The sequence below is a fragment of the Stegodyphus dumicola genome, chromosome 4, assembly GCF_044657685.1.
Source record: "Stegodyphus dumicola isolate Sdum_Otavi_A_Nest chromosome 4, ASM4465768v1".
NCBI classification, from domain to species: Eukaryota; Metazoa; Arthropoda; class Arachnida; order Araneae; family Eresidae; genus Stegodyphus; species Stegodyphus dumicola.
Window position 1 is genome coordinate 18,822,914 of NC_140771.1, and position 576,716 is coordinate 19,399,629.

At 33.4% G+C, this 576,716-nt stretch overlaps 7 protein-coding genes across 17 annotated transcripts; 3 read left to right on the plus strand and 4 right to left on the minus strand.

Moving 5' to 3' along the window:
- The first annotated feature begins 12,939 nt into the window (after positions 1-12,939).
- LOC118185462 (transient receptor potential cation channel subfamily A member 1-like) lies at positions 12,940-39,889 on the plus strand. 3 transcript variants are annotated; one of them, XM_035355313.2, is made up of 5 exons: positions 12,941-13,094; positions 18,314-18,480; positions 20,411-20,564; positions 33,461-33,708; positions 39,194-39,889. In XM_035355313.2, exons 3-5 carry the CDS (start codon positions 20,465-20,467, stop codon positions 39,728-39,730), a joined length of 885 nt encoding a protein of 294 aa, XP_035211204.2. In that variant the 5' UTR covers positions 12,941-13,094; positions 18,314-18,480; positions 20,411-20,464; the 3' UTR covers positions 39,731-39,889. The 3 variants fall into 3 exon arrangements, with proteins under 3 accessions (XP_035211206.2, XP_035211204.2, XP_035211205.2); XM_035355314.2 differs by lacking the exon at positions 12,941-13,094 and adding an exon at positions 14,226-14,633; XM_035355315.2 differs by lacking the exon at positions 18,314-18,480 and having other exon boundaries at positions 12,940-13,094.
- Positions 39,890-51,579: 11,690 nt separating this feature from the next.
- On the minus strand, positions 51,580-250,461 carry mmy (UDP-N-acetylglucosamine pyrophosphorylase mmy). Of its 6 annotated transcripts, none has more exons than XM_035354679.2 (11): positions 250,313-250,461; positions 152,585-152,886; positions 110,295-110,499; positions 87,418-87,593; positions 80,455-80,627; positions 76,730-76,923; positions 73,654-73,791; positions 70,831-71,010; positions 64,413-64,451; positions 61,883-61,949; positions 51,580-55,058 (listed from the first exon to the last, which is right to left on the minus strand). In XM_035354679.2, exons 2-11 carry the CDS (start codon positions 152,868-152,870, stop codon positions 54,954-54,956), a joined length of 1,563 nt encoding a protein of 520 aa, XP_035210570.2. In that variant the 5' UTR covers positions 152,871-152,886; positions 250,313-250,461; the 3' UTR covers positions 51,580-54,953. The 6 variants fall into 6 exon arrangements, with proteins under 6 accessions (XP_035210570.2, XP_035210573.2, XP_035210572.2 ...); XM_035354682.2 differs by lacking the exon at positions 250,313-250,461 and adding an exon at positions 223,836-223,951; XM_035354681.2 differs by lacking the exon at positions 250,313-250,461 and adding an exon at positions 223,571-223,719.
- On the plus strand, positions 204,760-211,020 carry LOC146997484 (uncharacterized). The gene is made up of 2 exons (XM_085814608.1): positions 204,760-205,068; positions 205,769-211,020. The coding sequence occupies exons 1-2, from the start codon at positions 204,913-204,915 to the stop codon at positions 206,426-206,428; spliced, it is 816 nt and encodes a 271-aa protein (XP_085670734.1). The 5' UTR covers positions 204,760-204,912; the 3' UTR covers positions 206,429-211,020.
- A 107,802-nt stretch (positions 250,462-358,263) lies between the features above and the next one.
- On the minus strand, positions 358,264-359,025 carry LOC118193970 (uncharacterized protein F54H12.2-like). The gene has a single exon (XM_085814307.1). It carries the CDS (start codon positions 359,023-359,025, stop codon positions 358,264-358,266), a length of 762 nt encoding a protein of 253 aa, XP_085670433.1.
- A 3,086-nt stretch (positions 359,026-362,111) lies between these two features.
- Positions 362,112-363,970, minus strand: LOC146997485 (uncharacterized). The gene is made up of 2 exons (XM_085814239.1): positions 363,180-363,970; positions 362,112-363,085 (listed from the first exon to the last, which is right to left on the minus strand). Exons 1-2 carry the CDS (start codon positions 363,804-363,806, stop codon positions 362,645-362,647), a joined length of 1,068 nt encoding a protein of 355 aa, XP_085670365.1. The 5' UTR covers positions 363,807-363,970; the 3' UTR covers positions 362,112-362,644.
- A 28,075-nt stretch (positions 363,971-392,045) lies between these two features.
- LOC146997486 (uncharacterized) lies at positions 392,046-421,785 on the minus strand. Its single transcript, XM_085814308.1, has 3 exons — positions 421,450-421,785; positions 420,493-420,749; positions 392,046-392,052 (listed from the first exon to the last, which is right to left on the minus strand). The coding sequence occupies exons 1-3, from the start codon at positions 421,603-421,605 to the stop codon at positions 392,046-392,048; spliced, it is 420 nt and encodes a 139-aa protein (XP_085670434.1). The 5' UTR covers positions 421,606-421,785.
- Positions 421,786-478,873: 57,088 nt separating this feature from the next.
- Positions 478,874-569,520, plus strand: LOC118204779 (uncharacterized). 4 transcript variants are annotated; one of them, XM_085814609.1, is made up of 17 exons: positions 478,874-479,138; positions 492,753-492,990; positions 503,430-503,532; positions 513,876-513,927; positions 514,082-514,136; positions 520,810-522,912; positions 530,205-531,032; positions 542,009-542,167; positions 542,317-542,538; positions 545,534-545,632; positions 546,978-547,061; positions 549,309-549,383; positions 549,479-549,558; positions 553,478-553,626; positions 553,729-553,823; positions 557,109-557,211; positions 563,625-569,520. In XM_085814609.1, exons 3-17 carry the CDS (start codon positions 503,469-503,471, stop codon positions 564,875-564,877), a joined length of 5,421 nt encoding a protein of 1,806 aa, XP_085670735.1. In that variant the 5' UTR covers positions 478,874-479,138; positions 492,753-492,990; positions 503,430-503,468; the 3' UTR covers positions 564,878-569,520. The 4 variants fall into 4 exon arrangements, with proteins under 4 accessions (XP_085670735.1, XP_035232965.2, XP_035232963.2 ...); XM_035377074.2 differs by lacking the exon at positions 503,430-503,532; XM_035377072.2 differs by lacking the exons at positions 478,874-479,138; positions 503,430-503,532 and adding an exon at positions 479,166-479,880.
- Positions 569,521-576,716: the final 7,196 nt, after the last annotated feature.

Consider the following 576,716-nt stretch of genomic DNA (forward strand, 5'->3'; position numbering starts at 1 on the left):
CAGCATTTCTTCTTTGGAGAAGTTGTTTGACTTCATTGTTTGTTTTGGTTTTTCCACTATCAATGCAGGTTTACTATTGGCTTTCAGAGCATTCTGAAGCTGCATGGTGAAGTCATTGACTATAGCATCTAACTCATCGCCTGTTTGTGCTGTTGGAATGTGTATTGTGGTGTTGTTTAAGGCTTTGGTATATCCAGACCAATTAGTAATAAAGGCCTTTTTGTGTGGTGTGTTACAGACGGTAAGGTCAAGATCGATCAGAACTGGATTATGGTCCGATGACAATTCATTCAAACTGTCAACGGATTTAAAGGTACAGCCCTTGAGGAAGAAAAAGTCAAGGACAACATTTCTGGTACGTACGATGTAAAAAGATTGTTCAAATGGATTCGAAAGTGGTCAAAATGGATATTTTCATTGAAATATGATACCCGATTTTTTTATGATTACAGTACTTCCTTTACTTCGTACAAGGAAGTAAAAATCATTAAAACGTTTTGCTAACCTTATTCTCAAAGTAATTGCAAAATTCAGTTTTCAAAAGCAAATAAAAACTGCAAAATGCAGCAAAAAAAACTCAAAATAGCGATCTAAACGTTTATATGTAGTAATACGATTCTAAAAATGTAGCCTAGGTCGTGAAGTAGAAAGCTTTGGCTACAAAACCGGCAAGAAATTAATAGAATGTGATTGACTATATAACAAAGAATGTATGCTGCCTGTGGCTAAGATTTAGAGTTACATTAAGAGACTGTAAAATTTCATGAGGAAGCTGTAAAATATATAAAATGTCTACTAATGTAGGACAAAGAGTAAAATTTAAATATCTTCTGACTAAACTTAAAGAAAATGAAAATAGCAGGATAAAGGATAGAAGTTGTTGTGCAGAATCGGCTACTGTTGCGTCTTTATGAAAATATAAATAAGTCATCATTATTAAGATGAGAAGCCAGAAATATGTATTGAAACTATAGACGTGAATGATAAAAAATAAATACATTACTTTACATATACCTACTTTTAGTTGCTTCATCCTGATTTATTCTCCTGAAATAACGCAAATATTACATAATCAAGCAGTTAGATACTGGAGCAATGTGTAATGTTATTTCTAAAAGCAAAACTGCTAAACGCTCCGATGCAGAAGTCTCAAATTAAAAGATTAGTTACATTCTCTGGGAATAAAACGGATACTTTAGGAAAAGTAATACTTAACTGCTAATATGGAAAAATTAATGTAGAATTATAAGTTATTTACAAAGAAGTACCTTCTATATTAGGATTAAAATCATGTCTGCAACTCATTCCAAAAGTAATGCCTGTTTATACTGAAGATTTACTGAAGGAATATAAAGATGTGTTTGAAAGCTTAGGTTGTTTCAGTGGAGAATATAAAATCTAGTTAAAACAAGAAGCAACACCAGTAATTCGTTCTCGAAGAAAAATACCCATAGCTATACGAAATAAAGGGAAGAAAGAACTACAGAGAATGGAAAAGTTGAATGTTATTGAGAAAGTAAGAACCAACTGAATGGCTAAATTCAGTGGTCACAATTGTCAAACCTAACAAAATAAGACTATGTTTAGAGCCTAGAAATTTAAATAAAGCTATGAAACGAGACCATTATCTTAAGATAACCATTGACGAAGTTGTCACTAGAATGCCAAACGCAAAAATACTTTCTGAAGATGCTAATAGTGCTTTTGACGAAGAAAGTAGTAATTTGTGTACATTCAATACACTTTTTGGGAGAAACAAATTTAAAAGCTTACCTTGTGCCATGTGTTCAGCTTCAGAAATTTGCCAAAGAAAATTATACTAAATAATAGAAGGTCTAGAGGCGTTGAATGTATTATAGATGATATCTTAATATGAGGATCTAATGAAAAGCAACATTGGATACGACTTTAGAAAGTACTCCAGAGAGCTCGAGAAAATAATATGAAGTTCAATAAGGCTAAATATAAAATAAAAGTTAATCATGTGAAATATATAGGCATGAGTTAAGTAAAAATGGATTAAAACCTGATTTTTCTAATGTGGAAGCAATTATTAAAATGCCAGAACTTACAGATGTGCCTTCGCTACAAAGATTTTTGGGACTGATTAATTATTTAGCCAAATTTATTCCTAACTTAACTACTATTACCTCATCATTAGGACAGTTACTTGAAAAAAATGTGCTCTGACACTCGACTGAAAAATTCAAAGAGCATTCGCAACACTTAAAGAATTGGTTGTAAATGCTTATGACGTTAGTAAGGATGTAACTCTTTCAGTAAATGCTAGTTCTGAAGGATTAGGTGTTGTTTTACTGCTGTTTTTTATTTTGTTGTCAAGGAAGTAATGCAAACCGTTCTCCAAACGTAAATAAATGATATTATTAGGGATCCCAAAACGCTTTTTGCAACTACTAGAACCCAAACCCTCAAAAATACCGCTAATATTACTAATAAATAAGAAAGTAAATCGGCCGAAAAAATGAAAAATAAACATTTATGTAACTTTTCTATAGAAGTGAAAACACGACCACTTACATAATAAAGAAGTTCAGATTAATGGATTAAAAAACGCAAAATGAAAGAAAAATCAGTAAAATAAGGATAAAAAATCTCGGTGTTTTGTTTTGAAACGTCAATTTTTTTTTTTTTTTTTACACTGTTTAAAGCATGCTTTGTGTTTGTTCATAGACCTACACTGCATATATATTACCTACACTGCATATTTGTGTTACCTATACTATTAGACCTACACTGCATATTTGTGTTTGTTCATAGACCTACACTGCATATATATTTCGCACATATATCTTGTTCTATGAAGTTTATCCCTTTTACTACAAAATTTACATCTCTGGAATTTTCATTTTACTGGTATATCCCAACGTTCTTTAGTCTCTTTTCGTCTGGCACATGAATTTTTTGTTTTCTTATGTTAATAGGCGGAGGCTTAGTCATTTTGGCCTTTGGTACGAATTTATTTTATTCGTATTTCGTTCCAAAATATTAAGAAAATATTTTAAGTTAAAAAAAAACATTTACGCGATTTCTATTTTTAGTTATAGCAAAGAATATTTACATTATATTTGAAGCACACAAAATAATTTATAAAATAACAATACTAGCATAGGAAGAAAGGGGACTCAGCTCAGAGATAAAACTCTGGAAATAAACACATTTTCACTCGGCAGGTGCATGCATAGCTTAGTAATAAAATAACTGTGTAGTTTCAAAGACCCTTATCTATATCCGGAAAAAAAAAAAAAAAAAAAAATCTTATTTGAAAGAAGCAAATGCCTTTGTGAAGAACAGTGGTTTCAGACTTCACCACCGGAAGAAGGCCGTGACTTTCGAGAGGGGGACTAAATAAACAAATATGATAGAACGATTCTTTTATCATTTTTTTCAAGAAAGTGGGAGAAAATATTCTTGATATACGTAAAAATTTCTCTTCAAGATGGATATATCAACAGAATTTGAAGAAAAATATTAATAAATTTGATTTTTCAAAGAAATTGATAAAACAATACATTTAAAAAGTTACTTTTCACAGATTAAATAAAAGAAATGATGGTTATTTTAATCTTACAATTTAAACGCAGACATGAAAAATAACTGAGATTTCATCGAGTTTTTTAAAGCTAACTAGTTAAATTTTAATAACATTGGATTTAGATATTTTTTTTTTTTTTTTTTTTTAAATCTGATAATTTAAGATTTAAATACGCAAATGACGTAATCCTGTAATTTTTCATCAGAAATATCTAATTTTAAAGACTACATTATTGTTGTAATATTCTAGGCACTACAGTAGATTAGTCCTTTCAACTATGCTACACAAATATAAAGTAATTCAAAAGTATGCAGATTTGATAACTGCCTTAATAACATTTTTAAACTTTTCAATTTTAATTAACAGAGTGTAAGAACCTAATCTAATAAAAACGCATGTAAATATCTTTCTTCGGTTAAAAGAAATCTTTCAAACACGGCTGTTTTCTCCACAGAACATAAATGAAGTTAAAACATTGCTGGAAATTTTGCTTCGAAAAAATCAAAAATTAATTTATAAAAAAAGTTTGAAATTTATGCCTTATGTTTCATAGTATTGCATGCAGTGTTGTTTGAAATTTTAATATTTTTAACAATTTGAATATTAACACTTTGGACATTTATAATTTTCATATTTACTTGCAGTTTTAACTGATCTAAAGAATCATTTTAAATTAAAATTCCAGCTTAAAATTGAATAACATCAAGATTTCCCTCCGCACAGATTTCTAAAAAGAGGCACGATTTTTCAATTTGTATTGTAAGTCTGGCTATTATTTCTTATGTTATACAATCGTTAATAATATACCGTTTGTTAATAGATACAGATTTCACCAGTTTTGAGTCTGAAATGCACAGAACTTTAAGTAAAATACGTCTTTTTTAATGTGTGCGTCTGTGATGATCGACAATGGACCCAAATTCATGAAAAGCAAGGCGAATCTTAATAATGCGAGCAAGACACTACTCTGATTGGTCACAGGAGCGGGAGATGTTATTGCACACGCGTGGTGCAAGCTGACATCCCGAAAGCTTGTGAGGGAAATTTGAAAGGAAATCATTGCTCAGTTCGCTGTCGGGCTTGCGCGAAGAGTTTCGCAGTGTTTCTTGATCAAGCAGTTTATCAAGTGCCTTCAGTTTGGAGCATTTCATTAGGTATCCTGAGTTGCCAAGCCTAAGAAAGGAATTTTGCAGAAAGGAAAGTTCAATATGGTATGTTTAACATATTTGTTATGTCTTTTCTCTTTTCTTATCGAGCATATTTTATAAAGGAAAATGTATGAATTTAAAATTTAGTTTTAAAAGGTATTAATTTCGTTCATTAGTTGATTAATTGAAAATTTATTCTCTCGATAAATTTTATTTACTGGATTCAAAGCTCTAATAGTTAAGATAAGTATGGACACTGTTCTTTGTTTCCTTACTTAAAAATTTGAACTTCAATCTAATACTTTGAAGAATTTAATATTACATATACAATTTAAAAATAAAATATAAAAACAATAAATTAAAAAATTCAGTTATGAAATATTTAACTTATAGTTTTTTTTATTTTGTAAATCAACTTCAAAATTTTGAAAGAAAATTAAAATTAATTGCCAAAAATAACTTTCAACTAAGTAGTGGCTAATCACTTAAGAAGTAATGGTAAAAGAAAAACATACGTTTAGTTACTTATTTAAAGGTGAAATATTCTCATAAATTTCCAAAATGAATAATTATATTTATTGGTTTATTTTGAGAGGAGACGAAATCCCATTGATGAAATATTAACAGAATATTCGAGATATTTAGAAAAGTTGGAGCGAGACAGTGCATTAAAATATGTGCATGAAATAACCACGTGTTCTCCAAACTGTCATAATGACCACGTGGTTTGAAATAAATGATTGTTTTCAGTGGCACTCTAATACATTTAATTAATTTTCATAACTAATTCATATGTTAATGACAGTATCGCTGGAATATGAATGGTGAAAATATATGATATAAAAGCAACTAATATCTTTCCCTTATAAAATTTCAATTTTCTTCTTGTTTTCCAAATTCCAAATATGACTAGACGGGATGTTTCGTAATCTGTCTGCTGTCTTAACTTGTAATTTTCTTTTCATAGTTTCAGCAGGTAATACGAAACGTCCAAAATCTTCATAAATTATTTTTGTGGTTCAAAGAAATATGTCTTTTTAAGATATTTTACTGTCATTTGTCACATGCTATCTCGTTGGTGTAACAACTGCCACTGTCTGAAATTAATCCTACAAAAACAGAAATGTACTTTTTTTTAAATCTGTAATATGAAAGATTTTGGTCCAAAATGTATGGAAAGTTTCTAAATTTCCTAGTAAATTCCGATATTATTTCAACGATATTGATAGCCACGTTGAAACATGTATAGAATCCTTTATTAAGGGAAATGTATTCATGATACTATTCTATTTATATTTTACTAGTTCGCATGCAACAACCTTCACCGTAGAGAAGCAACCTTTTTTATTTTGCGAGCCATATTTCCTTGCTAGACACGTGCTTAAAATAGGCCTAAGCATAAAATAATTTTGCTTGGAAGTATGCAAGATGAATCTACGTGTGGTCTGAAGTATATGGATTAAGTGCACGTGGGATAAATTTAATTATTGTCATGAGTGTTAGGTTTCGATGCACAACATAATTCTAGCTCTCTCATATTTCTGTAAGGTAACAGCTAGTTGTTGAATAATTATAAAAATATTCGCTTTTTATAAAAATTATATATGCAGCTTTTAGTACTTTTAAACTTCATAATGTTTCGCGTGAATTCTTGAGAAAGAACATAATATTGAAGAAAGAGTTCTTTTCAAGACATAGTAATAACCTTTCGTAGTAATTTTATATTATTCTTGTTAATTTCATTATCTCAAACAAAAGGAAGATATAAGACCAAATTCCATTTCTGGCTTTCTGAGATTCAGACTGAGGTTCAAAATGAAAAATATGCAATTTTTACTAAAAAGAAATTTCGTCGGATGTCTTTGTCCGCAGATGTAATTAGTTTATTAAAAATTTATTTGCGCAATTTTTTTTGCATTCGTTTGTCATCGAGCCAGAAGTTTAATTAGGGAAAATAAAATATATTTTACAGTAGCTATATACTTTGTATGGTGTTCTAATAATGTGTATGTTTCAACACTTTCAGGGGCGGTATATAAAACAATATAAATTACGGTTGAATTTTGCATGAATTGCAACGTATGGACCTTAAGAACATAAAATTGAGATTTCAAAAAAATATAGAACAACTTGTTAATCATAAACAACTGTATTATATTACGTCATAAATGACTGCAATATAAAAATATTATGTCACTCTAATAGAGTATAAAAGGTGAAGCCTGGTGCTGAACTATTGGCATGGTACCCTCACAGTATGGCGGTTTTAAAACCGTATTAAAAAAATTTTTTAATTATCAGTTTTGATCGAAATGCAGTAAATATAAGGTTCAGCTTGTGTACATCATATATTTGAGGATTTTGAATTTTTTCTTCTCCTCCAATAGAATTTATGAATCTTCAACCATGATACATTTGAACGAAGTATATTAATTTCATAACTGAAAAATATCGAGCATTCATAGGCAAGTGCTCCTTTAAAAACAAAAGGAAGTACTAGAAACTCAAGATTACAGCTTTTGGTGTAGAAAATTTAGCATTTTTTAGGACATTAAAAAATTGACAAATTACCGGTATATATTACATCGGTGCTTTTTAAAGGGTCCTAACGATTTAATGCCTGAGGTGATGAATAAGATGAAAGCAGAAATTAACTCTTTTGCAGGGGAAGAAAAGCTGTACCTTGATGAACATCATCAAGTCTAGTTGAAGTAACTTATCTCAGGTGGTTGTTTAATTATGTCAGATATTTCTGATTGAAAATGAGAATAAGAGGTGGTGGTGTATTTAATTATGGCAAAGCACACTAGGGCTACCTGCCTAAGGGGAGGGATGCCTTCGTGGAGGACTTTCTAAGGAAAACTGGCTCGTATACACGTTACACATGGGGAAAACCATGAAAACGCCCATGCAGCAAGCCCGTTTGCGGGATTAGAACCTCGGACCGAACTACCAGTTTTCAGCGACTTTACCGCTCGGCCGCTGGTGGGCCGAGAATAAGAGGAAATTTGGGTCTAAAAATTAGCTGCTTCGTTTATATAGCCATTTAATATTAGTATACTATTTTGCTGCTTTAAAGTAGTATCTTTTTTCTTCTTTGAGAAACTAAATATAAAAATCGCTATGTCTTACAGAAGAAAGATATTTATACAGTATATAATATTTGTGTAGTATATAAGATATTTAACTGTGCCCAGCTTTTAATAAGTAAATTCACAACCGGTCTATAAAAATATTAGTTTTTATTATTATTATTATTATATTATTTCTGGGGAACCTCCTAACATTGAAAGGTTTTCTTAAAAGTATCCTCTGCATTTTGAGGAAATTTGGAACTTATTATGTGCAAAGCATCAGGTTATACATCTCTTCAAAATAAAGTATTTTAACTTGGTGCGTGACAATTTATGTCAATAAAGAACGTAGCCTCTGTAATACTAGTTTGAAAGTTTAGAAATATTTCTATATTAAGAGCAATAAAATATTTTAAATTTAGACTAATGGCAATAAATTATATATTCAAATTATTAAGCCAGATCTTTCCTAATTATTTGTGTAATGTCATGAGGAATTTATGGTACGGAAATTCGATTTAATGACGCAGTTTTTCAGATTGTTATATATTCGTAGAGTAGTGCATAGTAATACAATACGGTAAAATATTACATCATTCAGTTCGAAAATTGAGAGCCCTATGAAATGTTCAAAGGAAATAAATCGATAGTAAAAGTAATAAGGCAGTAAGTTATTTGAAAATTAACGAAATTTAGAGAGCAATAAATATACACGTTAATAAATTACTAGATAAAAGATACGTAATATATTAAGTCATAGTAATGGTAAAATTGAGAGGACAAAAAAAAAAAAAGAAATGAATAAAAAATATCAGGCTATTGTAATGAAATCAAATAAAAGTTAATATTTTAATATTTAGTCTGCTTATTGCCAGACAAAAGTGTTCGATTATTAGTTTATTTAATTTCAAAAAACAGGAGAGCTTTTATTGCTTTACATTATTTTTTTTAGCCCAAAATGGCGTTATCCAAGAAGGACTATATAATCTCGAAACCGCATTTTGCATCGAACGTCTAAAATCATTGAATCTCTTTTCAGATTATGGCTACCAAATGTTACAGCCCTGTATTATACTGTTTAAAGAAATTAAATAATGAATAATCTGCATGAATCTGTGAATGTTTCTCGCATTATGAAAAAAAAAAAAAAAAAAAAAAAAAAAAAAAAAAAACAGTATCTAGAATCATCCAATTTTGAATAACGTAGTGCTGCATTCGAATATGGGCACCTGGAAGCCCGAATTTTGAATTTGTTTTATTATTTGTTTCATATTTTGTAAAGACTTTTTGATTAAAATGATCAATGATTTCAAAAATAAAAAGAAAAGTAAAAAAATTGGTGAAAGTAAAAAATAAAATAAACTGAAAAGAATGCGGATCATAAGTGGTACATTTTAGTTTTATTTCTTACTAAGTTTCTAATAATCTTTCTGCAGAGTATAAAATTGATATTTAAAAAGTTTTAGTACATTTTTTCTGTTATTATATGTCGCTTGCAATGCTTTATTGCGTAACATATTTTTTAAATGTAACAAGCGTTTGAGATACACATATGTTCTAGAAAAAAGTTTTTTTTCTTTATTTTAAATTAAAAATATAAAATATAATTAGAAAAATGTCTCTATATAATACGCTTTTATTTATTATGGTTATGAAAAATAATGATCGAAAAAGAGAAAAATGATTTATCTTAGAGTTTAATGAGAATAATAGATTAAATAATTTGAATTCGTCAACAATTTATATTGCGAATAATAAATGTATGGGGATGTCATGCTTAGACAAATGACAACATTTGACTTTTGGCATTAATATTCGACAATGCAATTTAATTAATAGATTTCTTTATTTAGATATATTTTGATATTCGAGGTATAAAATTGTAGAGAAATTCTCTAAAGAGAGTTATTTAAACTGTTATTCCCATTTTTCTCCTTAGTATATTAAATATCATACCCGTTTTAATTAAAAGCTTTTTTTATAAACATCTTTGTTTGATTTTATTTATATTTTTAGTGTGAATTATACCTTACCGGCGTTAAAATCTTTAGTCACGTTTAAAACACAAGCAACACAATATAGAAAAATTATGAAATAAATAAAATTAACTGCAGGAAACTCAGAGAAAGGAGAAATCTCACTGAATATTCAGTTTCGGAATTTGGATGGAATAACAATGCTAAAGGAGCATTTTACTTAAAGCTAAAATGAAAAATTTAGTACCGGGAGTTCATAAAATGCACCAAAATGATGAACTTCGTTATTAAATACACCATGATTAAAATCGCTCAATTAATAATTTTTTATCATTCTTGTTCATGGAAAGTTTCCTTTATCCACAAAATTAGTTAAGGATGGTCTAACTCGCTTAATGAATATAAAGCCAGTACCAAATATGTGTTTCTTTTTATTCAGTTTTCAGCTGCAGGTATAATAATGTAATGAAGTGTAAAAAAAGAAAGGCTCAAAGTTTGATTTTTCAGGACGCCTATGAAACGAACTTTTATGATGCTATTAAACGTAAGATAAAATATCAGATAAGAATACATTGGGAAATAAAAGTGAAATAGGGTAAAATTAATGGATTATTGTACTTCATAGCAACTTATAGCACGAATTTAAATCAATTCCAAAACATAAACGCGGTGAAAAGAGAATGAGACCTACTATTTCCACCTGTACTTAAGACTTATCTGAATGGTAAATCGGTAATTCCTTATTAAAACTGTATCAAATATTAACTTTGGGCCTAAAAATATCATTTAAAGGTTTATATTTTGCACACTGAAGTAAAATTTCCTTTAAATTTCTCGTCGTCAAGCAGAAATTTACGTATTAGGCAGCAATCGACTCGGATTACAGTGCTTCGTTATGAAAAAGTGTACTGCTTTTGAGAGAAGCAATAACCATTTAGCCAAAGGGAGACGCTACTGGTGTAGAAACTGTATTGCACCAGATGGCGCTGTGTGCGCTTGAATTCCTTGGACTAGAGTGAACCTTACCTTGATGATTGCGAAATATGCAGGGGGGGGGCCCAAGAGCGATGCGCAGTGCAGTGAGAAAGTTATGCCACATGCGCATGACGTCATGTGGGTGACAGCGTTAGTTCTTGGCGTTTGTTTACTTTCGTTGCATCAACAGTTTGATTTGATTTGTGTTGTTAATTTGCTATTATACCTAGGCGGAAGTGGCAAATTGTGCTATAGCGTTGTGTCAGAATTATACACGTTAATACGTTTTTTGGCGGAAAACACTCTTTACAACCAGATAAAATAACTATTTTTTTAATGAATTTATGTAATTTTCATACATAAATGTGATGTAATTTTACATTTATTTTTCATTTTACTGCTATTTTACATTTAAATTGAAAAATTTCTCATTTTAAATCATTTTTTATCATAATCTTCATTTTGTGTATGAGACTTACATCGTAGTGAGATATTTAAACTCAGTGTCATGTTTACCAATACTGAGTACCTGAATGATTAGTTAATAAATTCGCGTATGCAACTTCATTTACATGTTTTGGTTACTTTCTTTACATCCCAAACGTAATTCTATGCATTGAAGCAGCGTCTGGGTTAAGCTTTGCGAACTAAGTAAACTGATACATGCCTCACCGTGAGGAAAGAACAATTTCTCGACCACACTATGATGCAAACATCGAATGAGTGAGTGACATATTTCCTTCAGTGTTATTTAACTGATGCATACAGGTATGTGTGATGTAATTTAATTGATATAACTTACACATGCTTGAACCTGAAGGAAAACAAATCTGTGTATAATGCCAGAATACAAATAGCGAAAGAGTAAGTAAGATATTCGGTTCAGTTTTATTTAACTGCTGCATATGTTTTAATTTTGATTCCATATAACTTGTTTTTAATTATAAGAGAAAGAAAAATAATTCAATATTGAACACATATTTCGAGTATAACAAAAGTATTTTAAGAAATAACCTGATAAAAATACATTAGTAATTAAAAATATTTAATTTGTGTACAGGCTGAATTGAAATTAAGATGTGGTGGTGTATTTAATTATGGCAAAGCACACTAGGGCTATCTGCATAATAGGTGTGATGCCTTCGTGGAGGACCTTCTCAGGGAAACTGGCTCGTATACACGTTACGCATGAGGAAAACCACGAAAACACCCATGCAGCCAGCCCATTCGCGGGATTCGGACCGAACTACCAGTGTTCAGCGACTTTACCGCTCGGCCGCTGGTGGGCCGAAACTAAGATGTAGGGCAAGTTTATTATTATTATAATTGTGCGTATATGTGTAAGAAAATGTATTTTAATTGTTCCATTTTTAATGTATGGAAGGAAGAATAGGATGCCAATATCGAAGATTATTTACTATAGCAAATAATCACGTCAGGATAAATGTTATATAGAAATCTTGTTGAGTGTAAGGGATTATAAGAGTACTTTTAGATTATACTGAAAATATACGCACTTCTGCTAAAATCTGAAGTGAATCAGTATGAAGTGACTTTTCACTTTAAAAAGAATGAGATAAGTATACTATTTAAAAGTATAATGACGGATATTAAGAAATTTGTAGAATTTTGTAGTATTTAAATATGAATTTGTTAAGTCAAATCTTTTTATATATATTTTTGCTTGAGATATGTAATTTAAACTGAAATCACGATCATATATTTCTCATGGAATGTCAAAGTTCATTTGTATTAAAAAAAGTGCATGAGCAATGAAAATAAATAGAATAATACTTTTTGATTATGTTTTTACCATGGTCTTAGCAGTTATGCCATCATGTGTTCTGTTCAACAAGATTTATTTAGTGCAAACAATACTACGAAAAAATATTGAAAAATACCTTGTTTTACAATATTTATTTCCCTTAATTAACTTAAATATCGTTTTTCATTTTCTAATGCTTTCCTTTACGAAAAGAATTTAATGTTTACAATTATTTTCAGCATTGGTACGAATTCTGTGCATAAAATAAACATTTTCTCAGGTGTTCAGGTTCTTCAGGTGTATCTACCACATATAAAATGATCATTTTGCTTTAGTTTACATTTTTTCCATTACCAAAATCATGTAGCAGACGCGTCGGCCGATGCGTCTTGTCTCCCGGGTGACGTCACTACCAGCAACCAATGGCACGCTTTTTCCGTTCCTGGCCTAACCTTAGTATATTAAAGAACCTTGCGAAATATGTTACAGCAACGCGGAACATTAACCACAATTTATATGTGCCTCTCTTTGTTGTAAATGTATTTAATTGTGTCGTCAATAAAATATAGAGAAAATGATAAAAGGCGAGAATGCGTCTGACAGGTAAGTGAGATTTCTTTATATTTTGATTTGAATTCATTTTTAGCGACAAAGAATGTATATGCGTATTTACAATTGGTATCGAAAGCCTCGAAGAGGTGTTTGGTGTTCGACGTCGACAAACTTTACAGGCACAATGGCAGGCTTAAGTTTCATCTACGAATGCGATCCAAAACTGTCAGCAGCATCTGAAAACTTGTCAGAGCGTTAAGCTAATCTTTGGAATATGGTAACAGGTAGTTTAACAGTGTACATGGATAAAGTCAAGAGTGTGCGCAATGCCGTTTTTATGAAATTCTGGGATTTTTTTAAGTGAAAATAGGTCGACGTGTATATGGTTACCGTGTATGTGCAATTCTTAAAAACTCGGCTAGCAGTTTGCGATTCTGCACTTTCTCCCAATTTCGCACCTAATGATGATTAAGCACTTTTGTTCCATAAAAGTTCTAGCATAAGCGTAATTCGGCAAGCAGATTGTTGGAAAAAAATTTTGTTTAAAAAAAAACCCTTTACTTCGTGAAAACGAAATGGCGTCCAAACAAAAACTAGCAGGTTGCTGTAGCAGGGTTGGTCGCCAAAAAATCGCCAAGTTACCATAATCCAAAGATTAACCGAGCGTTATATTGAATGATTGAAAAACGTGAATTCTTTACATGTGTGTAATTCTTATTTCTGTACTGTTAGAGAAGTACCGAGCTTTAATTTCGTTGGAAACCTATTTCAAAGTTCTGAGATAAAATATATTTCCACGTTGTATCGACGTAAATCAAATCAGTGTTCCGTCAAGTAAATTAATATATGAATTATTTATTTTGCATAAAAAAATTTACGAAAATCCCAGTTGAAATTATAGCGAAACGCTTTGTCAAAAAACGAATCTCATATGTAATTTGATTTTGTACCGTGTTCCTTAATATCCTGTAACCCTCGCGATTCGCAACGAAATGTTTCAGATTTTAACGGTTGCCCCAAAGGCTTTGTTAAGGTATTTTATATTCTTACTGAGCTTGCATGTTACCAGTTTGACTGCCACGTTCTCTCTTGCTAAACTTTTTTTTTGGGGGGGGGGGTCGTTGTAGCTTTATGATTAATCATCTTTTTTTTTTTTTTTTTTTTTTTTTTTTTTTTTTGTACGCCACAAACAATTCAACAGCAAAATCATTAAATTTATAAAAAGCCTTTATATTAGCATATGTTCAGAATTCCCGATGCTATATTAAGTGTTGGCATGACCTATTATTATTATTTTTTTTCCCAGTCTCACTAATAGTAAAGTTCAGGGTAAAATCCTAGTATACGGCGCAGCCTTGGCGCGATTTTGAAAATTATCGCCAACACCAAAAATAACCCAAAGAACGTCTGTATATACTATGCACTATATACCATCACTATATATATAGTATATACTATGTACAACTATATATATTCTTTGAATGACCCATTTACTACTCATCGTATATGTCGAGTTTTTACTGCTCATCATAAAGTAGCCAAATCCCGTGTGCACCAGATACTAGGATTAAATCAAGTTCAGTTTGCTAGGTAAGATGATTTACAAAACATATCTTTGCCTTTTTATTATTTTAACTTTCTGTATCTTAACTGTATTTATTAAATATCATTTCCCTTATGCTGCCTAAAATTCAGTTCACAGGAAAATCACAAAATACTTAAATACAGCATATGTTTACAATTCCCGATAGAGTGTTAAAGATTGTCGTACATATTTCTATATTTGCTATATTTTTTCTGTAAAAACTAGTCATATTATGAAAAGGAGAAAGTGTATAATGATTTCAGTTACTGCAATTAGTGTCATATTTCATAATAATATTCCACATTTCTAATTAGACATCTCATGATTTTGATACATAAGTATTTTATTTCCGGCCGAAGCGGAAGATTGCTTTCATAGAGCCGAGTTTGTAAACTAGACCCGAAAGATAAATATTTTACATTAATGAAATACTAATTCAAACTTGTAACTATCATCAACGTCAATTTAATTTCTTTGGTTGGTTCAGTTTTTATGTAATAGGTGATAAAATGCTCTGTCTAAAACATAACAACTAATTTATTTACTAGTTATTGATATAAAAAAATCCATACAATATTCTTTTGTCGCTAATTCTTAGGGCTGGTGACTACCTTACAAAACATTTTAACTCCTAGTCTCGTTACAGTTCCAATTCTAGTAATCCTACCTTGAAGAAGCAGGCAAAGTACAGTGCCCTCTACAGGCGTTTTGCAACAGCATTTCTTCGGAATGGCAACAGTCTTCTCGCTGGAAATATAAAGGTTTTTTTTTAACAGTGTTGCGACTGCTCATCTTGAAATCGTTGAGTTTCTTAATCGAAAACTCGCTGATGATTTACAAAAAATCCAATAAATAATAAAACAAATTCGAAATTAAAAATTCGGGATTCCTTTGTGCCCATATTCGGGGGGGGAGGCCTACGTTATTGAAGGTTAAATGGCTTGTCGTTTTCTCACAATGCGAAAAACATACATACATATATGCGCATACAATTTTCATTATTAACTTCTTTAAACATAATAGAGGAAGATAATATTTGGTGGCAACATCTCAAAAATCGATATGCTGTTGATAATCAACCGACCCCAAATCCCATTTCGAAAAATAGCCCCGTTTGGGCTAGAAATGATTATTTTATTTAAAAATTACTTTGGATAGCATTTTGACAATTTCTAATTTCTGCTCGATTTGTACATTGCATATCATAATACTGTAGTATTAAGGAACAACAGAGTAAAGCATTTTTTGGAATGAAATTTCATTTCTGGAATAATTTCATTACAGCTTTCAAAGATGCTGAAAATGTGTTTTGAATTGTTTACTGTGTTGCATTGTGACATATAAGAATGCCTTCCTTTAGATTATTTAGCAATGTACAAGAAATTGAGATATCTTGATCTTTGATATTCATTCTTAACTTCCACCTAATCTTTGGGAAATCACAGGTTTTCTTATTAATCAACTTGTGTGGTTCCAGCCTCTTATCAAATAGCTAAATGTGGAGGAAGCTAGTTAGCAGCTAAGCAAATAATCGCTTCAGATCAGGAATGGATATGTAAACTCAAGAAGGGTTAATTACCCTTTATTTCTCAATATAAGAAGTAAACAGACAACCCTTTTCCCAGGGCACACAGCAAAGCCTCCACTTGGGCTTGAACTCAAAATAAGAACTAATGGTTAATTGCAAAGATTTAGCCGAAGCTATCAAAATTCTAAGCAATTGGCTCCTAAATATCGCATAAGCTAACGAAGCTAACAAGGGCTTGTAATATGGCCTAGCGTAGTAACAGCTCAGAGAGACTTGGCCAAAAGGCAAACAATGCGCGCTAGTCAGAAATTCTGAAACTTTCTCTCGAAGACAGTGGAGCTTCGACTTAAATACCTTGTCTTACTCATTTGCATTAAACGCAATTCTAAAAGCACATTCTAGTAGAAAATTCTAAGCCGAAATTAGAACGGACAGGAAAGTAGCTTTAACGAAAATTCACTGTTAGAAACTGAGGATAAACCTTATAAACTTTTGAGTTGGAGCAGAAGTTGCGTTTCTGAACTTTCATACATTTACGCGTATTTATATTTCTCGATGTTGCAGGTTGATATCTCTATCTGAATTTCTTGTATATTACTAAATATTTCAAACGAAAACTTTCTTGCTACCATGAATGGTAACTATCATATACACTTTTTCCCAGTTAAGACGTGCATAATGTATCATTACTTAAATGCATATAAATTTTAATTAATACAGTCAAAAGTCGTTAATCCGGACTCATCGGGACTTCGGCGATTCCGGATTATAGATCATCAGTTTAAATCTGGTAAGATTGCAAGCAGAAATTACAAAATTAAAAATATGAAACCGTAATTTATGAAATAAAGAACAATTATGATCTAAAGGGTATCAAAATTCGCAAAAAGAAAAAGCTTAATATTTATTTGTTTACTTTATTAAACATTTCTTTCAATGTAAGTTGTTTAAGTTTTGCTTCGTTTCATGTGATAATACTTTCTCTTTAATTCTATTAAACAGACATAATTCCTTGTTCAGTTACAAAGTTCCGCTGTTCAAGTCCTATAATTGCTGTGTCGAGAACACCGACTAATTTGTCAAGACTAATTTGTCAATCGAAATTTTTTCGTTTTCAATAACCTGTGTCACTTTCTTTGCTATCAGAAGCGAATTATAATGACGAGGAACTTGTTTTAAATCATATCAAAGACAGAGCATATCGAGATGAAATACTACATTTGGTAAGGAATTATAAGCCAAATAAAATGAAAACATCTGCGCTGAAGATAAGGATAGTGCTGACAGATCAACTTCCAATTCATTATGTGCCCACGGCGGCGGCGTTCCCCCCGCCGAGCAGCCATGAAATTGATAAACAAATTTCGGATTTCAAAACATACTTTCGCTTTAGATCCTTTACATATTAACAAATATATATCGGAAATTCTATTTGATATAATCGAAAGTTTAAGCTTACTTTTATAAAATTGCTCTTACAGTCTGCAAAAAATAATAAGCCGGATCCAATTCAAAAATTAAGGAACAACGCAATCATCAACATTAACTGAAATAGATAATTAGATAATTTTAGCTTATACGTCCATTATACATAAAACGCGCACGCGAAAACGTATTCTGCACTTGCGCACACTCATATGCGCAGTCGTAAAATGTCTTATGCGCATGTGTAGAAAGTTTTTAGTTTTCAGGTCCGGATTATAGATCATTCCGAATTATGGGTGTCCGAATTAACGACTTTTGACTGTATTCATTGTTATTATGCTTTTACTTATTTATACGTCTTCAATCCCACACTTTCAGTTAATCATAATGCAGTTTTTTGGTATTAATTTTTTGCTTCTTTTTAGTTCGGGAAGAATATTTAATATAAGCAAATTATTCTCAAATATAAGCAAATCGATTCTACAGGCTGACGCGGAAGAAAAACTTTCGTTCTATCCGCATGTATATTAATGTTGAAAGAAGTAATAGTGATTAGCCAGAAACAAAACCCCTCATTCTTCTGGAATTTCTAAAATTTCTTTAAAAGAATGCCGCATACTTTCAGAGTTTACTTCTCTTTATTGCACTACATGAAGAGTAAACTTGATGTAATACGAAAAACAAAATTATGTTCGTGTTAAAACATTTTTTTTTTTTTTTTTTCTTTTGCAGGATATAAGAAATCTCGTTGACGCAGTGAAGCTAGCTTTGAAGAATGGTGATACTAGCACTATTAAAAGATATTTAAGTCGAGGTTACCATTTGCATTATATCTTCCCTCTGGCAAAAAAAGGGTCTCATTGGATTATCTGTTCGTGCTCTATTCTTACGAGTGAATGGTATTTTACCACTTAATTTTATGTGATTTGTACATTTAGGTTTAGTGTTTAATGATCGTAAAAGCACCATTAAAATTAAATTATATTTTTTGCTTTCAATTAAGAACAGCGGTTTATTTATTAAAATTTTGCTAAGCTTTATTTATTTTGTCTCCTTGTTGATGTCCAGTAAAAATATTCCTTGAATACAAGGTAATTTTTACTATTTCAGTCCTATCCCTGCGTGAGAATATGTCCTTCAGGGCTATGTATTAGGGCAGATCAAAAAGTAAATGGCACTTCCAAGTTGTGGCCATTTATTTAATTGTCAATACAAAAGCAACACGGCTATGACAGCATACAATGTCAGTTCACTTTTCCACATAGTTTCCAAGACACTCTAAGCATTTCTCCGAACGGACAACTAACTTTTGGATTCCTGAGGCATAGAAATCTTCCCCAGTGCTATGTAACCACACGGACACAGCTGCTTTCATCACCTCATCGTTTCGGAATCATTGTCCACCGAGAAGCTTTTCAAGCTTACCGAAAACGTGAAAGTCGCATGGCGCCAAATTGGGACTGTATGGAGGATCTTGTCATACCTCCCACTTGAATTGCTGCAGCAGGTGGCACGTTTGGCGAGTCTTGTGAGGTGTTGCGTGATTTTCGGTAAGCATATTGGTGGACAACGTTTCCGAAATGATGAGGAGGTAAAAGCAGCTATGTCTGTGTGGTTACATAGTGCTAGAGGAGATTTTTTATGCATCCGGAATTGTAAAGTTGGTTGTCCGTTCAAAGAAATGTTTAGAGTGTCTTGGGAACTTATATGGAAAATTGAACTTACATTGTATGCTGCCATAGCCGTTTTTGCTTTTGTATTGACAATTTAATGAACAGTCATAACTTGGAAGTGCTTGATCTGCCCTCGTAGCTTTAAAGATTCTATAATCTTTAAAGCAAATTCTATAATCTTTAAATATACGTTCAGTGTTTTTTCTTGAAACAATCTTTTCCATTCAACGGCATTGTTAGAAAAAGAAAACATTCAAATATTTATTGTCAGATTTTACTTTAAAAAAATTGAAACTCGAGAGTGAACAAATTTAATTTCTGCTTCATTAATTAAATAACTTTTCTATCCTTTTCGTGCATTATTGATATGGAATAAGCTTCTTCTTAGCGGTAAAGAAATCTATCTACATTCTTTAGAGTCAAAATGAAACTAACCGTTTTTGTCTTTTGTGGGTATTTATTTTGCAAGACACTGTATTTATCCACATGACACTTTATTATATACAACACACATCATCAAACTGTACATAAAAGCGTACAAGTACACATGTACAACTCCAACTATCCACGATAACACTTGCTTCACGCACTCCGCGGTGCTTAGTGCGGCTTGGCGCCCGCCAGTTCTAAGTTCGATTAGGGTCAAATTCTCGTACACCACGGTGCATCATACAACAATATGTCATGGTTTCAGAACTTATAGATCTACAGACATTTAAAGTATTATGAAAATATTCCATAAATTGATTTTGTGTTAAAAGAAACACAATGCTGGGTAAAAAATTAAAATTTCTCTCTGTCAAGTTGGTTTCTGCTTTCTATTTGAGAGGAAAGAGAACTTTTTGCCATTTTATTGACTAACTTTAAGCTTAGGAATTAATTGTTTTAAGAGTTTTACACGTTTCTAATAAATGTTCCTTATTAATTTTTATATTCAACATTAAAAAAAATCATAAACATATTTTGTAGTGTATATTTTTTCTTCGTAGCTTGTTTTTGTGATTTGATAGGTATGTAGAAGAGACATACTGAGATTCTAGTAATTCTTAAACATTGCTCTTTGATAAGAACGTCTTTAAAATATTATTAAATTATATAGGAATTGATATTTACCTTATTTCTAGAACTTAACATTTTAAATAATTCTAAATTTCAGAAGACTATCTATCTTGTGGTAATCAATGGATAAATCCTAAGGAGTCCTTAGGGAATGTTGGCCGAATTGCTTCTAGAAAAGGGAGCTGACCTTGCCAGCAGAGATACATTCGAGCGAACAGCTCTGCATATTGCTTGTGAAGGAAAATCTTTAGGTAATGTTAAAAATATTATGAATACATTTTCATATTTTTCCTCATTTATGTAGCTAAATAACTTGTTCTTTGGAAGAGATATTAACGTACCGAACATTTAATGAAGATAATAGTAAATGAATTGTTAAAGAAATTTCTGAACTTTTACACTATTTTATTATACTTGCATCAAAAGAAAATTAAAATTTAATTAATATTATTATGATTACTATTATGACAATTCTAACATAATGCATTTAATTATGTCATTACGTGTGTACGGGCTCATAATTTATTGAATGGTCACTGGTCTGATGATACCTTGATAAAATTTATTTTCCCAAATGGAACTCTACCATTCTGAAACTTTACACTAATGATTGTATTCTACTCTTCAAATTATCAAAAGTTAATTACGGTATTCATGGTTAAAGGATTGTAGTCCTTTTTATGAATGAAGAAGTCGATTTTCAATTCCCCTCCCTAAGAAAAGAATCATATTACTATTAATAATATTTAGTGCATATACGCTAAATTAAATTAGTTTTCTTCCCTCTGTTATTTTCTTAAAATACTTGTATCACAACACAGATTGGTATAAATTATGACGAAATTTTAGTAAATGAAATTCCGCGATTTCATAATACTTATAGTTTTCATCAATAATATAAAGTATATAAATTTCATAACGTTCATAATATTCATTCATTACCGTAAATTTTGTGCTTTGGTCTATAAATCTCTTTTCTGTCATAATGAATTATTCATGATCGTGAATCAAATAGGCATTTTGATCTTGGTATTTTTATCATGTTTCGTTTATAATTTCCGTCTTTGGGATTTTAAAAGGACAACTTAGTCTCATAGTAGTGTTTTCATATCAGCCTCTGAAAAATGATGTTCACGATTGGAATCATTCCCTGAAAGTATTCTGTTTCCTCGAGGATTGCATGCCTCTATTCTTCTATTAGATTTGGTTTGGTTTAGTTCAGTGGTTCTCAACCAGCGGTAAGCAAGAGAAAAATAGGTGGTTTGCAAAGAAACAAAGTACACACTGCTGGCCGTGGAAATTGCAATACCATGAAGGAAAACAAATACAAGAAATCTGTTGTGTACACCACGACTTCCTTCTACGGAATATTAAATTGCACGCAACTGTCTTGCTTTTCATTTAAACATATTGAATTAACAGTTAACGAATTTTGAATTAAATCTACTTCGTGGATAGAGGATAAACATGAATAGACAGCGCACAATGATTTTAAAGTTCACTATATTTATTTACCATAGCGACACTTCGGCACTAGGTTAACTTAACAGTATTACATCTCATTCATTTTATAACTCAGAGAGCACACTACAGGGGAATTTCTAACTTTAGAGTGCGATATCAGATTATTTGATCAACGTTGGAAAAGGTTTTAATTAGCATTCACTTGATCAGCTTCATTTATTAAATCTGGAGCCATCAGAAAGAGCTTGAGAATAACCTATTTTATAACGAAACGGTCTGTATAACTTTTATGTTGAGAAACAATTTCTATTTCCGAAATGTTACATATCCTCTAAAATTGGTTGACTTGTAAAATTGGTGACTAAAATTGGTTGAACACTAAAATAACCTTGTCATCATCTCTATCGCCTGAACATTGACTTTATTTTGACACTGAATCTTTCCTCATAAATCTGTTTACGGATATTAATTTTTGGCAAAGTCACTAGGAAAAGTGGTAGATTGGTTTCTTCTCCATATCTTCTTCTTTAAAGATGTCAGAATGTCATAATTGTTTTTCCTACAATTGAAAAGCTATATCTTCAGTATATATGTATGAAGAAAGGTTTCTTAAGAAAAACCTTTGGGATTTTCCTTCTGGTAGATCAAAGCATTTGTACTTTTTACAACACTTTTAAAAAAGCGTAAAATCTACATAAACACCGATAAAGTCTCGTGATCTGCAATATCACGTACGCTGAGCAGAAGAAGAAGTTCTTTATTCAAATTTCACGTTTCATCCATTCGCACAGTGCCAGCTGCTTGGGTTTTAAAAGGCAATGCGTTTCGAATCAATCAGATTGAAAGTTTATGTGCAATGTCTCCTTCTTTAGTCGAGCGTGCGTTACTGGTCAAATTCTTTTACTTCAACCAGTGCAACGCATCAGCCGCTCTTCGTGCTTTTAGAATGCACAAAAAAATGCGTAAAGGTAACGGTCCTGTGTCAGTTAATGGGCTAAAAGCAATGGTTGCGAACGTTTGAGAAAACAGGCTCTCTGAAGGTTCAGTCAGGCAGAGAACGAAAACCTGTACCACAGGATACAATCGAAGCAGTTGCCACAGCGATTGTCGACAAAAGACCAGACAATATCGTTGCCACCTCTAGCGCTCGTGGAGTAGCTCGGAATATGGATATGCCTTACAGTATGGTATGGAAAATCTTACGAAAGATTATCAACTTCTATCCGTACAAGATCAGCCGTGTACAGGAGTTACTGTACCCCGACCATGATAAGCGATTAAATTTTGCTCTCACCTTTCTTGCCAGAATGGAGGTGGATGATGCTTGGCCGTCGAAAATCTTATGGGTAGACGAGGCCTACTTTTACCTGAATGGAACTGTGAATACCCAGAACTGCCGAATATGGGATGACAAACCACCACATGCAGTCACAGCAATTCCCTTACATTCACCAAAGGTAACTGTTTGGTGTGGGTTCACAGCGGAATTTCTCGTAGGTCCATTCTTCTATGAGAACATTACCCCGACAGGACCGGAAACCTGTTCTGTTACCGGAGAGAAATATCGCCACATGTTGAACAGCTTTGTCATTCCAGCACTTCGGCAAAGACAATGCCCGGGGAAAATCATTTTCATGCAAGATGGAGCCCCTCCACATGTTGCTGTACGGGTGCAACAGATGCTACGACAGAAATTCACAACAGAGAGAGTCATTAGTCGCTACTTTCCAACTGCATGGCCACCTCGGTCACCTGATCTTACCCCATGCAACTTCTGGCTATGGGGTTACCTTAAGTCCAAGGTGTATCAAAGAGTGGTCTAGGACCTGGCTACGTTGAAAGATAACATATCACGAACTGTACGGGAGATTCCTGCAGACCTGTTACTTTCTGCTGTTGTGCGTACTGTGCATAGAATGCAATATGTGGTCCACAACAACGGCAGCCACATTGAACCTCGTTTGAATTCAAAATAAAAGGTAATTTCCGTATTGATTTGCATTTGTTAACACACTATTTTCTATTACACCGCGCCAAATATTTCCCTAGCGGTGACTTTTGGAACTTTTTTTTTTTTTTTTCGCGGAATCCTTCGCCCGTCTTGTTTAATCTTCCTACAAAATGTGGCATCATTTTCGCAAATAGATCGCGCTACAGAACACTGTTAGTACTGTCAGTTTAATTATGGCCACCCGGTACTTGTATCGCAACACAGTTTAGTATAAATTACGACAAAATTTTAGTAAATGAAGCTCTGTGATTTCATAAAATTCATAGATTTAAAAATAATATAAAGTATATAAATTTCATAAAATTCATTCATTACACTAAATTTTGTGCTTCAGTCAATAAATCTCTTTTCTGTCATAATGAATTTTTCATCATAGTGAATCAAATAAGCATTTTTAATATTACTTTATTATTATTTTATTTTAAATTAGGTATTAAATTACTGAGCAATTAGAACAATATATTCTAGATATTACTAATGTAACTAACTACTTAATGTCATTTCTGTGTGATTGAAAATTCATGTTAATGCATGTATTTAGTAAATATGTGAAAATACTCCACATCAGTAATATTCTCAGAGTATTTAGTGTTATATGACATCAATACATGGCAAATCACATTCAAGAAAACAGTCAATATATCCAGTTGCGTTGTGTAAAAAGAAAACAATGTAAACCCAGTAAGATAGGATATTGGTCCAGTGTAAAATAATTACAAAGCTAGTTAAGTAAAATCAAACTAACGTTTATTTAGGGTGATAAAGAGAGAGAATACAAGTTGCAGTTTACATTGGTGGTGACCGATCATTTAAATATCTGAAGAAACAACAGAAAAGGATAACATACCCTTCTTTAACATATATAAATTTACACAGTTCATGTTTTGGGATCCATCATACAATTTTTGTTGGATTACTTGATACAGGCGAACGGCGACTGTGAACAATTTGGTCTCATGGAAAACTTGGAAAATTATATGTAAGAAGAAGAAAAAGTTAAGTTGATTAAATTTAACAAAGGCTATTGTTTCGGAGGCCAGGATTTCCTCCTATTGCTACTTCCATCCTGTAGGATACAGGTTTTCCCTCTACAGGCCATCATTGAAAGCGTAATTTGGCAAGAATTATAAATGTAGTAAGCCTGTCTTCGAAGCAGGTTATTTTACGTTGCTACGTCTACGATGCAGCTGCCCTCCAAGCTGCTCGGCAAAATTGACATCTTTTTATTTTTCTTGTGCTTCGAAGGTCTCATGAAATTTCTTTTCTCCGTCTTTCTCCTCCGAAAAACATTTCGCAGCCACTTTAACAGCTAGAGCATTTTGTGAAAATTTGGTGAAGGTGATAACGAGGAAGCCAAACCCAGCAACCAAAGCAGAAAAATCCTCACGGGAAGGGGTTTCCTGACTACCAAAAGAGCCAGTAAGTGCAGTTCATCCATTCGGCCTCCAAGGCCACTCTGATGGGTCAACAACTCTCTGCAGTCGAAAATAGGGGGGGGCATTAGCCTCGTATCGAGGCGCAACTCAACCATGTAGAGCTTCCTATACAACGATTATTTCCCCCTCCTCAAAAATTCGCTGTAGAACCTTTCCCTACTAGAGATGTCACAGCAACCGGGGTTCTGTTTAAGTAAAACTCCAGATGGTGTAAACATCCAACACATCATCCGACATGTGTTTTTTCGCTTGGGCGAAAGAATTTCGGGGAGCAGTAATCCTCCAATAAGGGATTCTGAGAAAGAATTCCAAGCCGATGGTTGGGATGAGAAAATTTTCAGAACCAGTGAATAGTTATTCAACACAAACAAATTTGGGCATTAAAAATTAAACTATTACATAACAATATAACTCATTAAAAATGTCAGCACTATATAAATTGTTTCTTCAGCAGCATTTTAAGTATATACACTCATTAACCAGATTGATCTTCAATTACTACTGATTTACCTTACCACCAGTCAGAAAATATATATTCGACAACTTTAATAGGAAGAGGGGTTAAAATTTAAGTTACCTTAATTTTAAAAAAAAAAAAATAATAAATTAACACACTAAAAGTGCAGCAAACAAAACTTTAAAAAAATTAATTAAAGTTAAAAGTTAAACAACCTTAAAAGTCGAAACAAAACTACAAAACCCAAGTAAACTTAAGTCCCTAAACTCAAATTAAAAACTAAACAACTTCAACTTGAGCATACTTTTAAAGCAACCAAACTTAAATTTAAAGTTTACAAAAGTTACAGTTTAAACTCACAACCAACTTTAAATAACTAAAGGAAAAAAAAAAAAAAAAAAAAAATTAAGAACTTCAATTACAGATCCAAACTGAAATAGTAAGCAAAACTTAAATTTGAAAATTATAAAAATTAATACATAACATGTGCTTATAGTTCAAGTCGCTGGCTACGATGGTGGAAATATTTCGTGGTAAGATCAAATCCAGAGTGTTGTCACTCAGTCCATTTTTGGGTGGAATTTAAATTACCTAAATTAAACACGTTGCTAGGAAGACAGGGAAACACAGACAGTTATAAGTTAACATCCACGGTCTCTGCTTTCTTTAATGAGCCAGGAGTGTTAAACTCTTTTCATAATCTTCGTTACGTCTTCTCTTATGAAATTTTCTTCGACCTCATGTATTAACACCTACAGTCCAGAATTCTAAGCAGGTTTCCCATATCATTTAGTATACTGTGAAGTGTATGTGAATTAACTTTTCGATATACGTATCCATGTTTTTGCTGTAATTGTTTATTCTGATGTCAGAATATAACTGAGTATGGAATTTTTAGTTTTGGAGTGCAATATTGGATTATTTTATCAACGTCAAAAAAGGTTTTAATTAGCAATCACTTGATTAGCTTCAATTTTTGATTCTGGGGCCATCAGAAAGAGCTTGGGCATAAACTATTTTATAACGAAACGGTCTGCTTAACCTTTATGTTGAGGAACTCTTTCTATTACCGAAGTTTTACATATCCTCTAAAATTGTTTCACTTCTTGGCAGTTGTACATTATGACGACTCATCTTATTTTACGCTATTTGGAGGTTTCGTGATTTTCACTACAACGTGTGCAGAGTGGTTCATGGTTGTAGCAACTCTCAGTTGTAAAAAAAAAAAAACCTTGTCAGCGTCTCTATCGGTTAAACATTGACCTTTATTTTCACACTGAGTCTTTCCTCGTGAATTTTTTACTGGAAATTAATTTTTGGCAAATCACTGGCAAAATTGGTAGATTATTTTCTTCTCCATATATTCTTCTTTACAGCCTGATGAGCAACAGGTTGTCATATTATTTTTCCTAAAATTGGAAAGATATGTCTTCAGTATGTATGTATGAAGGAAGGTTTCTTTAGACAACCACTAGGTCCTTCCTTTCTGGCAGAGGGAAGCAATTGTAGTTCAGTTATGAAGACAGAAGCCAATCGCTTGTATAAGATGGGTTGCTTGAGACTGAGCTTCATTTATTCTTATATCAATTCTCCAGTATGGTCTACAGTTAGATTGTAATACTGTATTTTTGTCGTCAATTTCTTGAACTTCTTCCAGTGGTATCCAAAGTCTTTAATAATAATTGGGGGAACGTTTTGTTTCTTTTGTTTCTTCTCCAGAATTTCAGTAGTTTTATAACTGTTCGGAATTTTTTTTTTTTTTTTTTTTTTTTTGTAACAGTAGCGTCTGCCATTGACTCATCAACAATCAGGTTTCAGTCGCACATCAGGAAGGATGTGGACAGACTTAATCAGGCTGTTGAAGATAGTGCTGGTATCGAGAATGAGAAACTGCATGGTTGAATGATAAAACCTGATTAGAAACGTAGAACTAGATTCAATGCATTATTTTTTTTACTTCTTGACATAAATAACTCTTGAGGCATGTATTCTGATTTAGTTTGATAGTTTATACTCATGTATTATATGCAGCTGCTGTTTTAAATACAGAAAGGTAAATACAGAAATTAAAATCGAGAATATAACGGGATATTGCCAATTAAAATTGAAAGTTTGAATATTTGTTATCTTAGTATATGTATTTAATCCTTGCTTTGTTGAGAAACGGCAGCTTCTACAACCACTAAATTTTTAATGCCCGTACTTCTCCATCTGAAAATGGACACCTCAAAGCCCGAATTTTTAATTTCGAATTTCCTTTTATTTATTTGATATTTTATGCGAATTTAATGAATCTTTGATTAACATTAATCTTTGATCTAAGATTTAAAAGCAGTGTATTACTATTCCTAGAAGCGAACGAATTTGTTTTTTGTAAAGATTTAAAAAAAAAAAAAGGTGAATCAGAGGCCGATGATAATTAAGTAGAGGCTATATTAAAAGATGGAATTTCACGCCCACATGGCAAAGCACGTTTCAACATATCACACGAGAACAACTACAACTGTTGCCAGATCAACCTAAGCAAAAGTATAAAACAGTTACGGTTAAAATACAGGACATTAAAACAAGAACGGGGAGTGCGTGTGATTATTCTCAACACCCTCCCTTAATCACGTATTATTTTACATTTATCTCTTAAATAGCATAATCTTGGTTTAGGCAGGCATTTTGTAAACAAATCAGCTAACTGATTTTCACTAGAAACATATACGAGATTTATATCGTACAATTTTACAATATCCCTAATATACTTTAATTTAATATCCAAATGTTTTAGCCTAGCACAATACTCCTAAAATTTCTTTAGATACATTATAAAATACAGTTAGGTCTTGAATAGCTTTTGCTAAAGCCAAAATTTCTGCCTCAGTAGAGGACAGAGCAATAGATGTTTGCTTTTTAACAGACCAAGTTACAGGACAATCATTAAAGAAAATAATAAACCCTGAAATAGATTTTCTATCATTTGTATCTGACCCCCAATCAGCATCAACATAAACATTTAACACAATATCAACACTATTAGATTTACAAAATAATAATTTCAATTCAGATGTCCCTTTTAAATATCGAAGAATTTGCTTCAGACCAGCCCAAGCACTGTTAGTGGGTTGTTCTTGTATCTGACTCAGACAGTTCACAGAAAACAGAATATCAGGACGAGTTGTCATAGACAGATACAGCAAAGCACCTACAAGTTCACGATAAGGGCCATGAAATCTTTCACCATTCACAAAATTTGATGAAGTTGACTTAGGCACTAGAGGAGTATCAGATGGCTTACAATCTAACATTCTAAATCTATTTAACAATTTTTCAACATAAGATTTTTGGCCTAAAGTAAGTTTGTTCTGTGAATATTCAAAACTTATTCCAAGAAATTCATTTGCAACTTCAGCCTTGGACATCTCAAATTCATTTCTAAGTAATTCAATCACAATTTTTACCTCTGAATCATTAGAACCAGCAATTAGCAAGTCATCCACATACAGCACAATAAATATTTCACTCTGTTTAGTTCTTCTTACAAAAGTACATGCTTCACAGTTAAGTTGTTGGAAGTTAAATTCTTTTGAACAGTGATAGCCAGCACAAGTCGAAGTGATGATGTACTAATTACAGGAGCATAGGTCTCAAAGTAATCATACCTGGCTTCTGTTCAAAGTCACGAGCAACCAATCTAGCTTTGTAAACAGTGTTTCATTTGATGCGCAACACCCATTTACAGGATATTGGCTTTTCATCCTTTGGCAAGTTGACTAACTCCCACACTTTATTTTTATTAAGAGAAGCTATTTCCTCATCCATGGCTTTCCTCCATAGGACTTGCTCTTCTGTTGGCAATGATGTTATATCCTCATATGTTACTGTATCAACAGTTGCCACATTAGCTTCATACACAAAGTAATCATTCAACTTTACAGGTAATTTTATATTTCTTCTTTGCTTAGTAATTTCTTCATGACTTTCTTCAAGATTTCTGGATTCTACATCACTTGAATCATATACTACTTCATCTTTAGCAGGATCTTTACTTTCTATGGAAAAATCATCTTGAACTGAGATACATTTCTTTTTCTCTTCATTAAACAACACATTTCGAGAAACCACAACATGATTTGTGACTGGGTCCAGTAAACGATAACCCATGGTAGAGTATCCAATAAAAATCATCTTTTTTGATTTTGGATCCAATTTCTTTCTTAAGTTATCAGGAACTCTCATGTATCAGATCCAAACACCTTAATAATATTCAAATCAGGCGGCTTCCCATATTTAAGCTTATAAGGTACATTTTCAACAGTCTGATTTGGAATTCTATTCTTAAGATATGCAGCTGTCTGTACAGCATAGCCCCAGAAGGATTTAGAAAGCTTTGCTTCACATATTAGAGCACGGGCCTTCTCTAAAAGATATCTGTTGGCTCTCTCAGCCACACCATTTAAAGGAGGTGAATATGGAGGAGCAGGATCTATCATAACACCATTTTTCTTGCAATAACGAGCTAGTTCACCAGACACGTATTCCTTGGCATTATCACACCGAATTTTGTAGACATCAGGATTCTGCTTTAGGAACAATTTAAACACTTCATTTATGTCACTCTTGTGCTTTAAGAGATGCACTTCAGTAAATCTAGAAAAATCGTCTATGATTGTAGCAAAATACTTTTCACCTTCCCTAGTGGGTGGATCAATGGGACCACATATGTCAGTGTGTACCATTCTCATCGGCACATGCTCTCTGCTTCTAGGACCTTTGTTCATAGGAGTGTTCGAATGTTTTGCTAATATGCACTCTTCACAAAAGCTTGAAGGTGACTCAGATACTGGCAAACCCATTTCTTTTAATATTTTATCAGATGAGTGCCCCATGCGCCTGTGCCATAATTCTGCACTATGATTTGCAATGTATGTTGAAGTTTTAACAGGTTCAAATTGACTCGCATACTGTCCTTTCTCATTGAGTTTAGCAAACTTAAATTTTTCTTTCCTCTTTTCAATAACAGCTACATCATTCTTAAAATTTACACTGTAACCTGCTTTTTGAATATTCTTCACAGATATTAATTGACCATTCAACTCAGGCACATATAACACATCTTTAAGTAATATTTCTCTTCCACTTAATGTTCCAGGTACTGTATCAATACCTTCTACCTTTAAAACTTCATTTTTTGAAGCACATGCAACAGTTCCAGAAAAAGGTTTAATTTCTTCAAACCACTCACCTTTATTACACATGTGTGTAGATGCTCCAGAATCCAGAATGAAATTTCCAACAGGCTCACCTACCATGAATGTTACTGCAGCCGATTCTCTATAATCTGATTTATACTTAAATCTACAATCCTTCCTGTAATGCCCTGGGCGTCCACATCCAAAACAAACTAATTTTTTCTTGCAAAGCCTGGCAATATGACCTTTACTTTTACATTTGTGGCAGATGATATCACGCTTATCAGCGCTAAAAGTTACGTTATTACTTGAGCCAGAAATACGAGAATCGCAAGAATTTCTCTCACCTTGCAATTCTTCAGCATTCAAGAGCCTTTGCATAACAAAGTCCAGCGTAAGCATTTCATTTGGCTGGTTCTCAATTGTCGATTTAATAATGTCGTACTCAGAAGGTAGCGACATCAACAAATAAATAATCACATCCATATCTTTGACTTCAGCATCCTAAAGCCACAGTTCATTTACGATAGCCAACAGTTCGTTTATATGTGACTGCATACTGCAATCTCGGCGTTTCTTCAGTGTTGATAATTTCTTTCGTACTAATATCTGACTAACTGCACTCACCTTATGGTATTTATTCTTTAAACTGCTCCAAATTTCACATGCAGAAGATTCACTTGACATGGTCTCCAATATGGCATCATCTAGAAGGGTTAGCAGCAATGCGTAAGCCTTTTTGCATCTTTGATTTCAGCAACTTTCGTTTCATCCGCTTCAACGTCTAAATATTTATCATGTTCTTTGGCTGCAAACACAGCTTCTACACGGCACTTAAACAGAGAAAAGGTTTTACCGTTAAACGGCTCAACACAATACAATGTTCTCATCACGTGCTGCCATTTCAAATTTCACTTAACGCGCGATTCCGTTCTAAACAAATAAGTTCCACAAAACAAATATAAATGCTTTGTCTCTAGCGTGTTCAATATCAGAACCACGCTCTGCTGTAAAGATTTAAAAAAAAAAGGTGAATCAGAGGCCGATGATAATTAAGTAGAGGCTTTAAGCAAAAGTATAAAACAGTTACGGTTAAAATACAGGACATTAAAACAAGAACGGGGAGTGCGTGTGATTATTCTCAACATTTTTAGAATTTGAAAAGAAGTAAAAAACTCGAATAAACTTTGTGATTTTAAAGGTAGGTGTTGCTATTGCCTAAAATAAAATGGTTTTTATTTTCCACGCTCAGGTCTCTTTCCATTCGTCAAAGCGTAAGGTATTTAATTTTTTTTTTTTTTTCAAATTTAATTTAACCGTTATTCGGTAACAACTAAGCAACTTAAAAGCAATAATTGAAGTTCTATACTTTTTTAATTAACTGTTTTATACGGATAGTTATTTTAAAATTTAGACATAAAAAATACGTCTGTTTTGACACATATAAAGGCACACCCTTTGATCTCTTTTGAAACAAGTATTAAAAAATATCAAGTCGGCTATTTTCTACTTTTCAAAAATAACATACTGCACTTCAGTTTGAGTAGAGGGGATGTTTTGCTTCTATATTTGCTTCACGTGATTCTGCCATGTTATGACATCATTTATACATAACGCTATTTCTCAAATAGTTATTTTAAGTATTTATTTAAGTTTGCTAGAGAAATACTCTAAATTTTATAAATATTAATTCTTTCCTGTTTTTTAAAGAGCAGTATTGCATTTTCTATTCATTCCATTTTATTAGTCTAAAAACAGCAGGTTTTAAAAACTGATTAGAGGTTAAGGCTATTTGCGATGAAATCTACTGTCTGAAATGGGAAAAGTTTAAAAAAAAAAAAAAAAAAATTACAGAGTGAGAAAATTGTTTTTTTTTTTTTTTTTTTTTTTTTTTTTTCCCCATTTTATAAACTTACATTCATTTTTCTCAGCATTTCTTTTTAAAAGCTGATTGTCTTATTTTTATAGTGAAATGTAATATTATATTCTTTGATAAGACATCGTAATTATAGTTAGGTAAGATAGGCAAAGCAGATTTCACCATGGGGCAAAATAGTATCATAATGCTTCTTTAGCGGAAATGGAGGGAATGTAACAAGGTAATTAATTGTCCATGTTAGGCTAAGAAAACATACATAAATTTATTTATCAGAAATTATGTACATAAATATGAACATAAAATTAGAAAAAATATATATTATTGTAAGGTTATAAATAGTCCCCACTAAATGAAATGAAAATCTAAATGATATTTTGTGAGAAGTGTGATTCTTATGCAATTAACTCAGCAACCCAGTTACGAGAAGTAGAAAACGTTTATAGCGGGTATGTTGTATATATCAGCTAAAATCTACATACCAATATATACTAAGGATAACCTATCTGGTTTTTCTTCTAACAAACATTAAGTGTATGATTTCTATATGAATGTATAAGTGATAGTTTCTGTTCCAGAATTCCATCAATTCAGATAACTGAGAAAATATTTCTGAGTACTTTTATATTGCTGCATGAATCAGATTACCATTTGTTAAAAATATCGATAATTATTTTTTTGCTTTCAAATTTAGTGTATTCTTAAAACTGTATTATTTTTCAGAAATGATAAAGCTCCTAGCTGAGAGATCGATGCCATACATTTTTGACATCCGTGATGCAAAAGGCCATATTCCTTTAGACATTGCTTGTCTATATCATTGCCCAGAAGCTGTTCGGATTCTCTTGGCACAAGGCAAGAGTGTATTTGGAAAAGGTGACCGACAGGTTTTAATAAGTACTCTAAATAACAGCAAAGCATACAAGTATGCTATTCCAATGATATCTCTGCTTTTAGACGCTGGTGCAAACGTAAGTAGCGAAATCAAATCAGTATTTTAAGTGATAAATGTTTAGTATTAATTTTCAAGCAATATATGTCTTTGCTCAGATATACCTAACCAATTCAAATTTCCGAATTGATGTATAAATTTAATGAATTCAAAGTACCTATACGTTATTTTTACGCTATGGAATTAATTATTTGTCAAGATTAACGCATAATTCTAGTTTTCTGGAACTCATTTCAGCAGCCAATGAATTCTGTTTTCAGGAGAAAGCGTTGAAACTAATGAAGCAAATTTCAAGTGCTAAATATTATTTATTTTGATGAAACTATGCTTACCAAACATTTAAAAAAAAAGCTTTTTAGGAAACTTTCTACAGATCAAAGAATGCACAGAAACATTACAATATTATAATGGAAACTCTGAGAATATTTCTGTTATTACATTCTGATATCTATTTGTCTATCTTCTGATGTGACAGCTCAATTACATGTAGGAAACACACAGGAAAAGGGTAAAATGAACCCTTTTATTAACTCTTTAAAATTTACAATGCGTAGACTTCACACTGACACATTACATCTCACTCAGGCGATATCTCAAATAATAAGAACTAAACTAAATATTTGAAGATATTAACAAGTAGTAGAACTACAGGGCTCAGATAATCATATTACCTGAAATTGGATCGAAATCTAGTGGCAGCATAGCTGTTATGCCACATTAACCAGCAATTAATGCAAAATAACGCTACATAGATACAGCGCTTGCCCACGGTCTGTAATTTTCCCTTCTAGAACTTAATACTTATAAATTTGAATTACATCACGCGCGTTACCGAATTTAAATATTCGGGCATTAACAGAGGATTGAAGGCTTATAAAGAAAGTAAACTTAAAATTTAATTGGTTATTTAAAATAAATATAAATCCCTACAGTAGCCTCTGCCAGAATTTAGCAGACTTTGATGAAGGTTCTCAAAGACCTGATGCAAAGTGTTGAATTTTACACCTAACAGGCCCTGATCCCGTTTACACGCAAGTATTAAACTTTAACTTAAATACAACACAAATTTTAATTTCTTTTCCTAATTTCTTCCGCCGTACTTGCCTCATTAGGGCCTTCAGTCTTACTATGAATACATGTTTCTATCCAACAACAAATAGCACTTTATTTTCACAATAAATTAACCCTTTTATTGAGTTTCTAACCATCTTTTGTATTTACGGTAGCGTTCTTTAGTTTTCCGAATATTACGGGTAATGTACTCATAATACATTCGTGCTTTTATTTAAATTTAAATCACCTTCACCCACAAAGTGTGGTGAAACATTATGGAAACGCAAGTACTATATGTCAAAGTGAACAACCGCTCCACCTAAATGCACATAAACTTGTTAGCACATAGCAACCATTAGATAGACACACTCTAAATCCAATTCTTAATTCTATATGAGCTAGCAAAAATGAACATTAACTAGAGTATAGATGGAGAGCCCTGCAGAACACTACATTTTTTCTTAAACACATGCAAGCTTTTGCTCAAGATAAATCCTTGAATACATTACAATATGAGGCTTTAGCACTAAATACTCATTATACATTCACGTTTGTGAAAATTGCAACACCATGAAGGACTTACGCGAGTGAGCTGAAATTTTCAGGAAATGCAAAGTAGCGCATGATATGCAAATGATTAGAATTGCAAATCCGTAGCGCATGCGTATGCTGAGCAGCGCCCTCTGAACAGCTGATGGATCCGAATAAATAGACGGCTGTAGCGAGGCGTGTATGGTTATCGGTGGTTATCTGCTAGTGGTAAACGTTAACTCAATCTGTACTTATGCCTCGTCGACGAAAGAGAGCGAGATTTGAACAATTTACAGAGTTTGAACGAGGGAGAATCATCGGCCTTCGTGAAGCTGGATTGTCGTATCGTGCAGTAGCCTCTCGTGTGCAGCGTAACAGCAGCACAGTGATGCGTGTTTGGAAGCAGTGGACGGACGAGTGTCGGACAACTCGGAAATCCGGGAGTGGACCCCGAAATGTGACGTCAGCTCGCGATGATAGACACCTGGTCCGCATGGCGCGGACGGACCGTACAGCTTCCTCTAGACAATTGGCAGCACTATGGTCAATAGCTACAGGTGTTTCATTGTGTGCTTCATCAATTCGTAGACGTCTGCTGCAGTGTGGACTGCGTGCACGGACTCCTTTATACAGGATCCCCCTAACGCATGACCATCGCCGCCTGCGGCTACAATGGGCCAATCAGCATAGAGACTGGCGTGCTGATTGGCAGCATGTCGTGTTTTCTGACGAATCCCGCTTTAATTTGTGGTACCATGATACCACCGGCATAGCAGACGCTATGCCGGTGAACGCCACCTTCCGGAGTGCATTATCGAACGCCACAGTGGACGAACACCCGGAGTTATGGTCTGGGGCGTCATAGCATATCATAGACGATCTCAATTGCTACGAATTGTGGGCAATCTGAACAGCAACCGGTATATCCGTGAAGTTCTACAGCCCGAAGCTGTTCCCTTCCTTCAAAGCTTGCCAGGCGCTGTATTTCAACAGGACAATGCCCGCCCTCGTACTGCTCGGATTGTTAAATCCTTCTTTGCAGCGCAGCAGGTACAGCTTCTTCCTTGGCCTGCGTGTTCCCCGGATATGTCGCCAATTGAACATGTGTGGGATGTCATTGGTCGGCGTCTTGCTCTTGATCCTCGTCCTGTTGCGTCTGCAGACGAACTTTGGGTACGCGTACAAACTATATGGAATGCTCTTCCTCAGTCAGACATTCAAACTTTGTTTGACTCCATGCCACGTCGTGTAGCAGCACTTATTGCGGCGCGTGGTGGCCACACAAAATACTGATTCTGATGTCTTGTTCTTGTTTGTTTGCTTTGAACATTTAATCATTTATTTGTACCACTACCACTCAACTGTGTATTAAATTGCATTCAATTATGACGATTCCTTCTTGGTGTTGCAATTTTCACAAACGTGAGTGTATATGCTCTTTGAGTTGTGAGCTTTTACCACAACAGAGAATAAAATGAAAATTTTGCTTGAATCCATTTCTCGCCAAACGTGCGAAACTAAAATCAAATTTTCATTAAGCTGCTTGTATCAACCCAGAACTTTTGGCGGTTTAACACAAATACTAACTACTTGGACTTTCCATTAACATTGCATTTTTAGAATACAATATTGCTTTGTGTTTTTGCCAAATAAAACTAAAATAACTTTAGCTGTCAACCGAGGCAAATTGACTTCGTAAATTCGTATTTGAAAATTTTCATATAACTTTACAAAACAGAAAATATTTATTGAAAAGTTCACTTATCTTTGTTTTCCTTTGCTTGATAAACTGCCATCCTTTTGCTACAAAAGTCTTTCCAGATCACATTGTTGTTCACACGATGCGATCTTCAATCTCTGCTTTCTGCTTCTGCTGGTTATGATAATATTGTCTAAGTACACTGCTCGACATTGAAAATGCAACACCAAGAAGGAGTGGTCAGAAATTTATGCAAATTTTAGAGTAGAGGCATGTCGCTGAGTTATGCGAACGATGTAAAATGCGCAGCTCTCCAACACACGTGAAGTAAGATATAAGGGAATGAGCGTGCAAAATGGTCAATATTCGTGTCATTACTTCTGCCAGACGAATTATCGAAGAAAGTTGGTTTTTGTCAAGGAGGATACGTGTAAGAGGAGAGAATGCCAGGCCGCTGTCAACGAAGGCACTTCCAGCAGATAGACGATTTTACGAGGGGTATGGTGATTGGACTGAGAAGGGCGGTTTGGTCCTTACGTCAAATCATAGCTGATATCCACATCAATGCGAGCACGGTGCATGGGCTATGGCGAACATGGATGGAACCAGGAAATGTGGGAAGAAAGAGGGGTGCAGGGGCAGCCAGAGTGACGTCAGCACGCGTGGATCGACGCATCCGCCGACAAGCTGAGGCGGTCCCGCAAGTCACTTGTACTGCGATTCTGCAGCATGTGCAAGATACCCTGCATGTTCCCGTGTCGAACAGAACCATTTTCCGTTGATTGGTTGCACGTGGCCTGCACTCACGCCGTCTGTTAAGAAGACTGCCATTGACCCCACAACATAGACTCCAACGTCTAAAATGGTGCCGGTCTGGAGCGATGTGGATGACAGAATGGCAAAACGTCGTGTTCTCAGATGAGTCACGCTTCTGTTTATCCAGTGATAGTCGCCGCATACGTGTGTGGAGTCGACGTGGAGACAGATCTAATCCGGCAGTAATTGTGGAACGTACCACCGCGTGACGATGTGGCATAGTGGTTTTGGGCGCTATTGCCTACAGTTCCAGATCACCTCTAGTTCATATTCAGGGTGCTATGACGGCCCAACGATACTTGGATAATGTACTGTGGCCAGTGGCAATCCCCTACCTTCAGATGCTGCCTAATGCAATTTTTCAGCAGGATAACTCCCGACACGCAGTGCTGGCATCTGCCAACATGCTCTGCAAGGTATACTGATGCTTCCCTGGCCACCGTATTCTCCTGACCTGTCACCAATCGAAAATGTGTGGGATGTGATTGGACGCTGTTTGCAGACTCTGCCCCTGCCTCGTTCAAAAGACGAACTGTGGCAAATGGTTGAAAGGGAATGGAGAGCCATCCCTCTGGACACCATCCGCACTCTTATTGACTCTATGCCTAGACATCTTTCTTTGTGCATTGCTGTCCGCGGTGGTCCTACATCGTACTGAGCTGATGCCATTCTCGCTCTGTATTCTATCATTTTGAAATAAAGATCGCTTATTGCTGCTTGCTGTCTCTGTCTTTTTTCCAAATTTTTTCACTTTCTGACCACTCTTTCTTGGTGTTACATTTTCAGTGTCGAGCAGCATACATACAGAATTTTTATTATTTAATATATTTAAAAATAGTGCATAGCGATAATGACGGCAGCAATTTGAAAAGTGATTCGGATAAAATGTGGTGTTAATGAAAATAAATAAATATGCAGAGTATCAGTTTCCTCCTTAATAGAATTTCACCTAATTTTAAATTTTAATCAGATTAGCTTTTTTATTCGTCTCTGCTAATAACATTCATTTCATCAAGTATTGTTTACTTAATCATCTTCTCTGCAGTTTATTTATTTTCTAAACTTTTGAAATTGGCGAGACTTGTCATTCGAAAATTAGTTATCGATTTTCCCAGCCTGTCTCTTTCTCTCTCTATGTATACATCAGAATGGATTTGTCCATGTTCTTTATGATGAATACCGGCAATGTTTCCTCAGTAATTTATTTTAATGAATAGATGGCATTCTTTCGGAACACTCTTCTTCACTGAATTTCGATAGATTGCTCATGAGTAAGACTTTATTGGGATCAGAATTATTTATTTATTATTTTATGCTTCATTAACTTTTTGTGATAATTTATTTAACTATTTTTATTCTAATATTTTAATTTACATTATATTTTAATGTCCAATTTCTTCCTCAGATTGACGCTGCCGACGAATCTGGGAGAACACCAATGGTAACTGCTTTAAGACGCGAACTGGTAGGTGCAGCAAATTCCACTGCAGATCAAAATCATTTGTATACAGATATTTCCATGCTTTTGATAGACCGAGGATGTGATGTTAATATTCCTTGGTTGATGGGTGAAACTGCTCTGCATATTGCTGCTCAAATAAACCACGAAACTTTAGTTAGAAAACTTCTTATTTCTGGAAGTCACATTGACAGACGTGATGGGTTTGGGCCCCCATTGTACTACACGTGTAAAAATGGAAAACAGACAATAGTTCATTTACTCAGAATTTGCGGTGCTAATTTATGGGCCGAAGATTGGGAACATCACTTCGAATTCTGGAGATGGAGGGAAGAATTAAATGAGAAAAACCATCAGCTATTAAATTATGTTTTTAGTGAATCGAAGAAGTGTCTTACCTTACAGAACCTTTGCAATGCAGCTATTAGAAATATAGGAAAATATTCCACTGAACTCGGATTACCATCATTGCTGGTTAAATGACTACTATTTCTAGACTGATGGAAATATGTAGTGTAATTTATGGATATGTACTTAAAATTGAAGTTTATAAGTTTGCAATTGATATGTGATTTCTAATTATGATTAAATGTCTGAGGTATAAAATGTAATAAAATAGAAAAAATATATATTTATACGTTATATATTTTACGAGTCTGTTATTTAATTTACTGTTTGGCATTGAAAATGTATTTGTTATTCCTTTCAGGAAATACTGTTGTATGTTTATAACAACACAAAGAAGCTATAATAATAAGATGTACATAATCTATGTTTAGAAGAAAAAAACTTTGCTCAAATGAAAATGTATATATAAATTTTCAAAACAATAACAAGACTATCAAACTCATTATTAGTTAAAATTACAAGCAGAAAAATAAATGTTAATAATACTGAAACAAACAGGTATCAGCGCAATTCGCACACATTAGCAGAACAAGTTTCGAAGCTTTAAATAGCCTCTCGTGCTTATTCTTCTCTGCATTACAATCTCTAAAATACCATGAGGCTCTTATGTTATAAAATAATTCCATCAAAAATTAAATCATCCTTTTTTCGTAGAATTATATTCGAATCTACTGCAATAACAAAACCAAGACCTAATTATTTTTCTCTGTTACACAGACAACTGTACCAAAGAGTAAGGAGTTCATTCTGGGTGATAAGATTCCTCGCATTTCATTATTCTCCAGCACTGATTTGTCTATCTACTCTGTCTTGTCTATCTACTGTTACTATCTGAGCTCCTCCACAGCAAATGCTCATCGGTTTTATGCCATAACAGTTTACTTTGGCAATGGTGGTTTTATTAAAATCCGCTCGGTTGTTAGTGAACCACACATACACAAACACATTATATTATTAAATTATATTTACATGTCGTTTATAAAGTGTAATTCACGGCAATTTAATCATGGAGCGTTATAAAATATTCTACGAAATTACTTTGCTTCGTAGACTTTTTGTAAGCTTCATCATAAAGAGAATCTCAATGCTAATTCCATATCCAAGCCGTTTATGTGTCGTATTTTTTCTGCTGTGAAAATATTTAGAGAATTATTTCACATAATTATAGGTGAAAATGCAGTTTTATTAATGAAGAATTTAAGGATAAGAAGAGAATTAAGTCCCTTTCTAATAATTCTTGAAGCATTTAAATTTTTAAAAAATGGCACATTAATACGGATTACTGAAATAAAGTGCTGAATAGAGAACAGATTAATTAGCAAACAAATTTAATTTTCATTGAGTAAAAGCAATTCATTTGCATTCTATAAGAAAGCACATTCCCAAAAAATATTTTTGTATTCTCGCAAACATTATATATATATATATTTTGAATATTCAGATATTCCAATCCATTGTAATCAGTAATAAATTAATATAGTAAATAATTAAAAAAATTAAAGGGAATTTTAATTCATTTTAACCCCTTCGCGCCGACTGTCACGTATACGTGCCAGCAACGAACGCACTTACCTACCGGCCGACACGCAGGCGTGCCAGAGGATTGTTCCATTCTCTACCGACTGTTACGTATTTGTGCCAGTACTTTGGAACGTTTTTCAAACTATAATTTCTGCCACAAGATGGCACCGTATGTCCATATGGTTTCAGATACATGTAAATTAGACCTTCTACTCGAAATGAGAGAAGCATGACTCGCATACATGTGTTTTTGATTATATAAACAAACGGGGAAATAAAGGTTTCCGAATGGCGTGATTTATGACGTCTCTTTAAATCGCACTTTATTTGCACGTGGTAGTTGTTTACTGTAAGTAGAGAAGTTTTATTTGCTCTAAAGCGTTGGGTATTTCGGTTTGCAGTTCAGTTTTTAGAAAATAATTAGATCTTGTTAGACGTGAATTCTTTGTTTTTACCGTTGCAATGTCGAAGCGTCGAAAATGTTTAACAGAGCATGAAATAGCAGAAATGATGCAAAATATTTCATATATTGATTCTGATATTCTGATATGGATTCTGAAAGATTAACTGAAAGACATTTTCCAAAACTTTGTTCAGAAGAGACTGATAAGAAAATGAGACGACGATGCTTCGTTTGTTCACATTCCCAGAAAAATCCTCCAAAACGGGAAATGAGTTATTACGAGTGCAAGGAATGTAACGTAGGACTGTGTGTAGATCCCTGTTTTCAAATTTTTCATACGAAAAGAGAATTTTAAGTAATATATTTAGTTTTCAGATGTATAATGTTAAAATTCATAAAATGGTGAGTAATTAAAATAAAATGTGTAAAATATGCATTTAAACAAGAAATGAGGTAATTAAAGTATATATATAAAAATATTTATAAAGCATAAGCCGTTTAAATACTCTATAGAGCATTATTAAACAATGCGTTGATACTTCGGAAATTTCATGGATTTAGGCTTAGTAGCAAAAAAGCCACCAGCCCTGGAGAGACGCTCGCGTAAGACACTGCCGACCTCAGCGATAAGCGCGCGTTTTCGCTACCCGGCTCGAAGGGGTTAGTTGCCATTTTCCCTCTAATAAACCCCTCTTCAGAGTTCAATAGCAGTTGATCTGCTTTTTTGAACCCAGGATGTTATCATTTGCTGATGAGAATAGATGCCTACAGTCAACGAGAAGCTGATAGTTAATAAACTCTAATATTTATTTGAAGAAAAAATTATGTATCCAAATTTGTCAAGCCCTATTGCATACATACAGAAATATTTATTCTCGTAATTACAAATACATATAAGTTATTCCCTTCGTAATTTTCGAGATATATATTTAAATTTCTAATTAAAAAATCTTTTGAAAGGAACGTCATATTTTAAAATTATTATTTAGTAATACGTTTATAATGGCTTTTATATTTACGACAGATATTTCCCTCATTACTCAGGCTCACTGTATTCAAGTCGATAAGACCAATGAGTGGAAAGATCGATTTGTTAATTCATTCCTAGTTTCAAATCGGTTGAATGGACTCGCGGTGTAAGCAACAGTGAGGTATAAAAATTTTAAGAAAGGGTTCATACTTTGTGTTATGAAAACAAAATATCAGAATCTAACTAAATGTTTCACTTCTTAGAAAAATAGCAGATACAAATATTTATGAATAAAAATAAAATATCTTTAAAAAAATGTAATTTAAATTTGCAAGAATATAAATATTTACAAAATATCGCATAAATGACATAAAACAGCGGAATAAACTTATTCGGCATAAACTTGGTAAATGTAAAATAGATTGTGCAGTCAGAAAGCTCTCTTTGTCACAGAAATGTACTATTCATCAGGTTTAAAGCTTGCTCAACTAACGTGCGAAGTTCAGTGAGTAATATGTATTTTCCTTTGAATGAATCAGCTAGCCAAAAAAGGGGGGGAATTAGATGCAAATTTAACAAATAGATTAAACGAGCTGTCTTACAGCCTACCACTGTGTGTAAGCATTTTCGTGGATTTCCTTAAGGCAATGTAAATATGAATCCATTTTCCCTAGAAAAATTCTCCATGAAACCATGCCTCGCCCAAACTCTCATACTTTGCCATATTCAATTAAATAAGCATACAAAATCATTCTTAAGATGATTAATTAATTAATTTTATGTTAGAAGATACCAATCGTTTCAAAAACTAGGATACTTTCCGTAAACAATTAGTGCTAGTTTATGCTGTTCAACTGGAATTCATACCTGTCAACTTTTACGAAAAGGCGTTTGTCTTTACGATCGTAATCCATTTTTTACGATTTTTTTCCTTTTTCAAGTGTTTTTAGTGATTTTTGTCAAAATTTTAGAATTTTTCGCCAATTGCATCGTGTTTTACCGCCAACTACCGACTACTTCGAATCCAGTAACCTGCGGTTTCTCCCAACTCGCCACTTAACCAGCCAATCCAATGCGCTGAACTTGTTTCTCCCACTCTTTTCTTTGTGGGCGCCAGATTATTTTTTTAGCGTGGATTGTCGCATTCTGTTTTTTTTTTTTTTTTTTTTTTTTGTTCGTTTGTTTGTTTGCACGTGCTACGAATTTTCTTAATACGTCGTTGTTATGAAATGAGTTAAAAAAAAAACGTATTCTCAATATTTTCGGCCTGCCTACAAAGCTGAATTTCCAACAATTAAAGAATCCTTCAAAGGAAATAACTATGCATTTTGCAACGTGTGCGTGTGTGACTTCATAATAAGTCACGGTCGAAGAAGCGACATTGTGAAGCATGTTAAGTCTAAAAAGCATGAAGTTAATGCTTTGGCTTCGACAACGTCAAAGTGGATTATTTTTTTTCGAATTCGGATGCCGATGTCATTTTGGCAGAGTGTTTGTTTACTGCATTCCTCATCGAACATAACGTGCCGCTAAGCGCTGCCGATCACGCCGGTCAACTTTTCAGACGGATGTTTCCCGACTCCAAGATTGCTCAGAAATATGCTTGTGCTCGCACGAAAACATCTTCTATTGTGAACGAAATTGCTTGCGATGCGCAAAGTAAAACGATAGCTGCACTCCAGAATTCAGCATTTTCGGTGTCAATCGATGGCAGCAACGACAGCGATTGGAAGCTTTACCCCATCGTTGTCACATATTTCTGTGATGTTTCTAATGAAATGAAAACTCATCTTTTGCGTTTTCCATTGTTAAATTGAGACGCTACGGGGGAAAATATTGCCTCCTTGGTAATTAATGAGTTGAAACAACTTAACATCTTTTAAATGCTGAAGTGACAAATTTAAAACAAATTGAAAATTAATCTTTTTAAAAGATTCGTTTATTTTTATTGATAAATTTCCATTTTTGTTAACAAAGAAAATGAATGCCATAATGATGCTTTAGATGAACTACAGAACCAATTTTCTGCTGCACAGTTTGAAGACTTTGCCAGTTCTGGAGAAGATAGACTTGATGTCCTCGTTGGTACCTTAAAAAGAATAAAAAAAGCTGATGGATCACCAAAGTATAGACTAGCAAGAGTTTTATGTGCTATTCTCGTAATTCCACATAGTAATGCTGAGTGCGAGAGAGTCTTCAGTGTTGTGAAGAAAAACAAAACTATGTTTCGTTCTTCAATTTCACCCAAAACTCTAGAAAGCATTTTAATTGCTAAATGTTATGAGGAAACTAATTGTTATGACAGGAAATTTTCCAAAGAATTTTTGGCTAAAGCCAAAAAATGCACTCTAAATTCATTGCAATAATTTTTTTGTGTAACATGAAGTTCTTGTTTTATGTTTCCTAATAAATTTTTTAGTTACTACTTAATTGAGATTTACTAATGTAAGTACAATTTTCTTTTTTCTATTTGTATAAATTGTTATTTTTTTAATATCAAAGCATGATAGTAATTCTTTGTGTTCTTCTGAATTTGGGGGAGAAATCTTCTGAATTTTTATCTTTAGAGGTTGGCAGGTATGGGAATTAGATTGGATTATTTATTTATAGCAATGCTTTTCAGCCTCGTATCTTACATGTATGTATTGCTCGGGGGGGGGAAGGAAATTCCTAGATGAAAATAATGAAATGTTAATAAGCAAATAAATATAATCATTAAATTCATTTGATAATTTAATTTGCAATTAAAGAATGTACATGTTATTAATAATAAAATGCATACTAATATTATTAAACTATTTAATAATACATAAAAGAGCACTTCAAAACTTTTCGCATCCTGTATAATTTGTTTGCATTCTGGTACTGATTACATTACTGATTTGCATTGAGGAACAGAGGAGAACTCTGTAGCTCCATTCAGGTTTTTATTCCAGATATACTGATACTGAATGAGACCTAAAAACACTTTTCTTTTACAATATATCTCCTATTATGATCCCTAACGCACCCGTTTATTTTCCCCTTACCAATTAATGTCAGTGTCCCCCTCTTAACGGCATTTGGGATGCCATCCTTTTGATGTTTTTGGTAAGTAAATGCAATTATTGTTAAGTCTGCTATTTCTTTAAGCATTAATCAGTGATTTACAAATGACTGATCCATATTATATTTTATTTTACTTATTAAGGGGTAATTTAAGGTATCTTTTTTTTTTTTTTTTTTTTTTTGGCTGACTTTTCTAGAATTTTTGAAACTCAAAGAACTAAATGAACAAGTTCATTTTCTGAATTTTGTTGTGAAGGAAGTAATGAAAAACTTTCCAGCAAATGTAACATAATTGATATTATCAGAGATTGCAAAACGCAGAATTTTGCAAATACTACAGTAGAATCTCCCCCCCCCAAAAAAAATCGCTATTATTGTAAGTATTAGTAGAAAAAAACATTTTTCTGAAAACTCAGCTGTAATACAAAGGTTTAAAATAAAAGGTTTTCTTTGTTAATATTGTAATCAAAAGAGAAATTCATACATGATTTATGAAAAAATATCCGTAATATTAATTGACATTTTAAATTCTCAGATACTTGATACAAGGTGGCCAAAAAGTTCTTGCCGTTTCTGATATGACATTGGAAGAGTGAACCCCAACATAAAAATAGTCATGAAACCTGGCGATGAAGTGGTTAGGATGGGAGTCCGGACATTGACAAAGAGTATAAAAGCACCTTGCATCTGTACTTCAAATATATTCACCGCAAAGTTCATCTTCACGAAAGAAACTTCCCTTCAGAAATATTCACTGTCAGGTCATATATGGGATTACATCAGGAACTGGCAAGAGCAGGATAAAATTTCCCTGCTGAAAGCCAGTATAGCCACAAAGTTCAAACTTCAAACATAATTCACACAGCGACTGATTTAAATGGACGCATCAAAAGCGCTCGTTCGGAGTTGTTTGCTGTACGATTTTAAAGTGAGCCTATCATCAGCAGAATCAAGTCATCGATTTTGCCAAGCCTTTGGGGATGACGCCGTTAACGAACGAATTGCTAGGCAATGGTTCCAGAAGTTCAGTTCAGGGAATATGTCTCTTAGTAATGCGCCACGCAACGATCATTCACAAGCACTGGATGATGAGGCCCTGTGAGCAGCCACAGAGAGTGACAAGTAGCCAAACATGTGATGAGCTTTCACATGTCACATCAGATACCTGCACAATTCCAGGTATCTGATGAAACGATCAAACTCCATCTACACCGCATAGGAAAGGCATACAAGCTGAGCAAGTGGGTATCCCACTCACTGTCCGGTGCAAACAAGCAACAGTGTATAGCTGAAAGTTTGTCATTGCTTACTCGGCACCCCAATGCATTCATATTTGATCTAGTACTCACCAGCAGTGAAACGTGGGTTCAGTATGAAACACCCAGGCATTCCAGACATTGGTTCTCACCACGGGACCCTGTGCTTCACACATCCACGCAAGATCATGCTCTGTATCTGTAGTCGCCAAGCGATGCACTATGAGCTCCTGCCAGTGAGCCAAACCATCACGGCAGGCTTGTACTCGCAGCACTTGGAATGTGTGCATCAGGCACTGATGCATAAAGAGCCAGCACTGGTCAATCGTAAGGGTGTGTGCCTCCTCCATGACAATGAAGCCATCCATCTCCCATCATCCAAAACATTCAGCATGATCTAAGAGAGCATTCCCCCCCCCCATCAGCTTAAATTTGAGTGGATCAAAGACCATGCTGGGCATTACGGAAATGAAACGGCAGACAGTCTAGTCAAAGAGGCAGCTTCAGGCAATGCAGATACTCAAGTCAATATCCCATGGCCTATTCCTTATCTAAAGAAATGCCCGAGATTAAATGCCATTGGACGGCGGCAAGAAGAATGGGACCAGGGCTCAACCGGTCGACGAACGTAGTATTACATAGCGTATGTGGACACTGACCGTATCATTTCCAACCCTCAGCTCGTTCGATTTATCACTGGCCATGGTCCATTTCCGCAATATTTTGCAAAACGCAGACTCAGCCATACTGGGTTCTGCTGCTGCGGAGATATTGGGTCCCCAGAGCATTACCTGACCACTTCTCCATTGACAACTGATCTTCATATTCAGCTGCCAAGTACCAACAGGCAGGCCTTCTGCAAATTTATCATAAAGCAGAGATATCCGATTACAAAGGTTGTCAATTTAATGGACGAACTGTCTGCGCTGGGCATGGACTTATGTCAGACAGCGTAAATTCTCCTGCTGCCATAAACGTATGCTCCGTATGGATTATATGCAAATTTGTATCAGTAATATTTTGAAAATATTGCTTACATCAGCAAAATATTGTACCAATATTAATCAGTATTGTGTCACTATTAATACTGGTAAAGTAATGTATCAATACTGTAACAGTTCAATATTGTATTGTACGAGTATCAGTAATGTAACAGTCGTATATGAGTATTGCATCGGTGTATCAGTATTATATCAGTAGTTTACCAGTCATATTTGCATCAGCTAATATACCAGTAATGTGTCGATAATGCATATGTTCATGTGTTAATTCACAATAGCTTGAGTCTTCGTAACGTGCAATTCAGTGGTTTTATTTACCGACTTGTACAAAATCATTCCCATTTACAATTAATCAGTATTGTATGAGAATTAATACCATTAAAGTAACATATGAGTATTAATATCAGTAAAGTATTGTATATGCATATTGCATGAGCAATATAACAGTCTTACATCAGTAAAATATTGTGTCAGTATTATATCAGCCTTGCATCAGTAGTGTATCAGTTATATTTCAAGTAGAACACTGATCTGTGATATTTTAATTCGCAATATTTTGAGTCTTTGTAGCGTATTATTTCATGGATTTATTTATCGACTTGTGCAAAATCATTCTCATTTAATTAGTATTGACAATCAATGTTATACCAGTGAATTAGTACTGTAGCAGTATTAATGAGTATTAATATCAGTACTATATCAGCCTTGTATCAGTTCTGCATCAGTCATATTTGCATCAGTAATGTATCTTGAATATTAATCTGTAACTCTAACGTTATTTTGTATGTCTTGTCGTGCACGTTGAACACTTTTCAGGTGGCATTATGCACTTTGAAGGGATACATTAGATAGTGGTGGACGTGGTGCTATATTGATTAACCATTTGGTAAAGGGATAGTGCCCACGTCCTCCATTCTCTCTCTCTCTCCATGACAATGAGAGGCCGCATGTGGTTTGGAAGGCCAGGGACACCATCCAGCGAATGGGCTGGGAGGCACTACCCCATTCACCATACTCTCCAGACCTTGCGCCAACAGACTACCACCCTTTCCCTTCTCTGGACAACAATCTTCGTGGGAAATCCTTCAACAACCGGCCAGACCTCGAAAATGCCCTCATGGACTTCTTTGCATCCAAGACTCCTGAGTTTTACCTCGATAGAATCGCACAGCTCGCCGCTCGTTGGCAAAAAGCACTTGATGCCGATGGTGATTACTTTGAGGACAGCGCTGATTATTATTTGTTTTATGACTTTTTCTTTCCGACTGTTCAAAATGCCTAGAACTTTTTTGGTTACCCTGTATTATTAGAGATCAGAAAACGCCAATTTCTGCAAATAGTACAACACAATCTCCCCAAAATATCGCTAATATCATAAGCATTAATAGTAACAAATATTGTTCTGAAAAGCTACCTGTAATACAAATTAAAATAAAATGTTTTTTTATTAAAGTTTTAATCAAAAGAGACATTTATACATAATTTATATAAGAAAAAAACATCAGTAGTAACATCTGACAACTAAAGCTCTCAGGAAATAATTATATTCAAAGACTTTGTTCCTCCCGTAGCGGAGTAGATAAGGCCGCTGAATACAGACAGCTTGAACCCAGTTCCATTTGGATGAAGGTGAGGGTGAATGAAAATTTTCGTGTTGGATATGAATACAAAGAGTTTCCTTAGAACTTACTCCGCGAAAGCATTACTTCTATTAAGCAACAACAAGTTGCTTTATCATATTAAATAAAACAAATGTGATAAAAAGATTTTCTTTTTTTCTGAAAAAAAAATCTGAAAGGTTTGATTTTAAATTACGTCCAAAGGGCGTTTTTTTAACATTTTATATGTTACATTTATTTATTAAAAGTATCATGTTCTTTGCACTTAAACCATAAAATTCAGTTCAACAGCAATATCCCAAAATAGTTTTAAAATGAGCTTATCAATAGAATTTCCGATACAAAGACTCGCGCACTGGAGATTATTATTATCATTTTTATTATTATTATTTTTTTTACAACATTGCCTTTGTTCGGTTTGAAATCCTTGAGTTCGTTAATCAAAAATTCGTTAAAGTTTTACAAAATAGGAAATTGATAATAAAACAAATTTCAAATTTGGTGTTCCACATGCTCATATACGTTGGAGGATTACGTCATTCAAAATTCGATAGTTCTATGTACCGTTGTTTTATCACAATGCGAGAAATGGATTTTTCATTATTTAATTTCTTCAAATATACCACAGAGCGATAATACTTTGTGGCAACGGTTTGAAAAGTGATTCCCCGTTTGTAGTGAATCTATGCAAAATCGCAAAAAAAATAGACCTTCAGGACTAAAAAAACCCTTTGGACTAAAAAAAAAAAGAGAAAATATTCTTGATATACCTGAAAATTTTTCTTCAAGATGAATATAAATATACCAACAGAATTTAAAGAAATTGAAGAAAAAGGTTAATAAATTAGACTTTTAATAATCAATTGATAAAAGAATACATTTAAAAATATTTTTCACAGAGGAAATAAAAGAAATGGTTATTTTAATCTCACAATTTAAATGCAAATATGAAAAATAAGAGAGATTGTATCCAGCTTTTTTAATATAACTAGTTAAAACTTTAATCAATAACATTGGATTTAGGTATTTTAAAAGAAGCATCTGATAATTTAAGATTTAAATATGTAAATGATGTAAATTCTCTAATTTCATCAGAAATATCTAGTTTTAGACACTCCATTATTGCATTTGTTGTAATATTCTGGTCACTAAAGTAGATTAGTCCTTTCAACTAATACAGAAACATAAAATAGTTCAAATGTATGCAGATTTGAAAACTGCCTTAATAACGCCTTAAAACTTGTCAGTTATTATTAGGGTGTAAAGAACATAAAATAATAAAAAAGCGTTTAAATATGTTTCTACAGTTAAAAAAAATCTTTCAAAAATGGCTGTTTTTTCTATAGAACATAAATTAAGCTACAACGTTGCTGCCAATTTCGCTTCGAAAAAGGCAAGAAAAACGCAATTATTGAGGATTTTGCTTCGAAAATACAAGAAATATAATAAAAAAATTATAAAAAAGTTTGCAATTCATGCATTATGCTTCTTAGAATTGCAATGTTATTTGAAATTTTAATAATTTTAACAATTTCAATTTTAACACATTATGCTTAATTTTAGCATTTGCAAATTAACACTGAATAGTATAATGCAGTAGTATCAAATATTATCAAAAATGTAATTTTTAGCATTTTCATTTAAAAATTATAAATTATTACACGCACCTTTCTATATATTAATAAAGAACAAATACTATAAGAATCATGTGTCAATTATGTTCTAAAATTATATTTTGATATTTGACAATATATTTTGATATATTTTGCAGTTACTTTTATAGTACAAAAATATAAAAAAATATAGCTAATTGGATTTCAATAGAGACGCACATTTACCTTTGCTGCAGATGAAAAAACGGACAGACAGGGCTCAAAAACCCACAGTGCTCCTTTAGTCTATTTTCATTAATCAGGAAGTACATGTGTAATAAGCTGTGGATCACGTATTACCGTTGCGAGACAAACGGTAATATTTCAAACAGTTATAACATACGACTTAATTTTCTAACAAGATAGAGCTGTGTTGCCAGGTACTTCTTTCGTGCTTTCGACCACTTGGACGTACTTGAAATGGAATGGGTTTAAAGAAAATAGTTAACAGACAATACTTTAAGAAGTTTTATTTCTCAATCTACTTTCTACACTCATTTTTTATATGTTTATTTATTGATATTACATTTGGCTGTAGTGATTCTTTGAATGAAAGCACAGCTGGCTTGCCATTATTTCCTTTTTGATATATTTTATATAAAGATGTGTTTTGTTACAGACACAGATTCTGTACGAAGGTAACTCTTTCATGTTTGTGTCCTGGTATCTTCTGCTACATTTGTTAGCTATATATTTCAAGTAATTTGTGTTAGATGAAGACTTTTACTTTAAATCATGGCACCAGGAAATTTCAGTACTTTGTTTTCTGCAATCTACATTACTTTTATTTTATTTATTTATTTATTTATTTATTTATTGCTTAATTGAAATTTGACAGAAATGCAAAATATTTATACCCCATACTACTGCTAAAAACTGCAATTATTTTCTAAGCAATAGGATAATGTTTAACAGGATAGTGAAGCTTTCTCAATTAAATTCTTGCAGAGAAGAAGAAATGAGTATATTTTTATGTGTTAGTAAATCTTGAAACTTATTGCATACATGAAAGGCTAAAAAATACAGGTTTAGGAGACAAATTTCAAATTGTGCCCAATTAGATTATCTGGATTATGGTAAAGCATACAAGGACTACCTCCTCAAGAGTAAGGATGCCTTCATGGAAAGTACTTTTAACCTTTGAAAATCCATAGTGGAAATCCATAGAAACACCTTAATGGAAAACTGGCTCATATTCAAGTACACTTTGAGAACTTTCCTTTCCTGGTTTATGTTAATTTTCTAGAAGATCTGGGATATACAGAAAATTAAGATTGTAAACTGCTCATTAATTTCACCAATGCTTCCATAGTCTATCATGCCATACGTTATCTAGCATTATCCAGAAGAAACATTTTCTCATTTGCGATTGTAAGCCATACTGCAGTTCAACTCTTATAAATAAATGGATATAAACAAATAAATGGGTTAACAAAAAAATATAATACAGTCAAAAGTCGTTAATCCAGACTTGTCGGGACTTCGGCGATTCCGGATTATCGATTTTTCCGGATTATAGATCATCAGTTTAAATCGCGTAAGATGGCATGCAGAAATTCTAAAATTAAAAATATGAAACCGTAATTTATGAAATAAAGAACAATTATGATCTAAAGGGTATCAAAATTTACAAAAAAAAGCTTAATATTTATTTGTTTACTTTATTAAACATTTCTTTCAATGTAAGTTGTTTAAGTTGCTTCGTTTTATATGATAATACTTTCTCTTTAATTCTATAAACAGACATAATTTTTTGTTCAGTTACAAAGTTCCGCTGTTCAAGTCCCGTTAATTGCTGTGCCGAGAATACCGACTAACTTGTCAATCGAAATTTTTTCGTTTTCACTAACCTCTCTGTCACATTCTTCATGTCTTTATCCATTTTTTGCAGCAATTCCACTTTTTGTTTGACAGGCATCGAAACATACTTCGTTGCCCATCAAACAAAACGATCCTTTGGGAGCTACAGAATCTAAAATTCTATTTGACATAATCGAAAGTTCAAGTTTACTTTTATAGTATTGCTCTTAAAGTCTGCAAAAAATAATAAGCTGGATCCAATTCGAAAATTAAGGAACAATGCAATCATCAACATTAACTGATTTAGATAATTAGATAATTTTAGCTTATACCGTCCGTTATACATAAAACGCGCACGCAAAAACGTATTCTGCGCTTGCGCACACGCAAATGCGCAGTCGTAAGAGGTCTTACGCGCACGCGTAAATGCCTATGCGCATGCGCAGAAAGTTTTTAGCTTTGAGGTCCGGATTATAGATCATTCCGAATTATGGGTGTCCGGATTAACGACTTTTGACTGTATAAGCTATTTTCATGACTAACAATCAGAAAACTGTTTCTGCACACCTAGCCTAATATACCTCAATCCGTGAATATTTTAACAGTCCTTGTAAATTTCTTACATAAAATATAAACATAACAAATTAGAAAATTTTTAAGTGTAGCACAAAAAATGATGCTAGAAATGGTTAAACCGATACAAATATGTATGTCATTTAGAAATTCAAGTTTTTTTTTAAAGAGAGAGAGAGAAAATATTCCTTAAAATATATTTATTTGGAACATTTATTACAGATTTTTTTTATTATTTTTTAGAAAAAACATCCATTCATTTCTAAAAGTCACATTTAACATACAAGTATAAAAATATCTTTAAAAAAATAATCTCTTTTTGCAAAGTTTAAAAAGTGCAGCAAACAAGAGTGATGTACAGTCATTTACATCGATTAATTTACTGTACAAAATTTTGAAATAATCAATAAATACAGGTAAAATTCTTAAAACTATAAAACAAAACTCAGTAACAAAGTTATATAATATTTTGATTTTACAAGAAGTACAACTTTAAAAGCATTTTAAGTACATCGAATTAAAATCACATTTAAAAAAATATATTAAACTAAAAGTGAAAACATTTTGAATGTGAAATACTTATAACTCAAACTCAAAAAGATAAGAATCAGAATGCAGACAAATGCATACAGTGAGCTCTTTGATTTCAAATATTAAAGCTCAAGATTTTAAGGAACTCTATAACCAGACTGTCTAAAAACTGCCACATATTAGCCTAGTTTTACAGTAACAAAATAAAAATTTGTTACAATATTAATTAAATTTATGAAATTAATTCAAATTACATTTTAAACACACGATTCTAATCACAGATGTGTTAATTCATAATGTCTGAATTCTGAAATAAAAAATGTAATTGTGGAAGTAATTTATACACAACTATTAATATACATAAAAATTTGAGTTCTTCATAATAAAAGGGCAACTGAAAGAGGAAAAAATGCAGAATAAACAGCAGTAAGTAAAATAATTTAAGTAATTTACAATACAAATACATGCAGTGATTTCTGCCATATCACTCAAGTTTAAGTTTGCACTCTTTGTTCCACATACTAACACACAATTTGAAGTTTGGATTTGATGTAGATAATTAATAAAATTTTCTAATTAACCACCTTTGTGATAATTTACCATAAATAAAAAAGTTCTTTTTTTGTGCTTTTTAAATGCAGTTTTATATATAACTCAGAATTACTGGATTCTATGCATTTTGTTTTACTGTGTTCTATTAGTGTCCACAAGAATAGTTTTATGTCAAAGTTCTGCTTTATTTCAAGCTGCCAGTACCAAATAAGTTGTCACTATAATTGGAATGTTTAAAAAGAAATCGAATTCCCAATTAAGGCTCTCCAGCACATCTCCAGTAATCAGTTTCCACTTTCAGCATTTACTAACAGTCTTGTTTACCCAGACCAATTGCAATTTATGTTCACATCATGGTTTCAAGGTATTCTTTCAATCTCTGTTCCCATTGTCATCTGAAACTGGTATCCTCTCCCTTGGAGAACTGATAATAACAGGACCAGAAAATGTACGACCAGCAACCAGCTCTTCCAAGCCCTAAAAAATTTTTTTATTGCAGTTTATTAATGAAGTGCATAAGAATATAAAATTTTATGTAATATTTTACAATTTTAATTAAATGATGAAAATATAAAACAGATGATCCTGGATTCTTGCGATCAATGAACACAACACAGCAATACAGTATAAAATACGTAATCCGGACGTCCATTATCCAAAATGATCTACAATCCGGACCTCAAAGCCACTAACTTTTCTTTTTTGTATGCTTTACGCATGCACGTAATGCGTTTACGCATGCATGTTTAGCACAAAAAAAATAAAGCAACTTAAACAACTTACATTGAAAGAAATGTTTAATAAAGTAAACAAATACTAAGCTTTTTTTTTGCAAATTTTGATACCCTTTAGATAATTTCTCTTCATGCATGTAATGAGTTTACGCATGCACGTTTAGCACCAAAAACAAAGCAAACAACTTATATTGGAAAGAAATTTTTAATAAAATAAACAAATATTAAGCTTTTTGGTGTAAATTTTGATACCCTTTAGATCATAATTTCTCTTCATGCACGTAAATGCGTTTACACATGCGCGTTTAATAATACTCATGCGTGTTTAGCACAAAAAACGAAGCAAACAACTTACATTGAAAGAAATTGTTTGTTTGTGTGTGTGTAGTTATGGCAAAGCCTCGAGGGCTATCTGCCTAAGGGGAGGGATGCCTTTGTGGAGGACTTTCTAAGGAAAATTGGCTCATATACACATCATTGAGAGAAATGTTTAAAAGTAAACAAATATTAAGCTCTTTTTTTTTTTTAAATTTTGGTACCCTTTAGATCATAATTGCTCTTTATTTCATAAATTACGGTTTAATATTTTTAATTGTATAATTTCTGCATGCCATCTTACCAGATTTAAATTGACGATCTATAATCCAGGAAAACCCTTAATCCGGAATCGCCGAAGTCCCAACGAGTCCGGTTTACGGACTTTGTACTGTATAAGCAGCAGAATAGATGCACTGCAGTTCAACAATTTGCATACAGGTTTTACATAACATACATTAATTTGCAATGCACAACACAAATTCACATGAACAACATTACAACTAGAAACAGCTAGTTATATAATGAAAATGCTATATATAATAAATTAGACTATATAATGAAACGCTGAGGCAAACATGGGAAGATAGTACAAATTATAAAAAACATTAGGTTAATAATAGTGAAATTATAGTTTGGTTTGAATTCCATAGGTTGGTTAAGATAGGGTTTTAAACATTAATATTATTGTCGTCAGATAAACCTTTTTTTCAGAAGTGGAAGTTATTTCACTAATAATATTAAATTTGCAGACTAAAACTTATGATAGAAAATAACAGTATGTATTTGATGCAGGCTTTATTTGATTTATTAGAACAGAATTAATTCAAAAGAGAATGACTGAAATTTAAAGCAGGAGGACGTATTCAGGTTATTTCACATTATTTATACAACATTATTTGAACTCATAACAGGATTTAAATCTGAATTTTAAAAAATTTCAATCTTGAGTAAAGTTTCATTTGGAGAAATATTTAACCTAATTTTACAATAGTGTTTTATAACTTTTTGTTATATTTTCAGAAACAAGGTTTAAAATTCTCTCAATTTAAATCTAATGCAAAATAGCTGTTAGAAACAAATGCAATCTCATTTAAAGACACTTTTGCTGATGAATTATAAAGCAGATTTCTTGGGTTAATATAAAATGATAGCATAATTAATGATCTAAGACAAGCAAGTGAATTTTTCCTTAAAAAATTAATGTATTATGTTTTACTTTTTTTTTTTTTTAATTTTGCATATTTAAAATGTCTCGTTTCTTTTTTTTCCTTCTTAACATATTCAATCTTTGTCTTGGTCTGTTGCATTATGTAGGTTTTAATAATATTGTTTAAAATTTAACAAGCGATTGAGGTATAGCTTTGCAAATAACTTTATTATTTATGCATTCATAAATAATTTTAATATAATTTCTTTTTAAAATGTTGCATTTTATTAAAATTAATATTTATTTTATATTAGAAATTCACAAGTATTATTTTAAACAACAAGTGCTTCAATTTAAATATAGCAATTAATACAATTAACATTTAATGTTTATTCAGGATTAATTTTTTCCTTCTCTTTTCTTATGCAACAGCTGGCATATTTTGTGACCATACATTCTTTTTTTCATATATTTTGTATTACTCAGATTGTTCAATTTTTTAATACTCATGTTTTAACTGTTTTTTATATTTGAATTATAAAATAAAATGTATATTCAATTAATTGCTTTTTGTAAATATACTTTTTCAACCATCACCAGCTTTATATTCTAAGCATCTTTGAACTATTTTCCTGCTCCCATCAGACCAACCGCATCAGCTCCAGATCATAATCTACATATTATTCTCAGATTTTCTTTCCTGTTAACATGTAGTGGAATATCATTCTAATCCCATGTCATTTTTCATACATGCACAAAATTTCAGTCAATATTTATAAATGGACCTTACTATTTTACACAACACAAACTGAAACCATCAAAGCAAAACATACAGGAAAATGAAATCTATATTTTGTTTAAACAACTTTTAAGAAATGAATAATAAATTTTTAGATCACTTCAGAAAATACTTATATATTGGGCTGGGAAAATTGAAATGTCAGATTACAGATATGATGCAAGCACAGTCTCTGGGCCACGAACAGTGTAACAGCATCACAATAAATTTGCAGAATACGTTGAGATACAAAGAAACAAATAAGTAAGATTATGTTAAACAAGAGTTCTCATAATGGCCCACACAAAAGACATAATTATGAATATATTTACACTATGAGTTTAAATTGAAATATTAGCATCATAGTTGCCCAAGGAATGGCTAACTGGATGCACCATATGCTGATAGTGTATGAAATTTCATATTGGCAATATGATACCTGAAACTGAGCCTTGTGGCCAACGATCATTCTCAGATTCAAATAAGTTCCTCAAAAATACTATAGAAGCTGATCCAGAGCAAAATGTTTCATGCTACTGCAGAGAAAGTTAAACGGCTCACCACAATTGTTCAGTACCTTCAGGTTATCAGTAAGATGAAGAGTTAACACCAAGCAAATAGGCATGACATTTGAAAGTAGCCAATCTCCCTTAGCTAAAGGGAAAATTGAAAGAAATTTCACATATGATGAAAATTGTGTTTACCATGATGATCACAAATGATTATTCACAAGGGTTAATCATGAACAACCACTACAGCATCTTCCAATATAACCCTTCCATCTAAATAAAAGATATTTCTGATTTTGTGATGGTTTACTATTAGAATAATTTACCATACTACTATACTTCACAAGGGCAAAATGATCATAGTGAATTATAGCACTAAACCCCGTGAAATGCCACATTAACACACAATCAACACACATGGCTCCCTCCTTATTACATGAAACTATCCACTCCAGTATCTATACAGACTCTTAATGAACTACAGTATGAATCTCAATTAACAGCTTCTTTCATCAACTTAAACCAATTTTTAGTCAAAAAATATTCACTGATGACGAAGAGGTCCAGAGCATGCAGCTAACAACTTTGCATTACACATTCCCGACTTCTTTCACTAAATTATCCAGTCATTGGCATAGTAATGGCAGAAGTGTATGGATACTAAGGAAGACCAGTTTGACTGTTTAAGCACAGTTGGCTTCATCTACATAGCTTTGAAGGTGATATATATACCTGCTGTGCATTTCAATTGCATTAAATCAATATTTTGCTTCAGTGTTATCTACTACACTGAAAAGAATTAGAGCAACAGAAACCTCCATAAGTTTTACCTCAAGCCTCCTTTTATAAATCAGAATCCGATCATGTAATCCATATCACGTAAATATGGAGCTTGCAGAGTCATATTTTTTCTGCATTTGGGGACAAAATTTCACAAACGGCAAAAGCACTGCAATCAGGTGCATTATTAATGCAGAGTCCATCACCACAAATTCAGATAATTTTCAATGAACTGCTTCCCACAATGCCACAAATCATACAATTTTTTTAACAATTTAGCCAGCTTATGAAAGTTCCTGAGGCACAATATCAAAACAGTCAAATAAAATGGTCAGCACTATCCTTGATTTTTTACCAATGTTGGCATGGTAAACTCACCTTTCTGGAGACATTCATTTGATTGTTGTTTCTACATCAAAAATTTAGATCTATATATTTTATCACTGATAATAATGCATTTTAAAAGTGACTGATCTAGAGAAAGAATCTCGTGGCCATTTGAATGTGGTTTTTGAAAAAATTCCGCAGTTTAGAAACAACTCGAGAAGTGATACGCCACAAGATTGCACGAAGTTTCTAAATTGTTTGCCAAATCATGATACACGAACTTATTTAATTAAATCTTAAATAGTGCAACAATGATTGCTAGGTTAACAAATCTTCTGAGTTATGTCAAAATTTTGCTCATATAAAAGGTAGAAGTTGAAGAGGATGGTCTAACAGAGTGTGGTCCATCTTGTACATCACATGTAATAATTACATTTATCAGGCATTTCTCCTGTCTTCCTAGCGTGCCTTCGTGGTGAGGTATGCGCGAATAACGCGTGCCTACAAAAGATAACCTCACCTAGAAAAATAGCAATCAAAATTGAGATAGGCATATAACATTAAGAATGAGATTTAATAAGGAGAAGTAATGTAGATACATAACAGAGTTGTAGCTAGGGTTTTCAGCGTCCAGGGACAACTGAAGATTTCGTGCCCCTACTGCTTGCCAAGGATGGAAAACATTTAATTCTAAAATGTCGTAACATCAGTTTGGCGCCCCTTGCATTCTGCGCCCGGGGACAGATGCCCCTTGCCCCCCTCTAGCTACACCCAATACATAATAATGGCTTAAGGAAGCATGCAGTCCAGATACGGAATTTACATATCACGTTGAAGGCACAAGACTGGAGTAGTTTCACATATGCACACAGACTGAAGTCGTTACTCAGAACTGCTGGGAAAAAATTCTTCTCTTCCCTTCAGCCCGTAGGGTTGCCAAACAGGTTTACTGTCTTTGTATGCTGTTTCGCCAATTGGTGCTTTTCTCCAGATTTTTTGAATCTGTATCGCCTGTTTGGCACTGCCGCTACAGTGGTGTAGTGGTTCAGCACGCTTGGTCGGTATTCCAGAGGTCAGTGGTTCAATTCCTGTTAAAGGCGATTGTTCATTTTTCATATTGCCTGCTTCCAAAAAATACCTAATGTCTCTACATATTATCTACCTCCCTCAAACATCTTGTACTACTCAAAACCTCAAAGTGATAATCTCAAAAGGATTTTTGCTACTATGCTGTGTAGCAGAAATTCAATTAGAGAAACAAAATTTAATGCAATACTTTGCTCAATTATTTTTGCCAAATTCAGAAGTCACCAAAGCAGTGCTTTAGTTAAAGTGGGTAAAGTAGTTAGCAAGTGGCTAAAGCAATGCTTTAGCCACTCTACCATCTGGTATAATTTGAAATAAAAGTTATAATGGATATCTTGCAAAGAAATATTTTTTCATACATCAGTCTGTAGCGATATCTGCCAGGAGACCTCTGGCAGTCCAATAAATTTAGCCTTGGTAAAGTTGTCAAAATTAAAAGTCATAAAAATCAAGTGAAGTGCAAGTTGTCAAATGAAGAAATTCCATGGTTTCACCAGACAGACATCATCAGTAACTACACCAATGCGACGCAAGTATTTATATTGCAAAGAAAATTAATGTGTAAATACCCGGATTTCTATTGCAAGGCTTTTTGTAATAAACACAAAATATTTAAAAGCATAAATACTGAAACCATTTAATGTTAAAATATTCTAAGGATTAATATTCAATATGCAAAAAATTAAAAATTTTACTATTTTAAAACACAAACACAGTTGTCCATTTTTCTGACCAGATGTTTTAGCAGTTTTGGGAGAAGCAACATATTAGAGATATGAATATCTCTTCAGTGTACATTAAAATACTTCTTTGCATCAGTGTATAATATTGTATCTAAAGATGAAACCTTACATCTGTTAACAGCCAACACCAAATTCATATGATCACTGCCTCAGCAAAGTCCAACCATCTCATTATGTAAGCAACAGAACTTTCTTTTCAAGAGTGTATTGTTCAAAATTCAGCAATATACAATTACATAAAACTATTCTAATGAATAATATTCTAAAGGATGGTGATCTGCATGACCATTGGTTTGTTAATACATCATAAGCAAAAAATTGATCATATGTAGATAAGTAGTTCCGAATAATACTTATGATGGACTGCATTATAGCCAATACTTATAATTTAAAAAAAAATGCAATTTACTTTAATGAATCAAAAGATCAAATTAACTTTTATTTAAAATTTTTTAATGAAATTCGTATAATATTTGTTTATGTATCTAAATCTTTCAGCTGATAAGTACAAGCAAACTAGACATATATATTAAAACATATTATGCATAACTTTCATCATTTGACATAAACAATCATTAACTGTTGAATAATACATGCTTTCTACTTTACTTGTTAGCATCTTGTACAGTTTTTCTCTTTTAATGAAAAAATAACATTCACCTTATTGCACATTTTTTTAATGTTTAGGAGTTCCAATTAATGTCATATCTCAAAACCTCCAAAATAGATTGAAATAGGGATTATTCTAACACAGACACTATGTTAAAAAATCTTGGAATCCAAAGCTTTTATTGTGAAATCCATGTAAATATTAGCTGCATTAATGAAATATTAACAAGTGATAAAATAGTTAAAATAATAAATCAGTACAATACATACTTCGCCAGCATATGAAACTAATGGCGAAATTTCACAAATGCCCACTGTACGCTTTTCTTCTGCAATACTGAAAAATCAATGAATAGTTCTAAGTTTCTTATACATAAATTGCAAATTTTTATTATACTAAAACTGTATAAATAAAAGTACAATAATTTTTAAATAGGATAATAATAATAACAATGTTTTATAATAATTAGAGAAAGAATAGGAAAATTAAGATTATTTTATACTGATCATTCAAAGGTAAGAAATTCATTGTTTTATGTTTTAACACCGTAAATGCGCTATAATACTTGAAAAAATATTTAAAAAAAAAGAGTGTACTGATTATACTTACAGAACTATAAACTCAATGTTTTGCAAATTTAGGCCATTAAAATTAGTTTTAATAAACTGTCAAATAGTAATGTATATTATAAATATATACATTTAGTATATCGTATATTTTTTTGCCCAAATGGGCTATTAGTCTCCAGACTATCTTACAAATTTAATCTCTCTGTTATTGGTCAACAAGCTATTTAAAAGCAACAAATGAACAGTTCTTAATATTTTTTTTTCTTTTTTAATTGGACTGATTTAAATAAAAATGTATTTCAGACATATATCTAATAAAAATATCTTTTTTAAATATACAGAATATATATAACATTTCCATGTTGGTCTATATGTATATTAATCTAACATCTTGTGATATGTTTTGCTATTATACCTAGTCCACCTCTCTTGATAATATCTACTGATAGACCATTATTAAACTTTAAAAGAGCCCTTTTGGGCGACCATTAAAATCTGAAACTTTTCAAATTTTTTTAAACATAAAACAGTGCAAGAATGAGATATAACATAGTAACTAAATTATATCCCAATACTTAACAGAAGATAACACAATCTGCAGGGAATAAAAAATCAAAGCAATGTGAGCAGGTCTTGCAAAAAAAAAAGTCACACACTAGTTCATTAGAACTGTGATACAACAAATACAATCACATGGTATGCTTTAAGGCCTTTAGAGGTTCCTGGGTCAAGATTATTCTTACTCTCCATTACATCATTTTGGTCTTCATTGTTTTCCAGCAGAGGAAGGCCAACTGAAATTTGTCTTCCTTTAATGTCTCAAATATTCTCAATTGGACTAAAATTTGGAAAGAGTGATATCTGCTGAATTAACAAGCCCACATTCTGTCTGACCTCAAAAACAAAAATATGTCAGTATGAAGGATATTCTCATTCTACAAAAAAAATTCCACTGCTCTGATTTGATCAGATGTGGCATTATTCATAAAAAGAAATAATTTACTAATAGAATCTATACACAAGGAAACATGATATTCAATAAGTCAATAACAAGGTGCCAACACCCAACTTCTCTAGTCCTTCATATTGATGGCAGTCTTCACTTAACAGTATAATGATTTAATGATAAAACGGTATCTGCCAATACTCTCCTGAAGACTTTACATGAACTGACTGGGTACCAAATGTTTGTGTTAAACTAACCACCCAATCCAGAAAGGCAAGATTAAAGTGATCTCATCAACATCAAATTGATTGTCTCGGACTGATGCAAAATCCTTTTCATAGATAAGTTCAGATTTTACCTTGAAGTCAGGTGATAAATATGCAAGACTCTGGAGAGAATGATATACACAAAATCGAACCCAGAACATCATCGAATATCACACACTCAGAGGTGACAGCATCACGGTGTGAGCTGGAATTTCAGCGAGGATATTGCTCCTAGCTGCACATCTTTAAAGACAGTTTTGTTATGGCTCTGCATTGTAAAGATCACATCCTACATCCCATTGGGAAATTTTACACTCAGTAGTTGGTCCTAATTTCCTCTATGGGAGGTAATAAGCATTCCAATCGAGCCAACTTCATAAACAAGTACCTAGATAATTAGAGCATTTCTAGTATGGAGTGGCAGCTGTATTCTCCCAACTTTAATGCCATTGAAAATATTTGGGATGCCCATGGGCATGTCGTCTCTACATGTTTACCTATTCCAGCCAGTCTCACACAGTTCAAGCCACCCCAATGAAAAAAAAAAATGACCATAGCTAACATGCGTAATGGATGATAACCTCAATGAAAGCCTGTGCAACAGACGTAAACTATGTATGGAAATCTAAGTTGGTTACATACTTTAAAATTTTTGTTTCTAGCTTTAAACATCGATTTGACAATGACCCAAATGTGATGTCATCATATAATTTACAAAAATTAAATATTGCTTCCATCTTTGTGCATAATGCTTGTTTTCTTTCAAGCATAAATATTTGCTACCTTTCAAGCAAAAGCATTTGCTGCCTTCATGTGCAATTTGATGTTGATCACAGCTTTACATTTCTGTTAATTTTGCTGTCACAAGCTTAACTTTTAGAAGCCAATGTATTCTGTAACTATGTAAATATAGAATGCATAAACTGAAGATGATATGAACTGAAAAATTAAATCCACAAAAATTTAAATACATTTAATGACAAATTCAGTGCTTTTGCAAATTAATAAAAAAACTTACTCTTTCTTTTCATCATCATTTCCAGTAACATTCAAGTCTCTGAAAAAAGAAATAAAATATTAAAAATTTTTCAAGCATATTAAAAGATCTCCAATACTTTTGAACACAAAAATATAATTTTAAATAATTTTCAACCTTTTACATAAATCTCTTCAGATTACTGAATACATGAGATTAATTACTGACAGAAGGGAACCTTAAATTGCATACACTTTCTAAAAACTTTGAAAACATGCTGTTTCCAATTAAGAGTTTAAAATGCTCCAGAAACTGAAACAATTTTTCTTGAAGGTTCCAATATGCATCAAAACCTTTAATTTTATTTCAGAGAACTGCAGAGAATCAATTTAATATCATTCACACTGAGAGAATGTGTTACCAGTCTAGCAAAAACTGGTCCACAGCAACAAGCAGAACTCTGACAATATGGACTCATACATATATCACATGCTTAATGTGACTTTCAATGTTCCATACTTTAAATTGCAAAATTATTCTTATACGGACTTTTGTGTCGTGATTAAAGATGAAACATTAACAGAAGTGGGAGCTGTCTTTTTATACATCTATGATGAAAATTGAGTAATAGTTATTCAAGTGTTAAATACAGTGCATAGTCTAAAATTTGAACATCTAAAATATACAGACCACCAGCCAAAAAAAAATTTTTTTTAAATCGCCTTTCTTTACAAAATCTAAATATATGATGTGGACACCATGTGACTTCCTTGTATGGATGGCCTATTAAATTATACTAATTTTTTGCTGCACTTCATTTAAACTTATTTCCTTGTATTTCATTACAGATACATTTCTTGTTCATTCAATTTAGTTCTAATTTCATGGCAAGGCAAAAAAAAATACATAAGAAAATTTAAACATCTTCATTAAAAACTTAAAGAAAACTTAAAATGCCAAATACAGTTAAAAACAATTATTACAATGAGTATGTATGCAAAAACGAGCAATTCGGCCAGCAGACACGAAGATAAAATTTTCGGTGCACAAAATTGAAAGTTAACTTTTGCCCCCACTGGGCAAAATGACACTGAAGTTCATGCACCAGCTGATTTAATGCACTATTCTACTACTTTTTATTTTTTTATAGTTTTGTGCCATTTGTGGGTGAAAATGTTAACTAAATCTGAAATTTGGTGGGATAGAATTCCTTGATTTCCTCAGCATAAGGCCGCAAATGATACATATCTATCGCATTCCATCTTTTTTTGATTGATTTACAAAATCCATCAGTCATTTTTGGGACACCTGGTAAGTGTTTCATATGTAAACAAATGGTGACCCTGTTAGGCCAAGTTCTAATTTTAAATTGTTGATAATTATAAGACTATTGCATGCAAATTAACTATAGGCATGAAAACCTTAACCAGAACATAAGAACAATATAATTCAATCACTTTTAAAGTAAAAAATGTACAATTTACCAACATACAGTGAAATATGTTCAATGTGAAAACGCTTAAAACGAAATATCAGTTAACACGAAATAATACAACAATCCCGACAAACTACTATGTATTTTCATGCAATTTGTTTCTCTTACCATGAAATAAAAATATCTTTTAAAAAAAATCGCTTAACACGAAAAGATATCCTTTCTGTGAATAAACAAAATATGGAAAACACTGCCCTCGCAGGCGAGATTTAAGCAGGATGTGAAATGAAAGAGAGGTGGTTTCACATGTTTCATAGAAAAGAGGCTAACTTGGCTTTGAAATACCCTCGGACTAGCCTGTTACATGAGCCAGTTTTGTTTTTCTACGCTACTTTCACCTTCCACCCCCACAAAAGCCACACAAACATTTCATCTCTCATCAGTTGGCTTTGGAATTCGGTGATGAGTACATCGCAGTGTGAGCAAAAATTAGTGAGTTTGGTTCATATGTTGCACTCTGCATGGAATTCATTGACTCTAAGGACGAATGAAAATTGTTTTCATCACACACAATTCTCAAAAGAATCAGATTCTTTGGCGCCGAAAGAAAAGGAAAGGGAGGATATTGAAACTGAGCCGACACTTAATGAAATGTTTGAGAAAGTTTCTGTATTAATGGACTGTTCTACTGTATTATAGGAATAATGCAGCTCCTGTTAACCCATCATCCGAAAAAAGGAACATCATAAAAAATATGTGCAGTTATTTAGATGCACATTCCAGTGGTGAAATGAATAACAAAATGGACGACATTGAACAATTTGTTAACAATTTGATGCTAAAAAAGACAATGCAAAGAAAAATATTGGATTATTTTCTGAAAACTCAATAATGTTTTGTTTTTCAAAATAACTTTAAAAAATTTGTATTAAATTTCATTAAGTTCTTATGGATGTTTTTGTTTCATTGATTTTTATTAAATACATGCATATATACATGTAAGTAAAATGTACCCTAATAAACTTAATTTTGCTGAATATGTGTTTTCTTTTTCAATATCCTTTAAGATGAAAAAATATTTCAGTCCCCTCGGTTTCATGTTAAATGATTTTCACTGTATAAGAATAAATAATGCTGCGCTCACTAAGCCAGTTAACATAAAAGGAATATACATGTATGTATATGTAAGATAAAAATATATATATCTAAAATAAAAATATGTAAATCTATAATAAACTAAAAATATCCACTTAATTCCCAGTCTCTTTTCTAAAAATAGTAATGCCTTTTTCTGCACTACATAATGATCACGCAGCTATTTCAGAACCTGAACTCAAAATTTCAAGAATTGAAACCTTTCTCTTAGTAAGCAACCTAAGCCAGAACCTTCTCCTCGTGAGCCTCCATAATGGATAATTCTGCACATTAACTTCTACCTTTTCTTTCTGTTAAGATGGTATTTTGCTCTGTTCTCTTCCTACTGCAGCAGTATCAAAAATGTAAATGTTCTTGAACAGGCACAACTAAAGTGAGAAGCAAATTGTGGCTGCAAATATCAATTGAAATAAAACTGAATATTTGATCTCACTTGGTTGCCAAGCTTCCTCTTCAATATGGATCTACATTCAATACCATCAACATAACTACATCTTTTTCATCACGTATATATATACGTTTGGTGTACCAATTGAAACAAAAAGAGGGAGGTGCATAACTAGATGTTATAGCAGTCCCATGTACAAAAATTTCAACGTTACATGGCTACTTGTTTCTGAGTTATGCGAGATACATACATACACTACTTGACATTGAAAATGCAACACCAAGAAGGAGTGGTCAGAAAATGATAAAATTTGGAAAAAAGACAGACAGCAAGCAGCAATAAGCGATCTTTATTTCAAAATGATAGAATACAGAGCGAGAATGGCATCAGCTCAGTAGGATGTAGGACCACCGTGGACAGCAATGCACAAAGAAAGACATCTAGGCATAGAGTCAATAAGAGTCCTGATGGTGTCCAGAGGGATGGTTCTCCATTCCCTTTCAACCATTTGCCACAGTTCTTCTTTTGAACAAGGCAGGGGCAGAGTCTGCAAACGGCGTCCAATCACATCCCACACATGTTCGATTGGTGACAGGTCAGGAGAGTACAGTGGCCAGGGAAGCATCTGTAAACCTTGTGTGTGGCGAGCAATGTGTGGTCGGGCGTTATTCTGCTGAAAATTGCATTAGGCAGCCTCTAAAGGTAGGGTATTGCCACCGGCCGCAGTACATTATCCGAGTATCGTAGGGCCATCATAGTGCCCTGAATACGAGCTAGAGGTGACCTGGAAACATAGGCAATAGCGCCCCAAACCATTATGCCCACATTCTTGCGCGGTGGGATGTTCCACAGTTACTGTCGGATTTGATCTGTCTCCAAGTCGATGCCACACCCATACGCGGCGACTGCCACTGGATAAACAGAAGCGTGACTCATCTAAGAACATGACGTTTCGCCATTTTGTCATCCACATCGCTCCTATCCGGCACCATTCTAAATGCTGGCGTCTATGCTATGGGGTCAATGGCAGTCTTCTTAACTGACACCATGAGTGCAGGCCACATTCAACCAATCGACGGGAAATGGTTCTTGTCGGCAGATGCATCGATTCCCGCGTGCTGACATCACTCTGGCTGCACTTGCACTCCTCCTTGTTCCAACCATGTTCGCCATAGCCGATGTACCGTGCTCGCATCCATGTGGGTATCAGCTGCAATTTGATGTAAGGACCAACCCGCCCTTCTCAGTCCAATTACCATACCCCTCGTAAAATCGTTTATCTGCTGGAAGTGCCTTCGTTGACAGCGGCCTGGCATTCTCTCCGCTTACACGTATCCTCCTTGACAAAAACCAACTTTCTTTGATAATTCGTCTGGCAGAAGTAATGACACGAATATTGCCCATTCTGCACGCTCATTCCCTTATATCTTACTTCACGTGCGTTGGAGAGCTGCGAATTTAAATCGTTCGCATAACTCAGCGACATGCATCTACTCTAAAATTTACGTAAATTTCTGACCACTCCTTGGTGTTGCATTTTCAGTGTCGATCAGTGTATGTGTGTGGACGTACATACATACACATCATAAAAAATAGCTCTTCTGAATCTATTTAAATCCATTTTACGACCTGCTTCGGGGAAAGAGTCCTTTATTCTGTTCATATGTACAGATGTCATGCAAAAACATCGTTCAAATACACTCGAGTAATAACTTCTTATTTTTATTGAAATAATAAATAATTTTTTATTTTTATTGAAATATGATACCTAAAAATTTTCACAATTACAATACTTCGTTAACTTAAAATGGAGAAATAACAATAGGGGTATATCCTCAGTGCACCATCCTTCTTCAAATTTTCTCATGGAACAATTTCAAAAGAGTTTCATACAAGCAATAAATTTCCATAATAATATTTACTGGATTGAGGCTCTGTCAATTGTGCTAATTAATCTGAATTCCTCCTCCAAATGAGATCTCCAGGATAGACAGATACATAGATGACAAAACAATCTATCGCATGACACTTGAACTTTCATCCAAGTTTTTTCAATCCCCTTTTACTAGAGATCCATCATCTTTTCTTCAGAATTTGCGAGAGGTGATAAAAACTGCCTTTAATTCCACCATTATTTACCACAGCAAATCATCTTGTATAGCCCACACTGAACACATATGCCCATGTCTTCATTAAAAATGATGCAGTGAAACCTCCTCTGACTACTCCATACAATGGGCTATACAGCGATCTATTAAAATAATTTGTATTTGACAAACTGAATTTGCTTGCCAGCTATGATTATTCTCATAGTGTCTTGTAACTATGAATATTCTTGGCATGTGCGAGAATACACACAATTTCAATTCTGGTAGCAAATGTGTTAAAGTTTATGCATATGGCATGCTCTATCACAGAAAAAACCTTTTACTGTGATAGAGCATGCCAAGAAATCCGTCTAAGAACTGACTGGTTGAAACTAACATTCTTTGAGATTTTGACTTCTCCAAACCCTGTAACCAGTAATATTGCCCTGACTTCATCCAAACACAAGCTTTAACTGCTTTAACTCATTCTTCATTTTCTCATTATGCATTTTGAATAATGTGCTCCAGAAGACAAAGTACATTTTAATTGTGAATAATCTATTACTATTCATGTCTTAAGCATTCTGGTAAAGGGGATCCTGTAATCAATTTAATATTCGTCATGCTGATAGACAGTGCTACCAGTAATTTTCTCGAGCGAATGAGTCGAGCAGAAACCAGTCCACGGCAATAAGTAGAACTCATTTTAGAGATCTGGACACAACAGTAGCATGCTTTGTGGGACATTCAATGCTCTGTAATTTACATTGTAAAAATATTTCTCTATATGAGTAACGATTTTTCTTCCAGTGAATAAAGAGAAATTTAAAATAAAACTACTACCATCTTCATATACATTCATGATAAGAATTGTGTAATATTTATGTAAATGCTAAAACCGAATATTCATTACAGCCATATAATATTTAGACTTTATTATTACAATTCAATAATCTCTTTTGCTCAAGGAAGAATAATCAAGTTGATATTAGATAATTTCGATATGATTTTTTCATTCACTGGCACTCCTCCCCCTATTTTGCCTGCTTATTAAAACTGTTAAACTGTAGACGTGGATGGATTTCAATATTTAGAAAAATTTACAAATTTTACATATGTTATCCCTTCGATTTGATTCCATTATATTATTATATACTACAAATAAAACAAAAGATATAATTAACAAGAACAAATCTGAAGTTACGGCTTTTCATCCCATCAAAAAATATGTTAGTGCCTAAGAAGATGTTACACTGCATTTAAAACTGACATATTATCTCAAAGCAAAAAAATTACAGAGATTTATACCAAATAATTCTGAAAATAATTCAGTGAGAGCCTGATTATTGCAATTTGATGCACACATTACAAAAATTTGATATACAATTAACTTACACAGATACAAAAGTTTCTGAATTTTCATCTGCAAAGTGACCACCAGCATCTTTGATGTACTGTCGATGCAAGGCATAAAGGGAAAGTCTTGCTGTTGTTGGTGTATCCTTTGGACTATCATCAGAATTTTTCAAAGGTGAGAATTCAGCTTCACGATGCACTTCCCATGCAGCAAATTTGCTAATATTGAGAAAAATTATACAATGGCAAATAAAAACAATAACAATAATAAGTAAAAGTCAGCAGGGGGTATAAATAATAACTTATCTGTAAAATATTTTCTTTTACAAAATTAAAGAATATATATATAATAAATATATATAATTTGAATCTAACACATTCTTATGAAACAATATATATAATAAGAAAACCATGGATGTTGGTTGAAGATCCAACAACATAACATAGTAACTGGCCAAAATTGGCAGTAAATTCAGACACACGTTAACATTATAAATGTGGCATCAGTTTTATAAGAGCAAAATCATTCTTATTTGTCCCTTATTACAATATGAACAACCATTTTCAATTATTATATCATTGAACTAAACTCAGTGGTGCAACACTCTAGTGGGCCACGATGGCCTGCAGAGCCTTTTTTTCTCCTTTCTTGAACTTTGGGCCTTGGAGTGCATCAGCATATGCCCTCGGAAAGTGGTCAGCTTGTCTCAGGATCCCCAGTGTTTAGACCCCGAGTGAATTTGGTACTCACTTTGTTGACCCACTTAAGGGATAAAAGGCTGAGTGAGCCTTGCCCAGCACAGGGATCGAACCCAGGACCAGTGGTGCAGCCATGTGACGCACTAGCCACTATTATATCATTACCTTACTCAATTTTTTTTACCTTCACTTACCATACATTCTGGTGTATAATGCGCACTTTTAATACAAAAACTGATAACGAAATTTAGGGGTGTAAGTTATAAGGCAGATATAAAAAAAATAGCTTTAAAAGTAAGGAAAAGATGAGCATACAAAAATTTGATTTCTACATCTATTGTAGCTGCCGATTCTGAATATTTTCTATGAACCAGTTCACAACACTTTCTTCTAGGATAGGCCATTCCACAACGAACATTCATTCCTTAGCATATTAATTACTGTGATATAATTTTTCTTCCATTCTCATATAGAGCTTTCACCAAACCAAATATCCTTGCTGCAACACTATTTTCTTTCACAAACTGAATGACTTTGCATTTGAAACCAGCACTATGTTTGTTTCATTTGGCAGGAACCATATTACTAAAAGAAACATCAGAACAACTGCCTTTCAGCTAAAGCAAATGCAATTTACTAAAGCCATCAATGTTCACTTCAAAATCACAGCTTCAAATGACTACAGAAAGAGAAAACATCCGACACCTAATTCTGACTGGAAATAATTTTCGCATATCAGATTACTTCCTCCTTTTCATGAAACTCTAGAATAATATTCTTGTTCTCAACTGCATTAAATATAACCCACGCTCTTTGCACAATTATTTACTCCCTGAAGCATTTTCCTGGCACTCGTATTTAGCTTGTCATTCAGAGATAAGGGGTCTGAAAGCCTGTAAAAAAGCCAGTGTTTGAAAGCCTGCGAAACATCTTCGAATTTTGTGACTTCAAAAATAATAGACCTTACATGTATATTTCAGGTTTCTTCATAATGAAAAAGGTGCATGTTATAATAGCAAATATATGCCTAAAAATTAAAAAATGCAGTTTGAAATTACAGATGCACTTTATACACCAGTGCACATTATACATGGAATATACGGTACATTAATTTTCCATGATAACAAAAAATGGTCATTTCTTTCATACAATTCGGATATCCTAATGCAAGACAAAAAGACAAAGTTCATGTCAGCAGATGCTCTTCATACTGCATTGCCAACTGATAATTATAATAAATCAATAAAAAGTTAAGTCTAACTTGCAACTAGATTGATTGTATAGTTACATCCAATACTTAATAGCAGATGTAAACTTGCAGTCCATCAGTATGATAAAAAGAATACAGAAAACATTTAAATTTTTTATGTTTAAATGTTTGCTTTTATAATTTCGTTTACTAATTGAAGAACAAATATAAAAAGAAAAATATTAAAATAAAATATTTTAAAAACTATATAACCATTCAAATAAAATTTTCAGAAAATTTTACATTAGTTTCATTAAACTTTCAATTTCATGCAGATGATAGTGTTTGCAGGGAGAAAATGCAAATTTAATCAAGGTACATATCATAAGGCATTAGATATATTTATTAATTAAATTAATGATACAAACATAGTATTTGTTAAAATGTTCTCAATATATAAAAACTGGTTTTCAAGTGTTCACTTTTTGTGCTCACAAGTACTTTTATAAAATAGAAGACAAAGATATGCTTTGCAGATATGCAATAACTTATTTTGCAATGGCACAATTTCTTACTCTCTGCATAATGGAATTAATAACACCTCATTTGAAGTGCAAATAAACACATTTAAAAAATCAATAAATGTTCCATTCATACTTAGAACTGTAGCTTAAAATGAACAAGCTTATAAAATTCATGAGCTGATACTGCTTAAAAGATCAGATCAATTCAGCTCATGATGTGTTTTAGTTTTCCTAATTTAAAAGTACAAAACTGATTTAAGAGCTGATACAGATAGTTACATAACAAATCAGGCTGAAAGGCTAAAAAAATTCAGATTTTTCATTTAATTAGAATTATTAATATTAAAATTAATTACTTATTATTACTACTTATTAATAATTTTAATATTAATAATTGTTAGTAATATTTTTACTATTAGTAATTCTTAATTTCAGATAAAATGCACTTACTCGGAGAATACAAATACATCGAAAACGAATTTCTCAAGTTTTATTCCATTCGGTTTGAGAGGCTTAACCATCTTGCCATCATCTCCAACATACGGAATTTTCTTCTGTGCTATGTGATACTTTAATCTTTTAGCTCCACTAAAAAATTATAATTCGAAATAAATACCTTGAAGCCTTTCACAATTTAAATTAATTACATATTGTAATTAATTTAAATTGTGGAAATATTCAAGCTAATAGTTAAGCCATGTTACTCATGCATTGGCAGAAAAGAGAGCATAAGCCAGTATACTTTGATGCTTTTATCAGGTAATATTTGTTTCATTTCTCTCTCTTTAAATTTGAATTCCTGCAACACATTCAGAAAAGGTTATTAGCTTTGAGTGTTTCCAGTGGAGAATGTTTTGAAATTTGTTCAGGAAAATATTTCTAAATTAATCATATGTTCTTATTTTATAAATATGCAATATTACAATATTCAGTGGTTCAGATAATAAAGCTATGAATCAGTTTATACTTGATTAAAATTTGGTATTTTAATTAGTGGCATAAGTTCCCTATATCTGGGTTGTTTGAAAAGTCATGAGACATTTTTTCTGTTCTTCAAAAGTCCTATATTTATATAAAGAACAACGATTAGTCAGTAGCATATTGCCTGTTTTGTTCAATAACTTTCTTTTAATGAGCTTCATAATACCTCATTCATAAAAGAACTGTCAGCAAAAAGCTGAATAAGGTGTTGATTTATGGCCTCATCTGAATTAAACGTTTTCAGTTTCACCCGCATGGCTCAGTAAAAGTAGGCAGCCAGTGCAATTGCTCTCTAAGTTAATTTAATTCTGATTTACCTTAGTGTTACCTTTGGGTACCACTGTGGAAAAATGTGCTTTTATAGGACTCCCAGCCTCGATGATTTTAGCTAAAATGCAGACTCCAAATTTTTCATAAAATAATAAACTCTCCCAGCGAGACTTAAGGAATTCCTAAAAAGCCTGAATAAAGCCAAGAATGCTAAAAGGAAAAAGCCTGCAAGAATGGAAACTGATCCAGTTACGAAACCTCCTACAGTTAATGATGAACCAGAAAATAATTCAGAGATGGAAAGGATTAATTTTTTGATGGAAATGGTAAAACAACACGGAGTAGATGAAACACTGAGACAAGTCAAGGAAAATAAAGAAGCCTCTCAGAATCTAGCAAGAAGCTTCGAACTACTGATTCAGTCCAACAGCTGAACCCAACTGATGCTACCAGGGGCATAGCTAAGACAGCTGAAGAATTTGTGCTCCTTTCTGTGTGCCAAAAAATGGAAAACATTGAATTAAAAATTTCGTAGCATCAATTTGGCACCCCTTGGATGTTGCGCTCGGGGACAGATGTCCACCCTTGCCCCACCCTAGCTATGCCACTGGATGCTACCCTCAATAAAAAACCACTTTGACGAATATGACGAATGAGAATATGACCACGAGTGGATCCATGACTAATAATGAATGGAAAACTCCAAGAAATCCCGCGAAAAGCCCAGTTTCCAGCGAGCCTATGGATATTACGCACACTAATAAATTCCAGAAATTAGATGCCATAAATCCTGACTCTGAAGAAGGCGGGAATGCTACTAATGAACTCTGAATCCAAACCGACTCATTATCTTGACAAATCCCAGAAATCAAAAATTCAGTACATTGAAAAATTAAAATCATCTCTGAAAGCCACTCCATAGAATATCAATGATGCGCTTTCATGGATACTTGATGACAAGATTCAAGATTTATTAAAAACCATTATCGAAATAATTGGAAAAATACATAATGCTAACTCTGCAGTAGACAAATTAAAAGCCGGTCGCCAGGCAGCACAGAACATTATTACCTTTGCTGAAAACAACTATTCAAGTAAAGAAATACACCACTATTATAACGAAATTGACGTAAACAACTGCAGATCAGTGGGAAAGGCAGTGCAGTTCTGCCATAACTTTCGTCTCTCCTACTTTTGCATCTAACTTTTAAGATAATCTTACTTCACAAAAGCTTTGAATGCATGAATTTAATGTCATTTTGCTTTTTCTTGTCCCAGGGTGTGGTGTAAAATTTTTTACACCTTTAAATCTACCCATTACCATGAAAAGCCTTACGTATCGATTGATCTACAGTATAAAGACTCTTTTGAAGTCAAGGGCTGCTTGTGAACGTTGAATGACAAGAGTGTAGCCTCATGTTATCGGGATGGAATGCAATTCCAATATAATTAATGCGCTCTGGAAGCTACTGAAATGTGGATTCAATGAAACTGTCCTGTTGGTGACAGCATACAGTCAAACTGATTTCTTGGCTCATTAGTAGGAGCTCGGAAACAAGACCACACACAAGTTTGATCCCTGACAGAGTTTGGATGAAAAGCGCTACCACGTACATTATACTCACCTGTCTTGTGCCTTCAGTCTTTCGCTTGTTTTACTCTCCTCAAAATTTCTATTGTGGTATAACATTCAATTCGGATGAGGCCATAAGTCAACAGCTTGTTCAGTTTCTTGCCAATACAGCTAGGCTTTTTTTTTTTTTTTTTTTTTTGTGAATGAGGAATTATGAAGCTCATTAAAAGAAAGTAAAAATTATCAAACAGATCGGAAAATAAACTGTTCACTGACCATTGTAAGTAAAGGACCTTTGAAGAGCATAGAAAAAAATGTGTCATGACTTTTCAGATAAAATATACATATGACAAAAACATATGCAAGTATAATAGGCTCGATTCCAAGATAATAATAAACACAAGGTACTAAGAAATTGCTTCATTTCATAATATTTAGTACTGAAAATTGACTGGGCACTCAGCATAAGCAAAAATATCACAATGTAAATACTATATGATTAAGTAGGCCATTGAAAGTAAGAGATGACTGTTAAAAACTTTCCTTCAGATTGCCTAAAATATTAAATTTCTAACAAGATTACACTTTATTTATTTGTATAATCTTATTTAATGTAAATATATAATAGGTATATAGATAAAAGACTTAAAATATAGAGGGTATGAAAATTTCCCATCTTAATATAAAGAAAAGAGAATCTACCTGCCAATCTGGCGAAGAAAGTCAACTGTGAAAAAGTGATTGCAGATATTGCCAGCATTGAAGGTGAGTCGCCCATCGGGGTTCCTTTTCTGAGCAGTTTCCAAAGATATTTCGCTATATTCAACCACTTGGAACTTGCCCCCTACTCGGCAAACAACACCAACTGCTTCTGTAGGTACAACCTTCTCCACCACCTGTAGGATAAGGTTAATCAGATTTATGACTTATAACTTTTATTATTAAATTTATTTGAACAAAAAAAATATGCAGCATTAATAGATTAGGAACAGGCAGGGGCGTAGCTAGAGGGGGGCAAGGGGGGCATCTGTCCCCGGGCGCAGAATCCAAGGGGCGCCAAACAGATGTTACCACAATTTAGAATTAAATGTTTTCCATCCTTGGCAAGCAGTACGGGGTGCGAAATCTTCAGTTGTCCCTGGGCGCTGAAAACCCTAGCTACGACTCTGGGAACAGGATAGTAACATCAAGATAAAAAACTATTTATTCCTAAAACATAAAACTGATTCAAATTTAAAAATAATATTTATATTCAGTTATTTGAAAATGCAGCACTAGACAGATAAATAATACTGCTCATATATCTGCAGCTGTTGAAGACTAAAAATACAAAGGGCAGTAATGTTTGAGTCAGGGAATAAAGATTTTAAAAAAAAAAGTGTAATTTACAAGGCTAAAAAAAGAAAAACTGGATGCCATTATGAAGTTAGGTAGCTCTAGCTACAATCATTCATTGCCAAAAAAGCAATCTTTATTGTGTATTGCTGCTTTTGTTTCATACTGCAAGCAATTTCTGTTTTGTACTGCTAAGATTACATTTTGCTGGATGCAGGGTGCTTGTTCAGGCAGAAATTTAAGCAGACAAAATAATTTTGATGTCATTTGGAATGGGTCCTTGACTGCTTAAAGAAACAATGACGAATTTATTAGATCCTTAGCCTTATTTCAATTGAAAGCCTTATTTTAATTCTGATCTCTTTATGAATAACAAAACCTGACATCATTGGGAGGTTGGTTGGTTTATTTTATTGGCACAAAACATTAAAGATTATGATGCGCCAAGCAAATGGTGAATAAATTTCAAATGCACAAAAACTGAGATACATCATTGAATGGGCCTTATAAATCTGCCTGAAGAGAAAACATTTGAGGGCATGCTCCTTGAATTTGAATCTGACAAATGTGTTTAGCATAGACAAAATAGAAGAGGTTATGCTCTTACAGCACAATCTCTATTGATGCACCTTCAGTTAAAAAATACCCTTTTCAGAAAATGGAGAAAAATCTTCCAAAACCTAATTGATCGCTTCAATTTAATTCCTCACAGGTGTTAAGTTCCACATTCAAGATGCCCATATAACTTATTAGACACTTGATGAAGCACATTAGTTTTTATTTTCACTCCGAAAAGTAAAGATTACAATGGTTTTTTTCAATGATATGACACCAGATATGTTTTCATTAAATTAAAACACTTTTTTTGGCTGATTTTGTTGTTTATTTTCTTGTCCATTTCTCGCACATATCTTTAAATTGTGTTGCACTTTTCATTCTGCAGCATATTCTTTATCTGCTTTTGTAAATTTATTTTTATATTGTGCTGTATATTGAATTAGGGCACAAAGTTCACACTAATTTCTCTGGCCCCTTGATTTTGTTTAACATTATATTTCAAATCCCAAGTTTCAGCCATCCCTTATGGTTATCAGAAATCCATGTAAAGTAGTTCAAGCAAAAGAAGCATAACTACATCACAAGCATAAACAATACTTGTGGCCAAAGCTGATTGCTGATTGAAAAACAAACCTAAACACCTTGAATGAACAAACCTGCCCATTCAAGAACAAACCTCAGAGCTTCATTTCTAAGATTAGAAGTGCCGGAGCCCTATGGAAGACCATCAGCAAAGAGGAAGAGTAAATAAATAAATTAACCTTTCGATGATGGGATGGCCATTATAGTGGCCAAAGAGTCCTCTCTTTGAAAAGACGGGGTTGTCCACTTTAGTGGCCATGTCTTTTTTCCCCCATTTTCCAGGCTGAAAAGTGGGGTGAAATGTCAAATTTGACATCCCTGGGGTTTTAACCACTTATCTCTTTCAAAGGTCTTCCTTTTGCGACATAGATGCACCCCTCTGAGAATCCATTAAACTACACACGAGAATCTTTGTTGCAAATAGATTTCTTAAAGGGGGGAAAGCATTCGGTTCAAGATTCCCTGTCCTTTGGTAGCTTTTACTGCTACCAAATCCCCGGCCTCAAAAGGTTAAATAATTAAACTCATTAATAATTTTAAAATTAAATAATTATTATCAAATTAATTAATAAATATTTAATTAATGTTTATAAATTGTTATGTAATCAATAATTATTAAATATTTAATGATCATTTAATTGATAATTATTAGATAATTATTATTTATTGAAATAATTAAAGATTGAAGCAATTAAACAATTAAAAATAAATAAAATGTGAAGAGATAAATTGAAATTTAATAAGCAATTTTTAATATAATTTTTTTGTTGAAATAAAATTTTCGAGATAAAATTTCTACTGAAGTTGCTATTCAATTACATAAAAGAAGTGACACAGCCTTCTTATTCAGGTCTCTGGTGTGTTCCGGCTATATTTTTGATTTATTATAAAAACTAAGAAGCACTGGCCCAATTTAAGCTCTGATCGTAAGGGGGGGGAAGTTCTTTTATCATCACAAAAATTAAATATACTTAAAGTATAGCTGATGAAAAATTCCAGGGCGCAACAGAATGAGGGTATTAGTGGGTGGAAACAAAAAAGGAGGGAAACCTTGGTGAGAGAGAACGTTCTTTTTGATCACGGCTCTCTGCCGATATAATTATAGCCATCAAGCAGATGTGTGGCAGGGGTAAATTGAGTCCTGAATCTGACTCCTAAGGATGAATGTAAAGTTCCTGGTTACGCTTCCATTAGTGGATACTGTGGAAAGACGATGTATAGAATGTGCTTGAGCAGTTTATCTCAGTATTTCACTCTCCTTGCACTCGCTGTCACTTGACGCACATTTAAGAACACAAAATTTCCATCCTGCGAGGATAACCAATTGTAAGCATAGATACACTAGATACGATGGCATGGCGAGAAATTTACGCATTCCTAAACAAACTCCCCCAAATTTATTGCCCTTCTTAAAGGGAAAGGTTTCCGCATGTGAGTGAGGGGACTTTAATTGAACGTCTCATGTTCTCACGAGTTCGTATTTCTAGGGAAATTATCATTATTGTTAAACTAAAACGTTAGGAATTCTAATTTTTTCCCCTTTAAATTGTGGTTCAGTTTTATAAAAAGAAGTACCGGAGCTCATCTTATTTAGGGCTCCGCTGCACTCCAGTTAAAATTGTAATTTATCTCAAAAATTGAGAAGTACCGGAGTAGAGCTCCGGTGGGCTCCGGCGCAATTTAAGCACTGACAAACCTGCCCATTCAAGAAAACCACTGCAAACTGAAAGTGCATATTGATAAAGCTTTTGGATGTGAAATATGTTGTCAATTTTAAATTTTTAAGGAAGAAATATATGTTTAAGAATTCATTCCACAAAAAGGCATTTTATTGTATTGCAGAAATGGAATAGCAAAAGAAATACAAGGTCAAAGGATTTTTTTAACTGTAATCATTTTTCTATAATTTCAGAGAAATATAAAAATTGCAAAATGTGCACTAGAAAACTTACCTTGGCAGCACAGTTTGCGTCCTTGCTAATGCAATAGCCAATAAAAACTGGATCTGCCATTTTGACCAGAATATTGTCTACACAGTACACATGGACGTATTGGATTCCTCTTTTTGTCATGTCATCCAAAACGCCACGCTCGCGTAATGCACGGAAAAGGCCACCGTTGCCATCTGTCAGAAATAAGTAAAATGCAAAATTAGTTAAACGGAAAAATCTATTATGAAAAAATGCATTTCATTTTCTAATACAGTCAAAAGTCGTTAATTCGGACACCCATATTCCGGACCTCAAAGCTACAAACTTTCTGCGCTTGCATAGCGTTGACTTTTACGGCTGCGAATATGCGTGTGCGCATGCGCATAATGCGTTTACATGTATAACGGAGGTTTAATGTATAACGGACGGTATAAGCTTGTAGCCTTGGCTACTAATGTTTAAAATTAATTTATGACTAGGGACAGCATGAATTATAAACAAATAGCTAAGTTATTGCATTTTATTTTCCAGCTATCGAAATGCGATGCTACGAGCAACGTTTTGAAACCAAAACCTAGCAATCATGAATCAGAACTAGAACTAGTTGCCATTCAGCATAAAGAAATTTAAATATAAATATGAACTACTTATTTCCATTCAGCATAAAAGAAATATAAATATGAATATTAACAAAATATTAAATTTTATAAAATAATTAAACACATGAACAAATATATGAAATAAAAAATTATTTCTCATGCAATAACTGGGCCACTACACTACTCCCCCACCAGTAACTAAGTTACGTTACGAAGATGGAGAAATAGGTAGTAACTAGTATTGCAGTGTTAACCACTATCAAAATAATTTAGTCAGTCCTTGAATCTAACAGGTAAACGTATAGTTCTGCCTGTGCGAGAATGTTTTTGATTCACATCCGAATTTGAGTCCGGTCTCTGCAAATTAGTGTAGTCAGGTTGTATCAAATGAGAATTTTCCTCAGCTAAAATATATGCTGGTTTCAAGCGATCCAGGGATACATTAATATGTTTTCCTTTTATGCTAATAGTAAAATATTTGTCCTTGCGATCAATAACAGGAAATGGTCCTTCATAAGGAGGTTCCAGAGTTTTTTTACCCGATCTATTTGCTGAAACACATGAGAACAAGTTTTTAAGTCTTTATGTACAAATATCTGTTCAGATGAATTTTTACGAATTAGTCTCGGTCCAACAACTTCATCTGTTTCTGGAGTTTATTAGCAAAAGTCTCCGATGCTGTCTGGATACTTGGTTCGCTGAAAAACTCTCCAGGAAGTCTGAAACTCTGGCCATAAACTACTTGCGCAATAGAATGATTGGTATCTTCTTGAATAGCAGTACGCAAACCCAAAAGTACTGTTGGTAACGTGTCCGTCCAAGATATGTTGTTGTGGGCTTTTAATGCTGTTTTTAATGTTCGATGAAGGCACTCAACTTTGCCATTACACGAGGGGTGGTAGGCCGTAGTGTGTTGTAAATTGATGTCACAGATTTTGGACAAAGCTCGTAATGTATCACTTTTAAATTGGGATCCACGATCACTAATGAGTTTACTTGGCATTCTGAAACGCGCAATCCAGTTGCTATAAAAGGCTCTTGCGACGTTCTCAGCGGAAATATTTTCTAAAGGAATTGCTTCCATCCAATTCGAAAATCTATCTATGCAAGTAAGACAAATATTCCCTTTAGGTGGTGGAAGTGGTCCTATGAGATCGATATGGATGACAGAAAATCTTCCTGGTGGTACTTCAAACTCACCTAATTTTGTTTTGGTATGCCGACTGATTTTAGCTTTTTGGCAAGGAATGCAAGTTCTTGTCCACAACTGTACATCTTTTTTTATGTTAGGCCAAATGAATTTTGATGTCATTAATTTCATAGTCGATTTTATTCCTGGATGTGATAAATCATGAATTCGTTGAAAGATGTGTTTTCTGAAAGCCTGAGGAATATACGGCCGAATATGTTTAGTTGATGTATCACACCACAAATATTTCCCTGAAGGTAGAGAACAATGCTTGAAATTCAAGGAAGTAGTGGTTTGCAAACTCTTCAGTTCTTCATCTTGAGTTTGTTCATCAGCTATTTTATCATAATCTATCAATGAAATTTCATTAATTCTAGATAATGTATCTGCCACAATATTATTCTCACCTTTTACATATTTGATATCAGTCGAAAACTGGGAGATGTATTGAAGTTGGCAAGCCTGTCTAGGTGCTGCTTTGTCAAGTTTTTGACGAAAGGCGAATATTAAGGGCTTGTGATCTGTATAAATTGTAAATACTCTTCCTTCTAGATAATGCTTAGAGTGTAACTGAAAGATATATGCTTAATAGTTGTCTATCATAGGTGCTATATTTTTGCTGAGTATCACTTAATTTTTTAGAAAAAAATGCCATTGGCTTCCACGAGGAGTTTTCATATTGTTGCAACACTGAGCCAATCGCCGTATCTGAAGCATCTGTAAATAACGCCAGAGGTAGTTCAGAATTGGGAAAAGACAACAGTGCCGTGTTCACCAGGTCATTCTTGCACGTTTCAAACTGTTTTTCAGTTTCTTCAGTCCATTCGATTTTACGTTTAACCCTCTTTTTAGCTCCCTTGAGATACGCATGTAACAATGCTTGATTCTTCGCTGCATCCTTTATATAACGACGATAAAAGTTAAGTATTCCAAGAAAAGTTCCAAGCTCATGAATTGTTTCTGGTCGTTTGTAGTTAGTAATAGCTTGAACTCTTTCTGGCAAAGGACGGGAACCCTTAGGTGTAATTAGGTAGCCTAGAAACTCGATTTGGGGAACAGCAAATACAGATTTTGAAACATTAATTCTTAACCCAAATGTATGTAATCTTTCGAAAACTAATTTAAGGTGATTTTCGTGTTCTTCATGGGTACTGGATGCAATGAGTATATCATCTAAATAGGGAAAAACGAATTCTAATCCTCTAAAGACTTCATGAATAAATCTTTGGAACGTTGCAGGAGCATTTTTTAAACCGAAACTCATTACATTAAATTCGTATAAACCGAAAGGAGTGATGATAGCCGTTTTACATTTGTCTTCTTCTGCAATAGGAATTTGAAAATAAGCTTTGAATAAATCAATTTTAGAAAAAATATTTGTACCTCTTAAAATATGATGAAAATCTTCAATGCGAGGAATTGGGTATCGATCAGGTATCGTCTGCGCATTCAATCGTCGGTAATCTCCGCAAGGACAATATGAACCATCCTTTTTCGTAACAAGGTGCAAGGGGCTTGACCACTGGGAGTTTGATGGACGAATTATTCCACTGTCAAGCATAAATTTAAATTCCTCTTTAGCTATAGCTAAGCGTTTTGGATCGAGCTGTCGTGCCTTTGAATAAACGGGTTGACCATCAGTCGTAATAAAATGTGTAACACCATGTTTAATTTGTGTAGGAAAAAGGATAGGTTTAGAAATTTCGGGATATTTCGACAGTAAATCGAAAATTTTTATGGATTTATTTAATGCGGTTACTGAGTAATCACTGGAAATAGCAGAGACATCACACTGAACACAAAGCTGTGTTACGCCATCAATAAATTTTTTCTTACTTATATCGATAAGCAATTTATATTGTGAAGAAAGTCAGCTCCTAAAATACCTTTTGTGACATCAGCAATTATGAATGGAAACTGAAAATCACGACGTAATCCCAAATCAAGAGTTAGCATTTTTATGCCATAAGTGGAAATATCTGTACCATTAGCTGCATACAGTTTGTATTCAGTTTTACATTTATTCTGTGAAGTAGCAGGAATTATGCTTACGTCAGCTCCACTATCAATAAGAAAGTGCAAATTTGATCTTCGGTCACGAACAAATAAACGAAATTTGCGACAATCCTTCATATTTTCTGCAGCAGCATTTGCTGCTGAACCTACTGCAGATTCAAGTTTTCCTGGTTTTTGGAATCATTTTTTACCCAAGCACACGGATGCTGGCATTTCTCTGGAATACATTTTACTCCAAATCGAAAGTGATAGAAACAAAATTTGCCAGTAGGGTCATATCATTTACGAGATCGGCTTCGAGATCGTGAACGTGAATTACGTAAATCCGAGTCCCTGCGTCTTGAGCGAATGGTTATTTGATCAATTTTTTGTTCAAGAAAGGTAATTCTTTGCAACAAATCATTTGCGGGAACGGAATGAGCATTAGCACTAAATACTTCTGGTTTCCGATTCATATCACTAATTTTGTCTGCCAGACGCTAACTTGGTTACATCTTCACACTAACTAATAATATATTTTTTATTGAGTCAGGTAGCTTCTCCAGCCATAAAGTTTTGATCAGATTTTCAGACATCTGTAGTAGCAACTGATCTCAACTTCTGCAAAAGTTGGCTTGGTTTCATGTCTCCAAGTTCGATACCAGTAATCAAACGTTTAATTCGTACATTTTCACTTTCTTTGAATAAATGTAATAACCTAATTTTAGCATCCGAATATTTTGTGGCACTATCGTTCGTTACAATGTCTCAAATATTTTCGACGAACTTAGGTTCAAGCTGTGAAACTAAACAGTTAAATTTCGTTTCTTCTGAAACGATATTACTAATTTTGAACTGAGCTTCAACTTGAAAAAACCATATTTCCGGTTTATCAGTCCGAAAAGGAGGTATTTTTACACTCACCTTATGAAGCTCCTGTGACTGCATGGTATCTTTCATAGCAGTTTCAGAAGAGTCATTTGTTGACATTTCGAAAATTAATCAGGGTCACCACGATGTAGCCTTGGCTACTAATGTTTAAAATTAATTTATGACTAGGAACAGCATGAATTATAAACAAACAGCTATTTTATTTTCCAGCTATTGAAATGCGACGCTACGAGCAACGTTTTGAAACCAAAACCTAGCAATCATGAATCAGAACTAGAACTAGTTGCCATTCAGCATAAAGAAATTTAAATATAAATAGAACTACTTATTTCCATTCAGCATAAAAGAAATATAAATATGAATATTAACAAAATATTAAAGTTAATTTTATAAAATAATTAAACACATGAACAAATGTATGAAATAAAAAATAATTATTTCTCATGCAATAACTGGGCCACTACAAGCTAAGCTAAAATTATCCAATTCAGGCGTTGTTCCTTAATCTTCGAATTGGATCCGGCTTATTATTTTTTGCAAACTGTTGGAGCAATTTTATAAAAGTAAGCTTGAACTTTCGATTATTTCAAATAGAATTTATGATATATATTTACTAATATGTAAAGGATCTACAAAGCGAAAGTATGTTTCGAAGTCCATTAAACAAAAAGTGGAATTGCTGTAAAAAATGGATAAAGGCATAATCCTTTGTTTATCTAACCATTCTGAAATCTGTTCATCAATTTCAAGCTGCTCTGCGGCAGGTGGGGGGAAAACGCCGCGGCGCGCAATGAATTGGAAGTTGATCTGTCAGCACTATCCTTATCTTCAGGGCAGATGTTTTTATTTTATTTGGCTTATAATTCCTTACTAAATGTAGTACTTCATCTTGATGTACTCCGTCTTTGATAAGATTTAAATTAAATTCCTCGTCATTATACTTCGCTTCTGATAGTGAAGAAAGTGACACAGAGGTTATTGAAAACGAAAAAATTTCGAATGACAAATTAGTCGGTATTCTCGACACAGTAATTATAGGACTTCAACAGCAGAACTTTGTAACTGAACAAAAAATTATGTCTGTTTATAGAATTAAAGAGAAAGTATTATCACATAAAATGAAGCAACTTAAACAACTTGCACTGAAAGAAATATTTAATAAAGTAAACAAATAAATATTAAGCTTTTTTTTTTTTTTTGTAAATTTTGATACCCTTTAGATCATAATTGTTCTTTATTTCATAAATTACAGTTTCATATTTTTTATTTTATAATTTCGGCATGCCATCTTACCAGATTTAAACTGATGATCTATAATCCGGAAAAATTGATAATCCGGAATCGCCGAAGTCCCGACGAGTCCGGATTAACGACTTTTGACTGTAGTTAACAAACTAAGTGAAATGTTTAGCTGTATATCTTCTGCACAATATAACAGTTATCAGAAAAACAACATCTCAAAATAAAATGTAAGCCATTTACGATAAAAATTAAATTTTTCTCTACATCTAATATTTTCTGCCCCTTGACTTGCCAGAAGAAAATAAATTAAAAAAATTTAAATTTTGAATGTAGATGTATCTAAAACAACAACCTATTTAACATTGCAAAAATCCAGTTTTGGAAATTTGAATTTAAAAGAACTTTGAATTTTTTGGCTACTAATTCAAACTGCTGAAAGTATTCAGAACATCAGTATATGTATTTTGTCTGGGCATTAAGGAGACAGATAGCTGCTGTATTAATTAAGCACATACTACCTTGGCAATTTCAAATTATATTTAGGTTGTTAATTCATCTATTAAGGAAAAGTACACAAATCATTTATAGATTCAATAAATTAATTAACCACAGGTGAATAGTAATTGTATGACAATAGATTTGAATATTAGTATGAAAAATTCTGTAAATAGCTTGATAACATCTTAAACCAAGCAATATTTAAGTTCTTGTGGACTTAAAAAAAAAAGTTTTGTTTTAACAATATTTCAGCATTTATTCAATTTCAGATGAAGATAGAGAAGCTATCATAGAGAACACTGCTTACTCATGTTACTGATTTTGTCTAATCTCTTAAAAAGCCTAATCTTTTAAAAAGATAAACTACAAGCAACCAAAATAAATTATTCTATCTATACACAAGTAGGAAACACAGTAAGAATGCATGGGAGCAACAGATGTTTGATAAGTTTTCACAGTTTACCTAGATAATACTTTTAAAAACTTAAGTTTTGAAGAGAAAAATACCTGTTAAAAGTTCTCTGGTTACCACATTTTAAAAAGAAATTTGAATGAAAAAAAGGGGCTTACCAGGGGCTTTTGCCATCTTCCAAGGCGTTTCGAGGATTATTTTGCCATCCAGGGTAAGACAAGGCAACATATACTGTTCGAAAACTTTCAGATTCTCTTTTTTTAAACCAAAGTAATTGTGATTGGCAAAAAATTCTAGAGTTGGCTCCATAGTATGTTCACTTGTCATAATATACCTGAAATTAAAGAAACACTAAGGAAATTGTAAAATCAATTTAATTTTTTCATTCCAGCACCTGATAACTATGACTAATCAAAAATTTGAACTTTTCCTTTATCTGCATGCAATATCATAAAATCGTAAGAATAAATAATAATATGATATACTAATTAATAATAAAACAATGAGAATTATTTTATGTACAAATATTTTCAATTTTTTAAATATTCTTATACAGTACAAAGTCCGTAATCCGGACGTCCATTATCCGGAATGATCTATAATCCGGACCTCAAAGAGATAAACACGCATGCGCGTTTAATGCGCGCGTCCGCTACGCATGAGCGTAAATCCAGTAAAGCGTTCACCCATGCGCGCTTCCGATAGTGAAGAAAGTGACAAAGAGGTTAAAAACGAAAACGAAAAAATGTTGGTCGACAAGTTAGTCGGTATTCTCGACATAGCAATTACAGGACTTGAACAGTGGAACTTTGTAACTGAACAATAAATTATGTCTGTTTATAGAATTAAAGAAAAAGTATTAGCACAAAAAAGGAAGCAACTTAAACAACTTACATTGAAAGAAATGTTTAATAAAGTAAACAAATATTAAGCTTTTTTTTTTGTAAATTTTGATACCCTTTAGATCATAATTTCTCTTTATTTCATAAATTACGGTTTCATATTTTTAATTGTATAATTTCTGCATGCCATCTTACCAGATTTAAATTGATGATCTATAATCTGGAAAATCCCTTATCCGGAATCGCCAAAGACCCGACGAGTCCGGATTACGGACTTTGTACTGTATGAAATAATAAGATTATATTATTCTTATATAAAATATTTATATATTACATAACAGGGCATAATTTATAAAAGTAGAAGTGCCGGAGCCCTATGGAAGATCATCAGGAAAGAGGAACAAGAGTAAATAAATAAAATGACGATTAAAATCCTTAATGATTTAAAAGTTAAATAATTAATGAGTATCAAATTAATAATTATTTCACTGATATTCAAAATTAAGATTTATGCATTATTAATTTATAATTATTATTTAATTAATGTATAATCAATTTATTATTTATTAAAATAATTAAAGATTAAAAATAATTAAATAATTAAAATTAAGTAAAATGTAAAGAGATAAACTAAAATTTAATAAGCGATTTTTTATACAATTTTATTGCTAAAAATAAAATTTTCTAAATCAAATTTCTATTGAAATTATTATTCAGTTACATAAAAAGAGTGCCGAAGCCTCTTTATTTAGGGTTCCAGTGCGCTCTGGATAGAATTAGAAATATGTCCTAAAAACTATGAAGTATCGGCGTAATTGAAGCTCTGGTACATAATTATATTCTAGATGCAACAGGCAAACAGTTTCCACCTGAAATAAACATTAATTTACATGAGCAACTCTCCTATCCTTTTTCTAATTTTTCTCATTATCTTACTACTAATTATAATGTGTTATACATCATATTATCTGCTCTTACTATATTGAGAACAGATAAAGGAAAAGCATCCAAAAATTTATTAATATATATAGAATTATCATAAAACAATGCCGTTATTAAACAAAAAGTGCTAAATTGTCACAAAAGATAACTAACATATCAAAATTCCTAAATTATCATACCGTCTTTTTCTGAAAATAAGACATCCTCCGAAAATAAGCCCTATCGTGATTTTTGGAACTTTTTGTAGAATAAGACATCCCTCGAAAATAAACCCTAGTTAAAATAATGTGACAAAAAGAATTCGTTGAAAAATGCTGTTGATTTATTAAGTAATAATATGTTTAGCTTTCTTAATACTCGTATTTCAGAGAAATGTCTGAAACAAAATATTCCGAGAAATTAATTGTTTACCTCTACAATTCGTTTCAAATTAATTCTTGGAATTTATCTTAACCAGTTCAACGTTTGCCCCGAGAGAGATACGTTCACAGGAAAGGCATCGTCATCCGTTAGCGTCGGCAGACTCTCGTCGGGGTGAAATTTGGGCTGAACCGTAACTCTCGAGACACATACGACGCAGCGACCTTTTTCCAGTCCCCACAGAATGAGTCGAAAATCAAAAGGGGTGATTGATGGGTTACTTTTCTCAGCGTTGTCGCATTAGGATCACAGCAGGACTGTTTCAGGCATGGAGGTAGGAAAGGGAGGAGGGGCCATTCCGCGCTAGAAGTGAAGCACTGCTTTGAAGCTTGGGTCACCAGACGGGGTGTTCTTTGTTTACATTCAGAAGCTCGCTTGACAAGATTCTGATAGTATTTCGACACACGACAGTTCCATAGAAATCGAAAAAGGGACACTCTCGCATGAAAGAAACATTCATAGTGTGATGGATAATAGCAATTTGTCTAGTTTACTGACATTTACGCAAAAATCACATCTTGGTTATTTTTCGATAACTAACAACAGCGATTTTGATTATGAATTTGTTTTATAAAATTCTAAGCTGTTGCACTACAAAAATATAGATTTTAAGAAAATTGCTAAAAGAGATCTGCCAAAATTTATTTTCTAGAAGATTTGAAAAGTTTGAAACTTGATGGCTAAATGTAAATATAAAATTATGTATGTTAAAATATTTGTAATTAGGCACATTAGTCAGATTAAGTTTTTATTAAATAGAGTAATGCATAAAAGGGCTATCTGCATAAAGAGAGAGATGCCGTCGTGGAGGAATTTTGAAGAAAAACTGACCTTTGAGTGGGTATTAAAAATAATACTTATAATTTTCATTCAAATTATATTCATATATATTTTTTATGTAAAACTTTCGAGTGTACGCTAAATTAGTGTAAATTACTTTAGTACTACTAAATTACTTTACACGAAATTAAATTACTTTACACGAAAAATTACTTTACACGAAAATTTACTTTACACGTGTAAATTACTTTACATGAAAAATATAGTGAATGCACAGAAATTAAAGATTTGCACATGCCAGAAATGATAAATAGGAAATATGTATGGGTATTTATGCATGTGCTTGCAAAAAGCATGTATCTGCCTTTGACAAAATACTTAAATATTCATTAAATTATTTATAAATGTATTTGAAATGAAGAATTTATTCACTTATAAACAACTGGGAAAGTACTGTGAAGAAATCTAATGATTAAATGTATCTAATTTATAAGGATTATAAATGTTATCTAAATATATAATAACTTTAATATTGAATTGTAAACATAAATTGAAATCCTGTTGACAAATACGTTATAAAACTATTTAAGCAAGAATTGTTCGTATTGGAAAGCAATCTGTTAAAAGGTATTGTAAAGCAAATGCTATGAGATGCGCACTTAAGAACGTAATAAAGAGTTTTGGAATATGTATTGTTGAAACGAAGGGTAAAAAAAAAAAAAAAATCTAAGTAAAATTAAAAGAATTATTCCCTTTACATTTTATAATAACTCAGTTACAAGTTTTAAATAATACTTAAAAAAAAAAAAAACTTATTTTATTCCCTTTCAGAAATGTTCAGAGAAAGTCAAATACTATTTAATACCTATTTAATTATTAGGAATTAGTGAAATACTTATTTAAAGTATTTCGCTAATTCCTAATAATTCTCTAATTTAAAATGAACTATATAGAGCATTAATTATAAATTGACTTACATTTTTCGATTTAAAAGAAGCCAAAAAATCATGTCATATTTAAGAAAGTATTTTCGGAAGAAGCTCTATAAATAGAAAAGAAATAATGCATAATTTTAATATTAATAATACAATAAACTTTTATCTTAATTTTTGTACCTTAACCGAATAAAATTGAATTACCTTAATTTTTTTTTCTAATGTAATTAACGCAAACTTGTGAAAATACTTCATTCAAATTAAACCATTCTGAGAAAACTGTCCTGTGAAAAGTATAGCATTTAATTCCGTTCAGAATGAAATGTTGTTTAAAAATATGTTGTTTTCACATACTTAGGACTCTGAAGTGTTGTAGAAAAAGAAAATATATACATTTATATGTATATTTGCAACGTAATTACAAAATATTTACACCCGAACGTGTCAAATCCCATAGAACTCAATGGTAAATGACCCATCCAATGTTTTGGTCACCACGTAGGGATCGCCGGTGCTTCAGAGCAGGGTACGGAGAAACTTGTTTAGGGCGACTCCATCTTACTTCCTACCTCCATGGTTTCGGCATGGAGGTAGGAAAGGGAGGAGGGGCCATTCCGCGCTAGAAGTGAAGCACTGCTTTGAAGCTTGGGTCACCAGACGGGGTGTTTTTTGTTTACATTCAGAAGCTCACTTGACAAAATTCTGATAGTATTTCGACACACGACAGTTCCATAGAAATCGAAAAAGGGACAATCTTGCATGAAAGAAACATTCATAGTGTGATGGATAATAGCAATTTGTATAGTTTACTGACATTTACGCAAAAATCACATCTTGGTTATTTTTCGATAACTAACAACAGCGATTTTGATTATGAATTTGTTTTATAAAATTCTAAGCTGTTGCACTACAAAAATATAGATTTTAATAAAATTGCTAAAAGAGATCTGCCAAAATTTATTTTCTAGAAGATTTGAAAAGTTTGAAACTTGATGGCTAAATGTAAACATAAAATTATGTATGTTAAAATATTTGTAATTAGGCACATAGGTCAGATTAAGTTTTTATTAAATAGAGTAACGCATGCAAGGGCTATCTGCCTAAAGAGAGAGATGCCATCGTGCGGGAATTTTGAAGAAAAACTGACCTTTGAGTGGATATTAAAAATAATACTTATAATTTTCATTCAAATTATATTCATATATATTTTTTATGTAAAACTTTCGGGTGTATGCTAAATTAGTGTAAATTACTTTACACGAAAAATATAGTGAATGCACAGAAATTAAAGATTTGCACATGCCGGAAATGATAAATAGGAAATATGTATGGGTATTTATGCATGTGCTTGCAAAAAGGATGTATCTGCCTTTGACAAAATACTTAAATATTCATTAAATTATTTATAAATGTATTTGAAATGAAGAATTTATTCACTTATAAACAACTGTGAAAGTACTGTGAAGAAATCTAATGATTAAATGTATCTAATTTATAACGATTATAAATGTTATCTAAATATATAATAACTTTAATATTGAATTGTAAACATAAATTGAAATCCTGTTGACAAATACGTTATAAAACTATTTAAGCAAGAATTGTTCGTATTGGAAAGCAATCTGTTAAAAGGTATTGTAAAGCAAATGCTATGAGATGCGCAGTTAAGAACGTAATAAAGAGTTTTGGAATATGTATTGTTGAAATAAAGAGTAAAAAAAAAAAATCTGATAAGTATAATTAAAACAATTATTCCCCTTACATTTTATAATAACTCAGTTACAAGTTTTAAATAATACTTAAAAAAAAAAAAAAAAAAACTTATTTTATTCCCTTTCAGAAATGTTCAGAGAAAGTCAAGTATTTCGCTTATTCCTAATAATTCTCTAATTTAAAATGAACCGAATAGAGCATTAATTATAAATTGACTTAGATTTTTCGATTTAAAAGAAGCCAAAAAATCTTGTCATATTTAAGAAAGTATTTTAGGAAGAAGCTCTATAAATAGAAAAGAAATAATGCATAATTTTAATATTAATAATACAATAAACTTTTATCTTAATTTTTGTACATTAACCGAATAAAATCGAATTAACTTAATTTTTTTTTCTAATGTAATTAACGAAAACTTGTGAAAATATTTCATTCAAATTAAACCATTCTGAGAAAACTGTCCTGTGAAAAGTACAGCATTTAATTCCGTTCAGAATGAAATGTTGTTTAAAAATATGTTGTTTTCACATACTTAGGACTCTGAAGTGTTGTAGAAAAAGAAAATATATACATTTATATGTATATTTGCGACGTAATTACAAAATATTTACACCCGAACGCGTCAAATCCCATAGAACTCAATGGTAAATGACCCAATGTTTTGGTCACCACGTAGGGATCGCCGGTGCTTCAGAGCAGGGTACGGAGAAACTTGTTTAGGGCGACTCCTTCTTACTTCCTACCTCCATGGGTTTCGGGAAAGTAAAGGATGGGGACACTTTCTTTGAACAGCTACCCCCCTCAACGTATGTTATGAGGTGCACAACAGCTTTCTCCCTTTCTATTAACGAACAAAGGGATTTGAGTGCTATCTTTTCAATTCTTAACGATTCAATTCTTCTCTTTTGTTACAAGCCATCAAGAAAATAACAAAACAAAATTCAAGGACATTTCAAATAATAGCTAATGCCCTTATTTTTACTTTATATAAAGCTTTTTCTTGACAATTATAAATTACATTTACATTGTAATAGATTGCCATAGATTTGGGGTTGGGTGCAGGAAGTGGAAGTGGAAGTGGGGTTGGGTGCAAAGGGAAAAATATCTGCTTTAAGGATTACACCAGTCTTTGCGTTTTATATTGGCCCTTAGAGGGTCGTTATTCACCATCCTTCAGTGTGACAGGTACGCTGTTCAATCTGATTTGAACAGAATTTCTAAATAGGCTTTCACAGGTGGTGAAAGGGAAAAAGAAATACTCTGAGCCCAGTTTTAGACACAAAAAGTTTACCTTTGGATGCGAAAAAGGGCACGAAATGTTTGCGATTTTCCTAACGGCGAACTGGTTAAAAATACAACATAAGGCAGCAGTCTACATTGAGCGACAGTGCAGGTATACAACGTTCATTCATTTCAGTATTGTAAGTCTGATTATTTCCTCATATGTAATTTTATTTTAAAATAAAGTGAATAATTTTTAACCCCAGTTAAAATGAGTACAAAACGAAAGAGCTATTCCGTCGAGTACAAAAAAAGGAATCGTGGAACACTCCAGGGGTGTAAATCTTGTAGCATTCTGTAAAGAGAAGATGCTGGATTCGTAAATGGCGTGCAGACTACGATTACCTGTGTCAACTGGTGGACCAAGGAAATAAGAAAAAACGCAGAGTTGGATCAGGTCGGCAGCTGTTATTTTCCGAGTTGGAAGATTGCATCTGGGAATGGATTGCAGGCAGGAGAGCAATGGCTTTGGTTGTGCGCAGGGCTGATATTAAAAAATTTGCTCTTGAAACAGCAATTGAATTTGATATATCCACAGAAAAACTTAAAGCATCGTCACACTGGTTGGACAACTTCCTTAAACGATATGAACTGTCTCTAAGGAGATCAACAACATTGCTTAAGCTGGAAGACAATGAAGTTGTTAAGCGTGCACTTGCGTTTAAGCTTTTTGTTGATGGCATCGATTTTTCGAAATACCAACTGTCCAACATGATTGCTATGGATGAGACCGCGGTATTCCTAGGCCAAGGAGCTCACACGACAGTTCACCACAAGGCTACTTCGTCAATTTACGTTCCTTCTACCGGTTACGATAGTGCACGTGTTACCTGTATTTTGGCGATTCGTCTACATGGCAAGAAAGTATCGCCATTTTTAATCACTAAAGGTAAAACCAGATTCAACGTGTTTCAGGAATTTATGTCATTGAAAGTGAAAAAGCCTGGTGCACCCAAGTAGTTATAAGAAAGTGGGTTGATTTTATGCTGTCACCACTATTGAGGGGTCATAATAGAGGTTTACTAGTTTGGGATTCAGCCAGTACTCATCGCGTTAAAGACATGAAAACTTTCTTCCTGAGAGGAAGATTGATCAAATAATGATTCCGGCAGGAAAGACTGGTTACCTCCAGACACTTGGCATTGCAATAAACAAGCCATTCAAGGATCATTTGCAGATGGAAATCAATGAATATATTGAAAACAGAATGGTGAGAAATCATCGAGGTAATTTTGTAAAACCAGACTTACAAGAAGTTGTGAATTGGGTAAAAAATTCACAAAATAACTGATAGTGATGTTTCCAATGCACTATGAACAGGCTACTTAGACAAGAAATATTCATTTAACGATAGCTATATCGCAAGACATGAGAGATTCGGACGAATGATTCAACAGGAAATGAATTTGGAAGAAAATCAGAATTTTATTTATGACGATGTTCCAGAAGAAGATGACATGACTGTAATTGAATAAATTTAAATTTCTGTATTCTGTGTAAAATAAATATTAAATAAAATATATAAATATACTTTTATTTTTCCCTCCCCCGAAAATAAGCCCTAGCGCGTATTTTGGACCAAAAAAGAAAGTAAGACAGTGTCTTATTTTCGGAAAAAGACGGTACTTTAGAAAAAATTACCGATAACATTTTCAAGTACTAGTTTATATTTTTAATAAAATTTTATTAAATATAAATTATATACCGCAAATTTTGGCTTTAAAAGGACTACATAAGATAGAAGTAGAGGAATATTTGAATATTTGATAACAAACAGAAATTTAGAAGTCTGTACATTAACTACATCGACGCAGGAATATGAAATATGCGCAGTGCTCTACCCGTGATCAGGGAGACTATTCTAACCAAGAGTCCGAACCAAAGCTGTATATATAATATATAATGCTTTTGAAATTGTACATATCATACTCTTGATACAGCTTTGGTCCGGACCACCCGATTACGCATCAGAAGTGCTAAAGCACGCGGATAGGAGTTAGAAAATACCTTATAAGTGATATCTTGAATTAATGAGAGAACTGCCCTAAATGGACTGTAATCAGGCTCGAAGTAGCAGAAAATTAAGAATTCGAAGAATACAGAAGAAACATTTACAGAATGCAGTTAAATAAAGAACTCCATAAAGACAAAATTTTATTAATTTCATGTTTTTAAATCCAAATTCTTTTGAACAGAAAGATACGTATAATGTTAATAGCTGGATCTTTGTTATAGTCACCTCGTCGAAATTTACAGAACCATCTGCTGCCACTTACGAATATTCGAAACATCTTTACCATAAATTCAAACCACCTTTACCATACACTTCCTTTGACCTGTTTACAATATTTGCTGCACTACTAACTTTTTAAAAACTCATAAAGCATGGCATGTCTCAGACAATCTTCTGCAACTGCAATTTCCATAAGGGGCTATTAAAGCAACGTGCACCTGCAGGCTTACAAATCATAATTTATCACCATAATTAAGCTGTTTTTGCCCAGTGGTATTCAAACATGCATGAAAAATCACTTGTTTAAGCACGTTAGAACATATTTTAACCGCTTCCCTTACAAATGTTTTTGAAAAAAATTGCAAAAAATCATCACATTTTATTTTATTATTAAATACAGCAAAACGAAACAAATCAAAATATGTAGGTTTTTAAGTTGAATTTTTAATTTTTTGAAGGTGTAAAAGCATTTATTTTTAATATTAGTTTACTATCCCGACTTATCTCGGGCAAAAGAAAAAAAGTTAAATATTAATCTTTGTATGATAGCTTTTGAAACAAGAGACAACACAGAGTGATACCTGACATTCTACACTGGTATCTGGTCTCTTTTTCTTACTGGCTTACCGCTGAAATCTTTTTCACGGGAGCACAGAGTACACTGTCTCGTTGGATTTGATTTTTTTGTTTTTTGATTTTTTTCCCCCACCTTTTCATGATCACTATCTGAAAAATCATCGCTTTCGCTATCTTCCGTCATCGCCATTATTTTATTTTTTTCCAACGCATGCATCCTTCTTTATACATTACTAATCCACAAGCCAACGTATACTATACAATTGGGAAACACGCGACCAGTCTCTCCAAAAGAACCGTGCAACCAACAAAATTTGGCAAAACTGTCAATCAAAGCTGAATATTTCCTTTCATTTCCTCCAGACCGAGTAAAACCGTGATAAAAGAAATCGTACTAGCAAATTCTGCTCCGCCCGAGTTTTCTCGGGATAATAATTAACTGCAATATATACGAACCCGAGATAACTCGGGATAATCAGGCAAGCGGTTAACAAGTTCTATCTGAAAAATGTTATTAATTATGAGACAACCTGACAACCAACACGCTAGATCTGTGACGGTATCAAGAAGGCATACAGAACGGTATGACTATTACTATGAAGAAAATTCTAATGAAAATCCCAAATAATATTTTACACTGAGGATGAGTTAATGGGGTCAGTTTACCAGAATTCTTTGTTATGACGAACGAGGTCATTGAATCAGATACATAATTTTCTTGTGCTAAAACTTTACAAGAAATGCTCAATTATTCTTAGTTGAGGTTTAGCACAGTTTCTTCAACTACAAGAATGTCTCGAGTTCAAAGCGTCAACAATTTACATTCCGAAATATAGAAATGCTTTACGTTGTTTGATATACGTATGTGAAAGACATGTTTCATTTCTAAAAATGGTCATTTGTGTTATTTATTAAAACGTAATTTTTGCTCATTCAAGAATGAATAAAGAATCATGTTAATATAATTCTTTTAGGACTGAATAAAGTCATTTTGCCTTTGTTTTGCATTCATTGTCAGAGCCTTTCCTTTCCGACAATAACTTTGCTTGTCAAAATCAGTATTTCTTAGTAAAGCATAGAATACCTATTCTTGGATTAGCAGTTTTTGAAATGAAACCACTAACATGGTTTCAGATGAAGGCTGCATTGACACAACGTTAAGTCAGTTACTGAAGGTAAGCAAATTCCTGACAAACTGCCAATCCAGTTAAAAAATACAAACAAAAAAAATCTGAAGTTTTCAGATTTTACATTACATCCGAAAGGGTTTTTTTTTAACGGCCTGTGGGTTACCTTTAGGAGATATAATTTTCTTCGCACTTCAACCATAAAATTCAATTCAACGGCAATGTCGGAAAATAATTTTTATACGAGCATATCTTTAGATTTCCCGATACACAATCTCGCGCGCTGGAGATTTTTTTTTTTTTTTTTTTTTTTTTTTTTTTTTTACGTAGAGTTTTGCCATCGCTCGTTTTGAAATTGCTGAGTTTATTAATCAAAAATTCTTCAAAGTTTTACAAAATATAAAATAAATAATAAAAAAATTCCAAATTCGGGCTTTCGGATGGCCATATTTGGTGGAGGATTACGTTATTCAAAATTGGATGGCTCTAGGTACAGTTGTTTTATCACAATGCGAGAAATATTCATACATCTATGCAGATGCTTCATTAATTAATTTCTTTAAATATAACACAATGTGATAATATTTGGCGGCAACAATTTGGAAAGTGAACCAACATTTAAAGTTTTCAACGCAAAATGCCAAAACGAAATTTACCCTTCTGGGCTAAGAAAAACAAAAAACCACTCTAAGCATGCCTGTTATAAAGACTATATTTCAATTACCCTTGCAAGTTTTTATACTCATTCGCCATCAATTGTAATTCATTCTTAAACTTATCTGTAATGATATGGACAAAATACCATGCCTTTTACTGAAATCTGGAAGAAAAGATTTAGAAAATTAATTATGAATGTTAGGGAATAAAACAGGAAACCTTTGACGATGAGTAGAATTTTAAGCATTTTGAAAGCAATTAATTTAGAAAGTTAGCATAGCAGTGGGTTACTGAAAGATGACATGGAATCGTCTTTCAAGGAATAAAACACATTGGGGTAAATGCATCAAAAGAAGTTCAGCTGTTTTCCGCTCATGCACAATGTAAAAAGGTAGGAATGATATGACTTTTTTTTTCCGCTCCAGCATAATGGAAGGGAAAGTAAAATTGGTTGCCACATATTAAGAAGTTTGCCAAATGAATTATTTTTGGTGAAAACTGAAATAATTGTAATAAGATAAATTTTTGAATTTCTCCGTAAATTTCATACCAAATTTTACATAATTTAATTAACTAGACAAAGTTTGAGTCGTAGAATCGAAATATGAAAAAAAAATTGGTATGTTATTTCAGAAAAAGTCCGATTTTGTGTCAAAATACCTACATTAGAACAGTGCTATATATAAATCTAATATATATCCTAAGTCGCGCTTTCGAGACATGAAAAACGCAATTTGAATTTTTTCAATCAGCCCAGTAGAACGGGAGAACAGTCCTTTTTTTTGGGTAGTGTACGTGTCGGCTAAGTGTTACGGACCTAAACCGCATAAACTTCAGCAAGTTATGCAAATGATTAAAATTCTTGGATAAAAAAGACAACTCCGTACGTGTTGTGAGCTGATAAACCCGACTGTCACGGCTGTGAGTTGCGAGCTTTTGCTATTGCTGTGTAGAGAGAAAGAATACGGTACATTAATGCTCTTAAGGCATTGTCGAAAGCAATTTCTTTAAATGATTGTGTTCACAAGAGTTTTCATTTTAGGTTCTTAAACTGACGGTTGTTAATTGCGTCATATTGCTATAGAAAAGAAATGCGAAGCTGTCATTGGTCGCATTTGGAGACAACGATCTTGGGAAAGAAATGCCCAACATCGTAATGAGACGGAACATCAAAGCACGCAGATCGTCCCATTAGATATAATATAACAGTACATCCAGTTCACGAATGCCAGTATTGTGAGCCATTATAAGGGGAGTTTTGGATATTCTATACCAACATGGACAATACCGTACTAATTGGTTGCAGGGTTTGTTTTACAGACATTCTGTTTTCAAAAACGTGCCAGTATTGCTTAGCTTAGTATCGCGTCAGAGTTGCGTGGGGTGTAGAAAAGAACAGGCGATAAATCCATTTTCAGTCTCACCAATGATAATCACTATGCGAGAGTGTGGAAGTGATATAGCCATCTGTCGGATGCTTTTGCCATTTTAGAGCGTGTCATGGCTCGTTAGCGTGAGGTTGCTGTTTATGGTGCCGTCAGCGATAGCAGCTGCTTACCTTTAGTATGCATTACGTAACACAACCATGTTAATGAGGTGTTGTGTGGTTGATGGCGCTTTTCAAGATGTGCGGATATTTTCTTGGCCAGCCCGATATGACGCCATCAGGTCAATTCCCTCCCACCCCCACAAACTGAAGATGAACTATAAACTAGGCTTAACAGAATTTGGTCTACGATATCCCAGGACATTTATTCGGATGTTCAATGAAATAATACTACATTAATTCGATAACGTATTTCCCAAAGTGAAGACCGCGCTACTTATTGATCACTTCATATTTTTGGCCACTGGAACCTTATCTGTACATGAAAATTAAATTATTTATTCTGGACCTATTCGGCCACCTATTAGCACGATTTATACCTTTCTGAGCATTTCTTCTTGTGCCATTTAGTCTTTCACGCTGTATTCGGAGAAAAGACGCACTTTCCGGAAAGAATAACTTTTACGGATATAACAATGGATTTTGAGACTGCGATTTAAAAAGAGATACAATCAGTACATTATGAATTACATCAAATATTATGAGTCAATAGTTTTAAAAAAATTTCGACGTTTGAAGATCAAATTATTAAGCGAAAGTTCTACAAAAGAAAAAAATCACTATGTCAAAAACTGAAGCTTTTAATTTGGATTAAGTTACTCGCATAATTTATACTACACAAATTTCCCTCGCTTTAAGAAAGCAGCAGCAAAACCTTGCGCAAGTAGAAAAGTTCTACAGCGATAAGGCTTTTCGACTTAACCAATATAGCATTAGTTTAAATAAGGAACCAGTTTCCAGAATTTCGAAGCCTACCGCCCCCTTCCCCCCAAAAAATGATTTAGTCGTAACAACTAACAAACACAAATTAAAAACCTAAAGGTAAGGATGATATGACACATACATATATATGATATCGAAAAATAACATTAACAGAATGATGCTTCACCTTTCAAAACTGGTACCACAATGAACAAATACTAGAATGCTTGAAAAAGTGGTGGCAGTGGAAATAATGCGTTACGATAAATGATAAGAAATTCGGTAACAAGGATGCAGATGAATGTGAGCGTAAAAAGAACTGTCCTCCGTATCCATCAGGGCATAATGATTAAGCCTTTCTCCGACTTCTTTCTCTCGAAATCGATAATCGAAATTTATCGTTTTATGAGTCTGATATAAAAGAGTTTAAATGCGACAACTCTTGACAACATACGACTAGCACATTCTTCGACCATCCAACTCTTCATACGCATTTTAAAATATTCTTAAAACTACTCTTAAACGTACAAACTCTTTCAACATTAAAGTCAAACATTTCTCCAATCGTTACATAAAGCAAAGGAAAACTCAGCACTTTTCCTCTTTCGGTATTTGTCGATAAAAGCGCTAAATCCTTTTCTTAATGCCTTTCGGTTAGGAAAAAACTTACCCCTATAAATCTTTCACAAAAGGGACTTAGGACGAAGAGAATTTTTGTAAAGATAAGAATAATTATTTTATAATTTTTTATATGCTATCTAAGTTTTATAAAAGAATATGAGCATATGAATAATGTTTTCAAATCATTGGAAATATACAGATTAGGATACAAATCAAAATGCTTTAATTCAAAAAATATAGTTCAAGACATTTTAGGCAGAAAATAATTCACTGCACACCAAATTAAAACGACTGCATTTCAGTTATTCAGTAACCTATGCTTCAGTATTGTTGAGCACCTGTGATTCGCCTCTTTAAAACCCAAATCACACGCTCGAACTCTGCAATGCTATATATTACAAAAAGTGGCAGCAACCGAATTCAGTTCCGTTGTAATTGAGAAGGACGACGACACTGCAGGCGAAAAGGAAGTACCTTTTGGCTCTTCGCGCTACACACGACTAAAATTATTTTATTCTTACACTTTTTTTGCTGAAGAGAAGAAAATAAACTGAAAATATGCTTCACATTCTTAAGATTTATGGAAGATCTTTACGATAAGAATGGGAATCTAGCATCCTTCCCTGCAATCAATTTAAAGTTAATTCTGCAAATCCATTTCTTCTTATTTTTTAAGGGGATTAAAAGTCAGTTTGTTTAATCTACAGGGAAGGTTCCCATGGCGACCACTTTACGAAAATGAACACCTGAAGCTACCAATGTTTCTGAAAATCTAATTAAAATTCAATACTGAATACGACATCCCTAACATGATCAATTCACAGAAGACTAAAAATTACCAGGAACCGTGCGCCGTTGTCTTATAGTTCACTATACTTCATTCCTTTACTTTAATGCTAGATGTTCGTAGAGGGCCGCGAAAGAACTCTCATCGCCAAAGGTTGATAGGGTGTCGAACTGTGTAATCTGCTGTTAGACTGCTCTTTATGCTCAAATATGTAATGGAGAAAAGCAGATCAGGGCATTTGCAGTAACCATTGCCGTAGTCCTATGTACCTTGGCGATCACTAATGTCCAAGAACACTCGAAGCTGGAGAGATGATTAATTTTTGGAACCTTCCATAGGCTACTAGATTGTCAATACTACATAGACTGTCAATACTGGCTGCGGCATTTGTGACTTTTTTTCTATCACTGAGGTGTAGAGAAATTTTTGGTTATATTTAATGAGACCCCAGCTGTCTCCGGAAGAAATTCAGTTTTGGGGCTATTGCAAGCGTGCGGTATTTGAGCTCAGTAATGTTTGGGATTCACATGATTTAGGGCCTAAATATTTAAATTTTACTATTTTAATGCTCTAGCAATTCAATTTAATGTTTGGTCTTCTACCGATATTTTCGTCATTTTGGATTTAATAGGTACTGATGATTTTTAGTCTGAAATGATGAGCTTGAGCTCGGTGATGAGGTCATTGAACAACTAGTCGAAGAAGAAGAAGTGAAGAAGGTCGTGGCATGCGAGACCACGGTTAACTTGAGCTGCATCATCGGCAAAAGCTGCAACCTTAGTGTTTACGTAATTCCGGAACAGAGCCTTTGTTAAGTACGAGGTTTTATAATGAGCACGACGGACCAGGCTTTGATTTGTTCTCTTGATATGCTACCTTTATTGCGTACAAATTTTCTATCAGTTAAGTAATATACAATGGTACAATATAAGTTCTAGGACAGCTAGCGTTTCTCAATGTTTGGATTACAACCAGACAATGTGCCGAAAGTATTTTTATAAAGTCAAGGCTAATTACTGCTGTGTAATACACATTGTATTTATTATATACACTGAAGTGACAAAAGTCATGGGATACCTCCTAATATTTTGTCAGTCCTCCTTTTGCTCGGCGAAGTGCAGCAACTCGACGTGGCATGGACTCAACAAGTCGTTGGAAGACCCCTGCAGAAATATTGAGCCATGCTGCCTCTATAGACGTCCATAATTGTGAAAGTGTTGACGGTGCAGGGTTTTGGGCACAAACTGACCTCTCGATGATGTCCCATAAAAATCTCGTTGTTTGAGTACGTGAAGTCCATGAATGGCTGTAAGTGATCTTCCAAGTAGCTGAAGGTATCCATTTCCAGTCAATGATCGGTTCAGTTGCACCAGAGGACCGAGTCCATGCCATGTAAAAACAGCCCAGACCATTATGGAACCACCACCAGCTTGAACAGTGCCTTTTTGACAACTTGGGTCCATGGCTTCATGGGGTCTACGCCACACTCGAACCCTACCATCAGCTCTTACCAACTGAAATCGTGACTCATCTGACCAAGCAACGGTTTTCCCATTCGTTTAGGGACTAACCAATATGCTCACGAGCACACGAGAGTCGCTGCAGGCGATGTCGTGCTGTCAGTAAAGGCACTCGAGTCGGTCTTCTGCTGACATAGCCCAAGGAAGAAAAATTTCGCCGCACTGTCCTATCGGACACGTCCCTCGTACGTCCCACATTGATTTTTGCGGTTATTTGATGCAGTGTTGCTTGTCTGTGAACACTGTCAACTCTACGCAGACGTCGCTGGTCTCGGTCGTTAAGTGCAGGTGGTCGGCCACTGCCCTGTCCATGGTGGGATGTTATGCCTGAAATTAGATACTCTCGGCACACTCTTGACACTGTGGATCTCGAAATGTTGAATTCCCTAACGATATCCGAAATGGAATGACCCATGCGTCTAGCTCCAACTACCATTCCGCGTTCAAAGTCTGTTAATTCTCGTCGTGCGGCCATAATCACGTCAAATGAAAGCCATTGAATGAATTGAAGTGACGATGAGTATATAGTCCTGGGGACTTTGACTCAGTAATTATTTACCCTACGGGGTACGTCATAGTGATGAAATGATTCCACTTTAGTATTTTAAAGTGGAAAATTTCTTGAGTAGAGGATACTTGGTTGGTCCAGTGGCTCCATTTGTTGGTAGAGATACAAGTATTCGCTGGGAGTAGCTTGGATGAGTGAAGCAATTTTTTGATAGAAAAGTGATCGAAAGCTGTGCCGCCATCTGTTGGGGAGAACTGTAAGTAGGCGGGAAATTTTAAGTAAGCTTAGTGGAGTAGCATGGGTGTCGCCATCTATTGTCGGAATCTGAAGTAGAGATCTGATAAGCATAAGAGTAAATTTTTAAAGTAGAGGCATAATCTGTGCAGTTAATGACATCGAATTTAATTCTCTTCTGAAAACCTGAACGTTAATTCCATAATGCGGAAGGCAAGGATCATTTTTTCTGTTGTGTTGCTTGTGTTTTTAATTTGATGCGCAATTGTTGTGATATTCTGTATAAATCTGAAAACTTTTGGATCTTGAAATATTTCTGTAACTTCTGAAACATTAGTTGGGAGATTTTTCTGAAGTTTAGTTTGGGGGAGTTTGACGGTTTAGTCTCTGAAGAACTGTGAAATTTTGGAAAGTCCTCTGGAGTAGGCAGTGGGGCTGTTATTTTCTTAACTGGTTGCTGATTTTCAAATCTTCTTTTGTAAATTTCGCATCCACGATACGAAGATATGTGTTCTTTTGAACAAAAAATGCATTTAGGTTTTTCGTTTTCTTTTAGTTGGCAGGTATTGCTCCTGTGATTGCCTCAGCATTTACAACATCGAACTTTTTTGAAGCAGTTTAGCTGTGAGTGGCCAAATTCTTGACATTTAAAGCATTGTACAGGACATTTGCGAGGGGTATATTTTTCTATTTTAATGTTGACGTCAAAAATATTGTTTAGGCGATGAATTTGTTCTCCAGCCGCATTTTTGTGTAGTTCAATCAGGTAAATGAGTAGTAAAATTTTCTGGTCTTCGATCTTTTTGGAGAATTGTCTGACTTTAATAACAGCGAAGCCTCTGCTGATAAGATCTTCTGCGATTTCTGCTTCTGTGGTGGTGCTTGGCATATCTTTGAGTATCACTTTAATGGAGGATTCATTTTGAAGTGAGAAGGTATAAAATTGAATAGTATGGCTTTTTAAAGACTGTTTTAAATTGTGGACATCTTCCTGCGTGGTGGTTCTTAAGTAAATTGCACGATTTTTCATTTCTGCTTCGAAATGGTTTTTGCATTTTTCATGGCACATTTGCCGAACGGATCTCCAATCTGGGTTAGATTCTTTGATTACAATGGGAGGAATTTTTTCTGGTGGAATAGTTTCATTTGAATCTTTTGTTGTATTTTCATCTGTGTCCATTGCTGTATTTAATGGGGTAAATTGATTTCTTTCTACTATTGGAGTTGCTTCTGTTAGATTGATGGTGGGTTTGCAGGTTTTGTTTGGTTTTATCCATTTATTACGAATTGCTTCCTCTTCTTTCTCCAATTAAATAAGTTTTTGTTCGTAATGAGATTGGAATATTAAACTTTTTTGGTACGTTTCACTATTCGGGTCATAAGTCTTAATAAATGCACGCATTGTACTTAGCAGATCTTTTATTTCTGTTATTTCTGCAGCATTTGACTTTTCGCTGTTTGGGGTTTTTGAAGGCGTTTCTGTTTCACTTGAAGTTTTAGTTTCATTATTCGAGGCTACTTGAGCTGTTAATAAATTTGGAAAGATGTCTTTAAATTTTTCTTGGGGATTTGCTGTACTTTCTACTTTTTTACTTCTTTTAGGTTTTCTTAAGGAGTTTTCTGAATCCTGATTTTTATTTTTAAGGTATTGCTTACGGAGTTGATTGCTCATACTAGATTTTGCAGAATAATCAGAGTCGATTGCGTTAGAATTTACGGAGTAATCTGAGTCTATTTCGTAGTCGCTTTCTTGTCTATCTGCCCAATTCTTATCTGGTGGTTTTTTGCTTGTACTGGCCATGGAGGTGAGCAAGTAAAGGTCAACTTACCAAGAGTCAGGGTGCGAAGAATCAGAACGAAAAATCAAGAGCACTGTACAACCGTCTACGGTACTGGGTTGCTGCTCTGCTCGAGTGTGCTTGAATGAAAGCCCTGCCAAAGCACTTCGCATTTATACATTTTCTATGCGATACTACTGCCATCTGTAGATTTGCATATTGCTATCCCATGACTTTTGTCACTTCAGTGTACGATGGAGTCCTCTACTGCCGCTATAAAAAGATAAATTGTCGATTTTCCCGTGCGAAAGCCACACTGGTATGGGCTGAAAAGAATTTTTTTGCTAAGACGATGCTTAAACAAGCAGCTAATTGTTAGCAATAAATACTTCATTTCCTTCCCTTTCTTACGCTGAAATATGCTTTTCGAGGAAAAATATTCGAAATTTAAATTGCTTTTTTTTAAAAAAAACTCAAGGCTAAACCATTTTGAACGCCAATCCACCTTACAATGTACAAGAAATGTAGTTAATCAACAAAATGTAAAAGACGACTTGCAAGAATTCTGCAATTAAAAGAAAGTTCTTGAAATAGAACTTAATTAAAAATCGAAAATAACATAAACAGTCAAATACTCAAAATACATATAAATAAACAAAACGCTGGCGTAAAAAATTCGTTGTTAAACAACAAGCAAACAACTGTTTTGTACCTGGTGGTAAGACCCGCCTAATGCTAGAGGGCGCTGACAGCGCCATTGAGTGTGTTCAGAGAGTTGATGGAAGATGTGACGCAGTGATGATGTGAGATTTCTGAGATTGTGAAATTATTATACTCCATTAAATCAATTTATATTTTATTGATATTTGATATGATATTGTGTTTTGCTGAACCACCATACTTTTGACAAACTTGGATTACCACTGATGCGCACCTGGGTATATAGTATTACCATAATAGTAAATTTTTTGTGAAAATCAGCTATACAGAAATCATAGCTCTTTATTACAAATATTCAAAAACAAAAGTCAATTATTAATAAGCACATATCTTGCTATTAAACTACTGAGTATAAATTAAAAAGTAAAGAATTACAACGCGTCTCCTAGAGTGGTATAACCTACCAGGTTGTTTGGATAATAAGATCTTACACCTCGTGAAAAAGCAATACTTACTATGAGTCTGTTATTTTAAAATAAGGCACGAAGCGAAACACACTAAACAGAAATGAAAGGGGGAATTAAACGACTCGACTCTTTTTCTGCAGTTGTTATTCCCATGGTTCTGAGTCAAATCGGGTAGCGGGAAAAAAAAAACCTTGAAATTCCTATTTTAAAGCAACAGATTGTAAGCTACTTGGATCATAAATATCCCGACAGCTTAGCGTTAGAAGGCGAAATGCAAAAAAATGGAAAGATGTTTCTAGCATTCTAACTAGAAATGTTTCTAATAACAGAACTGAAACACAGTTTTATCTCCTTTCGCCTAAAACTACAATAATAGGACCTTGGTAACAAAATACGAGACAGATGCTTTTGTTTCCCATCCTATTAATCATTTCTGGTCATCAAATATAATTATCCATATTATTAAAGTCTTCATAAAACACTTCAATTTACAGTATATTAGGTTTTCATTAATTTTCTTTAATTAATCATTTATGCATAAACGTGCTCTTTAATTGGACACTATTTTTAGATGCATTCTTCAATACCGGTATTTTACGTACTTATGCTAAAAAGAAATTTCCCATCAATATTACTTACGCGTTAAAAAAGAGAAAGGGAATGTGAAAGCATTTTTATTGTACCGGCATTCAAAATGAAAGTAATAAACATAATATCACAAAACTCTGTCAGCAAAACCAAACTCAGTATAGCAATATCAAATTAAAAAGAAAGTAAAACAAGTTTGCGAAAAGATTCCTTCAATAAAATGCAGAAAAACGCTCCATAAAAATGGAGTTATAGTCACCCAGAATAGACATATATCTCTCACACCGAACTTTTATGTTATTGAGGAGACTGAAAAAAAGTTTAAACTCTAGTAAATAAACAATCTAACACTAGAGATATTAAAAACATCTTTATCCATGATATAGGCCTTTCTTCTTCAATAGAGTGTCTTCAAAAGGTGATTAAAGATAAAATACGATTTCAGAAAAGAGATTGCCATTCAAAGAAAATGAGAGACTTAAGTCAGTAGCTCTTGCATTTTATTTAAAATTTACATCAAATTAATTACTTTTTCCTATAATTCTACATCAACACATTTATTTTTTTATACAGAAGACTTTTTCTTGTGGTAATAGATGACACTTTTCCATGACAGCGAATTTTAACGAGGATAATCTTGCCTAGTGGCTTGGGTCTACAGATGAAATTCAGAGACCTAGAAGAAAGCTGCATTCATTAAATATCTTTCTTTCCTAAGAAATGCTGGATAACCTGGGCTCTGTGCCGCAGCATTTATAAAAAGAGATTTATGACTCCACGATAGTATTTCACTTAAGGGGCAAAGACCTGATTCCTTTAGAGCTAAGAAGTCACACTTTCTCCACAGAAGAGCAGAAACGGTATACCAACGTCTAGCTCGATATCATTCCACTCTCAAATACCTGCTTAATAATAGCAGTTGCTTTCTCTTTATGCTGGAGGACTGTCAGCAACTAAAACATCTTGATTTCTCCACATAAAAATATATCAAAAAACAATCTCAATTTACCAGAGAAAGAAAAGAGAGCCATTTTTTATTTTCACTGGGGGGGGGAGGAATCAGAAATTATGTTTACGATACAACAAGTTTTCTTGCATACAGGATCAAAGGGAGGCAGACCATTATCATTGAGATTACTTATGGCACCATTACATATCTTGATGATGTCCACTCTCTGGTGACCAGTGGTGTAGCTAGGGTGGGGCAAGGGTGTGTGATTATGGCAAAGCCTAGAAGGCTATCTGCCTAAGAGGAGGGATGCCTTTGTGGAGGACTTTCTAAGGGAAACTGGCTCGTATACACGTTACACATGGTGAAAACCACGAAAACGCCCATGCAGCCAGCCCGTTCGCGGGATTCAAACCTCGGACCGAACTACCAGTGTTCAGCAACTTTTACCGCTCGGCTGCTGGTGGGCGGGGCAAGGGGGAACATCTGTCCCCAGCCGCTGCATCCAAGGTGCGCCAAATTGATGCTACGAAATTTTTTGATGAAATGTTTCCCATTCTTTGCACACAGAAAGGGACGCAAATCCTTCAGTTGTCCCCGGCCGCTGGAAACTCTAGCTACGCTCCTGCTGGTGACCTTCCCTGAGTTCTAGCAATGGCATCAGCTTATATGATGTTATTGCACATGGCAATTCATGCAAACATCATCTGCGTTGGAAAATCTGCCTTCGTTAGTTCGTATTTAGACAAAGGGCCATAAAAATCGCAATTAATACCTGTTCTTTATGAATCGAATACGAAACCGAAATATCAGTGTTAATTATTTAAGTATTTCGTCCATTTTAAAACAGGTTAACAATTAAAAGCAAAACAATTTGGCAAGGGAAGTGATAAAATAAAGTATTCAAAGAACAGAAAGTACAGTAAGAAAGTAATTGTCAGAAAAGTTAAAAGCCCAAAAAAAGTCAGCAAGAAAACGGAACTGGTGAAAATCTCGCACGCCATTAATATCATAAAAGCAATTTCAGTCACATCTATAAAAGTAGAACGGAAAGCGAAGATTGTGACAGCATGGAGATTTATGATCAATTAAACACAAGTTCTACTTACCAAGGTATGGTTCCTTTTTTCCCAGTCAGCTGCTCAGCAAGTTCTTCTAGCTTAAGCAAGCGTTCGCCCTGAAGCTGATACAAAGTCTTGCGGGAAGGAAGACCTACGTCGTACATCCCTTTAGGATAGTTGACACCAAGCCTCGTTCCTTGTCCTCCGGCTAAAAGAAGAGCGGCAACACGACCTTCTGAGATCTCGCGAAGCCCTTGGAAAGGAAAAAATTTGTTTCATCATTAAATACTGAAATAAATGTAAGGAAAACAAAATACTTTCTTATTACTAATATATCCACTCATTTCTTAAATATCCATCACATCAAGGAGTACTCTGTGCATTCAGCTAATTAAAAAACAGTTAATCGGCCATTGCAACAACAAGTTGCCAGAAAATTAACAATTCCCGAAAATTAGAAACGGTAAGGTAAAAATATTTAAGTAAGAAAAACTTAAGTACTTTCAAATCTCTCTCCAACAAAAACGTATTTAAAATAATTTTTCACATGCATAGCGTGATTAGCATTCCTAAAACTTTAACGGTAAAAATCTCTACAAAATTGAATTTTCCTATCACAGTACTCAAGAATATACATACGTACGCATATAATATATGTATACATGCATATATGAATGTACGTGTACAATAATTATTAAATACCAGATAAAGAATCCGGAAATCATTACCACCACACCCCGCAAATCAGCTACTTTGGGAAGGTCTCCTTTACAAGAGGTCAAGAATATTCCGAATAGTTTTACTGCGCATGCGCTTTTTAGAAAACAACATTATCAATGAAGTAATAGAACATTAAAAAATTTCCTTATAGCATCATATTTGAAATTCCCCCAAAACTTGAAACACAGTGATGCGAAAAAGGATTCAACAAAGCTTAATCTGTGATCATTTTTATAGAAAACAAAATAGCATAATAATGATTTCAAGAACTAAATATTTGTAACACAAAATTGTAAGCTTGAGGTATAGCTCATAAGTCCTACAGTTCGCATAAATCAAAATAAAATGCTGAAAAATTACTCCCCAACAAATACTCAAAGGGCCCACCAGCGGCCGAGCGGTACAAGCCACTAAACACTGGTAGTTCGGTCCGGGATTCGAGCCCCGGCAAAAGGGCTGGCTGCATGGGCGTTTTCGTGGTTTTCCCCATATGTAGCATGGATACGAGCCAGTTTCCCTTAAAAAGACCTCCACGGGGCACCCTCCCTTTCCGTGTAGTGCCTAATGGCGGAGCACGTAATAAGGCCCCCCCCAAAAATACTCAAAACAAGTTTAGAATTACAAAAAATAGTGCGAAATTTCAAGTAACAAAAAATTTTGAAAGTTTTAATTTTTCTTTGATATGGCAAAGCATGTGAGGTCTGTTTCCTTAAGAGAAGGGATGTCTTCATGAAGGACGTTCTGAGGGAGTTCGTATCCATGTTACACATGAAGAAAACCACGAAGGAATTTGAAAGAGGTTTAACAATTATATAATAAGGATTTATCTTAAATATTTATTACAGAAATCATTACAACTGCATACAACAATCATGAGCTGGAGTGATATCACAAGTTATTTCAAAAGCTAGTGAAACACAGCGTTAATTAATGATTGAGAATGTAATTTGTTTGACTTATAAGTTCACAAGATAATTTTTATTTTATACACCCGAAAGTTTAATTAGTGTAATCAGTTCAGTTTCTATAGCACCAAAATGCAACCATCAACTGAAGCGACACGATTTGTTAATGAACTCAAAACCAACACTTCAAATAAGTCGGGACCTAACAATCCATTTTTCAAATTACATAGTTTTTAGTTTATGCAAGGAAGTCAACGAATTAAAACGGCATATCTAACAAGAATTAAAATTTCAGTGTTTTCTCTCTACATGCAAAGCAACTTAAAAAAGGGGGTGGGCTGGGGAAGAAAGAACCAATATCAATCATTAAAATGTTAATATATATTTTAAAAGGAATGCAATCAAAATACTAATCAAGACACAATAACACGCCGAATAAATACTAAATCAGAAGTCAAACAACAAAAATCAGCGTTATATTTACAAAATTTTCACAGGACTAGTTTCGATGGTTTTACCGAACCACCATCTTCAGCTGCAAAACCGCAAATGAACCAGATAGGAAATAACGATTAGATAAGAAAAGAAAGCCTGGACAAGAATAAGCAAGTGGCGCCATCTGTTGGTGAAACCAGAACTAAAACAATTTCTTTAAAGGCCGAAGGCAAATTTGGATTGGAATTAGGATCGTTAACTAGAACAGAAAGATTTTTTATGAATGTGAAATGCCTCTAAAAAATTCAGTTCTCCAATGGAAGATGTTTTTTGAATAATTTTAGCAGCAGAAAAACTGAAAATGTGGTTTTCGGACCAACAATGTTGAGCAACAGAAGACTTCTGTATATATGAGTAAAATACTAATGTTTAACATTTTAATATGCAGCATACAAAATCCTTTGTTCTAACGCCTAACATTGTAAAATATTAGACATCAAGAAACAAATCTGTAACATAAATCATAAACATAAAACTGTATATATGAGTAAATATGGTCCTCCATACACGAAACCATTACGAAGAGACATTTATTACATCCCTTTCGAATTTCGATATAGTTTGTATGGGTGTACTCCAACTGCGCGAATGAAAATCCCCCCCCGTCTTTGTATAGTCCAACTACGCGAATCAAAATTCCCCCCCCCTGTTGCCTACAGAGTTACAATTTTACTTTTCGAAGCCAATTGTAGCCAAGAGGAAAATAAAAATAAGGAAATAGAATGACATATCACAACAACATGTACAGAATATCTAACAAGCAGGATAATTACTTGAATAACAGTAATACTAAATGTGAAAGCTAACAGAGAAAATAAAAGGTATTGCTAAACATAACATATTAGCATTAGAAACATCTTTCATTAATTACAATATTAGAGGAAAGATTATTACAATAATATCATGAATCAAATAATTGTAAAGCATACCAATTATTTTTTTTATAAATTAGATCAATAATCAAGATGTCTGAACTAGAATGGAAAATTTAATATAGTTCACTGGCGTGCAAAAGATTATTCCGTATGGAAGTGTGTTAAAGTGTGCTAGAAATATTTTTTGTTAATTAAAGTAATCATGTAAGTATTTGCAGAAATTAATAGTTAAATTTAAAAAAAGCTTAGGATTAAATATATTATAACAACATTACTATGCGTTTGGAACTCTGACATATAAATTGTAAATAAAATTTAAATTATTATGCTAAGAAGTTTTTCTAAAATTTATCTAGAAGAAAAGAATTAGATAAACAGTATTGCAAATTAATATAATCAATCAGGCCTCTCAATAAATAGAAATTTTTTTTAAACCAAAAATTAAAAATTGGGATGCAAAAGTTTGTATAATATACTTTACAACATCTGAACATACAATTAATCAAAAACGTATAATTAAATTAATAACAAGCTAATCAACAGCAACATTAAGCTTAGTTTCATTCAATCTACATAAAACAAGCAATCGATCAGGTGCTCCGCATAACTGAAGTTTAATTGCTATTTTATGTAGATTTCCGTATAAAATAAATATCTGCACTTGTGAAACAAGTGAATAATGTACTGATAGTCCACAGGAATTAAAATATAGTGGTTAAAATATAACTAATTCTCAGAAGGTATACAAAGTTACTATAGCTACATAAATTGAATCGTTATAGAAAACTCGTAAAGTTAAGCACTACAGTGTGAAAAAAAAATTCTGGAATAAATATGTTAAGAAAATTAGATAAATAATCCTTAATTTATTGATATCCATATAAACTCTATGCTTTTTGGAAAAGGTTACATATAATTTGGATCGAGAAATCAATCATCGATTCCAAGTTAATTTCTTTCCTTATTTTTTCATATTAGAAGGATTTGTAAAAAGATATGTTAAGGTGAAAATTTTTGCAATATTTTTAAAGAAAAAATTTTAAAAAATATTTTTTGGTTCACGCACTGAAATTTTTATGAAACATTTTTACACAGTAAATAAGTACAAAGAAAGAAAGTCCTGGGGGATCTCTGGGATTAGAAACTCGGGTCGAACTACCAATGTTTAGTGACCTTTTCCGCTTGATCATAAGACCTTTTGAAATTAGGCTGAACAATATATTAAAGAAAATAGAAGATACAGCACACGTAAGAACAAAAGCGGGCTGAATTAGAGATTTACATGTTTGGTGAATGAGATAAACTTATCTGTATGCCATTATGAAATATTAGGAATGTAAAAAGAATTAGTAAAGAAGGCAATGGCAATCTAAATCAATGTAATCTAAATTTATAAAATTATCAATATCTGCTATCAATTTCAATACTGCTGAAAAAATTAGAAATGAATTCTATTATAAATCACACGAACGTGTTGCATTATAAATTACAACAGTTAGAATATTATTAGCGTGATTTAGCGACCATGTTTGTTAACAAAAAATTTCAAATTAATTTTACAAATAATTCAGCCTGAAACTAGGTTAGAAAATAAGCTGCATGCTGAAGATTAAGCTTTACCAAGGTGTTGAAAATATCTTCTGTTAACTCTAGTTAACAGATTAGATTATTAATTGTTAACATATTAGATTATTATTGTTAACATAATTAGAGTTATGATGCAAGAATTTGTAAAAATATCATTTAAATATAAATTGGCATAAATATAATACAAATTATATACATTCTACATATATGAAAACTTGAATACTGTACAACAATATGTGAAAAAGGAATGGATAAAAAGGGAACTGATAATACCAAGATATAAATATAAGGGAGTTCGATTTTTTTTTAAATTATGAAAATTCTGCAGACGCTCATAATTATTAATTTATTAATTAAATGTGTGTTAGAAATTAAATGTATGCCAAAGTACATCAGGTGGAAAACAGAATAAATATTTAAACGTTTCTAGTATTAAAATATGGAATTTATAACAAAGTTAAATAACCTTAAAATAACTTCAATGATTAAAAATGGAAAGCTTAATACGGGATATATTGCAATAATATTAGTGTGAATTTCGAACCACTTAAGAAATCAAATTTTTAGATTTAATAAAGAGAATTGTTTAAATTAAATTAGACCCTTTACTTAAAATGGTGAATTTGAAAATTAAAACCTTCTGCTGTCTAAGAAGATTTGTTAATACTTATCTAGACAAGAAACTTGTTTAAGGTGCGCTACAAATCCGATACTTGATAGGTTGATTATGTATCAGTTTTGTGTATGTCATTAACCTATCGATTTAAATATTCAAAACTGATGTATATATATCAGTGACTAAAATCTACAACTTGGAAAGTTTTTAATTCTTAGAGAATAAAAAAGATCTGGCTTATCATTCTTTTAAGCATCATAGAACTTTAAAATGAGCGTAAAAGAAACTCATTTTTACTTTAGCACACGCCAGACTTTAAATTGATATTTGTTTTGTTACAATTTTTTACATTATTGATAAAAGAAAACAGAGGCTTGCAGTCTCAATAAAATGAACCATTAATGGCGATAAATGACTTTTTGTAACACCCAATCTTCTTGGGAATTCAGGTTCTTAGAAAGAGGGAACAGGGAAAAGTCGCGTAGTTCGTACACTACCGTTTGCATTTTCTATAAAGATTTTTAAGGATCTGAGTTAAAATAACATGCCTGAATAACGATTATTGGAGATGCTAAGGTAACAAGAATCGGCATTTTCAGAAATTTGCCGGACTAATTTCGAAGGTTTAATTTGCATTCTGCAGCTGAAGAAGGTTCCATATTTAGCCTTCTAAACTAGCTCTGCAAATTTATAAATTTCCGCTGATTTTTGTTGCGACTTATTAGGGGCATTAAAGTTAGCATTATCCATTTAAAAGTCTAATTGACGATGTCGAAGATTTTATCACAAAAAAATAAGATTATTTAATAAAGATTAATAAGGTGTGTCGGAATTAGAGCGAGGGGGAAAAAAAACGAAACCAAAAGTAATGAGAGGGCGTTGTTTGGGTTGGGCTCCTTACACGACGAGTTTGATGATATCAAGATTTGCATAAGCATTGTATTTCGACTATCTAAGAAAGTACACAAGCAAGCAGACTGAGAAACCAGACAGCATAAAGCGAATTTTATTGATAATAGTGCACGAAGTCATTTACCTCCAAAACTATTGTGAGGCAAAAATGCATTGAATTCTGTTTATCTGCCATAAACTTCGGCCATCCCCTTACATTTAAATCTAGTCTAGTCAGATTAATTTTTAACGTCCCTGGCAGCATTAAAAATATTTGCTAATTTAAGGACCTTTCAAACAGGATTAAAATTCGACAGATATTCAATAATCAGGTTTTTGTGATTCAGTTACTCACAAGAAACATGTAAAACAAGGATTGAAATTCGCTATTCTCTACCACTTTAGGGTTGTGAATCAGCCACCTAGATGGTACAGTGGCTAGAGGAGCCGACTACGATAACGAAAGGGCCCGGGTTGGAATCCCGGAGAAAGCATGGTTGTAACTGTCCGTCCCGTCATAAGAGGTAAACGGTGGCCGCTTATTGGTGCATCCATAATAAAATGGCCACCACTTCCGGACTCAGGAGTGGCGAATGTCGAAAAACAGTTCGGCGTTCGAAGAAAAAAGGTTTGTGAATTAAGGTAATGCACAATTGTACTACCTGCCGAAAGAAGGATGAGTTACGGAGAGTTTTCTGGGAAAAAAAAGGGGGAAAGAAAAGTTATATTCATACTACACACAAGGAAAATGTCAACTCTTATATTGCCAGCTCATTTGCCGAGAATAGAAACTAGAACAAATTAACAGTGTTCAGCGATTTTGTCCACTCACTCATTAATGCACCAGAAAGCTTATGAAAGAGCTCTGTTAACAGATGAAACAACTCGGAAGCATCTGAATCGTGGAGGTAGGAAGTTAGATACCTCCATGATCTGAATAGTAATAAAAAAGCAAAAACCAAGAGGATAAATTCTGATTTTCGCTCTTAAAATACTGCGAGTACATACATATAAGTCTTGTTTAATCTTCCTATAAAATGTGGCGTCATTCTCGCAAATAGATCGCGCTACAGAACACTGTGAGCACTGTCAGTTTAATTATGGCCACTCGTTATATACAGGCAATAAAGATGTAAAAATAAACGTGAGAAGTTCCAGACCAGACTTTTGCCTTCAAAATCGTAATTATGAATAAATGAATATTTTTGAAAGTAATTTAAAATCAATTTCATTCGGTTGAAAATTCTGAAACATTTCATAACAAATGCGTAATTAACATACACTGCAGTTACTATCGCATTCAGCCACATTCTAATGCATAAATCACGAAATCTAAACGTTCTTTAGAATTTTATTTCTTATATTTAGCCATGATCCAGTGGGTAGTTAAGGTGGGGCAAGGGGGGACATTTGTCCCCGGGCGCAGCATCCATGGGGTGCCAAATTAATGTCACAAAATTTTAGAATGAAATGCTTTTCATTCTTGGCATACAGAATAGGGCGCAAAACCTTCAGTTGTCCCCAGGCAGTGAATGTGTGTGTGATTATGGCAAAGCCTCGAGCGCTATCTACCTACGGGGAGGGATGCCTTCGTCGAGGACTTTCTAAGGGAAACTGGCTCGTATACACGTTACACATGGGGAAAACCCCGAAAACTCCCAAGCAGCCAGCCCGTTTGCGGGATTCGAACCTCGGACCGAACTACCAGTGTTCAGAGACTTTACCGCTCGGCCGCTGGTGGCCTCCCCAAGCAGTGAAAACCCAAGCTAAGGCTCTGCGATGATCTGAAGAAACTTGCAAAAATTTTCTGTAATTAATATCTTTACGTTTATAATACATCAACTGAAGTTTGAGTAATCAATTTAGCATCTGACATCGATCTTTTTCTCGCAGCAGATTTAATTTTCATAAACTTATCTATCGCCATGACTTGAGGAAACTAGAAGCTAGAACTACAGCTGAATAAGTTTTCCTTATTCATATATTCTAGTTTAATCCATTTCTCCTACGAGCTCAGCGTACACTAATTCATACTCATACACAAAAGAATAAACAAAGGACTCGAATTCTTCACGGATGCAAAAGCGAAAATTCCTTTGGGAAACCAAATAGTCGATTTCATTAAAATTATTGTGGAAAAGATAATTTAAATTTCATTAATTTTTGATAACATAAATCTAAATTTTCATTTACATAATTGGCATGATTTTGATTTTTACAAATGCATATAACATTTTACGATTAGAAAATTTCAAAATAAAATATCACGAGAAATTTATGAAAAATAATTTATGAAATCATTTAACACAGAATGCGTAACAAAGTTTTCTGAAACTTTGCTGTTTATAAACGTATCCATATTTCTCCTGATTACTAAATCTAGAATAAATACTAATGCTCAAAGTCGCTTTCATTTACTAGTCAACGATTTACAACTATCTCCAGTATCCTTATTATTAAATCGCAATAACATTTACTCAAACATAAAAACACATTTAATCAAATAAAAACAAACTTCCAATGAAGTTCTTTTACATTAATGCACTCACACAGTAACTCACAGGAAAAACATTTAAATACCCTCAAAAGCTAAAAGTAACGCTTATTTTGTACTCTTTGTTTCTTCCTTTCAACAGTAGTTAGCATACTTTGATTAGGAACAAACAATAAATAAGTTAACCTTAATATGCAGCATTTTTTGTCACAAGCTTGCAACTGTTTATTGCATGGAAAACTGGGTATCCAAATGCATGAATATAACGACAAAATGAAAGTACAATGTAAGTTACAATAATTGAACATTTTTACCTCAGCAAAATTAGCGTAAAAATACAAAAATTGACTTTTTCTCCCAAAAAACAATTGTCTAAATTCTATTTTAGCTGCTTAAAAATTCAATAAACCCTCAGGTGAAATCCTCCTTATAAACAGCAATTAATTTCTTTTTTACAAAAACATAATTTCAAAAAGACCTCGAAGAAGTTTAATAAATATTGTATGTAAACAAACAAACGGAAATGCACACAAACAATGTATCTGGAAAAAAATAAATAGAAACATGCCTGTTGAGTTAAAAACTGGATATTCATGCCAACCTAACCACAGTTCGAACCCGTTAGACTTGGTGGTTGACCTAAATTTGTAACCTAGATCCACAATCTTTCTCTCTGCCTCCCCCCCCCCTCTTCACCTCTTCTCTTTTTCGATTCTGGATACGCGACAGGCTAGAACGGGCACATTCTTTCCAGCAACCTTTCAAAAAAAGTTATCCCCCTTCTACAAAACAGGTTTTTTTTTTTTTTTTTTTTCTTCATAAAATATAACTGTCTGGTATTAGAATAACTGGTCTGATAGGGTAGAACAAGATGTTGAGGAAAAAAAATAAAAAATAGGAATGTGGGAGAAAGTAAGGAAAATTAAGGAATTCAACTTCCGCCAACAGCGAAAGATCAAAATTAAAAAGAAAATGAGGTCAAAGGATGAGCTCCATCGGATAACAGGTAAGAGCCAAACAGCTGGGTAAAACGAAAGTTCTTCAAAAACAGGTAAACAAAACAGAACAATATCTTACAAACAGTCTCTATATAAGAAAATAATATAGTAAGGTAAGTAAGAAAAATGGCCACATATCCGAAGCAAATGCAATGTATTGCAAAGGGAAATGATGAATGATATATTAGATTTGAAACATCACATATTTAGTTCAAATAGTTACGGGCCAAAGCTTTTTATCATTAGCCAAGAAGTGATGAACATGCAGCTGTAAGCTACAATTGCAACAAGGAACCGTACTGCAACTGATCATTGCTGAAACCACTCTAGATAACGACCTGACGACTAATTATTAAGCCTTTCCCAATGATCGTGAGAACTTGAGAGGATTGGATAATTTAAATTATAGCAAAGCCTTCCACCAGGTCTATCTACTGAGGGGGAGGGATGCCTTCGTAAAGAACCTTCAAATTGTAAACGGATAGCATTATCACGTCAAATACAAAACTGGAAAGTGATGATTTTAATGTAGCATTGTTGCCATCGGCTATGGGAAAGTAGAGAAAACGACTGCTTACAGTACAAAACATCCAGTTAAAGAATCTCTTGAAGGAACTCGTAATAACACAGATGCAACAAAAATGGAAGGATCGGAAGGTTTTTGAAAGGATGAGTAGTTTGAGATAATAAAGCAAGCCTTTTTGGCACTGTTGTGTATTGCTCATCAGTTTGAAGATGACTTCTAGTGACACTATCTTCTTTCTCCGAGCCATAGGACTGACATGAGATAATGCAAATCAAACGCATGATCATGCTTTTATCTCGCCCTATATATACAAAACCAAACTTATCCTTTACCCGTACAGGGTTTATCGGCATTCAGAGATCATCAGCTCTTTATGGCAAACTCGACGCAATCGATTACCGCATCAAAAATACGATAAATGATTAAATAATTTAATTTTAAATATAAATCTTTTTTTCTGTAAATGTACGACTTAAATTAATATCTGCCTCATACAGTTGGGTTGTTTGAATATAGCAAAGCATATCCGGGCTGTCTGTCTAAGGCAGGGATGGGCAAACTTTTTCGGTCGCGGGCCAAAAATCGGAAAAAAAAAAGTTTGGCGGGCCAAGATAAGTTTTTCTAAAATTTTAAAAACAATATGCATGCATTACAATATAAATATGTTAATAAGATGAATGAAATTGCGATTTCATTTTTAGAAGTTCCTTACATTGAGTTTCGAAGTGAGATGCACTGATTCTAAGGAACGAGGCTAAATGCTCATCCGGTCAGTCTAGTTCCGAAATAATTCTTTCTAAGGTTCATAGTTGAAGACTTGTTCACATATATAAGATGAAGCAAACATAGCACTGATTTTCTGGGCGTGAAATATTAAATTTGGGAAACTTACTTTCGATAAGATTTATAAAACTCTACTTTGGCATATTTAGAAACAACTGCTTGAGATGATTGTTGGATTGCAACTCAGTTAATTCAAGCTGCAAATCTGACTTCGCTGCTTCACAGTTTACGTTGAAAGGCATGGTAAAAATATCCAATTCCGTTTAAATGGCACAGAAATCTTGAAATCTACGTTTGAACTCAAAATGCAGTTCTTTCAAGCCATCTTCATAACTCTTAAGCTTCTCTTCATTTACTGAGGGTATTGAATTTAACCTCGGGAAATGAGACAAGTTGTTCTTAGCTAGCCGCCCAGAAAACAGATTACGTTTTCTTATTAAGTTTGAATTTAAGATTAAGTTTTTTCTAAGAGGTCTAATTCATTTATATGGGATTCCCATATGTCTGCTCCTCGAGAAAGAGATAACGCTTGTTGACGCCAATCTACAGCTATAATTAACAACGAACTTCCGCTTTTAATACTTAAAAACCGATTGAAAGCTGTTTGTGCTTGTTATTTCCGTCAATTTGTGTTTTGTAGAACACAAATAGAGAAAGTGAAAAGATCACTAGTCCTTTGAAAAAAAAGAAGGAAAAAAATAATATTTAACCAAAGTAGAAAAGGGATATATATTTCTTTTAATTTGCCTCGGAGCGGCAAATTAAAATTCTAATGCGGGCCGGATAGAACCTTTCGGCGGGCCGTGGTTTGCCCATCCCTAGTCTAAGGGAAGGGATGACTTCGTGGAAGACTTTAAGGGAAACTGGTTCTCATTCAAGTTCTACATGAGAAAATACCAAAAAATTAGAATATACCAAAAAACTTTAACGAGTGGTTTAAAAAACTCAACAATTTCAAAGCCAGCAATGGCAACACTATACGGGAAAAAAAATTATCTCCAGTATGCGGAACTCTGTACCGGAAATTCTGAAGATATGCCTTTTTAAAATATTTTGTGACGTTGCTGTTGAATTGAATTTTATGTGGTTTTAGTGCGATGAACATGATATTTCATCAGGGACGTAGCTAGAGGGGGGAGGGGGCAAGGGGAGCATCTGTCCCTGGCGCAGAATCCTAGGGGCGCCAAACTGATGTTACGACATTTTAGAATTAAATGTTTTCCATCCTTGGCAAGCAATAGGGGGCGCGAAATTTTCAGTTGTCCCTGGGCGCTGAAAACCCTAGCTACGACTCTGTATTTCATACATAAAGGTAACACACAAAAACTTTAAAAATAATCTGAAGGCTTTCAGATTATTTATTTATTTATTTTAGTAAAATACCTTGAACAAATCAAGCTCCTAAGAGAAGTTGTCTCGCGAACAATCCCTTTTTCACCTCGTACAACAACTCCAAAAATTCAAAGTCATCTTATACACGAGGCCAACTTACATTCGGGCTAATACGATAGTTAGCATTCGACGGTCGCTCATATTAATTACTACGATATAATTTGTAAATAAAGAACAAGATACACTATACTATTTTCTTCGCCTCAAGGCCAAAAAGCGGATGTGATTTGCTTTAATCTTCCTCATTTGCCTCATTTAAGAAATGATTTCCACACCACACCAGTTTGCTTCTGAGAGAGGACTCGAAATCACGGCCAAATGGCACTTTTATTATATGAAAATAAGTGTAAGAAATGGCGATTTTGAAAACTCAGTTTGGGTTATACAATCATAACACGAAGAAATACAACTGCACTAAGAAAAAGAACGATTTGCAATTTTCGTATTCGTAAGCATTTTTAATTGTTTTGTACACTCTCGTACATCCAAAAAGCAACTATTAATAATATCCACAAATATGGTCATGGAAGCTACTACGTCGTACAATAATAAATAAGCCAACACAGAATACATATACATATATATAATATTAAACTGCGGTTCGATGACACATGAAGGATTAGATTATGAATGCGCACAAACTTGCATTAAAATTTTTGGTGAAACGGGACTTTTTCCCATGATTCACTGTGCACATAGGATAACAAAACCGTGTAGATTTTTTTCGTAATTAGAACTGGCCGAACAATGTAATAAAAGCACAAATTTGGAAACACCGATTAAGACTACTGAGATGTAGAAGCGTAGCAATATTGTTTAGTGTAGATATTTGATGCTTAGAGAGTCTATCCATTTTGAAGAATAAGCAGTCGAGCCGGATTAAATTTTATATTTATTTAAATTCAGATTTGTGGCCACAATTCACTTGGCACTCCAATCGTGCCTATTTCCATAACAATTTTGATACTATTGTGATATAAGCGATCATTGCAGCACATAGAGTATTGCAGCAAAGCGTCTGGCCACGAGGAAAGCACAAGCGAAAAAGGGAAAAGTGTCGGATCTTCATCAGATTATGCCATCTTCACGTATGATCATACCGGCGCCAAATTAGGAATTGCATATGATCGAAAATCGCTCAGTCAGATATACTAGGGTAGCGCTCACGCGCGGGCACCTGAATGCAATGTACTGACGTACTGTCGCTTGATCCGAGTAATAATGCAGAGGAAGAGGGGTAGGAGTCAAACACGGTTTTGGCCAACTACGTACTTCAGCTTCGCTCTCCACTCTGCTAGGATGTAATTTCGCTATCTTGCTATCGCAGTAATATCAAAAATGTAAATGCTCTGTCAATAGGCACAATTACAGTGCCAAGTGATTGTGGCCACAAAAGTCGGCTGCAAATAAAAATGGAATTAAAACTGCCACGACTGCAAAGTTTCTTAGATATTACGAAGTCAACATATTAGCATACTACGCAATCAGAATTCTTAACTCTTCAATATGGATCTACGTGCGCATCAACACTACTCCGTCTTTTCCTTGCTATTTATTATATAAAAAAAACCTTCCTTTCAAAGTATTCTCATGAACTTTATTAAAATGAAGAGAAATCATTATCACAAAAATGGTTCCCTATAGTAAAACTTCTCACTTTTGATTTTCACAAATATCAAAACGCAAGTCAAATTATACTCAGCACACAATTCGTTTCTGAAATAGCTATGGAACGAATATTAGGTTTGCAAACAAACTGAACAGAACTTTCAGAATTACAGATAAAACTTATCATTAACACTTCTTATTCCTAATACTTATCTTTATCTCGCAGCTTTGTCCTCAATGCATTTGCTGAAACATCTTATCTACTTTTCATTTTAAATATTTAGAAGTGAAACGAAAGAATCCTGTGAAAGTGAAAGCTCAAAAAATCTCCTGTTTCAACAATACTTCAGAAGAGGGCAAAACACTCATCCTAAAGACACCAAATAAATAAATATACTTATGAATTAATTGAAAACACATTTATAAGGTCAACAGGGAGTTTTATATCATCAATGGTACCTTGCAATGCATTGCGTTGTTCTTTTAATTCCATTTCACTTGCTTATCCAGGGACTGACAGGTTTAAGCCGCGAAATTCTGGTAGTTTACTCTTTCCTGTTGGCCAATTTCAGCAAGCTGGTTGCATGACGTTTTCACAATTTCCCCAGCCATACGTTAGGTAATAAATATCTGCCAGTTTTTATCAGTAGGTACTCCACAAGACGTCGTTTTTCTCATATATAAACATAGCATTTTGTAATAATTAAATAACGCAATTTGTCTGTGGAAAAAAAATTACTTTTATAATAATCTAACATCTGCAATCCGATTTTTAAACAAAACTTTTATTTCCTACAATCGATATACTCACAAAACTGTAGGAATACATCTCAAAATTTTAATATTCATATAAATTTTAAAATAATGCGTTCAAACAACTCAGGTCAGCTTTTTTGAATCGATAACTGGTAACAGCACAATATTCCTTTGTGGTAGTATTAACCATTCTTCCTTCTATGAAGACACTAGCGGCAATACCCATGCCAGTTAAAGTTAGATTGAGAGTAATGCATCTAAAAAGAGAACGATACCGCTCTTTAATCCTTCTCTAATAACGATGCAAAAAATACGATTCATAGTCATGCATTTTTCAATCTGATGCGATGTGGAACCCACATAAAAAATTCCGATAGAAAAACTAATTCTCTCTCATTATATCAGCAACAATGGCACACAATTTTCAATGATTTTCGTCTTTCTAATCAAATGGTCGTAAAAGCTCAAGTTCCATCCAGGATTTCATCTATATTCAATTTTAGTCGATTAAATGTGGAAAAAAATTATGATAATTGATCAGAAATCAATAACGCGAACAAACACACCAACAGACATTCTTCTTCCTGTATACAGATTTTGTAACGTTTACAAATTTTAACAAACTCCAGAATTTGAAAGCAAGCAGTAGCTGCACTTTTCGAATTAAAGCATTTTATCTCCAACGCGTGAAATCGGAAAAATGAGTGCGAAAATTAGTGTTTTCGAAGTTTTTAATTAATATCTCGGCTAATTAAAGTCATACGAAGATGGGAACAGCCGAAATGGCTTCCCACGAATTTTTGGAATTGGGAATAATGTATTTTTATTTCATTGTAAAACTTAGAAATGTTTTATTAACAAACTCTACGATTTGAAAGCGAGTAAGGCCCCGTTCAAACGAGGGCGTAAAGGACATAAGTGGTTAAAGCCGAGCTCCGTGAGTAATGGCAACACTTCTCGAAATAAAGCAGATTTTTATCTCAAGCGTGCCAGACTGTTGCCACTCGATAAAATGAGGACGAAAATTAGCGTTTTCAGAGTTTTTAATTAATATCTCTTATTTCAGCTTTTTTTTGAGGGGGGAGAGTTGACATCGACCTTTTCCAGGAACCCCCCCCCCCAAAAAAAAGAACTGTAGAAAGTAACGATAGCTTTAGTAGTAACTGAATTAATCGCGAACAAACACGCACATTCTTCTTTATATATATATATAGAGAGAGAGATAACTTTACTGAGTAAAGAAATTTTGATTATATTAATTTTAGTAGAGTCATACCGGATGAAGCGTATTTAACATTACCCTTTCTATTCCAAGAATTTACTCAAAAAGAATTCCACTTACTTATATTTAATGCAAAAGGATAAACGAAAATTTGTTACAATATTGAGCGGACAGACTGTATTATGCTTGAAAACTTAAAAAAATCTGACGTGCACGTCAAATGACTTCCTTACACGTTCTACTTAAATTATACATATTTTTTGCTGCACTTCATTTAACCCTTTGCGGCACACCTAAACATTTCCTTCTGTACGCACATAAAAATTAAATGAAAAAGGATTTATAGGTTACTCTGAACCTTCTTTATTTATAGTAGATGGCAGCTCAACACAAACCAGTCCATATATTTTAGCCATATTTAGTTTTTTAAACCCTCATTTTTCAAAAAAATCTTCCAGATTTTTTTTAGGGTATAAAAGGAATTGTTTGAAAAGAAATTTCTGTGTTATTTTTTTGGCTGTATGCTAATATCCTTATTCTATATTAGTTTTAAATTTTTACCTTGAAATCTTGCCTAAAATCAAACGGCGAACACTAAGTGCGCCCTGACCGGGCTAACGGATAATCTAGGACAACTGAGAGTCTGTATTCTTTGTTTCTCCGCACCTCATCGGTCAGTTCATTGACAACAATGTTGTTTTCAACACTATTCAAAGCTCTATTCAATCAGTGTGCCACTTTGGGCACACCCACAGAATTAAAACGATAAGTGCTATCTTCACAAAATTTTACTTTTGTACTATTCTATGCCTAATTAGACTGCCTACTTTTTTTTTTTTTTTTTTCTTAATCAAAATTCCGACTTTAAAAGGCAGCGTGCCGGAAAGGGTTAAACTTATTTCCTAGAATTTTACTACAGATAAATTTCGCATTCAATCAATTCAGTTCTCTCTTCGAGGCAAGGCAAAAATGAATAAAAACTCACAATATCTTCTTAATAAATTGTAAGATATAAGAAACCTAAAACACCAAATACAGAGCAATTCGGCCAACAGACAGGAAGACAAAATTTTCAGTGCACGAAACTGGAAGTTAACTTTGGTCCCACTGGGGAAAAAAAATACTGATGTTTGTGTACCAACCGGCTTAATTCACAACTCTATTAAGAGTTTCAGATGTAAACAAATGGTGACCTTAGGCCTACCGCATCTTAAGCATTTAAATTGTTGATAATTATATAACGTTTGCACGTAGATTAACTAAAGGCATAAAAACTTTGACCGGAACATTAAAAACAACATAGTTCAATCACTTTTAAAACAAAAAATGAACAATTTACCAACATATAAGAATAAAAACAGAGCTCACTGAGCAGAGTAGGAAAGTGGGACGTAAAGTAGATATGCGTTTGGTGCGGCCGGTTGCAACAAAAAAGGGAGGTGCCCAACTAGATGTTATAGCAGTCCCATATACAAAATTTCAACATCTTATTTTTGAGTTATACGAAATACATACATACGTCTATACATACACGTATGTACACTGCGCAAAAAAAGGGACGGACAGTTCTATATCTCCTGTTCTACTGAGCCGTTTGACGAAATTCAAATTGAGTTTTTCGTGCCTCGAAAAGCGCGACTTAGGATATGTATTAGATTTATATATAATGTATCAATCTTTGAGAAATGTATCATCTGGATCGGAAAGTACTGCCTGAGTGAAACATAAAACGTTAACACAATAAACAATTGTTGCATAAATTTAATTATCATTTTCTACGACTTATGCTCATCTTCGAAAAGATTTTTCATTCGCCATTTTCAGAAAATTCTTTTGGGTGCCGCTGATTACATTTTCGACATCCCAGTTACCGTAAAAAATTTTTCAAACAAGAAAATGCTACAGTAAATCTCAACAAGTTTCTTCGAGATAACAAAGTTTGAAAGAGGGTGCATTTGTTAGAATGGAGGTGCTTTCATAATTTCCACGAATGAGATCTGAAGTGTGTATCTCATGAAATAGGTATGATGTTTAATAAAAATCGGAACTGTGTGAACGTCTGGATCATTATATTACAGCTAAGCCTAAAAATATGTCTCTCTTGATGCTATTGGTGATTTTTATGTTGTTCACTAAAAATAATATTGCTATAAAAAATTATCTTCTGGGTTAGTTTGGTTTGTTTAATTATACGAAAGCACATAACCGTTATTTGCTAAGGTAGGGAGGGGTCTTCAACCCATAGCCCGCTGAAGGCATTTTAGTGGCCCCACATTTAAATTTGAAGAAGAATTGAAGAATTTGAACAAATTTTGATTTCAAGAAAAATTGCCTTGTCAGCTTTTTGTCGTATAAAAACTTTTTTTCTCTTATTCTTGATATTTAAAACACTTTATTGTTATGACTGATATTATTTGAGACAAAATTTTCGGAAAATTACGAATTTTTTAAAAATTTCACATTATCTTATGTAATTTATCTTATGCAATATGTGTTCCAACTGAACTTCAATTAGAATTTATAGATTTACAGTGCGACTCTGCAGTAAAATGAAAGTTTCCTGAAAATCCTACATTAATTGCTTTTTATTCGAAGTACGTGACCGAAGACACGTATCCAGGGATTCGTAAACATGGACTTTTCATGTCTTCTATCTTATTTTATTTCTACTATGTTCTGTATATCTTATTTCTCAGTACCTACATATGTGAACAGCTTTTTAGTAAAACGAAAATCTTGAAATCAAAAACAAGAACACGGCTAACAGACAGACATTTGGAGGAAACTTTACGAATTGTAATTAAACCGGATATCGAAGCTTTAATCAAGCAGAAACAATGTCAAATTCACATTAAAACTAAAGTAATGCAAGGTTTTTTTTTTTTTTCTTTTTTCTATTGTAAATGCATTTTATAACAATCGTTCGGTACAATCATCTTTATACCTTTTTTCTTCGTAGTCAAAAAAAGTTTTAAAACATTTTAATTCGTTTTCCATTTGGACTTTTAAGAAACCTATATATATATATATATATATATATATATATATATATGCAAATCTGTAACATGTCTGAAATGAAACTGTGGAATTTAAATAAATAAAAAAAAATGAAGATTCGTTGTAGTAGTCCGTAAATATATAACAGCATTTACCATTACTAGATAGAATTTCTTAAACTTTTTTTCACAACAGAAAATTTTCTTCATTGAACATCTTAAAAAAAGTCTACGAATTATTAGTTTTAAGAACAATTTCAATAAGAAGTGTTAACTAAATTAATATCAAACTGCCTTAATACTAATATTTAAACCATAATATTTACAAGTAAAGCAAAGCTATATCTTATATATATATGCGGCTTAAGTGTTTGTCGCCGATAGTTTATTGGTTGTTTCCGTAACTGTAAATTGTTTTCTTCCCCGTGAAGGGCAGCGCGTGACGAATATTATGAGAAAGCTAAGCCGAAAAAATTAAAAATACAAGAGCACCTGCATTTAACATTTAAAAAAATTTTAACATCTATTTATAATAGAATTCGGAAATATGCAACCGGCAACGATGAAAAAAAAAAACAAATAAAATGAAATAAATATCTTTATTATATGCGGTTTAACTGTCTGTGCAGATAGTTTATCGTTTGCTTGCGTAACTGTACTAGCCAATGGGGTGAAGTTGCCACGGCACAGGGTTGCCGTTTCAATTGAGACGTAGACAATTTCCTGTAAAACTTGCCTTTGCTATGACCATCCATAAGTCTCAGGGCCAAACGCTTGAGCGTGTTGGCATTTTTTTACCTGAGCCTGCATTTGGACACGGTCAACTTTATGTTGCCTGTTCAAGAGTTCGTGAAAAAACGGACGTAAAATTAAAAATAATGGATGGACCTCTGCAAAGCGAGCTTAAAAATGATGAAAAGATCTACACAAGAAATGTTGTGTACAAAGAGATCTTTGAGATGTGAATTAATATTTTATTATTTAAATCACCTTTATTTATAGAACTAGTGGTGGCTCTTAAGAAATGTACCGCCAGTGGTTTCCTTCATTGCACTATACTTTAAGCAAGTAGAAGGGGGGAAACCCCGTGGGGCAGTAAGCAAAGTAGCGTCCTCGCCGCCTGCCTTGGGTAATTCAGTTTGAATTAGCAGACAACTTTGCACAAATCATTTTAATTACAATTTATAATATCTAGAACAGCGGTCATTTCGTATGACCACCGGGCTTTCTAGTTGTATATAAACTTCTTGGACAACAAAGAAATGTTTGATTGTTTTCATAATTACTTCCCACAGGGAAAGTGGGAGTGATTTTCAATTCATCACGATAATCGCAAAATGAATTTCATTGACATGGAAACGAGAAATGATATTTTGTGCTTGAACAACAATAGGCAATCAACCGGAACACTCTAAAACAGACAGAAAGGTTGCTTATACATGCCCTATTTAATTTCAGCTATGCTTACTTATTAGACATTGAATCTAATATTATGAGAAAGCTAAGCCGAAAAAATTAAAAATACAAGAGCACCTGCATTTAACATTTAAAAAAAATTTTAACATCTATTTATAATAGAATTCGGAAATATGCAGTTATATGTTCTAGATATATCATTCAGAAGTTTTAATTGACAAAACATATTTAAATTTCAAAATCAATTTAAAAAGTACAAGAAAGACCATTTTAAAAGAAGAAGTAACAAAATCTTTCAAGGGAAGTGGAAGGTGGGCATTCAGAGAGCTCAGTCTCTCACAAATGCCGTATCAGAATGACTAGAAATATCACTTCAGAAAATTAATTATCACTCTTCATCCATGCCATTAATTGGCACATTTACATTTACTGCGCGAGTATATCTTTCCTCTGATAAATTACGCTTTCTCTGCATTATAAACTGGAGTCAACTTTCCAAAATAAAAAGGGAAGACTGCGAAATATATCCGAAAACAACGCAAAGCGTAACAGAACTTCACCTAGTAAGATGCCTAAAAAGACCATATAAAATAGAGAAAAAAGAATTTTTTAAAAAAAGGATTCAGAGGAATATCACAAACGCGAATGTTTATATCACGTGGCGAGTTAAAGAGACGAGCCCTGTTTGTTTAGGTTATACTTTTCTTTCCCTCCTGAGTGAGCATGTTTCTCTCATTTCGAGTAGCAGATTAAATCTATATGTATCTTAAAACCTATGGTCATGCAATGCCATCTTATGGCAAAAGTTATAGTTTTTAAAGCTTTCCAAGACAATTTTGACACAAATGTGTGACGGTCGGGGTGAACAAGAAAACGCTCTGTCACGCCAGCCTGCCGGTCGGGAAATGACTGCGTTTCTTCTTGTCACGTATGCATGACAATCGACGCGAAAGGGTTACATAAATAACATTTATAATTTACAATAAGCATACATTACATTAAAAATTATTTTCAAACTAAAAGGTGAAATAATCTTGCATTTTACTTCAACTGAGAATATGATTTCTGAAGACTTGAAATGTTTCATAGTCTGCTGCATTTCACTTTGGGCACAGAAAAATGTTTTAACTGTTTTCCAAGTTTTGCAAATTTCGGTGAAATTCTTTTCTTAACCTTTTCTGGTTCAATTTTACCCTCATCTCCTGGTGTCCATCGCGGAGAAAACAACGCAAGGGATAAACGTCGTAGTACAAAAACACCGCGGGCGAGAAAAAAGCAATAAGAACACACTGCAACTTTAAAACATCGTGGTAAGAAAATAAAGCGAAGTAAAAACTTCAGTTTTAAAGCATCGTCTTGAAAAATATCGTGATAAAAATAAAGCATCTAAAATCACCGTATAACACTGCAGTTCTGATTACAAGAAATTCAAGTGAAATTTCGTGTAATGATTTGTGATTACAAGACGAAATGAGAAATATTTTTCGTTTCATACTTTATATTTTTGTATTAACTAACGAATATATATTGAGAAAGCAAGGAGAAAATCTGGAAACTAATAAAAATTAAAACCACATATAGTAATAAGCAGTTAAAAGAATTTTAAACTTGCATCTCTCTAATTTTTTTAATATTTTTTTCAAGGAAAATTATCACTACATATTTATTTATCATCTACATTTTATTATCTACATCTACACATTTATAGTGATTCAACGCAAAATCGCAAAACGAAAACAATAGTTCTTCAGGGACAAAGCCCCTTTGGACTAATAAACTTATTACTATGTGAAATAAAAGAACAGATGCTATTAACACGTAAATGATGCTATTAACACAGTCACGGAGTTGAGAGTAATATGCAGAAAATTAGCATATTACTGCATTGCTAGATTTATAATATAAAGAGAATTTAAAATAAAAAATAAATATATTGAAATCACTTGGTATTTCGTTAGAAAACTTTTATTTTCGAATGGGGTATCGTAACTATACTTCTGAATGACTTTATAATAATGTAACAGAAGTATTTGTATGTAACCGAACTATTTTATCGAACGCCATGTAGTGTCAACGAGAATCACTTGCAGTCAGTTGACCTCCAGCTGCTATGAAGATAGGTTCTCCAATATTACTCGAACGTTAATTCTAAATGTTAAGTGTTCTATTTTTGTTATGTTCTGTTTTGATGTACATTTTCTTTGTAACTGTTTCTCGGCTCAGTTATTAATACTTCCAAAGTTAGCCAGCGTTTGCGTTTATAGATGAACGGTTGCGTATCTATCAAAGACGTACTGAATGCCGCCTTTGAGAGGCGTGCAGCCATACGCGAAAATAAAGAGAGAAATGAATAGCACATCGGAAAATGGATTATCCGCTGCATTTTAACTGATAATTTTAATTATCCGTCACCTGCTGCTATAGCTTTACGGAAAATAAATCTACCAAAAAAGTATAAACAATATAAATAAGTATTAAAAAATAGCTTTACAACAAGCCCTAATGTACGATAAATGACGGTTTTTGTTACCATATTTATCATAAAAGGTTAAAATGCCATCTTAAAGACTACAGTATGTACTATCAAATAAAACTTCACGCGGGGAAGTATAAAATTACCGCGAAAGCTAGACAATTACATGTTCCTTATGAATAACTTACAGGGTCAATGGTAAAACTTATGCATCCATATGAAACTTGTGCATCTAATATGAAATTTCAAATATAAAATTCACTTCGTTTCTAATTATGTACTGCAATTGTAATCACACACTATCCGAAAGAATAAATCACTGTCATCTTACGTGTGATTATCTATCCTATTTTTCTTATAAAAAATTTGACTCATGGACCAGATTTTTTTTAAAAAAAGGGACTCTGTTTTACTTTAAACTGAAGATTAAAGATATCTAAAATTTATCGTATTGTGGCCAGAAACTGTATTAAATTCATTTTACTGTGCACAGTAATAAGTAAGCTAAGCTGTAACGTGACCAATTTTTAATTCCAATTTTTTATTTTTATCCGCGTAATGTAATATACTATACTACGACTAAGAATGTGATCCCATTACCCGAAGTTAGTTGATTAAGGCAAAGCAACTTGAAGGCTAGCCTGACTATGGAGCGGGATGCCTTCGTGAAGGACGTTTTATGGGAAACTGGCTCATATCCACGTGTCGACAGGATTCGATTCTAGGTGGAACTGCCAGTGTTCAGAGACGTTACCGCTCGGCTGCTAGTGGATCCGTATATGGCAGGAGTTGTTCACACCATCGGCACGGCGACGGTCTATATACTGATGGATAATCGAAGTTCCACGACATTACTTCCATCAAAGTTTCCAAAAGAGGTTTTTCTATAATTAGCTTTGAAAAAATGAGACTTTCATTTTAAGACAGGAATAATATAATTTTAGCTATCATACGTCCTTTCATACTTTTGATAAAGAATATATCGCACTCGTGTATTATTTTAATTCTAACGTATTAATTAAAATAATATTTCGATTTTTTTTTTTTTTTTTTTTTTTTTTCTCTGCAATGATTGGCCTTTCTCCAACATAATTCATTTCTCACACCCTTTAGCAAATTAAATCTTCCCAAATTTAATCAAAATAACTGAGCTTTAAAAATACTCTTCAACCATATTTGATTTGAATACACTCAAAAATATTATTTAACATATTATATTAGAAAATAATAGCATACGTCAGTTGCTATCCATGAAATTCAAGTATTAATGACGTCAATGGCAAAGATAGGTAAACGTATGGAGTAGGTGTATGGAGAAGAAATGACTACAAAAGGTCACAGAGAGAAAATCGATCGATACGCAAAGAATACATGAGCCGGCAAGAATAAAACATCCAGCATCGGAGTATAACGGCAGAACTCAGTTACGGGAAAGCAAGTCATTCAATCACGCGTGTTACTATTTTCGTCGAAAACGCCTCTGACCAATCGTTAGCAGTACTGCGAAAGGATTATTATTTATGTAGTAGCCTGAGCTAAATTCACGACAAACGGATATTTCTGTCTACGAGAACTTTACGACATCAGGTATCTGAATGCTGTAGATAATTCTAAGTTATATTTAGAAACTTTCGTCAAAGAGAGCTTTAACCCTGCAGTGAAAAGACAGCAAAAATATTCAGAAAACATAAAGAATTAAATGCAACACAACTAATGCAATCCAAACAGATCGATCAGAAGGTACAATACGCAATTACTTTCAATAAATTTCAACCTCGGTTAAAAAAATCGATAATGGAAGGAAAAAAAAAAAAAGCTTTCAGATTTTATATCACGCCCAAAGGAGCGTTTATTTTTAAAGTTTTGTAGGTTTACCTTTATTTAATAAATATCATGTTAATTCAGAAGTCAAACAACAAAAATCAGCGTTATATTTACAAAATTTTCACTGTGAAAATTTTGTAAATATAACGCTGATTTTTGTTGACTTCTGAATTAGTATTTATTCGGCGTGTTATTGTGTCTTAAATATCATGTTCTTTTCACTTAAACTACAAAATTCAGTTCAACAGCAATATCGCAAAATAATTTTAAAACGAGCATATGTTTAGAATTTCCGATACAGTATCGGGCGTTGGAGGGAAAAAAAATTTTTTTTCCCGTACAGTGTTGCCATTACTCACTTTAAAATCGTTGAGTTTGATAATCAAAAATTCGTTAAAAGTTTTACAAAATATGAAACAGACAATAAAACAAATTCAGCCGCTCAGTCGGTATAGTGGTCAGGGAAGCTGACTGCGATGCCGAAGCGCCTGGGTTCGAATCCCGGAGAAGGCATGGTTGTAACTTACCGTCCATTCATAGGAAAAGGCCATAGTGGCCCACTTATTAGGTGCCTCCATAATAAAGAGACCACCACATCCGACCTTGTATAGATAAATGGACTGGGTTACATTTGTAATTATTCACAATCTGCCATTGGGGAAAAAAATAATAATAATAATAAATAAAATTCCAAATTTGGGCATCCAGATGGCCATAATCGGGTGGAAACCTAAGTTATTCAAAATTTGATGGTTCTAGGTACCGTCGTTTTATCACAATGCGAGAAACATACATATATACAGTGGTGGCCAAAATTGTGGATACTTTTGGAAATTTTTATGTTTTTGAACTTCGTATGCTTATAGAAAATGTTACGTTTCGCAAAATGCAAAATTGTATATTCATTTTAACCTTTTAACTGTCATGCCCGAGATAATCTCGGGCACAGCACTGGTGTTCGAAAATGTCACGCCCGAGTATTACTCGGGGTATATATTTTTTTTTTTTTTTGAGTGCATCGTATTGTTATACCCGAATATATATCGGGAGACGTTTATTTCGGCTTCATCTCTTTGTCAAACCCGACTGTATCTCGGGAAAAGTTAATGTGCGCTCAGTTCAATAGATGACAGCACTTTACTGAAGATTTCAAAGGTTAGAGGTTATAAGTTCTTTGGTTCAAAGTGCATGGGATCTTTTTGTTGTAAAATGGCGTCCAGTTCTTTGAAACGTTATAGATGATTTAGATTCTTCAACCGAAGATGAAGAATGTGTGTTTGATGAGCAGTATTCATGATACTTCCATGGTCAGCCTCAAAAATAAAAAAATGGAGATATACTCAAGGCGAAGATTGTTTCTAATTGCAGTCTAACTATGGGTGGTGTAGATCGCTGTGATTAGGAAATATCATTTCATCCAACAATCCGTTAAACGTCAGAAAAAATATTATAAAAAGATATTTTTACATTTACTAGACAAGGTACTTTGGAACTCATATTTGCTCTATAAAAATGTAGTTGGGAAACATATTACATTTCTAGAATTTCGAATCCAAGTTGTAGAAGAGCTTTTACATAAATATGATGATGCAGCTTCTGGACAAAAGAATGTTGGCAGACCACCTACAATAGATAACCCTGCCCGTCTTACTGAACGACATTTCATATCCCATATTCCTCCTACTCCTGCGAAACGTGCGCCTACAAGACAGTGCAAAGTGTGTTGTTCGAAAAAGGATAAAAATGAGGAAAAGATAAGGAAGGAATAACGATTCTGGTGTAGTGATTGTGGAGTTGGTTTGTGCTTGGAAAAGTGTTTCCAGTTGTACCACACAAGGCTGAATTACTGAACTACTAATAGGTATTCACTTATATTTATTTCTTTTTTAGAAAATAATAATTTTTTTTCATTTTTAGAAAATAATGCTCCACTAGAAGCGAACTTTACAACTGCCATGTTGAGTGGCAGCCGCCTCAAGCAAATATGCCGTGGCTACAAAACTTTAAAAATTTTACCCATGTACTTCAAAATATCAATTTTTAACTACTTAAAAATATTTTATTTTGTACTAAACATTTGATTTTTGCAATAAAAAAATTTGACAATTTGTGAACCCAAATCATCAAAATAACTTGACAGTTAAAGGGTTAAAGAAAATTTATTACTGAATTCAATACAAAACACAAAATTCAATTATTTGCAATACAAAAAAAAAGTTATATGTACTTTAATATAAATAAAAAACACAGTTATGAAGTGGTTTGTAATGTCTAGCTTTCCTGGCCAATCACTGTTCTTGTTCGGAGAACCAATCAAATGTTAGCAACTGCCAGAAGCTGACATTCTTACACTTGAAACAATTCATTATTTTGCTTTGTTCTGTAGAAAAAGGACCTGTTTCTTATACACTGCAATTACAAGTAGGAATTTTTGTAAAGTCAAGAAGCAATGACATCAAATAAAAGAGTAGACCGGACACCTAGAAAGAGATGTAATATTCTTGTGCTACGAGAAAGTGCTCTTTCCTATGCTGAAATTGCAAGACAGGTGGGTGGTTCAGTGACTGCATCTGAAGTTCGAAAGTTTTGTTTACGATATCAAGAGACAAATTGAATAAAAAACGAAGAAGGAAAAGGCCGAAAAAGGCGCACCACATCTATTGATGACAGAAGAATAAAAAGAGTATGTCCCCAAGATAGAAAAATGTCATCAGCGGCCATCAGAAGTGATCTGAATGATGCTGTTGTTTCTGTCAATTCAAGAACAATCAGGAGAAGATTAACAGATGTTGGACTGAGAGGTAGAATTCCACGAAAAAAGCCTTATCTTAATTTTCAGCAAAGAAAAAAAAAAAAAAAAAAAAAAAAAAAGACTACAGTGGGCAAAGGAACATATTAATTGGACAGATGATCAGTGGTCACAAGTTATATGGAGTGATGAAACTAAGATATCTTTGTTCGGTAGTGAGGGGCGAAAATATATAAGACGTAGAATAGGAGAAGAGCTACATCCTAACTGCATTCAAGCAACTGTGAAGAACCCAGTTAGTGTTATGATTTGGTCATGCATGTCAGCAGATGGTATTGGTCGCCTTCATGTCATCGATGGGACACTGAATGCCAGAAAATACGTTGACACTATTCTAGAACCAAAACTTCTACCTTCCATCACAGATCTCTTTCCCAACAATGCTTCGTTTATTTTTCAGCAGGATTCTGCTCCTTGCCGTACGGCCAAAATATCGAAAGAGTGGTTTCGTACAAAGAGCATTAAATTGTTGTCATGGCCAGGAAACAGTCCTGACCTCAATCCTATCGAAAATTTGTGGCACCGTTTGAAAACTCTTGTCCGAATGAGGCGCCCATCAAATAAAAGGGAACTAATTGAGGCTATAATTGTTTCCTGGCATCATGTAATAACGAAAGAAGAGCTTAAAACTCTTGTCAGCTCAAGGAAACGTCGATGTGAAGCTGTAATCAAAAATAAAGGGTACCCTACTAAGTACTGATAACTCACTGCAATCATCACTATCTAATGCATATCGATAACTATTATCGTTTAACTTTTTTTGTATTGCAAATAATTGAATTTTGTGTTTTGTATTGAATTCAGAAATAAATTCTCTTTAAAATGATATATACAAGTTTGCATTTTGTGAAACGTGACGTTTTCTATAAGCATACAAAGCTCAAAAACAAAAATTTCCAAAAGTGTCCACAATTTTGGCTACCACTGTATGTGCAGATTCTTCATTATTTAATTTCTTTAAATATAATACACGGCTGTAATTTTTGTTGGCAAAAATTGAAAAGTGAACCGACATTTAAAGTTTTCAAAGCAAAATGCTAAAACGAAATTAAAAGCACCTCTTGGCTAACGCCCTTTGGGTAAAAGAGTTGTTTAGAAATTTCTCGTAAAAAGCCTATTTATTGAAATTTTCTCAATTTTTAAAATTCTAACATATTTATTCCTGTAAACTGTATTATAGAATTCGACGAAAGAAATATATCTCAGCTTATTAATGAAGAAGCTTTTTCACCGGACTTTTTTTAATAAATCTGCACCATTAAAATATGACGATCTCAAACAACTATATCATTTTATTACAAACTTAATATTTTCTAGTAACAAACTGCCATATTAATGACGTGCGGGACATTTATAAAAATTTCCTGATTTTGTTTACATGTTAGGTACAGAGTACACAAAACGTGTAGTTTACGTTCTTATCCAGGGCACCGACAACGAGATAATTTCGTAACGCTTTTATTTGTCATTTTCATGGAACTACGTTTATATTCGTAGAATACGTGCATTTAAGGAAAAATGCTTTCTGAGAAAATCAGTTGGCTTACATGGAATGAAAATTAATACATGACAGAGAAATAAAAATATAAAGCATTTTATTTCAATATTATTTTATGCAACGCCCAAATCAAGAAGTAAAAACTAGTTTTCTTTTTCGGGATATTTTTCAAAACAATTAGCTGTCTAAGGACTCAGATACTCAGTTTTTTTTAGCTTGTGTACAAATTTCGACATGGCTTTGTCGAACGTTTTACCTCTTCACGTTAAAGCGAATTACTCGTTAATAATGAGGCTCTTGCAAACTATTTTTAACTTTAAACAGAATTTTTAACAATATGATTAAATCAAGTCGACTTCTAAGACCGAAATTTTTTAAGCTGCCGTGGCATTTCAAGGTTATTTCATGAAAGAACGCTATGTAGCCAAATACAGAAAAATATTATTCGCTGTAAGGATTATTACCTTTTATAAGTAAAATGACTGTGTTTTGCTTATTAAAAAACAGTCAAAAGTAATTCCCTACACTGTTAACTGAATGCTATTAGCAATAAAAACATATAAAGTGCTAAAACGTGATTTCCTTATCGCCAATTTAACAGCTGCAGATAACAGCAGATGTTTTCTGCTAGGATTAAGCTGTATTTTCCTTACAGATACATTCGTATATTCAGCAGAATATTTTATTTATGATATTTCCCAACTTCTGACATAGGCCTCTTTTTATGCTAAAAACAAAAACTTAAGACTTCCCCAAATTTATTACTATTATTAATTATTTGATAACTCGCATATCTGGGGTTGCATAAGAAATAAAACGTACAAGTAGGCCTACTTTAATAAAACAGAATTTGGAGACATACCTTTTTTCAATTTAATCCTTTACACCTATAAAAGATAAAATAATTCACTAATTTTTGAGTATATTGTTATTATTCACACGTACACAAAACGGTGATAAAATTGTTCGAGAAACATCACTTTTTTACTACCATTCATGAATTACTTTTTATACACTAACAGACAAAGAAATGAATTTTTTAAAGAACCTTTTAATTTTAAACAAACAATTTTTTCAGCGAGGCGCTAGGACACGGAAAACATCATAACACAAAACTCTCGTCTGAATATTTTAGCAGTCATCAAACGCGTTTATTTGCTCCAGAACACATACAGTGCATCTACACATTTGTGAACTTATTTTTCAACAAATTCCACCAAAACTGTCAAATGATAATTGACAGCATTTGTTATAATTTATTTACTATATTGTTACGTTTTTTCCTGACACCAGTTGTTACGTTACGTACGGGGTTCGTGTGGATTTGGAGTGAATAATGGCGACACTTGATGATGAAGTATCGAAGCACACTTTATTTTACCAATATTAATCAGGACAGCTCCAAAGTCACTTTTACAGTCGTCGAACTGTTATAAACATGCTGATACGTTCAGCGACAGAGCCTTCAAACTGTCAGGCAATAACGGTGAAGACAGCTTCACTGCAAAGCACCAGAGTACAGCTTCCCACTCTGCTCGGTAGTTCTCGGAACTCCACGCTACAACTCGCGATGCATTCGACGACACACAAAGCACAGCTCCCGACTCTTCGGTTCAGTCATTCCCGGAGCTCAACACTCTTGACGATACACTAGAAGACCCACTCGGTACTCGCTGCCCGGCTGTCAACTCGATCGACTCCGCAGGGACTGACTATCTCGCACTCTGACTCTCCGCGGCCCAGCAGGGTTTATATAGCTTTCGGCTTGTGTTCGAGAACATTCTGGGCTAAACCGGTATCGTTCCAGAAGGTTCTCTACCCGTCCATGGCATATCGCCAATTATGTCGCTAAATAGCGCCAAATGGGCGATTTCTCGCCAAATGTGACAATACTGCCTTCCCTTGCCCTTTTATGGCAACCCTAAAACTGCTTTGCGGGGAAGCTATCTTACCGCGCCTGTACATTTTGTAAAAATATATTTGCTTTTTTTTATAATGAACATCTGCTACAATAGCTTCGAAGAATAGCATTAACGTTTTGCTGTGCAACATCAAAATTTTAATACTATATTCTTCGCTCAGTTTTGTTGAGCAAAACAGAACACCAACGGAGACATCTGAAATGTGCGAAGCATAAGGGATCAAACATTAACACGACTTAATGTTTTTTGTTGGCACGGATCATTTCGTGAAGGTCGCGAAGATGATGATGTTGATCCCGGTAGTGGTCGCTGTCTTGGAGCATAAGAATACTGAATAAGTTCCACAACCGCTGCTGAAGGGTTTCAGTTCTTGTTTCTTCGAATGATAGCTGTTATGCTTAACTTCGACAGACACTGCTCACAAAAATGTTGTGGAAGATCCTGAAAATAGAAAAGCTTATTCTCGCGCACTGACTTCTAAGCGGAAAGAAAGAATTTTCTGCACCTCACGATTCCATCCAAATAGAAGAAATTAATCCAGACTTCAAACAAATTGTGCCAGGATACGAAATTCGCTTATGATCCTGAGACAAAATGGCAGTTCCGCTTGAGTTGGAGAAGGTTCACCACGGCCATGAAATTTCAGTTCCAGAAATATCGATTAAAGACTTTGATGGAGACATTTTTTTATTGGAAAGGTATCATTCACAAGAAGTTTCGTCACTTAACAAGAGCCAGCATGCTTCGTATTTTAAGATGCAATGGATAGACATCTGAAGAAAATAAAGTATAATTGGCTTCAAAAAAGCTCAATCGAATATTCGATTTCTGTTGCATAACAATGCGCCGTCACTAATTCTCATCACGCAGTTTCTAGTAAAGAAAAGTGTCACATTTCTCAAAACCCGCCCTTTATTCCCCAGATTTGCCCCTGAAAACTGAAACCCCACCTCAGCAGTATGGAGCACGGAAGAAATTCTCGGACCTAAAAACTAAAGTTAAGTCGTTAAGTCTCATCTCAAAAAGATCAAAATTTTAATAACACAAGATTAAGCAGCTGTATGAACGTGCCAAATGTTGCAGACTTCTATAGATTGTACACTGAAAGAAGAAACAAGACTTCTGCAGTCTTCAATTTTGTATGAATTAAGTCCTAAAAGCCATTGAAAATAGGGTCATTTTGAATGCCTAGCAGACATCAGCCATGTAGTTCTACTCTATACCTGCAATTAATTTTTAATTCACTACAAACGACGAATCACCTTTTAAATTGTTGCCACCAAATATTAGAGCCCTGTATTATATTTATAGAAATTAAATCATAAAGAATCTGCATAAACGTATGTATGTTTCTCGCATTGTGATAAAACAACGGTACATATAGAGCCATCGAATTTTGAATATCGTACGTCTCCACCTAAATATGGGCATCTGGAAGCCCAAACTTGGAATCTGTTTTATTATCCATTTCATATTTTGTAAAGCATTTGAGTTTTTGACTAAAAACCTCAACGATTTCAAAGCGAGCAATGGCGACACTACGGGAAAAAATATATTTTTATCCTCCAGTGCAGGAGACTGTATGGAAAATTCTAAAGATATGCTGTTTTAAATATTTTGTGATATCGCTGCTGAATCGAATTTTATGCTCTAAGTGCGAAGAACATGATATTTAATATATAAAGGTAACACACAAAACGTTAAAAACGCCCCTTTGGGCGTAATATAAAATCTGAACGCTTGCAGATCGATTTTTGTTTGTTTAAGAACGACAAACTTTTGCATATGTCATTTTAGCTTTATTTATTTAACATCACTTTTTTCGTATTTAACATCTTATGAAACTCAACAACAAAACCACAAAATCTTTAAAAATTGGCATATCTTTAAAATTCCCAATAGAGTGTTAATTGTTGCCATACATTCTCTAATATTCGTTATAGTACCTATATTTGATATATTATTTCTTTAAAAATAATATTTAACAATAAAATTTAGTGGCAGCATCCTTTTGATTTGAAAAGTGATCCATAAGCGACATAAAGGCGAAACTAACAATGAAGTTGAGATTTGAGGCTAATATATTTAATTGCGTCATAATAAGCTACTTGTCGTGGTTGCATTTAGCATAATTCTGTCTTTAATGCTTACAAACGTAATTTGTTGTTCTCAATGACATACCTATTTTAAATATCAAATCTGAGAATTATTGATTTCATAATTGATGAATTCATAAAACATTTTTTCAAGAAAGTCTGTTAAGAGCTTCATGTAAAGCATCATTTCCGGTTTATACGTTTTAGCTTCAATCTGTTATTCCCATTGATTTGAAAGCGTTAGATATTAAAATTTTTTTTTAAAAAATGAACTACATTTTAACATCGCTTTTTATCACAATCTTACGGGCTTAAAGTAAAGTACCACTTTCGGTTGTCCATTACAGATTATTATGGACTACATGTAAAGTACCACATCCGATTGTGTAATTTCATCCAAAATGTAATAAACTCTTTATACGAAAGTAAAAAGCTTAAATACGGAAAATAGAAACTTTATTAAGCTTCATGTAAGAGCCGTCATCGACAAAAAAATTTTCTGATCGAAATCATTACCTTCCTTGCTTAGTTTTATAATACCTTTCTTACTTTGTTTTTTAAATAGTTTTATCACCTACCAGCCTATATACATATATATATATAGGCTGATAGGAGATAAAACTATTTTTCATGCTCAGCGCATATAACTAAAATCGTGTAATTTAATTAAATCAGTGCAACTTAACTAAAACAGCATAAACATTTTATTTGGCCTAATACATCTTCAAATTTTCCATTTTCAATCAGATTTTGGCTGTTTATTTCTTATTTTAGCATAGTTTCTAGAAAGGAATTTTCTTCCAAATAAAATAATCTATCATGACTTTTACCCGTAACCTTAATAAAGGTTTTCATGTAAAGAAGAAATACAGTAATCATGCTAAATAAGCATATTATATAGCCCTAAACAGATATCCTTTAGCGCTTTGCCTTAAATTAACCATTAACTAAGCAGCATCAACGCTTTGACTATCCCTCTTTTGTTCGTGCTGATCCATTCGCAAGAGAAAATACTAAAATTTGATGTGTTCAAGTTGCAAGCCTATTAAAAAGCAATGACTTTTGAATCGCAACATGGTCCAACATTTGTCTACTAAAATGTTTCTAATAAGATTTTCATATTTTGTGATTTTGTCACCTTAACTCCATAAACCAATGGCACAATAAAAGAAATTTGTATTCACTTTATGAAAACGGTACTTTTCCGTTTCGCCGGCGCAAATCTCGCCAAGCAAACTTTACTGGCGACAACATACAATATGCACATAAAAAATGTTAACAAATGTTAGTTCTAAGATGTTTTTATTTTTTGAAGGCATAAACATTTTAATATCGTTTAAAATTTTATAAAAAGTCAACAAATAAAGACAATTTGTAAAAAGACATTACTATGCTTTCATAGTTCAACATCTTAATTCGGCGGATCATATCACGTAATCCCAAGTGATCGCATCTAACGTAAACTACACTACAAAAATCCAATTCTCTCAGTAATTATGTACATTGATTTCAAGTTAAATCTTGATTTGAAATGCAAGTTTAAATGCCAGAATTTTTTCAATTCTTACGAATAGCTTACTTAGAAATTATGTAAAAACCGCAGTGCTTTACTTTGCAAGTGCATTCTCATTAGAATTGGTGAATTTAACTCATGAGTTTGCCTTATCTATATTTTCACCTTCGGGTGAGCGATGTGATTACATCCTAATTGACTTAATTACCGTCCGCGAATGGCCTTAGGGTATAAAATTGAACTTTATGGTAAAAATTCTATGTAATTGTATGCCAGTATTGAAAAAAACAATCAATCCGATTGTTTTAAAAATGAAGCGTAAAAGGTTACCAGGGATGATATTCCGTTTGGCATCAGTTGTACCATTATTGGTGACTTTATCGCCTTCGCCTGCAAAACGGAAAAGTACCATAAAAATTAACAGCCTCCGAAGAAACTGAGAGAAATCAACAAGACACCCCGCTCCCAACTCTTGCTTCGTATGTTCCTGGCCAAAGATGCATCACAGCGTAAATCTTGTTATAATGCATTAAACCATTTATTTTACATCTCAAAATTCTTGGTGGTTACAAAAAGTGCACCTTGAAGTCTTTTTCATGAAGATTTAAACTTTTCAGCTAACATTCAAAACACTAAGCCTATTTTGGGGACAATTTTTAAGCTCGTTCAAATTTCGTACGTCTCTGAGAAATGAGATTTACAAAAAGTACTTGATTTTAAAATACCTAAGATAATCTTGTTTCTCATTCGAAACTCCGGCAGCTGCTTCATGTTCCAATTCATCTACAGTTAAGTGGATAGAAGGATGTAGCACAAATGAGTCATCGTTGTGAGATATTAACTTCTCAACAAATACGAACTTACCGCCTTATCCACGACCATGAGCGCAAACACGCATGCGCCATTCGGACCGACTTATTCTCAAAATAGGGTGGAAGGATGGGGACTTTCTTTTCCTCCAGCATAGCTCTTTGCGGAGAAGAGACCTTTCACGTCGCAGCAAGTAATACCGCCCCTTTTGGGCGAATCTATGTGTTTTGGCAGAATGCCAACCAGGGTTGCGCTTGAAAGGTCGAACTATACTAATTATTTTTATATTCTTTATGAAGAAATAAGTAACAAAAATTATCTTGTGGTTTAGGCCACACCATGGTAATTGTCCTCAGAATCGAGATTCTTTACCCAATTTGTTAAAAGATTCACGCAGATCGAATAACACATTCGGGTGGCTAAGTTTTTATCTCGATAATCCATTGTTACAGCCAAAATATAGTACCTAACATTTTACAACTAACGGAATCAAATAACGTCGTTTAATCTTTACAAAAATGATAGCCCCCCCCCACACACACATACGTAGCAGAAATTATCTAGATGATTTACAAACTTCCCTGGCACATACATTCACAGTCTTACACTGTAGCTGTAAATCACTAGGCAGATCAGAATGAACCTCAACAGTTGAATGTTGTCAGCGTAACACAGACGAGGTTGTGAAGCGTCACTCCTTAAACATGCTTGAAAGCTGTGTGGCGCCACGTCACAATGTACGTTTACGTACAAATTAATTGTAATCTAAAATATATATCTGAATTTTTAATACTTCGGCAAAATGTGGTAAAGGATTTATATGAATTTGTTTTCGAATTTAATACTCAGAAATCTTGAGTTTTGAACCCATTTATTAGAATCTTTCCAGAAAATATTTATTAAAAATATTAGTTCTCGTTTAAAATTCTTATTCTTTTAGCATTTTTAATCTAAATTTTCATTTGTGTTAGCACCTTCATAAAAAAATTAAAACTATGAATATTTAAAATTATGCCAATACCATTCATATCAAAGATATACAGCTGAATACATATTTTTATACATGCGAAACGTTAAATAAATTTACTGCTTTCAGGTAAATCTACACTTAATGATTTAAACGTAAAAAATCAAAATAGCTTAGCAAGATATGGTAGGACGGCAATTGCACCTGATAGGAATGAAACAAGAATTGGAACAATATTTTAAAACATAAATAAGGGCTTTTTATTTATTTATTTATTTTTCATCTTCCATAAATGCCGTTATATTGACTTCGATATACAGCGTGTTTCGTAACTCATCGACAAAAATTTAAGGGGTGATAGAAAACATCTAAACAAGCGGTTTTCACCACACAGCGCACGGGCGGTGAGCAAGCAGTGAACAGTTACACAGCGCAGTAATGGAAAACATAAACAGCGAGTTTCTTACACCTCGTCATTTCTATCTTGGATTTCAGAAGGCATGTCGACGTACAGTAATCACAAAAAGGCCGATACGCATTTTATGTATGGTCTTGCGAATGGAAGCTCTGGAAGCCGAAACCCTGCACAGGTGACGTTTTTCGAGAAGACACGTATACGCCAGACCGAAAATAAATTCGAGCGATTGCATCGGTACCTATGTGAAACGCGATCCTTTGTCACCGGCATGCATGATAAAGTGCATGGCAGCAGTGTGCTGACGCCAGATGTTGTATAGGACATTCTGCAAAGAGTGGAAGATCGTCCGGATATTAGCTTGCGAAAGTTTTCCCGTGTGCAGCTCAATTGTTTGGCGAATATTACGGGACGAAGGATTATACCCCTACCATGCCTTGATACCTGCAAATTACGCGCCACGTGTCGAGTTTGCAAGTTGGTTTTTACAACAGCTAGCAGCGCAGCCTAATTTCGATGCACATGTGTTAGTCACGGATGAATGCACCTTTACTCGTGAAGGCATTTTTAATACGCACCTTTATCATCCCTTAAATTTTTACCCATGAGTTTCGAAACACCTTGTACTTAAATCGAAAATTGTTTCATATGCAATTTATGATTTTCTAAAAATAACTGCTTAAACGAGCTGGATAAAGCTCAGCTACAAGCCTTCGAATGTTTAGATCCTTCGTAATTATCTAGCTACCATGGTATTAGAAGCCCACGTTAACTATACGCTTGAAACAGCATGTGATTTTAATTACCAATATGCATGTCCAAACTATGTCTCTTCAAGCAGACTTTATTGACGAAAATACACATAAAAAAATGTTGACAAATGTTAATTCTAAGAATTTTTTATAATGAAGGTATAAACATTTTAATGTCGTTTAAAATTTTGTAAAAAAGCCAATAAATAAAGACAATAAATTTGTAAAGAGACATTAAGAATATACTATGCTTTCGCGGTACAACATCCTGATTCGCCGGTTCATATCACGTAACCTTAAGTAATCTCATCTAACGTAAATTACGCTACGAAAATCTAATTCTCTCAGTAATTATCTATATTAATTTCAAGTTAAATCTTAATTTGGAACACAAATTTAAATGCAAGAATTACTTCAATTCGTACGAATAGCTTACTCAGAAATTATGTAAAACCGCAGTGCTTTACTTTGCTAGTGCATTCTCATTGGAATTGATGTATTTAACCCTTGACTTTGTCTTTTCTATATTTTCGTCATCGGGTGAGCGGTGTGATTGCATCCTAATTGACTTGATAACCGCCCGCGAATGGCCTTAGGGCATAAAATTGAACTTTCTTGTAAAAATTCTATGTAATTGTACGCCAGTATTGAAAAAAAAAAAAAAAATCAATCTGATAAGAAATGGCTGCGACTTGTTTTGAAAATGAGGCGCAAAAGTCTACCAACGAAGATATTCCGTTTGGCATCGGAAGATATTCCGTTTGGCATTGTACCATTATTGGCGAATCTATCGCCTGCGCCGGCAAAACGGAAAAGTACCCTATATTGTTCTTAATGCAATTAAATATTCAAAGGCTAGTGAAAGGAATAAAAGGTGTTGTAATAGTGAACAAAAATCGTTGTAATAATAATAAAAAAAAATCATTTTGATATTTACGGAAAATCCCGTCGATAACAAGAGACGGCGCCAATCGCGCCAAACCAAAAAAGCCCATTTACTAAATACAAGAAGAAACGATCTATTCTTATTTTTCTTTCAAATTTATTATATTATCATTTATTTATACTTAATTTTTCATTAAAAATTTCCATTATTTTTTATTAAGGAGATATACTATAAAAGCAATTATTTTCGCTAGGTTTTAATTTAATCGCCAGTAAGATTCTATAACTTTGGAAATATTCAACATCAAGCTCTTCTGTAGTAGGCAGGTTCCAAATTTTAATCATTCTTTTTCGAAAATGCGTGATACAGGGGAAAAAAAAGGAGTCTTGACTCAAAAATAATAATAATTAAAACGTGTAAATCAAATTTACACCAAACTCAGCGTGTTTGAAGAAGACTTTTCCATTTTTGGCGAAAAATCGCGTAGTTTGGCGTCTGTTCTTTAATAGGCACAAATGGTCGTCGGGATTTTCCCGCAAGTACCAATATTCTCATTAAGACATCAATTTAATATGCTGTTTTTATCATTTTTTGAAATAATCAAATTTTTCTCATTTTAAAAAAATAATTTTGAATATCAAACAAGTATTTCAACAATTTGTAAGTATTTCAACAATTTTCTCAGTTTTAACAAGGTTTTCATATAATCTTTCCAAATGACCATTTTATTTAGTTCTTTATATTAAATAATAATATATTAATTTATATTGAGTTTCGTAGCGAGATACATCAATCGGAAATTCATCTTATGTGAAAACAATACTCAGTTTAGAAATTAACTTCTGAAAGATACGATAACACAAAAATAAGCATCAAAATATTTCATCTTAAAAAGACCGATTTCCGATCTCTTTATGGCCTTTTAAGTACTGTTTCACTGAGAACGTTTATAACCACCGATTCATACTCAGCTTAATAAGCCTATTTGCAGCAATAAGAAAAGTTTTCATCTGGCCACGTTGAACAAGAAACAATAAAAAAAATTTTATGATTCTACGATATAATATAATAAAGGCTGCTAACCTCTATCAGGTAAGCTTAGATAATTTGATTATTACGCAATTATTTATTCTCGAAGTTGGATAATCTGTACCATCCAGTTACACCAGTTGGGCAAAATTAGTGTGATTCAACTCCGACAAACACTTAACATTTTATCAAAAAACTGCATTTTTAATTAATTGCAATAACTTTTATAAATCCAAAATTGCAGTTTTAAAATCGAGCTTACAAAGCAAATAAACTAGAATGTAGCAAAACAGCTTGGCTTCTTCCAACGTTTCTCGGTCACGCAGAAAATTCGAAATATTTAAATCCTAAGTACTAAATGTCATCAAGAATACTCCAGAAACAGGTTAGTTCCTCAATCCGACCAAGTAAACCACGGGAAGGTTATTTGCCTAAAGGAAGGAATACCTTTGTGGAGACTTTCTAAGAGAAACTGGCTTGCTTTTATATTACACACTGGGAGAACCACGCCACAGAGAAACTGAAAAGCAAGGGTCTATGCAGGACTCATTCTAAATGGATGCATTTCATATCTCAAATCAGTGTTCTTTGACAACACACAACATTCACAAGCAAGAGGATTTACGCATTTTTGCGCCCCTCCTCACGTGGAAATCAGAGGTACAGCCACGGACTCTACATATTACAGTAAAAAGATCATCTACAAGCTCTAAACACTCTTTAGTAAAACTTTCCTTCCGAACTCTCTATAGCCTTCTTTTTATGGCGTTATGCTGAAACTTTATATTAGAGAATTCATTCCAATAGCAGTCTATAAAACTGCTGTCATACATTCATACTAGTGTTTCTTTCATCAAATGAATATATTAAACAAGAAAAGTGAATCAGCGGCTATTTAGAATGCAAACAGATCACTTCCATAATATCGGATTGTGGGTGTTGCACAAGATAATCACACTCTCAACTTCCAGTTTAACTAGTAAACGCAGGTTACTATTCATTATTAATTTCCACAAAAAAATTAATTCGAAGAATTTGCATAAAATCATAGCACTAACGAAACATCGCCGCGGAAAATAAGTGCAATATTCAGCTCCCAACCTACCTTTAAGATGCAACACAAATAACAATGATCCACTTTTAAGATTTTCAGTTTTGTACTTCATATATACTAAATTTGTGTAGCGGTTAATAACGGATATTTTTGCTAGTGCCCAAAATCAAGCTATATGCTTACAGTACTATACGGTGCTCGAAGTGTAACTTGTCCTTTTTCGCCAATAGTCAAACTCGGAATGGAATTATAAGCATTTAACAGTTCTTTATACATGCCAGATTGCTTAACCCTTTCCGGCACACTACCTTTTAAAGTCGGATTTTGATACATATATGTTACGGTGAAACACCGACATCTGGAGAATGTCAACTTTCACCGGTGAATGTCAACATTCACATAGTCGCTTGGTGTATGTCCGAAATATTTTCCAAATACTCTTATTTCTGACTTACACCGGTAAATGTCGACATTCACCATCAGGGGCGTAGCTAGAGGGGGCAAGGGGGGCATCTGTCCCCGGGCGCAGAATCCAAGGGCCGCCAAACTGATGTTACGACATTTTAGAATTAAATGTTTTCCATCCTTCGCAAGCAGTAGGGGGCGCGAAATCTTCAGTTGTGCCTGGGCGCTGAAAGCCCTAGCTACGACTCTGTTCACCATGTACTAATGAAGAATTTTGAACGCATAAGAATATTGCCTTTTCTTCTCCGTAATTCGGTCGCGAAAAAACGCACTTGAGACTTAAAACAAGAACTTAAGAATATAAGAACTTAAAACACACTGTACATTCAAAATGAGAAAGGAAAATAATAGAAGTGAAAAACTTACTAAATTACGTGATTCAAATCTTATTTATTGCAACAAATTAACTATTATTACACTTTGAATTGCACAAAAGGCCCTTGCTTTTACAACTGCATTTGTGGAACACTTCCTTTTGCAATGACAGCGTATACATACACTCCTATCTTTTCAACCTACACCAGAGCATATCTGTGATTGTCGACATACACCGGTGAGGGTCCAAATGTATAAGAATGCAATGCAATATTCGATCTTTCACTGACGTATTTGGTGAATGTTGACATTCTACGGTGAAAGTCGACATTCTCCAATTTCGGTCTTTCACGGTAACATATACATATATATATATAAAGTAGGCAGTCTAATTAGGCCTAGAGGAGCACACAAGTAAAATTTTGTGAAGATAGCACTTATCGTTTTAATTCTGTGGGTGTGCCCAAAGTGGCACACTGACTGAATAAAGCTTCGAAAAGAGTGCTGAAATGAGCATTGTTGTCAATGAACTGACCGATGAGATGCGGAGACTCTCAGTTGTCCTAGATGATCGGTGAGCCCGGTCTGGGCAAACCTGGGGTTCGACGTTTGATTTTAAGCAAGATTTCAAGGTAAAAATTTAAAACTAATATAGAATAAGGAGATTAGCATACAGCCAAAAAATAACATAGGAATTTCTTTTCAAACAATTCCTTTTATACCCTAAAAAATCTGGAAGATTTCTTTGAAAAATGAGGGTCTTAAAAACTAAACATGGCTAAAATATATATGGACTGGTTTGTGTTGAGCTGCCATCTACGATAAATAAAGAAGGTTCAGAGTAACCTATAGTAACCTAAGACACAATAACACGCCGAATAAATACTAATTCAGAAGTCAAACAACAAAAATCAGCGTTATACCTACAAAATTTTCAGACTGTGAAAATTTTGTAGGTATAACGCTGATTTTTGTTGTTTGACTTCTGAATTACTATAGTAACCTACAAATCCTTTCTCATTCAGTTTTTCTGTGTGTACAGAAGAAAATTTTTAGGTGTGTCCAGAGTGGACACGCTGTGCCGCAAAGGGTTAAATTACATAGAACCATTGTAATTCAGATTTGTGGTGTCCGAATATAAATAGAAATAGCTCAAATAACGCCAAGAGGAATGAATATTTTACATGCATTGTATCTCATGTCAAATCTTAAAGAGCAATTATTACTTACCAGTATCGCGATAAGCTTGCAGCTGCTCCGGAGTACATCGCGATACACCTTCGTGTAGTTCCTCAGGTATAGGTTCTAGCAACAAGTCTATTTTTTGGTTATTGTTCTCGCGATTTGCTACCGTTTCCTTAAAAGCATTTGTCAGGTCTGAGAAATCTACAGCTTGGATGTCGGCAACTAAGTGAGCTTTCTGATCACCACTTAGACGTGACCAAAATTTCAAGAGGTGATCTTGACCATACGTAGCCAGCTGTTTACGGAGATCTTCTACGTCGGCGGAAGGCATTTTCCTGCAAGATGTCCTGGAAATACAAATAAAATAATATCAGAAAACCAATTCGTTCATAAAATTCTGCAAGAAAATGGTTTGCATAGAATAGATGATGGTAGTTTAATATTATAACTGTTGAAAATTTTGCAACGAAGAAACTGCAATAATAATGAATCCTAAAGTAAAACAGTTACCAACTTGAGTTGTGAAAGAAAATTCTGAAAAAACGTGTTTTGACCTTCGTCTTTAAAAAAATTTCACTGTGCGGTTCAAGCTTAGTGGTTTGAATTCAGTTAGATTTGCTTCTCCGCATTTTTTTAATACCAACAATTACACAGGAAACTAACATTCAAAGTAATTTTTGAACAGTACTCAATACTTCTGCTCCGATTTGCGATCTAATAAGAAAAATGGTTCAAAGAATTTTAAATATCTATATTAACAGAAATACGTAAAAAATTTAGTATCGAGTAAATTACAAAGTAAAATTATAAATATAATTAAATATAATTAATAATTTAAAGCCAATTCCTTTATAATAAAGACAACGAAAAACGTTGTTTGTCTTCTGAATTACCAATTCCTTTATGTTTGCTTAGAAATTCTGCCTATGAAGTTTAATACATTAATACATTATTCTGTCTTATATTCATGATCCATGGAGATTATATCCAAGTTAACATGATGTCTTACATAAATCTAAGTCCGTTTATGAAGAAACTGGTTGTAATAAATTTTGCATCATATGACGTTAAATTTGTTTTCTATTCCAAGCCAATCACTGATTATATTTTTCCCGTTTATTCCTCCATCTAACTCGTAAGAAGCATTGTATGTCTCCCATTAAAATTTCCAATAATAGTTTTTTCTCTTAAGTTCTGCCCTCGTGGGTTTATACGACGCGAAAAACGTAGTTTGTGCTATCTCTTTTCACTGAGATAAGCATGTTTGCATATTATTATAAAAACATAAATTTCTGCTGTCATCAAAAACGAAAGTCAGTTATCTTTTCTTAAGCAAACTCACTCTTCACAGAAAAAGATAAATTTTCATATTTTTAGTAATGCCCATATTTTTAAATATCTAACTTTAAAGTTTTTTTAATTATTGCAATTTATCTTAAGATCCTATTAAGTGCATGCTAACAGTATAAAATAAAGCTATTAATTTTAAAGCAAAGACGTCGCAAAAATATAAATGTTTAATTTAAAGACGTGCAATAATATGTAAATATGCAGAAAGGAAATCTGTTGCTCTCTGTACTCAAATTTTGAATACGTGCCATGGGATCCTTTCTGTTATTGCGAGCAATACTTCGAAAATACATTAAAAAGTAATTAAATATTATACAATACATTTAATTTTTTTAATTAGATTGGATTATTTGATTATCGTAATGCCGTTACGGATTTGTCGATGAGCAGTAAACAACTAATCCATAAAAGGAAAATGAAAGCCTCATAAAGCCAGCTCACTCAACCCGAGAATAGAACTTGGGACAAGTGTTTCGAGTTTTTAGTTACTCGTCCAGTAGCCAGCTTGACTTTGAATTGCAAACATAATTTTCCCGGGAATAAATTTAAAAGATTTTACTTTTCTTTACACGAATTCATATTTTGGCTCTTGCTATGTACCTCTTAATATATGTATTTTTAATTTTGAAGATTTAATTAACATACTCTATAGAGAATTTTAAAATGTCCTTTTTTTAAAAGAAGTTTATCAAATATCAGGTTTCCTTCAAATTCCTGTACATGAAAACATCGTACCATCATACATTTCTCACTATGCAAGTTAATAAACATCAAGAATTGCTTTTTGCATAACGTGTGAAAATTATATAGTTGAAAATAATAATCAATAATTAAATCTATTGTTATCACAATTATTTTGAACCATAAATATTTAAAATTTAAAGACCATAATTTTTTTTATAAATTCTTTAACAGTTCCAGATAAGTTGCATTTGCAGTTGAACTCTATTTTATTTTTATTTTTAAAAGATACACATGCAAATATCCATGACATATTGATAAATAATTCAAGAAGCATATATACGCGTAACTGAAAATGAAAACATTGGGTTATTTCGTTATTGCTAACGCGAATCAATCGGAAAAGTCACAGTTGTTAGTCTGAAACTGAAAACTAAACCAATAAATTTATAATTCAAGTAACTATCAAGAATAACTGAACATTCTAAAGCGAATAATTAAAACAAAAAAATTGGAATTAATAAAAATCATCTAAACTTAATTTAAGCATACATTGCAATATAAAACTTACAAATACTTACATCGTCTAAAATTTAATATCCTTAAAGCTGTTCCACGGAAATATAAAACTGGCAATACCGCTCGTAGACACAGAAAAGCAAGGTTTCCAAAAGAAACTAAACAACCCGCTGTTCGCTTTTATATGTCCGATACCACGCTTAATTGCAATGCAACTGACGTGCGGACGGGTTTAGCGGCCTTGTCACCGAAGGAAAAATTGCCACGAATTTAAAATCAAATTACTATCGAAAAATGCTGCAGGATGCCAGACTAGTATTTTCATAAGATGAGGGCGTGACCTACAAGACTAGCGCAGTACTATACCGTCTGCGATGAATGATAAACATATTGGAATAGCAAGATATGCAACTTGATATTCTTCGAAGACCGTTTTATACAAACCTGACCATTCACATTAAAAACAAATGGACGGAATCGTTTTGTAGGTCGCGCAGAACTTTATTAGAAAATGAGATTTCATACTGAGCAGCGAGATGTTCTTTTGTTTGTTAAATATTTTTTCTGTTAATTTTTTATAATCCTATACTCCTCATTTATTTTCAGAAAATAAATATCACTAAGGAAATTTATATCGTAAAAAGATAACTTGAATTTTAAATATTTTGTTAAGCATTTATTTCCTATAAATGTCTAATGTTATTCCGTTGTAACGACACACTTTATATACAGTTTACATTAAAATAGGCTAATGGATGTTTTTATTACAATTATTACTATTTTGTTATTTTTTTAAAGATAAAACTTTTTTTGAGGGCCGTAAAAAATCGCCAAACTATTGTTGATGCCAGTGCTGCCAAAAATAATTGCGGCAACCCTAACGCAAGAAAGGAAGTATAATAAGTAAATAACTATCTAAGATTGATGTTTTAATTTAGATGAAAAGTTAGTTTCATATTACTTTTTTATTATTATAATTTATATATAAAAGGCTAAACATAACTGAATGGAAGCATAAGAATAAATAACTATTCAGATCATTATTATAATTTAGTATGTAAAAATTGCTAAACATAACTGAATGGATGCCTGCATCGCTATTTCGCTACCGACTTATCGCTAAAGCATAATTTCATCTCGTTGGTTGTTCAAACATAATTTTCTATAACGAATGATGCCTTTTCTTTGAAAACATTCTCGGTAAATTGCAGAATCGCCAACTTATTTGTTTCCCGCTTTTTACAAGGGTAAAACCTATTGGATTTTTGTCAATTTTGTTTTACTTTTTAAGTGACAATAGGTCGATGTGTCGACATAGATAAAGTCAAGGGTGTGCGCAGTGCCATTTTTGTGCAATTCTGGGATTTTTTTAAGCGAAAATAAGTCGATGTGCACATGGATACCGAGTATGTGCAATTCTTAAAAACGCGTCAAGCAGTGGGGGATTCTGCCACTTCACCCAAAATTCTATCGCAGACTTTTCATCATGGGCAATTCCCAAATTCCATAGGATATCAACAAAGTATTAAAAATTAAGTTTAATTTAGTATATAAAAATTAAGTTTAATTTTTAAACTAGTATTTCAATGGCGTCTTAAGAAATATAGAACTATATATAAACTTACGCAATCTGAAATCAGCGCGCACGCTAGATTTGGCGCGCTGTTAAATAGGCGCGTTTGCTAGATTTGGCGCTTTAGCGCATACATTTTCGCCGCTATTTTCTTTACGGCCCTCAAAACGGAATAGTATTTTTTTTTTTTTTTTTTTAATTAAAGAAACACTATAAATTCCCCGTGTACCACATAGTATCACATGGGGATTACAGAAGTAAGTATGAAACACAATACAAAATAAACATAAGAAAAAACTGAAATAAAATTAAGGATGATTACAAAGTTTTACAATGAATTGACAAAAAAAGTATTAAAAGCACTTCTCTCGGAAATAAACTGGTAAAATTCTGGAGGCCAGTTAATATTAAAATTTTTCAGTCCCAGTTTCAAGTCTTTTCTTTCGCACTCATATTTAGGACACAGAAGAAGCACGTGTTCAACATTCTCCTCGCCACCGAGGCTACAATCACAGACAGACTCGGGGCTCAACTTAAATCTGTTCAAATAACTTTTGAAATTTCCATGGCCAGTAAGAAAGTGGATTAATTTATAGTTTGTGAAGAAGTGATGACATGACATGACAATCTCATCTTAATAGAAAGGAAAAATCTCTTAGTTAAGCTCCCATTATTTGAATTAATCAATTCGTGGTTCCACGACTATATAAACAAATATAACGAATTCAACAGAAGACAAAAAATTAAACAGATAATATTACAGAAAATGGTGAAATATTTCAGTTCATTAGAAATTTAGACAGTCGTTCACAATTCAGATGCATGCAAAAAAGGAATAAACTAAGTTCAAAACACATCAATATATAAAGTTTAAATTCAAAGCACACGAATATATAAATTAAAGTTTTGCCAAAATCTGAAGTCTTAAGTTCGCTTTTAATTGCAATGAAAGACACTAGGACACAAGTTTCTTGAAAACTTACTAGTTTTCGAAAAAAGGGTTATAAATAAGAACTATCAGTGTAAACAATGATTTTAATTTGTAGAATTTTTATCGTTTAAAATGAATTGGGACTTCACAATTTCAGCATTTTAATGAGGCATTCGGAAACATTTTACGCATAAGTTAGTTTATCAAAACTATACTAATATCTGGAATCTCCTGGATATTAATTACATATGATATTTAAAAAATTATATGATGGCAGGATTGGCTTGGTTATTGGTTTATTTAATTATGGTAAAGCATTCGAGGGCTACCTGCCTAAAGGGAGGGAGGACTAAGGGAAATTGGATCGTATACATGCTATACAAGGAGGAAACACGAAAGCGCCCATACAGCCAGACTGTTCGCCGGGATTTGAGCCCCAGGGCGAATGACCAGTGTTCAGCGACTTTACCTAAAGGAATTTTTTCTTCGTTTTTCACGCGACTTTTTTTTCTGAAAAAAAGAATAAAATTTTTTTAAAGCGACTGAGGTCTACGTGATGCAAATTATATTATGCATTATTCCTAAAACTATTCGTCTTTATAAAAATGAAATGCATATTTTCAGTATAAATTAAATTTTGATTAGGAAAAGAAAGGTACCTAAAAAACATGGCAAAGACTGCTCAGTACCATTACTGGAAAGATATCAGCACTAAAAATCTATTAAGCTGATAATGTATGATACTACTAAGCTGATATTGTAATCGAAATCAGATGAATTCATCGGATATTAAATTAGCAAATTATAACCAAATCAATCAAATTAGATGGAGACTTCACTTGTTAAACAGCTGAAGATTGCATGAAATTATTTCATACTAGCAGCAGCAATTTTTCTTTTGGGGGTGAGGAAAGTTTGCTTCCATTTACATGCCGAGCAGAATAAAAAAATCACTTTTAGACTTCTTTAAATTTTTTAACACTAAGCCAAAAAAGAAATAATTTTCTGAAAATGAATGCGAAAGACAGTCTGTAATCTGATTTTCGATTTTCCTGAAAATAAAGAACGTGTCAAATCTTTAACATTTTTTTCTCGACTCGGTAATTCTGCGTATTGGTCGTTTAGGCATGGTCGTGCGTATAAATTTTACGTTGCCAGAACGTAATCTTATTTCGTAACCGAAAATTATGCTATACTTTCGAGGCGTTTAAAAACCAGCGACTTATATAGGAAAACACATGCATATTGATCGACTTAATAGAAGTTCGGAGATCTTTTGTTTGGCGTTAAGAACTTCAGTTTCACGTGTTCTTTAACAGGGTGGTGCGTTTTCAACGCAAAAGTGTACGGTATGAAACAAATTACCCTAGCAATAGTAATTTTGAAGCAAACTGGAAAAATGCGAAAACCATTGCTTTTGGTTTGGTTTTACTAGCACCAGTTCGTGAACTTTTGTTGTTGAATTTAAAGGGCTAAATTTGCATTTGAAAGTAAATATTTCCCTACTTAATGCGAATTTTAACACCACTTACTTCACACAGCAGTGTAGTAGTTGGATTAGCACAAAATAATAATAAAATAAACTGAACATACTCTTTGTTCACACGAACGAAAAACCGTACTCAGCTCAAACGAGAGCATCAGGTGATGGTAAAAGCTGGCGTGTCACTCTGAAGATCGAAGAGTGTCACTACTGATATACGTGTCATAGATTATCTACCGCTTCTCTAAAGTAAATGATGAAACAAAATTTTTGAACGATTGGGAGTATAAATCTAGCTCAATTTGGGGAAAAAAATGCTTTATAAAAATAGAAATAACCCAAAAACTGTTCTTCGTAGTAGCTAGAATTCAAGGTTGCTTTTTAGGAAATGCTGTTCTCTAAATTTAGTAAAAGTTATAGCTAAGAGTGAAAACACAGATATTATATACGATTACATTTCTACTTAAATAAAAATTTAGTTCATTTAATTTCTCTAAAATTTGATTACTTACAATAATTTCTTTTTATAACATAGCTGATGAGTATTTTAATTGGAAACTGAAAACCCAAAGCGCAAAATTATGCATGTACCCGATGTTTTACAAATAAGACATCAGATACATGCATAAGACGAACCGATGTCTTACTTGTAGGATTTTTACCACAGCATTCTGTAGTGTATCGTACATTTTTACAAAGAAATTATAGAGACATTAGGTTTAATTGGAAAAAAAACGGAGAGATGAAAAATTAGCAACCGCCTTCGCCGAGAATCGAACCACGGACCTCTGGAATACCGGCCCAGCGTGTAGAAGCACTACACCACGAAGGCACGCTAGGAAAGCGGACGAAATACTCCCCTTTTTAAAAGGCAACTGGAGTTTTTAGGGGACCCAATCGCCAAATCCTGGGTGTGGAGAATCCTCATCCAACATCCTTTTAATTCAGGCGCCACTATAGAGACACTAGTTTTTTTTTTTTTTTTTTTTTTTTTTTTTTTTTTTTTAAGCAGGCAAGATGAAAAATAGCAAACGCCTTCGGCGGGAATCGAACCACGGACCTCTGCAATATCGGCTAAGTGTGCTGACCACTACACCACGAAGGCACGCTAGGAAAGCGGGAGAAATATCTTATAAAATGAATAAACTACTAATAAAATTCTAAAGAACTCCGTTTTTTTGGTAACCAGTGGGAAACATAGAAAATACATATTTACGACTGATATTAAATGTTTAAGAAACTAATACATTTCAAAAAATACTTCAGAAGCAAAACTACAAAAAGGGGCATCCCCCCCCCCACTATTACTGTCCATGCTAAAGAAGAGCGACATGTGTTTGATGCCATGAAAATCGCATGTGAATCAACCGTTCAGCCGCTGGTAGGCCTACAATTATATCCAGAAAAAAAAAAAAATTCGGTTTCATTTTTATATTTTTTCAGATTTAAATGACATTGTTAAAATTTATAACGAAAACTAAAATGATTTGTGTTCAAAAATTTCACATTAAAATTCTTAATCTTTATTTTATTACTCTTTATTCTTATTACTGCCCAGTTTCATATATTCATAAAAGCAAAAATAGTAAAAAATGAACTATAATCTGAAAGAACCTTAAAATAGTACAGCTGGAATTGAGGCCAAATCCCAGAATAATTTTTTCCAGCAGAAATACTCTCCAATCCGCCCATCCTATTAAATAATTAATAAATTGAAAAATGCACAGAAGATAAAGCCACCAAAAATTTCTGCAAAACTTTTAAAGTCTAGCGCTCGATCTCAACCGAGCAAATTGTGTGGAATTCCACAGGGTCCCTTAAAGAGTGGCTGAGAAAAATGTGTGGAATTGTACATAATTTAAAAAGGTACGTTTGGTTTGTTTATGGCAAAGCACTCGATGGCTATCTGCTTAAAGGTAGGGATGCTTTCGTGGAGGACCTTTGAAGGAAAATGGATTGTACTAATGTTACATATGGGGAGAATCACGAAAACTCTCATGCAACCAGCCCATTCGCCTGGAATCAAACCCTGGTCGAACTACCAGTGTTCACAGCGACTTTTACTGTTCAACCAGAGGTAAAATTACATTTGCAGAGTGCGCTAAAAATGAAACATTTCCTAGAGATATGGGAATCATAAAAGTTTGGCAACTACTTGTCTATTATTAGGACAATTTTAAGCAAACGCAAAAGTGGTGATTTACTTACTCAGGATAGTTGATAGAATCCATTCGCAAAACTGTAAAGACTTCCCAATGATGTACCCGGATCGTGAGGAAGAAGAGAGTTAAAGAGTTTCAAAAACTTATCACCTTAAGAGAATTCTACTGCAATTTTTTCTAGCACACGCCTTAAAAGCTACGGCAAACGAACTGTTGCTTTTTTAGAATGTTCTAAACAACAGGGTTAATAACAAGGATTCCTAAACAGAGATTAGGAACCCATTAAACAGAGATTATGAAATACGGATAAAGTCATGCCTTCCACGGTTGAAACCAAGTCAAATAATATAAATCTTTGTATTATTATCTACCATAAAGCAAGATTAACAGAGAAATATTTTACCACAAGCAACAAAAGAAACGCTAAAAATCTCAGTCGCTATCAGTTCATTTGTCTAGCACGCACTGCCACGGCAGTCAAATATTTCGTTTTATATCTTGCTCTTGGGTGTACAAATCCTTTAAGAAAATAACTACTTTTACAATCATAAATAATGTAGACTCTAGCGTAGAATCTTTTGGTTACGCAAGCTTACTTTTTTACAGCAAATTGCTAAGAATACACAAACCCATGCACTGATACGAGTTCACAATTGCGATAGATGCAGGAAATTTAGCACCAGGTACATTAATACAGTACAAAGGTAAAACACCGAAGTTCTGGCTAGTTAAAGAAGACTAAAGTAAACACACCGTAATTATTACAGTGAAGATCCAGATATAATGGCTATCTGGAAATCATAACGCATCCGAATAGTCTATAACCAAGATAAGTCTGGATTCTCTTTATCTAAAGGCCAAATACGCAATAATTATGTAAATGAAGTAGCCTTGATGTTTTTGTTTTCTTTTGCTTATATCATATTTCAATGAAGAGATTATAGAGTTAAAAAGAACAAAATACTTTTTACTTTCTTTAAACAAACAAGGAAAAAAAAAATTGAACGGTTTCAGATTTTAAATTACGTTCAAAGGGGCCTTTTTTTTTAACATTTTGTGTGTTACCTTTATTTATTACATATCATATTCTTCGAACTTAAACCATAAAATTCAGTTCAATAGCAATGCCGCAAAATGATTTTAAAATGAGCCTATCTTTTATTTTTAAGATATTAAAAATCTTTTGATCATTTTTAAACATCCAATAGACCCCAAATTGAATTATTCATAATTAAATTATTTTACAAAATCAGTTTCTAATTTCAGTTAATTTGTATTAAAAATTGAATAATAAAATAAGCCATTTAGTAATCTTTACATAAATGAATCATCTTTCTTTAAAACATGTAAGGAATTTATAGTGTTTTGATGACACTGTTGGGAAATTGTTAAAAGAAATAAATTGTATTTTTAAAACTAAATTCCTAGCCTCAGAATAAATAAATATGTTTTCGTAACATGAGAATGCTGCAGGCTTTTTTATATATTTAATATTTAGTTGTAAAAATTTGACATTATGTTAACAATTCTTTATATCATTCAAAAGGTAACTCAAGAAGCTCTTCTAAAATTCTATCTTTCTGCTCACACAATTAAAAAAAAAATCTGAAAGGCCTCAGATTTTAGCAGTCACTCAAAGAGGCTAAAAGTTTATGAATGCATAGATTATCAATACAGATGGGGCAGTGGAAATAGCAAAACATTTTATAAGATACTGACACCAGAAAGTTATATATCTTCTATATATTTGAAAAATGAAGAAATATATCATGTAATTATGTAAAAATATTAAAATGTTTTCAATTAGATATATCATGAATTAAATGCATTTTAAATCAATCAGATTAAAAATTAAAAAAAGCATTGTTAAGAATTGTGTGTAATGCTTTTAAATAGCTTGGCTTATTAGTCAATAATATATTAGATTTTAAAGGTAAATATATTAAATTTTGCCAAATGACAAGACTTGAATGAAAAGCGAAACAAGTTTACGATTGACATTCCGATACAAAGTTCCGCGCGCTGGACATAAAAATGTTTTTTTGTGTATAACGTTACCATTGCTCGCTTTGAAATCCTTGAGTTTGTTAATCAAAAATTCGTTAAAGTTTTACAAAATATGAAATCGATAATAAAACAAATTTCAAATTTGGGCTTCCAGATGCCCATATTTGCAGTAGGATTACGTCATTCAAAATTGGATGGCTCTAGGTACCGTTGTTTTATCACAATGCGAGAAATAGAAACGCATTTATGCCTATTCTTCATTGTTTAATTTCTTCAAATATTATACAAGACGATAATATTTGGTGGCAACAGTTTGAAAAGTGAAACGGACATTCAGAGTGATTCGACGTAAAATCGCAAAACGAAAACAATAGTCCTTCAAGGACAAAGCCCCTTTGGACTAAAAAACAAATTTTTCGATCCCAAAACATCCTTAACGAAGTGTTTACAAAATTTTTTAACCGTTACATTATATTAATTTACGTCACGTTACGCTATGCTACCACGTATTTGTCAAATATGCAACATGGATAAGTATTGCTATTTTGTAGAACTTTTTCATTCGCGCCATGTCGCAAACTAGTTCTCAAATTGTCACCATTCGATGCGACATAAAATATTTGATATGCTTTTCAAATTTTAATTCTCTTGGTTACTTTATTGAGCGATTTAAAAGCAATCCCTCACTTCTTAACTGCAACCATTTTTCATTATATAGAATACTTTAAAAATGTAAAATACGATTTTATAAGATACGCAATTAATAACTATGAAAATTTGCAACCTTCTATCCTTAATAATGTGACAGAATTTGAAATCCATTTCATTTATAATACATTCAACTCAAAGTTTTAAGAGCATTTCCAGTATTATTATAATTAAAGAGGCTTCTAACGCCACATATTACATATCTTGCATAGAATTCTGCCCCCTCCCTCCCTGGTAATATTAAACAACGAAACTATTTTATTTAAACAAGCAACATTCCCTCTTTGGAAACATGCAGCAAAAATAAATCTCAATAAAATACAAATTCTGCAAAATAAAGCCCTTCGCGGAACAGAAGCATTAAAACTAAAGTCTTTTACTTATCATTTATTCAAACATTTACATCAAAACAAGGAAACAACGCTTCTCCCATTATCTTCTTTTACGAATACTAGGGATATTAACCGATGCTCTTTAGCAGAATAATGCGACTTATCAAACAAGATTTTTCTCATGCTTTATTACTCTAAAAGATGACACCCAAGACGAAGTAAAAAATCATTCTTATAGGAATTGTGGTGCTTAATTGTCCGTTAGGTTTAATAATAAAAAACATACAAAACCATTTTTAATTTAAGTAGCCTAACGACACTGAATTTTATATACATATATTTATATAAAGATTACCTTCACTGTTCAGTATACTAAATTATTTGGATGCACTGAATTCACACTATTGCACGGAATAGAAGATTTACAAATGCCTTACAGATCAAGCAAGAATCACACTAATGCGAAGTATATTAAAGGTATGCTTAACAAAGAGACTTCGTGGGAAACTTTGAGGAAAGCTAGCCCGTATTACGTCAAAACGTATAAAGAAAAAAAAAAAATTTACAATAACCTGACTGCCAGGAAGAGAAATCGCTATCTTAAATACATTTAATGAGTATAAATTGGTTGATTTATTTAAAACAAGCAGATGAGCGTTTTGCTCACAGCGAGACTCATTTGCCGTGAAAAATAAGGATTACACTCATATTTATTAAACATGATTTTTAAAATATGTATCGAAGGCAGCTCTTTTTCGGGTTTCATCAAAATCAGGGATGAATTTATAAGGTATTTCGCCCGCCTTCTTAGCATGCCTTCGTAGTGTGGTGGTCTGCACGCTGGACGCTTATTTCAGAGATCCGTGATTCGATTCCCGGAGAAGGCATTGCTCATTTTTCACTTCTCCTGCTTCTTAAAAAAAATAGCCTAATATCTCTACAGTGGTGCCCGAACTAGAAGGGCGGTGGATGATAATTATCCACACCCAGGATTTGGCGACTGGTTCCCCTAAAACCCCAGTCGCCCTTTAAAAGGGGGAGTATATAAGGTATTTCTCCCGCCTTCTTAGCATGGCTTTGTAGTGTGGTGGTCTGCAGGCTGGGCGCGTATTCCAGAGGTCCATGGTTCGATTCCCGGCGAAGGCGTTACTCATTTTTCAAGCTTCCAAAAAATCCTAATGTCTCTACAAATTTACCAGAACTCAGTAACACAAATTACGGCCATTTCTAGAGAACACTTGCTGGTAGAGGTCGTGAGGTTATTTGAATATGGCAAAGCACAGGAGAGCTATCTGGATCAGGTGAAGCATTCGAAAAGGCCTTTAACATCCAATTGACCATTTTTACGTTCTGATTTTGGCAACACTGGTTGAGAAAAAGAATTGAGGTAGTTTATGAACTTTACATTACACCAGTATATAATATGTCAATGTTTGGTAAGATCAAGTTTTTTGCTTTTGTAAAAGCTTTAGAATTGTAATACAGCTATTAACAGTCATGTTTAATCATCTTTTCTGGTTAATTTAAATGTTCTGTTGTTGTTTCTCATCCCCATGACCAGCACAGCTAGGTCAAGTCCAAGAGCCCATTCACACTGAAAGAGTCCAGTAAAAAAAGGGGTCTTGAACGAGATCCTATCTGGTAAACCCTAGACAAGATAAGATGTGATCAGGAGAAGCCTGTGCGGTAGAACACTTAGTGCATATTTCAAAGTATTTATTACCACCGACAAAAGTCACTGATAACAGATCGCCATTAAGGAATCTAGTAAGTGCAGTTTGATGTCGTCTATTCCTGCTTGGTAATGTCCTTTAATTTCTTATTGCCTTACGAAGTTTTTTAATGGTACTCAAAATTCCACTTATTTAAATTTATTTTTAGTAATTCACGGCATTTGGTTTTATCGGGTCAGTCCATAAGTTCGTGCGCATTAAGAGTATGCGTGACATTCACTATGATGCATTTACTAAAACAATCCAATTTTGAACCTGTTGAAACTTGTCATCGTTTGACTAACATATTATTCAGTTCATCACCAACTTTCGTAAATATCGAACGCATTTTAGTATCCATAAAAGGTGAATATAGGTAATCAGTACAAACGTGCGGTGCTACATTTTTTGTTTTCGTGTGGTGAATCTGCCAGGTTTGCAGCGATAAAAATTAATAGTGTACATGGAGAACAAACTATTAGTGTAAGGACTGCCCAGAAATGGTTTAAAAAATTTAAAGTTGGAAAAAGCAACATGGATGATGATCCCCGTTCGGGACGTTTTGAACTGTTAGAACCAAATCAAACGATTTATTCAGAAGTTTATAGTGAACAACTTTGTCGTCTGAACTCAGAATGGATCAAAAAACGCCCACGATGGGTGAATATCAAGTGTTGTTTCATCGTGATAACGCTAGACCGCATACGGCTGGAACAACGCTGCAAAAAGTGAGAGAATTTAATTGGGAGCTTTTGCCACATCCTGCTGACTCTCCAGATATTGCCCCCCCCCAAGGGATTTTCACTTATTTCGTGCCTTACAAAATTTTTTACTGGGAAAAAAATTAAATTCTAAACAGGATGTACACAATGAACTTTCAAGTTTTTATGCATCAAAACCAGAGTCTTTCTACAGTAATGGCATAAAAAAGCTGCCTGTAAGATGGCGAGACCTTGCAGGTAACTAAGAAAAATATATAATTATATTATTTAAAAATTTACCAAAAAATGCGCACGAAATTATGGACTGACGCAATACTTTTGAATTTGAATTTTACTTTTACCCTTGCCTACACGGATGACAAAACACGAATTGAATAATTGAAAAGATAGGTTTGGAGGCAACTTCCCCTTGATGTCCGTCTCCTGCCTTCTCAACACTTACTCACACTTCTGCATTTTTATAATTTCCTAGGATTAAAAAAATTTTTTTGAAATTATATATTTGTTCATGGATTTTGATACTTTCACTTGATTTACATATGCTCTCAGAATTTAAATGATAGTTTAGATTAGTTCGCAGCAATAATTAATCTTTTATTTGTTTGCAATTAAATTCATTAACTTTTAATTTGCTTTTTACGAATAGAGAACGTTTATTGAATTCAAATTTAATTCCTTGCAGCAATGGCGCAAGAGAATTACTTAAATTTAATTTAACTTTACTATGTCTTCTTTTAAAAAAACATTATACGTACATACATGTTAAAAATGACCGCATGTGTAACTTTGCATTATAATGAACATGTGTTCTCATAGGTGTTAAGGAACACTGGCTCGTTTCCATGTTACACAAGAGTCAAAGCACGAAAACCAACCGTACAGCCCACATTTTCGAACCTCAGCCGAACTTCCAGCATTCAGCCAAATTCATCGATCGATTTAGCATTCATCGATCTCAATCATTCAGTAAGGCGAATTAGAGTGATCTATAGTATCGATTGTTACTTACGATAAAGCATTCGAGAGTTATTTGCGTTAAAGAAGAAACGTTTGTACAGTACTATGAGAACGATTTTATACTATGGATGGAAAAAAGCTGTTCCTGTAACCAGCCCATTCATTCGCTAGGGACTGAGCTCGGAACACACCATCGGTCTTCGCTGACCTCAAGTTCTCAGTTGGCTCGAACATGTGTTCTGATAGTAACATCAGAACAAGCCCACAATGCATGATTGCGCCTGTCGTTGCCATAATGAGGAGCATCATAGAGATGACACTACAACTCCGCTCAGTTTCGCTCCTAATTTTGATGGAGGGACGGCTCCAAGGGTCTCCCACTCCTTTTTTTACCATCAACTTCTCTACAGGAATTTTGGCTCGCCGCACATTTAGAGTGTCTCCGTGCCGCAAAGACACACACTTACAAACATCCATGTCTTCTCCGGAATTCGGACCTGGCTTCTTCGGTATTACTATACCATCTGGCTGGCGCTCGCATATGTACTAGATTTAAGAGCACGGTGGTTTGTGTCTTGTATTGCTAAGCAGACGTAATCAAACACTTACGCATAAGTTTATTCCTTCTTCCTGTAGTACCTCTATTTTTACTTCCTTGTACGAAGTAAAAAGGAACTATTGTAATCGCAAAAAGTTTCAGGCAGCATATTTCAACGAAAACATCCATTTTGACCGCTATCGAATGCAATTTAACGATGTTTTTGCGTTACACTGCACATAAGGACAGAATAAAACTCTTTTCCTCCAAAGAATTACAAAGAGAATTTTTCGTGGTGTCTCTACCTATGTATATATTTCGCATAACTCAAAAGCGAGTACCCTCAGAACGTTGAAATTTTGTATAATTTTGTATATAGGACTGCTATAACGTGTAGATGTGCACCTCGTATTTTGGTTGTAATCGGCCGCACCAAATGTATATATTTATACATATATATCCACTCTGGAACCCGGCTCAGTAATCTCAGTTTCTTTACTGTGCATTTTTTGCTTTAAAAATGTTTGAATTATGTTTTTCATATCTTCCGGTTAAGGTTTTTATGCCTTTAGGAAGTAAGTCTACAAGCAATATTTGTAGAATTATCAACAATTTAAAAGCTGTTTAAGTGGTGTTAGGCGTAATTTTTACATAACATGGCGGACATATTTGTTCACATTTGAAACGGCAGAATAGTAGATTTGCTGCCAATCTCATGGAGGTAGGAAAGGGAGGAGGAGCCATTCCGCGCTAGAAGTGAAGCACTGCTTTGAAGCTTGGGTCACCAGACGGGGTGTTATTTGTTTACATTCAGTAGCTCGCTTGACAAGATTCTGATAGTATTTCGACACACGACAGTTCCATAGAAATCGAAAGAGTGACACTCTCGCATGAAAGAAACATTCATAGTGGGATGGATAATAGCAATTTGTATAGTTTACTGACATTTACGCAAAAATCACATCTTGGTTATTTTTCGATAACTAACAACAGCGATTTTGATTATGAATTTGTTTTATAAAATTCTAAGCTGTTGTACTACAAAAATATAGATTTTAAGAAAATTGCTAAAAGAGATCTGCCAAAATTTATTTTCTAGAAGATTTGAAAAGTTTGAAACTTGATGGCTAAATGTAAATATAAAATTATGTATGTTAAAATATTTGTAATTAAGCACATAGGTCAGATTAAGTTTTTATTAAATAGAGTAACGCAGGCAAGGGCTATCTGCCTAAAGAGAGGGATGCCGTCGTGGAGGAATTTTGAAGAAAAACTGACCTTTGAGTGGGTATTAAAAATAATACTTATAATTTTCATTCAAATTATATTCATATATATTTTTTATGTAAAACTTTCGGGTGTATGCTAAATTAGTGTAAATTACTTTACACGAAAAATATAGTGAATGCACAGAAATTAAAGATTTGCACATGCCGGAAATGATAAATAGGAAATATGTATGGGTATTTATGCATGTGCTTGCAAAAAGGATGTATCTGCCTTTGACAAAATACTTAAATATTCATTAAATTATTTATAAATGTATTTGAAATGAAGAATTTATTCACTTATAAAAAACTGTGAAAGTACTGTGAAGAAATCTAATGATTAAATGTATCTAATTTATAATGATTATAAATATTATCTAAATATATAATAACCTTAATATTGAATTGTAAACATAAATTGAAATCCTGTTGACAAATACGTTATAAAACTATTTAAGCAAGAATTGTTCGCATTGGAAAGCAATCTGTTAAAAGGTATTGTAAAGCAAATGCTATGAGATGCGCATTTAAGAACGTAATAAAGAATATGTATTATGTATTGTTGAATGGAATATGTATTGTTGAAATGAAGGGTAAAAAAAATCTGATAAGTATAATTAAAAGAATTATTCCCTTTACATTTTATAATAACTCAGTTACAAGTTTTAAATAATACTAAAAAAAAAAAAAAAAAAAAAAAAAAAAAAAAAAAAAAACTTATTTTATTTTCTTTCAGAAATGTTCAGAGAAAGTCAAATACTATTTAATACATATTTAATTATTAGGAATTAGCGAAATACTTCTTTAAAGTATTTCGCTAATTCCTAATAATTCTCTAATTTAAAATGAACCGAATAGAGCATTAATTATAAATTGACTTACATTTTTCGATTTTTCATGTCATATTTAAGAAAGTATTTTAGGAAGAAGCTCTATAAATAGAAAAGAAATAATGCATAATTTTAATATTAATAATACAATAAACTTTGATCTTAATTTTTGTACCTTAACCGAATAAAATCGAATTACCTTAATTTTTTTTTCTAATGTAATTAACGAAAACTTGTGGAAATATTTCATTCAAATTAAACCATTCTGAGAAAACTGTCCTGTGAAAAGTATAGCATTTAATTCAGTTCAGAATGAAATGTTGTTTAAAAATATGTTGTTTTCACATACTTAGGACTCTGAAGTGTTGTAGAAAAAGAAAATATATACATTTATATGTATATTTGCGACGTAATTACAAAATATTTACACCCGAACGCGTCAAATCCCATAGAACTCAATGGTAAATGACCCAATGTTTTGGTCACCACGTAGGGATCGCCGGTGCTTCAGAGCAGGGTACGGAGAAACTTGTTTAGGGCGACTCCTTACTTCCTACCTCCATGGCCAATCTAGAGAGACTAAGCTTCGCAACAACAAAGATAACGCCTTCATTTATTATTGCGAATTAAATCATGCTTAATCCTTTCAGGAATTTTTTCGAGGAAATAAATGTTTAAGGTTTATTTCGTAATTTTTAATATAGATATTTTGAGTTTTTATGTATTTTTGCCTTGTCGCGAAGTGAGAATTGAATTAATTGAATGAGAAATATTGAATCGTCTGTGAAAAACTGTTTCTTTTTTGTTTTGTTTTCTTAATTTCTTTTATAAATCGTTCTAGATTTATTAAAGCATTTGAATAGAACATGTGGCAACGATCAGATAATTCTTCAAATGATATAAATTTGGTGCATTCCGAGTTATAATAGAGATGGCGCCACCAGAGCTCCAGTCAACTAAAATGCTTTTCATCCCTACTAATAGATGGCGTCACACGAGCGCCTCATTTGTTCAAAGTTTACTTATTCTACGGACGGCGGCACAGGAACCTCCGTCGCTAGTAATCTCCAAGTTCTAGCACAGCATGCGCACAAGTACTTCCATATTACTGAATACAACTTATTCGATTTTTTACGCATTCAAAAGTGAAGTATAATATATTGGTAAAGGCCGTTAATGGCCGATTGCCTCTTACTAAGTGATAAGACATAGTTATAATATGAACGAAATATAACTCTCTTAAGTGAATCTAGCGCCAGAGTGTCGCTATGGTAAACAAATATAGTGAATTTTAAAGAGCGCATTTATTCTATTTTGGTTTATGCGCTATCGACAAAGTACGTAGGTTTAATTCAATTCAATAAGTTTAAATGAAATGCAAGAAAAATGCGTATAATTTAATATTCCATACAAGGAAGTCGTGTGGTGTACACAGATTTTTTTCATTTAAACGTGGTTCTCTAAAGGATTATCTACATTATCATCAGCCTTTTAAGAAGCAGAAAAAGCAAAGCCGTAAATTCTGTGTTAGTGGTAAAAAACGTCAAATTACTAAAACATTGAAAATATTATTTTTAAACTCGGTACGTACTATTTAAATGAAGCAAGTAAAAATTAAATTGACTTCAAATGTAAAAGTTACACAAGAAGGTGATTATTCAATAATTAATACACCAGTATAATGCCAGCAACCAGAAGGCTGAATATTTTCCCATAGAAATACCGGTTTAACAAACATTGGATTCAAATAAGTCTGAAAGTTCCTTTAACCACATTAAGTACAGGAATATTAGCGCAAAAATAGCTTTCTGAATGAGTACAACTTTTCCAATCAACGATATCGAGGATATCAGATTTTCCTCATTATCCGCACAGAAGCTGTTCAAAGGGAAAAAGTTCACTCTTGAAAACAATTTCATTTTCAAGGTTTAACAACGAAGCTTGAGGCTTTATTCTCCTAATGAGAGTTTTATTTAGCCCTTATTATAATGCCCGCAATACAGCACAACTAAATCTTAATAGCCTCACTCTTGGAAAATATCAAAATATGACGTATTATGTTCGCACATTTTTAAGACAATTTTGCTTTGTTACTTAAAATATCGTCCATTCGTCGTTATACAGAGTTCTCGTAAACAAAAATAAACCTTTTTAAATAATAAGAAAAAGAAATTACGTTCTAATATTATCTTAGCAGACGGGGAAAAACTGTTGTTACTAATGGCAAAAATTAACTTTACCTTTATACTAATAAATCACTAACGTAAGAAAACAATTTATAATAGACATTAATAGCGTGTTAGAAACGAATTTTCATCAACTGAAATTAAAGTCTTTAATAGGTACTCTTCTGTTATCGGGACTAGATTTAGAAATGTACACCGTGCACGCACACACGCTCACAAAAAAAAAAAAAAAAAAAAAAAAAAAAAAAAAAAAAAAAAAATGTGTACACCACATCACCCTGTACGGAATATTAAATTATAAGCATTTTTTCTTGCATTTCATTTAAACTTATTGGATTGAATTAAATCTACTTCGCCGACAGCGCATAAACCACAATAGAATAAAGGCATTCTTTAAAATTCACTCTAGTATTTGTTTACCATAGCGACACTCTGGCGCTAGATTCACTTAACAGTATTCTATTAACAGTATTCTATTTCGTTCATATTATAACTCATAATGCACAAAATTTATATCATTTAAAGAATAGAATTATCTAATCGTTGCCACATGTTCTATTCAAATACTATAATAAAGCTAGAACGATGTATAAAAGAAATTAAGCAAAAAAACAAAAAAGAAACAGTTTTTCACAGACGATTGAGTATTTCTCATTCAATTAATTCAGTTCTCACTTCGCGAGAAGGCAAAAATACATAAAAACTCAAAATATCTTTATTAAAAATTACGAAGTAAATCTTAAACACTTATTTCCTCGAAAAAATTCCAGAAAGAATTAAGCAGGATTTAATTCGCAATAATAAATGAATGCATTATCTTTGTTGCTGCCAAGCTAAGTTTCTCTAGATTGGCAACAAATCCACTAGTCTCTTGTTTCAAATGTAAACATCAATGACGGCCATTAAAAAAAGGCTTAGCGGCACTTAGACAACTTTAAAATTGTTGATAATTCTAAAAATATTGCATACAGATTTACTAAAGGCATAAAAACCTTAACCGGAAGATAACAACAATACAACCGGAAGATACAATCATTTTTAAAGCAAAAAATGTACAATTTACAAACATATAAGAGTAAAGAAACTGAGATCACCGAGCCAGGTAACAGAGTGGATATATATATAAATATATTTATATACGTTTGGTGCGGCCGATTGCAGCCAAAATACGAAGTGCACATCTACATGTTACAGCAGTCCTATATACAAAATTTCAACGTTCTGAGGCTACTCGTTTTTGAGTTATGCGAGATACGTACGTACATACGTACATACGTTCGTACAGACGCCACGAAAAATTCTCTTCAGAATTAATTTTAAAGCAGTTTTGTAATTTTTTTGGAGGAAACGAGTCTTTTATTCTGTCCTAACGTACAGATATCACGCAAAAACATCGTTAAATTGCATTCGATAGCGGTCAAAATGGATATTTTCGTGGAAATATGCTGCCTGAAACTTTTCGCGATTACAATACTTCCTTTTTACTTCGTACAAGGAAGTAAAAAAAGAAAAAGAAAAAAAAAAAAAAAAAAAAAAAAAAAAGAAATGCTGCTGTTCTATAACTCCCGTTCAACTGGGCCGGTTAACGAAATTCAACTTGCGTTTTTCATCTCTCGAAAGCGCGACTTAGGACATATATTAGACTTATATATAGCATGAAATGGCATGCCAAATTTTTTCCATATTTCCATTCCAAATTGCCAAGTTTTGCAAAAATCGCATGAGTAGTTTTTAAAAAATTAGCTTTAAAAATTTTAGCTCCTCAATGTTAATCGAATTTGAAATATATTTATTAATATATCTTTATTAAACTTACTTGATTCTTCCTTTCTTCGAAATTTAGGTTCATTCCAAATAAAATTCACCATTTTTTAATTTAATTTTAAATAATTTTTTATAAAATTTAAAAATTTTGAATTATAACCTATAAAATTTCTGCCATCGTCTTAACCCTTTCCGGCACGCTACCTTTTAAAGTTGGAGTTTGATCCAAAAAAAAAAAAAAAAGGTAGGCAGTGTAATTAGGCCTAGAGGAGTACACAAGTAAAATTTTGTGAAGATAGCACTTATCGCTTTAATTCTATGGCACAGTGATTGAATAGAGCTCCGAAAAGAGTGCTGAAACGAGCATTGTTGTCAATGAACTGACCGATGAGATGCGGAGAAACAAAGAATACAGACTCTCAGTTGTCCTAGATTATCGGTGAGCCCGATCTGGGCACACCTAGGGTCCGCTGTTTGAGTTTAGGCAAGATTTCAAGGTAAAAAATTAAAACTAATATACAATAAGGAGATTAGCATACAGCCAAAAAAATAATAGAAATTTCTTTTCAAACAATTCCTTTTATACCCTAAAAAAAATCTAGATTTCTTTGAAAAATGAGGGTCTTAAAAAACTAAACATGGCTAAAATATATGGACTGGTTTGTGTTGAACTGCTATCTACTATAAATAAAGAAGGTTCAGAGTAACCTATAAATCCTTTTTCATTCAATTTGTCTGTGCGTACAGAAGGAAATTTTTAAGTGTGTCCAAACCGGACACACTGTGCTACAACGAGTTAAAGCAGATGTATTTCTAAACATACCTGCAAAAAAAAAAAAAAAAAAAAAAAAAAAAAAAAAAAAATAGAGTTTTTTAATTCAAAATTTCCGAAGATATACGTGAGTTTACATTTTGCCGGGTTTTGAAATTTGGTGTATTTATTAGAAGCGATAATAACGAAAATGTGGTTTATGCACTTTGTTAAAATTATTTGAAAGTATGAACGATGACCTTTTTTCCCTGCTCGTGGACAAGGAAAATAAGTTGCTGTAAATTAAGAAGTTTGCCAAGTGAATTAATTATTCTTGGCGCAAACTTAAAAAAATGCACCAAGATAAATTTTTAAATTTCTCCCCAAAAAATACAAAATTTAATAGCTAGGCATAATTTGAAACATAGAATCGAAATATGGAAAAAATTGATATGTTATTTCAGAAAAAGTTTGATTTTGTACCAAAATATTTATGTTAGAACAATGCTACATATAAATATATACATCCTAAGTCGCACTTTCGATACATGGAAAATACAGTTTGAATTTCTTCAATCGGCCCAGTAGAACGGGAGATATAGAACGGGAGATATAGAACTGTAGCCAGTAGAACGGGAGATGTAGAACGTTTTTTTGGCGCAGTGTACATTACGTATGCATATGTGGATGGATGTCTTCATGTTTAAACGTACATTTGTATGCATGTGTACACACATACATACATTTCTGAATCCGGTCCCGATCACAGAAAAGTGCCATTCAATGATTACTCCCATCTATCCAGCAGTAAGGAAAAACAACATTTCAAAACAACTGAAAAACAAAACTCGGAATTGATTAGATAAATTCTTCTCATCATTTACTTCTCTTTTACAGTTTATCTCCTCCTCTGCTTTATTATTAGCTGCAGTTCCTTCCGAGGCATTGATGCGTTCCTGTGAGAGAACAATTACTGTTCATCAACACGTTTCCGGCAAGTGAACCCACTGATTGTTTACGGACGGGTAAAAAAAACAAAAAACCAGCGTAACCTGTCTCATTCCTTACCGCATGGGCGACAGAAAGTCCAGTCGCGGAATCGATTCGGGCTACAAAACTTGCTAAGAATCTCCTTGCTTTCAGGCGCCTCGCCCAACCGAGGAGGTGGATTAGAATTCTAAATCATTTCCGTGCTTGAAAATAATCATGGATGACTACTGACAGTTTAATAGTTTTCTTAAATCAAACTGCTTTTTTTAGGATATTATTAGGATCTTTCTTAATTTTTAATCAAGAAAGTATAAATTCAAAACTAGCGTGCAGAATCGAATTGGGAGGCAATTTTGACGCAATTGCAACTGAAATTGATTTTCTTGATTATTGATTCAAATCACACTGCAAAATAGGAATAAAAAGACTTCATTCATGGAAAGTTATTGAACGATTTTTCTACTTTAGTTTGGTGAACTCCCATCTATCAAGAGACGGGTGGGACACTTTTCCAAATTCAATCAATTGCTTCAAGTTCAGTAACCTACATACAACAACACTGTATGCAAGATTTAAATCTATAATTAAATTTAATACATAACCAATGAATATTTCTTATTTTGCAAAATAAATTCCCATGAAAGAGCTGCAATTAAAATCTGCAAGTTATAAGAGTCCGAAAAGCATGATTTAAATGACCACGATGAAATGCCACACAATGAGTTATGTCATTGCACCAAGATTATATTTTTAGTTTCCTGCCTTGTGCATTATACAGACCGATAGCACAAACTCGGATTGAACTTGCAATTGTATTAAATATTGGTAACTATGTAATGTACAGGTACAACGCATTTGTATAATGTACTGTATTATAAACGTACTTGGAAGTTTGTTCTTGTTTTGTATTATGTGCATTAATATTATAAAGGATAAGAGATTGGATAAAGTACTATACACTGTAAGGTAAATTTGCATGTGTGGTAATGTATCAGTACTTGAAACAGGTTTGAGTACTTACCTAAGAATGCAAAAAAATACTCGGTAAGAAGTAGATTGATAAAACACTGTACTTGTACCTGCTGTATAATGCATTTCTATGTAAAAATACTTGTGAATAAGTAGATTGATAATACATTGTACTTGTACCTGCTGTATAATGCATTTCTATGTAAAAATACTTGTGAATAAGTAGATTGATAATACATTGTACTTGTACCTGCTGTATAATGCATTTTTGTAATAATATGGTACAAGTTATTGGTCAATCAAGTATTGGTAAATGTATAGTGTATAGGTATAAAGTGCAGGTATTGGAAGCATAACAGAAGTTTCATAAGATGTAATAATTTTTGTATAATGTTTTTAACTCAGTTATATTTTACTACTTATTTAAGAATGTATTAGCATTTATTCAAGAATGTGCTGTATATTTGTATTACGTAATTGCTTCACATATTTGAATCTATATTTTATATTTGTATTATGTATTAGTAAGTATGCATGTATTATGCACGATGGGTAAGAGATTCGGCTTCCTAAGAACACAGTGCTTTAATATCTTCAAAGACCTTAAACTGCTGAGTTGATAACCAATTCTGTATGGATTATGTAATACTCTGGGACGGAAGCCAACTCAGCGGATTTCAGTACAAACTCAAAGGTACTCCGCCACAAATTCTTAAACTTTAATGATGCATTTGACTGAATTTCTTTTAAAGTTGTTCGCATTACATTTCAGCATCGTAACCTCTTGAAGATAATTAGGTACTTTTCCGTTAAAGCCACTTCCAGCACAGTATTAGGTATTATCGCAACCACCTTCGTAGAAGTCGCCAAACTGTGACAACTATGCGCATAACAATTCTTCAGGTAACTATATCAATAACTAAGTTTAAATAAGTAAACGCCGTCATTTCGACCATGCTGAGGCAAAATACGATATTTTTGGTTTTCAGGTGAATTTTGAAATATGCGCTTGTGGAATTTGCCTGCAAACGAAGAAAGTTCTGTGTAATTTTTCAGGAATATTATATTTTGCCACAAAGGCTGATGTTCACATTTTCATTTTGTGATGCTGTATTTTGGAAAAAACTTTTTTGGCAATGCAACGTCAAAAAATGTAACGAACACGTCGGCCTTCCGAAGATGTAACTGGTTTGAGAATCTTCTGCCATTTACTACAGCAGGTCTGACTTGTATACAGCTGAAGTGAAGACTTAACGAGTGTTAAATTTAGCTTGGAAAAATTAGAAATGGCTGACAAGACTGCGGTACATTGAAATAAATACATGCCGGAGATACAATTTGTTAGTTTTATAAACTGTTTTTCGGAATAAATATCGTATTGAAATTAAAATATGAACCTAGTAACATGTATGATATGAAATAACTTTTTCGATTTGAAATTTCCAGTAATTTTCTTCTGCAAAAAATCGCCAAATTGCGTCAAGGTGGTTGCAGTAATACCAAAGTACCCATATTAGTGCATTTTGGCGTGTTTCTTTTCGTTTGGCTTAATACTAATCATTCTTGCTCCAAAACTTTTTTTAACTAAATTATTGTTGGTTTCATCCCTAAACCCCTCTTCTAAAAAAGGAAAGAAAAAACAGTGGAAATAAATATAAAAAAGTTCTTACGTATTATCCTGTCGTTCTTAAATGACAGTTGTGAAACTGTCGCCAAATAGCAAGATTTAGCACCAATTATGGTAAACACGACGTAACAGCACATTTATAACGTCTGCACTTTCGTCTAATGTAATCTCGATTCATTCTCAAAAGCCACCTTAGTTTTTATGAACAAGGATATAAATTAATTATTGCTGTCTTTTGAAAGACATGTTTAAAATTTGGATTTGCCTCCTACTGAACAGAAAGAACTGAATTATTTTAAAAGTTAGGGGATCATACCATCATCAAACAAAGTCTACACACGGTACAGTCAGCTGAATATTGTCAGCAAAACAATAACAAATTGGAACAATTACCTGCAGCAAGTTTGTATTTAAAGCTTTCTAAACATTGCTTTCGGTAAAATCGGAGGGCCTAACAAAATAACAGAAATCGACGAAAGCCTCTTCATGGAACGAAGAAACGAATCGGCTGGAATACTGAATGTTTATTACTTAAAGAAGCCTCAGTTCCTTCAGACTTGCACACGAACGATCAGCGTAGCTTTGGGGGTATTTCCGCCAATTTCATGTTTGGATGATGGCTAGCTTTCACGATAATATGAAGTACATAAAAAAAATGTGGTTATATTTATTTCTTCTTAAAAGACTAAATAAATAGCAATCATTTGAGACTAAAAAGAGCCATAGAATTACAAAATGTCATCTAGTACGTATCAAAATCTTTCTCCTTTAGAACGCGTGCGATGTCAGAAGTCTACTGCTCAATTTAGGGCGACATTTAGAACCCAGATCGAAGAAATAATAAAAATGATTTACTCCGAAATATTCCAAATCCCATATAGTAAATAAAATCCATTGCACAGGGGTCAAAAAATATAATTACATTAAATACACGATTGCACAAGTATAATGGTTATAAAGACAATTATCTTAAGGAAAGGTCCAGCAATCAACGTTTCGTCGTTATCAGGTATATGCTGATGGCGAAAACACCATCTATTGAAACTTCCAAGAGCTGTATGCTATTTGTATTCATGATGTCCAATAAATGTTTCAAATCAATCACTCTTGTGTCCTTTCCGATCTTCTTACCTCTGCTACCTGGGCGCTTCCCGTCATGGGTTGCTATTGCAATTCCCAATCCTTAAGATGCGCTCTACCTTCCCTAAAAGACTTTTGCTTCATTTTATAAACTTCCTATATAGTGTGTGTATAACTATGATAAACCGAAACAAAATACTTAGTATTCTTTAAGTTGAAAGAGGTGCAAGAAATTAAATTCTATATTGACACATCAGATGAAATAATGTGTATGAACTTATATATGTAATTTTTATGCGGTTTCAACTTTTGTTGATGAAACTTAATGCCAAGGAAATACTCAAGATGACAACAACAAAAAATCAAGTATTCTAGCTTAAGCGGGGAAAAAAAAAAAAAAAAAAAAAAAGAACCAATAGTTATTCCTATCCCACTCAAGGTTTTATCCGCCATATCTAATTCTTAGCAAAATTTCCCTTAATTCCATGCACCAACAGTAAATAAATCTTACGGTAGGCGAGAAAATATGAATCTCCTATCGTCATTATATAACGTCTGTGCAAATTTCCACATCATGCTTTCTTTAATAAATTATTATCTCTGCACGGCAGTCCCCCCCCCCATTTGCGATTGTTCGGCAACATACCATACTCTTGGAAAAGGAAAAAAAAAAAAAAAAAAAAAAGAGAATATCTTCGGTTTCATTTCTTGCCAAATTCTTGACGACGCACAGTTTAGGTATTGAAATAAAAGACTGTGGGAAAAGGCTAAATTTAGCAAATGCAGAAAAAGTAAAACAGAACTGAATATTTGGTTAACAGCAGACGCTACAGTTATATTTAGAAAGTTAGAACATTGATGTCATCTATATTACTTTAATGGAAATTCCCATACTTGGGAAGGCTATAAATTTTTCTTTTAAAAATTACATATATATATATATATACGCCTTTCATGTAAAAATGGTACTAGCCTACTTTCTAAAGCTACGCTCACCGAGGCAGGTAACAGAGTGGAAATATATATATATTCATATACGACTGGTGAAGGCGATTGCAACGAAAAAGGGAGATGCACAACTAAATGTTATATCAGTCCTATATACAAAATTTCAACGTTCTGCGGCTGCCTGCTCTTGAATTATGGGAGATACATTCACACAAACTTATATACAGACGTTACGTAAAAAATATCTTTGAATCTATTTTGCAATCAGATTTGGAAAAAATCCGATGAGGATCCCACACGACTTCCTTGTACAGCCTATTAAATTATAGGCATTTTTGGCTGCATTTCATTTAAACTTATTTCCCAGAATTTCATTAGAGATATTCAATTCTCATTCAATTAATTCGTTTCTCACTTCGCGGCAAGGCAAAAATACATAAAACCTCAAAATATCTTAATTATAAACTGAAAAATATAGAAAAACATAAAACATCAAATACAGCCAAAACAATTTAAACCATTTTTACAATTTATAGTTTCTAAGCAAAAATAAGCAATTCGGCCAGCGGACAAAAAGGCAGATTTTTCATTGCACAAAACTGAAAGATTACTTTTAGTCCCGCATAATGAAATTAAACAAACAAAACAAAAAAGAAACAGTTTTTCACAGACGGTTGAGTATTTCTCATTCAAGTAATTCAGTTCTCACTTCGCGACAAGGCAAAAATACATAAAAACTCAAAATATCTGTACTAAAAATTACGAAGTAAATAGTAAACATTTATTTCCTCGAAAAAATTCCAGAAAGGATTAAGCATGGTTTAATTCGCAATAATAAATGAAGGCGTTATCTTTGTTGTTGCGAAGCTAAGTTTCTCTAGATTGGCAACAAATCCACTATCCTGCTGTTTCAAATGTAAATAAGCAATGGCCGCCATCAAAAAAATTATTAGGCTTAGCGGCACTTAAACAACTTTAAAATTGTTGATAATTTTAAAAATATTGCATACAGATTTACTAAAGGCATAAAAACCTTAACCGGAAGATAAGAACAACATAATTCAATCATTTTTAAAGCAAAAAATGTACAATTTACAAACATATAAGAGTAAAAAAACTGAGATCACTGAGCCGGGTAACAATGTATTTACATATAAATATATTTATATACGTTTGGTGAAGCCGATTGCAACCAAAATACGAGGTGCACGTTTACATGTTATAGCAGTCCTATGTGCAAAATTTCAACGTTCTTGAGGCTACTCGTTTTTGAGTTATTCGAGATACGTATGTACGTACATACGTTCGTACAGACGCCACGAAAAATTCTCTTCAGAATTAATTTTAAAGCAGTTTTATAATTTTTTTGAAGGAAAAGAGTATTATATTCTGTCCTTACGTACAGATATCACGCAAAACATCGTTAAATTACATTCGATAGTGGTCAAAATAGATATTTTTGTTGAAATATGGTGCCTGAAACTTTTCGCGATTACAATACTTCCTTTTTACTACGTACAAGGAAGTAAAAATCTAATTACATGTTATCAAGAAAAGGAAGGAATCATTCCTAAGTGCTTAAATCCAAAAAATAAATAAAATTTCTAATATACGAACATTTTACAGGTTCAACCAGCTGCGCCATTCTTTAAACATTTCCGGATTTAAAAAAAGATGACATTACTATTTAACACTAAAAATCTGGACGAAAACTGCAATACAACTAAGTTAACAAAACAAACAATACAATTATCCACTCGATCACTACCTTTAAAACTGAACAAAAAAAATCATTAGAAATCGAAAATGGAATTAATGGATTTTTAGAGGTTAATGGTGCAGCGAAACGGTTAAAAACACTGTAGAAACTAAGTTAATGGGTCGTAAAAATGAAATCAAATACTCGCCCTTAGGCGATTTACCGAATAAAGAATTAATCTACCCATACAATGGACCGCAACAGCAGCGATTGAAATTCAACAGATGAACGTACAATTACACTGTTCGCAGCCAACGAACCGAGATGGCGATGTTCCGTTAATCCAGGACAAGTAAGATTGCAAATAATTTTACAAATTTTAACTTTCCTACCCCATTATATAGAAAGAACATTGCAGATTGGCAATAAATTTTATACAATGCCAACTGAGTTTTCAGACAAAGGGAAAACTTCAGGATCTTTTACAGCACAACACGCTGAGTCCTTTCTAAATCTAAGAAATATATGTGCAAGTTTGACTAATATTCCAATAAAGAGAGAATTAAAATAGAATGATACACTTTAAAAAGTTTTCAATGCAATATTTATTTCGAAAGAAGATTATTCTCTATAAGGGATGAGAATTTAATTTTAAGTTGGCCACTAGGCAAAAATTATAAGCTAAAATGTGTTCAAAAGAAACCATCTTTATTTCAGGATCTCTATTTAAATTCAAAGTCGCCGGAAATATTATGTTGGTGTATATTTCGTTATTTTATTTAAAAAATTGTTTCGTGCTTATTGTACTGTAACGAAAAAGATCCAATTTTTTAAATGCAGAGACAGAAAATACATATAATACCAAAGAAATAGTCTGTGTCTTTCGTTCGTGTTGCGCGTAAGCTAATAGACCCAGGGCTACGAAATTTGGTACATACGTGCGTCTAGACCAGGGGTCTCCAAACTACGGCCCAAGGGCCAAATCTGGCCCGCGAAATCTAATAATCCGGCCCGCCAAGTGTTTCTTTAAAATAATTTTTTAAAATTTAAAGTAACAAATAACATACACATTAAATATTTTATAATAACAGCCAATCTAGAAATGCGTTGCCTATCATGCGCGTTGTATATAAAACATAATATGGACATTATACAATCATTTCTAAATTTACTATGAGGGAAATACGCTCTATATAAAATCTGATGTGGACACACATGGATTCCTCATTCAGTTCTCACTTCGTGACGAGGCAAAAATACATAAAAACTCAAAACATCTTCAAACAAAACAGGAGTTGAAAATGTAAACAAATAGCGACTTTAGTAGGCTTAGTAGCACTTAAACAACTTTTAAAATATTGATAATTCTACAACTATTGCATGCAGATTAAATAAAGTTATAAAAACCTTAACCCCTTGAGTCACTTCGAAAGCAAAAATCGCACAATCTACAAGCATATAAGACTAAAAAACTAAACTCCCCGTCTCCGGTAACAGATTGGGTAGATATACATAGAGTTCTGATGCAGCCGATTGCAAACAAAAAGGGAGGTGCTCAACTACATGTTATACATGTCCCATATACAAAATTTCAACGTTTTGAGGCCACTCGTTTTCGAGTTATGCGAGATACCTGCATACGTACGTACAGACATCACGAAAAAAATCTCTTCTGAATCCATTTTGAGAAAAAGATTCATTTATTCTGTCCGTACGAACAGATGTCACGCCAAAAAAAAAGTTCAAATGGATTCGAGAGAGAGAGAGAGAGGTCAAAATGGATATTTTCGTTGACATATGATATCCGAAATTTTTCGCAATTACAATACTTCCCTTACTTTGTACAAGGAAGTAGAAAACTCTCATTGTACTCTTTACAAGAATAAAGGTTTCGTGTGTTATCTTTTCTAGTTTCATAGTAGCATTCTAAGTTGCTTCATAGAAATTTTCAGTAGTGATTTTATTTAAATCTTAATTTTTCTATATATGTTGTAATTTATTTTAATTTTCGAGATTTTTTTTTTTTTTTTTTTTTACAAAAAATTTGCTTATGGAACGAATGTTTGCAGCTGATCAAAATGTAAACAAAATGCGCTGATAAATCGATTGAAAAGCAAAGTACATACTAAACCGAAGAAATCTCTAATATTCTTGGACAAAATTATATTTTTGCAAATGTTCAAAAACAGCTTTAAGAAATTTATGTTAGGTGAAACTGCATGAAAGTCTAAAAAACAAGGATCTCTTTGTAAGATCATAGCGTATAGATCCAATCACAAAAATCTCACTGCCTCGTTTAAAAACTTGTATGCTGTTCATCATAGTTGCATCGCCATGGATGATGAACTAACTGGATCTTGGCCCTCGAAGCTTCGTTAAAGCCCCAATATGGCCCGCGGGCTGAAAAGTTTGGAGACCCCTGGTCTAGACAAGAGCCAGTGCACCTCGAAGCGATTTTTTCAAAATTCGGAACAGATTTTTTTTTTTTTTTTTAATCTTTTCCATTTCATTGCAACATTTTGAATAGTTTCATTCTTTTAGAAATGTGGTTTTGGCAACAGTGTTTCATTCAATCGTATACTACTGACTGTTGAAAATCAGCACTGTTGCCACTTGGACAAATGAGGGCGATAATTCTGTATTTTAAATTTAATGTTTCTCTTGAATACTGGACGTTTGTTGACAGAAGGCAACGGGAAGTTGGTTAATTTATTTATTAGGATATTTAATATTTGTATTAAGGGATATTGCTCATTTCATGGTAATTTTGTTATATGCAATACTTTTTTTTAAATTTGGTTTCTTTTTTTTAGTTCAAAGGCGCTTCGTCCCCGAAGAACTATTGTTTTGCGATTTTGCGTTGGTTCACTATAAATGTCCGTTTCACTTTTCAAACTCTTGCCACCAAATGTTAGAGCCCTGCATTATATTCGAAGAAATTAAATAATGAAAAATCTGCATAAATGTATATATATTTATCGCATTGTGATAAAACAACGGAGAGAATCGAATACGGAGAGATAGAGCCATCGAATTTTGAATGACGTAATTTTACTGAGAATATGGGCATGTGGAAGCCCAAATTTGAAATTTGTTTTATTACCGATTTCATATTTTGTAAAACTTTAATGAATTTTTGTTTACCAAACTGATAAATACATGATTTCAAAGCGAGCAATGGCAACACTCTACGGATAAAAAATGTTTTATCTCCAGCGCGCGAGACTCTGTATCGGACATTCTAAAAAGATATGCTCGATTTAAAACTATTTTACGATATTGCTCTTGAATTGAATTTTAATCTGAAATCTTTCAGAATATTTTTTGATGAAGTTGTTCTGTAGAGTAAAACTCTACACAGTTTTAAAATTTAACGTTTGGTATTCCCTTAAGGCATTTTTGCCGAACACCTAAAAGCCAGACAAAGGCTGGCAGCTTAGATGCTAGTAATCAATATAACAAAGACACTTCTTCAAGCTACTATTTAAAACTACAGTCTATAGAAGGCGAAAAAAATTGAAGTTCTATATTTCTCATATTAAAACTTCATTGCTTGTACTTTACCTGATAAATACATGATTTGCTGTTATTTTCTCATTTCCTCTAAATTTCTCTCCCGCTTAATTTTATATTATAAATAACATTTTGGTATAACACGCACAAATTTTTTACTCCTCTTTCCGTCACGTAACATAAATTGGAGAATACTGCCCATTTACCTGAGCGAAAACATTCACTTCACAATTACTACAGGACAAACTGCCTGTCTGAAGACACGAACAATAGAATTTTAGTCATTTAACATATAAAATGCAAACCGATGCACTTAAAAACTTTCAAAGAAATGAAGTATTTAAAAGGTTTCAAAGAAATGAGAAGAATGATCTAAATTAATACTTCTCATAAAGAGAGAATCGCAATTCGAATTTGATGTCAGAAGACTTTTGGAATGTCTGAATTTTTTATTTTGCTACACCCGATGTCCGAGAAGTCACTAGACAGACAGAAGTAGAAGTTAGGTAAGCACTTCTGTAGTACCATTAGTGATTGGGGTATTGCTATATATCTAGCTAATTGTTTCCGCCCAATTTGGAATTACGAAAGAGAACACCCCATGGGCGATCCGAGAGTCTCCTACCGCTTTCCATCTACCTACCATCAACCGCTCGAGAGTATTTCGGCTCGCATTACTATTTTGATTGCCTCTTGCCGCAGACATTGCAAATATCCGTACCATCTCTGGGATTGGACGGAGGCCTTCCGTACCGCAGTCAGCATTACTAACCACTATTCCGTATATATGCGGCGAAGGCACTATCCTTCGCCGCATATAGACGTCTAATCAAATAAGATCCTGGATGATTAACATGATATCAAATAAGATCCTTTGATATCATGATCGTCTTATTAAATAAGATCTAGTTCCACTTCTCAATGTCTATCATCATACAGAACTCCCGATTACGATCATTACACAGTCTTCTTGCTGCGTATGAAATGTACGACCAAAAATCGGATTGTGAGTTGCTATAATCCAGATATCGCATTGTTGGCTTTTTATTCTTTGAGAAATTAGTTAATACTGAACGCTGTTTTCCATTGTTCTCCCACTGTCTAACCTGAGAAGATAATTCATCTGCTTCAGGCTTAAAGAAAATGGCTTTATTATGGGCACGGATAATAACTATGAAACTTTTGATAGAAATTTTCAGAGAATACGTCATCTCTCTCATTTCGGAGAATTGTCTTCCTCGCTTTCCGGGATCTTACTCCACCACACATTCACCTCTCTTTCAATTGGTATAGTAAAATATGAAGTGTACTGCAGCGCCGACGCAAAGTTTACAAAAAAAAAAAAAAAAAAAAAAAAAAAAAAAAAACTGCGGTAATTGCATATATGATAAAAATCTAACAAGCAGATTTGCAAAAAGTGTTCTCGAATGAAATTCACAGATTCAGCTTGGGCATCATTTCCAACACTTTTATTACGTGCACTACCGAAACTCACAAGGACATTCTGAACACATTATATAGTTATATAAATTTATTAGTAAATTTAATTATAAATATTTTCATTATTACCGTATTTTCTTTTGAAGTTCTTTTTATATAGCAGTTTTATGTGTGTGGATCACATTGCAAAAACGTTTGGGAAGAATTTGTCCAAGCGAAAGATATTAATAATCCTATTTTTGTGAATAAATTAGTTACACAGTTTTCAATTCTGTTCGAAAACTTTCCTCTTTAGCATCGTGTTCTATTGTTACATTTGGGTTGCATCGTGAAAAAAAAACGTAGTTTGACCAGAATATGAGCTATGTGACTGGCGAATTACTTGTCTCCTCTAAGATACAATTTCGAATTTCGTAGAAATACGTAAAATATGCATATTTAATATTTTACTCCGGCTAGTTTTTAACAAATTCCTTTGCTTCAGTATACGAGTGATAAAAATTCAAGTTATACGTACAAAGATGTAGAATATACCTATATTAAAATATTCAGTGCAAGAAAGTTTGGTTTGGTTTATTTAATTATGGCAAAGCACGCTAGGGCTCTCTGCCTAAGGGGAGGGATGCCTTCGTGGAGGACGTTCTAAGGGAAACTGGCTCGTATACACGTTACACAAGGGGAAAACTACGAAAACGCCCATGCAGCCAGCCCGTTCGCGGGATTCGAACCCCGGAGCGAGCTAGTGTTCGGCGACTTTACCGCTCGGCCGCTGGTAGGCTCACTCAGTACAAGAAAGAAATTGATAAAAGGGAAAAATATCAGATTCCACTGCAGCAAAGAATCTTAACCAGTTAATTGTACGCGCTCTCGTTTAAGAGTGCGCACCGTTTTGTGTTGCCAGAATCAAGCCATAACGAGTATATTCGTCCATCACAGAGTAAGTTGTGCTGGTAAGATATTCGATGAAAAAGATGGGTTTATTTTATAAAAGTGAAAATTTTATTACAAATATTTACTTATTTGGTTAACATAAGCACATATTATATACATATTAAAGTAAAAACGCAATAAATTAAATTAAATATTATACATATAAAAGTAAGAATTTAAATTCCTGCTGTGGAGGGATATTCAGCGAAACAGGGTACTATACACAATGGGACTTTGCAAATCGAACACCAGTCACACGATTTCTTCCCGATCTTACGTTTGTAGCAATGCGAACACCTTCGCGTAGGGTTTTTTTTTTTTTTTTTTTTCCCCGATGTTTCGGGTATATAATCCGGAACATGATTTCCGCCTAATTGGCTTATATTAAGTCTAAATGGCTGAGTTTGTATCGATTTATTTCTTTCAATTGGATAACGCCGCTGAAGTGTCTTCAATAAATTTGAGCAAAAAGTTGATACGCGATAATGTTATTATTCTTTTTATATAATATGAATGCATTCGGACACATAATGTCTAAGAAATAGAGAAATATTTTTGTAGTACTTTTTGAGTCGTCTTCTTGCTGTGGAGTACGCTATGACAATTCCATCGCTCATATCCAGTCCACCCATTTTTTATTATAATCAATCACTAGCTCTGGTTTCTTTGTTATGTTTCTTTTCTGTGTTTCTATTACGTTGTCATTATGTACAGTACTTAATAAACCTCCCTCTTATCTTTCCATTTCATTATAAGCATGACGAGTATACTCGTCAAAACACAAAATCGTGCCGCTTCTCCATAACGAGTATACTCGTCAAATCACAGTTAACTGGTTAATACAATCAGCATAGGCCTTGCAAGATGAACTGGCCAACATTTACGTTTTACATGAGGGCAAACCTCGAAAGCTTCAAAGACAGCCCGTTAACCGTTTTAACTGGGCATGGGCTCTTCATGGCTATCTGCATCGCTTAGACAACGTGAAAACGACCAGCGCTCTTGCGGGGTGGCAAGAAGCACAGAGCACTGTGTGCTTGGTTGCAGCGAGACTGGAGAACATCACCTCGAACAGCCAGCTGCAGAGCATAGCCATGCATGGACTGAAGATATTTTGAAAAAGCGCTGCGCTCTTAAAAGCAAACGCGATTGCATCATCGCATATAATAAATCAAGCAGGCTGGAGTAACATTCAGCTGCCGATAATACTGCCAGCATAGTCGCTCTATATCCGGTAACTGCTTTTATTGTCTGATAATGGAATGCATATTCATGTAATTCATTTATATTTAAGCAGCTGAATTGCATACATTTATAGAACATATTTGTCATTCCTGAAGAAGCCCATTACAGTATTTCAATTTTTAACAATCTATTTATAATTCAGAAACATGTGAAAACTGTTCTCCTCACTCGCATGCCACCCCCCTTTATTCACTCATCCAACACTTGCCATGCTTCCTCCGAACTTTGAAATGATCTGGAATACATCAGTTTACTTGCCGCTTCAAAGACACTCTGAGGAGCTCGTAATCCAGGAAACTTCTATATATTAACTGTTCCAAGGGATCGGCTGCCCTGCTGTCGGTGGATAGAAAAACGCGTTAGCCGCCTGAAACAATATTTGCAATAACCTATCAGGGGTTTAACTCACTCGACCACTTGTGGGCATGGGCAGATGGGAAGATACTCAAATACCGTTAGCTTTTTATGAACAATATACTCAACTATCGTAAACATACAGCATTTAATGAAAGCTCTAAAAAATGTGTAAAATAATGCTTAGATAAATAGTCTATATTAATTAAATACGGTAATCTTAAAATTATATGGCTTTTTACAATACATCAATATTTGTTAGCATAGTGGTTGGACAGCCAACTATCACAAACCGGGTTCGAATCTCAAAGATATGCATGTCTGTGTAAAGTACTTTGTTTCCATGGCGATACTTAAAATACTCGTACTATGGAGAGGAGTGTCTTCTCAAAAAGCTGGTGGAAGGAGAAGAGGATTCTGCTTCTGAAAACTTGACGAAACTAGGCAAATTAATACTTTTACATGTTTAATTGCCTCAGACCTAAGCTAACGATAGGAACAATCTTCGACTCTTACCATGATAAAATGGGAACTTAATCTAGTGTTGCTATTAAACAAGTGAAATACGTCTTAACGCGCAATATGAACATACTTTTTGGAATACAACACTTGAAGAAAAAAAAAAAAAAAAAAAAAAAGGTTTCAGATTATAAATTAGGTTCAAAGGGGCGTTTTTTTAACGTTTTGTGTGTTACCTTTATTTATTAAATATCATGTTCTTCGCACTTAAACCATAAAATTCAGTTCAATAGCAATGTCGCAAAATAATTTTAAAATGAGCATATCTTTAGAATTTCCGATACACAGTTCCGCGCGCTGGAGATAAAAAGTTTTTTCTCCCCGTAGAGTGTTGCCAGTGCTCGCTTTGAAATCGTTGAGTTTGCTACTCAAAAATTCGTTAGTTAAAGTTTTACAAAATAGGAAATCGATAATAAAACAAATTCAAAATTTCAAAATGCCCATATTCGTAGGAGAATTACGTCATTCAAAATTCGATGGCTCTATGTACCGTTGCTTTATCACAATGCGAGAAATAGACATACATTTATGCAGATTTTTCATTATTTAATTTCTTCAAATATAATGCAGGACTCTAACATTTGGTGGCAACAATTTGAAAAGAGATTCGCCATTTATAGTGATTCAACGCAAAATCGCAAAACGAAGACAATAGTCCTTCAGGGACAAAGCCCCTTTGAACTAAAAAAAATCTCTAGGAAAAAGTAGGAAATGGCATATGGTGAAGATTGGTGTGTTTGGTGTATTTAATTATGGCAAAGCACACTACGGCTATCTGCCTAAGGGAAGGGATGCCTTCGTGGAGGACTTTCTAAGGGAAACTGGCTCGTATACACGTTACACATGGGAAAAACCACGAAAACACCCATGCAGCCAGCCCGTTCGCGGGATTCGAACCTCGGACCGAACTACGAGTGTTCAGCGACTTTACCGCTCGGCCGCTGGTGGGCCATATGGTGAAAGAACATAAGGCTTTAGAATCTATTTTTCAGGCTTAAAATGGTTCTTCAGATCTGTAAGCAATTAGCATTAGATGAGGCAGATAACATTTTGCTTCGAATATAAACGTTTTCTATAAGCCCGAACACATCTTGAGAATTTCTGCTCATTTCAAATTTCCTGATAAACTGAAAACATAGAAAAGGAACTAGATATCTAAAATACAAATTTTCAGAAAGTACCGTGAAAAAAGGGTTACCATACATAAGTTTTTCCTACATAATTAAATTTCTAATTCTCAGCATTTTTCCTGCGAAAAATCAAGTACGTTTATGAAAAATCACGTAAAAATTACGTTATTTCAATAACATAAAAATTACGTTATTTTCTTAAATATACATTTCATATAAACTAACATTTAATGCAGCTGCTTACTAATCAACATTTACTATTTTGAATATGTATAAAGCACAATATCTTTTATTTACACATATCTAAAAAATTATAATAAAAATAAAAGCTAAAATTCTATAAGCTTATATTTTTCGCAGAAAAAATTTCTAATTTATTAACACCCTTGCGTATTATATTACCTTTAATACAGTTCTACGCTTTCAAAAATCCTAGTGAAACATTAAGGTTAAAAATGCAATTATTAAAAACAAGATTTTTTTAACGCTTACTGCAAAATAATTCGTACTTTTTACTATAATATATAGGTACCTTCTCGGTTTCAACATTCAATAGAATTGGCGTAATTTTAAGCATACGCGCGGTAACAGTCAAACCACGTATAAGCGTACCACATGTACTTGAGTACACGTGCTACGAGTATGCGTACCACGTATACCTTTATTTAACCATCATTTCGCTTTATTTAACTATTTTACCTTTATTTGACTAGTTGTTGAATAGTTATCTATCAGTTGTAAAAATTTAAAATATTGCCCATATACGGACTTTTGTTTTTCTTAATGAAAACAATTTCTTGCAAAATGCTTCTTTCTATTATTAGTATTTATGAACAGAACAGCACCTTTGAGCCTTCAAGATAGCCAAAGGAACGTTTTCCGTTAAATAAAGTTGTTTCTGTGTTGGCGACTTTTTGTGCGGAGTACGAATAATCAGAAAGTACAATAATATATTTTAGGAGTGTATAAGGTAAAAAATTTTTTCTCACAGCATATGCTTTTTGGAGTGCCAAAGGGCTAAACTTCTTACGAATTACAATTCCAGAGGGTTACAAAACGTGATTCTCTGTGGTTAATAAAGGAAAGCTGAATATTGTTTCTACATAACGTAATTGATCAACTTCAAATAATACGATGAAGTGAATATTTTATGACAATACTAAATCAGACAAAAAACGGCAGAGGTGTTTTAAGAGAGAAGACTTGTGGTCTTTTTAATGTATCCAATCTATGAAATAAGACTTTTTTGTAAAACGTCTAAATTAATATACTCATGAGAATGCAAAATAAGTGAAAACACTACTGAATTATAAAAATGTATATATATATATATATATACAACAGCAATAAAATTTCTCAGGTTGGATTTAATTCGACCTTATTGCAACAAACATTTCTATGGCTTACTGCTGATATGCAATTATACTTCTATTTGTTAAGTGAACTTTTGGTACTTTTCCGTTTTTAAGGGCACAAACGATAAAGTCGCCAATAATTGTACAACTGACGCCAAACGGAATATCTTCGCTGGTAACCTTTTACGCCTCCTTTTCAAAACAAGTCGCAGTCATTTCTTATGAGATTGATTGTTTCTTTCAATACTGGCATACAATTACATAGAATTTTTACAAGATAGTTAAATTTTATGCCCTAAGCCGACTCGCAGTAATTAAGTCAATTAGAATGCAATCACACCGCTCACCTGAAAGCGAAAATATAGAAAAGACAAAATCAAGAGTTAAATTCATCAATTCTAATGAGAATGCACTAGCAAAGTAAAGCACTGCGGTTTTCATAATTTCTGAGTAAGCTATTCGTACGAACTGAAATAATTCTAGCATTTAAACTTGTATTCTAAATTAAGATTTAACTTGAAATTAATGTAGATAATTACTGAGAGAATTAGATTTTTGTAGCATAAAGTCAAAACATTCAAGAGAATAACTTTAATATCTAATATATATATTACTTAAGATATTACCTAAAATATTTGTCAAAACCTAATTTCAAAAGACAAAATATTCATTAAGAAAGATTTAACTTTTAAAACTCAAACTTGGGGCGACTGACGCAAAATATTCTTAAATACTCATAAAGAATAATTTTAGTAAGATCAATATGCGCAGGGACCGATTCGAATTAAATTTATTGATAAGCGACAACTTTAAAATAACATTCTACTACTAATCCCTGTGAGTCTTCCGATCCGACGAATGTGATACGATAATAATTTTACAGGATTCAGATAAAATTGCTTCCCACAGTACCAAAGAGGAGTCAACAAACAGAAAGTGCATATATCAAGATGGATTTATACCGAACTGGAACAGGATATTTCAAAGGAAACTCGATGTACATTTCTTTAAACAAAAAGGTATATGATTATAAATACCTCAAAATTAAGCTTCTTAAACGATAAGTAATCTTATGTCGTCAAAAATTTCTTAAGTATTTAATGCTCATGCCTACTGCACTTAACAGAAGTATACTGTTTTTAGCTTTTAAAGAAACGTAACGTTCATGAAAAAGCAATGCATAACTGCAGCTTTAAAATTATATTTTAAAAGCAGTAAATATATTTCTTAAACGAAAAGGTGGCCTCAAAGGAAATATTTCAGCTTCATAATTACCAAAAATGAACCATTTTAACAGCTTAAACTTATTGGCTAATCTTTGGAATATGGTAACAGGTAGTTTGGCGACATTTTGGTAAGGCTATAAAGGTTACTAGCTAGGACTTTAGCAGTGTACATGGATAAAATCAAGAGTGTGCGCAATGCCATTTTTGTGCAATTCTGGGATGTTTTTTTAAGTGAAAATAGGTCGGCGTATACATGGATACCGTGTATGTGCAATTCTTAAAAACGCGGCAAGCAGTGGGCGATTCTGCACTTTCTCCCAATTTCGCACCTAATCTTCGTCATGATTAAGCACTTTTGTTCCATAAAAGTTCTCGCATAAGCATAATTCGGCTAGCAGATTGTTGGAAAAAAATGTTGAGTTTAAAAAAAACCCATGAATTTACTTCGTGAAAACAAAATGGCGTCCAAAAAAAAAAAAAAAAAAAAAAAAAAAAAAACTAGCAGGTTGCTGTAACAGGTTGGTCTCCAAATTTTCGCCAAAAAATCGCCAAGTTACCATAATCCGAAGATTAACCTTCTTATTCTAATTTTTCATTTTATGATAAAATTTTTATTAAACATGCAGATTTCCAAACTTGCATCCAGAAATTACAGTGTGTGTGTGTGTGATTATGGCAAAGCCTGGGCTATCTGCCTAAGGGGAGGAATGCCTACGTGGAGGACTATCTAAGGGAAACTGGCTCGTATACACGTTACACATGGGGAAAACCACGAAAACGCCCATGCAGCCAGCCCGTTCGCGGGATTCGAACCTCGGACCGAACTACCACTGTTCAGCGACTTTACCGCTGGTGGGCGCATCCAGAAATTACAATCATCTTGAAGAAATATACTTCATCATAAAATCAATTAAAAACATTAACCTTTAATTAGTTGAAATGGAAAGAAATTTACATAACTAATATGATTGCATTTCTGCAGTCTCAAATTACATTCCATACGAATATTTTTCAAATTCAAATGATCGTAGAAATTAACAGTTATTTCCAGACGAAATGTGGTCATTATTTTAACTGATAATAAAACTGAAACACACTTACTATATTCTACCTAGTAAATAAAATAGCCAATATTTATTGAACATGTGATGTTAAGTTCTGGGAGCCTTACCTTTTAAAAGTTACAATCATTATCGACATAAATCATACAATTTCGAAACGATGAAAATCTTCTGATATACGAAAAACTTTCAAATAATGACTAGATTGCTTTATCTGAGAACAGATGAATCACGCGAAGGTAATCTGCCCAATGGAAGTATGCCCTCGTGGAGGACTTTCCATGTTACAGTTGGAGAAACACAAAACTAAGCACAGCCAGCCGGTTTGTCAAAAATCGAACCTAGGCCGAAGGTACAAGTGTTCAGCGACATTACCGCTCGACCGCTGTGTGGTGGTGGTGGTGGGAGGGGTATCTATAATGGCTAAATATCAGTTACACTTTCAATACATTTCAACAAACTTATAATGCACAGTAAAAGCTGTTATTAAATTTGTAAGACTTGAGATTACTTGCAGTTATCGTAAAATAAGAAATAACTTAATAGCTAAAAGAAAATTTTAAATTTACGATCTTGCTCTTTTATATTGGTGAAATAAAAATTTTGTGTCCAAGTGGTAATATAGGCGCCTACGGAAACATAAATAAAATTATACTTTCACAGAACATTTTTCAAATGTATAGAAATTATTATTATTAGCAATTTTATTTTAATATTATTTTAATTTTTTGTTTAATTTTAAGACAATTTTCCTTTTAGACTATAATACATTTAGTTGCTTGTTTAGTTGAATATGGCAAAGCTCACAAGGGCTATCTACCAAAAGGAATGAATTCTTCATAGAAGACATTTTAAGAAAAGAATGTCTTGTATTCACATTACACACGAGAAAGATAATGAAAATAGCCACTGGTAGGCCCTGAATATAATATCTATTTTCGTTTAATGAAAAATAATGTCCCACTTAACCATGGCGCTTAAAATTTTCACTGAAATTGACAATGGTAATTCGATATGCATGGTATTAGTTAAGAGAAGTTATGATGGACAACACAATACACACTTGGCTGAAATAGCCACTGTACCAGATGAAAGCTAGCAAAAAAAACTTATACATTATTTACGTTGGAAACAGAACGGCAGTGTCTAAAATGACCTATATATTTTACAGTAAAACACCGAAATCTGGAGAATGTCGACTTTTACCGGTGAATGCCAACATTCACATAGTCGCTTGGTGTATGTGCGAAATATTTTCCAAATACTCTTATTTCAGACTTACACCGGTCAATATCGACATTCACCATGTACTAATGGTGAATGTTGAACATATAAGAATATTACATTTTCTACTCCGTAATTCAGTCGCGAAAAATAAGAACTTACTTAAAACTCACAGTACATTCAAAATGAGAAAGGAAAATAATAGAAATTAAAAACTTACTAAATTATGTGATTCAAATCTTATTTATTGCAACAACTTGAATTATTATGACACTTTGAATTGCACAAGAGGCTCTTGCTTTTACGACTGCATTTATTTGTGGAACACTTCCTTTTGCAATGACAGCGTGTACATATACTCCTCTCTTTGCGACCTACACCAGAGCATAATTGTGATTGTCGACATACACCGGTGAGGGTCCGAATATGCAAAAATGTAATGCAATATTCGATCTTTCACTCATGTATTTGGTAAATGTTGGCATTCTCCGGTAAAAGTCGGCATTCTCTAATTTCAGTCTTTCACGGTAGCATATACATATTTCCAGCATGTATAATAATGTAATTAATCAAAAATACACAATTTCACAAGCAAAACTATTATGAATATTTGAGAAAATAGCTAATAATTAAGAATGGATTAAAAACCTATTTTTTGACAGAAGGCCTTTAATTCTTTTAAGGATTTTTAAACTACACAAAGTGACGAATCGTAGGAACAAAAAAGCCCATCAAAAACTAATGGATGAAAATTGTAGTAACCTGACTATTATGGACTACTAACCTATTTGGATAAAATTAAATAAATGATAAATGCTCTCATTGTTTATTATTGACTGTCTGAAGTCCATTCATAAGACATAAAATTTCAGTTCAGAGAGAACAAAAGAATATCAAAAGGCGTTTAGAAATAAACAGATGTAATCTGAAAAAGTATTGATGCAATTAAACCGCTAGTTAATTCATTAGATTCTAAAACTTTTCATTGAATCATACTAATCAGGTGTAATGTTAAATGTTATGACTGAAAAATAACATGAAAAATATTAACATGGTTAATTCGCTAATTAATTCATTATGAGACGGAACACGCATTCCTAATTTCTATTCTGTCATGTTAAATACTGGAAGGATGTATGATCATAATTTTATAATCTTATATATAGACAAAAACTGTCGTACTCATCATATATAAATTTTTAGTATACGCTTTTACATATAAAGCAATTAATTACTTTCCAAATTGCTAGTTTGCTAGAATTATCTTAAAGCCACAAGATTCGACACAAGTTGGCTTTAAATATGAAAATGATTATATGCAGTCCTCTGCGATTAATAATTTGTTATGTAGCATGTACTCTTACAATTGCGCATAAATATAAAAATGAATTCTTAATGTTATTTCAGCATTTTGCTTATTACGTTTAAAAACTAACAAAGTTCATAAATAATAACTGCTAATTTAGTAATAAATTTTGAAACCTAAAATACATATGCAACGTGTACGAATGGCTTAACTTACAGTTGGCACAAAGTCCTTATGGCACTCTCCATGGCAAATCAAAAACTTGAAAAATAAATAAATAAAAGGAAATGTGTGAGAATCTAAAAGGGCAAGACCGCATACGTTCAAGTCACTAACCCAAATGACAGACGATAGAAGAGAAAATCAGGTACTACGATACAGGTTTTCCACATTTGGCCATTTATCCTTCGCATTCAAATTGCACGTTTTACCTGAGCAAGTAAAGAAATTAAAAGTCCATGTCAAGGAAAGGGAACACAGAGAAAATTTGCTTTTATCTGCCCTTTCGGATAATGGCGGAATTTCGGATAATGACCATCTCGGATGATTTATCATAATCCTGACCCACGTCGCAAGATTACATGATCTTTCTCAGGATTAATATAAACTTTCACAAATTCCCTTTTAACAATAAATCAAAATTCATTTATAAAATACATTACGAAAATTCCCAAAGAATAATAATTCCAATTTTATTTAAAAGAGACTTTAATTAATTTTAAAATACCTAGGTATTTTTTTCATTGGATTTACAGGATTGTATTGTCACTGGATTTCACTAGATTCTTTATTTATACTGATATTACAAAATATTAATTAACACAATAAGATATAGCTTTTTAACCAGAGTTACATCATGTTGCCTGTGAACGATTTTAATTAAAATAAATCGTTCTTTTTTTTAAATTATGCACGCGTATACACTTAATAAAACTTTTAATTTTCTAAATCTATAACAGCGATCCTTAAAATTACTCGCAGGGTCTCGATTAGATTGCGACCGATTGGGGGGAAGAGGGTCTAAAAATTACCAGAAGTCGCAGAATCTTTTTCAAATATTATTTTTACTAAAAACCAAATAACTTAAATTTTTAACCTAAGAATGTAAGAATTATTGTGTATTTATTTCGTGCTCATAACTTCAAACTTATATCAAAGCTATTCTTTGGCTATTTAATTCCGATGTGCTTTATTTTTAAACGGTATTTTCTCATTTTTAGTAAATTTCAATAATCTTATAATTAATTGGCTTAAAGTTTCGGTAAAATATTTCACTGAAGTAAAAGGTTAGCAGTCATTTCATTTTATCAAAAGGTTCAGTGAGTTGAAAGGGGGAAGGATCTTTGAGAAACTCTGTTCTGAGTATAAAATAATTAAATTGACTCCATAGTAACTAATTGCGACCTTAAAATAGTTAGTTTAAATGAGTTAATTTTAAAGGCAATTATATCCAATGGTTATTATGGGAAATTATATCCAATTGCAATTATATCCGTCCCTATATAACTTCATATATTAAATGTCTAAAAAATATAATATATTCTGCCATAACTTCCACTAAAGCTTAAATTAATTGCGTATGTCTAAAGAACTTCGAACATACAAATAAAAATACAAATTACACTAAATTAATTAGATAATGCCATAAATCTTGAAACGTGCAAATATTAATTAAACATTCAGCACAAACGCTTCGTTACCAAAACGAAAACCGGATAAGGCAATATATTTATATAACCTTCTGCCAATTTATAATAAAAAATTATGAAAGTGAATTTTCAGATTTAATATTTTTAAGAGAGGAAACATAAACGCATTATTAATATAACAATAAAATTATATTTTTATTCAATTCACTTTTACTTTCACGTTTACTGCATATTATTTATTTATTTATTTGCTTACTTATTTATGTAATATGTGTGACTCCTGAGGAATAAGAGGAAAACGTACATCTACCGCTCAAAATAAAATCGCCAAGACACACATTTTGCATTTTCTGCCGCCAAAAAAGAATGTTGCCATTCAAGCGGGAATGTCAAAAACCTGCCGACGAATTCTTGAAATCGGCGCTTTTTTTCATTTGTTCAGTATTTTATTTAATTACTAACAGCAAGAATATATCAATACGCATTTGAAACTTTTAAAATTTCATTATAAATTTGCATTTATTTATTTATTTATTTATTATTCTAATTTACTCGGTTTTCTTAACGCTCTACTTATCAGCAGTTTCAAAATTAAATAAAAGAAATCCCAAAACTAGATAATAAAAGCAACATTTCGCTGAGAAAATATTAATATGTATTTTAATTTGTAAGACATTTATTAACACATAAATGCGACTACTATTAATGTTACAAAAATCGCATGAAAGTTACAAAAATATTTTTCTTTTCTAAATAAATGAATAAGATTTTTATCAAACTTGCATATTTTGAATAGTTTAAATATTATTTAACGAAAAAATTTCGTTATAGATTAGCAGTTCTCAAGATTTCTATTCCGCAAATATTTACTTGTTCAAAAAATAATGCAGTTACAAATTATTTTATATATAGTAGTCACACTATTACAGTTGGCTCTTAATTGGAAGGATTATTTGTGTTTAGTTATATTCGCTAATGTTATTAAATAATGAAAAACCCCTCCTCCTACAGGCTGGGTTGATCATTAGATACATTGAAAAGTAAACATAATAGAGAGAATTCCAACTGAGTCCTTAACAATAAAAAGCACACCAATAATACATAACATATATAAAGATCGGTTAGACAGCTAAGCTAGAAGCCCCTCATTAAGCTCTAAAGCCTGGCTTCTGCTTTATATTCCCATTTTCAAATTCATTATTATTTTTATTTTATTTATTTATTTATTTATTCATTTATTTATTTTAATTTTATTTTTAGTCCAAAGGGGCTTTGCGCCTGAAGAACTATTGTTTTCGTTTTGCGATTTTGTGTTGATTCACTATAAATGTCCGTTTCACCTTTCAAACTGTTGCCACCCAATGTTAGAGGCCTGCATTATATTTGAAGAAATTAAATAATGAAAAATATGCATAAACGTATGTACATTTCTCGCATTGTGATAAAACAACGGTACATAGAACATCAAATTTTGAATAACGTAAACCTACAGCGAATAAGGGCATGTGGAAACACAAATTTGAAATTAATTTTATTATCGATTTCATATTTTGTAAAACTTTAACGAATTTTTGATTAACAAACTCAAGGATTTCAAAGCGAGCCATGGCAACGTTGTACAGAAGAAACATTTTTTATTTCCGACGCGTGAGACTGTGTATCAGAAATTCTAAAGATATGCTCAATTTAAAACTATTTTGCGATATTGCTCTCGAACTGAATTTTATGGTTTAAGTACGAAGAACGAGATATTTAATAAATAAAGGTAACAGACAAAATGTTAAAAAAAAACTCTCTTTTGGACGTAATTTAAAATGTAAACCCTTTCAGTTCCCCCCCCCCCAAGTTTTATGAGGTCTATAAAGTTCCGTCAAAAATTCAAAAAATCGATCATACATAATACCCAAATTAAACCTTTCCACTTTATGCTTATAAAATAGAGTTTCTGTGTGCGAACTTCTAAATAAAATTATGAAATTTTAATTAGGAAGTAAATATACTATCATTATATTCATGTTTTTGAAGCGGGATAGTAAATATCTTTTCCCAATGTAGAAAGCAAATTCATTCATTATTTTACAAATTTTAGCAACAATATGTCTTTACTTAATCATAAGGAGGGCTGTCTTAGTGAAGGACTTCCTAAGAAAAATTGGCTTGTATCCACGTTGCATACGAAGAAAATAATGAAAACTCCCATACAACCAGCACGTTCACCAGGATTTGTAACCCAGGTCGGATTACCAGTGTTCAGCGATTTTACCGCTCAACTGCTAGTGAACAACTTCATTTTAAGAAAAGTTTTGAATAAAAAATAATAAAAAGTTAGGAAAAAAAATCTGAAAGATTTCAGATTTTAAATTACGTCCAAAGAGGCTTTTTTTTTTTTTTTTTTTTTTTTTTTTGTGTGTGTGTGTGTGTGTGTGTGTTTACCCTTATTTATTAAATATCATGTTCTTCGCACTTAAACAATACAATTCAGCAATGTCGCAAAATAATTTTAAAATGAGCATATCTTTAGAATTTCCGATATACAATTGCGAGCTGGAGATAAAAAGTTTTTTTTCTGCCCCGTAGAGTGTTGCCACTGCTCGCTTTGAAATCTTTGAATTTGTTAATGAAAAATTCGTTAACGTTTTACAAAATATGAAATCGATAATAAAACAAATTCCAAATTTCAAATTTGGTTTTCCACACGCCCATATTCGTAGGAGGATTACGTCATTCAAAATTCAATGGCTCTATGTACCGTTGTTTTATCACAATGCGAAAAATATATATGCATTTATGCAGATTTTTCATTATTTAATTTCTTCAAATATAATGCAGGACTCAACATTTGGTAGCAACAGTTTTAAAAGTGAAAGGGACATTTATAGTGATTCAACGCAAAATCGCAAAACGAAAACAATAGTCCTTCAGCGACAAAGCCGCTGTGGACTAATAAACGGAGAAAGCAGTATTAAAAAAGAACTAAAATTTCGTTATCACAACAAGATTTTAGAAGTCTCGATCTTTAAAGTTCCAGTTTCAATGTCTCAAAGGGATACAAGTTCCATTGGTCATTCTCTCTATTTCAATCTTTCTTACTACACAGAAATTCCTCCGTCGCTAGAAAATCACTGAAGAAACTAAAGTGGATATATGAAACACAGGCTAGCATGGCCTGCCTAGCCACCACATTTAATTATTATTAAAGCTGAGAATAATGTCCACTTAATCCTTCCATCAGATGTAAACCATAATAAAAACAGTCATTTGTCCCGGACAAAATACATTTTGTAGAAATCCAATCAATTCTTCTTTCAAAAGACCAAATCAATGCTAGACATCAAATTCATCAGCAATTAAATTTAGATTGTCATTGTTTTACTGGAAAATATTTGTCCTCATCGAAGAACAGGGACTTCGTTACTTAAATCCTTTAAAATTCATAAAGATTTTTATAGGATACTCCATATAATCTGGAGTGGCTGTTTTCTTAATTTTGTAAACGGCGAATCTGTGGATAATTCATTAAATACTGAGTTCTTAGTTTTCCATATAATTCTCTATAATAGCAACAATCTTTATTTAAGAATTTATATCAGATACTAATTCTTATAAATAATAATTAAAACTTTTAAAAAGAAAAAGAAAATCTGAAAGGTTTCAAATTTTAAATTACGTCCAAAGGGTCCTTTTTTTTTTTTTTTTTTTTTTTTTTTTTTGCGCGCGCGTGTGTGTGTGTGTGTGTTACCTTTATTTATTAAATATCATGTTCTTCGCAATTAAATTATAAAATTCAGTTAAATTATATAAAATTCAGTTCAAGAGCAATGTCGCAAAATAATTTTTCATTTAGCATATCTTTAGAATTTCCGATACACAGTTTCGCACGCTGGAGATATAAAAAAATTTTTTTTTTTTTCCCCGTACAGTATTTCCATTGCTCGCTTTGAAATCGTTAAGTTTCTTAATCAAAAACTCATAAATGCTTCAAAAATATGAAATAGATAGTGAAACAAATTCCAAATTTGTTTCACTATCTATTTCGAGCTTCCAGATGCCCATATTTCGGTGGAGACATATGTTATTCAAAATTGGATGGCTGTAGATACCGTTGTTTTGTCACAATGCGAGAAACATACGTACATTTATGCAGATTCTTCATTATTTAATTTCTTTAAATATAATACAGGGCGATAATATTCGGTGGCAACAATCTGAAGAGTGATTCAGACTTTTAAAGTTTTCGACGCAAAATGCCAAAACGAAATTAATAGCCCTTCTGAACTAACGCCCTTTGGACTAAAAATGAAGTGAGAAGCCAAATTGAAAAATTATTTTTAAAATGTATTTTTATCGTTTAATAAATACAAACTATTTCTTTGGATAAACCAAAATGTAAGGTAATTTTTTAATCATTTTTTATAATCTTCTGCTTCATACATTTTATAAATAGCGTAGTCTGAAAATTCACATTATGAAATAGTAAAACAAAACAGCGCAGAATTCCCAGATTCATGTTTTTATGCTTTTTGTAATTGTCTACCTGTCTTCGATGTTTCTTGTAACTGTCTCGGAAACAGCCTTTCTTATAAGACTCTAAAGTTCATAAAAACAGTCGAATATTTAACGGTCCCTCTTTTCGTATGGGCTTCTACAATTAACTGAATTTCCATATCTGTTTTTATTTCATTCAAGTGAAAATTCTATACAAAAATTGCTTTAATTTAAAAACGTTAATACCTAAATAATCATATCTGCTTTGGTTTGCAAGATTGTATTTTAAACTTTAAATTTCATGTTTCATGGAAACCAAATATACCTTTGCTTACTTGCATTTTTTACATCCTGTTACATCCTTAACAACTTTAGTATTCGAAAGACAAGCAAATATAATGTAAAATATATTTTTATTTGTGTATTGATTACAGATATTTTATCTTGACACCTGAAATCACTCGACGGTTTATCAATGCAGTTTTAAAATCCTTGTCATTTTGAATACTATAAAATACACTTTTAATAGAATATCACATGTAGTGATTCCATTTTAATATTTTATATTCATTTACTATTTTCGAAGCAACCTTTAGCTAATATGAACTGTTTGTACAATCACAGTTGCTCATTGAGTGAATTTAATTCATATTAATTTATTTATAGTAATAAAGAAAATATAAAAATATTGGTAAAAAGTTCATATTTAAAAAACTAAGCTGTCACTAGGATTTAGACTAGAGTAAACAGCACAAGGACTAGACACGTCATAATCCAATTTAAAAATCGGAACTATGCTAATAAAAGGAAAAAGAACATCCTCCTCGCATTTTTCTTTTACGATAAAAGAAATAAAGGGTTATTCATAATTCGTGAAATATCTTTATAACTGATAATAAAAAAAAATCACACAATCGATACATTTTATTATATTGTAAACAGAGATAAACCAACACCTCCTTATAGAAGGAAGCCGGGACACTCAAGCGAGGGGAAGCTCTGACGTCACAGGTAGTCGTCTCTGACTCACCTCGCTCCTTCAAACAAAATCAAAGCCCCGTAGTTGAGCCAAGAGCGACGAACGTGGAGCGGTTATTTGCGTTAGCGACAGAGTTTTTATATTGTCTCGTGCTTTTATAATTTCATACGATGCCTCATAAATGTGCTGTAGCCACATGTCGTGGTAATTATAAAAACGGACCAAAAGTGGCTGTATTCAAGTTTCCAAATGAGACTGAACTCCGGATGAAATGGATAAGGAGTCTACGAAGAAAAGATGGCTTTCAACCTACTAAACATACCAGAGTAAGTTCAATTTTATTGCATTTTTTATGTTTTGTATCTTTACATTTTTTTATTACTTTTATTGATAGGTATGTGATGTTTATGCTTACGATATTAGATTTTGATCTGTGGGTAAGAAGTTTTATGTTTGAAAGATTTTAATCTTGCCTGTTTTAATCATTTCAAAAAAATATTTTCCTTCAAAGTTTTATGAATGAAATAAAGTTCCATATAACAGGAATAATTCTAAATTTAGTAGTTACATAAATGCCAATAATTTGTAAATGCTTTCTAGTATACTGTGCAGGCAGATTCTGTAGTTATTCCAAATTTATCATAATTTATATGACAAGGAACTACTAAGTAATCATAATAGGTTTCATTTTAAAATTTTTGTAATGATATATGAAAGTTTGGTATGATGTATTTAAGGTAATTATTTGTATTTGGTAACCAGTGTTTGTTGTAAACAATTATCTCAAATATATAATTTTCTTTAAATGTAAATTAAGCTGTAATCATTATGATGAGCATTCCAGATTTTACAAATTACTTAAATTATACACGTAATTGAAATGATATTACTGGTTTTTTAATTCGTATTTATGTATCAAATTATTTATTTAAATCATAGGGCTTATTGACTTCTGTTACTAAATATTAACATGCATCTAACTTTTGTACTCACAACAAGTTGATTTTTGAATATTTTCTTTTATAGGTATGTGAATTACATTTTCGATCAGATGAAATAATACGAGAAATCGAAATGTATGATGAGAAATCAGCGAAGTTAATTAAAGCCCCAATTTCTAGGCCACGTTTGAAAAAAGGATGCATACCTTCTCAGTTCCCTGATGGCCCATCCTACATGTCATCAAATTCTGTATCGAGAATGTCACCAGAAAAGAAGAAAGCTCGTTTAGAAGAGAAATACCTGGAGAAAGCGATAGAAGAAAGTTTGAAAATGAAAGAACGGTATGATAATGAACGATCATTTGAAAGTTTAATTGAATTCAATAATTGCCTAGAACATCAGATTTTAGAAACATTTTGGACAACTGTACATACTGAAAATTCAACTATGTTACTTGATATTTTAAGTGACCCAGCTCCAGAAATTCAGAAATCGGTAGTAATAAATGAGGATTTAACAGTATGTGTTTATATTAAAAACATCGCTATAAAATCTATTGGTAAATTTGTTTTCCCTCTAAAAATTAGTAATGTAAATATGTTTCTAGAAGTACTAAAGGAAGTTGAAAGTCTGTCTCATAACTTACAAAATGAAGAATATATTAAGAATTCTATACAAATTGTGGATGATATGCTTTCAGAATTGAAAAGAGTGTTACCTGAAAAAGAAACTGAACTGAACTGAACTTCCTTTCAGAGCAAGTAAATAAACTAAATGTAAAGAAAGAGAAGTATCGATATACTCCAGATTTACTTATTTTTTGCAGTTTGTTAAACTCGATCTCACCGCATGCATACAAGTTTTTACGACATTCAGGTTACATTTCTATTCCCCATCCACGTACTATTCGTAGAATTTGTTCAACGTTTTCTCTTAATCCTATTACTGAGCAATTTAATGATGACTTTTTAGGATATGTTAAACAAAGATGCAAGGATTTAGAAGAAAATGATAAAACTGTAATTATTATGATGGATGAAGTGCATTTAAATTCATGTTTCGATTTTAAAGGAGGAAATTTGTGTGGCATGGCGTACAACTGTGAAAAAGCTGCTACAAGTGCTTATGTTTTTATGATACGTAGCTTATTATCACCTTTCAAGGATGTGGCACATATATTACCAGTTAAATCATTAAATGCTGAGGATCTGTATCAATATCTTAAGAAAATTATAATTGGTTTAGAAAATATAGGTTATAGAATTGTGGCAGTTGTCTCTGACAATAATTCAATAAATAAAAAAGCCATGTCATTATTTTGTATGCCTCCAAAAATTAGTATTGTGTATAAAAACCCTGCAGACTTATCTCGGCCACTATTTTTTGTTATTGACTCAGTGCACATCTTGAAGTGTGTCAGGAACAACTGGATAAATCAAAAAACTTCTGGGCAATGTTTATTTTATCCAAATTTTGAAAATTTTTCCAAGGTCGAAACAGCGGCATTTGCATGCATAAAAAGTCTCCATTCATTAGAGGCAGGCAGAATTGTAAAATATAGTTATGGTTTGACTCTGAAAGCTCTGTATCCAACCAATTTTGAAAGACAAAATGTCAAGCTAGCATTACAAATATTTGACAGTCGTCTTGCAGAGGCAATAATGGTTATTGGTAAAGAAAATAGTATTTTAAATTACGAAACAACAGCTGAATTTATTAAAATTATATCTACATGGTGGTCAATGTCAAAAGTATCTTTAAAGGACACCATAAGATGAATGAGTATCAAAAGCCGTTAACTGTGCAAAATGATGATGTTAGATATATTTATTTAAATAAGTTACTTGAGTGGTTAGATCAGTGGAAACTTTTAGGCTGTTCTAGTGGTGGACTAACTAAGGAAACACATTTTGCATTAACGCATACTAGCTGTTGAAAAAATATTTTCGCATCTAACAGTTACTGTTACACATTATTGTGAATTCCTTATTATTTTTTTTCTACTCATGTATGCTGTCTGTTTAACCTTGAGATCACTTGAAAAGTAATGGTAACGAAAAATTCATTTCTATGCATCTATGTAAATAAGTGTCTGGGTTGTATTTTAAGTGGTCCTTATTATTAATGTGGATATCAAATTAGTGTTAACATATGGTAAGATTCTTTATCATTATAATTGACTTGAAATATTGAAAAATTCATTTCCTTGCCCTTAATTTGTTGTGTAAAAAAGTGTCTGCGTTATGTTTTTATGTGGCCACTACTTTTATCATTTGGGTATAATTTTGGTGTTAACATGATAAAATACTTTATCAAAGTAACAGTTATATGTTTCAAAATGCTTACAAAATGTTATGTATATAATAACTGCCACTGTTATACTGGTAATGGGTCATTATACTTTTGTTGATATGGACAGATATTGACTGTTTTACATTCAGATGACTTGAAATATTGAAGAAGGCATGTCCTTTTTTTAATTTCTCATCGCGTAAAAAAGTGTCTCGGTTTGTGTTTTAGTGCAGCCACTACTTTTATCATTTGGATATAAGTTTGGTGTTAACATATGGTAAAATGCTTTCTCCTGATAAAAGTGATATGTTTCAGCATGGGTACAAAATGATATGTATATAATAACTGCCACTGTTATACTGGTAATGGGTCATTATACTTTTGTTGATATGGACAGATACTGACTGTTTAACATTCAGATGACTTGAAATATTGAAGAAGGCATGTCCTTTTTTTAATTTCTCATCGCGTAAAAAAGTGTCTCGGTTTGTGTTATAGTGCAGCCACTACTTTTATCATTTGGATATAAGTTTGGTGTTAACATATGGTAAAATGCTTTCTCCTGATAAAAGTGATATGTTTCAGCATGGGTACAAAATGATATGTATATAATAACTGCCACTGTTATACTGGTAATGGGTCATTATACTTTTGTTGATATGGACAGATACTGACTGTTTAACATTCAGATGACTTGAAATATTGACGAAGGCATTTCCTTGCCTTTAAATTGTCATTGCGTAAAAAGGTGTCTTGGTTTGTGTTTTAGCGCAGCCACTACTTTTATCATTTGGGTATAAGTTTGGTGTTGACATATGGTAAAATGCTTTCTCCTGATAAAAGTTATGTTTCAGCATGCTTACCGAATGATATGTATATAATAACTGCCACTGTTATACTGGTAATGGGTCATTATAATTTTGTTGATATGAACATATACTGACTGTTTTATATTTAGATGACTTGAAATATTGAAGAAGGCATGTCCTTTCTACTTCCTTGTACGAAGTAAAAAGGAAGTATTGTAATCGCGAAAAGTTTCAGGCAGCATATTTCACCGAAAATATCCATTTTGACCGCTATCGAATGCAATTTAACGATGTTTTTGCACCATATCTGTACGTAAGGACAGAATAAAATACTCTTTTCCTTCAAAAAAATTATAAAACTGCTTAAAAAAACTTAAACTAAAATTAATTCTGAAGAGAATTTTTCGTGGCTTCTGTACGAACGTATGTACGTACATTCGTGCGTACGTACATATCTCGCATAACTCAAAAACGAGTAGCCTCAGAACGTTGAAATTTTGTATATAGGACTGCTATAACATGTATATGTGCACCTCGTATTTTGGTTGCAATCGGCCACACCAAACGTATATAAATATATTTATATATATATCCACTCTATGACTTGAAATATTGAAGAAGGAATTTCCTTGCCTTTAATTTGTCATCGCATAAAAATGTGTCTGGGTTATGTTTTAAGTGGCCACTACTCTTATCATTTTGATATAATTTTTGTGTTAACATATGGTAAAATGTTTTATCGAGGTAACAGTTATATGTTTCCAGCATGATTAGAAAATTGTATGTTTATAATAGCTGCTGCTATTATACTGGGAATGGGTCATTATAATTTTGTTCATATGGACATGCACTGACTGTTTTATATTCAGAGCACTTAAAAGATGATAATATTGAAAAATTCATTTTCGTGCTGTTGAGTGTTTGCTGCATAAAATGGTATCTGGGTTGTATTTAAATGGCTACCACTTAATGTTTAGTAAGTGGTTATCATTTGGTGTTAACATACTGTAAAATGCTTTCTCATGATAAAAGTTGTGTTTCAGCATGCTTACAAGATGACAAGTTTATGGTAACTGCTGCTTTTATACTGAGAATGGGTCATTATAATTTATATTTTTTATATGGGCATGTACTGACTGTTTTACACTTAAAAATATTGAAAAATTCATTTCCTTGTCTTTAATTTGTTGTTGTGTAAAAATGGGTCTATGTTGTGTCTTTAAGTGGCCATTACTTATATCATTTGAGTATAATTTTCATGTTACCATATGATAAATTACTTTATCAAGATAACAGTTATGTGTTTCAGCATGGCGACAAAATAACAGGTTTGTAATAACTCCTACTATTATTCTGGGAATTGGCTGAATAAAGGGTGTCTCTGATCAGGAGCACTCATTTCACAAACCTGTGATTTTCATGTGCATTTTGAAATTACCGGTGTCCCATAATTAAGACTGGTGGCTTTCTGGACAAATCATTTTGATATATTCTTTGCTTAAATTAAACAAGCCTGATAGCGAGTAACTTAGAAGATCACGATTTTAGCTTGGAAAAATTACAACAAAATTGTGTTGCATGTAGTGACCAGATACTTTCAAATTGGATACTGGTGCATAGGTAAAACATTTTTATTATTTTCTATATTTGAAACATTAACTGATAATCACTTCCTTTACACAACATCAATAAATGTTTTTACATATACTGGTGATGCTGACATCCATTTGCTGTTGAATGTATCTTTATATGCTTCATAAATAATAATAGCCATCGTATAAAATTTAATATCATTTGTGCACCTGAAGTGTTTTAAATGGTAATGGACGGTCTTCTCAAGTGTTTGCCCGATATTTATCCATATTATGGCAGTATCGTAATACATTTTGAAACTATTAATTGGCTGTTGTAAAAAGTTAATAACGGTGTTTGTAATTGCCAGACAAAATGGGTTGAAATTTAACGAATAGAAACTTGAACTTGCAGTATCAAAATTTAAATATTAAGGTCACATAGTCTCATCTTATTGTTTCTGATGAGACCCAATTAATATAGAAGCAGTTTTGAAATTTTCACACCTGTTAATAAATAAGAATTGATGAGATTTCTTAGTATGGCAATATGCTTAATGAGATTTCTGCTTCAATTTTTACAAGAAAGTTTGAATAATTTATTGATAAAAAGATATCAGCTGGTTTTAACTTATTTGTATGTTATAACTTAGGTATTGTGTTGTTATGCTGACTGCTTGCATAAAATTGTAAATAAAATTTTTTTATTTTTCACTTGGGAATCTTTATTTTCAAGTTCAGCTATATAACTAACACAATACAGTTAAGGACATATACAACTAATATTATTGGTTCTACAGATTTAAGCAATAATTTTAAATTGCACATTGAATTATTTGCTAAGCAAACCTCTGATATACTAATTTATTTGAAACTTGCAAGACACATAGCATATTATAGACAAAATTTAGTGCATTTTTATACCATTTTCTTTTAAAGACAAATTACTGATTGGAAGAAAAATGAAATGATAAGTAATAGTTTGTATGCAGATAATTTGGGTTTTTCTCATAAATATTAGAAAAATATAAAGCAATATTAAATTATGAGGGAAAAGTCAGAAATTCCTTTTTTGAGTTAGTATGGCTGATTTTTAACTTTTTAAATGCTGCTGTGAAACCTACAAGGAAGTATAATTCATTAAAGTCAAGAAATAAGAAACAAAAAATTCTTAAATTTATGTCAAATTTTATTGTGTTAAATTTTGAAGTAATTAAATTATTCATTATATATAATTGAATCTCTGAATGAAATCCCACCCAAGTATCTATATCAAATAGTGAAATCAACGTTAAGTACGGCACTAGCGCGCAGCCTGTTTTGTTTCGTTGCTCTCTCGGGGTTTCGACATAGACGACTAGGCGTGACGTCACAATCCAGTGTCCCGGCTTCCTTCTATAAGGAGGTGTTGGATAAACTCATTAAAATTTCTAGCACATTTCGCAAACTCTCAAATTGTCTAAATTTGCTTGTTCAAGACAGGCATGTAAGATGTCGCAAGGAGGATTTTACTTGGTCATCTTGGAAACCTGGTTGATGCCATGGCTGAATGAAATCTTGGATTATTACTTCGTTCAGCAAGACAGCCTGGATACTGTCATAGAATTTTAATTTTGAACATCACTTCTGCAAGTATCAAAATTTGCAACAAAGGCAGTTAGCATCTGCAAAAATATTTCAATAAAATAAGGTGGACCGGACGCGAAAACACCCAAAGTTCGGATTTAATTGCTTGCAACTTTTTCGTATAGGGGTTTGTCAAGAATTAAGCCTCCATTGCTAACACCTATATTGAGATAATGTTGCCGAGTCCACTAATCTCCAGGTCTTCGCAACTGCTTCAATGATCTGCGATTCTGGTCGATCTTAATATACTCGCACCTGTCTAGGACTAAACAGATTACTACATATATATCTACCGTATCAGCAAAGACGAATACGCCGACCATTTGTGAAATGCCCGTTCTGCCCCCTCTTAAAAAAGACTTCGTATCTATTTCAGTATAACACAGTAGAGTACAAGACTTAATTACCGACCTAATTTTGAATCAAACAGGCAGGAAATTAGAACAAAGGGCTCATAGCGGTTAGTAACGCCTGTTTCATAATAACGATAATAAACACAAAGCTTTGAAGAAACGTGATTCGTACGTAAATAGCATCAAGGCGTACCATTCATGTGTAAGTAGTAATAAGACATATTATATCATGTGAGAGCATGTAAAAAGTTTATATAAGGCGCATTCAGCGCATGACACTATGCAAAGGGAGTATAAAGGAGGAGATGCTTGCTGTACGTGGACGATCTATTTTGCTGTCATCACGCACTTTACGTCACAATCACGACCGGCGACAGGCAGCCGTCAGTAGAATTTGGACTAATGTAACGAGCACAAAGACTACACGCATTGTCAATAAGGTCCTTTATACAGAAGATAGTCATTTTAGTATTCATTCCAGAGCGATTCTGAACGCCAGCTTATATGGAGGGATCTGGACACATGATTTCATCCCAGTAACACCAGGGAAAGACGTCATTACGATGGTCCTCGCAAGCTTGTCTGAAGAAGCATTATACTAAATGGACATATCCACCTCCACACTGTAGACGGGCATACCGTTGATGGCAGGGCTGTGGAGTCGGACAGATTTGGGGGTAAAAGGAGTCGGAGTTGGAATCGCTAAAAACAGGCCGACTCAGACTCCAGTTTTTGTTGGACAGTTTGAATTCGAAATGAAATTAAAATGATGTAAAAAAAAATTAATGACAAGCTGAGTTATTATTTTTGACTAAATAATATAAGAATGGATGTGATATTTGCCATTAATGATTAAACTGTTTCATTTAATTACAAATCTCACTGGTAAATTTAGGTAAGCAGCAATAGCAGCAAGAACTCCTAAAATTGATGCCATTCTTAGGAAGCGAGCAGGAAAAGGTTCAAGCAACTCGATAAAAGTACATATTTGATGATAAAGAGTTTTTAGAATTAAGAACTTCTTTAGAAGAAGTAGATAACCCTAATGTTTCACTAAGAGGAAGACTGTAGAATGATCTTGCAGAATTGGAAATTCTTCTTTCTACACCGTATATAGCCATAAAAAAGCTGCAATCTGTAGAACTGACAGGAGGCGAGAATGGAAGAATGGAATGGTTGTTCTTTCTGAAATGGAGAGTTTATTGGAGAAGGAATCATTTCTTCAATAAAGAAAAGAGAAACTAGTTTTCTAGGCAATGAGATGTCGCTGGGTTCAATATATGTAGATCCGAAACACCGAATTTTCTTGGATGACGAACAAATTGAAAAGGCAAAGAAAGTTAGCTATGAACTTTCATTAAGAATGAAATTATTCTAATAAGATCTAATATCTCCTAATAAGATCGTAGAAAACAGGAGACCAGCAAATAGACAATTGCCTTAAGCTTACTTTAAAATGCACTTCTGGCACTCGCAGGCAACCTAAAACGTAATAAAATATGTTTCACATCTTCCATAGCATCGCCGCAAGCACTGAGTCTACTAGTAACAATACTGAAAAGTAAATAAATTCCAGAATTCTCATAACCGATCAATATTTAGGAAGTTTATAACCCGGTTAGTGGTTGAAAAACAGTTGAAAAAAACTCTTTGTCCACTGAGCCTTGGAAGAAGCAAGATATTAGGCATTCCAATCAACCACAGATTTTTCCCAAGCCACATGCTTCCAATAAGAGTTTGGAGCAGACAACACAAATGAATATCACAATAAGTCGCGCCTCCTTAGCCAAATCGTCAGCCCTCTCATTACAGAGAATACTACTGTGTCCTCGAACGTAGGCAAAATGAATATCTGCAGTATTCTTAATCGCATGTAACAGAGTGAATTTACATCACCAGCGTTTCAGTCGATAGTGTATCACATCACGTAGAAGAGACAGAGAAAAAAGTGAATCTGTGCAAATAAAGATATTTAAATGTATCATTCTTACGACAAGAGTCTTGCATCCATTTAACAGCAAGATTTAATCTCATAAGCTCGGCTTGAAAAACAGAACATACATCTGGTATCCTATTACGAACAGCTACATTCTCCTTGCCATCTTCATAAATAACAAAATATTGTGTTTGTATCTTTATTTTTATGCCCCTCACGTGATTTCTTGCAGTAGCCCTTAAGTTTTGCAAGTTAGTATAAAATTTATTATTGGCTGAGTAATTTATTTATTATAATTTTTTAATGTTTCCCAAAATTATGATTAATCCTGTAGATTACACGTATTTCAACTGCAGAAAAATATTTTATGAAGTTTTCATTTTCCTTCCATATTTTTAAAAAGAGGACAATTATTTCGAGATGTAAACACTCTCAATTTACTTTTTTTTTTTTTTTTTTTTTTTTTTTTTGCTGTTTAAAAAAAGTAAGATAGCAGAACACGTACAGCATCAATACAGCAAGACCCCCCCCCCGAAGTTGCGTTTTTTTTTTTTTTTTTTTTCCCTAAAATAATCATACGCATTAACTTTAGCTCCCTATACGTCACAGTTTCACTTCCTTGTATGAAGTAAAGGCGTAGACACATTAGGATTTTTTGGAAGCCAGAGAGATGAAAAATTAGCCTTCGCCGGGAATCGAACCACGGACCTCTGGAATACCGGCCCAGCGTGCAGAACCACTACACCACGAACGACGCTAGGAAAGTGGGAGAAATACCTTATATACTCCCCTTTTTAAAGGGCGATTAAGGTTTTAGGGGACATAGTCGCCAAATCCTGGGTGTGGAGAATCATCATCCTCAACCCTTTTAGTTCGGGCGCCACTGTAGAGACATTAGGATTTTTTGGAAGCCAGAGAGAAAAAAATTAGCAACCGCCTTCGCCGGGAATCAAACCACGGACCTCTGGAATACCGGCCCAGCGTGCAGAACCACTACACCACGAAGGACGCTAGGAAAGTGGGAGAAATACCTTATAAAGGAAGCATTGTAATAGTGAAAGATTTTTGAGTAGTATATTTCATCAAAAATAGCCATTTTGATCGCTCTCGAATCTATTTAGACGATTTTTTTGCATGACATCTCTACGTACGGACTATTTTTTTTCCCTCAGAAGGGACTTTTTTCGTGCATAATGTATGCATCTCGCATAACTCTAAAACGATTAGTTGTAATACGTTGAAATGTTATACATAGGGTGGCTATAACATCTAATTGTACATCTCCTTTCTTTTTTGCAATCGGCCGCACCAAACGTTGATAAATATATATATATTCGCTCTGTTACCCGGCTCGATGAGCTCAGTCTTTTTATTCTTATATATTGATAAATCATTCATTTTTTGCTTTAAAAGTGACGAAATTATGTTGTTCTTATGTTCCGATTAAGGTTTCTAAGCTTTCAGTTAATCTGCGTGCAATAGTTTTAGAATTATCAGCAATTTAAGTTTAAGCCGCACTAGGCCTAACGAGGCCGCCATTTGTTTACGTATGAAACTTAGCAGAACAATGAACTAAGTTAGTTGGTGCACCAACTTCACTGTCTTTTTGCAGAGTGGGACAAAAGTTAACTCCCAATTTTGTGCACCGAATTTTTTTTCTTCCTGCCCGCTGAGCGAATTGCTTGCTTTAGTCCAGAAGGGCGGCAAAATTAGAGACTGCCACGGGCGGCAAAAGCTCTAGCTATACCACGACGGCTTGCTAAAAATGAGTGTTTGCTGCACTACTACTATACAGGAACCAATACAATGAGACAGCATTAATCACTAGCTTACTTTAATCTCAGATGCCGAGAAACTAAAAGTGAAAGAAGATCAATATCTTCTATCATCAAATCCTGGAAAACGCACTTGGAAGAGTTAACAACCGTGTAGAAAAAATAACATAAGCAGAAAGGGTTCTTTTTACGATTGCAAAATTAATTCTGAGTAAGTTGGGGAGAAAAGTATTAGATTCCGATTTCATATACTATTTTTTCGATTTTCCTCCTCTGAAGAATATCATTAAACCAGAGCAAAAGAAATAGCGTGCAAATGATTATTTATCATTTTTCCTGAGTTTCGATCATCTCTAATTAAAATATTGAAATAGTTTTGTTTTCACCAAGTAACGTACTTGCACTGATTATGTTAACGATTACATTTGAGTTAATTGTTTTTTATTACTTGTCAAGAGCAAAGCTCCTACACATTTCTTTTGTTAGCGACTGAAGATAATGAAACAATTTCTTTTCTGCCAAAATCGCAGAATGAATGCCTGAAGGGATGGAAAAAGTGACTTTGTTATGAGCTTATTACTTCTGTGGCACTGGATGATTAAGATATTCTTAAGAATGATGTCTACATTACGTTAATGAAAAGATTATTTCATTGACACCTATCATGCCTGTCATTATTGTAGCTTTTCTGAATGAACCACCCAGAAGATTCATTTGTGTAAATGACACATGACAATTTCTTGATATACGAAAAAATACTAGATGCATGCGCATATTCTCCTATGTTTGTAACTTTCATTAAACGTACAGTCCTTTTTCCCTAGTTGTTAATTTAATATTGCATAAATTTTAATCCTTTATCTTCCATATACTTTTTTCAGTTATTTAAAATTCTTTACGTTACCATTCACTGTGGAATACAAATACTTAATTAATTCATACAATGAATTTGAATATTATTAGATTGAATCACATGATAGTAGGTCTGGTGGTGGTGGTGGTGGTGACGGTAGTAGATTTAGCGCAAAGCTCTAAAGGCCATATGCGCCAAACACGGGATTTATTGTACATACGCTACATAGAGAAATAGGTTTAAAAAACAATAGCACACTTATAAAATTGAGGCAGTTAGTAAGATAATGAAATGGTGGTATGAAATTCTGATTAAGATACAGATAATGATATATGCAGTATGGATTTAAAATCATAACACATGTGATTCATTAAAATACATAGCATTAAAATTCTAGCATAAAATCTCAAGATAAAATCAAATTAAATAATAGAGACCTGTTTCTTTCAGGTACTGAAAGAAGTCTCTATTATTTAATTTGATTTTATCTTGAGATTTCATGCTAGAATTTTAATGCTATATTTTTTAATACGATTAGACTGGATTGCTCAGCGGCAAAAAAACTATTTTTACATCCTTACTCCTAATAACCTGCAGTCACTTTACCAAAGTGGAAAATCATTAACACTTCATCCTCCTAGCTTATTCCACTTAAAAAAAAAACCTAGCTCCTAGCTTATTCCACTTTTTTTTAAAGACATGCTAACACGCCGCTTCCTTTTCTTTTGATTCAGTAAGAGATTATTTTATAATTTACCATCAAATTACACTAATGTAGACCATTAGGGTATGTTTATTTGCTTAATCGAAAATGACAAACCACACAACGGCACCTTACCCTAAGTAAAGGGATCTTTCGAGAAGGACTTTTTGAAGAAATTGTCTGATACTGATACTGCATATCCAAAAAACTAGGCCAACCAGCGGCCAAGCGTAGGCCTAGTTTTTCCGAACACTGAAAAATAATCCGACTTGGATTAAATTGCAGGCAAACAAGCTGACGCATGGACGTTTTCATAGCTTTCCCATGTGTAAATGTGAATAAGGTAAGTTTTCCTTAAAAGGTCCTCCACAAAGGCATCCCCCTTCTTAGGTAGATAGCCTTTGTATACTTTGCCATAATCAAATAAGCCAAACTAATATGAAAAGCTACTAATACAAACAGCCCATTCGCCGGTATTTGAACCAGAGACGAACTACCCTTGTTAAGCGATCTTATTCACTCGATCACAAATACACTTCATGAGGACTTAATACGATAACTGCATGAATTGGAATTGATAAGTATAACTGCATCTTTTAAGAATGATTATTTAAACATGGAAACTTGAAGTAAAAATTTATTTAACTCGATTCAAATAAATATTTCATATACCAATCAGGTTTCAAAACAAATGCCCTAAATATCTATTGAATTCAAGATTTCTGTTAACTCGCAGGGTGCAAAGAAATTAAGTAAATTAGAAAAGATACGTAAAAGGAAATGCTGGCTTTTTTTCTTCATCGCCACAACAACCTGAACTGTTAAATGGTTTCTTCCATGGATTATCTGGTTGATGTTACACATTATTTTTCATAGCCGTAGGATTTCATTTTATTAAACAAATTTTTAAAATGCGCTGTATCATATTATGCTAGATTAATTTAACGGTTAAGAGGTTATCACATATGGCTACAGTCCCGACAGGACTTTTCTAAGAAACGAGATTCTGGTATCACTGGTTTAAATGGGAGGATTCCTAAAAAAAAAAAAGGGCCCCGCTTGAAGCGAAGTTCCGCCTAGCTACGGAAATAATATTGCGGCTACGCGAGATTTTTTAAAACCTCACCGAAAATGTCTCGATCTCGGGTAGAGACAACCAATCAGACGAAAGTTCTGCTTCTGAAGAATCACGTGATCTCGATTTGAGCGATAATAGATTACTGTTTGGCGTTCAAGTCTTTGTAGTAAGTGAGAATGGTAACCTAGCTACGTGTGTTTCCTGGAATTGTGCGGGTTCTGAGAATTGTCCCTTTCGACGTCAAGTTCCACGTAGCTGAAACATAATGTGATTGGGACCTTAGAGACAAAAGACTGAAAATGAGCACCACGCATGAAGTCATTACATATAAAAGCGGTATTTTTAAAAGCAAGGATCTATTTTGCACATTCTAACTTGTATGAAAAATGTTGGAGTCAAACAATGTCATTTACTCAAATTCAAATCAATCGCCATTTTAAATAAAAGATGGCACAGGGAAACAGGAAATTTAAAACTGATGTCTGATGCATGAATTAACTCGGTTACATATATTTAATAATTCAATATACTGTACAAGATATGCCGTTTGTGGTGAACAATGATCATATATCTCGAAAGATAACAACAGGAATATATATTCCACGTCTCCGTACAGGATTCTGAGAGCTTTCTAAGATAATTCAGGCTTCGCTCAAACTAACATTTTCTTCCCTCCGAATGTCAATAATTTCCTCTTCACTTCCTCCTTTTCAGGTCAGCAGTGGTTGCAGGACTAGTGCAGCATACTTGCTTTTTCTGACGAAAAGAGTCACAAACACTGAGATCGGGGCGATCTCCACTCCCATGGTACAGTCTGTCTATCATATGAAAATCTCTCGCCAGTTAGTCTACAGCTGTCTGTTGCCGTAGAAATGAGCCTTGACCCATTTTCCGTAGGGGTGTCTTGAAGACGAATGATAACTCTTTTCCCCTCAGCCAACAGTCACCAAAAACAAAATAACAATAAAGCAACTCTTGGCTCGCCCTATTTGAAATATACTAGCCCTATTGCTATATAACGACTGCCACCCGCCAGACACTGTGGCAGGATCTGTTCTTCTCGTAGACAGACAGTATTTTCTCACTGCGTGAAATAAAACAACTTCAAAACAACCATCGAACAGCTGCCACGGATTGTGGGGTAGTATTCGATGTGGCTCTGACCCGTTAAAATCATGTGGTTCGATATCCATACGTAGCAGTTTTTGCAATCTCGGAGCAAAGAATGTTTCCTCCATAGCAAAATACCGATTAAATGTTACCATGCTTGCAATGCCCTCCTCAGTTTCAGAAAAATTAAGGCCTGTGGTACAATGTGGTAATATCACATTCTTAACTTACTGTATAATGAATGCTGATAAATCTCACAAGGATTTCTTCCTCTGCTTCGTAACGGAAATGCTGTTTCATAACGCATCCACGAGAACGAAATGGGCTAAATTATGAATTCCAATTCGATGGATATTCTTTGCATAACGATTCAATCAATGCGATGCTGCTTGTTTTTCGACAAGAAGGTAAGGTTTTCTCTTCAGTGGCAACTCGAATAGCGTCTACATTCTTTGGTGTGCAAGCAGAACGAAGAACATTCAGAGACTTCTTCAATATAGTTGAGTTTGCTTCTTGAAAATTAAAAGCCCATGATTTAACCGAATAAGTAGACTAGATCCTATTATTACGTGCTATTTAGTACTGGCGTAAAAGTTCCTTTTTAGACAAAAGCCGCATTATCGTCATTCTTGTAAACACTTTCACAGTGAAAGATTCTTCCGCACCACTCTAATGCTCCATTATAATTAACGCCAACAGATTGTAAAAAAGATCACATAATAGCTAAACAACTGCTGATGTGCCAATGTAACCAGATCTATGTACGAAGCTTCCCGTCTCACAGCGCCACCTGTACGTGATCCTCCTTTGTAAATGTTAATAAAAATGCTTCACTATACCAACTACATACTTCTTCAGAAAGACTAGGGTTACAAATAATAATAATAATAATAATAATAAGGCCTGAAGTTGTAGAAAGGAAAATCTTAAGTGTGATCAGCCATGGCAACAAAAACTCGCAAGTTTATGAAGCTGCTCGGTACCAAGATCATTGATATAACAGAGCATGTAAAAGTAATGTTTACATTCAAAAAGACTCTGAACTTTTCCTTTTATAGTTCGACCGCCTCATCCGCGACCAAGAACGCAAAGACGCATGCACCATTCGGACTGAATTATTCTCAAAATAGGGTCGAAGGATGGGAACATTCTTTCTCTCCAGCATAGCTCTTTCCGGAGAAGAGAAGACCTTTCACGTCGCAGCAAGTAATACCGCCCCTTTCGGACGAGTCTATGTGATTTGGCAGAATGCCAACCAGGGTTGCGCTTGAGACGGTCGAACTATATCAAAATGGTGTTACGATTTGTTGCATGATATTTCTACGAACAAGTTACGATGCATGACATTACTAAATATTTGATAGTTCCACAGAAAAATAATAATTTAAAATAAACTACCGATTAACAATAACAATTAATTATTCACTGTTTTTACAAAAATAGTTGATCTACTTTTTTTTTTTTTTTTTTTTTTTTTTTTTTAAGACCAATCGAGCATTCTTTCACAGACAATTGCAGAAAGTGAAGGGTTCCCAACACTAAGTACGACCCATAATCCGAGATTAAGGTTTTGATGATTGAACTGGGTTTAGGCTCTACGCTGTTACTATAACCGCTGTTAACTATAACCATCAGGCGGTTGTAAATTATAACATTAGGGCGGGCATTTTGCTGCCTGTGCAATCTCTAATGGTCCTAAAAATCTGTTGTCCAGTGCCTTACTAAATTCTAAAAATTTTCATTTCCCTATATTCTTCTGCCCAATACCTCAACTAAATTCTAAAAATTTTGCCATCTCTAAATTTTATTGCTTGGTGCTTCTCTGTATCCTAAAATATTTGCACCCCTAAATTCTATCGACTGGTGCGCACTGGTTGCTCCACGTCTGTCGCCGGCCCCTGCATGCTATCGAACTTCCACAGTGGGACGGTATTTCTGGACACCTGGGTACCTAGGCTAAAAACCTTACCCCGTGTAGAGCATTAATTATCTTTTTGAACATTAATAGTAAATAACCGGTAAAAAGGTATAGATAAGTTTTTTTAATTATTATTATTATGTTTATATATATATATTTGTATTATTAAATATTTCCATAACTTTTTTTTTAATGTAAGGTTAAGTGTGAGTAATTTTATCGAACCATCTATTAGCAAACATTTATAGGATCAAGATTTTTAACGTTTATAAGGGCGTGTCCCTACTGTGAGTGAATTGGTCTCCTACTTCGAAGATACGGAGGTTCAGGAAATGTTCATTAATGGGAAAATGCCTGCTAATATGGAATGCTGGTTAATGGAGATTTGACTGCATTGAGAAAGGATGTTTCAGTCACAAAATAGCTGTTGAGGAGTTTGCCGTGGGCTCATACCTCCAGTAAAATATGCATTAACACCTTTCACTTTCAAACTTCGAAAACAGAAAATCCGACAATTTTTGTCACGTAATACCTTTAATAAAATAAGCAAAAGTTTATTTTTTTTTCCACAAAGAAAATTTTAATAAATAATCTGTTCCCTATCCTGCTAAAACAAGAACTTCTGGAATATGCAAAATTGGCCATGGAACAAGAATTGTCAAAATTATTAAATTCAAACTATTTCACCCAATGAAAACAATAAGCAAAATATCGATCTCAGGAATAATATAGAAATATAATTCTGCTAAATAAAAAAAACCTCCGTGTTGAAGATGTGTAAAAAATAGCAATATGGAATTCAATGTTCCATACATCAATGTTTGCAATACCAAAAAAAAAAAATCTTTTAACAAAAATCTGCATTCGAAAACTGATAAAACATCCCTTCATGCAAATGAGATAGCGAAAAATTTTTATAAAAATTATTTTGAAAAAAAATAAAATATTTTAGACTTTAAACAAATATTCAGTAACTTTTTATTTATCAAAACATACTGGCATGGCATATCTAAAACATCAAAACACTAATAATGGGTAAAGATAACTTTAGTTTTACTTTAGATAAGTATCTGCAAAAGCATGCACTTAATTTCTATTCTAAGTATTTAAATGAGAAACTGTATGTTTTCTTACCTTTAAACACAATAATTGCATTAAATGGCTCTAAATTTTTATATTAATATTCGAATATGATAAAAAGTCTAAATTCACGCACAGGGAAAAAATATGTTGCAAAACAGTACGCCTTTTGGGAAAAAAAAATAAGCACAAATAATTCTGGCAATTCATACCACTACCCTGAACTAAAGAGCACGCGCGCGCACTGTTCCTTGAGCACAGATAATAAATAATTTGAATAGACACCTTTTTCGTTGACTGAATGTGCATTCAACTATATTTATGCCTGAAGTGTTTGCATTTTCTGCCTATTAGAGACTAAACTGACAAGAATTTTAAATATCTTTTATCTACGCCACTAGTAATAAAATTTGCATCTAAATATTCCAAATACATCATCATCTAGCGTGTAACGTTAAACTAGCGAATTCTAGCATATCATTTTTTTCAAGACGTAGAAAGGTATTACAGCAGAACACTTAAATTTTGCTTTTAATGCGATTTGTTTACCTCTGTGAAGAAACCACATACTACGCAATAAAACTTTCCGAACACATGTAACTTCTTTAATGAAAACAATCATCTACCTGCTTTCATTTTGGTACGATAAAACAAATAAATAAATTACGAATGGAATTTCACAAAGTTATCCCAAATTTATAAAATAATTCGACAAATATTTCTTTAAAACGCGCAAAATAGATATAGAGGATATGAAAGAGAATTAATTAATCGCACAGTACCTTGAGCTATACGATATGATGATTTGATAGAAAGTAAATTTCAAGCATTTTCTTACTACACATAAAGCTGTAAATTGTTATAAGTTGAATTTCCATCCTGAATCATTTTAGCATCTGAAGAAATTCATGACAGCTACAATGTATACTACTACTCATTCCGTATACCACTAATCAATCAAATACCGGCAATGAACACCAGCGCCATCTAATGTCATATGGGGGAAAAAGCGCTTACAACGCATATAATAGCGTAAAAATTACTTACCACTGCAATATTAACACCACAATGCAACCCAAAATTACGTTCAAAAAATTAAATCTTTATCATACAGGACTTCACTTCCTTGTGGAAATTCACCACCTGCACTTCATTTGGGTGAGAAAGATTCTAATATTGATTTTCGATTTCAATCACGAGTAACGTCAAACATGCCCATTGCGCCATCTATTGACATGAAAAAAACTCAAATACGCTCAAAAAATTATTACGATAATGCGCTAAATGGGTAAGTTTCTTTATTTAAACGAAAAGTAAAAATTCGAATCTGTGAAAAGCTATGCAAAATTTGATAAATGCTACTACTGCGATTAATTTGTAAATATAATGCAAAAAAAAAAAAAAAAAAAAAAAAGATGTTACGAAAATTAAAGGTATATATTACTTTAAAAGCTTTAAACTATTTCTCTATTTCATTGAAAATAAAATATTGGATATTCCTCAAAATGTGTTTTTAATTGCATATACCTGAGAAAATTTTTATAACATATGAGTTTATTTGAATACATTTTATGACATATAGTGAGTTATCCATCCAAAGTTAATTGGTTTCATCTACGATATAATGATGATTCTACGATGATCAATACAAATCCACTCTATTCGAAAGAAGACAAAATTAACGAGGAGAATGACGTCCAGTAAAAGACTATTCTAGCAGATAAGTTTCGTCCTATTTCGAATTAGTTTCACTAGTTGTCTAGTTTTAGCAAATCTATTATCTTATATTAGAAAAGGTGAATGTGTGTGCCGTGGACAGTCACCTGGACAGAGTCATGTTTACTAGTGCTAAGTATTGCTATACTTTTTTTATACCCACTATACTGTATATATTTGGGGTGCAAATTAACGAAATATTCGAATGATTTGCTCCGTATATCTTCACCTGTAAAAATTGTTACTGCTTGGAGTTGTGAAAAAGGTTCAAATGTTTTTTTACTTCTGTTCTGGTATGTTTATTCACAAAGTTTATACAAATTTTTAACACACAAAAATACTAATTCAGTACCTGAAAACACTGGAAAATTTCAAAATGTTTAATTTAATTATTTTTTGCTTTTGCTTTGAAGCTGTGGATAGCAACGTTTTGTATAACAATTCAAAATAGAATCTTAAGTTTTAACACTTTTATTTTGGAAAATAGCTAACATGTAATTTTTATATTTTAAAATTGTAAATTTTCAGATTCCAATAATACAATCTATAGAATGTTATTATATTATCACCTAATTTTATGATTTGCAGTCTGTGAACTGTTTTGATTTTAGTTTTAAGCTATTATGAGCTTTTAGGCAAGAGTTACCTACTTTAGTTGTAGCTTACTTTAGTTATTATTTATTGTTACTTTGTTATTCCTGGCGTTAGCAGTGACATCAGCATCTTGGTTAATATGATTCGGAAAGGCGAAAAGAAAAATATATATGTGGAGTGGGTGTGTAGCTGCAGCTGTCGGTATTCCAAAAATAATAATTACGTTCTTTCTTGTTTAGTAAAAGAAAACGATTGTAACCTTAACACAGTTTGAGATTACAAACATAAAAAAAGATTATGTTTACATTTATATTGGCGTAAGGTAATGAAAATATGTTGGCATTTCGAATTCACGCCATAACAGACTCAATCAGCTGAATAATGGTTACGTTTACAAGCAATGCTTTCGAAAATGACAGTAATCAAAAACAGATTAAGGAAGAACATTAAGGAGGCCAAAAAATTTAGTTCTCGTCGTGCGCTTCGTGGATGATATCAATATTTAGCAGTGAAAACACTTAGCTCGCTCTGTGCACTGACGAGTTAACATTAATATTATCACATCAGAAAAATTATTCGAGACAGATCACCGGGGATTGAAAATAAAGTACGAACTTTGGACAAGACACAAGTACGTGGGTTGGTCATGTTATTTTAAAGCATTATTACTCCCCATATTTTGTGCAATATAAATAAGGGAGTTGTTATAGAAATGGGTTAACGTAAGAATACACCAAGTTTTTTCCATTAGACTAAAACAAACAAGCATTCATAACCAACCAAAAATCTCTACTTAAAATATATTTTTGCAACCTAATAATAATTTTAGACGTTTATCAAATTTTCAAATCAGGAAGAAAAAAATTATTTTGACGAATAAGTCTTTGCTTTAAGCGAGATTGTTTCTAGTCATAAGCGAGATTGTTTCTAGTCATATCTGAATAAACGGTTTTCCTCGATCATCTGATTATCATTGGAATAAATATCGAAAACAACTAACACATTCCTCCTTCCCTCCAAAAAAAAAAAGGTAATATAAATAATGAAATTTTTGCAACTCAGTTTTAAAATTATCATGAATTGATAACTCCTAAGCTTTCATATTACTAATAATATACTTACAGCATGAAGAGTTTAAAAGTGAATTTTTTTTTAATTATCAGCAAAAATTATTTTGCGATATTGCTGTTGAGTTAAATTTTATGGTTTAAGTGCAAAGAAAATGATATTTAATAAAAAAGATAACACACAAAACGTTAAAAAAATCCCCTTGGGCTTAATGTATATTTTTTCCCTTTCTTTCTTCCCCCCATTTCTTTTCTTTTCTTTTCTTTCTTTTTTTTTTTTTTTTTTTTTTCCCTTGTAAAATTAGAATATTTCAGATTATTAAAGTTTGTGGCGAAATGAATTACTTGAATTCAAACTATTAAAATTTATGTTTTTCCTCTTACAGCAATAATGTGACAAAACATATATTTAAAAAAAACTAGATGAAATTTTTATAGTATTTTCAGCGTCAAAAAAGCATTAAATAATTAATGTTTCCAATGAAAGCGATCCACGCAAAACATAAATTTTAATAGTTTGAATTCAAGTAATTCATTTCGCCACAAACTTTAATAATCTGAAATATTCTAATTTTACAAGGAAAAAAAAAAAAGAAAAAAAGAAGAAGAAAAAAAAGAAAGAAAGAAAGAAAAAGAAAAAAAAAAGAAAAGAAAAGAAAAGAAAAGAAATGGGGGGAAGAAGGAAAGGGAAAAAATATACATTAAGCCCAAGGGGATTTTTTTACCGTTTTGTGTGTTATCTTTTTTATTAAATATCATTTTCTTTGCACTTAAACCATAAAATTTAACTCAACAGTAATATCGCAAAATAATTTTAAAATGAACATATTTTTAGAATTTCCGATACACAGTGGCGCGCGCTGGAGATAAATTTTTTTTTTTTTTTTTTCCTTCCCCCGGTACAGTGTTGCTATTGCTTGCATTGAAACGTTGAGCTTCTTAATCAAGAATTCGCTAAAGTGTTACAAAATATGAAATTGACAATAAAACGAATTCCAAATTATGGCTTCCAGTTGTCCACATACGGTGGAAAATTACGCTATTCAATATTTGATGGCTCTAGGTACGTTGTTTTATCACAATGCGTGAAACATACATACATTCATGCAGATTCTTCATTATTTAATTTCTTTAAATATAACAAAGAGCGATAATACTTGGTGGCAACAATTTTAAAAGTGAACCGACATTTATAGTGAATCAATGCAAAATGCCAAAACGAAATTAATAATCCTTCTGGGCAAATTGCACCTTTGGACTAAAAAGGGGGTGGTTCAATATTTTCGAAAGACGATGTGGCTTATTTTCGTTCGAATACGTCAGAACTCCAAATATTCGAATTAAGTAGGACCATAATATACTACCTCTGAATATTCGAAAAACATAGATAACTTCTTCCTGTACGTAGATTCCTATTTTGTGCAATGCAAATGCAAGAGTATTATTTTTTCGTTTCTCATATTTTATTTCAAGGAAGATTAAAACTTTAAAAGAATGAGTTCAGTTTTAAAATAATAAACTATTTTTGTTTTCGCAAAACGAAATTAAAATTTTACTTTTTTCAACTATATTAAGTTATGAAATTATTTTTAATTGTTCACGCATATTACCCATGTCTACTTCTATTAAAATTTAAAAAAAAAAAAAAGATATTTTTATTTATTCAGATGTATAATACTATTTTGATATAATTTAACATTCTACGTAACATTGTACGTAAATTTAACATTGTATTAACGAGTTTTGGAGAATAATTAACATTGTACTTTTGGCGGAAGATGAAAACAATTCACGTTCTAATCATGGCCGAAAAAACTGCTGCGTAGATTGACTGGACATTATGGCGTTCCCTAATTTTAGACATGCAATTATATTTTAATTAATTGCGAATAGCTAGCAAAGGTTGAGCAATACGTTGTCAGCGGACAGAAGGGAAGAGGTGAAAGAAAGGGAGTCTACGCAGCTATTAGCTATTTATACTAGGTGTATAGCTAAGTTGTGATTGGTTAATTTTAGGTTGTTTTGTAACATGGAAGGTGTAATGAGACAGCTGTTCAAAAAGCAGTTTACTACATATGGAGATTTTCGTTCTTTTTAAACTATTTGTACTATATGAGTGCGAAGGCGTGTAGGGAAAAGACCGGAATTTTTTTAGACTTTTGAAATAAATTTTGTTTGTTATATCTTAGGTTAATACAAAGCGGTTTGGAGTCTCGATGGATTCAGAGGAACGAAACATGTCTTCGGCACTCATTAATCAACTTAATTTAACGCTTCAAAACACTTTTTCCTTGAGAAGTTCTGTTTTAAGTGTTAAACAACTTTTAGTATTTTTGGTTTTATTACGCATACTAATTTCATGTATTTATTATATTTTTAGTCCCATTATTTGATTCCAATTTTGTAATTTTCTTTAATTTGCGTTCTACCAGTTTATAATGTAACTCGGAGAAATTAAGTTGGACCTTCAAAATTTTTAATTAGGAATTTTATTCTTTTTCGTTCGGATTTTATTGATTTTTTGATTTATATATATATTCTAAATAAAAGTAATAATGAGGAAATTAATAGGTCCATAACCTGCGCTAAAGCTGCAAAGTAATAAACCTATTGATTTATTATTGGAAAACTTTCCCATATACCCATAAAACATTTCCCTATATATTTCCCATGTCCATATACAATGAACAGAAATTCAATAAAAACCATGAATTATTATTAAAAAAAAGTGTTTAGCCAGTATTTTAAATAAGTGTTTTCTAGACCTCTTGTGGAAAAAACCATACAAAATCTGTAAAGAAAAATCCTGAATCGCAAATATAACAAAATCAGTAAAAAGTGAGTATAGGTAAAATAAAAATTTTTAAGTATTAAAAAGGCAGTTATTGTCATTGACCGTAGATTAATTGACTTTTCAAGGGAAACAAACCAATCTACTATCAATTAACAACAATTAGTTGCAGCACCGATGAATTAAATTATTAATTGCACGCACAAAAGTAGACACTATTTAACGGAAATCGCCTTGTTCCTAAACTATTTCCATACTTCCTTCATGTTATCGTGTGCTTATTTTCAGCAGTAAAAGTAACAGTATAACTATGTATTAGATAACATGAAACACAATGAGAGTTTCCGTTATGTTAAAACAGAAACTATTATAAAGATCGTTGCAGCAGATAATCTTTTCAAAAACAGTACGAAAATAGATGTATATACACATGCATACGCACATAAGGCAGAACGCTTGACTGATAAAGCCTAAAGTTGCAGACGATGTTCGTATATTTTGTGAACAATTTTGATGTAGCAAAACAATTAATTATAATACAAATATTATGCTTTTAAGTATTCAGTGAAGTAGCCCTTTCTCTTATCTACCTAGTTGGACCTTAATTTCCATGATAAAAGGGCACTTAAAATTTGGCAATGAGGATTTTTTCTCACATCTCTTGTACTATTATTCCATAGGCGATCAATTATCTTTCGATAACGTGTAAGAAAGTGCCTCTTTAAACAACTCGAAAGCAGAGTAGTTCATCGGTGCTGGAAAAAAATACTTTCTGAAATATTTTAAAATGTCAGCGAGACCATAAAAAACCGTAACAAATCCTTTTGGGCGATCTTTAAAATCTGAACCCTTTCAGATTCTTTATTATTATTATTGTTGTTATTATTATTATGCACTAATGATAAAAAGGTTCAAATACTAATTACGAATGTTCTCATTATGTATGTATTCAGCTATAAAAATGAAATAAATTATTCTTGTTCACTTCTAAATCTCCTCGAAAAATACGAACCTTGGAAGAGATTTCAGATTCGATGGGATTTGTTAGATTATCACAAAGCACATTAGGACTATCTACCTAAAAAGGAGAAAGCATTCAAGAAAGACGTTCTATGAGTAATTGTATCATACACATGGGCAAAATCATGAATTAACCGATATAGCCAGCCCGTTTGCCTGTATTTGAACCGAGATCGAATTACCAGTGTTCAGTGGTTTCCTCCACTAAATCGCTGGCTGGCATCAAGATTCGCGATTTCAAATCTTTGCGTTTTTTCCTCATTTGTATGTTTCAAGTTTTAATCTAAAAAAAAAAAAAAAAAAAAGAAGTTGATTGGCCTTAAACCGAGTTCTTTTTAGATTTATTCCTGAAAGCTTTCAGAGCTTTCATAAAATATACACATTTTTTACGTTTCTTTTACTATGAAAAAAATTCCGCGATCTTTGTTTACTATTCATTCGTTTTAATTCTTGATTTAACCACCGCCCTTAAACGTTCTTTGAGTTTATAGAATTCTGAAAAAAAAAACTTCAACTGTTTTTCAATTATGTTTTGTTAAATTATGTTAAGAAAATGAAAATTTTTAATTGTGTATTTTATTTATTAAATTTCATTTATATTCTCTTTAACCTCCTCTTAGGCATATAGCCCTATGTGCTTTGCCATAATTCATTAAGCGAAAATTTTTAATTGTGTATTTTATTTATTAAATTTCATGTATATTCTCTTTAACCTCCTCTTAGGCATATAGCCCTATGTGCTTTGCCATAATTCAGTAAGCAATGACTTCTGCACCAAGCACTTTGCGCAGTAAGCGATGTGTCGAAGACAGTGAACTTGTGATTCCACGAATTAAAATTATCCTAAACTTTACAGGAATCCCATCTATGTTAATAAAAACCATTAAACAAGCCTACGCAATAATACAGAACTGAAAAAGTATTGCTTACCTACTTTTTATTACGTCACTGTTACGTATATTTACTATTATTAGCAAGTACACACGCGCCCACATAGAGGCGATGATCTCAGACATCCAAAGGATGGGTGCAGCGGAACTTTTCCCCTCCCATCTTCCAAAGTATCAATCGTGGCTCTTTTGTTTACATTTTCACAAGGTCAGGAATACGCTATCGTATTTCAGCGTTCTAATTTTGTATTCGATGTATAACCAAAGTAGAAAGAAAAATAAGACGACAAACTTAAAACTAGTGGAGGGAGTACGTTAATTTTTCTTTAGAATGCTCACAATTTCCAGATGTTAAAATTATCGTTTTTACACTTCTCCGTTATTTAGCATGCTTATTTACAGAGACGAGAAATCGCTAGGATTGAAGAGAGGGGGATGCATTGAATAATTTCATATAACGTCCTCCTCTATCATTTACTTTATTGTTGATTTTAAACACAAAAGGCATTTCAAACTGAACGGTTTGAACTTCTTTAGTTTCGTTTCTTAGCAACAAAATTCGAGGATAAATTTTATTCAATGTACTCGAGTAACTCCACGAAAGGCCAACTCGAAAGGCACAAGCGAAGATTGAAAATGATGTACAACTTGGTAAGTATATTCTCTAAAGCTGGGTTCTCAAACTTTTTCCAAATGGAGACTACGTAGTAAATTAGAATGCTCTGCGGACCATTTTACTCTTGTTCCCTTCAAAAACAATTTTTTAAGCATTTGTTATAACCAGTACACTTATATTTTTTTAATTAAAATTCATTTAATTATATAATTTTATTAATGTAATCCTTCTCTAATAACGATGCAAAAAATACGATTCGTAGTCATACCTTTTTCAGTTGGATGCGATATGGAACCTATATAAAAAATTTCGGTAGAAAAATAAACTAATTCTCTCTCATTACGTCAGCAACAATGGCAGTCTTTAATGATTTTCGTCTTTCTTATCAAATGATCGTAAAAGCTCAAGTTCCATCCAATATTTCACCTATATTCAATTTTAGTCGATTAAAAGTGGCAAAAAATTTATCATAATTAATCATAATTCAATACCGCGAACAAAGAAACAAACACACAAACAGACATTCTTCCTTATATATTTAGATTTTGTAAAACTTACAATTGATTAACAACCTCTACGATTTGAAAGCGAGCAGAAGCAACACTTTTAAAAAATAAAGCATTTTTTATTTCCAACTTGCTAGACTGTTGCCACTCGGAAAAATGAGTGCGAAAATTAGTGTTTTCGGAGTTTTTAATTAATATCTCGGCTGACTAAAGTTGTACGCAGTCGAAATGGCTTCCCACGAATTTTTAAAATCGGGAATAATATATTTAATGTTTGACAATGCTATTTTTATTTCACTGTAAAACTTAGATATTTTTTATTAACGACTCTACGATTTGAAAGCGAGCAGTGGCAACAACTTTCGAAATAAAGCAGATTTTCATCTCCAGCTTGCGAGACTGTTGCCACTGGGGAAAATGAGAGCGAAAATTATCGTTTTCCTGTGTTTTTAATTAATATGACTGATTTTAGCTACCTTTTTTTGATAAAAAGTTGGCGTCGACATTTTCCAGCATTCAAAAAATTATTGTTGGAAGATTGGTGACGATAGCTCTAGTAGTAACTGAGTTATTAGCGAACAAACACACAGATTTTCTTCTTTATGTATATAGACAGATTAAGCTAACAGATTGAAAAAGATATTTTTTTTTAATTCAAGGCTATTAGAAAGTGGATAATCTTTATCTTATTAATTTAAAGGTTAAATATATATTAGTACTCACATTAACGACATGGATGAGCTAGGCAGATTCTTGCGCAGCTGTTCTATGTTTGGATGTATGCTGATAAGCTTAAATCTGAGATCGGCACATATATCAGGTTGATTTCGATGCTTTGTTTTTATAGCCTAAAAGTGACGTTAGTCCCAGAAGAGATATTAGTCTCGAAACGGCCTTTTGCGTTGAATCGCTATAAAAGGCATATCACTTTTAAAACTCTTGCCACAAAATATTATCGCCCTGTATTATATTTAAAGAAATTAAGTAATGTAGAATCTGCATTAATGTATGCATGTTTCTCGCATTGTGAAAAAACAACGGTACCTAGAGTTATCAAATTTTGAAAACGTAGTCCTCCACCCGAACATGGGCACCTGAAAGCCCCAATTTTGAATTTCGAATTTGTTTTATTATCTATTTCCTAGTTTGCAAAACTTTAAAGAATTTTTTACTAACAAACCCAATGATTTCAAAGTGAGTAGTGGCAACAATGTACGGAAAAAAAATTTTATGCCCAGTGCGCGAGACCGTCTACCAGGAATTCTAAAGATGTGTTGTTTTTAAATATTTTGTCATTTTGCTGATCAATCGAATTTTATGTAACGTAGGCGCCAATATGTTAATAATAAAAAGTCAAAAAAAAAGTTTTGTAAAGCCACCATAGTAAGAAATATGAATACTGATATAATGAACTGAGAAAAGACTAAAAGACTGGGGGGAAAAAAAAAAAAAAAAAGAAAGAAAAAAAAAACAGAAGAACGTATGCCAACACTTGCTGCATCGGGAATTCTAAACGTGTACTACTACGCATCGGGAATTCTAAACGTGTACTACTATGCTGCTTTTAAAATGTTTGTAATTTTGCTGTTAATCTGTCTGTGGTATAAGTGCGAAGAAAATTATGCTTAATAATAAAAAGACAAAAAAAAGGGTGTTGGTAGGAGTGTAACAGCAGAATGGTAGACTGCAAAGTCAGCGACAGAGTAAAAACTTTAACAATCCCTTTTGGGAGGCCGTTTAAATCAGATTTTTATTTAGCGATGAAAACCCTTTTTTACATAGATACGTAGAAGCAAATTAAGTTACAATTTGTAAAGCAACATTGTAGAAATGTACTATTCCATTTTCACTAGTAAAGAAGACCACCGTTCACACCTGCCACACAGGGTGTCTAAGCCGCGCAAACTTAGAGAAGCTAAATTTGCGCATGCGTGAATTGTGTTTACAGATTTCCCGCTCTGTTTACCCATTCAGCTTTCGCGCGCTCGCTCTGATTGGTCGACGCTTATTCCAAATCGGCTAAGTTGAAAACTTCGAACTTTATGCCAAGAGCACTAAACCAGATTTCGTGACGTAGCACAGATTGGTTGCCTGGCAACGTAGGTCGGCTTAAACAAAGCCCCCTGAAGATAACAGCGGCTTATGTCTTAAAGCACTTATGCCCTTTATACCGTCGTCTGAAAGCAGCTTTTAAGTTTCAAATTGTGCCCTCACATTTTTGTAATGCGAACATAAGTCAATGCTTATTCTTTTTAGATAAAAAGATTCTAAGGCTGGAAGCTGTGAAAAATTTCTCTGTTTTTACACAACTAACCCACAAACCAAGCTACCTCTCAAACCCCTTAAATTTCTCATGGGCATTGAGAACAGTCAAGGAACTGCCTTGTAGACATAAAATTCACGCTATAAATTTAGTTTTAAGAATACATCTAAAACAAATATGCCGGTGTATTTAGCCACGTGTCATCAGCAAGAAACTTATGTAAAATCTTGTTAATTCCATTTATAAATAACTGAACATTTTCGCAAATTTAGAAGCAACACAAGGGCAACCTTCGAGAACCATCTGTGGTTGGTGGACCGCAGTTTCAGAAACGCTATTTTAAAGGTATTTTAGCAGAAAATCCTCAGTTATTAGAAATTTCTTAATGAACTCGAAACGAAGAATAAATTAATTATTAAAACTAACTCTCTTCACTTTGATAGAATTAGTAGTTTGACATCAAAATATAGTCTACGAATTTATTTATATTATTTTAATTGACCTATACGATGATTAATTCTTAACAGCAATCTTACAAAGCGAAACGAGAACTGTTATTCAGCACGAACTGTAAACTTCGGAAATATTATTAGTTAACAAGCATCTGTCTAATTTCCCTCTTTTTTAATGTTTTTAAATTACGTAATTCGTAAAAATGCAATGTGTGATGGTTAATTTATGCAATTACTGTAAAGAATACAGTAAAATCGCGTCTATTCCTGTGCCTGTGCTCCCTATATTAAATTGATGTTGTTGTTAGCAATCTCACTTGTATGACAAAGATAAGCACAAGCCCACGGCATTCAGTGTGGTGACATATATAAATGACAACCCGACTCAGTTCCATCCCCAGTTTTGAAACAGAGCACCCCGGGAAAGGGCGGGTACGGGGATCTCCTCCCCTCTTCTCTTAGCATGGAGGTAGGAAGTAAATCCACGTCTTCTAGCATCTCCCCGTCTTCTAGCATCAACCACAAGACTTTCGGGTTGCCGCGTATTTTGAGTGCCCCCCATGCCGCACAGACACTATACATTTACAAACATACATGCCTTCTCGGGTATTTGAGCCCAGGCCCTTCGGTAGAGATCAGCGTCGCTAACCACTATATCGATTGGGCGGCATGTTAAATTTATCTTGTTTAATGTTGTTTCATTAAGCTCTCTGCTTTCTAGGGAAGCTTTCCCAGCGTAACTGTGCTATTAATACTTATAAGTCTGGATATATAAAGTAATGAATAGGTGAAAACAAATGAACAATTTATAATGTTTTACTACATTTTCACAAACAATGCGTTTTATTATAATATCTGTTGAGGTATGGTACTTATTAAAGTCACTGCATACTGTATTTTATAATGCTCATTATTTGTACTCGCACATGTGTACACATTATACGCTAACATTTACTAGCCATAATGCCAACAATTTACACTATGGGCTAGCAAATATGAACGTACACTATAAAATAGAAGCAGAATCTTATTATTAGATTTGTTGCGATAATCGCATAAAAATTTATGCATACATTTGGAATTAGTTCAGTCAATGTATCAGTAAAATTATAATGCTTGTTAATTAATTTATTCTTTCCAAAATTAATTTTAAAAGTCTTATTTAAACTGTATCGACAACAGATATAACTGTATCGATTGTTTAAACTGTTCAATTACATATTATCAATTGCTAGCAGGAATACTTTTTAAATTTACATTTTAGACTCGCGAATTAACATGCCAATCGTATGAATGACGTAAGGGATGGTCAGTTTGGGTCTTCCCATGTTCCTCGTTTATTCTTTAATCGTTTGGAAAAATGGGCTGTTATAAGGAAAAATATGCCAACGATCTAGTTAAAATGTTTTGCTTTTAATATAATTTAAGAATATTGTAATACAGTTTTCTTTTAATTAACTTAAAGAATATAAATGCCGATGACTGAATTATATGGGCTTCAGGGCTGGCTTAACTAGCCTAGTCTGGTTTGGTTTAGTTTATAATAGCAAAGCACACTAGGGTTATCTGCATAAGGGGAGGAATGCCTTCGTGTAGGACTTTCTAAGGGAAACTGGCTCGTATACACGTTACACAGACCGAAAACCACGAAAGCGCCCATGCAGCCAGCCTGTTCGCCTGGATTTGAACCCAGGTGGGAACTACCAGTGTTCAGCGATTTTACCGCTCAGCCGTTGGTGGGCCTAGCTAGCTTAAAATATACGCCACAGATTTCTCTTCGTCTTCCGAATCAAGAAGCTGATTGAAGACAAGAAATTAATCGATCGTGGACACTTAGCGTACAACATTCAACCGACGGGGGACATTTAGCGATACCACGTTTAGTTAACAACGATAACAAAAAAAAACATGCGACAATGTTTTAGTAAAATGTGTCCATATTTATCTGACAAAAGACTCTTTCCAGGTTACACGACGAGAAGGTTTACAGAGAAGTACCACATTTTTGAATTTTATTTGATGCTAATGATGTTATAGAGCTTTAAATTAAACAGAAAAACAACCTTATTTTGGCATAGATTTTTTAAATAAATTTTGAGATTAACACACATGTTAATTAATAAACAATATTTATTGTAAATAAACATTAATGAACATAGGTATGTTTATTTCAGATGTAAGTATATAAAAAAAGAACATTTTTTGTTAAAAAAAAGAGTTTATTTATTTAAGGCAAAACATGTGGAAAGTACCTGCCAGTAAAGACTGACAGTCTGGTGGGGCTTCTGGAATTTAGAAGCTAAATTCTCTTGTCACTTCTTAGAACGAACAACAGCTTCATTAAGAAAATGACCCCAAAACAGAATAAAGTCCTTTTTAAAGCATTTTCATTTAAAATAGTAAGACGTCAGCAATAGCTCCCTACTGTTTATCCTTCGGGTAGGCAAAAATAATTACTATGCGAAAGAAAGTACGCCCGGTTTAGAGAAATAAATGCCATCTAAAATTTCTCTTGATCAGACCTCGATTTTCTCGATTTCTGTAAAATGATCATCGTTACACTGGTTACATGGAATTAGGTTATTTGGAAGCATGAGAGATGAAAAATAATCAACGCCTTCGGCGGGAATCGAACCGCGGACCTCTGGAATACGCGCCCAGCGTGCAGACCACCACACCACGAAGGCATGCCAAGAAGACGGGAGAAATACTTTATATATTCCCTCTTTTAAAGGGCGACTGGGGTTTTAGGGGACCCAATCGCCAAATCCTGGGTGAGGAGAATCATCATCCAACACCCTTTTAGTTCGGGCGCCACTGTAGAGACATTAGGTATTTGGATGCAGGAGAGATGAAAGATTAGCAACGCCTTCGCCGGAAATCAAATCGCGGACCTCTGGAATACGCGCCCAGCGTGCAGACAGCCACACCACGAAGACATGCCAAGAACGCGGGAGAAATACCTTATAACATTAAGCTGGAAATGTCTTGTTCTGAAGATAACACAGCAGAGAATAATCCATCTATTCGAATTGCTGATGATCAAAACTTTTAAATTCTTATTCCCCCTTCCCCAGGGGTCGAGCTGTAAAGTAGCTGAACACTGGTAGTTCGGTCCGAGCTTCGAATCCCGGCGAACAGGCTGCCTGCATGGGCGTTTTCGTGGCTGTCTCCATGCGTAACGTGTTTATGAGCCAGTTTTCCTTAAAAAGTTCTCCACGAAGGCATCCCTTCCCCGAGGCGATATAGTCCTCGAATGCTTTGCAAACAAACCAAACGAAATTAAAGTTCTTATCTAAATTAAAGCCTATTTTATTTTTCACTCAGATACCAATCGGGAGACACATATCCAGTAATAATTTAACTGGCATCCCTAAATTAATGAAGGAAAACACGAATATATTTATTAAAATAATCAGGCGATTCACTTTGGAACGCCTGATTATAAATATATAAATGCACGTAATTTCACACATTTCGTTAATTTTCCGACCTAATTTTCCAGTTCAACTTGAAATTATTTGTGATATATCATGTACATTAAAAAAAAAAAAAAAAAAAAAATTGATGACTTTTAAATTTCTGTAAATTGTTCACTTTATTTTATGTGTTCCGCAGAAATAATCATAACGCTTACTTTCAAAATGGCTACTGACTGAACAGATATGTATAGCGGCATTAATCTGAAGCGAAATTCTTCTACAGCCTCTTATCTGTGAAAAACATTTATCTGTCAAGCCATGGTAAATTTATTTACAATAAATATTGTTTACAAATTTACACCTCTTCAATGTCTTAAAATATCTAAACATTAAACAAATGATATTGCTTTTGATATCTAACTATGGTATTACAAAACAAATACATAACAAGTGCACTTGAAAGATTTTGAGAGTTTCCGGACCGAGTTCCAGTCATATCTCTTTATAGCATGGCCTTATTGACATACTGCACTGATTTCTTAAGATTTGCCTTATATCGGATTCTTCCAAGCAAGAAACAAGCCATTTTTATGGACAGATACAATCGTTTATTAATGAAATCTCTAAGGGCACAATGATGATTCTACTTCCCATCTTCACCTTCGCGATATACGCAGGCCAAAAATATTTCGTCCTGACTTATGCTAGAAAAGGGTGCTACATCTGAAAACAAGGCACTAGATTTACATTTGCTTTTGTTCCATTCTCTTCACGATATTAGTATCCGGTTAGTTTATTTATTTAATTGTGGCAAAACACACAAACCTTATTTGCCTTAGGGAAGATACGCCTTCCGTGGCGGACTTTCTACGGGGAACTAGCTTGTAACCACGTTACACATGGAGCAAACCACGAAAACGCCTGAGTAGACTTTACCCAATATCTTAGAGTTTCTGCTTAGTTTTGGGAGTCTTCCATATTTGGATCTGTTTTCGGTTGCAAGCGTCAGTACAAAATCTCTTGCAGTAGAATCTTTAGTGGATCCAGTTTTTTGATTGGCCTTACCAAATACCTTCCCCCGGGTAATACGCGGTGCGGTTTTGCGTTTGAAAGACCAAACTCATATACAGGTTGTCCGTAAATGTTGCGACAAATTTCTGGGGAAGGTAGGGAACATCATAAAGATTAAAAATTGCATACGTACCCATGGCCCAGAAACGTCACTGTACGCCGCCAGGGGGTTCTGTGGAAAGTGAGGATTGCCTCATTCGAGCGATGGGCACCATACGAAGAGCATGGAAAGCTATACGAACGGAGATCTTGCAGACATGCACTTAGTGTATTGAACAGGTGAGAGTAATGGATGAGCCGCTGCACGCATTTATCGAGAGCGCTTCCCCGACAGACATCAACCACACCACAATCTGTTTACACGTCTGCATCAAAATTTGTGCGACTACGGGTCATTAAGAAGTGACAGGACAAGTGAGGGCAGGCCACGATCAACCCACTCGGTCGTTAGGGAAGAAAGTGTGTTAGATACGGTGGAAAAGAATCCAAGAACCAGCATACATGCCATTGCCTCTTAATTAAGAATGTCTCGTACCAGTGTCCAGCGTGTCTTGAATGCCGAGTCCTTCCACGCCTTTCGTCTCCAAAAGGTTCAGTTACTGATCTCCGATGACCATTCTGAACGTGTGCGTTTCGCACAGTGGTTTTTGCAAAAAGTGCCCGTGATGTTAATTTCCTAGCGGCACCACATGGCACAAGCAAGTTAATGTGCGGGCGGGTTTACTCGGCCTCTGCTAAGTCGGGCCGTACCTTCCAGGTTGAATGCCGCTAATAATTCCTAATCATCTTCCTGGAGCAGGTTCTCCTCGGCTTGCTTGACGATGTTCCAAGAAATGTGAGGCGCAACATGTGGTTCCAACATGATAGGGCACCTGCTCATTTCGAATTGGATGTTCGTAACCATTTACACAGATCATTCCTGCATCGATGAATTGGGCGAGGTGGACTTGTTCCCTGGCCCTCACGCTCACCGGATTTATCAAGCCTTGATTTCTTTTTGTGGGGAATTATCAAAAGTGTCGTGTATCACGATGCTGTTGTGTCTGAAATGGATCTCATGGCAAAACTCGCCAGCACAACTGCGACAATCAAAGAAACTCCCGGTGTGTTTGAACATGTCCGACAATCAATGGTCCGTCGGTGTCAGGCAGGTTTGGAGTCTGATGTTGCAAACTTCGAGCATCTGTTGTGACATTCAAGCTGTCGTACACCATTTGTATTTATGCCCAATAAATGTTTCAAATTAATCATTCTTTCGTTTCCTTTCCCATCTTCTACGTCTGCTACCACTTAACCTTGACATTTCCGGGCATGGGTTCCTATGGAATTCTTAACCCTTATGATATGCCCTACCTCCCACAGAAGTTTGTCGCAACATTTACGAGACACCCTGCATATATATATATAAATTAAACATAATCAAAAGAATGAAAGGAGAATACTTCTACTAAAATTCCAATAATTCCTACGAAATAAAAATTGAGAAAGCAAATAAATGAAGCTAAGAATTACAATGTTTATGTTGTTGTCTTTTGTTTACTTGCTATTATATATATATTTATTTATTTAATAAATTAGTAGCCAATATATATATATATTTCATATATAGCATATATAATGCATTAGTTTCTTCTTTGTCCAGATTTCCCTACTTTCTAGAAGAAGAATCTGATTCGCAGAACAACGACGCTGAAAACGGGGGAGGGGGGGGCTTTAAAAACGGATATCTAAACTCGAAAATTTCGTAACACAATCACAGAGTTTATAACATACCAGTTCGTAAACACTGGATCAGCACATATTTTGTATGTTATATGTACATTTAAGGCGGGCGTGAAAACCGCGGGTATAGTTATACGCAAACTTTTTTTTTTCGATAAATATATCGAAAATATTTCGGGATGTAAAGCAGTTTTATAAAATTAGCAAACGAATTAAGTCATGAGCTATCAAAATTATTTCAAAAAGTAAATATTTTGCAGGTACATAAAAAGGTATGCATGTACATGCATATTTTACCGCTTATTACCATAAAATAAAAATAAATCTTCTTAATTAAAAATTTAAAATTCACCAGTAACTGCGGTACCAAAGGTCCGTGGTTCGAATCTCGGAGAAAGCAAGGCTGTTTGTAAATAATATATAGTGTCTGTGCGGCAAAGGGGCACTCTAGATATGCGAAGAACCGAAAGTCCTTTCGAGAGGTTGGTGGTAGGAAAAGAGTGGACACCCTCCGACCCGTCCCTCCGGGGCGCTTTCCTTCAAAACTTGGGACGGAACTGAGCAAAGTCGTACTGTCACCAATATATGTTCAAGGCTCTTCCCAACGACATGCGTAATCTTGACCCCTTGCCATGATGATTTTCGTGTGCTTGCTCTGTTATCAGAGACCTGATCTGATGTTACTGTCCATCGGGTGGGATAAGCCACAAACAAACAGAATTCACAAACATGTTATCACTTGCATACTTGCAGACTTTACATGAGCAATACATAAGTAATGAGTGAAATAAAAAAATTAATTTAGTGCATACTCTAGCACTGAAATAATTCCGCAGCCAGCTTCTTCTGCTAGCATTGATGTAAGCTCAAGAATCTGTTTAAATACTACGTCACATGAGACAGGTTTGTTTGCTTACGCGTCAAAATAAACTATTACGCTACCAGCGTATCACGGACTCTAAGACTACTAAAAATATTCTAAAGTATTCATTTTTTAACTTAAATAAAACGTTACCAGTGTAAATAACATCTCATTCTTCTTTAATAAGCCTAACTAACTACACAAACATATATTTTGCTAATTCTATAAATTGTCTTGTTGCCACTTCTAAGAAATTAAACTAACAATAATTATTAGTGGCCAAACGACATTAAATAAAAGAAGATTAAAGGAAAGTAAGTAAAGTTAAATTGAAGCACGTATAAAATAAAACTACATTCATTTGAAATCCAACAAGGTTGTCTCTGCTTGAATAATTTTTAGTTCAACAAACAGAGACACGTATTCAGCCTCATTGTGTTTAGCTGCAAAGCTTACAGCACACCAAATTGCACATAAAGCCCGTCTACTTATACTGGAATTGCTTCATCCGTTTGAAGAAAAAACTGAATACGTCGTATATACTCTAGATTTTTTCAAACATTTAATTTGTATCAAAAGTCCTCATTTTTAATGTCAAATGTTTCATTTTTAATGTCAAAACTATAGTAACATTACAATATTTTGCAACAAAACTCGATCTGAAAATAAAGAAGCGATTACTTCTGGATATCGCAGAATTAAAAAAGAAAAAGAGTTCCAAGACTAACAAAATGAGCGGGGGGAAGGCAGGATTTAATGATAAAGTAAATAAATGAATAAAAAAAAGTGTTGAAATGCGAACTCTGCACGAAACTAAATCCACCAATAAAGATATAAATTTCTCACGAAACAGGAAGTGCTACCGTTTAGCTCTTGAGTTACAAGATAATTCTTTCTGCGATAACTTAAGACCAATCTTAAAGATAAGTGACCTCTAAATAACATTTATTTTTTTCCTCTCGACTTCTGTGTGCTATAAATTAAAGGGTGAAACCTATCTATAGATTCTGATTTCACGCTGCATTATTTAATAAAATATTTCTATTCGAAATTTGAATTATTAAAAATATTTCATATTAAAAATCATAAAATATTTTGCAAACACATCCACCAATAAAAGCATCAGGCCAAAAATTCATCCAAAGTATGTCTTTATTCTGACATTAAACTGCTAATAGAACAGAATTCCACACACTGGAAATAAAGGAGATTACATTGGAAATAAAAGGGCCAAAAATTCATCCAAAGTATGTCTTTATTCTGACCTTAAACTGCTAGTAGAACAGAATTCCACACATTGGAAATAAAGGGGAATTACAATGGAAATTAAGGGGCCAAAAATTCATCTAAAGTATGTTCTTACTCTGACATTTAACTGCTAGTAGAACAGAATTCCACACATTGGAAATAAAGGGGAATTACAATGGAAATAAAGGGGCCAAAAATTCATCCAAAGTATGCCCTTATTCTGACACTAAACTGCTAGTAGAACAGAATTCCACACATTGGAAATAAAGGGGAATTACAATGGAAATAAAGGGGCCAAAAATTCATCCAAAGTATGTTCTTACTCTGACATTTAACTGCTAGTAGAACAGAATTCCACAGATTGGAAATAAAGGGGATTACAAGCTCATCAAAACGGTAGGAAAATTCGAATAATTGAATAACTCAGTTGCCTTTAAAAAAAAATCTTTAAAATCGTCAGCAAACAGTCAAGTTTCCAAACAGTCAAGGCACCTAAGTTTAGGTCTCCCTCTTTTTCGGGTGCAGAATGGTCTGGCCGAGAAGATCTGTTTAGTTACTCAATTTTCATCCATTCTGCACAAGTGTCCTGCCCATTTAATTCTCTGAATCCTTTATATTTTACTATATCTATTTCTTTAAAAGATTTATAGGGTTCAGAGTTATATCTTCTTCTCCAGATATTGGTGCATTTTATGCCACCAAAAATACTTATGGGTGTGATTAAGCTTTTGTAAATTAAAAACATCGTTTTTCTGCTAGTGAAGTTAGTCTTCAAGTATTTTTTTAGACAGAAAAAAACATCGGTTAGCATCTGTGACTCTACTACGGATCTCGGGCATTAAATCATTGAGAGTATTAACCTCTGATCCTAAATATTTAAATTTGCTAACAGTTTCAAATTTGTAATTCCCAATTTCAAAATAGGGATTGTTGTTATTACCACATGGCATGTATTTAGTTTTATTTTGATTGATTGCTAGATGTATTTTGCTGGCTGCAGCCTCTAGGGATGTAAAACACAGAGAGGCCTCTGTGACTTGGGTCTGTGTGCGACTGTGTCAATATCGTCAGCAAACGCAAAAATCTGAACAGATTTGTTAAAGATAGTTCCACGAGTATTAATGTTGGAGTCTTTTATGATGTTTTGGAGGGCAAGGTTAAAAAGAGAGCAGGCCCTGTCTGAGCCCATTTGAAACAACAATAGGCTCAGAAAGATTATTCTGGAGTTTAACCCTAAGTTTTGTCTCAGTAAGAGTAATGGTGACTAAATTTATACGTTTTTCAGGTATTTCAAATTCTTTCATAGCTTCAAATAATGAATGCACACTTATCTTGAATAAGCGAATCTTTCCGTTATTAAAAAAGTACTCCTATGTCCACGTGGCATTAATTTATAATGAAATTATATTACATCATTCGATTTTTAAACACATGATTTTATGTTTATCTTTTGTAGAAACATTAGGTATTTTTTAAAGCAGGCAAGATGATAAATGACCAAACGCCTTCGCCGGGAATCGAACCACGGACCTCTGGAACCGGCCCAGTGTGCAGAACCACTACACCACGAAAGCGCGCCAAGAAGGTGGGAGAAATACCTTACATACTCCCCCTTTTAAAGGGAGATTAGGGTTTTAGGAGACCTAGTCGCCAAATCCTGGGTGTGGAGAATCCTCATCCAACACCCTTTAAGTTCGGGCGCCACTGTATAGACATTAGGTTATTTTTGGAAGCTGTAGAGATGAAAAATTAGCAACTGCCTTCGCCGGGAATCGAACCACGGACCTCTAGAATACCGGCCCAGCGTGCAGACCCACTATACCACGAAGGCACGCTAGGAAAGCGGGAGAATAACCTTATATTTTAATTCCTCTATCAGTCAGCTGCCGAATGGTAAAATCTCTGAATACTGTTAGTTCGATCTGAGCTCAACAAGAAAAATCCCGAAGAACAAATAAGCTGGATACATTGTATTTTTGGTGGTTTTCCTTATGTGCACCATGAAAACGAGAAAGTTTCTTTTTAAAAGTCCTCCATAAAGGCGATTCTCGCGCTATGCAGATAACTCTCGTAAGCTTTGTTATAAAGAATAATCTATCCATTCTTTAATTCCTATGGGACTAAATTTTGAACTGTAAGGAATTACCGTATTCGCCTACGGTGTTTTCGTGGTGTGAATGGTCAATATGTCTAGCTCGAGTTGAAAGATCTGTAGTTTATATCCTTGGGTGGAGACAGCTCATTTTTCAAATTTGCTGCTTTTTTAAAAAAAAAAAAAAAAAAAAAAAAAAACGCCCACCCTTACATTATATTACTTATCATATTTTATTTCAATATATAATACCTATCCTTTAATTTACTAAATAAAAAGGAATTCCCCTATAGTGTAAATACGTAACGCAAATAACAGAATTTCAGGCTTTTGTTTGTCGTATTTTGTTTCAATAAAGATGTTCTTAATGGTGTTAAATTTAATTTACAGTTTAAAAAATACTTTTACCTCCCTAAAACAAAGCACAAATTCATTATTTAATGTGGTATAAGATGCACTTTTATGCCACAATTAAATAATGAAATTATTTTTACTTCTTTTTACGAAGTAAAGGAAGTACTATAACCGCAAAAAATTTAGGGTACCACATTTCAACGAAAATATCCATTTTGGCCTCACACGAAATCCATCTAAACGATATTTTTGCGTGATATCTGTACGTACGGACAGAATAAAAGACTCTTCTTTTCCAAAACGAATTGTAAAATGGATTCAGAACAGATTTTTTTTTTTCTTCACATCTCTACATACATACGTATGTATATATCTCGTATAACTCAAAAATGAGTAGAACGTTGAAATTTTGTATATGGAACTGCTATAATATGTAGTTGTGCACCTCTCTTATGTATTATTCCCACTCTGTTACCCGGCTTAGCGAGTTCATTTTTACTTTCTTGTACGAAGTAAAAAGGAAATATTGTAATCGCGAAGTTTCAGGAATCATATTTCAACGCAAATATCCAATTTCACCGCTATCGAATGCAATTTAATGATGTTTTTGCGTACCATCTGTACGTAAGGACTGGATAAAGGACTCTTTTCCCCCCAAAAAAATTATAAAACTAATTTAAAATGAATTCTGACGAGAATTTTTCGTGGCGTTTGTGCATACGTACGTATGTATCTCGCATAACTCAAAAACGAGTAGCCGCAGAACGTTGAAATTTTGTACATATGACTGCTATAACATGTAGATGTGCACCTCGTAGTTTGTTTGCAATCGGCCGCACCAAAAAGTATATAAATTATATGTATATTTATATCCACTCTGTTATTCGGCTCAGTGATTTCAGTTTCTTTATTCTTATATGTTTGTAAATTGTCCACTTTTTACTTTAAAAATGATTGAATTTTGCTGTTCTTATCTTCCAGTTAAGGAAAGTAAATCTGTATGCAATATTTTTAGAATTATCAACAATTTAAAAGTTGTTTAATTGCCGCTAAGCCTAATAATTTTTGCCATGTCGACCACTGCTTATTTACATTTGAAACATCAGAATGGTAGATTTGTTGCCAATCTAGAGAAAGTAAGCTTCGCAGCAACAAAAATAACGCCTTGTTTTATTTTTGCGAAATAAATCTTAATCCATTCTGGAATTTATTCGAAGAAATAAGTGTTTAAGATTTATTTCTTAATTTTTAATATAGATATTTTGAGTTTTTATGTATTTTTGCCTTGTCGCGAAGTGAGAACTGAATTAATTGAATGAGAACTACTGAATCGTCTGTGAAAAACGGTTTCTTTTTGTTGTTGTTAGACTTAGATTTAGACAGATCTATATTACCGAGCTATTGCAGGTGCAACGTTGCCAGTTCCTTAAATAAAGCCCAAGGGCACATGACATAATGAATTCTGGAACATCTCGGAAGAGAAAACGGAGAAAGGAAAAGTGCACTAAAAGGAAAAAGGCCAAAGGCATCTGGCAGGTGAATGATTTGTTGTTGTTGTTGTTCTTTGCTTAATTTATTTTATACATCGTTTTCGATTTATTATAGTATTTGAATGGAACATGTGGCAACGATAAGACAATTCTTAAGATGATACAAATTTTGTGCATTCTGAGTTAAAAAATGATTGAAATGTAGCGCTGTTAAGTGAGCGTCGCTATGGTAAACAAATATAGTGGATTTTAAAGCGTGCATTTATTCTATTGTGGTTTATGCGCTATGGACGAAGTAGATTTAAGACTAAACAAATATAGTGAATTTTAAAGAATGTATTTATTTTATTGTGATTTATGCACTATCGACGAAGTAGATTTAATTCAATCCGATAAGTTTAAATGAAATGCAAGAAAAAATGCGTATAATTTATTATTCCGTACAAGGAAGTCATGTGATGCACACATCAGATTTTTTATTCTTATGTGTTGGCAAACTGTGCATTTTTTTACTTTAAAAGTGATTGAATTAGGTTGTTCTTAGGTTCCGGTTAAGATTTTAATGCCTTTAGTTAATGTGCATGCAGTGGTAGTAGAATTATGAACAATTTAAAAGTTTAAGTTACGCTAAGTCTAACGAGGCCGCCACTTATTTACATTTGAAACTCTTAGTAGACTAGCAAATTAAGAGAGTTGGTGCACCAACTTCTATGTCATTTTGCCCAGAGGGACCAAAAGTTAACTCTCAGTTTTGTGAACCAAAAATTTTGACATCCTGCCCGAAGGCCCAATTGCTTGTTCTTGCCTAGAAACTCTTAATTTTAATTGCAAAAATTATTTTTTAACTGTATTTGGTTTCTTAGATTTTTCTATATTTAACAATTTTTAAAAAAGATGTTTTGAGTTTTTATGTATTTTTGCCTTGCCGCGATGTGAGAATTGAATTCATTGAATGAGAAATATATCTCTAATGAAATTCGAGGAAATAAGTTTACATGCATTGCAGTTTAAATGAAGTGCAGCAAAAAATGTGTACAATTTAGCAGGCCGTACAAGCAAGTCATGTGATGTCCACATCAGATATTTTTATTACTTGCTTGAATACCCAATCAATTTCTCGTCCAACTGAAATAAAACAAATGAGATTCTTTTGCCATATATATTAAAACTAAATGCATTACTATTTTCATTAATATTTTTAACTATATAAACAAATAAACTATTTTTTAGTTCTGTAAAACAAAAAACATAAAGTAATTAATTATAATCACTTAAGATTAAGCAATAATATAACTTTATAACTGACGCAAATAAAAATAAAATTAATTACACTGCACATAAAATAGCATTAAATTTTTGAACATAGCATGTATATTAAATTGACGATTTTAATAATAAATGTAAAAAAGTATCGTTTATTTTACTATACAAAGCATCCAACTAAGTTCACTTACACGTAATTGCTTTTCCATTACCATTTATATGGAATAGTTTGATTTACATTGATGTAACAGTTCCTTAAAAAGTGCGTAATGTCCTGTATTGATGCTATTTAAATCAACGAAAAATTTAAAACAAGAAAATTGCTTTTACTTGAGGTTGGGGGGGGTACAAGAGATTCGGGTAAGTCTCGGGTTCGACGACCGGCAGAACGGGCTAAGTGCTTCTCTCAGCAATGCATACACGATAAACATTTATTTTTAATATCATTAAAAGAAATATTTTTCAAAAACTGCTTATTAACTATCAGTTACTAATGTAAAAAATTATGTAAATTTAATTATAGTTAATTTAGCTCTTTAAACGCCCAAACTGAAAAATTGTAAGAATAATACATTAAGTACTTAATTATCACCTAAGCAAAAATAAAATTCTTATTTATATATCTCAATGCAATTTTTTCATACAACCCGAATATTTTCATTCTCGGTGTCTGTCGCTCTCTTCGTTATATACACATAAAAGTACTTATTTATTTATACAATATGCGTCTAAAATTTGAACTCCAACAAAATAAATAAATAAATAAAATAAAAAAAAACTTTACAAAATTTTAAGGGAATACATTTAAATTTTCATTGTTCCACAATCTAAAGAAATATTTCATTATTTTCAAAAATATGTACCGACTACTTCGAACTGTAGTTATAATAACATTCTACGATTTTTTTCTTTAACCTTCATGGATGTCAAGTACATAAATACTTTGTTTTCTGGTTAACTATCTACCAAATACGTAAATACTAAATGCTACATATAAATTAAAATATAAATTAAGAACATAGTTTAAAAGTGAACTGGCACTTTACAAAAGAGCACTGAAAACTTGCTTATGAAAAAACAAATCTCGGAAAATAAACAGAAATACTGATACAGAAAATTACAAACGATTAAGATGCTATAAATCGAAATTCTCACGCTAATATTGAAAGAGAAAAAAAAATTGCGCTTAATAAATTAGTTTAGTTATTACTAGTATTTGCAGATATTGTAGATATTTATTTATTAGTAGAAAGAAAATTTTCATGGGAAACTTTACATCATTATTCACTGCAAATGATCATCAATGCAAATAATAAATAAATGTCAGTCAATATACATGGAGATATAATTTACACACACAGTATCACATGCAATGGTGGATAAAAGGGCAGATATTTTTATTATCAGTTAATGCTCTTAATTAACTATTTTGGTTATTATTATTTGAAAATATTGTAGATATATATTTATTAGTAGAAAGAAATTTTTTAGGATACACTTTATACCATTATTCACTTCAAATGATCATCATTGCAAATAATAAATAAATTTGAATCAAAATACATGGGAATATAACTTATACACACAATATCACATGCAAAGGTAGATAAAAGAGCAGATATTTTTATAATCAATGAATGCTAATAAAAATGTAACGTCAAAATAATCGAATACTGCTAATATGTGCTACGGATAAAATTATAACTTCAGTTAGGTATGACTTTTAGATTATGAATTTTCATGGAAATATAGTACAAAAGAATATTATTATATCAAAGAAGAAAATAGCATTACTCATTAAATTTTAAAACATGAAACATATGCTATCAAAATAACCGGCAAATTAAAGTAAACCGAATAAAACCTGCTATATTCGTTTACTTTAAAAAATCATTCCAAGGAATTGTAATTCTTGTAATTATAACCATATTCATTAGAAACATACAGCATTTACGGTTTCGAAACGAAGAATATATAAACATTGGTAATGTCACAATATTATTGAACACTAGATGTCCATTTAATTACGAATATGTATTTAAATGTAAAATTATCTCATTGTCAAGTTTAAAAAATATGGCTTACTTCTAATAATGCAACATGGAGTTGAAATCTACAAGAATCTTCCCATTATTTCTTCATGCAGATAAATATTTTAGTAAAACAAACTAACCAGCAACGAAGAACTCCATCACCTCTCTTTAAAAGGATTATTTCTATTATAATTAGTATTAATATTGGCCGCTAGATGGCAGTATACTTCCGTTTCACAAAATCCGCTTATCTTTGCAGTAACGGCGGCGAAGTAGCGGTTTGGTTTTTACTTCTTGATTTTTTATTTTACAATATAAATAGAAACGCGAATAGACTCGCTTTACTACGACCACTTGGGTGTAACCGTTTTGTAGAAAATCAGATATTTGGCATTGAATATCACTCGCGTTCATTCACGTAAGTTTATGCTCGTAAAAATGCTTTCTTCTTCTTTTTTTTTTTTTTTTTTTTTCTCTGTGTTCATGCAGATAAAAAGGGAAGTCTTGTATTGTTCACACGATATCAACTATTATATATTTTATTGCGATACTAATATGTGTATTGAGAAAACTAAAGTACTTTCTTTAATTACACAAAACTGAAAATTCAGTAATATTTGTCCTGAACTAAATAATAGAATTGTCACCCCCCCCCCGCTCGGCCTTCGTAAAGCTTGTTGAAATACCTGGATTAACTGGGACTTCCATTAATATCTGCACAGTGTTGCCCCATCTGCATCAAGGGCGAAGCCCCCCCCTCCAATCCCAACTTGTTTGTTTCTGTGGGGAAAATACGTAGAGCATATTTTTAAATTTTTAAAGAGGGATAACCTGCGTGATTAATCGAATGATTTTCGGTGTTCGGGTCTGGAATCATGCGGTGTTCAATAAAATTAAGATTGTACGCTGTTTTGTTCTGCAGTCTAAAAGAGAATTTAAATATTTTTGTTAACTGCGCGTCATTTCAAAAAAGATTACAGACTTAAAAACATACAGTATTTATTTTCATAAACAAAATATGAAACACACCTTTATTAACAATCTAAAACATTGACATTAACACAATTTGTATAAGCTGTTTAAAAAAGTATTACTTTTTACTAACACTAAGCAAAAGAATTTTTATTATTTGAGTAAATATCGTTTTATACACAAACACACATATATATATTATAAATCAGATATATTGATATATAAATTTAATTGAATTTATTATATATGTTTTTACTACATACATTGTACGTTAGTTAAAAATTCATATATATATTCATATATTATATATAATTCATATATATATGCGCTGCTGGTCATTAAAATTGCAACCCCAAGAAGGAATGATCTGACGAACGTCAAAATCACATGAAAGGAAGAAGAGGTAGGGCTGTGCAAATGATTAGTATTTCAGCGTATTTAGACGACGCAGGAGGAGAAACGACGGCTGAAGCACTGCATAAAAGAAAAGCTGCGTAGTGGATTTCTCATTCGGAAAGCGATTTGGAATTTCGGCGTTTGCTTAGAATATCCTGTTATGCCTCGAACAATAACAAGAAATGCTTACCAACAAGTGTCGGAATTTGATAGAGGCAGGATCGTTGCCTTATCGAGAGTTTGAATTAACGTTCCATGATATCTCCCATCGCACTGGTCGACATCCAACCACTGTCATGCGAATGTAGAATCAATGGATTATTGCGGGTGGTTATGTGGCATGCAGGATCTCAACGCTTTCCCACGTCTAACGCCCGACAGGAGAGACATACTGTGAGGTCAGCCCTGTAAATCCGTACAACCACATCACGGACCATTAGTCAGGAAATTGCAGCACGTCCAGTATCCGCTCTTAGGATGCGTCGACGTTTGCAACAGCGTGGACTATCAGCACGGCGATCTTCAGCTTCCCTTGACAATGCGGCATAGAGAGAGACGGCGACTCTGGTGCGCCGAATGACAAAGCTGGATACAGGAGTGGCACAATGTTGTCTTTTCAGCCGAGTCCCGGTTCTGTGTCCAGTATTATGATGGCCGTATACTGTATGGAGTGTCCGAGGAGAGCTGTCGTCATGATACAGGTGGGGACCTCTGTCTGTAGCACACCACACAAAAAGGCCTTTATTACTAACTGGGCGGGCTATGCCAAAGCCTTAAACAACACCACACTACACATTCCAACAGCCACCACGGGTGATGAGTTAGATGCTTTGGTCCAAGAATTCACCACAAACTTAACTACTGCCCTGGATGCAAATAGCATTCCAGTCTCTCACAGGCACAAGGCAACAGATTCTGAACTGAAGAAGCTCATACAGGAAAGAAACGCTGCCAGAAAGGTGTGGCAAAGATATCGTTTCCCGGCTGACAAGACAACCCTCAACAGACTGAACCACCTGGTCAGGACTCGTACTCACCAGCATACACAACGAGACTGGACCAACTATCTCACTTCCCTTTCAGCAGATCAAAGCTCTGTATGGAAGGCGACTGCTAAGCTTAAGAGATGCCACACCAATATTCCGCCCTTAAACGGCCAACAGAATATTGCCCTCACAGAAATTGAGAAAGCTGAGTCACTAGCTGATCACTATGCTTCTCAATTTTGCACAAACAACATTTCTCACCCTCAAACAGAGCACCTTGTTAACACCACACTAACAGAATTCCTTTCAAAGCCACGCACGAACAACATTACTCCTGTCAAACCCTCAGAGGTCTATGGCTACATCGAAAAACTGCTGGTTAAGAAAAGCCCTGGCATAGACAAGATTTCCAACAAGATGATCAGATGTATGGGAATCCTCATGCTGCTGAAACTTACATCCATCATCAACGACATGCTAAGACTGGGACATTATCCAATGCCCTGGAAGACTGTCATTATTATACCTATCCTCAAGCCTGGAAAGCCTCCTGCAGAACCAGCCTCCTACAGACCAATTAGTCTTCTGTCCTCGCTCAGCAAGGTGGCGGAGCACATCATCTTGACAAGACTCCAAGTCTACATGGACCTTAAAAATGTCATCATTCCACAACAACATGGTTTCAGGAAGAAACACTCCTCTGTCCACCAGCTGTACCGGGTGACGGAATACATCTCTCAAGGACTGCAGGAGCGGCAGACCACAGGTGCCATCTTCCTTGATGTAGCTAAGGCCTTTGATCGTGTCTGGCTGGAGGGCCTCATGCACAAAATTATCTCTCTGGGTTTCCCAGATTACATTACAGCCATCACATACTCCTATCTTAAGGATAGACACTTTGTCGTTCGTGTAAACAACACATACTCAACCTCACGGGCTATCAGGGCTGAGGTCCCACAAGGGAGCCTCCTTGGGCCCATCTACTATAATATCTACACGAACGACATCCCACAAACACCACACACCACCCTGGCTATGTACGCCGACGACACGGCAATCCTCTCAAAAAATGCATCTCCTGGTACAGTTATACAAGCACTCCAAGCGCACATCCACACACTCGAGTCCTGGCTCACTGCCTGGAAATTTAAGATCAACGTGGACAAGTCGGAGGCGATCTGGTTCACGAAAAGAGTAAACATTGACTCGGAAGATTGCATCATCATGTATGATACTCCAGTACAGTGGACTAGGCAAGCCCGATACCTAAGCATTACTTTAGATAGGCGACTCACATGGACCCCACACATTACACAGCTTATTGCCAAGTTCCGTGCTCGTAAACGAACACTTACCCCATTAATTAGCCGGAACTCCGTTCTCTATATTGATAATAAGTTGCTCATTTACAAAACCCTTTTGCGTCCCATACTTTCTTATGCCTGCCCTGTTTGGGGATATACCAGCCATACCAATATTAATAAACTGCAAGTCTTGCAGAATGTTACGCTTCGACAACTCTCCAGAAGCCGTTGGTTCATAAGAAATACGGCCATTCATGAGGAGTTGGAAATTCCAACTATTTCAAATTACTTTGCACTCCTTGCAGAAAAATTTTTCTATAATATTCCTAATGTAAACAATAGTTCAATACCTGTGCCTCACTATGATTACTCACTTGACATTAATAGCAAGCGGCCGCTTGCGATACTAAGATACCTAAATTAATACAATTTTTTATAATATACTTATGTAAACACTCTCCCTTACTTGAGTTTTGATTTGTTTTGATTTGATTTGGTTTGAACTGACACGCCGCCTGACTTAATTTCTGTATATAGTGTACATATTTCCTACTTTATGTCTTATGTATTTTTTCCTTATTATGTATTATTTAATTACCTATGGAATGTTATGTATTTATGTTTACTTATTTGTGCTATGATGAGTGGTCACACGGACTCCTATTCAGACTAGCGATAGGCAATTTCTTTTTTACTACGCCATTGCACACTTATCTCCGTCTAACGCATATCAGCTACTGGTGTTTCTTCAGGACTCATATCATCGGTTCTTGTTACGAACTCATAGTGCTCGAATTTTCTATCCAACTGCTCGACGCTCAAAGATTCGAAAATCGCACACCTCTTATCCCGGGACAGCGTTGTAACGCGGGAACCCACTTTGCGAAAACTCATCGAGTTTGCCTGAGCCGAGGAGAGCTGCTTGCATTCGATATCGCCATAGGGACCCTGCACCTGGTGTGATGGTTTGGGCAGCCATTGCGTATACGACATGCGCATCTCTGTTTCAGATGGACGAACGCAGATGGGTACATTTCTGGCATCTTACGTCCAGTGGTTGTGCCCTATCTTCGAGGCCTGCCAAAGGACATCTTCCAACAGGATAATGCAAGACCACATGTTGCACGTCGTGTTCTGACCTTCATCAATACACAGGGTATTCGATTGGTACTCTGGCCTGCACGGTCTCCAGATCTGTCACCCACTGAAAAAGCATCTGGTCATGGGCTGCTGAGAGACTGGCTCGCCACCCCTCTCCAGCTAATACGGTTAATGAAGTATGGTATAGACTTGAAACAGCATGGAATGAGTTGCCCGTTTCTGTCATCCAAGCCCAGTTCGACTCCATGCCTAACCGGGTAAGGGCCATTTTAGCTGCCAGGACTGGCAGCTGTTTCTACTAATTTCGCAGCTCTATAAACCCCCAGACTACTTACAAATTTGATCATTTTGTTTTCATGCCATACTGATTACGCACAATCAATATCTTTTTTGTATTCGATTGCTGCAGTGTATATTTATGTTAGCTACATAAACAGAAAACGAAAGTATTAAAATTCCTCATCCAGAACAAGTGAAACAATGAGTTAAAATACGGAAACAAAATAAAGATGAGTTAAAAAATATATACAAAAATTGTAAGGCATAAGTTAGGGAAATCCTGTCATATGAAATGTGAAGAAAAAGATAAAGCCAGATATCAAGGCATCGAAATAAATGGCAAATTCCTTATAATTAATTTAATAAAAAATTTAAAAAATAGGAAAAAGCTATAAATACAATCCAGTGCCAGAATCATCATAACTATTAACAGGCATAGCACTTAAGCAATTTTGTCCCCCCCCACTTATATTTACAGTATAAGGCCTGTATTTCTCTGTTCCTTCTCTCTCGTTCTTAATTTATCTGTACAATATAGTCCATGATAAAAACCATCAACAGGAAATTTTTGCTGCGTCCTCTTTTTTCTTAATGCCCTACGCTCATGTTTAGTTTGCTTAATGGTTTAAACTAGCTCTGATCAAAATGTAACCACGAAGAAACGCCAATTTGTGAAACAAATTATAATCTGCAGAGTGCTCCGAAACCCTAAATAAAAGGGCCTAAATATTTCTTTTAAGTTACTGAATTACAGTTTTAACAGAAAATTCTTTTTACTTCGATTTTATTACTAAGTTGTAATATCCTAGCTAAAATAAAGTTTTTTGAAAGCTAGAATGCTTAAGAACTAAGTACCGAATATTCGCTTAGTTCTTGTGAGTAAGTAACAACTCGGAAGAAGGGTTAAATACCCTTTTATTCTAACTCAAAATTGATTTACAGATGGTCCCTCTTGGGCGTATAAGAAGCCTTCACTTGGACTTTAACTCAAAATAGAAAATACAAAACTAACTAAAGCTAAATAAAATTAATCAGCAGAAGCTGCACAAAATCAAACTCGCGTAGTTGGCTCTTAAGAATCACCAACTTGAGCTAACAAACACGTAGTGAATACGGCCGTTGGATAGCAAGCTAAAACCAATATCAACGAAGTGATCGAAAGGCAGAACATGCTCTTCTATTGAAGTAACTCAGACCTCAGCTTAAATACTAGTTTCTATCTTACTTGCATAAAGCGTAACTCATACTGGCAGGGAAACGTCGGTAGAAAAATAAGAGCGTACAGGAAAAGCTTGTCTTAAAATAAAAATAACTGTTAGAAGAATTATCACAAAGTAAGCCATAAAAGTCGACTCTAACTCCTGTATACTTGGGTGTCTTTCCCTGAGAAACAATCCCATGAAAGGCTGTTGAGACTTTTAAGGAAAGAAAGCCTCCACCCACATGGCAAAGACTTATTCTCCAGTAAGTGCAATGAATTTACGAGAAGAAGTAAATTTTTCGTTCCCTTAAGTACTGGAAGTGATCGCTGTGGTTGTGCATGTCCAATGTTTGTGATCTCCCTCGGAAAAAGCACCTGCAGACATTTTGCAACAAAGGCAGATAACGTGTCATTTGTACAGAAACTTATGTTTGTTCTCAACTCACAAATCAATTCTCGGATTCGGGGAAATTTGCTTTCCTTATCACTTTCTGCTTAACAGCTATAGTTATAGCGACAGGATTCGTAGTCAGAAAATGCTGGATATTTCTCTCTTTGGCATACTCCATATTCTCTAGCAACCTCTCTGTTATCATTGTTGTCCCTTTAGCCATTTTACCTTTTATCAACGGTGCGTTGGAAAAAATATTCTGTTGATGGTAAATCGTCTCTCCCCTTGTGAATTTTGAGCGGTATTCGTTGCTACATAAAAGCGCAACGCATCGACATGCATTCTATCTATGGGGCTGCAGCTGAAACAGCTCTTCCAAGGAGCTACAGAGTTAGATTACCGAATACTTCCTTTCACCAGCTGCTCCGTTTCCATCTATAGCGCCATTGATGAAATGCATGTCAACGAGGTTCGCGTTCCTGTAGTAGTTCCTTTCGCACCGAGAATGACGATTTACGCCAGCAGAATGCTTTTGTTTATCTCTGTACCACCTCAATGTGCCATTTCGATGTACGTATTCCATTACATAATTTGCTTGTTTTCGTTCCCTTCTGCCTCCTTTTCATTTTGGTCAGATATTTTTGAATCACCTTATATTACCATCGGCACTTTGTACTTCTAATTCTTCAACCGTGGGTGTGAAATAAATATTACCAGTATCATATTTATATTACATATGATTAATACAGCAATATCTAGCATAATCTGGATAATTGGTTCCGCCAATATCCTGGACTGTTTGAAACCAGACTAATCAGGAAATTATATATAGACAAAAAATAAATGATAATTGGTTCCAAAAAATGTCTTCCTGTTTTTCAATGAATAAAACTGTTTAATAAATTCATATATCTTTATTAGAAGTAATTTTTAAAAATATACCTTCTTCGTAATTCATTTTACGTTACCTAAAACATACGCTCGAGTTAGAATACTGTAAAAAAGCGGATGTTTTATGCAAGGATATTTTCATTTGTCTACCAGTACTGTCTTGCAAATACCGAGGAACAGTAACATTTCTCAAAAACTCCATCATCATCTATAAATGAGAAATTTCAGGAAAGAGTTTTTATAAATTCTTCAATTGAATTCTTTAATATCATCAATAAAAGCAGGAATATTGCCCAGCATTTTCGTTACTGTTATTAACTCTGAGGTTCAGCTGAAAAGGTCAGAAGTAGAGTGTAGCAAAAAAGAGAAATATTTTCTTCACTTTTTATGATGAACAAAAATGTTAACAGTGAGATAAATACCTGGCACTATGTTTGGAAACAGAGAGATGGAAGTAAAAAACTTCTATCTGTATGTACAGACACATCTGTATGTACTTCTAAAATATCTGTATGTACAGACAGAATAAAGGTCTCTTTTTAAAAAATGGATTTAAAAGAGATTTTTTTCGTGCGTCACGAAACGTCGTACGTACCTTTGTATGTATCTCTCATAACTAAGAAATGAATAGCCTCAGAACGTTGAAATTTTGTATACAGGATTACTACAACATGCAGTTGTGCGCCTCCCTGTTTGGCTACAATCGGCAATTAGGAAATTTCTAAAGCACCTTCGATATTAGTATTTACAATGTAAAAATTGACAACTCTTTGAGCCTCTTACAATTTTAAAGTGTAGTAAATGTTGGGAAATTTGTATATTAATTATAATGTTTTCGTTTTTTTCTGCTTTTCTATTTTCGATTTCTTCATTTTAATTCCAATTTTTTTTTAATATTTTAATAACAGTTTTGTTTTTAATTTTAATTTGGGTTTTACTTTGGAAGTGATAGATATTTTTTACACTAAGGAATAATTCTTTGTCCTCTATTTAGTTGACAATTCGAAGTGCCAGTTAGTTTTTGAATTTTATTTTTGAATTTAAATTATTTTGCTTTATCAGATTTTTTAATTATAAAAGGTTTTTCTTTGAAATTCAAAATTCTTTGCTTTGTATGCTTTCCATCATTTGGGAGATGGCTTTCTCTACTACGGTTTTTATTTTCTCCAAAGAGGCTAAACTGGCAACCATGGGCGCCTGAGATTCTAACGGTAATTTTCATTGTTTCGAAATGGTGTTTAATAGGAAGTTCTCACGAAGTGTTTTGTAAAATTGTTGCTGCATTGTAGATGTTTTTAATTTTAAAGAATTTATTTATTCACTGAAGGTATTTGACATTTTCACTACTATTTTCTACGTATTATGCGTAAGTTTTCAATTTCAGGAAAGGTTCATTTTGAAATTAGGAAAATTTTCAGTTATAATTTTATTTTGTATTTTTGTTTTATTTTTCCTTGCTTTCGGGAAGACCAAAGTTTTCGGGTGAGCTGTTGAGATTAAAAAATATATTGGAATGGTTCAGCAGCTAGTTCTGGATACAGAAAGGCAAGGATTTTCTTAAGGAAGAGGATTTGTAATTGAGTCCGGTGTATCCTCCTCCTGACGACGTTATATCGGACTTAACTGAAATTCATCTTCTTTCATGTCCTTTTTTGTTTTTTACTTTATTTATTTTTTGGTTTCTCCTGTGATGGTTTATTTTGAATTTTCTTTTAACGTTTATAGATTTCTTATTCTACATTTTGAAAGGAAGGATTGAAATTTATTGATTATGAATTTCAATTTGGTCTTTGTGAAAAATTAGTTCTAAATCTGTTTCTTTATATAGTTAGTGATAAATTTTCAGTGGCATTGTGCCCGAAAATTCTTGGAATGAATAATTCTTTTTTATACATAAAATTTGTTTGTGTTTTTGTTTTATATATATATATATAGATAGATTTCCAAGAGAAGGAGAGGTTAAAAACTAGCTAGAGCCGTAAAGAACATTTGAACTCCTTAATTCCTGATCATGTAAAACAAAGTCAAATCACCTAAATTAAAGTAAAATCAAAATATGTAATAGAAAAAAAAAAAAAAAAAAACTATCCTTTATATATACTACAGAAAACTTGTACAAGAAAATCAAAAATTTGTCCCTTTTCCCGAAGTGTTTGCATGTTTTAAAACATCAAAGTAAAACTTAAAAAGATCAAAGCAATAAATTTTAAACAAGATAGAAAAACTTGTAATCTTAAAAAAAAAAAAAAAAAAAAAAAAAAAAAAAAAAAAAACCCTTAAAGTATGTAAGAAAAATCCTATACAAAGTGGCCTGGTAAGGCAAATGTACAATCGAATTATTCAGTGTTAATCCTGAAAGTTTAACAACCATTCCAAGGGGCAGGCTTCTAGGCGTTAAAATTAAAAACTTAATTAAAATCCTAATGAAAAAATCTTGACTAAGAGGGGTCCTGTTAAGACCAAAAGGCAGAGTTATTCGTGAAGAAATGTAATTTACAAAAATGGCAAACATACCTGCGTCCGATACGTTTCCTTCCTAAAATTAAAGTGAGCTAAAAACTTGGAAAAAGGTTGCCAGAAAGTGACGAAGACACAATGAGTGTTTACCTGAATTATAATTCAGTTAAATTCCACCTATTGGAGGAGTATGACACAGAAGCAAGTTAATGTATTTTTGTAGAAGCCAATGATATTGTCCGACACGTGGGGAGAAAACAACCAACTAGGTCTCACGTTTTAATGATTTACTACTTTCTACTTATGTATATATATATATATATATATATAATACAATAGCGAAAATATGCACATGCAAGATGATAACAATTTAGCTGACCTACCGACAGGACACTACAGAATGAATTCTTCTCAAGCTAGTCACTTTACACTAGATAGTGGAAATGAGTCTCATGAAAGCGATAAAGTAGAGATGAAAGAAAACATCGCTCACGGAGCTTCAAACATATTGTCGGATTCTGGTGATGATGTCATTGACAGATAGAAATATGAACATAATTCAAGTGACAATACTGGTTATGCCGGAAGACACAACAAACTGAGGGATTCAGAGCAAGAATTACTTTTAAATATGGTGTCAAATGTTAACAAACGAAAAGGAATCTGAAAAGCGGAAGACGAAGACGTCACTCCTATTGAAACTAATTTGGAAAACTCAAGACACCTCTTCCAGACACCAAATACGATCCTCCTGATGTTTTCCGTGTAAGCGAGTTAGTCAATGAATATACGGAACGAAAATTAAAAGAGAATGAAGCGCAAAATAAGACGTATCTTTCTGCTGATGCATCTCTGCAACAACTTGAAAGGAAGCTACCGTAAATAGGACATAAAGGAAATCTTTCAAATGATTTTCGTGCTTATTATATTAACTCTGTCATTAGGAAATATAATCTCATTCGAAAAGGAATTAGATGAACATACATTTCTACTACTTTCACTATTACCAGTGGCAGTGCTGGTTATTGCATTGGAATAGCATAAAAGGTTTATGAAATATGTATCACCATTAAACTCAACAAGGATACTTAAAATTCAGAACGTATTCTACTACTTAAAATTCAGAACGTGTATTGAAAAAATATTTTCTTCGCATAAAATGCATATTGATGAGCAGTTTTAATATTTTAGTGTAGTATCCTCAAATATAAATGCTGTTCGATGACAACTTCCATTCTAAATTTTAGTCCTGTAAATCACGTTAAGGCGTTGAATCGTAATTTATAAGAAATGTTTTTCAAAATTAGAAAGCGATCTGAATAAAAACATATATTAAGATTAGTTGGAGAATGTTTTTCACTTTTTTGTGTGCCTTGTTCTGCAGAACATAAGATTTCATTTTATTCCATTGAAAGTCTTAAATAAAAACACGTCTATAGAGTCTTCACTACTTCTCATTGAATTCGTTACTATCTTCTTAACTTACGTAAAGAAATATTTTATTCAATCATAAGCATAAAAAAATTATGAAATATATATTTGAAAACGTGCTGATCAGGAAATTCGGGTAATGTTTTAAATACTGATTTAAAAATAAACGTGTTATTTTGAAGAAAACGAATTTCAAACATTCCTTTCATTCGACTCATATCGTTTCCTGAGCAGACGATTTTCCGAGATATTTTAATTTAAATTGCAAAATGTCATTCTCAAACAGTTTTAATGTGGAAAATATTCACTTTCTGCATTTTAATGTCATAATTTAACAGGTGTTGCGATTTATGCTTGAAAAGCGCCTTCAGTCACATAATTACTCTAAGAAATGTCTCTTAATTTGGAAATTTAAAAAATGGTGTTTGCAAGAAAATACAATAAAATTATTGAAAGTGAAAAAAATGCTTGAATTGCAAGAAGACTATTTACCTAATTTATCAATTTAAAGGCCTTCTTCAATTTAGAACACCAACTATTTCAGTTTTTACGTTCTTTGCTAATCCTTGTTTCAGATGAAAAGTGAGCAGATAATCATGCGTCAGCACGCATTCAGATAAAACTAAGAAGTCTGGCTAAAATAGCAATGAGCTAGATAACACGAAAGGTGAAAATAATGAGTGTACTAAAAAACAAGAAGGAAATCTTTTTACCGTGTTTACGCATGTTAATGTGTGATAATTGACTGCAGAAATCATTTTTGTGATAAAAGTATAAAAAGCTTTTGATGCGTCGCTGTGGCAATCTGATGATAACAAATTAATATTTTCTGAAAAAGGAAGACATAACGAGAATAAGCATTAAAACACAATAACACGCCGAATGAATACTAATTCAGAAGTCAAACAACAAAAATCAGCGTTATATTTACAAAATTTTCACAGGACTAGTTTCGATGGTTTTACCGAACTACCATCCTCAGCTGCAAAACCGCAAATGAACGAGATAGGAAATAATGATTAGATAAGATAAGAAAGCCTGGACAAGAATAAGCAAGTGGCGTCATCTGTTGGTGAAACCAGAACTAAAACATAATTTCTTTAAAGGCCGAAGGCAAATTTGGATTGGAATTAGGATCGTTAACTAGAACAGAAAGATTTTTATGAATGTGAAATGCCTCTAGAAAATCCAGTTCTCCAATGGAAGATGTTTTTTGAATAATTTTGGCTGCAGAAAAATTGAAAGTGTGATTTTCGGACCAACAATGTTGAGCAACAGAAGACTTCTGTGTTTCCTTTTTTCTAACATATGCCTCATGTTCCTTGACGCGAAATTTTAAGGCTCTCTTACTGTCTGTTTACGGTAAGAACAGCTCCCGCCACGCTGTCTGCCGAGTGGCGGTCGCTATAGCAACAGGGCTAGTATATTTCAAATAGGGACGAACCAATGGTTGCTTTATTGTTATTTTGTTTTTGGCGACTGTTGGCTTAACCCTTTGAGGGGCGGTATATAAAATAATTTAAACTGTGGTAAAATTTTGCATGAACTATAACTTATGGACCCTAAGGATACAAAATTGAGACTTAAAAAAAATCTAGAGCGAAATCCTAAATTTTGAGAGCCGGTATATATTTTATACCGGCGCCCCTCTAGGACATTTTTTTCCAGGTAGCTGCCAACTATTAATCTTTGTTTTTAAAATTAATTGTGGGTAATTTTGATGTGCGTCTGTAGTGATGAGTGCTTGAATATAGTTATGTAAGTCTAAAGACAATTTTTTTTTTAAATTTTGGCAGAAATTTAAAATTTTAAAAATAAAATTTATGTTTTTTTATGCATTTTGATGACGCAACCCAGCTGAACATACTTATGTAAAATATGGATAAAAAGCTTTTCAACTTGATTTAAATTCAATATTATTTTATAAAAAAATTTAGCAAATATAACACTGCATGTGTAAATCGTATCATGCTGTAACTGAACTAGTATAATAGTACAAGTAGATGTAACTCAGCCGAAAATTAAAAAAATTGAAAAGTGAAGCACTACGACCGACTCAGCTGAGAAAGTATGTTGCATTTTTGAAGTTGTATTTTATACTTTAGATAATATGTGAAAAAACAACCATGCTTCATACTATGATACGAAGAATCGCACCCCCCCCCTCCACGCACACACACTTTAGATCATCAAGGACCGTAAGGGTCCCTTTTTTATTTTTTGTAAATATAGGTTGTAATGTATCATTTTGTTCAGGAAGAAACGCCGTTAAACAATTTTATTATTTGATACACCTCAAAGCTCTTATTCTGATTTTCAACCCCTTTGGCTGCATAGGGGCTTCTTTTCAACTTTTGGATAAATTTGAGTTTGCATCTAAAACGGGCCTTAGAAATATTTTTCCTCCTTTCACCAACTGTGAGAATTTATTTCGGAAACAACCTACTTGTATCAACGGGAGAGCAGATTTCTCTTGTGTTCTCTAGTCTTTCATCTGAAATTAACAAAGAATTTCCCTAAAGAATAAAACCATGCTTTCAAACCAGCAGTTTTTGTGAAGGAAGAGCGACAGAGAGCTCGCGACTTCGGGTGAGATGGACCTTAAGTACATTTCCATTTTAAGTGAGCTTTCCCTTTGTGTGATCTTATCACACCTCACAAAGGGAAGAAGGCGTGACTCCCGAATGACAAATTGGTTGTCAATCACCTCTTTCATTTTCCTTGCATTCTAGAATTTTGGAAAACACGAAACAACGGGTGTCTTTTGGGGGCTAACATGCCACATTTAACCCCCACAATTGTGTAAAGTTTTGACCCCAGATGGCAATTTTGAAATCGATGAGTCTTTCTCTTGGAAAAGAGAAGTGCTGAAATAAAAATTTTAGCTAAACACAGACGAATGAAACTCGAGCTGAGTACACAAAGAATAAATGAAACTAATATACTTGTATTCAGTCTTAGCGCAGAGTCAATAAACTCCCCATTCCTCCATGAACATAATACTGAATTCTAAACGACTTATAAATTAATCATTAAAAATTATTACATCATAAACTGTTATAATAATAAAGAAATTCTGTCATGTCACAGATTATAAAAGGAGAAGAATGGTGCTGCCATCTATCTATTGGCGTGGTACCCTCAGTGTGGGCGCCGGTATATATTATATACCGGTTTTAAAATCGTATAAATAATCTTCTGTTAATTATCATTTCTGACAAAAATGAAGTAAATATATAAGATTCAGCATGTGTACGTCATATATTTGCAGGTTTTGAATCTTTTTCTTTCCCTCCAATAGAATTTATCAATCTTCCAACATGATACCTTGCAAAGAGGTATATTAATTTCATAACTGCAAAATATTGAGCATTCATAGGGTGATGCTACCATTTAGAATTCAAAGGAAACACTAGAAACTTACGATTATAGCTTTTGGTGTAGAAAAATTAGCATTTTTTCGGAGGTTAAAAAATTGACAAACAATCGGTATATATTATATACCGGTGCCCTTCAAAGGGTTAAGGGAAGTTTATCATTCGTCTTCTCGGCTTCATTCCAGCTGCACGCATCTTTTCTTAAGCCTTATATTATTATTAGCTATTTTTATTCTTGTTGTTATATCTTTTGTGCTAGCATTTGCTCAAATTCGCTTCTATTTAGCTTGATTTTCGTAGTGCTTTGTTAATAGCCAATTTTTTAAAATGCCCTTCCAGTTTAAGAAAGGTCAACCTTTAAAGTCTCAGTCACGTCAAATCGTGTATAATGTCGCAGAATTTTGCGCTTCTGAAGCTTCGACGAACTCTTTAGTAGTTCCTCTTCTTTAAGTTTTGGTGTTGGTGTATTTAATTATGGCAAAGCTCACTAGGGCTATCTGCCTAAGGGGAGGGATGTCTTCGTGGAGGACTTTCTAAGGGAAACTGGCTCGTATACACGTTACACATGGGGAAAACCACGAAAACACCCATGCAGCCAGCTCATTCGCGGTATTCGAACCTCGGACCGAACTACCAGTGTTCAGCGACTTCCGCTCGGCCGCTGGTGGGCTACCTTAAGTTTTGAAGAGCGAAGTATCAACAATGGGTGAAAATAAACTTCTGAATACACTTGGAAAGAAATGTAAAAGCCCTGCTAATCATAAGTGTGAAATTGACAATTTTGACAAATGCGTTCGTTCTACGACAGACAATACAAGACTTTTACATCAAAGAAAAGAAAGTGCCATCTGTGCGGAAATTACTGCCTGTCATGAGGCAAAAAATAGACTTCCCGTGGCAAAAAGACTCTTTGTGCAAAGTTTTGTGTTCAATGAATTTTCGTTGGAATGCGTAGAGAAAAAAAAAAAAAAAAAAAAAAAAATTCTTATCGAAAGACCTCACATTGTATTTTGGAGGAACAATTATTTACGAGAAATGAGAAAACTCAGAGCAAGTGAACGCCACATCGTTTACATCGATGAAACATGGATTGACAGCAATTTAACTTTTAAGAAATGTTGGCAACATGATACGGTTTTGGGCGCACAGCCAGTTTCCCTTAGCAAGCCCTCCATGAAGACATCCCTCCTCTTAGGCATTTAACCCTGGAGGCTTCCGTAATCATATAAACCAACCCAAACCACTGGTAATTAAGGAAAAAGCAGTTTTGATTTTAATTCACCTTCGCTTCCTTCCGCCATTAAATTAACTAGCTTTTGGTTTAGTTTAAAGGTATGGGAATAGAAGAAATGTTCGCAAAAAGTATTTATTGAGAGCATGGGTATGTAAAAAAACACTTTTACTTTCAAGATGATTCCATATACATTTAATGATGAAATTTTTAGTCATTATTAAAGCACAAGCAATAAATTAACAGAAAATTTTGAAATAAAAACATAGCAGAACGTCATTTAAAGACTGAAGAAATTGCTTTGAATGTTCAGGTAGATCAGCTAGAGGGGAGAACTATAAAAATTAAATTTATTTTATATTTATGAAGTACGTCTATACTATATTACAGAGAATGGGGCAATCAAGTAGATTTCTAAGATGTCATCTATGATTTTGCAAGCAAGCAAATAAACAAAAAAGAAGCAAAATAATAGCATGATTTTTTTAAATGTCAAAATTAAAATTTTTCTTCAAAAATAAACACGGATTTTTAAATTTATTTCCCTACAAGTTTATTTTTACTCATTGTACATCTAGAGGGATGGCAAATTCAGCGACTTGTACCTCACACGGCAAAATCAAAGACCGTTTCTTGACTGCAAAAGCTTTATCTACGCCATCGAATTTCCATTTTCGGAAATAGGATGTCGGGGTCGACGCAAAGGGTCAACAAGCATTTTACTTGAAACTAAAACAAAATGTGAATATCGCCAAATCATCTTTAAATGCGCCAAGGTGGCAAACTCAGAAGTAAGTCTTCAAGACACCCCTACGAAAAATGGGTTAGGGCTCGTTTCTACGGCAACAGACAGCTGCAGACAAACAGGCGGGAGCTGTTCTTACCATAGACAGACAGTCGTTTGGCCAATGTAAACGTTTTAACGTTTTGTGTTACATTTATATATTAAATATCATGTTCTTCGCACTTAAACCGTAAAATTCAGTTCAACAGTAATATCACGAAATAATTTTAAAAGAGCATATCTTTAGAATTTTCATATACACGTTCTCGCGCGCTGGAGATAAAAATGTTTTGTCCCCCACCGTACAATGTTGCCATCTGATCGCTTTAAAATCGTTGTCATTGCTCGCTTTGAAATTGTTGAGTTTCTTAATCAAAACCTCATTAACGCTTTACAAAATATGAAATCGCTCTCTCTATATATAAAGAAAGTATAGCTTTCTTTTGTTTATTAATTTTTCTTTGACGCGTACAGAAAAGATGCATGCATTAGTATGTAAATAATTATAAACTTCTTTATTTCTCACTGCAACTGTTAGCTAGAGCCCATAATTATTCAATTTCAATAAAGTTTGTACTTTGGAGAACAATAATTAGAACTAGTATTTTTATCACGAATTCATCAGTCAATTTGGTTCTTTTCTGTATTTTTTAATTTTGATCTGTGGGAAAAGCATTTTTCACAAATGAGCGTTTTCCCTAAAAAAACGATTATTGCAAAAATTATTAAATCAGAATTAAAAAGTTCAACTTGATTCTGATTTAATAATAAAGCACATGTTAGCGTTAACTCCTCCCAGTGCATCAGAGCACGAAATTTATTCCCCCCTTTCTTTTCTTTCTTAATGTCTACTAGTTTTATCGAATTTACTTTATACTGTTTGGAATTCTATTTGTGTACTATTCAGAATTTTCATTTTTAAAACATTTATTACTCTAATGTTACAGTTTCAAGAATTAACTTTTCGCTCTTTCTATATTAACTGTATCGTATGTTTGCAGAGGCATCAGGATTTTTGATTGCAGGAAACGTGAAAAATTTTGCAATGCCCTCGCCGGGACTTGAACCACGGACTTCTCGATTACGCGCCGAGCGTGCTGACCATTGTACCACGAAGGCATGCTAAGAAAGCGGGATAAATACTTTATTATACCCCTTTTGAAGGGCGACTGGGGATTGGGGGACCCAGCTGCCAAATCATGGTGGTAGAGAATCATCAGCCACCACCTTTTTTTAGTTCGGGCGCCATTGCAGAGCCATTAGGATTATTTGGAGCACAAGAGATGAAAAATAAGCAATGTCCTCGTCGGCACTTGAACCACGGACCCTTCGAATACGCGTCGAGCGTGCTGACCATTACGCCACGAAGGCATGCTAAGAAGGCGGGAGAAATACCTTATATGTTTATTGGGCCATATATTTTATGTATTGTTTGACTTGTCAGTAGATGGATTTGTTATTTAGAGTTAATCTGCTCGATAAAGAGGTTTGAGCTTTTCACTTATTTTTTCAGCAAATTTATGGTTTTGATATTGTTTCCTTGCAATTTTAGTTTTTTATGCATTTTTGCACTACCCACTCCAGCCTGTATGGTTAAATTGGTAAAGCCAAAAATTACTATTATTAATTTTCAATGGATTTCTATATTATCGAATTATTAAATTCTAATTTATAATTTGAGTTTTATCAGTTCAGAGACAAGTTGATTCATTTACTTCTTTTGTTCCACCAACTCCCTGATGACGATGTAAATCACTTTTTTCTTTCTTTTTTCTTTTACTGTTTTCATTTTTGATATATGTGGTTTTGCTTTTCATGTTATTAGTCAATGTGTGTCGATTTTATTTCCAACGGTTTGTTCTGAGTTGCATATGGGATGGATCTGAATATTTTATTTTTATTTTTATTTTACAATAGTATTAATTAGTTAACATTTCATACTTTTTTTAATCCTTTAGATGATGATTGGTTGATTTAAGAAAAGGCTCCGTGTCTGGCATATTTCGCTCACATTCAATAATCTTTTCTATGATCGGTAGATTAAGCTGCGTTCGATAATCATTTCGAAGCTCGTTTTTCTTGAAACCTACGACAAACTATATTGCCCAGTCAGAGGCTTTAAAAAACCGTAAGCAGCTATGGAATTTGTCCGGAAAAGAGTAGGACTAATTTTTTTTCCGCCAAAACGTGGTGACGGTGGGGCATGCTCGTGCGCTGGTTGGGTTGTGGGAGATCTTAGCTACCAACGCACCAGTTGCCAGTCGTCTGCAAGCCTTCACGGAGTATAGATGGAGTTTAAGTTGAATCTCTTCGAAAATGCCTTGTCATCTCCACATTGAATCGTTTGTTAGAGCAGCGTTCCGCGATAAAGTTTTGCGTCAAATTGGGTAAAACTGCAAGTGAGACCCATTAAATGATCAAGACTGCTTATGGGAATGTCATGCTCATGGGTCGATCACAGCTGATGGGCCAATCAAATGTTTCTGAGTGGCAGAAATTGTTTCGGGAGGGAAGAGAGCAAGTTGAAGATGAGCAAAGGTCAGGACTCCCTTCAACGGCAAAAAGCGACAAATACTTAGCGAAAGGGTGAAATCTGCTGAATTGTCACCTCCTCAGACTGAGAAAACAAGTCGCCCGCGTCCGTCCAGCAATCGCTGGATCATGGAGGCTCCAAGACGACAATGCGCCGAGCCATACCGCCTTTGCTGTCATGGATTTCCTGACCAAACATGGCATCACACAGCTTCCCCAGCCACCCTACAGCACAGATGTCGCTCCTTCAGGCTTCTTCCTATTCCACCGACTGGAAAGGGTCATGAAAGGACGTTTACCACGGCTCGCTAAAGGCCGTTCAAGTGGCCGTAACGAGAGAGCTGAAGAGCATTCCAGTTTCTGCGTTCCACGGAGTCTTCAGTGATTGATATAGTCGCTGTAAATGCTGTGTTGATGCAGAAGGAACATATTTTGAAAACTGTTAAGTTAATGTGTCAAAATTGTGAATAACTTTTTTAAAAAAAATTCAGTTCTACTGCTTTCCGGATAAACACTGTACTTCAGAAGCAGCGTATATGAAGCAGTCTATTCATCTGTTCTATTCATCTATCATTCATCTATCTACTCATCTATCATTCTGTTTTATGTATCATTCACCTATCTATTCATCTATCATTGTATTTCATCTGCAAAATTACGACTCATTTTAATGATAACAGTTACATATCGTAACTGGAAATGATGCACAAATATATTATGTTCTAATTTCTGTATAAGTTGCAAGTTTAAATACATAAAAAACGACATTTAAGTCTTGATTACTATTTGTGTCAAAGAAAATTGACTCAGCTAATATTCTCGAAACTTTGCGTTTAGTAAGTTTGTATGCGCTAGTTGAGTCACTTATTTCTTCGTTTTTCCAGTGTTCACGTCAGTCCATGCTCAATTCGAATTCAGTGAAGAGTCATTAGGTTATTTTGAAGCAGGAGAAATGAGCAATGCCCTCACTGGGACTGAAACCTGGACCTCTCGGATACGCACCAAGTGTGCTACCATTACACCACAAAGCATGCCCAGAGGAGGGAGAAAATACCTTATATACTCCCTCTTTTAAAGGGCGACTGGCGATTAGGGGACCCAGCCACCAAATCCTGGTGTTGACGAATTATTGTCCACCATCTTTTTTAGTTCGGGCGCCACTGTAGAGTCATTAGGTTATGTTGATGCAGGAGACATGAAAAAATGAGCAATGCTCTGGCTGGAATTCGAACCTGTACCTCTCGAATACGCGTCGAATGTGCCACCGTTGCACCACGAAGGCATGCTGGAAGGAGGGAGAAAATATCATATAGTGTAAGAGATAACTTTATCTTTTAAAAAGTTGTCAAGGTTGGGTTCTTCTGAGCTGAGAAGCATTGTATTGTTTCGAAACTCACTGGCGAAGCTTTTGGAGTAGCTACTACATTTAAAAACAATTTCCATTTTTTCATATGCATTTTTAAATTATTTTTTCTTGAAGAAACTTTTCAAAATTCAGTACAGCTTCGAGATGAGAAGCTTCACGGTGTTTTAGATTACCAAGTTCCCTAAATTTCTCAGGACATGAACTACATATAAAATTGATTTAGTGCATTTTATTTGTCATTTTAGATCATTGCTACTTATGAAAGCTGTTAACATTCAGTTCATCTCCTAAGAGGGTGATCTTGAAGACTTTTAAATATAAGGCCCCTATCAGTCAACCTTCATATGTTTCGCTATAATCGAATATTCTAGACCTACGATAGGTTTGTAAATTTGTAATCTCACCGTATTTCGAGACGTACCTGCTTCAAATGACACTGGTTTCAAAACTTGGTTGTAATCTCACCGTATGTCGAGGCGTACCTGGTTTCAAAACTTAGTTGTAATCTCACCATATTTCTAGACTTAGCTGTTTCAAATGACACTGGTTTCAAAACTTGGTTGTAATATCACCGTATTTCCAGGCGTACGTTGTTTCAAATGGTACTGGTTTCAAAACTTGGTTGTAATCTTGTAGAGTCATTAGGTTAATTGGAAGCAGAAAAGATGAAAAATATGCAACCACTTTCGCCGGGAATCGAACCATAGACCTCTGGAACACCGGCCCAGCGTGCTACCGTTACACCACGAAGGCACTCTAGGGAAGTGGGAGAAATACCTTATATACTCCACTTTTTAAAGGGCGACTAGGGTTTTAGGGGACCTAATCGCCAAATCCTGGGTGCGGAGAGTCATCATCCACAATCCTTTTTAGTTCGGACGCCATTTGTAGAGTCATTAGGTTAACTGGAATCAGAAAAGATGAAAAATATGCAACCGCCTTCGCCGGGAATCGAACCACGGACCTCTGGAATACCGACCCAGCGTACTACCGTTACACCACGAAGGTACGTTAGGGAAGTGGGAGAAATACCTTATAATCTCACCGTATGTCGAGGCGTACCTGGTTTCAAGAGGTTCTGGTTTCAAAACTTGGTTGTAATCTCACCGTATGTCGAGGCGTACCTGGTTTCAAAACTTGGTTGTACTCTCACCGTATTTCGAGGCGTATCTGGTTTCAAAACTTGGTTATAATCTCACCGTATGTCGAGACGTACCTGATTTCAAAACTTGGTTGTACTCTCACTATATTTCGAGGCGTATTTCGCTGTTAGTTTATCCATATCAGGTTGCTATTAAATTATCTGGATTCTAAACACAGTTTTCTCTCGGGTACAACCAACTGCTATGCTGTTGTTTTAAATAGGAAACGACGTTATTATGAGATCTTGCACGAGAGTTTTTGAAACTGCCTAAACATTTGAGTTCTTAGACACTGCCCTTATTAATCTGGACTGTAATCAGGGAATGATTATTGCTAATAGAGAAATTTTTAGCAAAATTCTCAGTATGTTTTATTCGTACCTACCTTGTATAAGTTTTGAAACCATTGCACAATTAGCTTCTGGAGGCTTAAAATAAGAAGAGGGAAGCAGCCTTGGTTTGGCTTCGATTTTGAATAAATTTTTAGCGACTTTGAGGGTAATCAGATTAAAATTCCTCTTCTTCTAGAAACAAAAAAAAGTTCTTGCAAAGATGATATATTATGAGATGTGCTTATTTATGGACCGCGTGAGGACAATATAACCTAAGTGAAAAAAAAAAAGGCATTGAGGGCTATTCACAGTGAAGGAGCTTGAAGGGTTGTTGGAAGACTGAAGAATGATTAAAGGGCAAGACTGTTTTCTCAAGAGTAAGTATCGAGATGGCAAGATCCAAGCATAATACGGTGGAGGCTGATTCGTTCGAATATGAGAGAGATGGAAATATATTTAGCGAAGATGAGCATCTGGCATTATGAAATAATCCTCAGATTTTTGCTGCGTCTCTATCAGTTTTTGCCATCAAGTCGATGGCTTTCAGGTAGAGTTTTAACTTCTGCGTTGGGGTTCTGGCTTGTTTACTCTGTTCTAAAAGCTTCAAAAGCTTCAGGATGGCCCGTAAATAACTTCTAAGTTCCAGATTCAAAGAATCTTTCAGCAAGTCAGATAGAGAGGTCTTCTCGGGCTTACTTATGGGTTTTTCTTTCTGATGTTTGATCTAAGGTCTTTGCCAAGATGGGAGTTCTTTCTATTTATTCATACCTTTATGAAGCTTTGGTTACATAAGGCATGCCTTCGAGGAAACCTTGCAATCACCAGAATATCTCGAGAAGGGCTTATTTTGCACAAATACAGAAAGGGCAAGTATAAGTAAGAAGATCGTTGCATATTTTAAGCAACGAGGAGCGTTTAAGCATCTTGGTTGGAATCGGAAGTACTGAAAGTGGAACTTCCTTGCTTTGAATGAACCCAAACTTTCAGCTTGAACAAAAATCATAATGTGAACTTCTGCTCTGGGAATTATCTGAAAGTATGATGGGAATCGTTTAGTTTCGTTTTCTTATAAATTTTTCGGATTGGGATCAACTCCCTGAGATAATAAAACATTTCTTTTCGTAATAATCAGCAGATAATTTACGTAAAATCGTCTTGATTTGAGCATCCTTTCTCAGCCTGAAGGTATTATATTAGATTTCGTGGGTGGAGCAGAAGGAAAACAAATGTAGCGAGCGCCATCGATCGAGGAGAAAGGTAATGGAACATTAAAAAGCTTATTTTTCATTAAAAAATTAAAGGTGTTAGAATCTTATTAAAAGAATTTTGAAATTGTTCGGAAGAAATGGATTGGAATTAAAGTCATTAACTAAAAGGGGGAGGAAAAAAGATTCTGAAAACAAATCGGTTTGATTTTTTTTAGCACAATTATTTGAAATTGGTTGCCATAAACAGAGTCATTCTGTTAACACCATCTTCCTATCATTTACAAAATTACTTGGATTCCCTCACAAGTTCAACTTCCAGGTTATTTTCTGACTTATTAGTATATTTCTTTTTTTTTAATTACTAAAGATCCCATGTATGACTTTAATTCATGGGAGACTTATGCCATACCTTGTAAAGTGGTTAAATATACATCGACCAAACTAATATAACATTAAAATTTCGCGTCAAGGAACACGAATACTATGTTTCGAAAACGGATATATAAACAAATCTTAATACCAAATTGTAGTTAAGTGACCAACTATTAATTGATAATTAATAGTTGGTCACTTAACTGCAATTTTGACTTGGATTCTGCGAAAATTATCCATAAAGCTTCTTCGGTTGGTTAATTGTATTTCCATTAAGACTTTTACATCTTTCCTAGTTACATTAATTACATACCATTCTTTCCAGTGCCTTCAAAATTATAATATCTTAGTTTTATCATATTTTATTACTAGTTTCCTCAAATGGCGCTACATTCATTTTAACTTTGCTCCGCCCATCAATTTCCGTATAAAGTGCTTGTCGCTTCTCCCACCTTTGTTCCCCCTTCCTGAGGAATAGGAAATTGTATGTGACCGCTCTTAAAGCCGATAAAATTTCACTCAAAACCTACCCCAATCTAAATTTTAATTTATATATGTTGATGTATTTAATTTCCTATTTGATTTTTTTCACGGTCAGTCGTAGTTCAAATCTCTGATTTAAAAAATGAATCAAATAAGGCATGTTTTCAAACTGCAACAATTTTAGTCTTATCTTTCTTTTCAATAAATAGATATGTAAACATAAATTCTTACGGGAGCATCTAAGGTAAAAATTGTCAACAAGTAACATATTTTTCGAGCTGAAATTATCGAAAATAAGTCCTCAATATGAGAAACATTAAACGAAATTTCAAGATTAAAATTTTGCAGAACCGTAGGAACATACTGCTGCAGAAAACTTGAAAATAAGTTTAAGAAGGGAAATTCTTAACAAAATACTTTTTACCTCATTGGAGTCGTAAATACACTGCTCGATAAAATTAAAAGATATTGGCAAAAATTTAATTTATATGTTACTTATTGAAAAGTGATTAAAACCAATTTGTACATAAGCATTATTTAACATAAATTACCACATTTGCTCTTAAATTAATTTCAGAATATTAAATTAAAAAGTTTTTGCAACAAATCTTTCTTTATGGTATGGTATGGTGTATGGTCAATTCTGACACAAATGTAAAATTCACATCTTGAATTCACATAATTTGCCAAATTATTAATCAAGTCTTGTGGAAGTGCACGTGGTTTCCTTTCGGGTGATATCTGTTCCCAGGTATTCTGACACTAGACATTCTCGATTTAGACGAGCGTTGTCCACATAAAGTGTGACCAATTACGGGACCTCTATCGAAGATACCTAACTCTGCGCAGCCATTTTGCTGGTTCCGTCCCAAACTTTGAAGCCGCTTAAGTAAAAAGGTTTCTTTCATGAACAAGGGAAGGCAAGGTACACGTTCCTCACATCTTCCAGATCAAAACACGGCTAGAATCACAGTTCAGGCTATATCTGGACTCGACAATAAATAGTACATACTCCTATTTCTGTTGGATCCATTGAACATGACGACGATAACTTCTTAAACAGACCTCTGTGGAAGATAAATTGAGTGGGACAGAAACCATTTATTTTCTTACATAAAGCCCAAACTCATGAAGCATTCGTGCAGTAGCAGAACGGCTGATTCGAGTTTCTTTGGTAATCTGATGGTCTAAATCCAACTCTCTTGTAATCGATTTAAGCTTTCTTCGAGCTAATAATGGCAGAAGGCGGTCTTAGAATACAGTTGTTAGTCTTGGCTGCGATTGATCAGGCTGTCTACTAACGGACTTGCTGCTTTAAAATGGTTCCGAGTTCTTAAGGTGATACTTTAAGCGATATTCAAATTCTGGATAATGTCCTTGAGTTTTTTAATGAACCCCCACTTTGCTTTGTAGAGACATTTAGTATTTTTGGAAGCAGACGAGATGAAAAATTAGGAATCGCCTTCACTGAGAATCGAACCACGGACCTCTGGAATACCGGCCCATAGTGCAGAACCACTACATCACGAAGGCACGCTAGGAAAACGGGAGAAATACCTTATATACTCCCCTTTTTAAAGGGCGACTGGGGTTTTTAGGGGACCCAGTCGCCAAATCCTGGGTGAGGAGAATCATCATCATCCAACTCCCTTTTAGTTCGGGCGCCACTGTAGAGACATTAGGTAAATTGGAAAAGCTGGAGAGATGAAAAATGAGCAATCGCCTTCACCGGGAATCGAACCACGGACCTCTGGAATACCGGCCCAGTGTGCTGACCACTACACCACGAAGACACGCTGGGAAAGCGGGAGAAATACCTTATATACTCCCTCCTTTAAAGAGCGACTGGTGTTTTAAGGGACCCAATTGCCAAATCCTGGGTGAGGAGAATCATCATTCAACACCCTTTTAGTTCGGGCGCCACTGTAGAGTCATTAGGTATTATTTTGGAAGCAGACGAAATGCCACAGACCTCTGGAATACCGGCCCAGTGTGCAGAACCACTACACCACTAAGGCACGCTAGAAAAGCGGGAGAAATACCTTATAGCTTAAGTAATGCCAGTCATCTCTAAAGAATACTGATTTGAGTCGGAAACCACGTTACATTTAAACAGCGCTTCACACCCGAAAACCAACACGTGTCCATTGCACAACCTATTGTCTGCCCCTACTTTGCATATTCGTGTGCTAACCTATGCGCAGAGTCCAGTTTTAGGTCCAGTGGCAGATAATTAACATAAATTAAATAATTGCATCATTGGACATTGGTTAAAATCAATAATTATCAATTTTTTTATTTATTTATTTATTTTTTTTTTTCTTTTTTTCAGATTTTCCTTTAATTTTTAGAAGCCGTGTATTCAAGCACGGGTTTGAAACTCTAATTTGACAAAATTACTGAGAAAACTTTTACAAAGCAGTTACCAAAACCATGTGGTTCTGCATTAATATTTTAAAGACTCAGTTTCATTACCTAAACTTTTTTTAAAAATGCCACTTTCGTCAGGCAGCCACTCTGCCAAAGTTTTTTCAGCTTAACTAAATTGCAGAATAATGAATAATGAATATTTAGTAGATACTTAACACTTAATATAAATACATACGCAGCATACACTGGTGTGCAAAAATTAAGGACGAGACGGTTTTTTCAATATAACTTGTACAAAAGCTTTCCAAATCAACACATTTAATACCGTAAGATCCCCAATACGTAAGGACATGAGTAATGTAAACAACACTTACTAAAAGAGAAATCAGAGGGATAAAAAGAAGCTTTATTGAAAAAGTAGCATGGAGCGCAATGCGACTGAAGGCCGAAACATCCCTGTGATGGGTGTCCAGCAAGAAACATCCGGTCTTTAATAGGGGATATGATCTCCCCTGACTACTAGGCAGGTTTCACAACGTCTGCCCATACTGAGAATGAGGGTGTCAATGAGTTGTTGAGGCATTGCTGCCCATTCGTCTTGCAGCGCCAATCGAAGCTCCGGAATCGTTACTGGTGGTAAGGTACGAGCTGCCAAGCGTCTGCCTAGAAAATCCCATACATGCTCGATGGGATTGAGATCCGGAGATCGTGCCGGCCAATCCATACGTTCAATATCCTCACTCTCTAAGAGCTGTTCGGCAGCTACTGTGCGATGACATGGTGCATTGTCGTCCATGAAAAGGAACTGCGGACCCATAGCGCCTCTAAAAAAACGCACATATGGAAGAAAAATCTCGTTACAATAACGGATCCCGTTGACTGAACCTGCGTCGAAGATGTGAAGATCTGTACGACTACCAAGCAGTATGCCTCCCCAAACGAGAACACCGCCACCTCCATACCTGTCCCTTTCAATGATATTCGAGGGATGATTGCGGCTTGTTGCAACTCAACTCTTGCTGAGATCCGATGGCTGAGTGACGTCATCTCGAACTCTGAACTCTCGCTTAGAGATCACCAGAACTCGGGACTGAGAAGTCGCACGTTGCGTCGTGCGAACATTTAACCTTTCATTATGTAAAAATTATGTAACCGTTAACGCCTTCATTAAATATGTTTGTGTTAAGAAAGTTTATCATTTATGGATTATCCCTCTCAAGATTTTACAGATAGAGTCCCTGAGAAGAATGCATCCAGTGGCCCTGGCCGAACCCATTGAAACAAGGTAAGCAGTTTTGTTTTACCTTGATTAATTAGTTAGAAGTAAGATAAAGAATATAAAATCGTTACGGCTTCCCCGCTCTCTCCAGATGAGTATGCGATGAGAATCGCTACTCAGACTGAATCTGCTCTCATCTGTAAAGAGTACTCGTACCCATTCATTGTCTCTCCAATTCCGGTGTTCCCGGCACCACAGAGAACGCCTTCTCCGATGGGCAGGCGTTAGAGGTGCACACCGTACAGGGCGTCGTGCAAACAGACCACCACCGTGCAGTCTTCTGGCCACGGTAAAACGCGATGTCGGTCGTCCAGTCGCCTGTGTCGTGTGTCTAGCGATTTCTCCCGCTGTCTGCCGCCTGTTTCTTCTGGCCTGTAAGGCAATATACCGGTCATCTGCGGGTGTGGTTCCTCGTGGACGACCACTACTAAACCCCCGGATAGCTGTTCCTGTAGTTTGAAATTGTCTCCAAAGTCGTGAAACGATGCTGTGAGCAATTCCGAACTCTGCAGCCACACTTGTCACACTGCGGCCTTCCTCCAACTTCCCAATGATTCGACCTCGGGTAAAAGCATCCAGATGTCGTCTAACAGATTGATTATTCGCCATTTCTCGCTGAGGCAGCAACTCGGTGTGATTTTAACTGCTATACGGCGTGCAATCTCTTTGCCAGAAATACTGATCTTACACCGACAACATGCTTTATACTACTCAGACACTCCCTCATTACGTCTACCTGCATATCTGTGCATGTGCTACCGTACATCACCTTACTTAATCTCCTGATTGGTCTTTCTGTCCGCTCTGCCTCTTCGTTCAGCTTGTCAGCATCTTATGTTTTACTAACGTTTATTTTATTTTAAATCTTTACTATCACTTCTTATTTTCTACTTCCGGCCAGAATTAAAAGCGTTAACTTATTTATGCAAAATTTGTCTGGCGAACGCCAAGTACTTAAGTTGTGGCTTTTTGCCAAGCGAGAGAGAGGAAGGAGTTAGTCGAAGCAGACCGCTTGCCTTAGAAGTTTTACTCGGTTGCTGTTTGCCTTCCAGGCCAGAGGTTTAATCCTCGTGATAATTTTAAACGTATTGTAGTGTTAATAGTTCTCTGTACTACATACGGCTTCCTGTTAATATAAGGCCAATCTTCCACGTTTATTATTCCAAAGTTAAGTTAGAGTTTAGTTATATTTTTATTCTTACATTCAGACCACAAGTAGTTGGTCTCTGTATTCCGAAGTACGGAAATTATTGTAAAGAGTGAAAAATAAAGGGTTTTGTTTACCCTTCCTGTGTATCTTGTCTACTTTCCACAGTTATTGAACATAGCTTTAGTAAGCTCCCTGTTCCGAGTCAGGTCTGTGCATGTTCCCAAAGAAAGTAAGACGGAACATTGAACCTGATAGTGGCGCCCAGCGAAGAAGAATAACCATGGCCGAGTTTCAAGAAGAATCTGTGCTGCCTGCAGAAGCGGTTCAGAATCCAGAAATGCCAGCTGCTGCCCTGGAAGGATTTGGTTACATCGTCCAGACTATGCGCGCTTCGATGAAACCAGAAGCAACATTTAATGGAAACTCACCGGTAACCAGTTTTTTGGAAAAATTGGATGACCACTTCATGCTCTACCCCGTGCACGAGTTTCAAAAAGTTACCTTAGCTACCAGCGCTTTGAGGAGCCAAGCGCTTAATTGGTTCAAATGTATAGGCAGAAGTCTCTTGGGTCAAGCAGGAAGTCTCACCTATACTTACGAAAATTTCAAGACTGCCCTACTAAAAGCCTTCCCTGTTGTAAGGGATCGTGCGAAATTAGAAACGGAACTTTTCAGTATATATCAACAAAGAATCGAAAACCTCTCGAGCTTTATTTTAAGAAAAATTCACGTTTTCAAGCTCTTGTATGGAAACCGTCAGGATCCTGAAATAATTCAAGTGATTTTGCCGAGGTTACTACCCCAAGTGCAAGACTTTATTGAATTGAGAAATCCGACTACACTGGAAAAGTTATTTGAGCTAGCAATCCAGTTTGAAAGTAGAAGAACGGCGGACGTCGAAAGAAGACGCCAATATCAACAGCGAAACCAATTTGGTACGCCAAGACTACAGCAAACTCAAGCACACGGCTACGGAGAAAAAGCGAATCAGTGGGCAAGGAAACCCGAGCATTCAAAAACAGCTGGCGAACGTCGACAGTTCAATAGCAATCCAGAAAAAAAGTCTCAAGGCCAGCGGAAAAAGAAGGAAAGCATGGAAATGAAAAATGATTTAAACTAAAACGGATTTCTGCTGACGGGAGGGTGCGGAAATCCGAAGGCCAAGAAAACCCCTCTTCCTTCAAGTTAAATACAGTAATGGTGAAAAATTTGACTCTTCCGAAGATTGAAGTGTTGGTGAATAATATCCCAGCCACCGCACTCCTGGATACAGGCGCGCAGTGTTCCTGTGTGGCAGAAGATTTTTTTAGGAAGTATTTTCGGAAATATCGCATATATAATTCGGATAATACGACAGTGTTAGCTGCGCAAGGAGAAAGATGTAAGTGCATAGGTAAATTACCGCTATACATCCGTATCAAGGACGAACAAGTAAAGGTTATGTTTTTCATAGTAAAGAATCTGCAAGCACATATTATCTTAGGAATAGATTTTCTTTCAGAGGCACAAGCAACGCTGGATTTTAATGAAGCGTCCCTTAAGCTAACGATGAAACCAGTTCGAGAAGAAAAGGCTGAACCGCCGATGTTAAACCTTGACCACCTGCCTAATGAAGAGCAACGAAGAATCCGACAAGTGGTAAGTGAATTTGCTTCGTTATTTAGTGATATTCCAGGATTTACTCAGGTTACTAACCATAGTATTGACACCGGAGATTCAATGCCAGTTCGCCACAAAGCATACCGGTATGATAAGAATAAGGAAAAAATTATAGAATGGCATATCACCGATATGCTACGTAAAAAGATCATAACGCCCATCTCAAGTAGTTATGCTAGCCCGGTGGTTTTATGTAAGAAAAATAATGACTATCCATTGACACATCCAAAAAGGTGGCGATTCGCTATTGACTACCGTAAATTAAACTCCATAACTAAATATCCGGTATATCCGTTACCTATAATTGAAGAAATTCTAAGGAACATAACATCGACCAAATATATGACGACTTTAGACTTAACGACTGGTTATTTTCAAATAGGGGTTAGGCCTGAGGACGTGCTTAAGACTGCTTTTATAACCAAGTCTGGCACTTATGCATTTCTGCGTATGCCGTTTGGCCTTTCAGGGGCACCGGCAACATTTCAGCGATGTATGGACATTGTGTTAAGGCCTGTTCTTGGAAAGTCCACATTTATCTATTTAGACGATATCATTATTACTAGTGATAATCTCGACCAAAATGTACAGGATTTAAGACAGGTGTTTTCTTTATTAAATGAGGCCGGTCTAAAAGTTAATGTCGAAAAGTGCAAATTTGCAGCCCCTGAATTAAAATATTGAGGTTACAAAATATCTCAGAAAGGAATCGAGACAGACGAATCAAAAATAATCGCTGTACAAAAGTATCCGACTCCAAACACGGCGAAGAAGGTTTCTTCTTTTCTAGGACTTTGTTCATATTATAGGTCCTTTATAAAAGATTTTGCAGCTATTGCTGAACCATTGTTAAAATTAAAAAGGAAAAAGGCAAGATTCTCGTGGACGGCCGAAGCCAATAGTGCTTTCGAAAAATTAAAACAAGCATAAACGCAAGCCCCTGTGTTGAAATTTCCTGAAAAGGATGAGAATTTAGAAATTTCAGCGGATGCTTCGGATTATGCGGTAGGAGCGGTACTTTCGCAAAATCAGCAGCCCGTGGCATTTTTTAGCCGAACTTTAAATCAAACACAAAGAAACTATTCCGCGACCGAGAGAGAGGCAGTTCTGTTAGCAGTGCAAACGTTCCGAGTCTATTTTGGAAAGGCGCCAATAACAGTGTACTCTGATCATGTGGCGGTAACTAGATTGTACTCAGGGAAAAATTTATCCCCAAGGTTAATAAGATGGGCACTCAAGCTACAAGAATATAATCTGGTAATCAAGCATACCCCCGGAAAGGAAAATATCGTAGCAGATGCCCTATCCAGATTTAAAATAGATGAAGAAGGTAATACTGTAAAGGTGGCAATGCTCACAGCATGTACAATAAATTCCCGAGAAACTGTAATAACCGAACTGGGTAAGGATCCTGAGTTTGGAAGCATTTATGAGTATTTGAAGGATCCTGAAAATTTTAGCCACCAAGATATTGTGGCGATAAGAAATAGGGCGGCCCATTACGAACTAATAGATGGTCTATTATTTTATACAAAAACTACGAATTTCGACCTGTTATCCCAGCTAGTCTTAGATTAAATATCCTGCAGGAGCTCCATGACAGCCCTTTAGCTTCTCATGCTGGTATTCGAAAAACTATCCAACGCGTACGCGAGGCAGTCTACTTTCCTGAACTGGAAAAGTTAACAAGGGCGTATGTCCAGTCCTGCCCAACATGTCAAGCAGTTAATTATATTAATTTCCGCCCGGCCGGGTTTCTAAATAGTATTAAATCCGAATTTCCAAATGAAATAATTGGCATCGATTTATTGGGCCCTTTCCCAAAAAGTCAGTTAAATAAAAGTCGCTATCTCCTTGTTATGGTTGATCATTTTAGTAAGTGGACCGAAATTATTCCCTTAAAACGAGCCTCCCCGAAATTAGTTACTGATTCTATTTTAAATAAATATATTTTAAAATACGGGGCGCCCCTAAAAGTTATATCGGATAATGGTCCTCAATTTGTAAGTAATGTATTTGAAGACGTGCCAAAAACTGGGCATACGTCATTTAAAAATGGTCCCGTATCGGCCACAATCAAATATAGCAGAACGGATCAATAGAAATATAGTGAAAATTATCCGTAGTTATGTTAAAAATTTTCATAAAAGCTGGGATAACTATGTCAATGAATTTGCTTTCGCCCTTAGGACCGCAAAACATGATACAACGGGCAAAACTCCTGCTGAGTTATTTTTAGGCAGAAAGATTATAACGCCGTTAGATAAATTATTTTATGTGCAACAAAGAGCCCCAGAATTTAAAATGGGTGATATAGAAAAATTAATTAAAGAAGCAAAAAAGAATACTGAAGTAGCACAGAGAAAACAGAAGCTTTATTATGATATGAAACGACGGGGAGTAACCTATAAAGTAGGGGATGAAGTGTTAAAAATTAAGCATTCAGTTTCTTCAGCACCAGAAGATAAAACTGCCAAATTTTTTCCACGATTTGAAGGACCATATGTCATAGAAAAAATAACTCACGCTGTAGTGGTATTAAAAGCCAGAAATGGTGAAACATGCTGCGCAAACATTGATCAAATAAAACACTACTATGATCGTAATAAAATGCAAATTTTCAAAGATCTTTTGCAGGATCCGGCACGGCAGACACGGCAGGCACAAGCTCCAGAGGTGGAACAACGTCAAGCCCAAGGACAAGCCATTAGGAGGCAGGAGCAATTGAAAAGAAAGTTTCCCCGTTGGAAAATTGAAGGTAACAAGAAAAAGAAGCCGTTCCACCGTCCAGAAAAGAGAGCTCACGAACACCCCCAGAATGAAGAAGGGAGAAGTACGACGAATCCAAAGAAAGCCAGGAGAAATAACGGCAACTATAACCCGGCTCCCAAACGGAAGATCAACTCATCGGACAGGACTCTCCGCAGCAAATGTCGCCGAACTGCGGAAGGGCCACTAGCGGCGGAGGAAAAGATACAAGGAAAATTTGAACGGCCAGCAACGAGGTCCAAGCAGGAACGAGAAAGAAGTGTCCCGGTTCCGCCAAGGCCAGCTGCCATCAAACGGCGAAGACCACAGGCAGAGGCGAAAAAGAAGGTATTCAAGGGTGACCGAACTGGAGGAAAAAGAAAGCTTCTAGAGGAAGAAACTGAGGGGCGAGCCCGCACAAGAAGGAGGATAAATCAAACCAGAATCTACCTTCCAGCACTGGGCTCAGAAAAGAATGTCCGAATATCACAAAGATAAGTAAAATTTTATGTTACTTTGCAAACTTAAGTTAATCTTTCATTCTTACTGCAAGTGGCAGGTTTTAAGAAGTTTTACCTCATGTGAGGTTTACCTTTATCGCCAAAAAGGCGAGAAATGAGTTGTTACCGATTTTGGTATTATGTTTTTCAAGTACTCGCGCGTAAAACTAAAGTTGATGTATAATAGGAATGTGTAAATACTTAAATATTGTAAAAGTTATTGTATAAATTTTATTTAAAACATTCTGGCAAGAAAGAAGTTTTAGTCTGAAAGACTTTTTGAAATGTAGTATTTCAATGTAGAAGAATTGGCACTTGCTTTGAAAAGAATAGAAGTTAACAGTGTACTACTAATGTATGTTTTAAAATGCGTAAAATTAACGGCATGTTAATATGTTCTTATATACAATGTGAACTGTTATTTTAAATGTTAAGAAATACTATGATATAGTAAAAGTGAAAGTAATGAGAAAAAAAAATTTTTCGTGTGACTGAAAAAAGACCAAATTATGGTGAATATGTGTTAAAGGTTGAATGAATGTAGTTAGGCTCTCTGACGCTACACTTCAGAGTTAGCCACTTTCAGAATAGTACCTCAGGGTTTAGAGTTGAAGATAGGGTGTGTTACGAGGTCTGGTTATGTTGAATTTTAACACGTTAGTGTTTTGATTGTAGGAGGCAGTGTTGAACACGTATACATAAACACATTCGTGTTTGGTGTTCTTTTACAACACATGTCAGAGAGCACGGGGAGAGATAATTAAAATAGTCATGAATGAAATAAGAATGTTAAGAGAAATATAAATACGCATGTTACTTGCCATTTCATTGTGTAACATTTCATTAAACTAGTTTTCCTTCCAGATCTCTGGAAGGAACCAGATTTGAATAAAAGCTCCTGTTTAGATGCAGTACAGATGAAAAATTGGGTGTCCATGGAGCTGCTATTGTAAAAACAAATTTTTTTTTTAAATTTCTAGTTTCTAGTGAGAAATGTTTGTAAAAGATTGGCCTCGCGTTAGATTCTAGAGCTAAAAGTTTTCAACAAGGTCGTTTTAGACCTCAGTTTCAAACTAATTAACTCTGGCGGGAAGTATGTAAGGATCTTAAGTTTTACTAACGTTTATTTTATTTTAAATCTTTACTATCACTTCTTATTTTCTACTTCCGGCCAGAATTAAAAGCGTTAACTTATTTATGCAAAATTTGTCTGGCGAACGCCAAGTACTTAAGTTGTGGCTTTTTGCCAAGCGAGCGAGAGGAAGAAGTTAGTCGAAGCAGACCGCTTGCCTTAGAAGTTTTACTCGGTTGCTGTTTGCCTTCCAGGCCAGAGGTTTAATCCTCGTGATAATTTTAAACATATTGTAGTGTTAACAGTTCTCTGTACTACATACGGCTTCCTGTTAATATAAGGCCAATCTTCCACGTTTATTATTCCAAAGTTAAGTTAGATTTTAGTTATATTTTTATTCTTACGTTCAGACCACAAGTAGTTGGTCTCTGTATTCCGAAGTACGGAAATTATTGTAAAGAGTGAAAAATAAAGGGTTTTGTATACCCTTCCTGTGTATCTTGTCTACTTCCCACAGTTATTGAACATAGCTTTAGTAAGCTCCCTGTTCCGAGTCAGGTCTGTGCATGTTCCCAAAGAAAGTAAGACGGAACATTGAACCTGATAAGCTGATATGCTAATTTTTCGACTTCGTCCTTAATTTTTGCACACCAGTGTATATTTATGTGAAAAATAATTATGCAGTACATTTAAAGACTTTTTCCGTCTGATAAAGCAGTAATTATTAATATGGTGTATTTAATTACGGCAAAGCACACTAGGGCTATCTGCCTAAGGGGCGGGATGCCTTCGTGAAGGACTTTCTAAGGAAAACTGGCTCGTATGCACATTACACATGGGGAAAACCCACGAAAACACCCATACAGCCAGCCCGTTCGCGGGATTCGAACCTCGGATCGAACTACCAGTGTTCAGCGACTTTACCGCTCGGCCACTGGTGGGCCGTAATTATTAGTAAATGATCATCCTATACTTTTTTAAAACGAAATAAATGAATCTATTTAGTAACTTAACTCATCAAAGGCGGCAATTTTAAGTCTCATTTTATAAATATGTTACTTCCTTCGGAAATGTTGAGCTTATAATTAAAACTGGAAAGCATTTTAAAATTTTCTTTGGATTTGCTTTCAATAACACACTCCTGGAACTGATAATAAAATCAGGATAATGCCGCAACTCTTATGATTTCATAATCATTATAAAGTCCTTTTATGGTGATCTGTATGCTTTTACTATGGTAAATAAATTTTTGCAGCAATTCATATACAATAACATTAGCGTTACCTTATCAAAAATCTCTGAAAAATTTTTAAATTTAATATTTTCATTAATAATTTTTTCTAACTTAACAATAACTAAGAGTACTGTTAGCTATTCCTGTTAGTGTAGCTAATAACAAACTTTCGTTTTTACTATTGAAATGAATAAGAAATTATTTACACTCAACTGTGTATCAAAAGAGATTAGTTTATTTGATATTATTATCAAAATAATAACAATAACACTGTCAATCATTTTGACAAAGTGAGTCTTTAACTCATTTTTTTTTTTTTTTTTTTTTTTTTAGGTATTAAAGCACGAAAAATTACATCATAAAAATACTAAAAAGAATTATATTTTATAGGTTTTTTTTAAAATTATTTACATGCTTGATAGATTTTTATTTTTTAAGGCGGAATATATTTTGTATAGAGGTCCACATACGCTAGCCCCTACCTTGTTTCTTTCTGTTAAATATTGAATACTTATATCATTTTAATGATTTAAAGGCATTGAAGGTATATTCTTCAATACTCTGCTTCACTGGAGCCTTTCAGATTGAATTATCAAAGGCCTTTTCTGTGAATAAGAATCTCAAAATTTAAATTTTCTGTTAGTATAATAAGAATTATTTCTTTTAATAATGCATTTAAACACAAAATATAGTATTCACAATTGCTAAAACAGAAAAAGTAATAAAGTATAATTTCAATCTGATGGAAATTAAGCTAAGATAGCACCGATCTCTTGTTTGGAACTGTTCGGGTGGAGGATTACGTTATTCGAAATTTGATGGTGTAGGTACCGTCTTTTTTTCACATATGCGAGAAACATACGTACATTCATGCAGATTCTTCATTATTTAAGTTCTTTAAATATAATAATAATACAGGCGATAATATTTAATATAATGCAGATCGATAATAATTAGTGGCAACAATTTAAATAGTGATTCACCATTTATAGTGAAATGCCACAAAATGCCGGCTATTAGCCTCAAAATCATATTAAACTCTTTGGCTAAATTTACCATATTAGCCTCTTTGGGCTAAAAAAACTTGATACTGTTACGTCTGTCGTAATTAGATGTAGACGGTGAATAATATCTCTTGAAAATTTTTATTAATTAATTTAGTTCAGTTAGTTCTCAAAATCATAATGGTATAGCAGTTGTCTTTTATTCCTATGTGTTGCGTCTTTTTTAGGATGTGTATTAATACTAGCAATACAGGATTTTCTGCTAGATGCGCATGTGGCACAAAATATAAGAAATCAGATAAGATATAAGTACAAGTTTGAGAGCTGAACATGTGTTTGACCTACAGTGTCAAGGACTTTTATGAAAAAAAAAAAAAAAAGAACCAGGTTATAAAGGTGACGCTTAGGCTAAACAATATAGATCTTGTTTGGTTGCAGCCTATGTCTCAAAATTATAACCCAAAATTAAATTATCCCTGAGGCGTTAAATAGCAACCTAGAATACTCAAAAGAATTTTTTTAATTAAACTGTTTATAACGTAATTAGCAAAAATAATGTTTTCTTTAGTGAGACGAAATTTGTTTTATGAAGCTGCCCTTTTATTATTTGCTACTTTTCAAGATAAGTATTACATCGCAAAATAGAACTTTGTCAGTTTACTTTGTACATTGTAGCCCCTAGGCCGGTTTTCAACCGAACAAGCCGGTTTTTAGACTCATGGTCCGGATTAACTAACAGTTTGTCCGGTTTTTGTAGAAACTGGGAAAGTATGATGAAATAAAATTAATTAGCAAAAATATTTTAAATAACTTTATTTTAACGGCTTAATGAATACAACTTCATCCCCACCCAAACTTATCTCAAGGCCAGGAGACAACATAACATGTAATTATGAATTTCTAACTTGTAAAAGCGAACGTGACAGTTTCAGTTTATAAGTTTTTTAATATATATTTTAATTATTCACGGTAATTAAACAATTCTGAATATATATATATATATATATATAATATAAAAAATGCAATGGTTTTGAAAGAGAAAAAATCACGCAGATCAGAGCACTGGAAAATCTTAGCAGACGTCATCATGTTATGATCGATAAATTGTTGACAGTTCATTGGAGTATTCACCGCATTAAACAAAAATCCTACCGGCTCATAAATACTGTAATATTTTGGCAGGCAGGCACAGGAATGACAAAGAAGGTTCTAGATTTTGAGGTTCCACATCTTTATTCAATTCTCACAGCAGATCATTTTTACTTTAGATGAAATTCTCCAAAATTACATATTAATAATGCTTTAAACTAGGTAGGATTAAATTTAAACTTTCTGCGTTGTAACTATTCTAAGAAAGGAGAGATGGGAAGAGCAGCAGCAAAGGTCTGGTAACAGCAGTAAATGAAAACAGTCTGAGGAGAAATGACCAGTCTCTGCAACTATTGCACAAGTATTAGGAAATTTATTTCGATTTCAATGAATTTCAGTTCATTTATTCAAAACACATACACTGGTGTGCAAAAATTAAGGACGAGACGGTTTTTTCAATATAACTTTGTACAAAAGCTTTCCAAATCAACACATTTAATACCGCAAGATCCCCAATACGTAAGGACATGAGTAATGTAAGCAACACTTACTAAAAGAGAAATCAGAGGGATAAAAAGAAGCTTTATTGAAAAAGTAGCATGCAGCGCAATGCGACTGAAGGCCGAAACATCTCTGTGATGGGTGTCCAGCAAGAAACATCCGGTCTTTAATAGGGGATATGATCTCCCCTGACTGCTAGGCAGGTTTCACAGCGTCTGCCCATGCTGAGAATGAGGGTGTCAATGAGTTGTTGAGACATTGCTGCCCATTCGTCTTGCAGCGCCAATCGGAGCTCCGGAATCGTTACTGGTGGTAAGGTACGAGCTGCCAAGCGTCTGCCTAGAAAATCCCATACGTGCTCGATGGGATTGAGATCCGGAGATCGTGCCGGCCAATCCATACGTTCAATATCCTCACTCTCTAAGAGCTGTTCGGCAGCTACTGTGCGATGACATGGTGCATTGTCGTCCATGAAAAGGAACTGCGGACCCATAGCGCCTCTAAAAAGACGCACATATGGAAGAAAAATCTCGTTACAATAACGGATCCCGTTGACTGAACCTGCGTCGAAGATGTGAAGATCTGTACGACTACCAAGCATTATGCCTCCCCAAACGAGAACACCGCCACCTCCATACCTGTCCCTTTCAATGATGTTCCAGGGATGATTGTGGCTTCCCTGCTCTCTCCAGATGAGTATGCGATGAGAATCGCTACTCAGACTGAATCTGCTCTCATCTGTAAAGAGTACTCGTCCCCACTCATTGTCTCTCCAATTCCGGTGTTCCCGGCACCACAGAGAACGCCTTCTCCGATGGGCAGGCGTTAGAGGTGCACACCGTACAGGGCGTCGTGCAAACAGACCACCGCCGTGCAGTCTTCTGGCCACGGTAAAACGCGATATCGGTCGTCCAGTCGCCTGTGTCGTGTGTCTAGCGATTTCTCCCGCTGTCTGCCGCCTGTTTCTTCTGGCCTGTAAGGCAATATACCGGTCATCTGCGGGTGTGGTTCCTCGTGGACGACCACTACTAAACCCACGGATAGCTGTTCCTGTGGTTTGAAATTGTCTCCAAAGTCGTGAAACGATGCTCTGAGCAATTCCGAACTCTGCAGCCACACTTGTCACACTGCGGCCTTCCTCCAACTTCCCAATGATTCGACCTCGGGTAAAAGCATCCAGATGTCGTCTAACAGATTGATTATTCGCCATTTCTCGCTGAGGCAGCAACTCGGTGTGATTTTAACTGCTATACGGCGTGCAATCTCTTTGCCAGAAATACTGATTTTACACCGACAACATGCTTTATAATACTCAGACACTCCCCCATTACGTCTACCAGCATATCTGCGCATGTGCTACCGTACATCACCTTACTTAATCTCCTGATTGGTCTTTCTGTCCGCTCTGCCTCTTCGCTCAGCTGATATGCTAATTTTTCAACTTCGTCCTTAATTTTTGCACACCAGTGTATATACATATAACAGAGAATGCATAAATGAAAATCCCCTCACTTGAAATGTGAAGCGAAATTTATGTAGTAAATGTGTACTATTATAGAAATATTAAAAGCAAAATTAAAGAATAAAAACAAGAGAATTATTACTGATTCCATAGAAAGATTGCGTCTTATTAAGAGGAACTGGAGCCTCTTGATAAAACCGTCAACAATTCATGAGGAACCCGTTTTGTTATTTTGCATTTCTGAACAAAATCCCTATTCCATTTTTTTTTTTTTTTTTCCTTTTCTTTTTTTTTTTTTTTTCTATTCAACATTGTAAAATCGGAACTCAAATCTTAAAGAAGTTTAGAAATGTGAAATACTTTTAATTTGAATTTGAAATAATTTTCACAGTAGTGCACATTTTGATTTCCACAATAGTACACATTCAGTGCAAAAATTTCACTTCACATTTCATAGTAAACAATTTTCATTTACATATTTTCTATTAAATTAATTTTATTTTTGCAGCTAAGCGCATCGAGGCTGTTTGAAAATTATTAATTTGAATCCAGTTTTTATAAATTTTATTTGTTAGCTTCTAGCAGTTAGGGAAAAAAATCATTCATATTTACGAAGAAGATGAAACACGATAACACCAAATGACTGCGAGGTTTTTTGGAAGAGAGATAATTCCCTTTGAAATATCTCTTTTGCAGGCAATTGGTATTATTTATTTTCCTTTTTATGTACTTTACTATTCTACTCTATTATTTTTTATGTATGCACTGTTCTTTTTTATTTTTTATTTTATTTAAAAAATACGTTTTTGATGAATACCCACACAAATTTTAACTTATTTAAATTTATTTTAAGTATATTACTGTTTTTTAATATTTTATTTCAGTCTTATGAATAATTAACGTTTCTTACTTTCAGTTTATAAAAACTTTACAATTCCTTTCATAGGAGATAATCCTATGTAGAAAATTAATAATTATGCATATTTTTATATATAATAAATGTATTCATTAAATAAAATAAACAATTAAAGGGCTAAAATTCATAGTTTTTATCTTACTGTTGTTTAAACCTTCTGTTTAACTGAGATAATTATGGCTTTTTACTAATGAAATGTTTTATAAAGCAAAAGCAGACAAAACAGTTTATTAATTTTTAAAACTGATTGCTTAATTAGTTCATGTTTTTTTATGTTTTATAAGGCAAATTGTGGCAGCTCAAAAAAATAAAAAGAGCAAAAGAACAAAGATTGAATGACACAAAATGAAATTAAAAAATGGTTACGATCTGTTGCAGAGTTCGATGAAACGACGAGATGTTCTGTTTTGCAATATTTCGTTTAATGTAAAATGCGACGGTGGAAAAAACTACCAGATCTCACACAGAAGCAAATTTTCTCATAAGCGACTAGTATATTCACTTGCGTAAATCGCTAACCTGAGCAAATATTTTTCAACCAAAAGGTTCAAAATTTGATGATCCAGTAACAACAGTAGAATTGACACAAGTTTACCATAGTGTAAAATCCCATCATAGTTATTTATCAATACAATGATGAAATCAAATTAGCAGGTCTATATATTCTGATTCGATGATTTTTAAAAATACAAGACTGGAAATTGAACCACTTATGCAAAACGTATTAGTTCTCTGTGCTCTTGAATTACACTCCTGCCCAAAAAAATAAGCAACAAAAGCAAAAAGCGGAATAAAACAAAAACTATTTAATAGATATGCGTGAAATTAATCCAAGAAATTTGGTGTGGCATTACTAGACCACATGGCAAACAATAAAGCAAAGACATACAAAAAAACATATTGTTACGAAATGTACAGGCGCGGTAAGATGGCTTCCCCTCAAAGCAGTTTTAGGGTTGCCATAAAATGGCAATGGAGGGCCGGGTTTCCACATTAGGCGAGAAATCGCCCATTTGGCGACAAAATTGGCGATGTACCACGGACGGTTGGAGAACCTTCTGGAACGAATTCTTACGGGTTTAGTCCAGAATGTTCCCGAACACAAGCCGAAAGCTATATAAACCCTGCTGGTCCGCAGTCAGTTAGTGAGTGAGTCTCAAAGAGTGTGCCTCGTCTAGCAAGCCGTGCGGAGTCGATCGAGTTGACAGCCGGGCAACGAGTACCGAGTGGGTCGTCGAGTGCACCGAAGGAGTCTCTTAGTGTATCGCGGTTAGTGCATCGTCGAGAGAGCGTGTTGAGCTCTGGGAACGAATGAACCGAAAAGTCGGGAGCTGTGCTCGTGTGTCGTCGCAGTGCATCGCGAGTTGTAGCGTGAAGAGTCTCGAGAGTACGTGGAGTTCCGAGAACGACGAAGCAGAGTCGGGAGCTGTACTCCGGAAAGCAGAGTCGGGTACTTTGCAGGAAGCTTTCTCCACCGTGATAGCCTGATAACCTGAAGGCTGTGTCGCTGATCGTGTCAGCGTATTTATAGTAGTTCATCGACGACTGTAAAACGTGTTTTGGAGTTGTGTTGACGATACTGGCCAACAAAGTGTGTTTCGATACTTCATCAAGCGTCGTCGTTATTCACTCCAAATTCACATGGACCCCGTACGAATGTGAAGGAAGAAAATAACTTAACAACTGGTGTCAGAAGAAGAAAAACGCAACAATATATTACGATCACCACATCGCGAAAGACCAAATGGTTCGGAAGAATGTGCAATGGAAACATCTCGCTAATAATGGGTATGAAACCCTCTAGCTGAAATGCGTGCTTGACAAAGGCGAGGCAAGATGGCAGTATCACTGATCGCTTGTTGTGGTAGTAGTACCAACACCTCCTAGAACTAACTCAAGGCCACGGCGCGCAGTTCGTGACATCACTGCAGTAGGGATACTTTCGTCCTCGCCAACTTTAAGGGTGCCTTCTTAAATATCCATCTGACAGGCTTATATAAAAACTGAAATTTTTATATTTAATTCTCATCGTTTATAAATCTGGAAAATACCTTGCTTTCATTAGAATGTGAAGAACCGAGATTTTTATTTTTAGAATGTTTTCGATACGAATAACTAGAATTTTTAATTCCATTAAAAGTTATTACTGATGTTACTAAATTTAATCGCTGAGAAACTCTTGTTAACGAAAGAAACTTCACACTTAATGAATCGGAATTTTATTTGTACGCAATAATTAAACAGAAAGACAATTTAAGACATGAAGATCCTAAAAAATTGAGATAAATTCTAACTGATTTAAATTATGAAGCTAATTTACCTGGAATCATGTAGCAACATAAAATCATTAGTTGAAAACAAATATAATTAATTAGAGATGTTTATTGGTCAAGGGTCGTATTAATTATACTTACAACAATTTATGCCTTGACTAATAAAATCTTTGATAAGTATAAGTAATATATCTTATTTTTGACATATGTTGCCGAATAATAATAAATACTCATGTTTGAAACAAATAACGCTAAGCTTGCAACGATTTAAATAAGTTTTTATAATTATTTGAGACATTAGGTGCACAGAGAGAATTGCATATTATTTTGCATTTTAAATGGCAAATATCAAATCTCTGATAGAGGTCTGATATAGATCTAAATAGCTAACCTCTGATCTTTACAGGGAAATTTTATAACATGGTTTAGCAGTATTGTGTGGAAGGCAAATGTAACAAATCCTAAACTGGGATATTGAACACAACAAATGAAAAACACAACTATCATTGCATTATTACTGCCGAATAAAATTACTAACATATAATGCCCTTAGGATGCACTAAATTATACATTACAATTCGAAACAATTTATACAGAAATACTTTAGATAACATGTATATGCTTATTTTCAATCAGTCAACTAAAAAGAGGAAGGATTGTTCCAATAGAGGAAAAGAAGAAAATCATCGAAATTGTCTTTGCAGTCAATTCAGAATTATTCAAAACTGTCTGTAAACGGGAAACGATAAATATTGCTTTTTTTTTTTAATCACAAACTGCATTTCATCAAATAAAAATGTATGGCATAATATTTCATAAAGACTACATTTCTATCTTTAGAAAGAATTTAAATTGTAGTCTTTATGAAATATCATGCCATACATTTTTATTTCCATACGTATGTATATGCATGCGTATATATGTATGACAATATATTCGATTTCTTTGAAAAAAAAAAAAATGCTTCGACATACTGCTATATAAAATATACAATTTAAAATAATATATTTGGGGTGAAGAAAGAGAATTTTAGGATTTTTAACATATATATATATATATGAAGTAATTAAATTTAAAAATCAAAACACAATAAAAAAAATTTCATGAACTTTAACATATACATATATAAAAGTTGCATTGATATTGCACTATACAAGTAAATGAAGAGGGAATACATAAGGAATACCTTTGACAAAAAATAAATGAAACTCAGAATTTCGTAAATTTTAATGCGTGCAAATATATAGAAATGCATACATTCCCTGTAGCAGGTAAAAATTCATATTTTGGTTTGAATAGTTTGTATTTTGCGCCTTTCAACTACAGGCTTAGGCAAATCATTCATTTTTTTTGCAATAATTATTCAATAGAGAATTTGTTGCTGCCATTACTAAATATTTTATTATAATATCAGCCGAATGACCGATTTCACATGCATCCATAAATACATCACAGTCTTTCAAATTTTGTAAAGTTGATTTGACTGTTATTTGTCTCTGAATTTTGCTTTTTTAAAATTTTTGTTCATTGTTCACTGATAGAAGTTTTTGAACTGTTACGTAATTATACATAATTACAGTAACAACATCCGCTCGAGGGCATAACAAACCTCCTCGGCTCATATTTTTAATTAAGGAATAATTTTGATTATTTTCCAATACTTTATCTGTAACTAAATGTTTAAAACAGGAATTGCATTTAAGTTTTTTCAGAGCAGCTCTTGCACAATAACCTGACAAGTATGTTAATACTGGTAAAAAAGTTTCAGCATCTTCAAAATCCTTTTCTGTAATACTTATGTCAAATTCTGTAAACTCTTCTTCAATTTCATCACTTCGATTCTGTTGTCAGTGCTGCTAATTTTTATTTTTCCATATGTGCTCGAATTGAGAGTGATGGGTAAAAAGTTCTGGAGACGTAATTTTGTTTCTGCTTCATAGACTTGTCTTACAGATACTAAATATTGTGATCCGGCTAAAGACCTGTATTTCCCAAATCTGGCTTCCAGGGTATCAGTTTGAATTTTTCCTGGAAGAAAGTACTTAAATTTCAGCTCATGAAGGCAATATTTTGACATCTCCATTATACCATGAGTTGTATGACTGATAGCCAATAGTGTATCCTTTGTAAGAGTGCCTGTTGAAGAATTTTCTTTCCAGTAATCGAGCCAAAGGAGAAATTTTTCTAGAAACTCGGAATTTATATGACACTTATCAGAAATAGGTCTCTGAAATTCATCTCGGAAACGATCTCCTTTGAAAGGCGTTTTCACGTTCATGATGCACCACCATTTGTATATAATGTCAATAAAATTCGCTGTGGATTTATAATTTTTTAGTTGGTGTTCATTGCCTAATTTCAAAAGTGCTTGAATCACATATGGATTAAATATATCCAATACAAGTTTAACATTCTGTCTTTCAAAATTTGATGGACACAATGCTTTCAAATTCAATCCATAAGCATATTTGACTAAATTTATGCTTTCTATGCTATGAAGTTGTCTTAAAGTAGAAAAGGATGCCATTAAGAAATTTGAATTTAAAGTTTCGAAATCTGGATAATAAAATGTCTGATCTGCACTTTTTTGATTGAGCCAATTGTTCCGTATGCATTTAAATATATGAACAGAATCAATAATAAAGAATAGTGGCCGAGTGGCATCCGATGGATGTGGATACACTATGCTTAATTTTGGAGGAGATGTAAAAAACGACATAGTTTTCCTATTAATGGCATTATTGTCACTGACAACACAGATAACTGAGAAACCAAGTTTTTCTAAACTTAATATTGCTGTACGCACGAAATTAAAAAGAATTTCAGCAGTTACATTTTTTACAGGAATTATCTGAATGACTTCTTTAAAATTAGACAGCAGACTCTGAATCATGAAAACATGTGCAGTTGTAGCTATGTTTTCAGAATTGTAAGCCATGCCTACAATGTTGCCAACTTTATAGTCGACATATGGTTTTATGTGAATTTCATCGATCATCATTGTAACTATGCGATCGCATTCTTGAAGTAAAGGACTTTTTTGTTTTAAGTGTTTTAAAAAGTCCTCTTCGCATTGTTCATTCTGAGGATTAGCTACCAAAGATGAGCATAACCTTTGAATTGTCCGAGGGTGAGGAGCCAAAATACACCCAAAACTCCTTAAAAATTTATAAGCATGGGGTGAAATTGTACATAAAATACTGAATAGTATCATACTCTCTGGAGAATACCGTAAGTTTTCTTTGGATGTATTAATTAATGTTAATTGCTCCCTAATGAATTGTATGGCTTTCTGCTTATTTTCATCGTATTGTTCTTCAATATTTTCTAAAGTTTCACAAACAGAATTTATTCTTAAATTCTGCACATCACTTTTAAATTCATACGACAACAAAGCGTTTAAAATAGAAATTACCTCATCTACATTGCCAACAGATGCTGGCAAAGTTAAATTATTAAATTTTTTAAGTTCAGTTTTCCCAATGTAAACTGAAAGTTCAAGTTTTTCGTTTATTAATGCTGAAATATTTATTTCAGGGCACGGTGTTAGCTCAATAATTAAAAAGATAGCTTCCCGTGCTCTTTTAATACAGATCCACGAGCCAGGTAACTTTTCTTTTCCCATCTTATCTAAATATTCAGAAAAAGAAGAAAAGGATTGTTCTTTTTCATTCGTCTGAAACTGGGATATACTTTCAGTTACAGCCCACTGAAGATTTTTATTTTCTAGCCTTTTACGACGTTCATCTGGGCTTTCTCTCACGATAAATTCCCTTGAAATATATTTTGGGCAGTTTGGGAAAATACTAGGAATCGCAAAACGTTTTAATTTGTACCTCGATAAGGGAGTAGTCACCTTCCTTCCAGTCCTTTCATCAACGAATTCTGTAACTCAGGGTGAAAATGAAGGGCACAAACCTATCAGCAAGAATTTTTATACATTAAGTTTTTCGGCTTTAAACTGAGCATACATTATTAAATTTCATTAAAATTTGTAGCATAAAATAATACAGGTTAGGTTAGGTTATTTTAATTATGGCAAAGCCTCGAGGGCTATCTGCCTAAGGGGAGGAATGCCTTCGTGGAGGACTTTCTAAGGGAAACTGGCTCGTATATACGTTACACATGGGGAAAACCCCGAAAACACCCATGCAGCCAGCCCGTTGGCGGGATTCCAACCTCGAACCGAACTACCAGTGTTCAGCGACTTAATCGCTCGGCCGCTGGTCGGCCACTAAAATAATATAAGTTAATGTTTATTCACGACTAATAGAAAGAAAATCATACTTGTCTATTAATTGTATAAAGTGAAACAGGTACTAGTTTTGAAGAATAATGTCTAATTAGATAGAAAAATCTTTTGTCAAATAAAGTGTTGCATAAATTTAATTATTTACTTACAAAAAATACGAAACACTTGCATGCAAAGATTGTTATAATCGGATTTAATTATCTAAACTAGAATTAAATACAACATTTTGTAAAACTTCATATTTAATGATTTATGTTATATTAAGTGAATATTAAGAATATCAGGCATGAACTCAATTTAAATAGCGTATTTTTTCGCATTAACATCAGAAACAAAATTGGTATTAGTTACAGAGATATTATCAAGATTTTTCAAGGTCTTCGGATTTTAATAAATACGCTGTTCCTGTGACAAATGTATCGAGATATTTAAATGCAAGCATTTTGCGACATACAAAATGTATTTACAATTTTGAATTTTTATTAATCCTACATTTAATCTAATCCTACTTTTAAGTCACACATTTGTTTAATTTACTTAACTTGGTAAATGATGCTATTTACTACAAATTGACTAGCATGACGATAAAGAATGCCATCTGCTATAGATTGAACGATTAGCATGATGATAAACAGTACTATCTGCTATAAATTAAATTAATAGCATGATTAAGTCATCATACTTATATAATCACTATTTGACTTACAATAAGATTAAATATGTTTACTTTCTATAAATGTATGTACTCGCTTTAGTTTATGATAATTATAACATACTTAACACAGAAGCACTTTTTAAAGCACAGATAAGTATAAACTTATTCATTAAAAAAAAAAAAAAAAAAAAAAAAAAAACGCACCTTACCTTCGAAAATTTTGTTGGCTTGAAATTGCTTCTATGAATCGCCTTTATCCATTTATTTAAGGATTCTTCTCTTTCGGAAAAGAGAAAACCTGTACTTTTGGATCATTTGGTTAGTTCCCTTTACAGTTAGGTACACAGCATGTGTAAACCATATCAAAAATTTGAAAAACAAATAATAAAGTGGAATACTTATAATATAGAAATATCTGAAAAAAAGAAAGAAAATGTCGACTGTTCTTATGGACGATTTCTGACCAAGTGACCGTCAAAACTCCGGAAATCCAGCCACCACAGTCCTGGGTGGGGAGAGTTAAATGAAATACAATCCCTACTGACACTAACGTCCAAAGATTCTTTGCTGACTTCACACCTCCTCTTGGGAAACGCGCCGTGGCCTTGAGTTAGTTCTAGGAGGTGTTGGTACTACCCATCCCTGTAGTAGCGCATGTCAGAGCTCGTGCAGGATGCCCTCGCGGCACAGTGCGATCTGATATCCTTCGCCCAACTTGTCGCACATATACTATACGGGATTCAAGTCCGGTGATGTGGCAGATGTGGAATGATCAGACGACTCGAGCTTTATGCGGGAGGCGTTATCGTTATTAAATATTGCGTCGGCACCCATTGCAGCAACAAAAGGACGCACAAGAGCACCAGGAATTCCGCAGAGGTCGGTGCAACCATTTATTGCTATCCCAGTCCATACAAGTAAGCATTCGCCTGTGTTACAGTCTCTTTGGACGATGTTTGGAGCTCGAAAGCGTGTCCCGGGCGCTCGCACTATTATTGCCCTTCGAGGATTGTTCTGGATGTTAAACTGAGACTCATTCGTAACGAGTACGTGGATCCACCAAAGAATTTGAATAGACACAACAATAATAACAACGAAGAACCCCAGGGGAAAAAAGCCGAAATATGCATTGCATCGCCATAATAGCTTTAAAATCTTACAAAAATAGACTTGTTTATATAATAAAAACAAAAATTACCTTATGCACTAAAAAAATAAATAAATAAATAAATCGTGTAGTATTTATTTTCTTAGAATTTATTAGTTCAAAGGGGTAATTTGATCAGAAGGACTATTCATTTCGCTTTGGCGGTTTGCACGGTAAGCGTTGTTTCACTTTTCAAACTGTTGCCACCAAATATTATCGCCCTCTATTATATTTAAAGAAATTAAATAATGAAGAATTTCCACGAATGTATGTATGTTTCTCGCATTGTCATAAACAAAGGTACCTAGAGCCATCAAAATTTGAAAAACGTAATCTTCCATAGAATACGGGCATGTGGAAGCCCTAATTTGAATTTGAAATTTGTTTTATTATCGATTTCATATTCTGTAATACTTCAACGAATTTTTGATAAAAAAACTAAAAGATCTCAAAGCGAGCAATGGCCGCATTGTACGGTGGGGGGATTTTATCTCCAGCGTGCGAGACTGTTCTGAAATTCTAAAGATAGGCTCATTTTAAAATTATTTTGCGATATTGCTGTTGAACTGAATTTTATGGTTTAAGTGCGATGAACATGATATTTAATAAATAAATGAAACACATAAAGTGTTAGAAAAACGCCTCTTTAGACGTAATTTAAAATCTGAAAGGTTTCAGATTTATTATTATTTTTTTAAATTTTTATTTTACTCAATTAATATTTAGTTTGCTTTGAAAATTTCAATTCGGACTATAATAAATACGGACTAATCGAAGCTGGACTATGGGAGATATTCCTGCAAATTATTTTGTAAATCCCCCTTTTCTAATGTTTATTAAAAGTAATGAATTTGTTCAGATAGTTTGAAATTTCTGTTTTTGACATGTTATTTACAAAAACACGAAACAAAGGTAAAGCTTCCAAATTTTATTCTTAAAATACGGTAACTAGATTTTAATTTGATGAAATGAAACTTTATACCAGGTATTCTAAAACTTATTTCACAGACACGTGTGATTACCGTATATATCCGCGTATAAGTCGAACCCCCCCCCCCCCACTTCGATATAAAAAATTCGTAGAAAATAAGAAACCCGCGCATAAGTCGACCCCCCCCCACTTCCAAATCGATCGAGAAACTTAGAAAAAAAAATTTTAAGTACTACATTTATTCAAAATCATCTGAGAAAAAAAAGTATATATACGATAAAAAATACCTTGGTAAATAAACAAAATCAAAATCCTTCAACGTCCGATTCATGGTCAGATTCGCCAAACATTTCATAGAACTCTTCTGTCGTCATTGGCTCGTCATACATATTTTCAGTCTCGAACTCTGTATTGTTACAATCACTACCAGAGCCTTCGTCGTCATTTTCACTTTAAAAAACAGCATCATCTTCCGTGCCGTCTAGTTCGTTGCTAGTACAACATTTTTTTAAATGATTTTATAATCATTTCAGAGGGTATTTCGTTTTAAGCATCTTTAACCCACTGAGCAATTAATGCAATATCGGGCTTTTTATTGTTCGGGGGCTGAAAATTCTTTGGTTTAATCGAAACTTACTCTAGTTAAAGTATGAAACTCTGTGATTAGTTCGTCACATAATTTAAGTCATGAAATTACTTCAAGTAAGTGACTTATTTGATAAGTCGTCCAATTTGAGTGCGGGAAGAAAACAACTGCATTATATAAAGAAATTTTTTGAACTTCCGATTCTTTTAATTTTTTATGGCCCCGCGTATAAGTCGACCCCCCACTTTGAAGTCTTTTTTTTGTCCAAAATATCTCGACTTATACCCGGGTATATACGGTACTTCTAAATATTATTTAAAATAAAACGAAATGCCCAGCCGTACTCATATGATAAATTGGTAGATATTTTATTATTTAATTCACTCTTATATCTCATGTTCCCACTTTAAATTCAGTATTAGAATCTAATAAAAGTTAAGAAGATAATGAAAATAATAAGAAAGGATTATACAAAATTACAACATAGAATATAATGAGAATTTGAATTGTAATATATGATATAATCTAGAAGAATAATCCCAATTCTTTTTTTTTAGGGAAAGCTATATAAAAATAACGTATTATAAAAAACTTGCTTAATTAATTATGCAAAAATTTCGAATGCAATGAGAAAGACCACTCAAAAGAGTGCCTGGTAAGGGTAACAACTTCTAACCTTATGAAAAGATGAAATAAGTCAATCTTATACCATAGAAAAGTATTTTTATTAACTTTACTACTCATTCATTTGAGTGCTTTATTACCTTATCGGGCCCACCAGCGGCTGAGCGGTAAAGTCGCTGAACACTGGTAGTTCGGTCCGAGGTTCGAATCCCGCAAATGGGCGCTTTCGTGGTTTTCCCCATGTGGAACGTCTATACGAGCCAGTTTCCCTCAGAAAGTCCTCCACGAAGGCATCCCTTCCCTTAGGCAGATAGCAGTCGAGGCTTTGCTATAATCACACACGCACTTATTTTATTGGAATGCTTTGCATAATTAATTAAACAACATTTTTGGTATATTAATATTTTATATATTCTTTTCTTTTCTCTGAAAAATGAGTTCCAAACAATGTTCCAAATTATCTTACATGCTATAATTCAGTTTGAGAAAACTTTTTTTTTATTGTTTTCAGTGTCTTTAAAGCTTTAATTGTTCATTAATACTGACTGCAATTTCTGTATCGAACGATGAAATATCAAATATGAGATTAAATTTAAGTCAGAATTATTCGCCATTTGCCATGAATGTTACGCTTATTGCTTCATTTCATTTTTTAATATCAGTTAAACGTCATAATACATATCAGTGAAATAGTTTTTATGATTTCTGCTATGAAATTTAATTTCATTAAATAATCGTAAATTAAAATTAAAATATTGTCTTCCAAGAATACTGAACTGAAAATTTTACCTTTATCTAATTGTTTATTTTTTAAATAATTTTAAGAAAAAACAGACATATGGAGCTAGCTAAATAAATTAATTACTGTTAATTTTCATTAAGGGAGGGAGTTATTTATAAATACACGCATTTTAGTTTTCTTTAAGTTAATTCGTCTGGAATTTTGATTTAAATCAAAATTACAAAGAATAGCATTTTTAGTTATTCCAATTCAAGTTTATTTCAGGATTTAGTTTTTAACGCGATCAAGTCCATATGAATTGTATTGTGCGCTGAGTAAAATTTGATTTAAAATATAACCAAACGGAGAAAACGCATGTAAGTCTGCTGTCTAAACGTTAGTGCCATTAATTAATATGCTAAATTTGGCAAATGTAAGCCAGTTGAAGCTATCGGACTTAAGAACAAATTAACGTCCGAATAAGATGGGCAAAGTTGCGAGGTCTTGACTAAATGACACGCGTTTATTTACTTGCAACCTGCATCGTCTCCCCTTATGCCTTTGGACATGGAGATCTCCACGCCTTTGGAGGGGGGGGGGGGAGAAATTTCGGCTCAAAGTATACATTTTTCCCTTTCGACTAATCTTCCACCAAATGAAAAGTCGCTTCCAACGGATCAAACATGTTAACTGCACTTCATCGACGTCGACGCATAAAATAGGTAAATATTCAGCGAAATTGGGCTTTGGATAATAAGGGGTAAATTTGCCTAAACTGGCAAATCCAGAAGTTGTAAGTTGCAATACTTTATATCTGCAACTCTCCATTCAAAGATATAAAGACCTAGAGGAGGTGGCTGGCCCAATCAATCTTCATAATAAATAAAGCGATTTTAGCTAAAAAAAAAAAGAATGCTATTGGAGGCAAATAAAACTGCTTGTATCTGGAGCCAAGGAGATAGAAGTGTGGTGTATCTTTGGCCTGTTTGTTTAAAGCCGAAAAGAAACTAAATCAAAGCGGCAGAAAGTCGTTTTTTATGGTTCATAAATCTGAGTTAACTACCGAGTCGAAAATTTTAAAGCCATCTTACCAAATTATGTTGCCTCTGCTGTCATTACTATGTCCGAACAAGTAGTAGCCCAAAACAATAAGTGTCAACTTTTGGTACAGTCAATACGATATTATTATGCCTTTTATTCAATAAATAAGCGCAAATGATCAAGTGGAATTTATAGTGGCCTTAATTTTCAAACCATTATTGAAATAAATTGCATAAAATATTCTACATATGTCAAATGAAAAGAGAATTTACTCTTTCGCACTCTCCTTGGGGAGGAAAAAGCTTCAGTTCAAATTTTATGGAACTGCTAAGTCTGACCTAGAAAGGATTTGAAAACGTAGCTAAACCAATAGATTTAGGACATTCTAAGCAAAAAGAAAAAGAAACACTTTATTTCAAAAATACCTTAATTTCCTTACAACATATAATATGTTTTGAATGTATTCATATCTTTGCAAACAGAAACAAACAACCACAGTCGAATAAAATGAGAGATTCTACGGATCGATTCCGATTACGATCTCGATACACGCCTCGATTCCTGTAGAATAATACACATTGCGTCATAAAAGCCACACGAGCTGGCTACGGTTATTCTACGCTACGAGAGTCGACAGCAAGTTGTGGGCCGCCAGATGTCGCTGCTAGTAAAAAACAGGTCTGCTCGACATCCTATATTCTCTGAGTACGGAAGTTGTCGAAAGCGCGTGAAAAAGTGTTGCCGCGTCGTCAATCAGGGTTGTGCAGTTGACGTACTAAGTAGACAATGACTTTGTATGCGTTTTCGCCGCTGATTTTTTCATATTTAAGCGAAGAATACTGTTGTAGATCTCTGAATCGATGGCGAATTTATAGGAAATATGTTGATGCTTTTGCTCTGCCAAAAGATGTTTTCATTGCGTATTTCAGATTGCCAAAATTTATAGTTATTTTAATTTGCGATGAACTGAGAGAGTATTTGGAGCCACATTCAGAAAACAAGAACGCAATTTCTACTGAAAGAAAGGTTATACTATTCCTGAAATTATAAATATAAATTGTAATTGTATGCTTTAAAAATGCAGACGATAATAAGTTTATCAAGCACATTAACCTTCTTGATTTAATACAAATGTAGACATCCGATAAGCTTCTACTCGATTTATGTACAGCAAGAATTACGTTTACTTTAAAGTCTAACAGTTGAATACCTTACGAATAATACTGTGAACACAAAAAGGAATGTCGTTCATTATTACATGAAATTCACACTACTGTAAAATAACAAAAAAAAAAAAAAAAAAAAAAAAAAAAAAGAATATATATATATATATATATATATATAAAACTTTAAAATAGTTTTATAATATTTTTTTCAGTAGCTGTACTACTACTAGTGTGATATTTTTAGAAATAAGTGTTAGCTCAGAGGGGCTATTAATTTCGTTTTGCCATTTTGTGGCGTTTCACTTTTCAAATCGTTGCCACCAAGTATTATCGCACTCTATTATATTTAAAGAAATTAAATAATGAGGAATATTCAGAATGTATGAATGTTTCTCGCACTGTGATAAAACAATGGTACCTTGAACCATGAAATTCTCAATAACGTAATCCTCTATCCTAATATAGGCACCTGGAGGCCCAAATTTGGAACTGGGAATTTGTTTTATTATCTATTTCATATTTTGTAAAGCATTTGTGAGTTTTTGATTAAGAAACCCAACGATTTCAAAGCGAGCAATGGCAACATTGAAAGAAAAAAAAATTTTTTTCATCTCTAGCGCGCGAGACTGTGTATCGGAAATTCTAAAGATATGCTTTTTTTAAATTATATGATATTGCTGTTGAATTGAATTTTATGGTTTAAGTGCGAAAAACATGATATTTAATAAATAAAGGTAACAAGCAAAACGTTAAAAAAATGTCGCTTTGGGAATAATATAAATTCTGAAGGCTTTCAGATTTGTGTGTGTGTGTGTGTAATTTTATTACGTTTTAAAACTGGTTTCTAAGTGAGGACTTTCTAAGCGAAACTGGCTCGTATACAAGTTACACACGGGGAAAGCCACGAAAACGCCGGCCACCTCGTTCGCGGGATTCGAACCTCGGACCAAACTACCTGCGTTCAGCGACTCTACCGCTCGGCGGCTGGTGGGCTTGTTAGCAAAATTACACTGCATTATTATTGTATTATGCTATAAAGTAACAACGCTATAAGACTGAGGGTTTGTTCATGGAACTTTTGTAACTTAATATAGTATTAAAAAATAATTGTTTCTTTGCAAATTAAAAAAAAAAGTTCATAGCATTCTCATTTTTATATTGTAAAAGAGATATTGATTATTATTAGTTTTCTATTTAAAATGTGTCGAAACGCTGGTTTGACAAGGAATTCAACTGCAGGAGACCTACACTGATTATTTTTACTTTAGTACTTGCGTTGTGAAAATATTACTATCTTTTAATTGTTTTCACAGAATAAAATCTTTTGAGAAGGAAGAGTATTTAAACTGAGCAGTTCTTATATATATATAAAATTCAAATAACAGCAATGTAATATTAAACAGAAAGGTATTAGTAATTGTGTGACAAAAATTGCAAAACGAATTAATCACACATACAGGATAGATTAGTTCAGTTTTGGTTATATATTTTATATTGAAAAAATATTTTCTTTCATGTTAATTATAGAATAAATTGTTTAAAATAAAGCATTTTGATGCGTGTGTGATAGATGAATGCAGCAGCAATCAGCCATACTGTAATAACGAATGAATTTTATTTCTTTTCCTGAGAGAAATAATTTTCATAGAAAAAGAAAGTAAAAAAAGGGAAGAAATAATAAGAAAGAAATATTTTCTTTCTAATTTCTTATTTAAAGGTAAGCATGGAAAAAAAAAAAAAAAAAAACTTAGTTTGCTATTAGATTGTATTGCAAATTAATCATATTATAAATTTAAATGATTAAAATTGTTTACTTCTAAAATGATCTGAAGTAAGCTTAATTCATTTACTCTTAGCATATTCTGCTGCGTGTTGGTCATAATACTGTTTTGTACAATTTTTTTCGAACTACAAATGCAGCGTGTGAGTTAGTGAAATAATAGGAGAATATTCCTAGAACTTCAGCCAGCGCGCGCTATAAATTTCGTCACTCGTCTGTACTGCGATTGGTCTAAAGCTCCTTGAAGCCTTGTCCCCTTTCAGTAAAGTTAAATGGACTCACCTGCCCACCAACTGAGGACCACAGAATGGCTTTCACCGATAAGTTGTGATGGCTGTCTATACCGGTTTTTTTTAGTCGATATTGTTCTCTCAACTTGTAGACAGATCCAGTGATCATAGGATAGGCGTCCAGCTGATTCTAAGTGTGTCTCTGTCTTACAACCTACGTCACCAGGAAAAGCGTCCACCGTTGTTTTTCTTTCACTAGGCCAAGCATCTCAAGGACGCATTTTTTCTGTCTACGGCTTGCAAGGCACGTGAGCTGTTTACCTGGGGTGCCAAACGGTTCCTGATTTTATTTCCTTCTCTTTCTGTCTATTTAAGAGATTTATTGAGGGTTCACTGTCTGACACTCGCTTTCAGCTGCCTTAAAACCATGGAGGTAGGAATGCTTAAAAACGGACCCGTTTTATCGGGATCCGATTTTGCGCTAATGACGCAACAAAATAAAGACAGGTATTTCAATGGCTTTTTTGTTAGCTGCGGACTGCAGAGTTCATCCCTAAAGCTATAAAAGAGAATGCAGTAAGCTAATAATATTATTTATTAATGCATATGGTTTATATACAAATATACTATTATGACACGGATTTAAAGAAAGGACGACAATGGTAAAATCTGGTATCTACTATTGGAAAAATGTATACAGTTTATTGCCATTCAACAAAAGACATTTCAACAAAAACCGCTGTAAGCTTATGCACGAAGGATTTTTTTCCAAGCTGGGGGCTTGAAGTAAATTTTATATATTTAATTGCAAAATAACTGGTTTAAATTTTTAAGATTACGAAGATATTTCCTTACATTTATATTTTTTCTAATGCTAAGAGTTATTAGGTAATGATTAGTTAGAAAAATACATTAGTAAAGAAAAATATATAAAGCGAATCTATAAAAATATTAAATGTTTTTAATTAGATATATCATGAATGAAATACACTTTTATTTTATTGAATCAAATTCAAATGTAAAAAAAATAATCTTAAGAACTACATCTATTGCTTTTAAATAGCTCAGTTGATTCATCGTAACATACAGAATCAATTGAAAAGGTAACAAAAAAAAAAAAAAAAAAAATCTGGAAGGTTTCAGATTTTAAATTACGTCCAAAGGGGCAATTTTTTTAACGTTTTGTGTGTTACCTTTATTTATTAAATATCATGTTCTTTGCACTTAACCATAAAAATCAGTTCAATAGGAATGTCGCAAAATAATTTTAAAATGAGCCTGTCTTTAGAATTTCCGATACACAATTCCGCGCCCTGGAGATAATTTTTTTTTTTTTTTTTTTTTTTTTTTTTTTCCCCTCCGTAGAGTGTTGCCATTGCTCGCTTTTAAATCGTTGAGTTTGTTATTCAAAAATTCGTTAAAGTTTTAGAAAATATGAAATCGGCAATAAAACAAATTCCAAATTCAAACTGGGTCTTCCACATGCTCATATTCGTAGGAGGATTACGTCATTCAAAATTCGATGGCCTCTACGTACCGTTGTTTCATCACATTGCGAGAAATGTGAATACATTTATGCAGATTTTTCATTATTTAATTTCTTCAAATATAATGCAGGACTCTAACATTAGGTGGCAACAGTTTGAAAAGTGAAACGGACATTTATAGTGATTCAACGCAAAATCGCAAAACGGAAACAATAGTCCTTCAAGGACAAAGCCCCTTTGAGCTAATAACTAGTAGGTACAACTACATTATTTAGGTCAGACTACTTTTTTTTACTCCAAGCATTTATGCATGAAATCTCCATGTCAAAGATGATTATGGCATGAATGATTATGGCAATGATTATGGCATGAATGATTATGGCAATGATTATGGCAAAGTACATTATGGAATCTGTAATCTAAGTATATGACTAAAAGGAAAGAAACTTTCGTGACGTCTTTTTAGGAAAAAAACAGTTCCATCTCACATTTGGAGAAAATTACCAAATAGCACATGCTACCAATTCGTACGCCGGAATGCCAACCGAGTCCAATTATTTATTATTCAGCGGTCTTATAAACTCGGCTACTGTCCTGCTAATGTAAAAATCAGAACGCTCCCAAGATGTTATATAGCTCTGCAATAGTTTAGAAATAGTTGAAGATATACGTTGAAAGGTGAGTGAGTGAGTGCACAGCTATGATGGCTTCCGACCACGGACATGAACCAAACGGAATTATATACCATCACGGCGGGGAAGACTCCAGAGTAACAAGGTTGAATATTATAAACTAATAACAGTTTTTACATATTGTTAACTGCAAAGCACTAAGCGTTATTCTGGTTATCTGCTTTAAGTTCTGAACTTTTGAAACATTATAATATTATCCACGGTTGTTTCTGCTTAGGCAGTGTCCTGAGATTTTCTCTATTTTATCAAGGGCTATTCTGTTTTTGAGTGTGTTAGTCGTCCACATTGCCCAGGCACAGTCCGCTGGTTTCTTCAAGTGCCAGGTTCTTGTATGTACACAATGGAAGTAATAATGGTCCGTGTCGCCTTCCTCTCCGCATTCGCAGAAAGGAGTATCCCTAAGTCTGAATCTGTTCAGGTATACTGGGAATGGTCCATGACCTGTCAAGAACTGTGTTAGGCTAGCACAGTGGGTCTTTAGTTCCATGTTAACTTTTGGCAGTAAGCGAAATGTCCTTCGTCCTACCTCTGCCTCTGTCCATCTACTTTGCCAATTTTGTAGCAGACTTGTCAAAGTTGTTCTCTTAATATGATACCAAGGAAGTTTAGTTGGTCTTTCTAATATATCCGTGCAGTTGGCTGCCTGCTTGGCCAGTAGGTCAGCGGCTTCATTGCCTTGAATCCCTGTGTGAGCGGGAACCCATTTTAAAGTGGGTCTTTGCGAAATAGGCATTGTCAGAAGCTGTTTCTGAATTCTGTATACCAATGGACTCCGGCTGTTTTGACTTTCGATAGCCGCCAGACTTGATGCCGAATCACTGAGTATGAAGAATTTCTCCTGTTGACATGTGTTCGCATATCTAATTGCAGCACTGATAGCTAGAAGCTCTGCTTGGTATACCGAGTTGTTCGAGCCTAATTTCCTTTTCCACTCGAATGTTACAACTCCATTTTCTAGTCTACAAAAGGCGCTGCCCGTGCCGTTCTCAGTTTTGGAGCCATCTGTGAAAAGGTTATTACTGTACCTCTGAATTAGTTGGTCGTTTATACTGATACCGTCAGAGAGATTAAAAGCTGCTGGATGAAAGTTATTGCAGTTGTTTTGCTCCTCGTAGTCCGAGTGGTGATAACTATGACCCCAGAGTGTTGAAGTTTGACCCAGCCTGGTAACCCTTACGATAGCTGCCTCCCTTTCTACTATCAAATCTAGGGAAGGAATTCCTGCTAGTTGTTGTAGGGCTAGTGTTGACGTGGTACGGTAGGCCCTGCATACTTGAAGTAGCTGCTGTCTCTGAATAGAGAGCAGGGATCTTTTCACATGAGAGGTAAGTTCGCCACCGCAGATTGCTGCTCCATAAGCTATTACTCTTTCTGTAATGGTTCTATGCCAAATTTTTAGTAGCTTAGATGAGATACCCCATTTATGTGAAGCCATGTGTCTCATGTTGTTGCTTAGGATGCTAATTCGAGTCTTAAGATTCCTGACATGTGGCATCCAAGAAAGTCTGTTGTCGAGTAATAGCCCAAGATATTTCAACTGGGGGAACATTTTACCGGTATCCCATGGAATTTAATGCTTGGGTTGCGTCTTAGCTGCCTGCTACGTCCTATAAGCAAAGCTTTAGTTTTCTCTGCCGAAATCTGAAGCTTATGTGCTCTGGCCCATTGGGAGAACAGATCAAGACAGTATTGAGATCTCATTTCGAGGTTACTCCTTCCTGCCACAACTAGCATAAAATCGTCCGCATAGGCTATGATTCGAGCGTATTTTACGCTCTCAAACTGACGAAATGCCGAGTTTGCCACTATATTCCACAGTGTTGGTCCAAGGCATGACCCCTGTGGGCATCCTCTAAAGACATTTTTGACATAAATGCCGCTGTCTGATGTTACTTGTACACTTCGATCTTGAAGGTACGAGCGAAGGATGGTAATAATGGCTGTTGGGCAGGCCATGTTGTACAGCAAATTTATTACGTCTGGCCACCAAAGGGAGTCAAAGGCTCCCTTGATGTCAATGGCTATTGCCAGTGAATGCAAATTGTTATCCTTGTTCTGTTTGATAGTGGCCATTAAGTCTTTTATGGCATGTTCAGTAGAGTTGCCCATTCGGAATCCATATTGGTTGGGATGCAGGGCGTTGTTCCTTTGCAGGAAGAAGTCCAATCTGTAAAGAATTACTCTTTCCAATACCTTACCGAGCGCTGGCAGCAGACAGACTGGCCTGTAAGATGTAGGTTCTGCCGGAGTTTTGCCTAATTTTAGGAATAACGCCACTTCTGCCAACTTCATATTTTCAGGAAAGTACTGATGTTTCCAGCAAGCTGAAATGACCGCAAGGAATAGTTTTGGGAATTCCCGGTGTATCTCTCTAATGATGATATTATCAATTCCATCCGGACCTGGAGCTTTTTTGGGTGCCAGAGTACGTATGATGTTATCCACTTCCATTTGCGTAGGAGGGAGTTCGTCTCTTCTGGTAACTTGGCGAAATTTCATACTGTAGGTTTTTCTCGCTTTCTCTTGCTCCTCTAAGAAATCCTCTTCATCATCATCAGGAAAAACTGCATTTATGATCTCACTGATTACTTCGATGTTGGATGAGGCAGTGCTGTTCACCATAGGCGAAAGGGTCGTAGGACGAAACACCTTGTTACGTGTTATCTTTTGAGTAGGTCCAAAGGCTTTAGTGACATTACTACAGTAAGTTCTCCATGAGATTGACTTGGCCTCTTTAATTTTTCTTTTATATAAAGCTCTGGCTTTATTGTATGTTATCATTTTGAGTTGCCGTAGATATGGATCTACCGTGGATTGTGCTTTTCTGCGAAGTGCTCGAACTCTGCTCCTTTCTGTGTTAAGCTCTGGTGACCACCAGGATATCGAGTGTTTTGCCTTTACAGATTTCAAACGATATGCTTTGTGGGCGGCTTGCACTATTTTTGTAACTAGTAAATCGTAGAGATTATCTAAGGAGTTTCTGTCCTGGCAGTTGTTGAAATCTTTGATAAATTTCTCTACATGCGCTCGAATGTGTTCCCGTAAAATGGAATGTCCTCCAAATGCCGTTTTGAATCTTTTCTTTATTATGTAGTCTATAGGAGTATCCAGCCTGTAAGTAATAATTTTGTGATCACTGAGTGACGGCAGGTCACTCACTGTCCAATCTTGTATGTACGGAGTTGTATTGGGAGTTGATATTGTTAGATCTGGCCACCCTCGAGCTCTAGATGTTTCAAAGGTAGGTGGTGAGTCCTGAGCGTTGATGACAATGAAATGCTTACTGTCTAAGAATTCGAGTACTGCAATTCCCCTTAGGTTCTCCGAGTCAGCACCCCATAGTTGACTGGTGGCGTTAAAATCTCCTGCTATGATACAGTGTGATGCCCCAGCTATAAGGTTAAAATTAAGTTCCTCTAATAGAGAGGTAATATCTTCGCTCGGGGGTAGATACACAGCAATAATATCAATGCTGCAATTACTAGTGTCTAGTCTGATGGAGACTGTATGCTCTATGATTTTCATTAGGAGAGGGGAGAGAGGGCCACTGTAAATAATTGCAGCTAGCTGATTCTTTGAGAGAAACGTTCTGCTGTGTGTTGGAACACTAGGAATCACTCCGTTGAAAACGTATGGCTCTTGGAAGATTCCGACATTGGCAGCAGTATGTGTCATTACTTGCAGCGTATTTATGGTTGCTGCATAGCACTTCTGCGAGTTACACTGTAAAAATCAAAGACCTGCTATATGTTCGTTTAGTGTCATCTTGGTTTAGTTCTTTGCAGTGGTCCTTCTCAGACTCTCGAAATGGGCTCCATACACTGGGCAGGAACTTGAAGTAGCTGGGTGATCTGTGCTGAAAGAGGTCCCCTTTTCAGAATTACTACTGCAGCAATTAATGCAACTCACTTTTTCCGAGCTACACTCCTGCGTCGGGTGGCTGTTACCACACTTCGCGCAAACTGGGGCGTTTTTACAGTTCCTGCTATAGTGACCGAACTCCTGGCAGTTGTAACAGCGTATGATCCTAATGTACGGACGGAGAGGACAAGACTCAAAACCCACTAAAAGACGACCTAGCTTAACTAGGTGTTCTGCTGACTTAGGATCAATGTCTATCACCCAGTTTTTCCTTCCGCTTTGCCCGGAACGGCTTGCTCGTATTTGAAAAGCACTGGGATTGAAATTGGGCAGTTGGTCTACAAGTGCTGCTGTTAGATCTTCTTTTCCTAGATTCTCAGGTACTCCAAAAATAATTACACTTTCCCTTCTTGGCTTGGGCTCCCGAAATTCAAGTGTCTCTAGTAGTGCTGGCCTGTCCTCGATTGCCTGTTTCAGGCGTAGCAGGTGAGCTTTTTCTCGACACCGGATGAGAAGCTCTCTGGACCTTGTCGGCCGAATCTGCACTAAAGTGATCCCTAGCTGGGAGGGTTACAAATCTGCCGAAAGTTGAGCTTTAATCCCTTCGGGTGTCCGTGTGGAGTTCTTTAACCTTAATAATAGAACGTGCTCCGATAGAACTGGAGAAGATCTTGAAGGTGGAGAAGTTTTCCGCTTCTTTCGTGTCACCTCAGTGAAGGAATATTCTTTTGTGGACTGTTCTTCTGGGGCTGAGGATTCCACTGCTTGATAAGACTCGGAATGTTGAGGATTCTCGTGAGATGGCTGTAAACTGTGTGCGAGTTGCTGTTGTTGCAGAGCCAAGACTTGTCCCTGTAGCTGGGCGAGATAAACCTCTTGTTCCGTTAACGTTATGCGAACGGTGTTCACAAAAGATGTAAATTGCTTTCTTTCAGAAGCGTTTAGTCTGCGAGATTCCTTTGCTTGTAAGATGAATAACTGGAGTTGGTTACAGATGTGGTTAATTGCTTCCAACCTGGACGCCTATTCTATGATCACTGGATCTGTCTACAAGTTGAGAGAACAATATCGACTAAAAAAAACCGGTATAGACAGCCATCACAACTTATCGGTGAAAGCCATTCTGTGGTCCTCAGTTGGTGGGCAGGTGAGTCCATTTAACTTTACTGAAAGGGGACAAGGCTTCAAGGAGCTTTAGACCAATCGCAGTACAGACGAGTGACGAAATTTATAGCGCGCGCTGGCTGAAGTTCTAGGAATATTCTCCTATTATTTCACTAACTCACACGCTGCATTTGTAGTTCGAAAAAAATTGTACAAAACAGTATTATGACCAACACGCAGCAGAATATGCTAAGAGTAAATGAATTAAGCTTACTTCAGATCATTTTAGAAGTAAACAATTTTAATCATTTAAATTTATAATATGATTAATTTGCAATACAATCTAATAGCAAACTAAGTTTTTTTTTTTTTTTTTTTTCCATGCTTACCTTTAAATAAGAAATTAGAAAGAAAATATTTCTTTCTTATTATTTCTTCCCTTTTTTTACTTTCTTTTTCTATGAAAATTATTTCTCTCAGGAAAAGAAATAAAATTCATTCGTTATTACAGTATGGCTGATTGCTGCTGCATTCATCTATCACACACGCATCAAAATGCTTTATTTTAAACAATTTATTCTATAATTAACATGAAAGAAAATATTTTTTCAATATAAAATATATAACCAAAACTGAACTAATCTATCCTGTATGTGTGATTAATTCGTTTTGCAATTTTTGTCACACAATTACTAATACCTTTCTTTTTAATATTACATTGCTGTTATTTGAATTTTATATATATATAAGAACTGCTCAGTTTAAATACTCTTCCTTCTCAAAAGATTTTATTCTGTGAAAACAATTAAAAGATAGTAATATTTTCACAACGCAAGTACTAAAGTAAAAATAATCAGTGTAGGTCTCCTGCAGTTGAATTCCTTGTCAAACCAGCGTTTCGACACATTTTAAATAGAAAACTAATAATAATCAATATCTCTTTTACAATATAAAAATGAGAATGCTATGAACTTTTTTTTTTAATTTGCAAAGAAACAATTATTTTTTAATACTATATTAAGTTACAAAAGTTCCATGAACAAACCCTCAGTCTTATAGCGTTGTTACTTTATAGCATAATACAATAATAATGCAGTGTAATTTTGCTAACAAGCCCACCAGCCGCCGAGCGGTAGAGTCGCTGAACGCAGGTAGTTTGGTCCGAGGTTCGAATCCCGCGAACGAGGTGGCCGGCGTTTTCGTGGCTTTCCCCGTGTGTAACTTGTATACGAGCCAGTTTCGCTTAGAAAGTCCTCACTTAGAAACCAGTTTTAAAACGTAATAAAATTACACACACACACACACAAATCTGAAAGCCTTCAGAATTTATATTATTCCCAAAGCGACATTTTTTTAACGTTTTGCTTGTTACCTTTATTTATTAAATATCATGTTTTTCGCACTTAAACCATAAAATTCAATTCAACAGCAATATCATATAATTTAAAAAAAGCATATCTTTAGAATTTCCGATACACAGTCTCGCGCGCTAGAGATGAAAAAAATTTTTTTTTCTTTCAATGTTGCCATTGCTCGCTTTGAAATCGTTGGGTTTCTTAATCAAAAACTCACAAATGCTTTACAAAATATGAAATAGATAATAAAACAAATTCCCAGTTCCAAATTTGGGCCTCCAGGTGCCTATATTAGGATAGAGGATTACGTTATTGAGAATTTCATGGTTCAAGGTACCATTGTTTTATCACAGTGCGAGAAACATTCATACATTCTGAATATTCCTCATTATTTAATTTCTTTAAATATAATAGAGTGCGATAATACTTGGTGGCAACGATTTGAAAAGTGAAACGCCACAAAATGGCAAAACGAAATTAATAGCCCCTCTGAGCTAACACTTATTTCTAAAAATATCACACTAGTAGTAGTACAGCTACTGAAAAAAATATTATAAAACTATTTTAAAGTTTTATATATATATATATATATATATATATATATTCTTTTTTTTTTTTTTTTTTTTTTTTTTTTTTTTTTTTTTTTTGTTATTTTACAGTAGTGTGAATTTCATGTAATAATGAACGACATTCCTTTTTGTGTTCACAGTATTATTCGTAAGGTATTCAACTGTTAGACTTTAAAGTAAACGTAATTCTTGCTGTACATAAATCGAGTAGAAGCTTATCGGATGTCTACATTTGTATTAAATCAAGAAGGTTAATGTGCTTGATAAACTTATTATCGTCTGCATTTTTAAAGCATACAATTACAATTTATATTTATAATTTCAGGAATAGTATAACCTTTCTTTCAGTAGAAATTGCGTTCTTGTTTTCTGAATGTGGCTCCAAATACTCTCTCAGTTCATCGCAAATTAAAATAACTATAAATTTTGGCAATCTGAAATACGCAATGAAAACATCTTTTGGCAGAGCAAAAGCATCAACATATTTCCTATAAATTCGCCATCGATTCAGAGATCTACAACAGTATTCTTCGCTTAAATATGAAAAAATCAGCGGCGAAAACGCATACAAAGTCATTGTCTACTTAGTACGTCAACTGCACAACCCTGATTGACGACGCGGCAACACTTTTTCACGCGCTTTCGACAACTTCCGTACTCAGAGAATATAGGATGTCGAGCAGACCTGTTTTTTACTAGCAGCGACATCTGGCGGCCCACAACTTGCTGTCGACTCTCGTAGCGTAGAATAACCGTCCTGGAGTTAGGTGTCGATGTGCTAGCAGCACCTTTAACAGAAGGGGGTGAATGTTGAATATTATGCTCCGTGCCGGCCGGTGATGAGGGAGTATCCGAAGGCATAGTAAGTAAGAGAACACAATGAAGATGCTTTCAGAGCCTAAAAAACGAATGATGAGATGAATGATGGAAACACATGCACCTGCAATATTCCAGGAATACTCAGTTTACGCGATAGCACTGTAAGGAAAGGTAGCGTAACACAATGAACACACTTCACGACGCTAAACTTGAATGAGGAGATGCACGATCAGATCGCATGCACTTGGGCTAGAGTACTAAGCATGTACCGTAGCAATAATAGATTAGATAGTTGCGAGAACACAATGTGTGCACTTTCACTGCACTAAAGTGGATGAGGTGATGTATAATGAAACCTCATAAGCTAATAGACTTTCTTGTATATTGAGTATGGGCTGTAGCACTATAAGAGAAATATATATATATATATATATATATTTGTTTTATATAAAATGTGACGCACACACTTTTACCTTATATACTAAACAGTTCTAGGTAAGCACAGACTGATAATCACGCACACTATTACACAGCACTGAATAATAACAGAATGACTATTAGAACACGATGCACATACTTTCTAGGACTAAACTCGAATGAGAAGATGCGCAATCAAATCACATAAACTGACAGTAAAGTATGCATTATAGCACTATAAGATGAGATAACTTCAAAAACACTATACTTTCACAGCACTGAAAATTTGATTAGGAGATGAATGAAGATATCTCACAAATAAATTATCTTGCATAAATATTGAGTTTGCGCTGTAGCACTATGAAAGAAAAGATTTAAAAAAAAAAAAGAAAAAGAAAGAGCAATAACGTATGCACACACTCACGGTAAGCACTGAATAAAAATTACTCGCTCTGTACACTGAAAAAAAAAAAAAAAAAAAAAAAAAAAAAAAAAAAAAAAAAGATGAATACTTGAGCACAATACACGCACTTTTCATTGCCCTAAGTAAGTACTGAATAATATTCACACGCACTATATCAAAGCACTGAATAATATGATTAATACTGGAGCTCTTCGTAGCATTAAACTTGAATGAGGAGATGTACAATCAAATCGCATACACTGCCGATAAAGTATGTACCGTACTGCGAGAAAACGATGCACAAACTTCCGGTATTAAAATGAATAAGGAAATGTATGGTGAAATTTCAAAAATCTTCTTTACATATATTGAGTATGTGCTATAACACTAGTTCGGACTGGGGTATGTAAGAGGTAAATACTTCGTAAGCGTTAAAATCTCTTTCAAAATAAGCAATGCACACACTTTCACAGATATGAACTTGATGAGGAATTGCACTGTAGCACTAATAGAGGAAAATACTGCTTGAGCTGAATGCAAACATGCACTTGGCACGAATGATGTGTAGTAGTAATAATAATAATAAAAAAAAAAAAAAATCAAATACACTGACAGTCGTAAGATGATTACTACTCTTATGTGTTGAAAGGTAATCAAAACAGTCGTGCCCGAAATTTAATACTGCTTTTTATTTCTTGTTGACATACACTTTTAGAGACAACACAAAATAACTTGGCAAAACAGTGCTTGTTTCTTAAGAACTAAATCGGTACCGTTATATTTTATATTATGATTTTGAAGATAACAGATACAGCAAGCTAATAAGCAGCAGAATCGAAAGGTGACGTATTCCAAAAAAGAGTTTTAGTACAAAATGAGAAAGGTTTTGGTTTGCAATCCTGTCATGAACCATTAACAATTTTGATACTGATTTGTCGACATTGAGTTTACAGTATGTAAAACAGGAATAGTCCACCCGATCCCTACCGCCCATCAGTGGGCGATTTAAGTTAAATGGTGGGCGGTAAAGGCTTTTGTCCATCCAGTGATTACAGTCCGCTCTCCTGCACGCAGGTCTCTCCTGTTTCATAGTATTACGAAATGTCAAGGCGCGGTGAGATGGCTTCCCCTCAAAGCAGTTTTAGGGTTGACATAAAATGGCAAGGGAAGGCAGGGTTACCACATTTGGCGACAAAATTGGCGATATACCATGGATGGATGGAGAACTTTCTGGAACGAATTCTTATCGGTTTAGACCAGAATGTTCTCGAACACAATCCGAAAGCTATATGGTCCGCAGTCCTGATGGTCCGCAGTCAGTTAGTGTGCCTCGTCGAGAGGGCGAGTGTGTGTGCCTCGTCTAGAGTGCGAGTTAGTTAGTATCGAGTTGGTGTCTCGTCTAGCGAGTCAATCCCCTGAGGAGTCGATCCAGGTGACAGGCGGGCAGCGAGTGCCGAGTGGGTCGTCGAGTGCACCGAAGGAGTCTGTTAGTATATCGCGGTTAATGCATCGTCGAGAGAGCGTGTTGAGCTCCTGGAACGACTGAACCGAAGAGTCGGGAGCTGTGCTCGTGTGTCGTCGAGTGCATCGCGAATTGTAGCGTCGAGAGTCTCGAGAGTACGTGGAGTTCCGAGAACGACCAAGAAGAGTCGGAAGCTGTACTCCGGAAAGCAGAGTCGGGTGCTTTCCACGGAGCTGTCTCCACCTTTATTGCCTAACAGTGTGAAGGCTGTGTCGCTGATTGTTCCAGCGTGTTTATAGTAGATCTTCAACGACTGTAAAAAGTGTTATTGGAGCTGTCCTGACTAATATTGGCTAAATAAAGTGTGTTTCGATACTTCATCAAGTGTCGTCGTTATTCACTCCAAATCTATGAACCCCGTACGAACGTGAAGAAGATAAAATAACGTAACAACTGGTGTCAGAAGAATAAAAAACGTAACAATATGCTTATAAAAAAAAGTCTCATAAGTGTTGTTCAGTGACTATTGCGCGCATAAAAGGGATCACCATATCTTAACAAAGCATGAGTAGAAATTTTTTTTCCAAGAAACGAACATCTCCTTTTCCTAGCATTGAAGGTTTCATAGCCGAAACAGTTTCGTTGGCACCGATGTCCTGGCTAACTAACGCAGGGCACAAATTTTCTGTCTCTAATAAATATAAGCGAAGTATAAATTTAGTTATATTGCTAAGAATTCACTCATAAAATTACTTTGCATTTAATGCTAAACTAAGTTACCATGAAACCGGTGGGCGTTAAGGAAATTTTACTACCTTCAAAGTGGGCGGCAGATATAAAAAGGTTGACTGCTCCTGATTTAAAGGATGGCAAGAAGCAATATCAGCAGGAAAGTTTAGGGACTATTGCAAATTAAAATTAGCATTTTGTTTTAGATAACTTTTATCTTTTAAATGTACATATCTATATATTCCATATACGTTTGATAGTTATTCAAAATTTAATAGTTCTAACAGATATATGGCCGATTGCAATTTTATTAAGTACTTTGATATGACATCTGGCTTTAGAAACGGAGGCACAGAGCCGTGGTTAGATGTTTCTTTCACTTGAGGCCACAAGGCATGCACGTATGCTGCGGAAAAAAAAGAAAAGAAAAAAAATGACAGTTCTATATCTTTCGTTCTACTGGGCCGATTGACGAAATTCAAACTGCGTTTTTCGTGTATTGAAAGGACGACTTAGGATACATATTAGATTTATATATAGCATTGTTCTAACATAGGTATTTTGGCACAAAATCGGATTTTTTTCTGAAATAACATGCAAATTTCTTCCAATATTTCGATTCTACGACTCAAATTATGCCTAAATATAAAATTTTGTAGAATTTCGTGCGATATTTAGTAGATAATTGAAAAAATTATCTTTCCGCATTTTTTCAGTTTGCGCCAAGATTAATTTACTTGGCGAACTTCTTAATTTATAGCAATCTAGTTTCCTTTCCTTTTTTCAGTGTAGACGAGCGGAAAAAAAAGGTAATCGTTCATACTTTTAAATAATTTTAACAAAGCGAGTAAACCACATTTGACGTTGTTATGGCTCAAAAAAAAAAAGCTGCCAAATTTCAAAACGCGCCAATATGTAAATTCACGTATATCTTAGAAAATTTTGAATAAAAAAAAATTCTAATTTTTTACAAGTGTGCCCAGAAATACAACTACTTTAAAATGATGTTAAAAATTTTATAGGTTATACTATAATAAAAAAATTCCCTAAAAATTTATTAAAAAATATTTTAAAACACATATTTTAAAAGCAAATCATAAAAAAAAAAATGTGCGAAATATATTTGGATTAAGCCTAAATTTTGAATTCTGTAAGTAGTAATCAAGTAATTTTGAATTCTGTAAGTAGAAAGTAGGAATCAAGTAAGTTTAATAAAAAAAAGAGATATTAATAAATATATATCAAATTCAATTAACACTGAAGAGCTAAAATTTTGAGAGATAATTTTTAAAAACTACTCTTGCGATTTTTACAAAACTTGTCAATTTGGCATAATTTGAGTAGTAGAATCGAAGTATGTAAAAAGGTTTCAGTGTCATTTCACAAAAAGTCAGATTTTGTGTCAAATTGCTATAGATATATCTAATATATATCCTAAGTCGCGCTTTCGAGATATAAAAAACACAAGTTGAATTTCATCAATCATTCCAGTAGAACTGGAGATATAGAATTATCCTCCCTTTCTTTGGCGCAGTTTACATAAAATCATATTAATTATAGCTATACAGAGGCTGTTCACACATTTTTTAGACGATGTATAGTGTATTCATAAAACTAAATTGTGTTTTAAATGTTCTATTTGACATCCCTTATTCTGAACTATCTTTTGACACCGCAATTTCCAGGATAATAATACCTTTTGGAAGTGGCAGAAGAGGTATTCTATCCCATTCCTCCCGAACAGCTTTCCAGAGTCCTGCTAGGGTTTTGGGACAACGTTTGGATAATGCAGTTTTTAAAAGTCCGAAAGCACAAAAATCCATAGGTGACACATCGGGAGATTTAGTAGGGATATCAGTGAAGGGAAAGAAATGGAACTAAAAGAAATGGAACAAAAAACTGGCCTTGATACCAGTTTTTTGTTCCATTTCTTTTAGGAAATTTATAGTGGATTTTCATGTGTGACTGCTAGCTTTGTCCTGATGGAGTCTCACAGATTGATGGCACTGTGGGTAAAGCGATGGTATTTCATTCAGAAAAATTGGCAATAAAATTTGTTCCTGATAGCATTTGGAGTTAATCTTGACATTTTTTTGCACTCTCTTTATTTTTAACTTGCCATTATAAGAAAAACCAGCAACAATCATGAATCCCTTAGAAAAACTTTCTTTCGATTCTTTGAACCATGTACTTAATGTTTTTTCACCCCTTTTATGATAATAAATGACTCTTTTTTTTAATTACAATCATTTAAATCCACCCATGCTTCATCTATTGTGACAATTGTTTTCCATTTTTCTTTGGATAAGTGTTTCTCATATAGTATTCTGCAGCGTGTCCTGCGTTGAGCGATATGCTTTGGAAGAAGACGATGCACATTGCGTTTTTTCGCTTTCTTAAGATTTAAATCAACGTTTATCATTTTGTTTACGGTGGACACCGAGCATTTTAATGATTTTGCAACTGTCCTTTGACTAGGAGAATTTTCTTTTAACATTAAACAACGTACCTTTGCAATAGTCGAAGATGTCCGTTTTTTCCTTGGATACTTGTTTGGAATTTTGTCCCACTTGAGGCTCCAATTTGACGTTTTTTTCCTTTCTTGTTGATATTACCTATCGACGCTTCAGATATCACAAAACTATGACTCTCACATCGTTTTTGGATAACAGAGTATGCATATTTCTCTTCGGAAAGAGCGTAAATGTAGTCTTCGAACCACTGCTTTGTTAAATTCGCCATTTTGAATAAAAACAAAACTTTCAAGCCACAGACGATAATTTTGACTTTTAGAAACATAGTACATTTGCAATTACTTCTTTTGAAGCAAATGATTTTTTATTACCGCTTACCAAAATCGTTTAAAAAATGTGCGAACAGCCTTTCTATAATTTTATTAAAGATACTGTCTTGAACTTATTTAATTCATTTGATATTTTTTATGCAGCCTTGTGTATTCAGAAAAATATATGTATAAGGTATTATTGATATTTTTGAAACAACTAAATAAACCATGTTAAAAAAGTATCTCTTTGATTAAACAACAGATAGCACTGAAATAGTACAAATAGAAATGTAACTAATGTAAAAATTACTATAGCTATTTTTTAAATGTATTTAATTATTTATTATTATTGTTTTTACTTAATATAATTTCTCGACTCAAGAAAAATTACTTTCTTAAACCTGCTTGATCTCTGAATTATATTCTATAGATAAAATAGTAATATCTGAATATTTTCCTCGGCCAAGGGAAGATCCTACATAATTTTCTATTACTTTCAGTTTGTTGAACCATGAGCAATAGTTAAGTTGCAAAGTTAAAAAACCTTCAACTTCAGTTTCTAAATTTACCACTAAATTAAATGTATTCTTTAATTATCTTTGAAAGATGTAACTGTTTAGTGAGCAGGAACAATCTAGTTTTGAAACTAGATATTTCTGATGAAACTTGCAAGGTTTTATATTTATTATTTCATTATCTAATTATTTTTATCTTCACTGTCATTTCTTTTTTCGCCAGTTTCCTCCAGGATGCAAATTAGTTAATGTGCCTAAGAACAGAAATCTTGAAGTTAAGCGAAAGTTTTTGGCAGCGACCATTATACGTCTCTAAATTATTTGCGTTCAGTTTTCTAGCTTTATCTGAACTGGATTTAGCCTTTTGTTAACCTTGGTTGCTTGCGTAATTGGGGAAGGCCCGAGCCAAATTTTACAGTAGAAAATTGCCTTGTGATATACATACTTAAATTACTAAAATTTAATTAATTTAAAAGTTTTATCCTCTCCTTATTTTCTATTAATCCCGCAAGAAACTTTGACTTGGTTTGTAATTACACGAACCTTGCAAACTGTCAAGTTGAAATTCTAGCAAAAATATTTACTTTTAATTTTTCTTCTGTTTCGGTGTTATTGCACTGGAATTTGTTTTATCATCGATTTCATATAAGACAGGACGATAACCAGATACCTACGGGGAGCCAGATTTTAGAGTTGAAGCAAGTAAATTCCGTATAAGCTTATTAGTCCAAAGGGGCTTTGTTCCTGAAGGACTATTGTTTTCGTTTTGCGATTTTGCATTGAATCACTATAAATGTCCGTTTTACTTTTCAAACTGTTGCCACCAAATGTTAGCATTATATTTGAAGAAATTAAATAATGAAAACTCTGCATAAATGTATGTCTATTTCTCGCATTGTGATAAAACAACGGTACATAGAGCCATCGAATTTTGAATGACGTAATCCTACTCCAAATATGGGTATACGGGAGACCAAATTCGAAATTTGTTTTATTATCGATTTCATATTTTGTAAAACTTTAATAACTTTTGATTAACAAACTCAACGATTTCAAAGCGAGCAATTGGAACAATCTACGGGGGGGGGGAAGAAAACCTTTTTATCTCCAGCGCGTGGAACTGTATATCGAAAATTCTAAAGATATGCTTATTTTAAAATTATTTTGCGACATCGCTATTGAACTGGATTTTATAGTTTAAGGACGAAGAACATGATATTTAATAAATAAAGGTAACACACAAAACGTTAAAAAAAAAAAAAAAAAAAAAAAAAAAAAAAAAACCGCTTCTTTGAACGTAATTTAAAATCTGAAACCTGCAGATTTTTTCTGTATACTTTAGTGCTAAGCTGTTTAGTTAAGCACATAAATCCGGAGATAATGATACTTCATCAGTCAGAAAACAGAAATCGGGTTGTATATCGTTTTTATTTTTCACATCTCGATTTCAGTTGTGACATTGGAACTTCTATAACTTATTTCATTTCTGTTGCGAAAAAAAAAAATTATTTTTCTGAAAAATTAGTTCATGTATCAATTCATTCTTAACTGTTTGATGTTTTAACCACCCGTTTTCGTTTAAAAAAAAAATAAATAAATTTTGTTGATATATGCTTAATTGAAGCTAAGTTTCTATACTTCTCAAGAATATTTTCTGAAGAATTTTGTCTCTGGTATAACGAAAGTAATAATCGCCATATTATGTCTGATTTCTTGCTTAATTCAGACGAGAACTATCTGCCTAAGAAATAGGCAGAGGGAATCAAGGGGAATTTTCTAAGGGCAATTATTTTGTATCTACGTTACATAAGCGGAAATCCATGGAAACATACATGCAGCTGTTTATTTCAAACGCAGATGAATCACTCTATTAGGACCTTAGCTTACATATTAACCAGTTACAGTTTTTAATTTGCAAGGGTTTATTTACCTCATACATACTTTACAATATTAAATTCTATGCTGACAGATAATAAAATTAAAAAATGTTAATCTTGTTTATTTCTGTTCTAATAAACCAGTCAGTTTCTTGTTTCATTATAAAAATACAACAATTCGTGAAAGGAAAAGTTTTATATTAATTTATCTCTTTATTTTCCATTCTTAAAATTAAGGTGCTAATATGGTTAATCCTTCTAGCAACAATTGTAGCTATTTCAGGAATAATTCCGTAAGTTAAATTAACTGTGTAAATTAGACAGAAATTAAATTTGGATATATTAGAACAAAGGCTTAAATTGGACTTCCGCTGGATGGCTAACTTCATAACGAAAAATGGAACAAGGTAAATATTGTATCATAAAGAGATTGATAATAAGAGGTATATATAATTTTTAGACATCCTTGTTTAATTTCCATACGGTTTGGCCATGATGCCATTGCAGTTCGACTTGGAAACTTTGTTGCTACAAGCTGCGGTTCAGATTAGAGGAAAACTGAAGTAAATTATTTGATGTCTTGATGTCGGTAGTATAATACTTACTAGGAAAGTTTGGTCAATGAAGCACATAACAGCAATGTAAATCATCTTCAGTACTTACTTACAGTAATAAAGTTTAGTGTTAAAAAGTAATTTTTGCAGTAATGTAAGATCATAACACCAATGAAAGCAAATTGGTATCATTAATTCTGTTAATCCAGTGGGATTATTTATCATAATTAATTCATCTTAACCCCTTTTTAGAAATTAATAGAAACAGTGCAATAGCAAAGATAGCAAAATATATATTGTTACGAAATGCCCAGGTGGGGTAAGATAGCTTCCCTTCAAAACGGGTTTAGGTTTGCCAGAAAGCGGCAACGGAAGGCTTGCCATATTTGGTGAGAAATCGCCCATTTGGTGACAAAATTGGCTATATGCGATAATGGAGAACATTCTGGAACGAATTCTTACCGGTTTGGCATAGAATGTTCTCGAAGGCTGGCCAAAAGCTATATAAACCCAGCCTGTACCCGGAGTAGCAGCCTAGTGTCGAGTTGGTCGTCGAGTGCATAGCGAGTTAGTACATGGCGAGAATGAATATCGTCAGTGTATCGCGAGTTAGTGCCTCTTCAGTGAGTGTCGTCGGAGTATCGCTGTTGGAGTATCGAGAGTGTGCATCATTGAGGCTATCGAGTGTATCATCAAGTGTTGTAGCGTGGACAGTCTCGAGAGTACGCTGAGTTCCGAGAAGAATTCTTCATCAAGTGTTGTCGCTCCAAATCGCACGAACCCGTAAGAACGCAACAATAAATTAAAAAATACTGTGCTAAGGTAATAAAGTAAATCAATTAATTTATACACTTCATTGACATAAATTTTGCATATCAAGAACGAGTTTCTAGAATCCAACGAAATTCTAGTGTGTGAGTGCAATTACAAAAGCAAAGCAAAAGGACCATTTATTAGAGAAAAACTACAAATAAGTGGAGTTTCTAGTACCCTGCTGGGTTACCTTTAGCGTGATACAATGTCATACGGGGGAACATTGAGGCATACAAGTCTGAAATGATGTCTTGCATCATCTCATTTCACAGTTGCGTAAACGGCACCTCTAGTTCGACCCATATCCTCGCCTCTTCAACTTGACGTCCCATCTGATTGCAGATATACTGGATCGGTGATAACTTTGGAGACAGGGCAGACCAGTGAAGGATGGCAATGCCCCAAAAATGGCCCCCAAAAAACCCTCTAGGTATTCGAAAATCATATTTGGCCCTGGCATATAGGCATTAGAGGTCATGTGCGATGGCAGTCCATTCCATAATACTAGCTGTTTGAATGGTGTGCCACTGTAAAGAAACGGTAGAACTGAGGCCATCAGACCTCCACGTACGTATACAGTTGCATCGATGACCAGATTTAATCTTAATTCGTCGCTAAAGACGACTTGTATACTTGTGGTTGCGGTTTAATTTCGCTAAACGCAGCACTACTAGAGATGGAGGTGAAGGTGAGTGAGTGTTAATGACAGCACAAATAATGAGCTTCGTGATACCAAATGCCCTTCGGTCAGGCAGGCGCTTCACGATGCTACGGGAAGACACAGAGGCCCACACTGAAAATGCTGTCAATGTCCGGTTGGATGACAGTGATGTAATTGGCGCTGCATGCGCGTGTCACTGGATTTGACGGTTCTCTTGGTTAGGCCAAGGGCGCACGGAGCCTCACCTTAGTTATACGACCTCTCTCTCGTACACTAGTCCCCGTACTTCGTCATAAAAGGCCCAGGTAACGGGACCTTCATCGAGCTGATCATCATACTGCATAATTCTTAAGTGCACATCGGTATCACAACCAAGGGAGGGGCTTCGAGTACGGAACAGTGGGTCTCTTCTAGACTTGTAACGAATCTTTGAAAGCTGTTGTTTACTTCTTATTTCTCAATTTTTCCTAGTACCCAGCATGTATTTGTATTCCTTTCAAATTCTTTCAACCAAAGAGTGAAATCATTACAGATCATTTGATCTAATTTCGCATTAAAAATTTTAACTAGAAATCCTTGATGTCTTATTTATTTTACAGAGGAAATTGCGCGCAAAATATTTTCATCCATCTTCGTTTAAACGCGGGAAAGGTCAAGTGACTTAACAGAAAATTTTGCTGGAAGTCAACTGGTCTGGTCAAGAAACCCATGCTTCGGTTGTAATACCAATCTGCACTTACGAATTATGCCACTTGGCTTTCATGATTAATATGATTCTTCTCCTTTCGAATTTTGACAGCTGATCACATTGTCTTCGGTGGTAGTGTAACGGCATCTTTAGTATTTTTTTTTTTTTTTAACTTTATTCTATGAGTGCTACTTTTGTTTCCTTCCCTTCGAGCGCTCCTTTTTTTTATCCTGAAAGTAAGTCGGCTTGTGTAAGACATGACGAAGGTGCGACTTTTCTATCCAGTATTTGAAGCCAAAATTTAATTCTTTCTCGAACAAGAGTCAAAATTTATTCACCTACATACGATCATATATATTAAAAAAATGACTGCTAAATTTTGTTAGTTTTCGAAATTTGTTAAGCTAAAATAAAATATTCGTTAAATCGAAGGTGGGGAATTTTTTAATTCGTATTTTTCTTATGTTGTAATTTGATTTATAATTGCTTTGAAAACTTCTTTAACAAAAGTCTTTCTACCATTAAATATTAAGTTGAAGGAAGGTATTTCTAGCCAGCAATGAGATATTAGGAAAATTAATGCTGAATTGAAATTTTTGAACTTCCCATGAATGAACTGCAATCAGGTTTTTTTTTTTTTTTTTTTTTTAAGAATTCCTTTTTTTTTAAGCTCTTGACTGGCCGTATCTGAAGCTGTGGAAAAAAAAAAAAATTAAATATTTGAACTGCTCAGGGAGCGTAAGGCCTTATTTTACAAATTCACGCCTAATATCCCCCCCCCCGAAACTTCCAGCTCAACAAGTCAAGGGCAAGGAAAGGTCTTGCCAGAAAAGACCATTTCCTTAATATATTCTTTCAAGATCTTTCCTTATTCTTGACTTTTGAGCTCAGATTACACAAGGCCATTGGAATATGAATTTGATTTCAGAAGACTGCTAGAAATCTCTTATATCGCGCAAATCCAGAGGCATTGCTTTAACGGAAAATACTGCGTTATTATTAGTGGCAAAAAAAAAGGACTTTGGCTAAAAAAAGTTTTTATTTATTTATTTATTTATTTATTTATTTTTGTTGTTGTTGTTGTAAACAATTGTGTCTGTCTTCTGTAAATACGTATATTATTTTTCTCATATGTAATGGCATTTTCTATTACACTGCATAATATTTTTCATTCGGCCTTTTTTTATTTCATTATATAATCATTTTTTCAGCTCGACAGGAAGCGAATGTTAATAGTCTTAAAAGGTATTTCTCCCGCCTTCTTGGCGTGCTTTCGTGGTATAGTGGTTTTGCACGCTCGGCCGGTATTCCAGAGGTCCGTGGTTCGATTCCCGGCGAAGGCGATTGCTCATTTTTCATCTCTCTTGCTTCCAAAAAATCCTAATGTCTCTACAGTCTTAACACTTTTAAGCATTAAAAAATCACTTCTGTAAAAATTTACAAAGTTTAACATTTTACCCGCCTCCTTTCCGTTCTCCATACGCACATTTAGAAAAATTTTAATTTGATTGTACAAAATAGAATATAAAAAGTGTACCTCTTGTAGGCCAGTGTTCTATTTATAGCTAACAAGTTACTTATGTATGAATCCTGTTTGCGTTCAATGCTGTGTTATGCCTGCCCGGTCTAGGCCTATTCGTGTAAATTCTATAAGAAAAAGGCCCATCAACGGCCGAGCGGTAAACGGCCACAACGGCCGAGCATCCCTCCCCTTACGCAGATAGCCCTGGAGGCTTTACCTTAACTAAAAAAAACCAAACCTATAAGGAAAAACTGCAAACTGCACAGAACGGTGGCGTTCTGAGACAAACTGTAAACTCATCGTGGTACGTGCGTAACAATGTAATACATGAAGAACTGAAAGTTGAGCAGTTACGCATCTTTTAATCTTGCTAGAAATTTTCATATTCAATTGATAAGTGTATCAAACAATGATATTAGAGTTTACAATTATGATTGTAAAAATGCCTCTAATATTGAAAGGCTAATGGCGATTCTGAACCCCAGCATAGTTATGGGAAAATAATACGGAGTCTTTATTGCATTGTCCTTAATTTTACTGTATTGTACTTAATTATATATGTTGCTTTCTTTTGAAACTGTACCATGTTTTGTACCTTCTCTATTGGAGCCAAGTTACTTGTTCTTACCTGTTTGTTTATTGTTGCTTACATGTTTTTGGTATGGAACCAGCTCGACGGCTTTCTGTGTCTTACAATCTACACTCAACCTATTGGCAACCTATTGGTTCACTGCGCTTTTAGTGCTAAAAAATTTAGTTTTAATCTTCTTAAAAAAATCTCACTATTTACTGACGATAAGTTAATCCCACAAATCATTAGAACATTAAATTTGTTCAATTAGTATTAGGGCCTTGAGCCCGTGCACCTTGGTGCTAAACGACGTTCAATCCGTCTGCGTCTGCGCATGACGAAGGTTGACCAAGATATTTCATATTGTCAGGAAAAGTGTTCGTCAACATATTTTTAGCCCAAGGGACGTTAGCCCACCGTTTCCACCCGAATATGGCATCTGAAAGCCCAAATTTGGAATTTGAAATTTGTTTAATTATCTATTTCATAAAACTTTCATGAATTTTCGATTAACACACTGAACGATTTCAAAGCGAGCAATGGCAACACTGTAGGGGGAAGGACATTTTATCTCCAGAGCGTGAGACTGTGTGTCGGAAATTCTAAACGTAAAAAAATGCCTCTTTGGGCGCAATGTAAAATCTGAAGGCTTTCAGATTTTTTTTTTTTTTTTTTTTTCAAAAAATAGATTTTTATCATAGAATCTTATAGAATTCGTGTACCAGGAAACATTGGCAGGCTATATTGGCACATAGCCAACACGTGACATTATTTACATAAATTAAAAATAAAAAAAATATTTCTAGCTTAATGGAAGTTTTTATGATTACAATACGATTTTTTATGATTACAATTTTTATGACAGAATAAAAGACTCTTTTCCTCGAAAATAATTATAAAACTGCTTTAAAATGAATTCTGAAGAGAATTTTTCGTGGTGTCTGTACGTACGTACGTACGTATTTCGATAACTCAAAAACGAGTAGCCTCAGAACGTTGAAATTTTGTATATAGGACTGCTATAACATATAGATGTGCACCTCGTAATTTGGTTGCAATCGGCCGCACCAAATGTATATAATATTTATATACATATCCACTCTGTTACCCAGCTCAGTAATCTCAGTTTCTTTACTCTTGTATGTTTGTAAATTGTGCATTTTTTGCTTTAAAAATGATTGAAGTATGTTATTTATATCCGGTTAAGGTTTTTTGCCTTTAAAAAATCTGCAAGCAACAGTTGTAGAATTATAAACAATTTAAAAGTTGTTTAAGTGCGGTTAAGCCTAATGTTTAAATAACATGGCAGGCATGTTTGTTTACATTTGAAACAGCAGAATAGCAGATTTGTACTGAATTAATTGAATGAGAAATACTGAATCGTCGGTGAAAAACTTTTTTTTTTTTTTTTTGCTTAATTTCTTTTATACATCGTTCGAAATTTATTATAGTATTTGAATAGAATGTGTGGCAACGATTAGATAATTCTTCAAATGATATAAATTTTGTGCATTCTGAGTTATATTATATTATGAACGAAATATAACGCTGTTAAGTGAACTTGGCGCCAGAGTGTCGCTATGGTAAACAAATATAGTGAATTTTAAACAGTGCAGTTATTCTGTTGTGGTTTAGGCGTTATCGACGAAGTAGATTTAATTCAATTCAATAAGTTTAAATGAAATGCAAGAAAAAATGCGTATAGTTAAATATTTCATGCAAGGAAGTCATGTGGTGTACACATCAGATTTTCTTAGCTAGAGAAACCGGATTCGGGAAGGAGAAAAACGCTCTGTCTTCCAATCAAAAAGCCTCAGGCTAAATACTGTGAAACTAAATGTGCATTTTGGTAGGGAAACTGGAGGGATAAATGACAGTGAAGATCTAAATCATAAGAAAAACTTAGTTCGACACATCATATTAATATAAGCAAATTTAAGTAGTTAAATTATATTTAACAAAAAAGCGTTTTCTCAGTTTTAAATTTCTCAGCTTTGTATTATCTGTGATGGCAACGGCTGTTAGTGCAAGGAAACATTTTATGCACAGCACTTACAAAGACATTTTTGAAAACTTAATGTATGATAATATTGTATTGCTTTCTGTTTTAGGAGATCTATTATTATTGTACATTTCTAATAATTTAAAGAATAGTGGAATCCTAAATAGCCACTGAAAATATGCGTGAATAAGACGATGATATTTTTCTACTTCCGTATACTTTAAGTAATTTATAAGTTCTTTGCATTCTTCCAACTTTAAGCCGTTAACTGACAAATTTTTAAATTAAATTTTGTGTTAAAAAAAAAAAGTAGGTTCCTTTTACGTTAGAAATCGCAAGAATTCTCAGTTACACTTATTCACGAAATACAATGCTTTGAAACCATAGTGAAATAGTAAACATTTCGTACTGTACCATATCAAATGTAAAAAACATGACCTCATCAACTGGACGTGGGCGGAAAATCCCAAATGGGATCACGGCAGGCAATGGATGGACAGCTGTATTGGTGCCTGGTACGTGCTTGACTGGAAGCACCAGGGGGCACTCTCTAGAAAGGCAATATTTTTAGAATTTAGAGAAAACCTGAGTAGCAAAATTTAGGGATGGCAAAATTTTTAGAAATTAAACGAGGCCCTGGTCAACAGAATTCAGGAGGGCAAAATTTTTCAAAATTTAGGGGGGCATCCAGGCAGCAGAATTTAAGTCCGCAGAAATTGTATCGGGCGGCAATATGCCTAGCTCCGGCCCTAGTACCTGTTACATGCTTCCGAAACAGCTTATTTTCAATTCTTAGTGTCCAGCGGCGAATAAGTATTATTTCTTAAGCAATGATGATTTGCATCACTTTTAAGACCTTTTTTTGTTCTAATGGCTTTGAGAAAGAGAAAAAAAATCCGGTATTGAACTAGCTCTTGAGTATCGAGTTTTCCCCTTTGAGCCGTGCAAGGTCATGCAAGTCACAGGTCGTCGTTAAAATGGTTAATAAAAGATGGCAATAAAATAACAGCAAAGCATAGCAGCGATTCTTTTATAATAAATTCTATATTATTGTTGAAGCAAGAATTCCGTGTGCATCCTTCTGTTATTACACTCTTTATTTTTTGTTGACTAGTTTGAGAGAAATCTACGACATCCGTATTCTCGTCTTTTCTTGGCCAAATTGGTACAATAGTAATAATTACTTGCGGAGAATAATAATAAAGGAATTTTCCCCAGTTATATGCATCATTAACATGTTGTTACATAGTAATATATCGATTATATTTCCGATAAGCACAGACTTTCCACTTTTAATGAAAATAAAACATATAGCTCATAAAAGGGTAACTTAAGTTTCTTTCATACAAAATGCTACTGTACAGGGCATTAATATTGGAAAATAGTGGTATATTATTTTTAAGTGCCTCAATGATTATATACATGAATGACTATTTCACGTAGTAAATGAAATTTTTAATTAAAAATTTCAATTTTTAATTAAAAATTTCAATGCTGGTATTCCTGAATGAAAATATGTAATCACATGACTCTCTTGTACGGCCTATTAAATTATGCGTAATTTTTGCCGAATTTCCTTTAAACTTATTTCATCAAATTTCATTAGACATACATTTCTCAATCAATCAATTCAGTTCTCACTTCGCGGCAAAGCAAAAATACATAAAAACTCATAATATCTTCATTAAAAATTTAAAAATATAGAAAACATAAAATCACCAAATACGATTAAAACAGTTTAAAAAAATTGCAGTTTCTACGCAAAAACAAGCTATTCGGTCAGCGAGCGAGAATGCAAATTTTTCGATGCACAAAACTGAAAGTTTACTTTTGGTACCACTTGGCAAAAAGACACTCAAGGTGCAGAAACTGACTTAATTCGCTATTCTGCTAACTTTCAAATGTAAACCAATGGCTGCTCCGTTGCCTAGTCTAACTTAAACAACTTTTAAATCATTGATAATTCTGCTATCATTGCATGTACATTAACTAAAAGTATAAAAACCTTAACCGGAATATAAGAACAACATAATTTAATCACTTTTAAAGCAAAAATTGCACAATTTACCAACATATAAGAATAAAAAAGCAGAGCTTATCGAGCCGGATAAGAGGGCGGGTAAATATTGTTGCGTGCGTACGGGTTCGTAGTAAATTGAATACACAAGTCCGTTGAAAAGTGAATAAAATTTATTCTTATCACAACAAATAAAAACAAAATGCTTAAATTTCCTTAAAGATATTCGTACAATATCGCAGTATCTTACAGTAGTTATCTTTTAAACTACTAAAACATTCAGCAGAATTTAATTCAAAACAGAGAAAGGTAAACCGATCTCACCGTGAATTCGCTACAATAAACCACAAGAATTAAGTAAACAACTGCTAAACAACAACTGTTATCCAAGCAACAACTGAATTAAGATGTTTTTCTCCGGCTTTTATAAGCTTTTTAATCAGCACGAGAATATTCTCGTATTTTTTCGATTTTTCTGGAAAGCAAAAGCAATTACGAGATGTTTATTTATTGAATCTTAAACTCCCGTGCTCCTGTATTTTTAATTTTTTCGGAATAACTTTCTCTTCAAATTTGTCACGCGCAGCATTACACGGGGAAATGAAACGATTTAATAACAATTCTATTAAAAATAGCTAAGTAAATACAAAAACCGTAACAATATGTATATATGTGTGTGGTGTGTGCGTATGTTTGATTCAGCTGATTGAAAAAAAAAAAAAAAAAAAAAAAAAAAAAAAAAAAAAAAAAAATAGAGGTGCACAATTAGATGTTATAGTAGTCCCATATACTTCGGTTAATTGTTTTTGAGTTATGCGAGCTATATACATACGTACGTACAGATGTCACGAAAAAGTCCCTTCTAAACCCATTTTGAAAACCGTTTTGGAAAAAAAAGGAGTCCTTTATTCTGTACTTTCATACAGATGTCACGCAAAAACATCGCTCAAATGGATTGGACAGATGCCAAAATGGATATTTTGCTTGAAATATGATACCCGAAATTTTTCTGTATTACAATACTTAGCATGCTTTCGTGGTGTAGTGGTCAGCATGCTCGACGCGTATTCGAGAGGTCCGTGGTTCAAGCCTCGGCGAAGGCATTGCACATTTTTCACATTCTTTTGCTTCAAAAATACGTAATAAATCTACAGCGACGCCCGAACGAACTACAAAGTTCGTGGATGATGATTCTCCACCACCAGAGTTTGGCGATTGGATCCCCTAATCCCCAGTCGCTCTTTAAAAGGGGAAGTACAGAAGGTATTTCTCCCGCCTTCTCAGCTCTTCTTCCTGGTGTAGTGGTCAGCACGCTCGACGCGTATTCGAGAGGTCCGTGATTCTATTCCCGGCGAGGGCATTGCACATTTTTCATCTCTCCTTTTCGAAGTAAAAAAAGAAAAGAAAATGTGTATTAATTATAAGTTTATTTCCGTAATGGATAAAATGAAATTGTGGGCTAAACATTTAGGACATATAAAACTAAGTAGGAACACTGAAGTTTCATTTTACAGTATTACAGAGTCAGAAAATTTTGAAAGAAAACCACTACAAAAACAATCTAGATTATTATATAAACTCTAAAGCCCCTTGAAATAGGAAAGTATATTTTAAGAAAACTTAAATGAATAATGCTTTTTCCATTACCCTTATCTACAAAAGTTGGTTGGTTGATTTAATTACGGCAAAGCGCACTAGGGCTATCTGCCTAAGGGGAGGGATGCCTTCGTGGAGGACTTTCTAAGGAAAACTGGCTCGTGTACACGTTACACATGGGGAAAACCACGAAAACGCCCATGCAGCCAGCCCGCTCGCGGGATTCGAATCTCAGACCGAACTACCAGTGTTCAGCGACTTTACCGCTGTGCCGCTGGTGGGCCCTTATCTACAAAAGAAACTAACATGTTCACTGCCGACGTAATTATTACGGATTGAAGGAAGAGCAACAACAGGTAATCTTTCAATTATCAAAATAGTTTTATAATATTAATTATTTGTCTGGCTTCGGTATTTCTCAGTTTTTCAGAAAAATCGTAATTCTAGCCGGAGCTTCGAATGGATGAGCTCTAGCTCATTAAATAATTAAATCTTTAAAGATAATAAAAGAAAAATGGAAGATGAGATTTGATTTTTCAAATTGAAATGCAGTATGTGAGATTATTTTGAAGATGGATTCGAACTCATTTTTCATTAAAAAAAAGACCTAGAAATTGTTACTGCCTAGTAAAAAACTTAATTAATTAAGCAAAGTAATTAACTGACTGCAGCGGAATGGCCACTGAGGAAATTAAAAGAGAAAAAGGAAGAAGGTGCTTTGATTGAGATTATTGTTGCGATAGTTTTAAGAGATGACAATGGGTGATCTATCTATATATAAAATTTTACTTCTTTGTAAAAACTAATTGCGTTATATTATTCGTATTATTTTACTAATCTTTACAAGGGCAATGTTTTCAAACTTGCATTTTAGTTTATTATATTATTTTATCTTTTTGATGAACTTAAGGGGACTCGTCATCTTTTGAATGATTTTTTTATTTAAGAACTTTTACCTATTTTTATGAATATTATTAACTGGTTTGTAAGACAAAATAATTTTAAGCTGAAAAGAATATTTTTTGCCAGTAATTAATTTTAAATTAAAATTTTTTGAAGGAAAAGTTAACAAATACAATATTTTTCTTCTCTTCCAATTTCCAGTATTTTTCCTTTAATTTTTGTATTGTGTTTATTAGAGTGTTACTAATAAATTTAACAATCGATTTGGCAATTAATGAATTAGTTTCTGAGAAAAAAAATAAAAGCACATTTTTATGCAAAAACTTTGAAGAAAATAAGATCTCAATCACATTTTCACTTCCAATAATTTTTCTTTTCGGTATTTTGCAAAACCTATCCTTGTTTCTATTAAATATCTAATTTTAAACAAGCGGTAAAAATATTAAATAATTTAGTCCACATCTGTATAAATTTTAGGACTTTAAGAAAAAGGATTTATTGAAAACATGCAAACTGAGAAAACACAGTTTAAAGATGTAAACTATTTAAACATTATTAAATCATTTAAAATTTCGTAAAAATTTTATTATTGAATTTCAGTACTTATATACTATATATAATAAAATCTAGTACCATTCAATTGGTTAATGTAGACATCAATTATAAGTTTTTATTTAAAACCTTCTCTGTCCAAAAATATTGCAAAAAAAATCATAAAATGCAAGTGGAATTTTTCTTTACCTATTTTTGTTTTGTAAAATACGTTCAAAACAATTTTAATACATGAATTGATTATATTATACTTTCTAAAACATTTTTAATCAATATTGAAACACTTATAATTAATATTAATAACATTAATTCGTCATTTTACTCATTTTTTAAAAGCAAAATTTTAAATTTGAACCGATATAAAACATTTGATTTAAAACCGCTCAGCAGCATATGTGATTTCTTCTTCTCTTTTAGCCATTTGGTCTGGTATATAAATTGCATTTTAAATTAATTTAGGTGTATTTGAATTAACTAAAGAGTTTAATGTTTGTTCCAGTACGATTTTCAAAAATGCTACAGTCAGAAACTTAAATCACTTTCATTACGCGACCTCTTTCTGTTCCCGTCCTATCACAAATAATTCCAATTTTGAAGAAGCATCGCAAAATTCACTGATAATACACATGGAAATATTTTCTGAGCTAATTATATATATTATTAAAAAAATTACATGTATATATATATATATATATATATATATATATATATATATTATTAGAAAAAAATTACATGTATATATATATACATGTAATTTTTTTATATAAAAAAATATATAAAATATATGAAAAAATTACATGTATATATATATACATGTAATTTTTTCTAATAATATATATATATATACATGGAATTTTTTTATATAAAATATATATATATATATATATATATATATATATATACATGTAATTTTTTCTAATAATATATATATATATATATACATGTAATTTTTTTATATATACCTCCTAGCTTAAAAGCTCCTAGCCTCCTAGCTCTCTAGCTTTTTTTTTTCACTTTTAAGCTAGGAGGTATATATATTCCTAGCTTAAAAGTGAAAAAAAAAAATTTTTTTTTTCTAGCTTCATTTAATACAGAGCTTTTTAAACCTTTTCCAGTCGCGACCCCAGGAACCCATAATATTTACGAAAGATTTGTGGGATCCCATAAGCATTGCGAAATGCAACACACGCGTGAATGAAATTGTTATCTTTTTTACTTGTACTGTAATATACTATTGCAGTTTTAGGTCATTAATTTATAATTTTAGGACATAGAACAATGTGAAAATTTTAAATAAGTAGACTAAATGAAAGCGTCATGTGAAAAACAAGTAAAATGAAAGTTTATATTGTAAGGATTATGTTAATTTTATTAACAGTTAAATTTTAAATTAAAGTTCTTTTCCTGTCGATTCTTAACTGCAACTTACTACTTCCGGCCAGAACGTAGTTATAGAATCATATCTGAATACATAATGAGCAAGAGCGGTATTTAACCGCGAAGTTCTTCGGTCTTAGTGAGAGAGTTACCAGGTATTCTGTCTGCACGCATCCGCCTTTTTAGGCTACTCTCTCGTAAACTATTATTACGCTCGGCCGTACTTAAGCCCTTGATAGCTTCGCTGTCTATTAGCGTTAAGAAGCCAACTCGGTTAGAATCTTGATAGCTTCGGATATATCTCTTTAGTTTAGATTAGTTTTAGTTTACTTCTTAGCCTTTTAAGTTCAAGCCCAAGTGTCGCCTTTTATTGTACACTCCAAGACGGAGTTCTGTTAAATCTTATCTGAAGAATAAAGGTTTATTAACCCTTCATCTTGTTGTTCGTTGTCACACGAACTCAAGCGATTATTCGCTTTGTGATATCTTCGTTCTGAAGTGTTGAGTCATTTAATTCACAGTAGTTGTCTTTTGATTATTTATTGAAAACAATAACAACATGATTGATACAAATATGAAATATCATAGGCGGCACAGTACCGGATCTACACATCTTACCATATCATCGTTCCTGTGTGTTCTAATTGTATTTTCCCCCCGCCGCGGGAAAAGCAAACTTCAGTTTATCCCTTTATGGAATTTTAGTTGGAACATCCTCCGGCCCGCGATGAAGGTATTTATCATAAATTCAAAATCTTACAATAAAATAGTACATCTTAAGATCCTTCACGTTCAGCTGTAACTTAGCATTTACAAAGTGAGGAATTCTACAATATTATAAAAAGAATGCGTTAAAACGCTTTCTTTATCTGTAGTGTCTTATCTTTATGTTTTCAGATATATTGCGTAAAAATATTTGGTTTTTGTAAAATTATTATAATAAGTTAAAAAAATATCAAAACTGCTAAAGTGTTTGGCGACCCCCTGCTGCAGGTCCCGCCACCCTTATGGGGGTCCCGACCCAGAGTTTAAGGAACTCTGATTTAGTATTTAAATAAATCAGTTTGTACGTACAAACAGTGTTTGCTGGTATAGTTGCAGTCATGTTGAATAACATTTCTGTTAATTAAGAAGTTACAAAAATTAAACACTGATTGGGTATATAGCATTTAAAGGACTGTCAAAAATTTTAATTTTGAATTTATAATAAAATTTTAAAAGCCATTTTGCACAATTTATTATCTTCATGTCTTTTCAAAATTTCTTTTTAGTAAGGGTATTAAGGCATTTTTTGAGCAAAAAATTAAAAAATTGGTAATTTCATCGATTTGGGGGTAAGAAGTCCCCTTAAACACGGATGAATGTGGATCAACTAAGGAGGCAGGGTATTGCAAAATAGTAGGTGCCCTTTAACACGTTTCCGTAACTGTTTGTGGAAAAGACTATCAAAGACGACTATCGGGTTTTCTTAGCTAGAATTACTTGAAGCAGCAAACCAATGCAAATTCGCTCCAAGCTCGGATCCCCGTGGAGAAGGGGCTAACTGGAATAGAGTCATGGACCTTGTAAAAAATGGACCAACCCAGCTGGTCTATTTTCTCTTCCTCACTTGCAATATACTGAGAATGGCCCCTATCATAGTCGTTGAACCTGAGATGAACTCAGAGAATATTTCTATGGTTTGTTATTGCTGAACTTAAAATTTTAGTTTTTTATAGCTAGTTTCGTTGTTAAAAATTAAATCAATAAAGTGAAATGCAGTATTTTTTATTCAACTTTGATTTCAATAGAACCATATGACAAGATAAGGTATAACTTAACAGCTTAGATCTGAGAGATGAATATCCCTTTCTGAAAGTGGTGTAAACTTTTCAAATTGCAAAAATCTTTTCGAGACAAAACGAAAGAATATATATGTAATAATACAATTCCATAGTCAAGAATACACTTAAAATTCTAACTGTATGTTCTTTTCATTTTTAATGGCGACGTTCTCTTATTTGAAAGTACGTGGAATTAAATTCACAGCCCCGTAGTCAAGTTGTTTTTCCCGCCTTTTCTACACGTACAGTTATAGAATGTTCTCGAGATATTTAAAGCGAACTGGATTTGCTGACGAGGCTGACGTCATTTCTTGGAAGCTCCGCCTTTCCAGAGGCTATAAAAAGACTCGCAAAAAAATATCGGGGCTTTTTCTTAAATGTCACGATGCAGTAAACTTCATACAAAAAGTTATTAGTAATTCTTTTTGTTTACTCCGGATATTTGATTTTTGTAACTGCTATTTCTCCTGAACAATAATAAATGGATCCTGTTTTTTAAACTTATCGTCTGATTATTTAAGCTACGACTAAAGCTGATACATCACATATACATATTATTGTTCTTTTAAGGTAAAAACTTTCAAAATATATAGCATATTTACATTTCTTTTCCTAAAAAATTACGTTAATGGTGATACCTTTGAGTAAAATTATCTCTTAAATAATGAAATAAGTTTAGGGTCACATTCTAATCTTTAAATATCCATGAATTATTATTGCATAGATGTGTAGAGTTTAGAATGCAACATACAACCTCATGTTTTTATGAATAGTACGAAAAGGATAACTTGAACAGATTAACAGTTTTATTAAAAATAATCTAATAAATTTAATTTCCTTTTTGCAACATATAAAAACTCCTCTTGTAAACACCTCAAAGCAAATAAATAACATTTTTTGATAATGTTATTAATTGTGTGAACTGACTTAAATTTGCAAAAATCATGTTATAAATCCTATTGTTTGTTTGCCCTAAAATACAAACTTTGTGTAATATAACTTGATTAAAAATTTTAATAATATTTTTATTAAAATGAAGGCTGTAGAGTAGATACAAGTTTTTTTTTTTTTTTTCGGAAGCAGGAGGTATGAAAAATGTGATAGGTCCTGGCCTGGACTCGAACTCTCGACTTTTCGAAAACTCATCGAGAATGCTTCTAATTCCACGAAAGCATACGGAAAGAAGGAAGAAAATATCTTATATACTACCCCTTTTGTAGGGCCTCTGCGGATTAGGGGACTCAATAGCCAAGGCCAAATCCTGGGGGTGACGAATTATCTTCCCCCATCTTTTAGTTCGGGTGCCACTTGTAGAGACTTTAAAAAAAAAAAAAAAAAAAAAAAGCAAGAGACGTGAAAAATTGTGCAGTGCCCTCCCCGGGACTTGAACCCTAGCCCTCTTAAATACGCGTCGAGTATGCTTCCAATTATACCGCTAAGGCATGCGGAACGGAGGTAAAAAATACTTTATAAAGTTTTGGAGGTAAAGATTTGGCGTTAACAATATGTGTATTTGAGACAGATTAGTTTTTAGTGGGATACTTTAAAACTTGATTTAGTAAACATGAAGAAATTTATACTAATCTTGAAAAGCAAATTCGTATTGTTGAAATTATTTCTTTTTCCCTCCGATGGAACCAATTTTTCTTTTATTATTTATCGTCTGTCGCCGACTAGGTCACGTGACTGGCGGCAGAGAAAGAATGTAATAACTCTTTTAGTTAAGCTTGAGTGCGACTCTTGAAATGATTTGTTTCTTGGCCGCATAGCGGTAATCAACAATTATAATAATTGTTCTTGATAAACTAATCTTGGCCCTATGATGGGAAATTTATATTATATGCAAATTTTGTGTTTTGAATAATGTAAATAATGTACATAAGCTCTTCATTAAATATTTCTGTGTTTCAACTGGAAGTTCTTATTTTCAAGTTGAGTCTTTACGTGGAAATGGTATATTGACTCTTGATTATACTAGTATATTCTTGATTAATTTGATGCTCTTCCAACTCGTTAAAAATAGAATCGTGAATTCGTGAGCATAATCGTGACAAGTTTTTATACACGTATTTATTCGTGATAATTTCAAAAGAAGTTTTGATTCAATGAATTTCGAAAGGCGCTTCTTTTCACGAAAGCAAATTATAGGCAGCATAATTTGTTTCTCGATAAAAAGAATGACTTCGCTACTGTTCGAAATACATGAAGAATTTTCATTTGAAAGCAATGAAAAACAAACGCTGATTTTTTTTTTTTTTTTTTTCTTTTCTTTTTTCAGTGTTTAACATTACTCTTAACATTGAAATTTTTAAGCATAACAAATGTTTAAGGATTTGTATTTTTAAGAATAATTATATAACAACTGGGAAAGTGAAAAGTATGAAATACTTTAAATACTATTTATATTTAAAATGCTAAATGTATCCATGCATAAAACAAAGTATTCCATAAAATGAAATATAAAATGGAAAACTTGTAGAGTCGATAGGTATTTTGGAAGCAGGAAAGATGAAAAATATGCTATGCCTTCACCGGGAATCGAACCACGAACCTCTGGAATACGCACTCAGCGTGCAGGTCACCACACCACGAAGGTACGCTAAGAAGGCGGGAGAAACACCTTATTAAACTTAATTAAATAAAATATTGTCTACAGTGATTTTTTACGTTGCTTATAAACAAAATTAATTTTTTATATGTATGCAATGTTTACATGCTTTATATGCTTATGCTTTATGCAATCTTTTTACTGCATTTTTACAAAAAAAAAAAAAAAAAAAAAAAATTATTTACATTAATTACATAATACTATAAAATAGAGGTATTATGAATCATATTAGAGCTTATGGAAGCTATGAATTTTTATATTCGCATGATATATGAAATACCCGATTTTTTGACATAAAATCTACAGATTTCCTTTCTAATCTTTACAAGTTTCTTCCCAAGACTTGAGAATCTTAGACCATAGCCACGTGTGTCGTAAGACCGACTGCCTCCCCAGTGGTTGAGCTATTAGACTGCTGAATACTGGTAGTTCCTTCTGGTTTGAACCTAAGTGGAGAGTTTGGTTTTATAGTAGGTTTTCGTGGTTTTCGAGAGAACCGATTACACTATGACCCAGCTGCCCTTTTAAAGCCCTCCACAAAGGCATCCCTTCCCATGAAAAGAAACCCATTATTTGCTGTGCCAAAGTCAAATAACCATAACGTAACACAGACCAGTTTATCTCTGTGAAGATATGCTTCCTTATAAGCAGGGATTCCTCGTATTCCTTCCTACATTTAATCAATCTAATTAATATTTTATCGGTCCTTCTGAGGGAGTCTTATATTTAGACTTTTACGCTCATTAACAAGCGTATTGATACAGTCGGTATAAGTGAATAGTGTCCAAATGTTAGGCAAAATTAATTTCAATCTATTTTCCGTAGCGACTTTCAAAGGACGTCATCATCACGGCATTGAAAAACTCTACAAGTTTTTTACAAGTTTAAATTGAATTGAGCCAAAATCTATTCAAGTTAGAAGCTGAGTTATTTTGTAAGAATTATGTTAATTTTATTAACAGTTAAATTTTAAGTTAAAGTTCCTTTCCTGTCAAATTCTTAACTTCAACTTACTATTTTCGGCCAGAACGTAGTTTTGGAAGCTTGCTAAATATTTAATGAGGAAGAGCGGTATTTAAACCAGGAAGTTACTTACAGCAAAGAATCTGTAGGGATTCTTGCTGTAACCCTACAGATCTCTCTACAGATTCTTCACTTTCAGAGTGAGAGATAGTCAAAGTTTCTGATTTACGCGCGTCTGCCTTTTTCGCTACTCTCTCTCTCAAAGCTGTTATTACACCCGGCCGTACTCAGGCCCTTGCTAAGCTTCGTAGTCAAATAAGTTAAGGAGCCAACTCGATTTGAATCTTGATAGCTTCGGCTATATTTCTTTACTTATTCTTAGTTTTAGTTTAATTCTTAGTCTCTTAAGTTCAAGCCCGAGTGAGGGCTTTGTTTGTACACTCCCAGGCGGCGTTTTGTTAAATTTTATTGGAATAATAAAGGATTAGTTACCCTTCTATGTTGTTGTTTCTTTATTCGCTTATCAGTTCTTAAGATTCTTCACTTCCAACATTAACTTAGAATTACAAAGTGAGGAACTCTACAATTCATTACCAGGTTTACTGGAAATTATCACGTAGCTTCACATAAATATTCATAGTGATAATCTTAACTGAAATGCCAAATGTTTTTTCAGAGCTACGAGGGTTAAAAAGCTGGTTTGTGAGAGTTTTTGCCAACAATTCGAAAGCATTTGATAGTTCAATTAGACTGTAAAACCAATCCACTGCCCTCCCCCTCCAAAAAAAACCTGTAATATATTTTTTCGTGCATGCCATTTTAGCAGAGGAAACTTCAATTAACACGAAAAAGTATTTTCAATTTCTCAGTACTTCCTTAGCGACCAGACTTAGGGATAATATTTTGAAAAAGACATCCTTTGCAGAAAACATTTGCGGCTTTATCTTGAACGTGAGCAACTTTCAATCGCTAAGCGTATAGTAGTTAACCATATCAACTAGCCTGGGCTCGAATCCTGGAGAAGACGTGGATGTTTGTAAAAGAGCCGTGTATGTGCGGCAAGGGGAGCCTCAAAATATACGACAAGCCAAAAGTCTTCTCCAGTGGTTTGGTGATAGGGGAAAAGGAGTGGCAAGCCCACGAACCCTTAGCCAGGGGTGCTGTCCATCAAAATGAGGGCGAAGTTGCGCAAAGTCGTAATATCAACTGTATTGTGTTCAAGTACCGACAGGCGCAATCTTGTACTCCTTTCTAAGATAAATTTCGTGGACCTCGTTCTGAAGACGCTACAACAACAACAACTTTCATTACAATGAATGTTTTTAGACGGAAATACAGATCAATGGCAAGGGAAAAAGAGGGAATGTTACCTCAGCAAATATGCACGCACCTAAAAACCTCAATAAAACACTATAAATAGCATGAGAATTCAAACTGACGGCTTACTAAATAATGAATATGTATTCGATTCAATGGTTGAACCATGGTATAAAAGAGACATGATATTGTTATAATGTTTAAAAAGGGCAGATCTGCATATGCAATACAAAGCTTAAATATCAACTTAAATTATTCGAAAATGCATGAAAATTACCTTTCGACTTACACTTAAAAAAATGCACTGTATTAAAACGACTGCATCCTATTTGCGGTCACCCTATTTGCGTTCAACTCAAATTTCTTTCCCACGTCTGTGCCGAGTGTTTGATTTCGTCTTGAGATGCAATATTCCGTGAACTTCTACAGAAGCCGATTAAATATCTCACGTTAATGAATACAGAGAGAAAAATATACCAAAATGTTTGCATTGTGTGCAATGAATACGGTTTTGTACTACAAGACGCTATTATTGAAAGGCGAAATATATGTCGAATTTCTCTTTTCGAGATGCGTAGGAGCGAGTAATTTTTTTTTTTTTTTTTTTTTTTTTTTTTTTTTTTTTTTTTTAAGTCCAAAGGGGCAATTTGCTCTGAAGAACTATTAATTTCGTTTTGGCATTTTGCTTCATAAACTTTAAAAGGCTGTATCACTTTTCAAATCGTTGCCACCATATATTATCATCCTGCTTATATTGAAAGAAATTAAATAATGCAGTATTTGCATAAATGTATGTATGTTTCCCGCATTGTAATGAAACAACGGTACCTGGAGCTATCAAAATTTGAATAACGTAATCTTCCATAGAATATGGGCATGTGGAAGCCCGAATTTGAATTTTAAATATGCTTTTTTATCGATTTCAGATTCTGTAACACTTCAAGGATTAACGATTTTTTGATTAAAAAATTTAACGATTTCAAAGCGAGCAATAGCAACACTGTACGGGGGGGGGGAAAGAAAGAAAGAAAATTTCATTTCCAGCGGGCGATACTCTGTATCGGAAGTTCTAAAGATATGATCATTTTAAAATTAATTTGTGATATTGCTGTTGAATTGGATTTTATAGTTTGAGTACGTAGAACATGATATTTTATAAATAAAGGTAAAAAACGCCCCTTTGGACGTAATTTAAAATCTGAAACCCTTCAGATTGTATTTTTTTATTTTTATTCATTTTGTGTGAGAAACCCGTACATTATTCAGGGACGGAAACTCCGTGCCAAAATGATTTTACTTTGATAGTCACTCGTGACCCGGTTGGATCGTCAGCGATGTCTTTAGCTTTCCCTTAATCTTTAAAATTTTCTAATTTACTACATTGCCTCCTATCAGTGACTTTATGAATTAACCTCCAATAAATCTTCAGTTAAATTTCACTTTAAAAATATCTTCATTTGGGACCGATAGCTTGGCGTCCAATGATCATTAACCCATAAGTCACTGGTGACCATTTCTTTCGCATCGAGAGACGACCAAATCTGTTTTCAACAAACATCGAAAACGCCCGTGTTTAGGAATTTGTCTTGGAATAGTTTTCCTTTCCCCCTTTTGCGGTTTCATCCATTCATCCATTGTGCGCAGTTTCACTAGGGCCGGATTGCACCTGGGAACGTCAATAGCTTTCCGTATTTCTCCTTTATTTGCTTCAAAAGAATGATTGACATGTCTTTTAACAACTCGCGAAACCAATGAGCCATACACTAACGTGGAGGGGAAAGAACTAGGTAGAAAATAAACGAGGCGTTGGGGCGATTTGCCGTTGCCTGAATGAACGGGCGCTACGGGCGTTTTCGATGCCAAAGAGATAAGCACCACGATCAGTGGTTGGCTTCCTTTTGATTTTAACTTAAAAATCCACCTAAATTTGCTGCATTGCCTTTCACTAATCACCTGTTAATTGCTGGTCTGGGGCTTAAAACGTCAATTTCTAAATCATAATGACTGCTAATCTGAAGGAAACCAGTAATCAACAACCTACTTAGGAACAATTCTACTTGCCTACAATTTTAATTTTAATTTCTATCAAATATCTATTTCGCTGGTGATCCCCAAGTGCTCCACAACCTGCTGATTTTGATGAGCATTGATTCGCATTTTTTTGGTGATAAATAAATAGCTTTGATGATCATCCGTGTAGTTCGATGTAATTGAAGTTAAGTATCTACCTAAATTTACCGCACTGCCCTATACTGGTCATCCATTTATTACTGGTCTGGGGCTATAACCGTTTATCTCTAAATCACTGGATAATGACTGTTAACCTGATGGAAACCAGTAATCAACAACTTACCCCGAAACAGTTTTACTTACCTACAATTTTAACTTAAATTTCTATCAAATATCATCCCAAGTGCTCCACAACCTGTAGGTTACTGGTGACTTTGATGGGTACTGACGCGCATTGATGATCAATAAATATTTTCGATGACCATCGATGTGGTTCTATGTAATTGAATTTAAGTGTGTACCTAAATTTACTGCACTAACTCTATGTGGTAGTCAGTGGGATCATCCCAGATCATTCTCAATCTGTAGGTCATTGGAACCAAATGAAAGGCACCTTGTGTTCCGATTTTACTTTTAAAATGGATAGTATACTTTATTTGGAAAGCACAGGGAGGAGAACCTACAAGTTCTTTCCAAAAGTCATGTGCTCAGTTAATACATACAGCGGAGCACAAACTCAATTCTACACTGGCCATGGTCCCTTCCCACATTATCTTAACAGATTCGGCATACGAGCATCAGATTTGTGTGAATGTGGTGCGGTAGGTGATGCAGATCACTTCCTCTTCAACTGCCCACAAACCGATAAACTGCATTTAAAAATGCCAAGCAGTGAATACTTGCCGCAATGGGCGGAGAATACCTGCGGCAACAAGCAGACAAAAACTAAAATAGGGGAGGTAATCAGGCTATGCTCAGCAAGATACTAAGAAATTCTCCCCCTCCCTTGAGAATTGTATCTTCGCAGCATAATTTTAATATCTATTCAAAATACTACAACAACTGAATATCAACACTAGGAAAATAGCTCACCCCGTAGAATAATAACAGCATTGTAAGAGCAAAACTATTGTAATGTAAGCATATTACTATCCAGTTTGTATGTACTTGATAAAAATAATATTGTAAAGCAGTTTAAATGATATTGAAAATCCAGTCAATGTGTAAATGAATTACAAGTTTAATTTGATTATCTCAGTAAAAGTATTGTAAATATGAATTCATATAATGTTTAAATGTACACATAGCTGTCATGATTTTATGTATCTATCATATGTAACTTGTACAAGACAATGATTGTAATCAGCATATCTATGCTTATACACGGTGTGCGGTAAAAATGTCACCCGGAAAAAAAGGAAACGGAAAGAATGTCTCCGGAAAATAAGGAACGGAAAAAAAAGGAACTTTAAAATCTCGCCAAATAATGTCGCCAAACGGAGTTGGGAAAACTGCCAAATTCTAATTTAACCGGCAGGGTTATAGCGGGCTCTCTTGAGGGAGTTGTTAAGGGTAAGCTTTGAGTTGGCTGCAGCCGAGCAAGGTCATTTCGATAGCAGGTTTTTCCAACTTGCCTGCGGGAAAATCGTATGTTCTCCCCCGTGATTTGCTTCACCCGCTTCATTTAAGAAACCGGTCCACGTCACCCGGAAGGAAAGAATTCATGGGAAGCAAATGTTTTTCCTCTGTTGATACCAATGATTGCCGGTCTTTAAACTAAATTTCATCCATTAGTAGTCTGTTATTTTTTATTACGGTTTAACGAATCTAGCTATAATATTATATTATGCATTCCGTTATTATTTAATCTATCCGTAATATGAAATATAATTTTCTAAATATTAACGGTTTATCATCAGTTAATTTATAAAACGACAGATATTTTATAGTGTCATTTTTTTTTTCCACTTTAACGGTTTATCATTAGGTTTTTTTTTTTTTTTTTTTTTTAAGTCCAAAGAGACTTTGATGCTGGAGGACTATTCTTTTCGTTTTGCGATTTTGCGTTGAATCGCTATAAACGGCGAATCACTTTTCAAACTGTTGCCAACAAATGTTAGAGTCCTGCATTATATTCGAAGAAATTAAATAATGAAAAATCTGCATAAATATATGCATATTTCTCGCATTGTGATAAAACAACGGTACATAGGGCCATCGAATTTTGAATAACGTAATCCTCCTGCGAATATGGGCATCTGGAAGCCGAAATTTGAAATTTGTTTTATTATCTATTTCATATTTTGTAAAACTTGAACGAATTTTTGATTAACAAACTCAACGATTTAAAAGCGAGGAATGGCAACACTATACGAAAAAAAAAAATTATCTCCAGCGCGCGGAACTGTGTATCGGAAATTCTTCGAAAGATATGCTCTTTTTTAAATTCTTTTGCGACATTGCTATTTAAATGAATTTTATGGTTTAAGTGCAAAGAACATGATATTTAATAAATAAAGGTAGCACACAAAACGATAAAAAAAAAAACGCCCCCTTTGGACGTAGTTTAAAACCTGAAACCTTTGAGATTATGAATGATGGTCCCTCAGCCGACTTCGACTTGACCAGAAGCAGTTGTCACTTTATTATGCAGTCACCTAATAGACACTGCTTTTCTCTTATTTAATTCATTTTTTTGAACGATGATGTGGAGGTTATTGCATTTAATTGCAAAGGTACTCCGTAATTCAAACGCCTTGGTCCTTGGTCCTAATAGGTGGGCCACCTTCGCCTCCTATGAAGGGACGGACAATTAGAACTATGCATTCCCCTGGATTCGAACACAAGCCGTAAGGTATCGCAATTGGCTCCCCGAATCACTACACCGTCTGGGCGGTATTTATCATTAGTTAGTTTATAGAATATGATATTCTATACTAATTAATATAGTTATTTTAAAATAATTAGCTAAACCGGCTTGGCTAGTTTCCCACCCCCCCACCGCCAAATACTTATTTATTTGAGGAAATAACTTAATTATACGCTTTAACGATAACATATATTTTACACTATATTTATTTTATATTAAAATTTTTCCTATATATAAATAAATACGGGCATACACGCAATCGAATCGGCTTAATGTACTTTCATTTATAGAATAATGCACTTCAGAATATGAACAGTGAACTTTCTTCTGGTGATTATCTTCCTATGATGATCAGTATTTCTGAGAACTTGGACATCGGTGCTGAGAGCTATTTCTCTAATTCGCAAAAGTCCAAAATCTTATGAACCTGTGGTCATCTTAGAAAGGGTTTACTGTACTTTCTGTCCCTAACTGTGGCAATTTATTGGTATGAAAAAATTTATTGTAGTATAATATAATCCATTCATGCAAGCCCTGTTATAAGAATAATTTAATAAAAGAAGCAAAATTATCATTTTATTCAAAATTGCATTTTTCGACCGAGCTAGTAAGGAGTTCTATCGGTTAAATGTTGCTATTTCCGATTTTTAACTTGCTAATTTAACATTTATTTATTTATTTATTTTTAGCCCAAAGGGGCGTTAGTCCCAAAGGGCTACTAGTCTCAAAACGAGATTTTGCGTGGTTTCACTTTCTGCGTTGATTCACTTTTCAAACTGTTGCTAAAAAATATCATTGCCATGCATTATATTTAAAGAAACTAAATAATGAAGATTCTGCATAAATGCATGAATGTTTCCGCATTTTCAAAAAACAACAGTACCTAGAGCCATCCAATTTTGAATAACGTAGTACTCCAACCAAACATGAGCACTTGAAACTCCGAATTTGGAATATGTTTTATTAGCTATTCCCAATTCTGTAAAACTTTAACGAATTTTTTAATTAACAAACTCATCGATTTAAAAGCGTGCAACGGGAACACTGTACGAAAAAAGAAATGTATCTCCAGCGCCCGAAACTGTGTATCGGAAATTCTTAAATTTTGCGCTTTTTAAATATTTTGTGATATTGCTGTGGAATTGAATTTTATGGTAAAGTGCGAAGAACATTATATTTAATAAGTAAAGGTACCACACAAAACGTTAAAAAAATCCTTTTGGGCGCAATATGAAATATGAAAGCTTTCAGATTTTCCTTGAAATAATGAAAATTCTGCATAAATGTATGTATATTTCTCGCATTGTGATAAAACAACGTTACATAGAGCCATCGAATTTTGAATGACGTAATCCTCCTACGAATATGGGCATGTGGAAGACCAAATTTGAAATTTGGAATTTGATTTATTATCGATTTTATATTTTGCAAAACTTTAACAAATTTTTGAGTAAGAAACTCAGCGATTTAAAAGGGAGCAATGGCAACACTCTACGGGTGGGAAAAACCTTTTTGTCTCCAGCGCGCAGAACTGTGTATCGGAAATTCTAAAGATATGCTACGGTATTGCTATGGAATTGAATTTTATGGTTTAAGTGCAAAGAATATGATATTTAATAAATAAAGGTAACACACAAAACATTAAAAAAACGCCCTTTGGACGTAATAGAAAATCTGAAAACTCAGATATTTTTTTTTCCCCCAGTGGCGTGGTAAAATGAATCATTAAAAACGAAGCTGAGCTTCTTAATTACATTTTGCAGCTTTAGAATGATACCGCTAATTTGATTATCCAGAACTCGAAATATTGAATAAATTTGAGTTAAATAAAATTCAAAATTAATGCGAAAGAATTTGTTTTAGCAAATTTCGTGAGATAGATTATGTTCTGCTATTCTGTAATTTTTAATTAGGACCGTAAAAGAAATGTTTCTTGACGAAGAGGTGAAAACTGTTGAAAACAGTCAATTTCCTATTTATGAGAAAACTTATTATGACTTTGGAGATTAAAAAGTACATATAAATATTATAGTTCTCATTTTTCATGTTTAAATAATTAGTAAGAAACATGGATTCTAATGCAGCAATTGTAGTATAATTCTAAATAAACTATTTATAACATTGTTATCAATGAAGCAACAATCGTATAATTAAAAAAAAAAAGAATGCAAAATTCTATTCTTATTGTTTTGAGCTCAAGTTCTATGTTTCAAGAGCTTTCAAGTCTGAATTAATTACTTTTCAGACTTAAAATTGCAGTATAACTTTTGTATTTAAAATTTTGTTAGCAGTTCTAAAACAAATATCATGCAGAATTTTAGCAGTATTAGAAAAGGACTCAAAAAGAGCTGACAAGGAAACTTCCTATCTTTTGGCTTTTTTAATTGTTGAAGTGTATGGAGTCAAAATTAAAGCTACTAACCAGTTTTTAAGATTGTTATTAATTAAAACATCTGTAATTTTAATCTAAATTATCGTTTCCTAGTCATTCCTAGTATCATCAGGGCCGGTGCCAGAGCATATGCAATCGGCGCGGCCGCACCGGGCGGCAGAATTAAGAGAACGCAAAATTTTTAGAACTGTGGAAAGAGCTGGGCGGCAGAATTTTGAAGTTCTAAAGCAGGCACCGTGCGGCAAAACGTCTAGCGCCGGCCTTGAGCATCATTCCAAGTCTTAGTAAATCAGCTTAGAAACTTAGTAAATCAGAACTTACTAAAATAGTCGATTTGTATAATTCCGCTAAGAGCGAGTATTGCTTAACTTAAAACAGTATAAAACTTGTTCTTTTCCTGCAGTGATAATTTTAAAAGTATAAATGAATTATTTTGTACACTTAAATAGAATTGGTGCTCGTTGATTGAACACGTTAACTTATTTTGTTATTACACATTGTACTGTAATTAATTTAAACTTTTGTTACCATCAATGCTTAAGTTAATTATAATGTTACTGTACTGAAATTAATTGCTTTTTCGTAGTCTGTTGTTGCATCTGCACTGCATTGTTAATATAATTAAATAATTTATTGTGTCTTTCTTTCTTAAATGAAATCTAATTCCATTGCATTATATTTTTTTCTACGTGAATTCCTTTGCATTTCAAAAGCCTTATATTTTATTTCTTTCTGTAATAGACAGAGTTTTATGGATTTTTTATGGTAAGCCTGACTGGCTCTAAATCTCAGCGTGTGATGAATTTTGTAAGAAAAATGCTACTTTAAAAACAGGCAAAACTTAAACGAGAAAGGTTTGAGTTTACTAGTAAAATTGTATGCATTTCAAAGAAATATAGAGTAACTGTTGTAATATAGAGTACATAATATAGAGTACATAAAGTTATTGGATTCTACACTTTAACTAGTAATTTTATAGAATAACGATTTCCTAATCGTTAAAGAATTAGAAAAGACCCTTCGTCAAATTGTTAGTAAATGCCTAATCGTAAGTAAAGGTGGTGTTAAAGCGTTAGTAAATGACGAATTGTTAATAAAGATGGCACGGGAAAGCCGCTAGCTAATGTAGCAATAATATTATATGTTCTGTTTTTCCTTATTATTTATAAATTATTCTATCCGTAATATGAAATATATTTTTGGAGAGAATTTTCCGCTTACCATTAGTTAATTTATCAAATAACGAACTTATTTTAATCTCAAATTGTTTATTTTTCACTTTACCGGTCTATCATTTGTTAGTTATAGTATAACTAATTAAAGTGTGAAATTATTTATCAATTACATACTTTAACCGATTGGCTAGTTATTTCATTAAAAATCAAGTTTTTCTATGAAACAACTGAATTATACGCTTTAAGGGTAACATATATTTGTAAAGTTGTATCATTAATAACGTCAGTAGTACAATTTTACGGGTTCTGGAACAGTTGAGTTGTTTTGCTCCTGCTGCTTGGGAGTTCTGGAACAGTTGAGTTGTTTGTTCCTGCTTCTTGCCGGGAGTGACGTCAGAGAGCACGCCCTTTTTAGAGTTGAGTTGTTTTCTGCTGGTTGTTTTAGCGGAAATGACGTCATAAACCATACCTATTTCCGAATTTCGTTGTTTTACGATAGCTTCTATACCGGAAATGACATCATATCGGTATCGTATGTTTTTCGTTAATTATAATTCTGGTGTATGGCAACAATACGACTTAATGAAATTTTGCTTTGGAACAATACTGTTGCGCTATAATTATACATTTCAATAAATAAAATGTGTCATTATAGCTATTGAAAGGTCATTGAAGCAAATACATTTTAATTATTATTAATATTATTTATATAAATTATATGAATATGAATTATAATTGTATTCTAACATAAAAGAATTCAGGGTCGTCATTATTCTAGCGGTGGAGCATGACGTCATTGCTTTTGCGGTGGAGCATGCGGCGGAGAACGACGTTATTACTTTAGCGGTGGAGCATGACGTCATTACTCTAGCGGTGGAGCATAACGCCATTAATTTTGTGGCGGAGAATGACGTTATTTCTTTAGCGGCGGAGACTGATGTTATTATTTTTGCGGTGGAGCAAGTGGTAGAGAATGATGCCATTGTTTTAGTGATGGAGAATGAAATCATTGTTTTAGCGGCGGAGATTGACGTTATTATATTTTGCGGTGGAGCATGCGGCGGAGAACGATGTTATTTCTTTAGCGGTGGAGCATGACGTCATTGTTTTGCGGTGGAGCAGTCAATGGAGAATGACGTCATTACTTTTGCGGTAGAGCAAGTGGTAGAGAATGTTGCGGTGGAGCAATGGAGCATGACGTCATTGTTTTGCGGTGGAGCAGTCAATGGAGAATGACGTTATTACTTTTGCGGTGGAGCAAGTGGTAGAGAATCTTGCGGTGGAGCAAGTGGTAGAGAATGATGCCATTGTTTTAGCGATGGAGAATGAAATCATAGTTTTAGCGGCGGAGATTGACGTTATTATTTTTTGCGGTGGAGCAAGTGGTAGAGAATGATATGATTTATTCTGCGGTGGAGCAAATTTTTCAGCGGCCAGATGCTCTGAGAAATGACGTCATGAATTTAGCGATGGAGCAAAGTCTGCCAGTAAGAAACTCATCGCGACGTCATGAGGGTTTGTCTGAACATGTTATGCTTTCTAAATGACGTCATTGCTTTTGCGGTGGAGAACATTTTCTAGCTGAGAGGGTTCCTGAAGATCGATAACATCATTTAGCGGTGGAGCATACCTTTGGTGCAGATTGGGAAAGAAACTCTTACCCCGCCCCAGGGAAAATAGAAACTGTTGAAATTGTGCACGTAGCCCTTTGTGACGTCATGAAGGCTTTTCTGAATATAGTACACTGCTTTGTTCTCCCTTTCTTTAAACAGGTGCATAAAAATAAAAGAATAAAAGAATGGTCCTCAGCTAGTCCTAGCATGAAAGAATAACCAATGTAAATTATTATAAAAAAATTTTTAAACTATCTTGAAGAAAAATTACTGATTTGTATAATATTCTATTTTTCGACGTGGAAAAGGAATTAAGCTCTATTAAGAAGCGCAAATTAAGTGTGTTGTGTTAATAATAAAAAGATAACCAAAAAATAATAAGATATTATTTCTTTTATTCATATTTCAAATACCAATTAATGTTACAAACCTTTTCTTTTTTGTTCACAATTTCAACCACCTTTTTGAGGATAGTTTCTTTTTGGTTATTTTAGGTCTAGCATACATAGTTTTTGTAATCAGTAAATGCTTATTTTTTATAAATTCTTTAGGAAAGTTGTTTATATTTAGCATTTCTTTAAATTGTTCGAAGGCAGCAGGCCTTCGAGCTATATTTCTTAACAGAAAATTTATGAGTTGTACAATATTTGAGCCAGGAAACACGTTACCATCCAGTATCAGTTCTTTGTTCGGCGTCCAAGAAACCTGATGTTGTTTTAAAAAATTTATTATTTTCTCTGCAGTTGTTTCCTGTTTGACAGGAACTGCCTTAATGATATCCTTTTCTATATCAAAACGTCTCTCAGAAGATTCTTCGAGAGGTTCTACTTCAGAAACTTTAACAGCATTAACGTTAGGAAACGTCACATATTTTTGTAAAACCTGTATGTACATCTTTGCCTTTTCCTCATCGTCCATTTTCCTTTTTAAGATATGTTGAATCTGAGAATCTAAATCACTCACATGTTCATCCTCAAAATGCTGCATGCGATCCAGGGGTACCAAAGCAAATTTCTTACTATGTTCCATGGATTAACGATGATACGGCGCTTACGGCTGCTGGAATGAGAAGCGATAAAAAGCCGTCGCCCTTTTGAACTAAGAGACGTCTTTTCTTAAAAAGAGGTAATTTTTTATCAGCTAATTTTCTTAAGATTCTTTTAAAAGGAGAGATTCGATTTTTGGTGCGTTTATTGATGGGAATGTTTCCTTTTAAAATATTTAACACACATTCACAAACGGATTTGGTGAGATAGTTGGGACACTTTTTTAGAACAGCTGCTTTTGTTCGACTTTTTCCTAAGAGCTTTAGATAATCTACATCCTTCTGATGAGACATTCTGAACGTAAATGAATTCTCCTTACTGCATACTTTCTTTTATAAAGGTTGCAAAACCGGCGGCTTTGGTTAAGGCACAGCAGTTAAATCCAGAAGAATGATACGAGCATATTAATGAACGTTTCTTTTCTAAATTTTCTATTTTGGAGCTTTCCAAACTTATAATGTCTCGACATAACAGATTTTCTAAAAATTTTTTCTTTTCCAAACCTTTCACATATATGTCAGAATAAACTTGATGATAAGTACTGTAAAATAATACGAAGCATGGTATAAGGTAGAATACCATCATTCCAACTCAAATTATGGCGATTTCTAATCACCCATGAAAAACACTTTTGTTGAGGGAGCGACAATTTTTCCCATGAATGAGGGGGTAGAAATGACCAGCAGGCATGATGTCCTTCATGTACGGAGAAAAATGCCAATTCTTTCACAATGTAACAATGAGGCTTCAGTTGAAAGCCTTCGAAGTCAATAACGATTCTAGAAGACATGTTAACAGCTCGACGTCAAGTGACATTAAGGGACTTAGCGAGGCTTATCTCCTGGAAATATACCACTGCGCAGACGCAAACTTTCGTTTGTTTCAGGTCGTAAATCTATTAGCAAATAACTGAAAGGAGAAAAAGTAGCATCCTGAAAGATTTCTTGAAAGGCCTTCAGTTTCCCTGGAAACATTTGTCTAGCTAAATGCATGATTTGACTTTTATCTCTAGGATTTTTATATATCGTATGACAATGTAATGCGAATTTAAGTGGATATTTCGCATCTCTTTGCCTTGATGAAAAAGGTTTTGCGTTATAAAGATAACTGAGAGTTTTCGGTGGTGACTTCCTTTTGTAAAAAGCTTGCTTAAACGGATATCGCTTGCTAGCTCAGACATTAAATCGTCTATAATAATTAAAGCATTTTGTAATGATTGGAGATTAGAGGGCAGTCCTTCTTCAAATTTTACATTTTTTTATTGAATTGAAAAGCGGCTGATAACTTCCATAGCAATAAACTATATTTAACGGCATAGGATCAAACATTTGGTGGTCTATCAATTTCTTAACAAAAATAGTTTTTCCGGAACCCGTAGGACCGCTGATGAGACAAGTAAAAGGATGGACTAACTTAGGCAGTTCCATCTTTTGAATGATAACTGTAAATAAATGTTTTGATATTTATACTTTACACAAAATCTGCTGCTTTAAGTTGTCACAGTGTTCGCTCTCATGATTCTTTGTGAATTACCTCAACACTTTTATAGAAGCCTTTCTACATAAATAATATTTTACGTACTAAAAGAGTGGGCTTCCCTTTTCTTTTATCGAAGCTCGAATAAACGAAAAGGGAAATGGCAGCTCCGTAATGACAGAATAAAAAGAAAATGTGAAATATATATATATATATATATATATATAGAAATAAAGGAGAGAAAGCACATACACATAATTCTTTAAAAAAAAAGGAACAAAAATGGTTTATTTTCTAAAAAGCATGTTCACACCATATCGTTTTTTGACAAACTGAAATATTCGAAAATCACTTTTCCTTCCGGCTAACTGCGATACAATTACTTTCATACAGAAGTCTTGACATCGTTTTATAATGAAATAAATACAATATTGTCCACATACATTAGAAGTCAGACTTTGAAAAGAAGTCTTGTTCCAATGAACATTATGATATTTCTTGACAAATTTGGTTATATCTTCTCCGTATGCTTCAGGGGGAAGTCCATAAGAATCAAAAAATTCAAGAGTTTGCTTGTTTATAACATAGACAGCAAGCCAGTGAGTGCCTTCTTTATCATGCTAGTCAGTGTTTAGCACCAAAGCGCAAGGGAAATTTTGAATTACAGGTATTTTGTCACAAGGAAAAACACCCGCATAACATCTCAGAGAAACAGGATCTCTAGATAAGATGTGATGAATCTCTGATGAATTCATCAGTTTCCAAAGTCATAAAGAATATTTCGAGCTTTATTAATTTCTATTAAATTTTCAAATTCAGCATACACTATTAAAGAAACAGTTTGCTGTAAGGGAGTGCCAAATTTTATTTCTAATCTTAAGTTGCTATGCCGAACGAGATTTAAATAGGAACCATCACACAAGTCGTGTGACAAATCAAAGCGAAATAAAGAATATCCCTCTGAAAATTCTGATCGCGAAAGATAAAGACCCTTGTCTTCCGCATTTATAAATAAATTGTGATAAGCTCGTATAAATTGATTTTTATCAAAATTCGGTTGTAGTGGAATATGAGGCACAGGTTGACCGTCTATATAAACTCCAATAAAGTTAATATTATAATGTTTAAACTCGAAAGGAGACTTTTTATAGTTTCCGTTAAATGCATCATTATCAATACATGCCACCACAATACGATTAGGCATTTGTCCTATGAAAATATTGTCTTGAACAAAACTCATGTTTCCTGTGGGAATGTAATACGCTTTGCAGAGCACTCTATTAATTGCATATTTGGCTGTTGAGTTTTCTAAGGCTTTTGCATGCCCTAGAACAACACCAGGACTGACTCTCACTTTTCTTACAAATAAAGAGGCATTTTCAAGTAGAACTTTAAATTCACCAGCACCCAGTAAACAGAATTCAGGCTTACTGCGTATGAGTTTAATTTTCATATCCACCATATTCAATAAGAGCCTTTCTTGATGAAACATATCCAAATGTAACCGGCCAATCATATCGACACCGAGGCACTCAGCTTAAACATTTCAGCTCTTTGGATGAATCCTTCATTAGGGTGAGAATCTTTAAGATCAAAAACATTCATTCGACCTGCTGTATCTTTAAAAAACATTTCTGATGAAAGCTGAGAAGTTTTTGTATCCAAACCATGATTAAGTAATTTTTCAATAATGGCCCTGTAAGGGTAAGTATTATTACTTGAGGAAACGAGTCTTTCATTTAAACTGATATCTACTTGAGAAAACATAGAATGTAAAAATAGATTGACAGGTCCCAATTTACTTTCAGCCGTGAGAGGCTTGCCATCACTTTTTAAAATTTTTACTTTGACATATAGTTGAGTCTGTGATAAATCAAGGTATTCATCTCCGCTTCCGGAAATATTGAACTCTACAGGACTTCCTTCTGATACATTGGCCAGGGGATGAAATTCAACCCACTGACCTCTTTCAATAACAGTTTGCGTTGGAGGTAATGAAAATAAATCCAATTCGGATTTTGTACATTCTGAAGAATCTTTTAACAGAAAAGCCACTACGAGTCAAAAATGTCGCGTCGTTGCGCTTTCCTGGCTTTAGATGAAATGAAGCATTTCGAGGTTTTGCGTTTCCTTTTAAACCTTCCGCGACCGATCATCTCCTCTGTTTTCTGAGCTGCTTTTTTGGCTAATTTTTTTCCAACTTCCTTAGATCTTGTTTTCAGAGATGCTTTAAACTTTTCGCCTGATAACACATCGTTTGCAACCATAGTTCCAGTCCGTAAAGCTTCTTTGCCAACAGTTTTAGCTCCACTAATCAAAAAAGGCATAGCGCTACGAAATAGTTTTGCAAAAAATCCTCCAATACCATATCCTTTCTGTAAAATAGTTCCTCGATAATAAGGTAGTCCGTTTCCGGCTTGTTCTTCATAATAATCTTCAAATTTTTTCATGCAACACGTGTAAGGCTTCAACATTTTGATGCTTCTACTTTTGAGTATAAAATCAAAATGAAATCACTTTTAAAATGGGTGCTTCTTTTATAGAATTTGTCTCAGACGAAAATGCAATACAAGATAAACTTTTCCTCTCTCAAACGGTACTAAATCTCCAGAATGAAGTCTTATATCAATATGTATAGTCTGAAAGTGTTGTCTGATGACTGGTAAGTAAAAGGGTCTGGGATAATGAACGTTTATGATATCACCATCATTTCCTTCTACGGTGACAATTTTTAATAATGGAGCTTGCACATCTCCTACGATTTGAGGCTCTAATAGATCACAATACACATACATAACAGGAAAAGAGACTTTTGGATCGGCTACGAAAGGACTTTGTACAATTTCTCTGTAAATACCGGGTTCGAATCCTAAAAGCTCAGCTAATCCTTCATGAAGAATAACTTTAGAATGTTCGTCTGTCTTAATTGTCACTTTTTTCGTGACAGGATGATAATTAAATTCAATTTTATTTTCATGCGATGGTATTTTCAAAGCTTTTAATAAATCTGGTACCTTTTCATAACATCCTGGAGGAACTCTTCTACCTTCCCATATTCCATCGCCCAAATCAAATCCAAATAAATTGTTGTCTTTTCGAACGTTATACCAGGAATGCGGGTAAATAAAGTCCACAAGGGATAATTCCCACTCACCATTTAAATCGACCGGAGAAGGAAGCTGAGTGGTAAATTGCGATATTTTATTTTCCGGGAAAAAGTGTGTAGAGCTATCGCTTATCAGTGTAACAAAGAAAGACATTTTTCGTTCAAATGAAAGGTAGGAAGAATGCATGGGCTTTTTATATCATTCTAACGTCTTCAACCCAAGCATTGAAACTTTCAGGGTACCCTTGAAATTTCACAAAATATTCAACTTTACCGCGAGATTTCCTTTTTTTCAAAATTTTTTCTACTGGATAATAACCAGAGTCAGAAACCTTTTGAAGTTCTTGCTTATAAAAAGTCCCTTGTATAACTTCTCCTGCTAAATCTTTTAGCTTATAGACAACAGGAATCCGGCGAATAATTTTATGAATTGTAAAAATTTCTCTTGTCCAGTTTTGTTCGTATCCTTTTTCGAAGAGCATTTTTTCTCGGCTGATGCGAACCGTGTCCCCCACTTCTAAATCTGATCTGACTTGTTTCCGTGTCGTTTGTTGACCGTATAGCGTTTTTCAGATTTTCTCTTGATTCTGTAATGTAACCGATGCGGGTTCTGTCTTAATACTGCGATGCCAAGTATTATTATAACTATGGATTAATTTGCTTATAACATCAATATACTTACGCGTATTCATTTCAGTGAAGTATTTCCACATCTTAGTTTTAAGAGTACGATTAAACCGCTCAACGACAGAGGCTTTTGTTGCATTATGTGTCGTGAAAAAGCGTACATTTTTCCGTTTTAAAAAGTCTTGAACATATTTATTGGCAAATTCTTTCCCAGCATCTGTTTGTAAAGATCTCGGTATGCGTTCCGAAAATATTTTTTCGAAAGCGGATATGATTGAAGTAGATTTTTTGTCTTTAAGGGGAATTGCCCACGCAAATTTGGAAAGGATATCTATACAAATTAGTAAATATTTATACCCATCGTTAAAAGAGGCTAATGATTGCATATCTACTAAATCAGACTGAAATTGCTCGTTTAAGCTTCCTACGATCACTCTGTTCCTGGGGAATTTGTGTCTCACGGGTTTGTGTAATGTATAAGAATCCTTGCTTTGCAGCCATTTCTGGATGTCTTTCGTTTTCACGCGACCTTTTAAAGCATGATGTAAAGCAGTAATACCACCAAAACTGGCAGGGACTTGAGGATCTCGATAAGTCTGAGATAGAATCGCTTCCATTACAGCAGCTGTTATGATCTAACCGCACATTAACATTCATATATATATATATTTCAAAATTATAATTCTGTGTTAAATTTAAAATTTAGAACATCTACTTCGAATTCATAAAACATCTCTATCTAACACATTAAACCAATCATAAATTAAAGCATGTGAAGATAAAAAAACTATTTATAATGAATTTAAACCAGACTGAAAAGAAAAATAGAGTAAACGTAACTTCTCAAAGGCTAAGTAATGAATGATACATTTTAAAAAACAAAAACAACTTTTATTCATCATCAGTGCTTTCTAAAGATTCAAACAAAGTTTTTCCGTCTTTAACATAAACATTTTCAATCTTTTTGTACAAATCACTAAAGTTAATACACTGGAAAAAATCATAATCAAAAATGAGTTTAACAAAATTAGTGTTATTAATATTTTCTTCGACGAAGTCCTTAGCCAATGCTTTCCAATTAATGGTGTAAAATGCTTGATCAAAGTACTTTTTAAAATTTTCTACAGACTTCAAATTTAAGCAAGTATGCATAAACACTGATTCATATCCTATTTGACAAGCAAAACATTTAAAAAGTTCAGAAATAGCGTTACAAATAGACTTACTTATACATTCACATAAAGAATCCTCAAGTTCTTGAAATCCGTGCGGTCTGTCCGGATCACCTGAAAAACCACTTTCGGTATATGAATATTCATGAATTTGTCTTTTCGTAAAATAATCCATAGTTTGGGATATAAGACTTTCTCTCACCAGAACGCTTATCGCATCACTTTCTGTATCAAGTTTCTGTAGCTGATCTTTCTTCATTAAAACACGTTCTGGAACAAACTGAAAACTGTAATCCTTTTTTCTGAAATAGTCTCTGTAGGGATATGATTATTTCACCATTCACATTTTGTTTTGAAACACACAGATCGTTTTTAACAAAAAATATATCATCAGTCGATTCAAAGGTAGCAAAAGTGTTTAAATGAGTACATAATTCTTTCCATACTAATGGGCATAGCGAAACTCCATCTTTCGTCGGATACAAAAAACCTTGATCATTCGTACCATAACGACGAATATGAACACGAGTATGACCCAAGAAGCACGAAACGATGACAAAATTTTGATCTCCTAGATGAAACATATTTGGAGGAAGGGAATTCACTGTTAACTGAGGTCCTTCAGAATTCAGGTGTGTATCCACTGGCAATAGCTTGTCAGATGTCATTTCCTATAAAATAATTAAAAAACCAAGTAAGGAACTGATATAGCGACAAATAATTAAATTTTGTGTGCCTTAAAACTTATATTAACATTATGCTTACCTTCTGATCTTTCATGACTTTTTTAGGTTGACTGTGATCCTCATCAAACTTTCTTTTACCAGGTAATAGCAGCTTTCGGAAAGTCAGGCTGACTCGAACACCATTTCGTTCTTTTTGACGAGGTATTCCATGAGTCCAAAGTTCATTTGTTGGGGAGCTTAAAATTAGTAAAGAATTATTCACCAGTTCTAGTCTATAATCCTGAAATTGTTGCCTTTTGAATACTATAGTCCGCGTTTCACCCAAACTCAGGGAACATACAGGATGATTACTATCCAAAGATGGTTCATTGTCCTTATGTTGTCCAATGCAAGAATTACCATCTTTGTATCGGTTGATAAGTACAAAATTAAAATTCGCACCACTCAAATGTTCGACTAAAGACTTGATTTCAAACAGTAGAGGGGTCCATGGCTGACATGAAATACTCATACCTGAAAACGTGTATGTAAGTCCTTGATCTCCAAAAGCAGCAATTTCTCGGGGAATCGGAAAAGATTTTCCTTTAGCACGTATTTGAGAATTCTCTTTAGGTAAATAAACAATATCTTTTTCTAACTGTTTTAATACCTCATCGGGTGATTGTAAAACACCTTCACAAAGTTTGATATTAAGACCATTATCCATACTGCACGGCGTAAGGTTCAAACAAAAAAAAAGTCTAAAGAAAAATAAGCGTGCTATCAACTCAAGAAACTTTTAGAGAACTGCTCTTCGGGGTAGTAATCAATTGTACCTCATGTTGGAACTCTTTATTTGGTCTTATCGCGGATAGGCTAATAGGTGATGACGTCTTTTCTTTTTTAGAGTAAGCTGATTGGTTAATAGGTATGCGAACTTTCACTTTGGCGGATGCGTACAAAAAGTACAAAAGAATCTGCAAGCACATATAATTTTAGAAATAGATTTTCTTTCAGAAGCACAAGCTACGCTGGATTTTAATGAAGCGTCCCTTAAGCTGACAATGAAACCAGTTCGTACAGAAAACGCTGAACCGCCGATGTTAAAACTTGACCACCTCTCTAATGACGAGCAAGGAAGAATCCGACAAGTGGTAAGTGAATTTGCTTCGTTATTTAGTGATATTCCAGGATTTACTCAGGTTACTAACCATAGTATTGACACCGGAGATGCAATGCCAGTTCGTCAAAAACCATACCGGTATGATAAGAATAAGGAAAAAATTATAGAATGGCATATTACCGATATGCTACGTAAAAAGATCATAACGCCCATCTCAAGTAGTTATGCTAGCCCGGTGGTTTTATGTAAGAAAAATAATGACTATCCTTTGACGCATCCAAAAAGATGGAGATTCGCTATTGATTACCGTAAATTAAACTCCATAACTAAATATCCGGTATATCCGTTACCGATCATAGAAGAAATTTTAAGGAACATAAAATCAACCAAATTTATGACGACTTTAGACTTAACGACTGGTTATTTTCAAATAGGGGTTAGGCCTGAGGACGTGCCTAAGACTGCTTTTATAACCAAGTCTGGCACTTATGCATTTTTGCGTATGCCGTTTGGCCTTTCAGGGGCCCCGGCAACATTTCAGCGATGCATGGACATTGTGTTAAGACCTGTTCTTGGAAAGTCCACATTTATCTATTTAGACGATATCATTATTACTAGTGATAATCTCGACCAACATGTACAGGATTTAAGACAGGTGTTTTCTTTATTAAATGAGGCCGGTCTAAAAGTTAATGTCGAAAAGTGCAAATTTGCAGCCCCTGAATTAAAATATTTAGGTTACAAAATATCTCAAAAAGGGATCGAGGCAGATGAATCAAAAATAATCGCTGTACAAAAGTATCCGACTCCAAACACGGCAAAGAAGCTCTCTTCTTTTCTAGGACTTTGTTCATATTATAGGTCCTTTATAAAAGATTTTGCGGCTATCGCTGAGCCATTGTTAAAATTAAAAAGGAAAAAGGCAAGATTCTCGTGGACGGCCGAAGCCAATAGTGCTTTCGAAAAATTAAAACAAGCATTAACGCAAGCCCCTGTGTTGAAATTTCCTGAAAAGGATGAGAATTTAGAAATTTCAGCGGATGCTTCGGATTATGCAGTAGGAGCGGTACTTTCGCAAAATCAGCAGCCCGTGGCATTTTTTAGCCGAACTTTAAATCAAACACAAAGAAACTATTCCGCGACCGAGAGAGAGGCAGTTCTGTTAGCAGTGCAAAAGTTCCGAGTCTATTTTGGAAAGGCGCCGATAACAGTGTACTCTGATCATGCGGCGGTAACTAGATTGTACACAGGGAAAAATGTATCCCCAAGGTTAATAAGATGGGCACTCAAGCTGCAAGAATATAATCTGGTAATCAAGCATACCCCTGGAAAGGAAAATATCGTAGCAGATGCCCTATCAAGAATTAAAATAGACGAACAAGGTAATACCGTAAAGGTGGCAATGCTTACAGCATGTACAATAAATTCCCGAGAAACTGTAATAACCGAACTGGGTAAGGATCCTGAGTTTGGAAGCATTTATGAGTATTTGAAGGATCCTGAAAATTTTAGCCACCAAGATATTGTGGCGATAAGAAATAGGGCGGCCCATTACGAACTAATAGATGGTCTATTATTTTATACAAAAACTACGAATTTCGACCTGTTATCCCAGCTAGTCTTAGATTAAATATCCTGCAGGAGCTCCATGACAGCCCTTTAGCTTCTCATGCTGGTATTCGAAAAACTATCCAACGCGTACGCGAGGCAGTCTACTTTCCTGAACTGGAAAAGTTAACAAGGGCGTATGTCCAGTCCTGCCCAACATGTCAAGCAGTTAATTATATTAATTTCCGCCCGGCCGGGTTTCTAAATAGTATTAAATCCGAATTTCCAAATGAAATAATTGGCATCGATATATTGGGCCCTTTCCCAAAAAGTCAGTTAAATAAAAGTCGCTATCTCCTTATTATGGTTGATCATTTTAGTAAATGGACCGAAATTGTTCCCTTAAAACGAGCCTCCGCGAAATTAGTTACTGATTCTATTTTAAATAAATATATTTTAAAATACGGGACGCCCCTAAAAGTTATATCGGATAATGGTCCTCAATTTGTAAGTAATATATTTGAAGACATGTGCCAAAAACTGGGCATACGTCATTTAAAAATGGTCCCGTATCGGCCGCAATCAAATATAGCGGAACGGGTCAATAGAAATATAGTGAAAATTATCCGCAGTTATGTTAAAAATTTTCATAAAAGCTGGGATAACTATGTCAATGAATTTGCTTTCGCCCTTAGGACCGCAAAACATGATACAACGGGCAAAACTCCTGCTGAGTTATTTCTAGGCAGAAAGATTATAACACCGTTAGATAAATTATTTTATGTGCAACAAAGAGCCCCAGAATTTAAAATGGGTGATATAGAAAAACTAATTAAGGAAGCAAAGAAGAATACTGAAGTAGCACAAAGAAAACAGAAGCTCTATTATGATTTGAAACGACGGGGAGTAACTTATAAAGTAGGGGATGAAGTTTTAAAAATTAAGCATTCACTTTCTTCAGCACCAGAAGATAAAACTGCCAAATTTTTTCCACGATTTGAAGGACCATATGTTATAGAAAAAATAACTCACGCTGTAGTAGTGTTAAAAGCCAGAAATGGTGAAACCTGTTCCGCAAACATTGATCAAATCAAGCCCTACTTCGATCGTAATAAAATGCAAATATTTTCAGATCTTTTGCAGGATCCGGCACGGCAGACACCGCAAGCACAAGCTCCAGAGGTGGAAAAACGACAAGTGCAAGGGCAAGCCAATAAGAGGCAGGAGCAAGTGAAAAGAAAATTGCCCCGCGGAAAAATTGAAGGTAGCAAGAAAAAGAAGCCGTTCCACCGTCCAGAAAAGAGAGTTCACGAACACCCCCAGAATGAAGAAGGGAGAAGGACGACGTATGTGAAGAGAACCAGGAGAAATGACGGCAACTATAACCCGGCTCTAAAACGGAAGATCTACTCATCTGACAGGACTCTCCGCAGCAAAAGTCGCCGAACTGCGGAAGGGAAAAGTACAAGGAAAATTTGAACGGCCAGCAACGAGGTCCAAGCAAGAACACGAAAGAAGTTTCCCGGTTCCGCCAAGACCAGCTGCCATCAAACGGCCAAGACCACAAGCAGAGGAGAAAAAGAAGGTATTCAAGGGTGACCGAACTGGTGAAAAAAGGAAGCTTCCAGAGGAAGGCACTGAAGGGCGAGCCCGTACAAGAAGGAGGATAAATCACACAACTATCTGCAATACCTTTAAAGACTGGGCCCAGAAAAGGATGTCTGAATATCACAAAGATAAGTAAAATTTTATTTTATGTTACTTTGCAAACTTAAGTTAATCTTTCATTCTTACTGCAAGTGGCAGATTTCAAGAAGTTTTACCTCATGCGAGGTCTACCTTTATCGCCAAAAGGGCGAGAAATGAATTGTTACCGATTTTCGTATTATGTTTTTCAATTACTCGCGCGTAAAACTAAAGTTGATGTATAATAGCGTTGTGTAAAGACTTAAATATTGAAAAAAGTTATTGTATAAATTTTATTTAAAACATTCTAGCAAGAAAGAAGGGTACTTTTCCGTTTTGCCGGCGCAGCCGATAAAGTCGCCAATAATGGTTTAACTGATGCCAGACGAAATATCTTCGCTGGTAACCTTTTACGCCTCAGTTTCAAAACAAGTTGAAGCCATTTCTTATCAGATTGTTTCTTTCAATACTGGCATATAGAATTTTTACACGATATTTAAATTTTATCCCCTAAGACAATTCACGGTAATAAGTCAATTAGTTCTAAGTCAATTAGAACGCAATTACACCGCTCATCCGAAGGCGAAATCAAGTGTTAAAATCATCAATTCTAATGAGAATGCACTAGCGAAGTAAAGCACTGCGGTTTTAAATAATTTCTGAGTAAGCTATTCGTACGAATTGAAATAATTCTTGCATTTAAACTTGTATTCCAAATTAAGATTTAACTTGAAATTAATGTAGATAATTACTGAGCGAATTAGATTTTAGTAGCGTAGTTTACGTGAGATGAGATCACTTGGGGTCACGTGATACGAACCGGCGAATCAGGATTTTGAACCATGAAAGCATAGTAAATTCTTAAATTAATGTCTTTTTACAAATTTATTGTCTTTATTTATTGGCTTTTTACAAAATTTTAAACCATATTAAAATGTTTATGCCTTCAAAATAAAAAAAAAATTCTTAGAATTAACATTTTTTATGTGTATACTGTATGTTGTCGCCAACAAAGTCTGCTTGGCGAGATTTGCGCCGGCGAAACGGAAAAGTACCGAAAGAAGTTTTAGTCTGAAAGACTTTTTGAAATGTAATATTTCAATGTAGAAAGAATTGGCACTTGCTTTGAAAAGAATAGAAGTTAACAATGTACTACTAATGTATGTTTTCAAATGTGTAAAATTAACGGCATGTTGATATGTTCTTATATACAATGTGAACTGTTGAAATACCGTGATATGGTAAAAGTCAATGTTAAAATTTTTTTAGTCGTGTGACTGCAAAAAGACTAAATCATGGAGAATATGTGTTAAAGGTTGAATGATGTAGTTAGGCTCTCTGACGCTACACTTTAGAGTTAGACACTTTCAGAATAGTACCTCAGGGTTTAGAGTTGAAATTAGGGTGTGTTAAGAGGTCTTGTTATGTTGAATTTTAACACGTTAGTGTTTTGATTGTAGGAGGAAGTGTGGAACACGTAGACAGAAACACATTCGTGTTTGGTGTTCTGTTACAACACATGTCAGTGAGCACGGGGAGAGATAATTAAAATAGTCATGAATGAAATAAGAATGTTAAGAGAAGTATAGTTGTATATGTTACTTGCCATTTCATTGTGTAACATTTCATTAAACTAGTTTTCCTTCCAGATCTCTGGAAGGAACCAGAATTGAATAAAAGCTCCTGTTTAGATGCAGTACAGATGAAAAAAAATTGTTGTATATCCTGGGAGCTGCTATTGTAAAAAAAAACAAAAAAACAAAAAACAAATTTCTTCATGTGTAAGGTAAATACAATCAAGTTTCCCTTTCTCATACTTCGTTAACTCCTCCACGAAGGCATGCCTTCTCTTAGACAGACAGTTCCCGTGCTTTGCCATGATTAAAATAACAACCAAAGAAGAAATGAGGAGAAAATGCAGTAGGTACTAGCTATTCAAGGGATAGAACAATTATTAATAGATGTAGAAGAGCATTTTTGAAATCATTTCTTGAGTACAAATTCCGGGGAATTCTAAATCACCGAGAGTTCTTAAATGTTAAATAACTTCAGTGCCTTGAATTGAGTCTGAAAATTGGATTGATGCAGTTGAATTTTTTTTTAATTTTAAAATTTGCAATTTGCTAGAAAAGACGAATTTTCTGCTCAAGTGCTTGAAAATTCTAAATTTGCGAATCTATGGGCGACGTAGATCATTAATTACATCAAATGCTTCTAATAATTCTTCTAATAACTATTTTAGAGTTTAACATAAAAACTCTAAAATTGCAGGGACTGTAAATAATCTAAAGATATTTAGAAATACAGCAAGATTTGACAGTTGAGGAAAATTGAAAAATACACTAATTATCATAAAAGATGAACTGGAAATAATTATAATGTAAGAAAGAAAAATTTTCTCCTTTCTTTTTGTTTATTTTCACAATTTTAAAAAAATGATATAAATCTAAAATTTGGTTACTTAGGGAAATTGCTATAAATTGAGCATAAAACAAATCAGTGCGAGAATGGTTTTGCATACGAACTGCGACTGCAACACATTTCAACCAGTTTTAACCAGCCTCAGATGTTAAAACGTTCCAGAATTAAGATCTTCTTATTGTAAATGCACAAAGTTTAAATCTTGGCATAAAATTAAATAACTTGGGTATTTAGAGCCCGAATATTGGAAAATATCATAATTAAGAATTTTTAAATTTTCGCAATAGCATACGTACAAAATAATGATCAACAATTGATTCAAGGCTTTCATACGAATACAATAATCCGAATGGAATGTAAAAGATTATTACTATTCTAATTTATATTGAAAGTTGTTACACGACCTTGAAAAATCAATAAATCTTATAATTTATAAGGCAAACATGTAACTGAAATTATTAAATACCACAAAAATGCAAATATAATTAGACTTTTCTAATGCGACCACTAACGGCGGCTTCAAGCGATTTTTAGGCCACTTATATAGATGGTTGCATTAGAGAGGCAAATGTATAACACCCTGTTTATTTATGTTGTAGGAAACACTTTTAGAGTTCGCCGTCATGAGATTCTCTGTACTTACATGTAAAACAGTTACAAATAATACGTCTTACTAAAACGATCTGACATATTTAGGCTTCTAAAATGATGTCAAAAATTTCAAAAAGGAAATCTAATAGAAAAAAAATCCTGATTTGGTTAATTTAAAGCAGTTAACACAGTTTATGATAAATAAAACATTAATTAAAGCATCACAGGCTTCAGTATGAGAAAAAATTAGCATAATCATCAAATCAAATTATTTAGGTTATGGCAAAGTACCATAAGATTATCTGCCGAAGTGAATATGGATGCCTTCATGGAGGACTGTTTATAGCGAGTAGTTGACAAAAATTATTTCATACGTCTGATAGAAACTGACTCGTATTTATGTTACAGATGGAGAAAAACACGAAAATTTCCTGGTAAGCAGCACATCCGCCATGGTTTGAGCGCCAGTCGAACTACCAATATTCAACGATTTTTACCTCTCGGCTGCTAGTGGTCAAAGGTCATTTAAGTTATTCTCTGAATTTCAAAGTTATCTGTCTATACTTTATTACACAATTATTCATGCTCAGATTTTTGGAAACAAGAGATAAATTAAAAACTGGAATTCTAGATAACCAAATTAAATAATTAAATTTATTTAATTTTCCGTTTTGATACATTTTACGTTATGAATACGAAAAGCTCCCACGTATGACTTATTTGGAGCTCAATTTGGAGAGTAGAATGAATAAGCTTCTTTAATTTGGTTTGGTTTACTTGACTATAACAAAGCGCACGAAAGGTACCTGCCTAAGAGAATGGTTGCCTTCGTGGAGGGCTTCCTAAGGAAAACTAGCTCGTAACTACGTTATATAGGGGAAAAACCACGAAAAGCTGCTTTGCTAGGAATCGAACCCAGATATAACAACCAGGGTATTCAGCAACTTAACCGCTCGGCCGCTTTTAAGTTTCCATAAGCTCTACACGTAATTGTAATTAATATAACTACTATAAGTAAAAATCCTTTCTAAGATATCCATCAGCCATCCATCAGATTTCAGCCTATCAGCGGCCGAGCGGTAAAGACGCTGAACACTGGTAGTTCGGTCCGAGATTCCAATCCCGCGAACGGGCTGGCTGCATGGGCACTTTCGTGGTTTCCCCATGTGTAATATGTATACGATCCAGTTTCCCTTAGAAAGTTCTCCACGAAGGCATCCCTCCCTTTAGCTAGATAGCCCTCTTGCGCTTTGCCATAATTGAATTATCCTAATCCATCCATGTTTCTTGTTGATTTTTGGTAGTCTGTGAAGATCACCACCCTAGAAAGATGATATTCAGTGCAAGTGTTTGTTTATACCTATAGAAATGCCTGTCACTTTTGGAAGTGATCGTCTTAAGGAGATGGTCGCCAATCGTTTATGGGCTATTAGATGGTCCGGCTTTGAGTAGGTTACGCATTGGTGCATTGTAAAATGCATTAAATCCTCTCTAATACGATCATCCACGTTTCTAATTATTTTGGTCTTTGGTGGAAGTGGTCATCTTAAAGAGATAATGCTCGGTACAAGTGTTAATTTCTACTAGCGGGCAAGCCCGCTTTTCATTGTTAAATGTTCATGAGTTCCCATTGTAATTTCGCCGGTATTCGAAAGTTGGACCGAACTACCAGTATTCAGCGGTTTTGCGCGGGCTGCGCCCGCTTTCTTCATATATGCATGGAGAAGATACTGCATAAACGATACACATGCGTAAAAGCAAGAAAACACCCATGGAGCCAGCCCGTTCGACAGAATTAGAAAGTTGGACCGAACTACCAGTGTTCAGCGGATTTGAGATGCGCCCGCTTTATTCACATATGCACGGAGAAGATACTGCGTACTCGATACACATGTGTAAAATCACGAAAACACCCATACAGCCAGCCTATTTGACGGTTTTCGAAATTTGGATCGAACTACCAGTGTTCTGCGCCGGCTTATTCACGTATGCATCCACAGGATACTTCATAAACGTTAGAAATGCAGAAAATCTCGAAAACACACATGTAGTAGTTATTCGAAAGTTGGACCGAACTACCAGTTTTCAGCATTTTGCGTGGGCTGCGCCCGCTATATTCACATATTCATCCAGAAGATACTCCATACACGATACACTTGCGTAAAATCACGAAAACACCCATGCTGCCAGCCCGCTCGCCGGGATTCGAAAGTTGGTCCGAACTACCAGTGTTCAGTGCTTTTGCTCTGGCTGCGCCCGCTTTATTAACGTATGCGTCCCCAATATCCTGCATACGCGATACACGTGTGGAAAAGCACGAAAACACCCATGCAGGCAGTCCATGGGCCTGGATTCGAAAGTTGGACCGAACTACCAGTGTTCAGCGACTCAGCCGCTAATGGGCCATTGTACGAAATATAATCACGAATATTTTCTGGTTTATTATTCCAAGAGTAGATCGCCGGGATCGAACTACCAGTGTTCTGCGGTTTTGCGCGCGCTGCGCCCGCTTTATTCACATATGCATCCTGAAGACGCTGCATACACGATACACATGCGCAAAATCACGAAAACACCCATGCAATCATCCCGCCGCTCACCGAGATTCGAAAGTTGGACCGATCTACCAGTGTTCAGAGGATTTGGGTGGGCTGCGCCCGCTTTATTCACGTATGCGACCAGAATATACTGCATACGCGATACATATGCCTAAAATTACGAAACCACCCAAGCAGCCAGCCCATTCGAGGGTATACGAAAGTTAGACCTAACTACCAGTGTTCAGCGGGCTGCGCCCGCTTTATTCACCTATAAATCCAGAAAATACTGCATGCACTATACACATGCGGAAAATCACCAAAACATCCATGCAGCCAGGCCGTTCACCGGGATTTGAAAGTTGGATCGAACTACCGGTTTACATCGATTTTACCTGAACTGATCCCGCTTTATTTTAGTATGCAGGCATAAGATACTGCATACACGTTACACATGCGTAAAATCAAGAATACACCCCTCCAGCCAGCCAGCCGTCCGGGATTCGAAAGTTGGACCGAACTATCATTTTTCAGCGGTTTTGCGCGTGCTGTGCCCGCTTTATTCACGTATGCATGCAGAAGATAGTGCATAAACGATAAAAAAATAATCGTGCGTAAAATGAAGAAAACACCCATGGAGTCAGCCCGTTCGCCGGGATCGAAAGTTGGACCCAACTACCAGTGTTCAGCGGTTTTGCGCCCGCTATATTCAGGTATGCATCCAGAAGATACTGCACATATTATGCACACGTGGAAAATCACGAAAACACTCATGCAGCCAGCCCGCTCGCCGGGATTCGAAAGTTGGACCGAACTACCAGTGTTCAGCAGTTTTGCGCCCTCTTTATTCACGTATGCACGCAGAAGATACTGCATACGCGTTACACAGACAGAAAATAACAAAAACACCCATACAGCCAGACCGTTAGCCGGGAATCGAAAGTTTGACCGAACTACCGGAGTTCTGTGACTTTACCGCTCAGCCGCTAATGTGCCGTTGTATAAAGTGTAATCGCGAAAATTTTCGCATTTATTATTCAAACAGTAGATTCGTTATTAAAATTCCTATATTTTTTATAAACTTCAATATAATCACACACAAAATTGTATCAATATATATATTAATGCAATTAATAATTCATAATTATTTATAATAAGAAAAGTTTCCATATACCATCTCCAAGGAACATATATTCAATTTAAAACCCTGAACGGAACTACCAGTGTTCAGTGACTTTACCGCTCAGCCGCTAATGGGCCGTTGTAAAAAGTGTAATCGCGAAAGTTTTCGGGTTTGTTTATTAAAACACTATATTCGTTATTAAAATTCCTTTACTTTTGATAACTTCAACAGAATCGCACACAATATTATATTAATGCAATTAATAATTCGTAATTATTTCTAATAAGAAAAGTTTCCATATATCGCGTGGTTATAGGATCCATTTTAATTAGATTTTAAAATTTTAGTAAAATAAAAAATCTGAAAGGTTTCAGATTTTAAATTACGTCCAAAGGGGCCTTTTTTTTTTAACATTTTGTGTGTTTCCTTTATTTATTAAATATCATATTCTTCGCAAACCATAAAATTCATTTCAAGAGCAGTATCAAATTCGTTACAAAATATAAAATCGATAATAAAACAAATTCCAAATTTGGGCTTCCAGTTGCCCATATTCGCAGGAGGATTACGTCATTCGAAACTCGATGGCTCTAGGTACCGTTGTTTTATCACAATATTTGGTGGCAACAGTTTGAAAAGTGAAACGGACATTCAGAGTGATACGACGCAAAATCGCAAAATGAAAACAATAGTCCCTCAGGGACTAATAATTTTGAAATAAACCTCTTAATTTTAATAACTGTGGTATTCTTGTTTTCAAACTTAAGTGCAAAATTAAAAAATTGTTTCCTGTGCAGATACGTTACTTTTAATTAAAATCAAATGAGAAAAAAAATTATGCGAAAATTAATTAGCTAAAAAATTTAGTACTATTCTTATCGCAAACCATAACTTCAAATTGCATCTACAACTGTTTCTTATACCAAAGCTTAGGATGAATTCGTTTTCTGTTGTGCGTCCATAAATGTTTCACTAAACCGCAGCTTAAGGCTATAACTACATGCGGTGCCAGGAGAGTAATTACTAAAGACCTGACAATGACCGACGCTGGACAAGCCGCCTTCCCCCCTGGCTTCCATCGCGAAAGCTTTCCGCTCTTAAACAACCCTCTGTTTTTAACCTTAACGAAGAAACCATGGAGGTAGGCTCCATGCAAGAAACCATGGAGGTAGGAAAGGGAGGAGGGGCCATTCCGCGCTAGAAGCAGGCTAGAAGTGAAGCACTGCTTTGAAGCTTGGGTCACCAGACGGGGTGTTATTTGTTTACATTCAGAAGCTCGCTTGACAAGATTCTGATAGTATTTCGACACACGACAGTTCCATAGAAATCGAAAAAGGGACACTCTCGCATGAAAGAAACATTCATAGTGTGATGGATAATAGCAATTTGTATAGTTTACTGACATTTACGCAAAAATCACATCTTGGTTATTTTTCGATAACTAACAACAGCGATTTTGATTATGAATTTGTTTTATAAAATTCTAAGCTGTTGCACTACAAAAATATAGATTTTAAGAAAATTGCTAAAAGAGATCTGCCAAAATTTATTTTCTAGAAGATTTGAAAAGTTTGAAACTTGATGGCTAAATGTAAATATAAAATTATGTATGTTAAAATATTTGTAATTAGGCACATAGGTCAGATTAAGTTTTTATTAAATAGAGTAACGCATGCAAGGGCTATCTGCCTAAAGAGAGAGATGCCGTCGTGGAGGAATTTTGAAGAAAAACTGACCTTTGAGTGGGTATTAAAAATAATACTTATAATTTTCATTCAAATTATATTCATATATATTTTTTATGTAAAACATTCGGGTGTATGCTAAATTAGTGTAAATTACTTTACACGAAAAATATAGTGAATGCACAGAAATTAAAGATTTGCACATGCCGGAAATGATAAATAGGAAATATGTATGGGTATTTATGCATGTGCTTTCAAAAAGCATGTATCTGCCTTTGACAAAATACTGAAATATTCATTAAATTATTTATAAATGTATTTGAAATGAAGAATTTATTCACTTATAAAAAACTGTGAAAGTACTGTGAAGAAATCTAATGATTAAATGTATCTAATTTATAATGATTATAAATATTATCTAAATATATAATAACCTTAATATTGAATTGTAAACATAAATTGAAATCCTGTTGACAAATACGTTATAAAACTATTTAAGCAAGAATTGTTCGCATTGGAAAGCAATCTGTTAAAAGGTATCGTAAAGCAAATGCTATGAGATGCGCACTTAAGAACGTAATAAAGAGTTTTGGAATATGTATTGTTGAAATGAAGGGTAAAAAAAAAAATCTAATAAGTATAATTAAAAGAATTATTCCCTTTACATTTTATAATAACTCAGTTACAAGTTTTAACTAATACTAAAAAAAAAAAAAAAAAAAAAAAAAAAAAAAAAAAACACTTATTTTATTCCCTTTTAGAAATGTTCAGAGAAAGTCAAATGCTATTTAATATATATTTAATTATTAGGAATTAGCGAAATACTTATTTAAAGTATTTCGCTAATTCCTAATAATTCTCTAATTTAAAATGAACCGAATAGAGCATTAATTATAAATTGACTTACATTTTTCGATTTAAAAGAAGCCAAAAAATCATGTCATATTTAAGAAAGTATTTTAGGAAGAAGCTCTATAAATAGAAAAGAAATAATGCATAATTTTAATATTAATAATACAATAAACTTTGATCTTAATTTTTGTACCTTAACCGAATAAAATCGAATTACCTTAATTTTTTTTTCTAATGTAATTAACGAAAACTTGTGAAAATATTTCATTCAAATTAAACCATTCTGAGAAAACTGTCCTGTGAAAAGTATAGCATTTAATTCAGTTCAGAATGAAATGTTGTTTAAAAATATGTTGTTTTCACATACTTAGGACTCTGAAGTGTTGAAGAAAAAGAAAATATATACATTTATATGTATATTTGCGACGTAATTACAAAATATTTACACCTGAACGCGTCAAATCCCATAGAACTCAATGGTAAATGACCCATCCAATGTTTTGGTCACCACGTAGGGATCGCCGGTGCTTCAGAGCAGGGTACGGAGAAACTTGTTTAGGGCGACTCCTTCTTACTTCCTACCTCCATGCAAGAAACAAGCAGCCAACACATCTTCTTGCTTCTAGTCGCACATGTTTCTGGTCATCTGAAGTTACGGTTGTTGAGATAAAACTTTTATCACCCAGCTTGGCGATCTTTCTAAACATGCCTTATATTTCCCATTGCAAACGAAGGGGGACATTTCTTTCCGTTCCTTATTTTCCGGGGACATTCTTTCCGTTTCCCTTTTTTCCGGGTGACATTTTTTCCTACAACCCTTATACACAGGCCTTGTATGCCTATGTAATATTTATACGTATATTTTTACATGGAGGAAATTTTCCCTTCTGCCCGAATGACTTATTAACACTGTAAGACTTTTACAACAAAGTCAGTGGTTATCTCAGGCGGCGCTCAGTATACTTTATTTATCTATACTTTAAATGTCTAATGCCAACTGCATTTGGATATAAACAGGATTTCAAAGATCAAAGGAAGTGACAGCATAAAAATGGTACACTTATAAAATTAATTATAATTAATTTATTTAAATTTTGTCTTTGGAAATTTTGATTTAAAATTCTTTATTGTTAGCAAAACCATGATTTTATTTTTAGTCCTAAATGATTAAGAATACTTTAGTATTTTTTTAATTGCACTCATTTATTTCAAGCAGTGTAAATAATAATTAAAAAAATGTATATTTTGTTACTTTTCAGGATTAACTTCTGTCCTTGGTATTTCTCTAACGTTTCTAACATTTTATGATTCCGCTCCATGGGAAGAGCGGGTATAATGCTAGTATTTAGTAAAGCTTACCACCTGACCTTTTGTGACTCACATAAGATAGCAGCTACTGGTCACTTTCCTGTTATCCCTTTTATAAAAATTGTCCCGGAGGACTTGGCATGGACTTCAATTGCAACAGCAATAAAATGTCTTTGTGAAAGTAGCTGAACCCCTTGGGGAAGTAAGGATATCGTTACAAAGTGGGTGGGCTTATGTCTATTCTAAACACTTTCAGTTGGTGAGCACATGCATTCGTGCTGACCAAATGTTCTGTCGAAAAAAAGGCTCCTGTAATCTGTGAAATTTCGGATTACATGTTGCACTCTCTCCTGGATTAATGATAGTAAAATTGTAAGTAGTTCTCTTTTGAGATATCAAATTATATATTAATATACTAGGTTTTCAATTTAGGAATTGCTTTTTTTTCTTTTTTTTTTTCTGTCATTGCCAGGTAAAATTTAATTTGTTGTGAGCTGGTAATTTAATTCGTTGGTTAAAATAACAGTAAGAGTTAATATATTCTTTTAAAACTGTTATTTTAACCAATTCAGGTGAATGCATTTAATATTCACCTAAATCAGCTCCAGAAAAATTAACGATCATTGGTTTTGTTCTCGAAATTTCTTCATTTCTCTCCTTCTGTTTGTGGTACTTGTTTTTTGTTTGTTTATTGCTGCAGATGATGATGTTTGAATTATTCAAACAGTTTCTGCTAATGTAAAAATCTCTAACATTTTTTTTTTTTTTTTTTTTTTGAGTGAGTGAGTGTTATGTGGTGTGTAATTTTTTCACATTCACTTAGAATTATGTATTTCTTTGTTTAATACTCGACAAATATGTTATAATATTTGTCATTATATGTTATAGTAATAATATGTTATAATATTTGTCATTATATGTTATAATACAGTCGAACTCTCGAAATCGTTAAAGTTTCATTCAAAATTTATACCATTATTGCTAACTAAAGTTGCTTTATTAGTCCAAAGGGACTTTGTCCCTGAAGTACTATTGTTTTCGTTTTGCGATTTTGCGTTGATTCACTATAAATGTTCGTTTCATTTTTCAAACTGTTGCCACCAAATGTTAGAGACCTGCATTATATTTGAAGGAATTAAATAATGAAAAATCTACATAAATATATATATATTGTGATAAAGCAACGGTACATAGAGCCATCGAATTTTGAATGACGTAATCCTACTGCGAATATGGGCATGTGGAAGCCCAAATTTGAAATTTGGAATTTGTTTTATTATCAATTTCATATTTTGTAAATCTTTAACGAATTTTTGATTAAAAAACTCAAGGATATCAAAGGGAGCAACGGCAACATTGTGCAGAAAAAACATTTTTATCTTCAGTGCGCGAGACTGTATCAGAAATTCTAAAGATATGCTCCAATTTAAAACTATTTTGCGATATTCCTCTTGAACTGAATTTTACGGTTTAAGTGCCCAGAACGTGATATTTAATAAATAAAGGTAACAAACAAAATGTTAAAAAAACACCTCTTTGGACGTAATTTAAAATCTGAAACCTTTCAGATTTTTTTTAATGTGATTGATTTAAATAAACACGTCTTAAAATCATAAGATATGAAATTAGAGGCATTCAATATTTTTTTTATGAAATTACACTAACTAGACTCGTTTTATTCATTATATATATCTAAATATTTGTTTAATGGTTACGAACTAAACCGACAAATATGTTATAATATTTGTTATTATATGTTATAATACAGTCGAACTCTCGAAATCATTAAAGTTTCATTCAAAATTTATACCATTATTGCTAACTAAAGTTTCTTTATTGCCTAATGTAATTAGTTTTATTTTTTAACTTTAATTAATGAATTATTTAATATATTATCTCCTTTGATAAAGGTAGTTAGAATTCTATTGAAATTAAGTAACTTATAAGCATATTTAAAAACTGAATCTTGAAAACATTTTAAGATGGAAACCTCATTGTGTTTATGTGTATAATTAATTTAATTATTACTAGAGGAGTTAAAGCATCAAGAAATCACAGTGCTATTTATAATGAATATGACTTATTCTTGATAACTCAACTCCTCCAATGATCGTTTTCGGAACGTTATTTTAACTCAAATATATATATATATATATATATATATATTTGATATAATTTATAATACATTTATTATATGCTGAAATTAATATTATATCTAAGGGACTTTTATAACCATTTGTATCTTTAATCTTTAGTATAATTAATGAAGTATTATGATGTAGCCGTTCCTCAATAGACACTAATGCCGGCTAGCTTAAAAGGATTTATTATCAGAGCACACAGGAACGGTTACAAACAAAAGAAATATACATAAAAATACCAAATGGAACATCAAACATTAGAATAACAGAGACTTAATAAACTATCATCATGGCGGCTGGAGGTCGACTGACGTTTTTTCATATCGCCGCTAGATGGCGTTTCAATAAAATAGTTCAGTTACAGTTCATGAGTTCATGGCGTTGAATAAAATAGTTTAATTACACTTAAATAGTTCTGTTACATCCTCCCCCTACAGTTCATGAATTCATGGCGTTGAATAAAATAGTTTAATTACACTTAAATAGTTCTGTTACAGTATATTTTTAATGTCATGCATTTAAGTACAGAATAGCTGTCTGCGCGTCACTATAAATGTCCATTTCACTTTTCAAATCGTTGCCACCGAATATTTTCGGTCAGTATTATATTTAAAGAAATTAAATAATGAAGAATCTGCATGAATGTGTGCATGTTTGTCGCATTGGAAAAAAACAGCGGTACCTAGAGCCATCAAATTTCGAATAATGTAGTTCTCCACCCGATTATTGGACGCCTGGTAGAATGAATTTAGAATTTAGAACTTTTTTTTATTGTCCACTTCATATTTTGTGAAACTTTAACGAACTTTTGATTAGCAAACTAAACGACTTCAAAGCGAGAAATGGCAACATTGTGCATGTTTCACTCCCGGACTAGACTGCCTATCGGAAATTCTAAAGATATACTGTTTTTAAATATTTAGTGATTTTGCTGTTGAATCGAATTTTATTTGGCGTAAGTGCCAAGAACGTGATATTTAACAAATAAAGTAAACACACGAAAGTTAATAATAAAAAAGATAAAAGTTTTGTAAAGTCGTCTTAGTAAGTCTTACACTGAATAATGATATAATGAACTGAGAAGAAACTGAAAGAAGCCAAAAAATTGTATGCCAATACTTAATGCTGCATCGTGAATTCTAAACATTTACTTCTATACTGCTTTTAAAATTTGTGTAATTTTGCTGTTGAATTGTATATGGCGTAAGTGTGAACAAAATGATGCTTAATAATAAAGCCAAATAAAAAAAAAAAAAAATGAAACGTGTCAGATTTTAAATCACGTCCAAAGGGGCGTTTTTTTTTTTTTTTTTTTTTTTTTTTTTTTTTTTTTTTTTTTAACATTTTGTGTGTTACCTTTATTTATTAAATATCATGTTCTACTTACTCAAACTATAAAATTCAGTTCAACAGCAATATCGCAAATTAATATTAAAATGAGCATATCTTTAGAATTTCCGTTACAGAGTCCCGCGCGCTGGAGATTTTCTGGAAAATTTTTTTTTCTTTATACAGTGTTGCCATTGCTCGCTGTGAAATCGTTTAGTTTTTTAATCAAAAATTCGTTGAAGTGTTACAAAATCTGAAATCGACAATAAAACAAATTCTAAATTCAAATTAGTGCTTCCACACGCCCATATTCTATGGAAGATTATTCAAATTTTGATGTCTCTGGATACCGTTGTTTTATCACAGTGCCAGAAACATACATACATTTATGCAGATTCTTCGTTATTTAGTTTCTTTAAATATAAGACAGGGCGATAATATACGGTGGCAACGATTTGAAAAGTGATACAGCCTTTTAAAGTTTTCGATGCAAAATGCCGTTTAGGAGTAAGTTTAACAGCAGACTGGTAGACTGCGAGCTCGGCGAGAGCGTAAAAAAACCTTAACAAATCCCTCTGAGCTACGGTTAAATCTGAAATCTTTCAGACTTTTTTGTGCATTTTCTTAATTTCATGTACTTATTTTGTCCAAGCTTAATTATGTGAACAAGATCACTTACTACTGAAAAATTGGAATTCTCATTTTAATACATGTATTATGTGCGTGTGTCTCCCAAACTGGTATAGCGGTTAGTGACCAAAACGCCGCCGTATGGACCTCTTGACCTAAGGTCCTACAGCAATCAGAGTTATGTCCATGTGACGGAAAAGAATCCACCATCCATCGCCGGCGGAATTCACTGAATCAATGATAGTAATATTCCATTGCAAAAGTGACAGTGTCATCTATATAATCCAATAATTGTTACATAATAATCCATATGAAAAATAAATATACAATCAATTAGTCATTACATGGCCATGAATAGGATCTATATTGTGGAGAGTGGAACTTATATATTAACCAATTTCTAAACCTATGTCTTCTTCAATACGTCATAACTTCATCTTCTTATCAGTTACACACCTAATGATGTGTGTCCGTATCACTGTTGCAGTTACCCACAGAGTAGGCCAGTCACATCAGTTCAGGTAGTTGATAGTTCCGTAGCCCAAAATATATGATGTTTTGTAGACTATTCTATGTTCATATATACTGGATTCTAAGTTAACTTTTGATAAATTCTAAATACACTTTTGTTAAGTTTATTGTTGACGTAAATACTACTTGTCCACTTCGATACATCACAACTTCGTGTCTTTAACACCTCATTATGTGTGTCCATAGCAGTTTGCATACTGTATCGCAGTCATCCACAAAGCAATCACGAAATTGCAGTTTTGAAGTTAATTGCGATATATGTACGCTATTTTACTATTATCCACAGAAGCAAATGTTTTGTAAATAATGACTTGGCTCCCAGATGATTTAAAAAAAAAAAAAAAAAAAAAAAAAAAAGAAAACTAATTTTTAAATTTTTTCAATACAATTCTAAATTGTGTAAAACTACAGATTTGTTATACAATTCCAGTCTATACAAATTGACTGGTGTTCCAACAATATAAAGCACATATTCTAAAAAATGCTATTATTTATTCCATTACATGTATGGCAATGGTGGCCACCTATTAGGTGCTTCCAGAGTGAAATGGCCATCACTTCCGGCCCTTGTAGTGGCGCATGTCTATTATATACAGCGCCCGGGCATTTAAAAAAAATATTACATGCGTGTGCCCTTAATGAGAAAAGATTTGACAATGGCAAGTCATTTTTCCCCTCAGGCTCAATGATTTGCTGCTTAATATGGCAGTGATACAATTCTGTTAATTTTTTCTGATCTACATCTAAAACCATGCGTGTTAAACTTGTCAGATACGGTCTCTGAATATGTCATCATTATCTTAGTTGTGTAAATACCCGCACTTCAATTACTACAGCAACTGTTTTTAAGACTGACGCTCGGAGTTTGAAACTTTGTGAACACTTGCGACGCCATTTCTGTTGGTGTCGAAACTGCTATTTGGATTAAAGAGTCCTTTTGATCCAAATGATCGCCAGCTGTCAAATGGAGGTGAGGGGGAGAATCAAATTCACGGATTCATGAAATTCAGCTGTTTAGATAAGAGCTTCCTTTATTACTAAGTTTGCTAAATAAACATGTAATATATATGTTTTTTCCCCCAATGATGCTTCGTCCAAAAATGCCTTCCCCCATCAACGGGTAAAAATTCGGCCTGCCTTTGATGGTTATCTCTTGTCTGATACTCTTTCGCGCAGATCACTTTTCTTGTTATTAGCGAAGGGACTGTCCTTCCGATATGACTCGCTTTTTTCTTTTTCGCCCCAAAGCCAAAGATTGTTGTTTTCCGTTTTTCTGCTCGTTAAGATAGTCTCGAGTTGATTTTTTTTCCACAGCTTATTTGTATAAAATATTCTACATAAGAATACGATATAAATAACAGTATTTTGTATGGTATTATCACGTATTTATATGATTATTACTAAATAAACATGTGCAATATTCTGAAATTTAATTTTATTTGATAACTACCCGCCTATTTAAAATCTTTTGAAGACTTTATGGAATAATTTAAAGTTTCGCGATGCTTGTTTAACCCTCTTGTTGAAAATTTAAACGTTCTATTATAATGATAAACGCTTTGAAAATGTCAAAGACGTAATTTTCTGCTGAGGGCAAAAAATTCAAATTTCACAGTTTAAGCTCTATTTTTAGAAACAAACCAGCTTTGATTCTGAAAATTTCCTATGACACAGCTAAATGAATGGTTTTCCAATTCAGTTCTTAATAATTCCGGATGCAGCTGAATTGTTTAAGTTTTAGGGCAATTAACCATGTTTAAAATTAATTAACGCCCCCAAAAACCTGAAAGCTTTCAAATTTTGAATTACGCCCAAAGGGGCATTTTTTTAACGTTTTGTTTGTAACCTTTATTTACTAAATATCATGTTCTTTTCACTTAAACCATGAAATTCAATCCAACAGCAATGGCTCGAAATATTTAAAATAGCATATCTTTAGGATTACCGAATAACAGTCTCGCGCGGTGGAGTTAAATTTTTTTTTTTTTCCCCTTTTCCCGTACAGTGCTGCCAGTGCACGTTTCGAAATCGTTGAATTTGTCAATCAAAAATTCGTTAAAGTTTTACACAATATGAAATAGATAATAAAACAAATTCGAAATTCGGGCGTCCAGGTACCCATGTTCGAATGGAGCATTACGTTATTCAAAATCTGAAGTCGCTTGGTACCTTTGTTTTTTCACAGGGCGGGAACATATATACATTCATGTAGATTCTTCATTATTTAATTTCTTTAAATACAATACAGGGCGATAATATTTGGTGGCAACAATTTCATAATGAATCGACGCAAAATGCCAAAACGAAATTAATTTCTGAATTAACACTCCTTTGCGCTAATAATTTAAAATTAAAGAGGAAAATAAGAAGCAGGTTTTGCTCTACTCTTTCAAGCATGAAATTACCCGATAATGGTCAAATAAAATTCACATGGATTTGAAATTGATTGACAGTAAAACGTAATTTAAACTTAAACTGAAAACAAAAATCTTTCACAGCCTGGCTAATCGGTCTATCATTTACCCAGACTATTTAAAATCGGACTAACTGAAAAATTAATATATACAGAATAGGATAATAGGTTAAAAAAAATATTTTTTCCCCTTCCTGTTTTTCAATAAATAAAACGCAATTTAAAAATTCAAATTTCTTTATTACGAATAATTTTTAAAAACGCATATTTAAAGCAATTTCATTGCTTAGAAATTTCGATTTCTGCAGATGTTTGTTTGTCCTTTTCACTTTAGGTCATTTCTCCGTAGCAACTAACTGTATCGTTTATCGTTCAGCTTTAAAATACATTCCTATTACATACTCAGACAAGATCTCAATCATTCCAGTAAATTTTTATAGCTGTTTAGCTTTAATAATGATAATAATGATAGTTATTCAACGGTGGGCCATAGACAGCTGTTGGAGTTCAAGAACGAGGCTTTAGCATAGGTGTAAACATAAACAACGGGGTATACACATAAAACAACGGGGAACCCCAGAAAGAAGTGAAATATGCATTATATCGCATAACTTTAAAATCTTACAAAAAGAGTCCTGATTATATACTGAAAGAAAAATCAAACCCTTGTGCATTAAAATTTTATTTTTTGTACTATTTTCGTAGAATTTATTTTTTAATCAATTAAATTGTAGTTTGTTTTGAAATTTTTAATTCAAACGAAAGGGAATACGGTCTATCCGAAGATTTGTAAAGCCCTTCATACTGTACATAGATTTGTAAAGCCCTTCTTTTATAATGTATATGCTACCGTGAAAGACCGAAATTGGAGAATGTCGACTTTCACCGGAGAATATCAACATTCACCAAATACGTCGGTGAAAGACCGAATATTTCACTATATTCTTGTATATTCGGACCCTCACCGGTGTACGTCGACAATCAGAGATATGCTCTGGTGAAAGTCGAAAAGAGAGGTCATAAAGTGCCATAATAGTTTAAGTTGTTGCAATAAATAAGATTTGAATCACATAATTTAGTAAGTTTTTTTATGATTGTTATTTTATTTTCTCATTAAAACGTACTGTATTATTAAGTAAGTTTTTAATTTCTACTATTTTCCTTTCTCATTTTGAATGCATTGTGTGTTTTAGGTTCTCATATTCTTAAGTTCTTATTTCAAGTTTCGAGTGCGTTTATTCGCGACCAGTGGCGTAGCGACAGGGGGGCAAAGGGGTGCATGATGCCCCGGGCGCCGCTCGTAGAGGGGCGCCAAACGGTCTCCAAACAAGATTTTCCCGAAAATTTCAGTTTTTATTTTGTTCGATTTCTGGAAAATATATTTAAAATTAATAACTATTGTAATATAATTAATTATTTATTTTCTTGATTTGTCTGATAAAATGTGTAATAAAATGTTTGCAGTACATCAACCAAAACGTCCTTTCTGACCATTTTATTTCTCCAAAGTAGAGATATATTTTTATTTTTTTAAACGAAATGCACGCATATCTCTCGCTTTTTATTTTAAAACGATAACACGACCTTCTCCCGAATTTTTCAAACATATCTAGTTTCCAAAATCCGATTCCATAATCTGGAAATAACATTTTGGGAAAATCCTAACGCTTCCGCTTCAATGGATTGCATTTGACTCTCCTGTAAACGACTGATGGCCTTCTAGTCTACTCATTCTACTAAGTCATCTTGCTGAGACATCGGACTGCAAACAGTCAACTCTTGTCAATTGTTTTTAATCTCCTACTACAAAAGGAATGCTGCAGGTCGCTTTTCATTCCTTATCTTAAACTCATAGTTTTCGACGTCACAGACTAAATTTGCATATTCCCAACTTTTTAAACGTTATAATTTCCCTTTATAATCTCTTCTATTTCCTTTTGTTCAAAAAGGTTATCGATTATATGGTTTTCATACCGAACCCACAATTTCCCCTAATTGTTTTGAGCAGTGAATGTTACTTCATGACGTTACTCCGCAGTAGAAAAGAAACGGAACCTAAAATTCCACTACAGATCTATAGAGAAAATGTTTTTCCAAACCTAAGAGTCGCACTTTAAATACTACTTACTATTTCGTTATCAAATGCTAGCTATGAACGTTCGTTCAGCAAATTAAAATAAATTTTCACATATTTACAATCAACGATGGGCCAAGATCCCCTAAGTCATCTAGCATTTTTAAGTGTGGAAAGAGAAAAATTTGAAAGGATCGACTTTGATGATGTAAATGATAAATCTGCTTCATCCAAGGTAAGAAAAATGTATACATAGTAATTAATTGTATTCATGTATTATACTATTATTAATAAATATAAGTGCTCGACCATGTCGAGGTGCACGTGATTGAAGCGAGATGAGAGCAAATTAAAATTTTTAAGTTGGCTGGTGGTGTGTCTGACAATTTTAGATCTTTGGCACTCCAAGCACAAACGTGTCCGGTTGGCTATGTCCTTTTGCGGCTAGGCCATACGTTGCTGTATCAGTTTCCTCGAAGCCTTGATGCCAGGATGTGACAGACGATGTAACTGACTAAAAATGGCATGGCGAAACCTGGAGGGAACATAAAGTCGAAATCTTGAATCCTGAACATTACAATAAAGTGATTTTCCAGGTGACAGCTGCATAGGCTGCAAGTTGAGATTGGTGGAAGATTTGCTTTTCAAGAGGGTTTGTAGTTCTGAATCCCGGTGTTGTTCATCCGCAAGGGCAGCAAAGTTTATTGGCGAAGGAACGGCTAGTTGTTCAATACGAGACAAGGTGTCTGCAACAATATTCTGCGAACCCTCAATATAACGGATACCTTTTGATATATATTGCTCGTAGCATATATGTCGAAAATATTTGACAGCTTCATAAATTCCTAATAATTCGCGATCGTGAGTGCTGTATCTGGTTTGTGCTGGTAAGAGTATTTTAGAAAAATATGAAAGTGGTCTCCATAATTCTTGATCTTTCTGTTGTAAAACTGCTCCTATACCTGTTGTTGATGCATCATCGTATAGAGACATTAGGTTATTTTTTGTAAGCAGCAGATATGAAAAATATGTAACGGCCTTCGCCGGGGATCGAACCGCGGACCTCTGGAGTACCGGCCCAGCGTGCAGAACCACTACACCACAAAGGCACGCTAGGAAAGCGGGAGAAATACCTTATAAACGTAGAGTGATAATTGTTTAGATGCGGAAGGATACTGCAAATTTGGTGCCGAAATTAAATCATTTTTGCATTTTTGGAACGCTTCGCGAGATTCTGTGGTCCAGGTTATAACACGTTTATCGTTTTTCTTGCTTCCAACCGAAAAAGAATTTAAATGTGCTTGTATGGTCGCTGCATGAGGTAAGAAACGTCGATAAAAATTGAGCATGGCAAGATTCTTAAGTCGTTCACTGAAGATGGTTCGGGTATATCGTGGATAGCGGTGACTCTATCTGGAAGGGGTCGAACGCCATCAGCGGAAACTTCATGACCAAGAAAGGATACTCTTGGTTGGCCAAAAACGCATTTGGAAGGATTAAGACTGACATCGTACCTTTGAAAACGTTCAAAAACTGTTCTCAAATGTGATAGGTGTTCTTGCTCTGAAGAGGTGATTAAGACGTCATCAAAATAAGGTACACAAAAGTCGAGGCAGATTAACACCTGATTTATGAAGCGTTGAAACGTTTGAGCAGCATTGCAGCAGTTTTTGGAATATCAGCTGGGTTAACGGGCACTTGGTGATACGCCCGCTCAAGATCAAGGGTTGTAAAAATAGCTTTTCCGTCTGAAACTTGCATACAGTCTTGAATGTGCGGGACTGGATAACGATCAGGAATTGCAGCTGCATTTAACCGACGATATTGGCCACACGGGCGCCAGTTACCATTTCGTTTCCGAACTAGATGGAGCGAACTGGCCCATTAACTTTCTGAAGGACGGCAAATTCCCTGTTCCATCATGTATTGAAATTCCTCTTTGGCGGCTTTAAGCTTGTCCAGAGGTAAACGTCTTGGTTTAGCTGCAGTTGGAGGTCCGGTAGTTTCAATATAATGTAGTACATCGTGTTTGGATTCGGAACTACCCATAACTGGGCGCGTGTTTGTAGAGAATTCTCTGAGAAGTTGACGCCATGGGGAGTTACCCGAAATCAGTTTAATGCTCAAATCTTGACTATTGTGAATTACTCCCGGATAAGTTAAGTTGGTTGTGGAATCTATCAAACGGCGATTCTTAAGATCGACAAGCAAAGAAAATTTTTGAAAAACGTCAGCGCCACTAATAGGACTTGAAACAGTAGGACTTGAAATGAATGGCCATTGGATGTTGCGGCGCAATCCTAAATCAACAGATATCAGGCGTTCACCAAAAATTTGAATAGGAGTTCCATTTTCTACATAAAGTTATAGCTTGGTAAGGCCCTTTTGTTCGTGAAAATGTGGTGGAACGACAGAAACATCAGTCCCGGTGTCTACAAGAAACCTTAAGCCCGAATTCTTTTCGACACAGTGGGTGGCATTTGTTTGCCTTGTTTCCAAATTTGTGTTGGTAAAAACAAATAGCCGTGTTACGAATACCCGGCTTTCATAACGTTTCCTCAGTGGGCTACGACGTGTATTTCGACCACGGGATGTGGAGCGGTTGCGCTGAAAAGGTTCAGCTTGGATGGCTACTAACTGAGCAACCTGTTTGGACAAATCATCAATTTGAGCCTGTAACGCCACAGTACCTGGACCAGGAACCTGCACTGCGTGTATTTGCGCTGGAATGGCCAACTTGTGAATTTTATCAGCGATTTCGGGAAGATTTTTAAGTGGCTCCCTACTGGCCGCTAAAATGGTTTGCATGTTAGATGGGAGTCTATGTATCCATAATGTTTTAAGAATGTTATCCGTTAGCTTACCGGTGGCTAAGTCTGACATTTTAGACAGCAATTGAGAAGGCCTCCTATCACCCAATCGTAAATCGTGCAACAACTGCTTGATTCTGTCTATGATTCTTCACAAACAGAAATTAATATTTTTTAAAGATTTGTATTTGTCCGTCGCCGGTGAATTCAAAATTATTTCACGAGCTGATTGCAGTACCTCTGATTCTAACACGGAGATCGCTGTATAAAATTGAGTTTCGTCGGCAGTAATGTGACTTAACTGCGCATCCAATTGAATGAACCATAACGATGGGTCTCGGCGACAAAAAGGTGATGGCTTAACTGCCACTCGCGCCAATTGTGAAGCAGCATCGTTGTCGACCACTTTATATCAATCAAATACGCACAATAATAATATGTATAGAAAAATGTTTGTTATATGTTTATAGTGACACAGTTTCTTGGTACTTGAAATCAGAGAAATTGACGGCTCAAATGCTGTAGACGATACATATGTATAACCACTGAAACTATGACAGAAATATGTTGACTCACCGGAATGCGGCACAACGCTTTAAATGACAGGTGAAATGTTACTTGCATCTCATCACACTGGATAACTTACTGCTGCTCAGAATTTTGACATATGAACTCCATATTCGTGCAACATTGAAGGTTGCTATTCGTAATAAGTATGTGTTACCAATTATGATAGTACAATTTTTTTGAGACAGATCATTAAATAATTATAACAATTGAATAGAATAAATATTATTTTGTTCTTTGTTGCTATGGGTTACCAGACTGGCAGCGTTGAGTTGTAGTAGGCAAGTTGCTACATATCTATTTATCTATAATGTATATTAAACTTTTAATTGTTTAAAACCTGCACTTTTTAAAAACACTTATAACACCTTTTGAACTAATTCTAGATCATCGTAAGTCTGATTTTTCCGCCGACACAGATGCATTTCCGAATCCAAGGATAGTGTAGTTAGGTAGTGACTATTCTTAATATATTTTTGAGTATTTTATGGCAGATTCAACATTTTATTATAATTTGCATTATTTTCTTATTACGAATATATTCTATACATTATATTACTGAAATTTTTTATTGTGGAGGGGGGCGCCAAAAAGGTATTTTGCCCCGGGCGCCAGTCATGCTTGCTACGCCACTGTCGTGAGCAAATTGAAGGGCACAAAAGAATGGTTGATCACCTCAGCGGGTTTTTAAGCGTTGTTTGCTGAGATGTTTTTAAATGCTAGAAAATTAACGAAGTTGATTGGTGATAATTTATTTTTCAAGCTTCATTAATCTTCAAATTGCGAAACAGTTTTGCTATTTTGTTCCGAGAAAATGTCTCATTTTCACAAAAATATTCATTGAGAACGCAGAAGATGGTAAAAAAGTACATAGTGCTATAAAAAGTTGAAGCTACTTAACTGGTGAAAAAGTACATATCTGTACGTAGTACTGTGGTTAAACACTGGGCGCCTCAAGCAATTGTATGCACCCGTGAATACATTTTAATTAGATCAGATGGATAAGATTATTGAAACAATAACTGAAACAGTAAATTTTATCTGCGGTCAAACTTTGCATTATCGAATTTGTTGCATTGCTTCAAATTCAAAATAAATGTAGAGAAATTATTTAGTATAACGAGGTAAGATAGTTTTTTCGAGGCGCTGTATTAAAACATTTTTTTTTCATTTAATAAATGAAATCAAAATTTTCGTAACACTGTAAGGTATTTCTCCCGCATTCTTAGCATGTCTTCGTGGGGTAATAGTCAGCACACTCGGCGCGAATTCGAGAGGTCCTTGGTTCGAATCCTGGAAAGGATATTTCTCATTTACCATCCCTCCTACTTCTAAAATATCCTAATGTCTCTACAGTGGCGCCCGAACTAAAAAAACGTTGGTGAATGGTGATTCTTCACCACGAGGATTTGGCGACTGGGTCCCCTAATCCCCAGTCGCCCTTTAAAAGGGGGAGTATATAAGGTATTTCTCCCGCCTTCTTAGCATGCCTTCGTGGTGTAATGGTCAGCACACTCGGTGCGTATTTGAGAGGTACGTGGTTCGAGTCTCGGCGAGGGCATTGCTCATTTTCCATTTCTCCTGCTTCCAAAATATCCTAATATCTGTACAACACGAAAAGATAATTATTAATAAAAATAATTATTAATTTATAAAACCGTTGGCGACCTCCATGTAATGATATAAGGACAATACATTAAGCATTTCATTTTGACTTCCCGCAGAATTTAAATATTTTCAATAAAGAGCTGCAAGGAAGGAATAAATTTATCATAGACATATATGCGTGTATTAAACTTTTTAAAGTTAAATTGCACTTGCGGATGACAAAACTTGAATAAAAATATTTCATACAATTCGTACATCTTAAATTCTGCTCTGTTTTTTCAAACGAAAAAACTCAAAAATAAGCAAGAAAAACAGCATTATTTCGACAAGAATTTGAAGAAAGATGCACTAATTCTAATGACTTGTAGCAGTTTTACATTATTTTCGTTGTCATTTAAATGGGCGTGAATAACTCACTAGAAAATCTACAAATGAATTCAGTTACCATTGCGATACAAATCTTCTTCAAGGATTTGAAGATACAGATATGATTAGACAAATACCGTTAATTAGGAATTTTTGCAATAAGAATGACCGTTTTATTTAGGAGTCCATTTATAAGACAACAATTTTTTTAGTTGAAAATTAATAAGTCTGAGAAACGAACGCTATTGACAGATGAGCATCTATGATCCGTGATGAAGTAAGGTTTATCAGATTCAAAATGTCGTCAAGTCTCAAACTGTAGTAAGAAATAAAGAAGTTTATAAGTGTATTGTTGTGTGCGTACGGGTTCGTTATGAAATGAATGCACAAGTCCGATGAAAAATGAACAAAAATTTATTATTATCACAACAGAAATGCTTAAATTTTCTCAAATTATCATGCAGTATCACAATATCTCACAGTAAATGTACAATAGAACTTAATGTACTTAAATGTACAATAGAACTTAATGTACAATATAACTTAAATGTACAATAGAACGTAATTCAAAACAGCTAAAGAACGCTAATCCGCGAATTCGCTATAATCAACAACGGCATTTTTCTGAACAACAACAAACTAAGCAACTCCTCCAAACTGAGATGTTTTCCTCCTTTTATAAGATTTTAAAATCACGCGCTAGAATTTTCCAGCACTTTCTCGAAATCAAAAAGAGATATTTATTTATTTAACGCACGCGCTCTTGTATTTTTAATTTTTCCGGCTTAGCTTTTTTTTAATATTCGTCACGCGCTGCACTGCGCGAGAAATAAAACCATTTAATTTATAATTGAACTAACATTAGCTTTTTTAAATACCAAATTCGTAACAGTATGTATTTTTTTTTTTTTTTTGTATGTGTCAAAGAAAAACTTAATGAATAAAAGGAAAAGGGTTTCCCGTTTTGCCCCACTTCGAAAGTCTTCTCCTGAAATTTGGAAAGTTTCCGTAAAATTTGTTTCTTTGTAATCTGAGTAAGTTATTTAGTGGTTAATATTCAATATATTAGAATCATTTGAACAAATTAGCAGTTTTAAAAGTTAACATTTAGCTGTCAATATGTTTGAATTTTGAAGCGTAACCAAGAGATATCTCTTGCAGAATGAATTTTATCTATGTGACTGAGGCTAAAACTGATAGCTGCTAAAAAGAGGCTATTAAACAGCTACTAAAATGAGCGATTCCCGTGCACCTCCTTCGAACAGCTGTTCCGTTTCCGTCTGTAGCCCTACAGATACCTACATGCCCCTCGCCGCATGTCGACGAGCTCTAAACGATGCATATTACCTATAAACCCATCGGGGATTGGCAGTTCACGCCAGCAGATCGCTTTTATCTCCCACTCAATATTCTTCTGTACCAGTTCAAAACACCATTTGATATAACACATTCCATAACAAAATCCATTTATTTCAGTCCTTTTACCCGCATTTACGTAAGATATAACAAAATACGATAGCTGCTTTAAGAGTAATTGGCGACCACAAAAATTAACATTCCAGATTTGGTGCTGTCCCCCGAAGTTCAGCCTTCCTCCCAAATTCGAGATCATTCTAAATTACATAACGCTGCCTGAAAAATGGAACTAAAACCCAAAATTAACCAATCAAAGATAAGCTGCACTTTTTGCGCCTATCTTGTATTTAAATAGCTAATAACTGCGCAGTCTCTTTCTTTCGCTTCTTCTCCTACGTGCCGACAGCTTGTCTCTCAGCCTCTGCTAGCTATTCGCTAAATTAAAATGTAATTGCATAGTTAAAAATATGGAGCGCGTTTAGCACAACCTAGTATGTATTAAAAAATTCGTCATTCGATAATTAATGATATTTAACTATTAAGCTGGTCGTGCTTCTAAAAATTTCATTCGATCAACAATTACGCCATAATGTCCATTCATCTACGCAGCAGTTTTTTCGGCCATGACTAAACGTGAATTGTTTTCATCTTCCGCCGAAAGTGCACTTATTACATATATATACTTCATTTATATAATGTTGAATGATCTTAAATCTGGATTTGTACATAGTGTAATTACAAAATTGTATATAATGTAAAAAGCTAATTGTTTTCAGACTTTTCTTATGCTGTTACTAAAAAAATGAGCCTATTTCATAATCTTTAGTCTGTCAAATAGCTCATTGACAGTGAAAATTACTTTTTTTCCTTTTCTAATTTTCTTCCTCATTCCGACACGACAATTAGCCAGAAATTAATTAATTTTCATTCACTAGTTAGTATATTCAAAATTTTAACAGACGTTTTCACTCACATAAGAACTCCTCAACAAACGTCCCTCAAGCATTCCTAGTCCCTCCCACGTCTCATCAATTACTTCTCACAAGTTTTACCGCCTGAAATAATTCAAAGTATCCCGCTGCCGATAACGGAATTTCGGACACACACCCCTTCTGAGTAAGACATAGAAGAAAACACTTTACCGACATCCCACTAGAAAGAACGTAATTAATGCATTTTCTGACCTTTTATATCTTCACGTACATTTCACATTTTTTCTTATTATATATACTTCAATTTTTATTATTTGATTAGTTTTTGCAAAGATGGCATTGTTATGTTTCTTAATTTTCTAAAGTTTATTTCAATTACTTTGAGTTATATTTTATAATTCCAATTAAGATTACTACTGTTTAATTTTATACAAATAGTTTTGAATTAATATGCATAAAAGCGAAGGTGTCGGGGGACATTTACTCAAGTATTTTGTAAATTTTATTACATAAATCGCTTTTCACTCAAAATTTATAAAGATTCTTGTATTAGCGAAAATGCTTCATTAAGAATGAGTTCTTTGGTACTCTACTTTGGTTCTAAATACCATCACTTCACGGAACTACAATTTTGGCCTAACTTAATTTGCCAGTTTGGCATCATCATTCTTACTTGAGAAAAAGAAGAAACACCTTCGCATTTATTAATTATTGTTCCTTGAACGGGAGTTGGTTTGTTTCCCTTGAAAAGTCAACTACTTTCCGATTAATAGCGATAATTACTTGCTTTTAATTTAATTTCTTTTTTAAAGTTTGAAATTGTGTTATTCATGATTTAAATTCAAGTCCCCGTAAAACATTTTTAATAATTTACATTCAAGTTACTTTGAAGCACAATTTTCCGAATTAAAATTCCTACATAGGGGTTCCTTCTGCTTTGATGCTTCTGCTAAATTTATATTAGGAGATAATATAATCAATATTTCTTTAGTAAATAAATTATTATTATCTTCATTTATGTAATAATAAAATTCCATAGTCAAGAATACACTTAAAATTCTAATTGTATGTTCTTTTCATTTTTAATGGCGACGGTCTCTTATTTGAAAGTACGTGGAATTAAATCCACAGCCCCGTAGTCAAGTTGTTTTTCCCGCTTTTTCTACACGTACAGTTTTAGAATGTTCTGGAAATATTTAAAGCGAACTGGATTGGCTGACGAGGCTGACGTCATTTCTTGGAAGCTCCGCCTTTCCAGAGGCTATAAAAGGACTCGCAAAGGAATATCGGAGGCTTTTCTTTAATGTAACGATGCAGTAAACTTCATACAAAAAGTTATTAGTAATTCTTTTTTATTTACTCCGGAGATCTTAATTTTCGTAACTGCTATTTTCTCCTGAAATATAATAAAAGGATCCTGTTTTTAAACTTATCGTCTGATAATTTAAGCTACGACTACATCTATGATTCTTCACCAATCTATTTATTCCGGACAAAAGTTGGTACAAAACATATATATATATAAAACACACACTCATTTCATTGCAAGGTGTACTTTAATTTTATAACAGTTATTTTACGTTTATACCACTTTTCTATCTCTTCTAGCTTCAGCCCTACAATTCCTTACCAGAATGAGTTCTTAGAATCGCATTAAATGAAAATGATAAGTAGAAAGTATTTAAGTTCCTCTGAGTTCACGAGAGAGAGTTAGGATTCTTGAATAGCACGATTTTGCCTTTTGGGCTACGTCCTATCTAAACTATGACTACGCTCGGCCGTATTACGTGCCTTTTAATAGCTTCGCTGGCTAAGTTAATACGGGCCAACTAATTTAGAATTGTGTTAGCTTCTGCTAACTCTCTTTAGTAACTCATTATTTAGTTCTTATATTTTATATTTTAAGCCCAAGTGGAGGCTTTGCTGTACGCCCTGAGAAAGGGACCAACTGTTAAATCTTTATTTTGAGTAAATAAAGGGTAATTAATCCTTCTTGAGTTTACGTTTCTGTTCTTGGACTTAAGCGATTATTAGCTTAGTAATTCACTAGGTTCCATAACATTACATTTAACAAGATAAAAGTGACGAACCTATATCATAAAGAAAAAAAAAAATTACAGGCCGTCAGCTGCTTTTACATCGCGCGTTCGGGTCTCATGCTATTTGAGCTAGATACAGCTGACATAATAAATAGAAACTGAATAGCTCAAGCTGTTCCTGACTACATCTTTCTTTTTTCTAAGAAATTCTGATCAGCTGAATATCGTTTAATAGTCTCACTTTTTTTTCGCCAATTTTTCATCGTGAAAGTCTGGGTGCGACTACTATGCGAGGAAATCTGCTATACGATATCGTACACTCTAATGCTAAAACATTACTGGTATAAAAAATACATTATAATAAAATTAGTAACTTACCAAATTGTTCTACATTATGTGTTGTTTATTAAATAGTCTTTTCGTCAGTTGTACAGAAAAAAGCAGGCATTTTTCTTTTTATGGTAATATTTTTATAGACGTAAATTCACAAGTAATCTTTGTGAAAATTTTGACAAAAATTCTAATAACATAATTAATAATTAATAACATAATTCATAATCAAATATTAGTATCGCTGTTGTAATATGAGTCGGTGTCTGAAGAATCCCCATCATTCCATAAAATTTCATTTTCGTTTCCGTCCAAAGATAGTCTGTCTTCTTAAAACTTAGAGAATTCTTAAAACTGTTGGAGATAACTGTCTTCTTAAAACTTTGGAAATTATATTGAAGTCCAGCTTTGTAATATCTAATTACACATTAGTTCCAAAAATGGTCGACGACTTACTTTTCCACTGGGAGTTTTTTCTTTGTTCCCATTGGCCATCTAGTCTCCATGTACTCGTTTTACATTTTTTTTAAACGGTTATCAAACCCCAATATATTCAATGGTTACTCATTTTACATTGTCTGTAAATGGTTAACAAATCGATACGTCCAACGTTGAGGAATCGATGTGAGTCCTCCAGAAATTATGACAGCATAACATGACTGTTTTGCCTTCTGAAAGTTCCTTATGCACATCATCAACAAGATGTCCTAGGAAGCTATCGAATACCAGCACGGCTGGTTTTTTTTTTTTTTTTTTTTTTTTTTTTTTTTTTTTTTTTTAGCACAGACCTTTTGTTCCAAAAACACTGCAAACCCAATCTTTTATCCATCCAACACTTTTCTTGAAATCCCACATGGATTCCGGCCGCAAATTTAACACCTTTAGGAACACTTTTGCTTTCAAAAATAACAAATGGAGGTAACTTACTTCCATCTGTTCTAATACCAAGCATTACAGTACAGCGCATTTTTTCATATCTACTTGCCCACACTGAAATACTTAAAGAACCTTCTTCTTCTGCTTCTCCTGTGTTGTGTGGCATATCAAAATTGGATGACGTTTGATCAGCATTTTCAATTCCGGATGGGAGATATTTCATTTTTTGACAAATTCGGATAACATACTTCTGAAAAAGTACAATTTTACGGTGGCAGTTTCTGGTAAACACTTATTCTTCTTCCGATTGCCAAGTCGTTCCGCTGCATAAATTTGCTTAACCACCCATGACTAGCTTTCAACTTTTCTTTTGGAACATTTTGCTTTATTGCAACTTCATTTGCTATTCTTTGCAGCATTTCACACGAAACTCCACATCCATCCTTTTGTAATACACAAACGTAAAGAAAGAAGTTCATTTTCTATCATTGGGAAAATTCCGTGCTTTGGTTCTCTGAATGCTCGCTTATTTATATTGGTTTCTTGTAGCAACTGTTTGGATTTTCTCCAGTCTCTTACTAATTTATCACTTAAGCAGCTCTGGTTCCATTCTCTTCAACACACTCAATAATGATTAATTTAAATCCCGCCGTATAAGTATTATTCTTTCTAAACTTTCCCATATTCAAGCAGAAAAAAAAAAAAAAAAAAAAAAAAAAAAAAAAAAGGTGTGGTGGGGACATCTAAAGCGCACCATCACGAAATTCATCTCAAAACAAAATATCCGCAAAATTCTTTTTCTGTAACTTTAGATACGCGCAGTCCAGTAAATTTAGAGCACGTGCATACTTTAAAAAGCGAGATGAGCTTTAAAACATGGAGGTAAGAAAGGAAGGAGTGGCCAGCTTGGACACTTCTGAACAGAAAGAGGAAAGACGAAGAATTTCTGCTAAGTCAGACTTCTGCTAGCCAATTTTTTTTTTTTTTTTTTTTTTTTTTTTCTTTTTCAGCTGGATCATATTTTAAATGAAATTATTCAGCACACAATACAATTTATTTTGATTTGATTGTGTTTAAGAACTAACTGAAATAAACTTGAATTGGCAAAATTAAAAATGTTTGTAATTCTGATTTTAAAAAGAAAAAATCCAGACAAATTAAGGAAAACTAAAATGCGAGGATTTATAAATAGCTCCTTTAGTAGTTTATTCAGCTAGATTGATATTTCTGTCTTCTACATACTATTTAAAAAAATCTGATGTGTACACCACATGACTTCCTTGTACGGAATATTAAATTATATGCATTTTTTCTTGCATTTCATTTAAACTTATTGGATTGAATTAAATCTACTTCGCCGACAGCGCATAAATCACAATAGAATAAATGCATTCTTTAAAATTCACTCTAGTATTTGTTTACCATAGCGAGACTCTGGCGCTAGATTCACTTAACAGTATTATATTTCGTTCATATTATAACTCATAATGCACAAAATTTATATCATTTAAAGAACAAAATTATCTAATCGTTGCCACATGTTCTATTCAAATACTATAATAAAGCTAGAATGATGTATAAAAGAAATTAAGCAAATAAAACAAAAAAGAAACAGTTTTTCACAGACGATTGAGTATTTCTCGTTCAATTAATTCAGTTCTCACTTCGCGGGAGGGCAAAAATACATAAAAACTCAAAATATCTATATTAAAAATTACGAAGTAAATCTGAAACACTTATTTCCTCAAAAAAATTCCATAAAGGATTAAGCGTGATTTAATTCGCAATAATAAATAAAGGCGTTATCTTTGTTGTTGCGAAGCTTACTTTCTCTAGATTGGCAACAAATCTACTATTCTGATGTTTCAAATGTAAATAAGCAGTGGCCGACATGGCAAAAATTATTAGGCTTAGCGGCAATTAAACAACGTTTAAATTGTTGATAATTCTAAAAATATTGCATACAGATTTACTTTCCTTAACCGGAAGATAAGAACAGCATAATTTAATCCTTTTTAAAGTAAAAAGTGGACAATTTACAAACATATAAGAATAAAGAAACTGAAATCACTGAGCCGAGTAACAAAGTGGATATAAATATACATATAATTTATATACTTTTTGCTTCCCTTAAAAGGTCTCCCACTAAGGCATCCTTAATTTATGAAATTATTTCCCTTAGTAAAGTCGTTCACGAAGACATCCCTTTCCCTAGGCAGACAGTCCTTCCCCATTTTAATAGGCAGATAGTTCTTACGTGCTCTGCCATACTTAAATAAACGAAACAAAACCTATTTCTCTCGAAACTACGCGATCTACGTCTGTTAGAATGCATTTTTTAATAAGGTTAGAGATCTTTCGAGTGGTGTTTTTGAGTGCATTCAAATATTTTGTATAAAAAATTAAGCAAGTTTTTCACTGCACCATATTTTTACAAAGCTATTCTCGAGAAAAAGAAATTCGGATTATTCCTCTGAATTATATCACATACTGTAATTCAATTTACATCATCATTCTTTTTTATTACTTCCAATATCTTCATAACTTCAATTACTTACTAATACTGAATGCAGCTTCTGTGCTGGATATTTCGTTTCATTTTTAAATAATAATTAAAAGTTATCACACGTATCAGTGAAATAATTTTTAAAATGCATGGTATAAAGTTTCATTTCATCAAATTAAAATCTAGTTACCGTCCGTTAAAAATAAACTTTGGAAGCTTTGTGTTTATTTACTGTCCTTTTACAAGTGGTTTTAAGTAATATTTCAATAATAGAGATTTCACCCTAGCTGAAAAAAATTTCATTACTGTTTATATATGTTACGGTGAAACACCGAAATCTGGAGAATGTCAACTTTCACCGGTGAATGTCAACATTCACATAGTCTCTTAGTGTATGTCCGAAATATTTTCCAAATACTCTTATTTCTGACTTAAACCGGTCAATGTCGACATTCACCATGTACTAATGGTGAATGTTCAGCATATAACAATATTATATTTTCTTCTCCGTAATTCAGTCGCGAACAGTGGCGTAGCAAGCATGACTGGCGCCCGGGGCAAAATACCTTTTTGGCGCCCCCCCCCACAATAAAAAATTTCAGTAATATAATGTATAGAATATATTCGTAATAAGAAAATAATGCAAATTATAATAAAATGTTGAATCTGCCATAAAATACTCAAAAATATATTAAGAATAGTCACTACCTAACTACACTATCCTTGGATTCGGAAATGCATCTGTGTCGGCGGAAAAATCAGACTTACGATGATCTAGAATTAGTTCAAAAGGTGTTATAAGTGTTTTTAAAAAGTGCAGGTTTTAAACAATTAAAAGTTTAATATACATTATAGATAAATAGATATGTAGCAACTTGCCTACTACAACTCAACGCTGCCAGTCTGGTAACCCATAGCAACAAAGAACAAAATAATATTTATTCTATTCAATTGTTATAATTATTTAATGATCTGTCTCAAAAAAATTGTACTATCATAATTGGTAACACATACTTATTACGAATAGCAACCTTCAATGTTGCACGAATATGGAGTTCATATGTCAAAATTCTGAGCAGCAGTAAGTTATCCAGTGTGATGAGATGCAAGTAACATTTCACCTGTCATTTAAAGCGTTGTGCCGCATTCCGGTGAGTCAACATATTTCTGTCATAGTTTCAGTGGTTATACATATGTATCGTCTACAGCATTTGAGCCGTCAATTTCTCTGATTTCAAGTACCAAGAAACTGTGTCACTATAAACATATAACAAACATTTTTCTATACATATTATTATTGTGCGTATTTGATTGATATAAAGTGGTCGACAACGATGCTGCTTCACAATTGGCGCGAGTGGCAGTTAAGCCATCACCTTTTTGTCGCCGAGACCCATCGTTATGGTTCATTCAATTGGATGCGCAGTTAAGTCACATTACTGCCGACGAAACTCAATTTTATACAGCGATCTCCGTGTTAGAATCAGAGGTACTGCAATCAGCTCGTGAAATAATTTTGAATTCACCGGCGACGGACAAATACAAATCTTTAAAAAATATTAATTTCTGTTTGTGAAGAATCATAGACAGAATCAAGCAGTTGTTGCACGATTTACGATTGGGTGATAGGAGGCCTTCTCAATTGCTGTCTAAAATGTCAGACTTAGCCACCGGTAAGCTAACGGATAACATTCTTAAAACATTATGGATACATAGACTCCCATCTAACATGCAAACCATTTTAGCGGCCAGTAGGGAGCCACTTAAAAATCTTCCCGAAATCGCTGATAAAATTCACAAGTTGGCCATTCCAGCGCAAATACACGCAGTGCAGGTTCCTGGTCCAGGTACTGTGGCGTTACAGGCTCAAATTGATGATTTGTCCAAACAGGTTGCTCAGTTAGTAGCCATCCAAGCTGAACCTTTTCAGCGCAACCGCTCCACATCCCGTGGTCGAAATACACGTCGTAGCCCACTGAGGAAACGTTATGAAAGCCGGGTATTCGTAACACGGCTATTTGTTTTTACCAACACAAATTTGGAAACAAGGCAAACAAATGCCACCCACTGTGTCGAAAAGAATTCGGGCTTAAGGTTTCTTGTAGACACCGGGACTGATGTTTCTGTCGTTCCACCACATTTTCACGAACAAAAGGGCCTTACCAAGCTATAACTTTATGTAGAAAATGGAACTCCTATTCAAATTTTTGGTGAACGCCTGATATCTGTTGATTTAGGATTGCGCCGCAACATCCAATGGCCATTCATTTCAAGTCCTACTGTTTCAAGTCCTATTAGTGGCGCTGACGTTTTTCAAAAATTTTCTTTGCTTGTCGATCTTAAGAATCGCCGTTTGATAGATTCCACAACCAACTTAACTTATCCGGGAGTAATTCACAATAGTCAAGATTTGAGCATTAAACTGATTTCGGGTAACTCCCCATGGCGTCAACTTCTCAGAGAATTCTCTACAAACACGCGCCCAGTTATGGGTAGTTCCGAATCCAAACACGATGTACTACATTATATTGAAACTACCGGACCTCCAACTGCAGCTAAACCAAGACGTTTACCTCTGGACAAGCTTAAAGCCGCCAAAGAGGAATTTCAATACATGATGGAACAGGGAATTTGCCGTCCTTCAGAAAGTTAATGGGCCAGTTCGCTCCATCTAGTTCGGAAACGAAATGGTAACTGGCGCCCGTGTGGCCAATATCGTCGGTTAAATGCAGCTGCAATTCCTGATCGTTATCCAGTCCCGCACATTCAAGACTGTATGCAAGTTTCAGACGGAAAAGCTATTTTTACAACCCTTGATCTTGAGCGGGCGTATCACCAAGTGCCCGTTAACCCAGCTGATATTCCAAAAACTGCTGCAATGCTGCTCAAACGTTTCAACGCTTCATAAATCAGGTGTTAATCTGCCTCGACTTTTGTGTACCTTATTTTGATGACGTCTTAATCACCTCTTCAGAGCAAGAACACCTATCACATTTGAGAACAGTTTTTGAACGTTTTCAAAGGTACGATGTCAGTCTTAATCCTTCCAAATGCGTTTTTGGCCAACCAAGAGTATCCTTTCTTGGTCATGAAGTTTCCGCTGATGGCGTTCGACCCCTTCCAGATAGAGTCACCGCTATCCACGATATACCCGAACCATCTTCAGTGAACGACTTAAGAATCTTGCCATGCTCAATTTTTATCGACGTTTCTTACCTCATGCAGCGACCATACAAGCACATTTAAATTCTTTTTCGGTTGGAAGCAAGAAAAACGATAAACGTGTTATAACCTGGACCACAGAATCTCGCGAAGCGTTCCAAAAATGCAAAAATGATTTAATTTCGGCACCAAATTTGCAGTATCCTTCCGCATCTAAACAATTATCACTCTACGTTTATAAGGTATTTCTCCCGCTTTCCTAGCGTGCCTTTGTGGTGTAGTGGTTCTGCACGCTGGGCCGGTACTCCAGAGGTCCGCGGTTCGATCCCCGGCGAAGGCCGTTACATATTTTTCATATCTGCTGCTTACAAAAAATAACCTAATGTCTCTATACGATGATGCATCAACAACAGGTATAGCAGCAGTTTTACAACAGAAAGATCAAGAATTATGGAGACCACTTTCATATTTTTCTAAAATACTCTTACCAGCACAAACCAGATACAGCACTCACGATCGCGAATTATTAGGAATTTATGAAGCTGTCAAATATTTTCGACATATATGCTACGAGCAATATATATCAAAAGGTATCCGTTATATTGAGGGTTCGCAGAATATTGTTGCAGACACCTTGTCTCGTATTGAACAACTAGCCGTTCCTTCGCCAATAAACTTTGCTGCCCTTGCGGATGAACAACACCGGGATTCAGAACTACAAACCCTCTTGAAAAGCAAATCTTCCACCAATCTCAACTTGCAGCCTATGCAGCTGTCACCTGGAAAATCACTTTATTGTAATGTTCAGGATTCAAGATTTCGACTTTATGTTCCCTCCAGGTTTCGCCATGCCATTTTTAGTCAGTTACATCGTCTGTCACATCCTGGCATCAAGGCTTCGAGGAAACTGATACAGCAACGTATGGCCTAGCCGCAAAAGGACATAGCCAACCGGACACGTTTGTGCTTGGAGTGCCAAAGATCTAAAATTGTCAGACACACCACCAGCCAACTTAAAAATTTTAATTTGCTCTCATCTCGCTTCAATCACGTGCACCTCGACATGGTCGAGCACTTATATTTATTAATAATAGTATAATACATGAATACAATTAATTACTATGTATACATTTTTCTTACCTTGGATGAAGCAGATTTATCATTTACATCATCAAAGTCGATCTTTTCAAATTTTTCTCTTTCCACACTTAAAAATGCTAGATGACTTAGGGGATCTTGGCCCATCGTTGATTGTAAATATGTGAAAATTTATTTTAATTTGCTGAACGAACGTTCATAGCTAGCATTTGATAACGAAATAGTAAGTAGTATTTAAAGTGCGACTCTTAGGTTTGGAAAAACATTTTCTCTATAGATCTGTAGTGGAATTTTAGGTTCCGTTTCTTTTCTACTGCGGAGTAACGTCATGAAGTAACATTCACTGCTCAAAACAATTAGGGGAAATTGTGGGTTCGGTATGAAAACCATATAATCGATAACCTTTTTGAACAAAAGGAAATAGAAGAGATTATAAAGGGAAATTATAACGTTTAAAAAGTTGGGAATATGCAAATTTAGTCTGTGACGTCGAAAACTATGAGTTTAAGATAAGGAATGAAAAGCGACCTGCAGCATTCCTTTTGTAGTAGGAGATTAAAAACAATTGACAAGAGTTGACTGTTTGCAGTCCGATGTCTCAGCAAGATGACTTAGTAGAATGAGTAGACTAGAAGGCCATCAGTCGTTTACAGGAGAGTCAAATGCAATCCATTGAAGCGGAAGCGTTAGGATTTTCCCAAAATGTTATTTCCAGATTATGGAATCGGATTTTGGAAACTAGATATGTTTGAAAAATTCGGGAGAAGGTCGTGTTATCGTTTTAAAATAAAAAGCGAGAGATATGCGTGCATTTCGTTTAAAAAAATAAAAATATATCTCTACTTTGGAGAAATAAAATGGTCAGAAAGGACGTTTTGGTTGATGTACTGCAAACATTTTATTACACATTTTATCAGACAAATCAAGAAAATAAATAATTAATTATATTACAATAGTTATTAATTTTAAATATATTTTCCAGAAATCGAACAAAATAAAAACTGAAATTTTCGGGAAAATCTTGTTTGGAGACCGTTTGGCGCCCCTCTACGAGCGGCGCCCGGGCATCATGCACCCCTTTGCCCCCCTGTCGCTACGCCACTGGCTCACGACTAACAGACGTTTAGTCAATTTTGAGCTGTTCAAGGGCAAACAAACGCATCTGGGAGCGAAAGCCTGAAGCGGAAGAGAAAAAACAATTCTGGATCCGTTCCAAGGAGCAAAACCAGATTTGTCCGGTGGATGGTAAACTGAACTGAGCGCAGAATAACCACCATCAGGAAAAATAGTTTGAAGCGAAGAGAATTTTTGCGACTCCTCATCACAGAATAGGAAAGGGATTAAGTGTAGCATTTACTTTCGATTCGTGTTAAAAGAAGAAAACAGACTACCCTATAAACCTTCTTTTTTAAACAAAAACTATTACAAAAATAAAATTAAAGAAAAAAAAATCTGAAAGGTTTTAGATTTTAAATTACGTCCAAAGGGGCAATTTTTTAACATTTTGTCTGTAACTTTTATTGATTTAATATCACGCTCTTCGCACTTAGGCCATAAAATTCAGTTCAACAGCAATATCGCAAATTAATTTTAAAATGAGCATATCTTTAGAATTTCCGTTACAGAGTCTCGCGCGCTGGAGATAAAAAAATTTTTTTCTATACAACTTTTCTATTTTTATACATTTTTTCTATTTTGCCATTGCTCGCTTTGAAATCCTTGATTTTGTTAATCAAAAATTCGTTAAAGTTTTACAAAATATAAAATCGATAATAAAACAAATTCCCAAATCTCAAATTTGGGCTTCCACTTGCCCATATTCGCAGTGGGATAACGTCATTAAAAATTGGATGGCTCTATGTACAGCTGTTTTATCACAATGCGAGAAATATACATAGATTTATGCAGATTTTTCATTATTTAATTCCTTCAAATATATAATGCAGGACTCTAACATTTGATGGCAACAGTTTGAAAAAAAAGTGAAACGGACATTTATAGTCAACCAACACAAAATCGCAAAATGAAAACAATAGTCCTTCAGGGACAAAGCACCTTTGGACTAAAAATATATAAAAGTTTTCAGATTTTATATTACGTCCAAAGCAGCGTTTTTTATTACTAAATTCCTACCATTAGCTCACACTCTCCCTAGATATTGTTCAAATTTTCAATCATTAATAACATACTTTTTACTCATCCACAAGTTCAAATACATTTTTTTTAACTTGTAGTGGATGACGCTTGATGTTAATACAGTTTTCTCCCATATTAAATTTTTTTTTGTATTTAAATTTTTTTTTTTGTATTTTTTAAATTTTTCTTTGTTGACATCAGTAGGAATTGACTTTAATTTTTTTTATTTAATTAATTATTAATTAATTAATTTTCAATCATTAATAAAATACTTTTCCTTCATCCACTCAAGTTCGAATAGATTTTTTTAAACTTGTAATGGATGACACTTGATGTTAATACAGATTTTTTACATGTTTAAAATTTTTTTAATTTTTAGTATTTTTAACTTTTCTTTTTTGACTAAAGTAGAAATTGACTTTTTTTTATATTACTTGTTTCATTTACAGACACATAACGTTTCGAGAGCATTTGGGCTAAAAATATTTAAAAACAGCGTATCTTTAGAATTCCGATAGGCAATCTCGTGCGCTGGAATTTTTGTTTTATTCCCTACAATGATGCCACTGCTCGCTTTCAAATTGTTAGCCCAAAGGGGCAATTTGCCTAGAAGGGCTATTTATTTCGTTCTGGCATTTGCATTAATTCACCATAAACGGCGCTTCATTTTTCAGATTGTTCCCATCAAATATTAGAACCTTGCATTATATTTAAAGAAATTAAATAATGAAGAATCTGCATGAATGTAGGTATGTTTCTCGCACTGTGAAAAAACAGCGGTGCGTACAGACATCAAATTTTGAATAACCTATCCGCAGGAAGGCTCTGGCTCGTAGAAGCCGGTGAGACAAGTCTAATGGCTAGAAACACGCAACGCCACAGAATGAAATTGCTAATAAGTCATGGTAACAACGTGCTTCAAACAGAGAGAACACGCTCTAAAATCAACTGAAAGAAAACCTTTGCTTAAATAGTACTTCTTTCTCCCTTAATCTGAATCAACGCGAGCTGTCTAATTTACATTCTCGCATGGAAAGCGTTGGTGAAAAAGGGAGCGCCAGAAAAGTTGGTTTAACACAGAATTAACTGTTAATCAAAATAAATAAATGAATCCTCACAAGCTTTCAGTTCGTCAGAGATAAAATGCCTTTTTGTAATATTCCGCTTGTGTCTATAGCATCCTAGAAATTCAGAAGGAAGAGTTCAGATAATAATAGCAATTGAAATGACAAATTCATTGCATAATAGCTGGACAATGCAAAAAGCAATCTGAAACAGATGTCTCACAGTTATTTTTCGAATCTGTTTCCTACCCCCCTCCTGATTTCTTGTAGTGAAATACCCATACAAATGCAATGCATTCCCTAATGCATACTTTTCATGATGTTTCTCATTTCGGATGATGTAGGAACAGGAGCTGCATTACTCGTAGTCGGAATCTGCATCTATGATATTTTTTGAGCTTTGAACAAACTCCAAAATGTCTTTGTCTACCATAATTCGGGTTGTATGCACGTTATCATCGTCTACTGCAAAGAGTTCTTCCGATGATGCAACAAGATTCTGGCTTCACTGCCTCGCGAGGCTTAACCGCAGGTCCACTCCCTCTTCAGAGCAAGTCGCAGAGATTCAACCTCTGCTATTGCCCCTCCGAGAAAGCAGCGCACCGCCTGTAATTCACCAGGCAACGCCTGTCGTTAATTTGCTACATACCAGTATCTCGGGCTGCCCGTTGCCGGGGGACATTACCCAGCGTACCTGAGGACGCTACCCCCCCCCCCGGGCTACTAGAACCACGCCGCGCTAGGATGTGCCAGACCAACACCTCCTTATAGAAGGAAGCCGGGACTCTGGATTGTGACGTCACGCGTAGTCGTCTATGTCGAAACCCCGAGAGAGCAACGAAACAAAACAGGCTGCGCGCTAGTGCCGTACTTAACGTTGATTTCACTATTTGATATAGATACTTGGGTGAGATTTTATTCAGAGATTCAATTATATATAATGAATAATTTAATTACTTCAAAATTTAACACAATAAAATTTGACATAAATTTAAGAATTTTTTGTTTCTTATTTCTTGACTTTAATGAATTATACTTCCTTGTAGGTTTCACAGCAGCATTTAAAAAGTTAAAAATCAGCCATACTAACTCAAAAAAGGAATTTCTGACTTTTCCCTCATAATTTAATATTGCTTTATATTTTTCTAATATTTATGAAAAAAACCCAAATTATCTGCATACAAACTATTACTTATCATTTCATTTTTCTTCCAATCAGTAATTTGTCTTTAAAAGAAAATGGTATAAAAATGCACTAAATTTTGTCTATAATATGCTATGTGTCTTGCAAGTTTCAAATAAATTAGTATATCAGAGGTTTGCTTAGCAAATAATTCAATGTGCAATTTAAAATTATTGCTTAAATCTGTAGAACCAATAATATTAGTTGTATATGTCCTTAACTGTATTGTGTTAGTTATATAGCTGAACTTGAAAATAAAGATTCACAAGTGAAAAATAAAAAAATTTTATTTACAATTTTATGCAAGCAGTCAGCATAACAACACAACACCTAAGTTATAACATACAAATAAGTTAAAACCAGCTGATCTCTTTTTATCAATAAATTATTCAAACTTGTAAAAATTGAAGCAGAAATCTCATTAAGCATATTGCCATACTAAGAAATCTCATCAATTCTTATTTATTAACAGGTGTGAAAATTTCAAAACTGCTTCTATATTAATTGGGTCTCATCAGAAACAATAAGATGAGACTATGTGACCTTAATATTTAAATTTTGATACTGCAAGTTCAAGTTTCTATTCGTTAAATTTCAACCCATTTTGTCTGGCAATTACAAACACCGTTATTAACTTTTTACAACAGCCAATTAATAGTTTCAAAATGTATTACGATACTGCCATAATATGGATAAATATCGGGCAAACACTTGAGAAGACCGTCCATTACCATTTAAAACACTTCAGGTGCAAAAATGATATTAAATTTTATACGATGGCTATTATTATTTATGAAGCATATAAAGATACATTCAACAGCAAATGGATGTCAGCATCACCAGTATATGTAAAAACATTTATTGATGTTGTGTAAAGGAAGTGATTATCAGTTAATGTTTCAAATATAGAAAATAATAAAAATGTTTTACCTATGCACCAGTATCCAATTTGAAAGTATCTGGTCACTACATGTGTTTTGGCCTCCTCGGTGATTGCGGTGATTTGTGCCCAGAGGGCGCACCGCACAAAAAGTTAGTTGCGTTACAGAACGTAAGGGAAGCGGACACGCCAAAATGTCGGGCGTATTACCGCTAATTGAGGTAATTGCATCGTATCTGTCAGGTGGCAGAAAACTAATATGATGTATCAATTCACATGCCAGGTGGCAGAAAACTAATATGATGTATCAATTCACATGCCAGGTGGCAGAATATGTCTATCATGTACATGCCAGGAGGCATAACGCTTGTAAACATGCCAGGTGGCATACGACTTGTAAATAAATTGTAAATAAATGTACAGTAAAATATCTTGGTGCAATAGATCAAGGAACAAGCATCAACAACCTTCTGATCATTTGGATACGTACATTTTTTCTGGTGACACCGGACTTGATTTGTGGAGATGAAGAATGGACGAAGAAAATTAGTGAGTTCATGACTGAAAAGCCAGGATTTAACGCGAAGAAATTCGAGGTAGGCCCTTTTTCATTTTTCCAGTTTTGAATAGAATTGTTGAATAAAAATCTTGGTGATTATTATAGTTGATAGAATCTAATGGTAAAATGGAGGCTATGAATAAGGCAAAGAAGTTGCGTACGGTGACGCGTAACTTAACTACCAAGTTGATGAGTAAAATAGATTCTGCATTGTTAGAAGAGGGTGAAACCGCGGATGAGAAATTAAAAGAATTACTCGAAATGTTACTTGAAAAATCGCGGTTGTTGAAACAATACGATTCTGAGATTGAAAAACTTATAATTACGGAACAGGAGTTGGAAACAGAAGTAATTTCCGCGCAGGAATATCAGGAAAGAATTATAAGTTTTAAATGTAAAATTCAGGAAAAATTAAGAAAAAGCGCGTGTAAAGTTGAATCTAGAAATTCTAGTGAGGAAACTATATCTCCGAAGTTGAAAACTTGTGAAGTTAATACTTTAAAATTGCCAAAATTAACGATTACAAAATATTACGGTGATCCTTGTTCTTGGCTTGAATTCTGGAATCAGTTTAGTAATTCCATTCACCAAAACGAAAGTCTCAGTTCGGTTGACAAGTTTTGTTATTTAAAATCGCTTTTGGGAGGTTTAGCTTTAAATGCTATTAGTGGATTAACATTTACTAGTGAAAACTATACGGTGGCTGTTGATATGCTAAAAAACCGTTTCGGCAGAGATGACCTGCTAATTAATGCGCATATGAATAAATTGTTGAGTTTAGAACCTGTAAAATATTCCGGAAATACGGCTTCTTTGAGGAAGCTTTATGACGATATAGAAATACAAATAAGGAATTTAAATTCTTTAAATGTTACTAGTGGTTCTTATGGACATTTATTATCCCCTATTTTGTTAAAGTTAATACCCGAGAATTTAACTCTAGAATTCACTAGGAAAAGAAGTGATAAACAAAATTTCGATGTTAATATGAACTACTAACGTTCTTGAAAACGGAAGTGGAATGTAGGGAAACATCAATGATGTTAGCGCGTTCTAAGAATTTTGATGTAAATGAAACATCAATACGAAACAAAAGTTCCCATCAAGGTTATCAAAATAAATCTTACATGCATTCTAAAAGAAATGATTACAGTACGAATAAGCAAGGTGCTTCGGTATTAACTAGTCAAAGCGAAACTCCCTCTAAATACTTTCAAAATCACATTTTAATCCAAATCGAAAGTTCTCTACCCCGCCTAAGAAAGAGAATCAAAATGTCTGCATATTTTGTTTATCTGCTTGTCATATGAATCATGATTGCGCACTTGATTTAAAGACTCGCCGAAAGGCATTAATGGATCGAGGTTTATGTTTTATTTGCTTTTCGAAAGGGCATCCAAGGCGTTTCTGTGCTCATAAAGATGAAAAATGCAGACTGTGCAATGTCCAAGGTTTACATAATTCGTTAATATGTGACGCCGCATCGAAAGATTTAGAGACGGATACTTCCAATCAGACAAAACAAACGCCAATCCCTGAAGCTTCTCTTTCGCTCTTATGTAATGAAAATAATAACAAAATTAAACCACCGACTTCCGTTCTTTTACAGACGTTTTCGGCAACAGTTAGGTGTAAAGGGGGCAACGAAAAGGTATTACGTTGTATGCTAGATTCAGGGTCAACAAAGTCATTCATCTTACGAGAAGTGGTTGATTCACTGGGGTTGAAAATTATTAATAAAGAAGTGCTTATTATTTTCACATTTGGATGCAAAGATGCAAAAGAGCGCTTGTATGATATCGTAGAAATCGTATTGCAAAATGTAAACCATCCCAATAAAAAGATAAAAATTAACGCAATAGTCATTGATTCTATAACACTAGGGCAAGTAAAAGTTCCTTCTCGGTGGATACGAAAGATGGCGTTTGAGAAGGGAATAGAATTAGCAGATGCTGGTACGAGTGACGAAATTCAAGTATTAATAGGTTCGGATTATATTTGGGAAATTTTAGGAGAACGAAACGTGAAGATTTGTAAAAAATTAGTCGCAACAGAAAGCACTTTCGGTTTTGTGATTCAAGGCAAGGACGAAGGATCAAAGTGTAAGGACGCAAGAGTTAATCATATAACCGTTGTAAATGAGGACTTAGATTATGAAAGAGTTAAAAAATTATGGGAATTAGAAGCAATTGGGATAAGTTCGGATAAAGAAATATCTCTATCAGATAAAGAAATTTTAGAGTCATTTGAACGAAATACAACTTACAAGAATAAAAGGTATGAAACTCGATTATTGTGGAAAGAGGGTGTTGAAGGTTTAAATAACTATTATGAAATCGCGAAACAGCGCTTACAATTTTTAAATAATAAGTTTCAGAAAAATAGCGAGCTATATTTAAAATATAATGAGATAATTAATGAACACTTGAGAGATGGTATAGTGGAACGGGTAAATAGTAGTTTGAAAACGGGTTATTACATGCCTCATCACGCGGTAGTGCGCGAGCAGAAGGATTCTACAAAGGTTCGAATAGTTTTTGACGCTTCTTCTAAAAGTAAGGGAAATTTATCACTTAATGATTGTTTGGAAAGCGGACCTAATTTAAATCCTGATTTGCTAAAGATTATCATTAAATGCAGGGTACATTCAATTGCGTTTTGTGCCGACATTCAGCGTGCATTTTTAGAGGTAGGCTTAGCTAAAGAAGATAGGGATTTTTTAAAGTTTTTGTGGATAAATGAGGAAGGGTCAAATCTCGATCACAGTAATCCCAACTTACAAGTTCTCCAACACAATCGAGTTCCTTTCGGGGTCAAGTGCTCACCTTATTTATTAACAGTTACAGTAAGACTGAATTTAAAAAAGTATGAAGATGCCTACGAAGAGGCATGCAGTATGTTAAAAGAGCTTTACGTAGATGATTTAATTTCTGGGACAGTTAATGTAGCAAAGGCCTTACATTTAAGCAAGGACATGATTTTCATTCTTAACGAGGCCAGTATGAATTTACGTAGATGGGTTTCAAACTCACCTGAGCTGAATGAACTATGGAAACTTAATGGAATTGACTCTCGTGAAACATCTGAAGACTCTTTGGTACCGTTGAAAGTTTTAGGTCTTATCTGGGACAATGTCAATGATAATTTGAAAATAGATGTATCTCAGTTTGAGAAGTTACAAAATCTCAAAGTAACTAAACGCATCATTTTAGCAGCATGTGGTATGCTCTTTGATCCCTTAGGAATTATGAATCCATTTACTGTTCGAGTTAAACTCTTAATGCAAACTATGTGGGAAAAGGGTATTCAATGGGACGAAAGTGTTCCCCTTGATACAGAATTCATATTTCAGGAATGGTTAAAAGAAGTTGAAAAAATAAAGTTTTTCGAAATTCCCAGACAGTACTTCAGTGGTATGTGTTGGAAGTTAATAGAAGTTCACATATTTTCTGATGCCAGTCCCAAGTGTTATGGTGCCGTAGCATATTTTAGATTTAAGAAGAAAAATAAATGTAAAACAAGTTTCATAGTGTCGAAATCCCGTTTGGCTCCATTAAAAAGGGTAACACTCCCTAGGCTTGAACTTTTGGGAACATTAATTTCTGCAAGATTAGGTTCGTATTTGCAATCGATATTTCCGCAGTTGGATAAGGGAAATATATTTTACTGGACTGATTCCCAAATTTGCATTCACTGGATCAAGGGATCTGCCAACGAGTGGAAACAATTTGTTAGAAATCGTGTGGTAGAAATCAAGGAGAAAACAATTTTAAACAACTGGTACTTTTGCAGTGGGAAGACAAACCCTGCTGATAAACTTACGAGGGGGATGGATGCTGAAGCTCTAATTAATGATAGTGATTGGTTTTCTGGGCCACCCTGGCTTTCAGAAGTAGATATTCGACATCACATAAACGAAATGAATACCGAAGCTGACTTGCAAAACGTTAGTGAAGAACGAAAATGTGTTACTTTGAAAACACTTGTGGAATCTACAGAACCGTTACTAAATCTTGAACTGTACGGAAATTTAACCAAAGTACTGGGAATAATGGTTTATGTTCTGCGCTTCGTGAACAACTGTAAATCCGCTCGTGAAAAGCAATCTGGTGTGCTTACCGCCTATGAGTTACGGAAGGCTTCAGAATTTATTATAAGAAATGTTCAACTTAATGAATTTTCAGAAGAAATTAAGGCTTTAAAGACAGAACAACCGATTAAAACTAAAAGCAAAATCATTTCACTTAATCCATTTCTAGATGAAAACGAAATTTTAAGAGTAGGAGGTAGATTAAGAAACGCAGAAATTACCAGAGAAAGTAAACATCCCATTATATTGCCAAATAATAATCACTTCACAAAATTAATAATACAGCATTATCACGAAAAACATTTACACGGAGGGTTGCATTTAATGTTATCCGCAATAAGACAGAAATACTGGATAATAAGTGCAAAGAATGAAATTAAAAAATGCATTTGGAAATGCATAAAATGTTGCAGAGTACGAGCAGTAACATCTATTCAATTAATAGGAGAACTACCTGCAAGTAGAGTGATTCCAAGTAGAACCTTTTCAAAGGTTGGCGTTGATTATGCCGGCCCATTTTCTGTGAAAATGAAAAGGGGAAGAGGTATAAGACCAATTAAATGTTATGTCTGTATTTTCGTTTGTTTAGCTACAAAGGCTATCCATTTAGAGATTGCTAGCGACTTATCAAGTGAAGCATTCCTAGCTGCTCTAAAACGATTCGCTTCGAGGAGAGGAAAACCTCAAGAAATAAGAAGTGATTGTGGAACTAATTTTATAGGTTCAAATAAAATCCTCAAGGAAGTAGTTTCATCTGTCCAGTCAACCTCAGAATTTCAAAGGTGGTTAGCAAATGAAAACATAAGGTGGATATTCAACCCGCCAGCTCCTCCACATCATGGTGGTATATGGGAGGCAGCTGTTAGATCTATGAAGCTGCATCTAAAGAAATGTGTTGGAACTCAAATTTTGACTTATGAACAGTTTCTAACTCTAATTGCACAACTTGAAGCATGCTTAAATTCGAGGCCAATAACACCGGTCTCCAGTGATCCCAATGATTTGACAGCTTTGACTCCTGGACACTTTATTATAGGGACTTCTTTAACAGCTGTTTCGGAACAAGATTTAACCGAAGTACGATTGTCTCCATTGCAAAGATGGCAACTAACACAGCAGATGTTCCAAGGGTTTTGGAAGCGGTGGTCTAAAGAGTACCTGTGCCAACTACAGCAGCGTAGCAAATGGAGACAACCTAGCAGAAATATTCGTCTAAATGACTTGGTTCTCATTAAAGAAGATAATATGCCTTCATTACGTTGGAAACTCGGGCGAGTAATAGAGGTGTTTCCTGGAAGAGACAATAATGTCCGAGTGGTTAGACTAAAAACTGTGCGCGGGGACATTAAACGTCCTATTACCAAACTGTGTCTTTTACCAGTTGAAGAACATTAACTTAAGTGTTTGTTTCATATTGAATATGTTTTATTATTTTTTTTATTTCTTATTGTACTAATAATTTTATTTGTTTGTTCTAGTTTAACCCTCATAGTTAACGTTTCAATATAGTAAGATATAAGATGTTTTGCTAGAAGATTGGTAAGTGTAACATGTAATTTTATACGTTTTGAAGGTTTTTGTATGTTTTCAGTTTCTATATTTTTCATTTACTTGTTTGCATATATTGAAGATTGTATTAAGATGAATGTAATTCATCGCGGGGGAGGATGTTTTGGCCTCCTCGGTGATTGCGGTGATTTGTGCCCAGAGGGCGCACCGCACAAAAAGTTAGTTGCGTTACAGAACGTAAGGGAAGCGGACACGCCAAAATGTCGGGCGTATTACCGCTAATTGAGGTAATTGCATCGTATCTGTCAGGTGGCAGAAAACTAATATGATGTATCAATTCACATGCCAGGTGGCAGAAAACTAATATGATGTATCAATTCACATGCCAGGTGGCAGAATATGTCTATCATGTACATGCCAGGAGGCATAACGCTTGTAAACATGCCAGGTGGCATACGACTTGTAAATAAATTGTAAATAAATGTACAGTAAAATATCTTGGTGCAATAGATCAAGGAACAAGCATCAACAACCTTCTGATCATTTGGATACGTACAACATGCAACACAATTTTGTTGTAATTTTTCCAAGCTAAAATCGTGATCTTCTAAGTTACTCGCTATCAGGCTTGTTTAATTTGAGCAAAGAATATATCAAAATGATTTGTCCAGAAAGCCACCAGTCTTAATTATGGGACACCGGTAATTTCAAAATGCACATGAAAATCACAGGTTTGTGAAATGAGTGCTCCTAATCAGAGACACCCTTTATTCAGCCAATTCCCAGAATAATAGTAGGAGTTATTACAAACCTGTTATTTTGTCGCCATGCTGAAACACATAACTGTTATCTTGATAAAGTAATTTATCATATGGTAACATGAAAATTATACTCAAATGATATAAGTAATGGCCACTTAAAGACACAACATAGACCCTTTTTTACACAACAACAAATTAAAGACAAGGAAATGAATTTTTCAATATTTTTAAGTGTAAAACAGTCAGTACATGCCCATATAAAAAATATAAATTATAATGACCCATTCTCAGTATAAAAGCAGCAGTTACCATAAACTTGTAAGCATGCTGAAACACAACTTTTATCATGAGAAAGCATTTTACAGTATGTTAACACCAAATGATAACCACTTACTAAACATTAAGTGGTAGCCATTTAAATACAACCCAGATACCATTTTATGCAGCAAACACTCAACAGCACGAAAATGAATTTTTCAATATTATCATCTTTCAAGTGCTCTGAATATAAAACAGTCAGTGCATGTCCATATGAACAAAATTATAATGACCCATTCCCAGTATAATAGCAGCAGTTATTATAAACATACAATTTTCTAATCATGATGGAAACATATAACTGTTACCTCGATAAAACATTTTACCATATGTTAACACAAAAATTATATCAAAATGATAAGAGTAGTGGCCACTTAAAACATAACCCAGACACATTTTTATGCGATGACAAATTAAAGGCAAGGAAATTCCTTCTTCAATATTTCAAGTCATAGAGTGGATATATATATAAATATATTTATATACGTTTGGTGTGGCCGATTGCAACCAAAATACGAGGTGCACATATACATGTTATAGCAGTCCTATATACAAAATTTCAACGTTCTGAGGCTACTCGTTTTTGAGTTATGTGAGATGTACGTACGCACGAACGTAAGTACATACGTTCGTACAGAAGCCACAAAAAATTCTCTTCAGAATTAATTTTAGTTTAAGTTTTTTTAAGCAGTTTTATAATTTTTTTGAAGGAAAAGAGTATTTTATTCTGTCCTTACGTACAGATATGGTGCAAAAACATCGTTAAATTGCATTCGATAGCGGTCAAAATGGATATTTTCGATGAAATATGCTGCCTGAAACTTTTCGCGATTACAATACTTCCTTTTTACTTCGTACAAGGAAGTAAAAAGGACATGCGTTCTTCAATATTTCAAGTCATCTAAATATAAAACAGTCAGTATATGTTCATATCAACAAAATTATAATGACCCATTACCAGTATAACAGTGGCAGTTATTATATACATATCATTTTGTACCCATGCTGAAACATATCACTTTTATCAGGAGAAAGCATTTTACCATATGTTAACACCAAACTTATATCCAAATGATAAAAGTAGTGGCTGCACTAAAACACAAACCGAGACACTTTTTTACGCGATGAGAAATTAAAAAAAGGACATGCCTTCTTCAATATTTCAAGTCATCTGAATGTAAAACAGTCAGTATCTGTCCATATCAACAAAAGTATAATGACCCATTACCAGTATAACAGTGGCAGTTATTATATACATAACATTTTGTAAGCATTTTGAAACATATAACTGTTACTTTGATAAAGTATTTTATCATGTTAACACCAAAATTATACCCAAATGATAAAAGTAGTGGCCACATAAAAACATAACGCAGACACTTTTTTACACAACAAATTAAGGGCAAGGAAATGAATTTTTCAATATTTCAAGTCAATTATAATGATAAAGAATCTTACCATATGTTAACACTAATTTGATATCCACATTAATAATAAGGACCACTTAAAATACAACCCAGACACTTATTTACATAGATGCATAGAAATGAATTTTTCGTTACCATTACTTTTCAAGTGATCTCAAGGTTAAACAGACAGCATACATGAGTAGAAAAAAAATAATAAGGAATTCACAATAATGTGTAACAGTAACTGTTAGATGCGAAAATATTTTTTCAACAGCTAGTATGCGTTAATGCAAAATGTGTTTCCTTAGTTAGTCCACCACTAGAACAGCCTAAAAGTTTCCACTGATCTAACCACTCAAGTAACTTATTTAAATAAATATATCTAACATCATCATTTTGCACAGTTAACGGCTTTTGATACTCATTCATCTTATGGTGTCCTTTAAAGATACTTTTGACATTGACCACCATGTAGATATAATTTTAATAAATTCAGCTGTTGTTTCGTAATTTAAAATACTATTTTCTTTACCAATAACCATTATTGCCTCTGCAAGACGACTGTCAAATATTTGTAATGCTAGCTTGACATTTTGTCTTTCAAAATTGGTTGGATACAGAGCTTTCAGAGTCAAACCATAACTATATTTTACAATTCTGCCTGCCTCTAATGAATGGAGACTTTTTATGCATGCAAATGCCGCTGTTTCGACCTTGGAAAAATTTTCAAAATTTGGATAAAATAAACATTGCCCAGAAGTTTTTTGATTTATCCAGTTGTTCCTGACACACTTCAAGATGTGCACTGAGTCAATAACAAAAAATAGTGGCCGAGATAAGTCTGCAGGGTTTTTATACACAATACTAATTTTTGGAGGCATACAAAATAATGACATGGCTTTTTTATTTATTGAATTATTGTCAGAGACAACTGCCACAATTCTATAACCTATATTTTCTAAACCAATTATAATTTTCTTAAGATATTGATACAGATCCTCAGCATTTAATGATTTAACTGGTAATATATGTGCCACATCCTTGAAAGGTGATAATAAGCTACGTATCATAAAAACATAAGCACTTGTAGCAGCTTTTTCACAGTTGTACGCCATGCCACACAAATTTCCTCCTTTAAAATCGAAACATGAATTTAAATGCACTTCATCCATCATAATAATTACAGTTTTATCATTTTCTTCTAAATCCTTGCATCTTTGTTTAACATATCCTAAAAAGTCATCATTAAATTGCTCAGTAATAGGATTAAGAGAAAACGTTGAACAAATTCTACGAATAGTACGTGGATGGGGAATAGAAATGTAACCTGAATGTCGTAAAAACTTGTATGCATGCGGTGAGATCGAGTTTAACAAACTGCAAAAAATAAGTAAATCTGGAGTATATCGATACTTCTCTTTCTTTACATTTAGTTTATTTACTTGCTCTGAAAGGAAGTTCAGTTCAGTTCAGTTTCTTTTTCAGGTAACACTCTTTTCAATTCTGAAAGCATATCATCCACAATTTGTATAGAATTCTTAATATATTCTTCATTTTGTAAGTTATGAGACAGACTTTCAACTTCCTTTAGTACTTCTAGAAACATATTTACATTACTAATTTTTAGAGGGAAAACAAATTTACCAATAGATTTTATAGCGATGTTTTTAATATAAACACATACTGTTAAATCCTCATTTATTACTACCGATTTCTGAATTTCTGGAGCTGGGTCACTTAAAATATCAAGTAACATAGTTGAATTTTCAGTATGTACAGTTGTCCAAAATGTTTCTAAAATCTGATGTTCTAGGCAATTATTGAATTCAATTAAACTTTCAAATGATCGTTCATTATCATACCGTTCTTTCATTTTCAAACTTTCTTCTATCGCTTTCTCCAGGTATTTCTCTTCTAAACGAGCTTTCTTCTTTTCTGGTGACATTCTCGATACAGAATTTGATGACATGTAGGATGGGCCATCAGGGAACTGAGAAGGTATGCATCCTTTTTTCAAACGTGGCCTAGAAATTGGGGCTTTAATTAACTTCGCTGATTTCTCATCATACATTTCGATTTCTCGTATTATTTCATCTGATCGAAAATGTAATTCACATACCTATAAAAGAAAATATTCAAAAATCAACTTGTTGTGAGTACAAAAGTTAGATGCATGTTAATATTTAGTAACAGAAGTCAATAAGCCCTATGATTTAAATAAATAATTTGATACATAAATACGAATTAAAAAACCAGTAATATCATTTCAATTACGTGTATAATTTAAGTAATTTGTAAAATCTGGAATGCTCATCATAATGATTACAGCTTAATTTACATTTAAAGAAAATTATATATTTGAGATAATTGTTTACAACAAACACTGGTTACCAAATACAAATAATTACCTTAAATACATCATACCAAACTTTCATATATCATTACAAAAATTTTAAAATGAAACCTATTATGATTACTTAGTAGTTCCTTGTCATATAAATTATGATAAATTTGGAATAACTACAGAATCTGCCTGCACAGTATACTAGAAAGCATTTACAAATTATTGGCATTTATGTAACTACTAAATTTAGAATTATTCCTGTTATATGGAACTTTATTTCATTCATAAAACTTTGAAGGAAAATATTTTTTTGAAATGATTAAAACAGGCAAGATTAAAATCTTTCAAACATAAAACTTCTTACCCACAGATCAAAATCTAATATCGTAAGCATAAACATCACATACCTATCAATAAAAGTAATAAAAAAATGTAAAGATACAAAACATAAAAAATGCAATAAAATTGAACTTACTCTGGTATGTTTAGTAGGTTGAAAGCCATCTTTTCTTCGTAGACTCCTTATCCATTTCATCCGGAGTTCAGTCTCATTTGGAAACTTGAATACAGCCACTTTTGGTCCGTTTTTATAATTACCACGACATGTGGCTACAGCACATTTATGAGGCATCGTATGAAATTATAAAAGCACGAGACAATATATAAAAAAAGCACGAGACAATATAAAAACTCTGTCGCTAACGCAAATAACCGCTCCACGTTCGTCGCTCTTGGCTCAACTACGGGGCTTTGATTTTGTTTGAAGGAGCGAGGTGAGTCAGAGACGACTACCTGTGACGTCAGAGCTTCCCCTCGCTTCAGTGTCCCGGCTTCCTTCTATAAGGAGGTGTTGGCCAGACCCCGAGGCTTGCCAATAAGTGACCTTTCCCAGGGCCTTCAGAACCACCGAGTCCATAAATTTTATACCCCGTGGCCGAGACTGCCTAGGTACAGATCCTAGCCAGTAGCTTCACAGAGTTCTCTACGTCGACCCTCCGAGGAGGGGGGGTCTTCCAATGATACAGTAGGGCAAGTCCATGCAAAAACTTTCGCAAACATTTCATTAAGTGTCGACTCAGTTTCAATATCCTCCTTCTCCATTTCTTTTTGGCGCCAAAGAATCTGATACTTTAGAGAATCGTGTATGACGAAAGCAATTTTCAATCCTCCTTGCAGTCACTGAATTAAATGCAGAGTGCAACGTATGAAGAGACAGAGGCATCTAGAGTGCAACATATGAACCAAACTCACTAATTTTTACTCACACTGCGATGTACTCGTCAAAGAATTCAAGCCAACTGATGAGAGATGAGATGTTTGTGGGGCGTTTGTAGGGGTGAGGGTGAAAGTATTTTAGATAAATAAAACTGGCTATTCCGAGAATATTTCAAAGTCAAGTTAGCCTCCTTTCTGCAAAACGTGAAATCACCTCTCTTTAATTTCACACCCCTCTTAAATCTTCCCTGCGCGGCTGGTGTTTTCTGTATTTTGTTCATTCCCAGAAAGGAAATCTTTTCGTGTTAAGCGACTCGTTTAACACGTTCGTTAAGAGAAAGAAAATGCATGAAAATACATAGTAGTTGGGACCGTTGTGTTATTTCGTGTTAACTGAAATTTCGCCTTAAGCGCTTCACGTTTAACGTATTTCATTGCATATAAAATACAATTTCCTGATATTATGTATATCATATGCAGTCGATTAAAAAAAAGTAAACTTCAGGCATCCCTCAAATAATTATCCTTGTTTCTATATTATCGCACACTTGAAAAAGCTATGAAGGTTATATTGCAAGGTACTTCTCCCGCCTTCTTAGCTTGCCTTCGTGGTGTAGTGGTCAGCACGCTCGACGCTTATTCAAGAGTGGTTCGAGTCCCGGCGAAGGCATTGCACATTTTTCACGTCTTCTGCTGTTCGAAGTAACCTAATATCTATACAATATGACTACGGATACCTTTGCGGTCAGGTTGAGTATGGCAAAGAACACGAGAAATATCTATCTATGGGTAGAATCCCTTCGTGGGAGACTATCTATCAATAATTTTTATATTTTTTGTTGTTTAATTTATAAAAATGTGTTAAAAATAATCAAAATTTAAATAAATGTATATGTATTTTTCGCGTTTGGATAAAGAGGGAGGGGAGAATGATCTTCTAGGAATGATGAAAAAAGCTGCATGAAAAAACATACTTTGAGAACCACTGGGTTATAGTAAAGAGTGCTTCTCATAAATTTGTGTTGTTGTTGTCGTGTCTATGATAAAGCCTATCCAAAAAGTACGATGGGCAAAAATGGCAGCCCTGGCAATCTGCAAAATGTTATCATCATAGAGGTTCGGTCTCTTAAAAAACCACAAGTTTTAGCAATTCGGCAAGGATGGTCGGATAGTCAAGAATGTGCGCAGTTGTCAGTTCTCTGTCCGGACAGTTATAACATTTCCTGTAGGTTTTCTTACCCTCTTTGTCAAGTTTCAGTCCTGTGTGATGGCCAGGTCTAAGTCTGACAACGGTTTTAGTTATATGTGGATCTCCATTGATGTTATGGAGTTGGTGCTTTATTGGAACTGATACTTCCTTCAATCTGTAGCTGGCCATGGCATTTGCGTCCGAAACGCTGACCGTTTACATTATTATTATTGTTGAGATTTCGAGCTTCTTTTGCCAGTTTATCTGCGTTCTTGTTAGCTGCGTTGATGCTGATGTACGCTGGCAACCATTGAAGGAAGCAGACCTTATTTAACTTACGGTTATAATACGTGAAGCTCTTCACGTATTATAACCGTCAAAATATAGAACTGCAGTTTCGTTCCCTTAAAAAGGATGTCTTTGACAAATACTTTGCCTTTCAATAATTTATTTTTGTTGTATTATAAGGCATTTTCTCCTTTCTTTCCGCATGCCTTCGTGGTGTAAATATAAAGACACTCGACTCGTATTTGGGAGGTCCTGAGTTCGAATTCCGGCGAGGGCCCTGCACATTTTTCACGTCTCCAACATAAAAAGAACCTAATGACCCTATAGTATAAAAGGACATTTGTTAGGTTGAATATTGCATTTTCCTCTATGTGGTCATAAATAAAATTGAATGGAAAGAGAAGTTTACCTAATTCTTCCTTAAGTAGTTAAGACGAGGAGTTTACCTTAGGAAGTCAAGGTGAACCGCAAGTGGGAACATCTTGGAAGAAAATGCTCCCTTTTAAGCCGGAATCCGATACTAAAGATCGTTAGTTGTACGCGTGAAGCGTAAATAGGATGCCCTCGAAGTTGCATTTTTATCTTTTAAACAACAGCTGATTTTTAATCAGAAACAAAATTCTTTTGAATTAACATAATTAGGAACAATGTTTTCGCAAAGCTAATTTTATGCTTCCATTTTCCAAAACCAAAAGAAGTACAAACTTCTACTAAGAGAAACACAGATAGGGTAAATCAGATGAAGCAGTTGAGTTTTCGTATTCGACTTTCGCTGCTAAAAGAAAAAAGTTAAAAAGGAAAAAGGAAAAAAGGGTAAAGAGTCACGTTCTGAAACATACCTCAAGTAACAAAAAGCCGTAACATTGTGAAACATATAGCAGCTGCGACATGCCCAAGCTACTGTCGCCTTCTCACAGAAATCATTATCATGAAAACAACTTTTACATTCTCCTTTGTGACTAATGTAACAAAATATGAACGATAAAATTAGTCACTATGGTCATCTTATATGCCTTCTCAACTTACAGATTTCTCTCGCTCTCCGCTTTTCTTCACTTGCGCTATAATTAATGGCAATAAATTAGGTTATACTGGAAATCGCGGTTATAAATAGTCTGAGAATATTTAACTCTTATTTTCTTTGTTTCCGAATATATATTTGGCTAAAAATTGCTTCTACTCTGCTTTTAGTATTTTTCCTATTCTTAGCAGTTTACGTTTTTCGTCGCTTCTCTGAGAAAAGGTCATTTTTATTTTTGTCATACATTTGAAATATCACATTGTACTGCGTACAGTACAGAACAGCATAATTTCTTCATTTGTCTTCTGTATATTGTAAACTATCAAAATCCACGATATTTACATGCAAGAGGAAATTAAAAAGAAAAAGAAAATGCAATGTGTATGGTACATTTTATATTATTTTACATAGTTGTGCAGTTGTGAGAAATTACCTCAGTCTTCCTTGCGCGCTTCATCGGAGTAAGTCTTTGTAACATTTCCAGCTAACAAATGGAAAATGCGTTGGTTCGAATTCCAGCAAAGAAAGCGGAAAATACCGCTTTCTAACTTCAGTATCTAAGAATTGCTACAGCAACAATCAAAGCAAGATAAATCATAACCACCTAGAAATGCTCAAATGAGCTTCGTGCCTGTCTCCAGTCGCAGTTTGTGTGTGGGAGAGAATGCAAGGAATTTTCGCATTCCGTCCGTGCATATTTTTGGATGTATCCGTCAAACTGGAAGATACATGGTTCGAATCCCGGCAAGAGTACCTTTGTTTTCTCATGTTCCTTGCCTCCGAAAAACGTAATAGTCTCTAGCCCCCTAAAATAAAAATAATAGCCCCAAAATAAAAAAGTGTTGAACTATAATTCGCTCTTCCTCGTTTCTTTCTAGAAAAGTTCAAATCTGCGCAAGCCATTTGGTAGTTGTTCTACTCTGAGTCTTCTGTAAGTGTTTTAATGAGTTTTCTGAACTTCCGGTAAAGCCCACTTTGCTGAGTTCGTGATTCTGCTTATCTATAGTATTTTTTATGTGTGCTTTTCTTGGTACAATTTCATGTTTCCACAGAAATAAATTTCACTATCCAACCATTGATTAATTTTAAGTGATAAGGTTTTTTTTTTCTCCCTCTTTTTCGCATGCCTTCTTGGTCTAATAGGAAGCACACTCGACGCGAATCCGGGAAGTCCGAAGTTCGGATCCCCGCGAGGACACTGCATACTTTTCGTGTTCCTGCATTGAAGTATCCCCATATTCTTCTAATTTAGACTCCTCGGGGCAGTTATTTTCTATTATTAATAGCCCATCATTAACTAGTTGCTCAGAAAGATGCGCTAATGCTACGTATATTAATATATTTGATATTGATTTGAGTCAAATTTTTCCATTATTTTCTCGATACAGTTGTACTATACTAATGTCTTAATTGCATCACTAAACGCATCGTATGACTGTTACATAAGAAAATAAACATTTTAAATGGCATTAGTTTCTTTTGTCCAGAATTCACTATAATGTATTTCTTATTCCAACCAACCTTTTGCCTTGAAAGCTTTAAAAAAAATATTATGAAGTTCTTTCTACGAGGCATTAACCATTTGAAGGCCAAAATGCCCACCACAACCTTTCATTCCAACAACCACAACCACCCGAAACGGCCGAGTTTGCGATACTGTTTTCTTCATTCCTCCTAAAGCATGCAGTAGCAGGTTCAGTTTCCTCAAATGCATTGTAACAGTTTATTGCTGACAGCTTGCCCTAAAAGGCTAATGGAAACTTCTTTGTTAGGAAGAATGTCGTTTACAAGTAGAAAGGATGTCGTTTCAAATCTTCACACCTCATTGTGCGTTAATGAATGGGGAGAGGAGAAAACTGACGGAGCGGGTAATGGACGGGGACGGGCATTTCGGTATTTCAAGCATACAGGTTAGCAAAGGCATCGGTTTTCTGAGATACAGCCACCATTTCATATTCCTCCACTGAGCTACCCGAATCTGCATACGAGGGATACAACTGGGAAAACTGTTTGAAGCTACATTTGAATGTTCCATTTATGAAAAAAAAACTGCACTGTATTTCAAAAACCCATCTCCCCTTTTCAGGCACATCTCTAGTACTAGAGATGAAAAATCCGCGTATATCCTTGAGCCAGTAAAAAGGAGACTAAAATCAATAGGAATAATTAGATAATCATTACTGCTATCTGGTTACAGTGTGGTATCTTGAATTTTCCTCCGTGTTTCATGAAACAATGACTTACAATTCTGAGATGATGGTGTATTGACTACAAATCATAAATCTCTGTAAAAACAGCTTTTTGGTATCATCATAAAATTTTTTTGGTATCGATGCATCTTTATTTCTTTTACATGCACTCGATAACTGTGTTTCTGCTACGTTAAAGAGGTATATTCTATACGTATCAAATTTGCTTAATTTTGTCGCGATAGCCACCCTTTGCATTTTTCAGTTTTGCTTTTATTACATCTCTTTCTAGTAGTTTAGAATTTACATTAGCAAGAAATTGCCGATATCGATAATGATTGTGGGCTGCTGATCATTTCCCATCAATATTTCCCATCCATTTGCTCATCAATATTGCAATAAGAGTGAAATTCATTTTACATAAATTTCTTAAAAAGGACTCCGAAAATTTAAAAATACATGAGCAAAATCGAGAGCATCCGTCATAGCAGTGACGGATATTGTTAAAAAAATCATTTGAATGGCTATAGGCTATTTCTTTCTAATTAGCTCTGAAGAAATATCACTTGTTCTTGATTAGTTACAACCGTACTCGCACTTGTGATCTCCAGATATGTAATTTATGCGAAAGTGTCGCTTCATTACAAGAAGTTTCAGAGGTCCAACAACTTGAAATTCTTTAAGCCAACACTTTTTGACTTGAGGAGCTCTTTCTAAAATCAGTTTCTCAGGTTTACAGTCTTAACGTTAATAGTATTTATAAAAAGGAAGACTGGATAAATAGCAAAGTAATGTAAAGTAAAGAGAGGCCTGAATAACTGCACAATATCTATGAAATGAAATTATTTTTAAAGCTTTAAAATTTACCATAATATTTCAGTTTATTTTCAACTACCACAATTCATAGTATTGTCAAACTTTCGCAATATATAAAAAATATTATTTCAAAGGTCAATAAATCAAACTTTTTGCATAACAATAAATTATTGGTGTGAGTACTAATAAAAAAGTTCCGTACAATAGACACAACTCCTCTAGTTTAATCATTACGTTCAGTTCAGTTAAAATACACACTCTTTCATTATTTGTCATTCAAAATTTTTATTATTTATTATAGAAAACAAATTTAATTAAATTTTTTTAATTAGAGTGTACGCTAGGGCAACATTAGGCCTAAATTAAGCCATAACATAAAAGTGTAAAGAAACCATATGTGATTGCAAGTTTTGGCATAGTTTTTTACTTCCTTGTACGAAGTAAAAAGGAAGTATTGTAATCGCGCAAAGTTTCAGGCAACATATTTCAGCGAAAATATCCATTTTTACCGCTATCGAATGCAATTTAACCATGTTTTTGCGTGATATCTGTACGTAAGGACAGAATAAAAGACTCTTTTCCTCCAAGAAAATTATAAAACTGCTTTAAAATGAATTCTGAAGAGAATTTTTCGTGGCGTCTGTATGATCGTATGTACGTACGTGCGTACTTACGTATCTCGCATAACTCAAAAACGAGTAACTCCAAGAACGTTGAAATTTTGTATATAGAACTGCTATAACATGTAGATGTGCACCTCGTATTTTGGTTGCAATCGGCCGCACCAAACGTATATAAATATATTTATATATATATCCACTTTGTTACCCGGCTCAGTAATCTCAGTTTCTTTACTCTTATAGGTTTGTAAATTGTACATTTTTTGCTTTAAAAATGATTGAATTATGTTGTTTTTATCTTCCAGTTAAGGTTTTTATGCCTTTCGTAATTCTGGAAGCAATATTTGTACAATTATCAACAATTTAAAAGCTGTTTACGTGCGGTTAAGTTTTAAATAACATGGCGGACATATTTGTTTACATTTGAAACAGCAGGATAGTGGATTTGTTGCCAATCTAGAGAAACTTAGCTTCGCAACAACAAAGATAACGCCTTCATTTATTATTGCGAATTAAACCATGCTTAATCCTTTCTGGAATTTTTTCGAGGAAATAAGTGTTTAAGATTTACTTCGTAATTTTTAATGCAGATATTTTGAGTTTTTATGTATTTTTGCCTTGTTGCGAAGTGAGAACTGAATTAATTGAATGAGAAATACTCAATCGTCTGTGAAAAACTATTTCTTTTTCGTTTTGTTTGCATAATTTCTTTCATACATCGTTTTAGCTTTATTATAGTATTTGAACAGAACATGTGGCAACGATAATTCTTCAAATGATATAAATTTTGTGCATTCAGAGTGTCGTTATAGTAAACAAATATAGTGAATTTTAAAGAGTGCATTTATTCTATTGTGGTTTATGCGCTGTCGACGAAGTAGATTTAATTCAATCCTATCAATTTAAATGAAATTCAAGAAAAAAAAAATGCTTATAATTTAATATTGCGTCTAAGGAAGTCATGTGGTGTACACATCAGATTTTTTAATTTAGGTTAACTAAGTAAAGACGAATGTCAGGTTCTGCATTTAAGCAGCTACTGTATTTCATGTAAGTACTTTTAGAAGCAGAAAAATCCTGCACCTTAGAGATACGTAGTTGAGATATTTAGCAATATTTATTTTACTTTCTCAGATAAAATTTTGAATTCGTCTTCTAAATGCAGGTAAATCTCACTTTGGTTTTGAAACTCAATTTTTTGTTTGCCGTGGAATGTCAAGTCTACTGGTACCTCGTATATAATACTAAAATATAATGCTCAAAAGAATTTTTCAATGCTTCGAGGTGTGCCTAATTATTATTTTTTTTTTTTGCCTGAATCTTGATGTAATTTTTCATTCAAGAAGCTTTCTGTAAGAGGGTAGCAATCGATACTATCTATGCTTGTCTATGCTGTCCAATCAATATATATATTTCCTATTTTTACATTTGCGACAAAATCTGTGAAAATTTTCTTTCCAGTGATAGATTAAGGTTAATTCAATTTGCATATTTTATTAAGCATTTCGGCCAGATATACTTGTTTGCCTACCTAAGCTTCCCCATTTAAAAGAGTCATCTCATCAAGAGAAAATTATGATCCATCAAAAAGGTTACTGCACATAGTTTTATCAAATGTTTTAATGCTTTTTCTCGAGACAACCACCTTACTTCAATATATAGCAGGAGAGACTCGTACTGGCTTTTTGTGTCTTCATACATTAGTTTAAAAACTGCTCAAGAGATATCGATTTTACATACTTTATTATTTTTATAGCGTTATCCAACGTTATAATAAGCTCAGTAAGAATTTTTCCCAATGTAATGTATTCCTATGAAGCGATGCAATGTATTATATCGCTCCTTACTTGCTGCCTCTTTGCTTTGGGTCAATTTGCTACAGCTAGATAGGCTATGTATAATTTGGTGGCAGAATTAGGTATCTGAATGAGATCGTCCAGAAAGAAGTGAGTAAGACTTTCTGGAAGAGCTTCGTGAAATGTTAACTCAAAGTGCATTCGAAAATGCTTACAGAAACATGCGAAGAAAGACCTCCCCTTGGTTCAACCATGGAGGTAAGAAAGGAAGGAGTGGCCAAACCGGTACTAGAAGTGAAGCACTGCTTCGAAGCTTCGGTAACCAGATGGGGTGTTTTTTGTTTACATTCAAAAGCTCGCCTGACAATGTTCTGATAGTATTTCGACACACGACAGCTCCATACAAATCGAAAAAGGGACACTTTCGCATGAAAGAAACATCATAGTATGATGGATAATAGCAATTTGTATAGTTTAGTGACATTTACGTAAAAATCACATCTTGGTTATTTTTCGATAACTAACAACAGCGATTTTAATTATGAATTTGTTTTATAAAATTCTAAGCTGTTGAACTACAAAAATATAGATTTTAGCAAAAAAGTTATGTTTAAGAATGAAAAATACTTCACCGTACCTTTAAAATTGTATACATTTTTCGATACCCTTTGTACGTTCCGTTGTTTAAAAATAGTGGACTGTAAATTAACTTGATATTACTTCAGTATAGAACTCAAAAAACCTCAGACTCCTAACGTTGACCGAAACTTCTTTATTGACTTTCAAATAGTAAGTTAGGCGAAGAGGAACGGCGAAGACCACACAAACTCCGACTTCAGTGGCGGCTTACCAACACAAACTCAGAAGAACCTCCGCTTAGTTGAAACTCCAGTAATTCACAGCAACCTCGAAGCTCTAACCGCGAGCTTTAAAAACCTAACAAATTTGCGTCTGCGCCGCTCCTCGGTACAAAGAAAGAAATACAATTTGCATAACATCGAACATACCCCCAGCCTTGAAGTCCCAAGGGGGTTCAAACAATAAATTTAAACTGTTGAACTGCATAAACCTGAAAAAAAAAATTAAAGTCTCTAAATCAAGAATTAAATGGCAAAGCGCATAGCTTTGCTATAGGTCGTTTTATTTCACCATTAGACGTGCGTAAACTCACCACTCGAACTTTCTCATCCAGACTGGGATGCACTTTAATAATTCTACCTAATTTCCAACGTAGCGGAGGTAGATTTTCGTTCTTAATAAGAACCATATCACCAATCTTCAGGTCTTGTTGTACCTTGCACCACTTGGGTCTCTGCTGCAATCTAGATAAATACTCACTGCTCCAACGATTCCAGAAATGTTGAAATAACCTTTGCACGTTCCTCCAACGGTCACTGCAGCTCATGGTTTCTTGAATTTGGTTAGATTCTGGAATAGCGCTTAAAGCCGCTCCGGTTAAAAAGTGTCCTGGTGTTATCGCCTCCAAGTCGCTACAATCACTTGAAGCTGGTACTAAAGGCCTAGAATTAAGACAGGATTCAATTTGGGTTATTAATGTCAAAAATTCCTCGTATGTTAAAATAAGTGTTCCTAAACATCTTTTTAAGTGATGTTTCATAGACTTGATACCCGCTTCCCAAAGCCCTCCAAAATGAGGGTCAGAGGGAGGATTAAACAACCATTTAATATTTTCTGAAAAAATATAACCCTGTAGCTGTTCATCACGTTGAACAATAGAAAAGGCTTTCCTTAATTCTTTATTAGCTCCTATAAAATTCGTTGCACAATCACTGTGAATTTCACACGGTTTGCCTCTACGAGCTATAAACCGCTTAAGTGTCGCGAGGAATGATTTTGTTGAAAGATCTCCAACTAATTCTAAGTGTATTGCTCTTGTAGTAAAACAAATAAATAGACATACGTAACACTTAAAGATTTTGACTCCTCTACCAGGACGATATTTAACGTTAAATGGTCCTGCTAAATCAATCCCTACACGAGAAAAAGCTCTACTTTGAGTAACTCTTGAAGCGGGTAAATCTGCCATTAGCTGAGTTGCAGTTTGCGCTCTAACTCTACGGCAGATAACACATTGGTTTATACACTTTCTTATAATATCTCTAGCATTCACAATCCAAAATCTATGTCGTATGACAGAAGTGAGTAGCTGCGTACCTGCGTGAAGATACGTGTCATGATAATGCTTAATAATTAAACGCGTAATATTGTGATTCTTAGGTAAAATCATAGGATGTTTCTGATTATTTGAAACTGCAGAGTTTCTGAGCCTTCCGCCTACACGCATTACTCCCGCGGAATCCAAGAAAGGACTTAAAGACAGTAATTTACTTGATGTCTTCAAGGGTTTACCAGATTCTAAACAGAATAATTCTTCTGGAAATTCGGCTCTTTGCACAATCCTAACAATCATAGAAGTAACTTCACAGAATTCTTCAGTAGATAAATAACCCTTTATACGCTCTGTAGGTAACTTGCTACAATTATTTCTAAATCTTAAACACCACGCTAACACCCGACATAACTTTAACCATGACGAAAATCTTGAAAACACACTAGGCTCTTCAAATTTGGAAGCATTTGAACTGAAACTCTTTTTCAATTCCTTCAACATAACTTCACCCTCTAATTCTACACTTGAATTTTGCTGTACATGAATTACGGATTCGTTTAACCACTGCGGTCCCTTCATCCATAACTCACATTGTAGGAATTCTGATGGAATAAAACCTCTGGTCCCACAGTCTGCAGGATTTTCTTTCCCAGCAACATAATTCCATTGAATACCTGGAACAGCTTCCTGGATTTTTGCAACTCGATTTGCTACAAAAGGTAGCCAACGGCGAGGTTCGGACGAAACCCATGCCAATGTAACCCGCGAGTCGGTCCATGCGTAAATATTGTTAATAGGCAGTTCTATGCATGATAATACTGCATGTAAGAGGTTTGCTAAAAGTAACGCAGCACACAACTCTAGTCTCGGAAGAGACTGGGTTTTTAAGGGCGCTACTCTGGTTTTCGATGTCAGAAGGCTGACTTTGACTGATGAATCAAGGTCGATTGTACGGAGATAGATGACTGCACAATAAGCCTTTTCTGAAGCGTCGCAGAAAGCATGGATATCTATCACTACTGCCTTCGGACTCAAGACATACCTCGGAAATTGTAAGCATGAAAGTAAGTGTAATTCTAGATAGAAACGCTTCCATTTTCTACTTATTCTCTTATCAACAAGTTCATCCCAACCCAGCTGTAAGTTCCATAACTCTTGTAATAATATATTCGCGTATATTATTGTTGGCGCTAACCATCCCATTGGATCAAAGATTTTGGCTACTTTTGATAAAATAGTCCTCTTGGTAAACTCTTTATCACTTATGCATACCGAAAAATGAAACGTATCACTAGAGTTGTTCCAATTAATTCCCAATACTTTTACTTTCTTGTCACTGTTTATTTCAAGAGAAATACTGGATTCTCGTAAGCACTCGGGAATATTCTCTAAAATAGCTGAACTGTTTGAAATCCACTTCCTTAAGCGAAATCCACCCCTTTTCATCATTTCATTCAACTGCTGAACTAGAACATTCGCTTCCTCTTCACTTTGTGCCCCTGAAAGCAAATCATCAACATAAAAATCACGAAGGGCAATTTTTGATGCTAAAGGAAATCTAACTTGTTCATCTAATGCAAGTTGTTTCATTACTCTAGTAGACAAATACGGCGCACAGGCAGTCCCATATGTAACTGTCACTAATCTAAATGTACTCAAGGGCTCACTAGGACTATCCCTCCGAAGCATTCGTTGCCAATTTGTATCTTCTGGGTGGACACGAATTTGTCTGAACATCTTCTCTACATCGGCACATACTGCAATTTTGTGATTTCTAAACCGTAGAAGAATTGGAAACAGCTCTTGCTGAACTCTTGGCCCAACCATCAAAATATCATTCAATGAAAGACCCGATGTCGTTTTAGCCGAAGCATCTAAAACAACTCTCAGTTTAGTCGTAGTACTTGATTCCTTTAATACGGCATGATGAGGCATGTAATACGTAGTGTCAATAAGAATCTCTCCCTCAGGCACTCCCTCCATATGTCTCAGCTCAAGGTATTCCCTCATGAAATCCTTATACTGTTCATATATCTGAGGCCTTTTTAGAAGTGAATTTTCTAAAGATTGGAATCTTCGCATAGCTAATTGTCTGGAATCTCCAAGCTGAGAAGGCGGAGAGTGAGACGGTAATTTCACAGTATATACCCCCACTTTCCTCTCTCGTATATGTAGATTTGAAATAATCTTCACATGCTCTCTCCGATTTAGTAAGCATGTCAAACGTAGGTACAGCATCCAATTTCCAAAAGTCAGACAGCATCTGATCAGTTTCCACTTGTATATTATTAACATAGATAGTAGGATTAATTTCTGTTGAATTATTCACACTACCTGAAATAATCCATCCTAGTTCAGAACGAGAAGCTACCGGTTTACCTTCTTCGCATTTTATTTCTCCCTTTAAAAGAGGTAAGGCAATATCTACACCTAAAAGTATATCAACAGGCCCACTTTTGTAAAATGTTGGATCTGCTAACATTAAATCATTATATTCCTCAACGTACTTCTTATCCAATGTAAAATGCGGCAAAGTTCCAATAATTCTATTGATGATAAATACTGGTGTTTTAAATGACACTTTTGCCGGAAAATGCGGAACGAAGTTTATTTCCGTAATTCCATTAGTTTTCGTATCCAAAGACCCTAAACATGAAATAAAAACTTTGGCATTTCTTCTTGCTAACCCTAGCCTTTGTACACAATCTTCTGAAATCAGGCTTGCTTGACTGCCAGGGTCAAGGAGGGCTCTACACAATTGGTATTCACCCGATGAATCTAACACTTTAATAACAGCCGTACATAATAAAACTTCTGGCTCGTATACACGTTACACATGGGGAAAACCACGAAAACACCCATGCAGCCAGCGCGTTCGCGGGATTCGAACCTCGGACCGAACTTTCAGTGTTCAGCGACTTTACGCTCGGCCGCTGGTGGACGGAGGCCCGACATAAATATCAAAAGTTACACGGATAAAAACCGTGCGAACCCTCGAGATAATCAAATTTACATTTTCCCTGAAATAGGCATTTTTTTTTTTCAATATTTGCAGCAATAGTTACTCATACTAATAAATGATACTAATAGAAAACGATTCAATACAAAACACTAAAATAGTTCAGTACACTACAAAAATGGGAATCACAGATTATTAAATAATTAAAAATTTCATGTAAACAAATATAAGCAAATTACAAATTGCTGATGCAATGGATTGAATAATTTTATACCAATTTCTCTATACTAACAGTAACTTTAACCTAGCACGTTAAAATTCGCAATAACGCCTTTATGTAAACTACTCAAGAACTCTATTATCGTCCTCACACAGCTCGATAACATATATTTACATATTCACACCATTTTTGCACTGTAATAATCAAATTTAGATAGAAATTCTCTGAAATATGCAGTTTTGAAATACTTGCAACAATAACTAGCCAAACTAATGGAAAATGATTCAGTCCTAAATACTAAAGCAGTTGAGCATAGTACAAAAAATAGGAATGACACATTACTAATTAATATCTGAAACAAATATATACAAGTTACAAATCACGAATGCAATGGATTCAGTAATTAACACACCAATTCCTCGAAATCATCAGTGATTTTAACCTAGCACTTTAATAAAATTTCATTTCACTATAACGCCTTTATGTAGACTACTCAAGAACTCTACTATCGTCCTCACACAACCCGATAACAGTATAAATATTTACATATTCACACAAAAGAAAGAGCTCTTGGTTTGTATATTATGGCAAAGTACCCGAAGGATATTTGCCTCTGCTCGTATTCACGTTACGTATGAGGAAAAGCCACGAAAACTGTCATGCAGCCAAATCATTCTCTTCAATTTGAAACTTCGGTCAAATTACCAATGTTTAAGGACTTTACTGCTTGATCGCTGGTGAACGCATAGCTCTTGAAATTAGTCTTATGAGATGCTGTGTGTTAAACAATATATTAAAGAAGATAGAAGGTACAATATTAGTAAACGCAAAAGTGCGCTTAATATAGATTTACATATCTGGTAAATGAATAATATTTATCTCTATGCAATCATGAAACATTATATCACAAAAATATAAGGGAAGAAGAAAATGTAATCTAAATATTAGGAGCATTTGCTATTATTTCCGGTGTGGCTGAAAATTTTTATAAAAATTGTAAATGAGCTATAATCACGTTAACTTGTATTATAAATAGCGACAGTTAGAGATATTATTAGCATAACTCAGCGTCATCTCTCTTTAAAAATAGTTTTATTGAAACCTAAACCTAAACTGAAAAATAAGATGCATACTAACGATTCAGCAACACGAAGACGTTAGAAACGTCTTCTGTTAACTAGAATTATGATGCAGAACTTTCTAAAAATTATCACTTAAATACAAATTGGATGAATACAATACAACAATATACAAATTCTAATGTATAGCAAAAAGAAATATTGGACAAATTGGATGAATACAATACAACAATATACAAATTCTAATGTATAGCAAAAAGAAATATTGGACAAATTGGATGAATACAATACAACAATATACAAATTCTAATGTATAGCAAAAAGAAATATATAATGCAAGTTTAAAAAGAAATGTGTGAACAGGACAGTAAAAATTTTAAGCGATGAATAGAACGAAGTTAGAAATTTTTTGTATAATTATGAACATGCTTCATATGTTCATAATTATTAATTAAACGTGTATGTGTTTAATTAAATTAAATGTGTTTCATTGCATATCGGTGGGAGAAGTGTTGGGAAACAAAATATATTTTTTAACATTTCTTATATTTCTTAAAATATGGAATCTGTAAGAAATTTAAGTAACTTCAAGTTCAGAGATTATTGAAAAAGAAATTAAAATTGAAAAAGTAAATAACGGCTTAATATGACATATATTATAACACTATTTGTATGAATTTAGAACCGTTTAACAAGCCGAATTTTGGAATTCAATGAAAAGAATTTTAAAATTAGATTAGAACTATTTACCTAAAATGTTGAATTTGAAATTTAAGATTTAAGAACATTCATAAACATTTATCTAGACAACAACAACAAAAAAAAAAAAAAAAAAAAAAAAAAAAAAAAATCATTGCGTTACAAATTGATATTAGTATCGTAGTATCTTCCCTTAAATCCGATATTTGATAGGTTGATTTAATATATATAGTAGATATATATATATATATCAATTTCTTGTAGGTTCATTAATTTATCTGATTTACATACGTCAAAACTGATATAGTAAACATTACCTCCAAAGTGAAGTTAAAAGTGGAAAAGTAATGTTAAAACTAAATAGGAGAAAATTCAAATTAAACTCGGTTATTACACTTCTTAAAATTACATCAGTAAATATGGATGATAATTTTAAGAAACACGATAACTCAGTTTAATTTCAATTTTTTCCTATTTAGTTTTTGACATTAATTGACCACTTTTAATAAATATAATATGAGTATAAAAGAAAGTAATTCGTTCGTAATTCATAGTTTCTTCTTTGTGTGTCACCCTTTGTACAGTAGTTTCTTCTTTGTGTGTCACCCTTTGTACATTAGTTTCTTCTTTGTGTGTCACCCTTTGTAAAGTGGGGGACTGAAAAGTTGACCATTGTTAGTTGTGGAGGAGAATTGCATGGAGGTAGGAAATGACCTCCTTTCTTACCTCCATGGAGAATTGAGGAGGGCTTCAATTAATTCCGCGAAGTTGGTATACGACCGAGCAAGACATTTTGAAGTGAGGTTGCATAAAAGTGGCAATAATCCCTTTTGGGAAGGCAAGAGAACGGCAGTGAAAAATCAAATGAGGTTGGTCAACACCTCCCCTAGATCTATTATATTTAGGCTGTGTTGGGTTGGCAGAGGCGCGAGCCTCGAGGACAGGGTCGTCTGACCTTGTCAGTGACGCCTGGAGTTCCTCGATTGTCCTCTCTCTGATCTTATCTTTACAGTCGTATTCGGATGTACTTAGCTTTCTTTTAACTGTTTGTTTCATTAAAATGTTTCTTAGTAATTAATTATAAATATTCTTAAAAGTGGTCTTTAAAATTACTAATATTGTATCAAAAATTAGACAACATTCCAGATACGATCCAGTAACACGCTTAAATTTGCCCCCCGCAGAAATTGCCGCCCGGGGCACAGACCCCGGCCCTCTTGCCCCCCCTCCATTAGACAGATGAAAGAAACCGGAACTTTCCTGAGAAAAGGACGTTGATCCGACAAAAGGAATTTTTATATGGAACCCCGGGAGAGAGAGAGAGCTCGGAAGAAACGGGGTGCAGGAAGACCCGCGGAGCACTTTCGTTCAAGGTGCACTGTCCCGGAATCAAAAACTGAACATTGAAATCGAACAGATAATTGGCAAAGCAATTTCCAAGACAGGATCAATAGATTTAACATTGGGTAGCAAAACTGCAGAGATAATGAAAGGTGGGAGGTGCGAAGACGTACTCAAAACATTGAGGTTACATTTGAATTGGGTCCATAGGGAGCCGAGAACTTGTTTTCACCACAATAATTGTTTTTTGCAATATTTCATATTTTCGTACTGTGTTCTGGTCATATTAGAATTATGTAGGATTTATTGTGTTCCTTATAGTATAGTGCTACAACCTTATAGTATAGTGTTCCTTATAGTACAGTGCAATAACCTTATTGAGGTTATTTACCGACCAGGCAAGCTGTGTAAAAAGTGCAGACCTTCTAAATCGTCTCGAAACGAGCGAAACAATATGTGTGAAAGTGTGATTGTTCTCGGCCCTTTATTAAAAATGTTTTTGTCTGATGTACAATTTTTATTTCAGAATAGTATGCGAGTTATTTTTGTTCCTCTGTTAAGTATATATTGTGACGTATGATATCTCCAATCGATGCAGTTCTTAAGAATATTCATTTCTTGAGTTTTGAATTGGATTGATTTAAATAATTAAAAAAATCTGATGCGTACACCACATGACTTCCTTGTACGAAATATTGAATTATACGCATTTTTTCTTGCATTTCATTTAAACCTATTGGACTAAATTAAATCTACTTCGCCGACAGCGCATAAACCACAATATAAATGAATAAATGAATTCTTTAAATTCACTCTAGTATTTGTTTACCATAGCGACACTCTGGAGCTAGATTCACTTAACAGTATTATATTTCGTTCATATTATAACTCAGAATGCACAGAATTTATATCATTTAAAGAATAGAATTATCTAATCGTTGCCACATGTTCTATTCAAATACTAAATAATAAAGCTAGAATGATGTATAAAAGAAATTAAGCAAACAAAACAAAAAAGAAATAGTTTTTCACAGACGATTGAGTATTTCTCATTCAATTAATTCAGTTCTCACTTCGCGACAAGGCAAAAATACATAAAAACTCAAAATATCTGCATTAAAAATTACGAAGTAAATCTTAAACACTTATTTCCTCGAAAAAATTCCAGAAAGGATTAAGCATGACTTAATTCGCAATAATAAATGAAGGCGTTATTTATGTGTTGCGAAGCTTAGTCTCTCTAGATTGGCAACAAATCTACAATTCTGCTGTTTTAAATGTAAACAAATATGTCCGCCATGTTATTTAAAACTTAACCGCACTTAAACAGCTTTTAAATTGTTGATAATTGTACAAATATTGCTTCCAGAATTATGAAAGGCATAAAAACCTTAACTGGAAGATAAAAACAACATAATTCAATCATTTTTAAAGCAAAAAATGTACAATTTACAAACATATAAGAGTAAAGAAACTGAGATCACCGAGCCGGGTAACAGAGTGGATATATATATAAATATATTTATATACGTTTGGTGCGGCCGATTGCAACCAAAATACGAGGTGCACATCTACATGTTATAGCAGTCCTATATACAAAATTTCAACGTTCTGAGGCTACTCATTTTTGAGTTATGCGAAATACGTACGTACGTACGCATGTAGGTACATACGTTCGTACAGACGCCACGAAGAATTCTCTTCAGAATTCATTTTAAAGCAGTTTTATAATTTTTTTGGAGGAAACGAGTCTTTTATTCTGTCCTTACGTACAGATATCACGCAAAAACATCGTTAAATTGCATTCGATAGCGGTCAAAATGGATATTTTCGTTGAAATATGCTGCCTGAAACTTTTCGAGATTACAATACTTGCATTTTACTTCGTACAAGGAAGTTAAAATCTGAACGGTTTCAAATTTTACATTTTTGTGTGTTACCTTTATTTAATAAATATCATGTTCTTCGCACTTAAACCATAAAATTCAGTTCAACAGCAAAAGCGCAAAATAATTTAAAATGAGCATATCTTTAGAATTTTCGATACACAGTTTCGCGCACTGGAAATAAAAAGGTTTTTTTTTTTTTTTTTTTTTTTTTCCCGTAGTGTTGCCATTGCTCGCTTTTAAAGATCGTTGAGTTTGTTAATCAAAAATTCGTCAAAGTTTTACAAAATATGAAATAGATAATAAAGCAAATTCTAAATTAGGGCCTTCAGATGACCATATTCGCTGGAGGATTATGTTATTCAAAAGTTGATGGCTCTCGGTACCGTTGTTTCATCACAATGCGAGAAACACATACATTTATGTAGATTCTTCATTATTTAAATTCTTTAAATATAATACAGGGATGTAATAGTTGGTGGCAACAGTTTGATAAGTGAATCAACGCAGAAAGTCAATCGACGCAAAATGCCGAAACGAAATTAATAGCCCTTCTGTGCCAGCGTCCTTTGGGCTAATTATAATTTAAATTAGCAATAGCCCATTAATGCTTTTATTATGATTTATATTTATATATATTTTTTATCTTACATACTATCTGGGCACATTAATGGTGCTTTGTGGCTCTTCAGGGGAGCTTGAAGTTGGAAGTAATTTTATTGCCGGAAGTTGGAAATAATTAAATTAGAGAAATCCAGTTTTGAAATGAACTTATAATTTCATCAGATATACACACAATATTGCTTTGGCAAACCTTGGGTTAAAGAGTCAGAAGAATTTGGTCACTTAAATGTAATGCAGAACCTAATTTTAATTCCTGGCCGAAATACTTTGTCAATATTTTTAAAATTGTTGTACGTGACTGAAACAAAGTCATCAGAGGTAACTTGTTCTGAACTTGAAAAGAAAGTTAGAAATTTTTCTTTCATTGCATTCCAGTTATCAATTTCAACATATTCGTGGGCCCAGCGTTTTAAGAAATCTAGAAGTAAAGCTACTTTTTCTTTTCCAGAAAGACTTTGTACAGCCTCGTTTTTCAAAAAACATCAAATACCGACCCACTGGAATATCTTTTGTGGAATCGAATACTGGACAGGTAAATTTTTCTTTGTCTACAGAAACAATTTCGGATTTTTCTTCGGATAGTTTTAAAGTCTTGGTATTGTCTGCATATACAATTTTGTCAAAAATCAACAAATTCTTCATTAAATTATGAGCTATGTTATGGAAATTATTAAAATTTTATGGTATCAAAAGATTTAATGATTCATAATTATGTTTAACTTATAAGGTATTTCTCTCGCCTTCTTAGCATGCCTTCGTGATGTAGTGGTCAGCACGTTCGGTGCGTGATCGAGAGGTCCGTGGTTTGAGTCCCGGCGACGGCATTGTTCATTTTTCCCGTCTCCTGCTTCGAAACAACCTAATGTCTCTACAAATTAAAATAAGCAACGAATTTGATTTGCAATTATTTTATTTAGGAAAGGTTATTAAAAACTAAAGAAAAGGTATTAATAAGAAATGAGATTATTGTTTAAAACATTTTAATTTAAAGAATTTTGAATCATTTTTAAAGATTGAGGTAAATGTAAAGAATGATGTAATTTTAGATATTAGCCCAGAAAATGGATACGGAAATTGTGTTTTTGAGTATAATAGAGAAAATATTTAATATTTTGATAGTGAATATTGTTATCATAAATACATAAATAATAAAAATTTAAGAAATTGAATAATTGTAATAAATTTCGTATGACTAATGTAATTAAAATGAAAGAACTAATTTGAAATTATGGTAAATGAATGTTATAATTAATTGTGTTATTATATTAATTGTGTAATGTATAATTGATAAATAACTGTACGTTAACATGTTGAATGAATACTGGTTCGAAAATAGAGTCTTGTTTTTAGATCTATGTAATTGTTCCTTATACCTTCTTCAAACAATATAAACTTTCACGACTTCCAGCTTTTATTTTTATTTTTATTTTCATTTTTTCATATATAATGGAGCGTATTGTTATTTTATATACATGCATAATGGAATGTATTAGTGCAGTTTTCAAAGGTCAGTTACCTTGTGCAAAGAACGGAGCTTTTTCGAGTAATTGCCATATCAACCCATGGTCACTGGTTCAGAACACACCAGTTAGTTCAAGTTGTTATTGCCCAATTTATCGAAATGCTTATGTTGAAGTATTGCGGGGCCTTCCAGTTTGGCCTTGCAAATGAAAATTAAGGAATGCAAAACAACAAGAAGACAAAATACCTGCTGTTAAAGACAACAAAACGACGTAAAAAATTATTCTAATTGAAATCAGAGCACTATGAGCCCCGAAAAAGGTGACGACATAAAGTGTAGACATGCTAATAAATCGATCAACTTCGAAAGAATTAATGAGATACTGTTATCTTTTCATAGGAACTTGATTTTATATCCTATTAAATACAACTCCTTTTAAAAGCATCACTTAAGACAAATTTTCACTTAAGACAAGCTCAGATCGCATAAATTTACGAGTGTTAGAAGGGTAAAAAAAAAAAAAAAAAATCTTAAACAGTTTGTTTTGGTATTTATTTTTTATTTTTAAATTTAATAGTCAACACTTTGTTTCTTTGCGTATCATTGGTTGAGAATCGTTGCCTTAGACATTAGGCGGCCTAAATATTGCAAAGTCACGAAGTTTATATGCGTAAGAGGAGGGATGACTTCGTTAAGCAAAATCACAGTATTCGTGTAGTGAAAAAAAGATTTCTTTTCCAGTGATTAACTAAACTGCAATATTAAAAGAAAATGTTACATATTACTAATCAAATGGCTTAATCTTTCTACTTAAAAAATACATTTTTCTAAAATGTTATTCTGTGCTAATCCCGTCTGATATTAAAAACAGAGATGATGGAAGTGAAGAACTATGTGTTATCATTGCATGAAAATAAGCATTATTTTATGTTTGGTTAAGTGTAATTTGTGAAACTAACGAGGTTATTATACTTATTTGAATATTATCGTAAGAGGTTAAACAGCCTTTTTTTTATTGCTTATGATTATTTTATTGTGCATACTATGTAAATAAATAAATTTATAAATTAAGATTAAAATTACTGTTTAAAGTATTAAATTATTTATGCTACAAAAAGAATTTTTCATCTGTAATACTACATTACATAAAATCCAATAAAGTTTCAAAATGCATATGCTAAGCTAGGATAAAAAACTAAATTAAAAAAAAAGGGGAGAAGAAAAATATTTGACATTTCAACCATTCCATTTCTGAATGCAGTAGCTTACAACATTAATCCATTAATCTAATTTTCTAATAAAACTTCATAGCTTAAAAAAGTTTCTATACATTTATATAACGTGGTGTAACGTATATATATCTGAAAAGTGAAAAAACATGTAAAGTAATTGTATAAACGTATTTAATGTATAAGGTATTTCTCCCACTTTCCTAGCGTGCTTTCGTGGTTTAGTGGTTCTGCACGCTGGGCCTGTATTCCAGAGGCCGGTGGTTCGATTCCCGGCGAAGGCGTTTGTATTTTTCATCTTTCCTCCTTCCAAAAATATACCTAATGTCTCTACAGTGGCTCCCGAACTAAAAGGGTTGTGGATGATGACTCTCCACACCTAGGATTTGGCGATTGGGTCCCCTAAAAACTCCAGTCGCCCTTTAAAAAGGGGAGTATATAAGGTATTTCTCTCACTCTCATAGCATGCCTTCGTGGTGTAGTGGTTCCGCACGCTGTGCCGATATTCCAGATGTCCGTGGTTCGATTCCCGGCGAAGGCGTTTGCTGTTTTTCAACTTTCCTGCTTCCAAAAATATATCTAATGTCTCTACAAATGTTTTTATTTAGGTATATCATGAAGAAATGCATTTTTATTTAACTGAATCAGATTCAAAAGTTAAAAAAATAACTGGCGGACAAGCCTGCCGGATGAGCGGGCTTTTCAAGAGCAACCAATTCGTGAGTAAATTTTTTGTTGACAAATTAGCGTTTTCAGAATTTTTATTTAATACCTCGCAAACAACCCAAAATAATCAAAAATTAATATCCCTCATAACCTGCAACAACCGATTCGTAAATAAACTTTTTTTTGTCAAATTAGCGCTTTCAGAGTTTTTAATTAATATCTCGGCTGACTAAAATCATACGAAGATGAGAATGGTCGAAGTGGCTTCCCACGAATTTTTAGAATCCGGGGTACCTTTCTTGAAACTCAACTCCCCGCCTTTCCGGAGGAGATGATATTGCAAACAAACAGACAGACTCGCTCAGATTTTAATGGCATTGTTGCGTTCTGCGGTTTCGTGGACTTGAAGTAATTGATGATAACAATTGATGAAGAATCAAAATACAATTTATTCGCCAGTATTACACAGGACAGTTCCAAGGACACTTTTGCAGTCGTCGAAAAATTTCGATAAACACGCTGAAAAAATCAGCAACACAATATTCAGGCTATAGCGGTGAAGGTAGCTTCACGACAAAACCCTTAAGTACAGCTCCCGACTCGGTCGATTGCTCTCAAGCTAATCACTGAACTCAAGACACGACTGAATTCAAGATACTCTGCTACATCGCGTATAGGCAGGATATATATAGCTTTAACCTACCTTCGAGAATATTCTCGGGAAAACAGCTAGGGAATGCGTTTTAGAATGTTCTTGCTTCGTCTATGGCTTAGCTTCAATTTTATCCCAAAATATTGCCAAATGGGCGATTTCGCGACACATCTGGCAACCCTGCCCTTTTCTGGCAAACCTAACCCGCTTTGCTGGGAAGTTATCTGGGCATTTCGCAACAGTATAGATATTCTTAAAATCTATTGTAGTGCATCTATTGCTTTTAAATGGCTTAGTTTGTTCGTCACTAGCAGACATATTAAATCTGTAAGATAAATATTTTACATTTTGCTAAATGTCAATAGACTTGAATGAAAAGAGATATAAGGTATTTCTCACTCTTTCCTAGCTTGCCTTCGGGGTGTAGTGGTTCTGTACGCTGGGCCGGTATTCCAGAGATCCGTGGTTCGATTCTCGGAGAAGGCGTTTGCTAATTTTTCAACCTCTCTTGCTTCCAAAATATCCTAATGTCTATACAAAGAAACAACGCAAAATCGCGTTTCGAGACTACCCTTCTGGGTGAGAAAATTAACTTTATCTAACATTTCAAAATATAGCCGCCTAAATGAGTGTAGCACTCCCAACATCAATATAATTTTCTGATAAAATTTCGTTTATGAAAATTTTTCATTTTTCATTTAATTATCTGTATTTCACCCGGTATCTCCCTAGTTTATTGCCACCTCTAGCATCAGCACGACTGATTCATTTTTGGCTTGGTCTCACTTTTGAAGCTGAATCAATGAAAGTACGTTTAAATGAGGTCCTTTCAATGTGGTTTTTTTTTTAGTGTGTGTTCAGGACCACCATTTCAAAAGTGATTACAGATATTTCTGCAAAAGAAAATAGTTAAAACTTAGAAATAACATTACGCGTCATTTATAATACACTTGTATGCAGAATACTTGAGCCATTTTTTAGTTAATGTAAATAATTTTAATTAGTAAAACAGGCTTCTGACGCCTTATATTACTTGCGCTACAGAATAATAGTTCGCGCGATACATAACAATAAATTCATCCTCTGAGCGCCATGGTCGGCTTTATCCGGCCATGAGATTTTTTGCTACTTGGTATATACTAGCTTATAATTTAAATGAATTAAAATGTCGGGATGGTAATCCAACTAAGCAGTAAGAATATCTGAATTCTACCTAGCTTTGTTTCCGAAATGCATCAGAATTGAAAAATACTAAATAATAACTAAAAGGGAACAAAAATATTTTAAGTACTAAAAAGTAGAACAACGAAAATGGTAAACAAATAATATCAACACATAGGTTAATCTCTCTCTTTTTTTTTTTTTTATTTATTTTTATTTATTTATTTATTTATTTTAAGCTTCAAAACAGAACTTGTCAAGGGAAAAGTGTTTTGAAGCTTCAAACAACGTTGATTAACTAGACCAGCTAAAATAAGTTTCGTTCGGACTGATTCACTGAGACTTAAAGCAGAAATAAACGTAATTAAATCGTCTAAAATAATAAGCAAAATTTATAGTCTCATTGAATTGTCCCTTTTCCCGACCTGTTTCAGCTGTCTAATACAAAAATTGAAATTCGAAAGAATTAAATATTTAAAACAATTACAAAAATCGAGACCTATGTAAGAGAGTAAACAGTAAATGTTATAAATAATGGACATTTTTTTTTAAAAACTAAAAAGGAACTTGCTTAACATAAGTAAAAAAACACCGAAAAAATTGTAAATGTAAGTACAATAAGAAGCTCAAATTAATCTCAAACATTGAAAATCAGCGAGACAGTCCTGTGTACTAACTAAAAAGGAGTGTCTCGATTATGTAAAGTAAAAACTTAAAAAAAAAAAAAAAAAAAAAAAAAAAAATGTGTGAATTTTAAGTGAACAAATTGTGAAAGTGTAATTGAAAACTGCAACATTGCTAAAATCTTTAAATAAAGAACCAGAGTAAGTCAAAAACCTGACCTTGAGAAGAAACAGCTTTAGCAAAAGGATTTGCGAAATTTGGCTGCGAAAGATTGCCATGCTTTTACAATTAACAGCATGGATACCAGAAGAGAAAAACCGTCTTTTTCAAAGAATTGTAGCTCGTGTTGAATAGCTTACGTGTCCTTGTAATCAGTTGGCTATGGCAATGAGCTCTTGGAGAAAGGGCTGACGGATTGCGGTCAAAAAGTGCCTTACCAGGAGGTAACGCATTTCAATATTGCTACTGTTGAAGACTTTTCTAAAAAGAGGCACAAAATGGCGAAAGGTCGAACTTGCTAGGTTGGCCAGAAAGTTCAGGAAAAGGGAAATTTGTAATTTGTTAATAAAAAGTCGTCATTTTTCACGTAATCGAGCTATAGTACGTCTGAGGAAACTAAATGGGCTAATTTTTTTAGTAGAAGGGAAAGATGGCCAGTAAATTAATAGAAAAATAATATATTCAAAACAAAGCACCTCCCCCGAAAAAAAACTGAAAGGTTTAATTTTAAATAACGTCGAAAGGGGCGTTTTTTTAACGTTTTGTGTGTTACCTTTATTTATTAAGTATGTTCTTTGCGCTTAAAACATAAAATTCAGTTCAACAGCAATGCCGCAAAATGATTTTAAAATGAGCCTATCTTTAGAATTTTCGATACACAGTTCCGCGCCCACTGGAGATAAAAAGGTTTTTTTTTTTTTTTTTCCCCGCCGTAGAGTGTTGCCATTGCTCGCTTTTAAATCTTTGAGTTTGTTAATAAAAAATTCGTTAAAGTTTTACAAAACATGGAATCGATAATAAAACAAATTCCAAATTTCAAATTGGGTCTTCTACATGCCCATATTCGTAGGAGGATGACGTCATTCAAAATTCGATGGCTCTAGGTACCGTTGTTTTATCACAATGCGAGAAATAGACATATATTTATGCAGATTTTTCATTATTTAATTTCTTCAAACATAATGCAGGACTTCAAATAATGCATTTGGTGGCAACCGTTTGAAAACTGAAACGGACATTTATAGCGATTCAACGCAAAATCGCAAAACGAAAACAATAGTCCTTCAGGGAAAAGCCCCTTGGACTAATAATTTAAGATATTTTGCTTTCGTTTTTTCATTAATAATTTAAATGTCATATAAATGAATATAAATTTATGAAAACAGAGACTAAAATAGATAAATATACAAATTTAGCTAATAAAGGCTCTTTAGATCCGGGTCCTCACGCTAGATCCCAAAACCCCGGCCGCTCAGAGGGTTGTACAATCTTTTTGAAACACACTTTATATAAAGAGAGAAATATGCAAAGAAGAGAATTTTTTTAAGTTCATTAAATTATTTTTAATGGTAACTGAATGAAAATTAGGTGATATGTGTACAAAGTATTTCTCCCATCTCTTATTACGTGCAGCTGAAATTAGGAGGACAGAGAAGGAAAAAACACTCCTCCGCAGGTGACAATGGGGGGGGGGGGGAGGAAAATTGGGCGAAATGTTATTTGGGCGAAGAAGACACATGGACCCATTTTGAAAGTCACCTTGCAGTACAGATATTGTACCATTTACCAATATCCGTGCTTAATTCTCCAGGATTCCAGCCTGGACCTGTCGCTAAAGCCGTCAACATCACTAACTATTTATTGTATCGGCTTGGCGGCTACTTCAAGATAAGATAGTTTAATCTTCCAAGTTCTCCTCAGGGTTAAAAAGAAAGGCTAGGTCATTCCTTTTGTGTGACTTCTCGCTGACGCGACCCTCGTAGGAGAAGTTAACAAGTAGTCTGACGTCTTTATGTTGCATCTGCTCTGACTTCGCCTGTTTAAAAGTAGCAATATGGGCAATCCAAATTAATTTTAACCACATATATTGTTTTCTAGTAAAGCAGTGTCTAGTAAGTCAAACTGGCTGCCAGTGGCCACATTGCAGCCCTCTCGAAGTACTTTTATGCTGCCTGCGAATGCATTTCCCATAAATTAATTAGCATTATTTTGACAAGAATTTGAAGCAAAAGTTTAAGATGTTAATGGTTTGGAGTCCAGTTTTAAGTTATATTCATTAACAAAAACGGACGTAACTCTTCAGAAAATCTAGAAATAGGGCTAATTAATTTACACGATGATATACATCTTGTTCAAAGAATTTAAGATACAAATTTGATTAACTCTTGTTAGTACTTGTCAAAAGAAAAATATTTTAAGTTACGAATTTTAGCAATAAGAATACTCGCATTGTTTTTGAGTTCATTTACATGAGATCAGTTTATTTTTCTTTCCTCATAGTTGAAAATTAATCAGTTTACGGAAAGAACCAGACTACCGATGAGTATCGACAATTTGGTGATGATACTTTTTAGTAATTTTCCTCCAAGATTATTTGTTGTCATTATAAATTATCAAGTTTTGTAGCTCTTGGGAAGCTTTCGTATATTTCTTCTTAGTTTAATTTAAAAGTAAGTTACTTAGTAGTTCAATGACATTACAGTTAGTTGAATGAAAATTTTAGTATTTAGCTGTCTGTTTGAATTCCAAATTGTCCAACAGAAATTTCTTGCAGATACGAATGTTTAGATTTCAGGCAAAATATAAATTTGAATGCGTCATTTTTATTCGTATTTGTTTTAATTTAATTAACAAATCCTCTTGAGACAACTGTTGCAAAGTATCCTTTATATTGTTACGAATTTGATATTTAAAAAGCTAATGTTAGTTCAATTATAAATTTAATGGTTTTATTTCCCGCGCAGTGCAGTGCGTGGGGAATATTAAAAGAAAGCTAAGCCGGAAAATTGAAAATACAAGAGCGCGTGCATGTAACATTTAATAAATATCTCTTTTTTATTTCGAGAAAGTACTAGAAAATTCTCACGCGCGATTTTGAAATCTTATAAAAGGAGGAAAACCTCTCAGTTCGTGGTAGTTACTTAATTTGTTGTTGTTTAGAAAACTGCTCTTGTTAACTGTAGCGAATTCGCGGATTAGCATTCTCTAGCTGTTTTGAATTAAGTTCTTTTGAACGTTTGAGTAGTTAGAAGATAACTACTGTGAGATATTGTAACACTGAAAAAATATCTGAGGGAATTTAAGCATTTTGAGATAATAATAAATTTTTTAAATTTTTCATCGGACTTGTGCATTCATTTCGTAACGAACCCGTACGCACGCAACAATATAGTATGTCTTATCGCATTGTAGCAAAGTGCCAAAAAATTCATGGAAACGAGAAAGATAGTGATATTGTATTTCATATTTTTCCAAATGACAATTTGCTTTTGGTGAAAAAAAATGAATACATATGTCGATGACAGGATTCCTTATTAATGTAAAGAACGGAAGAATTTCAAGCGAACGTCTTCTGTGCAGTGATTGGGAAGATGGCATGAAAAATCGCTTGCTTGGATTACTCCAAAAGAAACTGTTAAATCCAATACAGTACCAAAAAAAAAAAAAAAAAAAATAATGCAGGGTACTTTTGAAAGACTATATGAATTAAATTTGAAGAAATTTCATTTTGAAGCTGATTACGAAAATGATGATAGGAATAATAAATCAGATACGAATGATTTTAAAACATAACTCACAAAATACTTAAAATAACGGTCTTGTATTTATTTAAATATAATGTATGTGTATAAATGTGAGTATAAGTTAAACAATTGTTTTTTAAAAATCTGTTATTATATCAAATCGGAAGAGAAATACGCCAATGTAAAATTTATAATTACTTCTAAAAAGCATATTAGGTATTTCTCCCGTCTTCTTCGCATGTCTTCGTATTGTAGTGGTCAGCACGCTGGACGCGTATTCGAGAGGTCCGTGGTTCGAGTCCTGGCGAGGACATTGCCCATATTTCATTTCTCCTGATTTCAAAAAATACCTAGTGTCTCTACAGTGGCGCCCGAACTAAAAACAAGTGGTGGATGATGATTCTTCAACACCAGGGTTTGGCAATTGGGTTCCCTAATCCCCAGTCGCCCTTTAAAAGGGAGGATTACATAAGGCATTTCTTCCGGCTTCTTAACATGCCTTCGGGGTGCAGTGGTCAGCACACTCGACGCGTATTCGAGAAGTCCGTAGTTTGAGTCCCGGCGATGGCATTGCTCATTTTTCACATCTCCTGCTTCAGAATAATATAATGTCTCTGCAGTGGCGCCCGAACTAAGCGGTGGTGGATGATGATTCTCCACCATCAGGATTTGGCGACTGGGTCGCCTAATCCCTAGTCGCACTTTAAAAGGAGAAGTATGTAAGACATTTCTCCCGCCTTCTTTGCAGGTCTTCGTGGTGTAGTGGTCAGCACGCTCGACGCGTATTCGAGGAGTCCGTGGTTCGAGTCCCGGTGAGGGCACTGCTCATTTTTTTACGTCTCCTGCTTCGAAATAACCTACTGACTCTACAAACAATCTTAGATTAGATTAAATTTTGAATTAAACTATAGATTTTAGGGTCAGGCAAACATATGTTCTTCCTCTTTAGCAGCAGCGAGGGGGGAAAAAAAGAAAAGAAAGAAAGAAAAATGACATATATATTCTAAACTACACTGAATTAAGGTTTTTCTTTTTTTTTGGCCTAACTTTAAAAAGCTATTGTTATAGTTATCTTAGAAATAGTAATAAATTCTCCCACTTAGTATGCAGATGAAGAAGAGATAATGAATGCCACAGTTTTTTCCTTCGTGATGTAATAATAAATGCACAGGGGATAAAACCTGCAACTTTTAAGAAAACGTAGTGTATTTTATCTATTACTTTAAATTAATAAATATTGTTAACTTTTCAAACGTTATAATTTATCTATTACTTAATAAATAAGTAATATTAACTTTTTAAACGTTATAAAGGCATACAGTAATAACATTTTGTCTTCTAAATGAAAGCTATTTTTTACGAACAGTTTTTTAAGGCTGCTTTTTCAAATTTAAAATGCTTGTTTGCTGCGAATTTCGTCTTTGAAGTCAGGGTCAATATGACTACGTCATCATTCCTCACTTAGCAATCACGCGATTTGTGTGAAAAACTTTAATAAAATAAGCTATTAATGCAGTGGCTGCATATTTACAAAATCTAATAATGATAAACCTTGCGATCTGTGGTGGGAGGCAACGCGAATAGATTAAAGATTTTTTTTAACTTGAAAAGTATCTGCTAGAATTTACTTTCGAAATTTCATAGCATCATTATTATTGCTTCCAAAAGCTTTGATCAGTGGCGTTTTTGGTAATTTAAATAGTTTATCCCTTTAAAAATAAGGAAGAAATACCTCGAAGGAAATTTCTTCGAGTTGTTTTCATTTTGCTGTAAATTGGTGCTGATGCCAGACGATATTGCATAAGCAATTTCCTTTACCTTCAAAATTACACAAGTGCAGCATTGTTTGTTTAAGCATTAATCATTTAAAAAGTCACTTTATCTGAAAATCTTTGACAATATTTTACAACTGCTTGCAATTCAAGTCATAAACTATGAACTATGTACGATGAATGTCAAAAAAAAGTAAAAAGTTTGTAAAACCAATTTAATCATTCCGACAAAATTTTGCATTAACGAATTAAAAAAAAAAAGTATAGAAGCAAATGCAGCTTCTAAGAATCATTTTTTTTTTCATTTGACTTTACAAATTATACAAATGTAAACATTTAATTTCATGAGCTGGCAGCAGCAGGCATATTTATTATTAGAATGGAAAGGGATTATTTACACGAGTTTTCCTATCTTTGTTTTTTTTTTTTTTTTTTTTTCTTTTAAATTTTTTAGGAGTGTAATTTTTTTTTAAAATAATAATTCAGCTAAGGTAATTAATTTCTCACGCATACCACTCTCCCTTACAGGATTGTATAAAAATTTAAATTTCGTATATTTTTATTAAACTATATCACATGAAAATTATTAAGACCTACCTTATTTGATTCATATTTTAAAGTAGAATCATGGGTTAACAACCAACCATTCAAGAGATATTTAGCTGTGGGATTTTTTTTCAATCACCTGTATATAGACAAGCAAGAACCAAAACAACGTCAAAGCCATCGAAGTCAGTTATGAAACCGTAATGGTTTTTTAAAAACTGACTTTTAATAGCTTTTCCCTGGTACGAATTAAGAAAGGCAACAGCACTTCTTTATTCAATCCTTTCCTAAATCTCAAATACTTTCTCTAACTTCATTTATCCTGTCACAGTATTCCCCTCTCATTCCCATTTCGCCTCCGCATGAGAATTGATTTCCTGTGTTATAAGAAAAGCTTTCCTTCTCCTGGAAGCTTTTCATTTCTATTCATTTTTCTAGCTCTCTTCCAATCGTATTCGCCGTAGTTACTAAACTCCTTTTGAAATCGACTTTGTGATTCATAATTTTTAACACGCCTTTCCGCCTGTATCATCATTAAAATGCAAACTGCGCGGTAATCACAGAAAAAAGAAGAAATTAAATTGGAAAACTCTGTCAGAAGCCCGAAATGTGATTCCATTGCAACGCTTGTGATGTTCTTCTAAAATCAACATTTCAAATTTTTATATAATATTTAAGAATTATCTGAATGGATCAAGAGTTACCACTTTGAAAAGCTACCATAGATAGACGATAATTTTAATATTTTTTTTACCAGTTTTTTAGAATTCGATATTAAAAATACAGATATTATCAGTTAATTGTAGTCTTAATACAAAGGCTGTCCGCACATTTTTTAGACGAATTTGGTTTGCTATTAAAAAAAAATCGCGTGCTTAGAAACTTTTTTTAACTGTAACTGTGTTTTAGAAAGTGTAAATTATCGTCTGCTACTTGACAATTTTATTTTCATGTAAAATGGCGGTTTTAAAGAAGCAATCGACAGAAGGCTATGTGTGTGCTCTTTCTAAAGAATAATTTTCTAAAGAATTATTCATATTTAGCTGCTAACAAATGCTGTGAAAGGTATAACTTTTCGACAACTAAAACAATGATAGATAGTATTGGAGAAAAACGAAAAAGTTTGGCTTCAAGAAGGGGGGAAAACTATTCAAAAAACGCATCCTTGGAAAAGGAATGCTTCGAATGTTGCAAAGGTAAAAACTTTAATGTTAAAAGAAAATCTGATAAGTCAAATGGCAATTACATAATTATTAAAATGCTTAGTGTGAACTGTAAACTAACTGATTAAGGCTGATATGAATCTTAAAAAGGGGGAAAAGCGTAATGCGTATCGTCTTTCTCCGTAACATATCTCCAAAAGCAAAAACGCACTGCAGAATTCTCTATGAGAAACAATTATTCGGACAAAAATGGAGAAATTATGTCACAATAGAGGAATCTTGCGTATATTTAAATGATCGCAATAAAAGAGATACATATACTATCATCAAAGAGATGAAAAAAAATCTTAGAACAAGTTCAAAGAATCTAAAGAAAGATTTTCAAAGAGATTTATAATTGCTACTGTTTTTTTATATAACGACAAATTAAAGAGCGTGCAGAAAACTGTTAAGATCAACTCCACATATTATCAGGAACATATTTTATACCTAATTTTCAAATGTGAAATAGCTTTTTTTACACCCACAATGCCATCAATCAGTAGAACTGCATCAAGATAAAACAAGCAGCCGCACGTCAAAATCCACTGTTAATTTCCTGAAAAAAGTATATCAAGAAACTTGTACCAAACGTTCTTCATTCATATCCCTAATAAATCTCCTGGTGTATTTATCCACGGATTTTTACGCTTTTCAACTTTTAAAAAGTGAATGGTCCAAATGTCGACTTACAACCCTCCATGGATTTTGGAAAGCTGTTCAAGAGGAATGGGATAAAATACCTCTCTGTTGCCACCAAATGTTAGAGACCTACATTATATTTGAAGAAATTAAATAATGAAAAATCTGCATAAATGTATGTCTATTTCTCGCATTGTGATAAAACAACGATACATAGAGCCATCGAATTTTAAATGACGTAATTTCCTACGAATATAGGCATGTGGAAGACCCAATTTGAAATTTGGAATTCGTTTTTATTATCGATTTCATATTTTGTAAAACTTTAATGAATTTTTGAGTAACAAACTTAACTATTTAAAAGCGAGAAATGGCAACACTCTACGGGGAAAAAAAAAGAAAAAAAAAAAAAAAATTTATCTCCAGCACGCGGAACTGTGTATCGGAAATTCTAAAGATATGCTCATTTAAAAATTATTTTGCGACATTGCTATTGAACTGAATTTTATGGTTTAAGTGCAAAGAACATGATATTTAATAAATAAAAGTAACAGACAATACGTTAAAAAAAAAAAAACCCTTTAGACGTAATTTAAAATCTGAAAACTTTCAGGTGTTTTTTTTTTTTTAATATATTTTATTTTATTGTCTTTGAAATTACTATATAGAAAGATAGTGAAGAATAAGTGTTATCAAATGGAACATCTAAAGCACAAAAATTTTAGGTAAAAATGTTCCTGTAAGTACAATAAAATTCGTCTAAAAAATGTGCGAATAGCCTGTGTAAAATGCCAGTGATAATATCCTGATTTATTATTCAAAATCGCTTGTTTTTTAAAAATGATTTAACCTGTAAATGAAAATAGTGAAATTTGTCCAGATTTCTTCCGAGCGGTTTGAAGTCCCCCCTCATTTATCGTATTTCAAATACTCACAGTATTTAACAGTAGGTCTTTGGATTTCGATTTGTTATTCGTCTTGGTAGAAATTCTCTTATTGTGTGGGATTCGCTTCTGAGATTTAAGTATCATTCTTGTGAAAGCAATTTTCTTAAGTCAGTGATTGTTTTCCCTCTTTTCTTATCCTCTCCTCGTCGAGAAATAGCTTCAATAGAAATAAGCGGTAGACTTAGTCAATATTCTAAAGAAGGAAGGAACCCTGAGGACAGATCGATTACAATCTGTGGAACAAAAAGCTTATGTTATATTTTTCTAGGGTCTGCTTCTTCGTACAGTCACATTGGATTTCTTTCAAAAGCACATATTTCAACCAATTATGAATTTTTGCTCCTTCGAAAGCACTCGGTTGAACCACTTATAAACTTTTGCTCTGGACTGTGTTCGAAAGCTTGAATAAGTACTGTCTTTTTCTAAAAATAAGACACTTACTTTCTTTTTTGGTCCAAAATACGCGCTAGGGCTTATTTTCGGGGGAGGGCAAAAATAAAAGTATATTTATATATTTTTATTTAATATTTATTTTACACCGAATACAGAAATTTAAATTTATTCAATTACAGTCATGTCATCTTCTTCTGGAACATCGTCATAAATAAAATTCTGAATTATATTCTGATTTTCTTCCAAATCCATTTCCTGTTGAATCATTGGTCCGAATCTCTCCTGTCTTGCGATATAGCTATCGTTAAATGAATACTTTTTGTCTAAATAGCCTGTTCGTAGTGCATTGGAAACATCACTATGAGTTATTTTGTCCCATGAATTTTTTACCCAATTCACAACTTCTTGTAAGCCTGGTTTTACAAAATTACCTCGATGATTTCTCACCATTCTGTTTTCAATATAGTCATTGATTTCCATCAGTAAATGATCCTTGAATGGCTTGTTTATTGCAATGTCAAGTGTCTGGAGGTAACCAGTCATTCCTGCCGGAATCATTATTTGATCAATCTTTCTCTCAGCAAGAAAGTTTTTCATGTCTTTATCGCGGTGAGTACTGGCTGACTCCCAAACTAGTAAACCTCTATTCTGACCCCTCAACAGTGGTGGAAGCATAAAATCAACCCACTTTCTTATAACTGCTAGGGTGCAACAGGCGTTTTCACTTTCAATGACATAAATTCCTGAAACAAATTGAATATAGTCTTTTTTACCTTTAGTGATTAAAAATGGCGATACTTTCTTGCCATCTAGACGATTCGCCAAAATACAGGTAACACGTGCACACTGAAGGATGGTGAATAACGACCCCCTAATGGGCAACATAAAACACAAAGACTGGTGTAGTCCTTAGAGCAGATATTTTCCCCTTTGCACCCAACCCCAAATCTATTGCAATCTATTACAATGTAAGGGCATTAGCTATTATTTGAAATGTCCTTGAATTTTGTTTTATTATTTTCTTGATGGCCTGTAATAAAAGAGAAGAATTGAATCCTTAAGAATTGAAAAGATAGCATTCAAATCCTTTGTTCGTTAATAGAAAGGGAGAAAGCTGTTGTGGATCTCATAAGATATGTTGAGTGGGTAGCTATTCGAAGAAAGTGTCCCTATCCTTTACTTTCCTGAAACAGCCCTGCTGTGATCCTAATGCGACACCGCTGAGAAGATAAGTAACCCATCAATCACCCCTTTTGATTTTCGACTCTTCGACTCATTCTCATGGAGGTAGGAAGTAAGATAGAGTAGCCCTAACAAAGAAAATCTACAATACATTTGCTTTGGCCTTAAACAGGTTTCTCCCGTACCCTGCTCTGAAGCACCGGCGATCCCTACGTGGTGACCAAAACATTGGGTCATTTAGTATTAAGTTCAATGGGTTTTGACGCGATCGGATGTAAATATTTTGTAATTACGTCCTAAATATACATATAAATGTATATATTTTCTTTTTCTACAACACTTCAGAGTCCTAAGTATCTGAAAACAACATACTTTTAAACAGCATTTCATTCTGAACGGAATTAAATGCTTTACTTTTCGCAGAACAGTTTTCTCAGAATGGTTTAATTTGAATGAAATATTTTCACAAGTTTTCGTTAATTACATTAGAAAAAAAAATTAAGCCAATTCGATTTTATTCGATTAAGGTACAAAAATTAAGATCAAAGTTTATTGTATTATTAATATTAAAATTATGCATTATTTCTTTTCTATTTATAGAGCTTCTTCCTAAAATACTTTCTTAAATATGACATGATTTTTTGGCTTCTGAGGCATCTTTTAAATCGAAAAATATAAGTCAATTTATAATTAATGCTCTATTCGGTTCATTTTAAATTAGAGAATTATTAGAAATTAGCGAAATACTTTAAATAGTACTTAACTTTCTCTGAAAATTTCTGAAAGGGAATAAAATAAGGATTTTTTTTTAAAAGTATTATTTAAAACTTGTAACTGAGTTATTATAAAATGTAAATGTTTTAAAAGGTACATGTTACAATAATATATGGATGTGAAAAAAAATTTATTTTATTTAAAACATTTTGGCGTTTGGAACATAAAATAAAAGTAGCGAATACTCTATCAAGGGTATCGAAACAATTTTGAAGGTACCGTAAGGTATTTTTCATTCTTTAAGCATAACATTTTTGTTAAAATTTATATTTTTGTAGTTCAACTTCTTAGAATTTTATAAAACAAATTCATAATCAAAATCGCTGTTGTAAGTTATCGAAAAATAACCATAATGTGATTTTTGCGTAAATGTCACTAAACTATACAAATTGCTATTATCTATCACTACTATGAATGTTTCTTTCATGCGGAAGTGTCCCTTTTTCGATTTGTATGGAACTGTCGTGTGTCGAAATACTATCAGAACATTGTCAAGCGAGCTTCTGAATGTACACAAAGAACACCCCATCTGGTGACCGAAGCTTCGAAGCAGTGTTTCTCTTCTAGTGCCGGTTAACCACTCCTTCCTTTCTTACCTCCATGCTCATTCTATGGGGGTTGGAAAAAGGTTGCTGCGTCGTATGTGTCTCGGGGGTTACGGTTCAGCCCAAATTTTACCCCGACGAGAGTCTGCCGACGCTAACGGATGACGATGCCTTTCCTGTGAACGTATCTCTCTCGGGGCAAACGGTGAACTGGTTAAGATAAATTCCAAGAATTAATTTGAAACGAACTGTAGAGGTAAACAATTAATTTCTCGGAATATTTTGTTTCAAACATTTCTCTGAAATACGAGTATTAGGAAAGCTAAACATATTATTACTTAATAAATCAACAGCATTTTTTAACGAATTCTTTTTGTCACATTATTTTAACTAGGGATTATTTTCGGGGAATGTCTTATTTTACGAAAAGTTCCGAAAATCACGATAGGGCTTATTTTCGGAGGATGTCTTATTTTCAGAAAAAGACGGTATGAAATCGGACCAGATGGATATGATTATTTAAATTACGGCAAAAGACAGGAGAATTATATGCATAGTGAAAAGACTGCCCTTTTGAAGGACTTTCTAAAGGAAACTGGTTGTAATTCACACGGGAGGGAGGACTTACAAAACTCCCAAGCAGCAATCGACCCAGTCACCGGGATTGAACCCAGGACAAACTGCTAGTGTTCAGCAGTCTTAACGCTAGGCCGCAGATTGGCCTTCCTTAGTGAAACGTTGCTTGAGCACCAAAGTCCCTAGGCGGCCTTGCCTCCCCCCTTGTAGAAACGTTACAAGTTTCGAAATAATTCCTGAAATAACTCAAAGAAATTCCTCTGAAGTTCAGGTACATGGACAAGAAAAGAGTCCAAACTTTCGAAACATAGTCCGAGTCTTCGTTATTCGTTATTACGTCGCTAACGAAAAGTCTTTGAAAAGTCATACTAGTTGGAAATAAAGTCGCTAGAGTAAAGTAAACCCAGAAGCAGTAGAGCTGGTAACAAGAAAAGTGCAGTAACGTACGAGCTATTGGTGCCAATAAAAATAGTGCAAATCAACAAATACCAAACAAAACAAGAGTATATTTCAAATAAAAGTGATATTCTAAAAAAGAAAGAAAGAAAGAAACGAACTGAACTTGATTGGTGGAATAAAAATTACTTCAAAAATGGAGAATATAATAAATAATTTGTCTACTGAATTACCCATAGACTGCATTTCAGGCATCAGATCTCTGATTTTTTTCATAATGTTTTGTATGGATATGTTACTGTGAAAGACCGAAACTGGAGAATGTCGACATTCACCGGTGAATGTCAACACATACCAAATACGTTGGTGAATGACCGAATATTTGGTTGATGAATGACCGAATATTGGTGAATGACCGAATATATTCCTGTACATTCGGACCATCACCGGTGTATGCCGACAATCACAGATATATACTGTGGTGGAGGTGGAAAAGAGAAGTCGAGTTCAACAGAGAGGCGACTGCCTGTCGCCAAATACTTTGCTGTGCTGCGATTGAAGTTATGGTAGCATGTATTTGTTATACTCTGGAACGCTGTTTGTCAGTCTTATGCTAGGTTTGATGGTACGAGCAACGTTTTCTAATTTTTTTTTTTTAATCCTATACCCTAATTTATGTTGAATGGATTCCTTGAAAAGTTAAATGCATTAATTGCGAGTAAACGAGGAGACCATTGTTTTTATTTTTCAAACACAGCTTTCAAATACATCTCTCCTCACAGGGATGACTCCTTATAAAGCTACGTTTGGCATTAAACCAAGAAGAGGCATAGCATCGTCTTTTTTGCCTGGCGAACAAATCGCAAATATTGAAATCGAAGAACAACTCTTAAGAAAATGTTAATACCGAAGAAAAGCTTGAAGAAACTGTTAATACTTTTGAAGAAAATCTGAGCAGCGGCCATACCGAAAACCATAATCCAAAGAAATATATTCAGGAGGACCTGCAACCTACCACGTCTTCGTATCAAGCTTGGACAGAACAACCCGAGTTTATTTCTATAAAAAGATCGGTCGCGAAAGAGAATCTTTTACTGCAAGCAACGAAAATGTTGCGAACCTAAAAATTTTTTTTTTTTTTCTCCTACTCACTACAAGTCCCTGATGTCGATCGTGGTCGTACAGATGGCCGAAATGTGTTGGCACTTGTTGTTGGAACAACACTCCGGCTTTTATAAACTAGCAAATAAAAATGACACCCTCAAGCAGCTTTATACCCGTAATCAGTTCGTAATTTGTAAGGAAATGTTACTTACCGTAGAAGAGATTCCTTCTCAAGTAATGTCGCTGAGAGAAGCAGCTGCAGCTAATTCGAGAAGTAGAAGGCAGGGCTATACACGCTGTCACTGCAAAAGGAAGTATTCCACAATTAAATGCAGTTGTAAAAGCAAGAAACTCTTGTGCAATTCAAAATGTCATAAAAGTTTATGTTGTTGCAATAAATAAGATTTCAATCACATAATTAAGTTTTTTTTTGTAATATTTTCTTTTCTCATTTAGAATGTATTGTTTATGTTCAAAAGTTTATTTACATGTGCTGTTACTTAAGCTTTTCCGTATTTTGACATATACGGTATAAATGAAAAAGTAAAAAAAAAAAAAAAAAGAAAAAGAAAGAGATCTTTATTGACTAAATTTAAAACTAAATGCTTAACATTTATCCAAGCACGACTGCTGTCATTATTAAGAAGTCAAATAATATTGAGTAGCCCTTCTCGCGTTAGAATCAAAAGCTACATCTCACGCAGTGAAAACGCCTCTATAGTGTTACGAGCAACTCTTCTCAGCAGGGATCTGTTACTCCTCTCAGCAAGACAGGCGAAAACGTTACCTTGAAGTTTTATGGCGCCTGAAATATAGAGAACAAAATGCAAATCTCCGACGTATTCAACATTCATCATTAGTGCATGGTGAATCTCGACATTTGCCGGTGTAAGTCAGAAATATGGACATTTGGTAAATATTTTGGACACGCACCAAGCGATTATGTGAGTGTTGACATACACCGGTGAATGTCGACATTCTCCAAATCTCAATCTTTCACAGTAACACTATTAAATGTGATAAGCATGCTTGAGTGTGCAATAAAAATCTCTTCCTTCAGCAGTATTTTAAAAGCTTTTGATCAGTAAGGTTATTATCATTATGATCTTAAGGATCTTGATTATCAAGCTGCATATAGTCTACCTATCACCATATGTAGAACTGTATATGTACATTATGATTATGTATATGTACCTGAACTGTATATGTACATTATATATTTTAAGTTATAATGAAAGATAGGTACTTATATTTCATAAAATAGTACAAATTAAAGCTGTTTCATTTATAAAAACGTTTTAATAGCTACTTTAACCCTTTCCGGCACGCTAACTTTTAAAATCGAAGTTTTGATTTAAAAAAAAAAAAAAAAAAAAGGTAGGCAGTCTGATTAGGCCTAGAGGAGTACACAAGTAAAATTTTGTGAAGATAGCACTTAGCGTTTTAATTGTGTGGGTGTGCCCAAAGTGGCAGACTCATTGAAAAGAGCTTCGAAAAGAGTGCTGAAACTAGCATTGCTGTCAATGAACTGATCGATGAGATGCGGAGGAACAAAGAATACAGACTCTCAGTTGTCCTAGATTATCGGTAAGCCCGGTCTGGGCACACCTAGTGTTCGCCGTTTGAATAAGCAAGATTTCAAGTAAAAATTTAAAACTAATATAGAATAAGGGAATTAGCATACAGCCAAAAAAATAACATAGAAGTTTCTTTTCAAACAATTCCTTTTATACCCTAAAAAAATCTGGAAGATTTCTTTGAAAAATGAGGGTCTTAAAAAACTAAACATGGCTAAAATATATGGACTGGTTTGTGTTGAGCTGCCATCTACTATAAATAAAGGAGATTCAGAGTAACCTATAATATCCAATAAATGCTTTTTCATTCAATGTTTCTGTGCGTACAGAAATAAATTTTCAGGTGTGTCCAGACCGGGAACACTGTGCCGCAAAGGGTTAAAGCTTTAATTATGCATTTTAATAAACTGTAAGGTTAAAACCTTAATTCCACGACTTATAAATCACATTGCCTAATATATGAAACATTTGATAACAATTTTAATCATCGTAATTCAAGAACCTAAACTGGTTATGTATGGCCCTTTAGCACACACGCTGATCAAAAATAGCAGGCGCATTCTGGAGCGGACCTGGAATTTTAAGTTTTTTTTTTTTTTCGTTTTCCAAGTAAAATTTGATAACTTTTTACTTCCTTGTAAGAAGTAAAAGAAATATTGTAATTGCGAAAAATTTCGGGTATCATATTTCAACGCAAATATCCATTTTGATCTCTCTCGAGTCCATTAGAACAATATTTTTGCGTGACATCTGTACGTACGGACAGAATAAAGGGCTTTTTTTTTGTCCAAAGCAGATTGCAAAATGGATTTAAAATGGGCTCAGAAGGGATTTTTCGTGACGTTTGTACGTACGTGTGTATGTATCTTGCATAACTCAAAAACGATTAGCCGTAGAAATTTGAAATTTTGTATATGTCCCATATAGCATCTCGTTACCATAATACCTACTGCTACAACATCTAGTTGAACACCTCCCTTTTTTTATTGCAATCGGCCGTACCAAACGTACACCCACCTCGTTGAGCTCAATTGTTTAATTCTTATATGTTGGTAAATTATGCATTTTTAAAAAAAATTTAAATGTTATTGAATTATGGTGTTGTTATGCTCCGGTTAAGGTTTTCATGATTTCATTTTAATTAGCATGCAATAATTGTAGGATTATCGGCAATTTAAAAGTGTAAGTGAAGCTAAGTCAGTATTCTTCTGTTATCGGGACCGGATCAGAAACGCTTGTATACATGGCGTGCGTATGTATGCATGTATACAGTGTCTCACAAAAGTGAAAGGACACTTGTGCTTTACAAAAGGAAACTGTAATAAAATAAATTAAAAAAACATTTAAAAATTTTTTGTGGGTGTGTTTCATACTTAAATTTAGTAACAATTATTACATAACATACATTTTCTCAAAATATTAAAATATTAATTTAATAAAAATACAATTGTTTAGAACGGAGCAAAAAATGGTTCACATAAGTGATGGGACACCGTTAGATACTACTACGTACTATGCAACAAAAATCGTCTGAAGTAAGCAATAAAAATATTTTTGGGGTTTTTTATTTTTACTCAAAAGCAATTGGCAATAATTTATAAAATCGTTTGCAGTATTTCTCTCCAGTTTGTTTTGGAAGTTTTGTGTTTTTTAGCTCTGTGCAGCCATGAATGCTAAACGAATAGAAACTTTGCCTGAAATTCGAAAATTAGTTATTAATTTGCATATTGAAAGTGGAAAATCTATTTGAGAAACTGCTGAAACAGTCAACCTGAGTCATTCAACAGTTTTCAATATCATTAAACGATATAAAAAGAATCATATGATTCAGGATAAAAGACGACCTGGCCGACCATCAAAGCTGTCCAATGGAATAAAGCAAATTATCGTTCGAAATATTAAAAAAAATCTAAGAATGAGTGCTCCTAAAGTTGCTGCCTGATTTACAAACATTATATGGAGTAATTGTTAATCCTGAGACTATTGGAAGAGCAATTCGATCTGCTGGATATCACTTAGAGCAGCCAGGAAAAAATTCTTCGTGAGTGAAAAGAATAGAAAACTCAGACTGGCTTTCGCAAAATCCAACATAAATAAGAATTCTGATTACTGGAATGAAGTTATATTTGCTGATGAGAGTAAATTTAATATATTTGGTTCTGACGGTAGAATCTTGGTGTGGAGAAAACCCAGAGAAGAATTTCTCAAACAGAACTTGGTGCCAACAGTAAAATATGTGGAGGAGGAGTTATGGTATGGGGGTGTATGTCGTCCGCTGGAATTGGTAATCTTGTTTTTATTGACAGTATAGTGGATCAGTACAAGTATATTGACATTTTAAATCAAAATTTAAAATCTTCAGCACGAAAATTGAACCTTCATAACGATTTTAAATTCTACCAGGACAAGGACCTCAAGCATACTGTTTTGAACGTTAGACTCTGACTGCTGTATAACTGTCCTGAAATAATAAAAACACCACCACAATCTCCAGATTTAAATCCCATAGAGAATATTTGGCAAGAATTGGAATCAAGAATTCGCAAATACACCATTTCTTCAAAACAACAATTAAAATCGGTGCTTCAAGAAGAATGGGGTAAAATCACTCCAGAAATCGCAAAAAAAATTAGTCGAATCTATCCCAAGAAGATTAAATGATGTTTTAAAAGTAAAAGGAAATCCAAATATTAAAACCTTTTAAAAAGTAAAATTTTTGGATAAATGTTTGATGGAAAAGTAAGTGTCCCATCACTTATGTGAGCCATTTTTTGCTCCGTTCTAAACAATTGTATTTTTATTAAATTAATATTTTAATATTTTGAGAAAATGTATGTTATGTAATAATTGTTACTAAATTTAAGTATGAAACACACCCAGAAAAAAATTTACATGTTTTTTTTTAAATTTATTTTACTACAGTTTCCTTTTGTAAAGCACAAGTGTCCCATCACTTTTGTGAGACACTGTATGTGTGCATGTATGCGCACACATAGACACGCACGTACACTGCACCCAAAAAAAAAAAAAAAAAAAGGGGGGGTGAAAGGACAGTTCTTTTACATCTCCCGTTCTACGGGGCCTATTGACGAAATTCAAATTGCGTTTCCCATGTCTCGAAAACGCGACTTCAGATAGATTTATATGTAACGTCATTCTAACATAGGTATTTTGACACAAAGTCGGAACGTTTTCTAAAATGACATGCCATGCATAAACGCATCCATCCAACCATACATGCATACATACATATATTTCTGAATACGTCCCGGTAACAGAAGAGTATCGCTAAGCCTAACGAGGCAGAACTTACTTACATATGAAACTTTTAGTAGTATAGTGAATTCAGTTATTTGGTGCACCAAATTCAGTGTCTTCGTGCAAAGTGGGATCAAAAATTAACTTTCAGTTTTAATGAACTGAAAATTTTGTCTTTAATTTCCCCGGTCAAATTCCTTGTTTTTGCTTAAACTTAATTTTAATTGCAAAAGAATTGTTTTTAATTGTTTTTAACTGCATTCGATGTTTTAGGTTTTTTTGTCTTCTACTATTTTTAATGAAAGCGTTTTGAGTTTTTATGTATTTTTGCCTTACCGCGGAGTGAGAATTGAATTGATTGAATGAGAAATATACCTCTAATGATATTCGAGGAAATTTTAAATGAAGTGCAGCAAATTATGTGCATAATTTAATAGGCCGTACACGGAAGTCGTGCTATTCACATCAGATTTTTTATGGAGTTTCCTTATATAACTTTGTTTTTCGGAAGCAAATTTATTGAATGTTTTTATTAAATTCAGAAAATAAAAAAGTTCACATTTCTCGAAATTGTTTTTAGTACGAAGACTGAATATGATATTTTAGTAAATCATGAGCTTAGATCAGCGTCTAAGGTAATAGGGGAGGAAATGTAAGAAAGCAAAAGAAATGCTACAACTTATTCGCTTTTATAAAAATTTTGTGTCGCCTAAAAATTTTGCAATTTTGTGAAAGGTTAAAGAGTATCATGGAATGCGTTATAATGTATGGGTTTTCTTCACTATTTAATGCAATTAAAAAAAAAAAAAAAAAAAAAGAAAGAATTCACAATGAAATGGCAGACGACTTTCTATGCAATTTATCTTTCCAGAATTCATGAATGGGCTTATACATAATGCATTAAAATGTAAGGATATTCTTCACTATTTAATATAGTTAAAAAAAGAACTCATAATGAGAGTGCAGACGACTTTCTGTGCAATTTATTTTTCTAGAATTCATAAATGGACTTATATATAGCTTAGAAGATCATCTTACTTCTATTCAAGTGGGGGAAAAAAAAAGATTGTAATAGATTTTTTTCCCCCCTTTCCGCTTATAATTGCTAATTCCTTGTTCAGTTGCTCAGGTTTCATTAGATCTGCGCGTAGGTTTTACGCAAATTATTAGGCAATAAAAAATAATTTATTTCTGTGGCAACAAACATCAGCTATTTGAAGAAACTGATTAACCTCCCGGCTTTAAACGAAGTGAATAGACTTGTCGTTTTCGAGTCAAGGTTGACAGCTTCCTTTGTTGCCTTCTCATATCAGTGTCAATAATCCTCAAACACTCGGGCTTTACGATAAGATATTCATTAGGACTTCACTTTCATTATGTTATTGTATCATTGGCTAGTTTTCTTCATTAAGAAGCATTAGTTGCCACTTAATGAGTAAGGAGGATATTTTTTGATTGATGAGAGCAGACCAAATTGTTGTTCATGGCTTAAGGGTGTAAAAGTATCCAATTTCAATACGGAGGCGGTTTCGGAAATCAAACTTTTTCTTTAGTACTTGTAAAAATAGATAGAAGGATTTAATTAAGTAAATATAATAGATTAAATAAACTGAAAAGAACGCTGAAAACGCATAATTAATGCATTAATCGTTGATTTTGGTATTAGAAGATTTTTCACCTGATAATTTCAGATTCTCAAATATGTTGATGTTAAAATTTTAATTAGCTATTAATTAGCATATGTTCGTTATGTCATGGATCAAGAAATCCACAATGAACTGATCTTCGCGAGAATGTGGATAACAAACATTAAAGACGAATCAATAATGTTCTGAGAAAATATTTTATGGGAAAAGCGATCCCTTTATCAAACACAATGTTTTCAGCAACAGATGGAGTACCGACGATATTGGGTTTTATCGGGGTTTTGTAAGCCATTTGAAACAAAATATAACGGGATATTTGTAATTTACAGCGTCATTCATTGAGAACATTTAGCTGTTAAAAATATGAGCGGCAGATTTGCATTAATCTCTTCAATTCGTCCTAAGCACAGTAAAAAAACATTTAGGAGCAGTGCGTTGGATTTTGAATTATTTGAGTAGCTCTGTGAGGAAAATGGGGAGAACTCCTTCACACTGAAGTACGCTGACTGTCAAAAGGCTTACTTTGACAAGAAGTTTTTTAACCCAAATGGGCGTTACTTTTGGGGCTATTAGTCACGAAATGGCTTTTTATGTCAAATTACTATAAACAGCTATATAAGTTTTCAAATTGTTGCCACAAAATATTAGCACCCTGTACTATATTAAAAGAAATTAATAATGAAGAATCTACATGAATGTATGTATGTTTCTCGCACTGTGAAAAACAATACCTAAAGCTATCATATTCTGAATAACATAGTCCTCCATCCGAATATGGACACTTGGAAGCCCAAATCTTGAATTTTGAATTTGTTTTATTATCTATTTCATATTTAACGAATTTTCAATTAAGAAAATCAACGATTTTAAAGTGAGCAGTGGAAACGCACTATTCGGAATAAAATATTTTTATCTCCAGCGCGTGAGACTGTCTATCGGAAATTCTAAAGGTATGATAATTTTAAATATTTTTAGCCTCAACGGGCGTTAGCCCAAATGCTCTCGAAACAAGTATGCATTCGTAAAGGAAAAAATTCTCCCCTTCGGGCGTAATATAAAATATGAAAGCTTTTTTTTTCGGGGGGGGGGAGAATGTTTTTAGAATTTTTGAATGCTAAAGATCCAATTTAAAAAGAAAGTTTAATCAAACTGAAAACAGACCGTGCTTATTTAATACATTTATTTGCTAAATTCAATGAGGTTAACTTGCAATTACAAGTTGACTATCTAAAATTTATAAAAACCAAGTCCATCATTGCAGTCTTTCTTACCACAATAACCTCATGAAGCAAAACACTAAAACATTAGACACTGAGAGATTTTCCAGTTTCCTAATTTTTCACACACAAACTGCCAAAACGATGACGTTTCGGAGTACGTTCAACATTTAAATACTCCTCGTGAAAACTTTAAAATCAGGTTTGAAAATATTTTGACTTCGGAATTACCACAGTTGAATTATCAGTCCATACCGTACAATAAAGAGTTGGGCCGCCCAACCGGGATAGTGCTTAGTGACTCTGACTATCCACCCGAAGTGCCCGAACTCGAATCCCGGAGACGGCATTAATGTTTGTGGATGTATAGTGTCTGAGTGGCATAGGAAAGAGGTTCGTGAGAGACCTCGTCCATGAGGGGTGGAGACCCTAGGTTCAATTTTGATGTACAGCTGGGTGCTCTCCATCAAAATTGAGGGCAGAACTGAGCAAAGTCGTACTGTCCCCTGTATGGTGTTCAAGTCTCTTATCAACGACAGGAGCAATCTTGCACTCCTTGGTATTACTATTGTATGGTGTTTAAGGCTCTTATCAACGATAGGAGCAATCTTGTATGGTGTTCAAGGCTCTTATCAACGACAAGAGCAATCTTATCAGTGACAGGAGCAATCTTGCACTCCTTGGTATTCATATTGTATGGTGTTTAAGGCTCTTATCAACGACAGGAGCAATCTTGCATGGTGTTCAAGGCTCTGTTCAATGACAAGAGCAATCTTGCACTCCTTGGTATTACTATTGTGTGGTGTTCAAGGCTCTTACCAACGACAGGAGCAATCTTGCATGGTGTTCAAGGCCCTTATCAACGACAAGAGCAATCTTGCACTCCTTCAAATTACTATTGTATGGTGCTTAAGGCTCTTATCAACGACAGGAGCAATCTTGCATGGTGTTCAAGGCTCTTATCAATGACAGGAGCAATCTTGCACTCCTTGGTATTACTATTGTATGGTGTTCAAGGCTCTTTTCAACGATAGGAGAAATCTTGCATGGTGTTCAAGGCTCTTATCAACGACAAGAGCAATCATATCAGCGACAGGAGCAATCTTGCACTCCTTGGTATTACTATTGTATGGTGTTTAAGGCTCTTATCAACGACAGGAGCAATCTTGCATGGGGTTCAAGGCTCTTATCAATGACAGGACCAATCTTGCATGGTGTTCAAGGGTCTTATGAATGATAGCAGCAATCTTGCACTCCTTGGTATTACTATTGTGTGGTGTTCAAGGCTCTTATCAACGACAGGAGCAATCTTGCATGGTGTTCAAAGCTCTTATCAACGACAGGAGCAATCTTGCATGGTGTTCAAAGCTCTTATCAACGACAGGAGCAATCTTGCATGGTGTTCAAAGCTCTTATCAACGACAGGAGCAATCTTGCACTCCTTGGTATTACTATTGTATGGTTTTTAAGGCTCTTATCAACGATAGGAGCAATCTTGCATGGTGTTCAAGGCTCTTATCAATGACAGGAGAAATCTTACATGCTGTTTAAGGCTCTTATGAACGATAGGAACAATCTTGAACTCCTTGGTATTGAATGTCCTTGGTTTTACTATTGTATGGTGTTTAAGGCTCTTATCAACGATAGGAGCAATCTTGTAAGGTGTTCAAGGCTCTTATCAACGACAGGAGCAATCTTGTATGGTGTTCAAGTCTCTTATCAACGATAGGAGCAATTTTGCATGGTGTTCAAGGCTCTTATTAACGACAGGATAAATCTTGCACTCCTTGGTATTGAATGTCTTTGGTATTACTATTGTATGGTGTTCAAGGCTCTTAGATCAACGGCAGGAGCAATCTTGCACTCCTTGCCACGATGAATTTCGTGGGCTTGTTATGATGTTACTGTCAGACAAGTGATATAAGTCACAACAACAACATAAAGAATTGAGTGTCATGTTACAAGAACTGACTGGGGCAGTAACGAAGAACTTAAGGTGCAGTTTAAAAAGGGATATCAGCAATTCTGTCTTCAGAGAAGCATACCTGTTACTTATCGCACACTGTGGACTACCGCAAAAAAGTTTTTCATAATTTTCCCATCTTCTTCCCTCGTGAAAAGGGGTTTCAGCAAAGCTGCCAAGCTTCATTGGGGGGGGGGCACACAGAAATCACTGGCCGAGGAGATTTAAGGTTAAGCCTGATTAATTTCAAGCCAAATATTAAAAATTTTATTCATCATTATCATTTATTAAGCATCAGGTTCCTCCCTTCCATTAAAAGCATTGTATTTTGTGTACTTAATTTATATCGGAACGTTACAAGACTTGCATTTTGTACCCTTTTGATTGATAAAGATATATGCCTAAAAATATGACATGTTTATTTTATTTAAAAATTTTTTACTCTACAATAATCCCTATCAAAGTGAGTCACACCTCTCAAACTCTATCAAACCCCTCTGTATCAGTTGTCAAAAACAGGTTTGAAGTTGATGAATTTTAAAAATTCAATATTAGGGTAGCGTTCCAAAACCACTCAGCCACTGTAAAATTTCACCAGGTACGATTTTGCACTTGTCACGTAATATTTCCATACATTTTGCGCTCATCTGAGTGTTTTGGAGCGTCTTAAGTGAAACTTTATCCTCCGTTTCACTCTGTTTTGGAACGCTCGAGTATAAATATCATCTCCGTGATTGGTGTTGAAGTGATTCCTAGTGAGGGCTCTACGAAAAACAGAAAAAATCGCCAAGTCTATGAGACAATAAAGCTGAGTGACATCTGCTCTAATAGAATCTGCTACCAATTATACCACGAGAGCACGCACAAGGGAAAGCAACATTTTTATATTTCATCTCAAGGACGACTGGGGAGAGATGAACGTAACGGCCAAATATATTAGGCGTCAAATTATTGTCTACAGCAATATCGGTAAATCGGGCGCCACTGTAGATCTATAGAGTTTTTTTTATAGCCTAAAACATGAGACATCAACTGTGCCTCCACTGGGATTCGAACTGCAGATCTTTCAGCTGCTGGGTAGACGTGTTGCAAGAGGGCATTAAAGGCCCCGAAAGTTCTCTCGAGAGGCTGATGGTAGGGGAAGTTACACCATAAGAGCACGCACGGGGAAATACAATAATTCCTTATAGGCACCAATTGGTCGTTCAACTGGAGAACACGAAAGAGCACTACTTTGTCTATCTACCAGCTTTGGGACGGAACAAAGCTCAGTTCTTGCTTTCCTAGAACCTTTATAGTTTTTGTTTAGACTCGGAAATTTTTTTTACCACATCTTGTCTTCCCTTTTATCAATTCCTTAGCGTTTGCTTCTTCTTGCATGTTACAAAATTTCGCAGTCACCGAGGATTCCTTCGAGCATTTCTTGGGGGGGGGAACCCCCAAGAACTTTGGAACTTTTAACAGCTTTCGATATTGCATAGAAGGCCGAGAAGACCGTAGTGGCTTGAAGGTAGGGCTGAGTTGAAAAGCAAGACGATGCATTTAGAACGACTGGAGCTTGAAGAATCACAATTTTTATTTTTTTGCGTATATCAAATCATCCTTTTTGCAGACAAGATATTCCTTAATTATATTTGAATACAGTAAGTTCCATTTTGAAGTACGACGTCATCTTAAGCAGGTAAACGGCAGCAGCATGGATGAAAAGCGTCTTGCCAGCAGGAAAGCTTATGCGAAAGAGAACGCAGCAATTCAAAGAAAGAAGGGAGGAAGTTGATACTTTCAGTTCGAGTTAAAGTTTTGGTTTACAATTAATTTGATTGGACAAGAGGTATCTGCATAAAAACGTTACATAGCATAGAAAAATCTAGAATTTTTTAGAACAGATGAATTTAGGGGGAGAGCACCAAATCTAGGATCGTTAATTTTGAGGTCGCCACTTATTTTTAAAGCAGCTATATTTCTTATATCTTACATATATATATTAATCAACCAGATTCTGGTAAAATTATTGAAATCAAATTTTCCATTAAAGTGAATGGCGAATGGATAAACATGCACAGGCACTTTTTCTTTAATCAGAATTTATTTACGCAACCGTTAGTTCTACAGGAATGTTTTAAAAAAAAAAATATTCATACTATGGCGTTTTTAAATAAAAAAAAATCAGTTTTATAAAAATTACAAAATAATTATTTATAACGTCCCCGGTCCTTGTAATTATATTTAACGTTCTCGTTCTAAAAAATAGAATGCAAAAGTCTGACACGCGTTAGGCCCCACCCCCCGAAAAAAAAACGAGGTATGTTATTTTAAATTTTGAGATTGTATCTGGAAGTCGTTCACGAATTGAAAATTGATATCTTTGCATTTATATATATAATTAAAACACAAATATCAGTTTGAAAAAGATTTCCGATATTAAGTGACAAGTATTCACTGATTGTCCTGAAAAGTACTGATGAATGTAAATTTTTTTGAGAGAGAAATCTTTAACACAGAATGTCAATAGAATTTTCCTGTTTTAGAAAACAACGGCAGGCTCCATTACTGGCACATAATTCACTGTTAAAAATTAATTAAATAAATTAAAAATGAAAAATACTTCCAGTTTAATGAATTTTTACTTCCTTGTACGAAGTAAAACGGAAGTATTGTAATCGCGAAAAGTTTCAGGCAGCATATTTCAACGAAAATATACATTTTGACCGCTATATTAAAAATGAAAAATACTTCCAGTTTAATGAATTTTAACTTCCTTGTACGAAGTAAAAAGGAAGTATTGTAATCGCGAAAAGTTTCAGGCAGCATATTTCAACGAAAGTATACATTTTGACCGCTATCGAATGCAATTTAACGATGTTTTTGCGTGATATCTGTACTTAAGGACAGAATAAAAGACTCGTTTCCTCCAAAAAAATTATAAAACTGCTTTAAAATGAATTCTAAAGAGAATTTTTCGTGGCGTCTGTACGAACGTATGTACGTACATACGTATCTCGAATAACTCAAAAACGAGTAGCCTCAAGAACGTTGAAATTTTGCACATAGGACTGCTATAACATGTAAACGTGCACCTCGTATTTTGGTTGCAATCGGCTTCACCAAACGTATATAAATATATTTATATGTAAATACATTCTGTTACCCGGCTCAGTGATCTCAGTTTTTTTACTCTTATATGTTTGTAAATTGTACATTTTTTGCTTTAAAAATGATTGAATTATGTTGTTCTTATCTTCCGGTTAAGGTTTTTATGCCTTTAGTAAATCTGTATGCAATATTTTTAAAATTATCAACAATTTTAAAGTTGTTTAAGTGCCGCTAAGCCTAATAATTTTTTTGATGGCGGCCATTGCTTATTTACATTTGAAACAGCAGGATAGTGGATTTGTTGCCAATCTAGAGAAACTTAGCTTCGCAACAACAAAGATAACGCCTTCATTTATTATTGCGAATTAAACCATGCTTAATCCTTTCTGGAATTTTTTCGAGGAAATAAATGTTTACTATTTACTTCGTAATTTTTAGTACAGATATTTTGAGTTTTTATGTATTTTTGCCTTGTCGCGAAGTGAGAACTGAATTACTTGAATGAGAAATACTCAACCGTCTGTGAAAAACTGTTTCTTTTTTGTTTTGTTTGCTTAATTTCTTTTACACATCGTTCTAGATTTATTATAGTATTTGAATAGATCATGTGGCAACGATTAGATAATTCTTTAAATGATATAAATTTTGTGCATTCCGAGTTATAATATGAACGAAATATAATACTGTTAAGTGAACCTAGCGCCAGAGTGTCGCTATGATAAACAAATACTAGAGTGAATTTTAAAGAATGCATTTATTCTATTGTGGTTTATGCGCTGTCGGCGAAGTAGATTTAATTCAATCCAATAAGTTTAAATGAAATGCAAGAAAAAATGCGTATAATTTAATATTCCGTACAAGGAAGTCATGTGGTGTACACATCAGATTTTTTATATGATTATTCAAATATGTTTTTAGTCCAAATGGGCAATTTGCCCTGAAGGACTATTATTTTCGTTTTGGCATTTTGTGTTGGTTCACTATAAATGTCCGATTCACTTTTCAAAATGTTACCAGCAATTATTATCGCCCTGTGTTATATTTAAAGAAATTAAATAATTAAGAATCTGCATAAATGTATATATGTTTCTCGCATTCTGATAAAATAACGGTATCTAGAGCCATCGAATTTTGAATAATATACGTTTCCATCCGGATATGGGCATCTGGAAGCCCAAATTTGGAATTTGTTTTATTATCTAATTCATATTTTGAAAAACTTTAACGTATTTTTGATTAACAAACTGAACAATTTAAAAGCGAATAGTGGCAACATTACTGGGGGGGGGGAACTTTTTATCTCTAGCGCACGGAACTGTGTATCGAAAATTCTAAAGATATGCTCATTTTAAAATTATTTTGCGGTATTACTGTTGAACTGCATTTTATGGTTCAAGGGCGAAGAACGTGATATTTAATAAATAACGGTAACACACAAAACGTAAGAATAACGCCCCTTTGGACGTAATTTAAAATCTGAAGTCTTTCAGATTTTAAGTATTAAACTGTATGGGAATATTAATAACAATTTTTATCCTTCGAAATCGTAGGAGTTATTTGTGTAAAAATTTTTAGGCACACCCAAGTAAACAAAATTATAAATTAAAGAATGTTACATGTTACCAAATCCAAAATATCACTGAATGACATTAAAGAGAAAAACGGCGACCTCGAATTATTCTAATTTTGTTAATCGACTTCTCAAGGAAAGCATGTTAAAAATTCCAAATTTTGAAATCGTAGAACTCGGTTAATTTTTCCATACTTCTTATATTTTATTTTGTCAAAATGATTCAAACTTCTTACATTTTATTTTTTATACTGAGTATAAGGGCGATTGTGAGAGACAGAGCGATCGTGAAAATCAGTGTTCAATAATGCTACGTGGCCACTGGTGGACGAACATTTTGAATAAATTGCTGAATAGACTTTTTTCATTCGAAGCATCTTTGTTTTTATTCACAATTGGTTTTTCTTTATCAGTGAGGAATTAATTTAGATTAAAAAAAAAGTAAAATTCTTTGGCTAAGTTTTGAATGCTAAACATTTTGAATATTTTATTTAAATTAAATATTTTCAGTGGTTAAGATTGTCCTCAATAATATGCCAATTAAATTTCTTGATAACTGTAATAAGGGTCAAATTTCACAATTTCTCAGATTTCTTTTGCTTTGGGAGGGGGGGGGGGCTGCGTGGAACAACTACAGTAATGCTTTACAGAATATGAGGATCTCTATCTAAAAGCCTTACAGAAGGCCTTTTCTAAAATGGAAACATTCACTTAAGTAACATTACCTTGTGTCTGAACTAGAATCGACGGTAAAGATACTTCGACCTTGAAGTACCTAACCTCTCCAATAAGCTAATCAAATTAATTCTAGTCACGTTTCTGAAGATAGCTTTAATCGAACCTATTAGAATGCCTACCCGATGGGCAATCTGTTCCATCCCGTTATTTGATTGATTGACTAAAATTTAACGTTTATTGTTGACATTGATATCAGTGATAATCCGGGAGCTATGTGATGAAAACGTTGCGTAATCATCATATTCAAGCATTTAAAATTCCTTACATTAGCTTTAATATTTTTATACCAACTTATTTGTTGCCAATTTATGTTTTATATAAACGATATTCAAAGTCATTAACAGCCAGTGAACCGAGGAAAAAGCTTCTGTATTACGAATCTGAAAGTCCTAAATCCTTCACCAGCGATGATGCAGATATAAATAATAAAGCGAAATAGTAATTAAATAAATAAAAGCTTAGTAATTAGAAAGCCTTTCGGTAATTATTTGAGTTGAAACTGCTAAAATAATTCAAAACATTTATTCCGTATTTATCATTAATAAAATTTTATTTTGATTGAAAAATAAATCAAGGAATATAAATTTCATACAGGCAATTCAATTGATTTAATTAATTATGGCAAAGCACGCTAGGGCCATCCGTCTAAGGGCAAGGGTAACTTCGTGGAGCACCTTCTAAAGAAAACTGGCTCGTATGCACGTTACACACGGAGAAACCACAAAAGCACCCATGCAACTAGCCCGTTCACGTAGAATCGAACACAGGGGAGAACTACCGCCGCTGGTGGTACTCAAACACTAAATATTTAAATATATAAAATAGAAGAAAAAATCTTAATAGCTTCTTTTTATAGAAATCAATAATTATAAAATTACAAAATTTCTCAGGATACGAAAATATACAGACAAAATACTCAAGTTTTGGAGCTTTGTGGAATCCACCCAAATGACATTTTTTTTTCTCCCTGAGTATACAGCGTCCATCATCGGTACATAGCGTTACTATTTTCATATTGTCATTTTTTCGAGAGAAAATATGTAAATTCCAATGCTCAGTTGAGCATGGTTTGACTAAATCGTCATAATTATAGTTAAATTTAAAACACTTGTTTCATCTAAAAAAAAAAAAAAAAAAAAAAGAAAAGAAAAAGAAAAAAAGAAAAAAAAAGCTTTCCGATTAATTTATTATTTTATACAAAAGGTTTTAGCAACGTTAAGAAAGAATTCTAAGAAAAAGACGGATCCACCTTTTCCTCTTTTCAGTTTAAAAGAATGTTTTGTGTAATGTAATTTATTCCTCTAAGAAATATATAATCTTTCATGATTTAAAACTTTGGATATACCTTTAAATAACGCGCAATTGGCTAAAATCTGAACATAAGAATAATGTTAAAAGGTAAACTGGCTAATTTGATTCGTATACAATTAATTGGCGAAATATGGGTCACTCGAATAATTCTTTTACAGTTAAAAGAATTATTTGGATGCACATTTTAGTTATCTTTGTTCGCTTACGCGTCAAACTATTACGCTACCAGCGTATCAAGGACTCTAAAGAGACTACTATATTCTAAAATATTCATTTATTTAATAAAACATCACTCAGGTATATAACATACAATTAATTTTCAATAAGCCTAACTAACTACAGAAACATATTTTTCAAATTCTATGAATTGCCCTGCTGCCACGCTCATGAAACCAAACTAACAACAATTATTAGTGGCCAAAAAGTAAAAGTAATAAGTATTGTAAAATTATAAGTATAATTTAAGTAAAACATTAAAGGAAAGTAAATACAAAATACAAACTACATTGTTTTGAAATCCAACAATCTTTTCAAGTCATGTCTTTCAGTCTAAGGGTTAAAAAAGATGGTCTTCCTTTCTAAAAAAGTAGTACCATAAATAAACAAGAGGGAAAATAAAAAATCAACAAAAACTAGCATGCTTCTTGTATCCTGAAGGCATTTACCGTTATAATAGCAGTTTTTGTTGATTCCATCGTCGCTTGTAGCCCATTAAAAGGAAAATCAAATAAATAAATAAAAGCTTCTTGACTTAGGAAATTTAGATGCGTACGTTATGCCAGTTGGCAAGTAAAATATGCTAGGAATAATTTTACTGTAGAAAGTTATGGAAAAAAATTTAGATACAGATTCTATCTGATGTCAAGAATGTTTTCGAGATAAATCCCATAGCAATAACTCATCTAGCTATTTATTTTGCCCATAGGTATCTCCAACGTATACGAATAAATTTAATATATATGTTAGCACTAACGATTATACTTTTAATTTATTTAATTCTTTTCATTGACTTTGATGTTTCAACTGCTTGATATATAGTGAAATGCATCTGACAAGTGGCTTAAATACACACCTTAATTCCAATTCTTCGCCCCAGGTTGTATTCCCGTAGTTAGTCAGGTAGTAAGGCTAGGTGCAGGTTTCATGCGTTTTTCTCACGTAAAGTAAATAAGAATCAATTTCCTTTAGAAAGTTCTCCCCGAAGGCATGTCTTTTCGACGGTTAATAGGCCTGATCTGTTTTGGCATAATCTAATCCAGTCCAATAATTTCAATGTTCGTTGATAACAGATGAAATTCTATAACATATTATTTGCCAGTATTTGAATTAATATATATGTCATAAAAATATTTTAAATAACTTCGGATAATTATTTATTCAGCTGATACTTATGTTTGGAAAACTGTATTTTAAATTTTGACTTTTAAAATATTTAATTACATTTGATACGGATATATATTTAGTATTAAATCATCCCATCTTTTGCACATCTCCCCTCCTCGTATATAAATATTGGTACGAGTCCATGATACAATCAGAAATACACGTGATTTTCACTACTTAAATTAATAAGATAAAATTGACTATGTATTCACGAATTAGACGTATTATAAGAGTAATATACGATAGACACAGAGAGAATACGAGGGTTCGGTAGCCCTTATCCTTCTGACAGAGCTCTCTACCATTTTGTTCCACTTCCCAAGAAAGTACCTGTACATGTTCAGCCTTCACGTTATTCGCTGGCTGCTACTTGCGAGCCAAGGCCTAGGCGACCAACGAAAACCCTAACGCCGTTTCGCATTGGCGCATGGCCGACCTACACTTCTTTCTCGTGACGTCACCAATTTGTTCCCACCTTCGTTTACATCCACTGTAGCTCATTCACCACACCAATTCTCTCTAAAACATCTATTATGCTATTACTGACAACCACAACAATCCGATTCCCAAACCCTCCGCTCATCTGATCCACAATCAAAATTAAATAAAACTGAATTACAAAACTATTCTACGATAATGACGTCACTTGTCGTTGCGGTAAAGCACTCCCTGAAACAGCCAATGAGAACCCCGTCGGACATTGGCATGTTACATGACGGGTGAGTGTTTTCTGAATATTATTTTGCTGATAAAATTTTCAGGGTAAACATGGAGTACAGCTGCTCTGAATCGTACGAATGATGGAAATTACGGTTTTCATTTACAAAACTGATTTCCGGATGGGTTATGCACACCATACCTGTCCGATAGTTAATTTTAGCTATCGCGAGTCCCCTCTCCCGCCACTTTATCGCTAAGCCTGACTTTCAGGTATAGATGCAGCTGTGCTTATGTTAAATGCTTCTTGATTTATTTTAAAATCCGACAGTAACAATAAACCTTTACTTCTTTAAATAGTAATTTCCGGATTATTATACTCGAGTAATTTTAGCTTGCATGTCTATTATTGGATTATTTCTTCTTAGCTTAGCTATCGTATCGTTCAAAAGGAACATATTAAACCTCTATGCAGAATGTAATGTGTTTATGGCGGCCATGTAAGGCGCAGTTGATTTATGGAGGAGTAAACATTGAGCTTTTTCGTTCTAGCAGATCGCTCAACCCACTCAAGTGGCTTATTTATGACATCAAGAATCAATTAAATTAAGTATGTCTTGTTTAATATTTTCTCGTTTATGGAAAACGTGGTGTGCATTGTATTTTTATAATGTACGTTGTATGATACGTACGATCTAGAGCAGTTGTTTTTATGTAAAGGTGTAGATTTAAATTCATTGTTTGTAATTTTTAAACTTAAAAATCAAGATTTATTTGTTTACAGAAGAAAATATGACCTATTATGTACGTTTTGCATAGTTGTGATCAAATATATAAGAAACATTTAAATATAATTTTTTGTTGTGTAGATTTGTGGACGAATTTCATTTACACAGTGATATGTTTTAATTTGTCCATGATATATACGATACATTACTGAGTTTTTGACATTTAATTATTCATAGTCGAATTATTAAACCAAACGTTTGTGAAATATTGAGTAAATTTCTTTCCATATTAATAATTTTTCAGCTTCGTATTTAATGATGCACACATTTATGCATCAGATTCATTTTCTCATTAGCTTTGGTTCAGAAATTCATTTTATAAGCTTTTTGGAATAATTTTAAAATGCTTTAATAATTATTCGTGTTATTTATTAAACTTATTAAACTCTGTTGTTTTGAAACACATTTACATGTACGTATTTGCAATCAAATATTATTTCAATGCAATAAAAGGCTTTTTTTTAAAAAGATTTTACGTTAAAATCTTGTTTGATACAAAATTTTAACACATAAACATTATTTCTTTTTATATGCCACAAAACTGTGTATGATTTACATTTTCATATTTCCCTTGCCTATTTAAGCCACCTTCTTCTAAATTCAGTATAAGAAGATTTCAGTAAGAAGTAAATAGATTAATATATTTAGAAAGTGAGATAAAACAAGAGTCTGCATTATCATTTGAAATTTGTTATAATCGGAAGACATAGAGTTGCATTTGTATTCAAATGTAGGCTATAGAGTTTCGATAAAATGTTGCTAAGTTTCTTGAGATAAGTGTTCTAAAGAATTGATTGCAATTTGTCATTGCACTTCGTAAATAGTTATCATGACAAGGAAACCGAAAAAATATATATATATTTTGGAATTCATAGTGCATTATTGCATGTGTTTATATTTTTTAATATACTAAAGCAGTATTTGTAAATTGGGATTTCTTGAAACTTGTATGATTTTGCAAGAAGATGTTGAGGATTCTGCAAGAAACTATGATGAATAAGTTTATAAATAGCGTATTTTGTACAGAACAATTTTTTATATAGAAATTCCATAAGATAAACATAGCAGAGTCCTTCAGATCAACAGTCCTTTACTCTGCATTCAGAATAATTCAACAATCACTTTTTGTTTGTTAAAATCTGCTGATCAAACAGAATGTTATCTTTGACATAATTTGATAGTTCGTTAATAACTAGACTGTAATAATTTCTAATGTCATCTACATTTGCAAACAGTACGAGTATATTTTAATTATTATATTATCGTAATTGCATTATATATTTATGTATCATGTTTTCCTGTTGCGGTATTCCGATTTTGCATTTTTTGTCTTCTTCCCTTTTTTACACTATTTCTTGGGATTGCATAATGAATTTTCATGGAAATTCCGATCTACCTATTCCTCTTTTCAGTAGCAAAGTGATTGAAAAGCTGCGATATGAGATAGCTGTTGTTGATTACCGTTCGCAATTCTCCTGCTAGCAGATTTGTGACTGTACCTTATTGTGAGCTAAACTTCCAGTTCATTCTAAGTAGAGTTACATCCAGGCTTCCAAGTGTTGCATATTTTTTGCGAGTGAAAATCTTGAAGAGGAAAGAAAGAAAACAAATTAAAAATGAGAATGGAAATGAAACTGGGATGCGTTTGAGAGATTGCAGAAAGACAAAAATGTTATCATGGATTTATGTGTTTAAAAAACTATTAAGAGTTGTGAATAACTCGTCCGTTCTTAATTAAAATTTGTTGTTTTCGGTAACATTCCTTACGTCCGCAGTAGTTGGAATTTGCAAGACTCTGCTGTATCTCTAAGTTTTATATTGTGTTAAACTTTGAGGTTCCATATTGAAATATAATTGCATTCATGCGATGTCGATTTTTTATTCAGACAAGCAAATTACGAGCTCCATCCAAACAAAAATATGTTATGGGTATCTCCTTAATTAAAAGAAGATTTCATCTCATGTTATCTGGCAACTATTAATTTGGTGTCAAAGAGTTTTACGATGGATTTCATAACTCTCATTATCTTTTACTTGAATGTAAAATAATGAGTGTGAGTTAAAAATTTTAATAAAAAATTGAGTGTTTATATTTTGAGATAGATAATACGTGCAGCACATACGTTCTCTTATAAGCTTATATTTTTTGGATGATATATTTGGCTTCAAAACCCTTTTCCCTTGGCAAGTTCTATTTTAAGCTTTGAACAAAGGGGATTAACAGATCTTTTTGTACTCGTATGATTACAATTTTCTTAACATTTTCAGTTCAAAAATTGTTTATTAAATTTTTTTCTTTTTGCAATGTATTTCTGAAGATAAGGATAGGTTGCCTTCAATTATTCTTACCGCTTTTTCTAGATATTTTAATCCTAACTTTTTAAGATTCATTTATATAATTTAGCAGCACTAGGTACTAATTTTGAACTTGTTAGTTCATTCATAATTTTTGTAAAATGCACTATTGACTACTTTTTAAATTTCTCGAGATATATATGTATGTATGTGTGTGTGAGAGAGTGATAATATTAGAATTGTTGTGGATAATAGATGTTGAAGCACAAAATAATAGAAGCTTGTAGTCATGGCAGATTTTAAATATTCATTTTATTTTATTTAACATTTGTGGCCACATGATGGTTTGGCACTGATAGTGTTTGTTTGAGAACATTTATGTTTTTTTATGTTGCTGCAATAAGAAGAGAGCAGCACGGCATAGTTAGGCTAAGAAGCAGAAGTTAAGTGTAATGTGTTCAGGTGAGAATCTCAATTCAGAGTGGGGTTATATTCAGTTTGATTAGCTAATTAATAAAGCTTTAAAATTTATAGTAGCTTAAGGCATATCAAGTTATTTTCATCGATGTGTTATGTAAAATTCAAAATACGCAAGTCAAATTATGACAGTCCAGAAAAGTTTATTATAAACATTTACTATTTTTAGAATAGAAAGAGAAAATGGCCAAATTAATATGAAGAATTAAGTAGATATTGCAAATTTAAATTAGATTGCTACTGTTCTGTTACCGGGGGACCAGATCCAGAAATATATGAATGTATGCTTGTGTTTATGTATGTGTATATGCATACAGGAACACGTACATCCACATGTATGTGCATACATACATACTCTTATACTTTACAAACTGTTACTTCTGGCAACTTTTATACAGTCAGTGTGTTTTGTTCCACTTCCCCAGCTGTCTGCAATTTCTTCCAATCCGTTACAAGCCTTTTCTGCACATGCGGAAAGAGTGGGTGCAAACATTTCTGTTTCTGTCAGGGTTCGGCGATTTTCTTCCACAGGGAAAAAAAACTGGGAGTAAGAAATAGGTTTTTGCACCTAAAGTGGTAGAAACTATTTTTTATTTATATTTCAGATTTATTTATATATGTTGTACTATTATATTAATTTGAATATATTATTTTCACTATAATTTAACTAGCCTCATTCATATGCTTGCAGTAACCCTTTTTTGCAACATACATATATGTGTGCATTTTTGCATAATTCCTCTGCATTCATATGTATGAACTTAATTCTGAAACTGAATTTTAGTTCATTTGAACCCCCCTTCCCCCCACCCACAAATAAATAAAAAGGTAGACTTATTGAGAAAAAGGGAATTAGAAAGGAAATTAAATTTACACTACAGTTACACTTCAAACTACTAAAGCTACTAAACTTGCTTTGTGTTAAACGTAACACAAAGCAAAGTGCATCTAGAGAATGAAGCTAAACCGGAGATAGTGCTCGGAACTAACGCTGAACTAACAGCGGCAACTGAGAGCGGATGCTGTCTTTGGTCTTATATTAGTTTTCACCTGGCCACCGAGATATAATCTAGTAATCTACTTAGGCTTCTCGAAATTACCTGAAGGCATATGAGAGCCAAATTACGGTTCCAGCTAATATATTGATTGATTATATTTATTCAATTACAATACCTGTTATGGTGAAACAGGGACCAGACCAAAATGTTGCCAAGTTTGTTGACTTTTGGTGATTTCTTGCAAATCGATCAACAAAAATTAGTTGCCAAAGCCCATTGCCAGCTTGACGATATATCACCAATTTAGTGAGATAGCTATTTACTCGATGTTAAATAGTTTGCCCCCGTATTCTAACTTTTCTGGCAAGCTTTGCTCCTTAAGATTATCATTTTATGTTATGCAAAAGAAATAACAAGTTTCACATACATTTACACATAATCATATTTGTACAGAATTCGTAACGGTAGTTTGAAAATGGTATATCCTTATCCCGTGGTGGAGAAGATCATCTAGAAGATAATGATATTTTATTTATTTCATATTGTTATATTTATGTTGTATTCATGTGTAACACAACTGTACCAATCATTTTAAGTAATAATATTAATTTACTTAGCATTATATATATATCTGCATATATGCATTTTTCACATTTATGAGCTGAGAAGGAATTTGAAATTCAATTTCAGTTTATGATGAATCCGTATGCATGTTCCTTCCATTGTGAAAAAATGATGGCATATAGAACCACCCAATTTTTTAAACGTCTTCCACCAAACATTACACCTTGAAACCCGAATTGCAGATTTAATGAACTTTTTATTAAAAACTCGGTGATTTACACTTAGTGTTGCAAACCCTAAAGTATTTATTGATTATGTTTCAATAAATATTAATGATTATGTTTCAAATGTAATTGAAAACTCAGTGATGTAAAAGAAGTGTGTTGCCACTTAGCAAAATGCAATATATTTGTCTTTTTGGATTTCATCACATCCTAGAAAACAGCCCTACCAAAATTTGAACACACATAGTTCTCTACCTGAGCACTTGCACCTCAGAGCCCAAATTTTGAATTTGTTTTTATGTCAGATTTTGTGCAAATTTAAGAAACTTTTGATTAAAAATTCAGCGGCATAAAGGTTTTGTGTAACCATTTGATAAGTGCAAGATATTCGTATTTCAAATTTAATCAGAACTCTTGGTGATAAAAAAGAAGAGTGTTGCGACTTGGCAAAGTGTAATTAAAGAACTCTGCAATTGAAATGAAATGTGTTGTCACTGACCAACCAGTTTATTAACATTTAGTTAAATGTAAATGTAGCTAATGTAATGTATTACATGAATTGACTCATAATTTGACACAGATTTTTTGTAGTGGAGATTTGAAAAACATTTTTTTATTTCTTTTTTCCAACTCTCTCCATACAAGCTCAGTAGGCAATTAAGAAATTTTGATAACTTCAAAGTTGTATAATAACCACAAGTGAATATATATAGAGCTCCATGTTTAGGATCCTTATAGAACTTTGAATATATTTTGCATTTCTCGTTTTCTTGCAGATGCTTTCATGTTTTATTTAAGAATATTTGCGTATTTAAGAATTATTAGTATCTTCTACAAAAACTAAATTTTACATCTGAGGAGCAGCAAAACATGCCCAAACTATTATACCTCCACTCTTGTGCTTCTTCTTCAATGGCCAGACAGCAAAGGATCGGCCCTTGCCTTCCTCAGAACTGAATTCCAAGCTCTTCTATCCCTGACCATGGACATCTTGTTGGTTATTTTTAAAATTCTTAAACAGTCGAGCCACCTAAGTTTAGGTCTCCCTCTTTTTCGGGTGCTTAGTGGCCTGGCCGAAAAGATTTTTTTAGTTACTCGATTTTCATCCATTCTGCACAGGTGTCTTGCCCATTTAATTCTCTGAATCCTTATATATTTTACTATATCTATTTCTTTAAAGCATTTATAGAGGTCAGAGTTAGTTCTTCTCCAGATATTGTTACATTTTATGCAACCAAAAGTCACTCAAAATTTTTATTTCAAAGACGGAAATAATACTTTTAGCTTTTTCTGTCATCGCCCAGGTCTCAGCAGAGTATGTAAGAATGGGTCTGATTGAGCTTTTGTAAATTAAAATCTTCGTTTTTCTGCTAATGAAGTTAGCATCCGTTAGCATCTGTGACTCTACTACGGATCTCAGGCATTAAATCATTGAGAGTATTAACCTCTGATCCTAAATATTTAAATTTGCTAACAGTTTCAAATTTGTAATTCCCAATTTCAAAATAGGGATTGCTGTTATTACCACATGGCATGTATTTAGTTTTATTTTGATTGATTGCTAGATGCATTTTGCTGGCTGCAGCCTCTAGGGATGTAAAACACAGAGAGGCCTCTGTGACTCGGGACTGTGTGCAATGCAAAAATCTGAACAAATTTGTTAAAGATAGTTCCACAAGTATTAATGTTGGAGTCTTTTATGATTTTTTGGAGGGCAAGGTTAAAAAGCAAGCATGCCAGTGCGTCATGCTGTCTGAGCCCACTTGAAACAACAATAGGCTCAGAAAGATTATTCTGGATTTTAACCTTAAGTTTTCTTTCAGTAAGAGTAATGGTGACCAAATTTATAAGTTTTTCAGGTATTGCAAATTCTCTCATAGCTTCAATTAAATATTTTCTGTTTATTGAATCGTAGGCAGTCTTAAAATCAACAAAAAGGTGGTGCGTTGCAATGCCATATTCATTAGTTTTTTCTAATATTTGCCTAATGTTAAAGATTTGTTCTGCTGTAGATCTTCCTTTGCGGAAACCACATTGGTAATCACCCACAATATTTTCTGTATAAGTTACAAGTCTACTAAATAGTATATTGGAAAATAGTTTGTAGAAAACACAAAGGAGACTGATTCCACGGCTTTCATTGGATCCCCTCAGATGTTCAACATCCCTAAATAGGTCGTCATGAAAAAGTCTTTTCTTAAGCCGGTGGATCTTCTCCTGTTTTCTAGATCTCTTCTATTCCTCAACAGAGAGTCTTGAATGTCGCTTTTGGAGCATATTTTTATAAGCAGCTCTTTTTGCCTGTGTTACAAGGAAGCATTCATTATCAAACCAATTCCTTGATTTGGGTTTTTTCGTATATCCCAGTGTGTTGTCAGCTGAGCGTATGATCGAGTCTAGCAAGCTCCAATTATTTTCCACGGTTTTCTGTTCAATCATGTTTTTAGATCTTAGTTCTTCCCTGAGTGAGGACTGGAAATTTCGTTCAATTGCCTCAATTTTCAGCTTTTCACAATCAAACTTTTTCTGCCTTTCTCCCCGTATCTTTCGAGCGTTTGAAATTTTAGCAATTAGTTTAGCAATAACCAACATATGGTCGGAATCACAGGTGCCGCCTCGATAAGTTTTAACATCCTGGATATCCGAAGAATGCCTAGGATCGATGAGTGTGTGATCAATTTGATTCCAGGTTTCTCCATCAGGTGAACGCCAAGTCATCTTGTGGCTGAACATAGTGCTTGAAATTATCATGTTGTCTTCAGCAGCAAAAAGTACTAGTCGTTGTCTATTGTCATTAGTACTATATCATGTAAGCCATGCTTTCCAATTGTTGGTCTAAATTCATCCTCTTTACCCAATTTAGCATTCATATCTCCCATGACACTTTTAATGTCATGCTTGGGACAAGATCTATATAACATAGAAAGTTCCTCATAAAAAATTTCCTTCTCTTCCTCTTCCTTGTCCTCTGTAGGTGCATGTCCATTGATAATACTATAATTAAAAAACTTTCCCCTTAGCGGAATTTTGCAAAGTCGAGGTGATTTAGGAACAAAATCAATCACTAAGTGTTTTAAACTTTTGTTCAATAAGAAACCAGTACCAAAAACATGTTTTTTTGCATCACAGCTATTGTAAACCGTGTGGTTTCTTTTCTCAGTTGTACCTTCCCCAAGTCATCGCATTTCCTGAATGGCAAGTAGATCCATATTATATTTGTCAAATTCTTCTATAAGAAATTGCAGTCCCCTACTGTAGTACAGTGTTCGGACATTCCAAGTTCCAAAACAGAAAGTCCCTAGGCCATTTCTAAGTCGTTTTCCAGTAGAAGCAGTCCAGCTAATTCTATCTTTGGATTTCTTAACAGTGAGATTTTTTACAGGGTGGGCTAGTTAGCCCCATGTCCAACCCTCAACCTGGAGGACCAGTCCCCTGATATAATCCCCAGGGTACCCATTTTAGTCGCCTTTTACGACATGCATGAGCTACATTGGGACTATTCTTTCACACCTGGTCACCACACAGGTAACTCTTGTGCTTAACAGTAGGCAGTAGGTTTTTCCAATTCATTAAGTTTTCGTCACACAGCAATTTGTTCATCATGACCAGATATATTGTGCCCTAATGAGTCCTATAACAGTTTCAGGGTTAAATTTTTTATTGCAAGCCTGTTTCATTTTTCATTAGATAAATCTCCAATTTCTTTGCCTTAGCTTAGAATGGAATCTAGACTTTTGAGCATTTGCAACAGTTCCATGCAATTCTCATCTTCAAATATATAAAAAATAACTGAACATTTTACGTCAAGATTTTTTTTTTTTTTTTTTGTTGTATATTTCGGATACTACTTTCATTGTAAAATGAACTATTAAATTTCTAACAAAACTTGTCTTGTGTTTACATTAGATATGAAACCGTATATATATTTTTCTGAATGGGTAATATCCATATACAGATAATTCTTGTCATGTATTTTCATTTAAAACAAAAAATTATAAAAAGCAACATTATCTACTGAAACATCTCAGAAAACTTTTCAAGTGCCTGAATTACTGATTAATACTTTTTAAATAAGTTATTTTATTACAAAAAGTATTTTAATGATATTTATTTTGTAAGAAGCAAAGCTTAAAATAGAGGAAAAAATAATACATTAGAAAAAAATTTAGAGTCTGTGTTTCAGTATTTGGGGCGAGATCTGTGTAAATAAATTTTGAAAATGCAAGTGTGTGAAATTAAATGTGAGCCACTGTATATATTTTTCTCTTTTTAAAATAGCTACTTTAGGCAGCTGGCTGTGTAAGCAGCTAGTAACCAGAATAATCGAATTCACTATTATCATCTGTTGTTTCAATTGAACTAGCTTCAGTACGAGAGTTATTTTAATTCTAGTCACTGACCAAAATTAGATGTGTCAGTATTAAAATATAATGTGCTAACAACGAAAAGCTTGACCAAACATTAAAATAGAGCTCCAATAATCTAGCTAATTTGAAATGGAACCCATTTGAATAATATAAAGCTCCATTTAGCTTTTTTTATTTTTTATTATATTATTGCATATTTAAGCTAGTTAATGCAATCGATGAGAGAATTATGTGTTTTATGTTCATTTTATATTTTGTGTTGCAGCACAAATAATTCTAAAGCATTGTTTAGCAAAAATAAATCTAATACTGATGTATTTAGATTAGAGTCTCTAGTAATAGTTATGAATGATTGTAATGCTTGCACCATTTTGGTGATGTGTTATCGGTAAGGGGTATTAATTGCGAAGCCAGAAAGTTAAAGTTTGAGAGATACAATCACGGGTTAATTAGTTGTTCAAATTTATACTGGTGATCTTATGAAACATAAGCATATGAGGCTTTATACTAACATCTCAAAAGAAAATAATCAAACCAAATTAAACCAAAATTTTCTTTTAAGTGGACAGCATTACGATGCATTATGTTGTAATCACAGAGATTTTCTTTGTGAATTAAAGTACCATTTGGCAAATTATCAGGCAGTCTTTATACATATTTTGAAAGGATCTATTCTAGTATTCCAGTCACATGGCAAAATAGAGGTTAATCTAATGATCTGGTTTGGTTTTAGACAGAGTATAAAATTTCAGTTACTGTAACCAAAAAATATGAAATTAGTGAAATTATGCACCATTTGAGAAACAATTAAATATTTGCCAAATTGAAAAAAAAATTCATAAAATTAAATATTTGCAAAAATGGTCATGAGAATAGGGTCACAGTAAAATTGGTATCCTAATTTGTGAGCCATACTCTTTGGGAAATGTTCTCACGCTGAACTGTCAGAAGAAGCATTAGATTTTGTTATATCCTTGTGAAAACCAAATTGGCAATAAGAGGCAGTAAACCTTGTTCTTGTAAAGATCAGATGGTCTAGTCCAGGTCAAATAGCATGCGGCTGAATGCATGATCAGAATACAGCCCACTAGTCCAAAAAATAAAACATATTAGCAGCTAAATATCAATATTCCAGATTGATATTTATTTCAAATAAGTCTAATATCTTTATTTAATCATAAAGCAGGCTAGTTTAATTTAAATTAAACAAATTATAAAAACTTGCTAAGATTTCAAACTTAAAGTGAGACAAAACCTGAGAATAAAGGACAGCTTATTCACTTTTTCTAATTTACTAAACTTATTTTGATGCACAAGTTAAAATACAGATTTGTTTGAAAATAATTATAAATTTTGTATGTGAATATGAAATTTGTTTGTGTAATATCCATGCACTAGAGAAAAATTCACACTTATGCTAAAAAAATAAGCAACAAACACTTAAAGAAAGGGTGCAAATATAAAAAGGGGAATTAAAACATGCAATTCACATAAGAGATAGAGTTTGCACCGCAAATGTAAATATTCAACCAAAATTAACATAAAATGCAATCCAGCAGTCACACCACAATGCCTTAAAAAAGCACATGCTGGACCTGTGTGTCAGTTCATAAATTGATAGTTCCATGTAATCCGAGATAGCCAAAGCGAAAAGCATGAGCCAGAGACACTGTTACCAGAGAGATCAAAACCCATGTAAAAGATGGAGGGCTGGACTCTGGAGGATTACCACTTCCTTTAGCTATGTGCAAGATGCCATAGATCTCTAACAGCATGACAGCTGACGTTGCATCTCGCTGCTACTCTTAGATTGCCCATATCTCACCAAACTGTGTCGCATTGACTGCATGAAGGTGTAATATGCCCGACCCCTTAGATTTAAGTTTCTTTGTCTCCATCGTAGGTCAGAGCACGGATGAATCGGGCCCATGAACATGGCAGTTGAACACAAGACTGGTAGGGCTTACTGTCGGATGCCAAACGTTATCGAAAGAGATCGTTATAGAAAAGGAGGCTTACCTACATGTATGGATAGCAACAAGCCACTGCACCGATCTAAGTGATTCCTGGTGGTTCTGTCACAGCAGTCTGATGTTGCTACGAAATTCTACTTTATAGAGAAGGAGGCTTACTTACATGTATGGATAGCAACGAGCCACTGTATCGATTTAAGTGATTCCTGGTGGTTCGGTCACAGCAGTCTGATGTTGCAACGAAATTCTACACCCTCTTATGTGTCCTTTTATCGCTGCAGTGGGAGCCAACACAATATTTATGGATGGTAATGTCTATCCACATAGAGCTTGAGTGGTGCAAAGTTACTTTGGAGAGTGAAGCCATTTCGCATCTGTGCGGCCTGCTAGATAACCGGACCTAAATCCCTTGGAGCATGTTGGGATGATGAATTGCAGGTAGCAATGTACTGTCAGGCACCCTCCACATGCTTCGATTGCATGGACATGCTACATTAATGAGCAATATTGCTACAACAAGCAATCAACACTATTGCCAGCTTGGCTCGCCATTGTCAAGCATGCATTTCAGCTAGATGGAATCATACCTATTATTAACACAGTGTTTCTATTGCACATTCTAACTTATTTGGTCTTTCGTGATGTGATGATCTTAATATGTACATTTTGTATATCTTTGCATTATTGTTTGCTCTGTTGTCTAGTAATGCCACACCAACTTCTTGGCTCAATTTTATGCATATCTATTAAATAGTATTTGTTTTATTCAGTGTTTTGCCTTTGTTGCTTATTTTCTGAGCAGAAGTGTAAAAATTTTCATCAGAGATGTTTATGAGTAACTTGGTTCTTAGTAATATTCGCACTTGAAAAAAATGCTGTACATATATAAATGTACTCCTAAACAAAATGATTAACTTATTGCAAAATTTCATAACTGATGTTACTTATTTTTTTAATAAGTGCAAATAAAAGTGAATCGAATTTTTTTGGTGAAAATTATTTATTAAATGCATTTCATTGCAGAAATAATAAAAAATCTATTTTCAGATAAGCTGCTTTTAGTAATTTTTGTCCTTCAGCAGCTTCACGTATGCATCATTATTATTATTATTATTATTATTATTTTTTCATTTTCTTCTACTGCCCTGGAAGAAACATAATCTTGATTTCTGTATAGCAAAGATTTTTCCTGTTGGTGGATTAAGTGATAATGTTGACCTAGCCTCAAACCAGCCACCTTTCATTGGGCTTCTTATAATACAATTAACATAAAGCACTAGTAACTCATGATATTTATCATGTAGCACAGTTTGCTTAGATTGTTTGTAATGTAGTATAATTATTTGGAAGGTAAAATTAGAAATGTCTGTGTTAAAAAGTTTGCAGGAAATACTTTCCAATTTTGTTTGAAATGTAAGGAAATATTACTTAGTCACCTTCAATGTAACATGGGTGCAGTGCATATACCTGCTGCAGATGTCCTTAAAATCATTGAAAGCATTGGTAGAATGCGTCCCATGTTGGTCACAGATAGGCTTGCCATTTCATTGAATTGGATTTTGGATAATTTAAATAGTCTGAAAATAATGACCTGTCTAAATCAGACAGAACAGCAGAGTCAAAAGTTGAGAAATCTGGCAAATAAAATGATTCTACTTTTGTTTAACGAAATCCAAGCTTCCTTATTCAAAATGTGATATTGTGCCACACATGTGATATTGCATTTAACAGTGCTTTAACTATTTGCATTACAGATAAATTCTACTCTCCTAAAGGATGTTACTTGATACATTTTGTAGAGATTATGTTAAAACTCTTAACAACCTAATTGAGTTATTACAAGATTTATGCATGATTTGATTTCGTTTATGAATTTTTATAACAGAGGAATGCATATTGTGTAAATAATTTATTTTTCGTAAGTGATAAAGTAACATTTTGTTGTATGTTTGCTTTGTAAATCTTTATTTAATTAAATTTTCCTTTTCAGTTATGCGGACACGTGATCTTGAAGACTAAAGGCAGGGTGTTGTATTCGACAAACCCTGCCCTGTTATTTATTTCATGTTTCCAATGGTTAGGCATATTTGGTATTGTGTCCATTATGGGCACTTGTGGTTTTGTTTAGACAATGTAACTCATAATGAAGATAAAAGTGGGCAAGATTATGAAAGCCAAAACTTCTTATTCAAGTCAACGTGAAACTGTAGTAACATCTAGCTTTAGAGGTAAGTATATAATTAAAATATTTTTTAAATACATAATTTTTCTTTGAGTTTAAAATTGACATGTTTTATATTTTATATTTTTTATGTTGTATTGTTTTCAAAATTCTAACATCATGTACCTATAAAAATAGCTTAATTTATTTTGTTCATGTATTAGTCATTGAAAGTATTTACAGAAAATATCGATAAGCTATGAGAAAAGATTCGAGAGCTTTCGTACATAACAGATGTTATTTGAATGTTTTATGTTCAACATATTTGTTGAGTGATGACACAACACATGGTTATTATCATCAGTGCCTCAGTGAAGATAATTTTCTTCTTAAATAACAACAGTGGGTTATTTTTTAAAATAAATCTGATTTAAAAAAATTAATTCAGTCATGTAAAATTTAGGTGGCAAAATTCGTTCTTATGGTATCTGGTTGTCTCTGTGAATTAGATCTAGAATCGCAGAGTTTTTGTCTTAGATTTTTGACATTGAAATTTTCAGGAACGTTATAATTATTCAGCAATCTTTCCATTCTTGAGCTCATTGTGTAAATAATTTTAAAGTTTAACCTATATGAAATTGTGAAGTATAACAAATTTTATAAAGAAAAACAACTTTTTTAATGCTCAATTGCATAATGCTCAATTGCTCAATTGCATAAGTGCTGTTGAGTTTTGTAAGGAATTGCAATATTTTTTATTCAAATTTCTGAGTTCTTAAATTTTTGTCATACCTTCAATTTATAATTGATGTTAGCAACCATTTTTAGCAGAGTCTCTTCAGTTTTTAGGGCCATTACATAAAGTTATACAGCAGCACAAAACCCAAAATCTAGATATCCAGTATCCAGAATAATCTTGACATCTGAACCACCATCCAATAAATAAGAACAAAATGAGTCAAAAGTTTGTTAAAACTTTAAAAATTCATAAAAAGAGGAAGAAATTATGATAAAGAAGTACAGTTTGCATGAAACGGCTCACAAAGAAGTATAATTTTTTTTAGCAGCAAAAGATTACTAGTTAAAAATGTCACTGGTAGAGGGCACTGATGTCAGAGGTTAGCAGAATTATGCAAATAATTCTTGCAATAAAAGACTGTGATACACAAGAATTTCTCATTCGTTTTCAGAATGTTACCATTGCCCAAGCAAGCATTGTCAGTGAAATTGTTTATTATTTGAATGGAGAGTTAGCAACTGTTGTGTTGTAAAAATTTCGCATGACGAAAAGACTGAAGATGAAGAATGGCCCCATATTGTGTTCTGAAATACTTGTGAAATGGTTCGAAGAAACTGGCTCTTTGGGGATCGGCCATGAAGTGAAAGACCCTTGTTGGCAAAGGGATGAATTACCGAGGTGAAAAGTACTGCAAATGAAATAACGGTGCAATTGTGCACAGGGATTGCTCGCAAAGCTGTAAAGGTATTGGATTTTGTAGGAGCTAGTTCTCTATTGAAGAAATTTTGCAATTAATTAATTTTCCTGACAAAATTTTGGCCTCATATTTCATGCTCTAAGGAAGAGACTGAACTTTATTCCTCCAGCTCGCTCATTCGGAGGGCTATGGGAAGCCGATGTAAAGTCCATAAAGCATCACTTAAAGATAACAATAGGAAATTTGTGTTTTATGTATGAGGAGTTTGAAACAATAACCATACAAATGAAGGAAATACTAAATTCGAGACTTCTTACACCCATTTTTAATGATTATGATTGTTATGAAGTTTAGACCCCACACTATTTTATAACAGGGAGATCGATACATGCAATTCTTAAGCCAATGATAATAGGTGTAATTGAAAATCAGTTAAGTTCTTAGCTAGAAGATGCATCTCACTCATCGATTCGACGTATCCTCCTTGGGATATTGCATCTCTATTCCTACAAATTGCAGTCACTGCATGAGTTGCAACACCGGGAGACACAGTTATGAGAGAATCATTTGCCGAGAGGTCTATGGCAAGTATTGAAAGTGACCGTCAGTGGTTGTTTAGTGTTTTCTGGACGAATGAGACATACTTCACACTACACGGGATGTCATAGCCCAGAACACCTGTATATAGGCGACGTTGAATAGCTGTGAATATGCGATGCAGTCACTAAATCTAGAGCTAAGTTGACAATCTAGTGTAGCTTCACCTCATCTTTCATTGTCGGTCTATACTTCTTTGAAGAACCTTGTTCTATATCTGGCCGGAAAACGTGCACAGTAACTGCTGAGCATTATCTCTCTCATTTGCATGACAAATTCATGCCCACATTAAATCAAAGAGACGTTTTATTTGTAATAAGCATTATGCAGGATGGCGCACCACCACACTATGCCAATCCAGTAACCTTTAATACCTTTAGTGAAAACAAAGTGCTCAGTCGAGGTTGCAAAATCGCATGGCCTTTATGATCACCTGACCTCACTCCCGTCAACATGTATTTGTGGGGTTGTTTGAAGTCACTTGTGTACCGTTCATCCCTTTCAACATTAGCCGATCTCAAAAATTCTATCTGTCGTGAGGTTTGTGCATTTCATTCCAATATGTTGCATTCAGCTGTAACAGGCACTGTGAGTCACCTTAGTTGAATTGTACGATGTTCTGGAGGTCATGTTGAATAGTTATTGCAAGAATAAATGAATGAAGCATACTGTTCATTGTGTTTCAGGTCCGCAGTGCCCCCTACCTACTATATTTTTAACTAAAAATTTTTTCAAAAAAAAAAAAAAAAAAATCGACTTTGCTTGTGAGCCGCATTTCTTAATTTCTTCTTTTATGAATAATAATTTTCATCATAATTTCTTCTTTTATGAAGTTTTAAAGTTGTAACGAACTTTTAGCTCAACCTGTAAATAAATAAATAAAATAATAATAATAATAAAATCCTTTCCAAAATCTAGGAGTAGAAAATTTAATACTTAACGAAAGGAAACAGGTTTTGCCGCTTAGTGTAATTTCTGCAGGTCTTTAATTTTGCTGCCTGGTAACTTCCTGAATTCCAAAAATTTTATGACCCTTAAATTTTGATACTTGAGGCATCTCCTAAATTAAAAAAAAATATATATATATGTCATAATAAAAGCAAAGGAAATAACGGAGCAGTGTAGATGCGTGATTAGACCCATATTGAAGAAGATTTTGATTGCGTAGTATTTAAAGAACTTGGCAGTCGAGGCAGTTTTAATTCCATTTTTATTTCCAATTGATATTTGTGGCCACAATCACTTGGCACTCCAGTCGTGCCTTTCCACAGAAGATTTACATTTTTGATATTGTTGGAATAGAAAGCAAGCCAGCGAAATCACATCTTAGCACAGTAGCGAGCAAAAGCTGAAGTGCGTAGTTATGAAAGATGGAAGCACGCGAAGAGAAAAGTTTTGGTTTACAATTCGGTGATTGGTTGTTAAGAGGCATCTGGTATTAACAGTTACATAAGATCGCATGATTAATTTGAATGACGCAATGCAGATAAGTTATTACGATTTTAGAATAGAGAGGAAGAATTAATGTTTATAGTTTAATCTATAATTTTGATTCATATATTTTTATCTTACATATATATATAAAATTTCTCATTTTTACTGCCTAGTGTTCCTCTAAATTCTGAAATTGCTGCCTGCTGTTGACACATTGGTTCTGGTGTTGAGCATATTAAAATGTTAGCATTCTTATATTTGAACTATAAAGAGTAAGTGACCCCCGCCATCGGTTATCTGCAAGTCATCTCATTAATTTTAAATAGAAGAACTAAAATCCAAAATCACTGAAGTCCTGATGATTTCAGATCATAAACTTTGTATTGTATTACATAACTCTTTTATATATTATTCGTGTTTCATGAAAATATAGCTGTTACACAGGACATGAGATCTTTATTTTATTTAGTTAACAGCCTGGCTACTAGACAGTGTCCAGAGGACGTAGCATACATTTTTATTTTATTTATCCTTTATATAATAATTCTGGTTGTTGACGGGGCCGTTTCTAGGCCACATAGTTTCCTGAGTTAGCTGCCCCCAAATAAAAAAAAAATGCTCTATGTTTAATAAAATTTTTATTTCATACTCACTAAGTACTTACATATGACAAATTGTATAAAAAGTTCTTACATATTAAGTACTAACAATGAATTTAAAATATTTAGGCGTAGTATCTTGAGAGTCTGGCCACCCCTTATTTTAGCTGCCTGTGTACTTTCATGCGCTGCACCCCCACTATGAACGGCCCTGGTTGCTCAAGAGAGTGATAAACACATATCTGATACTGAGCTGCTTCAGTCTAGTTGACCACTAACCCATACATGTATTATCGGTTAACTTTCATGCAGTTTAAAAATACTTTTTAATTAATAATACGGTCAAATCTCGTATCATGAATTTCAAAGGGATTGGATTTTTGACTTATATCCAGTAAGAAAAATTGATTATCTTTGAAAAAAATCATAAAAGTTGTCTGAGGAATTGTATAAAAAGGAAGGAAGAAAAATTGTTCCTATCAATAGGTATGAATAATTATTCTGATATGGAAAAATCATATTACTATTTAATTATAATTATTGTATGCTGTTGATATTCTGGTTTTTTTTTTCCAACAAATGATTAAAAATTATGCAGTATAAATTACTTATTACGGTTTACACCCTGCTGCTAAAGTATGTATTTCACTTAAAAATATATTTCTAATGTTTATGAATGATAATTTTAAGCATAAAAATATAAATTAATAAAGATAAAAACAAATTGGTGAAAATAGTTTTGTTACTTAATACCTTAGCACAAAATTGTGTAATGTGCTGGTAATGACAGATTGTGGAAAATTTTTTCTATATTTTTATCCTAAAATTGAAATAACTGTTTTGTTTGCAATTCAACAATTTGTGTGAACAAAAGCTTATTAATTGACATGCATCAATCTTTCAGCATCCACAGCGTAAAGAGTTTGTTTAGCTGCAACTTAAAGCAGTGATATGAAAAAACTATCCTATAGTATGTGATCTACTGCTATTAGTTAGATGATGCTACTAAAACGCTAATCTTAATTTCGAACATACAATAAGAATGACAAGAAAAAATAAATTATTAAAACAACCAATTAAATGTCGCCTTCTGAAAAACAAATAACTAACTAAAAAATGGTAGATCATGTACTATATCATGGATGTTTATGTCTAAACTCAAATTAAGGTTTGAGAGCCGTGTTGCAAAGGAAAAAAAATTGTGAGGCCACACATACAGTATTTTTTAACAAATTGAAATAAAAATTAGCTCTATGTTGTTTTATTAAAATAAATTAACATATATATTTTTTATTATTAATCTTTTTAATATGAATTAGATTCATTTAGTTTGGATTTCATAAAGATGGGAAAATTCAAATTAATGAGATGGCTGAATTTGCTTTTGTTGAACAAGCAAATCGATATCGGATTCAGTAGACGAGGTTGCAATTCTTAATGCATTTTCAAGATGTTTATTAGTGATCTTTGTCCTACTTTTGTTTTTTGTATGCTTCATTCTTGAAATTAATTGTTCACAAATCTAGGTACTGCCAAAAGCATGATTGCCAAAAGCCAAAAGCATAATGTTAATAAAGAATGATTGCAAAAATTATGATATTTATCGCAGCGTAGGTAAATCTATAAAACTCCAGTAAAGAAACATTTTCAAATTTTTCTTTCAGTTGAATGTCGCTTTGTAGGTCAATGCATTGCAGTTGAAGATTTGAACATAATTTACTTATCAGAGAAAATGGGTAGAAAATATTTTGAAATACTCTTTATTTTTGTCAAAAATCTTGAAATCTACTTCACACTCTTGAATTAAATCAAAAATTAATGCAGTATATTTTATATATTTTGTGCAACTCAGGTTTATGTGCAGTCAAAGTACTGAAATGTGATAAAGCTTTTCTTCCATGATATTATATTGTTCATCGATTCCTCTGATAAAGATTGCCAATTGTGCCGTAGCAAAAGCATCAGTGCTTTCGTCCATGCCTAACGAATAAAATTCAAAATTGATGCATTTGCTTTTTAAAGACTTTTCAACTGAATTCCCCAACTCTTCAATTCTTGTGGCTATAGTTTCGTGTGATAAACTGATTTTAGAAAAGTCCAACTTTGTTTGAGGGCAAATTATGTTTGCTACGCTTCCCATACATTCTTTTATAAATTCGCCATCAATAAAAGGGGCTTGATTTTTTTCTCTATTAAATTTGCTATGACATAACTTCCTTTTGCAGTGTTATTATTTTGACTAGCTGTCTTTTTTAAAAAAATTTGTTCAGACAATAGCTCTTTTTTTAGTTCTGTTATTTTATTTTTATGGCAAATGCCAAGGTATACATCATATTTTGTGGCATGCTTTTGACTATAATGTTTTAAATTGTAGTTTTTAAAAGCTGGCACACAGTCCCTACAAATTAAGCAAAGAGCTTCTCCTCAAAAAAAAAAAAAAAAAAAAAGCATTTCTCCATCCAGTTTTCATTAAAAACTCTTTTCTTTTTCTTTTTTAAATCTTTAATTTTCTTTTTTTATATTCTTGTTTTTTTTTAAAGACATGGAGGCAATCTTTAAAAAATATATGTATTTTAATTTTATAAGCATATGTCCGTAATGAATATGAATTATTCATATCTTTTTAAGAATTTGGTAGAAGAACTAGGAACTTAAAATACAATACAATATACTGCATACAAATATTGCAATTTGTCAAAAATATGTATACATATTTAAAATTTTTAAAAGTTTAACGACGGCAAAAAGACATTGACAATTAACTGTTGATTACGTTTGGAAATCGAGTGGATAGACACATAATCCAAAACGTAAATTCTCATGTGGGGTAAAATATACCACATGGAATGGTTTTAGAATGTATTTAAATATTTTACACAAGTTGTGAACTTTTTTGAATAGCAATAGTATAAATTGAACTACAGGCTAACTAATTTCTATAGCTAATAATATTACTTATACTTACTTATTATTACTTATAAACCTGAAATTATAATCCCGCAAATGACAAAGACAGTCCTGCCAAGAATGAAAGAAGCAAGAGTACTCCCTTACAATGATAAACCTGTAGTGCCATCTAAGTGCAAAACGAGACATCAAATATGAATATTATAGTATTCTGAGCCTACATGGAGAAAAAGTGGGTTTTCTGTTGAAAATAAGAGAAATAAACTTATGCATGATATTTTCACGTGACCCGTATTACAAGACGGATTTCGCATCCCGTGGAAATCGTGGGAGCTGTACACGGAATATATCATGACATACTAAGATTTAATATATCATGACATATTAAGATGTATTTATTTTAAAATAAATGTCAGCAAATCGATTATATGTGAATCAACTTCAAACATTTATTTTTTAAGAAAAGTGTGTAAATTTAAAGACTTTTCATAATTTGTGTTTGGGTTGCATTTTAAAGACTTTTGGGTCGCACTTTAGACACTCATGTACTATATGGTTACGAGATCTTCATTGTCATGATTTTTCAGTTTTAATTTCTTTCAGAAAAACTTGTATCACTTGGATCTTTGGATGCATGAAAATTCTCTGTGTTGTCATGCTTTGAATATATTGAATTTTTTTTTTCTTTTCTTCTTCTTCTTTATAATTAAATCCTTTTTTTCCTCATTACCTTTCTCCATTAGCATCTTTACATTAGTAACAAGCCATCTGTTAGCCATGCAGACTGGCAGATAATGAGCTCTTACTACTATGAGAAATTGAATAAAATTACTATATTTTGAATAAAAAAGCTGTAGTGTTTATTTAACTGAGGGATTTATAAACATTATACATATTTCTTAAAAATGTATATTTTATTTTGCAATTATGAAATAATTGATGTAATACTTAATACACTGAATTTATGTGATTTATAGCTTATTGATAATCTTTATTAAAACATTTGCATTATCATTGAAGTTAAAATAATTTCCTAACATATAGCATTATTTCTTATAGAATAATTATATGTGTACGCTGTGATAGCAAAATTTTAACTCTTTGAAACTTTAGATATAAAAAGGGCTATCTGATTTTATGGGAGGAACAAAAAATCATCTAACTCCTCACAAGGATGTTAGAAATCAACAATAAAAAATTCTGAGATTGATGTAACTAAGATACGTATAATTTGGCAGCATTTAAATAATGTAGTTGTTCATGCCCCCCCCCCACTCAAAAATTTCAAAATCTTACTCATAATTCCGTTTTACAACTTGCAATATTTTTTCTTTCCAGATTGGGCACAAAATAGGAAAACCATTTACTGTTATGAAAAATTTATTGTTGTTTATGAAAATGATTATCACAGTAAGATAATATAGCTTTAGAAAAGCATTTAAAAAGGAGTAATAAAAAACTTAATACCTTTAAAAACTAAATTTTGTTTTGTTATAAGTCTCAACATATTGAAAAGCTTTTCAAATATAATAATAAACAATAAGTTGAAAAAGACAGAAATGTTTCAAAAATAATAAAATTTTAATTGTTTCCATTACCATTTCTCCTCATCACTTTCTATTTTCATTGTTAGCTACTACATGATGTCGTTGTAGAAGTCTGTGTGCTCAGCCAGTTTGTGATCGGTGCGCTTAGAATGTCTGCAACTTTCTTTTTGTTAATCGAATGCTTTCGTTCACTAATTATGGTCATGGGAGAGCTGCAAGGTTTTTCTTAGAGTAAACGTATATCTAGTCTCAAGCTGCATGACTTTATATGGGTCGCAGATGATAAAATGCCGCATTAATGGTATCCCAGATGTTAGTTTATCTTCTTTTCTGTTATGTCTGTTATAGCTTTTTTCTGATACAGTGACTTTTTGTTGAAAGTAGCCTCCCACTTCTTGAACTCTATTATATGATCAGTTGCTACTTATATTACTTTCTTTCTTTTTTTTCCTTGATTTCCTTATCATATTGTTTTAACTTGTAGATCTGATTGATTCTCCTGATGATGTGTGTGATTGTTCTGAAATCTCAATCGCATGGAGAAACAAGTGATCCCCGATAGAAAAACGAATTTATTGAACATTTTCATTTGACAACTGCCATGAACAGAGTATGGTTCTCGTTTTAGCACGCACAGCCATTAATAAAAAAAAAAAAAAAAAAAAAAAAAAAAATCTCATCAGTGCTCCAGAACATAATTGTAAAAATTCCTACTATTATGACTGAAAGCATTAGATTTCTCGTGAATATAAACCATAGTCATTCTACAGTTGCTTCCTTCTTTTGCAATTCCCATAAAATTGTGTTCATTTTGGTTAATTTCAGTAATTTCACCGTATTTGGTCTTTTTATGAAGGCATTCATGTTTTACTTTAAAGTTATTCAGAAAAGAAAAATGATCAATATACAAACTGGTTCAAAATATGCACAAATATTGAAGAGGACATAGGAATTTGGGAGTTATTGGGGAGGGGGAGACATCAAAGGTAGGATTTTGTACTCTGAAATTTTTAAAATATACAAAATTAAGTCATTTTATAATAGAAACAATACAGATAAGAAAATGACCACAAACCCATAATAAGGTCTTACCTCATGCCGATTATCTTTTGGGAAAAGGCTTTCATTTACAATTTTATCAATAGCCAAGGTCTGTAGAAAATAGATCTTGATTTATGCCTATCGCCTATGCTGGCTGTATGGAATCTGCAAAAGATAAAGCAACCCCCAAATGGTCCTAATTTGAAATGATGTAAGTTAGTGATTTTTCCTCCGAACTAGGGGGAAAAAATCCCCCTAGAATGGTATAAATCAAATCATGTAAATTACGGATTTTCCCCTTTGGAAGGGGGGGGGAAAGAAATGCGCATAGAGTGGCCTAATTTGCATGCCAAATGTGCAGAGTAGTTTTATTCTTTTTAATTATTATGAGTGCCCATGTTATGTAATTCATACTTGATAGAAGATTTTTTCACACTGTATATTGCTGATTTTTGCAGTTATGTTTTTATAAGTTTGAAAAATCAAGTAGTTGCTGCAGAAGTACTATACTGCGAATGTTAGAATTTTTATTTTGTTAAGTGTTTTGATTACTTAATTATATTCAGATTTTAATTTTCTCTAAAACTTTGGATGTTTTTGGCAATATTATTTTATTTATAAAAATCAAAACTGTATGATTGAAAACAAATTCTTGTCTTCATTTAATTTTGTGTGTAACTTGTAATTTCATTTTAACTTTGTGTGTTTGAAATGCGTTTTCTTTTGTTTCATTTTCCGTGTATTTTCTACTAGTTCTTGCATGCTTGGTATGATGCCGTTTCCATTAGCATTTTACGTTATATATTTTGCTTTGCCTTCGTTGTTTTGCCTCTTCTTCCTGTAATACTTTGTCTTCTCCTTGTCTTCTGTTTTCACATTAAGCATATATGCATGGAATTTATAACTGTTTTTTTTAAGTATCTTATCATATTTTTTTGTCTGTAGCTAGCCTATTTTTCCAGTTGACTACAGATATTTCAAGCTATGTACAACAATGTATTGGAAAATAATGAAAATTCTCGAAATTTTTTATCTGAGCTTAATGAATGTATGTATGAAAACTTACTTATTTTTCAAACATGTGAATGAAAGTGTTATGTATATCAATGAATGTTTTTCTTATGATGAAGGATGTATGAAAGTAATAAGGAATTTTTTGGCATGAGTATAATTAAAATAAAAATTTTACTTTTTAGTCATACATCTTTTATTAGTCTTTTATTAGCTACCAGTACTAATACTATGATGGTATATTAATGAGTCTGTTTAGTCACACAAATTTATGCTAAATCATTGCTACTTCAGTAACGAGGTACAGCCAAAAGTCGTTAATCCGGACTCGTCGGGACTTCGGCGATTCCGGATTATCGATTTTTCCGGATCATAGATCATCAGTTTAAATCTGGTAAGATGACATGCAGAAATTACAAAATTAAAAATATGAAACCGTAATTTATGAAATAAAGAACAATTATGATCTAAAGGGTATCAAAATTTACAAAAAAAAGCTTAATATTTATTTGTTTACTTTAATAAACATTTCTTTCAATGTAAGTTGTTTAAGTTGCTTCCTTTCATGTGATAATACTACTTTCTCTTTAATTCTATTAAAGAGACATAATTTCTTGTTTATTAAAGAGACATAATTTCTTGTTTAGTTACAAAGTTCGGCTGTTCAAGTGCTATAATTGCTTTAAATCATATCAAAGACGGAGTACATCGACATGAAATACTACATTTAGTAGGGAATTATAAGCCAAATAAAATAAAAACATCTGCCGTGAAGATAAGGATAGTGCTGACAGATCAACTTCCAACTCATTACGTGTCACGGCGTCCCCCCCCCCCCCCGCAGAGCAGCGTGAAATTGATAAACAGATTTCGGATTTCGAAACATACTTTCGCTTTGTAAATCCTTTACATATTAGTAAATATATATCGGAAATTCTATTTGACATAATCGAAAGTTCAAGCTTACTTTTATAAAACTGCTCTAACAATCTGCAAAAAATAATAAGCCGGATCCAATTCGAAGATTAAGGAGCAACGCAATCTGCAACATTAACTGAATTAGATAATTTTAGCTTACCTTTTACCATCCGTTATACATTAAACGCGCATGCGCACACATATATTTACAGCCGTAAAGGTCTTACGCGCGCGCCTAAACACCTATGCGCGTGCGTCAAAGCGACGCATGCGTAGAAAGTTTGTAGCTTTGAGGTCCGGATTATAGATCATTCTGGATTATGGGTGTCTGAATTAACGACTTTTGACTGTATTTATTTAGTCCTGAAGAAAAATTAAGAATCAGGACTCGCAATATAAGTTTAGTAGTACATCATTTTTTAATATTTATTCTACTACATAGTTATTATTTTTAAAATTTTTTAATTAAAAGAAAATAATTATGTTAAATGCTGGTCTGTTTAACATTGCTTCATCATTTCAAATCATTACTGTGCTTCTTTTTTAAAAATCGTTCACTTCCATTGTACACTAATTGGTACCTTCTGATTATCTTTAATGTCGTTCTGAAAAATAGCCAACTATTGGTGAGTAACTTTGTGTTTTAACTAAGATACAAAAGGCAACTGTTGTTTTCAGAAATGGTGGTGTGCTGTCTTACATACAGAGTAACCAGTTAACAAAATGAAAATTAGAGGAAACATCTCTTGGGGGGGGACCTGTTCTCCATGTGCAAGGCAGTTGAAATTAAATCTTCAAAGAAAGTACATCTTCATGTAATGCAAATTTTTGCATTCTCTATTGTTGAACAAAATGTAATATTTCTGATGAAATTCAACTTTTTTCCATCAGCTTGCAAAAGTCCACTGTCCATTACTTTTCTTTATAATAAATAAATATACTTGTATGCAACAAAAACAAAAATGGTACTTTTTCGTTTCGACAGCGCAAATCTTGCCAAGCAGACTTTATTGCGACAACATATAGTAGTATACACATAAAAAATATTAAAAAATGTTAGTTCTGAGAATTTTTTATTTTGAAGGCATAAACATTTTAATATTGTTTAAAATTTTACAAAAAGCCAATAAATAAAGACAAATTTATAAAAATACATTAATTTAAGAATTTACTATGCTATCATGGTTCAGCATCCTGATTCACCGGTTCATATTACATGACCCGAAGTGATCTCATCTAACGTAAACTGTGCTACAAAAATCTAATTCTCTCGGTAATTATCTACATTAATTTCAAGTTAAATCCTGATTTGGAATACAAGTTTAAATGGAAGAATTATTTCAATTCATTCGAATAGCTTACTCAGAAATTATGTTAACTGCAGTGCTTTACTTCGCTAGTGCATTCTCATTAGAATTGATGAATTTTACCTTTAACTTTGCCTTTTCTATATTTTCGGCTCCGAGTAATCGGTGTGACTTAGGCTTTAGGGCATAAAATTGAACTACCTGGTAAAAATTCTATGTAATTGTATGCCAGTATTGAAAGAAACAATCAATCTGATAAGAAATGGCTGCGACTTGTTTTGAAAATGAGGCATAAAAGGCTACCATAGAGGATATTTCATTTGGCATCAGTTGTACCATTATTGGCAACTTTATCGTCTGCGCCGACAAAACGGAAAAGTACCCAAAAAACTTGAAAAATGGCTGTCAACTATGACAGTAAAAATCAGCTCGTTTGCTGCACACTTATACATAACCATGGCTGCTATCATGAGTTGCATATTTTGGCAAAATACTGCATTGCCTCATAAAAATTTTGGGGGAGAGGGTGTGGAAATCAGAAAGAACTTTTTATTCTTTATTAATTCTCTCTTTTATATCTCGCCTGTTGCTTAATTGTTTAAATGTGGAATGCGTGAACTCATTTGTGACATATAGCGTTTATTTGCTGTTATTGATAGATTTTTATCTTGATCTTATTGTCTTACCTGTCATTTTTTACATATTTTTTTTAAAGTGTATTTGTCCACACCCCCTTTCACTTGCTACAAAATTAAATGATTTCTTTTTGTCAAGTTATTTTGATCTAGGAGGGAGGGATATATGCTAATGTAAAATTTAAAATTAAGCAAAAAGCGATCTTAGATTGGTGTTTTGTGCTCTTGAAGAGGAAGTTGTGTCAGATCATCATCAAAAGTGACATAAATTTATTCAGAGTTTATTCCAAGATTAAGGTTGCTTTATTTGTTTTATTTTTTGTTAAACTTTCGTAAAATGTATCCAAAATTTTATTTTAGTTTTCCTGAGAAATTAATTGAATTAATTTTTCATTGCATATCTCGTATATAATGGATATTATTATATGTTTAAACAGCTAGCTAATAGCATTTTTCTTTTCAATTAGAATTTCCTTATAAGATTTCTTAGGCAAGACATAAAATTGCCTTATATCTAAGCTACTCTTGACTCTTTTTTTTTTTTTTTTTTTTTTTTAGCATTTGTTTACAAAACTTGTAATTAATTCTTTGTTGTTGTTAGAGGAAATTAAAGGTACTTTTGTGATGATACATTGTGAGAGCATTAATTCAGTAACTTGAAGGTTTGATCAAAAGAACAATACATTTTTCATTGATACCTTCCTTCCAGACTCGTTTCATCTGCACAGCAGACACCCAAGCTAAATTATAGATAATTTATTATTGCACATCATTAATAATCAGTATCATTATGAGAAGTGGTTTGAAAAAATGTTTTATTTTTTATGAATTTTTCTATTTTCACACTGCCCCGCTGTCTTGCAGTTATAGACATATAGTTGATTATTATGAATGGTGTTTGATATTACTTAAAGTTTAAAGTAAAACTCACTGCCTGTAACATGGTATATTTGTGAAAAGTATATAAATATAATGGGGAAAACTATAAACTGGTTACTATATTCTCCCCTTGTCAGTTTCTCTCCTGTGCCATTTTAGCAGCAGGTTCTTAAAATTAAAAAGATATTCAAACAATTTTCCCATTTCTTAATGTGTTGAAAGAATAAGCTTGTTTAAATCTTATGGATTCATTGATGTCGTGATTTTTTTTTTTTTTTTTTTTTTTTTTTTTGTCTTGTTAACAAACCCTCTCAAACTAGCTATAAAGCTCACCTTATATTTCCCACCTAATTGTTGAACTTTACGCCAGCCTAATACGAGAATTGGCTAATGACAGGAAAACAAGCATGAACTGAGATTCTGTGTTAAGATTTTACTGCCATTTAAGAAATATTAAAAAAGTTCAGTGAATCAGCTGCACGTTCATCTTCTCTAATTATTTATGAATGATTTGAGGCCTAAAGAATGGTAGAGACAACAGTAAGAACTGACAAGATTCAAGTTACAGGAAATCGAAATAATTTTAATATTACTATGTATTCTTATTGGAATACCTTTTGTATATTTTTTATATTTTGGCAACTTATTATTGAAATATTTTAAATTTGAAAAATAAACTAAGTAATAAATGCTAGTGCAGTTTCTGAAACACTTTTTATCAAAAGCAAAATAGCTATTGTAATTATTTTAAAAGTAATATAATTTTTTGTATATTTTTCTTAGTTATTGTCCCTGTGTGATTGTCTCAAAATATTGAAATGTCTTATCAGATGTAGCACAGTTACTACATCTTTTAATGGACCATTAAGAAAATTATATATAAATTAGAAACTTGTATTATCTACATTTTAATTTAGAATGATATGCATACAAACAGTTTTTAATGTTTTATCACTGGACTATACTTTTGTACAATTTTATGATCCTACATTTAGTTTGTTTAAATGTTATTCATATTTCCAAAAAGTTTTATTTTATTTTGCAAAAAATCAAGTAGCACAGCATAGAAAACACTCAGTTTTTTGCATAAATAAATAAAATTGATAAATATTGTATTTTCTTAATGCCTTAAATTTTTCTTTTTAAAGACTTACTGCGCCAACTATAACCTTAATTCCGTAGTGATTTTCGTGAGGCATTCTGCAGTGATCATCCTTCCCTTTTTATTCGCTATATACCATACTCACTTTTGAATTAGCTTGTCTTCTGCGATATTCATAGCTTTGTGCATATTTAAGCTGAGAGTTTTTAATCTTCAATTGAGGGAGCTTCTGACAGTCATATCTTGCTTGTTATTGATATTTTTAACAAGCTCTGTTTAAAAATTATATTCTAGCTTTAGCATTCTTTCTATCTAGTGCTTTAAATAGCGCTGATAAAATATATGAGCTAGCCTATTCTCTTTATAGTGTATTGCTTTTTTCCATCTTTCTTGTGTCTCTAGCTTACATTCCAAGAACATCATGTGAATGCAATAATAGCAAATATAACTGTAGTTTATTTAAACTACAGCCTGGTAGTTTAAAAACTAACATGTTAACAAAACTCTGCAAGTTTGTACGTAAGAATATAGTAATACTTTAAATATTTGCAAATCAAATAGTAAATTAGAATTTGTAAGGTAGCTATTATAACTGGAAATTAGAATTAAAATCCTGCAGACTTAAACAGATAGCGAGTTATGGTCACATTTTGAACAACTCTCAAAACACGGAAGAAAGTTTAAATAGCCATTTTATTTTACTCTCAGTTTGAACATGAAGACACAACTTATGCCATCGACAAAATTTGCACAACTTTGTAGATATTTAAAATTTAAAATTTATTTTTGCTTTTGTCTCTGCCATGTGTAACCTAAGTATGAGCCATTTTCTATTATAAAGTTCATCATGCTGATAACAATTTAAATTATCAACCTATGCTGCTTCATATAAACTCAACCTGCTATTTACTAAACCTATGGACTGAGCAAGTACTTGGCAGAACGCGGCATAAAACAAAGAATCAACATAAAGCTAACTGTTACTATAATGTAAATAAAATGTCAATAATCTTCTTTAAAATATGTCCAACTATTATAAGCGTAAAATATATACCGAAGAGCCGTTGCATTATGGCCACCTTGTTAATAACATGCAAGATCAATCACCTTTAGCCTTCAAAACTGCCAGCACCCGGCATGGCATTGACTACAAATGGTGCTGATATGTAGTCTGAGGTATCTGGTACCAAGCACTTACCAACTGGTCACGCAATTCTTGCTCATTACGACGAGGTAGCGTTGTGGCACAAATTTAGTTTTCCAGGCAGGACCACAAATGCTGTATTGGATTAATGTCAGGGGAATTTGGAGGCCAAGACATGACTTGAAAGTCATTGAAATGTTTCTCGAATCACTCTCTGATGATTCGACTCTTATGGCATGGTGCATTATTCCTGTTGGTAAACACCATACCCTGTTGAAAATACCATTGTCATGAATTGGTGAACCTGGTCTGCAACAATGTTCACATAGCACAGACATCAGGGATTGTTCTATGGGAATTATGGATTCTAATGTGTTCCATGAAAACATTGTACACACCATACTACCTCTGCCACCGGCTTGTCTCCATCCAGCTGTGCATTCGGGAGCTAGAGTTTCATTTGGAAATCACCATATTAGCACGCGCCCGTTGATGAAATGGACCAGAAAACATGATTAGTCGAACCATGCAACTTTCTTCCATTCTTCTAATGTGCAATTTCGACGTTTCTTGGCCCATTGCAGACGCAGCTGGCGATGATGTGTCGTTAGTGCGGGGACGTGCTTCGGCCGTTAGTGTGTATGCGTAGGCCCATATGTAGCAATGTATGCTGCACAGTGTGTTGAGAAACACTGCTTGGGTCACCTGGTTATAGCTGGTGGTGATTTCGGCTGTTGTAGCTCTTTGGTCACATTGAACAGTGCATAGCAATCTCCACTCTCCTTTGGAATTAGTGCCCCCGTCGATGACACACCAGGGACTTGTCATTTCACCATTCATACACCATCATTTTCAATATGTTCTCACAACAACTGCATGTTAACAGCCCACTAAATGTGCCGTTTCTGATATTGATGTTTCCAGTCGCCGAGCCATAATGATTTGACCTTTATCGAAGTCTGATAAATCAGCTGCTTTTCCCAATATGTCACTAATCGTGCTATGCTTGAAAAGACAATGCATAGCCACTTTATATACTGCAAGATCAGTTGCACACGCACAGTGGTTTTGCTTTTGGACGAATCCATTGTTATAGATGGAGAATGGTTATAATGTAACGACCCTTTGGTGTAAGTGTTTTTATGTATTATAATAGCTGTTGTGCAGCAAATCACCTAAAAGTGATAATACTTTCCTTTCAGTCCAGCGTATCTTCCAACTCTGTCAGTTTTTCTTTTGTTAGAAGTTTTTGTTGTGGCTTTCAAACACTTCTTATTATTACTTACTATTATTATTATTACTGTTGATACTTACTATAAATTTTAATTTTAAAACATTATCGAAGCATACATAATTATTAGCCAATTTTCGGCACTTCTCATCATTTTGGCAATAAAATTGCTTGTTCTTCTCTTCAAAAATTCTTTGTAGCTATTGAAAACTGTGATGTCCATCCAAGAACAGAAATAATAATCTGCCCAACATATTCATGCTTTAAATCTTTCTACTACTCCTTTTTTTTTTGTGATAATCAGTGAAGAAATTCAATGAAAGCATCTATCACAAAGTTACTAGTAACTGAGTCTTAAAAAGTGAGAATAGGAATATATTTTATTACTTTTCAAAAGAGTTTCTTTATGAATTGGACTGTGTGAATTTTTATGTTACAAAATCATAAAATAATTTGCTTTAACTATATTCTAGTCATTATTTTTTCAAGTCTTGTTAAGTGTATTGGTGCATCAATAAAAACTATAATCAGATTGGTAGGAAGGCATTCAAAATTGTTTGATTCAGTGTTTCATTCCTGGTCAGCTTTCTGAAGAGTATTAAACAAATTTCAAGTGCTTTTTTTCATTTAAGGAAATAATCTTTCACATATTAAGTGAAAAGTATAGTAATAATTAATGTTCCAGTTGATGTAGTAAGAAATTTAAATAATAAAAAAAAGCAACTGCCTTTGTCTGAAATCTGCTCAGCCATTCAGATATCAGTTGTAAAATGCAGATGATTTGGGCTACAGATTTCCTTGCTCAGTGTTGAAGGAAACTATCATATTATTGCTTTTATTACTGTCACCAAATGTTTCCAAAAGCCACTAAGCTTGAGGCTGAGACCAGTGGCTGAGTGGTTAAAACTGCTGAATACTAGAAGTCCAACCTGAGTTTGATCCTAGAGGAACAAGCTGACTATATGCTTTGTTTTTATGGTTTTTCTCTTGTATAGCATGAATACAAGCCAGTTTCCCTTAGAAAGTTCTCCATTAAAGCATCACATCCCTTAACCAGCTAGTCCTTGTTGTGCTTTACTGAATTCAAATAATCTAATCTAAACCACTAAACTTGGTAACTGAAGATTAATCTTTTGCTGTTTAAATTGAGCAATATTGGAGCAGATGGAATTTTGGTATTCTTCCATTAATGATGCAGCAGGTGGAATGTGCTCAAGTGCATCCCAAAATGCTCTATATAGTCTGATTAATCATACTTTGACCCAGGATTTTTTTGGGGGGGGTAAGAGAGAGCGGGAAAGAAAGATTTTCAGTGAGAGAATTGGGATGGATTTTATAACTAGACAGTTCCCAAAATATGAGGAATAGCCATTGAATTCTTTCACGAAAATTAATTTATTCATAATGAAAGCTTATGTTCAAGTAACCGCATGATGCAGTATCAGAATAACTGCTGCACTAAGTGACCAAGCGAAAGGAATAAAGAACTACTAAGTCAAAATTGGTTCGATGGAATTACTTCACTTTATAAAAGAATGTAATATTTTTATCAGATATTCATATAAAACTACATTTTCAAACACTGATGTGTCTTGAGTATAACATGGCTTGTTGATATTATTTAAGGTTGCATTTTATATCATGTTTGGCTGCAACTTTGCCTAGCCAGTGGAAAAATAACAAAATTTATAAATTTTTGTTATTAGAACTAATGTCAGACTTTTTATCACATAAAAACAGCAAGTTTTAAACAAACATGCAAGTAATAGAGAAAATAATTTAGAACAAAACTGTGTGACTGTTCAGAAAATGATTATGTAATTTGGGGGGAGGAGAACATAAATTTAGATTTACTGGATTGTGGTAAGTACATAAGAGCTGTCTGTGTATAATTTTAGAGGTGGAGCCTTATAACGAACTTTTCTAACAGATTTTTGAAATATATATATGCTTTTATTTATTTATTTTTATATAACTTGATACCACATTTACTGCATGTTTTATCTGTCTGATGATTATAGAAATTGTTGTACATTTTTCAAACATCTGTTTGCTATAATATGTTTTAGAAATTCAGGATCTACTTGGAATCTGTATCTTTCCCATGAAATTACACAGAATAATTATATCCTGATCCCTCATATGCTTTTGATGTTCTAAATCAACTTTTTCAATATCTCTAAGAAAAATTATGAATTTGTTCAGGACTTTTCATTCTGATATGACGAAAAGTATCTTTTAGCTCTGGTTACAGTAAAAGTTGAAAATTCTGGTACTTCTCCTCCAGCAGTAGTCATTGCCTAACATTAATATTGATATGAAAAATGTAGCCTATATTAGTAATGACAATCTTAGTGATGTATTCAAGGTGCATTTCTATTTGAAAACAAAATTATGGATATTTGAACACAGTCTTTCACTAAAAAATATTCCTTTTCCTTTAAGAATGTGACAGATTCTTCATCTTTTAATGGTCATCCAATTGTAAAATTCATCTTAATGTCTTTGGGAAAAGCTTGCATAAAAAATATATCTGAATCAAAACATATTCAGTATATAGTGTAAGACTGCTGTCTCTTGCATGCATTTTGGCTGTCCCTTCACAGACGGAAGATTACAAAAATTTCAATTACTTAAGTTTTACTCAATTAAAAGAGCACAATGTTAATATTCAATTACAAGCAAAAGTTTAATGATTTTGGACAAAGTAATTATTTCGCAGATGTTATGAAAATGAGAATCTGCTAACTTTATTATGGTTCAGACTTCAAAAAATTGTAACCTAAAATTTCATTGTCGACCTTTTATTGTTGACATTTGAGAGCCAGCAGAGATTTTATTTTACATCTGAGAGCTATCGTGGATTTCAGATGTTATATCTGGAAATTTTTGGCCTTTTACTCTATCATTAATCTCTCAAAGATGGTCATTACAGCCATATATTGAAAGTATTAGACATTATATTGCAATAATTTTGTTATAAAATGTAAGTATGAATTCTAAATTATGGGATAAGATATCCCATAGAATAAATATGCATTCGAAGTGATTCTAACATATGTATAAAGAAAATTATTCAATTAAAATATATGTATACATTTTTTTAATGTTGTTTACAGTGGAAGAAAAAAAAATTAAAACAATTTTCCCTCCTCCTTATGTAGCATGCAGTTTTGCAATGGACGATGGAGGTCGTTGTCTGCTTGACGTGATTAAGTAAGTTATTTTCCATTTAATGAAGCATATGTGAGTAGTTAAACATATATCAGTAAATTTGAAATGAAATAAGTAATAACATTTGTATGAATTATATTGTAGTGCATGGTATAACTTTAGTGCATAATATAATTTGTACAAAATTTTTTTTTAGTGATCCACTTCTGCTGCAGTCTTTCTTGGAGAGTGGTAGTGATGAGAATTCTAAGGTAAGGCTTAAATTTTGCCTATTTAGTCTATGTCTTAAAATATATTGGGAAAATTTTTGAACTAATAATAAAATATGTACGTTTAAACAAAGAAATTGGGAAAGATGGTGCAAGAAACTGAAACATTTATAAAAACATATCTAAATATTTTTATAAAAAAGCTGGCAGTTATGAAATTATATGAACAACCATTTGTTTTTCTTGAAATAGCAGGTCCTGTATCAGTTATCTTCAAGATGCATAGCACATTTCTATAAGACTAGGTCAATCTAAGATTAGATTTGGGTTAAATTGCAAAATATTTTGAATTTCTTAAAACATTCTTGATTTTATAATATAGTATTTTTCAGTTAGATCTTTAAGTTGTATGATTTAAAATATAAGCAAAAAAATTAATTTGGAATTATTTTTATACCTGATATTTTAGATATTTTTACTTAACAAGATTTTTTTATAATTATTAATTTTTCAAAGCTATTTGTTATTATAAAATAGAACTGTTCTTTATTTTATCATAATATCATTTTCATGTTTAAAAGGGTGCTGAAATTGGGCATTCTTTCATTATTCTTCTTTTCATTCTTCTTCTTAAAAGTAACTAAAATATTATTATGCAGATTGTTTTTGATAGGTGAAAGAAATCTGCTTTTCTTAGTTTTGTACTTCAGCTATTTTTCCATTATATGGATAATACGAAGAGTTTGATCATAGATTGCAAGATAATAATAAATATATATATATATATAAGTGGGCAAGAATATTTCCATGTATCTAGTTAAAAATGGCTTTCATTAACCTTCTGTTCTTGAAAAAGAAAATTTAAGTTCAGTTTTTACTGTGAAGAGTGGTATGCAATCAACCTCCCAATTAACTATCGGGTATTGTAAAGCAATATAAAAATTAGTGTCACAAGCCACTGGCACAACAGAAAATTGTTTGTAGAAAATACAAATTATATATATATATATATATATATATATATATATATGAGAGAGAGAAAATGTTTGGAATAATTATAGTGATGGCAGATAATGTCATAGTCATTTATAACTTAATAACTTCATTTCTAATGATGATTATTTTTCCATTATGTAAAGTGTTTATTATTATTATTATTTTAAGTTCTGATTTAATTTACACAAATGATTGTATTTTGCAGATTGAACTTCTTGAAAATATTGCTAAATTATTAATACTAATTTTCAGTTAATCATAATATAGGTTATTCCTCTTTCCTATATTTAAGTTTCCCTCATATTAACCATGGATGTCATTTCAGTATTAATAACCCTACTAGTTAATTGGAAATTGGATGTATGTGAAAAACATAATTTTTGGCTACTTTGTGTACTTTTTTATACCTAACAGTTGGTCAATAATTCATTGTAATGCAAATATAACTTATTGATATGTTTCTGTAATGGTGATGGTTAAAAAGTTTAGAAAATTAATAAAATGTCTTAAAAATAGTTGTCTTAACAAAATCATATGAATTTTTTATAGATAGTTTAAATAGAACTAACCCCCTCCAACTTAGTCACAGCTGTTGTAGAAATTCCTACCGTTTTCTTGTGAAATTCTAGTGTTTTGTGGAAGAGTAATTAAGAAATTCTCTGATAAAGTCAAAATATGTGGGCAAATAAGTCAACCTTTTTATCATGGCCTAGCAGAAGGTTTGAAGAAATAAAACTGTTAAATTTTGGCAGTACATAATTCACTTTTTTATAAAATTCTACCAATTGTGTTAAGTGCAAAGAATGCTTAGAACATGCCTCTCCCTCCCTGCTTTATGTGGGTAGGTGGGGGGATTAAGAAAAGTTTGGGGGTAGGCATTTTGTCATCTGAATTGAACTCCTTTTACAGTACAACTGCTTTAAACTCCTTTTTTAAGATTGAGTAGTTTTAAGCTAAAATTTTTTTCTTTAGAAAGATTATAAGAAAAATTCTGGGTTGGCTCAAATGTTTCAAAATTAGGAGAGAGGACAAATTATTTAAAAGGGGAGGAGCTGCTTTTTATATATTGCAGAACTGACATTTAAAAGTCTCTTTCTTTATAGTAATAATTGTAAAATGTAATTTTGAAATTCGTTATTTTATGTATTTATCAAAAGCATAATCAAAATTGAAAATTAATTTTTCAAGTAATGAAATATGCATTAATTCATGAAAATGGTACACATTGTAATAAATTCATAAAAATGGTACACGTTGTAATAAATTCATAAAAATGGTACACATTGTAATTAATTCATGAAAATTGTACACCCTGTAATTTATGGATTGTGTTTTAAGCAATATCTAGGATAATTACTTTCATTTTCAAATGTCAGTATTATTGATATAATTAAAGGCGTAGTTTCACAAGATGAAAATGACATCAGTTGTGACCTTATTGAAGATTTCTCTTTCTAATAGAAAACAATTGATACTGAAATCATCTCCTTTGAATCTGCTTTTGAAAATTTTTATTTTTTTAATGTACACATAAAGATCAAACTGTGATTAAATGTAGTCGTATTTATTTGCCTGATTAATTGTGAGAAAAGAACTTGACCATTCTACCGTTATAGGTAGCGTTAGTCATAGTTAGTGTCTTTCAAAACACCATCAGAAGCTGCTATGAAATATTTTCTTCTTTTTATAATTTATTGAATGTTTATGTAATTTTAGGGTGCGTTACATGAGATAAATAATTTCTGAGGCATTTTTTAATTGTTAAATATAATGAATGTAAACTAAATAATTAATAGCTGAAGAAAATATCAAATGAAGGATAAAAGAAATTTTGAAACTGGTTATTTATGTATTGCACATATTTAAAATCAAGTGAAGTCATTTAAGCCCCGTTCACAAGAGCAGATTCAACCGGTAGTGAAAACTGGTTCTTCCAACGTGTCCCATTCACATGGGACAAGCATTAACTGCCTCGTAGAATTGGAGGTAGAACTTGGTTGAATGTTCCTTACCTCTTGGGAGCAGGGCAAAGGGGGAGATTTCCCATACTATACTGCATGGTTCACTTAATTTTAGTTACTGCTCACTGGACTGTCAGCAAAACAATCGCGCTGATAGATGTCTGGGGATGTGATAGCATCTCCCCAAAAATTAGATAGAACTGTACAAGATATGGAAATTATAGACAAATGCAGACAAGGTTATCTGATGCTAGGTATTTCAGAAATAGCGTTCAAATTCAAACTAAAGTTAAGTCAAGTGCATATCGGCTTCAACGCAACAAGGGACTCGGTATCTTTTGAATAATTAAAAAAAAAAAAAAAAAAATTAAGCATTTTCATCTACTTTTTAGGACTATTATTAAATGGTTTTGTGAGACAAAATAATTTTAAGCTGAAAAAAAGTTTTTGCTAGTAATTTTTTTTATTTAAATTTTTGAAGAAAAATTTTACAATTAAAATGCCTTTTTTCTCCTACAATTTTCAATGTCTCCCACAGTTTTTTTTTAATTGTATTTATTAGAGTGTTTTTAATAATTTCAAGGAATGATTTTGCAATTAATGAATTAGTTTCTGAGAAAAAAATAAAAATACACTTTTATCTAAAATCTTTAAAACAAATATAATCTCAGTCACATTTTCATTTCAAATAATTTTTTATTTGAAACTTAAACAGTATTTTGCAAAACCCATCCTTGTTTCTATAAAGTATATAATTTTAAATAAGCAGTAAAAATAATAAATAATTTAGTCCATACCTGTATATGTTTTAGGACTTTTAAGTAAAAGTATTTATTGAAAAAAAAAAAAAAATGCAAAAGGTTTCTCAGTTTGCATTTGCAGTTTAAAGAATACAAACTGTCTAAATAGAAATTTAATCATTTCAAATCTTTAAAATTTTATTACTGAATTTCAGTACATATATATATATATAAACAGCACTAGCTTTGATTTATATATATATATATAAACAGCACTAGCTTTGATTTATATATATATATATAAATCAAAGCTAGTGCTGTTTATTCAATTGGTAAATATAAGCATAAATTACAAACCTTTTTAAAAACCTTTTGTGGCCAGAAAAATTGCAAAAACTCATAAATTGCAAGCAGAATTTTTCTTTACCTGTTTTTGCTTTGTAAAATACGTTCAAAACAATTTTAATACATTAATTAATTATAATATTGTTGCGTGCGTACGGGTTTGTAACAGATTGATAATAGTTCGTAAATGATTGTCATTGCACTCAAATCTGATTATAGCTTAATTAAATTAATTTTATCAACAGAAACATTCAAAGTTCTAGAATTTTCCACAGAAATACTCGTACAAATGTTTAGAATATCACTAAGTGTAATCAGTAGTTATGCTTCAATCTAATAAGAACATTAAACACAATGGAATGCAAAATGCATCTTAAGAGAAAGTTCTCAGAAATATCTCCAATCTCACGCTGAACTAACAACTGGCAACAATAACAACTTATATAGCATAAATAATGTCATAAAAATAGTGTGGCGTAACGAGATTATTACTTTAAAACTGATATTTCGAATTGATGCCTAAGAAGAACCAATATTTCCCATTCTGCTTCATTGCATATCTTTCAAAAAAGTAAAAGAAATCATCCAATTAATTTCCTGTGTCATTTTTTTTAAATGTGAAAAGTTTGTTTTATAAACTGTGAAAATGTCGGAAGTTTGTAACTGATATATTTTTAGATATGAAATTTTAAAACTAATGGGCGTCAAGAAGTCTAAAAATATGAACGATTTTCAAAAATTCTCCAAAAATATTTTTTAAAAAAATTACGCTAAAAATTTCATTTAATTTTTTTTTTTTCTCCACAGTGTGTTATGGGGCAAACTATAATATTCTGAGATTCTCAGTTTATTTGTTAATATTTGTGAAAAATCATTTCAACTTTAAATTTGAAAAAAATCTAATCCTCTAAAAATCAAAAGCGTGACACCAGATCCACAAGCAATGTATGTACAAAGTTTGAGTTCTATATCTTATCGGGAAGCAGTTTAAAAATCCATGACCATCTTTTAACCATAAATAACAACTTATAAAATAATAATTAAAAAGCATATATTTTTCAGGAACCGTTACGAAAGTTCAGGTAGCAGTTGCGAAAGTACAGATTACAAAATTAACAACAGTAAACAACGTTAAAAATGTATAAACAGTATTAGAAATCTGCCAATTCGGAGATGTGATTATTCACAGAGGCTTAGGTATAAAGGGAAGGAAGATGGTGGTCTTCTGAACGGGTCCTAAAGACGAAACTCTTTTATGTCTCCTTTTTCTCCTCTTGCTAATGGCAGCTGTGCGAAGGAGTGTTGCATGTGAACAGTTAGTGAGAGTTTGTGAAGTAGCTAAAGTAGACAGCTTGTTCTTCTTGCTAACATTTATATAGAGCAGTATATACAATAAGTGGTGTTTAATGTGATCGCATTTGTTATGGCTGTTTTGACATCATTAACCGAATGGTAACATTAAGCAACGTGAAAAAACATCCTTCAAAATAGCAATGAAATTTATATAATATAAATATAACTAGATGCATAACATGTATTTACTTTCGCAGCATTTTAACTAGGAAAAGCAGAAGTTTCTTTATGAACTGTTCACAGTATCTTAAATACATTTAAGTTCACTTATGAACTGTTTAGAGTGTTTCTGGAAATTATTTCACTGGTGCTGTACCCCAATCTTAGTTCTCTGAAGTCATCCCTCATTGGAAGAAAACATGCCAATTTAAAATATAAATTCGGCAAAAAAAAAAGCAACCTTAGTTTAGTATAGTTGTTTTCAGGGAATTTATTTTTTGGAAGAAGGAGGAAAAAAAGTCTATGGAATTTTTTTCTCTTGAAGCAGAATGACATGTCTAATTACCCACAAAACTAAGATTGCTTTTCCCCCCAATTTTAAATAATTGATCAAAATGCAAACCCAACTGTTTTTCAAAGTAATCCTTTACTTAACGACACTGCTTTATCACCTGGCAATTTTCTGTAATCTATTTTTGCTTTATTTGATGACTTTCAGTTTGAAACAAATTCATTCTTTTAATACTTTGATTATATTAACCATGTTGTTGAACATAATAAGCTGCATATTTTCCATGATTTCATATACAAATCGCTAAGATTTCGGAAATTTGATAACATTAATCACAATCATATTAAGCATCCACTCTAGCAACTTGGATCAGGATTTTCAGGATTGACTTTCTTTAGGAAAAAATATGTTTATTCCAGGTCAGTGGAATAAACTGCAAGCAGTTAATAACCGTGCACCTATAGGGCTGCTAAAGGAAATAAATTTACATATAACAATTTAACGTATTTGGAAATAGATGTTTATTTCTGTGATAAAATTCAAAATAACTTTTTCCAAAAAATTCAGTGAAATGGTAGTATTTTTTAAAATTTTCTGGTGTGATATTCCACTGAATTTTTGTTTCTCTCAAACATGTTCACCTATTGAAAAGATGACCAAGACAATTTAAAATTTTATATATAGTATGGATGTGTGTTGATTTATACAGCTGTAATTGACCATTTATTGCTTCATGATTGACTTGTCCATATCTACTGTAGTAAATGTGTTCCAGTAAGATATGAATTTATCTCTGTCAACACCTTCATTTTTACCCATCATTTGATTGTTTGCATTTGCAAAAACTGTATTTTCCTCTTTTATTTTAGGATCTACAAGATGGGACTTCTTCTGAATCAGCTGTTGAAAGTCCACAGGTATCCAGGAGTTCTCATGCTTCACTTTCAAACCATATTTCATCAGCTGAACACATAGTTGAACAAACAGAGCAAATGGGGTACAGTTACGCAGTAGACAGTCAGGGTTTGTTGGCTCAAAGTGGAGTATGCCCCTCTAGTTCTGGTGGTGGGGGGATGTCGCTAGTTGTAGCATCTTCCTCAGTTGGACCACAAACGTACCAGCATGCTTCATCAAGTGGAGCTACTATTCATCATATTCCATCATCTGTTGCACACTCTTCGTTGCATCCACATTCCCCTGCTTCAGCACGACCTGCAACACCTCTTTCTCATAACATTAAGTCACCTGGTCAAGGACCTTCTTCTGTACATAGTATGCCTCCTCCTTCTCCTTTGCAGCAAACACGGTCACCTTTGCCATCTCATACACCTTCTCCAGCTCCTGCTTGGTCTCCTGCCCCACCTGTGTTATCTCCTGCCACAAGCCGAGCTCAGTCATCAATGCCTTCTGTTGCTTTCCAGCAATCTCACAATCAAATACTACAAACAACATGCAATGTGACACAGTTTGTGACTGCTTTAGCAACTCAGCAGTCTATTACTCAGAAATTAACTCTTCAGCAGCAGCAGCAATTGTTTCTGCAACAACAGTTGTCACCTGCTTCTCAACAGCAATCTGCTCCACGGCTGACAGGTGTAACTTCACCTGTGGTCACAACTGCAGCAGTTGCAGTCACTCCACCAATGGTGCAATTAATATCTGCACCACAGTCAAACGTATCTTTACCTACAAGGACGTCTCATAGTACTGTTCGTCCTATTCAACCAAAGTTACCACCGCAAATTTTGCCGAAACCTGCTACTTGCAGTGCTTCAAGTCAGTTTGTTACTCCGGCTCCTGCTCCAAAACAGACACCCCCAACACCTGTTACTGCTGGTCAGAGAACTGTAGGCGTTGGTATTCAGCCAGGAGCAACAGGCCAATTGGTCATTGGTCAAGGACAACCTGGTGTTTTCTCTGGGCCGCAGGGTACTATTGTACTTAACCAAATTATTCCAGGTGTTGGGCAAAGTCCTATTCTTATACAAGGCAATTTGAGTAACCTTGCAAATATTCCAGGACTTCAGTTAACTTTAAGGCCTCCCAGTAGTGCCTCTCCTGGTCAGCCAATGAATTCTACTACTTCTCAAAATAATGCAACTCTGATTGCTGCACTTCAAGGTCCAAGTCAGCATGCTCAGACTTTGTTTGCACAAGCAAAGTCTCCTATTCATGGTCAGCAAACTATTGTGATTCCTAATAATATAGCACATGCTGGCATAACCTCACAAAATATAAATTTGACTTCTACAGCAATACCAAATAGTAATATCATGTCATCATCCTCTCAAGGTCAGGGTTTTTTGGCTAGATCTAATATTATTCTTTCTCCAAGAGTTGTTGGTGGAAATCAAGGTTTGCAGCTGCAGCAAATACAAACTCCACAAGGTCCTATTTTAGCTTTTGCTCCTAGCCAAGCCATAGCTGTTCCTCATTTGCAAACAGCATTACAGAATGCTACATTGGGAAATGCACAGCTGGCACCTGTGACAGTCCCTATGCATGGAGTTATGGCTGCTGGTCAGGGAGTCATATCTGGCATATCCCTCCAGTCTCATGCACCACAATCTGCCTTACAACAGCAAACACAACAGAGTCTTTTCAGTACTGCAGTTCCTTTTACTAGCCATTTAGAACAGTCACCACATCAAGTGATACAAGTGCCACAGCCTCTGGCTCCACATCAAGTCTCTGTTAATCACCCAAATCAATTGCAAAGCCAGCAACAGCAAGTTGAACATTCTCCTAAGCCTGCATCTCCACCAAAGCCTTCCAAAGTTCCAAGTGTAAATTTAGAAGAATTATTGAAAGAGCATGGCATTGTGCCAGAGAACTCTCCCCCACCTTCTCCTGATTCTAATTCTCCTTCAATGGAGGATACAGTTCCTTCTCAACTGCAGCCTTCAAGTACTGTTGTACCTTCACCACATTTAATTACAGCCTTGCAGTCTCAACAAGTCTTGTTAGAACAGGTAAACATTGATTTTTTTTTCAACATTAAATATTGTATTGACTTTTTTTAACATTAAATATTGTAATTTGCTTTAAATTACACTTTTCTAACTGAATTATTTTACTTTGATAGAAATTATCTGTTTTTAAACAAATTGAAATTGAAGCAGATAAATGTTTTTAGTGAAAACGACCATGTGAAAACATTTTGGGGTGGAAGATAGCTGATAAAGCAGGAGAACTTTTGAATTATAAAAGATTATATATATTATTAAGGAAAATTACAAATATGTTCATTCTGAAAAGTTCCAAAATAAACCCCATATATTAGTTTCCAAAAATGATATGGAAAAAAACTTTTTTAATGCATGTAAATAATGAAACATGGTTTCCTTCAATGAGTTCTTTAAATCTTTTTTTATATTTTTATTTAAATGAATTAAATGTTGAACTTAAAAGTTATCATCTATTTTAAAAAGGAAAATTATCTTATAAAATTTTTGGAATTACAAATAAAATTGGCTGTTGTAAAAAATGAGTTTCTCTTATTTATCTGTTATCAAAAGTTAAAATTGCTTCCTTGAATTCTTGATGTCTCTTGGAAGTTGTTTCATTTAAGGGTTTTATTACGGTCAAAAGTCTTTAATCCGGAAAGATCTATAATCCGGATCTCAAAGCTACAAACTTTCGGCGCATGCGTAAACGTATAATACCTTTACTCATGCGCATATATGTTTACGCATGCACATAATACGTTTACGCATGCACATTTAATGTATAATGGACGGTATAAGCTAAGCTAAAATCATCTAATTATCTAATTCAGTTAATGTTACAGATTGCGTTGTTACTTAATCTTGTAATTGGATCCGGCTTATTATTTTTTGCAGACTGTTAGAGCAATTTTATAAAATTAAGCTTGAACTTTCGATTATGTCAAAAAGAATTTCCGATTCTGGAGCTGCCAAAGGATCTACAAAGCGAAAGCATGTTTTGATGTCCATCAAAAAAAAAAAGTGGAATTGCTGCAAAAAATGGATAAAGGAATATCCTTTGTTTCTCTAACCATTCCGAATCTGTTTATTAATTTCACGCTGCTCTCAGGGCGGGGGGAACATCGCGGCGGCGCATTGAACTGAAGTTGATCTGTCAGCGCTATCCTTATCTTCAAGGCAGTTGTTTTTATTTTATTTGGCTTATAATTCCTTACTGAATGTAGTATTTCATCTTGATGTACTCCGTCTTTGATATGATTTAAATCAAATTCCTCGTCATTATAAATATCTCGAATACACATCAAATAGTTTTCTGGTTGCAATTTTCTATAATGTATGCTTTAGGCATGTGCGCGTTGAAAGAAATGTTTAATAAAGTAAACAAATAAAAATTAAGCTTTTTTTTTTTTTTTTTTTGTAAATTTTGATACCCTTTAGATCATAATTGCTCTTTATTTCATAAATTATGGTTTCATATTTTTAATTTTATAATTTCTGCATGCCGTCTTACCAGATTTAATCTAATGATCTATAATCCGGAATCGCCGAAGTCCCGATGAGTCCGGATTAAAGACTTTTGACTGTATGATAGTTCTTCCAATAAAGCAAATCCTTGCTTCCTTTCTCAGCAGCCTGACAGCCCAAGGTGGGCCCTGTCCTTTTCAAGAAGCTTTTTCCAGGCCAATGTTCTCCGGCTAGCGTTTTCCACTTTTGGGTTTTTAAGACCCAAAAACATTTTTAAGGTCATTTTCTCGGCAGTCTAGCCATCTTAGATTTGGTCTGAATTTTTTTTTTTTTTTTTTTGTTTGTGTGCATTCTGATAATGTTTATTCTTTAGCATTTAATGAAATTAATGATGTCAGGTTCATTGTATGAGCAATATCTTTTTGTATTCCTTCAAAAATACTCCTCAAAACCTCCCTTTTAAAAATGCCCAACATTCCTCATTTGTTCGCATGATGGCCCAGGTATCACATGCATATATCAGAATTGGTCTTATAAAGCTCTTTATACAGTAAAACTTAGGTTTTTCTTTGAACTACACTTGATTTCATATATTTTCGTATTCCATTGAAGCATCTATTGGCTGCAGTGATTTTCTTTTATATTTCTGTAATGAGATTGTTCCTATTGTTAATTTCAGACCATAAATATGTGAAGCTGTGAACAGTTTCAAATTTATATTCTCCAGTTTCTGAGTGAGTGCCCTTGAAATCTGTTTTAGTGCATGGCATATATTTTGTTTTATTTTCATTAATTCTCAGGCCCATCCTGAGAGCCACCTTCTCTAGAGATATAAAAGCCCATTTTAGTGCTGTTGGTGTTCTAGCAATAACGATAATATTATCAGCAAAAGCCAATAACTATACAAGTTTATAAAAGATGTTTCCTCTGGTATAGCTATTTGAACCTCTTATTACTTTTTCTAGTGCCAGATTGAAAAGAAGGCATCTCAGTGCATCACCCTGTCAAATGCCATTTTTAATTTCAATTGTTTTTGAAGTTCATTCTGTATTTTTATCATAATAAAGCAAATGCCAGTAGAAATTCAGTTTAGTTCATAACGTGCAAGTTAAAGGAAAGAAATGTACTGTATCTTTTCCTTGTAACTTTTGCACGTACCCCCCTCCCAATTTGTAGAAATTAAAAATTGAATTTTGAAAAATATGTGTATTTTTTCAGAGCTTATGCTGTACTGGTTTCATTTGTTATGGACTCTTGATTAACAAACTCATTAGAGATTAAATAATTTTGAAATTTAAATAATTTTAAAATTTAATTTCCAAACAATTAAAAATTTTCTCAGTGAATAACATGATTTATTATGCTAAGTATTAAACTATTAAATGTTATAATTAACTATTGTTCAATCTATGCAAGTTATTTGTATGAAAATTCTTGTTTCTGTGAAGTTCATTTAATCTATCCTATATGATATTTAAGCTGCTTTCTGAGACAAAGTTGAATAGTAAAAGCAGAAATTGTGATGAATCATTTTAGTAATTTTTTTACTTCATATGAATTTACAGGACCCCTTTCTCAGTATAAGATTTGGTTTGGTTTGTTATTGTGGCAATGGCTCGGGGGCTATCTACCTTTGTGGAGGACTTTCTAAGGGAAATTGCCTCATATACACGTTACACATGGGGAAAACCAGGAAAATGCTCATGCAGCCAGCCCATTTGCAGGATTTAAACCTCGGACCAAACTACCAGTGTTCAGCAAAGTTACACATTTGGACACTGGTGACCCCCCTTCCCACACACAGTGTAAGGAGTTGAAAGGAAGTTAATATTTTAATGGATTTCTTTAACCATATGTCGATAACTTAATCAGTCCTAAATTAAAGATTTTTGAATTTTTAAGTATTGCTTTTAGATAACTAAAATCGCGGAAAAGAAAGGATGCAAAACTGAGAAAGAATAGCATAATATCGGTTGAATCTGTTAAGAAAAAAGTTAAGCGTACTTTAAAAGCAAAATGTTAGAAAGATTTTTAGAAATACATTTTGGTACTTATGTATTATCTATCCTGTTGACTGGCCAAGTTGCGCATGCCAGTTGTGGATGACCACGTTCTTTACAATACTGAAGTTATGATTGCCGATCATTGCAAAACTTTCTGTCAACAGTCAATGGAATAAAATTAGTATCTATATTTTTAACAAATATTCAATAATTTTTTAAAGCATTATTTATATTCTTGTAGATTATACTTATGTGTATTTAGTACTCTTTATGTGTAATATAGAAGTCTGAAATACCATCAAAATGTCATTGTCCTTCATAATTTTATATTATAATCATTTTATTGGAATTATCTTTGTAAAAAGCATTTAGTATTTAGTTGTATTACTTTTGTGAGACTTTTATCTTGGATGTAAAGTTTTTCTTATAAACATATAAGTGAAATAACACTTTAAAACTATTTAAATCAACAAAAAACTATTGAAGACTGTTAAATAACAGCAACCTTAATTTTTGTGTGATATTTAAAAAAGATACAGGGAATCTGTTAAAATTATAATGTATAAAATTATAATGTAAAATACTGTATTAGCCACATTTAGCTCTTAGAAGTTAAAGGAATCTGCTGCTATCAGTCTTTGCAATTTAAGTATTTTGTATGAAAGACATAAAATGTCATTTTTTTTACACTCCTTGAAATATATTTATATATGCATACATTTCATTGAAATATATTTATATATGCATACATTTCAAGGGGGCAGTTTTAGATCATGTGGTACATACCTGTAAATTTAAAATTAAAAGAAAGGGGGGAGTTATTTTTTATTGAAATCCTACAGCAAAATACTTATTAATTATTTTAGACAGCATTGTTATGAATCATGGATTTTTATTAAGAATCAGGAACTTAGAAATTTACAGCAAAATAAGTTGCACTCTGTCTTCTTTCATTCTTTTTGCCTCTCAAGAGACTGCATGCTGTTGAGCGTACATCATTGATAGATGAATATTTTACTACAAAATATCAAACATAACTCATCCCTTCTTCCCACTGCATGCCAAATTGGACAGATTCCATTCAGTTGTTCATTTATCACATGCAAATTGAAGAGAGTATTTATTGTCTACATTTGAATTTAGTGTAGTTTATTATTTTTTAGTGCAGTTTATTAGATAAGAGAAAGACAATTTTGTGAGGCAATTTTTCGGCTTTGAGGTTTACAATGTATTTTACAATAATTAAGCTTGACTTGTTCTTATTTCTGTGCTTCTTTCAGAGTTCATTATAATAATGTTTTAAATTTTAAAATTAAGTAGACATGCTTTAAAAGGACTTTATTCAAGTGATAATTTAGTTTTTTGCCTTATTCCAAAAAATTAAATTACTGAAAAATGATAAACCTTTAGGAGCATTTTAGTAAATATGAATCTTGAGGCATTTTCAAACTATGTAGAGTAAAAAATTTGGTAAATATTAGTTTATAATATTGAGAAAAGCTTTTCTTTCGATCTAGTTAATTGTTTGATATTTCAAAAGAAAAATGCATGGAATAAATATGGATTCAGCAATTTCGATGCATTACTAGTATTTAAGATGTGAATAAATTCAGCTGAAAACCGTTTCTGGTACTTAACTTTTGTGACCAGACGAAAAGGAAGACCATCCACCAGATGGATAGATGATGCCGAGCAAGTTTTAAGGTTAATTGGTGTTAGCCAATGGAAGGCTATTGTGCCGAATGGGATCAGGTGGAGGAAACTTGGAGAGATTGTATATAAATAAAATGCTTCAATTTCCATGGAAAGAACAAAATAGAAAAACTTGAGGTTCAAAAAAGAAAATCCTCCATGTCAAAAAGCGATGCTGCTAGAAAGAATTTTTATGGGCTGAGATCATTAGGTCAAAATGCCTTCAAATGGATTCGAAGCCAAAATAAAATTGCATTTTTACTTGCATATGAAGAAAACTTACATTTCTTTTATCCTCTGTGTCATTTTTATTAATTTACTCTCTTATTATTTGTTTTATTACTTCACTTAATTTTTATACCCTTTCAAGCTTTATTAATTTGTCAATTTTTATTTAATATTTATTATATTTTTATTTTACTTATCATTATCTTAATATTTTTATCCCTTTTTATTTTATTTAATTATAATTATTCATTATTTTTTTCTATTATTGTTGTATTCATTTATTTTTCTTTATCATTCCCGATGGTCTAATCTGCTATTTCTAATTTTAGAACAACTTTAGAAATGTTTCATGTATAGAGATGATCAAGAAGAAATTTTTCAGTTAAATAAACAAATGAAAATGTTGGTGAAGCTTTACAAAGTGCATTAGCGGGAGAAATAAAAATTTATAATTGATTAGTTAATTATAAAGTTTTTTTTATAAAAAAAAGAACAGCCCCTTAAAAAGTTTGCTGTTTCACAAGTAGATAAAGATACACAAAATTGATAAATTTGAATAAGAGAAGACAGTTTGGCAACAATATTTATTTTCATAATGGTCTAATAAGTTGCGAATCAAAAGTTCATAAATATGCCATAAAAAAGGAATTGGTGATTTTGGTATGTGTTAACCCAACCACCTTGGCGTAATTTGTCAATTTTTTGTACAGATGAGAGGTCAAGTTGGTGGTTTTCACATATTTTTCTTAAGAAAGATTTCCAAATTGTCGATGTTTATTGCAAGTTGGTAAACTTTATCAACATATGAAAAGAAAACTTTAATTGTTAAATAAGGATTATGTGATACATTAAAATAATAATAAAAATTTACATTCTTCAAATCTTTCTGCACATAGCAATCTGTTTTTGCTTAAAAAAAAGTCATTTGCAGAATCTGCTTCATGCAAACCTCAGCAACAATGGATATCTAGGAAACATATTTTCTTGTTGTTCTCTTTAGAAAATTTTCACCAAAATTTTGTATTTCTGCAAAAATTTTACTGCAGTTTCTTTCATTGCTGGCAGACTTCATAAGCTCATATTTTAAAATTACTTTCAAACAAAAAAGAACATATACAGAAATGGTGGCATTGCTTGACTAAAGGATATTATGAGCATGGTTGCCAGAAGAATGGTTATACAAGGCACAGTTTGAAAATTTGGTGACTTCTTCTAAAGTGATTTTGTTAATGTATTATGATTTCACTGTTTATTTCAAGTCCCTCCTCCCCCAAATTATTTGTCCAAACCGATAATGTATTGAAATATATAAAGTAATTTATTTCTGTTGTGAAGTTACAGTAGATTAAAGCAAATGTTCAAAACTCCTTTTCTTATAATAAGTTCGAAGTTACAAATCCCCCCCCCCCCAAAAAAAAATATTGTCACATAAAGTTGATTCTAGTGCTGTGAATTGTTTGAGTTTGTAAATTTTTTGACTTGAATGTTGTTTATTTCCCCCTTATGGTAAAAAAAAAAAAAAAAAAAAAAAAAGTTTATAAATTGCAAACACAAGTTGTATTTGTCAATTAAGAGTGAAATTTAAGGTTGATTTTCTAATTTTACAAATATTAACATCAACTCTCTTAAGCCAATTTTTATCAACACTAAAATAAATCACTGATTAACTGAACATACATGATACTATCTGTATAAACCAAACAGAAGTGTATTATGACCTTCTGATATAAATTGTTTATTAATTTCTTATTCAGGCTTTAAATTTTTGTTGCATTCATTGTGTAATTTTATGTGTTTCGTAGTATTGAATGATTCGTATACAAATATTATAAGCAATTTTTAATACATTTAATGTTAACATTAATTTATTATTGGAACATTTAAACATTTGGTATTAAAATACATCTCTGATATATTTTAATTTTTCAGCTAAGTCAGAGCCCGCAAGGACATGCTTCTGTACCTCTAAAACTCGCATTCACTCAAGATGGGAGTGTCATTTTTCAGCCTCACAGTTCTTTTGGTGGGACACCCAGAGTTCACCAGTATGTTTCTTCTGGACAAGTTCATGGAAGGGCTACCAGTTCTGTAGGTTCTGTAATTCTTCCCACTGTAACGACATCATCTGTGTCAGTTCCTGTTGTCACTACCGAACCGTCTACATCTCGTAATCATTCTGCCTTAATTGCAAGGTTGAATGCTGGTCCAGCAATTAGTGTTCCTGAAGTGTCACCTATAGCTGTGGTATCATGTGCAGGTGGATCCACTACTACATCTATTACTACCACCACTATCACGACAACTACAACAACTCTTGTGCCATTGACAGTCCAAAGTCTAAATGTTAATAGTTCTCCTATTGCCAGTAGTTATATTGTACAGAAAACAAATCCTTTACCTACTGGTACAGAGAGAGTATTTGTTGCTGAAGATGTTATTCCACCTCAAAATAATGTAACATCTGTGATCTCATCAAATCCTGTGCAAAATATTCCAAATAGGATCAATCATGTCAATTCTGGATTTCAGGCTTTAGTTGTTCCTAATGAACATTTGGCTAGAACATCTCAGAACACTCCCAAAACAGTGCAATCTTCCCACATGGGAAATGGAAGTACAACTAACTCTCAAAATGTAGTACAACCAGAATTGGAAAAAAGTGTGCCCAATGATACACATAGAGAAAGTGCTGAAATTACTGGTGCTCCTGTGCCAAGCCATATTCATCCAGCATTCTCATCTAATGTGCCAAACCAAGTGAGTTTTCTTTTTCCTTTTGAAATTTGTTCATTACTTTGGCATACAGTAAGACCCCGCTTAACGCGGGGGATACGTTCCATCGAAGTAGAGCGTAATGTGAAACAGCGCTAAGCGAGGCTATCTTAACATGTAAATAATGGGGTTAGGGGAAGACGGATAAAAAATGGTTAGGCATTAAATTTAATAATGTTTTTTTTAATAAAAATAAAATCAAACATTTATTTCTTACAAAAATAAAAACAATATAAACGCATATACTTTTAAAAACAAATAAAATTCTCAGTCAGATCATTCAGTCTATTCTGGGTTTGCAATTTTCTGCCTTTTTGTCAAGAAGGCATTATGATAGATTGGCTTAATGGCATATTGCGTTCAATTTCGTCGTCAATCCATATAGACAGTCGTTTTCCCATTTCCTCTATAATGTTATTTCTAAAACTGGTAATTCTAGTTACAGAGCTTGACGTAGTTGCAGTTGCCGATGACAGTATTTTTTCTTTATTCTTAAGAATTGTCCTTATTGTTGAAGTTGCCAAAATCAATGCAGCACTAATATGAGATTGACGTTCACCAGAATCTAATCTTCTAATCACTTGCATTTAAGTTTCCAGTGAAATGCTTTTTCTGGTTGCTTTCTTTTCTTGTTTTTTATTATCACCCATGATAAAAACTAAAGATCATAATATTTGTCACTGTATTAATAATTATAGTATTATACAAAATTAAATTTACAATAATGTCAACAAATGTTTCAAATGATAAAAATGCGTCCACAAAGCAAGAAACACAACTACACTGTTTCGGATATGTTATTTGGAAACCTAGCGCTGCGCACAATTTCCGAGAATCCCCAGGTTGAAATAAAAGAGCGCTAAACCGAAACAGCGGTAAACGAAACAGCGTTAAGTGGGGTCTTACTGACCGTATATCTGTTCAAATATAGTAATTCAAATGACTAGTTATAATTATTCTGGGTATGCAATCAAATTCTCAAATAATAAATATAACTGTAATGAGATCATGGCTCATTCTTATGGTAAACAAGCACAAAATTTATATTCTTTTTAATTTACATATTTTCCCATGTAAGTTTTAACTCTGCAAATGTGCAGTAAAGGATCTCCCTCCCCAGGTCTTTCGTATTTGTTATAGCTGATTTCATTTATAACAGAAGCCTGCAGTGATTGTGTTTTTTCACTTTTGATAATTCATTCTTGTTATTTTTTAGTGCTGAATCTGATCTTCATTCTTTATCATCATGTCAAAAAATTGCAAAAATATGAGACTTTAAAATTGATACAAAACCTATTTTTTTCCTTATAATTTATTCTTTTCTGATTTATACTAAGCATTTTTATTGCAAAATGGTAGATAGATCTGATGGGAGAAGAGGATCTTTTGACCTCTTTAAGTTTTGTAATGAAAATTGCTATAAATTAGTCTAATTTTTTTTCATATTTCATTTATTTCCAATAATTTTAATTATTAGAGGTACATTGAGCATTTGAAGCCCTCTTCCTCTTCTTCCCTCTAAATGCCCCTTAGGGAATACAGAACATTTTTTTTTTACTTTTTACACAATTTGAACTAAGCAGTTTGTTAACACTGTTATAAATTTGCAATCCACTGTTGTAAATGGACTTTTGAATCAGTTTAAGATTCGTACAAAAATACTGCCTAGAGACTGTTCATAGATTTGTCCAAAAGAAACGTCAAAGTTTTCTTTCTGTACAGTGGGAATTTTTTCCATATTTCAATTCTATGACTCAAATTATGCCTAGATATTAAATTTTGTAAAATTTGGTGTGAAATTTATGGAGAAATTCAAAAATTTATCTGGGCACAATTTTTTCAGTGTGCGCCAAGAATAATTCACTTAATGAACTTCTTAATATATAGCAACCTATTTTCCTTAACCTTCCATAATGCCGGAATGGGGAAAAAGGCACCTCATTCTTTCATATCTTTTTACATTGTAGATGAGTGGGAAAAAAAGTCACATCAAATAATCTTAACAAAGTGCGTAAAATTACTTTTATTATAAAGAACTTAATATATTACTTACATACATATTTTAAGTTTCAACTACAGTATGAAGTCTTTAATTCGGACTTGTCGAGACTTTGGCAATTCCGGATTGGGGGTTTTTCCGGATTATAGATCATCAATTTAAATCTGGTGAGATGGCATGCAGAAATTATAAAATTAAAAATATGAAACCATAATTTATGAAATAAAGAGCTATTAGGATCTAAAGGGTATCGAAATTTACAAAAAAAAAAAAAAAAAAAAAAAAGATTAATATTTATTTGTTTACTTTGTTAAACATTTCTTTCAGTGTAAGTTGTTTAAGTTGCTTTGTTTTTTTTTTTTTTTTTTTTTGTGCTAATGCTTTCTCTTTAATTCTATAAATATACATCATTTCTTGTTCAGTTCCACTGTTCAAGTTCTGTAATTGCTGTGTCGAGAATACCGACTAACTTGTCAATCGAAATTTTTTCGTTTTCAATAAGCGGTACATCGAAACGTGCTTTCGCTTTATAGATCCTTTGGCAGCTCCAGAAGCGGAAGCTCATTTTGACATAATCAAAAGTTCAAGCTTACTTTTTATAAAATTGCTCTAACAGTCTGCCAAAAATAATAAGCCGGATCCAAATAGAAGATTAAGGAACAACACAATCTGCAACATTAACTGAAATAGATAATTAGATAATTTTAGCCTAGCTTATACCGTGCATTATACATTAAACGTGCATGCGAAAACATATTATACGCATGCGTTATACATTAAACGCGCATGCATAAACATATTATACGCATGCGTAAATGCATTGTGCATTTATGCATGCGCAGAAAGTTTGTAGCTTTGAGGTCCAGATTATAGATCATTCCGGATTATGGATGTCCAGATTAAAGACTTTGTACTGTATATATTTCCCCCCCAAAACAGTGAATAAATCTAGTTGCAAATGTTTTTTTGTTGTGTCAGAAATTTTGTAGCCGCCGAAAAGATTCAAGACATTATTTGGCAATTTTGCAGCAAAAGGCTTTATTCATGCAGAAGTTTCACCTCTGTTTCTTCTATATAGAAAAATCCTACAAGCACAAATTTTACCATTGTGTTTAAGACAAAAAATAATCATAATTTTTATATAAAAGCCTTGAAATATCGACTGTTTCTACTAAAGTGATTGCAGTAATACGTGAGTACCAAATTAAGTATGATCAGGACACAGCATGCTCATATGGGGTAGATACTTGTTGACCTTTTTTTTTTTTTCCAATTACAGCAAGAATGTTTCTGCAAAAAAATATAATTCCATTATTTTTAAGGATCTTGTTTTTTTAAAGTAAACTGTGGACTATGCTCTGTTTACGTAAAATTCATGTTATGAAAAAAAAATGTCAAAATTTTTGGTTTTGCACTTTAATGCTAATCTTCTCATTTATTTCTGAGGGTGTGAAATAAAGGTGCAAAAGACAACTGACAACAATATCACACCATAAGACGGGAGCTTCTCTTCTTTGATAGTAAATTCCTTCTTTATGGAGAAGAGTGAACTGTCATGTGACCTCACCATGCTGCATTTAATTAATACCCCTTCTGGACAATTAAGTATTTCATCAGAATGCCAGCAAGGTTGTGTTTAATATGGTCGAACTATAACCAGTTTTTCGATAATAAGAAACATGCAAACTTTAAATGAATTGTTGAAAATATACTGCTGAAGTACAAAAATTAGACCTTTTCCATGAGGTTTACTTCCTAAATTCATATTTGAATTATTTTTCTGAAAATATGGGCGAGAGATTTCACCAAAACATCAAAGAAATGGAAAGGAGGTATCAAAGAAAATGGACTACTTCACTCATGGCTGACTATTATTGGCTATTATACAGAGATGTAACCACACTAAGAACATAAAAGGAAAAACACACTATAAGCATCCACAGAAACTTTGATACTTGAAACAAAATTCCATTTTTATGTACATTGTCTTAGTATAAGTTTAAAAAAAAATAAATAAGAAAAAATGTTTTTAAGCCTAATTTAAAGTCTCACATTTTTACAATTTTGCAGCTTTTTACAAATTTTGAAGTTCCGATTTTTGCAAGAAACCCTGCCATCATTGGGGGAATGAACATCATTTTTCGATTCAACATTAAAAGTACATAGGCATTAATTAATGAAAGTTATAAAACATGACAACCCAAATTTTGCAGGCTTGTGTAATCATTCCATTAGCTCTAAGATATATATTTTAAGTAATGAATATGTATGCGTTAATATTAACGCACTTATTATAAGTTCACGTTATGAAACAGGTCTTTCAAGCATGAATGTTTATTCTTATTAAAAAATAGGTATAAATCTTATTACCTTAAAGTATGTAATAAAAACCTTGTATAAGATGAAAATTTTTAAATATTTCTTGATATTTTTGCCCTTTTTGTGTGCGTGTGAATTCTGCCTCCTTTTGAAAACATCTAAAAGTGCTAAAACTGCTTTAACATCATGAAGGATTATTGATTTGTAAAATTGTGACTGTATTTTCATATTTAACAGTCTAATATACTCTGCCAGAGAATGAAAAAAAATTCCTTTAATATGTGATTAAATTTAATGCTATAAAATTCATCATTTTGAAAATTGATTTCTTGAAGTTATCTCATTTCATTGAGATAAAGCTTGGCAAGGAAATTGAAAATAATTAAATGAGTATTAAAATGTTTAATAAGAGCATGTTTTTGTGTCTTATATACTTCTTTCATACTAAGTAATACTTCTGTCTTAGCTATATCAATAAGAAACAGCTGCTTTTATTCAATTCTGGTAAGTTCATATCAGGTTGCATATGAAACTATGCTTCAGTGTTTCTAATTTTTTTAAATGTTAATTTCAAGTCATTTTATTAGTTCAATAGAATCCAGAAAATAAAAAACATCTGTTTGAATGTTTCGAATTTTTTAAATATAAGTTTAAAGGCATTTTATTAGTACAGTAGGATCCAGATAAATTGGCCATATGTGTAGATATAGTAATGAAGATGTTGAAATCTTAGATTTTCATTTAATACAAATTTGATTGTTAAAATATTTGAACATGAGCAATACACCCAAAATTAAAGCAATCAAATAAATTTTCATTGTATGCAAGCTCTAAATTAAAACTTATCTTTTTTGCTTACCTAAGATTACTAAGTAATTTGTTTTTTACTTCCTTGTACAAGGAAGTATTGTAATCGCGAAAACATTCAGGCATCATATTTCAGCGAAAATATCCATTTTAACCGCTTTCGAATGCAATTTAACGATGTTTTTGCCTTACATCTATCTGTACGTAAGGACAGAATAAAAGACTCTTTTTCCCTCCAAAAAAGGTACAGACGCCTTCTTTTATTAATGCGAATTAAATCATGTTTAATCCATTCCAGAATTTATTCGAGGAAATAAGTGTTTAAAATTTACTTTGTAATTTTTAATATAGATATTTTGAGTTTTTATGTATTTTTGCCTTGTCGGAAAGTGAGAACTGAATTAATTGAATGAGAAATACTGAATCGTCTGTAAAAAAATGTTTCTTTTTTTGTTTTCTTGTGTACACTGTTTTAGATTTATTATAATATTTGAATAGAACATGTGGCAACGATTAGATAATTCTTGAAATTATATAAATTTATATGCATTCTGATTTATAATATGAACGAAATGTAACGCTATTAAGTGAAGCTAGCGGCAGAGTGTCACTGTGGTAAACAAATATAGTGAATTTTAAAGAGTGCATTTATTCTATTGTGGTTTATGCGCTATCGTCAAAGTAGATTTAATTCAATCCAATATTTTTAAATGAATTATAGTGAATTTTAAAGAGTGCATTTATTCTATTGTGGTTTATGCGCTATCGTCGAAGCAGATTTAATTCAATCCAATATTTTTAAATGAAATGCAAGAAAAAATGTGTATAATTTAATATTCCGTAGGAAGTTATGTGGTGCACTCATCAGATTTTTTTTAATTTGTCTGATATTTCAGGCAACTGAATATGGAATATGTTGCATATCTAGAAATAAAACCAATTTTTATTTTAAATATAAAACAATAAAACTAATGATGAAAAAACACTAAATCTAATAATTTTAAGAAATATATAATTTGTTATAAATATAAGATTTTTACAAGAAGATTAAAAAAAGCTGTCTATTAAAATCTTATATTTGCATTTGGTTTAATCCACATTTCCTTCTATGACTGCTACATTTGAATAAAATAAGGAAAAAAAAAAAAATTAGACTTTTGAAACTGTCCATAAAGAAAATGGTTGTAAAATCCAGAATTTAATCATTGTAGCAGTAATTTCACTTAAGTTTAAATCTGTATTCCTACATAACAGTTTTCAGGAAATCATTTTTATTTATTTATTTTTTCTGTAGCTGGAAAACAGTTGAACTTTTTTTTGGGAGGGAGCTCCTATAGAAGAGAGACCTGTGTCTGATACTCTCAAAATCAGTAGTATTACTGAGAATTTATATGCCAAGTTTATTTATTTAAATATGTCTTCAGTTTTCTTGGTAGATGAATGATATTTTTAAGTTTATCTTAAATAAACCTGTTTCAAATCCCATCATTGACAGCCATCCATGTAGCTCTACACAAACTATTTTCTTCATTTCATTTTGTAGAGTTTTCTAGAAATGCACTTATTCAAAATAACATTTGCATTTGGTTTTGATTCTTCATAGGAAGAAATTTCAGAGTACCATAGAAATTCGTTTTGCAGTGTATTTAATGAACCCAAAGCAAGTAGAAGCTGACAGTTAAATGTTTTTAATTTGTGGCGTTATTTGATTATTATTATTAAATTAATCAGATTATATATTAGAAGCATTGATAAAGCTTTCTTTCATAATATCTGCATCAGCTAATAGTTTCTCATGTTTTCCAAGTGTGAAGTTAATTACTTGTGACTGCTGTGTCGTGTGGAATTGCCAAAATTAGATTTTATTGTTGCAAAGATTTTTCTCTTTATGGATCTATGAGCAAAATTGTCATTAAATGATTTATCTTTCATAATATGATAACCAGTGTTATATATATTTATATATATATTTTTAATCTGAGACACTTTTATGACAGAGCAGACTGTTCGACAGTATTCTTAAAAAAAAAAAAAACTCTTTACATTTGTCTTGAAATAATACATTTTTTGTCAGCTAGGTTCCCCCCCCCATTTCTTTTAAGTTGTTACAGTTGTTATGGATAATAAGATTCTATAAATAGATACTTGAAAATAAAATAATTGAAACAAACTGCAATACATGAATGGAAATATAAAACTAATAACAGTGCATTGTTAGTTCAAGTCATGCATATGTGATTACATATCTATGTATCACATTTGGCAGAGACTGGTATTTTTAATATCTGTATATGAGACACATGAAACTTAAAATTTTACGACATTGCAGATTATCCCCAATTTTGTCGGTACCGCTAATCCATTTCATGCCATATATATATATACATATAAGCTTACTGAGCCATATGCAAGCTGTGGGTTCCTTTGAGAATATTTAACTAAATTTTAAGCAGTTCGTTCTGTAAGATACTTAGTCAGACATTAATTATACAATGCAGTAACATATGATAAGAGTAGACTTATGTATGTGTAAATTCTTTAAAAGAAGAGGAGAACTCAGAACTTGACCTAAAAGCAATTTATCATATGAGATTTTGAAGTAGTACATGTCCAAAATTGTTTTTACATTCAGGAAATTGTGGATTTTTTCAGAAAACTCTGAACTATAATTCTTTTAATTTGTGTAGAATGATCCATAAGATTATAACATATAAATACAAAGAGAAAAGTTTAAGAGCTCCTTATAGGATATGAAACTGAGCATGAAAGAATGAAAATGTTGCAAGGAGATTTCAGGGGGCAGGGGAAAATAATTTCTAAAAAAATTAAGACCTATATTTCTAGGGGGGGGGGAGAGTAACTAGGTGCAGCTGCTTTTCTGTGTTAATGCCGTAAGTAGTTCTGTATTAAGATCAAAGGATCATGCTGCCCACAATATTCTTTTAGTGTTTGAACTTCTAAAGGATTCATCTACAAAGTTTGTTGAATGTGGGCAAGTGTTATCATCCATAGATAAAAAAAAAAGGCAGATTCATGTATGCATCTGAAAAGTCTTATATAAGGTTACCTTATTCTAATATTTTTGCCCAGCCACATATCTGCTGTTGAAATCATGTACCATCAATCATTATTAACAATATCACACCTGATTACCCAAACAGTCACATTCCATACTGTTTGAAGGAAGATTTTACATTCCTGCAAATGTGAATATCTTCTGAATTAGATGTTAAACTAAACCTCAACAAGTCAGTAAAGGGAACACTGATGTTCACTCCAGTTCTGATGTTTTTGCACCAATTAAAGTGATCCCATTTTTGTTATGAAAGCAGTAAAACACATACCCTTGACTTATGATGTAAAGGCCTTTTCATTAAGCCATCTGTTTATGCTGCTACAACAGGTGCAGTGACATCTGCAAGTTCTGAACTTAACTACCTTCCTGTTGCAATGTGCAATCGTAGCCATGTACCATGAAATCATAGCCATGTATATGAAATGAATTCATAAACTGTGTGCTGAACTACAAACTGTACTATGAATGAACTTATAAACTGCGAACCATGTAACAAAAAACAAACAAACAACGAACCACGTACCATAATCACTCCCACCACCAACAAAGCTCCAAACTGAAACACAAAAGAAATATGCATATATATCTGTAAATAACTTATTGTATTTATTCATGCAACTGCAAAGTACCCGTGCAAAGTATCTATATCGTAGTCAATATTATCTGTAATGCAAATTATGCATCATTAATATGTAACTATTATGAATGCTGCAATATGAACAAGTGCCCGAGCATGGCGTTAGATTGCCCTGTGAGTGTGCAGTGTGCACTTCCATAGATGGTTAGTGCAAAGGGACAATACCACTTTTGCCTGCCCAAGGCGATGTTTGGTGCCCCTGTACTTCTTTCTTTCTGTCTCTCTGTACAATCATAGCCAGATATTGGTCTTAGAAGTAATTGTTATTCATTTGTGACATTATTCAAGCCACATTACAACAGTTCCAAAATTCTGAAATTGTTTCTGTATTATAAAGATTGTGTATGCTTTCCATGATTGCCTGCCCTGCTCTTAACAACTGATTATTCCCACATCCCAGATTCCTGTGAATGATATTTCGTTGCATTAACAAAGCATTTTGTGTCCTTACATACTGAAATTAGACATATTGCAGAATTACTTACGATATTCACTTTGCACAAAGCTCTTCCTTCACTATCAGATGCTTTAGCATCTTGATTTGCGTATCAGAAATTGTTTGAACACTTTTGAATGGATAATGCTAATTAGCTTATGTGTTTAACATATTTCCTGAAAAATGGATTGCATCAATTGGATATTTCATGGAATACCGTTATTTTGTGTATGTAGAGACAAATTTTGATGTAAGTGTACTTGAGAGTTGGAGAAAATAAATAGACAATTATGGAGATCACTGTTAAATGGGTTTAAAGATTAATTTTTATTACAAACAAGTGCAAACATTTTTTTTGGTGTGTATATGTTACAATAAATATGAACTCATTGTTTAATTTTGTAGAGACATTAGGTATTTTTTGGAGGCCGGAGAGATGAAAAATTAACAAACGCCTTCGCTGGGAATCGAACCACGGAATACCAACCCAACATGCAGAACCACTACACCATGAAGGCATGCTAGGAAGGCGAGAGGAATACCTTATATACTTCCTCTTTTAAAGGGCGACTGGGGTTTTTAAGGGACCCAATCGCCAAATCCTAGGTGAGAAGTATCATCCAACACCCTTTTAGTTCGGGCGCCACTACACTGCACTGACCTACTGAGCAACTTCCGACCTAAGTTAGCCTAAAGGCAACAAACGGAATATGTTGCTCAGAGGTAAAACCATCTACTATCTACTGGCCACAACCTTAGGTCGGGGCCACGGGCATTAATTGTCAACGTCAAATTTCAGAGTTTACATTTGTACAATATACAGAGTTATTTGGATGTATTGCATACGTTGAAGAAATAGTTGTAGAGACATTATTTATTTTTTGGAGGCCGGAGAGATGAAATATTAGCAAACTTATTTTGCCGTTAATCGAACCACTCTGGAATACCGACCTAGCGTACAGAACCGCTACACCACAAAGGCACGTTAGGAAGGCGGGAGGAATACCTTATAATTTAATCAAAAAAGAAATTAAATGTTTACATTAAATTGTTCAATTATATATAAAAAATGTTGTATACCTTAATAACCTGACACCCATAAGTCAGCATAATTTGCATATTCCATGATGTTTTGGCTTCATGGAATTTTGACTGAGTTTTCATTGTAGTTTAGTAGTTTTGAACTTCAGAGTGGGTAATCATCATAGATTATGTACTAGTAAATGCTAAAATTGCATATGTGTACAAAATATAGTTATTTGATTATTGTATGTCATAGGTTAGAAGTTCTGTTCAAAATTCTCTGAAAAGCGAGGTGATAAAGTAAATAAGATTTTTTTAAAAACAGCCATGAGGTATCTGATGCAGTTATCTATATTAAATTTGATCTCGGCACTTAGTAGTAACCATTCTTGGAAAGAGGAAGCTATAGGAATGTTTGCTGTATGTTTAATAGAAATTTAAAAAAATAAAAAATTCCAGAAATATTCTGCAGTTTTTTACTTTCCATTATCTTGAAAATGAACTGGGTTGGCTGAATGTAAGTTCTTGGATAGCATTTTTATGTTCATCTTTCTTAGAACTTAACTGTTTAATTTGTTTATTTTATTGTTAGAATAATTTTAAAATTCAGATTTACATTGCTTTTCAGCATAAAATTGAAGAAACAAAAATTATTTTATTGCAGGCTCTTGTTCAAAAAATACATAAAGAAATAAGTGAACTTGTAACTTTAAAGTACCGAACTCAAGAGCAACAACGAACTCTTAATCATCTGCTGGCTTTTCAACAAAAATATACAGGGCAAAATAGAAGTGGCAAAGGATGTCGAGCTAATCAGAATCAGGTATAGATAATAAGTTTACTTCTAAAAAATTATATCATAAACTTTGATGAATCTCGTATTTTTACTTTTAATTACATAAAATATCATTTTAATTTTTAATATTGTTAATAAATTGAGTTGTTCTGTTTTTGTTTAAAAAATAATTTTAGGTACGAGCTGAGGAAGTTGATCGACTTATACAACAAAGGCCTCAGAATAATCCAACATCAGTAGTTAATGAACCATCACCACATTTGCAGCTGAAAACACCAGTCTTGGCAACACAGCAATCTGTTCAACACGAGAAACAACAAAATGTGACAAATTCAAAAGTTGTTGCTTCTCACAATGTACATTTAGTAAATCTTTTGAAAAAAGGTCCACATCATAATGTAAGTTATTTTTTACTTTTTCATTTTGGGCTTGTGTTTTGAAATTCTGAGGGTTCATATGTTGCAATTTCATTTAAATTGTATAGAAAACAGCTACTTTCTGTTCTTGGGGGGGGGGAGTTGAATCAGTTTTATTTTTAAACTAGCAGCTTCGCTGTCAGCCTTCGTTCGGCTGTTAAATACCTTAAAAATGGCTGAAGGGAACACCAAACGTTAAATTTAAAAACTGCGTAGAATTTTACTCTGCAGAACAACTTCATAAAAAAAGTTATTACGTATAACAAAATTACAATGAAATAAGCCATATCCCTTAATACAAATATTAATTATCCTAATAAATAAATTAACCAACTTCCCTTTGCAAAATCTTAAGAACTCAAATGGTATAAAGGAGGTTAAGAACTTTGTTTCCTAAAAAAATCACTCAAAACTTTTCAATATCTTAAAGACAGTGAAATGAGCAATAAATAACATAAAAGAATACAAAAAGCAAGAAATTCTGAAAAGCAGAGTATAGTTAATGATATTTTATCTTTACCTTAATACAAATATTAATTATCCTAATAAAAAAATTAACCAACTTTCCGTTGAATAAAAAAAAAATCATGCAAAACTTTTCAATATCTTACAAACAGTGAAATAAGCAAATGATAACATGAAAGCAACTCAAAAAACAAAAAATTCCACGCAGAATTTTACTCTGCAGAACAACTTAATAATAAAAAATCAATAAAAATGTATTATATATATAAAAAAATGAAAGTGAAATATGCCAATCTCTTAAACACAGTGACAAGAAATACGATGAAAAATTGTTGCCAAACCCATATTTCTAAAAGAATGAAACTATTCAAAATGATGCGATTTCATCAAAAATCTATCAACAACAATAAGACAGGAAAATTGTTGCCAAAATCACATTTTTAAAGATGTGAGAAGTGTACTCGGAAGCTTCATTTAAAATTTTTTGTAAAAAATATAAAATATTATCATTTTTCCAAAATTGTTTTTGTGAAAGCAGTCGCAAGGATGAAAGTTTAATGTGTCCAAAAATCAAAGAAAAATAAACTATACATTTTTAAAAATTAACTTTTTTAGAAAATGTCCTGTTGAAAAGGTGTTAAGCTCCCTTTGTTAAATAAATTTGTATTTAATCGATTTATTGAAACACGAAATTTATTTTAAATTCGTAAAATAGCTAGTGCCTACGTTTCATGACGATGTGAAAATGAAGTGTGTAGAGTAAAATCTCACTTTCCTATAGTCCATTATGTCTCAAAATGACGCAATTTCGTCACAAAACATAAAATAAAAAAAATTCTAATTCAAATTTTGAAAAAATCGCTTCGAGGTGCACTGGCTCTTGTACCAAATTTCGTAGCCGTGGGTCTATTAGCTTACGCGCAGCACGAACGAAAGACACACACATACAGACAGATTCTTTCTTTTATTATATGTTGAGATGCATTACTGTTCTTATACTGATGTTTAATTATTTTTATTATTAACTGAGTATGGATCTTTACAACACTTGCAATTATTTTTCAAGTTTCTTTTAAGATTGGCAAGAAAATTATACTGGTGCTTTTCTGAGTTATTAGCAGTAAATGCATTAACTGGTTGTATCATTCTGAATATACTACCTTTCCTTAAAAAGAAGGAAGTATATTTGCATGTTTATTATTCATGTAATTGTTTTTTTAAGTAATAATAAGATATTAAAATTTGTATAAGATATTAAAATGTAATATGATATTAAAGTATAACAAGATATTAAAATTTGTCATAATTTTATTTTACTGTTCAAAATTATATGTTATATATGTATACATTATGTACTATTATTTATTAATGTATGCATAAAAATGGTACACAAAATCAAATTTTCAAGAAAATTTTAAATTGTTGAATTTAGAAAAAAAAACTTAAAATTTTTTGTTTGCTTATAACTTTTCTTTATAAAAATGAATTGTTTGTGCATCCAGCCGCCTAAAATAATTATAGAAATAAAAAATGTATATAAGGATTTTAATGAGTTTGTTAATAAGAGAAATGAAGTTTTGAATTTATTTCTTTTAAAATCACTTAATTTGTTAAAAGTTGCATGCTTCTTTAAATTGTCGAGTTTGTTGTTTAAATTTGAAAGACAAATATTTTATGCTTTTTTAAATGACAACAATTTTATGCTTTTTTAAGTGACAACAATTTTATGCTTTTTTAAGTGACAAATTCTTTTAAATCACTAAATTTGGTAATCAAGTTTTCCATAAGGTTGCACAAAACGTTAAAAAAAAAAAAAATAAATAAATAAAATTGCAAACTTAGGCAAAGTGCATGTTTCAGTGGAGAGCTATACGTGTTCAAAATTTGGCGAGTCTAGATTTTTAATTTTAGGTAAGTGTACTGTTTTTTCATAATGTAAAAAGCAAATATACATATGTACATACATATAGATTTTTCATTATATACAGATTAATAGCTTCATTTGGTGCTAATTAGTGTAGCACGTTTTATTTAATGAAATATATCATTAAAAACTTAATGATATATTTCATTAAATAAACGTATAAATAAAAATAAGCCTAATAAATACTGCATTATATAAATACTCGTTTATCCTATTGATTGAAATTTAACGTGATGAAAAAATAAATTGGAAAGAAATAAACATAAGAAAAATTAAATGAATGTCTATGCCTCTATATTTATTCAGATCGTTCTATGCAGTATAAATGACAAACTTTGTTAGGCCCCAACTTGTTTCTCAATTTACTGTGCATCAGATTGAATTTTGAAAAGATACTTGTGCTTTATTTGTGATCTGTTTTCATATTTTAGAAAATGTGTATTAATGTTTGATTATTAATTGGTGACTTGAAAAATTCATGTGATTAAAATCAAGATAATCTTGATCACCTTATTGCAGGCATTGTCATTTTGATGGAAGAACTTCAGTATAATTTAAATCATCATCATCTCTCCCTCTTTTTTTTAGGCTCCAGTAAAGCACATTGCTCCTGCAACTACATCCATAACTGCAATATGTGACAGTACAACAACGGTTCCCAATGTTACAGTAACAACTCACCAACGCGTATGTTGATTTATACATAATAGTTACAGATATACACATTAAAAAAAATATTTCCTTTTTAAAACTCACGAAATCATGTTTTTTAAGTTAAAAATACTGCACAAAAAGAAAATTTTCTTTATTCTTAATGTTCATTTTTAAGTTCTGCCCACCTTTGAATGTTTGTAAATGAATTTTGATTTGTTTATTTTATTCACAAGGAAATGATATAAAATAAAGTTGTAGCAGGCATCCAAAGAATTGGAAGAGCAATAAGATAGTTGTATTATTCCTTCAGTAATTTACAAATTTGTTTAATAACTCAAATCATAAAAAAATCAATGGAATTTTTGTGGTATTAATTAGCTATGAAAGAATTTTCTCTTATATATTAATGTATTGAGTTTTTAAATTATCTTTCTCTTTTGATTATAGTGAAAGCAAACGTTATTGTTCAAATTGCTTTAAAAATTTTTGTTCAACTTTGCAGCCTGCTTGTACATAAGTGTTTTGAATAGGAAATAGACTTCTATACCTTGTATTGTTCATAATGGGGAGTCCTTTTCCCTAATGAATCTCTAATGAATCCCTAATGAATCTAATGAATCCCTAATGAATCTCGAAAGAATTGTCCAGTGCAATTTGATTTGCTCTTCATTTAAAAATGTTTCTAAAGTGAGACATGGCATTTTCAATGAAGATGCTTGCTACTGCTTTCTCAAGATGGATGATTCCATTAAACCTGCCAACTTGCACGGTAATCATTATGGCTCCTAATTACATGAAGAATCTGACAACCCCCCCCCCCCCCACTGACCTGTTGGAGGAACCAACCAAAATATTGTCAAGAACCTGCTGTCAGATTCTGGACTTCATAAACTCATCAGTAACATCATAGATATTACTAGTGCAAGAAGGCCATTTCATATAAGGTGAAAATTGCACATCTTTTGGGGAAATAATGGAAATAGGCTGAATTTGGACCCTTTACTTGAAGATTAATTATTGAAGAACTGCCTAGTTCGACTGAAATAAAAATGTGGTTTATCAACTAAATTTCAAATAAAATCTATCAAAAGTAAGATGATTTGGGAGGATCTACATTGTGACTTTCTCCACGTATGAAATTTTGTGAAGTGTGATATTTTCACAATAGAGCTTGACAAATAAGGCATTTAAAGCATTATTACTGTTCTTGCCGAATATTATAAAACTGCACCAATAAAGAAAGTTTTCAAGTATTATAAAATTGCAGTAATAGAATTGTAATTAGCCGTGTTTGATTTTATCTTGTTTTAAATGAAATTTCTTGTTTGTTGGAAAAAATAATTATGATAGTAATAATAACTGTTAATGTAATTTCTAGGTTAACCAAGTTATCACTCCAAATCAGCAGAGGCTACCAACTGCGCATGGACAGTGTAACAAACAAACAAATGAAGTAGCACAGGTATTAGATTTAATTTCATTAAAAATAGCATTTTATTTTCTAGATTATTAAAAGCAAAATGCATAATAATTTAAAAGTATATTAACAGTGATTGTACAATTTTTGCTATGTATATTTTGTGTGCTTCCTAAGAATGCTATCACCTTTTGAAGCAAAATAAATTTACTTATAAGTAAAATTGTATTTAGTGTATAAACATTCTTTAAGTCATCAGAAGTTTTACACAAATTTTTCATTTAATCCGAGTTTATATAAATGCTTAATATAACATGTGCAATTAAACACAGTGAAGTTGACGTAAGGTAGGTTTAAAAAAGTTGTAATTATTGATTTCACAAAGAAAACGTTAAAAAAAATGCAGGTTGAAAAATTGATACCGAAATGCATTTAGTCAAACACTAATATCAACTGCTTGAAATCCAAAATAAGATTTATAAGATGTTTAACTATAACATATTGTTTCGAAAGTAGCAACATTAATAATTTATATGTTGATATACCATAAGTTACCATATTAATAATAAATATGTCTCATTAATTTTTGTGAAGCATATCCAGTAGTTGATTTAAAATATATTTGTGTACAAAATCAAACATTCGTATTTGATATATATTTATTGATAAAAAACTCTGTGAAAATAAATGTTTGATGTTAAAATAAATGTTTGTCTGTGAAAATAAATGTTGCGCGCGTTGAAAGAAATGTTTAATAAAGTAAACAAATAAATATTAAGCTTTTTTTTTTTAATTTTAATTTTGATACCCTTTAGATCATAAATTGCTCTTTATTTCATAAATTACGGTTTCATATTTTTAATTTTATAATTTCTGCATGCCATCTTACCAGATTTAAACTGATTATCTATAATCCGGAATCGCCGAAGTCCTGACTAGTCCGGATTAAAGACTTTTGACTGTACATGAAAGTTAGAGCCAGTTTTAATGGCAACAGTTTGCTTGTTTAGGGAGGAATGATGTTAAAATACTGCACCGAAATGTGTATTTTTTGGTGGATGTTTTTGTTACTGAAAAGTATGTAGTGATTTCTGTATCTACAACAGAAGTTTTGTAACTGGATAGAGATATGTGCATTTTCAGAAGAGGTCTATACTTGAGTAGCATTCCCTAAAGTTGCTTTTAAGAAGATGTAGTTATATAATTCTTGTTGTTTGAATTGATCTTCTAGACATATTTGAATGTGATGCTGTGATTTGGCTAGAATACTTACTGCTGTTGAAGATGTCAAAACTGTTTTAAAATGTGTATTTGTGACATGTAAATTCTGTATTCAATCTCTGCTTTACCTTCACAGAAAGAGGATTATTGTACAGGATTTAATTCATAATCTGATTAATTTCACTCTCGCACACACCCACAGGAAAATTACGGCAGAGAGGGAGGAATACAGTGTCAAGTAATGGTAATAATTTCATGCTGTAAATTTGTTCAGTATGAAGACAACATTAAAGGTTTTAACATATGACACAGTTTTTCGTACAGCACTTTGAAATTCATAGTATGATCAGTTTTGCTTTTGCATAACATCTTTATTGACAAATAGATTTGAATCACTATTGCCAGTTATACTTTTTTAAAATACAAGTTTTCGAGCATAAAAGTTCTTGAAAGTTACTGGGATTTTTTTTAATCATAAAGCTCATCAAGAATAATAAATATTTAAGTGCATACAGTGTGCTAAATAGTAGTGTCTTAAATTCCAGTATTAATCTGTGAAAGGTAAAAATAGTGATTGTAAAATTATTGCTGAACTAATTGAAACTGAATCTTTTTTGCTTAAAGTCCTATATATATCCCAGTATAAAATAAAATGCACTGTTTTGAGTATTTTTCATTCAGATTTTTCTAATTCAGGAAATAAGTCCATTTTAATATGTATTTTGCATTAAAACACTTTCCAGCAGTTCGCTAAAGACATTTTTACATTTAGCATGAGAAGTAAATCAGGAATTTTTCAGTGATAGAAGCTAAAAATAGTTTTAGTTTAGTTTTGAGATGGTTTTTAAAAAGTCTTGGCTTGTGGAATATGCTACCTATATTTTTCTTTTATTCATATGGCTCTCTTTTTTTATTTTGCAATAGCTACAAAATTTGCTTTTCCTATTTTTTAAATTTTAATATTGGCTGACAAAAACTTACTTAAGTACAACAAATGTTGTTGATCTATTGAGTGCTTTCTGCTTTTACAAATTATTACATTCAAACTGATTTGTAATTGTTTACTCTTAGCAACAGGTAATAGTGCGGATGCCGAAACCTCAGCAGCAAACTGGCCAGGCATGTCCCAATATTGTCCAGTTGAAAGTAAAATATATTTTTATTATCCTGTATATTTTTATTTATTAGTTATTATTACTATTAATTTGAAAGAATTCTTTTAAACTTATATTTATTCACAGGCCCCACCACCACCACCACCACCACCACCGCCGCCTCCTGCAGTTAAGAGAGTTGTAAACACTGTACCTAGAACTGTTTTGTAAGTACTTTTTTAATAAATAGGCCTTTATTTTCATATTCTTTACTGTACATTAAAGATCATTGTAATTAACTGTGTTGGTATTGCTGTGTTTTTCGTTTGAACTCTTGCCAAGTGAGGTGATTTATGGTTTAAAAAAACGCACATTTTAATCTTTTTTGCTAAAAAATGTATTTTAGTGCTTAATTTATTTCACATTTTTAATGGAACTTCCACTAATGGAAAAGCCTTCTGATTTGAATCTGGCATAACATTATTAAAGCATTGAGATATCTCCATATCTGATATTACAGAATTCTTTATTGAGACATTGTTTTAAGGAGATGTTAGATTTCTCTGCAAAATCATCAGAATTGCATTATATAGATAGTTACTGCTTGATAAGTCTTTTGCCACTTTTCAAAACTTCCCCACAGCTTTCAAACAATCTTTAGAATTTTGTGTGCAGCTAATAATTTTTCCACTAAAACAACAAGGAATAGTGAATCAGATTTTAGAGTTTAAACATAATTGCTATCTTCAGTTGGCTAGGTTCCATCAAATATGTCTCGCAAAGATTATTGTGGTGTTTTTCTACATACCTAATCTGTTACAAGGATGAATCATTTGGATTCATCATTCATGTGCCAGTTACTAGGCCTTTTAACTGTCTTATCAGCATATCTTTTCTTAACATGGTGATGTGATGGATTGAGTTAAACTTTATAGAGATATAGAGAGTTTAGCTTCAGTATTTTGCTTTCAACCCCTCACCCCCAGTTTGGTGGATGAGTTTTATATGTCATTATTATTTACATGTTCTGCCCTGAGGCAGGGAGATGCCTTTGGGAAGGACTTTCTAAGAGAAACTGGCTTGTATTAACTCATTACACATGGAGAAAACCATGAAAACGGCTATGTAAGCAGCCCATTCAAACCTCCAACCGAAGTACCAGTGTTCAGGGACTTGGCTGCTGGTGGGCAGAGTTTTGCATGTTGCAAATGTCCCCCCCCCCTCTTTGGTTATGTGAGGAAGCATGTAGGTTAGGTGATTTTATAATTTATAATATTTCATTGGCCTACTTTATGAGTTGCAGGATTTTGTGGTATTATTTCAGCAAGTTTATGCTTAGTTCTTGATGCTCATTTTCCAAGACTTTTTGCAAACAAGGGAAAACTCTTAATTATTCTTAAATCCTTTTCTAGTATATCCTACACGTTGTCAATTGGATTAAGGTCAAGGCTTTGTGATGACTAGAGCCATGCATGCAAATAAAATATTATGCTTCTCAAAACAATCTCACGATTTAATAAATCTTTGGAATACAGAGGGTGGTTCACACTTTAAGAAATGATTTTGATAATTAATGTTTATGCATAAAAGACATATTTCTTGCAGTGATTTGCTTCTATGATAGCCTTTATTCTCGGAATTCGAATTTTTCATGAAAGTAAACTTTTTTTTTTTTTTTTTTTTTAGCTTTACCATGGCAATTTTATCCCACTCCTTTTGACTCTCTTTTCAAAAGTCCACTTAGTGTTCTTGGATGCCATTTTCCTAAGGCGTATATTTTAACAAACCAAAAGTGTTAAAGTCCATAGGAGAAGTGCCAAGTAATTCTACAGATATTTTATTAGATCAGATTCATTATATTCCTGTTACTTATTCTTCTTGGCTTAACAACTTGCAGTTGACTTAGATGTTTCTGAGTCACTAACTAGAGGCTTTATCCATATGAAATTCAACTGCATTGATGTCCTTTTCATCTAAGACTGGACTTTCTTCTTCAGAAACTGGTTCTAAAACATTCTGCTGTAGTATTTTTAGCCTTATACTTCAGACTTTTTTGTGTTTTAATTTACCATACTAACAAAACCTTTCAACTATCATGAATCTGATTAAGAACTCTGCGCATTGATGAAACCATTTTATGTGGTTATTTTCATCATCTGAGTAAATAGAAATTTGATCTTTTTTTTTTTTATTACAGTTACTTCAATAATGCTCATGCCTGAGTGTTACAACAAATTTCCATTTATTAGCAGCTAAGTGTTTTTCATATAATTTTCTGCAATATGCTTTGCCAGAAATCTCATATCTTTATGAATTTAACTTCAGATCTTCATGAATGATTTTACTTACAGTGCCACTAAAAGCCATTCAGGCTTTTATTGGTAGGTTTATATGAGCTAACAGAGACATCTGGCACAGGTGACATTGCTTCCTGGTGCTTGGGAAGGGTTTCTTCAGTTGAAAAATCTGAACTTCACATGTATTGGAGCTAGTCGATGCATGGAACTGACTCTCTTAGCTCATATAAATCCCAATTGTGACAAAATTCCTTTTTCTTTCAGGGTCAGGAACTTTATTTCCTTGATATTAAACTGTGTTCAGTTCGTAGATGCAGTTTTGTGGATATTGTTTCTTATACTTTAAACTAGACACCTTTTCCCTTTAGATTTATTGTATTAAAAATACTTTTCTTTGAAATGCAACTTTGAAGCCTTGACTTTTGAATGACTTGTTGGGACGAATGTTTTTCCTTAAAAAGGGCATTTACGTAACCTTCTAGCTGTCTATTAACTTTAGGAGTCTTTTTCAAAATAAATCTGTTATTCTGCACAGCAATCAAGATTATTTTCATTTTTATAAAACATTATCATTAAACTGAGGATAGTTTATTATTAGTTTATTAGTTTGTTTTTAGTTTTCAAGAATATTTTTAATCTTATATTGGAATGTATGTACATAAATTTAAGAGGAAGCCTTTTAAGCCCTTACAGACTTATATATTTCTGAATTTGATTTCAAAATAAAAATAATTTTGAGAAAAGGCTAATTATAAAAATGATAGAAAATAGTTCACAGGCACTTTATTCTTACTACTGCCGCAGATTGATATTAAAAACTTTTAATTCTTTGTCATATATGTTTTGTTATATAATATGCTATGCGTTGCGTATGGCAATTAAATATGCTGTGTGTTGCACTTTTGCAAAATTACTCACACCATTTAAACATTTGAAACAATAAACCATCTTAAGTAACAATAATAATAAATTATGCATTTTGTGAGAAATTCAAGAGCAGGTCCTTAATGTATCTAAAAGAAATCATATCTTGGCTTCCTAAATACATGTATGAGTTTTCCTAAGTATTGTTTCCTTTTTCCTTGTCATTTTTAACATCTATTAATAACTTTCTTAAAGTTCAAAAATTGTTTAGAGCAATTAGAAAATTGTTTAATACATAAAATCCGAAACTGTGTCCTAGAACATGATAGAACTTAACAAAAGGGGACTTGCTTTTCATAATTTTTAAGTTTTTTTAGGGGGGGTGTTAGTTCTTATGTCATTACTTTTGAAAATCCTCTGACCATCATCAAAATCATTAAGTTCCACGGCATTAGATCAGTTGAGCCTACAATCTAATCAACAGTATTCCTTCCTTCAAGCCAAGTATTTATTTTTCATACTTAAGAGCCTTGGATAACACATTAAACAATTTAAGAATTAAAAAAAAAATCATGTAATGAAATAACTTTTTCCTATATATATATTATTCCTATATATAAGGTATTAATATGTTTTGTATTTATAAAAATATTTAAGCTAGTTTAGGTAATAAAATTGAAAAAAAAAATGCATATGTAGAAGTAATTAGCATAAACTTAAAATTATGTCTTCATTTATATAATATATTATATTACTAAGACAAGGCACATATTTTTTTCTTTTGTAATTTTTTGTAATTTTCTGCTTTTTCTAGCAACAAAAATTTGATTAATAGTATCTCTGTAAAACTGTTTGCCTCATTAAACTGTTAATTTTTTCAGGTTATAATTTTTTTCCTTTGTTGCATACTTGTATGAGATTTAGTTATATAAATAATTTTATATGAAAGTCTTTTAAAATTAAAATGCATTTGTTTTATGTTTAGAATAAATGAACAACTAACAAAAGATCAAAACGGTGCTCTAAATCCTGATGTAAAGACACCTTTCTCATCTATAGAAGATGCCTGCAGGAGATTGTTGCCTTTTCATGTATATAATTCTAAGGTTCCGTCAGTTGTTGAAATTGAAAAAGGTATGATTAAAATGGAATAAAAAGATAAATTTAATGCATTATTTTTGCTTCAAATGTTATGAAATCTATTTTCTCTCTAATTTTTGAAAATATATTTTTCAGCTGATGAAACTTTTAATAAGGTTGCTGTTACGCTCCTAGATAGGTTCAGACGTTTAAAAAACAAGTATCATCTTCTTCAAATTAAAGAGAGCATGGTAAGATATGTTAATATGTGTAATGTTAATTATATAATATAGTTTAATTTCTTGTGTAGTTTATGTAAAATCTGATGAAACGTGAGCACATCAGAATTATAGTTTCCACTTTTTTAATACATTTTTGCATTGAAAAATAAAAACTTTATGATGCTTAATATATGTAGGGACAGTTTTTATTAAATTCCTTATTTCTACTTGAAAAGGATTTTTATTATGATTTGTAAAAATAACATAGTTAAGAAAGTAACTTCTGAACTTCAGTGTCAGTTTAGGAAGTATGTTACATATATATGATTTCAAAAAATAGATAAGTTAAAATACTGTTTTAATTTTTAAAGTCCCTTAAAGCTCCCTTTTAATTTGGTTATTTTCCCTTGTCTGTTCTGAAAATAGGAAAAGAAAAAATGCTTATAGTAAATATCTCTGAAATGCATCATTTTAGCTAATTAACTTACTTCCAATAATAATATAACATTGTTATTGCAATTTTACACATTTATTTTAGCTTCTCTGTCCTGTTTGTATGTTTTCCACATTTTTCTAACTTCAATTACATTTTTAAAATGTGAAAGCATGATTACTTTGTCTTTGAAGAATAACCATGCTTGAGCTGTATATTCTTTAAGTGAAGAGATGTTGAATGAGATGTGAATTGCAAGTACACTTTTGTGCACCAGTTACACTATGTTCTAAGTCATCCACATTAGAATTTTCAGTTATTTAATGTAATGAAGCTTCTGATAAACATGGGGGGGGGAGGATAAAATTAATATAAATTAAGATTTGATTCATTGTGAACATATTTTAAAAATTGTGAAATTGTCAGCAAGGAAAATTGCTCATTGGTGTGCTTTTACTGTGCCATAATAAAATGTGTAATTCAAAGAAAGAATCTTTTGGGGGAGGTGGAGGGGTATTCACAGCTAGTGAAAAATGTTTTCATTATTGCACTTTTTTGAAATATGTATGTGTTATAAATAATAACTTATACTAATGCACAAACATGATTTTGTTAATTGTCTGTGTTATCACTCTAGATTTTAAAATATTTTGATGGAGAACTAAAAGTTCAAAAAAGTGAAATATTTATAAATTTATTTGTGTTCAGCTTATGGTTTTCTTTAAAACTCTATTACTAGGAGGAAAGTACTTCATTAGTTAGGAGTGCATAATGAAATATTTTGTGAGTAAATTACTGATTTATTTATTAAAATCGATTAATTTAGGATTTTGAACTATTAGAAGACACATGAATACACTTAGAAAAAATTTATATTATTCTAAACTTATCACATTGTTTCCACAAGTCCCTGAATTATTCATTGTGCTTTCATAAAATTATTAACTTTTTATGAAATTTAGCATTCTGCTGAAAGGTGCATTTGTACATAAATAAAGGAAATTATAATTCGGATAATTCGGAAAAGCTGCTTTATTCAATAAAGGGAATGGAACTTCTTTATTATATGCTTGATAAAAACATCAAATTTCATCTTAAAAAACGAACAATACTTAGAAGCTGAAAAAATACCAAACACGATGGCACATCATATAATTACCCAAATTCAGCTTTAAAAAATAAATAAATAAATCTGCCTCAATATATTAAATTAGAGTACTACTCAGGCAGGCTGGGCAAATTTTTTGAATGAGGTTATTTATAGTTGTTACAGTAGCAAAGAAGATTGATTTAATAAATTCAGGTCATCAGTCTTTTCCTGCCATTATGCATGTTTGTGAAATGGGCAGCATTTACTTTCATTCCATAAATTCATAGTAGGCAATTTTACATGTTGGCCAAGCAGCTACTAGTATTTGTTGCATTATTCAAGATGTAGTAGTTTATCATATTTTTGTTGTAGATATTCAATTTCATTGTTGCCAATGTTACTGTTAAAACAGTTAAAACCAGTTACTGTTAAAACAGTTAAAACACTGTAAGATGGCTACATTGAACTGATTTCTCATATGACTATAGACACTGTACAATTCTCACAATAATTTTTATGAGAAAGGAGAAGTGTAGCTTAGGAATATAGTATTAAAAAAGGGGTTATTTAAAATGTAAACATCAGTTAGTTAAAGCTATGTAATGGTAGACATACTTAAAATGCATTGTTATAGTGCTTGCTTAGAGCTGGAAATTATCTTGTGGAAAAAAAATATATGTATGTAATAGCCAAGATACCTACACAAAATGTTAAAAGCTGTGTAGAGTAAGTTGCTTTAAAATGCATAGCCGAGAATAATTATTGAGAGAACAATAAGATGTTATTACTTTCTAATCTGTTTATTTTAAGAGTTAACAATTATTCATAGTAAGTGCTACTTTTCTAAAAGTTGAAAACAACAGGATAATGCCATTCCAATTCTTTCACCTCCCAAGGAATTTTATCTTAAAATAAATGGTGTTTATGCCAATGATTAAAAATAGTTAGTTCGATGAATATAAAAAGATTTTCTTATTTCCCGAAGTAATTAATACTTCTATTTTGTTCAGATTTTTTTGAATAGTAAAATAAGTTATGGAAATATAGCTGTGGAATAATAGCTTGAATCTGATTTACATGAAAAGTTTTTTGATTTGCGATATCTAAACTTCTGATGCAGGCAGTATAAAATGTTATGCCTTTCCTTTACTGCCCCCTTCTCCTTTGTCACTAAATTGTAATAATACGTAAAGAAGAGAAATGTGCCAGTGATATGAAATTGTGTTTTGCCACTTGTATATTGCTTTCATTCTCCATGTAGAGGGATAATATTTTCTCTTTTTGTTGTATACCTAAAAGTTGATGAATCTGAAATTATTTTTTGTGTACTTTGTTTGTTATGCATTGAAAATAACACGCAGAAGATCAAATAACATATCATGTTGTTATTGCTACAGATTGCATAAATCATGTAAGTTTTGCTTTCCACTTTCCAAATATACATTGCATTTTGTGAGAGATTAAGTACAATTTTTTTCTATTGAATGTGCTTCAATATACAAGTGGGTATATTTTTACATAAGTAGTAAAAAAAATTATATATATGGTGTAGCATTTACTAAAAATATTAAAATAATATGTATTGTTTTCCTTATTGCTAAGAACTGTTAATTTGCTAAAGCAACTGGAGAAAATACAAAATATTAATATTTTTCATTTTGTCAAAGAAAAAATGTCAAAAGATTAAAAATTTTTTCCAGTTCAGTTTGTTGTGTACTGTTTCTGTGATTAAAGGTTCAATAAATTTATTGTTTTGATTGAACATGTTCTTTACTTCCTTTTATTAATGTAGCTGCCATGTGCAACACCAGATCAGGTTTTACTTGAAAGATTATTCATTGAGGACGAAGAAGCTGCCTTACGTGAAGATAAAGTATTAATTGCTGAGGGGAAAAGTAAGAATTTTACTTTTTGCTTTAAGTAAAATTAAATTTTTGTAATGTTATTTTTAATTATAAGTGAATACATAATCTTGCAAAAAAGTACTTTCTAAATTTGAATGAAATTTGTTTTCCATGCATGAAAGATTAGTATTGCTATGCAAAATTAAAACAGTGGACTAAATTGTTATGCAGTACAAAGTCCGAAATCCGGACATCCATTATCGGGAAAAATTTAAAATCTGGACCTCAAAACCACCAACAAAATTTTTCTCGTAGGCTTTACACATGTGCATTTGATTGAATTAAGAATAACTGATTTGTTATTCGCATAAACCCAGAACCAGTGCCAGGGCTCGTATGGCCGTGCGGAGTCACAGAATTTAGGACCCACAGAGACTGCTTCAGGAAGTAAGATATCTAGCGCCGGCCCTCAATAAAGCTTAAGTATATGTGAGAATTTATTTATTCAGGACTCAAGCCTTAAGCATGTGCAAGAAATAGACATAAGTATAATAAATAACTAAACTAATACAATTCAGACTTAATTGTCTCAGTGCGCGATAGAAGCAAGATAAAATTTAATGGAACAACTTGTCGTTAGTCGCCAAGCTCATGATGCATAGCCAAAATACATATAGTGAAGGATAGCTAAATTTGATGATGACAGCCTCTAATTTTAAAGGTTTTCTAATATAGCAAAACAAAGAGGAAATTTGCCAGTTAACGGATTTTGCAAAGAAATGTGAGAAAGCGGTAATAAATGAGGATGATATGAAAGAAGTTTTTCATTGTTATGACAATGCTTCTCAATCACGAATCAATTAATGAATGGAGAAATATGTAGTATGGTTCTAGATCCAGAAAATATCGCTACCGATAGTGACGAAAGGTGACAGATAAGTTACCGAAAATGAGAAAATTTTGACAAGTTAGTCGGAATCCTCGAAACAGCAATTACAAGACTTCAACAATGTAACTAAACAAAAGATTACCTCTGTCTACAGAATTAAAGAGAAAGTATTAGGACACACAAAAAAAGGAAGTAACTTAAACTTACATTGAAAGAAATGTTTAATAAGGTAAACAAATAAATATTAAGTTTTTTTTTTTTTAAATTTTGATATCCTTTAGATCATAAATACTTCATTATATCATAAATCGTGATTTAATATTTTTAATTTTATAATTTATACATGCTATCTTACTAGATTTAAACTGCTGATCTATTACAGTCAAATACCGAAAATCCGCTGATCTGAAATCTGCATTGCCTCTCAAAATATAAACATTCAGTTTATAGGTTCCGGAAACCATTGAGTACGAAATATCGAAGAAAAAATACTTATCAAATAATGACGTCATAATTACTGAAAAATAATGAGTCATAACGGAAATACCAAATTATTGACATCATGATAATTTTTTTTTTTTTTTTTTTCCCTCTAATCTGCATCGAGTTAAAAAAGCAGACGATTCACTCAACTCTTCTTTCAAGTTCACGATTCACGTTGTATTTTCTGAGCTTTGTTATTTCACGAGATTATTTTGTGCTGCCTTTATTTTTTATCCGGATATTTTGTGGATAAATTAATAATATTTTAAATTTCAGCCCTTTTTAATGCAATGGCAGATAAGAAACACACTCATTTTACTGCTTGCAACATTGAAAAATGTAAACACTTTGCATTGACGGTAATGCAAAAAAAGTGCAAATTCTGCAAAAGATGGAGGCAGGTTCCACTCTTCGGTTTATAGCAGAATCATATTGAATTGCGACACGATTGTGTATGATATTTGGAAAAATAAGGAAAAGCTGTTGAAATTTTCAGCAACAGTGGTTCTAATACCGGAATCCGAAACCAGAAATCTTCGCATGGGCGAAATTGGCAAACCTGGATGCTGTGTACATATAATACAATGAATAATATATTCAATTTATATGTGTAATAATAATTTAACACATATAATAAATTATTCCAATAATGTATATAATAATTTAATTAAATGTATCTAATACGCCGTTTTTTTTTTTTTTTTTTTTTTTTGCACTTTGAGCCTGAATATTATGATTTATCTTTTCTGACCTGAAATCCGCAAAATCCGTGCAACCTCTGGTCCCAAGCTTTGTGGATTTCTGGACTTCTACTGTATCCGGAAAAATCCCGAGTCAGGATTTCAGACTTTGTTCTGTATTCAAATTTGGAAAACATAGCCTAAATATGATGCTGATTTTGTCTAGAAAAGAGAGGTGATACTGAATGTTCTAATGAAATAGCATTACAACTTTTATAGTGAGCAGTTACACCATTGAAAAGATTATCGAAAAATATTTATGGTAGCAAATCCAACTTTTTACCAAACGTGGTTTTATAGTTGTTGCACACTTTGATAAAAAGGAAGTTTTTGTGTATTGTTAGTGTGACATTTTACAGTGTTAACATATTACTTCTAATATAGCATATAAAATGTTAGAGCAGATGTTTTAATATTTTGCTATAAAGATCTATTTTGTTATTTTTATCACTTTCTTCTTTTTCAACTGAGTGTAGTTATTTTCCTATGTAAATAATATATGTTTCAAGTTTTTTAAATATTTATTATTCCTGGACATCTTTCTGATCTTTTAATTCTATATAAAAGTATGGATTTTTGCTAACCCCTTAACTGCCGCAGATGTATATATATATATATACGCCTTGCTCAGCTGACGTGTTAACTGAGCGTTGCATTATACACCTTGCTCAGCTGACGTGTTAACTGAGCGTTGCGTTAGCCAATGCTAAAGAAGTACAGTCAAAAAACGCTAATTTGGACACCCATAATCCGGACCTCAAAGCTACAAACTTTCTGCGCATGTGTCGCGTTGACGCACACGCGTAAGACATTTACGGCTGCGAATATGCGTGTGTGCATGCGCATAATACATTTACACATGCACGTTTAATGTATAACGGACGGTATAAGCTAAGCTAAAGTTATCTAATTCAGTTAATGTTGCAGATTGCATTGTTCCTTAATCTTCGAATTGGATCCGACTTATTATTTTTTGCAGACTGTTGGAGCAATTTTATAAAAGTAAGCTTGAACTTTTGATTATGTCAAATAGAATTTCCGATATATATTTACTAATATGTAAAGGATCTACAAAGCAAAAGTATGTTTCGAAGTTCATTAAACAAAAAGTGGAATTGCTGCAAAAAATGGATAAAGGCATAACCTTTTTTCTCTAACAATTCTGAAATCTCTGTATCAATTTCACGCTGCTCTGCGGCGGGGAGAAGGGGAGGGAATGCCGCGGCGCACAATGAATTGGAAGTTGATCTGTCAGCGCTATCCGTATCTCAGGGCAGATATTTTTATTTTATTTAGCGTATAATTCTTTACTAAATGTAGTATTTCATCTCGATGTACTTCGTCTTTGATATGATTTAAATCAAATTCCTCGTCATTATAATTTGCTTTCGATAGTGAAGAAAGTGACACAGAGGTTATTAAAAACAAAAAAATTTCGATTGACAAATTAGTCGTTATTCTCGACACAACAATTATAGGACTTGAACAGCGGAACTTTGTAACTGAACAAGAAATTATGTCTGTTTATAAAATTAAAGAGAAAGTATTATCACATAAAATGAAGCAACTTAAACAACTTACATTGAAAGAAATGTTTAATAAAGTAAACAAATAAATATTAACCTTTTTTTATTTTTGTAAATTTTGATACCCTTTAGATCATAATTGTTCTTTATTTCATAAATTACGGTTTCCTATTTTTAATTTTATAATTTCTGCATGCCATCGTCACGGATTTAAACTGATGATCTATAATCCGGAAAAATCGATAATCCAGAATCGCCGAAGTCCCTACGAGTCCAGATTAATGACTTTTGACTGTACTATCATTTGCTTTGTGCTGCTACCTGTAAAATTACTCACAAAGTTTTGGAATGCAACATGACAGTGACCTTGACAGAGTGAGCGAAGGAGGATACTACAAGGTGGGACAGAGCAGTTTGCTCATTTTGAAATTCAGTGAAAGAAAAAGTAATTCATGTATATATATTGAATTCTTTGAACGGCATCAAATACAATGTGTCAAATTTATGTTCATACTGTTTTAGTGATAATATCAGGCAGATGGCATCCATTATTGTCAACACACTGCGTTAATCAAACTCGGAAATTTCGTTCAACTCTTTCGCAGCACATCGATGGGTATGTTGGCAAATGTTGCATTTGCTTATTTAAATTTGGCACCCTAGAGCAATGGTTGCTTTGAAAAAGGTGGGGGTAGGCACAGTCGAGAAACCGGGCCGGCAAATTTTAGCCTGTTTGTTTCATTTAGCATCATGGAGTGGTCGAAGGAAGAGTGGGCGTTTGCTGTCAAGCCATACATGTAATGATTACTCGATCATCGCCACACAACGTGCATTCGGTGCCCGTTTCAACATTGTTCCGCATGCTCCTGGTCGGCAGTCAATTGTTTCATGGGTAAACAATTTAGAAAAAAGTGGTGATGTGAAGAAGAGAAAACCTGGGCTTCCACGAACAGCAGGCTCACCACAAAACATAGATTGTGGTACATAAAAAACCGTGGCACTGGGGAGTGAAGCTTGTACATTTTCCACGGCAGTTTAGGGTTTAATAAAATGAATAGACATGGTAAGGCTTTCTGTTTTGCAATCTCCTAAGCACTCTGCTCGGAAACGTGCTGCTGCTGTTGGGTTGCCCACTCAATCAGTGGGGCAAATCCTTCATGAAGAACTGAAATTTCATCCCTACAAATAGGCAACGGAACTTAATCCACGTGATTTTATTGCTAATGCAAATTCACGGGAAGCGCTTCTTGCAATGCCTAACGATGCGCTTGTTTTCTTCAGTGATGAGGCACACTTCCATTTTTCGGAATTGGTAAATAAGCAGAACATGTGCTATTGGAGTCCTCAAAACCTTAGACAACTTTATCAGCATCCCCTACGTTTAGAACGTGTAACTGGTGTGCAGTATCAAGAGTTAGAATAATTGGGCCATGGTTTTTAAAGAAAACAAATGTCTTATTTCAGTGACTTCTGATCGTTATGTACTCATGATTGAGGAGTTCTTCTAACCAAAACTCAACGAGATGAATGTGGGAGATGTATGCTTCCAGCAGGATAGTGCCATGGCACATACAGCTCATGTGTCAATGACTGTTTAGCGGCAACACTTCCCAGAACATCTCATCTCTTTGAGAGGTGATTTGCACTGGCCAGCATGATCGCCAGGTTTAGCCCCATGTGAGTATTTTCTATGGGGGCTATCTAAAATCACTTGTTTACAAAAATCGTCCTAAAACACTGGCTTACTTAATGCAACATTCGTCAAGCTATTGCCAAAATATCCATTGATGTGCTGGAAAGAGTTGAATGAAACTTCAGAGTTCAATTAACACTGAGTGGACATTAATGGATGCCATCTGCCTGATATTATCTTTAAAACAGTGTGAATATAAACTTTACATGTTGTACTTGACGCTGTTCAAAGAATTAAATATATATATATATGCATTACTTTTTCTTTTATTGAATTTCAAAATAAGCAAACTGCTCTGCCACACCCTGTATTTCAGAGAAGAGGGGAATGTTTCTACCTACCCTACATAGTAGCAAAAAAAGGATTCGAAAGGATATCAGACGAGGCAAGTTAAAGAACCGATTTGTTTACATTATGATCTCCCACAACAGCTGACACCAATGTTATGCAGAATGTGATCAAATTAAGGGTCAGGATCCTAAAACTGTGTTCAGTTCAAAAGTAATGGACATAGGATGCCATCTAGTGGTCTTTTAAAACATTCTAGGACACTCGAACAAAGATATTCAAACCAGGATATGATTGTTAAGACATGTGGCAAGCCGAGAGTGAACGAGAAAACGCTTTGGCATGCTAGTGTGCCAGCCAGGAAATGAATGCATTTCTTGCTGACTTGTAGACTTGATGTGTGGTAGTCCGCGTTAAAAAAAAATTGTCTGCCTCTGCAACAATTTTTCTTTGTATGATGTAATTTCCTTTTTATGAAACAGTTTCATATTCAATAAATCTTAATAAAAAATTCTTAAGGTGTAAGTGCATTTTAGTTATTTACCAATCCAGATGCATATAAAAATTAGGAAAAGGAAACTTAAACAAAATTCAAAGATGACCCGTACATGAAATTCAACTAATCTGCACAACCATTGGCTTTGAGGTAATCGGATCATTGGAATTAAGAATCGTATGCTGTTACTGTGATATTTTAATATTTCATATGCTTTTTAAGATCTCTGATAATAGTTTGAAATTTATTTTAAATTTTTTTAATGCTCATAATTAAAATTAAGTAGTAGTATGTTTTATTAATATATATATATATACACACACACACAAACTTACATGTATTATTGCAGTTTTAGATCTTCCTCCACCACCTCAAAGCTGGTTAAAGAAATTGCATTCTTCGTGTAGTTCTCCATCTACATCATCAAATCACCAGGCAGTAGTTAAAGAAGAAGCAGAAACAGATTCTGAAGAAAATACTGAAAAAGAATCTAGTGATCCTCATGTACCAGAAGACAGTGATCTTTTGTATAAAGAAGATGACAATTTAGAAGCTCCTGTGATTGATAGTTGTGCAGACATTATGGTGCCGCAAAATGATTACAATTGTGAACGTAGCCCTCCAACATTAAAAAGGATAGTGATAAAGCCTGAAAAACTTTCAGAAAGGGATTTGGAGGAACCATTAACTAGAAAACGATTTAAATTTAACAATATGTGTGTTAAACCAGAAACAGTGGGATGTGATTGGAGTCATGATGGTACACACAATAAATTAGTGAGTTCAAAACACAGTGATAAAGATAATGACTTGAAAACTAATCACAAGTACCTTCATGCCCCTTTGACTCGTGATTCATTTCACAGTGATAATAGGTTAGATGTTGATATGATGGCTAAAATGTTAAATATATCTCCCATGGAGATTGATGATGATATAGAAACGGTTGATTTTGAGCCTCCAAGTGGGACAAATGATTTGGCAGACTTTGAGCCACCTGTGGCAAGGACAGAAGAATCATGTAATTCAAATTTGTTATATAATAGTAATATAAGAACTAATTGTGAAGTAAAATATGACTTTGATATGTTGGGTTGTCCAGCGTGGGCAGATGATTACGTCCATCACCCGCCAAATGAATCAGATGTGAATGCTGACACCATTATGAGTGATCATGGTAATCCATCAGATTTAGATTTATCTGGTTTAGATGGACTTGAAGATCATTTAGAAGGGAGTCAGCATGGTATTCCAAATGGCATTCAAAATGATGATGATTCTGCAGTATCAGGCATGAGTTATATAGGGTATCGTATTCCTAAACATCAGAAAAGGTATACAGATATTGCAGCACAGTCTGCAAGCAACTGTTCAAACAATGAACAAGTTCAGAGTGCCATTAAAAGTATTACAGGAACGCATGCCGAAAACACCCGTCGTTCCTATTTCGGTGCTGATGATGTTGAATTTTTGCACTTAAACAAGCAGAGCCATAATGCGCACATCACAGACTATGGCGGGAATATAGATGCAGAAATGGGCGTAACTAGAGGTGAATCAGATGAGGTTTTGGATGAAGCGGTACGTAGTATATTACTATGAGATAGGTGGTTCCATTGTCATTTCTATAAGCTGCCTGCCCAACATCACTGTGCACTTATTTATTGTCATTGTTGGATTTGCCTGTTATATAAAGTTATATTAATTTCATTCTCATGTATAGTTTGTGATATAAAAGTTCATAATTACCCTTAATAGTTGTCATTGAAAAGTGAAATCTGAACTTAGGGCTGTTTAGCAATAATTTAAATATCACTTATAATGAGCAATATTGAAAGTCAATCTATAAATGTTTTTAAGGTTATAAGTAGAATAACTCAGTTTCTTTCCTGTTCATAATTGTATTTTTGAAATGTTTAAAAATTTATTTATTTTGTAATTTAAAAGATATTATTTGATGCTATAAATGTTTAAATATTTCATTAAGAGTTGTTTGCCAATGTGTAGTACAAAGGGAAAAGAGAAATATGTGGAGGTAATTGCTTGTCTTTCTGTTGATTATAATGTAATTAATTGCTCAAAACTAAAAGTACTTAATCTTGCTCATTTTTATCCTATGCAAAGTGTTTTTTTTTTTTTTTTTTTTTTTTAAACATTAGTACATATTTGTCTGCTTAGAATGTTTAGGATTCCCTTCTAACATTATTTTTTTTTTCTTTTAATTTTATGTATCAGAGATGAAATTACGTGTTTTGAAGTTGGCGATAGTTTCCTTTTTCAAATAGTTCATGTTGTTTACATATTTAATATGCATGTGAAATTTTCATTTGTGATTTTTCTGTGATGTATGAACAAACGAACTGAAATGAATCATTTAATAATAATTTTATTATTTTTGACGTAAGCAATATAAATATATATATATTTGTATGCAAATGTAGATTTTAACAGGCTTACAGTTTTTAGAAAATTATTTACTGCTTGAAATGTAAAAACCAAATGTTAATTAAGGCCGTTATTTCTTTTGATGAATTGAAGATTATATATATCCCGAATAGCTTAATATGAATGCAAAATGAACTTTTCTCATTCCAATGAATAAAAAATATGTTTTCATTTGAGAAATCATCTAATTGCAGTTTATCCCTTCCCCTTAAAAAAGAAAAGAATATATACACTTTTGTGTTCCTCATAAGTTTATAAAATTAACTTTTTAGTTATCCGTGAAAATACATTCCATATTGTTATTACAGCAAGTATTGTGAATGTGGTAGAATATGATTTTTTGAGCTTATTGATTGCTAAATAATCTGTAATCTTATTTCCAAATTATCATTAATTTTATGTATGGTTTTAATAAGAAAGTGCCATTTAAATTTGAATAGCTGTAACATTCATACAATCAGTACAGCAGTTTTAATATAAATAGTGATGTTCAGCTTCATTAATTTCTGAAATTTTTTTTCCATCTATTAAAAGTAGCCATTACTATGCAAATATTTTATGCAAGTTGTTTGGTTAAAAAAGAAATCCGTGTATAGCTATGCAATACAGAATTTTATGGGATGCATTTTGTAAAATAATGATGGGGCTAATGTTTATTGGTCTCATTTAGCATTAAAATATGGTTATGGTCAGTGTTTGCAGTAAGTTGCTTGAAATCAAAATTTGACAAATTTCAAAACTGTAACTGACAATTCCTGCATGTTAAAAAAAAAAAAAGTCTTGCTCAAGTTTAATCTCTGTCACAGGCTTTTTAAGTTCATTTTTATGAATAAATACTGTGATGCTAAGTTACATTTGCATATATTAAATGACTTATTTTTAGGCATATTTATTACAGCTAATAAAAACTATCTATTTGAATAGTATTGAAAAATTTCTAAAAGTTATTGAAGAATTTTGTATGAAATGCTGTTCAGTTTTTTTCAAGTTTTTGCAGAATGGTGAATCAGCTAAACAATAAATGGTGGCTTTATTTTTAGTTTTCAACACATAATTAAATAACTTTAAATTTTATTTAATCTTGGGAGTTTCCACATAGCCATAATTGTATATTGTTGTGTACAATGTCAAGTGATATTAGTTCCTATAGTGATGTGTAAAATTGTTACTTGAGCATAGATGGTAAAATTTTATGGATCATTTGTTATGGCCTCCAACATTTATGTAGAAAAACAAATTATGATAATACTGAAATTGTTATATTAATTCTGTAGTGTAAACATGGATAAAACATCTTTTAAATATTTTTTGGAGGGAGACTTGCTAATTAAAAAGAACATTTATGCTAATAAAATGAAAAGCCATTGAAATTGTTATATTAATTCTGCAGTATAAATATGAATAAAACTTTGTATTTTGTGGGGAGGATATGTATTAATTATTTGAGGAAATATTTATGTTAAAAAATAAAAAAATTGCCCATAAATTTTTTGAAATAGTGTGATGTAGCCCCGTTCTTCAATAGACACTAAAATGCCGGCTAGCTCTAAAAGGATTTATTTACAGAGCACGCAGGAACGGTTACAAACAAAAAATATATGTACATAAAAATGAAATGTATACCAAATGGAACATCAAACATTAGAATTACAGGGATATCTAGTACATGGTAACCTATCATCATCGCGGCTGGAGGTCGACTGCTGTTTTTCCTCTTCGCCACTAGATGGCATTCAATAAAATAGTTCGGTAGCAGTTAAAATAGTTCTGTTACAATAGTAGATTTATGTGTTCATTTCAAATTAAAACATTCATGTCAATTCAGCTGAGTTTTTTTTAAATTCTAAACTTAAAATATTTTTTTGAGCTTTGCTTATGTAATGTGTAATGACTTTTCTTTAATTAACTTGCCGAATCTAAATAATTAGCTGTTTTAATTGCTAAACTTGAAATGTGTAAACAGGATTTCTCAACCAGGTGGGGGATTTCATAATTTCAGGGGCAAATGTGATAAGCTTTTTATTTACCGGGTTTTTTTTTTTTTTTTTTTTTTTTAAGTTTATGGATATAAGTAATTAGTTTTATTCAAGTTTTGATATTTTATTAACATTTTTCTATGCGTGTTTGATTTATAAAACACATAAAAAAATAAGCTAAATTTAAGTAAATGTATATGTATTTTCCAACTTTTGGAAAGGACAGGGAGATTGTCTAGCAGTGGTAAAAGTAGTGCTTGAGGCAAAAAGGTTGAGAGCCTCTTGTTTTAAAGCACTTTGTGTTTTCTTCTCTTCAAAAAGAAATAAAAGATTTCATTTCGGTGTCCGACATACTAAGTATATAAATGTTTTTAGGATCTGAAAAGTTAAAAAAAGGGTAGGGGTCATCAGGAATTGTTTGTTATGTATTATGTTTATTTATTTTAAAGAAGTGTGCCAGAAATGCTTATCAGACTGTTATGGAATTAATTGTAATTATCAGACTAGACCTAATTATTCAAATTTTATCATACAGCAAGCACTGACCTGTATTAAAATAGTGTTGTGAAGCAGGCAGCTTGACTATTTGCCTTTGAGTAAATTATTGTAGATGTTTTGGCAACTTTATTGGATGAGTGATGCCGTTGTGTTTCAAGCAGAAATAATAGTAATTTCCAAGACTTCTCCCTTCCCCTCATTTTCCATTCTGTAAAATAAAGAAAAATTATTTGTATATACATTGTCATGTTTTCTATAAAGTGCCTAATGGCTTAATGCAATTTTTACATGCATTAAAATTGGTAGTGTAAAAGAATTTGCCATTAATTTAAGAAGTTTCTAAAGTTTTTATAACTAAACAAAATTTACACTCAACAAAAATGAATTTTATAAAAAAAGAAACTTTTTTAATATTTGTGTATTACAAATGTTTGGTTTTTTATTATGGATATGAATTTCTGTATTAAGTCATTTTGAATTTTTTAGTTTAACTAAAAATTCAAGTTATTATCAGTTAGAGAGAATATCTGTGTACTATTTTAGTTCAGTATAAGATTATTTTCAAGAGACTGTGCAATTTCATCTAAGTACTTTACATTTGATTTCAGTATATTTTTTTATTAACAGTAAATATTTTATATTTCAAAATTTCATAAAATTTTTTTAACTAATGCTTTTGATGTATTTAAAAATTTAAAGTTTAATTTTAAGCTTATTTTTCTCATTTCTAAGACTTGTCAGAGAGCAGCTGTTTTTAGGAGATGATGTTCCTTAGTTAAAAAAAAAAAAAAGCTGATTAAAATTGGTTGTGTAAAAGTCTTAGAAGTCTTTTACAGTCTCTTGTACTACTAATATATATATATATATGACACCAATCGATATATATATAGCTATATATATATATCTATATATAAAAAGATAAATGTATATTTTACGTAAAGCACATTCTGACTGTGATGTAGTTGAGTGAAACTTGGAGGATAAATCACCAATGTTGTTAATAATCATCTGTGGTGCCAGTTAACCGTCTTTCAGTTTAAGCAGCAGATGGTGATGCCATCCTCATGCTTCTTATATGGTTCCAAAAATAATGAAATAAGCAAGGGCATCACTTTGAGAATATGTATGTATGTATGTATTGTATGTATGTGATAAAGCTCAAATTGTAAGATTTGGTTTGTATGTCATTTCAAATTAATTGTAGCATCTCAGGGGTAGAAGTCATTACCTGAAGAGGCTGTACAGAATGATCTTTGAAATGCATTTTTCTACAAAAATGGTTGTACATATTTTATTAAACGTCCTGAGCTGTCAGCAAAACTACTACTTTGTGTGTTGTCTCTTTTTTTTTAATATATGTATAAAATCACTGAATGCACATCTTTGGTATCTTTCGACTAAACACTTCGAACCAAATTTGAAAATCAGTTGCATTTTGACTTTTGTTGATTTCAACCTAGAAGTAACAATTAATAAGAGAAGAATGGTAATTTTGTATACATTTTTACTCTTTTTCACTGATATGCCCAAAGCAATTTACTTTCCTACTCTTAACTATCTAATTTAGCAACAAATTCTTAGAGAATTAACTTTCTAATTCTCCAAGCCTGAAATAAACCGACATACCTTTGATCTCTTAATTGTTTATTTAATTTACAAATTTCTTGTTATTTTGGATGAAAATTATTAGTTAGCTTTTTTAAACATAATAGAAAAATTAAAATTGTTGAATAAAACTGGCAATGGTGTTCATGAATAATTAAATCATTGTTAATTGGAGGGAAATTTAGGTGAAAGGAATAATCTATATTATAATTAATTGAAAAATATTATCAGCAGCTTTAACGAATTTAATTACCATAACCATAATGTATTCTCCATAATATGAGATCCTTCAGTAGCTGAGCAGTAATGTCTGAACATGGTTGCATAACTTATCTGCATATAATTCTAGGTGAATTGGCTAGCTGCAGTGGCGTTTACTTGGTCATTCCCATTTGTAACATAGGTATACAAGCCAGTTTCATTTAATAAGTCCTTAAGGAATCCTTTCTCAGATAGCCATATTTTGCCTTTCCATGATTAGATAAATGAAATCATCTCCATTATATGAAGAATTTCCCCCCCCCCTTCTGTATATATCTCTAGTTATTATCTATTGTCATTAATTAAAGCAATATTCAAAACAAAAGGAAAATAAAATCATTCAAAATCTAAAAATTAAGTTATAAATGGCATTAAAGAATAATACTTATAAGAAAACTTTAGTCATCACTGTATACAAACTAATGTAACAAATCAACTGCAAAACATTTTAGCAGTTCATCATTTGCTGATACTGCTGCTATCCCATACATTTTTCAATTTCTCTATTTAGCACTGGAGGTGCTATTAGTCTCAACTCACATTTTGTTTAAATTGCTTTCAAGTTGTTGCCACCTAATGTTATTACTAGGTATTATTTAAAAATAATTAAATAATGAAAAATCTATGTATGTATGTTTCTCACACTGTAAAAACAACAGCTCATAGAGCCATTAAATTTTACATACACATAGACCTCTAACCAAACATCTGGCATCTGAAAGGCCAAATTTTGAATTTATTTCATATTTTGTACAAATTTAATTAATTTTTTATACACAACCTCAGTGCTTTAAAAGTGAGTATTGGTAACACTGTTAAAATTGAAACATTTTATCTCTTTGTGTGAGACTGTTGCCATTCGAAAAAATGCACCTTTTTTATCTTTCAATTTTAATTTGCAAACTGCTATTCGAAAGCAATGCCAATGTCAGAAATAAAACACTTTTATACCAGCATGTTGGCTTTCAGTAAAACCTAAGGTATGTAATTTTCAATCTGAAAGGTTATTGAGTACCAAACTAAGCAATGAACACAGTTCTTAAAATTATTTTTTCTGCTCTTTAATATGATTGATTTAAATAATGCAGTAAAATCATGAGATGTTAAATATTTTTATGAAATTACACTAGCCAAACTCATTGAAATTATTAAATATTTTTTCTTTTTTATGATAACTATTTTAAGTGTCTGGCTGCACCAAACTTTAGTTTTTAAAAGATGCAATATAGCTAATTGAAAAAAAAAAATGTATCGCAACACTTCACACTATCGGTAATTCTTAACATATGCTGTTTTTAAATACTTCTTGATTTTGATGTTGAATTTTATGTTCTGAAATTGCAAAGAAAGGGATATTTAATAAATAAATAAAGCTAAAAAACAAAAAATTGGTAGTAAAAAGACAAAATTGCTAAATTAAATTCATTTAACTAAGAAAACTGAGCAGTAATTTGATGAACTGAGAAAAGACTGAAAAAATATATGCCAACACTTCACATTGTATTGGTAGTTCTTTGTTGATTTTGTATTAGTACAGTAAAAATTCCATAATCCGGACCTCAAAGCGACAAACTTTTTTTTAATATGCTGTACGCATGTGCGTTTGGAGGTTGTGTTTCCAGATACGTTAAAAAATGCTTGGCATAATTTACGGCCAACTACCATATTTCATGGTGAGGACGATGAAGATGATAGCCGCGAATTTGAAGGTTTTTTCGGACATTGCAAACTAAAGGTGAAATTTTCCAGTTATTGGATTTTGTGGAGAAGCGGTAATAAATGAAGATGATATAACAGAAGTTTTTCATTGCGACGACAATCCCCAATCGGCAATAAATTAACGGGCGGTGAAATACGTAGTATGGTTCTAGATCCAGAAAACACCGCTTCCGATAGTGAAGAAAGTAACAGAGGTTATTGAAAACGAAAAATTTCGATTGACAAGTTGGTATTCTCGACACAGCAATTACAGGACTTGAACAGTGGAACTTTATAACTGAACAAGAAATTATGTCTGTTTATAGAATTAAGAGAAAGTATTAGCACAAAAAACGAAGCAACTTAAACAACTTGCGTTGAAAAAATGTTTAATAAAGTAAACAAATAAATATTAAGCTTTTATTTTGTAAATTTTGATACCCAATTAGATCATAATTGCTCTTTATTTCATAAATTACGGTTTCATATTTTTATTTGTATAATTTCTCTGCATGCCATCTTACCAGATTTAAATTGATGATCTATAATCCGGAATCGCCGAAGTCCCGACGAGTTCTTATTACGGACTTTGTACTGTAGTTTGTGTAAAGAATAGATTGTTAACGATAATGCTGAAAAGAAAAAAAAAAGTAGCATTAGCGGGAGCGAGTCTAAAAGTAGAATTGTAGACTGAATAGCAGATTTGTGACTTGTTCAGTGGGCATAAAGTCAATTCCAATCGATCACAAGACATTTTGGGTAATCGCCTTTACTAAGACCTAAGACACGCAAATTAAAAGAAACATGTTTAGGGAACACTGATGCCAGCTAGACTGGAAAAACGGCTTTTTACAGTTGATGTGGCTGTGTTTACTTAAATAAATGATTCAGTGAATGCGTAGACAACAGATGCACCTTCATTGGAAGTGCACGATGACGTTTAAGTACATATATCAGTTACAAATTCATCGGTTCGCGTTTCCCAATCACATTACGCGAGACTTGACGTTAAAAGTGACACATAGCTAGGTTACCATTTTCACTTACTACAAAGACTTGAACGCCAAACAGTAATCGATTATCGGCAGATTAGGATCACATGATCCTTCAGAAGCAGAACTTTCATCTGATTGGTTGATCTCTACCCAGGACAGAGCTCCAGCCAAGACATTTTCGTTGAGGTTTGAAATACACCCACACAGCCGCTACATAGTTTCCGCAACTAGGCGCGACTTCGCTTCCAGCGGGGCTCTTTTTTTTTTTTTTCTTTTCTTTTTCTAGGAATCCTTTCGTTTAAGCCAGTGCTACCAGAACTTCGTTTCTCAGAAAAGTCCCGTCTAGCAGAGACTGTTGCCATGTGTGATAACATCTTTGTGCTCATTGCATTGAATACGTCCATGCTTCATAGTCTAGCAGGCGATTAAATATTCAACTTGACAATTTTGTGTTACTTGTGTTTTTATCGTAAAAATACTAATCTGTCATATTTTAAAAGAGGGGCACAATGTCGAAAACAAATGTTAAGAAAAGGAAAACATACAATTTTAATACAGAATGGGAAGAACAGTTTTTCTTTAAATGGTGAATGGATAATGTGTGTGTTATATATGTCATGCAAAAGTGGCACTTCCAAAAAAAAAAAAAAAAAAAAAAAGGAACAATGAAAGGCATTTCAAAAGCATGCATGGAAGCTTTAATACAGATTTTCGATTAAAAAGCAAATTGCTTAAGCAAAAATTAAAAGAATTTAAATCGCAGTTAATCGAGGACAACAATAATTTATTTTATTAACCTCACTACTCTATCTAAGGCTGCATCAGTTGCGTCTTTTCGTGTGAATAATGTGTTAACAAAACATAAGAAACCTTTCGCAGAGGGAGAAACGTTTCTGGAAGACAGCGATTAATTATTTCATTCATTCAAGAACAAAAATGAAGTTATTTCAGCAATTAAAGATGTAAAACTTTCGCGTAGAACTGTCGCGTGCCATACAGAAATGATGAATTCTGATCTGGCTGATTTACCTGACCGTAAGGTATAACTAACTGTTATTTGCTTTTCCCTGCAATTTGACGAATTTTTGGACATGGATGATATTTCTTGACTTTGCATTTTTATAAGAATGGTTTTTAAGGATATGAGTGTAAAAGAAGAATTATTAACAATATTCTTTCTAAAGAAGAAAACACGAGGTAAAGATGTTTACTGTGCCTTAAAAATTCAGAGAGGAGAAAAAAATTTCAAGTTGTATCGATGACAACTGATGCAGCTCCATGAATGACTAGCACAGTCAATGGATTTTTGTCTGTATGTATCAGACACGATGACTTACCGCATTTCCTTTCTTATTACTGCATTATTCACCAACAAGCCTTCTGTTGTAAAATTCTAAATATGCGCCATGTCATGTGAATCTGCATGAAAACTGTAAACTCAATTCTGAGGAAGAAGAATGTTTCGGGCCCAACTACAACAAAACGAATCTAATTACGGGAGAATTGTTATATCATGCAGATGTTCGTTCTTTAAGTTATAAAGTATTTCTCCTGCTTTCATAGTGTGCCTTCATGGTGTAGTGGTTCTGCACATTGGGCCGGTATTCCAGAGGTCCGTGGTTCGATTCCCGGTGAAGGCGTTTGCTAATTTTTCATCCTGCCTGCTTCCAAAAAATACCTAATGTCTTTACAATGGCGCCCGAACTAAGAGGGTTGTGGATGATGATTCTCCGCACCCAGGATTTGTTGATTTGGTCCTCTAAAAACTCCAGTCACCCTTTAAAAGGGGGAGTATGTAAAGTATTTCTCCCACCTTCTTGGCGTGCCTTCGTGGTGTAGTGATTCTGCACGCTGGGCCAGTTCCAGAGGTCCATGGTTCGATTCCCGGCGAAGGCGGTTGCTAATTTTTCATTTCTCCGGCTTCCAAAAATCCTAATGTCTCTACAAAGTCTCTAGTATGTATTTACAAGGATTTAGACCTATTATAAGGTAAAAGATTTTTTAGAATCAAATGATAAAGCATACGTTAAACTTAGTGATGACGTTTGGTTGATGGATTTAGCTTTTGTTGTTGATATCACAAACTATCTTAATAAATTAAACTTATAATTATAAGGAAAAAAAGTCAAACAGTAGTAGAATTGATTGAATTTGTTAATAGTATTTTCAAATACAAGTTAAAGCTAATATCTTCCCAGTTGATGAAGAATGAACTAAAAAATTTCAAAAATATTTCCAACGAGTTGTTTGAAAACGGAGGTATATTAAACAAAGAGAAATATTATTATGAAATAATAAAACTTCACTCCGAATTTGAGAGACATTTTCAAGAATTTACTTGACTAGAACCAATTCTTACATTCATCTGTTACCCATTTGGCAGTGTTGATGAGGAAGAAATAACTGAAGATATAAATTATATATCTCTTATATACAGTGGTGGCCAAAATTGTGGACACTTTTGGAAATTTTTATGTTTTTGAACTTTGCATGCTTATAGAAAACGTTACGTTTCGCAAAATGCAAACTTGTATATATCATTTTAAAGAGAATTTATTACTGAATTCAATACAAGACACAAAATTCAATTATTTCCAATACAAAAAAGTTATATGTACTTTAATATAAATAAAAAACACAGTTATGAAGTGGTTTGTAATGTCTAGCTTTCCTGGCCAATCACTGTTCTTGTTCTGAGAACCAATCAAATGTTAGTAACTGCCAGTAGAAGCTGACATCATGTTTACACTTGAAACAATTCATTATTTTGCTTTGTTCTGTAGAAGGAGGACCTGTTTCTTATACACTGCAGTTACAAGTAGGAATTTTTGTAAAAACTTTTAAATATTTAGTCAAGAAGAAATCACATCAAATAAAAGAGTAGATTGGACACCTAGAAAGAGATGTAATATTATTGTGTTACGAGACAGTGGTCTTTCCTATGCTGAAATTGCAAGACGGGCGGATGGTTCAGTGACTACATCTGGAGTCCGAAAGTTATGGTATCAGGAGACAAATTCAATGAAAAAAAAAAAAAAAAAAAGGAAAAGGCCGAGAAAGGTGCACCACACCTATTGATGACAGAAGAATAAAAAGACTATGTCTCCAAGATAGAAAAATGTCATCAGCGGCCATCAGAAGTGATCTGAATGATGCTGTTGTTTCTGTCAGTTCAAGAACAATCAGGAGAAGATTAACAGATGTTGGACTGAGAGGTAGAATTCCACGAAAAAAGCCTTATCTTAATTTTCAGCAACGAAGAAAAAGACTACAGTGGGCAAAGGAACACATTAATTGGACAGATGATCAGTGGTCACAAGTTATATGGAGTGATGAAACTAAGATATCGTTATTCGGTAGTGATGGGCGAAAATATGTAAGACATAGAATAGGAGAAGAGCTACATCCTGACTGCATTCAAGCAACTGTGAAGAACCCAGTTAGTGTTATGATTTGGTCATGCATGTCAGCAGATGGTATTGGTCGCCTTCATGTCATCGATGGGACACTGAATGCCAGAAAATACATTGACACTATTCTAGAACCAAAACTTCTACCTTCCATCAGAGATCTCTTTCCCAACAATGCTTCGTTTATTTTTCAGCAGGATTCTGCTCCTTGCCACACAAACAAAATATCAAAAGAGGGGTTTCGTACAAAGAGCGTTAAATTGTTGTCATGGCCAGGAAACAGTCCTGACCTCAATCCTATCCAAAATTTGTGGCACCGTTTGAAAACTCTTGTCTGAATGATGCGCCCATAAATAAAAGGGAACTAATTGAGGCTATAATTGTTTCCTGGCATCATGTAATAACGAAAGAAGAGCTTAAAACTCTTGTCAGCTCAATGAAACGTCGATGTGAAGCTGTAATAAAAAATAAAGGGTACCCTACTAAGTACTGATAACTGACTGCAATCATCACTATCTAATGTATATCGATAACTATTATCATTTAACTTTTT

Excerpts from the sequence above, each read along its gene's own strand:
- LOC118185462 (XM_035355315.2), top strand. The coding sequence starts at position 20,465 with ATGTTGGCCGAATTGCTTCTAGAAAAGGGAGCTGACCTTGCCAGCAGA. Across the intron at positions 20,565-33,460 it reads TTGTGAAGGAAAATCTTTAG|AAATGATAAAGCTCCTAGCT; the intron begins GTAATGTTAAAA and ends ATTATTTTTCAG. Across the intron at positions 33,709-39,193 it reads TTTTAGACGCTGGTGCAAAC|ATTGACGCTGCCGACGAATC; the intron begins GTAAGTAGCGAA and ends TTTCTTCCTCAG.
- mmy (XM_035354676.2), bottom strand. The coding sequence starts at position 197,877 with ATGGAGAGTGCCATAAGGACTTTGTGCCAACT. Across the intron at positions 152,887-197,845 it reads ATAAGGACTTTGTGCCAACT|GACATCTTGCAGGAAAATGC; the intron begins GTAAGTTAAGCC and ends TTGTATTTCCAG. Across the intron at positions 76,924-80,454 it reads ACGCAAACTGTGCTGCCAAG|GTGGTGGAGAAGGTTGTACC; the intron begins GTAAGTTTTCTA and ends CTTATCCTACAG.
- LOC146997484 (XM_085814608.1), top strand. The coding sequence starts at position 204,913 with ATGCCTCATAAATGTGCTGTAGCCACATGTCGTGGTAATTATAAAAAC. Across the intron at positions 205,069-205,768 it reads AACCTACTAAACATACCAGA|GTATGTGAATTACATTTTCG; the intron begins GTAAGTTCAATT and ends TTTCTTTTATAG.
- LOC118193970 (XM_085814307.1), bottom strand. The coding sequence starts at position 359,025 with ATGATTGGCCGGTTACATTTGGATATGTTTCATCAAGAAAGGCTCTTA.
- LOC146997485 (XM_085814239.1), bottom strand. The coding sequence starts at position 363,806 with ATGGATAATGGTCTTAATATCAAACTTTGTGAAGGTGTTTTACAATCA. Across the intron at positions 363,086-363,179 it reads AAGTCATGAAAGATCAGAAG|GAAATGACATCTGACAAGCT; the intron begins GTAAGCATAATG and ends ATTATTTTATAG.
- LOC146997486 (XM_085814308.1), bottom strand. The coding sequence starts at position 421,605 with ATGCCTCATAAATGTGCTGTAGCCACATGTCGTGGTAATTATAAAAAC. Across the intron at positions 420,750-421,449 it reads AACCTACTAAACATACCAGA|GTATGTGAATTACATTTTCG; the intron begins GTAAGTTCAATT and ends TTTCTTTTATAG.
- LOC118204779 (XM_035377074.2), top strand. The coding sequence starts at position 492,906 with ATGAAGATAAAAGTGGGCAAGATTATGAAAGCCAAAACTTCTTATTCA. Across the intron at positions 553,627-553,728 it reads AGTTGTTGAAATTGAAAAAG|CTGATGAAACTTTTAATAAG; the intron begins GTATGATTAAAA and ends TATATTTTTCAG. Across the intron at positions 557,212-563,624 it reads ATTAATTGCTGAGGGGAAAA|TTTTAGATCTTCCTCCACCA; the intron begins GTAAGAATTTTA and ends GTATTATTGCAG.